At 38.0% G+C, this 570,666-nt stretch overlaps 5 protein-coding genes and 8 long non-coding RNA genes across 33 annotated transcripts; 8 read left to right on the top strand and 5 right to left on the bottom strand.

The window, feature by feature from the left end:
* Positions 1–18,761: 18,761 nt before the first annotated feature.
* SDHAF4 (succinate dehydrogenase complex assembly factor 4) lies at positions 18,762–28,865 on the bottom strand. 2 transcript variants are annotated; one of them, XM_064412344.1, is made up of 3 exons: positions 28,710–28,865; positions 26,227–26,379; positions 18,762–22,516 (listed from the first exon to the last, which is right to left on the bottom strand). In XM_064412344.1, exons 1-3 carry the CDS (start codon positions 28,747–28,749, stop codon positions 22,407–22,409), a joined length of 303 nt encoding a protein of 100 aa, XP_064268414.1. In that variant the 5' UTR covers positions 28,750–28,865; the 3' UTR covers positions 18,762–22,406. The 2 variants fall into 2 exon arrangements, with proteins under 2 accessions (XP_064268414.1, XP_064268413.1); XM_064412343.1 differs by lacking the exon at positions 28,710–28,865 and adding an exon at positions 27,660–28,238.
* Positions 28,866–30,274: 1,409 nt separating this feature from the next.
* LOC135296247 (uncharacterized) lies at positions 30,275–37,258 on the top strand. The gene is made up of 4 exons (XR_010358316.1): positions 30,275–31,283; positions 34,966–35,222; positions 35,339–35,478; positions 37,042–37,258. It is a non-coding gene; the product is annotated as an uncharacterized LOC135296247 (long non-coding RNA).
* On the bottom strand, positions 33,017–112,263 carry FAM135A (family with sequence similarity 135 member A). 5 transcript variants are annotated; one of them, XM_064412341.1, is made up of 23 exons: positions 111,668–112,257; positions 97,067–97,146; positions 93,324–93,444; positions 73,424–73,503; positions 69,187–69,329; positions 69,001–69,071; positions 68,512–68,685; positions 66,205–66,331; positions 65,689–65,842; positions 62,855–62,932; positions 60,643–60,692; positions 58,797–58,952; positions 54,094–54,167; positions 53,648–53,802; positions 51,098–53,402; positions 48,912–49,072; positions 47,133–47,224; positions 44,946–45,043; positions 39,609–39,760; positions 38,581–38,691; positions 35,351–35,464; positions 35,092–35,143; positions 34,436–34,598 (listed from the first exon to the last, which is right to left on the bottom strand). In XM_064412341.1, the coding sequence occupies exons 3-23, from the start codon at positions 93,398–93,400 to the stop codon at positions 34,583–34,585; spliced, it is 4,440 nt and encodes a 1,479-aa protein (XP_064268411.1). In that variant the 5' UTR covers positions 93,401–93,444; positions 97,067–97,146; positions 111,668–112,257; the 3' UTR covers positions 34,436–34,582. The 5 variants fall into 5 exon arrangements, 4 of the variants coding, with proteins under 4 accessions (XP_064268408.1, XP_064268409.1, XP_064268410.1 ...); XM_064412338.1 differs by lacking the exon at positions 35,092–35,143 and having other exon boundaries at positions 33,017–34,598; positions 111,668–112,250; XM_064412339.1 differs by lacking the exons at positions 35,092–35,143; positions 111,668–112,257 and adding an exon at positions 111,283–111,306 and having other exon boundaries at positions 33,017–34,598.
* LOC135296248 (uncharacterized) lies at positions 38,341–41,252 on the top strand. Its single transcript, XR_010358317.1, has 2 exons — positions 38,341–38,710; positions 40,541–41,252. It is a non-coding gene; the product is annotated as an uncharacterized LOC135296248 (long non-coding RNA).
* A 27,291-nt stretch (positions 112,264–139,554) lies between the features above and the next one.
* LOC135297982 (uncharacterized) lies at positions 139,555–147,408 on the top strand. Its single transcript, XR_010359932.1, has 3 exons — positions 139,555–139,648; positions 140,837–140,897; positions 147,284–147,408. It is a non-coding gene; the product is annotated as an uncharacterized LOC135297982 (long non-coding RNA).
* A 22,081-nt stretch (positions 147,409–169,489) lies between these two features.
* COL9A1 (collagen type IX alpha 1 chain) lies at positions 169,490–231,351 on the top strand. Its single transcript, XM_064412337.1, has 38 exons — positions 169,490–169,615; positions 169,916–169,989; positions 171,371–171,448; positions 171,583–171,715; positions 178,314–178,710; positions 183,634–183,711; positions 184,372–184,392; positions 185,390–185,464; positions 186,029–186,064; positions 186,174–186,236; positions 188,132–188,185; positions 188,792–188,827; positions 193,965–193,988; positions 194,301–194,354; positions 195,035–195,088; positions 196,698–196,730; positions 196,825–196,881; positions 197,583–197,636; positions 198,853–198,906; positions 201,213–201,266; positions 202,621–202,674; positions 203,328–203,381; positions 203,564–203,617; positions 203,726–203,779; positions 203,993–204,046; positions 205,154–205,198; positions 206,001–206,054; positions 206,157–206,210; positions 214,754–214,807; positions 215,560–215,631; positions 219,642–219,677; positions 219,780–219,824; positions 221,548–221,580; positions 224,931–225,077; positions 226,223–226,277; positions 227,226–227,414; positions 229,527–229,604; positions 230,789–231,351. Exons 1-38 carry the CDS (start codon positions 169,602–169,604, stop codon positions 230,971–230,973), a joined length of 2,760 nt encoding a protein of 919 aa, XP_064268407.1. The 5' UTR covers positions 169,490–169,601; the 3' UTR covers positions 230,974–231,351.
* LOC135296242 (uncharacterized) lies at positions 174,099–184,252 on the bottom strand. Of its 3 annotated transcripts, none has more exons than XR_010358310.1 (4): positions 184,207–184,252; positions 175,994–176,071; positions 174,924–175,019; positions 174,099–174,330 (listed from the first exon to the last, which is right to left on the bottom strand). It is a non-coding gene; the product is annotated as an uncharacterized LOC135296242 (long non-coding RNA). The 3 variants fall into 3 exon arrangements; XR_010358311.1 differs by lacking the exon at positions 184,207–184,252 and adding an exon at positions 183,867–184,027; XR_010358309.1 differs by lacking the exon at positions 184,207–184,252 and adding an exon at positions 177,062–177,200.
* Positions 231,352–235,511: 4,160 nt separating the features above from the next.
* Positions 235,512–414,967, bottom strand: COL19A1 (collagen type XIX alpha 1 chain). Of its 12 annotated transcripts, none has more exons than XM_064412323.1 (50): positions 414,805–414,967; positions 412,708–412,834; positions 404,366–404,440; positions 403,761–403,860; positions 383,867–383,990; positions 383,214–383,489; positions 381,382–381,462; positions 379,275–379,400; positions 378,750–378,812; positions 371,436–371,489; positions 348,723–348,767; positions 329,913–329,966; positions 322,737–322,790; positions 322,023–322,058; positions 309,918–309,965; positions 296,209–296,262; positions 288,975–289,028; positions 284,486–284,548; positions 283,675–283,719; positions 282,686–282,721; positions 281,755–281,790; positions 281,592–281,645; positions 279,560–279,613; positions 276,159–276,212; positions 274,837–274,926; positions 274,152–274,196; positions 273,961–274,038; positions 273,025–273,060; positions 272,874–272,927; positions 272,732–272,785; positions 270,435–270,476; positions 269,329–269,382; positions 268,425–268,478; positions 265,250–265,303; positions 264,285–264,338; positions 262,072–262,116; positions 261,393–261,443; positions 261,265–261,309; positions 260,388–260,414; positions 259,830–259,883; positions 257,248–257,292; positions 255,103–255,147; positions 254,931–254,993; positions 253,439–253,474; positions 253,247–253,291; positions 250,659–250,829; positions 249,692–249,758; positions 247,708–247,863; positions 241,209–241,286; positions 235,512–240,974 (listed from the first exon to the last, which is right to left on the bottom strand). In XM_064412323.1, the coding sequence occupies exons 2-50, from the start codon at positions 412,796–412,798 to the stop codon at positions 240,835–240,837; spliced, it is 3,360 nt and encodes a 1,119-aa protein (XP_064268393.1). In that variant the 5' UTR covers positions 412,799–412,834; positions 414,805–414,967; the 3' UTR covers positions 235,512–240,834. The 12 variants fall into 12 exon arrangements, with proteins under 12 accessions (XP_064268393.1, XP_064268398.1, XP_064268395.1 ...); XM_064412328.1 differs by having other exon boundaries at positions 235,512–240,971; positions 414,805–414,966; XM_064412325.1 differs by lacking the exon at positions 414,805–414,967 and adding an exon at positions 414,351–414,451.
* Positions 266,177–269,264, top strand: LOC135296244 (uncharacterized). Of its 2 annotated transcripts, none has more exons than XR_010358313.1 (3): positions 266,177–266,379; positions 266,491–266,615; positions 269,210–269,264. It is a non-coding gene; the product is annotated as an uncharacterized LOC135296244 (long non-coding RNA). The 2 variants fall into 2 exon arrangements; XR_010358314.1 differs by having other exon boundaries at positions 266,464–266,615.
* Positions 414,256–420,946, top strand: LOC135296243 (uncharacterized). Its single transcript, XR_010358312.1, has 3 exons — positions 414,256–414,402; positions 417,220–417,460; positions 417,565–420,946. It is a non-coding gene; the product is annotated as an uncharacterized LOC135296243 (long non-coding RNA).
* Positions 420,947–438,096: 17,150 nt separating this feature from the next.
* LMBRD1 (LMBR1 domain containing 1) lies at positions 438,097–502,075 on the top strand. Of its 2 annotated transcripts, none has more exons than XM_064412322.1 (16): positions 438,097–438,239; positions 438,695–438,871; positions 446,692–446,752; positions 451,120–451,217; positions 451,917–451,981; positions 456,396–456,484; positions 460,421–460,494; positions 476,679–476,804; positions 479,207–479,359; positions 483,141–483,205; positions 483,982–484,084; positions 485,186–485,290; positions 485,733–485,882; positions 490,347–490,422; positions 499,858–499,949; positions 500,110–502,075. In XM_064412322.1, the coding sequence occupies exons 1-16, from the start codon at positions 438,183–438,185 to the stop codon at positions 500,227–500,229; spliced, it is 1,611 nt and encodes a 536-aa protein (XP_064268392.1). In that variant the 5' UTR covers positions 438,097–438,182; the 3' UTR covers positions 500,230–502,075. The 2 variants fall into 2 exon arrangements, with proteins under 2 accessions (XP_064268392.1, XP_064268391.1); XM_064412321.1 differs by having other exon boundaries at positions 451,914–451,981.
* Positions 502,076–508,001: 5,926 nt separating this feature from the next.
* Positions 508,002–520,591, bottom strand: LOC135296238 (uncharacterized). The gene is made up of 3 exons (XR_010358307.1): positions 520,505–520,591; positions 514,158–514,293; positions 508,002–510,515 (listed from the first exon to the last, which is right to left on the bottom strand). It is a non-coding gene; the product is annotated as an uncharacterized LOC135296238 (long non-coding RNA).
* On the top strand, positions 520,310–557,430 carry LOC135296237 (uncharacterized). Its single transcript, XR_010358306.1, has 4 exons — positions 520,310–520,541; positions 521,011–521,072; positions 548,101–548,292; positions 549,809–557,430. It is a non-coding gene; the product is annotated as an uncharacterized LOC135296237 (long non-coding RNA).
* Positions 557,431–570,666: the final 13,236 nt, after the last annotated feature.

Genomic DNA, 570,666 nt, shown 5'->3' with positions numbered 1-570,666 from the left:
CTGACCCCGCCCCCCAGGTGGTGCCCGGGGCAAGGGCGGGGCCCGGCGCGAGCCGCCGCACCTGTGCGCGCGCCGCCCCGCCCCGCCCCGCCCCGCCCGGCAGGGTGTGAGGGGTGTGAGGGGTGAGATGTGCTGTGTGGTGTGAGGGGTGTGAGATGTGGGGTACGCGGGGTGCCCCGCGCCCCGGAGCCCGCGGCCCTGCAGCTGTGTGAACACCCCAAAGCGCACAGCCCAGCCATCGCACACCCCTGCCCTTGTATTCACCGACCCGCCGCTGGCAAGGACCCCAAACACAGCCAAGGGATCTGCCAGCCTCAGGAGACTGGGGCCCTGTGTCCTGTCCTTGGGACAGGTGTCTCTCTCTGCAGGCCACTGCTGGGGGAGAATAAAAAAGCTCTTACAAAAGCTTTTGACTGAATGGACACTGCCATAGCCGGAACTCGCCTCGGAACTTTCTCCAAGAGTACGTGTTTCTGTGTGAAATAAAGCTTTACAGGCGGCAGAGACCTCACAGTGAGGAATCTGCTGCTTTCCCACTCTTGTGGAGGTGGTGAGATGCTCTGGGGAAGTCAGAGCTGGATCCAAAGTACCTGCAGGAAAGCACAGCCCGGGCTGGTTTTCTGGGACCAAGACTGCACCTCCACACCTTGCCCCTCAAAATGCCATGTCTCTGCTGTCCCCTTCCTCCATTTTGCATCGGGTCCCTTTGCTGCTGCCGAGTACTCTCTTACAGAGTCTGCTCACCAGTAACATCCTTTCTGTCAGATCAGTTCTAGCTTGCTGCATTTTTTTGCCTCTAGTCCAACCCTTCTGGAAAGAGCTGAAGCCTATATATAGCCTATAAAATGCTTATGTGAGGCAGATGGAAATTCAGGTCTTTTCCCTCTCAGCCACTAAATTACTGAATCATTCTCAGTATCTTTCTTTTTCTCAGAGACAACAGTGAATTGAATATCCCCTATGTGTGGAAGAGTTGCAACAGAAAAAAAATGAAAATACTACGCATTAAGTTAATTAGTAGTTAGACTAGCACCTAACATGGGCAAATGTGTTTACTTCTCCCTTAAATAGAGAGTTAAGGTTTGCCTGTACACTGGGAGTCTCCTGGCCAGTGAGTTACTGGGTATGAGTTTGCAGACTGAGGATATGGTATAAATACATAATGCTAATAGAGGGTTTAGCATCCTGCTCAGAGCAGGCATTAAGGGTTAAAACCAGAAATATAGAATAGCACAGCAAAGTTGAGCTCCAGCTGCCTTACAGTGGTGCCATAATACAGAGACTTTCTGCAGCAGAAGGCGTGTAACACAAATGTTACTGTACCCTGATATTTGCCATCAGCCCTTGCCTAGAGACTTGATTATTGAAGCACATTAAACATGACATTAAGCAGGACTGACTTCTTCTAGCTGAATACTTTATCTACAAGCATGTAACTGTTTTCTAGCCCAAAGTGGGCTACTTACTCCATTTTTTTTTCAGAGAAAACCACCTTCAGTTAGAAAGGGAGATTCTACTCCTTGCTGTTATCCCAGGACTCTGAGAACCAGGATGCTTGTCAGGAAGGCAAGAGCCGTGGATTGAGAGAGAAAAGGACATGAACTTGCTTCTCGTGCTAGATAAGCAGCAGCATTGCCATTTTAGAAGAAATAGTAGTTGCTTTTCTATGTGACAGACTTGACCTGTAGGTTACATAGTCTGAAACTCTCTGCCATATTGCCAGAAGGTATCAAATAGCTTTAAGCAATTGGTTTAATGTGCATCAGTTTCTTTGATTCTAAAACAAATACAGTGATGCTTCCCATGTGAAGTGACTATTGATCCAGTTGCTGTGCTTGGAAAAACCTACACAACTGTGCAGACTGTCTTGTTTAGTATGTGCTTTTGCCCTTAGTGCCTTAAAACTAGATGTTATATATTGATTGATGTGGGATAGCATCTTCTGACTGTTGAGCATGATGTTGTGCTTCTTGTGTTCAGCTCTGAAAATTATCCTTCTAAGTACTTCTGCTTCTGTAATGTAGTAGAAATACAAAATCACCTGCTTCACCATGGGGTGAGATGAACAGGTTATTAATATTTTAATAGATAGTGCTTTGAAAACAGCATGCTGTAAATACATCATTAGGTGTTTCCTTCAGTGCACAAATTAATTGAAAGAGGACAAAAATGTATCCCTTCTGTGCCTTTGCTGCTCTTTCTAGATCCTAAAGAGTAGCAGAATGTTGTAGATGTGACGTCATTGCCAAAAGCATTCTTCAGAGGGAGAAAAAAGGAAGAAAAGATGTTTTTCAGGGTACAATATGATTTATAGAATGAGATCAGGTCTGCCCACACCATGCCATGACATGTAGTGCAGAGAGGCCAGAGATGTTGCTCCTTCAAAAGGAGATACACAGTTGTCATGCTGAGCCTGTCAGCTCGGAGCCCTGTGCTTCACCTTTCATTAAGCCCTGTAGAGCACAGCCTATGAATCCTGTTTTGGATTGTTTAAAGTACATGCCTTGTGTTTCCAGACCTTTGTCTTGAGTTTCATGAGGTTAACTGAATTTTCCATGAAGTAACTTTAACATTGGAGTTTTCAATACTAGAGATTGTGTTGTGTTTAGTAAAAGGAAATTTACCCAGCATGAGAAAAATCTCTCCCTGTCACTACTTGTCATCCTGCAGGCTATTCCACTGTTTTCCACAGATACCTAAAGATAGTTTGTGTACTTCATAATCTGAGAGCTGAAATTCACCAAATCTAGACACCTACCTTATTCAGAAATCATCCCATAAACCAGCTTTAAATAGTATTTGCTAATCAGGACAGTATTAGCATAAATTTGACTTAATGGGAAAGAATGTATCAGGTGCAAAGTTATTAACTGGATTGAAAGCAGGTGTTAAAATAGCTGTGTTTCTCTAATGCCTCATCCTCAAATATCAAAGTCCAGAAATAAATGGGGTTCCAGTTAGAGTTGTTGAGTTGAGAATTACACATACATACACACACACACACACACACACACACACATATATATATAGGTATGTATATAACTTCCTGGAAAATGGAAATTTCAGTAATGTTTCTGAAACTTGGCTCTTCCAAGTTGGCTGCTCATGCTGCAGTGTCTGGGCAGCCCACGGGGTCAGGTAATGTGGTACCTGTGATCCCTGGCTGGCAGAGAATGGCAGAACCTGAAAAGCTGACTGTAACCACCGTGTTTCAGCAAATGCTTCAGATGCAATTTCTATCACAAACTTAAGAAAACCTTGAGCTGTGAGCCTGTCACCCTGTCTACCCTTGATGGCCAGTGGAGAGAAACACATTTGTGAAGGTGGTTTGCCATGTTCTCAGACAGGTGTCTGTCTGGGGTGAGCTGAATTGCCATCTGGAAGGGCCTGTGTCAGAAGGAGGGGAATGACTTCCTTGATTGTTTGTGTCTCCTAATTGAGAATAAAGGATACAGAGGGTGACTGTCTCCTACCCAAGTGGTAAAAGATATTTTAAAAAAGAATTCTCAGCGTTGTTTTAATTAATGAGATTTTTTTCAGCAATTTACTTTGTGTGGGACAATTTCTGCCCAGCTCAAGCACTGGTATTTTCAATTAAAAAAAAAAAAACAACAAAATGGAGAAAGCCATACATCACATTACATGAAATAACATCTGTATCAGAGACTCTACAGCTATACCAAACTGTATGTATGTATGGATGTTTCCATATATTTTTATTCTTTGTTCAAAAAGAAAAATACAGCCCTGAAAACAAATTCAATAGTATTAAAGGATTCAATATTTTTTAACAAAAAAACCCAACAAAACATAACAAGCCCCAGCCTTGGAGAATCAGAAAATTTAGTTTTCAAAGCCCAATTTTAAAATAAACCTTTTTAATGCTAATATACAAACTACATGTATATTTGAACATAATACATTAATTTATGCCTTGCAAAACCTAAGCTATATAGGACAGAATATATTGATGCAATAAATCCTTATACAATGCAAAATTTTTTGGGGACACGACTTTTGAAATTGTATTTGAATATACTAGGACACAGGAGTAACAAGATCATATCTCATCATTCCCAAAATGAGTGTTATGTGTTTGACAGCCTTGGGGGTCACTGCAATGGGAACTCTGGTTGATAAGCATCATGGGCTCGCCCCAGGAGTGTCTTGAGTCATGTTCTTACAGTTTGAGTCCTTACTGCCTGGCCAGTGAACCAAAGAGTGATAGTATCACTCCTAAGATGGTTAAAAACTATTAAAGGACCAAGATTTATAGGTGAGGCTGCATTTTCAATGAATTCTAGTTTCTGTACAGCAACTTGACTGGAGAGATTAGATATTAGAGGCAGTATATCTTTCCTCCAGTTTCTTGGTTCTTCCTTTACTTCTATTCAGAGACCTAGTATTAGATGAATTATTGACATTATAACATCCCAGAAAAGGCAGTCTAATTTCTATAGCTGCTGAGCATTGGAAATACAATGAAATAGAAAGATTGCAATGTGACTGCAATTCTGAAAATTGAGACAGAAATTCTAATGCTTCACCAACAGTCTTGTTTTCTTGAGAGTTATTAGTAAATCTGCATTTTAATTGTAAATAAATTAGTGCCTGAGGGGAAACTGCAAATTAAATAAAAGGATGACTAAATACATTTCAATGACCTTTGCTGTCAGTCATAATTGTGAAAACTCAGGGAAAAAACCCCATACTGTAGAGCTGGTATGCTCTATTATGTTTTGAACTAGTGCATGTATTAGGCCACTATATTCTCATGTGAATTATAATGCAGGATAGTGTAGGTGTAGAATATAAGATCCATATGGTTCCAGTGGAAGCATGGAAGTGATCTTTAAAATTAAATGCTTTGCACTTTCCAAGCTCATGGTGTATTTTCAGTTTTTTAAGGCTGTTTGTATGTTTCGGTTGGAGTCTTCTCATTTCAATTCATCTCATTTTTAGACTGGGTTTTCTGAACAGAGGGACTGTTAGAAGGAACTTTGTGAGTCATGCATTTGGCTCAGTTGGGCTTTGAGGATAAGAATACCAGCCTTAGGTATCGGCAATCATTAATATCTAGCCAAGATGAAGAGCAATGATCAGATGTAAAATCAGTTGCAAAATCATAAATTTGAAATACTAGGGAAAAATATGAAAAGAAAATACAAAGAGGGGTGGCTGATTTCTATTGTTATTACTCTTCCATATCCTACTGTGCAAAAAGGTAGTCTTTGAAGCTTAAAAATATTTTATTGATGGGTAAATGACTAGATAGACACTAAAGCTAGGACAGTTTTTGATCTTCACAAATCTTAATTTTAGCTCTTCAACAATAGGAACTGTGATTCATGTAGTCCATTTTTCCCTCCAATGAAGTCAGGAACTTGCAGAGAGTGTGGGTTAAGGACTAACTGATGAATTGTAAGCTTCAGACTTGCAGACAAAATAGAATCTAGATATATATAGCATTTGAGATTTTTTTTTTTACTCTATAATATTATGCTTTTCCTTCTCTTTTCTGCAGTACTCTTTAAATACTAGTGTGAATGAATTTGTGTTTATCTTGTCACTGCCCTTTATGATAAGGAGTAACTAACAATTGTGTGCTATATCTTACCTGTTTGGAGGTCTGCAGCAGCCCTGCAAATTCTACCTATTTTTGTCTTAGAATCATCCTCAGAAAAGTGGAAAAGTTGAGGACAAACATTTTAAGTACTTTTTCTCCTTTGAGATAATTTCGCACTGGGGGAGACTGGGGGGGTAAGGTTATAACAAATCATACTGGCTTCTGAGTGTCTCTGCAGCCCAGAGATGCTGAAGGAGAATAATTTCTACTTCAAAAGCTGGATATTTTTAGTGATCGGTGAGTCTTTTATCAAGAAAAGAATGTCCATAGCACTCACAAGCTGAGCTTATATCTGCAGGAAAACATTTTTCCTCAGCTACTGGATGCTCAAGAAATGAGAAAAGTGATTTGCTGTACAAAAGAAAAAAAATAAGCTCTTCCTTCAGTCCCTCTGTGATCTATCACTTGAGGAAAAACATATTTGGATGTGTTCCCAGGGCAGTGGCTACATCTGGCAGAAAAAAAAAATCTGTGTTTCTGCCTCTAGAAGCATGAAGCCCGTGATGGTTGATGTGATGTTTTCCTTGGGTTTTGTACAAAACTTGCAGTTATACTGCACAGGAAGTGTGATGTCAGCAGAATATGAGCTCTGACTCAAAGAATTTGCAGCTCTCAAAGAGTTGCATGGCCCTGCACAGCATGTGCAGGAGAACAAGAAAGCTCTGGACAGGCATCTGACTGGGACTTCCCCCAGCTAACTAGTTTGCTTCAATTTTTTACTCCTGGCTTTAGGCTGACTCTGGAATTCTCTACAGATCAGATCAAGTTTTCACAGAATAGGAAATATTTTGTGGAAAGTCCCTCATAATTGCATTGTTTTTCAGAAGTTTTTCTCTCCACACAAAATCCATCTGGTCCTTTGCCCCTTCCCTTCCCTTCCCTTCCCTTCCCTTCCCTTCCCTTCCCTTCCCTTCCCTTCCCTTCCCTTCCCTTCCCTTCCCTTCCCTTCCCTTCCCTTCCCTTCCCTTCCCTTCCCTTCCCTTCCCTTCCCTTCCCTTCCCTTCCCTTCCCTTCCCTTCCCTTCCCTTCCCCTTCCCCTTCCCCTTCCCCTTCCACTCTTCCCTTCCCACCATGTTTGTCTTTACTGACACAGGCCCATACATGCACACACCACATAAAAAAGAAAAATGACCATTGCAGTGTCTGTGCTTTTATTACTACAGCATCTTTGATACCAAAGTGCAGCTCAAAATACTTGTACGGAAAAGCAACAGGGATTTTCTAAATGCAGTACTATTTTGATAGTTTAAAAATAGGCTTCTATCTTTAGAAAGAATATTGAATTTTGTCTTTTATAACTTCGTGATTTGTTGTTATGACAGACTTAATCAATCTGATGAGTCCTTGTTCAGTGTTCTGGCAAATATAATCAGCCCTGGAGTGTTTTCTTACTCCCCAAAGGCACATTGTTTCTGTGTTTATTTCATTCTGATGTTTGATCTGGAAAACATATTTCTTTTCTTGAAGTGTACTGTCTGAGACATACATTGAAAGCCATGTGTTTAATTTACTGAATATGAAATGATCTTTTTATTTAGGAAGTCAAAGGAGAAGGATATTGAAAAAGTCTAGTAAGGTAATGGGTACAGAAGTCACAGAGAGAAAAGGGAAAAGATTGATCTCGTGAGAGTCACAGGGCAGATTTAAAGATGGTTTGTAGTAATAAAAAAAGACTGTTAGAGACTCCAATACAAGTCCTATGCCTCATTTCTAAAAATGATCTACAAAATGTACACTTGTATTAAAGCAATATCAAGATCTACTTTCCACAACTCATTTCTTGCTTCTGAATCTTCATTTTGTGCTCTTTAATGTCACTTGTCTGCCAGATTATTCTAGGGCCTTTGAAGTGCAGAAAGATTGTCTATTTTCAGGCTTTACTCCCATGCATAGTTCCAGCATGCACTGCAAGTCTTTAGGGGTAGTATTTGTCTCCTAAAAATACGGAGCTTGTAACAGAGTACTATAAAATAACACAAAAAATAGGCAGCACAGATATTCAAGACTAATAAAGTAAATAATGTATCATATATGTAATGTTGAGACTACTAAAGAGGAACATTTAACAAGCAAGCACTGCTCTTTTTTCTTTAAATTTAAATTTCAGTACCTGCCTCTTTGAAGGCAGGTGTTAAGTGCATGGAGCAGCACAGCTGACCATTTCTTTTCCTCAGCAAGTGCAGAACAGGGCCTGTGGTGCAGAGTGGGTTGTACCTTTCCTATGGCAGGAAAGGCAAGAAAAAGCTACGCTGTGTGGTAGCAACTGCTGCTTCATACCTATAACTCTAGTACATTGCTACACCTGGCTCATTTCTTGGGTGTTATGCACAAGGGGTCTTTATTAATCAGATCAGGTGCAGGAATGACCTGGAATATGCAGAGTGTTGAAAGAAGGTATTCTACATGACACATGAATACTTTGTGTGTCAAGGTAATTTAGACTCAGAGCTGTGTTTAAATGTTGTAACACTGCACACTTAATAACAGTCTAGGGCTAGGCAGAACATAATTACTTGCTCTCTAAAGCACAATTTGTAATAAGCAATGTTGCCCTTACAACTCTGATGACTGAGATCATCTCTGAATCTTCAGTTGAAGTGGCACACCCAAGGTCAGCCATTATCTCTATGTATTCTTACTATCATAGTCTGATAGGAATTGTCTTTAATATTCATGCATAGAGCATTTCATGTCCCTGACAGCTCTTTAATGCCAGATAAGACTTTTGATATTGTCTTTACTAGGCAGTAAAAGTGGTTAGCCTCAGCAGGAGGCCCTTAATAAGTGAACTAACAACAGTTAAGGTTAAAATAAAATGGTAGCATATTTTAAGTTATGTCAATTAATTTAAATTTATAGTTTTAACAAACTTTAGATCTTTCTAAACTACAAAAGTTTTTAAATTCTGGTAATCATGCATCTGTGTAAAATATCATCCTTTTGACATACTATTCCATAGAATTCCTAATCAGAATGCTGAAATACACAGCTGCACCCCTTCAATTCACTCAGGGGAGAATATGATAATAGTATGACTTTTAACCAATGGAAAAATGCAAACCAAATATTTGTTTAAATCACATCTGATGGAAAGGTATTGTTGGACAGGTGTCTTCCTCTGCTATTTCCATGGGAGGTGGTTTTTAGCTTGATTACACTTGGATGTTAATAAACGTTTAATTTCATTTCTAGTTTGGGGCTGTTTTCCATGAAACCTCTCAAGACCAGCAGTAAGTATGGTTTTTCTGTGTCCCTGATGATTCTGAAATCCTGACAGTCAAAACACTGCAAGCAATTTACAGCTTCCTCTGGTTTTAGCCGAATTTCGCTGCCTGAGCCTCAGATAACCAAGCGGCAAATTTCCCTGGGTGTCACTCTGGTACTGAAATTTGTCCATGTCAGTATTATACAAGTTCCTTATATTTTTGGTGACCTTCTCACTTTGCATTTCAACAGTTAAAGACATGACTTCATGTCCTTGAGTTGCAGCCTTCAGAGACATGACAGATTAACTAAGCTCTTTAGGTGGCTCTCTAATTTCAGAGTAAGTTGCATGATATTGACAGTGTAATTAAAACTACAGCTGTGAACTTGTTCATAATTTTTTTTTCTAGCACACATTTCCATAAGCTACTTGTATCATATGAAAGGAAAGAATAATAATTTCCTGTGCCTTTTTTTTTTTACTGAAGATTTAACTCGCCAATTGCATCAGCCTCCCTTCTGCGCCTCACAACAATGTAACCAGGTAGATTTGTAAACCCATGTAAGTGGGTTTTCGTATACTTCCCTGTTATGTGTCTGGTGGCTGTAGTCAGAGACAGGATATTTTCTGGATAAAATGGATCTAATCCGATACAGGTAGACCCAGATCTAGTTTTGATCAAGTCATTCCACCTCCAATGGCTTTGTTTACCCATTAATATGATGAACTTCATGTACTGGTCTCCTTTTAATGTGATTCCAGATTTATAAAGTGCTGCTAATTAACATTTTATCATCAAGTCCAGTATCCCTGGAGTTTGGAATAAGGTGAAGGTGTTTACTTGGTATTCATTTATTCTTTCTGAAATCTATCTATCTGCTTTGCATTTATTTTTAGAAGATGGCATGGATTTTTAGGTTCAAGGAAACACTTCCTGCACTTGAAAGCAGCTGCCTCACTTTGTTGACCCTTTCCAGCCTTAAGATATCTCAGCTACAGGAGAGTTTCTGGCATGACTCATCCTGGAATCGAAGCTCCCAGGAATATACATCAGTGGAGCAGGATTGGAAAGTAAGCAGGTTTTCCCACTTCTGACTCTATTTCTGGCTGAGGTTGAATACACCATGTGTCTTAGGCTCCATATCTCTTAAGCTGAAGGCTGTTCTTAGAAGTTCTTGTGCCTGAGAAAACCAGGGTGAAGACTGAAGAGCCTGCAGAACTGGTCTCCAGCTGGGAGGTGCCCAGTGGGTGGGTACTGTGGGGGGATAGAATATAAGACAAATAAAGATAGTGCAGAAAGTAATCTCACCCCTAAGGAGTTGCAGCTGGGCCAATTATCAAGGATTAGGAGCAGGCCTGACTTCAACAGGCCACAGCTGTGACCAATGAGAAGAAGAGTGCTATAAAAGAGTGGGTTGGCTGGTTGAGGAGGAACTGGTGTCAGATGGCTACTTAGAGAAGAAGAAAGAATCAGTGCTTTGAGGAGCTGCTCGTGAGGAAACACCAAGAAGGCACAAAACTTTTGTGATAAGGAGACAACAGTATAGAACTTTTTGCAATGTTATGATAACAGGTACCAGTTGGGCTTGAAAACGCATGCACTGGGTGCTCTACGTGCTTTGCTTTAGCTGTGTGGCTTACACGGTGGAGGTACAGCCTCCTGTTTTAGTCCTAAAGCTGCCGTTTTTTATCTGTAGTCAAAATAAAAGAGTAATATTTTCTGCTATGGAAAAGCTCCTTTCTACTAAACTAAAAATAGAGTGTAAATATTTTTAAAGTATTTTGTTATTACAAATATGGGTGAAGGAAAACATTTAAAAAATATATCAGATGAAATATGGTTGGCAAAATTTGAAGCTTTGCTATTATTGAATTATTACTGTGAGGAGTCGTAATCTTTTCCTCTAAATTTTCAAAGATAAACCACATCCACACATGAAATTTGTTGAAACTGTACTTGTAGCATAGACACTATGAAAAAAAGTATTGTTATTACAAAAGCAAATAATTTGATAGTAAATTTAAATGAAGGAGAAATGGGATTTCTCCTCCTTCAAATAACCTGATTTTAATCTTAATGAAACCTTGACAGAAAAAAAATCTCTTGGAAGGGTAAAAGCTATTCAGTATTACAGAAAAGAACCACTTAAAAGTGGCCAAAAGAGCCTAAGGTGACACACAAGCACGGACAACATTGCTCCTTCTCTGTTTTATTCCGGTCACACACAGATGCACTTGCTCTGGGCAAGGTGTGTGGGAACTGACAAAGTGTGCACATGCTGTAGGCAGTCTGAATGTGACAAACATGGTTTAGTGTATTCAAATTTGGGGGTTGGCTGATTTTTTTCAAGAGGTCACTTGCCCAAGGACAGCACTTGTTTGTTGTTCACCTCAGCCTAACTAAGAGCTTCTTGGTCTCCTCCCACATTTCTCTCATCCTCTGTGGCCTTCAGTGGAGCCCAGTTACGTACCTTTTTCTGCCATAAGCCCCGATGCTGCATGAAATATCCTGCAGATGTTGATTGGTAGGGAGTCTGAGAGTCTGAGAAGCAAACTCCTTTCACAAACAGACTGACCTTCACCTGGCTGAAGAGTGTTATCTCAAGTTTTTTTTCAGATGTGTCTAGTTCAGAAAATTGTTGTTGATGTTAGGTGTGCTGGGATGCTTGTGTTCATCAATGATTCTCTTCAGCTATTTCAGCCTGCATTGTCTTGTATGTACAATGAAAATAATCCTTCTTACTGTGAGGGTTTGGGTGAATAATTTCTCTAAAATTCTCTTGACACCTATTTCATCTTTGCGGGACATGTTGATGTAACAACGAATACACACAAAGAGTTTCAGCAGCCTGGAGAGCAGAGTGGGACTTCACCTCTTTGTCTTTGCTTTGGTGCTTTCTCAGGCTACATACAGGGTCCACAGTTCTCTGCCTTTAAAAATATCTCAGATTAGCATCCAAGAGTATTAATATCTGTACACTTTGGGGTAGGATATGCAAATGCATCATATTTAAGTTTATTCTTACTCAGGAAGTAAGAGGTATACACACAAGAATATTTCCACATAATTTTAAAATTACTATTGTCCTCTGCAGACCCTAATTCCTTATGCCATGCAGTAGCTGGCATTCCCCACCACCACCCAACTATAGTAAATTCATTCACATACACAAACTTTACTGAAGTGTTGTTTTTCTAATTCTTAAGGACACTTCAGCCATGACTGATGTGGTTTAGTTCGTATGACACAGCCTCTGAGCACTGTTTACCACAAGGAATGTTGATTACCTAGTATTAGGCTCCATGCATTTTCCAAATTCTTCCCATAGTTTACTGATGATGCAAGGAAGTATTCTGTGCCAGTTCTGTGACCATTGCAGAACAGCAACACAAGTAGCAGAGCAAATGCTGTGAGGTACAGAAGCTGCGCAAGCCTCAGCTGGTTAAGAAGAGTAAGAAATATGGGCTATTGCTGGACAGGAATTGGTTTTTAATGACAGGGATACAGCAAAGTGTGCATGCCTGAGGAGAAACCAAGAATGATGCAGTCCTCCATCCTCTTGTTTTGGCACATGCAATTAGAAGGTAGGATACAGACCACAGAAATAAGATACTGATCATATTAGAATTTCAGGTGAAAATAAGGATCATAAAATTGAGTAGGCAAAGGCAAAGATTCTCTTCTGAGTGTAAATTTTGAAAACAGAACTAAGCAAAAGACTGATATACTCAGAGATTTCTCCACTGAGAAATATAACTGCAGCTGGCTGCATTTCAAGTTTTCTTCTCCCACTACTCTAAGAGCATAAAGATGTTATTACAAATGAGAAATACCCAACGTGCCTTCTTGTGGCTTCAACTGAGTATTTGCAATGAGGAAAAAATACATATTTATTCACACTGGATTCAGTCTCATATACAATAAAATCCCTAGAAAAGTACAACTGTTCAGGTCTCTACTATCTTAAATTTACTCTCTAAATTACTTTCTTTAATTATTTTTATCTTTTTATTGACTCTCTTTTGCCACTTACAAACTCTACGGGTCCTCTTGACTAACTACAGCATTAAAACAACCATTAGAAAGAGTTTCAAAGGAGCAGCTGATCAAATGATCCTTAAACGATTTCCAAAGTTAATTTATGCTTATTGTCTAGTCTTGTCTCTAGACTATTTATTTTGTGTACAAGATGTAGGACTACTCAAGAACACAGGGTCTGAAAGAGAATTGTATTGAAAAACTACATAGACTTAAAAGCTTAACTGTCAGACCATGGTAAGAGATAACAGTAAATTGAAATAAAAAATTGTCCTGCTGAGGTTCCACAAAGTCTTTTATGAGAGGACTTCTACCAAAGCACTTGCTGATACCTCAGATGAAGGATGCTGGTCTAGCTGGATTTTGGCCATAGTTCTAGCAGACACAATCAGTTCTTTTACATTTTGGTGTATTCCTCTTTATTAGCCACAAAAATAGGCATCTGCTAAACAATTTTTCAGAAGTGGAGAAGAGACATTACTATCTACCTTTTAAACCAGTCTTGATCTGCCTGTAACTTTTTCAGTTTTCAAAATTCTGTAGAATATTTATAAACTCCAGAAGAAACTGGAGCTGCATTAGCTGTGCTTTTATTACATAAAACACTTTATTATAATTGTTATATATGAAGTTTTGATGCATTGTGAAACAGTTTAAAGTCCCACCCCTCCCACACAGGGATGAAATTGGCAAATGATTCTGTATTAAGGGTGTGTGTGTACATATATATATCTGTGTGAATAAGGATATGCAAATGTATGTAGATATTCATGTTATAGAAACAGTTACAATTTTCATTTTCAGCTCTGTGTGGGAGGCAGTTTCCCTCAATGGAGAGGAACAACACACATCTATTGAGCAGAGAGGAGAACCCCATGATTGGTACTTAGCAGGAAATGCTGAGAGTCCAGACTGCTGCCTCTATGGTGTCTGACAGGACAACGGGAGCTGCAGATGAGCCTGCAGAGCCCATCTGCCCCGAGAGGACAAAGCTGGGAGGCTGTTAAGCACGGCTGTGGGTTATCCTGCACCTGCATGGGGCAGCAGCAAAGCAGGGTCACCCACACAGCCTGCAGCTGCTTTGGCTTGCCCAGCCTGTAGCCAAGGGAATTAAGGAAAAGAGCAGGAAGTACTGGGAGTGAGATGATGGGAAAGGATGAATTTGTGCTTGGATGCAGGGCAGAGGGTGTGTGAGAGGGGTCTGTGACAGCTACAGCTGGGTCACGCTGTCCATGCCTTACTGTCCACAGGGAACTCAGCTGACTGCCTTCCCACAGAACTTGCTCTTCCTGTGTGACACCAGGGAAGCACTGCAGTGTGCTCTACTGCTCATGGACTAGGGAAAAGCCCTGCATGCCAGTCAGTGCCAACAAATTACCAAGGCATCAGTGGTCAGTCTCCAGCACCCTGAACCCTTCCCAGAATCTGCAGTAAATCCAGGTATCTTGTCCTTGAGTTTAGAAAAGCAGCATATGAATGCTAAAACTGCTTCTGAGGAGGCAACTTCCTTGGAGACAGCCTAAATTTTAAAAAAACAAAACTAAGAATGGTCAAGACACAGGCTTAAAGCAATGTTTGTTGTGTGTCCAGAACACTATGACATCCAAATCACTCCTGAAGTTTTATAAATATGTGTCTGGCTGTTGAAGTACTGCAGATAGAAAGGGTTCTGCAGACTACAAATGCTGTTCTCAAATTAGGCTGGATGAGAATTTCCTACAGATGAGGCAGCTCAAAGTGTTAGAGGGATTTCTTGCCAAATTTCTGATCCCCACTTTAAAATTTCTCTCCCAGCAATCACGAGATGATGAAGCAAACTCCATAATACATTAGTTTTCCCCTAAACGCCAGAAGGAATTGTTCTTTCCTTTGCTCAGAGATAACAAACCATCACCATGTTTCCCAGTGTCACTATGGTCTAAACTAATGTCAGCACCATCATAAATCCTGCCCTGCCATCAAGAAAAAACACAGTCCACTTCTGTGACAGGAAAAAAATCCTGGAATCACGTCAAAGCAGAGATGGAAGAACACAAAAAAGGAGCTAAGAACTGAAATTTCTATTATGGTGTAAAATAAATGAGTCAGTTTTCCATTTTCTGCTGATGACCAGACATGAAAGGTATGCAGCAGCACTGCAGGTCAGGGGCATTCTTCTTAGTGAGGGACAAGTATTTGCCTACCTCCACAAACTGCCAATTCAAGAGGTCAAAACATTTTGAGGTGAAGGAGGTATATAAGGAGGGACCTGCTGATGGACATGCTGAGGGGCATACTTGGTCAGCTGGGGTTTTCTGAAATGCAAGGTTCCCAGCCAGAGCAGCACTGCAGGACTTGCTGCAATAAGAAAAAAGCTATAATAAATGATCAGTTAGATGTTACAGTGACCTTGACATACAAGGATGGAAGGAAAGATTCCAGAAATAGAGACCAGGACCCAGGTTAAGCCCAGGCCTGGTGCAGTTCATGTGGAGAAGCCTGCTCCTGCCTCTCTTCCCCTTCCCTCCATAACGCAGCACACTACTGGTCACCTCATTCTCCAGCCATCCTTATTTCAATAATATGGCAAAATGAAAATACTTATTCTTTCCTTGCATACCTGTGCTGTTTTGCTTTCTGGCTTCCTTCAAAGCGCCACAGTAGCTGCACAAATCCTGCACTGAGCATTCTGGTTTTTTGCCTCACATAGGGTTTGTGGAGCCCAGCAGGCCTCTGTGATACACCCAGTATTATCCATAGTTCTCTACAAACAGTTTTATAGGAAGGACCATCTGGTGGTCAGCTGCCCAAATGCACATTTTCTGCCTCCTGCACCTGCTCAGTGTCATTCAGCCTCTCTGACAGTTGCTCTCCCACCAGAGGTCTTCCTGAGTGAGGGGGCGAGAGGATGCAGCACATCTCCTGAAACAGCAGCAGGTACAGACACCTTTTTGAGATTTCTATTCTTAATAAATCCCATTTTATCTTCAAAATGGAGACGATAATAGGACCAGAAGGTACCCACCTGGCTCTCTGAGCCCTTTTACTCAAATCTCTCTGCCATTTCAGAGATGGTTGTGATGCCTGCAGTCATTCACAGGTGAGCTTACAATGTACCTACCAGCCAGATGTGTACTACTTTAGCATGGTACTTCTCTGTGCAAACTAAGACTTGAAACCATAAAAGCTTGTCCTGACATACCAGAATGTCCTGACTGGACAGACTGGACCACAGCCATGTGCTCTGAAAAAAGCTGAATAACGTAACCTGACAGCTAAGTGACCTTCACAGAGGAGACCTTGAAATGAGTTTGGGTTTAAAGTCCTGAAAGTTTAAAACTTTCAGGAAGACTGATGCTACTTCTTAGAGACATCCTTCTCCCTCTTTGCATCTTTGACTTCCCACAATAGCTAGATTTTGACTGAATAATGAACTTAAATTTGAAACTTGAGTCAAATGCCACTGGAAAACTTCCAGTTATTTTTCTTGACTGTAGCTAAGATCTTCACATACAAAAATCCCCCGTATTAGCAGATTTCCTTCAAAGAAAGGAAGCAGTAGAAAGACCTGTAATTTGTGATTAATGTTATGATGTGCCCTGTTACTACTACAGAGAAACAAAGGATACAATCTATAAAAAAACCACTTCAAGGATGGCAAAAAGTAAAAGTGAAATTAAATAATATGTAACTTAATAATAAGAGAGCTGTAGCTGTCATTATCAGGCTGAAAAAACCCTGGGAGAATGAAACAGTATGTCTGCTAGACCAAACAGCTACTGCAGACCTGTCTCAGAAAGTCATCTGGGAAAAAATCTGGCTCAAGATCACACATACACACTGCAGAACTTGTAAGTGAAAACTCTGGGGTAAAATGTAAACCAAAAGCAGGATATTCCCTGAGCTAAGCAACACTTGCTTGTCTGTCTTTTAAGACATGGTGAAATTTTCCCCGGCTTTCGAATGGTAGCTGGAAACACAGCATCCTTTGTTCTTTAGCCTCTCACAAGGAAGTCATGCAGGCTAAAGGTTTGCTGAGCAAATATATTACTTCTTCCTAGTCTGCCAGTTTTATTTTGATGGTAAGTCCCTCTCAGCAGCACATCAGCTAAGACTGCTTCGTTGTTAGGTTGACAACTTCACCCTCATTAGGTAAAACATCCCAACTAATTTGTAGGCTTGAGATACTTGTCACCTATCAGTTTTTTGAGTGTTACCCTCCTGGCTGTATCATGCTGTAGGCATTTGCTTGGGAGGTGGATAGGCAGAAGGAATTTAAAGAACTAGCTTCAGCCTTTTCCCCCTCATTGTAAGACAATGTAACTCCCTTTTACAAGGTGTCTAAGAACTGGTCCTGGACATCCCCTTCCCTGCCACTAGTGTTTGGGAAGGGTGCAGGCAGGAAAAGCACTGCAGGTGCTGTTGCCTCACTGCAGCCCTCCCCCTCTGAGGAAGTGAGTAGCTCACACATGTTCAGGGATACCCTGGCTTCCCCTTGTCACCACCAGGGCACTGACACCTAATACACCTTGCTTAGGACAGCTGTTTAGGCAGCCTTTAAAGTCAGCAGGGAGGATGCCCTTAAAACCCCCATTCACCACCTGTAAAGACAAACTCTCCCCATACTGAGACAAGACTACCTTTTAGAGGCATCTCCCTGAACTACAACTAGGAAGGAAGCACAGATGGCTACATAAGTCACTGAAGTTTAAAACAATCAGCTAATTATAGTTCAATATCTGGCTTCTAGGATTAACCTGACCACCACTGCATAGCTCACCTGACTTTTGTCAGAGGCTAACATTTGAGAATTACAGCTGTGTTTTGATGGGCCGTGTACATCAGCTTTAATATAAATTAATGTATTAAGTAAGGACCTTAAAAAGCTTCTTTGAACACTCTCACCCTAAAAATGGCAGCATTAAGATATGTGATTTTTTTTTTTAAAGGCACAAGGCTGTAGCTGACTGGGAGAGTTAATGCCTGGAAAATACATGTCAAAGACTTTCCTGCTGCAAGCTTTAAACGGCACTTCTGATGCTATTTCAGGGGAAAAAAACCCATTCTTACAGCAAAAAAATGCAGAGATGCTGAGTATTTCTGAAGAAAATACATATGGTCAGAGTCATTCAGCAGCTTGGTTTCCAAAGGATGGGAGGCCAATATCTGCACTGCCCCCACACTTCCAAAGTCAGTAACTCCAACCTATTCTGAAAAGGTGTTAAGGAAAGACATTAAGAGAATTAAGCTATTGAAAGCTCTGTGGAATCAGGCTGGGAAAGAGGTCCAAATAACTCCTCTCAGGGGGAAAAGATGGGCAGAAAGATGCCCCTGGCCTACAGGAACATGGAGAAAGATGCTCAAGCTGCAGGGGGTGTCAAACATTCACAGGAAACAAGACTTCATTAGTTCAGCTCCTCGGAGCACTCATTTTAAATAGAGCTCTTTTCTCAGGATTTACCATTTTGTAACTAGATTCAACTTCTACTGGGACACCCTTTCTGCAATAAAAGTGTTTTGTAAGATTACACATGACTACCCCTAAACAAGCAGCAGTTTTGGAGCTGAAAGAGGGAGCACAGCCATACCCACATTAGAATGTAGTCTGCACATCTCAGCTGGTTTGGTATGAAACACTGACCACCAGCTAAGCAAAGGTATTTTATATTGCATTTTACAAAGGCAAGAAAGTGACCACTAGTGTGCATGGTTCTGACTCTATCAGCACGTGGAAACACATTTCAAACCATTTCCTTATGTTCTGATACCATGTTATACCTTGATACTCATGAACAATTACAAGAAGACAGAACTACCAAAGCTGCTTCTCTTAGAAATGAATGCTGTTTTCCTCCTTTTCCTGACATTTCAGAACAAGATGGTATGGTGCTTTTTCAATAAGAATACCAAAATAAGGGTGATAAAAAGGCATTTAATTTATCTGTCACTACAGACCACTGGAATTTGTCATCATTTATTGCAGTCAACTGAAAACATAGTAAAGATTTATAACAACATTCTGTGGTGCTTTACAAACATATGCTACCATCACAGGTAATTTTACTGTGATTCTGTTATGTATCCTGTGTTTCAATTTAATGAAATCAACACTGAAATACATACTTTCTAAACAAGGCAATATATAGCAAATATTTTATTTAACTGTAAATTGAAACTTCATGTATTTTGAAATAAAGTAATTATGGTGCAATTCCTTCAAACAATAAAGGCTTCATAATTTTAATAATGTACCAAATGCATCTATGCCAAGTAGCAGAAGCAAGTTTAAAGGAGAAAACCTACTGCAGAAACACAACATACAGATTTTGATTAAAGAAAACAAAACAGAGCAGCAAGCATCCTGCAATACTGCAAGAATTTGCTTACACACAACAATTTTCCTTTGTTTCAAAGAAAGTTAACAGAAAATGTTAGGATACAGCCCCTGCTGCTCTTCACTGTTTATACTAACAAAAAGAGCTAAAAAAAAATCAATCAGTATTTACAATAAAACCATATCTATGGCTGATCTAATAGCTAATGCCCCAAGCCATTTTCTTACCCTAATGCTAAATTCCAGTAAATTGCTAATAGTAATTATCTCGGAAGAGCAAGAAGACAGCTCCAAAAAAGTGCTGAAGTGCTGCTTTCCTAACTGCTGGCACTGCAAGAAAACAAAGAGAAATGATTGTTTATACCCTACAATATTATTGTATCATTGTTACATTCAATCCCTAATCACTTTTGACAGGTACCACAAGAGATTTTGCAGCACCATAGGATTTTGTGCTTAACTGTTACTGGAGCCCAGCGCTCCTCTTTTTGGTAAATGCCAGATTGCCAGACAACGTAAGAGGGCCCCTTGGCATTCACACTTTGACTCTTACATATTATTTTGCTTATATGTTCAGTTTCCTCTGTCTTATTGACACATTCCATAAACAAGTTAAGCAAATATTTGGTTACCAGCACCAGCCTAGAAGGTGCTAAAAAAGGCCTGAAGTTGCTCAAGACTGAAGGGGTATCCTCTATTTCCCATGCAAGGCACCAATTCCTTTTTAGCAATTTATAATACAGGTTAAAAACAGCCTTTTTATTTTAGGAAAAAAATTCTTCAACAAAAGGGCTGTCAAGCTTAAAACAGACTGCCCAGGGAAGCAGTTGAGTCACCATCCCTGGAGGTATTTAAAAGATGTGTAGATGTGACACTCAAGAACATGATTTAGTGGCAGACTTGGCAGTGGTTGGACTTGATGATCTTAGAGGTCTATTTCAACCTAAATTATCTGTGATCCTGTTTTTTGAAGGAAAGCAAAATCCCTGCCTTTATGAGGTACTCTGTCCTATTGGTAAGATGCTAGCACTCTCAAAATAATCTTCAAAATCCAGGTACATCATGGATACTGGCATGGAGTGTCTAGGACCTGCCTGAGCTCTGACAGCAGCAGTCATCACCTGCATGGAAGAAGACAAGCAGGGGCCTGGACAGCACTTGGGTCAGCCCTTAATCACAAAGCTGAGGGAGAATGAAGATAAGCAACTGAAATATAAGGAAAATTATGGAAATGTGAGACCAGTTCTTCTTATGCTATATCAAAACAGTGTAAGTCTGCATCCAGGGAGGAATGCACCTGCAGTCAGAACTGAGGAAACTAATTAGATTTGAAAATCAGGAATGCCAAGAAGTGCAACTACGTAAACATGCATGGAGTGTGTGCTGGGAAGGGTAAAACCTGGTATGAGAAGATAATGAAGTAATGCAACAATCCATGAAGAAGACTAAGAATTAAAAAATAAAATAACTGCAGTATTTTACTGCTTCTTTACCAATTAAGATATTAAGCCTATTAATAATGATGCAGAAAAGGCACAAGCTTCCAACTAAAATTTCCACTTCCTATTTGAAAAGGTGATGTGTTGTGTGAGAAAGTATTTTCCAATATACCAGCAACTAAAAAGGCAAAACATGACTAGAAATAATTAACAAATTAAAGACAGCTGACCCAGCCTATCTTTAGGTAATTGAAAATGTCAACAGATTTTGAAAATATCTGTCACTATACAGAAGGGAAATCAGAATGAATCACATATAAATACAAGCCAATTTTCCAATATCCAAGCCATGCTGCAGAATTTAAAGGTTCCAAATTACCACTAATTAACACCTTTTATGAGAAACAGGCTTTCATCAATCTCATTTTTCGTGTCAGTGAGGTATTTGGTAGAAACCTATAACTGAATAGGTTCAGTATTTTTGTAGGGAATCATCACAGCGAGACAAACATCCAAACTCACAACTAGAGCAAGACAATGTCTCTAACATACACACGGGATACACAAACTGTCAGATTTCAACAAGGAGCCCCCCCCACTGGCTGCCAGTCAAGTGAGCTTAGGGGAGGCTGCTCAGATTTCTGACAAGACCAACACACTTTAATGTTTGAGTTAAGTTAAACCATGCAAAGGCAAAGCTGGGCAAAGCCTGCACCTTTTTTATGATTCTGTGACTAGACAAAATCCATTTGCTCAGGCTATCAAAAAGAACTTGCACAGAAATAGAGCACATGTTCACATTTCAATAATGACAACTTACTCTCATTAGTAAGTAACCACACGTGGTAGATTTGCACTCTACTACTACTCCACTACAGTACTTACGACTAGACAAATTCTTGAATCAAGAACCAAGCTCAGTCTGACTGAAAGATATTTAGTTTGATGCCAGATAACTTAGTTTTAACACCTGCAATATTAGATGACCTAATGGAATTTGTCCCCTTTGACCACAAGGTTTCAGACAGTAATGCTGTATTTTTCCCAAGCAGCATTTAGCCCATGTGCAAAAGGGCACCTCCACTTACAAAAGAAAAGATAATGCAAGTAGCATGAAGAAGACAGGTGATAAAGGACAGTGTTCTAGAATTGCAAATAGAGCACCTCAACAATCAAGAACTGACCCTCTCCAAAATTTAAGTCTCCATTTCCATTGTGCTACTTACAGTCCTCATTCAGAGACAAGACTGTCCCTTCCCTACAAATAGGAAAAAACACCCAACCCACTGCAATAGGGACAGAGAGAAGGTTCTTGAGTAAAGAGGCTTTTTTTTACCAGGGAGCCACTGTATGAAATCAGGGACCCACTGATCTCAGAGTTGGTTCTACCTTTGACGAATGGTGTTCAGGTTCATGAAATGCGAAGTTCTTTCAACACTTTTACAACACCACATAAATCTTTACATACATTAAGAAATACAAGTCCTTATACATCTCAATAAGCTCCTGACTACCAATTTCACACCACTACATTTGCATTTATAATTGCACAGTGTAAATAGTATTAAAGATCAGGCAGACATTGAGCCACTAACAGCTCCATAATCTGAGCTGCAGCACTGCGTTTAATTACACTGCATTATTAAGAAAATTCATCACATGACAGAATGTGGTGGCATGACAGAAACAATAAGCTCCACGACAAATCCAGGTGAGACTTTTTTCTGTACATTATATTTTTTAGCAACCTCAAATATTTTATTAGCAATACAGACATTTAAATACTAGAAATCTATACAACGTCCTTTTCTTTCCCAGTCTCCAAAACGCGTAGGTTCAGGCCCTCTGGGTCCACCCCTCTCTTTTGTAGTAGGATTGATTCCATCAGGGAATTCTAAAATAACAGAGAAAGATCATTAAAATTTCTATAATGCTGACAAATATAAAGATGCTATCATTTATTTTCCTTGTAGTTTCATTTTCAAAGGCAAAATAAATTATTTTTTGTTTTGAAAGGCAACATTGAGCTAATTATTTCCCAGAGCCCTACAAAATAATTTCAGTTTTTCGACTGCAATATATATTATCATATATATTATGTATATATAGATCTAGATACAAATATAGATATAACATTATACTGTTTATTATGCAAATAAAGAAGGCACTGAATGTCCAGAGGCATTAAAGGACCACAGTTTCTCAAGTCAGAACTTCCATCATTCAGGTACACTGTACTTATGTTCAAGAAATCTAAAACCCCAGGTATCACTTGCTGTTTACCTCTCTAATTTAAGTACTCTGTTTTAATTTTAGCTTGAATTTTAGTCAAGATTCTGTTGGTCGTGTAGTTAAAACATCCAAGTTGGATGGCTGACCCACCCAACCTAACCCTGAACACTTCCAGGAATGGGGCACCCACAGGTTCACTGGGCAGCCTGTTCTAATGGTTCACCACCCTCAGTGTAAAGAGTTTCTTCCTAACATCTAATCTAAGCCTGCCTTCCTTCAATTTAGAACCCCTGCCCCTCGGGCTGTCACTATCTGCTTGTACAAAAACTCCTTCCCTACATTTTATAAACCCCCTTAAGGTACTGAACTCCCTTTAGACATCAGAAGGCCACAATTAGATCTTCCCAAAGCCTTCTCTTCTTAAGGCTGAGCAACCCCAGCTCTCAGCCTGTCCTGGCAGGAGAGAAGCTCTAGTCCTTTGATGATCTTTATGTCCCTCCTCTGGACCCATTCAAACAGGTCTATGCCTTTCTTGTGCTGAGGACTCCACAGCTGGATGCAGCACTCCAGGTAAGGTCTCATGAGGGCAGAGGGGGAGAATCACCTCCCCTGACCTGCTGGCCCCACTGCTTTTGATACAGTCCAGGATTTGGTTTTCTGGGCTGCAATGACACACTGCCAGATCATGTTCAGCTTTTCATCCAACCCCCTACCCTGCGACAAAAGGGAAGCACACTGCCAGCTCATGCTACTTTCATAAACACCACAGAGCCTTCTGTACCTCAGCCAACATTCTTACACTACTCAGTGCACCTTTACTCAGGGCCATCTCCTAAGAATAGTTAACTCAGGCCATCAAGCCATGAAGTACTTGGGGCACAGCACCATCCTAGGCTGAGTCTCATCCTACACTAGACTGCGGGGCTCCCAGAAACTCACAGTGCCCCACATGCCCCTTGCCACACTGATTCTCCAGAGCTTCCCACTTATACACCTAACGTGGGACTCCCCCAGTCATATCCCTAACTCAGTCTGGGTGGGCAGCACAGGTAACGAGATGTAAGGCTGAAAATGAGAAAAGACAACAACAAGACAAGAAATTCTGGACAGCAGACAAAAAGAAAAGCGATGGAGGAAACTCATACAGCTACAGGCTATACAGGATGACACAGCGGGATACCTGTTTCATAACTGATGCCAACCAGGAAAAGAAACATCAGTACCTGAGCACCTCTGGCAGTACAAGGGGTGCAAATGAACCTGGTATTATTTTGTACATGTCAACATCCCAATATCAAAGCACTACTCATGTGCTGACAGTGGATGCAGATGCTCAAAAGATTTCTCCATGACAGCTACAGAGCAGCGAATATTCTAAATCCAGCTTCAACTCTTAGTTTTTTCCTAGTAATACAACAGGCTATTGCTAGTGCTACATGTAAAAAATACAGGTGCAACTAAAGAGACCTTGAGTCTTGCTCCAAACCTGGAATACCTAAGCAAATAACAAAATATATTGATTATGCATCTTTTAAACGAAGCAGTGATGGTATTGATTTTCCTGCGAATAAAAAGATGAGAATGAAACAGCTGCTTACACAGCAACTCCAACTGTGAGTTTGTTCTCGAGTGAGCCACAATCTGAAATTGGAGATGATTCTATAATACAAGAATAATACAACAATACAATGACAAACTTGCAGAGAAATTTGTGAAAGAAGGAGAAGCAGAAGCAGCTCTTCACCATGATGCAGCTTTCCCAATGGCTGTGGTGGCCTCAGGGTAATACACTCTGGAGTAGGAGACCTTTTATTAGTTCTGCTGCACAAAAAAGTGCCATTTTAGCCTGTATGAAAAGAGGGGGCTTTTGTTAAAGAGTATCTGAGGATTTTGGATATGAAATTAAGGATTCTAAGGTGGAAGAACACGATTAGTTTCCTAAATGAATGTAAGGAATAATTAGTCGTTATGCTGCTGTCATTTAACTGTGGAGGCCTTATGGAATTAAAGAAGGGGCACATCCCCATGGACTGAACTATGCATGGGACTGACTTGCCTGGATGTTGAATATGGAGTCCCTGGCAGATGTGACAGCCACGCTACCTTTTAATTTTCTGGAGGTGAGTGGATCTGCTCTCGTGAGACAGTATCACATCCAGTTCTGGAAAATGACTTTATCCAAGTTTATCCAAGGCTACATCCCAAGAATTGAAGCAATTACCACTGTACAGAAGGGCACATTAATGTGCTGGAGGGATTTAATGAAGTACTACCTACAGATGAAGGAAATTCTGCTTCCAATGGCACTCTGCTGCCTTCCTTTTGGAGACTATAGATCAGTCTGTATTTCTTTTCCTCAGGATGTCAGTGTTTTCAGACTTGGCTTCCTGTTTACATGGTAAGGCAGAATATATTCTGTATATAGAAGAATAAGAAGAAAATATTCCATCAACTGGTTAATGCTTAATTCATGAAGATGTTGGGAGAAGAAGCTTGTGTTTAATTTGCTGCAAATTGTTAAAAATTATTCTTTGCATTGCCTTTGTGAAAGTTCTTTTATCATAAATACTTGTTAAAAAAAAAACACAAAAAACCCCCAAACCCCACCCAGAGTACTGTGTTCAGCTGTGGAGTTCCCAACACAAGAAAGAGGTGGACCTGTTGGAACAAGTCCAGAGAAGGCCACTAAGACAATCACAGGACTGGTGTACCTCTCCTATTAAGGCAGACTGAGAGAAGACTGAGACAATTGGGGTTCTTCAGCCTGCAGAAGAGAAGGCTCTGGGAAGACCTTTTAGAAGCCTTCCAGTACCTGAAGAGGGCCTGTAAAAAAGCTGGAGAGAGAGGGCAGGTAGTGACAGGACAAGGGAGACTGGCTTTAAAATAAAAGAGGCTAGGTTTAGATTAGTTATTAGAAAGAAATTCTTTACTGTGAGGATGGTGAGGCACTGCAACAAGTTGTTCAGAGAGGCTGTGGATGCCCCATCCCTGGAAATGTTCAAGGCCAGGCTGGACTGGGCTTTGAGCAGCCTGTTTCCCTGGAAGGTACCCCTGCTAAAGGCAGGGCTGGTACTAAGTCAGGACACCTAGGAAAATTTGCTTATCTTCAAGAGCAGCGGGAGCCCAGGTTCTCTGTGCGACTTGCTACAAGGTTTGATCACAGTTGTTCTGAAGGTTTTTCTCCCCTGGTGCACCATTTGCTGCAACTCATGCCCACTGCCCTGCCTCTGGTTTGTTTTTCAGAACCAGTAAGCTTAGAAAATGATTCTAAAGAGTGCTGAATGTCTGTCACTGTCTTAAACTGACATCAGCACAGCACCTCGCAGGCTTGCCTCTAAAACACAGCTTCCAATTTTGTGAAACATTACTTACTTTCCAGGGGTTCCTTCTCCATACTGGACTCTTCTGGTTCATCAAACCTCCCCACTGGTAACTTTGGTTTCCTTAGTGGCTGCTTAGCAGGTTCAGATCTTCCTCCTGGCTTAGAGCTGGAGCTGCTTCGTGAGTGGCAAAGCAGTGATGACTCTATCAAGCAAATGGACATGTCTAGCATAAATGTGGGAGTTTAACACTGAGTAATGCTCTGACTGTCCAGAGCACCACTGGAAAAAAACTACTTCAGGGATGAGGGAGAGGAAGGCAGGAAAACAAACTCTAAAAATTATTTAACATTCAACTCAAGAACACCTTGAGTGTTATCAGCACAGATAATTATTTTTGGCTCTAGAAACAGATGTAGGCAAAATTGTGTTAGTTGTATAACTCAGTTCACATTAACAGTGTATTTTAAACTGCCTGAACTTATCTTTGCTGTTACTTTCTTGTATTTTAGACTCTTAAACAGTAATTATGCTAGCATAGACCAGTACAGTCTGTTTTCCAAGAGAAATCTTAACCTCCCCCATGAAACCTGCTGATTTCCATATCTTGGCTCACTTCCAGCAGCTTTTTAGTCAGAATAAGCTTCTGCTTTCCCAAAGGAAAGTTTAAAAAAATAAAACGTTCCCTTAGTAACAGGTTTTCCAGAATGTCGGCAGAAGATAGCTGGGTTTCCCTTAGGATGGTAAAATAATTCAGCTGGTAGTCAAAAGCAGGAAAAACTTTGAGCATGTTTAAGTTCAATTATGTAACTGCATACAAATGCTATCATTAAAAGCATTAACTTTTTTTCCTTTAAACTCCTACTAACATTTTGGTTAAAAAAGCCAAATGTAAATGTTCACAGTGAGCATAAACTATCCACTAAAAATATTTTGGCTGTGGACAGACACCTAAAGCAGTTCTGACATTTCTTAAGAAGCAAGATTCAATCAGAAATCCTCCCTGTATCAGCAAAGTACCTGAAAGAACTTTGATTCTGCTTTCCTCAGGAGACTGAATCGGGAAGCCTTGTCAAGTAGTCAATTTGACTCACTTTAATATACACCAACTAGCAAATCACTTGTATTCCCAGAATCAGCATATTCATTCATTTCAAAATACCACATCTTTAATATCAAACCCTGAAGTCACATAAACTGTATTATGTCTGCCAACTGCTGCCAATGCCCCAAAGGAGTAAAGCATGGTGTAACAAACAATCAACAGTAAAGGATCCAATCTGCTGCAAATATTGGGTCTTTCTACTCCTGACAAGCTTCTTGTCATTCTTCAGTAAGCTAGAATCGGAAAGCTAGCAAGAAAATTCAATTATAGCAGGTATTCCAGTCCAAATTAAAATAAAAAACAGATTAAGGTGCCAGTATAAAATTTATTATCTCAGTCACTACAGAAGAGGCAAACCCCATTTTCCTTGATAGATTTACTTGATATTCTTGACCAAAATACAGTCTTCTTGACAGAGAGGTGACAGAAGTTCAACATTAAGCATCTCGGAAAAAGATGAGATGAACTATCAACATTAGTAAACCACATTGTACAAACTGACCTTTGATTCCCTCCTCTTTTACATAGTGTCACAATGCCCTACTGCTTATTAATTATATAACTGCACTTGGAGTTGAAAATCCCAATTCTTTAAAGTTGCTGCACTGCAATATTCCATCTTTTGAAATGGCCCACAGCATGTGATTTATCCTAACAAAGCCATCCATGCAGTGGGATTTGGGCACACATTGGGATGCTCAGAGGATTAGAGCATTAGCCACATCTTGCCATGAATCTGACACCCAAACAGAGCACAAACATCTAACAAAAATTTTTAACAGCTCTTCCATTAACATACAGGTTTGTTTAAGTGCATCGTATCAACAGCAGCACAGAACCTCAGCTTCTGAGGAGAGGGAAGCACCCAACAAACAGCCCAAGCTGAGGCCTGTGGGACAGGCTGTTATCCAATCTATCTTACTTCTCTATAAACAAACCAGCTGAATTTCCTCAGGTGAATGGAACGGACCAGTGACTTCCAGGTCCACAGCACGCTTCCTCCAGCTATTCTCCAAAAGTTACATCACTCTTTAACATTTTGCTGTCCTTAAGAAGTACGAAGCAATGACAGGGCAAGAAAACCTCCGCAATAACAGAGTTGCCCGACAGCAGTAGGTTTACAGTACAGGCGAGACTGTCAATATCGAAAGGGCGAGAGGAAAGGGGTTAAGAGCAGGGAAACCGCAGGGCCACGGAAGGTGCGGGGAGAGCTGCGACAGCCCCCGGCCCCGCGGGCTGAGGAGGCGGGGCGCGCCACACTCCTCGCCCGCCGCCATCTTGGGCGCTCTCCAGCCCCGCCAGCGCCAGCAGCCCCGGGCGGCGCCCGCCCCGTCCCCTCGCTCGTCAGTTCCTGCGGGAGGAAGGGCAGGGGAGCCGGGGAACCCCCCGCGGCACAGCCCGGGCCCTCCCGCCCCCCGCCCGCCTCTTACTCGCTGCCCCGGGCGCGCCGCGCAGCAGCCGCAGAGCCATGGCCGGGACGGAGCCGTGCGGGGCGGGCAGCGCCGCCGCGCAGGCGCCCAAGGCGGCGGCGGCTCCAGCCGGGGGCAGGCGGCGAGCGCGGCCCCGAGCGGGGCGGCTTCAGCGGCCTCACGCTGCCCCGAGCGGGGCGGCTTCAGCGGCCTCACGCTGCCCCGAGCGGGGCGGCTTCAGCGGCCTCACGATCCCCCGAGCGGGGCGGCTTCAGCGGCCTCACGATCCCCCGAGCGGGGCGGCTTCAGCGGCCTCACGATCCCCCGAGCGGGGCGGCTTCAGCGGCCTCACGCTGCCCCGAGCGGGGCGGCTTCAGCGGCCTCAAGCTCCCCCCGTGGCCCTGCGCTGCTCCCCGGCTCCGGCAAACAGAGGCGAACGGCCCCTGGGGAGCCACGGTCCCGATGAAGGCAGCTACAGGATCACAGAGATGCTCTTCTATACACTCCCAGGCCAACGTGGAGCAAAGACGTCTTCTTTCTTCAATGTGAAGCGTTTAGCGCTGCAGGAGCCCGTTTTCCCCTCAATGTCTAGTGTAGTCCAGCTAGTTTGTTTTTTTTTTTTTTTTTGTTTTTTTTTTTTTTTTTGTTTTGTTTTGTTGTTTTTGTTGTTTGGTTTTCTTTTAATAATAAAAAAATAGTACATTGTTCAAATGATACACAAAGACTGCTAAGGACATGAAGGAACTTCGGCTAACACCATAGTGATGTACAGACAGCGTTTGTGCTTTCAGACAGCATCTTTCCAGTTTCTGACTTTAAGCACTGAAGTTTCTTTTAGTGCTCAGTATAAACCTAACTCTGTTACTTATAACATGTTCATGGAGTGGTGTTCCAGTTAATTACAGTTAATGTTTTGAGTATGGCAACTTTTGCTTTTTGTTGCGCTTTAAACTTCTCCAGCTAACCTTGTTCTTAGATAAAACAGAATTCAGTGTACACAGATACCAACCTGAAGAAGATAACTTGGAGATCTGAATCTAAATAGCATTTTTGGTTCACATCTGAAAGCTTTAAGAAAGTAAATCTTGGTAAATTAAAGAGCAGCAGCACTTCCTGGAATTTATTGGAGCTGCATCTGGCAATACCTACATACTGAAAGTAATTAAATTTAACTGACTGGCTTACGAGTGACATTTTCTCAATCAGCCTGTTATAACATGGTTAATTAGACATTAGAGACTGAAAATAATGGAAACCTTTTCCTTTATCCTCTTGTTATCCTAACAACAAGACATGGGCATTAGATCAGAGAGAAAAAAGATGAATGCAGGAAAAAATACTCTGCCTGAAAGCAGCAAGGAGAAAACCTAAACAGATCTTGTCAAAGTTCAAGAACTTATTATTCATATCTTCAGTACAATAAAAACATGAAATCCTTCCCTTAAAATAAACTTACCAAGCTGCCAGCAGACACCAAGTAATAGTAAGCTCTGCTCCTAAATCACTTAACACAATCCATGAAAAATTATACATTTATGCATACATTGTACATACAAGCACGCATGTCAAATTTCAAATGGTAGCAGTGCAAGACTACTGAGGTACTGCTTATCCACCTAAAAATTAACTGTCTTCAAAACATATTTCTTGTCTTTATTGTATTGCTGTAAAAATTCACTTGTAACTCCTGAATTATTCATTTCTAGATCTTTTGGCTAAGGAGGTAATAAATCTTAACACTGGTAAAAACAATTGTAGCATACACCACAGGAATTTTCAACTTTGTGATTAAATGGACTGTTTTCTTGTTTTCCTTCCTCTGTTTACCGATCATTTATCTCTTGCACTGCAGCTTCCTTTGCAAGATGACACAAACAATATTGTACTTAGCTTTGCTGTTCTAGAACGTGGGGAATAAAAGGCTTACAGCGAGCACAGCTTGCAGCAGGTCAGTTCAGAGGAGCCAGATGTACTGGTCTTGGAGACTGCCTGCAAAGCACAAGCAGCACAGCCCTGGGCAGCGAGTGCACTGACACTGCCTGAATGCCCCCTCTGCCTCCGAGACCACACCGAGAACCTCGGTTATCTGAACACCACACCTGGTTAGGGCTAAGCAAATACAGCTGGCTTGGAAACAAGGTTGTTTTGTGGTTACAGAGTAAGTTTTCCATCAACGTCAAATCTCTTGGCTCTGCTGCAAATCCTGGTGATTTCCAGTATAACATGAACTCGTTTTCCAAAGTAGTAGCAATGCCTAGATTTACAGTAACAGAAAGTTTAGTTTGTATCAAGAATTCAAACACAACCCAAGGAATTAATTTATATACACAACATGGAAACAGAGGTTCAGACACTGTCATTTGGTGCAGTGATCTCCTAATTATATCACTGAGAGCTTTTTGAAGTAACAGTACCAGCTTACTGCCTTCAGGGAGCAAGAGACTGACAGTTAAAGGAATGTTAAGACCTCAGTTCGTACCTCTCATTCTGTAAGCAGCATAATTCTCTTTGAAGCAGCTGCAGGATACCTGCATGAAGGAGAGGTCACTATAAAGGAAGATGAAGCCCTCGTTCAAACAGAAGAGTGGTGAGACGGTGCGTAGCAGCACTTTAGAGCTTCTACTGCATCAGATGACACTGACTTACGGGTACACATGTCTGTATTTAGGTCTAGGAAAGAGAAGGTACAAAACTGCGGGAATAGGGGGAACATGCCAGGCAACACACGCACAGTTGTCCAAAATATCCCAGCCTACATGTGTTGCTCAGAGAGCAACTGCAAGTGACCATAGGGTCTGTAAGTAAAAGTGAGCTTCCTATGCTTCAAGGACACGTTGGGGTCGTCACGTCTCTCACTACAGTCAGATGGCACATTCCTTTGGGATGTCAAACAGCCCTCACAAAAACGACAGTACTGAGAGGGCTACTGCCAGGGTCGGCTGCCAGTGGTCTCTGCCCCAGCACGGGAAAAGGTGGTTCTGGGCAGACCACGCTCTGAAGAAGGAGTCTGGACTCTTGCTTTTCGGTCTTCAGTTGAGTTTATTGTTCCTTATCTACAAAGTTTTTCTGTCTGTCCAGCCGAGGTCTGATCAGCAAGACAGCCAAGGGCACTCTCTCTTGCCCACGGGGCGGTTGTCTCTTTTATAATGAAAACTACGTATTAGATATTTACCTTTAATTTCCAATACTTTCTGCCCTTGTTGGCAAGTGCACTTTCTCTATGAACCAATCCACACATGCCAACATCATCCTGAACATGGATGCCAAGGAGAAGAAAGAAGAAGGACAGGGCACGCCCAAATTCCTCCATCTTAGAACCCTTGACCCCCATGTACAGAATTTCAAACCCCCCTGTACAACATACAATACCCCCCTGTACAGTGTTCCAAAATTTTTTCCTTCACCCTGTGATTCCTACTTAAACTTTTGTGGCCTGTAGTTCTTCATATAAGGTTGGCAATTTGCTCCATGAATTAAGGTCGAATTTCCAGGTGTCTTTGGCTTCCTGCCAGGGTCTCCGAGCCCCTGCCAGGGCTTTGAGACATCCAGGGCATCCAGAGATGTCCTGGGTCCCGACAGGCTACCAGACCACATATGGACTAAGCAATAAAAATTAAGGAAGAGAGAATGAATTTACTGTTTTCTTAATTTGCCCTGGTCCTTAAGATACTTACATACAGATATCACATGATGTCTTGCACTATCCATTTTCCTCAAAGAACAAACCTAATTCAAACTACTTTAAATAGATAGGACCTACTGTTACCACCTCCCCCCACAAAAAAAAAAGGAAAAAAAAAAGAAAAAAAAAAGTGGCTATTTCTGTCATGATACTTTTGCTTTCCTGATCACAAAAGTATGCTTTACATGTTCAGATTTCCAGAGACGGAAAGCAAGACAGACTTTTTTCAATAGTGACAGAACCATCTAAATACTTGTTTCCTAAGAACAGTTTAAAGTCTTAATTGTGAATCAAGGAATATTTTATAACTTCAGCTCCCTTCAACAGCTATTCAAAGTTGAGCTAGTAGCAAAATCCAATAATACTGTTACATAAAAGACAGTTGATATAACAGAACATAATTTAAACATTTAGAGCTTAATAGCAACATCATAATACAAAATTAAAAATAAAAATAGGCATTGTAATAGTAAAAACATATTAAAGATACCTTTGTGTCATGAGGACTTGCCTAACACAACTCTAACAAAACACTCTGCAGTGTATTCGTTGGTGAACTGTAGATACTCAGACACTAATTTCAGCATCTTGTAAGTTATAGGGAACCCCCCCATATATTACAAAGACTATTAAACAACATTCCATATCAAATGCAAAATCACTTCATCTATTATTATAGACGTTTAATCTACAGATATAATCACTTCAACTGTTATTGCTCTATTAATTTCCAAAGTACAAAATTATTAATTATATACAAAAAGCCTCCCCAGAATTTTGGTAATTAGCAGAACATTTCAGTTTCTTTAATTGCTTTCATTAGAGTAATTTGTTCATTTTATTAACACTAGATGCAATAACACAATGCTAAAAATAAACATGCATTATACAACGAATTTATATTTTTCAAAAAATGTTCATTACAATTAGTGTACAATTAGTGAATGCACATATAACTCTTTTCCCCCACCTTTAGCGAACTATTGTTTGAACCAGAGAAAAGGGAAGGAAGAAGAAACCAAACAATGCTATTCAGCACCAGTAGAAAGTCAGATCTTTAACATCCTGTATATCAAAAACATTTTATCTGTGTCACTAAACAGGTAAAGTTTACAATAGTCTCATTTGAAGATGTATTGATTTATATTTACAATACTTTATAGTCAATAAAACATTTTAACAATATTTAAAAATTGTTTAAATTCATAAAAGTATTGCAGAAATTTATAACATTTATTTATTTTAAGTATATACAAGGAAGTCCTCATAAAATTGTCCATGTTCATCTGAAGAACTGACAGAGTAAGGAACCATCTTAATACAGTTTGCAAAACCCCAATTATTTGAAGGCAGCTATCACTGAACATTCAAAAATCCTTAGTTGCCATTTGCTTCTGAAAATCAAAGTTCCAGTCATAAAATTGGAGTATGTAAACTAACATGTTTTTGAGATCAGCAGAAAAAATATTCCCACAGGCATAACATATTTAACAATGACAGTAATGATTTTGTAGAAAACTGTTAAGCTGTAGCAGATATAGTAATTTTCAAATATCCAGTATTTTAGCAGCTCATTGTGTTTCCAGTTAAACTTCTACAGTGCTAAAATACGACAAGTGAACACGTAAGACATTGTTAGAATTTTAAAATCCAATTTATTTTTGGCATCTAAAGCCTCTTGTAAAATGTAGCCAAGTAACATTGACTTCTGTTGTCTGAGAGCCAATAACCAACCAAACAAAAGTACACACTGTGCTTTAATCTCCAAATAATTAGGTACCCAAAATTAAGAAAAAGTAATAGAAAAGTAAAAAGAACAAAATAAAAAAATATTGCACAGTCACATTACCTAGAAAGTAAAGTTGATGTTAAAAAGCCCTAAGTGTGGATGATATAAATTATCTTCCATATAAAAAGTATAAATATCTCTTAAAATACAGCTGCAGCTATACTTTAACACCACACATTATCTGAATTCATCTGTTAATGAGGTAATAACCAAGTTTCTGACAATGCTTTTCTCTACTGAAAATATTTTAGGGCAGCAACAAGAAAGAATTTTTCTAAAAATATTTCTGAATCAAGAACAGCAATGTGTGCAGCTCTCCCTATCAGAGAATCTGCTGTATTGGGTAATGCATTAATTACATTATAACGAACCAAATTACATTCCTTGTTTTGAAGAACTGGCAGAAGCAGGTTCTGGATCATTTCAGCATAAATTGGTCCTGTAGAGGAAAAGAAAAGTTGTACTCTGTGAATTGACAGAAACAAACACAATTCTTTGACCTTGAACTCAGAATGAACACATTCCAGAGTAAGAGAAGTATTGAAATGTGTTATGCTGTGGTTCTGTTGAGATAGAATATAAAGAAAGTTTAATTCCCTCTAGAAATGTTGGAAAAATAATTGGAAGCTATGCATTTTAGTATTTGTACATTTATAGTGAGAATGTATTTATCGGTATTAATTTATTGCATTACATAAAAGTTATTTGTCAATATATAATAGTAGAATGCAATTGTGCTAGGATATCTCAACGGTAAGTACAACAACTGACCCTAACTGATTATGGAAAAATTACCTTTTTTTCAGTGCTATTATTAAGCCACAGCTAAATACAGCCCAGGACTTGCTGCTACAGTTTGATATCCTCAAAAATCAAACTTATTTGTCCTTCCTGTTCATGAAATAGTACCTCAAGGGCTGTGTCTATCTCACCTAACTTTCAGCGAAGTCAGTGAGCTAGAAACCTGTTCAGTCTCATCTCCATCTGCATGTAACAACACAGGACAGATACAGAAAGCAAGTCAGCCTCCACGTGGATTTTCTCCCTCTACTACTACTACAAAGTAAGCCCAAAGTTTCCAAACACATAATAGAGCTGCCTCAGTTAAGCAGCCAAAATTAAATGGGAGGAGATTGATATGTGTGAGGTTTTAACCTGAGCGGTCTGTTTATTTTGCAGGGCATTTATTACCTGATTGTTTATCCTTTAAAGCTGTTTTACACATCTCAATGCGGGCAGAGTGATAAGGAACGTAACGATCCTGCAGAGATCCTACTAACACAATGTTTTTGAAGTAATGAAGGCCTGCAAGAAAAAAGGTATCACTTATAGCAAATCCTCTGTTATTACTACTGAATAATTAAACATTTTACAACTGATATTTGGCACTAATTTATTACAGGATCTGGCACAAAAAGGGAGAAAAACCAATTACAATAGGTAGAGCTACAAAATAATGAGATGTTTGATACCAGCCTTTCCTCTATACATATTTAACAGACATGGCTATGGCTCAGTTGTAGAGTTTCTCATTAAACTGGGTATGGTTCAAACCTTCATCTTGTTTCTTAGGAATACAGTGGTTGGTTTCTGGCTATACAGAAGAGAGTAAAGCCTCCACATGGCTTAAATAAAACTAAAGATGGATGGAGCCTTGTCTTGACTGATGTTTCAGACAACAGTTGCATTAGAATTTGTGCCTAGCGCCAACATATACATGATTTAGCCCACCTAGTGCAGGTGCCTCTCTAAGGCACTGTCTTACTGTAAGGTTTCACCAGCTCAAGCACAGGTTGAGAATTGACCCAACACAAACCTGAAGTATAATTAAACCTTTATAACTAAACCCAGACTTCCTAATTCCAGAACAAGCACGCACATAGTAGAACGATGCAAAGACAGGAATCCCCAGTAATGACAGAGTTACAGCCCTTAAAGACATTGAATTGTTACATTTTCTCTAGAAAGCTGCAGCAAATTTCTGGTGCTGCCCATCTGCTTTAGGCCAGACACAATGGAGCACTTTAGGAAAATAGTTTGCCTTAGAACAGCCCCTTCTGAATATCATATTTTAGACATAAGTATCATCAATCTTTCATTATGAAAAAGTGTTTGATCAAAATCTTCAGCAGGAGCAAAGAAAGTATATAGGGTATTTCATAAGATAAGTGAGTTTTACTGTTTACCTATTCTTCATCCATTTTGGGTTTAAGTAACGGGATGTGTTTAACATGTATGTTCTTTGGCAAATTCGAAATCTAGTCACAAGCTATCATACAAATAAGTAGGTGAGACCTTGACCCTCAAAACACCACCTGCTGGATCCACAGCAAGTTTTAAATTTTGCTGCCTTAGGGATTTTCCCAGATGCAAAGCCAATGTCCAAAGAAGACCACATTAGAGCAGTAACAGATGTTTCTTCATCTTAGACCCCTGTTTAACTATATGATTACATAAATCAACAGAAGTTGCAAATTCTGGCCTGCACTTCTCAAAAGTGTTGTTAATCTCTTGCATGTACCTTGGGGTTAAGTGACTTCTGGAAAGACTTATGTTTAGAATCATTGTTGAGACCAGCACACAAATACCCTGTATTGAGAATCTGAAAAGAGGAACTGTGCAGGCTGGGGAATCCCAAATGCCTCTCACCTTGTGTCTGAGAGTCAAGCACAGCCAATGCTGTATGCCCACTGAATGAAGAAAGAGATGGCAGGACAGAAGCAGTACAGGTATCAAGAGTTAAAGGCACCAACACTTACACTGTACATACACAAAGTTTTCCCTCAAAGGAAAACTTTCTTCCTTCTCTATGAGGGAAGCATAAAACATACTTTCTTTTCTCCTTATCTAAAATCATTAATTTTTCACATTTATTTCTCCAGTCTCCCCGAGCCTTTCCTTCTCCCTTACACCCACCTCACTGAAGGACCTGGAAACAAGATCGTGTAGCTGAGGCTGTGGCCCAAAATACAGCTCTTTCCATCTCTTTGGTAAGAAAGAAAAAAGCAGAAACTGAGCCTGAAGACTTTTATATCCCTTCTACCATTTATGGGGAACAAAGTCTGAAATGCACATAATGACTCTTGAGACGATACTATCCAGGTCTTTCAAAAATCCTGTCATATAAAGGTCTGCCATCAGAAAATATGTCACATTTCTACAACAGACAATAGTACTCAAACGACAGCATCTCTAGCCATGTTGAGATACATACACATAAAAACCATGGAATAAGAAATTTTTAAAAGCCAACTGATTAATTAATCTGATTATGTCTTAGCAGGGGTCCCACAGTTTTACTCAGCATCCAGTGTGTAACTTCTCACACAGCTTCTATTTATATTCAAACATTTCTTTTCAAAAGACAGGAAAACTAGATTGAGTTCACCTTTAAATACCAGTTCAGCTTTAAATATTACTGTATCATCAACAAAATCACTTTGTGATAGATTCTGAAGAGAAAGGTAAAAACCCCCCAAGTTTTTCTAAAATAAATTTTTGATCAGTATTCCTATCTTATGATTTTTCTTTTTGCTCCTTCCTTTTTATTTTCTGCTTCATCCAAGTGCTGTAAATTTTATATTCAAGCACCTCAAGAGCTGCATGTCAGTCTTTTCCTGCCCATATATTTGTACATTTTGTTCTTAACAAAATTCCAGGTGTGACAACCTAGAAATATTTTGATCTAGGAAAATCTAGTGCCCAGATTTTTCACAAAACAGCACAAGCATCTCTGGCTCCACAACTGCTTGACTAGCACAAATTCACATACACCTGTCACATGAATCCTCAATAATTTTATATTGCTTAATGGAAATTACCCCCCTGCTGGCACATTACCTACTGGCAAAACACATTCTTGGCCAACAGCTGAAATAAGGACATTCAACCCAGAGAAAACACTATGAATGATATGGTACGAATAATCTAATCTGGGATTTAGCTGTTATGCTAAATACAACTTCTCCTTCCTTTATGAAAGTAAGTTTTTGTTTTCCCTGACCATCTTAATGGGGTAATAAAAGACTAGTTAGCAAAAACTTTAAAGTAGAATTTTGGATTTATAGTACAGTAAGAAAGGCAGATACAGAAACAGGTAATCTTAAATGTGTATGAGTGCACTTGACTTGCCACACAGTGGCTCATAGATAGATATTTAAAAAATCTCCTTTTATCTATTGGTGTAATGGCTGCACTCAAGTTCTGCTCATTAGTTAGGAAGGGAAGTCTCAAAGTAATATCCTACCTCTGAAACAAACTGTTTACTGCTACTTTACTTGAAGAATACAGGACTAAAGTAACTCTTAAATGTTAAAACTGAAACAGGAGCTTTTTGAAAATAAGTTCTTTTCTTTTTAGGTTTCCTATTCACATTTATACACAGTTGCTTTTAAGAGAAAGGAAGCATTAACAAAGCTTACCTGCTTTTTTACTCAGTTTATATAAGAATGTCTGTCGCGGATCTGAATGGTCTCGACATGTCAGTTGCAATAAAGAACCAGACTTCTTCCATTTCTGCATAAACCACAGTCCTGCATTGTGAGGTACAACGTGAGTACAGATCCACAATAAAATATGAAAATTAATTAAACATAAGTGTAGTATATAAAGTTCATAACAGTCTCTCAGATGCTAATTTTACTTTTCATGTAAGCATTGTCAAGCTCAGTAACAGTTTAAATTTTCATTTTCTTTCCTATCTACACCATGAAGCATGAAAGCCTTTATTTCCACTAATGTACATACCTGCCCACAAAAAATAACTTCCAGAAAGTGTAAATACAGTAATGTTAGCCAGAATATACACATTATATTTCAATAATTTGTATAATATTACAACATTTTGATTTTCAAAAAACAACAGGCATTACTTTTCCAATTTCTAAATTGAACTCAATAAATGTAACTTGAAAAAAGGAAGCAGAATCTTCTCACAGGAATACCATAGTAGAAAGTTTTGTTTGGTACTATTTCTCTTTATTAGTCGATAATAATAATAATAGGTTGCTAACTGACTTTTCAGGAAATCCTGCCTCCCTCACCATGCACATCTGCAGAAACACACTGCAGATTATAAGGCATTTTTGAGAGAGAAAAGACACAATAGCTTTGAATTATTTTAATGTATCTTATATTATTGTTTGGCAGATTAAGTATATTCAAGTTCAGTTTATTATAAATTGAGCTCAACAGATTAAAACTGGAGTTTATTTATGCTGCAACAGAAAATCTGAACCAAACATACTGGAAAATACTTATGTCCATCACCTCTTGCACATCCTTTTATTGATACTTTATTTTTATAACCCGTCTCTCTGCTTATGACAGTAAAATATGCAGTTTCTCACAATCACAGTAATGCAGAAATGTGCACCCCACATGAAATTGCTAAATTCATTTCAAAGACAAGATTTCCCCTAAACTAATACTACTGAAAATAATATTTCACCTGTATTGACAAGAGCACTGCTGTTGTAGAGGGTACCAAGATGTGGTCCAGACAGAGACAGGAAGGTGTGAAGTTTGTTGAGGTAATATTTAAATCGATGCCTTGTGAGCACTGAACGGATTATTAAATTACCCAGTGAGTGTCCAATAAAGCTGTTAAAGAGAAAAAGCAATATAACATGGAATTTTATAGTAGGATTTTTTTTTTTCTTTTCACAGAGAAAAAGAAAACCGGTGTAATGAAATGCTAAAAGAGCACAGGAAATAATTAATGAAATGTTTCCATTCAGACCTGTATTTGATGTCATTCAGGAGGCATAACTTGTCCATGTCTCTCACATACTCATTACAAACATGTTTTGAACTCCTCCAGAAATATTAAATACAGCATTTTGAAAAGCTAACAAAACCATATTATCCTTCCACCAGCATCTACCACCCAAACCCAAGATTATTTCTGGGCTCATTTCCCTTAGCACCAACTATTAAGAAAATATTTTATGAGTCATGCATGACTGAAATCATAATTACTTTGGCATGTGATGGCACTCATTATGATAGATGTATGAGGATTCCTGAAACAATCTAGTGGAGACAGATTCCAAATAGAGGGGAACACCATACTTAACTGAACCTGATTATTTAAAAACAGAAGCAACATCTCAGATCTGCTTAGCAGAGTCCAAAAGAAGTGATTATCAGCTTGAGCAAGCAATTGAAGAATATGTCTCTGTCAGGACAGTAGTACTTTTAGGTGTTTCCCTGGTTAAGCAATTTAAGGGAAAGACAGATGGAACTCTTTAGCTTCTTGTATCTAAGGATAAATATTACTTCATGGGTGAGGTGCTTTCTGTCACATATGCAATGCTATATAAAGCATTTTTTTTAAACGGACACTATGAAATTAAGCAATTCTAGTTATTATCCTTACAGATCCCTGCTGAGATCAGGACCACACCAGACTAGGCACTGACTTAAAGAAGACCAGATTCACAAAGTTAGAAGGAAAAAGTGCCTTTCTGCATTACAGATGCAAGGACAAGATATGGTGAAAACAGAAAACCATCCAAAATTATGTACAGTAGAAATATCACTGCTGGATCATATATGTGTTACAGTATTATACCTCTAGGATCATCCTTCCTGTTTGCTCTGTATCACTACATTCATCAACAGAATTAGCTAGAACAAAGCTTCCTGTAACATCTGTGTAAAATTCAGTGCTAAAAGATTACTTGACTATTTAAATACTTCCCAAGCAAGAGTCACTGCTTCGGAAAATACCAATTCAAAGGTAAAAATTTCAAACAATTGCTTATAGAATGGCAGAACCACCCTGAACTCCTAAACTTGGAAATAATTATGCATTTCTACAACAGAAAAAGGGGTTTTTTTTGTATATTACTAATACATAGTTTAAGCATGCACATATGTTCTTCTCAGTTGCTTTTACTACTAATATCCAATAGTATTTGTATGAGAAATTCTTAGCTTGAGCTTGCTATATTTGCCTAACTAATTTTGAAATGAAAGATTACTTATCCTCTGTGGTGTCAGCACAACAGCAGTGCATTTGCAAAACAAAACACTTAGCTGCTCTCTTGAATACTAAAATTTAAAACTATTCCATTGGAGGACACAAAAATCCACACAAGAACAACAAAATCACAGATTTCTTTAAGAACATGTAAATGCACACAGAAATTGAGTTGATCCTGAAGATGATCTGTGTGATGTAACTACTTTTGAGTAAAACAGATTGTTTTCTAAAGAACATCTGAAAATTAGCAGAGATACTCTCTTGACAGTTCTTTCAGGCAGTATTTACTAAAAGTCATAAGAGGATGAGAAATTCTTACACTGTACCATAACAAAGGGCATTTTCTGTGAAAAAAGCAGCAACCCATCTATCAATTCTATCATCCCTAAGAGTACAGGCATACCTAACCAAAACTTCAGAAACACGGAAGATACATTTTGAGGAAAACTGGAAGCTTCAATCAGCTATGTGAATGTACCTCAAAGACTAAACACTTGTAGTTAATTTGAAAAGCCTTAGAAGTATAATAAAGGTTACAGTAATACATTGCGATCCAATTCAGATGCTTAGGTGAACACATAATAAGCCTTAAATTTGTTTTTTAATAGAGAAATGTTTTTAAAATTGCTCAAATCAAAAAGGGGAGGAAAAGGAAAATTCTTCAAATAAGGTCTTGAAAGTGTGAGATGGGAATGTAATCCATTCTACTCATGGGATGCTCTGCAAAAGCAATGAACACTAGGTGGCAATATTACAATCTTCTGAATATATAATTAACACACTGAAGTTAACAGAATTACAGTTTTATACATGCTTTATGATACAAGTCTACCAATTCAGATCATACTAGAAAAATCACACACAACAAAACCTCATTATTCTGTGCCAATAAACAAAAATCCTGTCCAACTATAAAAATTCATGGAAGGAAGAGAAACAATCAAGATTCATAATCAATGAGGTGCTGAAACAACAAACAGATGTTTTAATATATGCATAGCATTAAACACTTTTTTTTTTAATGAACCAATGTTACTTAGGGAAGAGGATAACATGCTGATTAATCTACCTGAGGTCAAAGTCCAATACAAGTCACCATAAATTTACGTAAGACCTGACATGTGCAAAATAGTTTCTGAAACTACAGGCGGTTTATTCCCCAGCTGCCTGGTTACCTTGAGGGCTTCCATAGATTCTTAAAACTTGAATGGGTAAGACTGAGCAATTTAACACACTTCAAAGTTGCATTAGCTTTGATGGTGGCACTGGTATGACTGGTCCAAATGACCTCCAGATGTCCCCTCACCCTAAAACCTCCTGTGATTCTTTACTAAACAGTTCTTTTATAAGGCAAATTGCATTTGTTTTGAATTAAGCTTCCAGCTCATGCTTGCTCCATGCTTGTTGTGAGGACAAAGATTTTGTTCAGAGATGAAGGAACATGTTAGACAGTGAATTGCTGCAATAGCTGATATTAGCTTTGCAGGTACCAAAAATGTATACTGAAGCTGACACTATTCCAGTGGTACAGGGAGTGTCTTTTCTCAGTACAGGAATGTAGCACAGTAAGCAGGATTTCACCATTACCTGAGAGCATGAGACTCTGCATTTATCTGAATAAAGGGCAGAATCTCAGAACATCTCTGGACTTATCTTGACCTGAGCTGATTTTGATTTGTTTAAGCTGTGACAACAATCATCTGCAAGTGAATTACCAAGTCAGATCTAAAGTTGTTTTAGTTTCACTACAGTTTCTATTAATAACAAGTAGTTATTCTCTGTGGCCTGAACAGTGTATCACCAGAATGAAGTGTGGTGTGCACGACTGTAGGTGCAGGTATCATATGGCAGAGGTCCCCAGTGGTCTATTAATGATCACTGCAGGAGCACAGTTGTGTAACTTAGGAGAGAAAGTCAGCAGAGAATGGGAGGGGAAAAAAGAATAAATGGAAAACAAATGAAAGAGCGTATGTGCCAACTGGAGATACAGAAATATGAAATTAATCTATCCAGATCCAAGGCCAAGGAAGCTGGAACTCCCACCATGAACATCATTGTCCATATACTAAAGCCCTGGGATGCTGATGTCCAACTGCTTAAGCAAGACAGAATGCAACCATCTTATGATGTTGGCTTTTTTGCTATACAAAATCACAAATCTGGAGATGTCTATTTTGGCTGGTTATGGAGCAGCACTTGTAGACAGAACACTTCCTTTAGGAGACAGGGAGATTTTATGAGGAGAAACCAGCATCATTCATGACACCACAGGTAACTACTACAAGAGCTGTTTTCTACAGTGGCATAACCAAAATGAGGCAGAAAAGCATTGGCTTCTTGAGCAGAGGATTTCTCAGCAGTACTTTCCCAGGCTTTCTAGGTTGTCCCTTCAAGGCCTTGCATAGAGGCACATGTCTTTCTAACAGCTCTCATGTAAACTTTCTCATAAGAAAAGCTTAAGTTGAGAAATGAAAACTTTGGCTTCAGTAGGGCCCAAAACAAGTATACACCTTCAAAAGGAAACTAAAACAAAAATTCATAGGTTTGTTTTTTTCTTTCAAGCGATGAGTAACAAATAAAAGTGAAAAATATTTACAAATCGAAAGTCTTATGAGAGAAGCAAACCAAAAGCAAACAAGAGTTCAGGTCTCAGGTATAAACAACGAGAAGATAAGTGGCTGGTTTGCTCATTACAGCCTTCAGACAACAGCATGGGAGAGAAGATCCTGGTGTATGCTGGGGGGTTACAGAACTCTTCTCCCATACCAATGTAGCTACCATGGATGGTAGCTACCATGGGGGATGCTACCATGTAGCCTGTGAAACAAAAATATGATCACACAGTGCTTTTTACATTTTTAAATCAACAGTTTAGACAAAATTAAGCATGTCAAATCTTGCCTATCTCAAAACAGAAACATTTGTTTAAATAGTGAGATTATGTTTAAATGTTTTAGATGTTTCCTCTAGCTGAACAAGGCCTACCAAACACATGTGAATGCACAAACTTGTCAGAAACACGTGTGACTAGCAAGTCAAAAAACCTTCTGGATGTATAATTTGAGGGTGCCTAAACAAATTGATAAAGTCAGGCTTGGATTAGCTCTTTTCATCTATTGATGAGCTAACTCCAGCCACACTGCTGAGTTAGTAAGGTAGTCTGCCCAAATGGTGCACTCTACCTTGAGAAAATAAATGCAACAGGCATTCCCTGGAAGTAAATGTGAAAACAGAAATGCACAGATTGTGGTAAGCTCTCTAATAAGATATAAAATATGCTCTATAGCAGATGAAACAATCAGAACACATAAAAAATAATGAAATATATTTTCATGCAGCTGCCCTTCAACATTGCAGGTGAGATGAAAGTGCCCTGTAGGAGTGACAAGACACAGTCTGCCATGTCATACTTGGTGAAGGGACCATAAAATCAGAAGGAAGCTAACTTCATCCTGGCATAGTGCTATTACAGGTTCCTTTGACTTTCTCAAAATACTATCTGTTTTTCTGTAGAACTCTATTATGCAGAATTTGTAGAAGCACAAGACAGCAATTCCTTAAATGTAATGCTTAACCTCTGCCCTAAAACCACCAACAGATGAGCTTACAACACTGTTCAGTCTTCTTTCAGCTGGCAATTCCCTCTCTCTCCACTGTCCTCCTCTCCCCTACTCCTCCCACATCCCAAATTGCTTTTTCTCATCTCTCTTTTGGCCTGCTCCTGAGCATCACAGTTTAAAATAACCCAGGGCTCTAGTTTTAAATTTATTTCTGTAAATAGTATAGAACAGATATTACCTGATTTTTGAAAGGGGTAGATTATAAATTTGTATATACTGTATAATTTCATCTAAAAGGCGATCTGTCATGGAATCAAAATCAGCAAAGGTATCATTCTGTAAAATAAAAGAAATAAAAAATAATAACTGTATTTTCTAATGCAGCAATATACATTCTGCATTCAGTCTGAATTCTTACTCCCCAGTGTTTCGATCAACAGCACACAAATAAAAGCATCAATATTAACTCTGAATACAAACACTACAGCTAGTTATTATAATTTTTTCATGTAATTTTCTTGTAACACAGAATAAAGTGATACACATTTTACTGTAAGACTACTTTCTTTTAAAACACCAAAACCAATCTTAACATTACACACCCAGCCTTACTTCTAAGCTGTTCTCTACACTTAAGATTATCTGTAGTGAAACAGAAGACCAAACTGCATATTCAGAATTATATCACACTGCCTACGAAATAGAGATGAGTCAATTACTGCAACAGCCTTCTATAGTAATTCCGGTTATTCAAAATGAAACAATCAAACAAAATCCTCAAGACCTTATCCTCAGTTCACAGCTGATTCTCTCCAATGATCAGCAGCAAGAAATTAAGAGATAGGCAAAGCCTGCCTAGAACTTTTCAACACAAGTTCCAAAGGATCTGTGCTAAAATCTGTAGTGTTCAACATATTGGTAAATGATCTGAGAAAGGAAAGGAGGAGATGAAAAATCAAGAGGAGATGAAAATTCAGTTTGTAGACAAAACTAAATATCCAGAGTAGTCAAATCTAGAACCAACCGGAATTTCACAAGAATCTTATACTACTGCTTGCCTGGGTGATAAAATGGCAAGAAATGCAAACAAATGTTACATAGAGAAAACCAGCCCTAACTGTATATGCAAACAATAATCTACATGTCTGTGTTGCATATAATCAGCAATGTTAGGAAAGCAAGGACAGAAAATAGCAATATAGCATTTTGTCAGTCCATAGTGCAAAAGCATCTTAAATGCCCTGTCTAGTTGTGATCATTCAATTTTAAATGACAGGAAGTTTCAAGCGGGCTGGGAAGGGTACCATGGATGAACAGAAACTTTTCACATCTAATTGTTAGAAATAATAAATGGACTAAGTCTCTTCAGTTGCCTCCTGAGGGAAAAATCGTACTTGTTTATAAAATATGTGATTTAAAAAAATCATAAAAACTGAAGCAGTGAATGAGGAATGATTATCAAGAATTTTTTCCAAAACAAACTGTAAGGTAAATTACTTCCATTTCCTTGTTTGCAACTGAATTATTCATGTATACAAACCACAGAATGAAACTCAACTGTATGCTATGGATACAGAAGTAAAAAGATTCAAAAAGAATCAGCCAACATTAAGGTGAAAAGTCTGTCAGCAGCTATTAGGCTCAGTGGTCTCAATGGAATCCACAAATCAGAAAGTCTCACAGCTGCTGACTGACACAGACTATAGGGCTAGAGAAGAGAAAGCCTGGCTTGGTGCCTGTCCAGCCTGTTTCACAAAGCATCCCAGCAGCTACTGCCAGAAAAATGCCATTGCACTAAATGAAGCTTTTGTTTGAGCCACTGAAAAGACCTTGTTCTAGTTCATCTCTGAAGTATGTCTAACACAATATGTAATACACACATACGCACAGACAAAAAGTAAAAATTGGTCTTTTGTGCTTTGGCAAGTTTAATTCATGAAAAAATAATTAAATTCACACATATTCTTGTTTAACACAAGAGGTAATTTGATATTTGTTCAGTGTTATGATGTAGATCTTGCAGAATGCTGACAAAAGAACAAGCTACAGCAATTTTAGATTTCTCAGATCCTCTAAAATAACACATCTCCCTTCTTGCCACACCACTTTTCACTATTACCATTTTTACCACTAGTATTAAGCATATTTTATCCACAATCCAAACTGCTTATGCTGAGAACTTAGGAAACACAGTACACACAACAAATTGGTAGTAACAAATGTTACCCCTTAAAATATTTACCTTCAATACCATACAAGATTTTGTAATTACTTTGACACCTGCCACAGATCAAATAATGTATTCCATGAGAATACATTAAAAAGATACAAAATGTGGTAAACACAATAGTGCAATTAAATAAACGTCTCTGAAGGTTTACACTGTTCATAGTTTTACAAAAATTCTTTTTTAGTTGGCAAATACCTGATTCCTTTCAGACATAAGAAATTCAATTCTTCCTCCAGGCAGCCCTAGCTCAATGTAAGTCTTCACTAGTCTTAGATCTGCGCTGTTACCTTCAAAAGAAAAACAATCAGGAGTTAGAGTCTGCAAAGTTAACTCGCAATAAAAGCACTCAGAATACTGAAATGAATCTCTGGCAGAGCTTTATATTTAAACACAGCTAATTACAGTCTGAGCCCTAATTAAAATTCAGTAAGACTTTGAAAGATAAACTACAATGTAAAATTAAGTGACAAAATGGTTTATGAAAATGATGTTCGATGCAAACACTTTTAGAAAAGCAAGGGTGTAGGAAGTCTTGCTTGATTCTGTCTTAGCCTCCAACTGATATAGCACTGTGAACATTATATTCTTGGAAACCTAATTAATTTTGGTAAAGGAAATTAAAGAACTCAAAGTGAGCTTAAAGAATTCAGTGAAGGAGTATTTCATAAAATGACAAGGCAGAGTGAACTATCAGTAGATAAAGATACTTTTGAATACTGTGGTACCTGAAACAACAAATGCTAGTTTAACTAGCATCCTGAAGACTTTTCCACATCAGTAGTCATGGATGTTTTTGAAGAAAGGGTAGCCTTTCAGGATTTTGTCTTCAGGATTTTTATTTACATCTGTCATTTATAGGAAATAGCTTGTATAAGCTCACTGTTTCATGAGAAAATTCTATGTGGACTTTCCTAAGGCTTCAAACGCATGTTTTTTTAACAACAGGCTTCTTGGTCAAGTTAACTTTTGTGCTGCTTCTACATGCAATAGCACGAGAATACACTAGAAAGAGGGATTACCTCCGACTCCTATTTTTAAAAGTACTTAACAAAGGCTGCTTTTCTGCCCAAATGAGGAAAGAAAAACTATGCTGTTATTTTATTTTTTTTAACTAAGGAATTTGAAAAATGAAGAAGGTGCCCGTGCAGTCTTGATGCAGTCCAATATTGTGCCTGTGCAGTGTTGATGCAGTCCAATAGTCTATTCTACTGCCCTCTTGTGTTTCCTTACATTGTTAATTTAAGAAGTGTCTCAAAAATGCACAAAAGCTAGAGGGGATATTGTTTCTTAATATACATATATGCTTTGAACTAAAAGCAGATTAATATATTCAAGCTACTTAAACTTTATAACCCTTTCAATTAAAAAGAGGTTTTTCTCACTTCTACCACAGTAGAATCTTTGTCCTTGGAAATATTCAAAAACCCAGCTGGGTTGCATCCTGGGCAATCTGCTATAGACTCTGCTCTGAGCAAGAAAGTTGAATGGGACAATTTTCAGTGATCTCTTTCACCCTCAACCACACTGTGATTCAGTGACATAACCTTTTAAAACCTTACAAACACTTGATTGTGTTTTACATGTACTATTTCTTTTTCCTAACAAGATACACATATTTAATTTTTCTTGACAACACAGCAATTATAAAGAAAACAGTTTTGTCCGTAACTCCATTCTATTACCACAACATGGGTAAATTCCTTTACGACATAAAAAACTGAAGGATGCACCTCATGTGAACTAAGACATTAAACATTTATTAAATATTTTAAATATTTATGTGCAGGGAAGTTTTATTAAAGACAGAGAATTCGTAATTTAAAAGATTTTATGGAACACATTGTCAATGTCAGATTCCCATTTCCCTCCACTGAACCTACTTCAGGTGTTCAGTTTAGAGTTTGAATGACCAAAGCTAAATCTCACTGGTAATCTGAACTGCTTTCTTGTACAGTATCACATTTCTCAGCATACCATCTAGGCCATGGACACAAACTATAAGATGTACTCCTTCTTCTGAACACTCATCATCTTCCATACTGAAATAAGGTATTGAAGAAGCCAGTTTGAAAACATCACTATACATAAATCCAGGAAGTTTAAGTTGCCTCAATTCTTCTTTAGCCTGTAGGAAACTGGAACAACAACAACAAATAAACTTATTATACATTTACTACTGCTAGATAAATGTAGGGTCTTCCAGGATATAGTTTTCTACTGTCATTTTGCTATGTATTCTATGTAATTAATACGAATGAAAATATATTTATCAAATTACTATTTTCAAAAAATAAGCAATTTCCTCAGAAATTTTTTACTGCTAATTCCTACAGTCCCTTTTCCTCTGTAACAAAAACCATATCTCAAGTTCTACTCTCTTCTCTCCTTTAACCATCTTTGCAAACTCTCAAGTATTTCTGAAACCACTAAAGGTGATGGGTTCATTGTGGTCTTGAGCAAGCAACAGCTTTGTTTCCACACAATAAAAAAAATGAAAGAAATTATAACCAATTGGAAATCAAGGTTAAGATTTTCACTGCCTTTTGATAATTCTTGCCAAGCCTATTTCTTAGGTCAGAAGAGAGCTGGAGTCAGTGCTGTAATAAGGTCTCACCTTATAAGGTTCATGTGGTAGGCTGAAAAACTGACACTTGCTTCTGAAACAGCCAGATCCAGACTTCTGATCTTTTACCTATTCTATGAAGGCATGCACTATAAGGTTTTTAATAGCTGAGATCCTCACATGCTAGGAGCTCCTTGTGTTCCTTCCTCCCTTTCTTCCACTTTGCTTAGTTTTTGTGGATGGCCTTCCTAATTGCATATCAGTTTCCCTGCAGCACATAAAGCTTTATGCTTTCACATGCTTCCTTAATCCATCTGTTCTGCATGATCCCTCACGGCACCATGCTGTACCCCATCCTCTTCTGCCTGCTCACTGTTTCCCTCATTCTACCTTTTGTTCTCTGTTTTCCCAGCTTTATCTTCAGCTCCTTCCTCACTAACTGGCAGGAGCAGGCCACAATGAATTCAGCCTGAACAGAAACCACTGCTGACAGCTGCTCTTATCACCCTGCAACAGAAGCTACTTGAGTTTGTACTCAAGGCATGTTTCCTGAACACACCAAGGGTGGTTCTTTATGGAGCAGATCCTACCCTCTGGATTCACAGTTATCTCATATTCCAGGGGACTCTGCTTTTCTCACGGCCAAGTCCTTGATTTTATTGCAAGTTGGTTTGGGGTTTTTTTTTTGTTACAGAACAGCCTGAGCAGTCTCTGCTCTTCCTTTCCCATTCCACACCAGTACCATCATACAGTATCTCAGAAGCTATTTTTCTGGCCACTTCTAACCTGTTTTCCTCCATCTGACTGCTTACTCCTTCTTTTTGTTCTCAAGCTGCTTTTCACAAACTATCTGGTCTTCTATCTCTTCCACGTGCTCAGCATTTGTTTCTACCTCTCTTTTAAATTTTCTTTTCTCTCACAGCAACATTTTACTTCCAATACAACACATAAACTGCTGCTTCACATGTTTATTTAGCAGCAGGAGTTTATCAGGGAAACTCCTATGTTTACAGCAAGAAGAGGTACAACCTAGGATCCCTGACATTCCTCTGGCTTTCCTGTCTCCAAACTGCAGTGTAATTTAGAGCAATATGGTCTCTGAGGTGTTACATTTTTGATATTTGAAGTTAAGATTTTTAAATAAGGCCATTACCATGGCTTGCATTACACACTTGTTTCACTTAGCTAATCTGATGGACAACCAGTTACACAGTGCTTTTGGATTTATGCTTTTAAAGCCAAAGCATATTTTCCCAAGCTAGCTATTTTAACAATTTCAATTTCATAAAACACCATTTTTATGCTCAGTAGCCTTTACAACATAATTCTTCAGCTGGATGACTAATTTTTAAATGTAACAAAGAAAAATCTAGTTTTGCTTGTTTTTAAAACCACATGAAATTACAACTCATAGAAGTGTAGTGCTAAGACACTTTTTATCTGAACATCTAGAACATGCTGTTACTTGGGTATGCTGAATCCACAAACCACAGTTCTGGGACATTCTACCCAGAAAACCCCATGCTCCTTCTCCCCTTCTCTATTGTATTAACATAATTTCTAAAAGTAAAATGCTTGTTTTAAAACAATTACTTACGCTAACATTTGAGGTTTTGGGGAGCTTTCATACCAGGAAACAGCTGAAGCTGAGCTGTAGGATGTGCTGCCTGGCTGTTGTGTAATTGCATCGGATTTATTCTTTGAAGAAGAGGTAACATTGCAGGGAGAGTCTCTCAGAGAAGAAGGGAAAGACAAACAACCAGGAGTACAGACAGGGGGCACAGTCATTATGTCTTGCAGGTGTCCACTGTCAATCATTTCAGATCTCAGGACTCTCTCTCCTGCTAAGCCATGATCCTGGTCAGCACTGCATGCTCCATCTAATATACTATAATCGGTTTCTTCATAATACCCATTTTCAATCATTTCTTGATCCTCCTCTTCTTCCTCATCTTGTTGGGAAGAACAAATAATTTGTTTTTCATATGCTTCCTTTTGAGGGCTAACAGGATTGCTGTTGTTCATAGGCCAAATATCTGAAATATCTCTGCTGCTTTGAGAGCCAAAATAGTTTTCAACAAGCCCTTGTTTTACTATGTCAGCACTACCAGCTGGAGAAGGATTATCTGTACCAATTTCACTTTTAGCTCCTGACAGTTCTTCAGTTGTGCCCTTTAATTCTAAAGGCTCGTTATGTTTTCCTTTGTTTGTTTTTTTAACCACTGCATTTACAGATGAAGAACGTGAAACAGCAGATGGCTCATCCAGGCAAGTTGTTTCCAAACACAACTTAACTGTTTCTTCTGTAGCTCTAGGAGGCTTTTCAAGGTCCTGAGGGTCCTTACAGGTTGTGCCAGGGCCTGTTTGTGGGCTGTAACTTTCCACATCAGTGGGCGTGTCCTCATCTGAAACAACCAAGTGTAACAGATCTTTTTTTCCTGAGATTGAGGAATGTATAGACAGCGTTTTGTTATCCAAGTGCCCTGAACACACAACAAGCTGTTGCTGCAAATTGGTGTTTGATGTTTTATTGTCATCGCATTTTGGCAAGTCAATTGCTCCTAGATCCACTACTGTTTTGCTGTCACTTAGCTGGCATTCAGGTGCAACAGATATTTTTGAATTCTCATCAGGTGACAGCTCATCATCATCTGAAGGGAGTGAATTTATGGATGTCAGGGACGACTGTATTTCACTTACAGCACTAGTACTCTCAGTGCAATGGCTTTCGATTGTGTTTTTTATTGCACAGTCTGGTTTTAGTAAAGGCTGAGGAAACGCTCTCTCACCATTGTGTGCACTTTGTCCATGAACATTTTCAAAAACATGATCAGGGTTGGGGTGAGTTGCAAAAGAACTTGGTTCACTTTCTACACCTGAATCTGAAAATCTAGAAGAGGCACACGTCACACTAACGTCTGGTAATTTAGTCATGTCTCCACTCGCAGAGATTTGACTTTCTTTTGTTGAAAGGGTAGGTGGATTGCTTTTCATTTTTGTCAAGATATCACTGGTGTGCTGAAAGTTTCTCTCACGGACCTCTTCCTTTTCAAGCATGGGGTCCTGCTCTCCCAAATTAAATTTATTTCCAGATTCTGAAGACTGAATATTGTGTGTCAACAAATTCTCTTCGTGCACTTCATCTTGCGGAAGCTTAGCCCATGATCCAGTGTGAGCCACTCCTTTCTCCTCTTCATAAAGATTCTTATTACTTGCTTTGACCTCAGTTGTCCTGACTCCTGAGGAAGATGGCTGACCTCCATGACAACCTTCAAGTGTACCTCTGTGTGGTAAAGCACTATCTGCTTGAACAGTTCCAGAACCTGTCTGGGAGATAGTCAGTCTATCAAAAATAGCCTCATTTTCACAGTGCACAGGACTACTTGGACCTGGTTGGCCACCTTCAATCTTGACAGCCATTTCATCGTATGGCAACAATGGAAGGTCTCTTCGAGTTACTTGCCTGATGCAGGCCTTTGTATCACAAGGAATTCCACTGACTCCAGGGTCCAGCCCTTCGTTAGCACCGTAGGAAGGTTCGCCATCTAACCTTCTACAGGCATTTTCCAGTGCTGCACTTATCAAACATTTGTATCCTACTAACACCACTGAGTCCTTTGAGTTCTGTTTTACGACTTTTTTTGTGTTTTCAGCTTTCATTGTTTTTATGAGCTTAGCAACCTTAGCTTTGGATTTATTTGTATCTTCATTTTTCCCTTTGAAGGTTTTTGTTAGCATCTTTTCAGATTCTGAATGCCAAAACACGGAGGCACCAGCAGGTCTCATTTTCAGTTCTGGGCTACTAAAACCAGCAACGAAGCCTTCTTCAGCTTCTAATTTATCCAGTTTGTTGGACTCTGCCCTTGGAACACTCTGAGCTACCAACCAGGGTACATCCAAATCTTTCACAGAAAAGGGGGGAAAAGAGAAAGTATGTTTACAATAAGATTATGCAGATAAGCAACGCTACAATACGCTAACAATTATATTTATATTTACACATCCTCAAAACTCAAGGTAAAAACCCATATTATATCAAATAAATGTAGTCCTTTAAATCCAACAATAAATTTTTTAAAAATACCTAAGTTTTACATAATTTTGCTCATTTCTTCAAAAAGGAAATTGTACTGTGAGCTGTGCTTACCTTCAGTAATTGAATCTAAATACCGATCTTCAAAGATAATAGGCAAGGAGTTCATATCTCCATCTAGTTCACTGCATTCAATAGGGAGGGGTGGAAGAGAACTGCAGAAGGAAATGTTTTTGATAGCTGCACACACCTGTAGATGACTTTGGGCACTGAAAAAAGAAGCAATCCTCCATGAAAAAAACAAAACTATTTATTTTTACATTAACAGAAATTACCAACAGTTTAATTCATTTTAGTAGAAGCTTCTCTACTAATTAACTATTAATAGCTTGATTATTTAATAACTTGTTATATAACTACCAGTACTTTAAAATCTATATTGAGAACAAAAGTTTCTCTTGAATTTCTGATGTATTTGTGCAATGCCACTTCTACACAACATAAACCATACAGTAAAAGTACTACATGCTATATACTGTGGAATTTCAAAGGCTACTCACTGTAGTTCTTGAAAGGCAAGAGCAGCTTGCCTAGGATGCTCAAAGCAGAAGAATGCTTCAGCAAATCTGCGCACCTGCAAGATCCAAATGAAGGTAGAGCTTATTTTACCTTACAAATAATTTTTAAAAATCCACCAGCATTCCTATGCATCAATGTATCATTTGTATGTATAATACAGACAGTTACTTTTTTTTTTTAGATGTTCATTCTGGATGGGTGACACAGACAAAACTAGTGACTGAAACAATTTTAATTTGTGCTCTGGATAACTGGGAATTATATTAGATTCAACTGTCTGCTGAAAATTTTATTTGCAATAAATCAATCACCCAAATCAGGCTTAAACAATAACACAGAAAAATATTGGAATTTTCGATTGGAAGAAAGGACATGATGGTTCAATTCACACTTCTGAATGAGCCTGAGTATTACCTTCAGAAGCAGAAACCCATTAGATATTCTGCAGTCTCAAAATTTAGAGGAGTGTTTCAAACTTTCCGTAAGTACCCTCTAACCCACAGTAAACTACTGTGCAAAAGAATCTTTTGTTTGCAATGATTTCAGCTGGAAATGATGAAGACAGTAACAGAATGTTCATTAATGATAAGCACTGTATTAAAGACTTAATAGTATGTTTGAGGTCAATAAACAATACAATACTGAAGTGGTATTTAATAACACATGGGAGTATATTTTTTTACCATCAAACAAGTTAAACCGTCAATATTTTACCATCAAATACCTGCTAAAATAGAGAATGTGACTTATAAAGCAATTCGCTGCAATTGAAATCGATGTACTGAAAATGTAGTATCTAGAACCCCAAAGGTTTTGTACAAGATTTCTCACATTTCCAATATTCCACATAAATATTAATTTAATCAACATGCATTTTATTTTTGCAACTGCCAAGTTACCTGCATCTAAAAAAAGCAAACCAAAGAGAATGTGCTGTGAAATGGTTGGCAACAGCTTGTTTGCTAACATTAATTTAGTTGTATCAATTGAAACAAAATTTCTATCCCACTTAGAGAATTCTATGCTAGTCTACCAAATAAAAAATTTATTTACCAAGCACTTCCTGACCTCCTACACCTTGATTTCTTCAATATACTCTGGATCTTCCCCTTAAATGATGGACCTTCCTGAACAGACTGGGAGTTTTCAGCATGAAACTGGCAACAAGAGTGAAGACGTACCTAGTTCAGTTCCCTCAGCTCTTTTACCCAGCATCTGCCCCCACCCTGAGCACAAACATGGCTCTCTGAAAATCTTGTCCATGAACTGGCAAATAATCAGACTTTCAGGACCACATTAATTTTGTTCAGAGATAAGCACTTGCATGGGACTTCATTTTCCCTCCTGATCCACTGCCCACTATATTTTTGGAGAGCACCACTTGGATTAAGTTCTATCACTTCTACACTCTTTTGTTTTCTTAATACAAGAAGAACTGAGGAAAAATTTTTTCCAAGGTGCTTAAGAAAAAACTCAATCCCAAATCACAAACATTTTACTCTCAATCTCTAACTTGCAATGGAAACCCAAAGTCCTGTCTCAACTCTCAGAATGTATTGTATTACCTGAAATTAATCTTAGTCATAACATCATCTCTGAATAGTAATGGAAAATGCTTTGAAGTAAAAAGAAAGCACACAATTCAACAGTTACTTGTAAATGCAACTTCCACTCTTGTCAGAACTCAATTTGCTTTCTTTCAGAATTTTTTGTTAGGAGTTCATACGTACATATGCGGGATTAGAATTGATGTTCCCAAGTAATTTACTGCCTTTTCCCAGCTGGCTTTTCTAAACAGACATCTACCTTGCAAATACATTATTTTTCCAGAGATAATCCTCACCCTTTCCCCCAGGAAGGGGGGATTGTTATACAATAGACTTAACACATAATTTTACTGCTTAAAATCTAGATTTTAGAAAATTGATCATGAAAAGTGGACATTATAATTTTAAATTAAGCAATTTAAAAATTAATTAAAGATCCTCATCAATCAGGTAACAGTTACAGGAATACTGCCAAATTAGTAGATGTCTGTGGTATATGTCAAGAAAAGGGCACATAGATGTTTCCCAGGAAGCAAGCAAGGTAGTTTTGACTTTACATGTGAGCACTTCACCACATAAACTAACTGGACTTCTATGAAGAGTAGATCTTTACAATATTGCACTCTCTCCTACAGAAGACAAATTTTTTCATTTGTAATAAATCCCATTTGTAATTAAGTAATTCCAGTGCTTCTGAAGAAAATCTGAATACTAGCTCCAGACAGCTCCACGTAGAATAGCAACAGCATAAAACTAGTTGCAATCAAGCTCCTAAAGCACATAAGTCCTTACTAATGAGAGAAAATAACCCACTTGCTAGGACACTGTTAACCAGGCTCTGTAGAACCAGAGTGACTGCCAGCTCTGCTAACAATGCAGGAACCACTGACTTGGGCTGACTCCACAAGGACTTTGCAGGAGGAAATTGCAGCTGCTACTCTTAATCTCTAGACTTCCCAGAGGCATGGTTTTTATGGTACTCCCAATGGAAACAGAAGAACTGTGTATAAAAACTGCTGTGCAATACATATTGTGTGTCTGCATATTTATGAATAACAGTCAGAGATCTTAGTTTTCAGCTCTCCTATTTCAGGACTAATCAAACTGAAAGAAATAATTTTGGAAGAATGCATTCAGACCTACCAGAAGATGTCACTACAGAATAAAGATATGAACTAGTTTAGTGTTCAAATGTTTTGTAATATAAAATACCATATTCTGAGCAGTTTTTTCAATAAAATACATTTGCAAACCTTATCAGGTTGATCAGCATGATCCATGTAGTAGATGGATGTTCAATTTTAAAGTGTTCCTCACTTTTTAATGTAGTGCTTTTCCAAGTATTTGAAAGCAGTTAAATATTGAAACACTTGAGTAAATATAAGTAAACTATTAAAATAATTATTTCAATACTTGAACAACTCTTCAGCAGAAATACCTGTTTTATAAGCATCTGTGCAAAGAGGGTGAAAGTCATTTGACCAAATACAGGTGGCAGGCCTTTCTAGGGGGTGTAAGTATCCTAACCACTCAGATCAATCACTCCCTAAAAGGGTTAATTAATAAACATTCCCAGAGAGAAATTTCCTGTGGAAGGTATAGTCTGGAAATATTGCAAGAAGAAAAAATGAAATGAGATTTAGCATCCAGTAGCAAACACATCAAAGTATTCATTTCCAAAATAAAAAGGTTTCATATTCCAGAAAGGACAGGTTAAGTCTCTTAAGAGGAGAATTATTGGCTCATCTTTAGCCTGGAGAAAAGGAGGCTCAGGGGAGACTTCATTACTCTCTAAAACTACCTGAAAGGAGGTTGTAACCAGGTGGGAATTGGTCTCTTCTTCCATGTACCAGGCGAAAAGACAAGAGGAAATGGCCTTAAAATGTGCCAGGGAATGTCTAGTTTGGAGCAAGATTGGCTTGATTCACCAGCAAGAAGTTTAATATTGTTTAAGGTTTATTGTTTAATAAACAGGGTTTTTTTCCACTTTTCTCTAAAGAAATATTTTCTCCTGAACCAGTTAGAAAAAGAAGCCAATTGAATCTGCTTTTCTAGAAGAGCCCCTTTAGAAGTTCTCTCCCAAATTTGCCCTGAACCAGGACACACATTTTAAAAGAACCACATTTAAGAAGATAAACACATAATCATTAGCAGTGTCCTTTCTGGAGCAGTAAAAATTTATATATTACTTCTTCCTTTGGTTTTATTAAATATAAATTTGTACAAACACAAACATATGAGCAGCTGAATGCAAATGCAAATTAAATGAAACAGTATTTTTGTTTCATACCTTCCACCAGCTAGCTTGAGGGATTCCAGTATTTATACAAAACCCACAGAAAGTTAAGTAAGATTCATAGACAATAAAATGACACCTTTCTTATGGCTAGCACATCAAACAAATAACCCTTTCCTTTCTTTCTGAAAGATTCCATTTATTCTCCATAACAGGCTATTTCCACGATGACAATTTCCTCACCAAACAATGTGATTTATCAAGAAAGAGTAATGCTTTAGTCCATACTTGATTGTATTTCACTATGGAAAGAGCACTGCTGTGGTTCTGCTTGCAGAGAGCCCACAGCAATTGCACACAGCCATAGACAGACCAACAGCACTATAGATGTGTTAGTACACACACTCTCACATGCCAGATCATTTCACATACACTTCTTTTACAAATTCCCATGAAAAAGACTTTCAAAACTTAGTAACATCATAAATTCTTAATTCAGAAAGAAATATACTTTGCTTATGATGTAAGCAGGCAGCCTAAATGCAGAGAAATAAAACATAGGGTGGGCACTAGACATGGCTCCCACTGAGAAGTACATGAGTCTGCACAAATATATGTTATTATACAGCCTGCAATCTGTCTTCTGAACTGCATTTCTTATTCAAAAGAACAATGAATTACTTGGTTCATAAACATAAATAATATGCTTTATCCATTTGATTCCAACAACATTATACATTATATACAAGGTAACAAATTGAATGCAACAGCTCCCTTTACAGTTCCAACCAGCTTTCCAAAATATAAATAGAAAAATGGTAATCTGGAGGCTCATTGTGATAAACTTTACCAAAACAATGTGTCCCAGTAAGCATATGAAGGCCCCTGGGTCAATACTTACTCTTAATGTGTGATGCTCTTGTGCTAGCAAAGCTGTGACCTCCTCTTGTAAGGTAATGACCTCCAGAAACTGCCCCCAGAGAGCCATCAGAAGTGAGCAAAGCTGAGCAAGATTCATATTTATAAGTTCTGCCAGTTCATCAGGATTTTCCATTTTCTGAAGTCAGGAAAAAATATTTATGTGATACACTGATGAAACCATAATGTACACACAGGAATAATAATAAAAAACTATACTTTATCTTAGTGAGAATTTTAATTTAAAAAGCAATTTCCAAATGAGAACCTTTCAACTAAGTATCAAAATTGGATGTCTTGGAGTTTTCTCAAACCAAGACACTGAATCAATCTATGTTACAACAGTAATAGATTATTTTATGTTGTATTAAATATTATCCCATTGCTTTTCAGAATTAGGACTCCTGTCCAAAAATTAAAGTAATAATTCCACTTATGGAAAAGATAACTGAGTTCAACTGTTGTATTTTCTAACATATAAAAATACTGTGTGCCTGAAAGGAAGAGGAAACCAAAAATTGACACTTGCTAGGTTAGTCCAACTTTGATAAAATTATAAGAATTTAATAAAGATATCTCCATTTCAGAATAGCTATTACTCACAATAACCTTTATAAACTGCTAAGTATCTACATACATTTTATGCATAGTCAGGAAGCAGTGTTATAGCACAGGCTTCCCAGAACCAGATCACACCAGGACAAATTTGGTGTGAAACAAGTTTTGCTTTTTTTACAGCGTAATGTAATCCTGTGATACAGTCCCACAGCAATTGTAGATAGCTAGGCTTATGTTCCCTGCCATTTTAGAAAATAACACAGTTTTTCAGAAACTCATTGTAGGCCCATAAGGCACCGAGGCAAAGGGCTTAAAAAGAAAAGATAGTAAAGAACCAACTCTAGTACAAAAAAGGATTGGGAATATAGAAACACCAACTTAACCAATAATAAATGAAATAAGAGAAATTTTTATAAGAATTGTACAAAACAGAATGAAGAGAACAGAAAATGCTTAGCAAGCTAAGGGAGAAACTAATGAATTCAGAGAAGCTATGTAAATATAAAAACTATTTTAATACATAAAGTAAGATTATTAGTTGCCCATAGAGAGCTAGAAGGCTGAATTTGTCACCAGTTATACAAATTATATAAAGGCCACTTTCTTGCAGTTATACTACTACTGCAGTAACTAAAGGTGAGCTTCCGAGCTGGGCCCACTTGCCAGCAAACGGTGGATAAACTTTCAAGAAATTTTAAAACCTGTCCTTTAGACTTTGCCATGACCAAGAAATCAGTTATTCAGCTGGGGTTATTTCTCACTAAGGAGAGAGATGGGGAGACAAATCTAAGCCATTTAAAGTAGACAGTGTTTCCTTAAGAAGGTAGGGAAAACAGGAAAAGGAGACAGCACCAGAACAAGTACTTTTACATAAGGGATGACTTGCAGAATCTCCTTTTGTAAAACCTACTACTGCTTGATCTTGCATCATTGTTATTTGACACCACCAAATCCCAAAGCATCAAATTCTAACTGCAGAAAATTCAAAGTGTGATTTTCATACAAGTAGTCCACCTTCCTAAACTTTCAGTTTCATGATATAAATAGTTACACAGCTACCACTGACACACCAAGCCACCAGATCAACAGTTCAGTTTTGGCATCAGTTGTGCAATTTCTCTTTGGAGGAAGAGTTTAAATAAGTGCTGGGAAAAATCATAGATGTTGTCATCCCTAAAACAAACAGTTTATTCACAAGTAGCATATAAAATCAGCAAATTCTACTTTTATAGTTATTTAACTTATTTAATACATGAAAAAAAGCCCTGTACCTTGACTTCTTCACACAATTCTGTAAGACGGATTTCTACATCTATGTTTTCTGGAAAGATGAGAGGACATACTCATGAGTAATGTACTTTCTAAGTTGCAGAGTGAAACAAATTATCTCACAAAACAATTTTAAGACATGAAAAAGAATTCATCAAATAAAACTTCAAGCCATATTAAATGTCACAGTTATTAAGTAAACTATAAACTTCCATTAAAATTCTTATAGCAATTTCTGAGATTGAGGACAGAACATAATTAAGAAAAAAATTTGCAATTATCATGATTGCTTATCATGACACCTTGTCAAGGACAGCAATTTTCCATTCAAAATTAAATTTGAAAATACTGAAGTTCAGATGATAGTTTTCAGATTATCCACTGCTATTCAGCAGCAATGTAATAATTTAAAACCAAGGTAATACAATTCCTCTTCTACCAGATTTTCTAGAGATGCCTTATTCCCATATAATTTTTCTAAAGGTATATAATTTACAAGACACATGAATATAAATACAAATCTTTAGTTGTATGAGGAATTAATTTTTTTAGTTAATAAAACTGTTCTTTAAGTGATCTCTCAGTAGTTCAACCTCTCTCAGTAGCTCAATTTTAAGAGCAAATCAGTTAACATGGTATGGCAGCTTAAACTGGATCTGAACTTTGAATGACTCATTTTTGAAGAAAACAGATATATTCCTCCATGAAGATGTTTTTCCTTGTTAAACAGCCCTGTTTACTTTGGTGGATTTGATAAATCAAATAATAATTTGGTATTTCGTTTGATTTCCTTCTGCATCTGAAGTATGAGTAATAAGGGAACAATTAATAAAGCCTAAAATTGCCTGTAATAAGAATTCATATTTCATTTTTGAAACACAGTATTAAGGACAAAAATGTTCAATATTTCTTGAAAACACACAGCAACAAAATATGCCTTGAAAGCCCCAACAGTAACTTCAGGGTGTAGATAATGAACAAAGGTTTACAGAACAGCAACAGTGTGTATACTCAACTTCTCTTTAATTATGCCACCTATACTTGGTAAGTATATATTGACTTTGAACTAACAGCATTCATCATACTTAGGTTTGAACTTAATGCCACACAAATTAACTCACACAACACAGAGTTCTGAGAAAAAAATCAAATTGCAGAAATGTATGATGTTCTCAGAAACAAGTTGAAAAAAGTTGTTTAAAGAAACTATATGTACCTTTTGCTAAGAAGTACTTCATGATATTTTTTTCTGAAAACATGTGAAAATAATTTAAGCTATAATACTAATTTTGGTATGGCCACACAGAAAAAATGAAATGGTTTGCTTATGACACCATACTGATTATTTGTTTGTCACACTTCAATTGAGAATAGGCTTGTTGAACAAGATTTAAAACTCTGAAATCTAAAATCACTATGGAAAACCCCAAACTATATTAATATCCCAATGCTATATTAAAAAAGAGAAGACAGAATAGAGCTAACACAACACAAAAGGAAATAAAGCACTTACATTCTGTACCAGTAATGTTAACCCAGCAAACATCTGATGCAATTTTGCTGGCACTGCTAATAACCAGTTTGGTTTCCTTTTTATATTAAAACCAAAACACACTTATAGATGAGTAAGGTATTCTATCCTTTTCCCAACAGAAACTTCCTTGTGCTTATACAGCACTGCAATCTTTTGTCCAGCATCAAGCCCACACTGACTCTCCAGAAGGAGGACTGGCCCATGTAGATATGGACAAATGCACCCTAAACACTGACAATGCCTTGTGTAGTGTTTGGAAGAATTAAGTCTTGAGATACCAGAAGGAATCTGGAAGATTTCTCAGAAAGCAGAGGTATTAATTATCTTTAAATAGCTAAAAAAATGAGTCTGTGTTGCATTAAATGAAGTTATAATTTTAAGCTATTTTTAAAATGTTGATAACTGACTGAACTTTCACTCATTTTTGTTTAGTAAAGTAGAACAACGCTAAACCAAAAATCAGTAATGAGGTCTCATTTTATCATCTACACTCAGCCTAAAATTTAGTAGCTCAATTCTGCTACTAAGACTTCAGAGTTCAACATATGTTTGCTATGGCTGAATATTGAAATCTTTTCTTTCTACAAAAGGAGTAACATTTTATATCATTAATAAGAATATAATATTTTATAATATCAATAAAAATCTGAGGGATTATATCACCTGCATTGGAAACATACCTAGGTAGGCGAATCTCTGGGTTCGTGGATATTTTCTTCTGAGAAGGCGTTCATAAAGGACCTGCATGCTGGCCTTGGCTAGTTACAGGGATTGTACACACATGACTAGTTACTACACTCCTTTTTCACCTGTGATTTATTATTTGCCTTAAAGTTAGTAAAAGAGCTTATTGCTAGCCTAGCAATTAGTGCAGTTAGGTCAGTACATGAAAACATATAATTTTAGTGGAGTTTCTAGATTAAGTATCACTTGTGATACACATTAAGATCGCTTTTCTTATTTCCTGAAACCAGTAATATTTAAATGCTCAATTACAGTTATTGAGTCTAACAGTTGTCTTCACATGCTTCTGCAAAATCAGTGCCTTGTGTTAAAATTTTATGACAGAGAAATAGCAAAGCAAACAGAAGAAACAAAATTAAAGAGAGAATAATTTTATCTTAAACAAAAAAGCGATGATTCTGAAGTTTAAACAGGACCGGATATTCTCTTCTGCAATGCCCATTTAAACTTCAAAGATAAAATATTCACTATAAAAAAGTTAATTTACTTTAAAAATTTAAAAAAAAAAAAAGCAAATTACAATTGTGTACTTTGTGAAGTCCAGTGAGCCTCAATTTCTTTACAGAAGCTTCGCAGAAACATAGCTTTTTTTTTGTTAGCTGCTGATGATTTTAGAAACATTAGTGTTAATGGTAGGTATTATTTTTCATAAGCGAAATGTGAGTAATAATTAAAGCTTACATTATTAGTACGTTTTAGTATATTAATTGTCCCAATCAATGTACAAACAAAATGACCAAAATAAATGAAAAATATATTTATAAATATGAAAAACCAAGTAATTCTAGCAGACACTTAAAAAATAAAAATAAAAAATTAAACCCATAGGAAACAATCTGTCAGTAGTCTGTACAATGAATGCTAAATCTAAGTTGTAATTTTCTCTTCAGATATTTGTTGTGAGCATTTCTGTTCAAAAATACATTCCTAAAGGTAAGCTAAACTACCTATATAGGTGAGAAAGTTCCACTGAAGCTTGTGAGTAGTTTTGGTGACTTCAACGTGGTTGAAAGACACAACCCAATATTCCATTGCCAGTATGCAACTCAATGGCAGCTTTTTTCTATTACATATATATTTTGAAGTAATGTTTTAGGGGAACTGAAGATCATATCTGAAAGATTTACACATCAAGATTTAGTCTAAGCCTATTCTTAAAACAACAACAGTGCCATCAAGCTCAATATATTGAGCTGCTAAAGCAAACCCAGAGAAGGGCAGCAAGGCTGGTGAAGGGTCTGGAGCACAAGGTCTGTGAAGAGCAGCAAAGGGAGCTGAGGTTCCTCAACCTGCAGAAAAGGAGGAGGCTCAGGGGAGATCTTACTGCTCTTCTATAACTGCCTGAAAGGAGGTGTAGCCTGGTGGGGATCAGCCTCTTCTCCCAGGTAACAAGTGACATAAGAGGAAATGGTCTCAAGCTGTACTAGAGGGGGCTCCTATTGGATATTAGGAACAATTTCTTCACTGAAAGAGTGGTGAGGCATTGGAACAGCCTGCCCAGTGAAGTGGTGGAGTCACCATCCCTGGAAGCATTCTAAAGGCATGTGGATGTGACACTTGGGAGATGTGGTTTAGTGGTGAACATGGTGTTACTGGCTTAATTGTTTGACTTCATGATCTTTAGAAGTCTTTTCCAACCTAAATGACCCTCAGATTCTATGGTTTGGGAAAAAGTATATTTTTTACCTTACAAGGAAAACAAAGAGTTGAGTCACTCCTTTAATAAGGTGTTTCCCTCCATACAAAAAATTAAGATAACTGGCAAAAAAATGTAGCAGTATTTTTGCTTCTATAAAGAAAACGTCTCAGTTTCTAGTATTTTTCTATGGACAGATTTGTAATACGCTTCCTGAATTTTTTTTCCACCACAAATAGCTTTGTGTTTTGTAATAGAGAAGTGAAACATTCTTTCTTTGAATCACTAACTGACTACATCACATTTTAAAAATATTTTTTATATCTCAAGCACCAACCTTACTGTTTCACTGTGCTTAGTTTTGACACTGAGAAAATTAAACAATACAAAAATCATTAAGTATTGTCTACAATCCATATAAATGCCAAATGATCTTTTTCTTCTTTAGCAGAACACAACTAAAAAAAAGTATATGGTTTCTGAGGAAATGTCTAAATCATTGTTTACGATGCCAGTGTATTTTCCTGTCTTACTTCCACTGCTCTTCTAGTTCACAAATCAAGGTTAGGCTCTCTAATATATCTTCATGCTACAGAAAAGGAATGTACATGTACATTTCCATACATTACACGGAATACATTTGCAGTTAGCTAGCAGTCTTCATGGCAACTAAGTCTTTTTAAAAAGTTAAACTACAAACTAAGACAGCAGCAATTTTTTCTTGTAGGTCTTTTTTCATGTAAGTTTTCAGTGAAATATGCTCCTCAAAGCTTACAGAATTTAGATTTTTGTACAAATATGGAATGTTTCCTTACAAGAAACAAAGTGCAATGTACTACTTGGACTAGGAGCTTCTCTAACTTTCTTACTACTAAACACAGTAATTTGAAATAAGAGCAAATCAAGACCAAGAAGGAAAAAATGTATTTCCATAGATTAAGGCTGTCATATTCTTATTTTATTAGAGATGAAATAGTACTTGTTCCTTTGTTTTTCTTCAGTTATTAAATTTCAGATCAGTTTAAGCAAAAAAAATTTTAGATGCAAGAGATATGCCATCGATGACAGTTTAATCTAGAAGAGGTCTTATAAGCATTCACAAGAAAGTGATAAGTTTTATGAAATTGAACATACCCAGTTCTATTCGGTGAGAAGAGGGGAGATCCTTAGTTATTGTAATGAAATATCTATGTAACCCTTTGAAAGCAAGCAGCAAAGTGGCACAAAGTGTGTAGTGGAAATTATAAGCATGGCTGAGGAAAGACTCTGAAACAACAAAACTGCAACCCTAGAATAAAAAAGAAAAGGCACATATTAATTTTGTATAATAAATGAAGTCTTAGCAGAATGACTAAAAAGATAAGCAATTGCCTCTTTTCACAAACTTGATTTTTGTGATTTTTTCAATGGATTGCGAGACATTAAAAAAGGAGGTCAAACACTTAATATTTTAAGCTTCCCATATGTACATTCCTGAAGCAGTTAACACAATCTTTTGGAACAATTTTTTCACATTTCCCTTTTCACATGCCACCCCAAAACAACTGTAACAAAATTCATTCTTTATCAATTAATATTCTTGCAGAAAATATAAAATTCACACCTTTCCACAGAATACAAATTAAATTTTAAACTGATATTTGATCTTACGTCTGCTGATAATTGTTTTGTGTAGTTATTGCCAAAGACCACACTTTCAAGAGAAGGAATCACAGAATCCCTGTTTTGTGCTGGTGCGTTCCTGTTCAACCACGTATTCTTCACTGGGCGAGGAAAACTGCAAAAAGCACAAAATGAACTGATAATCTGAACAGTATGTTCATTACTTCCAATGCAAACTTCAATTAATTTAAACAACATTCCTGAAAGATTATGCCAGAAAGATAAATTTTGAACTATAACAGATATAAAGTATTCATTTTATGTAGATTTTGCTGTGAAGATGTAACCTCTTAAAATGCAAAGCAGTAGCAAGAAGTTCAAAGCTGTTACACAAACTGATATTGCTGTTTTCCTAAAGGATGCCTGACCTCTGCCTGCTGAGGAGGAGATCCTATCCTGAACTCTGGAAGAACAGAGCATCCTGCAACAGCAGTCTTGTGATAAAAACTAGGCAAGATGAACGAAAAATGAATGAATGCAGAAAGTGGGGACTGTTAGATAACAGGCAGAAATAAGCAATTACAGGTTAAAGAAAAGTGTAGATTTTACAGGATTCCAGGACTGTACCCAAGTAGAATCATCTTTTCTTTCAAGGGAAGTGTTAACACTGGTTGTTCCAACAGAAGGTGAATCTGAATGCTACTAAGAAGAAGAAAACCCTCAAAAAGTGACCACCCCTAGGAAAGGAAGAGGTGCCAATAATGTGAGCATGATCCAAACAGATGGTGAAACTGTCACCTGTGAAAGCCCAAAGGACAAAGAGGAATGACATCTGCAATTCTCAAGATTTTTCAGAAAGAAGTGTTTCAGAAAAGTGAGCCAGATATGGATACAGCAACCATCAAGTATTTGCTACATGGGGGAGCTCAGCTGAAATAAAACACTGTAAATTTCCATTTTCTCTCCCCATCATAAGCACAACTTGAATACTTAAAACAATTTTGTGGACACAATAACACCCTACTCTCAAGATAACAAAAGCAGCATAGAAGATGCTGTCAAAGCCAGAAACTGAAAGAAATTGCATAGAAAACCCCTCAGATTTACTGAAACTTTTTAAAAATATCAGTAGGGACAAATACATTTCTGAATAAAAATTAGTATCAAAACCTGTTTCTCATTTTCTGACAACAAATGATCAATATAGGTTAAATGTCTGAATGTCACTTGTGGGAACAGTGTGATCATGTACATTTTACATACATGAGGCTACTTTAAGTGCATGAAAAAGTGCATTTAAGTGCATTTATCAGATTATGTCTTCAACAACAATTCCCACTGTCTCAGTACTTGTTTTTCTCTCAAATAAGGTTGTGCCATCTCTTCAGATGTGTTAGTTCATCTACTATATAACTATGCCTAAAACATGTCACCAAAGTAATTCAAACCAACTTGCAGGGGGAAAAAAAGGACAAAAAAAACCTGTGAAAGTCAGCTGAATCCTCCAGAGCAGCACAGCCCTACAGCACAGAACAGCTTCTAACATACACACAGATAGTGCTTTCCATGATGTGAAGACTGGCACAAGGAGTGGGAATACCTGAAGCTAGAGGTCTGGGCATTTATGGCACAGACTGGACTTGAACATAAAGAAACTTGAGGGCAGTAGCATGGAGTATTTGGAGACCATGAAAGAAGGAAAAGATAGATATGCTAAAAAAAGGTGTGCAAAGAATACTTCACATGTGTAACTGACTGTACAGCCCTTTTTCACACAGAGAGAGATGCAAAGTAAATAGAGATTGTAAAGGTTGACACAAGTAGATGAAATTAAAAGGCTCCAGCAAAAAATAGCCAAAATATTTTTTAAAGAGAAAAGTTAATTCTCCAGTTCCATTTACTGAATAAAATGGTAAATGTATCATTTGCAGACATCACTACCATTCCAGTAGTAACTGAAAACTGTGAAGATAGTTAACAGAAGGCACCCTCTTTCAGCAGCTATTTCAGTCACTGTGTACAGTGTGCAGATCTTCCCGATTAAAAAAATTCATAAATATTTATACATATAAATATACACATACAAATACAGATATTTATACATTTCTCCACTTCTCTGGCCTTGAGTATTCTCTCTCTTCTACAATACACGCTCTTGTTTCTAATTAAAAAAACCCTCAAAAATTGCTTCAGATTATTTTAAAAACAAAAGGTTTATCATCCATCTGTGCCCTGAATTTCAAAATCATCATAGAAAACACAACTGTCCATAGATTTAACTTCTTCCTAATTATTCTGGTTTTGTAACATTTGGACATTCAAGAATTTATGTGCATTTTATTAGCGAGAGATTACCTTATCAATGGCTGATGCAGAGCAACCAAAGAAGCGTGGACTATAACCGATATGACAGAGAGGTGGAAGTAATCAAACATAACATTGACGTAATGATGAAGGCCCTGGTGTAGGTTAAAGTGCAACTTTAAAGTTCGGCTACTAATTGGCTGTAGTGTGCTCAGGTCATCTGGTCTAAAAAGAAATCAACAGAAAAACATACAATTAGATCAATCATATTTAGAGTGCAAGTTATTAATAACTGACTCAAACAGTAATTTATCATAAGTCCATACTTTGGAACACAATGGCATCTCCCCCAGAGAAAAAAAAAAATAGAATGAGACAAACCAGTTATGAAATCATAAGAGATTTCAGCATTAGATTTCCTTTTTAACACCATTTATGTCTAATGTGAACACACTACACCTATAAATAATACAGATTTAAACAGATTAAGGAGTTAACATATATTCTTGCTTTAACAAAATCTTCTATATTTAAACTTACGAGTAGTCTGTATCCGTGAAGTGTAAATCTAATGTTAGCAGAAAATTCATTTCATTAAGCGACTCCTCAATCTACAAAGAAATTGTAGAAGCATGAAATCTTTCAGGTCCCTTATTTTTACTAATTCAAATTGTATATAACAAAGCCTAAATTATGTGAATATAGTAAATTTGAACAGCAGATTACCTTCCTCTCATCTAACAGCATTTTTATTTTGAAAATCATCACATCATTCACAGAAACTTCCTCATTTTTGTAAAGAATCTGAAATGTTTTACTGCAAACTATATTGTCATGGACTGAAGCAGGAAAGGCAAGATCTGTTGCACCTGAAGAGAGAAACAAGTATTAATATAATTGGAAAACTCAGAGCAGCTAGTAAGCAGAACTATCATTTCCATCAGTTTCATGATTACTATTAAAACTGTAAGAAAATCAGTAGTGTGGTTTTCTTTTCAGTAAGCAACTGATGAAGCGCATTTTGTTTCAAAGAAACACTGTCAATATTTTAATATAATTTGCTTTTAATAAATTCTGAAGGATTTTTGCTTTGCTACAAAGTAAAGACATTCTAGACATCAAAAATTGCAATAAAATGCTGAATTCTGTCTTGTTTCATCTAGCATTCATGTTAATTTGCAGGTTTTAACCACACTGAAAACAAAATTATCTACAGATGAGGCAAAGAGGTTAAATGACATATACCAGTCCACTGAATCAATCAAGAACAGAGATTGTTTGTTCTTTCTTTTCAAGATCTTTGCATCTTACTCAGGCCAAACTAATTCCAAGCCTATCACTTGAACCTGGCACTGCACATGGAATACAACACTTCAAAGGCTACTCATCACAAAGAGTTCAGAAAAGTGTGATAAATGGTTGGGGAATCTTTTGCTGAAAAAAAAAGGAGTTAAAAGACTTGCAGAAGAAATGAGAAAGAGAATGATTTAAAAGAGTCATTGAGGAAATATCTATCATAAATAGCAAAGGATTATCACACAGGAAGTATCACAATGGGTACTATCCTCTGAAAAAAATCTAAAAGAAATTGGAAACTGGAAGAACAGAAGTAACAGAAATACTGACACTTATAATTCCTCTTAAAAAATGGCTCAATAACATCAACGTCTTCCAAGACAAAATGTCTTGGAAATTGTGTAAATGAAGGTGCAAAATATTTTTAAAACTTCTTTTAATTCTTCTTAATAAATTACTTCAAAGGAATCCACAAGAGGAAAAAAAAATCTGCAGTTTGCAGTCTACAGCTTTGGGGCCTCTGATAGAATATTACTGCCCTTGGCAAACATTCCCACTCTTAGTAACATCTTAATTCAACTTCTCTTCAGAAATGTACAAATACTGGGTTTTGCTGAAGTGTTTTCATACATATCATCAGTTTAGGTGTCCTGGACAAAGTGCTTACAAAGGCTGAATCATTACAGTGTAATTCCCCTATGAATAATGCCACTTTCAGCTTACATCCATCTGTGTCATCTGCTACAGCTGAAGGGCAGAGCAGGTATGGTTTCACTTGGCACATAATCTGATATAACTGCACAGCATCAGCAAAAGGGATCTCCCACTCCTGTCTGAAACAAAAGAAGTAATGGAGACAAATGGCTGAGGCCCCACTTCCTCAGCAGTGTCCAACCCTGAGTTACAGCCCCAGCTCTGCTGACCTCAGCGGAACACAAACCGGCACCCCCAGAAGAGGGAGAGGAGCTGCAGAGCAAAAGCTGAGTCAGGAACAGGCTGAGCCTCTTCCACATGGGGAGCAAGGTCTCACAAGTGTGGGGTCATCAAGGCAGAACTGCTGTCTTTTAAACCAATGATGCACTGACCAGCCAGGACAATTCCTAAGCTTCTATCCACACAAAAGGCCATTTCCAGAAGAGAGGAGAAAAAAAAATGGGATTATTTTACTCTTGCATATAAATGACCTATTTACTCTTACATATTTATTACTCTTGCATATATATATATATCTTTTTTTTTACAAGATAATTTACTCTTGCACCATAAAACCAGACACCTCATTCCTTCCTACTCTGCCTTTGCTGTTTTTTCCTCCCCCTTTTTTTCTCTGAAAACCAGCCATGAATTTTTAAGAGAAGGAGGAATTCATAACATCCTCAAATGTGAAACAACCTCATAAAGGCTAAAAATACATATGTTTTTCTTTTCATTTTCTACAGCACAACTACACCTTCCTTCAAATTACAAGAATAATAAAAGACCTTCACAAGACTGGAGCTAAAGCAAGTGAATTGCCTTATCATATCTGTAATGACACTCATGCTGTGTTCCAAGCAGTTCTCATGAGCTACTAAAAGATGTGGGAAATAGAAACAGAAAAAAATACTTATTTAAATTAATTAAGGACTGCATGAAGAGGTGGACAAGGAGTGAAAGGAGATAAAAATGAACTGGAAAAAGAGGAAAAACTTATGACTGTGTATATGACTTGGGAAAATAAAAGGAGGAGAGAGATCAGACAAGGATCAGAGGGGATAACACAGCCAAAGTAAGGAAACTGCAGATAACTTGTGCAGAGTCCAGGGAGAGCCAGAAATAGGCCAAATTACTTGGAGAGGAGTGGGAAAATCATGACATGACAAAGTGAAAAGGATTTAGAATAGGCAAATGTGAGAAAGACTGAAAGGAGAGGAATGCACAGAAAGAAGCACCTGATCAATACAGGACACCATTCTCAAGAGTGGGGATCCTGACCAGCCTCCTCTGTGGTCAGCGAGCAACATTTTCACACAGTGAATCAGCACTGTGCTACTCTATGCTGAGACCAATAGCAGCTATTTTCTACACACAGCAGCAGTCTCAGGAATTGCTGTCAGCTATTCCTCCTCCTAGAGCAGGAGGGCTGCATCTGAGCCTACAGCATCCAGCTCTGCTAAATCAAGCAAGTGGCTAAATGGAAATGAAAAGCAGACATTCTTGGCAAGCACTACCATGTCCACAAGAAGGACAAACTAACCTCCTTTCACTGACCAGCCTGTACCCTTCCTTCTCCTTTGTTGTGGGACAAACATTATCAGTAACTATCTGAAAAACAAAACTCAGAAACTGATTAAAAAAGGGCCCCAGTTTTTGGGTTTGAAGGGGTTTAGGTTTCTTGTAAAATGGCTGCTTGTCAGCTAAATGAGTTCCTCAGCTGAGTTCCCAGACCAAATCAGACACTTGTGCCAACAACACAGAGCAATATGAAGGTAAGACAGAGTGGCCAGGGGGAATCACACTGGCTTTTTTGATTTGTCAGAACTGCTGATCTAAACTCACATCAAACTTCAGTCTTAATCTTTATACCCTTTATGCCTAGTAACAAGACACAAGAGGTAACACATATGTCACAACTTACTAACAAGACTGTATCTTTCTGAAAAAATAACCTAAGACCATTCAAAAATATACCATAAAATGGAAAAAAAAAACTTTTTCCCCCACAATATCAATCATATTATTCAGTGTCACTTCTCAAAAACTGTATTTTACTAAAGGATGTTTACCAGACCTAAATTCTAAACTACATTAAACTTTGCATTTGAAGTGGAGTAATATTGGCTCATCAGAACTATTCATTTATCTCACACAAATCCAAGAAATATTTAGGAAGCTTGACCAAAACCCAGTATCTACATTGTTGCGGTACTCAGAGCTACTTTCAAAATAGCCTCAAACATTCAGTTTCAGTTACATCCTATCAGACTGTATTCAGTTACATTTTCTCAGATTGTATTAGGTTTTTCTTCCTTGAAACTCCCGTAATTCCATGTAACATTTGAAAACTTAATTAACTTTTTGTTTTTCACATTTTTACCATGCTGAAGGTATGCTCTACACAGAACTGGGTGAGCCCCAAGAGGTTTCTCTGGATTTAGTTTGCATGGACATAGAAATCAAAAGTGAATGACAGGTTTAAAAAGGAAAAAAGATATGGGAGGTTAAATCAATTGTCAAGTGTACCCCTAGAGAACAACAGAGTAAGTTTGAAAACAGCATCCTTTCAAAGCTTTATTTTCAGAAAAAGAATGGGCTTATCAATCTGTGTAAAAGTCAGTATCTGAAATTCTCTATTGCTTTCAGATATCTACTTAGATCTGCCCTTGGTCATCTTAGCCTGAGACATGGAGGAGACTGAGCTGATCAATGGAAAAAACCAGAGGACACTCACAAAGGAATCACCATGTTTTGCTACCAGCAGAGACAATCAGCAGATGAAAAACAGTAACACAAATTCTGTAATCAACTTTTAAGTCCTGTTGTTAAGAACAAGATATATTTGCATTGTGTTAGTAACAAAATTAAAAACATTTCTGTATTAGTTATAAAAATATACAACAAAAAGTGCAATTCCTCAATTAGCAAGGCAAAATAATGACCTAATTTACTGAAAAGTCTTTACACTTACCAGTTCCATGTAACAAACTAGCTTCCAATATATGTGGAATTCTTGGAGGAATTTTCATAGATGCACGAATCTGGTAAAAGCTAAAGCAAAAAACAGTGATTTGCAACAGATGTGCTACAGTACATCTCATTTACCATATACAGATATATTGACAAAGGCAAGAATGGATAATGGGAAAGAAGAACAGATCAAGGAAATCTACAAAGCTTAATACTATCTTACTTGACCCTTATCTTGTTATATTTTACTTTTTAAAATTATCAACCAAAGTAGTAGTGAAACATGAATAAAAAGTCCCAACACTACATTTTCCATACCCCACAGAGCTGGGGCAAATCTTGTAAAGATCTGCAGTAAATTACACTGGGAAACTGGTATGAATGAAAAATCAGGATTATCACCTACACTACAGGCATCTCAGAAGGATCTGCCATGTAGCACATCTACAGGACTGCTACAATCAGTTCTGACACTGAAGGAGGTGAAACTGCAGTTTGTAAAACTCCCCCCTCCAGGATCCCCTGAAAACACACCGCTTACCAGACACACTCTGTATGGTTTGTAGCCACCAGCTATGCAAAAGTGCAAATAAAGGGTCACACTAGGCAAAACATGACAGTACCTTCATGCTATTGAGAAAAACCCCAACACAAGTCCTTGGAGTCTCTACCCCATCTCTAAACCATTTTTCATCTTATTTAGCTCCATACCATTTCCAACTTTGATTTTCATCAAAGAAATCCTTAACTGTCACCAGACTGATTTTATGGAAGCCTCTACATGACATAAGCACCCACAAATACCCTTAGATGACACATTCTAACCATCTCATCCCATTTCAGATAATTTATTTTTGTTTGAGGAGTTAGCTTCAGCTCCTCAGTGAGCTGATGTGACCTACAACACAGCTCCACAAACACTAGGACCAGTGAAAGGAAGGCAGCACAAACACAGGTACAGAGAGGAAGAAAACCCCACCTTTTCTGGCAGGAGCATGGTCCTAAATGTCCTTAGGAGTACACTTTTACCCTTCATATTTCACACTCAGGGTACACCCAATCACAGTCATGGTTTTCATCAGCCCCAAAAATCCAAATTCAAACCAATATATTTGTGGTTTTCTGATTTTGGCTTCTAGCACTTCAACGGAAGCTCCCCATCTAGACTGATGTGACTATGTATTAGCCTAACAATCAGCCAGAGAAAAAGCCCTTAATTTAATTCTTTCACAAAATTAAAAGTAAACTTTAGTCTCGTCAAAACTTATATATCAAAGAATGCTTTATAATGAACCAGTAACATTGTTAGAGATAAGAGATTAAATGAATCCTACCCTTAAAAACTAGAGCAAAACTTAACCTATTGCAAGCTACTAGTCACATATTTCATTTTTAGAAACCCACAGGTCAAACATGATTCCAAATACACTCCCTAAGTGATTAATAAATAGTAAATTTATTAATTTTGTATTGGGTTAAAGACGTATGAATTACCATTAAGATTTCACTGTTATCTTCTCCAAGAGTATACAGAATTGAGAAGATTAAGAGTGCCCTCTCAACAGTAACCCAGGAGGATGCAGCGTAGTACAGTGATGCACTCCTTTTTTTCTGGGTCAGATGAGACTTTCATCATTCAATTAGTGACTCATTTCACCTATACTAAAGAAACATGATACACGATAATGTACAATAGCCTCAGCAAGGAGATACTTTCCACCAGCCCCAGCTTGACAGTGTCATTTTTGGATCCACAGTAAACATTGATCAAGAGCCTGATTCCTTATCACTACTGGCTTCATCTTCCCATGATACTAATGACCAGCCTGTCACGGTAAAGCACACTGCTTGTTATTTCATGTATTAAAATAACGTAAAATTATTTATATGGTTTACATGAAATATTTTGTTGCAGTTTTCTATTAAAACATCACATCTCAGTAAGTTCAGATATGCTACGTATTTTAATTCACCTTGGCTTTAGCCCACCAAACTATTTATACCAAACTTTCATTCTATTAGAATTTAAAAGATCCAAAATCTGCATCATTCTCAACTGATGTTTAGAAGCATGTGACAGCTCTGCAGAGCATAAATTTGACTACATTAACAACTTTATCAAATGTGGATAGATTACTAAATAAGGACTGTTACAAGGTAAAATGAAAGGCAAGGCAAAATAAAAACTTGAGCACTGAACAGAAAAAAGGTGCAATGGGATATTCCTGTTACTTAATCCAATAAGGCTCATTCACCCTCGAGATACTATTAAGTGACTGTTTGCAGTTTGTGCCTCAAAGAAAACAATCAATAGAATTGTTCATGCTTAAAATGTAATTTGTGAAACCAAAAGGCTGTTAGAACATCCTTTCTTTCTTATTATTGTTTGCTTGCAATTAATCAAGAGCAGATCATTCTATCCTTTTTCTTCAATAAAGCTTTTACCTGCCTGATATTTTTACTTGGTTCCATGGGGAGATGAAGGTGTCTTGTTTGCATGTTTGAGACTGGTGGCTTAGATTTTCAGCAGATTTATACTTTAAGCAGTTTAGAACATAAAACATTCACCTGTTACTCTGAATAATAACATCTTGCAGGAGTTCAGCTACGGGCAAATATGTAAACACTAATTCAAAATCTTTTGCCTAGATAGATGACAAAATTATTTAACTGCACCAAGGTATTTAAGTAAGAAAGACAGCCCCCTACACAGTATTTACCTGAATTATTCACTGTCGTTCATCTTTAAATGCATTAAGGATATATCAGCAAATGAAGAACTAGTATACTGAAACGGGATATTTGATTCACAAAGGTATTACATTTGCAATTTGTAAATAAGGAAATACTTTTTTAAAGTTAATATATACATTTCTCAGTTGATAGCAAATTTTAAAAGTAATGTAAAAACATGCACCAAGCTTCATCACTCTTTTCCCCAAGCCCTGCCTTCCTCATCTTGCCATCTTTTGTTCAACACACTAATCAATTTGTGTTGCAATGCTTCCATTTCTATTAAAAAACGAAAACAAAACCAAGTCACTTTCAATTATTTCCCGGCTGTACTACAAATATTGTTTAGTTCTCATCAAGACAACTGACTCATAAACCTGATCTATTTGCTTGGGCCTACACATAACAATTCAGCATCAAGGACTTGTTACTCACCTATCACATTCAATTGTCCCAAATATCCTTAAAACACTCCATAAATAAGATCTGAATACAATCAGCTTTCCACTGTCTCATGTATCAACTCTCCATTATCTATTGTAATGTGAGAATGAAGGTATCCTGAGTAGTGGAAAATTCCATATGATAACAATGCTACAGATCACACAACCGATGGTGCAGCAAATGTGCCCAAATCCATGAAGTAAACTTCAGTCTACCAATGCTTTCAAACCCCAGCCCAGCTTCTTCCAAATGGTGGAACATGGCAGACTTAATCACACATCTGCAAGGTTACTAGAACTTTTCAGACATAACAGCTCGGGTCCATCGGTGTGTCTATACTACACTGCCTTCCTGAAGCCCACTGGAAGGGAGACCCAGTACAAATATCTCAGAGCACGGCCCGTGCTGAAGCAAAGCCAGTTAGACTCACATGCCCAAACTTGGTACAGCACATTTTCCCTAACAGGCATCTCTAAGTCCCAGGAACATGACAGGGGAATTATCAAACTGATCCTGCACCAGTCCAGTTCTTTTTCAAGTCCTGATTCTGAGAGCAACCTAGACAAATGCTCTAGTGGTAACAGAGACAGGGGATTTAGGTTCATATAAAACTTTATGTAAAACTGTTTTCCAGAGCAGAAATACTGGAAAAAGAAAATAACTCAAGCTTTGCAGTCAGCATTCAGATTCCAGAAAAGTGCTAGGGTTCTGAAGCATGGACTAGCTGTGTTTTTTATGTGAACATTTTTTAAAGAACAATTTGAAAAAAAAGTTACAATCTCTCCCTTAATCTCTGTCTTGACTGCATTACATGAAAAAACATGCCATTTTTGGATTATTAACTGAAACTGCCACATTATCATTTATTTTTTAAGATAACAAAGAAGTCAGAAGTATTTTGACAAAGACACTTTAAAGCTACTCTGTTTTGAAGAAAAGAATTAATAGTATTCAGAAAGGTGGTATACTGTAACAATCACCTGTAAAAAAAACAATATCCAGACTATCATTTGTGGCATTGGCTCAAGCAAGATTACAGTGCATTTCACTAAACAGAGAATAAACCAACAGAAATACCACCAAGAACTTTAATTTACAGTATGACAGAAAATGCACTAAAAAATTATTCAGGAGCAAGAGCCTGATATGCATTAACTGTTAAATTACCCAGACAGATTATGCCACGATGTTAAGAATCAGCACCTGATAATTCAGCAAGATACATTTGGGTGATCTTAGATGATACAGCTAGTGTTTGTCACTTTAAAAGGCTGGGCTACAATGGCAGCTAAAGAAGCTGAGTCTTAACAGGAGTCACTGCAGTACAAGCAGTGCAGGGAACACAGCTGGATGAAGGTCTGACTACACCAAGAAGAGATTTTGAATGAGTCTTGAGAACCATTTTTTCAAGACAACAAGCAGCTTGCTACAGCTTGATGTTCATGGTGTTGACGTGATTTAAGGACAGGCTCTAGAGGGAGGCTGAGTAAATAGAACTTGAAACAGTCTTAAGGCTACTTTAGCATTGGGACAGAGAAGCTATGGAATCTTCCCTTATGGAGGCTTTCAAGACATGAGGGGACAGTGCTCCAAGCAGTATGGTTTGTATCAAGTTCTGACCCTCCTTTCAGTAGGAAGAGGGTCAGAACTGTATGATATGCTACTATCCCTTTCAGCCTGAATCAGTTATGATCCCAGAAGTTAAAGGAAAACTGAAAAACAGGGTTCAGCAATTTCCAAATTGATGACTGAAAGGCAACACAGTAAAAAGCACATCTGGTTGGGAATTGGCACACAGAACAAGTTGCAGACACACCTATGAACAGAACATATTTCAGCTCCTGGTTTTCCTAAGCCTACACAGGCAAAATCCCTCTCAACAGCTGATTTACTTGCTTCTCTGAAAGGCAGCATTTTTTACTTCCTATAAAATTTCAAATGTCATTGACTTAGGAAAAAAAAAAAAAAAAGATGACCTACAACACCACCTCTGAAAATTTGCCAACCCCTCTTTCTCTAAATGCTTACAGCATTTACTCTACTTATCTTGGCAACAGACATAAGGTCTAGGATGAATACCAGATCTCTTGCTCTAGTTGTACCACTTAAAACCTTTATCCTGAAACAGTTTGATATCCATCCCCTAAAAGGTACCTTTGCTTTTGCTTCAATGTGGGAGATAGTTTAAAAATTTGAGATGTCTACTGAGACAGCATACAAGCAAAGCTGAAGTGGACAGCTTAAAAATTCCCAGGTGATTTCTGTCAAACCCAGTCTATGCAGTCATTCTTCAGTAAATATATGCACTTGCCTACTCATGTCTGTTTATGTAATTTGGTCCTCAATGTCATTACATGCAAATATATAACCATGATATTAAAAAGTTCAAGGATATCTGGAGCTTAGTGTCCTTACTACAGACCTTGTAAGAAAAGGTGTTCTGAAATAAATAGCTAGAATTACTGCTCTCCTGCAGGCAGAGGACACCTCTACTGTCCATCCTGTATAAAGGATTAAATTTTGTTCATCAAGCTGTATTAAAACCTTGAATATTCAAAAATCTGGCATGTGCCAGAAAATGCTTTCCCACACAGGAAAATTGATAGGTTTCCTTTTTTTATCCCCACTATGGAGAAACTTCATTTAGATAGGCATAAGTAAGGGAGTTTTTACCACATTTGTGGAAAATGGTAATTTATAATCTGAGCAGGAAATAGGTTTATCAATAACTGGAATGTATCTTGCTACTGACAAAAATAGAAATGTATGAAGTAATAGTGATTTGACTTTTTAATGCTCCTATATGGGAACTACAGGGAGTATTGCATGCCAATACAGTCATAAAGTACAACCATTATTAAAATAAAAAAACCCCAAACCTCATGCATTAAAAAAGCATGTGAGTATTTATGGCAATAGCTGCATAAGACTTGAAAAACCACTCAGTTTGTCAGCTAAAGGACATTCCAAGGCAAGTGTACATTCTGAAAAAGCTTCATAACACTTTATCATTGAGGTAAAACTTCTTGCTGTTCCTTTCCCACAAAAACTTTTTTGCTATTCCTCTCACCAGGAAGAGGAAAGACAGAAGCGTGTGCAGCAGAGTCTGAGCCTTCCTCTTCCCTAAATCCCACTGCACACTTAAACGCGCTCAGTCACATTAACAAGAGCAAGCACTGAATGTCGTGGACTGTAAAACTCACATGCACATTGGGTCACCTGCAGGGCAGATTCTAAATTTATCAGTTAACCAAATGGAAGAACAGCTGTGACTCTGTATATGCAAAACCTCAGGAGAGCTCTTGGGATCTACTGAGTGTAGGGCCCTATTAAAAACACACCCTCCACTGCAGACAACCACTAAGACTTCTCATTTTTCCAAGGTGAGCTGTGGCTCAGGCAAGCAGGACTTGTTTGATGCAGGAGGAAACAGAGCTGGAGATGATGCACTGCTTTGCAAATATGGAATGTGGCAGTGAGATGAGGAACTGCAAGGAAAAAGGACAGAAGAGCGAGTCTCCAGAGGAACAGGCAGCAGTTCCATGGAGGCAGAGTCAGGCTGACCCTGGCAGAGCTGTGTCCCACAGGTCACACATCTTTCCAGGGAACCAAATGGGCACTACCATAAACTGCCACTGCAGCGAGAGGTTGAGTTAGCAAAATACTGAAAGGATCCAACAATGAGAAAAAAATATTAGTTTATTTCTGTTCAACACCCCTCTGTTCTACAAGATAAGCCCCTTGCTACTGGAGAGACCCTACATCCCTAATTCTTTAATGGATTTATAAAAAAACCCCTTAAAAGCAGTAAAGATATTTAGTACTTCACACAGTTACAAGCCATTAGTGACAAATGCCAACATACTTTTCTAGGCAATCTGAGTACACCTGTAACATTTAAAGCATTCCATATGATTAAGAAACACAAATACTCTATCTTGAACATTACCACAACATTGCCAGATTTTTTTGCAACCTCCTAAGCATTCTGTATAAAGGCAATCTAGGCCAAGAGGAAAATCAGAATGGAAGTAAAATTTGGTGCAATGGAACAGAAATAAGAGAACAGAGAAACACAGAATAAAGCACAGGCAGTAAAATGTTGATTATTGAAGTGCAAAATTAAAACCAGAATTGGTTAGACTTGTTCCTCACCAGGAGACTTGCACAGTCATCTATAAAAATTTAATCCCACCAAACCCAGCTGGGGCCCACAGAATGGACACTGAACTAGTTACAGGGCTTATCTGGACACGGAATTACTTAATACAAGTACAGAATGCACAAAAAGATTTGTATCTTGCAATCACTTTGTAGTAAGTACTTCTAATAATTTACACTCTGCTATAATTGTGGGATTTATATGAGAAACTAATTCAGATACTTGAGCAACAGGAAAACTCTCATGCTCTATGTTTAAAATCTTTTAGCAATCCCTTCAATGAAAAATCCATGTATTTCCCAGCTGACTTTTATTAAGATGAGTAACACAATGGGCAAACTTACAGGAAATAGATAAGAGGTTCTCACTCATTTGAAAGAAAGTTTCCTTGAAAGTTAATTACTTTTTTGAAGTACCTCACATGCCTAGAGCACACATTTCTGAAAATTAGTCTTATATATAAACAAAATAGTAATTAGACCAAAAGTTTGATGAGAGTTATTTGAGAGACTAATACCTCAACTAAGTCACAGCAGCTTGTTATGAAACAGGATTAAATATGTGAAACAGGATTAAATACGTAAAACAGGAGAGAGGAAAGTACATGCAACTGGAGAGTTTGCCTTATTATTACAAAAGCCTTTTCACCATGTTCTTTCCACAAGACACACTCAGGCAGAATTCCTGCAGTAGTTATGAACATCTATTAAAAAACTTGAAAGAGTACAGTCTCAAATAAGTATTGGTTTTTTAAAGAGACACATAAACATGCAGTACTAGATGAGTTCTTATTTAATCAAAGATATGTTAACTTGTATTAGTCTGTTTATAACTTTAGTTCCTCTTTTATTTCCTCTTCTTAGTGAAGAGAAAAAGAAAGAAATCATACTGAATTTCCTTACATCTTTAAAGTACAACAGTCCCATAAAGCTTATCTTCAAGAATAATGATTTCTCATATTCTCTTATAACAACTTTTAAACTATATTTATTTAGCTTGAAAGTATTTTTGTTTGACTTTTTGATTCAGCATACTAGCCTTGCAAATGATATATCACCATTGTTTAACCACTTTGTGGCTTGGAACTATTCAGTTTTCTGGGGAGAAAAGCAGGGGATGTCAGGTTTTCCCAGTATATAGGGTCACAATTTCATAACTTCAGCCCTTGCAAACAGACATTGGTTTTTACTAAGTCATATCACAACATGTTAATTTTGAAATCAAAGTTTAGCAAACACAGCAGATGGAAGACCAGAAGACAACTCATGTTCTGGCATTCACTAGTCTTTCAAATGTTGTAAGTTTTGCACTGGTGCAATTCTGTTCCTCTCATCTGTCAGTAAACAAGTATACAAGCCTTACAATTCATTTTGCACCTTATTTTAATGAAATGCAATGTCTGTTTTAATAGCAAATAGCAAACATTTAACCAAAGGGAAAATTAGGTACCATAAAGAAAACTGTTGCAAAAAATCACGACAAAAGAGCCCATGTGAACTACTCTATCTTATGTAAGATGCATCAAAGAAAGGTAGGTCATCAGTTTCATCCCTTACCAACATCTTCATCTTTTCCCCTGTAGTAAGCTTTGTCATTCATGGAAGTCACATTAGCTCCTGTCATTTAAGTTTTTAAATTGAAACAATGTAGTTTCAAATATAACATACTGCTCTGAGATGTTATTAGAACACTAAGAAAGAAAAGTAATCTCTCAGATTTAGAAATGTCATTTTTCCTTTAAGCAAGGCACATTTTCATGAGTCATTTAAATCACCTTAAGCCAATCCTGCCCCAGGTAGAAGCATTTTGCAGACCAAACCTCTTTTACATATTTTTGTCCTGCTTCAAAATATAAGTTTTGATGTTCCATCCACTCTATGGTAAAACAAAACAACATGCTCATCCACCTGAAAAGCGAAAAGAAGAACCCAGTAGGGGCTATTAACAGAAGGCAGGATCACAGAGCCAGAGGAGAAAGTGTTCCCTTCAGTGACATAACAGAGGCTTAAGAAAGGCTGAGGTAGTGGTGGGGCTCCACGCTCAGAAATAATATGAAATTGCACTGCCACTTCTGGTAAATTTTTTTTCCTCAACTTCAAGAGTTTCAACTCCAAAATCACTGAGAAGCAGAACTGCTGGCTGCAGACTGCATTTATACATTTATTATTAACATAAATCTTAAGAAATAACCTCAGAGAATATTACCAGAAAAATGTCTCAAGCAAGTAATGCAAAGTTAGCAGCATAAGTTAAGACCTGTTTCTCTAAATTACGATGATCCTAAAAGCTTATGAATGTCAAAGAGTAAAGTGAACATTCAAGATTGGAAAGCAAACACTCCACTTCTTTCCCCTTCATAAAAAAGAAGAGTTACTGTTCTTGAACAGACTTTTCGACATGAGAGCCACCTCCTATAGCAATAGTATCCTCCATCTCCCAAGACCTACCCTATCTAGTACACTCACAAGAATTAAACTTCTGATGCCAGTTTAAGTAAGTGAAACAAATTACAGGAGAACAAACACACTAAGTAGCCAAATCCCTTTTTCTCTTGCCAGGTTCCACAAGCTGGATACCCTGAAGACACACAGTACCTGCTGAACCTGTTCAACAAGTTAAAAAAAATTATATAAGCAAGCAAAAAAACACCTGTTTTTCTAAAGTACATTTTTCAAAGGCTTCTATTTTGAGAAAACTTCAACAAGCACTGCGGAAAAACCTCAAATGGTATCCAAAATAATTTTGAAATCAATTTTATGTAAGAATGTATTCAGGAAAGAGAGGAAACAAATTGCTGAAAGGAAGGCATGCAAAAGTACTATGAGATGAAAACTGAGAAGAATGTGATCAGGAAAAGAGAAAAACTCCATAGAAGAAGCACTAACCATAGTAATATGACTGAAGTGTAGAGATGGTCATCAAGGTGATCATATGGTTAACTTTCTACGTACACTGAGGAGCCTCAAACTTGCTATGCATGTGTTTATCTAACTCATTTTGTTCCCCTTATGAGGCTGACCTCCCACCACTGCTCCCTGTAAGCTGAGATCTGCAAAATCCACTGAAGAAGAGTCCAAGTTCTCCTTGCAGAGTTGGAAGCTAAGGGTTTCAGCTGCTCTGGATGCCTTTCTATCATCCCCTCCTTCCCCCTTTCAGAGTTGACCTACAGAAAGGGACTTGGCATTCTGGATGTGATTAGGAGCCATTTCTCTGCCAAGTAGCAGAGCTGGATCTCTCTGACTTCTGCAATAATCTGATTCTTTCTCTGTGCTAGTCAAGCAAGCTGGCATCTGGGAAACCCTATCCTTTCTTATAGTAAGGAAATGTCAAGAATGTCTTGAAAATTAGACTGTACTTTTACAACATAAGGACTTCTGCAAGAAATGAAGTTTAAGGAATTCTATTTATCCCTTTTTCTCTGTGCTGTCCTTCCAGGCACTCAGCTCTTTCCCCTGCAAGACATTTGACACCTTTCTCAATTACACCAATGCACCACTTGCAGAGCAGTTCTGGAAACTGGTCAGATCCAGCAGCTCAGCCAGCACAACCCATGGGGCAGGGCACTGCAGTGGCACGAAGCTGCCAGCAGCAAGGGAGGCGGAAACTGCAAACTGGCATTGCCAGGAGAGCTCTGATCTCCACACGAGGGCTTAGGGAAATTAGAATTGACATACCTGACATCTGTCATAACTCTGTATCCTAGGGGCAGGGATGCCAGCTGAGATGAATGCAAAAGTTCAAACAGAGGTTTTGTTTCAAAACATACTGATCTCTGGGCTGCTGTCACTGAGCAGATCATACTGACATAATGGCCTCTCCTGTGCCAGAGACGTCTTCCTAACACAGAGGCTGGAACTTTTATGGACATTTCTCTCAGGTCATAGTCCAGGATTACAGTTATACCAACTCAAAAGCTAGCTGGTGACAGAAGTAGGCATCCCATTCCTTCTGTGTACCTTATACTCCTTCTGCACCACCACTGACAGAATATCTGATGCTGATGAGGACCAGAGAGAAAATATAACCCAGAATGATTCTGGTTTTGCCAGTTTTTTTTTCTGCTAGTTTACCACTTTGAGCTGACCAACCATAAGTTAACAGAGCATGACTGCAGACACACAGGAAGCACCAGAAGCAGGATCACCCTAGTCAGGCAGCTGCTATCCAATGGATCTCCATACCTGTAAGATCTATACCACTAACCCAGTGTTCCTGCCAGCTTAACCCACTCTCTGACTACACTGCTGTCAAAAGCAAGCCCATCTGACTGACCTGACTGCAGGAGCAAACAAAACAGGAGAAGAGCATGCACAGAGAGAAGACCTTTTGGCAGATACATGCTCAGGCCAACTTTAAATGCATAGATAAGAATGCTATTTCACACCAAATTTGGGCTCATGGCACCAACAGTGGGCCATTCTGGGTGTATACTCTCTTAGCCTCTCCCCGCACCAAAAAAATTCCTGCTGCTCAGGCACAACCATCCACATCAAAGAAACATGCACATGTGAAAAATACACCTTTTTTTTTTCTCCCCAGCCTGATCACCTCCAACAACTTTGATGCTACTTCTTGCAGTAAAAATACACAAATATAGAAAATTATTAGCAGCAGGTCTTGATCACTTAATCTGAGGTATTCATAATATTTTTGGAGAAAATATGAGACAATTTTTTAAGCAATTTTAACTTTGCAAATCAACAAAGGAAGTTATGTATGTATAAGCATGAACACAATGCTCCAGTCTAGAGGGCCTCTAAGTATTTGGAGGTATTTTAAGCTTCTTCCTCCACAGCCAATGTGAGTCAGAATCTGGGAAAGGGTGAACAAGTGGGGTGAAATAAGGTTAAAAAGGTATTCAAAAATCTGATGATTTACTTTATGTGGAGTATTGTAATTGGGAGGAGGCATAAGGAGTAAAAAGAGGAAGAGATTTTGAAGCAAGCACTTGACTGAAGTGGAGGCAGTGAGTCTGAGTCTGCATTCAGTGGTGGGACTGAGCCTGGTTCCCTATTTCAACAAAGCAATAATCTCTCTGCAGTTTGTGATGATCCAGTAAAGTGCTGCTTTTGATTACAGATACTGGTATACATCAAGGTATTATTAACTAGTATAAGCAGCAAAGGAGGCAAAAAAAGACACCATACCAGAAACTTCTGCTGCATTGTGAGGCAGTCAAGACTTTGAAACACAGTATAAGCATCTTTCTCTCTCTCTCTTCGCTCAGATAGCTATGGATGGTAAACTAACTTAAAGAATCATATTTCTGCTGTGATTATTATGTGTATTAACCAAGCATACATAAATAAGGCAAAACACCTATGAATGACAGATTCTTCTGGGTTTTGCTACCATCTCACAGCATCAGGTCTGAACTGTAAGACTATGCACAAGCTACAAGCTTCTGCACATAAGAGTGCTAACACTTAATAGAATCTCAAAAGTAGAATTTTAGTAACTGAATTTTAGTATTCAATGCAAAGTTAAAACTGTTACTGCTGTCACATGCCACTCTATAATACTGAACTCAGTAAAACTTAAAACTCAATTTAAAAAAAGAAGGTGCATACTCAATAAATCATTATTTTGATGCCTTCAACTAACACCTATGCCCATTCTACCTTCATATTATACACAGCTGAGTGCTGTAAGTTCTACAGAATAAAAGAATGGGTCTTCTCCAAATCAAATCCTTTTATACTCATTCCTGTCTTACATTACCATTTACTCCCTCACTAAACTAAACTCACTGATTGTGTTTCTCCTGATAGACTTCATGGCAAGGCATGCTGAGGTACAATTGTTACTTTGCAAATTGAAATGATACCTCGTGTTACATACACAAGACCCCTATTTCTTCGATTGCATAAAGAAAGAAGGAATTACAAAGCTCCTCCAAAAGCAGTCTCAAAGGACAGCAAATTATACCATACCACTGTCACAAAAAGAGCTGTGCCTACCACTGGCACTGTCTGGTCCAGAAAGGCAGTAAGATGGCATAACTAGGCATCTGAGCTCATAATCTTTTTGTTCTTAGAAAATGGAATTTTGCCAAATTGAATGACTGGAGGAGATGGGATGCCATTAGACAACTTTAATTCTGAATTAAGAAAATGTTTTCCATTGCAAAATCATAATTTCAATTGCAAAAGTTGTTATTTTTAAAATGCCCAAAAGTACTACTTTAATGCAAGAGATAAAATCTGAATAAAATTCAGATGATTTGAAATTTGTACCCCATATCTGAGAAGTCTAGAAGATGCAATGAGTACCTATGAACATCACAAAACATCGAAGTAATATTTCTGGAATATGGGGGGATGCAGGAAAAAAAATATACCCTCAGGACAACTACAACTACCAACTCTTAGCTACACCTCTATGTATAATGACTGAAGAAACAAGCATCTATACAATCATCTTTATGGGTCAGAATATGTAGCTAAAACCTGCAGCATCTGGATCTCATTTAGTTCCTTAAGCTGGAGCATAGTCTTCTAGGAATTGCCATGGAGAAGAGCGAGAAGGAGTCCAGTTTACAGTGGCTCTAGGTGACCCCCAGACAAGATTCACTGTGTGGCTGGAAGTCTCCTAATACAGGCACGGCACTTCAGATAACTGAGGAAGACAAGCCAAACAACCTACCCATGTCTTCAGTTCCACTCAGTGTGCTTCAAAAAACCTTAATTTCTCAGCTAACTCAAAGGAAACAGTGCTCAGTTTTCCACTTACTTTTCTAACCCCTATTTTCAACAAATATAAGACGTCATATTTTAGAAGACAAGATTCTGTCTTTTAAATTGTAGCTGCTCGCTGGGACCAGACCATGGCATTGGTGTCTCACTGCATCACACAGGCTAATAGGACAACTGATGATACTAAGTTTCAACTTCTGTAGCACTGGAAATGTAAAATAAGACTTCCCCACTGCTTATTCCCAGTCTTACCCTTTCCTGCCTCAAAGCAAGCAGGACCTCTGTGTGGGCATCCACTGACAAACCAGAATCAGAAACTGATCCACTTAAAAAAAACCTCACAAAACAACAACAACAAAAAACCCAAGACCAAAAATATTTGCATAATCTTTCCTAGACAGATTATTCCCTTGAGTTTACACCCTAGCCTTCCAAGTCTTAAACCTGTATAATTGCTATTTGTATTACTGTAAAACCATAAACTGAAGAACAGAGCTCATCTTACAACTGTTAGACAAATTTGACAGCTTTCTTCTCTCTTTGTAAAAATGCATTACATTAAGTAAAGATCACAGTACAATACTTCAAAAGAGAAGCTATCCTGTCAGAAGGCAATTCACAACACTTATTTCCAGAAAAATATGTCATACAGGAATGTAGTTTGAAAGTAAAAGTACGTCTGAGCTGTATGAATTATAAAGAAAACCAAACAGGTGAACCTGAATGTTCCTTGTCCATCAAGAGTTTGTTATTTGATCATATGCTAGCAACAAAAACCATTAGCAAGGACAATTTTTCATTTAAGGAGAAAACTTTTTCATTTCTGATATAAACAGGAGGAAGAAATGTGTTCCTGCTGGAAGTGCACATTTTGAATTTTGATTTCCTGTTAAAAAATTTAAAATTAATGTAGACAACTCACTGGATCCAGAAAACAATGCAACTTTCTATATATTGCATTATTTCTCATTACATTACTGAGTAATCATAAAAAGATTTATTAAATTTCATACTCTGATTCAGTGTTATTTTCTTTTAAGCTACATTACACAACCACATGCATGGAAGCATAAAATGTCAATGCTGCTCAGACACATCAGTGAGTATCTACACGTGAAAAACATTATCTATGGAACAAAAGAATATCATAATTTTCAGTAATTTCTGAAGTTTAAATTCCTTTGACTTTTCATAGGATTTACATTCACAATCAACTTATGCTGCAACCTTACCAATAACCTTTCAGATATGATACATCTCCAAAAATACCTTTTAGATTAGAATATGCCAAAGTCTCTCCTGTGAAAGGTATTTAGTATTATTCTTCCATCTGTTACCCAACAGTTAAAAGCCAAAAGACTTCAAAGAAGTGTGGTAGACTTACATTACTAATGTAAGTTCATGTGGTTTTATAAGAATCTTTTAACCCAAAACAAAGTCAAATAAAAGAAAACTAAGACACATTGAGTAGTAAATATGCAATAAAGAGCTACTGTTACTACTTTATTTTACTTCCTCTCCGCATAGTTTATGTAACAACAAATTTACACTGCCAAAAAAAAAAACATTAGGAAGTTCTTTTTCTGAAACCCAAAATGAAACTGCAGGTATTGTACCTTACAAATTAAAATGGTACCAAAAAAACAAAAAGACAAAACACATAGAGACATAACTATTAGAAGTATTCTAAACCCAGCTTTGGCCAGTTGTGTGTGCATGCATACTACTGACAAAGTAACAGAAGATTAGTGAGAAAGTAAGAACTTAACACTGGGATTATAAAAAGGCACAGAGATGGGGCAAATGTAGATGAAAGCTGTTTTCAAAGCAGATCTTGCAGCAATGTGTGCACTATGCTAAACTACAAACTACTAGCTGAGTCTCTTTAGCTCAAGAGATTTGTCATTTACAGGTAGAAAAGCAATACACAGATCCAAGGAAATGAAACCCTCATCTTCTCACCGGTGGGGGTTACCAGGAAACTCTTCTTACCCACAGAAAAGGTAACTGTCCCAAGTTAGACATCAGGATCCATCATCCCATGTGGAACATGGGAACTTCAGCTGAGCACTACAAAGTACTGAGGCACTTTCAGTAACCAGTTGCTTGGAATCAGACATTCTGAACACATTTCTATCTCAGTTCAGGATATATATGTATGCTGACACATACAAAACATATGTAAATGAGGGGGTAAGCAACCTGTTCTTACAGCGAAGTCTTCAAAATTTAACAGCTTTAAGCTGAAGGAGGGCAGGGATAGATGAGGTATTAGAAGGAAATTCTTTTAGTCAGAGGGTGGTGAGGCACTGCAACAGGCTGCCCAGAGCAGCTGTGATCATCCCATCCCTGGAAGTGTTCAAGGCCAGGTTGGATGGGGCTCTAACATGTTCTAATGGAAGGTGCCTCCCCCATGGCAGGAGGGCTGGTACTGGATGATGTTTAATGCCCCTTCCAACCCAAGTCATTCTATGATTCTATGCAAAGACTGCTGAGACTACTGACCCAGTGTCAGCCCACGGGAGGTGCCACTGATCACCAGCCTTAAGCTGGACTTAGCACCACGGATCACAACTCTTTGAGCCGAATCATCCAACCAATTGTCCACTCAATTCATACTCCACTTCTGCAGTCAAGCTATGTTATATTTCCTTTGTCTTTATAGAAGATCAGTATTATAGAGCCCACACCTTACTGGTGTGAACTTTTATGAGCTAAGATGACAAAACAGACTGAAACTTCACTATCTCAGACTATCATTCTCACAGGTCCCAAACAAATAGAATTCTTTAATTCATTTTGTCACACAATAATCACATATCAACAGTGATTGCACTATTTGGAAAAAAATTCCTATCATCCCATCTCACTAGCTCAAAACAAATTGTGTGAAGCCTTATTTGAATGTAATAACAGATAAAAATAAACCAATGGAGCCAGAAGCTGGGTTTAAAGCAAATGTCATAGTTATAAGAAAACATAACAAAATAGCTGTATTGGATATGTTAGACAAATATTTTATTACAATGCACTATTTGTTACCCCTTCTTGGAATAGTAAGTTATCTTAAAGTAAAGAAAATAGTGTGCTTTAGAGGGTCACTTAGGAGGATAATATAGTTATAACCCTTCATATAAATATGATCTCGTGTAAAATACTACGAGAAATTTTGGCTGAGTCTGCACTATTTAGACCAGGTTAGACTAAAAAGAGTGGTTTTGAGGCACTTTCCCCAATGACCCCAGCTTGCTGAACGCTGGTTCAGTTCACTGAGAGCTTTCCAGTCACAGAACCTGGATATCTCCTAAGGAAGCCAAACTACTCTGATCCCTACCTGTCACAAAATGCACTTCAGCCCCTGCAGGCACAAAACAGTCTGAACCAACTACTGATACAAACAACTTAAGATTACATTCATGATACAAAACATCTGGTCCTCATCAGAAGATGAGGTTAAAATCTAGTCTGAAGTAACCATGGAACCACACAGATGTATGGACATCAGCACTGCTTTCAGTAATTCATTCCTTAAATACCCAATTTAATTGTTAGTGTAAACACAGCCATAAGTGCTTCTGGCAACTGTAGTGCCACTACAGATACAAATCTGAGAAAATACGAGACACTTGGGATGCAAGAGCTGGCAGATTTCTTCAAATAGTTATAAAAGCAGGAAGAGAGTAAAATGGGTTTGACTGGGTATTAGGGTATGTGGACTCTACAAAAAAGGAAGGAAGGGTGGGGAATATGCCACAAATTCCAATGACCAAACTCATGTTAGTTCATATTTAATAAAAGGGACAAAAGACTGACATCTAAAATACATAAGGGTGAACTTTCAGACTGATAGAGTGATTCACAAGACAAAGCTGTAAAGAAAAACAACTAAAACTGATCAGAAAAATTTAGGCTGGGAATGATGACATCTCCAGTAATCAAATGAGTGAGAATCTAGACTGACTCTGCAAACAAATACTTTGGAGTAAAATCTACTAAGTTCTAATAAGGAACTTGATGTGATTATTTGCAAAAGCTGACATTTTATTCTACACAGTTCAGAAGGTCATGATGTTTCTAACTCCATTAGACAAGCATGCCATGCTGGGAAGGCTTGCACGCACAAAATACAATCAATTCTGTACTTGATTTTGGCGAGACAAACCACGCTAAACAATAAAAAATAGGAGGCTGACAATGAAACCAAAGATTTCCTTTTCTGCTCATTCAATCCATTATCCAAGAGCTCCTGCAGCAACAGAAGTATTACATATGGTCTCAAATAAACACAAAGACAGTTTCCTAGAAAAATACTGGAGCCTGCCCAAATTGAAATAATTGCAATAGGCACATTTCTCAGTCTGTCAAATTACTCTGCAAGTTCTCTCTTCTTCCTGACATAAACTTCTACAGGAATGTGCCCAGAGTTTAAGGTTCAGCTCAAAACCAGAGAAGTTACCTCCTCACATCACTTTTCTCATTATGCCAGCATTCCACCTCTCTGAACTTGCCCTGTGAATTTACTGCTTTTTAGCTTACTGCAAGAGTAAGGTAAAAAGAAATACATCAGGTAAAGCACTGGTAATTATATTGCTGTGCTTTGCTTCTCAACTACATTTCTGAGGAACCATTTGAACTGTAAGGTTAAGACAACCAACACTTTCTTCTCTTCAGTTTCTCCATTAGAGTAAATGTACTGCCATGTTCTACCCTCTCCTTGCCCACTGATTTCAAATATTAAAAAAGGCTACCGTTCAAAAGACTGTGCTTTTTTGTTAAAGCAATTAGAATATTCTCAGTGTTTTCACAGACCTCTTAAGCCTTCCTTAATCCTTCTCTTCCACTGAAGAGTGAAATTACAATTTTCCTAAAAAAGGGTCAGTTTGTTGTATATATTTTGACCGCATATAGTAGCAAACATAATGGGTCATCAGTCGTGTCAAAAAAACCCCTTAAATGTACTGAAAACAATACCCACATGCACACCCACACCCCCACATCCACCCCAGTCTTGAACTAAGTCAAGGCTAAAAACACGCACATATTTCCTTATCACTGCTTCTGAGCAAAGTTACTCTACAATGTTTTGGAAAAAGCAGCTGTCAGAAATCAACACTGATACACCTTGTTCTGTCTCTGCAAACACTAACACAGCCTAAACTCCAACATGCATTTTTACTGTAGTCTACTTGAGGATTGACAGACGGCTAATGTACCACAACACTAAAGGACCAATAATCTTTAATAGCTCCAAAATAAGCTACAAAGGATTATTTCCTGCATAGCCATGGGAAACAAGGACCTTAGAAAGTAATCTAGGACAATCATGTAACATCAAATGAAAGGAATATGGAAAAGACTTCTACAGAGATAAGGTGGAGTAGGAGGAGGTCAGGAGAGTCTAAAGAGGCAGCATGGAATCCTGTGTAACTGGAGGCACAGCAAGAGGAGAGAGGCTGGTGAAATTCTCCACTGCCAAACTGATAAACGAGTAGGTTAATTGGGGCAAAACCATTTTTTAAATATTGAAGAGAAACACCTATTTCAAACAAAAGGGATTACAGAAATTAAGACATGGAAAGGTAAAGGCCTGGGTAAGAATACAATGTACTCTCCATATCTACAGGTTTTCCCTCATCTCCAATTAGACAAAAATATTGCATTACAAATTAGGCTTTAAGAAAAAGTATTTTAGTATTTAATTTTAAATCCTAGAAAGAGAATGACTTTCCAACACAGAATAAAAAAAATTCAAATCCCTATAAAAATAGTCAGTAACATGAAGCAACACTGCATGACAGAGTACCCATTAAGGTCTTTCCAACAATAGCCATCCAACAGAGTAAAGTTTGAAAGAACTTGCTACCTACCCTCTTTGAAACAAATCCACATTGAAGAATTTGTGGAGCTCCACGGAGAATTCTACCATAGCCTGAACTTCACTCATGTTTATGAGGATGAAGAAGTCAAAACTTGTCAGCACCTTAGTTACTGAAAACAAAGACAAAACAAACTATTTAAAATACAAGCTGAGGATAATGCTCATCTGGTCCTAAAAAGGACAATGCTTACACACAGTTTTGCACAGCTTCCTGAAATATGCAGGCCCTGAGGTAAACAAGAATACAGGATGTACCAAATCCAGCTCACAGTAACTTCTATCTTTCTTGTGAAGGAATCAAGTGTTATCAGAGAAGCACCACAACACATCGTCAGCATAATACAATCCTGGCACTTACTGGTACCTACTGCAGCTCAGCTCGAGTTCTTGGCTGGAGAGGGAAGAACAGTCTCAGACAAGGAGAAAAAGAGCATGGGCTGCTTCCAGCCCTTGTTGGTGCAGAATGTCCATGCAGGCAGCAGAGCCTCAACTCTGGCATGAGGACAGCAACAGCTGAATTATAGTGTAGCCAAACAGTAAAGAGAAAGTGTCTGACCAGGTCATGTAAGGCTTTAGACTGGGAGATTCCAGGGGAAGGCAGAAGTTAAGGAAGGCAACATGCCTATTTTTAGTCTTTTTTTTTTGGAAGTAAAGTGATATTTTTCACTGTCATCTTCACAGCCACAGACTAGCAAGTTCCTGCCACTTTACAACTGCCTGCTGATACCTACATTAAAATCCTACAGATTTTACTAAGTTCTGCTAGTTTTCCTTCAACACTAGATTGATGAAACACACTACACCTTCTACAAACACTTGTCCCCAAACTTCCCAGTTTCTGCAAGCACTGTCTGGTTTGAGGACTACGCAAACAAAAAAAATTTGAGCAGGCTGTACTTCATGCACATTAGTCAGATTTTCTGGCTCCGATGTGGAAGCAGTGGACATTGTTTGGAGCTTGAATGGATTATGGGGGTTTTGTTTTTAAAATTTTAAACATGGGTGTTTATGAAGTAGCAGGCACTACTGAGACTGAAACAGAGTAGGTGGCAAAAAAAGTCATGACTGCAGCAGGTATTAGTCAGCTGAAAGCAGTGTTACCTTTAGGGGCACAACCTCTAGCCTACCAACTAAATTGTCTTAGCATATGACTCAGGATAAAGACTTCCCTTTCTGTACTCACACTAGAGGAGCTGAAAGACTTCAAGCACTGTAACACAGGTGTAGATTTTAAACCCTAAACAAGACATTAATTCTGACCTTGGTTTAAAAGCCAACACAGGGACTCTGAATGCACTTTACAAAAACAAGGGAACAGTAAATTATTGATGTAACAGGGGATGGGGGAAGAGGAATTTTGCTGCATTAGGACAACATGAAGAACTTGGATCAAGGGCCCTTACCACAAGATCAAAATTACAGCATCTAGATGATACTATTAACCCAGCTTGTCTAAAAAAAACTTGTCATCATTTGAATTTCAATCAAAGGACTTCAAGAGACTAATTGAATGATGCCACAAGTTTTGCCACAGTTTTGTAGTGTTAGGACTGGCAGTGACATCCTACAGGGCTTTGCAGCAATTCCCTCTTCCACTGCTTTGTCTATAGTACTATATAGGGACGTCCTCTGTAGTCTTTAAAGCTAGATACAAAATGTTCTGCACTGTAATTCTCTGGGGCTGCAATACTGCATTATCAGATTGGCATCACCTACCAAAATGCAAGTGTATATTCTGCAAATGAAACCTGACCTGCCACAGAGCAGAGATCCAGAGATCCTAGACCCACTGTGACCCTTGGCTGCTGAGCAACAAACTTTGTGCGCTATGGATGAAACTGTCCAGTACCTCAGAAGGAAGCCACTTTAAAGCACTCAAGGAAAAGCAAAAGGATCTTTATCTTTTTAAGGATGCCACAGGGCAGTCTCACCCAACTTGCATTTTGATGAAACTACATTCTCATGAGAGGAAGACGTGACAAGGCTCTGGTGTCCCAGCACAATGAATGGTGCTGACTCCCTGAACAGCTTGCCTCCATTAAGGGAAGGGAAGACTGCTCCTGTGGTTGCTCTTGGGCCATGATCAGGGTCCCTCAAGTCCCCAGCAGGAAAACTCAGAACAACCCAGAAGCAATCTAATTAGGTAAGCTCAAAGGTCCATTTTATTAATGATTTAATTCAACAAAAAAACCCCAAAAACTTAAGAGAGCCACATCTTGCATGACTGCCAAAAGGTCTGTCCAGTGAGCTTGTGGTATTCCTCCTGTGTATAATATGGCTCTAGCTGGGGCCACTCCCTCCCTTCTTTCTCTATTGAGCTTACTTAGCACTCCCAGTCAGTTCACTAAAAATTGCCTGGCAGGCAATTTTTCCCTGCAGACCAAGCACAGGGTCCACTAACCACAGGCCTGCATGACAGAAGACCGTGAATTTTAATCCAGTAACAGCTCTTGCTCAACTACAAACAGCATTTGGAAACAACAGTGTCTATGCCTTGCTCCAGTACCAACTGCAAAACCAGTAAGAAATACTGTGGCACAGGTCACAGAACAGCACATCCAGCAAGCAGTGCTGTGTACCACAGGCACCCAGCTAACCACTGAGAATAGCTTTTGCTTTGTTGAGCATCAGCTTGTTGCACGTGCACCTTAAACTGGAAGAAGGGGAACATTCACTGCCCTGGGCTGACATAAACCACATCACTACTTTTCTGCCAAAGTATTTCATACCAGTGCAAAGGAAAACAGTACAGAACAGTTACAGTCCTGTGAACTACGTAATAGAAAGTATTATGCAGTAAATAAATATTTTAAAGGAGAAACTCAACTTGGACAATGTTTTAAGCTTGTACACTAATTATACAAAAGCCAACAAAAAACCTGAACTCATGTAGAGGTATTTGTCGTATAGATTCCTGTCAAATTTACAGCTGCACTCCACAAACTTCATCTACAACTAAAGTCCACAACTCAATTTAATATTTAATGAGTTTACTGTTGTATTTTAAAGCACATCATTAGCATTTAGAAACCAAGATATTAAACTGCATTAAGAAACAAAAGAATCCTTCAGTAGGAGCTCTCTACATGAGAAATGGAGTTTAATGCAGCATAGAAACCCATATCAGAAGGTCTGATAATAAATGACAACAACTTAATATACACAAATTAGAATGGGGGGCTCTAAACTTTTGGCAGCTACTTAACTTTTATAATCCAAACAGTATTTCTATAATCAGAAGTATTCAGAGCACTGAGACTTAACATTTCCAACTTGATCCTACACTGAGGGTCAAACCTTTCCTTTCCTTCATACTTCTGAGGGTTTTCTTATTTTCCTAAGTTGGAAAATCTCCTATATATCCTGGCTGGTCCATGCTGTCCCCACATCACCTCACCACTTCCTTTAGTTATCCAAACTAATCTTTCCTGAGGCCACAATACCAAGTAGATCACAGAATAACATATTTTTAATGTTCGTCTGAAGGAAAAAAAGATGATTCTTTTGTTTCTTGTTTCTGTTTTTTTTTTAAATCAATCATTTTAGTGCTAGTTTACAGCAGCTGCATCAGAGCACCTGAGATTGAACCGAAAATACAGAAACCTCCTAAACAAGGTTTGTTTTCAGAAAAATAATCGTTTAACACTGCCATTAATCTAGCTACTTGCACTAGGAACTGCAAAACAACACGGAGAAACAAAATTGCAAAAAGCTCTTCAAAGACTGTCTTACCTGCACTGGTAAATACTCCATTTTAGTACGGCAATCAACCAGTCTTCCAGTTCTCTGCTGTCAAAAACATACTGCTCGAACTGAAAAACAAACAAACAAACAAACAAACATTTTACTAAAAGCAACATCTCTAGAATGTTTCAGTACTATGTACTTCGTTCTCCTTTCCTGCATTCTAATAACAATCTTTATCATCAACAACAATCTGATCTCCAACACTCACACATGAACTGCCTACCAGTATTCTCCAATCTGACCTTGGGTCCTGCACTGCAGTTTTCAGCTCTCCTAAAGTGTAGCAGTCTGATATGTGTTTTTACAAAATAAGTAAAAAAATACAACTTCTCATTATGCCAATACTCTGGCAAAGCTGACTTTGCTATGTCCAGCCAAACTATCCCTGTCTTTACCAAGGAATTCTAAGCTCCCAGAGGACTCTGGTACCCCCCCAGCCACCCCACAGCCTCCCCAGTCTTCAGAGAGACTCTCAGCTCCCCAGGAGCAACACAGCCCCAAAGAGGTAGGAGGATATTCTGGCCTGAGTCATCAAATACAGCTCAAGCCCCCGCGAAGCCTTACATAGCCACCAGGGAGGAGACAACTTCTAAGAGCAAGTCTCATGAGATTCTCCTGGTAAATCTTATGTCCCTTCTCCACAGGAGCCAAAATTCAGGGGACAAGGAGAAGACCACAAACCCAGTTTCTTAGAGCAAACATTGCAGGTAGGTCAACAACACCTAATATTCTGAAACTCTCCCTGGAGCTCCTGATAAAGCACTACATTAAAACTGTTTATTAAGAAGCAGTTAATGAAACCATTAGAGTACTTAAAAAATACAATAAAAATTGCAAAATCTCTTTTTTATCTGATGACCTTTAGATTTCAAAGACACAGAAAAGAGAACATGTAGTTCTACCCTCTTAAAGGAACTTTGCATCTTTCTGTATGTATATTTCAGAGAAATACAAAGACAAAATCCATCACAGCTTGTGCAGGCAAACTGTGAAACTAAACTGGTTTTGCATTAGCTTCAGAGGGAAGAAAACAGAGAAAGCAGAACATAAAAAAATCTGGATTTTTTAAAACAGATTTCACTTGTGCATGCCATGTTGTTATTGCATCTTTAATACCACAAATTTTCAGTAATAACCCAGTAAAATATTGAAGCCATAATGCAACAAAAATATGGCACCAACATTTATTACATTTGTTTAACAATGCATTACAACCTGTGTCATACCAGTTCTCTTTTAAAGAGGATGGAGTTCTTTTTTTTTTTTTGAAAGAGAGAGAGAGAAAAAAAATGCAAAATTCTGAAGAACTGAATTTTTCTAGCCTTACATTTAGTATTTTATATTCAGTGGAAATCAAAAGTAAAACTAAAGAACCTACAAATGAAAATAGAACAAAGCATTCATTTTGCTCCAGTCTGTTTCTAGCTGTTCATTTAACATTCAAGTATTATTTTTTTCAAAGTTGCTGTAGGAGCCTTATACACCAGCATCCCTGAGCTTTTTTACCAGTCCTCTTCTCCTGTATGCTCAGAGATCCAGCACCTGCCAACACAAACTCAGCCACCATCTATCTCTGTGCTGATGACTCACAGGTTTGTCCCCCCCACCTGAGAACTGCCTTCAATTCCAATTTTAGCTGTTTCTTGGACACTGCCTTCAGCTGAAACTTAATGTGGTGAAAACAAAGTTCTTGACCTAACCAACAAGGCAATTTCTAATGCTGACTTTCTGAGTGTGCATACCAGCACAAATCTGACTGGAAACCCAGACATTGTTTTTCATTTAAATTTCTCTAGGTTCTCATAGACTTTGGCAAGACTATACAGAAGATGTGCCAAATTTTTCTGCATGCGATTAGAAATATGTCCCATCTATCCATACAGCTAAAACTCTTCCAAGCTAATATCCTTTTATTTTAATTACTGTGAGGCTGAAAAAGCATAATTCACTGCATGTATTAGTTCAGCATGGTGCTGCAAAGAACCAGTCTGTTATTTTGATCATTTCACCTTTCTCTCTGCATTCCCTGCAGAGAGAGCCTGGACTACTGCAAGCATAACTCCCCTGTCCTTTGAAATCCTTTCAGAGCTGTGCAGCACTCAATACCACGGTGTTCTGGTTGAGACTAGAGCTTAGAAATAAACCCTGCTTCTCCATAATTAAAAAGGTGAGGGTGTAGAAAAGAAACGGTAGTTGAATTTTGGATGTTGTAAAACAAGCAAACAAACAAACAAAACCCTTACGTAGAAATATCTAGAATACCTTATTCAATTCATTACTGCAATTTTAAAAAGACAACATCACTACCACCAGAAAAATACTGCAGAACACACTGCTTTACATCAGGATTTCCTAATTAATTTTTTTAAAGCTTCACACCTATATTAATTATGTGAAGTAAATAACTACACATGTAGTTAAACAATGACCTAATCTTCACGGGCTGAGGGCAAAACTCAACTATTTCAATCTTCTTCATGCCTGGCTCTCTAAGTCTAGACTACTTCCCAGCCAACCATAAGGTTTGATTCTAACAAAGCTAATGCAAGATACATATGACATTTAAATGGGCTAGATAAACAATCAACTTAATCAGGCATTAAAATTCAAGTTTTCATACTTTTTGCTTTAAATTTAGCACCAATATCTCATCCCTTATGCAGCACACTGATAAAAACACCATACTCACTACTTTGAGCTGACAACTTGATTATTCCCACTGAGCACAGAAGTCATTAAGATGTTGCATTTATTTCTTTTCTTCTCCCCTATTAATAGATCATACATGTGATACAATAATTCATCTTGAACACTTATTAGGCTTATTCCCTTCTATGCTAGCATTGGTCTTTGTCTGTTTGACAAATGACATGTTATTTCTAAGCTTCCTCATTAAAAACTTTAACAGGAAAAGTTCTGTGAGAGCTCAGTTAAAAGCTCTCTTTTTTTATTGATGTGTTCTCCCTCTGCCACAAAAACCCCTGCTGCAAAACAGACCCCATGCTTACACATTTCTGTATTTTTCCTCCCAGTATGGACACTAACTTCTCTCTTCAGCCAACAATTTATGCTAAACAAAAACCGCATCATCTCCGAGATTTCTTCTCCTTTTTTTCATTAAAATGAATCGAGCAATGGTTTCAACAGTAATTTCCACAGAAAAAAGGAAACAGAACATGAACAAACCAAAATGTTTTATTTGCCTTTTACACAGACCTCCCATAAAATTAAACCCCACATTTCAAAAATTATTAAAGGAGTATGAAATAACTGGCACAAGTGTGACTGCTTTTGAGTCAGAAACAACTAAAATGGAGCATTTTGATGATAACCAGTAGCAGTTTGGGATATGTGCTACTACGTTATGCCAGCCACCTTGTCCCACTTTGATCCCAACACATTGGCTGAGTGAGAAAAATGAACTTCCACATACTCATGCCAAGAACCATGGAGGGGGACTACGGAAATCAGCAGTAAAGCTGAGCTACCTCAACAACAGTGATGAAAATGAATACCTCTAACAGCAGCAGTAATGTAGTTATGTAGAAATACATCTGCAAATGTAGAAATAAGTCTGAAAATTAATTACTTGTTTTGCTTATCATTTTCCATTAATGAACTCACAATCTATCTTTTCCTAACCTATTCAGAAGAGCATTATATGGGAAAAACCAAAATGAAGCACTTATACTAAACAATCAAAGTCTTTTTGAACTTTACATAAAAAAGCATATAAGGATTTTACAGTAAATGGAAAAAAACCCAATAAATTACAGGCTGTAGTATTTTGGCTTAAAAAAACCAAAACTGCATAGCCTAATACATTCACCATCTTATAAACTACTGAATTTATGAAGGATGTATCAGATAAGAATTAATAAAGTAGGAGAGGGAAGCTTACTAAAATAATTTGATTCCATCCAATGGAATAGGTTCTTCATAAAATATTAAGGGTCCATCTAAGTGTACTTAAAACATACTTCATTTTTCTACTTACACAAGGAAGAAAGCTCTCTCTCCTTGAATTCCATGTCCCAACAATGTCATTAGATGAAAAATAGCTTTCATATGGATGGATGAATTTGGCATTAAAATGTCTCCAATGACTGTTAATGTCATTACTCTGCTATATTTTATGAATCAAAAGTCTCCAAAAGAAAGCTGCAACTTCTATCCCACCACAAGCAAACTTGTTTTAAAAAATAAACCTCTGGTTTCAAGAGAAATGAAAATTAAATCAAACACTATATGATCAGTAAATTATTTTTAATAAGTAATATTTCTGTATTATTGTCCACTGTAAATAAAACAGCACAATTTACAGAGTTGAGTCATTGTTCCAATACCTGCTCTGAGGTCATTCTTTGACAAGACAGTAAATACAGTTTAGATTTGACAGGTTGATTTTATATTGGAAGGCTTTATGCCAAATAGTTACTGTATTTCCTCCCACAGTAGGCATTAAGTTAGCACAAATGATATATTGCATACTCTTATTAACTTAAGAAATGTGATAGCTTGGCTGCCTGATCGAAGCTACATTAGGGGATAATCTGATAGTAAATCTGATCCAGGATCAGTGGTCACAAAACCACTTCCTTGGTAGTTCCTACAGTAATAGCATTGGTGGTGATAGGCTGGATAAGCCAACAAAGAAAAACAGTGACTCCGACAGGACATTGTTCCAAGCATAAGTTCTTTCAGAAATACCCAGGAGTACTGTATCCAAAACTATTTTATTTTTCAACACCTAATGTTAATAATCCATATAATAACCGATAATATAAAGGCAGCTGATTTGGGGATGGCTACTACATCTTTATAAACATAATCCTTGACTTAGCTTTTTTCACAGGATCACAGAATCATTAAAGTTGGAGAAGACCACTAAAATCATCAAGTTCAACCTTTAACCTAACACTGCTGTCTCCACCACAAGACCATGTCCTCAAGTGCCAACTCCACACTTTAAACACGTTTAGGGATGGTGATCTCACCACTGCCTTAAGGCACCCCTTTTCAGTGTTTAACAACCATTTCAGTGAAGAGATTTTCCTATCCAAACTTTCCCTGACACAATTCAAATCCATTTTCTCTAATTCAATCACTTATTACTTGAGAAAAGAGACCAACCCCCATCTTGCTATACCCTCCTTCCAGGTAGTTGTAGAGAGTTATAAGGTCTTCCCTGAGCCTCCTTTTCTCCAGGACAAACATCCCCAGCTCCCCACAGGACTTGTACTCCAGACCCTTGACCAGCTCTGCTGCCCTCCTCTGGACTCACTCCAGCACCTCAGCATCCTTCCTGCAGTGAGGGGCCCAGAACTGGACACAAGGACTCAAGGTGCAGCCTCACCAGTGCTGAGTACAGAGGGACAATCACTGCCCTGGTCCTGCTGGCCACACTATTGCTGATTTTCTTGTGGTTTGGTATCCAGTTTCCTATCACTTTAACAAAACAAAGTGAGGAAAGCATTATAACACATAAATTTAGGCTAGAAGTTTAACTCTTTGATCTTCAGTGCAAAAAAACCCAAATGTAAAAACTGGAAATATAAAACACTGTTTTTAACATCTCATAACATCTGCCCACAGCTTTTATTCAATACCTATGTGAAAACAGTCATATATTCTTATTTTGTTCTTCCTTTGTTAATGATCTTCTGACACTGAAAAGTGTCAGACCTTCTCTTCAACTGACCCCTCTTCTAAGACCCTGTCTGTAACCTTTCTGCTACACAAAACGTGCATTAATTTTACAGTCAAATCCATATTATTCTTGTACAAAGTGCAATTTAGTTCTGGTTGAATGATACAAGTGCAAAGTTGAAGGACAATTTAGCAGACTGCCACTGCAAACTGTAACCCAATGAGGTCATAAGAAATATTTCAGAACGTGTATTAAAGCTTTTCAAAAACACATTGTAGCAAACACCTACATGTCAATTTGGCCTAAGGCTTTAAGCTCTTTTGATGCTCACTTATCTTCATACTGACCAGATGAGGAAGAGATACTTTTCTCTGCAATTTCAGGTGGCACCTCCAGCAGCTTATCTTGTGCACATCCAAATCTAAGAGCACTAAGCTGAAACCTATCTAAACTTCTAAGTTCACTTAGTTATTACCCAAACCAGCCAAGCACAAGATTTTAATGCTCTGTCCTTAATGTTCCACACTCTTTTTTCCTGCCACTGAAGCCTGGAGCAAAACAGATCTTACCTAACAGAAAACAAACAAAACCACCACCCAACCAAACAAACGAACAAAAAAACCCAACAAAAACCAAACAAAAACCCCACAAACAAATAAAACCAACCAATCCACACTCCCCACTCCCATGAAAAAAATGCAATAAAATTTAATCACTCCCTACTTAGCTGTTTAGAGGAGAAGGGACTAAACACAATATGAAGAGTACTGTGTGCGCTTTTTTTTATTGAGAAATGCTCAGGCAAAAAAGTCTTTGAAGAAACAAGTGTCAAGTAAAGATAACACTGATCAGCACTGGTGGACAGCTGTGATGGTAGCTTGAACAAACTGAGCAGATCTTAGCATGCACACTATAAGAAGATTGGATGTCAGTAAGCACCCTGAGAAAACAGCACATTATATATCAGCAGCAAAGCTTTAAATTATATCCTTTTGCTACCCTTGCAGACTTGCTTGCACCCACGCCAAAAACAGCCATCTCTGCAATTGTGCTGGCAGTTGTGGGAGGCAAAAAAGCACCAACAGCACCAAACCAAACCTTTACAGATATTTTGGAGTTTACTTTGTAAGATATTGGTGGTTATGGGGGGGCAGTTGGTTAGGTTTTTTTTTAAATTTAAACAGCAATATTTAGCTGATTTAAATACAGCATGATTCCACAAACAGCTGCACTGATCTATCTCAGAGTATGCCTATATTAACATCTAACCCTGAAGAGGTAAGTGAGGGCATAGCAAGAATTTAAGCCAACTTTGTCTGTGAAACTACACTAAGTCTTCCACACGAGAAACAGCTTCAGAAGATTCTGCCTCAGGTGCTCATTCACATCTTCACAGCATCAATACAATCGCCCCCTCAACACTGCCAACACAGTGCTCATGGGACGGCATTTTAAAATTAATTAGTTACCATTTTAGAATAATCTATTTTTGCAGGGCTTGATCAGATAATTTCCTTATCCGGTTTCAAAGCACAGCTCCACAAATAGCAGTGCCATCATGCATGGGGAAGGGAAGCGCGCAGCAGCACAACACAGTGGCTCCCGGCCAGTTGTCCCCTCAGCCTCCATTAGCCACAGCCTTGGCACAGCAAAGCAAAGAGGTCTCAGTAGCAGGGTGAAAGAAACTGCCCCTTCTCGCAGCCATTCCTGAGGCAGTATTTTTACCCTCCATTCCTTTCTTTGATTCACCTCAAAAGCAGGATAGTAATGCCCCACCCCTGCCCCACTTCTTCCATGGATGGACACAACACCAGAGCCCAAGCAGAAGCTCAGTCCAACCTCCCCCTGCTCCACAGGACAAGTTCTGCTCTCTACTCACAGCCTGGTTTCCCAGGGAGGCAACGTCTCACCTAGGAACCCTCCTTGGCACCCCAGCCCATTTCCTTCCAGATGGAGACATGGAAGGATGGAAAGCCGAGCAGCTTCCAGCAGCTTTGTCCCAAAAGGCCCAAAAACATGCTCCACCTGCAGAGAAACCAACCAACGCATCTGGTGTCAGGAGACAGGCACCACTTCTGCTGAAGAAGGGCTCTTCTGCTCCCTGTCATGGAGGAAGAGAGCGACAGGGCTGCCCTAGTCAGCACAGCCTGCTCCATCTGAGCTCCACAGGCTGCAACCCCCCCTTAGAGCACTGGCATTGCTCCTCCCCCACTGCACGGCGAGAATATCTTACTGAAGACTCCCTATGAAACAGGCAAGTAGAGCAGCATTAACAAATTCAGCTTCAAGATCTGCTTTTGTTTATGTTGCAGCTTGAAGGCTTCACGCTCCTCTTACCTCCTGCTCCCCACATGGCATTTCACTAACAGAACAATGCTGACGTGTGAGAAGCTGCTAAAAACACTGACACAAACCTAAAATGGCAAGACTCTGTTTCCAAAATAGCACATTGGAAACAAAACAAATCTAATTATCACCTTTAGTAACTCCAATGGGTAGACTTGCAGGGTTACATCAAAACAAGTCAGAAAACTGTTTGCTGAATTAGCTTGAACCATCACCAATGCTACTTAAATAGTTTTTGACAGTGTTTTGTATGAAACAGTTTTTGTTCATTTCTTTTCTCCTACCATTTACTTGTCACGTTTAGTTAGAAATTCTTGTACTAAGGTTTTGTAATCATTAAATCCCTTACACGCTGCTTTGAAATTTGCTACAACTAGAACAAGTACCACCCACTAAATATAGCATAAACATTCAGGGAAAAAAACGCCCAACAACTGGGAACCAAAGTCATCAGAGGCTTTCCCTACCCTGCTGATAGCACGGCTGGTTGGTTTTCAAAAGGTTATTGTTCCTTCCTCTCTCACCTGAGAAGAGCAAATTGACTGGCCATGAAAATTCATCATTCTAGCTGAACTCCATCAGCTTTTACACATTTCCATCAAAAGGCAGGTAACATCTGTTAGAGCTTCGAGTCACAGACTCAAATTCAGCTCAAGCATTAGTAGCATTAGCTGGCACTCAAACCAATTTCACAGACACACGGTGCACCTTCCACAGGTTATCTCTTAAGGACAAGCAAAATAAAATTAACATCAGGTAAAACTCTATGACTCAGAGCTTCTGCCCCAGCCTTCAAGGGCCTTCATCAGAAAAAGAAGCCCAGCATGAAAGAATGGCCACATATGTGGAGACCTAGGTCCTGACTTCCACGTTCAGATTAGTATTGACCTCACCTTTTACAAGGTTTTTTTCCCCTCTAAGCTGTTTTACATGTAAAGCAGTAAAACATGTTTTCTACTATGGTTTCTCGTTTCAGTATTTCAAATATCCTCAATACCTTGATATGTTTCAATCTGGATTTTTTCACCACAATAAGGGACTGAAGGTCAGAGGCACCAGAAAACATCAGCTCTAGAATTATCTGCTAGCTGGTATAATCTCAGAATTTACCCACAAAATCCTTTAAAAACATATATATGCATTTATGGAAAGCTAGATGGGCCACATATAAATAGACAGACAAGCAATTATAATTAAGTTTAGAAACACTACATATGCAACTATGACTACCTCTACTACTAAAACTCAGGAGCATCAATTACATTATTTAGACTGATTTTTTACATGGAAATACACAATCATTATGCAGAAAAATCATCAAGTGATAATAGAATTGACAGCTGGGGAGAAAGTACAGCTTCTTCTACAGAAGCACAGATACTACAACATTTTCCTTATAAATTTAAATAGAAAGAAGACAGAAAATGTACTGCAGGCCATTCTAATATGAAAATTGAAAGGGAAACCTCTCTTATTAACTTAAGAAAAATCATCGAACGCATAAAGAGAATTCCATTTATTTTATAGCTAGAAAGCATGATAAAATGTTATCTCTCAACATCCTTTATGCAACAGCTAATGAGTGACCTATGGCATTGTCAGTAACAGGGATTAATTCATGAGGTCACAGCACGTGAACAAGGTTGTGATTATAGTAAGCAGACTTGCATCTGGAAAACAAGTCAGTTTGTTATTTCAAAATGTCAGAGGTCAACTGTAAAGCCTCCTACAAAATTAACTGTTGAATGCTATAGATTTCTTCTTAATTTGAGGGTATAGTCTATACAGGTTTGTGATTTATTTCACAAACAAGATTCAGCAAACCATATGCACACATATGTACATATATATGTATGTATGTACATATATAATTCTGTAGTATTAGAGCTAACAAATTTTTAACTTTTCACTAGAAAGCTAAATACAGCAATATCTGTATGCTTTCCTTTCTTTCTGATACAGGACTTGTAATTCAAAAATGTGAACATGTTTCATTTAGTTCTACTAAGAAATATTGGTAAGTGAAACTTTTTATCTGTTTGCAACAAAACTGCTTGCACAATATAAAGTTCAAAATTCTTCACAGCAAAAATGTTCCCAATTTCAAAACCTCTACAGAAAATCCATTACAAACAAAAGCACTGAAACCATCTAACAAAAAATAGAATTGATGTCATTTCAATTTGCTGTAGCATTTTCAACTTTTGTTCCACTTGTAAGTTGAGCTCTGTGAGATTTGATTCTGTTCCTTATTTCTCTGTCTGTTCTTTCCAAGAACAATGCTGTCACCAATTTCCTGCTTGAAGTAAACACAATTTGCTCACCTGACTTCTTCCTGACCCAAAACTATGGCAAACTTATTTCCTCCCTTTCAGATTTTTTTCTTGTATATTCTTTGTTGTATACTCTTGTTACCACAAAGGTTCCACGCATTGTTCTTCGAGGAAGACGGTTTCTACAACAGACTTCTACAAATATCAGCAACACCACATTACTAAATACCAACTGCTTTTGCTATGAACGAAAGCATAAATATTTAATTATGTTCCTACTTCAATAGTAACTTATTTTTTCACACACAATACTTAATGACACATATCCAACAAATTAATGTGTTCAAAAGGTGCTTAGCAAAATGCTAGAGAAGGCCAAAATCAGCAGATGTGTAGCAAACATAAAACCACGTGTCTTGCCAAGGAAAAACACATGGTGCATTAATATTAACAGAATGTAAGGACAGACATTACTGCTTTGCCTAGCTATGGCAGAAAAACATAGAACTAGCATTTTTTTCAGAAGCATTGTATGATTGTAACAAGCTCACAGGCATCAAAAATGTGAGTTTTGAGTGGATTTCACCAATCTCTCATTTCTGTTTTAAAGCAGCAGGATTGTGACTTATAGAACCATAGAATAGAATCATTGAAGTTGGAAGAGACCTTTAAAGATCATCAAGTCCAAATGTCAACCCAGCACTACCACTGTAACCATTGAACTGTACCACCAGGATATAGGAACTTATAAAACTTTTGAAGATTGCAAGATAAACAAACTTTTCATTAACAAAAGAAAAAAAAAATCACATCTTCCATGCTTGTTCACTAGGATGAATATTGAATGCAAGATTAAATAATTAATAATTCAAGAAACTCTGAGCTATGCTCTTAGTTAACCAAAACAAATTCATGTGCTGGTACTTGACACAGTAGTACTTATTTAGGCTACGGGTTCTCTGAGCAGCAGCCTGTCAGAGGTAACTGACATACAACAACAGGCTGTCAAAACAAATATCCATCAGGGAAAACGGCTGGTCAACACACAGGTGCTACTCATCTTTCCTGTCATGAAAACAAAGCACTAGTGAGACTATTTTTTCCATACAAAGAAAAAGAGGAAGGGGAAAACCCACACAACAAAACTGCAACTCTTCCACCTTGGCTAACAAGAGAGTATATTCTGCCAAGACTGTCCTATAGTGCGTAGGGATTGAGAGATGAAAAAGAACAAAAAAAGACTTCAAGACAGAAAACATGAAGCACAAGATGAAACAGTTACCAAGCAAGGATGAGTAACATTAGTCTTTATCACAATAACAACTTCAAACATTGAAACAAGGTCAACAGTAACAAGAATTCACAACCGCTGGTTGTTGATTCTCACACTGAGGCCCACCTTTGGTACTGATTTAACCTTCAAATTTATTCGGGACAGCAACCAAGCCAAGGGAGACACGAGCATCAGTACTCTCAGCATTACATTAATAAACATTTGGGTACCTGCCTCCTAGGCTGGTGTAGGCAACCAGGTTCTCTTCAAGGAAAAAACAGTGCAAGAGTCAGAGCTCATAAAGGGCTTCCATACCTTTACCTGCAGTAGTTCAAAACCTTACCACTCAAAGTAATCTGCCTCATCCTTTGCCAGGATTTGCTTTCCTATGCACCTCCCCAAGCAGACAGATGGCTGTGGCATTCATATCCCATCCTAATCACTTCCATCAAGAGAAGCTCGCACCAAAACACCAGATTGTAACCTGGTGAGAATGAGATACTGATAGAAACATCCTGCCAAAGAGTGCTTATCATATCTCAAAACCACAACTAAGTCCACTAGAACTCGTCAGTGTCTTTCTCAGCAGATAACTGACTAGCAAAGTCAACAAGGAATGTCAGAGTGAGCAATGGATCTCACTTTACACATCTCTCCCTGCTTGGGAACTGAATTCACCAATTCTATATTTGTGAGAAAAATGCACCAGAGACAGCCCTGGAACCGAGCTTTGAAACCCATGTGCTGCCAAGGGAAATGTCAAAACCACAATACTGCAGTGTCAGGTAACAGCGTCACATCCATCACTGGTGCTTCCGAAGAGATGCAAGGGCTTAGCTCTTCTGAAATCTGAACAGAGCCCAGTGTGTTACTTTTGAGGTTTTACTTAACTCAAAACAAAAGTAAATTCTATCTCAATGGAATCAAATTGAATCAACAACTGTGTTGGTTTGCCTGGCACATTTTCAAAATCACAGTTTGGAAGACAGATTTTGGTTTGTTGTGTGCACTTTACTATTACTGATTACTATTCATGCCACACCTTACGCAGGCCAGTCAAACTGACCATAATTTGAATTGAATGTAACAAATCAGTTTTATTAATAAGGAGCTAATTTAAGTCCAAAACCAGTGCTTTCACATATCAGTTAACTCTCACCAGTAGGATTGTATTTCACACAAGGGATATATTCCAAAGAATGAGTTCAAATTTGTATTCTCTGACTTTTATCAATTGCTGAAGGAAAGCATAAGAATTGACTTATGCCAGTTACAGGAGGAAAAAGAAAACAATTGGTCCACCCAAGGAAAATGCAGACCAAGATTTATAGCTGTACTCTGACATACCAAATGCAGGTACTCAGACTGTGACTACTGGTACAGTCATATGGAAGAAACAGAACAAGATTACAACTCTGGGCTTCATTCATTAAAGTACTTGCAAAGATACAGCCAGAGCCCAGATTATTGTCCACTTCCTACAAAACAATTCAGTTCTAATGGGCAATGAACTGTTAAACAGAATAATAAAAACTATGCTGGAGTACCTAATTTGTTCCTCCACAAATCTAGAATTATTTCATTGTAAAACAGCTGTAATGTTCCAGCAAACCAGAGATTTATTGAAGCGGTTTTGGGCTTAGCAAGGACCAAGCAATTTTATCTACGCAATCAAACTGCTAAGTTGGAGTTATTTAATGGATGAAAATGTAATGCCTTCCCTTCCAGAGTAATACAGATTCTGCAGCATTTGCTACTTGCTATCAATCAAGCAAACCAAAAGGTGGTGCGTGTGGATTTTACTTCAGGCTTTGCCTATTTATAAGACATTAAGCAAGTTGAAAGAACCACTAAAAAAAAAAAAGTAAAACCCAGTAAAACAAAATAGGCATTTATGTCCGCTCTACTTGATAAAATGTAAGATCTCAAACAGTAGCTTATTTATGTTTCAGTCAGCAAAATTCTCTGCAACCAGGAGAAAGGGGAAGTGGGCTTAAACACATCAGCACAAATATCTCCTTGGTTATAGTATCAACAGGATTGTAAATCCCCCAATTACAATTTTAAAAAATCTGTTATGCTATGCAACTTCTCTTCCAAGCAATACTGCGTTTGCAACGCATAATTATCAGAGCTTTCAAATTGGTTCTGTTCGAATTTTTGCTTAAAATAACGCAAGAAACGAACACTATTTCCACCAGAGCGCTTACTGATCATGCAAATCCTGCCGAGCGCGCCCCGAGGCTAACTGAGCCCTGACGAGGTCCTGGGGACGGTGACGGGGGTGACGAGCATCTGCTGGAGGCACGGCCGCCCGCAGCGCCCCGCGCCGCTCCGCCGGCGCTCCGAGGGGAACGGGCTCTTCCCGCTCGCACCGGGAGGGCGGGAGCCGCCGGTGCCGCCCTCCGCGCACCAGGAAATAGCTGGGAGTTATTCCTAACGCTCGGCCAGCAACTTTCCACACCGCGCGCAGAAACCGACATTTAAAATAAATAAATAAATAATTAACGCCCCCTCCACTCTGTTTCAAACCCTGTGAGGGTCCCGTATTTCTCAGGAAAGGAAGGAGGGGAAAGGCACCACCGCCTCCAGCAGTTCTAGCACCACGGCCGGCCCTCGGACACTTCGCGGCGGGGACGAGCGAGACATTATTTCTGACCTATTTTCGGCGCCGCCTCGGAGCGATAAACAATCAACAGCGGCGGCGAAACGCTGCCTGGGCAGAAACTTCTCCGGCCACGAGCCGCCCCCGACCGGGGGCTCGGGAAGAGTCCCTGCCCCGCGGCGGAGGCGGCCGAGCCCCCGCCCCACCTCGCCGCCCACCCGCTCGGGCTGCGGAAAGGCTCCCCGAGTTTTCCAGCCGGGGTGCGGGGAGCGGGGGTCAGACCGACACGAACAAGTCCCCCGCCCGCCATGCCTGCAGCCCCGGAGACAGGCCGGACAGGAGGGGTGCCCGCCTGCCCCAGCCCTCAGGGAGGGGACGGACACGGTCCCGCCGCTCTGCCCGACCACCCTGCACCCCCTCCCCGCTCCCCGGCACCGACCTGGGACACAAAGGAGCGGCCGCCGCTGCCCGCCGATCGCCCGTGCTCCCCGCGGAGTCCAGGCCGCGGCAGCACCGGGATGGCGTAGCGCAGGCATCCGACGCCAGCGCTCGCTGCTCCCGCGACGGCCCGTGCCGCCGGCGCCGGCTCTGCGCTGGGCGGGGAGGGAGGGGGGGCGCTGGGAGCCGGCCGAGCGCCGCTTCCTGCTGCCCGGCGCCGAGGGGCGGCGGGTGCCGGAGCTGCCGCGGGGAGGGCTGCGCCGGGGCTAAGCAGAGGCCGGTGGTAGCGGCCGCATCCTCGGCTCCCACGCCGGGATTTCCGCGCCGCCTCGCTCCGGCTCCGAGGAGTCTCCCGTGCGGCTCCCGCGGCGGCCGCTGCTGGCAGCGGGAGCCCCGCTGTCCCCGCGATGCGCCCGGCCCGCGCTCGTGCTCCCCCTGCCGCCGGGCCGGGCCGGGCCGCGGCTCGGGCCCCTCCCGCGGGGCCGCTTGGGGCGGCCCCGAAGGGCCGGGAGAGCCCCGGGGCGGGCGGTCCGCGACCCACGCGGGGCTTAGCCCTCGCTGCTTTCCCCCGCGGCCCGCTCCCCAGAGACCCCTCGGCGGCGCACGCTGCGGGGCGGGAGGCCTGCCTGCTGCCGCGGCCGCCAGCGCTGCCTTCCCCGTGCCCGCTGTCCCGGCCTGGGCACGGAGCAGAGAGCAGCCCCGGGAAAAGGCTCCTCGGGGCGGTGGGGAGCCGCGGCGGGGCGGGCCGGGCTGTGGGGCACCTGCCAGCCGGTGCAGGACTGGAGGTAGTGAGCATTTATTGAGAACAAGTTCTCGTTTCTGTAGGAAGGCTTTTTATCAGTACGTGATACCAAAATAGAAGTAAATCGGCTGTAAACGGCACTAATAAAACTGGTAGTCTTTTAACATTGAGGAGGAGGGATGCTGGGTGCTACTGTCTCATTAAAAAGTGTGACATGTAGCTTGAAAATGAGTTTGTTCAGAGACCTATTGCAAACAGAATGATTGTCTGAAGAAAATTCCTATTCTTCTTCCCCTTCTATCTGCCTGCCTTTATGTGAAAAAAAATATTGGATGTAAAGTAAATTTGTATAAAAATAGTTTTTCAGACCCCCAACGTGTACTTCTTTCCCAATGCTGTTTCTGTAGCTGTTTTGCAGAGAGAGGAACTGGAATGCAGGCAATTTGCTTTTAATTAAAGGGGTATTTCAGGCCAGTCAGGTGGCAGCAATGTTAAATTTTATGTTTGTGTTTGCATAGAATTCTTTCAATAGTTTTGTCACCAATTGATTTAGCATCCAGACATGCAAACAGAAAATTGACTGTGAAGGCAGGGAGCCAGACTGATGCTGGGTTGGGACAAATGTCAGAGGGACGAGAAGCTGATTGCCATGAAATACCAAAACCAGCTTTGTGAGACATCCTTGTGAGTTCTCAGCACCTTTTGTTTCTGTTAAATCTGATTGAGATTGTACTGCTGGCAGAAATTTACGGCAGGCTGAACCCATGGCTATTTGGAAATTTAATTTTTGTGAAAGAGATTTCAGTTCGTGGGAGATTAATGATTTAAATGAAACTTGCATCTGTTTTATCAGGAGCATGTGAAAGTCTCAAGGATTTTTAAAAAGGCAGTTTTGAAATTATCAGTGGCTCTGCCATTTTTTGTCCTTGGTTATTTTGGGATAGGCTTTAGTAACTCCTTTGTGGTCCCACAGAGTCAGTTCCAACAAGTAAAAAAATACTGGAGTAGTTGTGTGTGGCTGACACAAGGTCTCACCAGGCCTAAACATGCCTCAGAAGTTCAGCAGTTTTGTACTAAAAGATGCTCAGCACCAGATAATGCCTGTGGATCTCAAAAGCCAGATTTTATTGAAGATGTTCTGATTGCTGAATAGTCCAGAAGCCGGCCTGGCAGTTTGGATGGGCTTTTATGTATGTGCACAGATAAATTCTTGTCTGGCATGAATTTTTTTTCCTTATTTTATCTCTTAATCTTGGCTGGACTTCTGCTGTTAGGAGAATATATCTTGCAGGCTTCTTTCCCATTAGATGGAGGAAGCATTTCTTGGTAACTGTATTGCCCACCGTTATGAGAAGAAAACTGGCAGCTTGTTCCTATAAATGGGAGAACTGCCATTAGAGAAATCTAATTTTGTCCCTCACAAAAATCCTTGTAAAGATGTATCATCAATCAGCCCAGCTGCCAACCTTGTCCCGCTTTTGCATGTGGCAGTGAATACCAGGGATGGGGTCCTCCAACTTGCCACACATATCCCATGTGCTTTCTGCTGCCTCCCTGTTTGTCTGTGTAAAGAGGGATGATCTTGACAGCCCTTCCAAAAGAAGACAACCTTGAGGAACAGCAGCTCCCTCAGTCTAAAGCTGTCTTTGTTTTCAGGAGATTTTTAAAGTTTGGATGCTGTACATAAGAACTGCTACAAAAAGGGTATCCTGTCAAGTCTGGATACACTGAGAAGCATTGTTTATTAAAGATACCTATCATGAACTTATGGATTATTCTCACTAATAACTAACACAGGGAAGCCTGGAAGTAATTGATTGCTTAGGTATGATGTAGGAGACTCTAGAAACCACTTTTGCAATTTGAGTTCTGATGAAGCTGCCTTTTCCATGTGAAATGAATTCAAATCTTTAGTTCATATGGCTGGGCTGAGCATTTTTTCTAGCCCAGGATTTTGTTAAAAAATAGGTTATTGATTTATGGATATGTCTGTCAGGTTCAATACAGCTCTAATACTGGTCTGTATCCTCTAGCTAGCATCAAATTCATGCAGACTCAGAAACAAAAGCTGTGGAGCCACTAGCAGCTGAACTGAGAAGCAGGGCTGGGAACCCAGATGCAAAGCCACATGCAATCAACTGCACAGCTTCCAGTTTCAGTGATAACCTGGGGCTCTTCCTGCACTGCTCCTGTGTATAGCACAGACAGGCACACTGTGGAAATAATGTGGTAAAGGGCTAGTGAAGCTGAATTGAACTGCCAGTCTGCTCAATCCTGATTCCTGGGGAAAAAAAAAACAAAAAACAACCCACAATAGATACTCTGGCTAGGAAGCTTGGTAACTGTGCACAAGTGTGTATCAGGAGGCCATCCAAGAAGAGTGGAATATATAAACAGTTTTTATGAGAAGTTTATATAGGTGGACAAAGAGAAAGCTTGAATCTCAGAAAAATTGCCAGAGGAGAAGACACTGGGTGTAGAGTAGGATGATAAAGATTGCCAGATTTGGAGTGAGCATTGTATCACAGGGATGGTTCATGTATTACTGTGTCTAGGATTTAAAACTGGGTCAATATGAGTGGAGGAATGATTCCTGTCAGAGAAGCAGCTGTTGATTTTGCTTGTTAGCTGTCAAAATATGGAAAAATGCTGAATGAACGTTCAACTGATTGCTCAATAAAAACACAATTCTAGACAACTGCCAGATTTGGCTGTGTGCCCTAAATAAATATCCAGATATAGGATACACAGCACTAAGCACGTTCATTTTCGGGTAACAGATTTGTGTGAAACATCCTCTGCAATGGCTTTAATCATAAGAAAACATAGAAACTAATTACATTTCGAGACTATTTTGATAACTGTGTGTTGAAAACAGTGAATGAAAAGATGCTTCTCTGTACTGCAAGGGATTGCAAAGTTCTAATTAGAATATATGATTACAAAATCATAATTAAGCTAGTATGTTACTAAAATAGAAAGCATTTCACAATTTTTTTTTTGCTTTAAATAATGTGGTCAAAACAATCTAAAGTAGCTTTTAAACTTTATTGCTTAATAAATGAATACAGTACTTATAGGATTCACAGAAGATTGGTTAAAAACTACTTTTCCTTATATGACAAATAATGATAATTTTTTGTTTGTTTGGAAATTGCAAAGCAAATAGGGGAAAATTAACAAATTGTATGTGGAGAATAAATGAGAGATATAAAAATACAGCAATAGAATTTCAAAGGTCAGCTTCCTCTTGTCAGAAGAGGCTCTCTAAAGGCTGCTCAAAATTGGGAACTCATTGCTATAGCTACCTTCAGTTTGCATGGTATTAGGTTGGTGCAAAAATAAGGAAGTGGCTTTTTTGACACACAGCATGCTAACAGTGATATAGGGAAACCTTCATACCATTGCTGTTGTCAGTGTTTTCAGACACAGCCGCAGGAGTTTTGGTTTAGATGCCCTAACTTTAAATGAGGGACCTCTAAAGTGGCTGGAGAAGGGATTAAATGAATAGACACAGGTTAGGTGTTGGAACTGTGCAAGTAAAGATGGGAACAGAATTAATACAAGGAGATCAATTGATCAGTTGTAGAGGTTGTAGAGGTGATGATCCAAAGGTGGAAGCACATTCAAAAGGGAAAAAGGAAGCAGAGAACCCACTAGAAGAGTGCAATGCACGCTTGCAGAAAAAAAAAACCAGGATTTAAAATACATCATGTTAATTACCCTTCTGAAAAAAAAAAAGAAAAGAAACAAGGATATGGAAGAAATGTAGTCCATAGGATGTTGGAACAAATCACCAATAGTCAGTTAGAAATGCTGAGAAAGACAGATTCTGCAGAGAAAATTGCATTTGGTTTTGCTTTTGTTTACATAAGAAAGAACTGCAAGTGTCAAAGGCACAGAATATGTACTTTCATTTGATATTAGTGTTCATCAAATGAAAAGCAGAAGGGAAGGGGAATGAGGGAGGAAAATGTAAAAAAAAACCCCAATTCTGAGTCCTTTGGCTAGGATTTAAGAAAGTAATCTACTTGAAGATTTGTTTATTTGTTTAAAAACTCTAATGCCCAGAGAAGTTACAGGAAATAAATTTGTATTTACTGTCATTGCTCTTTAGCAAGTTCCCATGTATCAAACCTAAATATCTCAATGCAATAATACTTAATAATCGTGTCAACATCTAACAATTTCAATTCTCACCCTTTTTGGGAAGGCACCAATAGAAACTAATTACACTTTCCCCAGTGCAGCAGCAGTACTGTTTGAGCAAGTTCTCCTAGGCAGTGATGAGATCAAAAGTGCCCTGTTTGCAGGGTATTGGGTGGACTTTTCTGTGGAGCCTCTGCCAATTGTTTTCTCCAAGTTCTTCCCTTGCCCTGTCATGGGAGGGCTGGGACCTTGTGTCTCTGGTCACAGCTGCACCCACATTGAAATTTCAGCCTCCTTTCAGTGATGGCCAGGGCTTGCTCCTGCTAACACCCAGCAGTGGTCAGATCACGTGTCAAAGCGATTTCTGCCTTGGGACCTTCTGTCCTGGCTGTTGGAAGGATATTCCATAGCCCAGCAGATCAGACCTTAATGGTAAGTATTTTCTTGTAGTGAAATCACATTTTGCTTTATTCTAGGTTGCACTTAACATTAACAGTTCTCTTATGCTGTGCATTGAGTGCCATAGATCATAGAACCACAGAATTGTCAAGGCTGGAAAAAGCCTCGAAAATTGAGTCCAACTGTTAACTAAGGATTGCCATGTTCACTACTAAACATGTTCCAAAACTTCTCTGCTTCCCTCAATAGCACCATACACTGATGTTTCTACCGGAAATCTCTGTTTATTGTGTTGTGCTTCATAAATTTAGGATTACCAGCTCTCCCATAAGGTAACATCACTTGGTAACTGGTTTATGAATTAAATCTAATATTCTGTAGAATTTATATGGAGGAAAACACGCTACTTGAAGTATAACCTGGCTGGTGCCAGATGGAGCAAGACCACTGCATGTCAAGTCAAATGCCCCACAACTTTTTAATTTGTGTTTTGGGAATATCAAGTGAGATTTCCACAAACAATTTTATATCCAATACCAACTCCACAATCTTTTGGAGTGTTTTCTCTCTTGTGTTATTTGGCTGCATTTTTCTGAGGTCAGAGGCTGTTTATTTTATCTAGTTTCTCTGGAGCTTTTCTTTCTTTCTGCTGAATTTTTTTGCACAATTTGGATATAATTTCTAAGATTAATTAATGTATTGTTTGATTTTGCTTCTGAAATACAAATGAAAATTTTTGAGACCAAACCTAAAAACAACAGTTAAAACATTCAACTGGATTATTTTCCCCCACTTTCTGTGTTGCTATTTATCGCTGTCTTTCGTCTCAAGTGTCTTTCCCAATCTTCTGTTTGATTATGTAGTATAAAATATACCTTTCTTTTTAAAATGAGAATATATCCTTCTGAGAGCTGGGAAGCACAGCAATACAATAAATCCATATGGATTTATTCTAAAGCATGTGACTGATGGTTCAAATGAGCACTCAGCTCTCATAATAAGCTTGAAAAGAAGTGAGAGACAGAGAAGTGTGGTGTGACAAGATGGAAGGAAAGAGAAGAAAAACCTTTTGGGATTCAACCCTGTTTTGTTCACTCCTTTGCTCTTTTGTGTTTGTCAAGGACATAAACAGTCATGTATGTCCTGAGGCCAAAGCTTAAAGAGCATAAGTCCTGTACTAGTTTGTTATAGGACTGGCACAAGAGATTCCCACCATTGTGATTGCAATCACGTTAAAAAAAACCAACAAAAACCCCAAAAATACCACCCCCAAAAAAACCAAAGAAAACCCAAGAAGAATACAGAAAAAAAAAAGACTTTGTTGAGATTTGAAGGTGAATTAAAGCATAAGTCTCATTTATTTACTCGATGTCCTAAAAATTAAAATCTGTTAGCAGAAATGTTTTAAAACATTGTGTACATCACTTTGTGTACATCTTTGGTGTCAGTCAACATTGAATTCTAAAGCATGGGAGTACAAAAAGTATGTAATGTAGATAATCTCAAATCTATGATATTTTGGTTTTGCATATATTACTAGGAGGTTAGTAGTAATACAAACATCTCTGTGTTATTTTTTATTTAAACTGTTGTATTTTATATCAAGTTAGAATTTGAAAATCATGAAGATATCCTGATGGTCTTTCATTGATTCTTTCATTGGTTCTTTCCAAAGCTTCTGTTAAGTTTACAACCTCAAATGTTAAAAAAATGCATCTTTGCAAAATTTAAATAATATTGCACAGTTTCAGTACTGTCAGATCATTTATTTAAATCTACCACAGCTGTACCTATATTTTGGATTAAAAAATGCTGTCTTGAAAGAGAAACAATTGCTTAGAGAGGAACTTCTGAAATGCTGAGATTTTAAGATCCTAATGACTGTAATAATTTGAAAGGTATGAAAATGGAAATACACAGGTGAAATGACATTCTGAAATAGCAAAGTCCAAAGAGACATCTTGTTTTTCTAATATTGGACAAATATTTGAACAGATTCAGTGGAAATAAAGGGCTTTTGCAATAAAATACTGTGGTTTTTTCCGAGTTAATATATGAGAAATAATATTCTGAAGGTTTCTGGCCCTTGTATAGCATTAAATGTCATTCCAAGGTGAAAAGAAAGTTGCATCTGAGGGCAAATGCTTTCGTTATTACTACAGTCAGTTTGCTCCCGAATTTCACTAACCATTGAAGCCATCTCAATTCCACTGAATCTGAAAGTGTTTTAGGTTTTGATTGCCCTGGAGAAAAGTGAGATGATGTGTCTAGGTTAGGCTACTTTGTATCTCCAACAGAAGAAATTTTATTTGTTTTTCTCTTCAGCTACCTCACATATGAGCTGGTTCAGGTGTCTGCCAGAGTGGAAAGATGTAATACTCTTTTTATCAAGAAGGATGAGTGAAAGCATCACAAATTCTACTCACAACCAGAAGTCATACAAATACTGCCACTTATAGAAAAAAAAAGTGTTTTTCAGGTTATTGTTCAATTTTATGCTATTGTATTACTTCAGCCAATTCTGGCACAAAATACATTTTGCAACTCACTAATAAAATGAAAGAAAAGTCCTCGTCATGTACCATGTCTGCTATATTTTTTTCTTATTATTTTATTATAAGTCTCACATTGTCTGGGATTTGAAAAAAATGCTGCATTGCTGCTCTTGGATTTATAAAAGTAGGCTGGAAAACAGGAGACCCAGAAGCTGACACAGCTACAAAGCAAGTGAAACTTATCCATTAATTCAGGTTTTTTTAACTGCCAGATCTTTTGGATTATTGAAGTTGCTATGGAAAAACAGTATATTTATTCAGGTAAACAAAAGAGTTCCTTCCAGTCAAGATAATGGCTGTTACTACTGGCTGGTCAAGACAGTAAGAGTAATTGGTTTTCTGTCTGTTTGTGGTTGCCTGTACATTGGGTCTAATCTTTACATTTTCATCATAGCAGGTGGAGCTGAAATGGGCAATAACTTGGCTCTCCCCATCCCACTCCTTATCCAGAGCAACAGAGGCAGAAGCAGGTGTCTGTCTTTACTGCTACTACAAATCCAAAGCAAGCTGCCATTAACACCTCCGAGAATAGCCTGCATTAACAGAGCTTTTCCTGAATGCATGCAAAGATATTTTACCATTGTGTACACAAATGAAACACCAAAGGAGCTTATCCTATCACTGCTAAATCAAATTAACTGTTGCTAAAGTCAGATGAAGATGGTGTTTCACGCAAGTTGTTGTGCATCCATCCTGTGCGCTGGTATAGGGAGCCAGGACTGATACCATGCAACCACTTAGCTGCAAAGTGGCCCTGAGATGCAACTTAGGACAAGAGCAAGAAAGAAAACATTTTAATTCTTCAAAGTGCAACACTGAATTGTCTAGTATTCAGCCTACACACTGAGGGGCTTATAATGGTGTTGAGATAGCTAGACATGAGTGCAAGAACTGGGTAAAGAGGATGCAAAGTATGAGAGAATCAATAGGTACAGCGGTACTACTTGCTGCTGAGGTGGTGTAGAGAGCTGTGAGTTAGTATTGATGGGACTGATGCACTGACCTCTGAGTCAACTTGAAGGTGCCACCCTCAGGACTGCTGCCAATAGATCTGCCTTTAGAAACCCCACAGAGCCTTGGCAACCTGGCTCAGCCACAGGCTCTACTGCGCTGTGAGCAATGAGCCTCAGGTAACGATGGGTACGTGTTCAAAACTGGCATGTGTGCAGGGGTACACCACATGCCAGTCCCTTTCATGCAACCCCTCATACCAGCTAATCAGATCATTTTTAGTTCAAATTACTTTTTCCTCACTTTGGACAAGGAAGGATGAAAGTGAGTTTGAGAAAGAAGAGGAAAGTGATCATTAGCATGGGGTATGATTGGTTTGCCTGTATTTCTTTTGCACAAAGAATGTGACATGGGTGGGTTTTGTTGTACAATCCCTTGCTTCTGCAGCAGTGCTCAGAGGATGTTTTTCCCATGCTACAGGCTAGTTCTGCTCAGGCTTTATTCCTTGCTCATGCTATTATTCTGCTTGCAGTGATGGGAAAACCCTTCAGCCTAGCAGCAGTGGTTGAATGTAATATATTACAAGAGACGGGAATGTTTTACTTGCACGGGTGGATGGCTTCCTTCTTCAGGAAGATCTTTTCTCCATGCTTATGTCTGAACATCACAGTATTTATAATTAGCCTATTGAAAAGGATTTAAAGCACTGCTCTTCCTGCTGGGACCCTGTCCTTACATCCATATATATTTTTGAAAGGTAATGTACAGATAATTAATAATCAACTTTCAATTTCTTTCCTGTGGAAAACAATTCTATTCCAGTATTTTACTATATGCAGAAGTTGAATGTCTCAGAGATTCAGCTAGCACAATGGATTCCTTTTTTAGATAAAAGTCATTACTTCTCAGTTATGGCTGTGCACTGCTTGCAGGGAATTACATTATACTTTACAAAACCCTATTTTCCCATATCAGCTTCATATGCAACAGGATTTATTCCTTCAATGCTAGTGATACTCTCCTAAGAATAAGGTCAAAATAATGCAAAATCAGGATGTGACAAAGTTATATGCAACGTTTTCATTTTTCACCGCAGTCAGACAGCTATTTCACTCACATTGGATGCCTGCAAAAATGCTATATTTAAATACAATGCAAGTGCATCAGTGAACTTTAAGATCATTGAATGTGTTTCAACATGTTACTGATAAGATGGCAAATTAAAATACATACAGATGTTCCTTATCATCTTTGCTGAGACAGACAATGCACCTTTGACAGCTTTAAGTATTTGGTGGCTGCAAAGCTCTTTCTTTGTTCACAAAGATATTGTGAAGGGGAAATCATGCCCAGTATCCAAACAAGAAAGCAAACAGACCCAGTTTGTTGTCAGTCGTCCAGGATCACATTCCCGCACGGTACTCTGAGCACCATTATGTTGCCACTTGTCCTGCTGGCACATGTCAGGACAAGGCATCTGCAATCAAGGCAGCAGATGGTTCTTTGGGTTTCCTAAAATCAGGGTTGGCATGACACATCATTTATGATGCTGCAGAGAACAAAGTGTTGGCATGAACCTAATAACAGATCTCTAGATATTGAAGGCATCCTGTATTCCATTAATCCCTTCACACAGAACAGGAGCCCTTAAGTTTCTGAAGGGTTTTTCTATTTTTGTGCTTGCTAGTTTCATATCTGGTGATACATATGCATTCAGTCCATAACCCATCCATTTAAACCCAATTAAAGACAACTGTTTGGGAATATTTCTAGTTTTGACTACGCTGGTGAACAGCACAACATGAGCTGCCTTGAAAACATCTGTGACTGCTGGGCCAACAGTTGAATTGCCAACACTCAATTCCTGGTCAATTCGTTTCATTCTGTTTTGCCAAGCTCCAGAGCAAAAGCAGCACAGTTCTGAGCAGTGATGACACAATGGTTAAACCCCCCAAAAGTTTCAGCATGGCAGAAATTTCATGACCCCACTGCTGCTTGTATTGCATTTTCACTCTGGTATTTCTGAAAGAGATTAGTGAAATAGGAAAGAATGCAGACCTTCAGTGTGCCTTCCCTGCCATTTCAGCTTGAGTTGTACTGGGAAATGTTTCCAAGTGTTAGACTGTTTCATATTTTAATGTTCTCTATACACTGGCTGAGAGCATTCCACAGAGCAGTGAGTGATGATACCAAGGGTTAGACAGCATGCATTGTCTTAGCTGAATTGCTTGTTCCAGCCAAATGCAGATACAGAGTGCAGATTTCAATCACTGCACTTACATTAATGATGTGATGCTTCTGCAGTGGATCAGGCCTCTATGCCCTAAATAATCTGCAATTAGTATTAAATAACTTTTAGCATGCATTATCGGTGAAGTTCTGAGGAGAGAGGCCAGTTATCAGAACCTCACTCAGATACAGTGTGAATAGATAGAAGGTAGGAGAATAGAGATAGCGGTGAAGGTAATCTCACCCCTAAGGAGTTACAGCTGTGCTAATTACCAAGAATGAAGAACAAGCCTGCCCTTAATGGGCCACAGCTGGATCCAATTAGGAGGGGTATTATAAAAGAGCAGGTTGGCTGGTGGAGATGGAGTTTGGTGGCTGTGTGGAGGAGGAGTCGGTGCTGTGAGGAGCTGCCCATGAGAAATCACCAAGAAGGTATGAAAGCTTTGCAACAAGATGGCAACAATACAGCACAAAAATGTCTTCTAAGGAAGAAAGGGGGGAAGGAGGGGAAGGGAGTGGGAGAAGATTATCAGTTACTTTCTCTTTAGAGCTGATGCCCCCTCTGTGTCCTACTGTGTAAGGTCCTCTTCCATTTGGAATGAGGTGACCAAGAACACAAGGTTTACAAAACAAAGAAGAACAGACACATGAATATATATGGCCTGCAATGATTAGCAGAGATTTAATTCTTCTGCAAGGTATTCCCTCTCTCCTGCCTCTGTTACCTGTTCTGTAATGGTTGGAACTAGACAATATTTAAGGTTCTTCCAATCTAAAGTCATTCTGTGACTCTATGGCTCTATATTTTACAGGATATAATTTACAATAATATAGTTTGCTTTTAATATGTATAAAGGTCTTCTGAATGTTTTATATTATTACTTGGAGGATGGTATGTTAAAATCTTATATAAAACATACAGAAATTAACATCTCCACTTAATTTGTCACTTTTTGTGGGTTATTTTAGTTGTTGTATTTGTTTTCTCATGGATCATTATCACAATGTATTTTTAATTACTTTTGCTATGGAGGTTAGTGTCCACTAACAGGAAAAGTTTATTTTATGTATTAAAAAGTACACAAATTTTCAGCAACTAAAATGTATTTTAAAATCCTCAAGCATCACAGTACTGGCAACAAATTTTACCCATGTTGGATAAGTTTAATTCAAATTCTTTAACAATAACTTTGGTGCATTGAGTATAGATGAAAAGACAGAGAAATATATTGAATTATGTCTGTTATCAATCTAATATACATCCTCATTTATTTATTAAAATAAAACCTTGGGCTTAATTTTTTTGACACGTGCTCTTGGTAGAAGGTGGCAGGAGAAAGCAGTGCAGAAATTACTAGGTGATATACAGAACCTTTGAGACACCATTCAAGTAGCAAATTTGACATTTGAACTCAGACACAGTAACTAATTCTGGGATGTGGCAGTTCCTGTTCTAGCTTTCCCTTTTCATTGTAATTGCTTTGTTGTTTTTTACTTTGTTTTGTTTTTCTTTTTTTTTTTCTCTTTTGAATGAGAGATTCTGCTTCATGATTTGCAAAGCAGCAACTGGAAACATGACTCTGTCCATTTTCTTATCTTATCTTGGCTCTGACTGCATTTAAATTATCTACAGTGTTCAAATAGGCTGTGGTAATGCAGCACCAGTCTCTTGCAATGGGAGAGGGATGAATGTTAATTCAGCTTGCTGGAGAAGAAGAATCAGCACATCTGTTGTCTGCTTGACATACTCTTCAGTATAACAATAGCAAATATTTAAATTGCAATCATTTACTATGATGTGTCTAAACATTACTGGAAAACAGCTCATTAGTTCTGTACCTCTCAGAACTTGGGGCAACAGTGCTGTGGTGAGGAGCTCTGCAGTGGCAATTCCAAGCCCTCTGCTTGGACTTGGCATGCACCACAGTGAAACTTGAATCCCTGATCTACTGAGATCTTATGGGAAGTGAGGTATGACTTAAACAGTTGGAAGACTCTCAATTACTTACTTGTACAATTTCTTAATTTTTATGATTTTCTACATAATATATTAGGCATAATATTTTTAAGGACATGAGTGTAATATTTCTCCTCTATCTCATCCATCCATGGAGGAACAAGTAGCAGTGATGGAAAATATAATGTTTCAATCCCTTTCCCCCTCCAGTTGCCTAGGAAATAGGTACTATTTGCTAATATTAACCACTAAACAATGAAATTAATAGAATGCAGTCTGTTTGTAACCTGATAGGAAATGGTTTTGGAAAATTGTCTATCCATGCCCAATAATAACTGCTGAAAGTCCACTTTGTAGTACAAAATGGAGCTGCATTATTACAGAAGCATAGGATTTTGGGGGTTGGAAAGGACCTTAAAGATCATCAACTTCCAAGCCCCCTGCTATGGTCAGGGACAGCTTCCACCGGACCAGGCTGCTTAAAGCCCTATTCAACCTGGCCTTGAACACTTCCAGGGATGGGGCATCCACAACTTCTCTGGGCAACCTGTCCTAGTGCCTCACCACCCTCACAGTAAGGAATTTCCCCCTAATATCTAATTTAAACCTACTGTCTTTCAATTTAAAGTGATTACATTACATGTCTTTGTGCAAAGTCCCTCTCTAGCTCTCTTTTAGGCCCTCTTTAGGTACTGGAAGGCTTCTATAGATTTCCTAGACCCTTGTCTTCTCCAGACTGGTTATTATGTTGAAGATATTACCCCAAACAAAGTGTTCATTGCAACCAAATCCAGCTTTGAAATTTCCTTTGTGCTGTCAGCAGGCCTGCAGGCCAGTTTCTCTGTTTGCTGAACAAGCCTAGACAGCTCAAAGCAGATAGTAACTTAGATCCAGCATGGTTACCCATTCAGAGCAGAACTCGGAGCATGTTAGGATTTGTGCTCTGCTCTGCTATTGAGAGCTAGCTCCCACCTAGATCTTGCACAACATTGTCAGGGTTTGTATGACCAAAGCATCTTATGTCTGATGGGAACATCATCACTGAAAGGTGTAATTTAGCCAGATTATGACCTGCCCACACTAAATCCTGAAGACTGCATAAAAGTTTAGCTGTGGGTATGTATCCTTTCCAAAGCCTCTGTGTAAGGCATTGCCATGCTCTGCAGCAATAGCTCCTGTGGACTTCTCATCTGCAATGGCATGTCTTGTACTGCAGTCTTAGCTTCTGTACTGCACTGCAGCCTGCATGTACTCTCAGCTCTGCATGCACTGCAGTCTTAGCCTCAGTAATATGTTACTAGCACTGCGTTTTTATTGGGCTGCACGATGCAGTGACCTGAACTGTTAGACTGGCTATCCCAACCATCAGTGCTGAGCTGGAACTTCTAAATGTGAGGAGGCCTCTGGGTGGACCAGCAGCAGTGGGAGCAAGTGCAGAGGGCAGATGAATCCAAAAAGGGCATCATCCACATCCATAGCCGGTAGGAGTTTAAAAACCCCAGCTGGTCTGATCTAACACAGTTAAATGTAAATGTAGATTTACACAGTAAGTAATTAATTCCATATGCTTCCTACTTCATGTTCTTTTCTTTGCCTCAGCTAAATCACATCTCATTTTAAAAAGTAAACAGAGTAAAGCTAAATGTCAGAAGAGTATTTCCAGATGAGTGATACAATTATTAACAAGCAAGTAATCAAGCCATCAGATAATATACAATTCAGAGCATACCTTTGACATTTTGACTGAGTATAAAAAGTGCAATTAAATCAATGCACTTCCCTAATAGAGTTCTTGCTTCAAAATTCTGCATGGCTAAGGTTAACTCCTAATGATTTAATTAAATTTTTTTAAAATTACACTTGATCACTGCTATCTGTTTCTGCAGAAAATCATTAATACTTTTAATGTGAAAGGATAATCTTTGTGATGGATAGCCAGTTTCACTGGCTATTCACTATCTTTTTAATAAAACTTTTAACAGAAATTTGTATGTATTATGAATTTCAAAGGCAAATTTATATAATGGTATAATACAAAAGGGATAACATACAGAGCCATTTTAAACAAGTCTAGATGTTAACCTCAAGTATATTTTATTCTCATGATAAATACAGGAATTTTTGTTTCAGGTCCATAAACACAATTTATATCTCTCCTTCATGCAGAGAAGTCACAAAATATAAATCACTGGCAACTAAAAATATTTGGTAACATGCCTTGCCTTCACCTATTATAAAGATTAAATTAAATTGCAAAACTCTTGAATAGTGAAATTCAGATTTCACAATTATACATTGTCTTAAAATGTCAGAATGATAATACAGTCCAAGGGATTTAACTATCCTTTTCAATTTCTCCTCTCCATATCCCCAGTTTCATTTTTCTATCATCTGGCAGTTGAATAAATTGGAACACTACAAAAGTACATCAGAAAAATGTGCATTCATGTCCAATTACTCTTATGCAATATTGCTATAAGCCATGGGTCCAGTTAGTCACTGAAATCATATATCAAACTCATTAATTCAGCATTTTAGAGTAAAATTGTTCAATAAGACACCTGGTTGTGAAATTATGAACTCCTCAAATAGAGTTGCACCAGTTTAGTGGAGATGGTTTAATCTTACTCTCTTGAGTAGCTGGGTACATTCAATCTTCCTGATGTTTCACAAGTGAAGTTTCCCAAAGAAATTTTATTTTAAGTCTGAGTGGACTGATGGGGAATGGAAAACAACAATAGAAAAAAAAAAGGCTGTGAAACACGCTAAGTTGAGAAAGTGAAGGTATTTCACTGTTTTCCAAATACTTTAAAAGACACATAATTTCAAAATAGATATGCCTAAAAACTACAGTTAAACAAAACCAAAACATGATTAAACCTGACACAGGGCGTAGTCTTTGTCTTTAATACTCTTTAGAACAGTTTGATAGAGTTACAATTACTGAAACTTCATTTTCCCATAGGAAGAATATGTTTCCAGTAGACAGGTAAGTACCATGGCTCTTTGTACCCAGCCATCTTTTCCTTCTGGCACCTCCTGTGTGTACTATCTTAATCCACTCCTCTACCTTCTCAGAGTTTTAACTGAAAAAAGAATCACAAACTCAGACTCAGGAATTCTATGGGACCAGGATAGGGTTATTTGTTGAGAAGTATTCAGTGCCTGCAGGACGTCACTTCTGTAGTGACAAAAATGGAATTAATAATTGAGGCTGGTGACCAGGAAGATGTGAGTAAACATTTGAAATAGACTTAGGCTGAGGTTCATGTGAGTGATCAATATGCTGTTCATCACACGAGGGTAAAGCTGTCATTGCTGATGCTGTGCTCAGATGTTGCAGTAATTACTATGCCACAGACAAACGGATACAATAAACAAGGTGGTGCAGACACATTAGATCCCTTTTTGATGAGTATAATTGTTTGCTTGTTAAAGGGAAAGGGGAACATCCTTACTGGAAAAGGAAATATGGCATATTCTTTTGAAGCTTCCTGTAATAAAAGTTTAGTGAAAGACATTGGTTGTTTTAATCGTTTTTTTAATTGGTTGTTTTCCCTTGTTCTATATTAACATGTATTAAGTGAGGATGTAGGTAATACAGTATGAGCCATCAAAACAGGAAATTATTTTAGCTGAAGCATCACCTCAGTGCTGATGCTGTGTTTGATCTATGTGTAGATTCAGGAATTTTGGGGAAGAATTCCATTAGATTAAAGGGACACACAAACTCTGGCACCACCAACAGAAGCCTGAAGGAGGATTCAGAGGACCTGAAAGGCCGTGTGTGTTGTCGGCTTTAGGTAGTGTTGGTGTGGAGGCCAGTAGGCCAAGGTAAAGGATAGACATATATTTGTTCTGCAATGCTGACATAGTGCTATAGATGATACACCAGTCCAGAATGCAACTTGTAATTTAATGATGGCCATGACTGTTTTGAATGGTTTTAGGAACCACTGCTATGTCTTTGTAATCCAACCATAGGTAGCCTAAAGCTATTTCAGCTCTCTAATACATGTTCAATTGTTGTGCTCTTTATTATGCCTGTGGGTAAACAATACAGATTGTCTCCTGGTTTTCTGAGGGAAAAAGGGGATCTAAATTTAATGCAGACTGACTATATTTCAATTATGGTCAGACTTCTTTTCAGCTAAAGCAAATCACTCTTCTTGACATGCCATCAGAGTCACAGATGACTGACCTTCAGGCTACAGTGCAAGACATATCTATTTTATTGACTAGTTATGGATTTTTTCCTTGGTTTTGTTTTTGCCAACAGCATATCTATTTTGGGTTTTAATCCTTTTATTCAATGCCCAGCTTTCTTCACAGTCCACTTGAAGAACATATATATTTTATGTCTGTTGTTTGTAATTAATCATCAGTGATTATGATGTGTAATTATATATTCCATTTAATTCAGTATCAGTAATGGATGTATATTAAAGTTACTTCAGCCATCTGCATATTTTTCCTGCCAACTGCTATTCAGAGCCCAGCTTTTGAAGACATTTTTGAGCACAGAAAGATGGCCATCTGCTAATCTTGACCATGCACATATTTTAAGATACATTGATTAGATTATGCAATGGAATTGTAAATAGGGAACATGATATATGCAGTTGAAGACTGTGTTATCAGTTTGTTGGTCAATAACTACTAAAGTAATTTCTTACCATTTTCCCTTTCTAAATCTTGGAGATTCCCCATTTCTTATTTAGGTAGTTTTGAAGCTTCTGTTTGCTATTCAAGGCAGGATGTTTTAGAAAGAGTACACTGTACCCTGGTAAACAGAGTAACATTTCCTCTGTTTAATATTCTAATACCTTTAACAGTTTATTACTTTCAATTTAAAAAATGCTCTATGTATTTATGGCTTAGAGTATATTTTCAGACTATTTTCATTGCCCATTTAAGTAGTACTAACCAGTAAGCATGTAAAGAGCTCGCTTTGAAGTCTGTGTTAGATATCCTTATTCACCTTTAGACCCCACCTTCCTCCTGAGCCTCCAAAGAGTCCCCATGAGTAAGGATCGGGCTTCATAGCATATAAAAAGGGTAGTGGGAACAACCTGTAATATCCTCTACCATTTCCCTGCACTGTCTGAACATCATAGGAAAAACCATGTATCTTCTGTCAAATGATGCAAATTCAGTAAATTCTTTTTCTTCAAAATAATACTGATCTGACCTTTTATAATTTCTTCTTCTCACTGTGACTCCTTTTCTGTCTTGTCCTTAAAGACTCTAACTGTTCAGGCAAGACCTACAACTTTTATTCATGGAAAAGTTTACTAGGGGACTTGGTGCAGCCAATAACAAATTCGCAGCCTGCTTTATTAGTTTTGTTTTGTTTTGACAAGAAACTAATTTATCTGTTCACTTACTGAAATATGAACTGATTCAATTTTGAAATTGAATTTTAACTACACTGAGTACAGTGGACTTTTCTTTTGACTATACATTCTGATTAAATGTGAAGTTTACATAGAAATATTTGGCTATTTCCACCTACTAGAAAAAGCCAGAATTAAGTGCATAAATAAAGTTTACATGTAACCCATTTATAAATATAGTAAAAAATACTTTTTTCAAATAACTGATTCATCCTTGTGGAAAGAAGAATACAGAAAACATTCTTAAAGAATGAATGATTTTGAAAAGTAAGTGTTAGGAAGGTATTAAATAATTTTAAAATGCTTATGCTAAGTGATTCTGTATTTCTGAATTAACCAGTAGGGTTTTTTTACATCAGAAAAACACTCTTTTGGCAAAAGATTTCATTAAAACATTTGACCCACCATTTTTTCCTGCAGGAGTGAAAATTAATAATTTTAAAATTTTTTAAAATAATTTTAAAATAATAAAAAGAAAAGTATATAAAATTATATACAATAGTAAAATTTAAATATTTTAAAAAATTATTAAATATTTAAAAATTTCAGAAATTGAGTCTTAAATTATCTGTGATAATAATTTATCACAGGTAATTTAAGACTTGATTTCTGAAATATCATCCAATAATCAAAGAAGTTACTCTTCATTTTTTGATTTGTTAATCAAATGTTAATAAAATCCACATCTTGTCAGATTCACAATATAATGCTAGACTTTTTGTTTCCATAAAGATAGAAAATTAGATAAAACTATGATCTCAAAACACTTTTTTGTTTGCTTTATGCTTTACATATAGGATGGGAATGTGAAGTATTTTATTTAATATTTGGAATTATTTTATAACTGAATCAATCTTATCAAGCAGTTAGAATTCTGTCAGGTCAAGATTCTGCCCCAGTCCCTCCCAGTTCTCTGAGTTATAAACTACTGGTGCTGTGAGAGATTTACTGTGTCTGTTTAATGTGTCCATGTAGCCATGTGTCACCGTGGTTTGTCTTGCTCTTTTATTTGAATCAGTGATTCAAACATAGGTTTGGATGATCACATGGATGATCACACATGCTAATTTTAACCATTTATCCTTTCTATGGAAGCATTGTACTGTAAGTATTCAATTACAGTACAGTATATTATACTGTAATATATTTTATTTCCTTTTTTTTTGGCCTACAATTAAATACTGTAACTTTGTAATTGTTATAAAGTGGCAAAACACAAATTAAAAGATTTTAAAATTGCTTGAAGGTAAATATTTGGACTGTTAATGGTACAGTTATTTTTCTTTTTCCTTTCCAGTATGTTACAATTTCAATGTTTTCCTTTCATTGGCTTTGACTAATCTTTTTATAGTATAGCATGCATGGAGCTGCTGATGCAATCTAAATCAGCATGTGACAAGTAGCAAACAGCCCATGTAATTTTAACCTTCTCTGCCTGCATACATGTTTTTTGTCCTTGTGGCATTAGAATTGCTCATCTGCCTGCAGCTGAGACCTAAACTAAGCACTGCAGTCATGTAAATATGAAAGAAAGCACATTCAGTTTTAAAGCTAAACTGAAACAGCTTGGATGTGGGGGCAAAAATAAACTTAATAAAGCCTTTGTGGAAGTCTGCAGCATGGTTAGACAATAGGAATTTTTCTCCTGATTCAGTGTGTTGTTCCTCATACTGAGAGCATTTAAAGGAAGATCTGATTTCTGGTGATATTTCTATTCCCAGTTCTGATATTCATATTTCTTTTGGAGTCTGCCTTCAGCAGAAATATTCTCTCTGTCTTATGAGAATAGCTCAAATCAGAGGTACAATGCAATGTCAAGAAAAGCAAAGATTACCTTGGCAGTACTGCCATGTTTTCAGGAAAATGCATTTAAAGGAAAATCAAGAAGTGGGGAAAATAATGAATCTGAAGGGTGTAAAAGGGAAAGAAACAATGAAGAAAGAACATAATTTTATAATAAATATTTATACTTTCTAGTTGCCAGTTGTTCTCTGGAAGCCAAATTATGCAAGAAAATAATGACTAAGAATATGACAAAACTACATTTTTCTAATATTAAAAAAAGCATAGTCTGGACAAGAAAACCACTGAGATCTGAGAAATCAGAGCTCAGAGCCACAGAACTTTTTATAATGTAACTTTTAATAATATTTGATGTAAGGTAAAGACATGATTCTAGTAAACATCTTCTGTACCTGCACTCTGGACTGAGACTTGGATGGAAAGACTACTGGCAGGTGGATCCAAACCATTTTAGGTAATGAGAAGCCCACATTAGTCCACAAAATATAACAACTCTAGGTGTCCCATGAATTGTTCTGGTAAAAACAGACGTGCCCAAAAACTTTAGGACAAATAAAAGCATTGGTGGGGATTAGCTATACCTTGATTTTAATTCTCCAAGCAAAGAGAATTAAAATCCTAGTAAAGGAAGCCTTTCAAAATTTTTTGAGCAGGTTTTGGGTTCATAACTTGCTGAAACAGTCTGAATTACAGAAAATACTGCTGGTCACACTCAGCATTGGGTTCAGACTGGCTGCAACCTCCTCTATACCTTGACAGTGCTAGTGAATGGCCAGTGCCAAAACTACAGCAGACTTTTAAGTGCTCTATGCAGCACCCTAACAACAATAGCCAGAGATCTGGGGTTACTCTTACTTTCTTATTTTGTTTAATAATTTATTTGTGTAGTGAAGAATACAATTTTATGAAATAATTTATAAATTTATTTCCTGATAAATAATTGATGAGTATCAAGATTATGTCTCAGTCAGTGTGCAAGTCAGTCTGCAAGGTAAATTTGGCCCTTGGCTCTACTGCCGTAGGGCACAGCACCATCCCAGCCAAGATGCTCTACACCATCCTCACTCTTTCAGCTGGATAAGCTAACTGAGCACATCATCATTCTGGCACTTCCTGGGATCAGCAACTTTACTGTTCATGCATGTTCTTGATCCTGCACAGGCACAGCAGGATCAGCCTTCCCTGGAAATATCTGAGCAGTGTGAAGCACACTGAATCCAAGGTGAAAAACAGATGAGGGTTTTAGGAAGCAAGGATTGTCCCACTTCAGAGTAGCAGCAGAGAGCCAAATACCCAATGTATGCTGGTGCAGGTTGAGGGTCCAGGCACCTGGGCTTCATGTGACATCCTGGTGTCTGCTTCTCATCTGCACCACCTCCTGCCCAGGTGACATGCACATGTGCAAGTGTCCCATCATCAGCCTCCAGTTAACAACTAACAAAAGCTCTGCCCCGGGAAGTTATGGATATAGGGCTCCCACTTCAATAGCTGGAAGAAGTGGAGTATTAATCCAGCAAGGAGGACAAGGAGACTAATGTGCACTTTGGCATTATGTAGCATCATAATTTCTGGAAAATAGTTGTAGCATTGCATTGAGCCTCCATGTCTTTGGCTCCTCCAGGAGAATGCACAGCTTGGGCTGGTGTCCCCCCTCTCTGTGCATAGGGAGTGATGAGATCTGGGATGCATCAGTATGAGAAAGTAGAAAAAGATGTGAGGGAGTATACCTTATAGTTTCAGTAGCCTCAATAATCATAAATAAAATACGTATCTAACACTCCAGAAATAATTGCCCCATACATGTCTTAAGAGCATATAGGAAAAATCTTGTCCTTGTTGGTCAGTCTCAGATACCCACTGCAGCTGACAAATGTATACATTTTCTTTTTTGAGGTTTTAATTTCAAAGACTCAGATGTTAATGCATCTGATGATAATCCGTTTCCACTTCTGTGTTTTATACATCTTGATCTTTACCAAAGCACATGCGGGGTGAAAGACTGGACTTGCCAATTAACTAAGCAGTTTACATTTATGCCTTAAGACCTGCAATGGGAGTCCCAATGAGGCATCTCTAGGCTGACTGGCAGTGACCCTGCCTCGATCCAAGCACAGGGGATTCAGAAGCCTGACTGCTGCCTCCATTTGTCTTTTAGCTCAGGTACAGACTTGACTCGCAGCTACAAGCTTACATTGTGAAAGTATCTGGATTTTGTAACATTTTGCAACCCACTTATGCTATGTATCTTTCAAAGAAATTACATGTGACACGTTCATAAATTGCTGTCAGTCTTGGGAGCAGGGAAGTCAGGCTGAAATGCTTCCTTTACGCCTGCAGGACTGTTGGGGTTAGGGTCAATTTGACACAGCAGAGCCAAAATGCAAGTCTGGCCATGAGCACTTGGATGGGAGAGACAGTTTCATGTCATGCTCTCATCTCAAAGGTGGAGTAGCTCCAAACAGAAGCACTGAGTCACCACACATCACTTATGAAAAATTAATCCTCTCAATTGCTGTCCTTATTTTAATGCTACCTGTGTAGCTTTCACAGTGGCACATTCTCCTCCTGCTCAGTCTGTGAGATGTGAGGAGGTGATGGAAGGCAGAATGCAAGGTTAAAGAGATGTACAGCTCATAGGGTGAAAAACCTTTATGCCATAAACACAGACAATAAGAGAGCTGAAAGATAATTATGTGTTATCTCATGATTCATTTGATTTGGTTTCTATGGATTTTTCCAATCCTTGTAAGAAAATACTTTAGAAATTAATTTTTTGGGGGGTAAGTTTCTTCATTATTTTTTCATTTTACACAGCAGTCAAAGCAGAAAATGAGAGGATGTCATTTGTGTTTGACTTATGATGCTATAATGAAGCATAAAAACGTGCGTGATTCTGTCAATCAGTGACTCAATAGCTTTTAAGAGCACAACTCTTGTATCTGTGCTATGCTGAATTAGAACATATTAGGAGACATTAAGTGTATTAGAATACAAGATGTATTAGAATAAAAGACTTACAAGAATAAAATTATATAGATGACTAATGGAGATAAAACAGTTAAGTAATTGGAATTTCTAATAGTCAATAAAGTAGTTAAGATGACTATTGTAGAGGTGTGTTACTTGTTGGATGGTTTACCATGTTTTATTTACACAGGCTGATGGGATGTTACTTTACCTATACATCTGTACACAAGGGAAGCAGGAAAGAGTCTTAGATAGTTGTGAGAAATAAATATGAGAACTCTAGGAAGAAGAAAAATTGCAGACAGGCATTTTCTTTTTTTTTTTTAGAATTATTGTTATTGATGAATCTGGAAAACAAAGAAGATATATTCTTGGCTTGTGCACATCAAAGCTATTTCAAATAGCTGTTGCTCATATCATATCATAGATGTTTTATAAACAAAAAGCTTGTATATAATAAGTTAATAGTTTGTTTTTGTCCAAAACTCCTGAATATGTTTAAGCAGGGAATCTAGCCAGCACGAGTGAGAGCCAGCTTTAGCACATGCTAAAGTGTACACGAGGTGGTAGTGGGGCCAGGTTACATGGCAGGAATGCAGAGGCATTACCCAGGCATGCAGGGAAAAGCCAAAGCTCAGCTGGATTTAAACTTGGTGAGAAAGGTAAAAAACCATGTTCTGTAAATATATTGTCAGCAAGACTAATTGCTGAATGGGGTGGCTGAAAAAGAACATGAAAACCACATATAAGAACCTTCTTCTCCTCAGAATTTACTAAGCAGGTATTTCCCCAGACATCTCTGGGTCTCTGCTGACTGACTGAGTTTTGAGGAAGGGCTCTCTACCATACTTAAGCACTTTGGATGTGAAGACACCCATAGGTACAAACTTCATGCTGTGGGAACTGGCAGACTGCATTGCAGAATAGGCTCCATCAGTTTTGGAAACTGATGGTTAGGGGAGTTTCCCAGTGACAAGAACAAGTCACTTTCATAACTGCACAAAGGAAGCTCTATCTACAGGACAACTACAGGACACTTGGCCCCATGTCAGTTCCTGGGAAAGTTTATGAAGCACAGTAACTTGGAAGCCATTTCCAAGTGCATCAAGGCCCAGAAAAGGACTGTGAATGGCCATAATGTATTCATGAACAGCAAACCATGCCTGGTTAGCATGAGCACCTTCTGTGATGAAATGGCTGGCCTTGTGAACAACAGGAGAGCAATAGATGTCATTGACCTTGACTTTAGCAAGATTTTTGCCACATTCTCTGATAGCATCTTAACAGACAAATTGAGGAGCTTTCTTCCAGACAGGTAGATTGTAACATGGGTGCAGAAATGAGCTCATGGTGTTCGTAGTAAAGTTGGTGTCTAGTAATTAATGGTGTTTCCCAGGGACTGATACTGGGGTCAAAACTGTTCTACTTTGACGTCTATTGATGGCCCGGATGATAGGGTGGAACACACCCTCACAAGTTGGCAGACAGCACCAAAGTGGGAGGAACAGTCTGTGTGCTGGAGGACAGGTTTGCCTTGAAAAGGAATGTTTCTCATAAAGAGGAACCTCATGAAGCTCACAAAAAATAAATGCAGTGTCGTGCACCCAGGATGTGAAAATATTGTGCAGTCTTGCAACTGGGACACTGACTGGGTGGAAAATAGGTTTGCAGAAGGGAACCTCACTGACAAGAGGTTGAGCTGGAGTCAGAAGTTAACCTATGGGATGAAGAAGTGCTGTGTGGCACTGGCCAGGGCATGGAGAGCAACTGTGGGAGGGCATCCTTCCACTCCTGAGGCTGCTTCTGGGGCACCAGGTGTTGTGGTATTTTGCAGTTTTTACTTGTTTCAGCTTTACCCTCCCTGTAGTTCTTTCTAATCTGTGTTAGAAGCACTAGGCAAGCCTTGAACATTGTGATTCATTTGACATACCTACTAGACATTTCTGTTGGAAGTTAAAAATACATTAATAACCACAGATTATGAAGGTGCCTGATATTGGAAATAGTCAGGAAATTGTCCAAAAAATCTGACAGCTGCTATTGAGATGATGCTCAAAAATCTGACAGCTGCTTTCTGATTGAGAGGAATGATGGAAAATCTCTGCCTTTCCAGCATTGGGATGTATGTGCTCTTTACCTCAGAAAGGCAGGCTTTCTAATGTGTTTGTGTTTTAAACATAATTTTGTTGATTTAAAAAAAAAAAAAAAAGGCACTGTGAAAAAATCTGTCTGAGGAATGTAGGTGTATGTTTTTGCAGAACTGAAAGCAGCCCTGTGAGGCAGCCATCCCATTCCGGCACCTGGGGCGGTTCTCTGGGGATGGAGGGCGGGGAGGCCCCAGGGGCTGGCAGGGAGGGTCTGGCAGCCAGGAGCAGCCCCTGCCCCGGCCAGGAGCAGCAGGGAGCTGAGGCAGCTCCGTGGGGATGGGCTTGGCCAGGCCGGGCTGGGGCTGCAGAGCAGCCCTGCCACAGCAGCACTGGAGCAGGAATGGTGACCCCAGGGGGGGACATGGGGTGCTGGGCAGGGACAGCCAGGGAGGTGGGCAGGGACAGCCAGGCCCATTACTGCTCTCAGGACCATGACTCTTTTGTTGCACCAATTTTCCATTTTTTAAAGGTTGTTGAAGTTTCTTCTTACTGGAAACTTTCTTCCTGCTGGCAACATTTTGAATGCTTTCATCTCGAAACAAGCATTGACCATTCCAAATTTTCTGCCAAGGTTGTATGCATAATTTGTCTTCTCTTTCTTGGATGAAAACCTTATTTATTTAAATGTTTGAGATAGTATATCTCTTTTCAGATTACATGTGAAATCCTGTGTATTTTAACACACTCTAGGCACCAATTTTTTGGTACCCTTATTATCTTAGTGCATATTATGTACTGTATAGCAAGGTGGTTTTTTTTTAACTCAGGAAAGTAGCTATTTGTGTTATTTATATTAATTGGGAAGTAAATTTGGCCAGCTGTCACACAAATCTTTGGCTTATGCAACTCAAAAAGAAATGACTCACATGACACCCACTTTTCCAACAGAAAAAAGATTATGGAAACAAGAGAATGCATTCTTGAATAGCTGCTTAAAAGTCAGAATCTCTTCATTAATTTACTGAGATGAAAATTTTTCATGAGCAATGTTATTTGGATTTATTTGAAACACATTTCAAACACTGAAAATATAAAAAAGTTACTGTTTTGAATACAGTTTAAATGGAGAGGGTTTATTGAAAAATTTGTCCTCAAAACTTCTCTTAGCTACCACTTTCATAGATAATATACACAGATGAAAAACAATATACAGGTAATAAACTGCATCAATTGTCTGTAATACAGCAAAGATGATCTATCTTTCCACAGTCCTTCTACACATATTTTCAGGTACTTCTGATATGTTCAAATTAGACTTTTCTATTTATTAAGGGAAAAAGAGATTAGAAATCTAGAGTGGCCAATAAAATAATTTCTGCCCTACCCTCAGCTTTACAGCTTTTAGCTCCCTGTCTCCATGTGATATCAAGATTTTTTAAGTCCCTCCAAGAACAAACTCATTTGCAAAGCCATAACAGCAGCATAAAGTTTCTATGGAGGGGTAAGGACTTCTTAATGAATTGTTTTATTTTGCTTTTTTTTTTCATTTCCAGATTCTCAAAATCTCAAATCAGTACTTCCTAAGCAAAGATTGCAAAGTCAGAGTTACTTGCAAAATAACAATACCAGTATTATTTTAGCTAGTGACTGAAAAATTTAATTTTTCTTTTAGCATAATAATGGAAATCTATTACCCCAAAAACATATTTAATCACTTAGATACTAACAAGACAAAAAAATCTTACTAAACCTTTTCTATTTCTGGTATGTTATATATTTGGTGATTATTACATTTTTTTACTTAAATGATTGTGTCAAGGTGTATGCATTTCTATGAATTCCGTGCATTTTAAAGAGGAAAATGGGGAGCCCTCACAACAAATGTACATAGGAGGAACCTGGTTGCCTGTCAGTCTTGGTTTGAATAGCCAACAGGAATGTCTCACTCCTGATAGAGAAAGGAACAGATGCTGAAGATCCACAAAAATCTGGTCTGCAGTGACAGATTCCATCCTGGCACACAGGAGCATTGCAAGAGCAGCACCAGGCCAAGGAGGGAGTGCAGCACCCTCCAGCCTGGGAATGAGACTTCCCTCCCTCAGAACTGCATCAGCTTTGAGCCTCTGCTGCACAGGGCACGGCTGGGAACACTTGATTCATCAGGCAGTGCTGACAGAACATTTTGACATCCTGCACTCTCCTGAGGGCTACCAGCTCCCCAAAGCACACTTCATTTCATCCCTCACTGTGTCAGGACAAGTCTCCCAAAGACATGTGGCTGTGTTCCCAGCTAACTGAGCTAGCTTAGTTAACTCTGTGCTTTATTTATTTCCTGTGAAAAGCAGGGAAGGACTTTTCAACAAAGGCAGTGAATCCAAATAATAACTGGTATAGTATGGAACATTCCATTGAATGAATTTGTGCATTTTGAGTGTGACTCATAGCCAGCCCTCTTGTACGTCATGCATAAATCATCTTTTCATAGTTTTGCAAAGTCACCATGCAAAGGAGAGCAAGAAAATGTGAGCAGATAGGCTTTTGCATGAAGATTGTCACACCCAGAATGTTCAGGGGCTCTGCAGAGCCAGAGAAAGTCCAAGCTTTACATGAAACTGTGTCTGACCTTCTCACTTCTGCTTCTGCTTGTTCCCACAGTACATGTTCCCTCTTTAGCTGGAGGAGAGAAACATAGCAGGTCATCTTACTCCTAATGAAGCTAATACACCAGGCTGCGCAGCAAAAAGCAGGTAGCTTGTAATATTTTTTAGGTTTTCTTCATATCCAGACAGAAATCAATATGTTTTCTTTTAAAATAAACACTGGCAGTTTGATCTCATTGTGTGGCCTTTGGCCTTGCAAGATTTTGAAGTGGCACCTCCCTTCTCCCCACCTCAGGTGATTGCTGCTGTATCACTTCTTGGCAATTCCTGTGCCAGCTCTGAGCTGGTCTCCTTGTCTGCATGACTCAACAGTAATTACTCTGGGTTCTGATATGGGGCTCTGTCGCATGAATGAATCATGACTTAATAGATGAGCTGCCTGTTCTTACCTATGGCTTGAGTGAGCCATTGTTTCCTGTTGCCCTAGATTTCTAAATGTGTCTGCTTTCACCCACACAAACCTGCCACTGCTATCAACACAGCTGCCCTACTTCATACTGGTTGCTTCCTGCACACCCATGCAGCCGCACCTATTCTTGTGCATGCGTTTGTGCATGATGTGCTGTGGCCTGGTAGCCTGATAGAGACAGAGGAAGTGTGGACATTGTGGAAGAACTAAAATGCTGGTGGTGTAGGGATGAGAAGCTGTGCTCACCTCCTTCATACATATATCTTTGCACACCTGCTTTTCTGTGTTGTATTTCTTTAAACAGTGTCTTGCACAGAATATAGTATTTTAAGAAGATAAGAAAAATGGTGATGTTAAAAGGTTTCTTTACTTTGTTTGCACCAATATGATTGAACTGGAACATCCACATTGAGGCATTTCTAAAATAATACTTCAGGCCAGAAAGGTCTTTTCTCTTGGAGTAACAAAGCTCATTTTTTTGACTTTTATAGTATATTAAAAGAGTGTTCTAGTGTTATTGCCTCAGTTTTTTGTATAGAATATATCCTCAAAGGTCACTCATATATTCCAAGTGAAAGAGGACTTGTGCAATTTCAGAAAATAACAATTAACTGCATGCAAGTATTATATTTACAGTAAAAAATAGAAAATAGTTATGTCCATACTGTCTCTTAAGGAGAGCCTGAGACTTAAAACATGGGATGCAGAAACCCTTAGCTAAGGGGCACCCATCATCAGTCATCCCTAGCCATATCCACTATGAAATCCTATAAGAAAGGTCAATATGCTTATTCTCATACCTACAAGCCACGTGCCACTAACTCTGTAATAATTGTAGACTAACAATGGGGCATCTTCTCTGGCAGAGGGAGCAGTGGCCATGCCAACATGTCAGGAAGAGGGGCCCTTTGGCTTCTTCCACACTGGGTAAGCTGGGACTCACTTCTCCCTTTCTCTGCTTCTGTGTTCTCAATGGCATCACCTTCAAGTGCAGTCGAAGGAGAAGAAGAGGAGAGCAGCTTTTGCAAGGCTGTGGTCACTTCTCAGGCAGGTTAGATGTAGGCTGTGGGCTCTGCCAAACACTTCTCAGGGGTCTCAGAGGTTCTCCCTAACTATAATGGTGAACTTTCAAAACATGGTAAATGTTCATGAAAGGGGTAAAAAGGTGCTTCCAGTTCATGTGTGGTAAAAGGTGAAAACTGCGTATACATTTTAAGTTAAAGAGACTTAGGCAAATTTTGGACTGACATGGCAAGAGTTAGGCAAGTGACTGAATATTTTTTTGCAGTTTCTGGGGTCCTACAAAGATCCTCAAGAGGAGGGAAGTGGGAGAATCCCCACAGCTTGCAGTTGGCAAATATCCTATCCTTAAAAGTCTACTGCTTCATGTCCATTAGAACTAAAACTTTTCAATTCTTATTCACATGGAAGTCTTTTCTTGAGTCTAATTACTTTTGTCACTTTCCTCTGAACTCTTTTAATTTCTTGATTAAAATGCAGCCAGTCAATTTATGCAGAAAGATAGCCTTGTGTTACTGACAGTGTGCAGTTGTTGCCATCAGGTTCACAAAAAAAAAAAAGTAGGTCTATAATTATTTAAATGAGAAGACTGGTTTCTCTAAATAACAGTTTTATTTCAATACACTGCCAAATAAAATGGTAATTTACTTCTGCATAAGGCATGCTCAAAATTTCAGCTACAAATTCTGTAACAATTTGGTCAGCAATTTCCAGAAATCTAGCTCCAGACCCACTGTCTCAGAATTTATTACTGAGATTAATCAATCTCTCATTATTATGGATAAACTTAGATATCAGACACTTAACAAGAAAACTTGGGGGAAAAAATTTCTTTTTTGGAACATAAATGTGCTGTGAATTTTCTCATCTCAGTTTATGGAAAATGATCTCAACTTCTTGGCTTAGGTAAAAACTGTAATGTCAGCTTCATTGCAGCAGTAACAGGATCATCAGCACAATAATAATTTGTTTTCTAACATCTCTGTGCTGAGGATCCTTTTTGGCTCAAGCAGGTAATCCCACCCTTTCTTTGAGTGAGAAAAATGGATTAAACCTGTGGGAATTGTCTATCCAAAACATATATAGAATATGAGCAAACAAGACAGCAGATCTTTCAAACCTCTTCACAACCTGCTATGATTGCCAGCACCAAGATTATAAATATCAGCTTCACAGAGAACAAGTTTGGTAATAGCAGGAAATGACTCCAAGTCTCTTCCAATAAACCAGCCATTTTTCAGTTTTTCCCTGTTTACCTTGTGATTTACATGAACATCCATCTCAGTATGAAAACAAATATGTTCCTCCACACTTTGCACAGGCTCCAAAGTTCAAGTCTCCAGTCAACAGAGGCTCCTTCTTTGTAGTGAATTCTCAGGGCTTGCAATGAGCTGACAGATACCAGGTTGTGTTTGTCAGAAATTAGTATGCATGGCAGTGCTTGGCATGAATTTTCCCTGACCAGTCACATAATGTCCTAAACATTCCTGAAAGATTTTATGTAGGATCTGGAGTGCCAGCCAAATCTCAATTCCAAAAACAGGGAGAAATATTCTTACAAAGGTAACAGGAGTACAGCTCCAATGGATGACCACTGTCGTATAACAACAGTATCATGTGATATCCCACCTTAAAGGAAAGGAGGAAAATATCAGTGCCATGAGTTGTGCATGTAAAATATTGGTATAATAGAGAAAGCTTTAGAGTGTAATTGAATTGGAAGGTTAAAAGAGGATCCAACAAGAGTCGACTGGTTGGTAATCTTCAGGACAGATCCTGTATGTATGAATATTACACTGTGCAAAAACAGTAGTAAAAAGGAGATTTGAACTTCAGTTATGTTTAAAAAAAATAATATTGTACTTAAAGGAAAGAAATTGTTTTAATAGCAGAACTATGAATGATTATGGTAATATAGAAAGAATACCATATAACAGCAATACCAATACGTCACATTGTAAGGTTTGATTGGTGAATTTCAGAAAAACATAAAAGTCAGAATTTCTGACATACTCTGAAGATCTTTTTATGTTGTGAATTTAAAAGGTCAGATCCTTTATGCTTCCAATAAACTAAGAGAGGCCCAGAGTCTGTCTGTGTATGTGTGGTTTCCACACAGGATAAGGCTGTGCTGTCTCATCACACTGATTTTAAGATTTTATAAGTTGAGTGCAGTGCTACTAACAAAAAATCCTAAATACAATTATATGCAATATAAACAGAGGAACTAAGATGTGGACGCTAGTCTATCTTCCATGTACTTCCATGCTTTGAGTATTGCAGATGTGTACATTTTGTGTGTCTCAGTGTTCACAAAAAACCTCTTGAGCTGTTCACTCCTAGTATGACTTTTCCTCAAAGAACTGCAGGCCACATGAATGCCTAAAACTTCAGTAGTCTTAAAAACTCAGCATGGTAATGGTTTCATTTTCAGCCAGAAAGCATTAATATATGTGCAGAGTTTTTAAGTATCTCTAGAAAGGCCTGAAAGACAGACTGGATTGAACAGGTACCAAGCCCTATTTGAGACAGCAAAGGCATTAAATGCAGTCTCCCAATAACCTGCAGGGTAAGTGGAGTTTACATCATATTGTTTAATTTCTAACAAGGTTAGATGTATAGGAATTTTTGTTAATTTTTTAGTAATATGCAGCCATATTTTATAGTCTAAATTTTATAGCATACTTGCAGCTATTATCATGTTAATATTTTATGGAATTACTAGTGCAGAGTGAAACATAGTGAATCAAGCGCTGGAAAGACATACTGCCTTCAGAAGGATACAGTAAATGGATTTTATAATATTGATACACTATTTCCTTACTATGTAAATGAAGGGCTTGACTTTTAAAAAATTCTTTATTTTATAAGATTTAAAATGAGTGGAAGGAAATCAGAAGTTAGAATCAGGACTATTAAAATACAACATATTTCTTAATTTTTAAAATTATTTATTATTTAAGGTTTAAAAATTAATTCAGTATTTATTTTAAAATGGGAAGAAACGACTTTCAGAGGTTTATAATATATTTTTCACAATATATTGGCTTTATACTTTAAAAAATAAAGCTAAAAATCAGGGCTTTTTAGAATTTCTGAACTAAGTGTAACTTCATCTGGTTAATTAAAGGGACAGATTATGGGAATAAAGATGAGGAATAATAAATGTATTCCACTGTTGTCATCTGTGAAAACAGTAATGTATTCACCTTCCCATTCAGGTAAAGTACAAAGAACACTGGGAGAGGTAGAAAAAAGGAGGGGGGGAGTGAAATTCAGATGGATTCTTAGGAATCTGGTAATAGACATTTATAAACAGTGAATATAGACAAGATACAGTGGTGAGGTCCTTCTCCAAACACATTCATGCATCTACTCACTCTGAAAGATTTCAAGCACAGAAAATGTGCAGTTCATATTATATTTTCTATTTGCTTCTGTGGTGGTTCTCTTCCCCAGCTGGGAAAGAAGTAACTGTAAGTAACTCTGAATAAAGAGTTTTGATTGTACAATGTATTTTTCAAAAATACAATACCAATTATATGCAATGTAATTTATACCAATTTATTATGAAAAAATCCCACATTTTTATTTTTCTTCGAAAGTTACAGTATTCAGTTTATACAAAAAGCAACACTTGGCCTCAGTTCTTGGTTTGAGTAGAGGGAAGCAAATTCACTATATATGTTCAGTGGCTTGATAGACATAGAATAGCAATATCTCTCATTTTTTCTTTTGCATACACATGTATATGCATTTAGGAGAAAAAACAATAAAGGCTAAAACTCTAGTCCTGCTGAGCACTGCAGGATTTAGCAGGTTTCAGTAAAACCAGGATTTCATCCAAAGGACTGTTACAGCACTGAAAACAGAGTGGCCCCAGGCCTGGGATACACTGAAACTCTAAGAGCAAGTCAGGGTTCTGTGTATCCTGGGGAACTTGGGGATATTTTCAGCCTTGTGAACTCCACCCACATCTGATCCTCACATGTCACCTCCATGTCAGAATGAGATCACATTATTCACTACACCTTCCCTCATCTCACCCATTCTCTATATACGCATGGAAAACCTCATTTTTCCTGAGGAAACTGAGATATGAGATCTAGAAGAGAGCAATAGAATTCCCAAGTAAGGTCTCTGTCATGAACAACCTAAAAACTAGCACCTTGAGGTGCACCTCCCACCTCCCTAATCCCTAAAAAGACCTCGCCAAAAGCTGCAGGCATGAAAGAAGAGAGGAGGGCAAACCACGCTGCTTCTGTACTGAAAGGGAACAGCAGTATGTTAGAGTATCCCAGGTCAGAGTCTGCTCTACCAGCCAGGAAATTAGTACAGGCTAGGATTTCTGGCTCTATAGCAGATCTGAGCATGAAATGATGTCATAAAACAAGTGAGCATTGTATGAACTATTTACCATGTTTTCTTGACACGGTAGAAGTAGTGACCCATTTTTCCCTTGAACTTATGACATCTGCAACAGCCTGAAAACTTTAGCTACTGCTATTCTTTCACTGCATGTACTTACCTAAAACTAAACAGGAATTGGTCTGTATTTGTACACTCTGAATTCAGGATTGCTTAATGACACAGTTTTGCAACACTTTAGCTACCAAAACTTACTTTGCAACCACAAAACCAGAGTATGACAAAACAGACTTCATAATTTACCCAATACAAGCTTGGCAAGCATGTCTTATCTTGTAAACAAATTTTTAGTTTTCCTCCATAATACTAAAGATATTTATCAGCTGGGCTATGCATTCAGTGGTAATCTGAGAAGCTGGAGTAGGAAGCAGCTGCAGAGTATTGTGTGACAGCTGCCACAGAGACAACCTGGACTCAGGCTTGGGCTTTGCCATCTGCACCCTGCAGCAGCTGGCTTTTACTCCATGTCTTCCCTTAAAATGTCCATCTACAGCTGTGTGGTATATTCTGCAGCCTGTGGTAACTGTGCTTTTTTTCTTGCTTTTTTACCTTGTAAATCTGCACCCAATAAGCAATTTGAAGCCCACCAGGCGTGTGGCTGTTGTGTTATCTGTGAAGCAGTGTGTAGGAGATGGAAGAAAAAAAAGTGACTGTTTTCCTCAGCCCTGAAGCAAGTGGACAGATTCAGAATTCTTATATCAGATGTCCTTTCATTAAATCTGTTCACATAAGGAAAGATCTTATCCATTCTTATTGTTTTATTTAATTTATTGCTATTGATGGATAATTCTTTCTTTCTGAGCTGCATAGAAACTGAAATAAGAAGGAAAGCAGCAATGAAGCTTGGAGGAACACTACTAATGAAAGCTGTTGGAAATTCTACCTTCGCTAATTAACAGAAAATGTACAGGTGTTCAGTGTCAGTATCCCCATTTTCTTTGCCCTTTTCAACATCTACTTGCATCCTCTAAATTACTTAATCATACGTTATGAAAGGCATTAAACAATTACCTTATCATATACCATGTATTTATGAGTAATACATTCCATGATCATCAGGTGGCTAAAAGTTTCTATCCACCCTGGTAAGCAATGAGCTGGACTCTATTCACACCTTCATCACCTTTTAACCAGAGTAGTGTCAATGACAGGCCTTTAGTTATCTCTAATATAATCTTTATATTCTAAGCATTTCGTTGTTGAAAAATAACAACAGGAAAAGCATTATAAGCCACTCTGGATGGCCTTTGATCACCAAATGCCATCACCATGCAAAACTCCTTAGGAAATACTCCTATTTTCTTAATTTTTTACAAACAAAATAGTCGAGAGAAAGAGAAACCATTTGAGGAAAGAAAAAATCCTACAAGCAAAGGAAAGCTGTAAAAATACCCTGCTATTTCCACAATTTTCAATTTCTTTTCCATGAAGTAAATAGAAGGATGTTTCAGTTCCTGAGGCTGACCTTTTAAAATAGACAGAGAGATAAATATAGGGAAAAAAGATGAGGAAATAAGCCAGAGAAGAGGAAGGTAACAAGTAACAATGCTGAGGACAATTAGTTGAGGTGGTTTAAATAAAATGTGAAGGAAGTGTTTGGAAAGCTTTATAGTTAACAGTCAGTATAAATTAAAATGGAAACAGTAAAAAAATCAAAGATATTGAATGCCATTCCCAGTGTCGTGAAGGAGGCTGCTCTTTGTATTTACTCACACATGGCTGAATTTCTCTCGTCTGTGGACACTGCCTTTTGTGCAATAGAAGCCCATGGCCATGTAGCACATACCCCCTCTCCCAGAGCTGGGTGTGCCAGCTGGGTAGGACTGCCTACTCCTGCCTGCACCCATCTGTTCCCATGCTTTCAGGTCAAGTCCAATATTGAGGCTGCAGGAAGGCCAGAATCCATGACAGAGGAAGTTGGAAATCATGAGGGCAAGACAGTGAGGCGGTGCAGTAAGACTGCATAGAAGAGATGGAGAAAAGAATGAAGGTAAAATGTGATTGAGAGACATCTATCTCTCTTTAAGCATCTATGATCACATGAGGCTGTGACACATCACAGCTGCTAGAATGTATTTTGCAGTATGAGACAATAGCACATGAACAAATGCCTGTGTTTAGAGACAATCTAAACCCAGGTAGTTTCTGAGGAGATAATTCACTGTTCTTCTGTATGTCATTACTTGCTTTTGATGCATGCAAAACATCAGTGAATGTTTGAAATCACTTCTGCAGAAGCAACAGGCTACTCTTGCCACCTCATTGTTTCTCATTAGCAGGTACACAGGCCATAGGAGCTGAGTTGCTACAATGGAGCTGCCCTGGTCTGTTGGCAAACCTTGCAGATACAGTAACAATCAAAGTGTTTGCTTCACCCATCTAATCTGCTGTGTCACATCTCAGTCCGCAGTGTCTATTCACAGTGAGAAGCCACAACTTTATCAGCCTTACTCTATTTGACTGGAGTGGTTTTACTTCTCAGAGACAAACATTTGGTAGGCTGAGTTTTGCTTGAGGTAGGTTTTATTATAAGATTACAAAAACTTTTAAGGAGAAAGATCAGTATATGTTTTAACTGAGTAGATCAGCACCGAAATTTATCATATTTTTACTTGTACGTTTGTTAAAGGTCCCAATTATTTTTTCTTGCATGTTGTAATGTGTCAGTTTATCATTCAGCAACTTGTTATAAGTTTTAAGGTTTGCCACTCCTGCCTTCGGTTTTTTTCAGTACTATGTTTGCAAATCACCAACAAATTTACTCAATTACAATCTCTAAGTATCACTGTTACAAACATCCTTCTAGCAGCAGTTTTAGAGTAGTGCTGATCCCCCCAGTTAGGTTTTGGACACCCATGAGCAATTTCTGCTCCTGGGACCTGAAGTCTTAAATAGACATGATGGAGAGAAGATGAGAAAACCATTTGCTACATATGAATGGAGGTGTCTGGACCCATCCAAAATAAAGAACATTTAATGTGAAAATAAGAAACAGTTTTATTTCTTTTTGTATTAAGAAGGATAAAAAGGAAAGGACAATGGAGGAATGAGAGAGGCTGAGACACTGAGAATGTCATAGTGATTAATGACTTAACAGAGAGGGAGGTAGAGAAAAACATCTACAATCTTTGCTGGATGCAGAGTCTTGAAACCCCTTGTAATTACTGGCATGCAAAGCACATGCAAGAGCTCTTGGGGCTAAAGTGGCAAGAGGAAGTTTACTAGTGAAGAGTGAAGGGTTGTGTGGAAGTTGCTGCATTTGGGATGTGTGAGAAGCTGCTTGCCTCCTCTGGCATGCTCTGATTGTGCAGCCTTACCCTCCTTCACACCCTGCCTGCCCTGGAGCAGTCAGCCCAACCTTCCCAGCTTTGCTTGGAATGAGCATCACAAGAGCTGCAGGCTGAAATGCTGAGGTTTACACGCCCTGTGGTGCCATTCTGTGGTAGCAGTTATTAAATATTATTTGGCACATAACTGTTTCTGGATCAGAGAATGGCTCAGGTGTTTGAGGGTTCGATAGCATCTCCCCAGACACTGAAAAAATACTTGAATCTAAGTAGCAGAGCTTATAGCTAAAGGCATTAAGAGCAAAAACATAGACTAACATTCAAATTGGCATTGGCAGCAGTATAGTTGTTTGTCAAAAGATAAGGAAATAAAGATTATGTCCTCCAAATGGATTCACTTTGGTCCCAGTTCAACAAAAACTGTCTGATACAACAGCTACAGTTAATGCAGCATGATAACATGATTTCCATTGACATCTTCCTTCCTTCCCTTCCCTCCTCTAGCAAAGTGATTCCAATAAAACAAAACAAAATAACCCACCCCACAAACAAAGAAACAAACAAACAAAGCCACCCAAATCCTGCCCCCTCAAACTTAAGACCCACAGAGAAAAAATTATGAAACCATTAAGAAAAATACTAGGGAAGTTAAGAAAATAGCTGTCATAGAAAAAATACCGCACGTGCTTTCTTTTACCACTTCATCCCTTTGTATCAAACAAAAATTTATGGGAGAAGAACTTTTCCCTTCCTCACCTGCTATTTTTCCTTTGCATCAAGAATCCAGATGCAGGCTGAGGCACAGACACATGAGAAAAGACAAAAATGGTGTTCACACACCTTAAAAACAGTTTTATGTCATGAGCTACTCGGATACCTCCTGACACATCCTTCGGTGTTTTTTCACTTTAAAAATCTTTGAAACTATTCAGGAGGTCAGTGTCTTCAGCACAAAGGCCAAATGTCCTAACACCTTTTTTCAAAAAAGTAGTAAATTGCATCTTCTTAGCATTGTTCAGCAAGTCAACTTCACATCCTACATGGGCATGATGCAAATATGAAAATTTCATTTCTCTGAACTGCAGTCTTCAAGACTCTGGGCTTCTGTATTGGTTTTGTTGTTGTTGCACCGTCTGATCTTTGGTACACTAGTTTCCCTAAGTTTTTTCACCTGTAAAACCAAAATGAAATACATCTCCCTATCATATAATTATACTGTTATGGTTTATTACTTAGAACACCTCTTCATGGTTTTGAATGGAATTTTTTTGGATCGTGCTATATATTTCTTCTTTTGTCAAAGGACTTACTGAGTCACCCTCCTTCACTGGAAAGTTAATAGCAAAAAAATCAAGTGTGACCCTTGTCAAGCCAGGATTCAGACCTCTGCATGTTAGTCACTTTTCTTTTCTGAAAAGAACTTTATAAAGCTTATACTGTTATTATGCATGGTGCACTTTCAGCTGGATGATTGAATTTGTAGCATTATGGCTAAGGGGGCAACTGACCCGAATAAGGACTTTTAATCAAGTCTTATTTATAAAAGGACACATAATATGTTTAGCATCTCACAGTGTTCTTCTTACATCTCTGTTTGGGGTCAAGAATGGAATTAAGGTTTTAATTATAAGAAGGAGATGATGATATTGATGTGTGTTCTGTTTTTACTGCATTTGATATCATTGTCAGCCTATGGTCTGAAAAACAGCTGTATAAACACATCCTGTATGCAGGATACCAAATACTTTCAGAACAGTGATCTCATTTTCAAATCAGGTGGGATGTATATTAAAAGTGCTAAAGACTTCATTTTTCCATTTTTAATGACCTTTGTCCATTAACATAAAGGTGAACAGAGCACTTCATATTCTGCAGCAGATGTTCCCTCGCAGATGATTTGTTTTGTTACATTTTACTGTTGAAAGAGAAGGTGGAAGTGATTTTGTAATGCCATTAGTTAAAAGCTGGTAAGCATCTCTTATGCAAAGACCCTGGGGAGTTCAGCAAGCAGGAAATCAATAAAGTATCTTATCAGGAAGAGATAATCTTCTGAAATTGATAGAGGATTATCTCTTGTGTTATTTCTTAATGGACTCTAGTGAGTCCTGCACCACAGATATTTATTTATTTTACATAAGAAAGATTTACAACCATTCTGATTAAAATTCATACGATACAAAGTAATTACAAAGTAATGTAAGCTGGGATCAAAACCATAAAAAACAAAGAAAAATACCTCTTTGTTTTGTGATTTAGCCACAACATTTTTAGCCATTCATTGCAATAATGCTTAGTAGACATTGTTTTATCTGTTTGCAATGCTTTACAATTACTTTATACCAAAAGTAGCCATTGGAAATAGGTTATGTGGTCTTCCATGCATAAATGTAGGAATAAAAGAGAGAAGGGTTAAATGAACTCTCTGAAACAGTCAGAAAATACCAGGGACAGAGGTCAGGCATGCATCAGTTTTAATCTAGATTTAATGCACTGCAATATTGGCCAAGTCCAGAGGGGTGGTAAAAGGTAAAACAGTTTAAGCAACATTACCTATAACCAGTGCATTGGAAATATCACTGATAGTCTTTATGACTTTTACATTGGTTAAGTAATTTTTTCTGCTTATAATATTCTAGAATATATATTTTAATATATTTCAATATAAAGTGAAGGCAGGAAAAATGCAGACCTAACCATTTGATACAATCAATACAGAAAGAATAAACACACACTAAAATGGTCCCCCATGATAATCTACATCTGGAAGAATGCTACCTACGTTTGTTGGACCACATTCCTTCTCTCTCCCCTTTTTCACTGGTATGTCTCTGCTGCCTATCTCTAGTCTGGCCTTGTTAATAAAGCCACCAGAAACAACATGTGTTTATGGCCACTGAGTAATGCTTTTTTGTGGGTCTGTTTGCAATTTTATTTCAGCATATGATTTTTGTTCAGATCAGTATGAAAATGTTTATTGGAGCATTTATTATTAAGACATAATTTTAAAATTCCAGCTGCCTGCCTTGGAAAAGTCACTTCTTACAAGGACAAGTGAAAACAACATTATTGTGTTTAATGCTTATCCTTGGCATGATAACTGTGGACAAGATGACTTTTACAAGAAGTGGTCATTTTTTAATGGAAATTTCGCAAATCTTTTATTCTGTTATACAGACTGACTATAGCAGAGTATGGATTTCTTTCTAATTTGCAGGACATTCACCCAGCGCCATTTCACCCATTCTGTTGTGTGTGAAACCACATCTTTTTCTGAAATGCATAGATACTGGTGATTTAGAGATCTGTAATATTCACAACCTCTAACCAGCATTTAACCTAAAAGCAGGCACTATTTCCCCGTGTGGATTTCTCTGTGGAAGTTTTATATGTGCACACGGAGGTGCAGGGGTTTCCATGGCAACCAAGGGTTTGCAGAGTATTCAAGAAAGTCTGCAAGTTAAAATTAGCTTAGATGGTCATGCATAGATGATAAGGGCCCTGGGCTATGCAAGTCTGTGCAAATTGTTTTTGTGAAATTTAGTGAAGGATGTTACAATCTAAACCCAATGTATGGGATATGTCAGTGGATAGAGCCACAGTAGATCTGGAGTGAATACAGAGAGCTGGCATATTCTGGGCTTCTGAGATAAATAGATTGGATTTTAAAATACATTTAAAAGGAAAACCTAACTTTTAAATGTGTTGGGAATGATGGAAAATCCATTCTGATTAATTAGAGTTAATGGAAATTAAATGCCTCAGGAACCTTCTTGTTTTCATGAAGTGAATTGCTCTTAAAAGAATCCCAGTTTATTTCTGAATATCTTTTCCTTTCCCAGACACTCAGGAAACATAGGTTGACTTATTCCACAGAGACACCTCCAAGAAAGCATAGATTTGTGTCCCCTGGGTCTTTCTTTTCTTTAGAGCAAACATTTGTTTAAATAAATTCCTCTTATAATACTGTGGTGTCTGTGGCAATTGGAGTAACACTATAATTAGGTGGTTTGATCTGTGACTGGTCTTGTCTTATGTCCCAATAAAGAGGAGTATTTAAAGGCAGCACAATGGGGACGCTGTATTTATCAAATAGAACAGTTTGTAATTATACACCTTTGTTTTATCTTGCCTGATGGGTTGTGCATCCTAATGTCGGACATGGTTTCATGTTTTGTGGACACTATATTATGAGGAAATTAGAGATACTCTTTTGGTGTTTCTCTGAACCAGGAGGTATAAAAAAGGTGTATTCTTACTTCTACTACAGCCAGAAAGAGATCTAACAAAGGTGTGTATTGTCTTGTCATTGCTTTAGGAGAATAAAATGTACAGTCAATTATGTGTCATTGCCTGCTTTCTGTCTGAGCTACATTTTTTAAAAATATTTTTTTTATTTATTACCATTTCAAAAAGAGTATAGGATAATGAATGTGCTATTTCACTAAATCATTTAGTTGATTGAAGATACCTAGAAGGAGAATGCATACATGAAATGCTGGGAGGAGAGATGTTTCCCATTCTGATGTTATTATTTTGATAATTTCAATAAAGCATAAATTTAAAAAAATAGAGTTCTCTCAAAAATATTTTTTTTCTTCCACTCTGATAACTTCTGTATTGCTACAAAAATACATTTAGTGAATGTTAGGAAAAAATACATCTGACAATGAAGCTGCTGAGAATTAAGTGGTCATTTTCAATATGGATGCTCTTCTGTGGCTGGAGGTTGAAAAGTGCTCTTGCTCACAGAGCTGCCTCCTGTTTCCTACAAACCCAGCAAAAGAGCCCAGCATTCTGTGTGAAAAGAACAAATTGTAGCAAGAGCTGTGTGACACTCACAAGCATTCAGGCACTGAAAAACAAATCCATGGTAAGATGCAGGAGGAAAAATATTCAAATAAGAAAGGCAGCTATTAGCCAAATGAGTGTTGCAGTTTCACATGCATATTCTGTAGATGCAGATCAACCAAACTCAGAGAGTCTGTACCTTATGTAAAAATGAGAAAAATTACAAAAGTGAAGCAATATCTCTGCTCGGAAGAGAGGCTGAAAATACCGGCACTGCATATTTTAGCAAGAAGACAAGGATACATGATAAAAAATATCTTAAAAGCACATGAAAAAAGGGAGACATGTCAGGACTACTCTCACTGCAAGATAGTGAAAGAACAGGAAGATAATTTGCTATTTAATTTCCCCCTTTCCAGCTCAGCACAGGAAAAGCAGCTTTGTGGGAGTTGCTGCCTAACTCCTTACTCCTTGCCTGTCAGTATCTCATGCTCTGTTGTGGGTGATAAGGAATTGTAGCAGACGACTGACAATAGTGCATTGTCAATAAGTAGAGTTTTCTGTCCTCTTAAAGTTACAAAGGAGCCAAGGTAAACCCCTCTGCAGAAACTGGAGGAAACAGGGAATCAGTCCTGACCCAATCTCAGTCTCATCCATTAGGATTGCACAGATACAACTGACATGCTGTTTCTATATCTTAAATATAAATGTATACAATTTTTCCTATCTTATTACATATTTGGTATACAGAAACACAGGGTAATGTTTATTAGGAAGAACTGGGAAGGCCTGCAGCAAAAAGCTGTGTGTTACAGTGAGTTGTTAGAAAAACAGCTGCTATTGGAGAAAATAGGTGATTCTTTTAGCTGTGCACTCGTGCAGCATTTTTCAATTTTTAAGTACTCATTCTAAAGAAAAAGATTGTTTTTTAGAAAGAAGTTATTTTCAGCATGCTGTAACTTGGCCAGATCTAAACTGATTTTCATCAACAGATTCATATAATTTTCCTCTCTGAGGGATATTTTGCTAAACTATTTTCTAGGCAAGTAATTGTGGAACTGCATCTATTTGAAAGCATACATATGTACAAACACTCAAAATAATTATAATATGTTTCTTTACTCATTTAAGATCCAAAATTGCTTATCATGGGCTACAGCGACTGGCATCCAACAGGAAAAAAATCTTCTGGAAGGAATAAATGGAAAGAAAAAGAACACAATGGGAGCACTTCAGCATCTCTCTGAAAATGTTTACAGCTAGAATGTTGCTTGTCAAAATGAAGAAAAGCACAACTGGCCTTTTTTTCACAAATATGAGTTTTTACAACACTAAGCAGCAAATTGACTTGTGGATTTTACCCCATAATAGACCCATCTGAGTACAATTAATGACCTTCCAAAGTTGTATAGGAGATCAGAACATTACAGACACTGGAATAAGAGTATCCTATGCAAACCACATCCCATGCTATTTTGGACCATTGTACTTGAAACAGCCTGCTTGCTTTGGCAAACAAAGCCCATGAGGATCTTTTCCTTGCCACATTGTATACAGGAAGTGAATGACAGCTAAATCCTAGCAATTATGACAATTATATCTTTATCTCAAAGGGTGACCATAGGAGTATGCAATCTGCAAGGCAGTCATAAAGCAACCACCATCTACATTAATAATAATAATAATGATAACTGAAGATGAAATGGGATGTGACCTGCAGCAAGAATAATGTGAGTGACACAGGGAAAGTTTCCATGGGAACAATACAAAAAATTCTAAAATATCTTTGTGTTCAGTAAGAAAAAAATTTGGTCAGACATAGGCTTGTCTTACAGCAGAGTGCCTTTCACAGCTAATGGGCTCACTGAATAGGTGCTGCCCAAACCCTGTTAGCATCACTGCTCATGTTTAACCTACATGTCTGCTCTCTCTGTCTTCCCTCCAGCAGCTCTTACAGCATCTGCTGTGCAAGCAGCAGGCAGAACACACACAGACCAAGCAGGCACATGAAAGAATCCATTACTTATTCAGGAGGCTTTCATACCAATGTGTCAATCAGCTATTTTGAAATAAATGTTCCTGGGCAAGATCCTAGTCTTGTCTACATCTCAGAAAATTGAGATATTTCCAATGATTTCTACGGACATCATGGGGACTAACTGGGGAAGAGAATAAAAGAGAGCAGTAGTGAAAAGTCTAGTTGCATGCTTTGAAATGTATAAATCTGTTAAATGTTGTAAACATGCTTGGTTTTGCCAAACATTGGTATTTCATCACAGAACAACTGCAGCAGAAACAGTGCAAAGAATCTGAACACCCATTTTCCTGGCTGGGCTTCAAGTGCTTTATGTTGTCTTCCTTTCATACTTGTTGACTTTTAAATTCTGGATGGATTTTTGTTTCTTGATTTTCTGTCTTTGTATGTTTTCCAGGCTGTTCACCTGAGTCTCCTCTTCCATCCTCCAGGTATCCTTTCAATCTTTCTTAACATCCCTCTGAGTTTGATTTTTGTTCCCATTGTTTTGTAGGCAGATCATGGACATCAGTGCACGGTTACATTAGTGTAAATGCTCTTCTAAGACAGTGACCTTGGAACGTATAGAGGAGTAGTTTCCATCACAGTGTGGGTAGCACACAAACTTCTTAGACTCAAGGTTTCACACAGAGTGAAAATACCCTTTTTTCAAGGCTCTGTTCACTAACATGAATCACATCCTAAGAATCATTTAAATTTTCCCTCTCTTTTATTTTTCTCATATTTGTGCCCTGACAAAAGCCTAGGTTTTTCTCTAGAAAAGGCAAAAATGGTTGGTCTTAAATCTACCATCTCCTGATCTTTCTACTTTCATGATTTTATGGTTTTAATCTCCTAATCTTTTTGGTACCAGAAATTACCCCACCCATCACCATCCATCTCAGATCCTGAAGCTGTGTGTTTTGCTTCCAAAACACCAGCCCTTTTTGGAGTTACTTCCCATGACTATCATTGAACTACATGTTCAATAGGTTCAATATTTTCAATAGCTACATGTTCAAACTCCTAATTTTCTGGGCTTTAAATAGCAAAAAGACTGCATACTCTCATGATTTATCAATTATTAAATCAATTATTAAATCAGCTGGCATAGCTGCAGCCAATGTCACTCTCAGACAAGCTATTCCCTGTGGATGGAGTATCTTCCTTCCATGTTAAAATTCTTTTGTAGGGTTTGGCATTAAGGTTTTTTCAGGGAGATCTGGATGTATCACCTAAAAATCGGAGGCCTCTAGTGGGGGGCCATACTTCATCATCATCATTTAATTGTTTGGCTTGGAAGGGACCTTAAAGGTCATTAGGACAAGGACACCTTCCACTAGCCCAGGCTGCTCAAAGCTCCATCCATCCCCTTGCTGGAAGGCAGCTCTAAGTTGTCCCTGCACCCTTCTCTTCTTCAGGCTTAACAACCCCAGCTATCTCAGCTTGTCTTCACAGCTCTCTGATCATCTTCAGGGTCCTGCTCTGGACTTTTCACATCCTGCACACAGGTCCACATTCCTCTTATGCTGGGGCCACAGAGAGGATGCAGCACTGCAGGTGAGGTCTCACCAGAGTGAAGAAGAGGGGAAGAATCACTTCCCTCAACCTGAGAGTTACTTCTCTTCTGATACTGTCCCAGCCTGGCTTCCCTCACCCCTGCCCTGGCTCAGGACTTCATGCCAGACCCTTGGGACCATCAGGCCCTTCCCCAGTGATGCCACAGCAGTGCCAGGCCTGTCCTGGGGGACCTCCAGGGAGCTGTCAGTCCTTGCTGCTCCAGGCAGACTCCTTCCAAGGCCCTGTTCCTAAACAGTATCAAGTATCTACCCTCTCCAAATCAGCTGTCTAAAGTTGCAACTCATTAAAGACTCATAACCATCAATATTTTCTTCCATTTTAATCTTAGCCTTTTGGAAGAGGAGTTGCATTTTTATGGTTTCTACAAAGCAGTTTAAATAATACGTGTAGAATTCGTTCTAGCCCTGAGTATTTAAAGGATAAGAGAAGATAATACATTCCTCCTTGCTGCTGGTACAGAGATGGGCAGATTCTCTAAAGGAAGGTCACTGCTCTCTCTGGAGACTTCACCTGCATTTGGTGCTCTGGGCTGAGAACTGCAACCCAAGGCCATGGGCCAACATTTAGCACTTAGCATTTTTATTTCTCTTAATTTCCAGAAGTATGTCCAGAGAAATGGAAATCTCAGCTGAATCATGTAATGTGGTGTGTGTTCTTTGGGACATCTGTTTTAAGGTGGCTGATAATGAGGTAAGGAATAATGTCCATTGATCTTACATTACTGTTCAATGTTTTTGGATGGTTATATCCAGAAGGTAAAAGATGGAGATGTACCAGTGGGATTGGGGGATTTATGTGATGTGCCTACACTGTGCACTGTGAACATAAATTCTGGTCCAATCCTGTGTGCCAGCTGTTCAGGCCTCAAACATATTTCACAATGGTAGAAAAGTGACTGTCAGGAACTACTGGAAAAAACATGTATTCACACTAGTCCTGAGTGTGTATTTATTCACAGTGTAATACTCCATATTTACCCAGCAAGAAAAATATTACGGATCTGCATTTCAGAATGCTGGGTGTCCCTCAGTTATCAACATAACATTTCACTGAGTAAGTAATGAATTCCGTATCTCTGACATTTATTTTTGAGATATTTTATAAATATTAATAAATGCAGTTACAATTCTGTGAAGAAAAATGAACTCTATCTCCTTTTTACCACTTTTAAGTACATGCCAGGCCACAGCATTTGAATGTGCATACAGCCTGGTATGTACTCACTCATTTCCTTACATCTGCAGTACTTACAGTCTTTTCTTGGCCTCTTTGCCATGAGATACACATTTCCATCCAAGTAATATCTTTCTATTTCTGAATGTCAGAGACACTCTGAGATTATTACTGTCTGGTAGACACTTCTACCTTTGGCTTGCATCCAGTTCAATATACCTAAGAGAAAGACCCCTAGCAAAGAAAAAACCTGGTAGAGCTGCAGTGTCTCAACCCTGGTTGCAAAACAGAAAGATATGGCCAGTAATGGGTGATGCTAGTCAATTCATGCTTTTCTTTAGCTTTTTTACCAGTTTATGATAGCCAGTTCAATACATTTTTAGGATTAATTCAACAGAGAGCATTGGGAAATTCTGGAGACTCTTGCACAACTAATGTGTTCCATCAAGCCCATTCCAGTGTGCTTCCTTTTTTTCATACTGGTTTGAAGCATTTGTACAAAATGTAGCATTAGATAACGCTCCCAGGAAATTCCTAGGGTAAGTGTTAAGATTATGTAACAACTGAAATGCCCAGCAAGTTTTTTAAAAGGAATACAGACATTTAACTGCATGCATTCCCAAAATTCTAAATATGGGATCACAATGATGAAGATAACTAAATTTCTTTTTGCAATTAAAAGGTGGACAATTATTGCCATGTTTTTATTATTTCTTCCAAATATGCAGAGAGTGCAGAAAAGAATGAAAGGTCATCTACAGGAGATGCAAAATAGTTAACACAAGCAAAGCTTACTAGTTTTGACAGGATGAGTTGCACTTATATTTTTGCATCAAAACTGTCTTTAAGTAAGGTGTAGGTAATATTAGAGTACTTGAAAGCAAAAATTAAAAAACTCATGTTTCTTGAATATCTCAGCAATATAACTAAAGATAGAAACTAACTTTGTGTGTTTTAACAACCTAAATATTCATAACAATGAAAAAGGCCAATAAGTAATTCATCTATGCATGTATCCCTCTGGAATTATCAATATCAAGCAGTAGTATTACGTGGCTAGAACTAATTTAATTTATAATGAATGAACAGCACAGTGTGAGAATCTGGGCATTGGTGATTGTAAAACTCCATCTGTTGGACAGATAAGTCAGTTCACAAATCGGGTCACCACAGGCAGGTTATTTGTGCCCTCTTCACACTGGAAAAAAATTCTCAGTTTAGATAATTTTCTTGCAATGAAGCTCTGCTTTTCTTGGACTCACTTATGCCAGTTCTGACGAAAGCCCATTTATCTGGTATAATCGTGTGTGTATATATATATATAGATATAGATATATAGATATACACACTAAAATGATTCCAGTATAAAAATGTCACAAGAAATCCCACACTCTCTCATTATTATGCCAGGAAAAGCTTCTCCAATATAGACCTGAACTCATCCTAAAAAAAGTTTTCCACAGGCGGCATTAAATGAGATTATGGAGGAGGCTTAAAGACACAGATAACTTGAAAATAGGAAATTTCCTGAAAAAAACTATGGAAATTTCACAGAACCAGTGGACACTGTGTGTCAAATTTGAGCTGCATTACCTTGAAAATTGTGTTCAGTGCCCTAGAGTATTATTCTCAATTACATCAAAGCATCTGCAATACTCTGAGAAATGTCCTAGAGCTACAGGAGACAGCCTGACTGACAGTGAATGTAGAAAAGGTTCTCTCTCATATTTATATGCTGACTTTGCTGGTACTTCTGTGCTCCAGGACTGCTAAGTAGTTCAGCTGGAATGCTGGAAGTAAGCATAATTATGAAGTACAACGTGAGACAGTAATTGAATGGTGCAACAAGCTGTCCATCCTTTTAAGTAACAAAACTTGTCAGGTCTTCAGCACCTGAGCTTAGCCCTCCTCTGGGCTGGGGATGGACTGGAGGAACTCCAGGAATCCCTGTAAATCTGGACAAGTGTATGAGTCTCTGTCACACCTCTGGTAAACTCACTATACCACAACACAAGCAGGATGTTTGTGCTCTTCCATCCAGTACCTTAATTATTTTAAGATTTGGCTCAAGAGAACTCAGACCTAAAATGATCCTTTAGATTGCTAACACAAATTTAAATATTCTTAATAATTTAAACATAACCCTCTGTCTCAAGTATAGCACCAAACAGAGTGCTGCTCACATGTACCTGTGTTTTCCAGATGAATTCATAAGGGCTTGAGTGATATTGCACTCCTGTAAATTCATCTGATTATCCTCAAAACTGTTAATTCCAGGCAAGCAGCTACTTGCTCACCCTTTCCCACCACCTGGTTTTATTCTTAGCCTGGAAAGACCTTGGTTAGAAGACACAAGGTAGTTAATTTTCCATGCCAAATTAGTTTTTGATTTTCTTACAAAGCTTCCAGAAGGGAGAGTGATTTTGCAGTCGGGTTTTTGTCTGCCAAGGATTGGCCTGGGATCATTAATTCGTTTCACATGGACTAGCAGACAGGAGATACTAACAACTTTTATTTGGTTCTGAGTAAGGCTGAGTGCTGACCTAGAAGAGGCAGAAGTCCTCTCCCATGGCTCCCTAATCCTCTGGCCCACTGCCTCCCTCCTTGAATATGCATCTTCCCTTTCAACTATTTAAATTATGCTGTAAATCTTTGCAGCAAGTGGCTGCTTTCTGGAGTGGCTGCAGCATGCAATACAGTCTGCATAACCCAGGCAAGGTCTCAAGTTTTGTGAAGAAATGTATTAGATGTTTCAGAACATTGTAGTGAGGTTATTTTTATTCCCTTTTTTTTTTTTCATAGTTCCTGTTGGTGGAAATGAGAATCCTGTACACAGGATTGTGCACAGGATTAGTTTTTGTGGGGAGGTACCTGATTCTTGGTTTGTAAGCCCCAATAGCAGCTAGATTTGAATGCTCATTTTCCTAATACCTTTGCTGAAGGCCTTTTTTTTAGATTTAGATACTTAGTTTAGGAAGGCATAAGTACAAAGTACCATCTCAACTGTAAGCAAAGGTAAGAAATTTTGAGATATTTAACACGAAATTTTACTGTTAAAAATATTTACTTCAACCTTACAGAAATTTAACCAAAAGACACCCAGAAAGTACAGCATCTTTAAATAATAATACTTATTAAGATTTGTTGTACATGGAGCCCACTGGTGGCAAAAAAATCAAAATTAAAAAAAGGTAGTAACAACAGTTGTCTTGGGCAATCCAGCTATAGGACATAACAAAAATAAATGAGAAAGCAACAAAACAAGTTCTGTGACATTTGCATTAGTGAATGACTAATTTACACATGACAACAGGAAATATCTAATCATATATGAGATGCAGTTCAGAGAATTGCATCAGTAACATGGGAGACAGAGTTTATACCACTACATAATCAACATGGATTTATTTATAGGCATGCCACCTTCCTCCTTCAGTGAGTTGCAATAAAATATTTGCTAATATTTTTTAAAGTCAACCATGATGAAGGAATCAAGACGAAGAGATGGTAAACACTTTTCTGCTCAGAGTCTGTCTTTTTTTGTTTTGTTTCTTAAGAAAAGTTTCTCATGTAGTTTCCCAGAATAAATAGCTTCCAGACATCACTGTAATATGGTTTTTTTCTGAATTCATGTCGTCTTGCATGTCTCTTAACATTGTTCTTAAACTGAGCACTTGATTCCTCACACTCTTGTAGCAGAAACAGCTACTTACAACTACACAAACTAGATGGAAAAAAACTATCAAGTCACTTGTTTGTGGCAGTGAAAGTTCTTCTCACATTTATTCTCAAGGGCAAGAGAGGGAGGAATGAGGCCCAGAAACTGAGTGCTAACAAACACATGCAGGTGACACAGGAACACCTCCAGGTGGGTTTTGAATGCCTCCAGAGAGGGAGACTGCCACCATGATATTTTATGAAAAATCCTTTGTTAGGATTTTCCCCTCCTGAGGAGCTGAGGGCCTCAGGAAAGCAGTGTAAGCAATAACTATGTGCTGCTGTGGAATGCAACAGGTGCATCTTCCGTTGGTCCATGCGGATTGTTTTCAATTAGTGACCAATCACAGCCACCTGTGCCAAGGCTGTGAGCAGTCACAGGATTTTGTTATGCATTCTATTCTATTCTTGTTCTTTGCAGCCTTCTGATCATTCTTTTAATTCTGTTATTTTAGTATAGTTTTTATGTAGTATTTTAATATTATATATATATATCATAAGATAATAAATCAGCCTTCTGAGAAAATGGAGTCAAGCATCGTGTCTCCACACATGGGGAGTTACCAGCAGGAGGCTCCACAAGCTCCCTGGGAAGCCTCTTCAGTCCTGTGCCAGGCTCAATGTAAAGAAGTTCTTCCTCATGTTGAGGTGCATCTTCTTGTGTTTTGGTTTATGGCCACTGTTTCTCCTCCTGTAATTGGGAACCATTGAAAGGAGTCTGGCACCAACTTCTTGGCACCTGCATTTGAGCTGTATCTATGTATGGATGAAATCCCCTCTGGCTCTTCTTGTCTCTAGACTAAGCGGGTCCAGCTCCTGCAGTCTTCTCGTAAGAGAGATGCTCCACACTCCCTATTGCCTTTATGGCACTTGCCTTTTTTCAGTAGCTCCTTGTTTTTCTTGAACAGTGGAGACCACAACTGAGCACAACACTCCAGCTGTGGCCTCACTAGGGCAGAGCAGAGGGGGACAATCACCTTCCTTGACCTGTTGGCCACACTCCCCCTGATGCACCCCAGGATACCTGGCCCTCCTGGACACAAGGGCACACTGCCAGCTCAATTTTTATTGCTCGGGTACATTTCAAATTTTTATTTTTATTGCTTTGATAACTTCCTTTATCTGCAGATGTTACTTCTCCATTATACACCTGCCTTCCAGATCACAGTTATGAATATTTTGAATGGCATAGGCTTTTGTACAAGTCTCTGTGGGACTTCTCTAATAAGCTTCCCTCTGCTTTGAAAATTATCATGAAATTTGCCCTTTGATTTCTTCTTTGTGGTTTTCATTTTGGCAGCACACTGTTTCCATTGTGGCATAATGTTGGGTTCACTGGGAGAAAACAAAAGGAATAACTTTAAAAAATTTTTGTGGTTCTTAGTTTTTTCTCAATGAATTCCTGTCCAGAAGATTTTTTGCAACTCAGTAGATCTGCTGAGGTCAATAGCCGGGTGTAATTGGAAGTGCAAAATCAGTGCAATAAATTGCAGACCTTAATTATATAGATTTAAATGCTTACAGACTTCTAATATTATACTTCAAGTATTTAATTATTGTGTTATTGTTACATTGTTACATATTTATGTCCTTTGTATTTCTTGTAAGAGAGAAAATAATAATTTTTAACATTTGGAAAACAGTTCTTTTGATACAGAACATGTCTTGAAGATGAAAATACATATTCATGTATAATAATGTCATCAATTCTGTATAGAGGTCTGTGTGTGCCAGTTTTCTGTGGCCTTAACGCCACACTCTGTTGAATCATAGCTTTCATTTCAAAATGAACAGAGCACCCTACTGTACCCATCCCACAGCTGTTTAGGTAGTCCTTAAATAAACATGAAACTATGTAGTGATGCCCTGATCTGTGAAAATCCTGAAATTACTTTGGGAAAATCTGAGGGCTGCCATTTTAGAAAAGTCTTACAGAATCCTCATGGTGTGAAATAGCTTTTTTTTTCCTCTTATGCCACAAAAATCAGAATTTGTGCCATAGCATTTGCTATTTTGTGTAAACAAGTAGCCATATATGAACATTTCTTTTCCACCCTGTCATGATCTCTCATCCTGAAAGATCCTGATGGATGGGGGGAGAACCAGTCCCATCCTTGGTCCAGGCAGCTGGAGCTCAACTGGGCTGAGGATAGGAGGCAGAATGCTGAGTCTGGCCAGGGAAGGCAGGCAGAGAGGTGGGGAGAAAGCCTGGTTGCTGACTCAAGTAACCATACACTAATTTTATTTTCATGAGTACTTTTACCTATAAACCAGTGTTGTGATGCTCATGTGCAGGTGCAAGAGAAGGAAAATCTAATCCCATTTCAGATATTTTCTTACTGGTATTATGATCTCTTTCAAAGGGTATTTATGACAATAAAAGAAATTATGCTTGTTGCAGTATGTGGAAATAAATATCAACAGAACTAAGTACCATCATGTCAACAATTACAAAAAGTTCAATTAATTCAATTTTGCTAGAAAAGAATCTTAAAATATTTAGAGGTATTAGAAGGGAGAAAAATATAGAAGAATATTATCAAGACTCATTAAACTCTGACTGAAAATACTTCCAAATTTGGGGGTTTTGTTTTGTTTTTATTTACATGAAATTTGGATCCAGATGTTGGTAATAGTATTTGTTATTATAAATGAGAATATTTTCACTACATTTTATAATCAACAAATTAATAAATAACAGCAGAGCCTGTTTCTGATCTTATTTTAGTTTTTGAGAATGGGTGTGATCAGTAGATGGACACAGATGTATGTTAAGTGAGGTCAAAGTCATAATCTCTGCTGAAACACAACAGTTTTTATGGCAGTATTAGCATAGTTACACTTGATATCTGCTTAACTTTTCTCTTTCTCTGCTGTTCCACTAGAAAATAAATTCTCCTGAATTTACGATAATCTGAAACACTGACTGCAACATTTGGAGAAAATTGCTGTCTGAGACAACATACAAATCTTCTGACCTAGAAATAAATAAAAATAGGAATGATGCCACAATATAGACTTTCATTCGAAGGTGATGGGAACTGCAAGCCTCATCCACAGAAAGAATTATTATGGCAAGGGGTCATAGAGCTAAGGTGGAAATTTGTCTGGCTTCATACAGAGACCATCTCTATTTTTGCTCCACAAACATTCCTGAGGGATTTGTTGAATTTTGTGCACTACACGGGACAGCCTAGGTGTTCAAAATTTGGCTGCAGTGCCATTACAGTGAGGTTCACCTGTAAAGAGGATTGTGCTGAGGAGACAAGAGTCTGGCCCCAAGAATTCCCAGGTTTCTTTGAGTGACCTCTACTAGAAAGAAGCTGTTTGGTCTTTATGCAAAACAGCATCTGACAGCTTGGAAAGAAAAGCTGTTTTTCTTCCCATGCCAAAATTCATAAAATTCTGGACAGAAAAGTACATTTTTATGATCAAGGTAAGAATTTATTGGATAATAGATTATTTTTTAAATTCCAATGATGTGTTGGAACCTGACAAGGATTATAGTTTTGCTGTCAATTCAATTACTCTTCACTTGAAAAAGCTGGAATAATTATTTGTTGCTGGTTTAATTAAGAGGCTCTTAAGTCAGTGCAAGTTTTGCCCCTGATGTCAATGAGATCAGTCCCAGGTCCAAGTTACCTTAACTCTTAGCATGATTAATAAAAAGCAGGTCTTTAATGCAGAGCAGGTCTGTAAATGCCATCATTTACAGCCACACAGTTAATCTTGAGCTGAGAGAACCAAACACAACAAACAACAATCTCACTCATGTTAAGAGTGTGCTATGTGATTATCCTGGAATCTGGTAAACTCCAGGGAAAGCAGTGACCCTTATACTACAGGTAAGGATAAAGAAGGTTGCAATGTATAAAGCAGATTTTTGTTATTGTAAACTGAACAGAGAACGTGGCTGTAAGAGGCCGAAGTCACATGGAAAGACTAAAGACACAATTTAGAGGAGACCATGTGGGAGAGGAGTGTCTGTCCCCAGGAGACAGGAGAGAGGTAAGCAATAAATAAGAAGTAATGTCTTCCCTGCCTCTCCTCTCCTCTCCTCTCCTCTCCTCTCCTCTCCTCTCCTCTCCTCTCCTCTCCTCTCCTCTCCTCTCCTCTCCTCTCCTCTCCTCTCCTCTCCTCTCCTCTCCTCTCCTCTCCTCTCCTCTCCTCTCCTCTCCTCTCCTCTCCTCTCCTCTCCTCTCCTCTCCTCTCCTCTCCTCTCCTCTCCTCTCCTCTCCTCTCCTCTCCTCTCCTCTCCTCTCCTCTCCTCTCCTGCTGTGTGTGGAAGAGCCGTGCAGAGCTGGGAGCATGAATTACTGATCCTTTATGGGGTCACTCACACAGGCAGAGGCCCCACTTTAACAGTGCAAACTGGACTTTAGTTCCTCCAGTTCCAAAGCTTGTTCTTGAGACTCCAGTACCTGCATATATGTAACAGATACTTTCAGGGGAAGTACAAACTTGTCTAGGTCCTTCTAAAAGTCCTGCTCAAAAGTATAAGCCAGTGACATTGGGCTTCTTCAAGCCCAGACAGAAAATACACATCAGGAAAGGATTTTTCACTTAATTTAGTCATCCTAAATTGCTGTAAATTCAAGCTTGAACTAGAAACCTTCTTCTCTGCCACGTGGTCCTCTCTAAATCATGCCATGGGTTTTTTTTTTGTTTTTGTTTTGTTTTGTTTTGTTTTGTTTTGTTTTGTTTTATTTTTGTTTTGCTGGATTGCACCTTCTGAAAGTCCAACTGCAGCCATTTTGCTGCAAACCTTTTCATCACAGAAAGCAAACTTTATATCTGCAAGAGAAACTGGATCCATCCATTTGCTATTTCTCTCCAGCCACATTCTCAGAGACAGCTGTGTGAATATCTGTTCTCCAACTCAAGCTACACGGAAGAACAGGAATATTGAATGAATATGGAATCAGATATTTGAGGAGTGGAATGTGAAGTCAGGTGTGTAAGAACATCTCCATATGCCAGCAAGGTGATAACATTCCTACACAGCTTATTTTCAGGAGATAGTATTTGAACGAAGTAACCACTGTTTAATTCATCCACGTTCAAAAGATGAGCAGTTAGTGTTTAGATGATGAATCCCTGAGCAAGTAGCTAAACAGCAATAACTGCACACTGAGGTTTTCTGGAAAAATCTATACTGGCCCAATTAATAAGAAGAGAAAACTATGAAATGACGTAGAGTGACATCAAAATAGGCAGATCAGCTAAACATGAATGTTAGTTGGATGGGGACTGTCTCTGTGACAGCAAGATATGTAAGACACATACTCCATCTATCCCGGTTTACATTTTATTGAAATGGGAATAACATTGGCTAGATCATGGGGCTGTTAAATCTGCTACCACTAGTCTGTCAGTTACTATTTTTCTGGCTCTTTCAAGGTGATGTGATAATTATTAGTAGAGCATCTAATCAGGACTTTCATCACAGATTGTAAATTTTCCTTCAAGATGAAGACATCAAAATGCACACAGTGCAACCAGAGGCTATTAGTCTTCTAAAGAATTTTTCTTTTTCCCACAACAGAATAGTAAATGTACTTTCCCAGCTTTAGTTGCATACTGTCTCCCATGTTTTCTTTGAGTAAAAATGTCTTTTGAAGATTGTGTACTGGGAAAATACTCCAGACATAAAAGAAGTTCCATCCCTGAGAATTGCTGGAATGAAATGCAAGCAAAATTAGATTATAGATTGCCCAGAAACAGAGTATATGTTCTCCAAATTTCTCTGAACAAGAATCCCCCTCTAGGAGAGGATGAGGGGTGTGTGAATTACCCAGACACAATGGATGGCAGACATCTTCACCTATGTATCAAAAAGTATTGCAACCTTCTTGTAAGGTTGTTCTAATTAGTTCCATATCTAACTACTGGAATGGCTTTTTCTTCTTTAATACTCCCTCAAATAAATTTGCAATACTAAGCAGTCTCAAAGGCAAAGGAAATGCCACAGCTTATAGACAGCAAAAGAGATGGTTTAGCACCTGACTCTTTTCCATTCCTTCACAAATTTTCTGGTATTCTTTTTAAGTCCTGGGTGCTCTCTGTCATTCCATCACATGCCATGTTCCTCTCTGTTATAGCTTCAAGTGACTTCCACATACTGATCTTCCTCCAGCTCCTTATGGACTCCTTTCAGGCCCTGTGGGTACCATTGGATGCCACAATGGGAATATCTGCATGGGGAAATAAGGCACTCGGGTGTGTGGTGATTTGGGCAAACTTTTTTGTGAGATCAAATTGATATTTCACCTTTTTGGTTTTCGAATTGACAGAGGTTTCGTGTGACAATCCTGGTGCTGATACGTAATGTTCACAGTCATGCTGGACCATAAAGTCCCTGGATGTATCTTTCTCTTGAAGGGTGAAAAAATGGTATCACCAAAGCTTTACTGTCTTAGGCATCAAAACCAGACATTATTCGTGGCAAACAGTTTGTGTGTGTGATCCAGCCCCACCCTATCTAACAATAAATTGAAAACCGTAAAGCACATTAACACTGAAATTACCAATACTAGGAATGTGATTTACAGCAAATTGGGATGGAGGGGATAGTTTATTACCCAGTTATTTCTCCAGACACTCATCAGATAGAAGAGATTATTGCATTTCCTATATTCCACACTTGGAAAGATCTGGAAATTTAGGGTGTTAGTAACCAGAATATCAGTAGTCTAGAGAAGATGAAAACTTACAAATGTGATGTATAAGAACAACCTAGTATACTTCTCCATACGTACATGAATTTTGACTGTGGTTCCTATGAGGGCCTTCTGGATTTTATTATATTTTCCTTGATCTTTGCATGCATACAGATTTTAGTTTCTCTCTCTCTTTTTCTATCTGGGTGAAGAAATATGAGTAAATGTCTTTGTGTGTCCAAGCATATGTAATGAACTCTTTGGAAAGGGAGTTCTTTATCAATGGCAACAGAACAGGAATCTGCTTAATAATGCCTATGTGTATGCCTTGGAGGTTAGAATCTAAACAATGAAAACCCTTTTACATAACCTGTTTTATTCAGAAAAACCAACTGGGACCTCAGCAGACAGGTACTCATCAGCTTCTCCTGAGGTCACCTGATAAGTAAATCAGTGAGAAATGGAAACATCTTCTTTATAGGGCAGGGATTCGCTTCTTCTCAGAGCTTGTAGTCTTAACACCATATCAGGGCCACCAGCTTCCTCACACCTCCTGGTACATATAATTCATTTCCCTGCCTGACTGGAAAGCAGATCCCACCATTCAGAGACTGGCTTTGCTGAACTCACATTTTCTGAGTGAGTTCTCCCTGCCCTCGTGCTGGTGAAAGAAGCAGACTTTAATTTGCTCTCTTGGCTTCTTTATATTTAGCTGGCTCCAGAGGTCCGCCCTCAGAGCCCACCAGGGCACACATGTCTGTCCAGCCTCCACCTCCTTCCCTTGGAAAGATTAAAACCAGCCCAGCAGCCTGCACCTCCCTCTCTGCAGGGTCCTGGTGGGGCAGGAGCTGCTGTCTGCACCCACTGCTGCACTCCTCTGTTAGACTAATGAGAGGGAAGCAGGCAGTGTGACGATATACCCTGTGCATTCACATGAGAGAAGTGAAGAAATCCTGCAGTGAAGATGAAAAGCCACTGGTAAGAGAACAAGTGGGATTTAGAGACATCTGTAAATAAGAGATTAGAACCATGAAAGCTGTCCTTGCATGAGTGGACTACAATAGAAAGATCTTTATTGACATATTTTATTATAAGGCAAAAAAACCCCCGTTGTCATGTAAAGAAATTATCTTGCCAAAGAAATTGTCTTGTCAAATCTGTTAGCAGATCCTTAGGTGGTATTTTATATGTTTAATATGCATGGCTTGGAGGAGAAATTTAATAACAGAACCTGTCAGAAACTATAGATTCATACTGGAGTTTTCTTTCTGTTTACAGGAAAATTACAGCTTTCTTTTACCTGTGTAGTTTTCTGTGGTCTTTCATCTCAGCCACCATCCAGCACCAATCAAGTAAGGAGACAGATTTTATCTACATTTTATCTTTGTGTAATTTTGAATGTCAAAAGAATTATTCTGTGTTTATTCAGAACTAAGATCCTCTGTAGCAGCTATCACACAAAGTGAGAGCTATGTGCATTTATGTATGTATGCATGGGTAGAAGGATATATATGAAAAACAGGAAAAAAGCAAGAGCTGTGTGTGTTGCTTTATATTTGCTATTAGATGTATTTTTAAGGTAAGGATTAAAATCTGGATGTAGATGGTAAATACAGGACACAAACCTTCCCTGTCTTTCAGTGTTTTTAGTTAGATATTCTTCTGTTGCATGTGGCAATAAACTGGTTCTACTTTATTTGCTGGGCATAAAATGTAAATGGCTGGATGTCAGCCATGTGTCCCATCAAAGAATATAGAATGAGGTCTTTCTAAGGTGCAATGTGTCAACCTGAATGTTCTCTTTAAGCCTGTGTTGTCAGAAGGAAATCCACATTTAGGGTTGTGCCTTTGCAGCACACAAGAGGCTCTCTGTAGGTTAGAAATGCTTCTCCTTCCAACTTCCACTCTTCATTCTTCCCTACCCACACTCTGCTAACATTTTCCAGATTGACTTGGTACTAGACTTGTACATGGCTCTTAAACTCTTCAAATAAATGCTTATTTTTCCTTCCTCCTTCCTTAATTCTGGGTATCTCGTAGGTCTTATGGCCATGACAAGGTTTTTTGACAAATAATATTCTGAAAAATTGGATTTTTAGATTTATTTTCGTCAAATAGGTTTCTTCTACATTTTCATTTTGGTAAACAAAAAAGGTCTGTAAGACCTTCTTGCCACCAACTTACAATTCATGAATGTTCATTTTCTGATCAAATCTGGCACAGAGGAAAGTGGGAAAGCTTGGAATACCAGAGAGGATGGAAAAGATGCCAACTGATTCACAACAACTTCTTTAGTTGGCATGAGGTTTGTTTAAGTTTCCTTGGGAGTAGAGAGACTGTTGATTTAGGTAACTGGGCTTTTTTTTTAAAGTTTGCTTGAACCACAAAAAATTACAACCCAAAACCTCCTTACACAGGAGTCCTTCTTTAAACTATTGCTATTTCTCAACAGCTCTGCAAGAGAAGAATTATTATAACACTCTCATTTAAAGGCTTGAAAAAAATCAATTAGCATATCAAGTTACTGTTTTTAATTTGAAGCTCTCTAGAAAAAGATGATTATTTTCTTATACATCTTTACTGAGTACAGTTTAAATTATTATATACCTCAAATTATTATTATTTATAGCTGTGTTTAAGTCACAATAATCTTGCAGTTGCTTCCACTGATTTTATAAGGAGATCTGTGACAATGTGTAGGCACATGGATAGTAAATTCACCTTTTTTTGCAGGACTACCAGCTATTCTGGGTGCCAGTCACAGAATTGATATCTGCCCAACAATCAGGATTGGCCAAGATGACCTACCAGGCAAGTAGCACCCTGACTTTTTCAGGAAAAAGCTGCTGTTCAAAAAAAATCAGGTTATATTCAGCTCTGTGACAGCACAATTCTCCAGTTAAATGCAAGTTACATTATAGATATGTATATTTTTTTTCTTGCAGGCTTTGATCTGATTTCTCAGTTTCAAATAGAAAAAGCTGCTTCCCAAGGAATTATTGAGAGAGTAGTGGGATCCACTTCTCTACAAGTAGCTTATAAACTGGGACCCAATGTGGACTTCAGGATACCAACCAGGTAATGCCTTCCTTGTTTGGCTTTAAAATATAGATGTTTTACAATCTTATTTTTCAAGCGGTAGATCTCCCACCAGCTAGATCACCTAATTTAAAAAGCTTTCAGAAGCGGAAAGAGGAATTGAACTTTTTTTTTTTTCATTGCCACCACCAGGTCAGACTGATTCTGTAGCAGCAATTTCAGGGACTTCCACTTCCCTCTAACAAATGATATTGCTCAGAGTGCCTCAAGATTTGCTGATACTAAGGAAGTTACCCCTAGAAAACAATGTCAGAAGTTGGTGATGATTTGAACAGGAGGAGAGGGAAAAAAATTCTTAAAATATTAATATTAAGGGATCTTTCTGAGCATGTGAGGATTGCAGAGATGAGGTAGGATAAGAACTCACTGATTCTGATGTAATGGGTTTTTTTCATTGTGTGTTTGTTTTAGGTAACAGGTACATGAATGTTGCTGGCTGATTTATGCTCACTTAATCTATAACATTGAAAATTATTATTTATCATATTCAGCACAGTGAATTTGTGACAGGAGTCAGGATTTAGGGATCTAATTGTGTTTGTGCTTTACAGGCCAGACTTGCTGCTAGTGAAGGAATAGAGACATTAGAGCAGGGTAGAGATGTCTTTGCCAAATTTAGGCAAGTCTGGATTTTGTTCCAGCACCTTGTGTAATTAAGAATGCCTCAACATAGCAATCAAGTGACAAGACCATCAACTGGACTACTGTTTCAGCTAGGAAAAATTGGATTGTGAAGCGTTTCTGTCTTATTCTACCTATTACTAACAACTTTTCCTACTGCAATCCTCCCAGGCTCCTACCTTCATAGCCACCAGACAAAGCTACTTTAGAGTTTAAGTGTTTAGTTACATTGGGCTCATGGCTACTTTCACAAATCAGGACTGCTAGTGCATGAATGTGAATCCAAACACAGACAGCAAATGGGATCATCACTAAAAATTGGAGATTCTCAGATAAAAGCAGCAATATTTTCATTTTTAAGAGAGTTTAGAGTTATTGCTATGAATGGTTCTATTGAAACATATGCTTGATATACACAAGTTACCCCTGAACAAACCAGTGTCAACTGCTTTACCCCAGCATCTGAGCTGGCTCCTGCCACTGGGGTCGTCAGCCCAGGAAATGGATTTAAGGTTTGAGCCCTGACCGTGCTCCAGTGCCTCAGTGAGCTGCTCCTCTGTCCCCGGCCGAGCTCGCTGCCCTGCTCCAGAGTGATTTTACAGCGTGGCCCTCTCACTGGGAGGGGAGAGGAGGGAAGGGGAGAGAAGGAAAGGGCTGGGCAGGGCAGGGAAGGGAAGGACAGAGAAGGGCAGGGCAGAGCTGGGGAGAGCTGGGCAGGGAAGGACATGGCAGAGCAGGGCAGAGCAGAGCTGGGCAGAGCTGGGCAGGGAAGGACATGGCAGGGCAGGGCAGAGCTGCCCGGCCCGCCCCGGCTCCCGGAGCTGTCCCAGCCCGCGGTGCTGAAGCGGCGCCCGCCGCGGGCCGGGCTCACCCACTGGGATCACCTGGGCCTGGGAGCCCCTGCTGCATCCAGAGGCGGGGAGGCAAAAATAGAGTGAGTTTGGGAAAAATGGATAGCATGGCTTCTCCGAGCTGGGTGGCTGATATAGCCCAAGTGCCATGGGAATACTGGGGCGGGACCCTCATCAAACACCTTGGCAACAGAGAAATAATAAACACATGATGTTTATACTAGGGCAGAAGAGCCCATTTTAGAGTGGCCGTATGGTATGGGAATGAGAGTGCAATTGGATGGGCATGGCTCAGCATTCAGTCTCTGATGTAGCAATAGCTTATGCCTTGAACAACTCACAGAGCTTCCTCAAAATGCTACCGAGTTGTAGCTTGGTCTTTTTGCTGCTTTCTGTTCTTGCCCAGAAGTATATCCCAAAATGAACAGAAATGATTGCACACAACTCATAACTTAGCTTCTTCCATCATCCAAATAAATTCCCATTGGCCAGTGCTAGAGTAAAATCTGCTGAAGGATCAATACAGAGTTCTCCATGTAATGGCATGGTGTAATAATGGTCTAATAACTTTGTGTGGAACTGCCATGACATATAGCTGTTTTCACTGGGCATGGTGAACATATAATTTTTCAATTTAACTTATATACATGTTGTAGATGTCCACCAATTACTAAGTACAAAATGAATCCTGTTTATTTGGATAATAATTGTGTTTATTTTTAAAGAAAATCTTTAAAAAAACCCATATATTGGCACAAAGAAATATGTTCATGACACATTTCTTTATATGTGGGAAAAGGGCTAATTATCTTTGTGCATTGGATGAAATATTAAACCTTTGACTTCACAAATGCAACTGTCATAACAAACACACCCACACCCAAACAAAATAGGGAGGAAGTTTATAAAGCTTTATAAGTAAACTTAAAATATCCAGAGAATTTCAAAGGCCAGTTTTCTGGCTTTTTTCCCCTTTGGGAATATTGCTTTTCTGTGAAGCAGCACTCCTCAAGTGCATGTGCTTGAAGGTCTGGCTTTTCTACATTCAGCCACCAAAGCTCTTCAGGTGCTTTTCCTTTCACACTGTGTGTAAGCTATCTCACCCAGATATTGATGATGATGCTGAAATAGAAAAGACAAAATGCAGCTAGGAAGCTAATTAGGTCATAAGAGAATTAATTAGCTCAGTAGTGGGAGCTTCTGACTAATAAAGATCAGCTGAGGGTAATGAGTCCTAACAAATGGCTTCTGGTTAACGACTTAGGACAGATGCTTTTAAAAGTGCTGAGCTAAGTTTTATTGCTATTGCTTGTTCAGTTGCTGCCAGGCAGTGTGTGCCAGGTCAGCTGTGATTCTAGGCAGCTCCAGGAGAGGCAGGCACGAAGTCTCTCCAGGCTGATCAAAAGAACCCTCAACCCTGGGCACATGGTACTGCATCATCATGAGAGTGGCCACAGCAATTTCCACAGCCACCTCCAGTGGGTTGTGCTAACGTTTCTAAAATCTTTATTTAGCAAGGACTAAGTTAAGTCAGTGAGCAATGGAGTTCACCTAAGAAATTAAGTAAAAAAACCCAAACTTAACAAAATAAATAGTTACTCTGTGGAACTTAAATAGGTATATAGTTGAGCTTCTAACATTGTCTTCTGCTCTTGGTGAGTCCTGGGGTCAGGGGGATGGGTCAGGGCTTTCCTCACCATAGTCAGATGTCTTACCTTGGTTGTATGGAAGCCTGAGTACAATTTAGCTTTGAAATCTCAAAGAAATCTTCCAGGTAAGTATTCAAAATACAGGATTAGTGAAAGTCCTAGCTATTTATGAAAAAGATTAAAATAAATAGTCATGTTTTAGAAGTTCCCCTAGATGAAATACAAATGTTTCAAACTTCCCACCCTCCAACACTCTAAAAATTTAGGCAAATAGTCAAATATACTCTGATAAAAAAAATTTGACCTAACCTTGTATTCACAAAACAACTGAAGCAGTTAATAATAGTACAGATATACAAGGAATGCTTTCTTACAAACTGAAGAAAAAAACTAAATTAAATTAAAAGATCTGATGGCTCGTATCCTGAACAATTTTAAGTGGATAGGAAAGAGGTTAGGAATAAATCTGCATTTTGTTCTTTAAATATGTTTCCATATAAAATTCTTTCTTTGCTCATTTACCTGAATCTAAATTTAAAATTGATTGGTTCTCTTCCATAAATCAGTGGAATTGGAAACAACTATGTTAAAAATAATTTTCAGAAAGAATTTGAGTGCTTATACAGCTATCAGCTGTTCAATAAAGTTACAGCATCCATCACTCTTCACTTGGCAGTAAGATGGAGGAATAGCTTCTCTACAATTGTTTATTGAAATATGCTAAATTTGCCATGGTTTCAAAATATTTAGCATTTTAATTTGATGACTTCGGAAGGGTTTTGCCTATATAAGGATTACAGGTTTTGGAAAGAAATGTGTTTTGAAATACAATTAATCCACTAAAGGATCAATACTGTTGGAGTAGCTGAGATGAGCATATGCCTCTGCTTTGCTTGTAGAATTATAGGTATAAATCTTACACCGTAAAAGTCCCCTGCAGAGTGCCTTTCTGGTGATGGGTCATGCTTCACTGTGTTCAGTCATGTTACTGATACTGAGTCTTTAGTCTAAAGGCAGCAGTTCTTCTGATTGGTTATTAGTATTTTTAAAAGTGGGAATACTTTTCCATGTTTGTACACTGAATTTTTTATCTTTAGTGTTTGATATATGTTTCTTATAATCTGATTTTCTCTTACCAATGTTAGAAGCTCTTGCATTATTTCTCTTTGCATATCTTCTGAACAAGTGAACATATTTCTTTCCTATTTTAATGCCTGAAAAAAGGAGAACCCATGTAATGTGTTGAAAAATACTAAGTCTAGAGCTAAATATGGTGCAAAGAATTAATTTTCCAATCTGGTATAAGCAATCTTCTAATTAAAAAACATATTCATGTACTAGGGTTTTTCGTTTCTTTCGTTGTTTTGTTTTTTGGCAGTATAGTTGTGTCAGCTGAGGTCAGATGAGAGTGTGTGTGATAGTTTAATGAGCATTGCCATGGCAACAAAACTTAGCAGTGCAGAGAAATGCTGAAAACCTCTTCACAGAGGATCTGGGATTAGTACTGCTTCTTTTAGGCTCAGTGTATCAGATACCCTGGAATTGATAAACTTAACAGAGACAGCTGAATGTCACAAGGAGGCTATTTAAAGATTACCTAACAATACCACCTTCAGTGTGGTAGTAGAAAAACCAGCTCTTCTGCGAGAACAAATGAGATTCAGCAACTGAAGAGATAAATCATCTAGCTGGGCTGAAGTTTTAGCAGTAGAGGAGACTGAAATACTTTTAAAAGAGACATTATAGAGGAAGAGCCATAAAAGATATACTGAACTGGATCAGAAACTCCGTAAGAGTGAAGGTATGTCTGAACAGGGAGAAGAATTATCTTCCTGGAGCAGAAAAGAATACATATGCTTATTATGTAGGCCAGAAACCTAACACAAGGAAGGGTGGAGTATAGTAAACACTGCAAAGTGCTCAGAACTGAAGGCAAGCTACAATATCCACAAGCTGACATTTGCATCTGAGAGGGCAAAATACAAACTGAAAATAAATGATGACAGAACAAAATGAGTTAGATAAAATCCTATCAAACAAAACCAGATAGGGCAGGACTTCATCCTCAGTCAAGAGACACAATTCAGAGCAAAGCACAGACAGATTAAAGATATCGGCAAGGAGCCCCCTCTTCCAGCTTTGTATATCTCCACACATTATATAATGAGATAAACTTTCCAGCTAAACATTCCCCTGCCTTATACCTGAGCTCTCAGGTGTGTGCAAAGGCTCCTGGAGAAAGGGAGAAACACCAGCAGTGCGGGTACTTTATTTGTAAGCCGAAGCTGCTGCTGCTGCCAGGCTTGCCGTGTCCTCACTGAAATCTGCTGAGGCTGTGCCGCTGCCTGCTGGAGCACAGCTGCACTACAGCTTGGAACACCACAACTAGGGAGATTGTTTCTGGAAGCACTCTCTTTCTAAATCAAGCATACAGAATAAGAGCTGGCAATTTTTCTGCTTCCCCCCCCCCCCACCATAGCCTAGTTCTTGAGATTCACTAATGCTATATAAATAGCTGCTGAGATAGGATTGATCTGCCTCTCAAAAATCATCTTTGTTCAAGATGTTTACTTGTTTGAGACATTATCCTAATGAAAGCTGGGACAAAATAGCTCTGCATATCTGCATGGTTAAGAAATTTATTTAAACTTATTCTTAAATGTGGGTAGATGGCAAATAATGTATTGATGTTGACTGGATATAACACTAGAGTTTTATGATCCACGGAATAAATATGGAAAGGCCTATTTCTTAAATATTGTACTGGATTGAGTGATACATTTGAAATAAAAAATGACTTTATTGTTTTGCACAGTGACATATCCAGTGCTACCTGTATTTCCAAACCTTGCCTTATAGGAGCTGCTAAAATATGAAATATTTTATATGTGGCAAATCTGTTCCCTGCTACTTGTAGTCTTGTGGTTGAATATCACAGAACATAATACATTTTGAGTGTGGGTTCTCACCGCGTATTTGTCAATGATTTCTGCTGAAAATGATAGCTTATACCTTAACAAAAAGGTACTGGCAGGCTGAACATGCATTTGGAAAAGACATTCTTATACCTTCAAAATCAAATCAGATCTGCACTTTCTCCCTAGCCATTGTAAAGTCATAAAATGTTGACTGACTTTGTAAGTCTAACAGTGGGAAACAGGGTAATTGTAGAATATACTTTCTATATCTGAAGAGGAGCTAGTTGTTGCTCCATCCATTATTGTTAGAAAGGGTTATCATAAAAATTGTAAAACATTGGAAGAACCCACCCTTCTGAACCAGATCTTTTGCCATTAGTAACACCTTGTTCTGGGGCTCAGCATGCAGAAGTGAACTGATACAAGAATGGTTGAGATATGGTTCCACTGAGTAATGGTTTCTCATTACTCTCTGGTGGTATGTGGAGCTTTTCAGAGCAAATACAGAACAAATGTACTATATTTTAATCCTACACAGTGCCATATATTCCAACGGCTTGCCGGATGAATATTCCTTTCTAACTACTTTTCGGATGACTGGGGCCACACTTCAGAAATACTGGACTATTTGGCAGATTCAGGATTCTTCGGGAAAAGAGCAAGTTGGAGTGCATCTCAATGGTCAAGTGAAAAGTGTTGAGTTTTCTTATAAAGGAGCGGATGGAAGACACCAAACGGCATCATTTTTACATTTGCCTTTCTTGTTTGACTCCCAATGGCACAAGCTTATGATAATTGTGGAAGCAAACAGTGTCACACTTTTTATTGACTGTATTAAAATAGAGTCCTTAAACATAAAACCAAAAGGTAAAATCAACACTGATGGCTTTGCTGTGCTTGGAAAACTTAAAAATAATCCTCAAATTTCAGTTCCGGTAAGTTTCAAAATCTTTTATTTCTTCAAAAAGTGTTTTACATTAAATATGTTGGGTTTTTTTTCTGGAATGCATGTTTAAATTATTTTTGAAAGCAGAAATGGCAGAAAAGAACTCCTTGACAGGTAAGTACCAGCTGTTTTTTTTTAAACTTTGCATTTATACCTTGTAAGTTAAGAGATGACCCAGGTTATGTCTAAATTTCAATAATGAATATTCCCAGACATCTCTGTATTGTTACAACTTTGAAGTAAAAAAGTGAAGTGAGACATAATTTTAAACTATATCTCACACTGCAAAAAACCATGGACACAGGTTAACCAGTATTGTGTAAATCTGAAAGGGAAAACATTGCAACAAAAGAAACATCTCACGTTTCATCACCTCTGTATTTCTAGTTGCTGTATTGCACTGGATTGAAATCAGTTTTACATGAGACTGCCAGCAGAAAGCTGCCCCATGTGTCTGAAGGGATCTATCTAACATGCTGTTATAGATGTACATGAGGAAATTTCAACAGCTGAAAAGTTACACTAATTCTGTTGAAAACAAGAGTTAGTCTTTGAAAATATCATTAAAAAATAATCAGCTGGAGCTGATAATGTGGCAATTAGCATATTACAAATTAGCATATGTATCTTAGCTTTGCTAACTGCTCTGAGCAATACTGATGGATGAATGGATAGGTGGGCTGATGAAAACATTACACATTACATACATTCTATGCATGTTAGTAGCATGAAAATATTCTATGCCAATATTGCATTCCTCTTTGGAAAGGTAGATTAAATGCAGAGAAATCTACTTATATTAATGCAATAATTTTACAGCACCTAGTATAGAGTGCTAGAGCAAACTGTGCCCTCAAGTTAGATACGGAGTCATCCCTTTAAAATGAGGAGGGTTCCTTTGCCTCTTGAAGTAGTGATTCCAAATGGCAGCTAATAAATGAGGAGAGAGATGTGGTATCAAGGTTACCTTGGCCTTCTGTTGGTACTCTGACTGACCTTGGGCCAGGATTAAAGAAGCAAGGAAAAGCAGAAGAGAAATTTTCTTGGAATCTTATCCTCTTTCCTCACCAGCCTGTGTTTTGCAGAGACTTTCTCTTTTCAGCAAGGTATACACATGAACAGCATTGATCACCCAGGGCTCTTCAGGCTTTTGGTGGGGAAAACTGCCTGGCATTAAGACCTTGCCTGTGTTTATGACTGTACATCTTTAGGCAACAGTGTGAAGCTATAGGACAACCTCCTTTAAGGGTGAAAGAACAAAATGTAAATAAATAATTTTTATAATTCACCATTTATAATGCAAAATATTTGTTTATAACTTTAGCGTGTTTCTGGGAAGATTTGGTCATATGAAGCACATTTTACGAAAGAAAGTAAAATCTTTGCATGAGTTAGGCTTTGGAACAAGAGTATGATGTATACATCTTGACAAAAAGAATAATGAAGCACTAGAACAAATTATCAGGGAAGACAGAAAATAAGCATGACAGCATATTCTTAAACTGAGCTTGGTTGTCTAAAATTACACTTTATTTTAGACAGAACTGACTTAGGACTCACTCGATTGAATAGCATGGCTTGCGCTGGAAAGCCCAAAAAGGCAATGGTAGTGGTTCAACCTGATATTACAATAATAATGTAGATTTAGGAACCCCATATCCTCTGAAATGGTGATAAAGGGATTACACAGTCAGATGGACTAGTAATTTTTAAATGTCTATTTATATTGCAGAAATTTCTGTTTTAGCCTGTGTACTTTATTTCTCTTTAACTTGACAAAATAAATCTATGTTTGGGGCTATTCTAGTCTTTAACTTGCTTGACTGTAAGTTTAAATATCTCAACAGTCTTGGTTGTTTAATATGCCCTAGGCACAGCTTTTAATTTACTCCCAGGCATTATTAAAGTATATTACTTCCAGTGGTAGAATTTTAAGAGGACATAAATTATGTGCTTCCTATTATTTTTTGCAGCATTCTGGTGAGGACCCTATTTATCTTGCAGAATAGGTCAACTTCTCAGAGATGCACTGTAACACATATAATTTTAAAAGGGATTCTTTATTGCTTGTTATTACTATGAGTGCCTAGGAGAATAATAGATACAGTTCTATTAGAAACTGCATCTTGCCTTTTCAGCCTTTACAAAGATTTATTCCAGGACTTCTGGAAGGCTTTATGGAGAACAAAATTTTACACAGATTCACAGCTGCATTTTATCTTTTCTTTTTAAGGTAAAATATCTAAAAGCTTTATCTTTTTATCTAAAAGTAATTAATATAATCCATTATAAATTGTAAGCAATATCAAATTTAGCATAATTTCAAAACTGAAAAGGAATTTACTTTCTAAATTACATGTCTGTGATAGGAAGGTAAGGGAATTTATTTCTTACTGCTCAAATTATAAGCAGTAAGATTATATAATTGCCTTAATTGCTGTGATTTCAGAGGCATTACCACCTTTTTTTTCATTATCATTTTTTCGTTACCATAATAGATACTAAAAGCTTTGCTAGTAGTGACTCTTGGTCATTATTTAATTGACATTTCATGCTGCTAACTAGCTCAGGGAAGCTACATGACTTGTAACATCTAAGAGGAAGCTGCTTGTCAATATTTGTTTAACAGGGATTAATTTACACCATAGAACAGATTGTGTCTGTGTACTGTAAAAAGTCACATCTTGGTTTTCTTCACCCTGTGAAATCTCACATTCAGAAGGCTGAACCCCAGCTATGGAAAGCCAAATAACACTGGAATTAGCTGCAATGTTCAAAGGTTTTAAAAAAAGGTGCAAGGAGAAAGAAGCTCTAAAAACCTATTTCAGAGATGTTGAAAAATGGACAAAACTTGTTTAAAACAGCTTTGGAATGAGATGCATTCAAATATATGTAGTTTATTATTGATCACTTAACAAATGTACAAACAGCTGACAGCAGACCTCTCTTAGAAGAAACATAGATGTCCTTGACAAGGTACTGTAGAAAATCTCCACATGAAAAATTGCTTAGCTGAGTTGCACTTGCCCAGGAGGGGTGACTTCCCTGGATCATCACCAAGCCAGAAATAGCCCCTATGGTACTGCTAAATGCATCCCTGTGACTGATTTTATACTGAAAATACTACTCTACATATTTAGGTCTTATTTTGCATTTTACCTAACCTTCACCTCTCTTAACTAAAACACCAATAAGATAACTGAATTATGTGGTTGACATTGAGATGTGCCAAAATGGTGGGCATTTGCAGGAATTTCTGTAGACCTGAAGATGACAAAACAGTGAGCTGTCAGACACAGTTAATGATATCTGTGCTAAGAAATAAAGATGAAAAAGAAATCCTGTAGGAATCCTGCCAAATGTATGTCAGGAATACTGACCTATGAGTCTTAAACATTCTGTGTAGTTTAACTCCAGAAAGCAACTAAGCCCCACATGGCCACTTTTCCCATGGTGGGATGGGAATTGTAAGTAAAAGTAAGGAAATTTGTGGATTGAGATAAATACCACTTTAATAGGTAAAGCCCAAGCCATGAACACAGGCAAAGCAAAACAAGGAATTAATTCACCACTTTCCAATGGCAGGCAGGTGTTCAGCCATCTCTGGGAAAGCAGGGCTCCATCACATGTAACAGTGATTAGGGAAGACAAGGAGCATCACTTCAAACTCCCCCTGCCCTTCCTTCTTCTCCCAGCTTTATATTCTGAGCATGACGTCATATGGTCTGGGATATCCCTTTAGTCAGTGGGATCAGCTATCCTGGCTGTCCCCTCCCAAGTCCCTGTGCACCCCCAGCCTCCTTGCTGATGGGGCAGAAAAGGCCTTGACTCCATCCAAGCACTGCTCAGCAATAACAAAATCATCCCTGTGCTATCAACTCTGCTCCCAACACAAATCCAAATCACAGCTCCATACCAGCTAAGCTACTTTGAAGAAAATAAACTCTACCTCAGGCAAAACCACCTTTGGGTTTAAAAGGTTACATTTTAATATCTTTGCTTTACGATTATCCCTAAATATCTGAGGTTCTTTTCTGAAAACTTTATGACTGTACTTTATCCTTAATAACACTGTATATTGATATCAGTAGAATACCTACGTGAGATGTCTTCAAAATAATGGCATTCTTTAAATCATCTTTACTTAATCAACAAGATCATTGTGAAATACTGGCAAGGGAAAAGATACCTTGACAGCAAGGCTAGAACATATTTGCCTTTCTTTCACCTCTCCTAAATCAATGGGAAGCAAGTCACATCTTTTACTACCTTGCCACCAGAAGAGTTTTATTTTTAAAAAAGTTAGAGAGGTTTCCTATCAGCTTCTGTTTTATATAGCTTCAAGGCAGATAGAGTTAGCTTTCTTCTTTTCGTAGCTGGTACAGAGCTGTGTTTTGGATTTAGTGTGAGGATATACTGTTGACAACTTACTTCTGTTTGGGCTGTTGCTATTGTATGGCTGCCTTGCAGTATTAAATTAGTATTAGTTCTTTTATTTGTATATTATGGCACTCAACTGGCTATTATTATGATGGTTTGAAAATGAGAAGTGGATAAAGGAGGGAAAGAATTGGTTCACAGATGGTGGCATCAGTTAACAGGTAAAAGAAACAAGGGTACTCTTTCTGCTGTGCTCCAGCCTCAGCACTCTGGAAACTGTGATGACTGCAAACAAAGAGAAGAGTAGAGATGTGATAAAGAGGATTTCAGGAGTGGCAGCACCTCGCCGGTTTATGCCCCCTCTTTAAGACCTCCACAGTTAGGGGTGGGGGAATGCAGGGCAAAGCACTGCTCCACCTGTAGCTACTGACATTAAATACCTAGCGTTTAATCCTCTGCCTAGTGTGCCAGTATTCCACTTACACAGCGTGACCCCTGACCCGAATTAACATGATCTTTTCTCCTTTGCCAGTTCGAGATCCAGTGGATGGTGATCCACTGCGACCCCCTGCGACCCCAGCGCGAGGGCTGCGGCGAGCTGCCGGCTCGGGTGAGAGACCTGTCCTGCCCTGTCCTGCCCTGCCCTGCCCTGTCCTGTCCTGTCCTGTCCTGTCCTGTCCTGCCCTGTCCTGTCCTGCCTTGCCCGCCACGGGAGTTTCATTATCTGTCCCCGCTCCTGGCCACCGATGCTCTTTTTTGCCATACCTGCCCGGTATTCGGTGCTTTTAGAAACCCAACCCCCAGAGCAGCAGCAGCCGCCTCATTTTAACCCTTCCGTGCCTTGCTGTCTGCCTCTCGGCCGGCGGGCTGCCGGCCGGGCCTGCGGGCGCTGTGCCCACAGCGGAGGGGCTGTGGCTGCGGCCCCGGCACCGCCGCCGCGCCGGGAGCCTGCCGGGCCAGGCCGCGGGGTCGGTGTCCGACCCGGCAGCAGCAGGGCAAAGGGTTAAGGCTCCGTCCTCGCCTGCCCGGCCGCCAGCCCTCCTCCAATCCCCGCGACCCTGCCCAGGGCCGGGCCGCAGCCGGGAGGGGCTCCGGCCGCGCTCACCTTCCGCCCGCCCCGGCAGCCGCCGGCTGCTCCCTCCATCCATGGCCCGGCGCCTCCTGCCCCTGGGGCTGCTCCTGCAGGCGCTTTGCCTCGGCCTGGCTCAAGTAAGTTTGTTCTGACTTTGGCTCTGCTTTGTTGTTTTTTGTTTTTTTTCCTCCCTCGCAGGTAACCCAGACGGGAATCGAGGTAAGTGCGAGGGAGCGGGCGGAGCTCGGTGTGCCGGTGCAGAGGGAGGCACCGAAGGCTGCTCTGCCGTGCCGGGCGCTGTCCCCCGGGGGTGTTTGTCCCGTGTCCCCCGGCACCTGCGGGTGCTCCAGCAGAGGCGAGCTGAGCGCAGGGCAGGGTGCCGCCGGGGCGCCCGCCTGGCCAGCACGGGCAGGTGACACCGGCGGCGCTGGAGCGAATATTTCTGGGAACTCTGGTGTGCGGAGGAAACGTGTCCAGAGCTGCAGACCGAGGGAGCAGGCTCAGGGCCCGGAGCAGCCTCCTGCTCACAGAGCCCCGTTGTGGGGCCGCGGGCAGAGCTCGCTCCAAGGAGAACAGAGCCCCCCATTATAGGCACGGAGACCTGGGACTGCCTTTCCCTGAGTTTCCACAGGCTGGCGGCGCCTGCTGCCTCCCCCCGGGAGCCCGGCGCTTTGACAAAGTGCCTCTGTGGATGTGAGTGTAATCCCCAGGAACCAGGAAACTGCTGAGCCTGTCAGTGAAGCAGGGGTGTTTTACATTTTCGTTGCTAGTATGAGTTCTTAGGAAAACTGTCTCCTTTGTGTTGAAAGAAAGAGTAATTAGTGCAGTGAATTTCGGTGTTCGATCCACAATGATCGAACTGATTTATTTCAAAGATTTATTTCTGCCACCCTGTCATTGTCATGGGGCATTCAGGTCCTGATGGGTGAGGAGTGGAGCCCACCTGGCCCTGGCAGCATTGTGGGCACAGGAGAGTGGCTGGGCCCAGGGAGGGGGGTTTAACACCCTCCCCATTCCTTTGGTGAGGGTTGCCAGTCCTCATGGAGACAGTCAAAATAGGACAGAGGGCATGTGATATACATGGGGTGAGGATGCAGGTCCTTGTCACAGCTGTGATCTCCTGACTAACTCATAGCTTCTAACTGTGCTGGTTCCCCCAGAACAGCTCCATGGCTTGCCAGGCTCTAATTGCTCCTTTTTTTTTACTCCTTGTCAGAGAGGCCCCCCTGGCCCACCAGGTCCCCCTGGTCCACCAGGGCCACCAGGAGTTCCCGGTATTGATGGCATTGATGTAAGTATTTCCCGTGCCCTGCCTAGGAAATAGGAAATGCTCTGAACTGTATCTGCATTGTCTGTCAGCCTTTGATCTTCAGGACTTTGAATTTGGCTGCAGACACATGAAGGAATTAATGGGTCTCATGCTTTGTAGTGGGCTGGAGTGAGTGCAGGAAGCAGATTTGCAGATTATCTTTGGTATCGAAAACTCAGGATTATTTATTTTGGGTAATCAGCATCATATGCTGTGATTATCTGCCATTAATGGGGTGTAAGGGTTTTGTAAATCTAATCTCAAAAGGGATTACATAGTGATGCCCGCTCATACTAAATTATGATAAGGATTTGTGGCATTATTCCTGATAGGAGCTACTACATGTGTTGCCTTGATTCCTGTCAGAAGTTTCTCTGATGATTTCTGTTAGTCTGTAATAGAAATGATGTGGATTTAATATTTATTTTCTACAATAAGAGTCAGTTCAGGATTATTTCTGGTAATCCGTAAATCAGTGATTTTCATGAAGGACGGTAAAAGGTTATTGCATTTGTGACTCATACCTTCCTTTTCATATCTTGCTAGGGGGAGAGAGGCCCGAAGGGCCCCCCTGGTCCACCGGTAAGTGATTGCAGCTACTTTTCATTTGCTTCTGCTAGAGAAGAGATTTTAAGTTTTGTTTCTGCTTCTCTCTGTGAAACATGCTTAACTGTCCATTTAAATCCTGAAGGGTCCAGATGGGGATGCAGGCAAACCAGGATCCCCTGGGTTGCCTGGAGAGCCAGGAGCTGATGTGAGTACACTTGATTTTCTAGAATTTCCATATTTGTTTGTTTGTTTTCTTCAAGAATAAATAAATGAATAAATAAAGCACGGGGGCTGTCGGTGCTGCCCTGGAGAGGGCACTGGGCAGTGGTCTCAGGGACAGCTCCTGCTGTGGCCTCTGGAAGCCACCTCTGGTCAAAGGGCAGGTCAGCGAGGGCATGAGGAAGGTCTGCTGATGCATCTTCCCATCCTGTGGAAAATGATAGAGAAGACTGAAGTTTTAATGTCATCTAGTGTTGATGGCCTGTTAAGTCATACCTCCTGAATAAATTTGTGGCTATAAAAATGCCTTCAAACATTTTTTTGAAACTTTATATTTTTCTCTCTTGAGAGCGCTGTTAAAAAGCACTTCTTGTTATGAAACAAGATTGTTGCATTAGTACTTAGATGTTATGCTAGGAGGTAGGCAAGCTTATGTTTAATTTACAAAAGCTTTTAAAACTTTAAAAATTTAAAATATCATAAATAAAGATTATATACCATAAACCAGTGTGTTAGAGAGTATTGCAAATTATATAAATCAAAAAGCCTAGTATCTATTTAAGGTTGCAGTGCTGTTAGAGGTTAATATTTAGTTTGCTTTTGGGAAGAGACTTAGTAGACATGGAGCTAGAAGAGTCTTTAATTAAACCGTTCAAATCCCATATCTGTAAGAGGAAATGGGCTTTGTGAGTGACATTTTGTACCAATTCACATCTTCCTAAAAAAATACAGGCCCACAACCCATTTGTACATGTCAAAACCCTATAAGCAGATCTTTAAAAGTCATTGCCTCTTACAGTTTTTGCTTAAGGCATGGTTTTATTTTCCTTGCCAAAATTAATGGGAACACAATCATGTGAAACAGAACACGCTAAACTCAGCTCAGCTTTTGGTATCTGTTCACACTTGTATATTCCCTCATCTTAGTGGATGAGTGAAAATTTAGTACTAGAGTACAGTCTTTTGAAATATTGAACCTTTTTTTTCACTTGAAGAAAAAAAAGGAGACCTTACTGTACTTCCACTGTGTAATCAACCTTTAATTGGTATTTTAGATTTATAATACCTTCTGTGTTTAATTGGTGAGGCAGTTCTGACTTTTTAGCTCTCATTTTATTTCAAAAATTATTTCAGTGTCGGGTTTAATAGACTGTAAAAAGGTACTGTACAGTAATTGCTTATAATGATCTTGTAAGCTTTCAAAATCAAGTAGTCGGAACAATTGTGTGAACACTGAATTGCTGGAAGTGCACCAAAAAAAGTGGAAGTGTACCAAAAAAATGAAAGTAATAGATAAATGTATAAGAAAAGCTCTTCTGGTTATCTGAAAATTTCTAAGCCATATAAGCTGACTATAGAATTCGAAACAACAGGAAAAAGAAGAACTCCAAATGAATTCCTGGTTATAATATCATGGTTAGGTTTTCATTTTAGCCAGGTAGACAAGTTAAAAGAGTAAATTTAAATCCAGCCTGGCAGCTTTCTGGGGTTTTGTTTTGTTTTGTGTTGTTGCTGCAATTAAACTTTTATTTGAAATGGACAACACTGACAGTTTTTGTTTTTAACCTTAGCCATGAAATAATTTCATCAATCTCCAATTAAGAGGAAATAATATGAGATCATTATTATGCTTTTATTTAATTATGATTTAACTGAGTAATTCTTGAAGATACATATCACAGGCATGTTTGTCACAAGAAGCTAGCACTTTAAACTTGTACAGTGCTATCTGTACATGTAAATAAATATTTGGATTGCAAGGCTCCTGCAGTTACTAATGTCATTTAATGGTCTCATTTTTCTATGTTGCATTATGTTTTCTGTTGTGATTAAGAAAAACACATAGCCCTTGCATTAACATTGTACAATTTACTTCCAAAGGGATTCACAGGACCTGATGGGTCTCGTGGAGCCCCAGGACCAAAAGGACAGAAGGTAGGAACAAAATTATGCATGAAATGATGGACTTTTTTAAAGCAGCATTTTTGTTTGTCTCTATGTGACTGAAAAGATGCTGCAATCTTTTCTTACAATCCTAACATACCTATAGAATACACATTTTCTGGGCCATTTTCACACAGCACAAAGAAGGTTCCATTCCCCCAGTCAGCAGTAATGAATGGTGGCTGGCATTGCATTGTTGATGTTGTTGAGCATCTTCAGTAAAGTTGAGACCCTTTCCATCTTGCATTACAATTGTGCTATCATAATATGCACAATTGGGAACCAGAACAGTGAAACCTGACTTCATCATCAGTTAAACAAATGAAACATAAATCAGAAGTCTGAGTAAAAAGCATGCTTGAGTTTTTGGGGGGTGAGGGAATAAAAGGCCAGAGAATGTATCTTTTTAATACTGAGAAAGTCTTTGCTTTCTATCAAGTCTTACTGAAACCAGCATAGCATTAATGAAGTGAATAATACTTGCAGACTATGTCCACTAAATGGTACCCTCCAAAAGGCAAGAGAACCTTTTCCTGTATATTGTTTAACAAACTTGCTGCTAATGCCTCTTAAAAAGTCATTTTTGATTTTTTAAAGGGGGAGCCAGGACTGCCAGGTGCTCGTGGACTTCCAGTAAGTAATGCACTTCGTATACAAAGAGGATTTTTGCATCTTAAGTATTATTATGAAGGCTTCTTACAATTAAATGTAGTGAAGAAAAGGTCAAAACTACTTCTGAGGTTTCAAAGAACTCATAAGTTACAAAAGTAGGACTTTGAGGAACAGTTTTGTCTTTTTATCAAAGTGTGCAAATGTTACTGAAAGGTTATGTTTGGTTTGTATGCTGTAGAAAAGAAAGGTGCATGTGTGATGGAGTCCCAAGTTTTGGACTTCTACCATTCTTTTCCATGTCTTTGTGAAAATGCTGTGGTGATGAAAGAGCCCGTTTCATTTGCATATGGGAATCTACAGCTATTCCTGTTTTCAACTCCTAGCCATGTGTTTAAATGGCATCACTGAAGTGTAAATTCTGTGAGACTCCTTGTGCTGTTTTGCAGTTCTGTGCGAAAACAGGCCAAAATATGAGAAAAGACATGCAAAGAGTACTGTTCCAGTTAGCATTCAGATGGATCTAACATCTATTTTTAGGGGCTAAAAATAATTATAAATTTTAGGAGTTTTGCTGGTAGAAGAAGTGCTTGGCATGTAGGAATTTAGCTTAGGAAAAAACCTGAAGAAAGATGAATAATGGAACAAGATGACTATAATAAATTATAATAAGACTGTATATAATTAAAATTTAATTAAAAATTAGATTCAGCTTGGAGAAATTATTTAAATTAAATAGAAGAGGTATGATATTCCAGTATAACACTCCTTGTGTATTGGTATTTTTGACCTTTTCCTTCTAACTCTCATTAAATTTTTATTTAACAATTATTTTGATGGCTGGCCAGAGAGAAAGTAAAGTTATTCTTGAAGGTGTGACATTATAGACATGTTCAAACTCAAGATAAATCACTTTATGGACACTTTAATGGATGCTCATTCTTACCTGAAGATTTGGAAAATAGGTAATATAATGGCTGGCTGGTCTACAGGCTCAATATATGAGTTGAATTTAGTCACAGAAAATGGCAGAACTGAGGTAGGTCCTAGGTAGACTGAAACCCCCACATTTTTCTGTGAGAGGCTTGAGGTGGTTTTCTCTTTTTTGTTTTGGTGGTTTTTTGGTGAGTTTTTTTTTTTATGTCAACTAGATGGGGAAATAATTTCTAGGTTATATGCAATGAGTATTACAACATCTAGTTGCAAAGAAGAGGTAATTAAACTCTGTTGGGTGTGTTTGCTCAGATGATATGGGAAAAAATGATTGGAGGAAATCATTCCTGTGAGGAAAGGCTGAGAAAATTGTGATTGTTCAGCCTAGAAAAGACATGGCTTGGGGGTGACCGAATTGCAGCCTTCCAGTACCTGAAAGGACCCTACGAGAGAGCTGGAGAGGGATTTTTTACAAGGGTATGTGGTGACAGGACAAGAGGAAATGGCTTCAAACTGAAAGAGAGTAGGTTTAGATTAGATATTAGGAAGAAATTCTTTGCTGTGAGGGTGGTGGGACACTGGAACAAGTTGCCCAGAGAAGTTTTGGATGCCCCATCCTTGGAAGTGTTTAAGGCCAAGTTGTATGGAGCTCGGAGCACCCTGGTCTAATGGAAGGTGTCCCTACTCTGGCAGTTTGAACTAGGTGATCTTTAATCTCCCTTCTAAACCAAGCCATTCTGTGATTCTAGGATAGGAAAAATGGGGAAATAAAACTGATTTACTGAAATACTTAATTAAAGTACTGTGACATTTTAGCCTGTCAACCAAAAGAAAAACTGAGTTTGGAAAAATGTACATGATTTTAGCTCACCTTTTACAGAATTATGCAAGAATGATTAATTTAAGACCTTCCAGAATAAGTGTGTGCATAAAACATGTATAAAGAGGGTTAATCTCAATTCAGAGGTAGAGACATTAATTTGGGAAAGCAGGAAACTGGACCAACTTGTCAAGGTAGAATGCTGATTCTTTTCAGAGCAGCAGGACTTTTGTCACCATATTTTGAGACTGTAAAAGCAATAAATCTGATAAGATTTTGGACCATTGTTCAAAGCTGAGTGATTTTGTTTGCCCTGGGACTTTCAATCCTAAGGTGATAACGCTTCAGTGTACCTCAGTAGGGATTGCCTTTGGAGTTGTTCTACCTCTGCTTGTTAAGCAACTGAAGCTTGTATTTTCGGGTGAATCCACAGGAATATTTATAATGAGGAAAGGAGAATTTCAATTTATTTAAAAGATGGACATACTTAGTTAACTCCTGTGATTACCCTCATACTCATTAAGATTTATCCTTGGACCTCACATGTTAGGAAGAAGCCTAGTGATTGATTTTGTAGCTCCATGGCTGTTAACCCCTACATGCTGAGTCCATGTAGAGAGATTAATGCTCAAAATAAATCTTCTGGGAAAGCCTGTACAAATGCCATTTTCCCTCTGATGAATGGCTGCATGCTACTGAAGAAGTTGTGCAGCTACTGGAAGATTCTCAAAATGGCCAGCACTTGTAATCTGACATTTAGTGAGATTATACCTACTAACAAAATCCACAAAAACGAAAAACCAAACCAACAACAACAAACCCCACAACCCTGCTATCTAAACAAACAAACAAACGACCCCCCGTAGAACCCAAACAGAACCCACCTGTCGTAAAAACAAAATAAACAAAAAATCCAAGTGGAAATGGTAGTGCTGGAGTGCAATTGTTTTAATGTTCAGATTCAGAGACTTTTGGAGAACCTCTTACTACAAATGTGAAGTAATGGGGCTGTTTAACCTTTGCACTTCTTTGGTTTGATTCATGAAACCTCATTTACCAGAAACATAGTGAACACAATTATGAACCTGCATACTGCCTACATGATTAATTGAGTGCTTAGGTGTAATTATGCACTGCTTTGGGTACTGTCAGTGGCTTTTTGCAAGTGGAGTAGTCCCTGGATAGTTATCCAAAGACTTCATTTTTCACGAAACATCGTGCTTAAGTTGTTAAAATGCTCAGTGCAAACAGAATATCAGAAGCCTCGGGTACAACGCTAATTAGTTTTAAATTATTATCACTGTTTTTCATGCTCCTCTAGTGATATTTATCAGCCAAGTTAGGACTTCTGGGTATATTCAAGAATGAATATTAAGGACATAAAGTTTTATATACATAATTTGCTTCTCTGCTTCTGTCACCTTTTATTCCCCAGAATGTACCCTGGCAATCTTCAGCTATCATCCCCTTTTTTTTTACATTTTTTCTTGCTTCATCATTTTGTTTTAATTTATTCTCTTTGTCTCATCTCTTTGGCAGATAATCTTTTAAATGACAGGCTTACAAAGTTCTTAGAATTATTGTGATTAATTCAAGTAATTTAAATGTGCTGATGTCTCTGACCTGTCCTGGTAGATGGACCTGGGGCTGCTACATTAAGTGCACGTCTTGCACTCTTCAGTCCGTTCTCTCTTTTAGCTCCCTCCAACTTTTCTATGAGCTGTTATTTGATGTGGCATATGGGGAGAACTATGTGTATTTAGTGACAGAGAAATTGAAAATATTTTAAGGTCTACTAAAACACAGTGTCCAGCATAGGGTACACTTGCAAACACTGGGCTCTTTGAGGTGGATGGCAGGGGTGCTCACCAGATTACAGGGTAGGAGCCTCTGTGGCAGGGGATTGTGGACTCTGGGTTGCTGGCCAGGCCTGTGCACTCCATGTGCTCCATGGCTCAGATGAGCACACAGCAAGCACCTGGGCATGCCAGGCTGCAGTCCCAGGCTGTGTGGAGAGGCTTTCCCTCTAGGGAAAAGACAGAGGAAGGAACATGGGCAGCTGGTTGAGACAGGAGCTGCTGAACTGCTCTGTTTGTGTCCTTACTGATTGCCCTGGAGCTGCTCTCAGCTTTGCAGCTTGGTCTGCTTGTGGGGAGTTCATGGCCAGAAGGGTGGAGTAGCTGTGTGAGCTCAATGTGTCTCCCCATTGATTGCTGGGGGAGAGTCCCTGCTTTTTGCAGTCTTAGGAAGGTGAGGAGATTCAGTGGGGTGCTCAGAGTGGGGGACATCCTTCTGGCCCACTGTGTGGGCTGGGCACAGTAGCTGTAGCTGCTTCTTTTGGTATCATTGACCTTCCCTACCTCTGTTAGGGGGTGTGTTAGGAAAGGGTACTCCAGTGAGACCTACAAGCAGGTGGTTTTCTTCTTTCAGAGGCAGGGGATATTATAATATTGAATATGTGATGCAGTGAAAATTTGATTTCTACAGTCAAATATAGATACATATGATATGATGAATGGTAGCAAGGAAGTGTGAAGCAATAGCAAGCTTACTTTCTGCTGTGTATTAAATGGTTAAAATGGAATGATTCTGATGGGTGCTTGAAATTTTCCCTATGTTATACTGACTTTTCTGAACAGGCTTACGAATACAACCCTGGATTGATATTCTGTGGCTTTTTTACTCACATTTAGTCCAGGTGCCTTATTATGTCAAATCTCCTGAATATTTAAGTATATTTGGGATTTTGCATTTTAATGTTCCATGTATATCACCAACACTGTTCTCCATAAAATTTTCCATTTGCTTTAGTAATGCATGACAGAGGGATCTGTTTTCTTAGAGGGAGTATATAATCCAAATATGCAGAAACACATTTGTATCTTGGGCACTTCTCATTAAAATGATTCAGAACAACACTGACGGAAAATATAAACAGGAGAAGTTTGGTGTTCTTTCTCATTACCAAAACCCATAAGTTTAATGGATTTAGGCCTCAGGGAAGCACTGTGGGGAAAAAAGTTCACTTTTATTATAAATTCAAATGTACCTTTAGAAGGAAATTATTATAACATAGATATGTTTATCATGGTACTTGATAATTAGCTAAACACAAAGCCTTTAATGTCTTCATTCCCTTGTGGGAGTATATATGTTTATAAGTATGTGTAATGATACTGCAAGGCAAGTTAATCAGTAATTTAATATTCTCTACTGATACTGATTACCTAATAATAAAATTGATTTTTAACAGTAGTTAAGCAAGTTTTCAAAACAATTTTACAGAATCAAATGAGGGCTTTTTTTATACCTTTTTTTTAAATCTGAAATACTCTATTATTGGAAAACAGCTTTACTAGGTTTGCAACCCTCCCCATATTTCTAACCTCTTTTTTTCATATTTCACAGGGCAAGGGGCTTCTTGGGCCACCTGTAGGTATCAATTTTACAATTCATAAATATACTGTTCAATGAATCTGTTTGAATATTTAATAAAGCTATTTTACTGTAATTAATAATAATTTAGTGAAAAAAGAGATGGTTTTAATCCAGATGTTGTATGTCTCTTATGTATGTTTTCTTCAGCTATGCCTGAAGTGTGTAGGTCTGTGGTATGTGGGGCAAGAATATTGGTGTCTGAAGGCATGGTTTGTTGTTTGTGAGAATTACATCTTCTCAGTCCTTGGATGTTTGTTACATAGGTATTATATGGTATAAAAATACTATTTACCTTGGTTGTTGTAGGGTCCAGCTGGTGCAGCAGGGCTTCCTGGGGAAGTAGGTCGTGCTGGTCCACCTGTAAGTACTACTGTGTTTGCTGAAAATGCAGGTTTATTCAATTGCTAGAAGGTACTTAAAGAAAAAATGGGCCATCTAAATACTATTTGGGCTATCACAGCATTTTCAAACACAGCATTTTTCTTTTGCAGTGATCACTGGTAGAAGAGGGATTATGTTTGAAGCTCATCAGAAATAAGAACAATGAGTAGCACAAAGTCAGGGCCACCTGTCAGATTATAATGAAATGTTTCAGAGTGTCCAATACTCTACTTCTCTTATTCAAGGAAAGTTGAAATCAAAAAGCAGACCTGACAGAAATACAGGAAATGTAAACCTTAACTACTTAAACACGGTGATTTTCATTTGCATCTCAGTGGACTCTTGTCTCACTTTGTGTGGCTCCATCTATTGACCTTACTGCTGAACTGTGCCCTCAGTTTCACCACGCTCCTGTTTTGACAACACGCTTTACTGAAATGGAAGCTGAAACCAATTGATGCTTTTCTACGGGAAATCTGAAGTAGCATTAAAATTTTGTTTAATAAAACCTACTTTTAAATGCAAGACTAATCTGTCTGCAAGTCAAATCTGTCCTTCTGTAGCTACTTAATTTCTCACTGTTGTTGTATGCTCTGATTTTGTGACTGCTGTTTGTTATGATTACTATCAATCAATTAAATTATTTTACCCTTTTTAAGGGAGATCCAGGAAAAAGAGGGCCACCAGGTCTACCAGGACCTCCAGGTCCTCCAGTAAGTGAATATGTTTAATATGTGCTTACATTTGAATTTGTGTTGCTGCTGCTTGAACAAAACTTCTCCCCAAGTTCTACAGCTGAATACTGATTTTAGGATATCAGAAAGATTTTGATCTTCCAGTTAGAAAGCAAGTTTCCACTCTTTTTTGTTATAAAAAGGCAGTTTGAAATGCAAATTTTGTAACTTCTCTCATGATGCCTTCCCATTTCTGTAAACTGCAAATACACAGGTTTTAAATTCCCCTGTGAATCATAATACTGTAAATGTACTTTGTTGGGCCTCACTGGTATTACCTCAGCAGAGGCAAGCTTTTCTCTTGTTAGGAGAAGAAAAAAAAATATTTGGCTTGTGAGACAGAAATATACACTTCCAGGTAGGTTGAGTTCTAATGTATTTCTTGCAATCAGATCTGCTACTTGCAAGGAATAAAAGAAAGCTTTACAGTGGCTCTTTGCCTCTCCAGGGGAACAGCTATCTTTTTTCAGCCTCTTGGGAGGAGGGATGCGTGTTATGCCTTTATCTTGTGGCAATTTACCTGCCCACAGAAATAAAATGGAGAGTTTGGCAGACAGTCTGGGGGCTGGGAAATGCAAACCACTGGGAAAGGTGTTGTGCTGTTGTCTTTTTAAAAGCTGTACTATTCCTCTGCTGGCAACCTCCTCCCCCAGCTCTTTAGGGACAGACCCAAAATACATATGCTTTATTTATGCCATGTTTCTCGTTTTCTTGAAAGCTGCTAGAGAATAGGCAGCGGCATTTTAAAAAACATGAATGGTAAATTGGAGAAGAGTTGTTTGGAAACAGGCAGAAACTAGTTTGCAACAGTGGCGTATAGTGCTTCTATTCCTTAAAGTTCTGTCTGTTTTAGGTTTCTGGAGTGCCACGGTCCCACTCCAGTTGATAACATTACAGACCCAAATACTCCTGGCATTTTAAAAATCCTTGTGCATATAAGACCATTCTTTCGGGAGCTCATTCCTTAAACTCTCCTGTGCTTTTCTTTGAAACAGTGTGCCCCCTCCCACAGAGCTTCAGACTCTAGCTGCTGCTGTGAAATAATCTTTCTCCCTGTTGTGCCTCATAAACCTCCTGTTAGCTTCCATCAAGTATTTGATTTAATATGAGAAAAGGCCTTCCCCCACTGAGTCCATCTCATTGTACACTGATATCTAGTTTATTGCAACTGTCATCTACCAATACTTTTGGGAAGATTGTTTTCCCTGTAAAAATAATTTTCTCTGTAAAGACGTGAATCTTTTGGCTAAGTTATTCTTGTTATAGAAGTTGCCTTGGTTTCTGTAGGAAACTAATGGGATTTGGACATGTTTGTTCTATATTTAACAGAAAGTATATTTGAGGCAGTTTAAAAAGCAAGATAAATACTTTGGGATTTTTTGAAAAGTTGCTGTAAGATAAAGGATGGGACCTGCAGTCCTATAATAAAATCCTACAGTTAAGATGCTTTTCCTGTGAGAGATCCTTTGATTGATTGTATTTCTGATTCCAGGTTTAGATAGTAGTTTTGTCTAATCACTGTGTTGCCTAATGAGTCATGTCTGGTTATTTCTGTATTACTGACTTTGATGAATTTAATTTAATTTAGGGAACGATTGGCCTGCAAGACGGCGACCTGTTGGTAAGATTATTGTCCACTTTTTTATTTCTTTTTAAGTAATCTCAGGCAATCTTATTCAGCCTATGTGGTAATAACTATGTGAATGCTTTTCCAGTGTCCCAGTGCTTGTCCTCCTGGCCGCCCAGGACATGCTGGCTTAATGGGTATGAAGGTAAGAGAACTTGTTTGTTCCAGCATTCCTTCCAGAGGTGCCGTTTCAAGGCACTAGGGAGGGTAATTACTGACTTGAAAAAGGACATTTCCCTGTTAATTTCAAAAAAGATTCCATCACTGTTTTTGATATCTCTTGACTGCCAAAATAATGTCTTGCTGTTGAAATCTCTTGCTACTTCTCTAACCTTCACTGTAAAATTCATGTGTGGTCCTGAGAGGATTAGAGTATGTGAAGGATTGCTTTGTTCACTTCCTGGATAATTTGTGGTCTGACTCTAGAAACTCTAAATATTTCCCCAGATCCTTAATCCTTTTGACTTTTTCTCTTCCTGGGAGACCTGTAACATAGTGAATTGAAATTAACATGTTTTGAGTCTCATTTTAGCTAAGATTTTTAAAAATATATTCTTTACTGGTTTCCAGAAATACTGTTGACCTCAGGAAACTTTTATAGGATAATGTAAGAAGAAATACTAACCTGCCTATAAATGCAGCCTTGTTAGATCCAGAAGCAGATATTTTGAGCATGGTACTTAATATGTAGTGTTTCCTAGACAGGTGAGGAAGGAGTAGTGAATGGGATTTGAGAGGGAACAGCAAGACAGCCCTCAGCAGTCTATGTCTGTTTTGGATAACTGTATTTTAATTTAGAATAGTCTCTATTTATTAATTTATTTTGTTTTTTTGTGTTTATTTTAGGGGCAAAAAGGTTCAAAAGGAGAGTCCGGTGAACCAGGAAAACAAGGTTATAAGGTAAAATAAAAAAAAGAGGAAAAAACTGTTGTTTATAGCTAACTAATAGTAGTTTAGCCTCATCTTCAAAAACAGTATTATATTCTAAGTATTAATTGTTTTAACAGAATGCATGAAGTGACACTACATATAATGGTGCTCCAGAGTAACCAAAGGCACTTCCCTATTCTTTAGTTACCTGTACTATGTATGTATTACAATGCACAAGTCATACTCCTCTTGCTTTTGATTTTGATTGTTCAAATTTAATTATTATAGAACTTACGGGGAAAACTGAAGCTAAGTTCATGAATTGAAAAACTTTTAAACATTTAAATGCAGGATAATTTCCTTAATTTACCAAGTATGCAGGATAATTCCCTTAATTTACCAGCACAGATGAATACTTAAATGAAGAATGAGAGGAAAAAATACATTTGAGAGGGAAAGTACATAGTGTAAGTTCATAAAGAGAGGTCAAATCTGATTCATCTTGAAATCTGAAATGTTAACTTTCTCAAGGTGTTTCATTTGAATGAACCTTTTTGTATAACCTCTTTAATACTGAAATATTTACAAGAAATTTTCAGGTTTGCAGTGGCTTGGTCCATGTTTCAGTGTTGCAGGGAAAACCATTAGAGAAAACTTTTTCCACTTTTAGTCTGGAAGAACAAGAATTCAGAGAATAATATATACTAAGTGGTTGAAATAGACCTTAAAGATCATCTAGTCCCAACCCCTCTGCCATGTGCAGGAATGTTTCTCACTAGACTAGGATTCTCAAGGCCTTACCCAGCCTGGCTTTGAACATTGCCAGGGCTGGGGCATCCACACCTGCCCCGGGTAACCTGTTCCAGTGTCTCACTACGCTCACAGTAAAGAATTTCTTCCTACTATGTAACCTAAATTTCCCCTCTTGAAGTTTTTACCCTTGTCCTGTTACTACAGTTCCTGATGAAATCCTAAAGATATTAATGTCAAGAAAAAATGGAATGACAGAATAAGGGTAAAATATCATTATTCTTATACTGAGGTTTCTTTAAATTACCCTTTTGACTAATAATTAAATGGAAAGTGAGCCTGAATGAGTATCTTCTGAGGAAGTGGTGTGACTTCATTTGGATTTCTTTCAGGATGTGGTGACAGAAAACATTAAGTAGGAAATGCACCTCATACAATGATAGAGCAATATGCATGGTGTGGATTGGCTACAGATGTGTTCCTCTTGCTTTCCCAGGGTGAAGAAGGGGACCAAGGACCTAGTGGTGAAGTGGGAGCTCAAGGCCCTCCAGTAAAGTATTTCCTTTTAAAGTGTTACTAATTTTCTTCCTAATGACATATCTCTTTTTCTTATTATTTTAAGAAAACAGATATTATAAAACCTCTATGCACCTTTCTCTTTTTTCTGCCATATTGTCTATGAATCGAAGTCCCTCCAAAACCTACATTATTGCTTGGCACAAAGCTCCATATAGTTCTATGGAAAGGCTAACTTTAACAACTATTTCACGTCCTAAATTTTGTGTTGTGCTTAGATTGTGAAAAAAGTTGCATTTTTTTCCCTTTACCTTCACTATCCTTTTCATAATTTTGATGACACTGACTTCATTGTGTTCAAAACACAATCAGCTGTGAAATTCTTAGCTGAGATTTGAGGATGAAATTGCAACCACTGAAGAACGGGTTTTTTTTTTTCCCTGAAGCTTTTTGCCTTTTGGCTTGCACAAGAAGTATCCTTCAATCATATAGAGTTATTTTCTTGTCCTGTATAACTGTGCTTCATTATGACACATACCTCTTCAGCTTGTCCCCTGTGAGGAGCTCTTATGGTTACCATGACTGAAAAGGACTAGGGAACAGAATAAAAGGGTCATTCTAAGGAGGAAAAACAGGCATAACACCTTTAATTTCTATGGTTTATTTTCTGATGGCGTCTCATGCTTTTTTTCTTAAGTGTGAAAGTATTTATTTAATGCCATTGGTGTCCAGATTTGATGCTACACAAGAACTTACCTTAATGCACATGATATCTAAATGCTAAATTACAGAATTCTCTATGAACATAAACATATAACAACATAAACCTCTGGATTATGACTAGAAAAAGGTAAAGAACAGACTAAATAAAGGAAAGGGTCAATTCCTTTGGATGCTTGATCCTGAGAAAGTATCCCTGAGGCCCTGGTGCAGACAAAGTACCAGTGTAAGAGCAGCTTCTGCTGTCTGAAAGGCCTGTGGAGACCAATTCATTTTATTCAGTTTGGTAAAGTTCTTCAATCACTGTGAAATAACACAGTAGAATTAAAAAACAATTAAAGATTTCCTTTCCTTTACTTTTATTTTTTGTGTTACTCAAAACATTTCAATGTGTCAGCATACAAACAAACTCTAAAATAATTTTTTATTAAAAATTAGGATTAATAATATGCAGAAATTGATATCAGATAGATAACCCATGTGAAAAAGGATAAACAATTCTTTAGAGGCACAGATGGAGAGCCTGTAGACTCTGCTGTGTCTTCTTATAGGCTCCTTACGTCAATGAGTAAAAGAGTTTAAGCATCCAGTCTCCACCACAGCACCTGCAATCCAACCAATGTATTCCACTGACAATATCTGCATAAGACAGCCGTGCCTGGGAGAGGTGTTGCTTTTGATAGAAATTATTGGATCTGCCTACTTCCAACTGTGGTCTTAGGAGCAGGAGTAAACTGTGTTCATCTCCCTTGTGGGGCTGCTGTAGTGCTTGTTGCATTACCATGATTTTCCCCACCTTTTAGGCTGACAATGCGTCAAGTGTTCCGTGCAAGATTCCAGCCAGCTTTGTGAGGAGCAAGTAGAGGCTGCCAGTGTAGCATCTGCTCAAGGGCTGGGTTTGCCCAAGCTGTGGGGAAAGGCCTGGAGCTGTTTCAATAATGCAGCTGCAGGACAAGCATGTTATGGCTGAGGGTTTAGTCTCTGCAGGGAGGAGACACCTCAGGCAGTGTCAGTCTCTTGGGAAGAGGAAGACAGTGAAGCCAAATGTCCCACAAGACACTTTTGAAGGAAAGTGATGACAGCTGTGATGATGGTTATGATGTATCCTGCTGCATTAGGATGTCTACTCAATTTAGCCTCCTAGTGGACATATAAACTTAGCACTTGTACTCTCAAAAGCCTTGTTCTTTTTTATCTGCCTCTGGAACTCTGTAAAATCTCCTTCATCTCTTCAATCCCTCACTTAGGACAGGTTAGCACTTTTGCAAATTTGGCCATCACATGTTCCTTTCACGCAAGCTGCAGGTGAGAATGCTTCAACTCTGAGGCAACCAAGAAGAAAAATCAGTGGGTTTTTTCTGTCCTTATGGTGTATTTGTGGTTTTAAAATACAGCCTGATAGTTCTGTTATTCTTTTAAAAATTCTAAATTTAGTAAAATATCAAATTACCATATAAATTAAGAAATCTAATACAGCAGCAGTTAGATTTCTCCTTTAGTACTAAGAAAATAGTAAAATAATCATAAAGAAGGGGTGTAGGACTCTTGAGTCTTCTGTCTGAAAACTAGGACATTTCTGATAAGAATTAAGCATAATTTGGATATACTTTTCCATTTCAGGGCATTCTCGGTATCAGAGGTATAACTGGTATAATGGGACCTAAAGGTACCAAAGTGAGTATTAACCTTTCTTTCTGTAAAATGGTCTATATTAAAAAAAGAAGTACAACTCTGAATGCTTTGCAAGCTTATTTAAGCTCCTTCTTTATTTCCCCTGTATTTTCTCTCTTCTGCCAGCTGTATTTCCATAGCTACTGCATTTCTTGTTAGGAAGAAAGGTAGCTCAGTCCTTCTAATTGATGAAGGACATGTTCTCTTTACTTTTTTCCCCCAATCCTTGCATTTATGGTAGTTTTGCATGTATGCAAGTCTGTAATTTGCAAGAAAGCAAGTTATAACAATTATAAACTATAGCACATTTAAATTAAAGCTACGACTTATTAAATACTCCCTCCTGTGATTTGTATCTTCCTAAAGACTTTTACTTCCATCATCACTCCAGTTTTTGTCAGGAGTTTTTATTGAGAGTTTGTTCTTTTTCCCATTCATTCTTTGACAATCTCTGTGTCTTAAATTGCTGCTAGTGGGATTAATATTTATTGGGCTCTTACTTTGCTGGACAATTTTCCTTTTGTTTTTCTAAGTGTTTCTCTCTGTTATTTCAAACTTGGGTTGTCTCGTGCTCTTGTTAAATCTATATAGTAAAAATTTCTGAAAGGAGTAGAACACAGGAATCCTGACATTGTCTCCTTCTCCAGAAGTCATATCCTGTAAATCTTGTGATCATCTGCCTTCAGAGAAAACATCCAATTTCTCCTGATTATGAATCTTCTCATGAATGATCCTTCTTAACATCTTGGGTGTGTTTGCTAAGCTGTCTTACTTCCCTCTTCTGGCCTTTGTGTGTTGTAATTCTTCGCAGTTATTTGTCTACATTTTCTGTAATATTTTGTCTACTTGAAACATTTACTACATCTGTTTGACTAAGGAGTTCCATGTTCTCTCTAAATCTTTTTTAAAAAAATTTTTTTCTCTCCATTGACCTTTATTTACAGTGTAGTGATAGCATTATTTCCTTTAAACATATGTGATAAAAATAGCAGCACTGCACCTGATGATTTCTTTGGACAATTTGATGTTATTCTATTATGTGGTGAAGGATATTCTATGCTTAAAGAAGACAAAGAGATTTTTTGAAGTAAAAATATAAAGGTCTACCTCCTCCCTAGATTTTTTAGAGAATGATCTGAATGTTGTTTTTTGACTGATAATTTTTAATATTTAAATATATTTTCTTTCAAATCTCCATTAAAAAATCAAGATAAATGAAGAAAATTGCCTTTTTTTTTAATTGGAGCTATAAAGCCATCTCATCTGTAGAGACTTTGTAGCTCCTAGCAAAGCAAGACACATTAATTGTTATTGCTCCAGCCGGTCACTTTAATAGCTTGTATTATCTGTTTGGTAGGGAGCTCGTGGTCTTGATGGTGATCCTGGTCCCCAAGGTCTTCCTGGAGCACCTGTAAGTAGAGTGTGGGGTTATCAAACACTTCCCAGTCAGTGCAACTTTGCAGCTGTGAATCCAAGAAGCTTCTGATTAATCAAATTCTATTGATTCCCCACAGGTGAATAAATGATATTATTGATTCAAGTCAGTAATGTCTTCCCAAAGAATTTGAGGTAGATGAACCCATTTTAACTTAGTATATTATGGTTTCCTCTTCCTACTGTGCATTAGGGTGGCTTGGATTTCAGGTATCAAACTGGAACAAAACCCATACAGGGCAATTTGGGCAATTTTTGTTGGAGGTTTTTATTGTGTGTGTGTTTTATTTGTTTGGGGTGGTTGGTTGTTTTTTTCTTTAATTCTTCCTTGCTCTCTGCTTCCATAGCTGGAATTTGTGCTTAAAATAGCTAGTAACTCTGTGTTAAACAAGTGCAACATACTTTGCTTAGACACTCCTGAAATCTCTGGTGATGATGGCTTGAGATGTGTTTTTTAAAATATATCTGTCAACTACAGTTTTAAAATACTGCATTTTTAAATATAGTGTGACTTTGAGTTGTCTACTTTCTCCAAATGTAAATTGTACTTGTTGATTTTCTGAGAGTTTTAGCTAAAAGTACAAGGAAGTTTATTCTGATTTTATTTCTAAAATATTTTCTTTTCTGTAGGGGGATCAAGGACAGAGAGGTCCATTAGGAGAGGCAGGTCCGAAGGGAGAAAGGGTGAGCACAGACACATTTTGACTCTTGTTGACTTGCAAACATTAGTTACTTAATAGCAAATAAGCAGTGCATAACTGGTACTCTCCAAATTATATGTATCTGAATGAGTAGGTATTGACATTCTTTTAATGTGCCATTTCATTGTCTTTAGCTTAATTTTAAAATATTGTTATTATTCCTAGGGTCCTCAAGGTACAAGAGGAATAAATGGCCTCCCTGGGCCTAAAGGAGAGCCTGTATGTATATTTAATTTATTTATTTTCTTCATTCAATGCTACTTTGCATATTAGTGCTTAGGCAAAATCTTTTCAAAGTTACAATAATTTTTTGTTTCTTTTTTCAAGGGTTTACCAGGAGTTGATGGCCGTGAAGGGATCCCTGGCATGCCTGGAGCTAAAGTAAGACACAATTGGCATGTTTATGAGCTTTGGTAGTGCCCTAGATTTGTTCATTAATTTGTGGCTGCTGCTCATGGCTTTATGCACATTATTAGTGTAATTGAATTAACATTTCTATACTACAGATCCAAAAGTATGTCACCTCTGTGTTCCAGAAATAAAATTTTCCATCATGTTTGATTTGCATAAATTACAACTTAAAATGTTTTACAGGGTGAACCAGGAAAACCTGGAGCTCCAGGTGATGCAGGGCTCCAGGGATTGCCAGTAAGTATCAGATATTTTACCTTTGAAAGGTAGGCTCAGTTCAAATCATAGAAAGGCTGTGTATTGGTGATTTGACTCTGATGTTGGAGTAATTCTAGTGAAAATCTAAGCAAAAGGCTCAGGGGAGAGTGTGTGTAATGCAAGGGGAAATTCTGCTATGTGTATGCAAAACCTTTGCACAGCAGTCTAGACCTCCTCAAGATGCCATTGTGGGGAACTTGGCCTCACAAAACATTTGTGGCCAGGATGTGACTCTTATCTCTTATGTTTCTCCTACCTGATACCCTGTGGATCCTATGGTGTGACCCCATAATTAGGGCTGGTCTCATTTTATTGACTAGGGCCCAGCTATTCCCAAACTGAGCAGGAAAAGCTGAGCTGCTAGTCTGACATACCTTCCATGAACAATCATCCTTTGACATTCTGCTGGCTCAGAACATCTGGAATGCATCACGCTCGTGCTTCTTTTCATGGGTGGCTTGGAGGTCTCCAGTGTATTCCCTGTGGGGACCTTACAGGGAATCACTGGTGTTTTGTGGGCTCTTTCACAAGGTAATCCTCGTGCATTAACTGAGTCTGAAAACTGTACCAGTCTAAACTGTACCAAATCTAAATAGACTCCTCTTTAAAACACTTTGCTATAGGAGTAATTGCTGTGAGGAACAGTGATGGAGATCTTTTAAAACAGAACTGGACATAAATTTGTCATACAAATGAAATCCTAAGCCTGGAAGACAATTTAGTAAAAGCATATTTGTTATGAGCTGTTGCAGAGAAGTGAGGAGGGAATGAAAAATGTCCAACAGTATCTGTAAAACTCTGCACCTCTAGTCTTAGCATACTGGGATAAGCATGTATTTCTAGTCTAAGACAGAAAAAATCACAACTCCTCACCTATCCATGGTCATTTTGCAATTTATGAAGTAAGAATAATACTCCTTATCTGTTACTTTGTAAACAGAAAGAATTCAAGCTTGGTTCCGTATTGAATAAAAGTGCTTTAATACCAAATAAAATGATTAGAAATACTCAGGCATGAGAGAGAATTTTTTAACACCATTTCCAGTCATCTTAACAGCAAATAAATGTAAAACTTTTTTCTTTCAGGGTTTCCCAGGCTCTCCAGGTATGAAAGGCATTCCTGGCCCAAAGGTAAAACGTCTTGAGTATTATCTTTCTTATTTAAAGCAGAAATAAAGTGCTAAAGTATCTAAAGTTCTAAAGTATTCAATGAAATTGTACTAAGCTTCTCATGTTAAGAGACAAACCTTAGGCTGAAGGAATTAAATACAGTTTTTATTCAACTTTGGCCTGTACCTTTTAATGATTCTTGTGCTACACTATATGGTTTTCTTTATTCTAGGCATTAAGTAATACCTTAAGAAGGTAATTTTCTTTCAAATTCATGGAAATAATTTCTAGATTTCCTACCTTACTACATATTGAAATGAACCATCTTGTAATAAGAATAGTATTTATAGCTACCATAAGCTGATTCAATCACAGGGGTTATCTCCATTTAGGTAGCACCAAATTGCAGCATCAATTCCAATTTAGTTAAAAAAATTGTTGTAAGATTGAGACTATGGAATGTTTCAGACAATGATGTTTGACTTTAGCGGTAAGTAATTGAAAAAGAAAACTAGACTGAGACATGATTTTTGTCTGAAATAACATGGAGTGATATTGCCTTCTGTGATTTGAAAGCAGCAATGAAATCTGTTTGGGATTTGTCAGCACATAAACAGCAAAGGAACAGAAATGCGACTTTTGAAAAATTAGATAGAAAGGTTTGGTCAAAGTTAAAGAACACCAAAAATAAGGCAGAAGTTAAAAAAATTAACACAGGCTGATTTTGTTTAGATTTTATAGCTTTACTTATTTTAATTTTTTACTTTAAAATGGAAGAGCAAACCATTGGCTCAGCTAATATTTTTCATCTTTTGTCCAACAGGGTAATAGAGGTCCTCCTGGGGTGCCTGGGTTAATGGGAAATCCTGGTAAACAGGTAAAACCATTAATTATTAATCTTATACTAAAGATCTAGAAAAATGTGTTTAAAAAATCACTTTTCAAATTTGTTGCATTTCAAATTTCTTCCCCAAAACAGGGTCAGCAGGGCCCAGAGGGAGAAGCAGGTCCAACAGGACCCCGGGGACCACCAGTAAGTATGGAAACAGTTTCTAATTGAGCATAGGTAAATTTGCAGGGTTGCTGAAGCTATAGCTAAGGTAAAATCATTATTTATCATAAATTCTATTTTTTGAGGTAATACCAGTTCTTTACCTTCTGTATCAAGGGGATGTGCATCATCACACAGAAAGTCCTAAATGTGTCCAGTGATGTCCTATGATTGGTTTTGGTTTTGGTGACAAGTTAAATTTTTGAACTTTGTTTATATTCTTTTTGTCTTTGTATTTAAATATGCTGAGTAAAATCCAAAACAGAGGGAATAAGTGTAGTTTGTGACAAAAAGCTGAAAATTCCTGTTCTTCCACTGCAACAGTCTGGTTGGCATTATTAGCATTGATATAGTGGTGTGAAGAATAGCATTAATCTTTCATTGGGAACACTGCTGTTGTAATTTCTTTCCCTGGAGATTTTCCTTAACACTAGAAAGATTTGGAAGACTGGAGAAATTGCTGCTGGGCAGGTAGCTTTCTGCAGGAAGAAATCTGCTAAGAAAAGTGAACTAATGGTATTTGTTAAGGCTCGGTTTTGAGGACAAAGCACAAGTGGATACTGGAGAGAGCAGATCACTGCTTTGTGATTCTCTCTAGAGGGGATCTGACATGATTTGAAGCTGCATAAGGCTGATCTAATTTCCCTTTGCTGTTAATCCTTCTGGATGGAGAGGAATGGGATGATCAGTGATTTGAAGAAAATTTCATGCACACATATTCACTCTGATGACATTAACCAGGCTTCAGGCTCTGTAAACAATTGCTTTTTCAGGCTTCCCTCTTGCCACTGGTGCCCTGGGGATGGCTTCCTGGAATTTTCTGAGCTTCTGCTATAATACAGTAACACAAGTTTTGCTGATGCAGTTGTAGAGTTATTCTCATACTAGGTTTAGTGAGGTACTGTCTATGATATATTTGTAAGGATCAGGAATATTTTTTCTGAATTAGCTCCTAAACACACAGCAGCAGTCAACCAAGTAGCAGATTCCACCAATTTTTAATTTTTTTTTTCCTGTGGTTTATACTATCAGGTGCTAGATATATTAATTAATGAGATCACATTTATTTTGGACAGTCTTTGCATTGCTGCTGTGTCCACAGCTGCCTAAGGATAATACAGAAAGGGGATTATAAGAGCATTTACTAGGATGGAATACAGGTATCTTCAGCAAACAAGTTTTTGGTTTTTTTCTTTATTTTTGTTCTTTGTATTTAAAAGTGTTGGGTACACTTGAGAAGTTTTTCAGCCCTGTTCTTAGGGTGATACTGTACACGGGTGACAGGAACAACAGTTATAATTGAATCAGACCAAAGAAATTGCCCATTCTGATAATGCACTGTAATCTGCTGAACTATTCTTTTAATCCTTTCAATGTGAACATGAATTTACAAAATCAGCAGTCCGTAGAACAGGGGTTGACACACGAGGTTAATTATTAGTAACCCTGTAGATGAACAGAAGTACTTAAATCAGATTAAATACGGTGATTTTTCTTTTTTTCACTCTAGAGACCAGCAAGACATCTGGATTCCTTGCCTTTATTTTATCTGTGTTTACAAAGTGCACTCATTTTGGAAAACATGTAAACATTAGAACCAAAGCATAGAAAGAAAACTTTTGGTCAATACAACATGGAGAAAAGAAGTAAATTATTGATTATGAAGTAAGCTTGTATGTGGTCCATCAAGCAGTAAGCTACTTCTCATCTGTAGTTCCCTTAAAGCTGTAAAGAGCCTTGGATAATAACTGTGTTGGTTCTCATCAGAGAGGAAGCATTAGACTACAGGCAGCATATGACTGGAATAACTTTCTGGTTTTTTTTTTTTTTGAGGAACACTTTACATCTACACAAAAAAGGAGAATGATGAGGGCTTTTTATTTAGGAAGAACATGGTGTTGAACTATTGAACTTCAGAGAGCTTTGGTCTAAGCTCTCTGGTCAATATTTATTTCCAGGGCAGAATAAAGAATGTTTTCTGTTTCTTCTGCAGCATGTACATGTAGCAGATACATTTGAACTTCAGCTTTTAGGAATCTGCTCTTCTATTTCTAGGGGAAAAAAAAATCTGCTAGTTAAATAATTCTACGTGGCATGATTGTCAAACTTCTAAAACTAGACAATTTGGCAATAAGTTGAGAAAGCAATTATAATTCAATTATAATTGTTCTAAAGAGAATTTTTCATATATAATTTTTTTTGTTGCTTTCCTCATTTGAAATTTTTTCACAGCTTTAACCCTTGCTTGTTTTAGACCAAAGTTGCACAACCAAATGCTTTCAAAGCCTGAGGAATTTATGGTTACTATTCAGATATTTTTCTTGGCCTATTTCTTATTTTGAATTACCCACTTTATAAGTATCTGCAGTTCTTTGCTTTTTCCTCCCTCCCTTTGCTTAATTTTCTTCTTGCTATAGAAGACTCAGGTAGAAGTCGGAAGGGATTGGACTACCTCTTGGAGAAAGGAAAAACCTTGGTATTTCACAGAATATGGGGAATTGCAGTCCCCTAATATATTGGTTGCACTGCAACAGCCACATCAAATCCTCTTCACTCCCCTATTTCACTTTCCCCTGTTCTTTCCATTGCAACTGTGTGAGACAACATGGCTGGGAGCTACAAGAGGGCCAGAACTCCAGAGGAAAGGACATCTGGGGAAGGTCTGTGGGGGGATAACAAGGCTGACTCTGCTAATAATACCAGCAGGCTGGTATTTGCACTAGGGAAAACCTACATGCCTACATTTGTTATATTTAAAAATCATGGGGCTTTTCAGCTTTTTCTACTCGCAAAAGACATTTTTTGAGAGAAAATTTTTGCCTCAACTAGTGTGTAGTTTTTTGAAAGGTTACACAAGAGAGCACTATCATCAGTGGCTGTGTGGGACAAATAATATTTTTGTACTGTTTGCCAAATAACTTGTAGAGTTCTCTGTCATAAACCATGTTATTTCAGTGTGTTTTATTGTTGAACAGCTGTTGGAATGTAGTTGGAAGATATTGTTACTAAAAAGATTGAAAGTTTGACCCTCTGTGAATCTGTAAACTTTCAGAGTTTCACAGGGCAGATACTAAATATTTGAAAACTAGATTACTAGCTCTAGTTAAAAACTCATGGCAAACTCATGCTTTAGGAGACTTTTTCCTCATCTCTAACCTAGATCCCTAGGAGAAACTTAGTTAAAAAAGTATCATTTTAGTCTATTATTACTTTTCCTTAAAAAAACTTCCACTTGCATCTGGGCGGGTAGGAGAAAAAAAACCCTTTTGCTATTCATGTGTTCAGTAAACTGGAAAAACAACTGGAGCAACGTGAAAATTTTGCATTTTCTTTCTAAATGAAACATATTCTCCACTCCACTCTTGGTTAACCTTATGTTTACTTCACATTGTTCTAACCAATCCAAGTAATTACCAAACTCATTTGGGATTTAAACCTTTCTAAGTCAGTCATCATGGCAGGTGGGCCAAGGGAAAGAATTCTCAATGTGGGAGTGTCATTCCTAATCAGTGGAATTTAGTCATGCTCCCTAAGCTGCTTAACCATTTTCTTTCATATTTGCTGAGATTTAGTAATCTAATTTAGTTTCTGCAGAAAATACTGACCCCTGCCTCTACTTTTTCATCCCTTGCTTTTCTTCAATTATTTAACCTATAAATTGCTAACATTTTGAGAGCCTGTATTGCACCCTGTGGTTTTGCAAAGAGCCTGTAATATTGAAGTAATCACTTAAAGTTCAATATGTGTCTAGCAAATTGAGCAAACTTGATGTGTATGCAGGCCAGCATTCAGACATGTTGCTTTGTAATCAGGAAATAATACATGTTTTCCCAACATTAACAACACAGACTAAATATCCAGTTGCCTAAGATTTGATACCATAGCCCCTCTGAGAGACTTCTGAGGGGCCCTGGTCAGCTGGGCTGACTTCCTCTCTGGAAGTGCCTCACTGTAAAGAGAAAGCCTGGAGAGTACCTTGGATTTACCACTCAAATGTCACACAGCCTAAAGTTAGAGGAGAATGATGTTTTCAGCATCCTAAATTACTTTCAGCTAAATAATTTTCTGGTCTTTAAAGGTATTTCTGTCCTGCCTATGCTGAAATGTAACTTTGGTTATCCTGTGTAGTTTAGTTATAGTAATTAAAATGTAGATTTTCTATCATATTCCTTTTATGTGACTGCAACTGAAATAATGTGTCACTTTCTGTAGCTCTTAATGGTAGGATGAAATGTCCTTGTCTCAGTTTATATGCTATGTTTAGGAATTAGTGGACATGTTTTTTATACATAATTTCAGACATGTTCCACAAGTGGTGTCATAGTTTACATTTAAGGTAGAGCTAAAAGGGTTACTTAGCATTAGAGTGTTTACAGCAGAGTCAGTGGGGCAGGGCACATTTCCATCTTGGCTGGTACTTTTTATCCAGCAAACCTAAGCCTCTAGATGAATGTGACAAAACTTTTTGACCCTGCCCAATTCCACAGCATGGTCTGTACAGGGTAGCACTTTTTCTGTCATTCTTGCACACTACATATCCCAGTTAAACTTCATAAGCTCCAAGCCTCTTCCCTTTTCCTGGTATCCACCTTGTCTTCTTAAACAACATGGCTAGGTTCTTGTCTGGTACATCTTTGTTTACCCCTCCACTTCCTCAACTTTCTTTGAATTTTGGGTGTGGTAGACCTCTGGATGTCAGCAGATATCACAGTGTTGCCTTCTCCTAAGCAGTGTAGACAGTAACCTAGGTAAAAAAATGAATTTATTATGGAGCTAGTGTACCAAAGCTGTCCTGGACCTTCAGCTAACACTGTAGTCACAGTCAGAATGAAAGGTCTCTGCCCTCTAGACTTGGCCACAGTACCACTTATGAAGGGAATGACAGCTAGTGGGTTGTTGTTTCTGCCCAAAACATGGCATTGTTAAGAGGAGGGGACATTTCATGCTACATCTACCTCTTACCATTATCCTGAGCAGTACAATCTAATTATTACTCTGGCAAAGTTGCAAAGTTACATTTAAAATCTCAGAGAAAGTTATTTGTATATTTATTCTTCTATCAAATATTAGTTTATATACTTGGATGCTTTTCAATACTGTATGGAGGGTTAAAGAGTCCTGGTGATGCTTCTGTGGATAAATCCTTACACTTAAATAAGTATTTCCCCTGAGATCTTGCATGAGAAAAATGTGATAAGTTTAAGTCTCATAAGAGTTTAGTTGATAAATGGGTTACATTTTGAAAAAAATTTTGAATATGAAGTTTGAAAAATCCAAAATGTACTTTGTTTATTCTTTATTCTGCACAGAATTAATTCTATTTGGCAGTCCTGTGACATATATTTAATAATATATAACAAATGACTTATAATTAATGACAAATTTTTTAAGTAACAACTTTTAAGTAAAGGGTTATTACAGTATATGCTGTGGATTACATCTCAAGTGATTCTAACTATTGTTTCAATTATCTGGGCAACCAAGTGTGATGCCAATTACCTGGAATGTATTCTCATTCTTATTATTGTTCCACTCAATTGATGAACAGGAAACCAATAAGCCAGTGAAACTCTCTTAGCATGAGATTGCATTCTGTAACTGTTTGTTTGTGAAAATTCTACAAAAGGATCAAGTCTTCAAAATTCAGTGAGGGTGAAAACCATCCCAGAGAGCTTAAGGGAAGCTCAGCTGTAAATACTGTAAGGTCTTCTTATGTATGTTACATTTAAAGGCTGAATATAATGGATCTGTGAGAAAGACATTAAATCTTTAAACTTATTGAGTGGTTCAGCCATTGTGCCTTAAAACAAAGGGAAGGTAATTTTTGTGGTAACCATGGTCTAGCACAGGAGCTGTGGAAGGGCTGCATCCTGGTGGTGTTCTGATTGCAGTGCTGTGCCACCATTTCACACTTACCATTTTGCATGTGCCTTTTCCTAGAGGCATGGAATGTTCACCAGCATGGATGCAAGCTGGTCTGTCTCAGCTCTCTCCAAACTAGAGCAGCTTCTTTCCCTCCTTAAGCATATCATCTCTAGGAAAAGCATGGATTCTGAAGTGTGTCAAAAGTGCATAAAGCCATACAGATTCTGGTAGTCTTTTTGCTAAAGCCAGTGCAGCATGCCTGATGGTTTGTGGGTGGCCTGAAGCTATGCACTGTTGGACAGAGGGCTGCTGTATGGGAAAGGTAGGCTGAGGACGTGGCCAAACTGCCTTCTGCTCTAATTCCTGCCTGTAGTGACTTACAGCACAGAGGGACATTTCATCTGGCCAAGAACAGATGTCAACACCTGAACCAGCTGATACAGAAACCCTCTTATAGACTGTGGGGAAAATGTAGGTGCTTCTATGACATGACTTACGTTGCATTTTAAATGTTTGTGTAAGGGCATTTCAGGATGCCTTTTTTATTTTTTCTTCAGAACTATGAGTAAGCAGCTTACTGTATAACCTATCCTAGGGACGTTTCAGTCTGGTATAACTTGGAGGAAGCATTGCAGTGTTTCTAGTTATGCCAGGGATAGGATTCCTCATTCTTTGGGTTCCAGTTACTCTCTTACTTGCTGAAACACCGCTGCAGATCTTGCAGCGGTGGCCCATTGTTTGAAATAATCTGTTCTTACAGACATAATGTCAATGTTTACAAAGAAATACTATGCATTTGTATTCTGGTCTTCTGTAAAGACCTCCTTCTTTGCCTCCTTAGAAAAGAATTGTGTTTGACAAACTGCCGGTGCTGTGCGTTTGACAAAAGATTTTTTCCGCATTTGAAATGAAATGAAAGTTTTTCCTTGAATTTTGTGTGACCAGCAAAACTTTTGATGTGCTTAAGAGGTTAATATTAATTAATTAAAATTAACTCTTAGGTTAATAAACCTGAAAAAAGATTTTAACTCTCTGAAGATTATACTTTTTTTGTTTCACCTCTGTGTAGCAATGACTGTTATGGGTCATGAATGACTGATATGGGTTTCATGAAAAGGATATGAGAAACAAGATTCTGATGTTGATCATAATTTTAGTCTGCATCTTTCCTGCTATATCAGAAATATAGCAGCATTCCAGGTCAGAGATGTAGTTCAGAATTTTGTGATTAAATAAAGTTTTAATGCACGTTCTGGGTTGTAAGATGAACGTGAGTTAGAAAACTTTCTCTCTTTTTTTTTTAACGTAAAGAAGCTTCTAGAAATTATGCAAAGTGCTTTAAAGTAATAGGTATTTGAACACCATAGGATATTTTGAAGGCAATTAATTGAAAAGTCTCTTTATGTTTGGTTCTATGATCTCTCCAGGGTACCTAATTATTTCTTGAATTGTAGAATTGGCTTTCCTAAACTTGTGTGAGAAGTTGTCATTGCACTTATGACCTAGTGTAAAAGGCCGTGTCTGCCATCTCCTTTTATTTAGTATGCCACAACATTTCACACTATTGTTCTTGTTATGAAACCCCCCCGTATTTAAAATTATCCATTGCACGCAGCACTAGAATGCTAAGATCTGCTTTAATCTAAAATTGTCTATGTCATTGTATAATAGTTTGTCAACTTGAATAACTAATAACTTAAATTCTTGACATTTTATGATCTTAAATGTTGTATCTTTCTTTTATTGCAAATAGTGCTTACATAGTCACACTCTGAATTTAAGAAGAGTTTCATGAGACCTAAGCTTGTGTTGGGAAACTGTTTGAATTTATCTGTCCAGGGATATGTCTGTACATGTCAGAATAAAAGTATAAAATTGAGCTGTTCTGAAAAATCTAATTATAAGAGACTAAATCTTTTGAGAAAGGTACTTTAGTTCAAAAATTGTGTAAAATATTTGCAAGTTTGGCTCAATGTCAGATTTACCCAGTGTGTATTCAAGTGACTGCAATAAGAAATGGAGTTGTAACACTAATGTGAATATGATGATCTGAATGGATAAACATGTCTGAAGTGAAGATGTAATAGATGCAGTAAAGCACATATTTATGCTTGTCACTGTAATAAACAGTGACTGACTTTTAAAAGTTACCTCTCCCTATAACACTCTAGACTTTTTTTAAACCTGAATGAGTTTGTTAAGCATTACTTCATCACTTTTCACATTTGTGCATTAGGGATAAAGTGCTTTAAATATGTAGCATATAGGAGCTCAGGTGATGAAACTAAGCAGAAACCTAAAGTTAAGTATGCCTGCCAGAGTGGTCATAATGAAATGATTGTGTTTGTGACAGGTAACTCTCTGGTGTGATCCCATGCAGGAAACTTCATTTTGCTTAATCACTCAGCAAAATTATTTACTTGAGTCATTTAATGCCAAATAAAGGTTATATGCCATGTTTAACTAAAAATGTTTACTTAGAAAGTTTCACTGGTTTTAATGCATATGGTATTTTTGCACTGTGAAAAAGAAGTTTCAATTAAACTCAACAGCTAAGTAGTGTAAATCACTTAATATTAAGAAAAAAAAAATAATACTTTATTCCCAGATTACAAGAAGAATCCCAGGAAATAATGTTGTCCCTCTATTTTTGCTTCCAGGGTAGCAGAGGGGAGACAGGTCCTGCAGGTTCTCCAGGTTTACCAGGGAAGTTGGTAAGCAGTTTATTTCTATATTCAGTACTCATGTTTACTTTCAAGGACCTATAGTATCATCTGAACTACACTTACTCATTTATCCATGCAGGGAACCGAAAATAACATTGAAATGAGTGGTGGTTCAGTTTCTTTTTCAGTCCTCTGTGACTGTGCTAATATTAGAAAATGCTGTTTTAAATTACATGGAGATGTGTGTGACTTTTTCTTCTACTTGATAAACCCATAAATCCTATGACATGCAAAGCTGAGCGGCACACTCCTGTGTGGGCTCCTGGGAACAGGAGCAGTGAGAGACAGGCTTTCTGCTAACAGCTACGTGAAACTAATGAATGGAGCACATTATGAATGCCACCTTTTACCAGAGCTCCAGCAGTATTTACACAGAATCAGTCAGAAGCATAGCTGGGGAGGTCTTGGCTGAAAGAGCCTACTGTTACAGAGGAATGTGCAAATCGCAGAGTGCAAGGTCTTGGGAAGGATTTTTAAGAGACCCAGTCTGTCTTTGAGGGACTGGAGGGTAGGAAACCCTGTAAGTCATTTCTGTTGTGATTGTCAGCAATAAATTCATAATAAGATTGTGTTTAAAGTGCTGTACTTTGGATCAGCTCAATTTGCATCAGATAATCCTCTTTCATCAAGCTAAGTCTGTTCTGGAATAAGGTTTTGCCCTATCTGCTTCAGGGTATGACCCTTGGTTGTTCATTCTAAACAAAATTGGCTAAGTTTACATCCTTGACTTATTTTCACAGGGTCCCCAGGGTAGTATTGGACTTCCTGGACTGCCTGGTCCTCCAGGCCTTCCTGGTGGTAAAGGTGACCGGGTAAGAAATGCACTTGTACATGCAGTTTGGTGTCAGGAGTAAACACAACAAGTTGAGCACTGTTTTCAGTTTTTCCATGAATTAATATCTGTTTTCTTGTTTTGTATGTAGATATTTAACTGCTTGAAAATGGTGCTCTCTGTGCCCATTAACTACTTGTAGCTCATAGACGTGTAAAGGAAAAGTCTTGACAGTGCCGCTTAGGGGACTGAAATAAGATTACTGGTATATAAATTATTTTGGTTTTTAAAATTTGAATAATTTAAAGACCTAAATTGTGCTGCAACTCATTGACACAGCCAGATATGAAATGGTCAGTCAGGATCTGTGGTCACTATAGAGTTTTGCAACTTCAACTCTCACCAACAGTAGTAGTGATGCCTGTTATATATCTTAGGGCCTCCTATGGAAATGCACATGGGAATGCAACGACTGAGACACCTATGCATGCATGCAGAATTACAGGATAACTTCTTCAAGTATTTTGTTGAGAGGGAAGGATTGGGCCCAGGGCCCAATAACTGCAGAATGTCTTGCTTTGCTCAATATTTGTTAGTGAAGACATTACATAAAGCCAGAGATGTTTCTTATCTTCTCTTGGCTATAGGAGACTGCACAGGATGGTACTCACTTGCCTAACTTCTTAGATGTAAAAATATTAAGTTCTCTACTGTGTCTTCCTTACTTGGGGCAGGTCTACATCAGTATTGAATGTATTGAATGAATTACACTTGTGAAGTGCCTCTTACATCCTCCTGACAACCAGGGGACTGTTGGACTGTTAGTCAGATGTGGGTATAACTGCTGTAGAATGGCAGAGGAGTCCTGCCCTTGATATGCTCCCAGTGTACATCATAGGGTTTCTGGATAGGGTTTGCTGTTGTCTTTGGCAGCTTAAAAAAAAAAAAAAAAAGCTATTCAGGTACTTAAAAGCAATCTTCTGAGTCTTTGATGTTGCTGAGGTATTTCTTTCATATTTGTTTGGTTTTCTTTTAATGCTGAGATCAGGACATGTTTCTAGTCAAATGTAAGTATTGTCATAAAGCAATCTCTTTATATTAGATTGGTAATGATTCATATTTTAGACTTCTCCAGAGGGAGATTGAAGGTATGAGGCAGCAAAGGTAGAAGGAAAATACCTAATGTTTGTTACAGTGCTAACCTCTCTCCAAGGGTGCTTGATTTTCCTCATTTGCCATATAAACCATCTGGATCTCTGAGATAAAAAGTAGAATGTCGATGCTGTAAACAGACCTAGAGAGATCCAGGCTACAGGCAGGAAGTTTCTGAGTATCTAACTGGCAGATGACAGTAACTTATGCCTGGACCTTTTTTAAAAACCTGAGGTCAATTTAATGCTCCATCAAATACTTTAAAGTCCAAAGTGCTATTCTAGGAATTATTTCATCCTATGATTGCTTTTTAGCTCTCCACTTATATCCTTGACTCACACTCTATTTTCCAGTAGCATGGAGGTTTAGTGAATTTTCTGGGGCATGTTTAGCATGGCTGCAGCCTTGCCAGCAGCACTGACTTGCTGTATCTTTTCCAAGTCTCAAGCCTGGAGAGCATTGTGCCACTCTATCCTTCCTCTTCCCTTCAGCTTTTGCAACTGCATCAGTGTTACACAAACAACCTTGTCAGGTGGGAAATAGGCATCTCTGTAGCCTGTTAATCCCAGTCTTTGTGTCAGCCCATTCTAGGAGTAAGTTCTAGGCTGAAGTAACCTTTTTTCAATTTCTGATTTCAAAACTTCATGGTTTTGTACACAGGAATCCTATAAAGCTCTACTGTGTAGCTGTGTCTGCATGGTAAGAGTTGATGTAAATAGCAGCCAGAAGCCAGTAGAATTCATGAATTTGATATATCAGTAGTCATTCTTGATCCCAAAGCTGTTAAATATTGTGTACTGTCTGTTGGCACCTTTTCTTGTGCAGGTGATGACCACTTAAAGAATAAATCACTGCCAAAGATGCCACCAGAATTATTTCTACTGAAGTAATATGTAAAAGTGAGAGCTGACAAAATTTGATGTATATAATAATGATTGAATGTTACAAGTGTAATATCACCTACTAACGGCAGGATCGGTGTTCCTGTTTCCAAGCCCACATGCCAATCCCCACCATGTCACCCTGTGCCTGGGTGGGTTATCAGCTTGGAAAAGAAGGTCACAGCCTAGGCCTTTGCCTCCTTTGGAGCCTGGACCAGACTGCCACTAGCTTGGGCATGGAGCTGTGTGCATCAGGCACACAGCTGACATAGGCTAGCAGAGAGAGCAGTACAGAGCAGAACAAGAGCAATGGCTTAGGCTTCAGTGGATCTTACAGGGTGGTTGTGCCCATGCGGCACCCATAATGGCCCAGCCCCAGCATTCACCACTTAGGCTGCTTCTGAGTCACGTATTTTGGATTGGTTTCATACACTCTGGTTCTATTTTAGTCAGTTAAACAGCACCAAGCTAAGTGCCAGACCTTGGCACTGCAACATGATCCTTTGAGCTGCTAAGTAGTTAAAGAAGCCCCTGGTACGGTTTTGGATCATGCTGTCAGGCAGTTTTCCAAAGAGTTCTTGAGTATTATTTGAGAGGGATTTTTGCAAAATAGATAGGCAGTATGTCAATAAAAGTGAGAATTTTCGTAGTTTCACATCTTGCCTTACTTCCCCCATTGCAATTTTTGGAGTCAATGTAGAATTGATTCTAGTAGTTTCAGTTGTGATTTTTATATTTGCTTTTACAAACATTGCAGGACAGGCTTACAAAAGCAATAGATTCTTCTATGTCAGCTTTATCTTTTGGCAGTTTTATTGCTATAAAGAAGAGTAAGGGGAGAAGAAGAACCCCCAGAATAATGTTAGGTTGGAAACCAATGTCTTTTTGTGTAATTGGGAAACCTTAACAAGGCACAATTCAACAAAATAGTTTCAGTCTTGTTTGACAAAGTTGGAATGTTAAATAGTTCTGTCATTTATACTGCTTAGCTTTGTGGATAATTTAATATTAACTCTTCATCTTCTAGAACATGAGAACATGTCAGAATTCATTAAATTCTGTAAAAACTGTAAAAGCTACACCAGTCTGTGTGCCTATATCTTATGTGAATTAAATGGATCTCTGAAATGGGAGAGAAACTGCTGCATCTCTGTCTGTTTGACAAAAAACAGGATTATCATGCACAGTTACAGTTCATTTGGAATGCATATCCTTGAGCATGCACAGACTGGAAAGAATATGAAAAGGATGGTGTGACTGGTTTTCTAACAGAATACAAATAAATTATATACTGCTCTAAAAACATAGTAGTTTTGCTCTAGATAAAAATTGCATATGTTGAAATTAATTGGGTCATTAATTTATTTCTCTTTTTTTCCTGCCTGTCCACATGGGTATGTTTTGTTAGAGGATTCTAATATGAAACATAATCTAATTTCTTTTTAAAAAGGATTATTAACTTTAAGATACAAACCCTTCAGCTTGGACTACAGTAATCATAATTCTAGACACAGGTTTGCTAAAAGACATTGAGAATTAAACAGCATGCAGGACAAGATTGTGACTGTACTTGTAGATGTCTCTCTGCTTTTCCCACACTAGCAGGGCTAGAATAGCCTACAGCAATATGGAATATATAATGGTGCTAGAAAGTGATACACTTACTGGATTTATTTACTTGTAGCTTCTAAGCAATTCTCAGAGCAGACCTGTAGCAACTGCAAGAGCATTTGTCATGTGAAGGGGAGATGTACCATTGGACAGTCAGAATCTGTACTGTACATTGTGGTAGAGGATTATATGTTCCATACTCATATTGCCTTCACTCTCTCACATAACTTAGAAAGATTTAAGTGCTTTCATTGTAATTCTTAAAAATTTGCAGCTTTAAAGGTCTCTTGCATTAATGTGAAATTTAGGATGAAATAACATTTAGTGTGCTTTTAGAATCTGAACTTTGAAATGCTGAAGATTTCTTCTCTTTTTATTTTTAATCTTTTTATTCTTAACCTTTTAGGGTTCGGTGGGTGAACCAGGACCTAAGGGTGAACAAGTAAGTAACGTTAGAGATCATGGGACTTGAAAATCACAGTACTAAATGTTACATAATGTTGACTAAATCTGAAGGCTGATAGTATGTCTTTCTCTGATATAGGGTGCACCTGGAGCAGAAGGAGATGGAGGAGAAAAGGGTGATTTAGTAAGGCACTTTTTTCACTTTACCTGATATAATACTAGGTTGTTGTTTTAAATTAAAAATATAAAGTATTTTTGGAGTGCTTCAAGCATTATGTTTTCATAATTGAAAGGCACACTTCGGTTTTATACCAACTGGCCTTTGCAGAGCACAGCAGTTCTGTTTGCTTATTTCTATATTCCTGCTGTTTGGAAAGCACTGAAATATACAAGTTCGCTTAGTACTGTACCATACAGTACAGACTGCCGTAAAGAAAAAGGGACGTGTCTCTGTTTGTATGTAGATACACATATATATATATATGAGTGTTTATATGTAAAAGTATATATATACATGCATACACAAGCACATAAATTCTTGTTGTTTGAGGCAGTGAGAATGAGCAAGTAGTTTAATTCAGGCGAAAGAGAGTTAATAAATATCCTTAATGACTCACACTTAAAGGAAATCTTTTGTATTGACTTTCTCTTTGGAAATATGATTTGCAACTATTAGAGGAAAAATGGACTGGGAAGAGGCTGTGGCACCATGATATTATATCTATCTATCTATCTATCTATCTATCTATCTAATCTGCTGCAGAAGTATGGCATGTTGTGAATTGACATGGGTAATGCCTGGGTCAAGTGTCCTTGGGTAAAGAGGATTTGTTTCTCTGCCAAAAGAGAAACCTTCTGGTCCAGTGGCTCCCATGAGGCCTCATCCAGCAAAGCCAGAACTAATCTTTCTAAAGGAAGTATACTGATCCTTATTCAAAGAATGGTAGCCAGGTTGTATTCTGGAAATTAGTGTACTTTTCCCACAGGCTGCAATTTTGAAAGACTTAGTGAGCTAGATGTCCAGTAACTGAGCATTATGATCACTCTACAGATTCCCAGGAAGCAATATTATGTGTTGTTTAAGTGTGCTGCCAGCTAGTCTGGTTTTAAAGGGATAACAATTATTTCTATTTCAATTATGGCATATTCATTAACAGACAGGCCTTTGGCTGGAAACCAGTTATATCACCGATGACATTTAGGAACTGGGAAATTGCAGTTTACAGAAATTACTCAAAGTTTCTTTAGTGTTGTCATGCTAATCTATTTCACAGGTAATTAAAAGATTTTGAAAGTTGTTTTTTTTTTTTTTTTAAGTTGAGAGGAAGACCTAAAAATTACTGAATAGTGGGATTGCTATTCTCAATGAGTTGATGAGAGATTTTGGTATTGTTGAAGCCAGGAGAAAGATTGCTGGAAATAGGAACTTGTAGGGGTTTGGTTTCTTCACAGAACTTCAGGTAGTTTCTGTTGCAGTTTTTTCAGCACCAACACAGCACCAATATCCATAGTTCTGTCACTTTGTAGAAACTAGAAAATCCTGGTTAAAAAAATGCTTCTTCTAAAGTTTTCCAAGAAATCCATCTAAGATTGTCCTGTGGTGTAGCTGTGTTTGAGGGGTTAGAGCAACATGTTTAATTCCAAGAGAAGCAATACAAACCAATTATAACAAACATGCTTTCTCACCTGAACCTTACAGAAAAGTTTTTGAGAAAGGAATTGTACGAAACCCACTCAAAAGAAAAGTTTTATTCTCAAAGGAATTGTAATTATTTGTGGGACAATTTTGCATAAATCAAATATTTGAAATTTCATTTTATATTCAAAAAACATTGTGTCACATTTACTGCATTTATAATGCCTGTGATAAGGAGACTCTCCTCTAATATCGTTTGTCTTCTTTTTAGGGTGACATGGGATTACCAGGAGCAAAGGGAGCTGTAAGTATAATGAATAGCATTGTTACAGAAATACAGAGATCTAGCAGATCATATAGATGGTTTTCTGATTTAAGAGAAAAATGCAGATAACAAGCTGACCTCTTTGTCACAGTTAAATGGAATGTGTTTTAGCAGCTTTCCTTCTGTTTAAATTTTGAATACAGTTAATATTAAAATGAATTAGCTTTGAAAAGGAGTTAGTTTCCTGGATTCTAACTCTATAAAAGAGAGGCATCATTCAGCAGCAGTTTTCTGGCCAACAAAGTTTTGGTTTTTTTTCAAGGAAATGAAGGCACCCTTTGTACAGTAGGTGTTGGATAGAAAGGAGGCTCAGTGCAGTGGCTGTGTGCCACTGTTAAAAAGCTGGCAGCAGGATTGTGGTGTCTGTGATGCTAGAAGTATTTATGGCCCAACTTCCTTTATTTTATTTTTATTGTGTTTTTATCTTATTTTTATTTGTTTTATTTTATTTAACTGCAAAATGATACCTTTGATGTGGAAGGTGAGTGGGATCTTGTATGTCACAAAAAATTAGCTGGAGAGCTGAATTGATTATTTTATTTCAGGATCACTGAAGATTTGGATTGTTACAGCATCTGACAGTATGAGCTGTGATACTAAAATACCAATAGTTCTCCCTATGGGGAGTTGAGGCTGAGCACAACAAAAAATCCTGTGCTTGTGTTATTAGTATTCTGGGTAACTTTTGGGCTAAGCAACTGCAAGATAAAGAGTATTTACTTGATTTAGATCCTACAAGAAAGACATGAGGAAGAAATATATTAGAAGAGAAATCCATAATTTTATCCACCTAAATTTTTCAAATCCTCTTGTCTTGATGAGAGCTTGTATCTCAGTGAGTGCCCTCACAAGAATGAATAATCTGTCTGGGAACCTGATATCTCACCAGGCTGGGGAAGAAAGGAATGATGACAGTTGCATAGTCCATAAAAGCAATTTTTCTGTCTCCTTAATGTATCTATCAAATAATGTTCTTTGGGTTTCATTATGATAGGGGCAGCCATTGGCTGTCTGGGATGCAGCACAGCTGGAACCAAAACGGTCTCACTTCATGGATTTAACAGAGACCACAGCTGAGTAATTTGTTCTTTAGATACTCTTTCAGAGGGTGTGTCTTGGTTTGAAAAGACAGGAGTCTGTGAAGGAAGGCAAAAGCCTCCTGTGAAATGGAAAAGGTAAACCCCCTCCTTCCGAATTATCACAATTTCAGAATTAAAAGGGCTCTCAGGCAAAGATATGGGAATGGGAATAACAGTTCTTTACTAGGAAGAAAAAAAACTAAATAACAATGTAATTTAGTACAAGCAAAAAAACCACTAGCAGAGTGAGAAAAACCTGACACCCTGAGAAGTCAGGGTGTTGATAGTAGTCCAGCCAGATGATGGCTGCTCCTCCTGAAGCGGCGTTCTGCAGAAGGGTGTAGATCCTTTCTGAAAATGCGGCGAGGGAGCAGCTGGGCCTTGGTTCCTGATTCCTCTGGGAAATCCAGCGAAGAAGGCTGTCTGTGGTCTCAGAAATGCTTGTTTTATGGTGGCAGGGATGCTTGGCTCCTCCCTCTGGGTGGAGCATCTCTCAATGGGATGATGTAACTAATCTTACCAGCCACAGTGAGTAATTCAATAGCCCATTAGCAGGAGATTATCTTCCTGGCAGTGTCATTGTTCTTGAAAGAGATAAGAAAAACTGCCCAACCCCCAACAGATGGCAAAAAAAGAATACATGCTTATTTTACAAGCCAGGACATTATATAGCCCATTAGCAGGAGATTATCTTCCTGGCAGTGTCATTGTTCTTGAAAGAGATAAGAAAAACTGCCTAACCTCCAACAGATGGCAAAATAGAATACATGCTTATTTTACAAGCCAGGACAGGGTGTTACTCTCTCTTTTTTTTTTTTTTCCAAGTAGATTTGGGAAGTTGTGGGTGTGTAGGATTTTTTTTTTTCCTGCTCGTTTTGGGTTCTTAAGGTGGATTTTTTTCTTCTTTTGTGCCATATTTTTCTTTGTTATTACTACTATTGGTTATTAGGTGTAAATTAACTTGTATTGGGAGCGACTGTGGTGGTTTGACCTTGACTGGATATCAGGTGTGCACCAAAACCATACTGTCACTCCCTTCCTCAAAACTGGCCAAGGAAGAGAAAATACAACAAAATGCTCATGGGGCCAGGGAGAGATCCCTCACCTGTTACAGTCATGGCCAAAACAGACTTGGGGAAACTGATTTATTACCAATCAGAGTCAGAGCAGGATAATGGGAAGTGAAACAGAAGGGAAGTACCTCCTCCCCTTCCTTCTGCACTGACCTCAGTGTCTTCAGAGCTGTTCATTTCACATTTTCACACCCTACTCTTCTCTGGCTGCAGTTATTTCTGGACAATAATTTTTTCCTCCTTAAATATGTTATCCCAGAGGCTTTATTAACATCACTGATTGGCTTGGCATTGTCTAGTAGGTCTGTTTCAGAGCTGGCTCGTGTTGGCTCTGCTGGGTATGGGGGAAGCTTTTGGCAGCTTCTTGGAGAAACCACACCTGTAGACCCCTGCTACCATGACATTGCTGCTCAAACCCAATACAATAATTCAGAGGTGCCTGATGGAGTAGGTCACCCTCTGCATGATATTTAATAACTCTTAGTAAAATTCCTGGAGCAGAAGCTATAGCTTTATTTACTCAGTGTACTGAAGTGGACATGTTGACATAGTCACATCAATCCTTTCATTCCCCAGGGTCAGGAATAGCTTTCTACCCTTTCCCTGAGTGAAATAAGGCAGCACTGCATCTGTTCAAGGCAGTTTGTCAATGTCAATTGGTGGGAGGATGTTCCTTCCTCTCTGCCAGCAAACTCCAGTGTAAGCACTAGAACTAGCTCTGGCAGAGTAAACAAAGCAAAAATGTGAGTTCCCAAACAGCCTGGGGCTACACAGTAGAGGCTCACACCATGATACTCTCTAGAGAAGAACATGAAAGGCATTTGGATCAAGAAGGGAGCTGGAGTTTTCATACCCTAAGCAGCACTTAATGTCTAGAAATGTTCCATGTTGACATATACAAGGGCAGAAAGCCATCTTGAGCATGTTTGATTTACCTGTGTTACTCTCTGATTTACCTGTTTTGACAGAAGAAATTATTATTCCACTTCTCCCCTGTAAGAGTACAGATCTCTTAAAAATCATGCAACTACTGACACCAGTTGCTTACTATTGAACATCTGCATTTCAGCAATCATTTCTTTGCATTTGTGAATAGCTCCTGTCACCATTTTGATATGTCAGAATGAGTCTATCACTAGTACAGCAGTCTGTTGAAATTCTTCTCTTTCTTTGACAGGTCGGTAATCCCGGAGACACCGGTTCCCGTGGGCCTGAGGGGAGTCGGGGACTGCCTGGCATGGAAGGGCCACGTGGCTCGCCTGGACCACGAGGCTTGCAGGGTGAGCAGGGTGCCCCAGGCCTGCCTGGCAGCGAAGGTCCAGCTGTAAGTACTGTTTTCATGAAATTGGTATCTTTTGAGCCTTTATCTCTCACTCACACCACTCTTTGTTTTGCATGTGCATGTGCCAGACTGAAGTGCCAAGCAGTCTGAAGTACAGTGTGCCTCTCATCAGACACAGGTGTACACCAGAGCAATCCTGGGTTGTACATAGCTACATCCTTGGGGCCCCAGCTTTCACTTCAGCTCTTTTCTTATGCCCACCTCACCCCTGTAGTGTGCATGAAACCAAACTGTGTTTGATACAAAGGAGCATCACTCAGACTTTACCTTGCTAGTTAAGCTGACATCAGCTGGAATAGTTACACTTGCAGGAGCTGGAACACCTTTTAGTGAGTCATGGATTATTTTTGGTTGGGATTAAATCCTTCATAGTGGTTTGTATGGGGTTATATTTTGGATTTGTACTGAAAATAATCTTTGTAGCGCACTGATGGAAGCAGGGAAAAGGGTAATGGTTTCAAAGTGAAAGAGCATAGTTTTAGATTAGATAGTGGGAGGAAATTCTTCACTGCAAGATTAGAGAGGTACTAATAGGTCACCCAGAGAAGCTGTGGATGCTCCATCCAGGAAGAGTTCAGGGCCAGGTTAAAAGGGGCCCTGAGAAGGGGAGTTGGAATTAGATGGTTTCAAAGGTCCCTTTCAACCCAAGCTATTCTGTGATGTTTCAGTTACTCATGAACACTGCATAGAATCAAAGCCTCTCCTTCTCCTTATATTGTGTACTCAGGAAGTAGGTTGGAGGTGCACAAAAAATTGGGAGGGGGGCACAGCTGGGAGAGCTGACTATAATTGCCCAAAGGGATATCCCATGGCATGTGGCATCACACTCAGCCATGTAACCAGGGAAAACTTGTGAGGGTGGTAAGCAACTGCTTTCATTTGTATCACTTGCATTATCATTGTCTTTTTTGTATTTTATTTTCTTCTTCCTCTTCCCCTTTTTTCTACCCCTTCCTCTACTTCTTACTTTCCATTTATTAAACTTTTTATTTCCCTGTTCCATGGGTGTGGCGGCTGGAGTTAAAGTGTGACAACTCCTTATTGGCAGCATTTTTTTGAATAGGCACACTCATAAAATGTAAGTGTGACAGCAACTGTTTTATTAAAATACTCTTTTTTAATCCTAGGGAAAAGAACCAAGCGATCAGCACATTAAGCAGGTGTGCATGAGAGTCATGCAAGGTAAATAGGCTAAAAAGTATTTGATGTTTCTTGTGCATTTAAATTGGAATCACCTATTTCTGTGGAGGCAACCAAGATTTTCCCCATGCTTACCCAGAAAAAATTGCATGGCCTCAGCAGGAACCCTGGTGGAAAACCTTTCCACACACAAATGTAGACACAGTGTGAGGAAGTCCCTTACTTATATATATATATTGTAGCCTCATGGAACTGCCTATTGATTCCACACTACTGCTGTGGTAAGCAGGCCATAGACCAGAGCAGCTGTGTGAAATAAATACATTTTGTATTCAAATTACTTGCTGTGTTTACATACATAAAAGTACAAGCTTCACTGAAAGCTTTTTAGCCTTTTGTATTTACTATTAGATTTCAGCAAAAAACCGGTGCAAAATAGGTGAAAAGAAGAGGAATATAGAGAGAGGTTTCTGGAGATAACATACCTTAAAATTAAAGCAATACAGAAGTACTCTAACTTTAATTTGCTGAGTTCTTGACACACACAGAAATGTCAAGCTTTTCTAATATGATTGGGTGCATGGAATTTACTGAGTTGAGAAATTTATCCTGCCCTGTAAACACACAAATTTTTCACTACTTGCTATTGAAGATGTCTTTGGGGTTATTATGCCTCTGTAATGTTAAGGGTTTACAGAATTAATTTGCTGTTCATGTTTTAAAAATTTTCAGTAGTTGTCACTGTTCTTGATAATGCCTAACAGGGTATTAAAAAACCCCCAAACCTCTATATATAGGATAAATATCTTCTATAATAAGATAATACCTTACATGTAATAAACTTTGTAAATAGCAAAGTAAAAAAGGAAGGTGCTGTAGTGTAATCTGTCAGTTCCTGTCACAGTGAACATACATTCTTCTTCAGTGATCATGGACATCTCTTCATTCTTGTTCACTTACTCCATAACTTTCTCCTCCTGCTCATTGCAGAACAATTAGCTCAGCTGGCAGCCAGCCTTAGGAGGCCAGAATTTGGTGCTCCAGGTCTTCCTGGCCGACCAGGCCCACCAGGTGCTCCAGGACCTGCTGGTGAAAATGGTTTCCCAGGACAGCTTGGCCCCCGTGGTCTGCCTGGCCTTAAAGGTCCCCCTGGTGAGATTGGTCGTAAAGGTCCGAAAGGTAAGAAATTCTCCAGCTGGCTTTCACTTGGTGACTGCTTTAGTTTTGGGTTTTGGGCATTTGTTTTGTTGTTTTTTTGGTTGTGGGGTTTTGTTTTTTTTTTTTTTTTTTTTTTTTTTTTTTTTTTTTTTTTTTTTTTTTTTCCTTAATTTGTTTTGGTCTTGCTGCTGTTGTTGCCCCCTTCCTTGGTTTACAGGTTGTGGATATGTGCTGTACACACTTGAGGTCCAAAAAGGATCCTGAGTTAGGAATGTAAGCTGTTTGCTGTAACTGGTGTGTCAGTTACCACAGTGATTAAAGGGCTCATTGGCCTGCTTTCAGCAAGACTTGTTTGGAAATCTGCTTTTTAGCACTTAAAAACCCACAAAACTTCAGAAATCCATGAGAGTGAGAATCAATATTAGGATTCTGACTCAGCTGCTTCTTTCTAGTTCAGGGCAGATGGCTGTCCTTTCTCACATTGTAGCAGTCATTTGATGACAAACACCACATGTCATTCCAGCAGTGGTTCTTTGCCCCATTCAGCTGGCTGTTGACCTAACTTCTGCAAGATTCATGGTCCCAAGAGCTGATGTAAGCAGTCAGATTACTTCACTAAAATCTAGTCTACTTTTCTAAGCACTCCCAGTTTATCACATTACAAAGGATTGATAATAATTTACCTTGTTATTTGCATATAACACTTGAGCCATTTAACATCATTTCACCAAGTGCCAGAGCCTATTGATTCTTTGGAAAGGAAAAATCCATAATAAATTTGACTTACATTTTACACAAAGTCTTTGATCTAAGTAAATCTCTTCTGTTCACGACTGAGAGGTTTTATTCTCCTCCAGAGAATTATAGGGTAAAATTTTCTGCAAAGTCTTATGACTACCATGTATGTATTAGTTTCTATTCAGCAGTGGTTTTTATTTGTTTTCCAAAAGGAAGGTCTTATTTTAAAAATGTCTTTCTGCAAAAAGCTGGTCTGCTGCTGGAGTACAGTGTTTACTTTTGATTCAAGGTTTATTTGAAAGTGAAATTTGGAAAACCTTTGAGCGAAGGAATAGAATACAAACAAAGCAAAACTTAACAGCATCCTTGCTGGAGCTTTGTTGCTGTTTTAATTCAATGTAATGTCACCTGCAGAAGAAACAAAAATGAGAAATACAAATGTAATATATGGGATATGCAAAATTTTATACAACACACAGCAGGCTACACTGTGTTAATATTAAAAGAAAAAATAAACAGAACATTAACCACCCCACCCCCAAAAAAACCCCAAGCAAAATACTTATCATAACTAACAAAAAGCTATCATAGCTGTAATCAAATTCTGAATTACCTTGGAGTAAACCTTGCAGTACCATTACAGATACAAGGGAAGTGGTGAATGCTCTCATGTGCAACAGCTGTAGTGATGGAAGCCAACCTGAAAACTCAGTCCTTCACTCTGAGTTCCTGGTTCAGATATATTCATAGATAACAGTGAACAGAATTTGAACTTTAGAATCTAAGCAACAGCAAAACCTTCCTCTTACTAACATGATTCAGGTTTGGAACAAGATATGGGCTTGAAGAAATTCCGGGTGTCTTTGCCAAAGACATGACATTCTTATATGAGGAAAAAAAAATTATTTTGTGAAGGTAAAACTATACCTTATGTGAATGTCAACAGAATACTGTCATCTGTGTAACCACCTTTTGTCTCTTCTGCACTGGTGTCTCGAGGACCAACACTTTAGAATTTTTACTTCTTAACTGAGCTTGTATAGTTTTGCAGGAGCCAGTAGCCTCACTCTGTATCCCAAATATTCCAAAATCCTGGGACTTTAGTTTATTCCTGTGATATGGGCTGTGACATATTTCATGTGGTACTTACTGTCCAGCTCTAGGTAGTTTCTTTCCCTCCAACCTGTCTGCTTCTCAGTGTGACTCAAATGGTGAAAAAACCCAATCATATGCTAAACATTTACACAGCTATGTGCCAGGACATCATTGAAAGATGCTAAGAATATATACAGCCAGATGAATTCTCTGCTCATTAACTATTTACTTCTGAAAGGGGATTTACTAAAAATGATACTCCAGGCAGACTGTAACTAATGTGTCATGGATTTGCTTTAGGTGAACCAGGAGAAAGAGGAGAAAGAGGATTTCCAGGCAGAGGACTGAAAGGTTATCCTGGTCCAAGAGGTCTTCCAGGTAAGTATATAAAAGGGTGAGGATAAAGAAGATATATAGTAAAATTTGCCCAGAACTGATACTTCAAGCTGCTTTGAAAAGATAGAAGGAGTCCATTAAGCAATAAACTCTGAAATGACAGTGCTTAGTAATTTTTACCTCAGTCAGAAATCAGGCTTAAAACTAAAAAGCAATAAGCCACCTCCTCATTTATCTCAGTATAAAAAGATTAGAAAAAGTGTAAAGAAAGCATTTTAAAAAGGAGGCAATTACCCACACATGGATAAAAATCACCTCTTTTAATGTATCTTATATATATTATATACACATGTAATTATATATAAAAAATAAACAAAAAAAAAGGCTATAACCTCCAGATCATCTCACTGGCAGTCACAGCAGTCTTGAAAATCTCCAGTCATAATTTAGGATATTATTTTATTTCCGTGGTAATTAATTACATTTCCGTGGTAATTAATTATTTAACATGGCTCCAGGAGAGATTCCTGCTGATGAATGAAGCACAGCTGGCCTCTAGTGGCCAGCGAATGAACACAAACTTGTTATTTCCGTCACCATTTCTACTGTACATTTCTGTGTTTATCTAGCAAGATTAACTACTCATATTTGTTCTTTTGTGAAAAAGAAAAAAAATAGTTTAGTATTTACTGATCCCCAAGCACGTCTGTGTAACTCAGAGCTGTTTTCTCTAAAAATCTATCCTAGATGTTTCTTGAAATCACTGTTTTTCCTTTCTTCATTGAACATTTACAAGTAAAAACTACTTTAGTGCTCAGCAGTTCAAATCTTTATATATATTTCCCCATCCATCTCAGTGGAAAAAAAACAAACATTGGTATTTCTTTTTCCAGAGAGGTAATGAAATTCTGTGGTAGCAAGTAGCATCTCGCCTGCCCTAGGTCTTGGCAGGAGGGTTGGCTGAGCAGAGTACCCTGCAGAGCTCTGTACAGCAGCAGACCTGCACTGGTACACCTGGGGAGCACTGGGACTGAAATGTCATGGCTGTAGCTGTGTGATTGCAGATGGGGTGTCGGGTAGGGGAAAACTGCCCCTGTAAATTGGCATCACTCTTGGGAATCCCCTGAAAGTGGTGAAAACGAATCTTTCTACAGCTTTTTAGGACAGGATGCTATGCTCTGCAAGTTGCATGCTGCCAAAGTTCAGCCCTGCATCCACTTTTGCAGGTGAACCGGGCAAAGCCAGCTACGGCAGGGAGGGCCGTGACGGTGACCGAGGTGTCCCTGGGGTGGCGGGGCAGCCGGGGGTGCCCGGCCCGCCCGGCCCGCCCGGACCCCCCGGGTACTGCGAGCCCGCCTCCTGCAGGGTGCAGGCGGGACAGAGAGCCGGGAAGAACGTGAAAGGGCCCTGAGAGTGCCGCCGTGTGCCGGCAGCGATTCGCATCCTGCACGGACAGCTGAGGACAGAATCACGAGCGAAGGAGAAATGCAGACACGGACAAACCTTTCAAGCAAGGTTTCAGTAAGGTATTTTTAACACAGTGGTTGTGCATTCTTCCAAAAGGAGTGCTTAGCAACACAAGCTGGAACAATGGTGCTTACAGAAATACACAGGTGCTGCCTTCTGCCTTCTCCTTTTGGGGGGAAATAAAAGGTACTTGTCTATTTTTATTTTTGATTTTGTTTAATAAAGAGTTTCTGTGATTTTTTCCTCCTCCCCTACTTAATTCCTATGTATGATGTACAGTGAAATAATGTCTTCAGCCATCAAATAAAAAAGGATAGTTTTATTTACTGCAGCTGTATCTATTCTTTCATACTTATAAAATAAATTCTAGCACATGCTCTTCATTCACAGTCACTTCATGTGTGTTTTACACAGAATATGCTAAACCTCCTTCAGCTCTTCAATTCAATCACAGAAACCCAGGTGGGAGGTTCTTATGAAAACCCACCACCCCTGGCACTGTTTATGCTACCAGTATCTCTAAAGGTACAATCACAGGGTTGCCCTAAATAACCCATGTGGAATAACCTCTTCAATTTTTTACTCCAGTTTGTGTTGCATTTGTAATTCCATATGAAGCTCATTGCAGCTGGCCTTGCTATATGTGACATTAAAATAAAAGGCTAGTAGCCACTGTCAACAGAATTTTAAGTCCGAGAAATGTATGTGTTTCCTATAAAAGATTACAAACCCTCAAATTAATTTTTTTTTATGTATGACTGCATTCAGCATTGATGGCCAGAACAGCCAGAAGGCAGCCATAAGAAGGCCCAAGCTGTCTTTTTTAGATACTTAGTTTTTAGAGGAAAATCTGCAATGTGTGTATTCTGTTCCTCTCCGTATAAATTAAATTATTTGTGGTTTGCTTTTACCTCTCTGAACTTTATTCTCTCTTCAAGATAGCAATGAAACCACCCAGTGATGTTTTCTTTCTTTTCATTATTAGCCATCCAAATTTTCCTATACATGCTTTGGCACATTTGTTTTAAGTACTGATTTTTCTCCTATCCCTTAGCTGTGTGATCATGCTCCAAGCACTTGATGCCATGTGACAACAGAGAGAAATAACAAGATCCATGGAGCATTGCATTTTGCACATAACATGTAAGATAACACTAAAGGGAGAAGTACTGGTATAATGTATGCTCCAAAATGAATTGTTGAAAAAAATAGTAATTAAACCTACCTCAAACCAAACCTGATTTCCTATATTAATACTACAAGAAGTCACCAAAATCAGAAAGTTCAATGAATTTAATTTGTGAACAAATCCAGAAGATGCCACACAACACATGTTTGGGAGCACATAAAGCGGTTTTCAAAAATTTTTGAATTAGGTCAGTTTTTACTGACTTGGGGCAGAGTACTCCAAAGTACTCCATAGGTAGCGGAACAAATAAAACACTAGTAAAAAAACCTGTAGTTTCACCAGCAAACTTTTATTTTGACTATAAAGTGTGTAAAACTGCTGAAAAGAAAAAAAATCTCACCTGATAACAGAAGGAAAATATTGTTTTCTGTACATAATGCATAAACATATGAATCAAAAGAAGCAACCCCCCCCGACATTTAAATACAACTGTGAAGTGCTTTAGAAAATATATTCTGAAAAAGGCATAAAATTCCACAAGAGAAGGAAATTAATGTGGGAGCAAAAATATTCATATGCAAAACTCAAATAAGAATTATTACAATCAAACAAATTCAACATTGAGAGTCAATTCAATGCAGAATCTTTATAAGTGGACATCTTAAGATTGAGACAGATTTTCTGCCTTCAAGTTGACTCACAAGTTTTAAAGAACTGAAGAAAAAATCCTCAGGCCCATTGTAAGTGCTTATGGGATGCGTAGGTTAATCTGATTTTCAGTTCCAAATCTTACACAAGAATGGAAAAGAGGTACTTGACTAATGGTAGACTGTGCACCATAAAATGCCAGAGACAGGATTTTTAGTAACAGCACATTCAAGTAAAATAAAGATTTGGAAAATAAAGACAGGATTATGATTTTAAAATAAAGATTTATTGCCTACAGTGATACAGAAAAAAAAAAGACTTTTAAAATAAATTTAGAAGACACAGTGCAAAGAGACTGAGAGGTTTCACAAGCCACTGTCAGCCAACAATTTTAACCAGATGCTCCTAAAATCTCAGTGAAATACCAAGTAAATCTTGTTCTCATCTCCTTCGGATTCAGCATCATAAAATTCTGAGAGATTTATTGAACAGAAGACTAGTGAAAATCTTTTACCCACCATGATCTCTGTCACCACTTCTAGTTCTGGAGGTTTAATTCCAGTGTGATAAATACATATTTTAGCTCCTCAGTTACTTCAGTATAGGCAGGAACCCAGAGAAAATTCTAATGATAACCAGTTTATAGACTGTTTTTGGTTGGACAAGAACTTTAAGATCATTGAGCCTGACTGTTGATCTGGCACTGCCAACAAATTTGGTAGCCTTCTGACAGGGTTATCCTGGTGATAAAGAAAGGAAGAGGGAATGACATCTATCTGGACAAAGAATTTGACACTGTCCTACACAACATCTTTGTCTGTAAACTGGAGAGACATGCATTTGACAGACAGACCTGGTGACCACACTAAAAGAGTTGAGGTCGCTGACTCAGTGTCCAAGTGGAGACCAGTTCCTCAAGGGTCCATGCTGGGACTGTTTAATGTCTTTGCTGGTGCCACGGACCATGGGATTGAGTGCACCCTCAGCAAGTTTGCCAAGGACACCGAGCTGTGCGGTGTGACCACACACTGGAGGGAAGGGATGCCATCCAGAGGGACATGGACAGACTCAGGAAGTGGCTCCATGGGAACCTCATGAGTTTCAGCAAGGCCAAGGGCCCCTTACACAAGGGCTGGGGCAATCCTCAGCATCCATCCATCAATCCAGCCTGTCCAGACTCCCCAGTTTACAGAGCCTTCCTATCCTCCAGCAGATCAACCCCTTCATCCAGCTTGGTGTTGTCTGCAACTGACTGAGGGTGCCCTCAATCCCCTCATCCAGGTCACTGATAAAACACTGAACAGGACTAACCCCAATTCTGAACCTTGAGGAACCCCACTAGTGACCAGAGGCCAGCTGGATTAACATCATTCACCATCACCCTGTTAGCAAGAATTCATAACACGATGCCAAATATTGAGCTAAGAGATGGATGTATTATACACCTATAGATTATGTACATATAGAATTAATATATGAGTTTATGTATAAGTTTTCTGCCTCAGCCATTACTGGGTTCAAGCAACTTAGTATGAACTGCTACCAAAAAAATCTTGAATGTTTCACACAGCCAAAGTCTCTGTAGCCAAAGGAACTCTAGAGCACTATTTGGAGCTCCTAAATGATGTATGAAACCAAGACTAGGGAGGATTACACTACATTTTGTGTATTTGAATACTTAGTAATGAACTGAGTTCACCCAGAGCCAAGCACAGATCTACAACAAAATTTGTTTTCCTTCAAATATGAAAAGTGTCAACAGATGGTATTTTGAAGGTTACTTGAAGGACGGTAGGAACAAAAAACCAGGTTTCCCAAGAAACACTTTGTTTCAGAGACAACAGTGTTAATTCATCCTGGCAGAACACAGCAGTTGTGCTCCAAATACAAACACTGCAATTTGCAAATATTGTTAAATTGCTTAGACAATTGTGTGAAATGTGTTTGCTTGACCTGCTCATCACTGTATTATTTTTTGGCCATGTAACCTCTGCTTCCTTTATACTTAAAAAATGCAGTTGCTGCATCTCCTCTGCTCATGGGTGACAGGTAGAGAAGAAATATCTATATTTTGTAGGGCAAGTTACTCCTGTGTGATTTGCTACAGCTTCAGTTTTATTCCCTCCCTTCAATTTTTTGTTATTCCTGTTCTGTTTTGCTAGCTGCCTGTGCATTCAAAAGGATGAGTAAACCTGGCAGCTTCAGAAAATGAACAAAACAAAATTTCTGAAGTCACTATGAAAATGGAAGAAAGAAAATCAAGTTAGCAGTGAAATTATTACCTAGAATTCTTTAAAATGTCATCAGCATTTTTCCTCCAGGGAGAGTTAGGCAGCAAGAGAAAAATGAAAATTCCTACAGTTTCCTAAAGTTCAGTGAATCAGTTTCTTGAATGTAAGTGATTATCTCCTACTTGGGCAGGAAGTATATTTAAATTCAGAGAATGCATTAATTTTCATAAATTACATACTTATTAAGACCAAGGTTTTGCATTTAGTTGGTTTTGTTTTTTGTTTTTTAATCCAGATTGTAGAGCTCTAAATTTCACCAGGCTTAGGAAGCACAAACCTGAATTCAGCTGGGATCGAAATCCAATCCCCCAGATTCAGCCAACCTGCCCTGACTTCTCCCCAGAGCTCACTGCAGTGGCTTTGTGCCTCTCCTTTCTCCTGTTTGCAGTTGCAACCTCCCTCTCGTGATTTGACACAGCAACAAACAGAAAGTATGTGAAATATTTTCATTTCCATTCAGCATCCTCTTTCAGATGTACATGGCCACACAAGAATGTAAAAAGTTATTTTTCATCCACTTAATACATTTCCATTGAACTGAACTTAAGTGCTGCAAACCAAAAATATAAGGAAGGAAGGAAGCAACCAGTCATCATGTTCTGTGATTCATTCAGTGACAGCTGCATACAATTCAGAAATGAAAAAATACAAAATACCAAGGTGTGTCATTGAGAATCCTTCAAACATTCTGACTGGAGACAGAATATATTTACATTAAAACTGCAGTAAGTAATTAAATGCATTAGTGTTTATAGAATAGCAGACTAAGAAAGAAAACTGCTAAAAGACATGTAGACTCCAATCTTTTTAGCTACAAACTTATTTTGGACTAGAATCTGTAATATTTGTTAGCAATTAATATTTGAAAACCACTTTCCTTACAGTATTGTGAAGCTTGAATTGTCCACTTAAATACCAACCATGACAAAGTCAAGTTTAAACTTGCTCTCCATGACCTACACCCACCTATGTGCATGGAGGTGATATAAACATCCATCCAGTACCATCAAATTGTAGTGGACATATCAGATTTCAGGAAATAATTGCATGGTTTGGTACATCCAGAATCTATGAAAAACTCAATAAGGACACATCCCAAACCAGCAATATTTTGATTTCTGAGTTACTTTTCTCATTCTAACATCTCACATTAGACCAGAATTTCTACTGCATTTCTACTGCATTCTACAGCATTTCTACTGCAAAATGCAAGATAAAGGACCAGTTTTACATAGTCTGTTTGGAGAAACAAGTTTATAAATTGCTAATTTAGCCAGTGGGGTTTTTACAAGATTTTCATATAAACATTTCAGAAAAAAACCAAGAAAATTGAGTGTACATAGACATGAAAAATAACACTTCGCCCTTGTGAAAAAGAAGAAGATCCAAAATATTTTGTGTGATTATCCATTAATTAAAACCCCCACTTACTTGACAAAGCTGTGCATATCTAATATCTGTCATAACCCACAACCATAAGATGTAAGGGAAGGATGGATAATCAATCCTGTTTCTGTATCATAGTGCTCTTTTAACATTGTAACCCGATCCAGCTTAAGGTAAGAATATTGGTTCTTTAAACATTGCCAGGCTGCACTGCTGCCCAATTGTACATCAGATGTGTTGAAGTTTTTACTAACCATAGGTGAGTCCCTCCTCCCCTGGGGACAAACATCATTGCAGGGGACATAAACGATGCCTGAAAATGAGATGTCTCACCACAACATATTCTTTTGCAACATACATAAAACACAATATAATAATAAACACAAATAAAATCTTAGCAATATTATCTTACAATAATTAACCAAGAAAGGCAGTTTTTCTGAAAATACTGCCATGCAAAACAAGAGATTTGAAGAAAGAAAACAGAAAAAAGTAAGTCTCAAGAACAAAGTCAGAAACACAGACATTTGTGCTGTGAGAATACACATGGCTGGGTCAGCTCTTGTTCTGCTGGGCCAGTAATGGCTGGGCTGTAATCGTTGTACTGAAAGGATGTTTTGCACTCCACCATGTGGACAGCAGGAGATCTGCTGCAGCCTCGGGAAAGCTTCCCTCTGAGGAAGCTTCTGTACTTTCTTTAGGCAAACTGAGTATTTCTGTACATTGCTATTCAAAGAAAATGCCAACACGTTTTTAACAGGTGATAAAGCAACTTGCCATAAAATAGAAAAGTCTGAGCCTGAACTAGGATAAAGCTTAAAGAGCTTTTAAAAAAGGCTTAAAAACATTTTGTCAAAGTTATTTACTTCTGAGTCTTGTTGCATGTAAACAAACCCAAAGCAGAATAAAAGACCTTATGCTACCGGGGAAAAAAAAAATAAAATCCCTTGTGTTTATTTTCTTGCAGTGCTTACTGCAGTATGAACTGCTCAAAACATATACAAAACTGATAAAGCAAATTACAAAATAGAATAGCATCCCCTCTTCCCTCCCTGGCCTCCTGTCCAAAACTAAGACAACATCAGTCTGAAACTGCAAAGAAATTTCAGGGGCCAAACCTGAAAAGCATGCAGACACATGTTTCCAGCTACATTCCACTTTCAATTCTAAAGATGCGAATTAGAAGCAAGCCAGTGTGAAGTAAAGTTAAGCTGGGATTAGCTCTGCTCTACCCCAGTGAAGAATGTGGCATCTTAAAGTAGGTACTGAGATAGCCCATATAAAAAATTACCCGTTTTCTCACATGAGAAAATTAAAATGGGCTTTTAGCAAAATAAAAATAATGCAACAGGATAATTACCAAAGTTACCTGCAAATCAACTGAAAGCATTCAAATACATTTTAGAAAGACCTTTCTCTTTAAGCCTATAAAAAGAAAAAGGCATCTGTAGGAAACATAGATGAAAAAATAAAACTTCTTCAAATATAAAAAGTGTTCTGCTTCCCAATAAATTCAAGTAAATTAAAATACAGCAATTGCATCTGGCAGATAACAGATGCTGGGTTTCAGCAAGCTAAAAGGCCCAAAATATACAGATACCACCAGTGCGGTGCAATGGTCTATGTACAGCCTTCCAGGATGGGGCTGCTTGGGAACCTCTAAATCACACAAGTACTACTACAAGACAGCACCCTTTTCAATATTATCACAGAAAATGAAGTTCAAAATTAACTTATGAAGTAAAAAATGTTTAGATTATTACATATATTGGAATTACTAGAGAAGTAACAAAAAAAAAAAAAAAAAAAGAAGACAAAATGTTTATGCAAGATACCTGACCAGCAGTTGCTTTCAGAGAATGGACACCAGTATGTGGGGCTGCTCCTCCCTGGTGTCCGTGTTTAACACTGAGATGTGCTGGTGCCAGGCTGTGCTCTCTGGGCAGGCAGAGCCATGGCCTGCACAGTGCTCGGTGCCTCAGTGCTCGGTCTCAGGCTGCCTCACCATTCCCAGCACTCCCACAGCCCCGGCACTCTGAGGAGCAGAACTGGAAGGATGATCCGTTCCACAGAGCAAACCAAAACATGCTCCATGGGCACAGCAGTTCTGGAGTGGGAGCAGCTGGTGTTGAGCTGAGCTCAGGCAGGACCACTTGTCCCAAAGGCACCTTCAGCCCAGCAGGAGAGGCGCCTGCTGCCCGCAGAGCAGAGGATGTGCTGGCCTGCAGAAGGGACAGCCATTGCCTCCCAAGGAATGAGGGTGAGAAGAACAGGAGGTGTGAGGACTGGGTTTGCCTGTGGGCTTTTGACCCCATTCTCACAAGGAACAGATAAAGCACCCCGACTCCCCAAGGCGTCCCGAGCTGCAGAGTGTAGTGCAGCTCCTTCAGGAGATAGTGTCATGGTATGCCACAGGTTTTCTGCCATCCTCATTCCTGCTGCCTTCTCCTATCTCAGGTGTTTACTCTCAGCCTTCCATCCCTGTGTTTCCTTTAACATCCTTTTCTAGCAAGCATCTTCTCTCCTCCAAACACCTAACCAATGAACATGTCAGGGATGTGTGCTTTCCCTTTCAGAAAGTATCCTGAGTGCCCCAGCTGCTGCCTGAGTTACTTCTGTCACCTCTTGCTCTCATCTTGCTTCCTCTGCTCTGGGTGCAAGTGCTAGGAACTCTATTCAGAACAAATGCCAATGTGCATCTTTTGCTAAAGACTCCCACCAGTCATTCCTTAATGGCTTTTAAGCAAAACCCAGAAGTCGGCCAGATTCATGTATCACAACAGTTTCTCTGGAAGCCAGGACTTCCAATTTGAGAATACTTCACTGGTAGCTCAGTACTGCTCAAGCACAAAGTTGCCAAAACTACTTCCCTGCCTGACGTGGAAGAGTGACTGACTTCCAAACAATGGGATAAGAGCCCTCAGTATGGCTTTGTACTATGTGGGCATTTTGAAGCTGTAGGTTATAGATGTCTGTGTTCTCTAAATAGCACCTTCACTTTCATTGCACCGTACAAAATTCCACAGGACTAACTTAGGATCATGTGTGTCCTAATAATCAGAAGTTAAATTTTAGCCACCCCTACTCACTCCTTTTCAGGATCATCTGTGTGATCAATATTCTCCAGATTTTCTTTTGATCAACCCTTTGAACTCCACAAGATTTACACATTGTTCTGTTTTGTTCATCATTGACATTGTCTGTTCCTGTAGCCTTTACTAAATGCCTGAAAACTGAAAACCTTTCTAGGAGGGTTTTGTAATTTTTCTGAACTTCTCTTGAACTCAAGAAATTTTCTGTCACCAGTTAATAGGACCTGTGAGTTGTGCACTCTGTAGATTCCATGTTCTTCTCAAGCTGGCTTCAGTGTGTGAATATTGGAGGAGGAAGAGGAAAACAGTGCCATCACCAAGACAAGAGGCTCATGAAGTTCCATTCTCGGAATATATACTCACCAGCCTCTGCTCTAAAGCAAGGGGTCACCTTTGCTGCAGGCAGACTTGATGGAAGAGTAGCTTGATTCCAGGCCTTAGTAGCCTTACTCAGTCCACCTAATGGTTAGAAGGTGTGCCAGCTCCCAGTCTGGAACACTGTTAGCAGCCTCTTGCATTTAATACCTGGGGTACATGTAACCATGACTAAAGGAACATACAAGGCCCCAGCTGGGACAAAATCCAGTCAGCAGAGATACTTCCTGGAGCTACACCCAGGGATTTTCCAGTCAGTCTGCAGCTCATTGTTGGATGGGATAAAGGAGACCATAACCACATCTTTGTTTCCTTCTTTGCCATCTTGGATGTGACTGTGACATGGTGGGCAGCATTCCTGGAACATGGCAGACCCTTTTCAGAAGGTGTGCTGGAGCCTCCTTGAGGGACACGAATGTTTAGTCTGAACAGAGTTCCCAGTGCTCCAGCTCAGGTCCTGCATTCGCCATGAATGAGTATGCTTTGTAACTTCAGAAATGTATTTTTTCCATTTAAAATTCACCACCAGCAAGAAAAATAAAGCCAGCTTACATATGGAGGCATACATACTGTCTTAAGTTATAATAAAATATTTTTTGTTTGAAGAAAGAAGTTAATGAAAATTATTTGGGCCTATTTTCTGTTCTAAGCAAAATAAATATGAGAACACATGGAATGCACTCTGGAAAATATATGACATCATGTCATCATTATGACACTGCAAATAACATAGAAAAAGGCTCAATTTTGTGCCTTACAAATTATCTATGAACCATGCAGTGTCGAGAGAAAAAAAAAATGCACCAAATATTTCAAAAATTAAATTAACTTATTGGAAAGAGTGAAAAGTGACCGTGAACCCAAGTGCCAGGGGGAGAGGGATTTTATTTCCTGCTGGTGCGTGAGCGAGTCTGTGACACGTGGTAGTAGCAATCTGCAGGATTGCACCTCCCGTTGGGTCCAGGCGGCCCCTGCGGTCCCGGTGAGCCTGATGCTCCTGGTGGGCCTGGCAGGCCAGCAGCTGCTAAAACAAAGCCACAATTAGCAGAGTCCTCACCAGAGCACGGGCAATGCCCTGCATTCCATCACCGACATCAGCTGCACTCCAGCACATCCACAAGGAGGCAGGTGGGGCTGACCTCACGCTGCAATCCAGCTCGGGAGGAAAAGCAGGAGTGAAAAAACCAGCGTTAAAAACAGGAGAAAGTCCTGTTAGTTCATAAATAACAACAGCAGAAATAGATCTGGAGACTTGTACCTGCAGGGCCGGGTGGTCCAGGGTTACCAGGCAGTCCAATTCCAGGCTCGCCTCTTTCACCTTTCTGTCCTCTATAACCTACACAGAATAAAGATATGAAAATAAGAGCACCCTCTTATTTTAGGTAGTAATGTTCTGTATATCTTGTTGACATGAAATTACCAAGACAAATATAACTGGAAAAGCACATGCTCAATTCTCTTTTTTGGAATTTGTTTGGTTGTTTTTGTTTGTTTGTTTGTTTGTTTTTTCCCTGAGACAGCTCTTAAGTTTATAAATTCCTTCTGGAAAATGTGAACATTTCTAGAAGTAACTGCTACTTCATCTGTCAAAGGACTCTTGCTTTGTTCACTATCTGGACCTTTCCCCAAGATTTTAAGTTATCTGAAATTCCTCTAATAAAGAGCCAAATGCAGATTTTACCCTCTCTGTTCTGCATAAACCCTTACACTTGCTCTTGTTAGACTTTAAACTGGTAGTTGTATGATTAGACATTCCCCTGCATGTGAGACAAAACCCACTCCTGGACCAGTGTTGCCCAGGAGCGGAACGAAGCCTCTCTGGACCTTGTGCAGATTTTGGGTTTGAAACTTACTTTGACCCAAGTAGTTGTATATCATTAACAAGATGTGATTACTAATCATATTTTGAATACTTGAGTCCTTTTTCTTCACAGGCCATAGTTTTGAATTTATCTAAATGGCTTCCATCTTCTCAGGTGCTGCAACCCCTGTCCAGCCCCTGCTTCATCATTGAACTTTTTAAAAAGGTTTATTAGTTGGAAACTGGTTGTTTTAGAGCAGAGTACTTGTTGCTATCAGTACTATATTTTCCTTATTATTTCAAGTTAAGAATGTACCTTTATTATGCAGGAGAAAGCATGAAGGCATTTTTAAAGGAGACACCTGCACAAACCCTTACTTCAAAAGGGCTTACAAGGAAACTCTTCTCCACCCAGCACTTCAGATGCTGGCATGTAAGGTGACAAAAGTTTAGGATTAATTTGCTGATTTCTGGTCACATTTGGAATTAAAATTTTCCTGCTTCAGGGACCAGTATATTTTTAGCATCACCTATGCCATACAATAAAGTATTGAGTCCTTCCTCTTGCGAAGAACTGCTACTTTGAATTTAAACAGAAAAGCACAGCCATGTCAATCCATCTGATGTCCCATGAAGATTTATTTACTGGCACTGACAGGTGGATGGCAAAGGCTGTCTTGCCAGTGTGCTGTGGTCTATGCAACTACCACCTTACAGGACATTCCAGAAGGAAATTACTTTGAGGGCTGTGGGTACCAATTCAGGGTTGTTCAGACACAATGCAGTAGGAATGGTTCACAGAGCATTCAAGCTTTCTGTTACACACAAGCTCATTATACGCTTCAGTAGAAAGTCTGTTATCTGTTGCAATCATTCCAGCTTTCAAAACATAGCATCAATCATTTTACTCCTCTCAGCATCACAACAAGAAATTACAGTGAGACAAAAATGTTACAAAATGCATGCAGAGTGCCATACATAACACAACTAAAGGAAATCAACAGTTTAAAATCTCACAGAAACCCAAATTCAAATTAACCATGCATTCTGGTCACTGAGTTATGTTAAGCAGAATTGTACAAAGCATACACACACACAAGCTATAAAGACTAAGAAGAAGGAATATGTAGGTATTTGTATTGGATTTTGAATCTTGGATTTACTCTTCAATGACCAGAGTAATATTTATAACTACATCAAATTGGTTTGTTCTGAAAAATCTTGTGCAACTTCCACTATTGCTGCTTTTTGAAAAGCTCAATAATACAACCACAGGGTCCACTACATGTCCTATTTATTTTATATTTCTCAATGTTTTTTAATTTGTGGTCAATAGTTACAATGCACTTCCCACCACAAACCCAGTTAACTCTAATTTTACAATGGCCTGCTGCCACTAACCACTTGTTTTGTACTTCTTTAGTTATGGAGAAGAGAGAGAAATCAAAGGTACCATACATCACATTTACAATCCCCAAAATAAACATTACTGCAGGTCTCTGACACACCGTAATTGAAAATGACTGAGATTGACTGAATGATTCTGTAAACATCACTGGAACACAAGAAAGTAAGGAAAAAAAACCCCCACAACAGGACAAAGAGCAGCATGGTCCAGGGTAGTGATTAACCATTTTTGGCTGTATGCAAATACACATGCAAGGGTGTAGTTTTCACATGGTGGCAGGTGAGTTCTGCTAGCACTGAAGTTTAATGCAAAAATTCCCAAATACCTTGTCTAACAGTAAGGCTTTATTTGATAGAATGCAAGAATATGAATAAACAGACTCATATGTAAACAATGTAACCAACGTAATATGTAATTCTGGCAGAAAAATATTTGATTTTTAATGAGGTATATTTTGCTCAGAAGCAGGGCCATGATTACACCTCTAGAGGATAATATCACCTTCTTTCTGAGCTTAGACTGACAAACTCATACACACTCAAAGGAAAATATTACCATACATATAAAACAGACTTAATTTATTGTTTTTAATGTAAAGGCACATATAAGACATTATTTACTTTTTCTGGTAAAATTACAATTCCAGTAAGAGGCACCTGCTTAATTCAAAAGGTAACTGTTTTAGCAGAACCTTTCACTCAGGTTCTAGAAGTTTTGTTGTGATTTCTGCAACCCTAAAGTTCTGTTATTACAAACACGTACCCAACGTGGGCAGTATGGTAAACACTTGGCAGCAGTATGTAGCAAGTTTGTGTTCATACAGATAAGCTTTTGTTCATAGATGAGTAGTAACAGCTGGAATTCAGCTCTCAGTTTGGTGCTTGCCACAAACATCACGGTCAAAAGTGTCACTACCTTGGCTCTACATGGAAATGACACAAGTTCATGCCCATGAACTCAGAGGTAAAAGGTATTTAAACTGCTCTAGAAGCTATTGCACCCATACCATGCAGACCCTCTTCCACCAGCATGGACAATGCAGCACCTGAAACTAACATGTCAAGTATCTAGAGAAATCTGAGGTTCTTTAATACAAATACAAGGCAAAGAGATTACCAACACAGGGAACAATGAGACCAAAATTTCCACTATGCTTTACTGTGCAAATACTCAGTGTTCTTAAGACTACAAAGCAACAGAGAGGGTGCTAAGATGAAGCCCTCTCATCCAGCCACCAATACGTGTTCTGAATTCCTTCTGTGTTTTAGAGCTCTCTCAGCTGAGAGGGAACAGCTGGCTTTCAAGTCAAAGAAAAACAGGTTAACTTTAACCTCCACAGCAGAGATTATTTTGCAGGAGGTATCTCTTGAAACCAGGGCAGGTATTTCAGAAGAGTGACTGTGTATAAACAACATCCACTACAATGGGTTCCTGATGTCAGCCAAGATTTCTACATGCTTCCACCATACAAATCAGTAATTATAATAAGAGACACAAAATTTGCAACAGAGATTACTAATAAAGATAAGGAGCTTTCACTATTCACTGCATGGTATTTTTATTTTCTGAGCTGAGCTATTTTTTTTGATTCCTCGAGGCTACCACAAGTTATGAGTACCTATAAAAAATAATTTCCTCAATTTGACAGAAAGAGTGAATTTTAACTAGGATGGAATATCTTTTCTATTGGAAAAAAAATTAAGTCATATTAACATAAAGGATCTCTGGATTGTTAAATTATCACAAGGCGTATTTCATCTAATGAACCAAAATTTACTTACTATTACAATTTTAAAAATCCAATTAAGTCAGTGGAGTTAATGGAGCTAAATCTAACACATGACAAGCTGGCTGAATGTTTGCAGATGGATGACTGATATATCTTGTTTGTAAAGTCTTGAAATAAACGAATTCTCTAGGAGATATTAACATACCTTAAAACTCATGCAGAGTAAAAAAAAAAACCACAGAACTCTGTTCTCCCTTGAGGAGATGCTGTACATGTTACCATTAGTCCTGCCTCAGAGCATCAGCTTGCAGTTGCATAGGTTATTTTTGAAATGAATATATATATATATGTCTATAAAAATCTTCCATTCACTATTTGAATACCAATTATGTGTTTCACAATTGAAGTTGCAATACTATTTTATTTGCATGCTATATTTCTAATGAGACCATACTATAAATTATATCTACCTGAACCACTGGGAAGGTTGGGGGGAACACTATGAACAACCTTACTGAAGGCCAGCAGGTAAAAATTCTGGACTTGCTTAGAAGGGAATGAATCTCTGCATAAGAGTCTAGCAATTCTTTAAATACACTTTTTGAAAACCATGCCTATAAGTCCAAAAGTTAGTATGTCTCTTTTTTGCTTCTGGGACTAACCTTCTACCTATTAGTTTGCTGTGCAGGAGGAGATTCTGTTGGAATCAGGCTAAATCATTCCTGACCAGTTTCCAGGGGAACCAGCACCACACTGAAGGTGTATGGAAGGACCCCTGGGAATCCACAAATGAAGTAAAGCACCTCTCCAGACTCACAGTAGCATCTGGCTGCCTCTAGCAGGCTCTGCATGCAGCATCACAAACAGGACATATTCACAGAGGTCCTGTTAATTGCTTGCCACAAGCAGCCACTTCTTCTCACTGCCTGTGTGGGACAAGTGACTCACTCTGCCACATATTACTGCACACAGCAAATCCCTGGAGCTGGCAGGGCAGTCTGGGCTACCCCCAAGTGAGAAATATAATAGGAAATGTCTATCAGTCAATACCTGGTCTGTATTAGGACTTGTGCACACAGCATGCTACCTTAAAGGGCCCAGCCACACATGCACGTAATGTGCTTCACCAAGAAGTCTTGTTTGCTATGGCTTGTTTTATGCTTGTTTTATGGCTGAAGATAAGCTGGAATATAAAAAGATACTTTTCAATCTGCTCAGAGATTTGAATTTCTTTTTACTCTTGGCACAAAGTAGTAACATGCACAGGCACAACTGAGGAAGGTGTGAAGGTTGCGTGTAAGTGCACCTCTTACAGGATAGTCTCTTATTCACAGTATAAAAAAGAGGCAAGGTAAACTTTTTTCTTTTCTTTCCTTGGAAGTGTAATTTTTTTGTATCTTTTGATGTATCAGAGAATTAAGGGCTTCTCACTTAGCTTACCTTTTACTAATCAAAAACAAGCATTAAGAATACTGGTAAAACAAATGGAAATCCTGTGTACATGGGGCACTATTTTACTTAAGTATAAGCAGCTCTTTTTTGTCTTTTTTTTTGTTTGTTTTTCAAGCATCTTTTAGTCTTGGTGCTCACTAGCTGGAAATGAAACCTAGTGCAATGTTTCTCTTCCCAGAAGCGTTTGAGACTCTTCAGTACATACAGCATCATTGAACAATCTGGCACTGACATTGAAGGTGACTATTTGCAGTGATCTGAATATTTAGGTAACGATGCAGTCAGTCAGTGTTGCAAGATTCTAAGCCTTTTATTGTTTTCCTTGATCCTTTATTCGTGTTCTTCTCATTCTGAGCTCATCACATTTTTCAAGCTTCTGTCAGTGGTTTGCGCTTATCAATGTTAGTAAGTCCTTATTCTTCTGATAGCTTTAGGATCCACACATCTTCAGCTTTGCTGGCATGTTCTTCATTCCAGTCTGACTTGCTCTGACTCCAGAGCAGACCAAACTAACAAAAGATAATAAAGAACTACCTACAGATAAACTGCAAATTACACGTTACCCACCCAAAAAATATTATTCGTCTATAAATTCTTTTTTCTTCTAGTCTGTTCTCATTTTTCTTTTAATCTCTGATAGGCTGGCTCTACAGTAAAGCACAACTACAATGAACCTGTATCCCTCAGAGCTAATTTTGCAGTAAAATACATTTTTGCAGTAAAGGTAGTTCACAGAAACGAGAGTCTTATGCTGTCCAGGTGCATTGCAATGCACAAATTACTGTTTGGGGTATAGGTGATGCCTTAAGTTAGTAAAAAATTGATTACTCTGATTTTTTTCTTTTATGACAATAGGTTCCTTCACTTGAAGAACAATTAGTAATACTTTAGTTTTCACTGCTTCTTAAAGAAGAATGTTTTTCTTCAGTTTTTCCTGTCCTATATTTTCTCAGGATCTGAGCTGAGAGCAGTTGGACCAGGAGATAAAATTTTCTTTCTTAAACAAGATGGCTTCTCAATATGAAGCTGAATCTAAATAGTAAGAGTGTTGGTATTGTTTTTCTTCCTTATTCAGGTATTTCATAGAAAAAAAATAGCTGCTATAGTTCTGTCAGATTTAGATATCTCAATAATTAAATTTATAACTGATTAGAATAAAATGCACTGATTAGGAGTTTTTAATCAGTAAAATTCACACATTTACTACGGGTTAATATTTAGACGTGGTCTGGAAAAACATAAGTACATAAGTTTAAAAGTTAATCATTAGAAAGCTAGATAGGTAGTCCTGGCTTATTTAATAAACATTAGCAAGTGTATAAGAATTTCAAGATACAACTAAAAGGAACATTTTTTGGAATCCCTACCTTGAATTCCACGTTCTCCTGGTGGCCCTGGCAAACCATCCTTTCCTGGTGGCCCTGGTGATCCATCTTTTCCTGGGGGCCCTGGTTTTCCATGAGCTTGGGAGGCAAGCATTGCAGCAGGCAGCTTCAGCTGGGATACAAATTGACCCATCCTTTCTTCATTAATCAAAGACACAAGAAAAAGTTGGTAAGAAATCTGCTAGCAAAGAAGGGAAAAAAAATTCCCAAAGCCTCAGCCAAAGTTTCTATTAGTAGGGTGTTTAATTCTTCTTAATATCAAGGTATTAAATGCTCCAATAAGCACTGAGACCTTCAGTTCCAACTCAGATTCATGTCAGAATCTTTACCCTTTGAAATAATCAGAATTAATTTGCATTAAAGTTTCTATTACTACTCTTTATTACTAACATATTCCAATATTTCAAATGATTTCCTGTTCATGGAAGTACTTAAAACACATAGACAGAATAATTAGTACTTAGCACACTGATGGAGGGCTACCTTCTATTTTTGCAACTCATATTAAGCTGCAAAGTAGAGATTAAATCCTGTGAACAGTTCTTAGAATGTGCTGGAACTCTGAAAACAATTGTAAAAAACCTGAAAGCACTCAGCAAAGATTATTAATTGCAGATATTTCAGAACAGAAATATTTATGCTGGTGAGATAAAGTGTCCTTGGTAATATTTTACTGCTCCTTGGAGGTAGGTAAAATAGGTACTAACCTTGGCTCTGTCTCATTTATATCAGATTAAACCTCTAAACATTCCACAATTTAGCGGGTATTTACAGGGGTGGAGTTTTAAGATTTAAAAAAAAAAATAGAGAAGAGTGGGCATCAAACAAAAAAGGAGGAAGGTGATAGAAAGTAAGCAAAATTAAACAATAACAAAACTGGAAGATCTGTGGGAACAGTAGCGAGGTGTAGAAAATGGAATAGCTATAAAGACAAAACTACTTTATTCCTTGTAGGCAGGGCACCTTATAATGCTTTCTTTTTGTGAATAGACTAAATATTTGTTACTATTCTATCTGAATGGGAAAAGGAGGTGACTTCATTCAACAAACTGCTCTTGAAATATATAGTAGGTCGAACTCTCAGGGGTAGCACCCTGGGGAAAGGTGATAATACACAAAATAATAGCCTTGTTATAAAGGGAAAACTGCCTGAACAAGTTAAGAAGTGTCAAGCTTTATATAATTTCTTTTATCTCTAAAAGATGGTTTTTGTCCACAAATATTAATGACAGAATAACAAAGCATATTGAGGACATAAGAAATGCATTTTGCAATGGAAGAGAAACTACTGTTAAGGGGAGTTAAAAAAAAACTTGTATGAGAAACCTGTTTGGGTCACAGCTTTTCTACCATGACTAAAAGAATGCTGGGGAAGAAAAATATTTCCTTTTCAGAGTAAGGACTCATCTAAGAAATCTTACATAATACAAAGGCCTTGCCTGAATCTGGTACTTGCCTAAAACTGTGCCAGATGATGGTGGACTGGCAGGGAGCTCTGGAGCTCAGCAAGGATATTTGCTGAGAAAACTGCACAGCAATTTAGACCTATATGACTGAAGGCTGTTGAACCTTTCTCTTATTTAGACAATCAGCCACCAAGTGGACAAAATAATCAGGTATATCTGTGGTCTCTGCTTTAATAACACTTCAATATCTTAGTGGTATGTTGTAGACAAACAGTATCTGCAGTAATAATATATGGTACATATATGTATCTACAATGACACATACTTCTGTTTGCTATTATGATTTGGAACAGACTCCCCTTCAGTGCTAATCTTTTACATAAGGAAATACTCTGTTTAACAGATACTCTAACCTCTCATTGTTTGAACAAAATCATGTAGACTTGTTAAACACAGCTGCAGCAACAAGGTACCTGCTAAGTCCAATGTAAGTTAGATGACATATAAAGAAATTTAAAGCAGATTTTCAGATTTAGTTGTTTAACATTTCCTTTTCTTACCTTCAAATACCTTAAGAACCTCTTGCTTGATATATTTTTTTATTTCTTCAAGTGAAATTGCATCAGCCTGATGAGGAAAAAGAAAGGTGATATGTATCAGAAGGAATATACAGAGGACAATTTATGATGCTACAAAAATAAGAAATGCTCAAATTAGCATTACGAATATAAACCTTTCACCAAGAGATAAATGTTTTAATTTATTTGTGCTATTTATTTTACTGCAAAGGCCACTTTGCTGCAAATACATTGTAATATTGTAAAGACACTAGCGGCATGAAGTCGGAGAAGTACTCCCAGCTGCCAAGATGACCAGGATGAGTATGGAAGTTACCTTGCACAAGACAGTAAGGATGTCCAGGGACATAACTCTGCTTTAATTTTGCATTCCCACCTGCCCTGGGGACTATTTGCTTTGATGCACTGCTGACTAGAACAGAACCATGGCCCCTGTAACTTCACTGGAAAAGAGTTTTAGAGCTTTACCTTACCTGACTGAGGTTAAAAGGAAGCCATAACATGTATGTGCGTGCAGACAAATCAAGACATCTGCAACTGGCAAGCAGCATTTCACTGTCTTTTTAAATGCTGATTTCTCTTCTATTGAGAATCAATTTTGGCTGCCTCAATTTCCTTCCCAGTTGTAAATGCTCAGACTGTGGCTCTTAATCTTATGGAAAATGTGAAAATTAACAGTACTGAGTAGCCATATTGGTATGCAGGAACTAAAGAAATAAATAATTAAAGCTTATCCATAGCAGATGTTTTAAAAATAATTAAAAATAACTGTCTGACCATGTGGGTATATTTTTTTTCATCTTGAATGAACACTGAAATTTTCTGAGATATATCCTTAGTTTTTCTAATACTGTGCTATTTCTCAGTTGAATTTCCACTGCTCAGCCCAAGTTACCTTCATAACTTGTCTGAATACACAAGCAACCAAGGTAAACTTATATTTACTTACTGGAAACCCTGGGGGTCCTGGTGAGCCTGGGGGACCTTGATGACCTGGTGATCCTGGATAGCCTCTGTCTCCTGGAGGGCCAACAGGACCCACATCCCCCTTCTCTCCTGATGGGCCAGGTTTCCCTCGTTCACCCTGTGGACCTCTGTCCCCGGGAATACCCTGATCTCCCTGCGTAAAATAAAAGCAGAAAGACAAGACTATTGCACATGGTGGAACAAACCTGACAAGTCACTTGAGAACGCTCCAGAGAAAATTCTTGCCTGTTCAGAAACAGACTGAGTCATGCAGGGAAGATGATTTTCCAGACTGAACCATGTCTCTGAAAATATATTTTGTTTTCTTGCACTTTTGATGTTGAAGTCAATTACAAAAAGAATAGCTCGACTCTGTAGTCCACTTTTCAAGGACAGAACTTGAGTATAGAAAGTTTTTAGCCCTTATACAAGGAACTGGGAATATCAATTATGGCATAGATATAATTCAGGTGCTCAAATTCACACAGGCAAAAGACACCAGGACATTTCCTGTAACTTTCCTCAGAAGCCTACTATTTTATGTCTTCATTTACACAAAATTATAGTTAATCTAATTTATTTCCAGTACCCAAAGATACTAGAAGGAAGCTGGAGAGGAATTTTTAAGAATGACATTTAGTGACAGGACAAGGTGGTAATGCCTTCAGACTGAGAGTCAGTTTAGATGAACTATTAGGAAGAAATTCTTTACTGTGAGGATGGTGAGGCACTGGAACAAGTTGTTCAGAGAACCTTTGGATGCTCTAACCCTGGAAATATATTAAGGCCAGGTTGGATGGGGCTTAGCGCAACCTGGTCTGATGAAAGGCCCATGGCAAGGTGGTTGGAAATTGATGATCTTTAAAGGTGCCTTCCAGCCCAAGCCCTTCTATGGTTCTGTGATATACAAGTTCTCAGATTTATAACCCTGCAGAGTAGGTACAGATAGATCTTCTACCAGAGATAAAGAAAAAGGCAGGTTTTTCTAGAATCATGGCACTATGCCAGTGTGAAGCTGATCCTTTTCTTATAAACAATCCATGTTTTACAGGCTGCCAGTGTGTAGGAGGCAAATCAGATACTACAGCAACTTTTCAAACAAGCATTTTTTAACTGCCTCCAGTGTTTTCTTCATGTTTTGAAAAAAGTCCTTGTAAAAATTCATAAACTAGGTCATATATTCCTCCAGATTCCTCTTTAAACTCTCCACTATGAATTGTACAAAATTCAGGACATTTGTGTTTTGTGATCTCTGCCTAAGGTGCTGCTTTATTCCATCTTTCTCCTTTCTAGCATTCTCCTCTCTCTTGGATTTTATCTTGTACCAAATTCTGTGCAGAAGGAGCTGCTGTTTTTCCTGTGTTTCTACCTGCTCTACTCCAGCAGGTTCACAATCTGTGATCAAGGTAGGGAGAGAGCAGCAAGAAATGAGCAAGCCACTAGCACTTGTATCTGTTGAAATCACTAGAAAAAAGCTTGGTATAAAACACGTTTTCAATCTAGTTTGTAATTCAGTTTATAAAGTAGTAATAACAGCAGTGTTTAGTCACTCAAAGGATATATAAAACTATTTCAGCTCAGGTGGCTTATTCCCTCTTAAAATGGATTCTGTGAGGACAGTCTTATATCAGACAAGAAAACCTCGAGAGTTTTATTCTGTCCTTTTGATGCTTTTCTTTTCTGTAACTACAACAGCTGGTCTCAAATGAAGGAGCATGCTGTACAACAGTAATAATAATAATGGCTGCAAGAAAACCTTGACTTATTTTTTTGTAATGATTGCAATCTCTATCACAGATGTAGGCCTGTGTCCTTAAAGGCAAAACCAGAAGGTTGCAAACAGATAATTTTTAAAGGGATAATTGTAATAATTGTTAAACCCTCATGTATCTTCAGTGTCATAAAGCAGCATTTCCTTTTCCAGATTAAACAGGGAAATACATCTCTGAGTCATCAAATAAATGTGGCAGCCATGTGATTAGGACATCAGGACTTTGGGAATATTATAAGAAGACCGTCTTTCATATATATATATAGGTATGTGTATATGTATATATGTGTATATATATATATAACTCATCTCTCACCTCCCATAATCATTCCTGCCCACCATGACCTGTTACCATGAACAGAACTGTCTGAAGGATTTGGGAAGCAGGCAGGTATTGCACTGGCAATCCTGCTGCCTAAGTGTGACAAGCTTGTTTTACACAAAACATGATTTGTGTTTGTGACATAGAAAGGAGGACAACAGGGCAAGTTCGTGGCCTTTGCAAAGACTGGCAACAGCACAGACTGGATTATCTGCTTTCCAATTTTCAGCCTATTGATCAATTTACACTGTCCAGGCCAACTGTGTTAGAAAGTCTACAAAATGTGTTTTTACTCTGAATGCAGAAGCTAAATCAACTCTAATTCTGAAGTGGTGTCTAGGACTAAACCTCTTAGATGTCTAGGTGACTGCTTGAAGTTCACAGAGAATTAATTTCTTGATTTTGCCTATAAGATAGGTGCTGATAGGGATTTTATATTCTCAGTAAAAAGAGAAAAAATCATCATAATAGGACTTACACGTTCTCCTTTGGGTCCTCTGTCTCCTGGTCTCCCCACAGCACCCTGAAAAATGTTTTTTGAAAAAAGATAAATTTATTAGTTAAAGGCTTTGGTGTATATTCATGTGTTAGAAGAATGGAAAGCAACTGCCTAGGATTAACAGCTGTGGTTTCTGTGAGGAATAAAATACACAAAAGCATGTTTTCTTACCGGAGGACCTGGCAATCCATCTTTTCCATTGATTCCCTAAGAAAAAAAAAATGTTCACATATTTTTAAAGTATAAAGGGTAAAGCTCAGCATTTAGTGCTGAATCAGTGAATGTTCCGAAGCTGCAGAAGCAGCAGTTTGTGTTATTGTGGCTACAATACAGAAATACAAAAAGCATCAAGATGTACACCAAATTAATGATCATCCAACTTCAAATGACAAATTATTGGGAAATTTTGCAAATTTGGAATATTTGTATATGCACACACACTTTTTCAGTAGCAGCTAGTCATAATACAACCACAGGAGAGAGTTCTTCTCTTCTAGATATTAGCCTTGGTGCCGAATTACCCTTCTGCTCTTACAGAGATTATGCCTCACTATTACAAGTCCAGATCCATTCTTTGGTTGTCAGGACTTGCAGCATGGCACAGTTTTGGTCTCATGGGTTAAAGTCATTTCCTTCCCCAGAGAAGGTGACTGGATTCATAGCAACTGCTGGAAATTGTTCCAGGCCCACATTATCCTCCAGACTGGAATGTGCCATGATCTGAGAGTCCTAGATGGTATGGGCCAAATTAATGTCAGAGAGTATATTAACAATTGTACAATGCCAGATAATTTCAAGATAATGCTCAGGCAGTGTTTAATTTAGTAGGATATTTATGGATCTGCACATGTAGCAAACTCACAGCTGTGAGTGAGAAAGGATGACTTGTATGAGCAGAGACAGCAGGAATATTTCTTTCTCCTCATATACTGCAAAGTGGAGTTTTGCACAGATTAGGCACCTTGAGCTAATTTGCTGGGGTAGCTACAGAAACCGTGTCTTCTTTCAAGGCAGAAGCGTAACGTGAGGATGTGCTGACAAGCTGCAAAGGTCTGCTGCTCATGCTCATCCCCAAAACACCAAGGTTCAGCGGAGATAATGAGTCCTGCACTACCCTTGCTGAACCCCTTCTAGAATATAAACTAGGTTTTTTTCAACCAGCTCAGACAGTGCTGGCTACACTGCTGTCACACTTTTATTACATAAAGGGAGCAGATTAGACATCTCCTAAGTGCACAGTAAATGCCTCAGCTGCTGTGTTGCATCACCTGTATACAGAAGAGTCTCAAAGTTTATTCAGTCATGAAGCACACGCTTCTCTATCTAAACTGAACCTGAGAACCTATTCTGTCACCCCATCCTTTACTGACTTTGTTGAGTGTCTGGGTTCACATTCTCCCCCTGGAAAAAGTACAAGAGGAAACTTCATGTCAACAAGATCCAAATGACCTTCATAAGACCTTCAAAGGCAACATCTCAGTAACATTAACTATTAAAACACCACAATACCAGGAATTCTTTTTTGCAGTGCAGCTCTGTGTGTTCTTCACATGTTACTTACTCTAACACAAAGCAAGATGTTTTGTCCTTTCTTTTGTAACTTCTGATAAACTAAACCACATCTTTTTGTAGCAAATTATAAATTCAGTATAAAATTTCTTACTGGTTTTCCTTGTGGCCCTTCTGGGCCAGGGAAGCCTATATCTCCTATAGGTCCTCTTTCACCCTAAGAAAGAAGAAAACACACATGAGAACACTGCATGAAAAATCTTGTACTAGGTGTCTCAAATATTTGTTTGCTATAGTAAGAATCCAGAACTCAAATCTGTACTTACAGGTTCTCCTGGCAACCCTGGGGACCCAGGAGATCCTGGCTTTCCCTGAAAAAAGAGATTACAGATTCATATTATTAGGAAGCCAAATAAAATTTTCCTCTATATCAAAAAAAAATAAGAGAGTATATATATATATATATATATATATATGTATGGGAGAAATACTCATGGTATTGCTCATTAATGCTTTAAGAAAGGAAAAAGAAATATTTTATCAGATTTTTGTCATATTTAAAGAATGTGTTAAATGTTACTTGGTCGCTTGGTTTTGGTTACCCTTCTTGAATTCTGAGATACTTTTATGAAATTTTGTTTTTTATAACACCATGATTTTCATCTTGAGAAGTCATAGTCAGATCAAAGCTTTTCACTGTATAAGTAAAATCAAGGTTTTTTTCTTCAGGTAATTTCTAATCCTGATTTTTTTATTTTTTTTTTTGGTATATGACTTTATTACTCACTTAACGTCTTTTGCAAATTTTCTTAATGATCTTTTTTGGCCAGTTTTATTGTCATTTTATGTTCACCCTGCCAGAATTCACAATCCTCTCTTATGACATCATTTAAATGCTGATTTTAAGTATCTCTTTTTTGTAGGATGCCCTTGTTTTAACAACTTGAACCTACATTTCCTGAAAGTGTCCTTAGACGAGCTCCTCAGGTGACTTGTACAAGTGAGAGACCAAACCCATCAGCACCAGGGGCACCACTGGGAACAGCAGCACTGAGGGGTTGTGCTTAAATAGGCACTGGTGGCAATGCTTGCAGGATCTCAGGCCAAGCTTCCCTGACAATCTCAGCGCCAAAGTGAAGAGGTTTATATTCCCAGATGGGAAAAAGGGTCCACTATTCAATCTAGGGAATAATGACAGGCACAGACGACAAATTCTTTTCCAGCAAGATATGTGGATGTGTCCCAAACTCCTCCTAGACTACTGAAAAAAATTTGTCTCACATATCTACTATTTTGTTGATCAAAAACACTTAGCATAAAATGTGAAAACAAACAATTTATTTCAGGGAGAAATATTTTATCTCAGTGGATTTTATTAGAACTAAATATAGTCAACAGAATGCAGCTCCACCAGTGAATAAGGGGCCTTTAAATATTTCTTATCCAACTTGAAGAGAGAACATCCAATAATTTGGGACATATCCAGTGGGAAATTCATAGGAAAGGCACAACTGTGCAGTGTTATTATTAACAGTGTAAAATCTGTTTCAGAACAACAAACTTTGAAATTCTTACATTTGCTATAAAACTCAGAGAAATACTTTTCCCCTTAAATGTGTAATTTTTTTAGGAAAACCCAAGGAAATTAGGTTATTTAAGATGATGTTCTCTCTTGGAACTCACAGTAAATAGACTAAATCAGTGGCTAATGGAAATGGGAGTGTGTAGACACATACTTCTCTTTATTTCATAAAACACATATTTATAATTTAAACAGCTCCTGAATGTATTGGTAGCTGCCAACATTTAATAATAAATCTATTTGCATATAAATAACTCCATATTGCCTCCTGAAATATGGATAAACTTTTTTATTAAACTGTGAATGCAATCTAATATCTTCATTTCCTTTAGGAACACAAATGAATAATTATAATTTCAATTTATTATTAGTTACTTTTACTTGCCCCTACAACAAAGTTCCTCTATGACTTTCAGAAACTCTGAACATCATATGTAAATAACTGACAAAGCATTCCCCTAAAGCAAATGTTTGATCAACTTGATATGCAGATCCTTGTGTGTTGCAATAACTAATGTTCATGATTTTTCTTTGCGATAGAAAATGCTCAGAAATTTATGCATGCCCAGGAACACAAAAAATGTCTTTATCTGTATTAAACAGAGGCAATGAGAAGAACCTCACATTTCTTAACTAAGCATATGCAGCTTTGAATTCCAGCTTTATCATGTATTCACCTCACTCACTCTTGTCATTTTAATAATAATATGAACTCTTGCTGCTATTAGAACTCTAATTCCTTTAGGGAAAACCCATAATCTTCATACTTACACATAAAGCATAGGCCAAGCATTGGTGGTCCACAGTGACTGAGATTACAGCTCAGCACCTTGCTTTACCTGTTTTTTCAGCTCCTAAACCCAGAGTTTTCTCTAAAGAATACACATACCGGTGTCCCTGCCACTCCCGGTGCTCCAGCTGGTCCTCGGTCACCCTAAAGAAAAGATAAACCTATGTTTAAACTACAACAATCAAACAAGAAGTTTCTTGGTTGATTCCCATTAAAGCCCAAGGAAGTGAACTGAAAATGAGGACAAGAGCCAGGATAAATGCTAATATTTATCTGTGCCCCTGGCTTATTACACAGACTTGAGCAAGTAACCAAAATCCTTTGTTTAGCTTCTCTCATACAATGTTTCCCTTTGTTTCTGCGTGAGACCTCCTTTGAAAAGGGATGGAAAGTCCCTGACTTATCTGTAGTTCTCCAAATAATTATAATTTGTGGTCATGGCAATGACCAAAATTTACACAGGATAATTCACTTTCATATCAACATACCCATATTGAAGATGTAACTTTCGAAGAAGTATTTGCTTTCCTTCTACCCAGTTATCCATTTACTACAAGCCAATGTCCTCTGCTTGTGCCATGGCCCTTTCAGGGCAAGGGTTCTCATTACAGCACGCAGCCACCTTCATCTATGCTTTAAGCTAGGACAGTGTTGCTTTTTCGGCTGGAACTGATGAGTTATAGGCACAAATTCATCTTTCTTGACAGGACTGTAATCCAAAGCAGACAGATAGAGCTCAACAAGTGGCAAAACTCTACCCAGAAGTATTTATCCACTGCTGATGTGTTGGTCTGCAACACTATGCTCTGTAACATTGGCTACAAAAGTGAAAAAATCAGGCTACCCTTTTCTGAATTTATGTCAGAAAAACCCTGGCACCACTGAAACCATAGCAACAGGACAGTATTTTTCTGAGATGGGTTTATGTTACCTGGAGCAGATGTACTAAGGCTCTCTAAACACAGCTACAGCCACGTTGTGTTCTGCATAAGAGCCCCAGAAAGTTCTGAGATTTCTGGTTTCTGTTCTTATAAGCAATGATGGTTTGTCTCATCCTCATCACTTTGTTCAGGTGCACAATGATACTGCTGTTGATCAGAAACACTTAACTCCCTTGCACACAGTGTAGAAGATGACAAGTTACATCTGACCTGGTGTTGGGAGGAAGCAGCCTACAGGACACAGCTCAGCCTGTCCTGCTCTGGAGGCTGCAGCAGTCACCCAGTGAGGAACACAACACGCACCTCTGGGACAGCAGGGGCAGGACACGCTGCCTGGAGCCCTGCACTCTGCCCCAGGGGTTATTCCAGACCCAGGACTTGTGGTATTTTCCCTATATGCTGGCCATGATAGTGAAACTAGAAATGCCTAACACTTCCCTTGCAACACCTTTTTGTTTTCTTTTCAGGGTTGTTCTGGTCCTTTCAGCAGTGTGGCTTGTAGCACAGCTGCACCAGCCACTGTCAGCACAGCTGAGGGAGGGGACATTTTATCCAGAGGACATGAAGGTCTTAAGGCAGTTCATGAAATCATCATGAAATTACAGCCAGTGCTGTCTGTAGAAGTTGACATTCTGCTACACAGAGGAGCACCATGGCTCCAAATTAAAACCCAGCATGCACTATACTGTTGGCATTGTCAGGCTCTGAGATTCTGTTCACTTATTTGCACCACAAATATGAAATTCTGACCAAATGTAGTTAAGGAAATAATATTTCTACTTTGTGAGAGGGCAAACACTCCCTCAGCTGGTTTATGTGATCTGATCCATTGTTTATTCCCTTTATTTAATTCCTGTCCCCACTTTGTCTCAGTTAGACCTGCAATGTCTCCTGGGTTTGTTCATTTTGAAATCAGACTAGCCTTTAATTGCTTGAAAGTTGTAGAATTGCAGAGCAATAACCATCTCATGTAATTTAAGCATCTAGTACAGATACCTACCTTAAATTTTGTCACTGACTGAACAAGTAGAAGGAATGCATAGTGATATTGAGAGGCGAAGTTTTAATTTACATTTCTTTGTGATGAAAAATAAGTTTCAGTAAAGTACTTTTGCATTAAGTAATTTAATATTATAATTCAACAAAACTTAAAAACATTTCATTTACAAAAAAAATTTAAGTTTTTTTCTTCTTAAATTAGAAGATATGGGGAAAATCAAACTTGTTTTGCTGACAGAAAACATATTTACAGGGTTTTTTTAATTTCTTTGCTAAATGTTTTGTACTTTGCTATATTTGCAAATGAATATTTTTAACTTGACTTTTTTAGCCTTTTATAAAAATCTTTTCTTTAAATTTGTAATTAGCCTCCACAATTAGAAAGCAAAAGGCCGAGAACAAGACAGACTGTAAACATAAGATGATGTTCAAGAGGGAACAAGAACCATACATAGAAAATATTAACTATATTACTATCAAGTATAGTAGTATTCTACCAAGAATATTACAAGACCTCCAACACACAATTTTCCATTTGCAGAAAATGAAATTTTATGTTCAGTGAGTATATTATTTACACCCATGCTAAAGCAAAAAAGGAAAATATAAATAAGTATGCAAAGATTTTTCTCGTAGAAACATTAACTTACACATGAGAAATAAATCAAACAAGGCTTCAGAAAACATTTAGCTGCAGATAGTGGCCGCTGAGAAATCATGCCTTCTTTTTAAGAGTCCTACCTTTTCCCCTGGCAGTCCTTCCAGTCCTGGTAATCCCATTGGTCCTGGGTCTCCCTGTTTTTAAATTTTTTTAAATGAAAAGATTGCATACATTAGAATTTCTTTACTCAACATGGGAAACGTTGAAGAGCAAGCAACAGCAGATTATTTTACTTGAAATTATTATAACAGCTAAGCAGTTATTAGGTAAACAGATTTTGTTATGTATAGTTTTACTGATTTATAAATTAAGTTTTTCCCAGAGTCTCTGTGAGAGTATTTGGCTCAATGATTTAATTCTGATGAAAGTTGTGATACAGAATTACAGAACTAGGTGCTGGTACAGAAAGATGTATTCAGCTTCCAGGCATTATGGTGAAACAAAAAAAGAAGCTTTGTGAATTTTTTTCAAAACAAGTTATTAAACTGTTTTAGAAAACAGTTGTACAACTCCAACAAAACAGTGTTTTGCTGTCACTGCTGAGAGATTTTAGTTGGGGTTTCTTATTGTCCTTTGGAAGTACCATGTGTCAAACTACGTGGGGAATTCTCTATCAAAACCAAAAAATACATACATACCGCTGTTCCAGGATCCCCTTTTGGACCCTGCAACAAAACCCAAAAAACCAAGCCACATTTAAAGAAGAACAGTCACATGATAAGATGGGGTTTTTAAAATGTCTGCATTATGAGTATACTTTGCTAATGCAGTGCCTTTAGAATCATTATTCATTCCAGTCCCAGCTGATTAATTTAGTACAAAATCTTAGTAATATTTTGGGTTTTGTTTTGCTGTTCCAGAATACAGAGAAAGACAGCTCTGTTGCTTGGTGCCAGCCCATAACTGTGGTTACCACAGAGACAATAATCTCAAAACAGAACTTGCCTATAGTGCTAAAAAGGAGGAGAATGTAAATAACTGCACAGTATCTTTAGTTCCATAGAACCAAAGCAACAGTGTCCAGCTGCAAGGTGCTGTATCTGCAGTGTGAAAGACACCAGCCCTAAATTACTTCCACAATCTAATTCTTAGTTTTACACATTTTTGTGCACTGCAGCTCCGTGTAGTGAATCAGTGACAGAATTCAGATCAAATTCCCGAGCTTCTCATTTCTGGCACCAAATGTTGTTCACTACCAAACTCTGCCTCCATGAACTATAAGTACAAAATTACACATTTTTAATATAAAAATACTTTCACTAAAGAGTCCAATACCAAATTATGTACCATTTCTGCGGCCTTTACTTGCTAGGATGAAATGATTTAATCAAAATAAACCAGTCTCCAAAATGGACTAAAATGCTTGGCAAACATAAAATCACACTATGTATGCTACATACCAGTCATATCCTTATTACTGAAACTTTTCACAAATAAAATCCACTTCCATGCAACTAACACTCCTCTGTTTCTATGTCATTAGCTTCTAGAAATGAGATTTCTGGTAGCCCTTACCGGAGGTCCTGGTGGACCCGGATAACTCGCAACACTCACTCCTCCCTGTAACAGCAAGTTTAAAAGTTGAGTTGGGCTAAAATTGGGTGGGGATTGAAAAAAAAGCAATTAACATTAAAGAGAAATACCTGCAGTTTATATAAGCTGCTCATTCCATTTCTTTCATTGTAAGGCATACCCTTTAAAGCATAAAAACCAAGTAAGTATCACTTATGAATTATAAAGGCAGAACTATTGCCCTGTTCAAGTCCTGTAGTTCAGCAAAGCTGTGGTATCCTTTTTGTTCTCAATCTGCCAAAGATTCCACATTCCAGAAGAACAGAAGATACACACCAACACAGCTTTCAGCTTTTTTTAAAAAAAATTATAAACCAAGGAACCTGTAAATCAGTGTGCATCATATTTTGATTTTTATTATTGTAATTCTCCACAATAAATTTTGTGTTAGGTACTATTCCACTTAATTTAAAATCCAGTGAGCTGCACAGACTTTCCCCAGATTGCCTGGGTTCTCTGATCTCAGGTTTCCAAGCTGTCAATTTTACTCTAATAATATTGGATACCAAGGTTAACTAATTTGAGCAGGAATTCTAATTCTTAGAGGGTTTTAGTGATCTGAACTCACTCAGTGATGAATTGCGAGGAAAAAAAAGTGGAATGCAGAAACCTTTCGAAAAAAGACACTGTTACCTTCCTGCAATATTAAGTTTTATTAGACCAACACTCAGCTCTTTATATTACATTGCATTTTACCTACAAGCATATTGTTCCTAATATAAATTCAAGATATAAAACAAAATGTCTCACCGGAGGCCCAGGTGGTCCAGGTTTCCCAGGAGAACCTTCACTACCCTAGTACAGCAAGAGATTGATGTAACTCATTTACTGTAACTGGCCACATCTATTCCACACTCAAGCTATGATGACCACAATAACAATAAACAAGAGATACAGTCAATAAGAGCAGGTAATATCAAGAATAAATTCTCCTGCAATGTGCCTGCTTTAGCTTTAGGTAAGGCATGAATCATTACTTTGTACTAGTTTTTATTTTGTTAGTTACTTGCTGCTTTATGTGTAGTAACTTCCTTATGGCAAAATAACAGTGGTAACCTGGGTTGGGAAACATTTCATATTTATCAGGAGGGAGAGGAAGAAAAAAAAAAGAGTTGTTAATATGAATTTCTAAGTAACTGCCAGATAAAAGTTAACATTAATTTTATGCTTTGTATATTATTTTGCAAAAGCCAGGCCTCAGTTGATTATTCATATATAAATAAAGAAGAGCTACAGTTTCAGAAATTCAGTTTACTTAGAAACATATTGAATATAAATTATTATTTTTTAAAAAGGATCTTTGTTATTAAGAGATATAATGAATTTTTTTTTGGTTTTTACTGTAAAATATTCATCCATTGTTATGTGTATCTCTGCCTGCTCTGCTATTATGTACTGAATTGCCTATATTATACATAGCTGCTGAGAATTTTTCCCAGCAGAATAATGGGGTCTGTGGATAGTAGAGAGCTGCAAACATTTCAACATAAAATTTCCCAAACAATCTTTTCAAAATCTTATCACTACAATTCAGATAAATACACTATATAATTTGGAACAAGTCTGTCAGAATTTTTCACTGGCTTTGTTGGCCCTTATTTAATGTATGTCAGTGATACAATTAAGTCACAAATCTAAAATTACTAAGGTGGCAAAAATCAAGCTAAGTGCTCAATGCCAATAATTAGCTCAGCAGAAAAATATAATTCTTACTAAACATTTATACTAGGATAATTTCCAAATGGCCCTGCTAATTGTTAGAAATTGTCAGCTTCCCAAGAGTGGTTTGAAGAACTTCATGGGGAACTAAAAATCCTATTAATTTAGAAAGCACATTATGTGATCAATTCTCAAGTGTCTCCCAGATGAAGGACAGAGGAGAAATTTATTGGGGCTTTATTTCAGTTTACTTCATTACTCTTCAGACATCTGACTTTTTCCACTTTTAGAATGATGAGACACAAGCTCTAGAGCAGGGGCTTCTCATTCCCACCTGTATGTGAATTGTGAACAAAGATCTATCAAAGACTTGTGTTTTGCATTCAGTTAGATAAAAAGGAAATAAGTGGGGTATATTTTTTTACTGTGATCTGCAAGGGGACAACTCTCATTCAAATTTTGTACTGAAATAATTTCAGAGCTTTACAAAACAGCTTTCTTTCTTAGTCATACCAAAGTTTTGTGGGAATTAGCATCCCACACGTGGACGTGGCAGTGCTATGCCTGGAAATTTCCGGAGTACTACTGAAAGAAAAGCTATATTCATACACAAAATGTAAAAGTTGTCCCAGAAAGTATTTTGCAGCAAAGTTTGTCTCTGCTGTTTTGCTCTGAAGTACCCAAGAAATGAATTTGACCTTATAATATCAAGTTCTTGATAAAAGAGCACATAAAATTTTGAAAAAAGCAGTTATTTCCATATATGTATATATAGATATAAAGAATACATACATACATATATATAATATATGTATATGTATATGTATATGTATATGTATATGTATATGTATATGTATATGTATATGTATATGTATATGAGAGTTTAAATTAAATATAAAGGAAGCTTGCATATTTTTTCAGAATAACTAACAACCAATAACTTTCAGTGCTTGTACAACTATATTGAATATAATATTGGTAAAAGAATGAGAAGCACAGCAAGAAGTCACTAGTCATATCCTATGTCAGAAACATATTTTCACTTTCCTAAACCTTATATAATGTGTTATGCCTGAAGAAAATTCTCTGCAACTTAAATATACCACAAGGACTGCACTTCAAAATGTAAGCCCACATGCACAGCACCGCTCAGGGAAAGCACTTGTTGTGAAACACAAATAAAAATTTGAAATGTGTGCCACATTCTTGTTACCCTTGCATTTGTTTAAAAGACCCCCAAAACACAGTGTAGTGGGACTGCAAAACCTTCACAGACCTGTGCCAGGATTAAAAAGAAGGAATACCTTTTCTCCTTTTGCTCCAGCTGGACCGGGATGTCCAGGTCTTCCTGGGACTCCCTGCACAACACAGAATTGTTTGCGTAAGTTAGGAAAAAATGACACACAATATTTTTGTAGTGTCACTAAGTTTTTAAACATGCTTTTTGAAGGTAGTTTGTACCTAATTGTACTTCTCCTTCAGGTTTAAATATTTCTCTTCTCTTTGACACAACAGTGTGTCTTCCTGACAAGTCTTTTGAAGGGTAAAACTCGTGTTCACTGTTGCATTTTCACCTTGGCAAATTAAATGTGGTGACCCTAACAGGCACATCTTGATAATCACGTTTTACTGCTAAATGCCAAGTTATGTATTCCACATTAAACTTCTTAAATGTGCTACAATTTTTGAAAGAAATATTAATATTGTCATGAAATCTAGGAATGAATAATGATCCATCCCAATTCCATCCAATATGTAGAAAAGAATATTTGAAAACATTTCAAAGAGGACCTCTCCCAGTAATACCAACAATTTTAATGATGTATTTCAATGTCTTTAAATATTGTCAGCTTTTTCTCACTCTTTGGTTTTGAATTGTGAAACCAAGTAATTACTTTGTTTTTGCACTAAGTTTTTTTTTCAGAATTACTAGCTGGAATTATTTTTAGATTTTATTACTAACATGACTCTAACTTGGGTAAAAATACACATTTCACTACAAGTTTGCACATCATAAATCATGTAACCTCACAGACTCACAAGTAATGTCAAAACTCCAAATCTATTTACGTCCCATAAACTTTGAGTCCAGACAATTATGGTATTTTCAGTAACATCAACAGCAGTATAGTTTACTTCACTAGAGCCAGAATGGGTAAGATTTTATTATTACTCTACTGAAAGATAAAAGAAAGGACTGAATACATCTAGGCAGTCATAGCAAGCCCTACAGAAATAAATTAGATCACAGGTGATACCACACACTTACAGATGGGCCACTGGGTCCTGATACACCTGGCAGTCCAGGAGCACCTTGAAGACCCTGCAGATTGAAAGAGCAAATGTCTAGTTCCTCTCCCACTTATACTTCAAAAATACTTATATTCAGCATGTCCAGCAATACTATACCTGCATCACAGTGTACTTTCTTCTAAAATGTAGGCATTATTTTTAGTAATGTCTAAAGAAATAACCATGTCTAAAGAAATAACCCTGCCACCAGGTGGGGAGGAGAACCAGGTTATCACTGAACCAGGTTAGAGGCAAATTCTTTCTTTAGTGATAAACACCACTTGTGCTTCATTCTTTCACATTTTTAGCCTATATTTTGTAAATAGTCTTGTCCTTAGTTGTGCAGGTAAAAACAGATGTCAAGCTTTTCCCTAGAAATTAATTTTCTATTTTCTTTTATTAAAAGGTTTGTTTTTTGTTTTTTTTTTCTTTCTGGTAAGAAGACATTTAAGCAGGCTTCTCAATATTACCTGATGCTATCTAAATGAAAAGGTACTTTCTGCTTCATTTCTGGTTTGGCTTTTTGGTAATTGAACATGACATTTTACATAGTATTTAATGATCTGCTTTCCTGCTTGTATTCTATTTGATTGTCTGAAAATCAATGGACTCTAGTATTGACTTACTAAACATAACAGCTGTGCAACTCACTACAGTGGAGAGAGGTGGGATTTGGGACAAGCCTGTATGTCACTGAGTATCCTTCCTCTGCCACACCAGGCCCAGGTGCAGTTTTAGACATGTGAAAGTGATGTACTAATGAGAGCTAACACCCTTGGTTCTCCCTATAATCCACAAAGAGAAATAGATTCTTCCAAGCAGTGATTGATTTCACCTGTCCACCCTCTGACAAGAAAAATCCCCTCAGAAGAGGCATAGTTCTAATTTGAATTGCAGTGTTTAAGAAGGAATGGCTAAGGAGGCAACCTAGAAAGCCACTGTGGTCAGGAACCCTTAAACTGGTGCTCTGAGGAAGAGACTGAGGGAAAAACTTCAGAGAGAAATAAATCAGCAAAAAATATAGAGATGGAGAGACATTGATTTTTCTTTCTTGCTCCTACACACAGAGGACATTGATCCACCTCTGCAGCTTTTCAGAGTGGCAAGGTAACTGCTAATGTGCTCTCTGTTCCTTTTGAACTCCCTTACTCTGATGGTACATTTACATGAAAAATTAATATGAAACCAAAGGAACATCTTTGGCAATTCTTACTACAGATATTAAAAAAACCTCCCCTGAAAAAAAGGAAGTGCTTTGAAAATGAAGATAACAAGTTCAACAAAGATTAAAGGGTGATTGGAAAGCATATGGAAGTTAATGAGCATATTTCAAAGGGCTTCAGGTAGGCTTCTCTATATTTCTTCCCATTCCAAAAAAATGATCAAAATAAAAGTATTGAAATTTGTAAAAGAAGTTACTTTTAAGATGTTTTCATACATGTTTCTGAAAAAAAGATTCATTTGTACTCTCACCACGTCATAATCAGAAGCTGCTGCAAAACATTGAAAATATAAGAGTTCACCAGCTAAGGATTTCACCAGCTCTCAAAAGGTGAAGAAACATATGAATAATGAATTTATTAACACATCATTAATGAAAAATATACAATGAATTTTCTCTATACTCCTTTAAAAAATCTGCCAGTCATAAACTTGCTGTTAGCTCATTCACTTCTTAATTCCCTGCAATATCTTATTTATTTTCTCATCTGTTTAATAGTATTTGAATTGTCAAAATTGTTTTGCTAATGCCTCATTCCTCCTAGGGCTGACTGCTAGAGGCATCCTACATGGCACAAAGTGTGTTACTCTCCCATTTATTTTTTAAGTAAAATTCTGAATGAAATTTGCTTTTGGCTGCCCCATCCTTTTAGTTAATATGAATTTCTGAATTTCACCTCAGGAGGCACATGAGTTGTGAAGTCTATATATCATCTGAAACCAAATATATATGTAAAATATATATGTAATGAGCTCTATATATCATATAAAACAAAGAAAAAAGTAATCATGATACTTTAGGCTGATAACATGCTAAAATCCAGGGCAAAACAGTAGAAGGAGCTGTATCTTTTTTTTCCACATACAGCTGTGTACTTTTGTAAGCCAAGAATACTGATTAATACTTTTTTTTTTTTTGAAACTATTCTCTTATTCTACTACTCTTTAAAAATTCTTAAGATATCATGGCCTTAGTGCTGAAGAAATGTGAAATGCTTATAAAAAATTACAAACCCCTCAATCAATACACTCTGAATTCCTTTCGTATTTTTCAGGTGCTGTGTCTTGTAAGCAGCACTCCCAAATTAAAAGAGAGTAGCATGTATTTAACACCAGTTAAGTATCTTGGAGTTTCAAAGTGCTCACCACATACTTTTTAATGGGCTACTTATTCTTACTCCTAAGTTGGCTAAGGCCACTAAGAAATTAATTTATTTATCCAGATTAATTTGATTAATAGCTTCTGCTGTGGTGATTTTCTTTTTGTTTGTTTTGTTTTGTTTTTTTTTCCACTGATATTGCTCTTGAAATGTGCAAATATTTCAATTGAAAATGAAAGCTATAGCATTTATTTTGGATTTGGAACCACAAGTCATTTGGATTTTTTTTCCTTCTCCATAAACACATAAAAATAACTCTAAGAATGTAACATAAGATACAAAATATTGTAAATACTTTACATTTAGTGTATTCAAATATTTTTCAGTTTCCACTTAACAGTAGTTGCTGTTATTAGTGTTCCCATCAGATTATTTGCTTAATGGAAAGTTTTCAAAAGTGAATTCTAAAGGGGAACTAACAAAATGAAAGCAAATATGTTAAAGACACAAAGTATTTTCTGAAACTATTTGGCATTAGCCTATTTATTGCTGTATACTATATCCTTAAAGATTAGCATGTAAATGTATGTGAGCCTTTAAAATATACAAATGAGCAAAAATTCACTGATGAAAATCAAATTAATGTTATTTAACTGAATAATAATATTCAATCCTATTGAAAAATCAGAATCAAGGGCTACTTATAGCACTACATTACTATCTCAGCAGTTTTAAAGAACTAAATAACATTCTCTGCATTTCACTTTCAGTCTTGATCTTTACTCAGGTTCAGATAAGAATGCTACCACTGTAGAAATGAAATTATTTTACCTCATCTCCCTTTTCTCCCACAAGCCCAGGAAATCCACGTTCACCTTTGTTTCCCTATGAAAACATAACATTCAAATAAATATTTTGTATTAGAGAACAGTGACTTTCATGCTCTGTAGGGCATTTTATATACATTCAATAAATGCTAGCATGATGCCCTTACAGCCATAGTGCCTAAAACACAAAGCAAAGGCTGAAAACCACCTGAAAACTTTCAAATATGCCTCCTCACAAGGTGAAAGGAAATGAGTGGTTTGCTCCTAGGAGGCAAGATACTCAAAAGACACTGAGATGGAAACGTTAACACCAAAGAGCTGGAATGCTTGCTGAAATGGAGAAAGTTCACTTCCATGGAATTAGTCCCAATGATAGGAGATATCTGTATGTCAAACCATGTGGCTTTTTATCTTATTTGTTTTTTATGAAGCAGGATTTTGATTGCTGTCAGTGATACTTAAAAGTCCCAGAGAAATGGCTGTGTTGCTCCTGTGGGAACAGGGTGCAAGGGCCCAGGGTTGGTCCAGCTGTGTTGTACACTTGAGAGAGACATGGGAAGTTTGCCTCTTCACTTCAGGATTCTCGTGTGCCTGACTCACCTAAAATGAGTCTATAGTTAGCAAAGCACTGCTGGACAGTCAGATCTGAGCCAGCTTTAATGGAGCCATGACACAGAAAAGCTATCTGGGCCTGGGACTCACCTCAGGCTATTTTGCTCACTCAACCTAGACAAAAGACAAATTGACACATGAAGAGGATTGCAACATAAAAATCATTTGAACTTTTAGGCTGCCCAGTGCTGCAGGGATATGGATGAGACAAAAAAGTCAAGTCTCGCAAAGGTAAGAATCTGTCCTTTTGCTTTTAACAAGAACTAAAGCAATGAAGTACACTCTTCAAAACTTACTTTTGGTCCTTCTCTGCCAGGAATGCCTGGAGGACCTCTTGTGCCAGGATCACCCTGTGGAGCAGACAGAAGATGAAGTGACAAATAAATATTTTTAGGACATAGATCTGATCCATGCAGATTGATCTATGCACGCTGCTTCCCTCCTGCCTTTCTGACCAAGCCTCCATTTTTAACACAAAGCTTTCTCTTCAGTCCTTTCTCTCTTCTAAACCATGTACTTCTTCAGAGAGACTTCCTTGTTTTCCTCCCCATCTCGCACACTCTCTACTCAAATCATGCTAACACGTTTTTAGCTTTATTTTGGACAGCCCCAGACACACCGTGTTTAGGTTTGAGCATCTTCCTTGCAAGGATTACTTAGAGGTGAACGCTACTTGTTACTCCCTCCACCTTCAAATCTGTAGTTATTTAAAAGTAAATGACCCTTGCATTGCTGAGAGAGCATTTGCCAGCTAAATTGTAGTCATATGGAAGTGGTAACTGCAAAACACCGAGAAATGAAAAATGAAGCATAAAGAAGCAGCAAGAGGAGAGCTCTGACAAGAAGAGCATGTACAGCAGAAAGCACAATTGCAAACAAAAAAAAAAAGAGCTAAAATAAATCAGATTTGGAAATGAGAAAGTCAATAAACCCTAAGTACATGTATTAATAAAGGACAGTAGAGATGATGTGTGCTCTTCATATTGAAATACTCCTGAGCCCAATTTTCATTTCGGAATATTGCAGAACACTCCAAATTTCATTATTTTTCAAAATAATATCTTAGAAATCCTAGACTATTTTCCCCATTTGGTGTATTACAGAAATTAATGCTACAAAGTGAAGTGGAAAACGGTATATTTGTAGCAATTCATATTCTGGGCTGGATAGGTACTTGCTGGCTACTACCTCCCTTGCTGTTCAAACATTATTTTGAAAAATTTCTATAAAATATATTTCTTGAGTATTTTTAAAAAGAAAACAAAAAAAATCACAATACTATTTTAGGCTAGCCCTGTAAGCCAGAAGTGAACCTATAGAAGCTCTCAAGTGCATGTGTTTGTTTAAAAAGCATGTTTATAGCAAAAAAAAAAAAAAGACATTTAACCTCTGAAAAATTTACCTTCAGTATAGCACCCATGTCTCCCACAAGTGGAAGTGCAACCTGAAATTAAAAAAGGCATCTGCAGTTAATGTTTTACAAAGCACTACTAATTCTGATGTGTTTTCATTGCTTCTAAATTTTATATCATTACACATATAACTGATTATATATATATGTTGGTTGAATCTACTTTTTAATGAAAAGTTAAATGAGAAAACAGATTTTCAGATATAGTTAAATATCACAGTCTATCCAACCTATCAATTGTAATTCTTAACTATAAATGCAATTAAATGTCTCAAACCATGACAACAGCATAACTCCTGAACATACTAATATTGTTTTTGTGGCACATCAGCAATAGCTCAATGTTACTGGAATGTCTTGTATTCTCACCTGATTATCTTACATTATTTTCCTCCTCCTTTCTCCTAGGCTTTGACTCTGCTGTCAACTGTAGCACAAATTCTGGAGATGCCAAAGCTAACTTCAATAAATTAGCTCAGATACTGGAAATAATCCAGCTACACCAACAAAAGCAACATATGCAATATTTTTTCCTGCCATTAAGCATTAATAATTAGTGTGTAACTCTTTCGTGCCACTGCTAAACTGCTACCAATACTAAAGCTGAGACATTTAAAGATCAGTCAGTGGATCTATACTGTACTGAAACAGATCCCAGATTTCCAAGACCTGCCATTTAATTGATATTTAAAGACTCCCTGTTAAAAACTCATTGCCCTGGTTGTCATCAACTTAATTTACAGACTCTCTAATTACTAATTCTAAGTTTGTATGGCAATTCCTTAATCTAAAATCATATTAATCCTATACTATAGGATTAATAGGGCATACTATAAAATTAGACACATTCAAAATAAGGTAACATTTTTTTTTGTTCAGCCTGTTTAAATTCTTTCCATCTTGAAGAAGAAAAATAAAATATAAACACTTTCTTTAGCATATTCCAAAGACTGCCAGTTAAAAACAATGAGTGTCAATGATCAGTTCAAGAGATGCACTGCTGAATATAATTAACCAGAAATATAATCAATACACCATCTGCAGGGTGGCATAACCACCTCTGAAAGCCGAGTTGTTTTTTAGGGTGAGACAACACCAACTAGCACAAGTTGAGGACGCTGTTATGTAAGGTGTGAGTCCATCCTCTGCACAGAGGTAAACTGTACTTTGGATCAGCTGCTCTTAAAAACCTGTGACAAGACTTGAAAACAAAAAACCTACACAGCCTGACTTTTCACCCTTCTTAGGACATTTTTCAGCTAGGCAGCCTATTACCAAATCACCTGCTGGTCTTCCTACTGGACTAGAAGTGTAATTTCCCCAGTCTCTCCTCTTTTCTAATGTTATTATTTTAGCTGCTCTACCAACGTATGGCACAGAACCCCCAACTCTCAGTGTGGAAGGGTCCCAACCCCAGCTGCAAAGGGCACATGTACGAGAGCAAATCAACTGCATTTGTGCCACACAGCTCCCCTGCTCTGGGTGTAAGGCAAGTCCAGCCCAACTGAAAACACACTCTCCAGAGTCATAAATCTGTGTGTTGATCTCTGAATAAGTGTATGATTTATGCTGGGATTTTGAAAGTGTTAAAATGGCCTTAATTCTCCAGATTTTACTCCTGCTTGCTACATCTTCCTGGAAAAAATATTCTTTCCAAAGAGAAGAGTATTTCAAGAGAGCAAAAGGCAATAATTATCCTGTTGTGAGTTTTACCATTTAGACCTGTCTGTTTAATAGCAGCATCAAATATTTTACTTCCATTTAGTTTGCAATGCACTGTGCCTTCCAGACTTATTCTACTTATGGATTTCGGTTTTCATTATTAAGCACTTTATCCTCATCTGTCTCGAGTTAAATCTTGTTGACTTCAGACAGCCTCTGAATTTTGATTACATCTTCAAAAAGCAAGCAATCTTTCCCACTCCAATTTCAGTTTTATCTACTTACCCAAATCAAATTAATCACTGACAAGAACTGAGCATGGGAGAGACCTCTTTTTCCAAGTCTGACAATAATCTGTTGACACTCAGATCCATGATTTTTGATAAGCATTAACTACATGATAACTAATTCTAAGCATTTTTTTCTTGCTTAAAGAAACATCATGAACACAGTCTCAGTTTTATTGAGGCCAAGTGCATAACATGACTGTTTTCCTGTCTTTCCCCAAGTATTTCTACTTTATCTTCATATCACTGGTTCTTCTAGGCTTGCTATGCTATCTCACCTTACATAAATTTAATATATTTGCACCAAAGCAAAAATAAAAGCTTTCCCTGTATACGTACAGGATCACCTGGAGGGCCTGGTAGTCCTGGCTTTCCATCTCTTCCTGGAGTGCCCTAGAAACAAATGGAAAACTTGATGGCCTTAAATCATTGATGTGGTACACATTACTTTTTCTTGTATATATATAAATCTGTCACTTACATTAATACCAGGGGTACCTGGAGCTCCTGGTAATCCTGGAGGTCCCCTAGGGCCCTAAGAGAACAAAAGGTCATTTAGGATATAAGAACTCCTGCAAAATTCTTAAACTAAATTAATGTTTTTTGTATTAAAGAGAAAACTCATACCCTACCTGCACGCCTGCTGATCCAGTTGGACCTTTAGGACCCTGTAAGAAAACTCCAAATAATCAGTAGTTACACTTTCTGGGATAAGGGAGATGAACTTCATTTAAAAACGCTGAATGTGGGACATTTGTGCAGTTTTCACTTTGAGAAAGGCTTATTTTAAGGTTTGGCTTTAAATCCACACGTAATTTTGCCAAAGTTAGAGACATCAAGACTTTGTGAATGCCCATTTTTTTAGGGCAAGCATTTCCAAAAATTAATGATCTGTGGTATTTAGCAAGAAGATTCATTAAAAAAGCTAATGAGCAGTTGAATAGAAACAGATAATTTACATATAAATGGGTAATTTTTAAAATTTAGATTTGAAAATATTGTAACTGAAAAAATGATCTTTAAGTATTATTATTTTAGATTAAGACATTCAGGGTGAATGCCTAGTCACCTTTCACAAATATTTTCCCTTTATACCAGTGCACTGTCCATAAACTAAATTGTATCAGGTGATACCCATTGGTTGACTGAAGAGAGATTGCCTCAGTCACTGGAGTAAAACTCCTGCAATAACATCTACCACATACCAGGTACACCATCAACATCAGCAAATTTTTTTACTGAATACTCTGAAGGAACTGCAGGTGGCTTTATTTAAAGGCATTAAAAAGAAAGAAACCTGGGAAACAAGCTGAATAACTGAAACAGTTATTGCTGTACAAATGATTTACTATGAGTGCCTTAGATGTTTGTGTCAACTTGCTTCATGTTTGGATTTAAACTGCACAGCAACCCCTGAAGCAAACTGGGAGTTGGGAGTCAGGCCAGAAGGAAGTTCATGGCTTTTTATTGTTTTTTATTTGTTTTTTTTTTTATTGCTTTGTTTGCCTATTGCAGTTGCTCAGTGATGAACAGTGAGAAGCCCAAATTCTGGGTGTTGGTTTACTTACTGGTGATCCCTGAATGCCTATTCCAGGGGGCCCCATCTCCCCAGGTGCTCCCTGTACACCAGGTAGTCCTCTTTCTCCCTGTGAAAGGCACAAGGCTTTCCATCACAACAACTCTGAAAATGTAAACTGCCATATTATCTTAAAAAAAATTAAAAATATTTTTAGAAACAGAAATAATGTATTTGGCATACCTTTGGTCCCCTTGGACCTGGGTTTCCAGGAACACCAGTTGGACCCTAAAAGAAACCCAAAACAAAACAAAACAAAACACAAAGAAACCAAGAAAAAAAAAAAAAACCAACAAATTATGTTTTGAAATCCAGGAGAATAGATGAATTTAATGGCCAAAATTAGCCAGCCCTTATAAATAAACTATGACAAGTTTACATACCTTGTTAGTGCCAGTACCACTAGAATGATATGTGACATTATCACTATTTCTAGACTACACTAATAGACCAATAGACTTACACTGTATTTTAATACTCTTATAATACCACTGTAAAATAGATTTTGATTTTGAAATTAAAATAAAAAATATTTGCTTTGTGGCTTTAAACTGGAAGTGACTAAGTTTAGATTAGTTATTAGGAAGAAATTCTTTACTGTGAGGGTGGAGGCACTGGAACAGGTTGCTGAGAGAAGTTGTGGATGCCTCATGCCTGGAAGTGTTCAAGGCCAGGTTGGATGGGCTTTGAACAACCTGCTCTAGTGGGAGATGTCCCTGCCCATAGCACGGGTTGGAACTAGATGATCTTTAAAGTATTTTCCAACACAAACCATTCTGTGATTTCTTTCAGTGCATAGTGAGAATTCTTTCCCAGTTGGCCCTGCAGAAAATAAAGTCAGGAAAGATTTTTCAGGTTATGGACTTACTGGTGTTCCAGGCAGACTCAGTCCAGGAGGCCCCATATCGCCTTTTGGACCTGGATGTCCAGGTGGTCCCATAATTCCACCAGGGTCACCCTACAAAATAAATTTGAATCACTAAATGAAATGTGAGGATTTTCCCCTATGAAAAAACTCTAAATAGTATCAAGTTTATAACAGAAAGTGCCAGTACTTTGAAAAGATGTAGAGAACAAAAAATACCCTCATATTTTCCTTCAAAAAGTTACAGAATTGGAGACGTGGATCATATAACCATCATTAGTAACCAGTATTCTCTTGGTTTTCCATGCTTGCAATTCATCTGATCTACATTTCTTGTTCCCCAGGCTACTAATATGCAGGTTGTCATTAAATCCTGCCAACTAATTCATAGCAACAGCTGAAACAACAGCTGTCTCTCCCCAGCTATCAACCACTAGTGCTAAACCTGGGGTCTTCAGTGTATTCCTCTTTACACCTCTGCTCTTATTTCAATACATGCAGTGTCTCTTGTTCCACATGGCTAAACTCTGCTGCTTATGCAGTAAAATTGTGCCTTTTGTTATGCTGTCCTCTTGCCTTGCAGGCTCCTGCAACATCCTTTGTGACTCTGAATCTACCACTTCCCATTTGGCAAGATGAGTACATTTTTGTCCTTGTTCCAGTAATTTTCTCTGCCTTTCTTTCAGCTCACTTCTTCAGACTGGAGTTTATTGGTTCCCCTTGTACCCCACAGTGTATAAATACCACAACACATCACATAGCTCAGAGCACACTTTTTTCTCCTTCTTTACATTTAGTATATACACACATAATTTTTAGCTCTTGCTGATGCAGCTGAATTCTAACTAAGGGATTTCTACACAGCAAAATACAATGTCCTAAGGAGATCCAGCCTCAGCTTACATCTGAGCCAGTGTAGCTGCCCTAGAGCTCTGCCAAGATGAATATGTCTGACTGTGAAGTGGGATTTTGCACATTAGTCTGGATAGGACACTAGCTTGAAAAGGTTGTTCTGTAGTCAGGACCTGAAGTGACATTTCTGCACACCACAGATTTAATGTAAGGGCACAGTCCAATCTCTTTGAAATATTACTTAAATTATTCATCTAAAGAGCAGCTGGGTTGCCAAACTGGCCTGAACCATCTCCAAATGCAAAGATGTTTCTTCTCCAAGACACAGGGGGTTGCTGATGGTACATTTTAAAATCACTTCACACAGCAACCACACACACAGATGCACTACAGAAGAATGGAAAGTCACTCTTGAAGTGAAAATTTAAAATGCTTCAACATATCAAGGTTAATAAAAAACACTTAAAACATACCTTGTCTCCTTTAATTCCTGGGTTTCCTGGTACCCCAGGATCTCCTGGTAAGCCCTGGAATTAGTAAAAATATAATGGTATGTTTTTATAGCTATTCCCTTAATGGTTTTATAAAAATACAGATGAAAATTAGTATACACTGGAATATTTACTGTGCATTAGTACTGACCCCAAATGTTAAAGACTATAAATTAATGAATGTTTTCATAATTAAATATATAAATAATTTTTAAGTTAAAATGTCATAATCTAGATTATGTTCTGGACCCTATAGGGGCAGAATTGCAGAGACCAAAAGGTTTATTTCTTCTATTTCAAAGTTATTCCAAGTCTTGAAAATCAACTGTTTTTCCAAGGAAAGAAGTAGCACATAAAAACTTGAATTTTAAGTATGTGTCTCATTTTTTTTTGCCCATGGAGGGCTGCATGATTTCTTGTACTAGTTAATTATTCAAACTGGTATCTTAAAAGCCTCAATTAATTCATACTCCTTCACATCGGTTAATCCAACAAATCCCTTTAAATGTTTTAGATATGTAATGGACACTCAAACATTTTCAGTAAATAAAGTTTGTTCCAGCCTTTCTTTTGTCTAAATCTTCTATCTTTCACATTTTGATTTTAACTTCAGTATTTTCCCTTGTCCTTTTAATGAAGGATTTTTTTATAAATGCAGAGAAATGAAGACAAATTAAAAAGATTAACATCTAAATAGAAACTATTAAATAACAAGTAAGGCTTAATTGGGTTCTCTCACAACACTGCAACAAATACAGAAAACTTTTTCCATGACCCTTCAATGTTATTCAACCAACTATTTAGTCAAGCATTTTGTTAAAAATACCAGTAATTTTCACAGTAAAGGATAAAATTGCCCAAACTAACAGTAAAATCTTAGTATGAAATCTAAGATGGACTGAAAAATGAACTCTCTAAGAAAAAGACTAGGAAACACATATTGTTTTAATTTTTCTTCTCAGTGTAAAACACAGTTTTGTGCACACTGACATATGACAGATGACAACATTTTCATGCCAGTAGTGGATGTTCAGCAGCTGTGTTTGCTTTCTCTGCTGCATTCTGTACTTAATACAGACAGACAGCTACTTGTTTCACCCAGGCATCCAAATTAAAAGTATAAGAAATAAAGTACCCTAATGAAGAATATTCTGCTTATACCAACACTAAATCATTATGGAAATGCAAATTTATGCTTACTGATCATGGCCTACCCTATCACTTTTTGGTATAAAATACATACAGCCCCTCTTCTCTCTCTTCTTTTCTAAGGATTTCCCAAATTTATTTTTTTTTGGTTGGGCCAAGCTCAAGTGGTTTCTTAGGAAAAGAAGTAATCTTAATCTGCGGGATGACTCTTTGACAATGTAAGTTAATGTAAAACAATTTTTCAAACTTCCATGATTTTCATTATACTGCATAAAATGAATGATTATATTTTTAATCTATCATGGTTCATCTTTGGAAGATAAAAAAATAATGAGCTTATAGATAAGGACAATATCTCTATAATACATTTAAATTTATGTTTTTACATACTAGAATTGTGTGCACAGAGAGGAGTCTTCAGGATCATCTATATTTAGGACTTATAACTAGTGTTTAACTAGTATTTATAACTAGTATTTATCTGTTCATAATGTTCTCTTGATCAAAGATCCATCAGAACACTTTCAAAAGCAGCAACTATGAACTCAAGTGGGATGATGGCAACACAAGCAAGAGAGAAATTATTATTTTGTTGTCTTTCACAGTAGGATTGGTGATTTATACATAAAAGAAGGATTACAAACTTTTGAATAGATGATAGGTAAATCAGACATGACTGAAAAAACATATGCCTCAACTGAGCAGGAAAATGAGATATAATAAGATTGTCAATTAGTAACACAGTATTAAGTGACTACATGCAAATTTAAATACTAGTGGTTTTTTCCCTTGTCAAGAGCTGAAGATGCTGTATTGTACTGGTCACCTTGCTTATATCTCTAAGACTTCTAATAGGTCACCAATAAAAAGTCTGCCACTTCTGTACCACTCAGAATGGTATTTAAATCTTAATAAAGTAAATGGCTGAAAAGTCAAAATAAAAGATTCAAAATAAGAATCTTCTTCCACAATGTAGTCTCAGAGTGTGTGTAGAAAGTCCTAAGACAAAATGCAGCAACACCATCTTCTAGATGCTTCTGCTGGTAGAAAAAAACAAAACCACACACTCAGAGTAATGACTGAAAACTCAGTTTTAAGTGAGTTGACGAATAACTAGGCTAAAGATAAGTTTTTTATAGTCTGCTTTTCTTGATCTCTTTCTCAAATCTAACCACTCTTACCTCCAAAATGCTATTTAAAACCATTTTATGGCTTATGGAAGAAGGGAGGTACAAAATCCAAGAAGGGGTGCCACTTGCAAGGTTATGTGACACCACTAGTGTTGTGGACTGAATGTGGACTGAAACACAGGGAATTAGGCAGAAAATAGTTGCCTGCATGCTGAAAGAGGAATTGTGCCATAATTTGGAAGGGAGATAGGCAGCCACTGCCCCAGGAGAGGCTTCTGCTATATCAAATCAAATACCCAGGGCACTTTCAAGTTTAGTACAATGGTGATTAATAGTTTAAGATGTTTCCTGGAGAATCCAGAATGGGTTGATATTTTACTCTTGCTCTTCCCAGAGGCACAAGGGTTACAAGTGTGCTGGATCTTGGGGTAGGTGCCTCCCAGTTTGAGAAACTAGCCAGGAGACCCATCAGGCTGCTGCCCAGTGGCATAATTGCTACAGGGACACTAAAACCCCCATGAAGGAGACCCCCACCACCTTGTCCAATCAGTTGGCAGACCCGAATGTGGAGCACCCAAAAGCACAATGACTACAGGACATTCCAACTCTGCTGAGAGGTATCACTGCTTGACACTCCCAGCCCACCAGTGTCACACCCACAAGCACACTACATCTCTGGGAGCTTGCCCAGTAACATCTGTGCCTGGTACAGCTGCACAACACAACCCAAGAGAACTTGTTGCTTTACCATCCCAGCCAAGCAATGATCTCCTGGCTGGAATGGGAAGCCAGGAGCCAGCTAACATAATGCTAACAGGGGAACAAGGGAGAGATAATCAAGAAGGGTAAAAACTCTCATTTCAGTGACCCCAATAACCAGATCCACTCCAGGCTGCAAACACTGTCAGAAGAACGATACAGATGGTTTACAGAAACTCAAATAATGGCCTGTCGAGGGAGGCATCCCATCCTACTGTGCTTTAACACCTGATAGCTACAGTACCACCCACAAAAAGAGCAGCTATGGTGACTTCTGTGGCACTGCTTCACTGGCTAACTGCTCACGCACTGCGGCTACAGCTGGAGAAATGGCACAATACATACAACTTCTCCTGGCAGTCCCCTGGGTCCAACAGGTCCTGGAGGGCCTTGCAGTCCCTGTGAAATGATATAATACACACCTGAGGTAAAAGTCCATCAACTACTGTAATATGGTGTAAAACATTCTTATATGTAAATATATTAAAACATCAGGTATTAATTCATTAATTATAATTTATTAATTATAACATTTATTAATATTTTAATAAGTATATTAAAACATCAGGAATTATCTTCCACATAGAGTAAGAAGTAGAGAGTTTGCTCATTCTCCCTTACTCTAACATTTAGTTCAGTAAATCTTGTGGACTGATATGTACAAAATCCAAAGTATGTATATAAAGGAAACACCTAAACGGAAAGACAAAAAAAGAGAAGAGAGTAAGATTTCAAGAATCATTTTTATGACAACAATTTTGAGGCTTCTATAGCCACATCCATTCTCACTGGGCCTTCTTTTCATGAATTAAAATTCAGATACTATCCAACATGAATACTGTTGAGAGGCAGTTAGATTTAATAATTTCTAATTCTATCTGTGTTTGATACAATTCAAGGCATCATGAGGGATTCCCAAAAATGTTTGTGCTTCAGTTACTTTCTTCACAGAATCACACAATTGTAGAATGGGTGAAGTTGGAAGCAACCACAGTGGGTTATCTGGTTCAACCTTCCTGCTGAAGCAGGGTCATTCTGGAGCACATTGCACTTTCTTCCAGTGAGGGAGACTCCACAACCTCCCTGGGCAATTTGTTCCGTGCTCAGTCACCCACACAGTAAAGAAGTTCTTCCTTATCTTCAGGTGGAACTTCCTGTGCATGTTTCTACCCATTGCCTCTTGTCCTATTGCTTGGCACCACTGGAAAAAGCCTGGAAATTTCAACACCACTGTTTAGATACTTAGAGACAATGGTGAGGTCTCCTTCCAGTTGACTTTTCTCAAGGCTGAACAGGTCCAGCTCCCTCAGTCTTCTCTTGTAAGACAGATGCTCCAATACCTTAATCATCTTTGCTCTCCACTGGACCTGCTCCAGGAGCCCAGAACTGGACACAGCACTCCAGATGTGCTTCACCAGGTCTGAGTAGAAGGGCAGGATCACATCCCTCAACCTGCTGACCATTTTCTTCATGCACCCCAGGACACCACTGGCCTTCTTGCCCACAAGGGCACTGCTCGCTCATGGTGGAGCCCACCAGGCTCACCAGGATCTGATGGTTCTTCTCCAAAGAGCTGCTTTCCAGCAAGTTGTCCCCTATGTTTATTCCTCCCCAGGTAGAGGACCCTGCACTTTCCTCTGTTGAGTTTCAGGCATTTCTTCTGTGCCTATCTCTCAAACCTCTCCTGGTCCCTCTGAAGGTTGCACAGCCCTCTGGGGTATTGGTGACTCCTCCCAGATTTTGTGTTATAGGGAACTTGCTGAGGAGGACTCTGCTTACTCATCCAAGTCCTTGATGAGCCAACTAAACAAGACAAGGCCCAGTAATGGACCCTGGTGGACACTACCAGTGACAAACCTCCAACTAGACCCTGTGCCGTGACTATGAGCCTCTGGTGTCTGCTGTTCAGCCAGTTCTGAATCCACCTCACTGTCCAGTCCATGCTTCCTGAGGTATGCCTGTGAGGACAGATTCAAAGCCAGGCCATGACTGCTTTAACATTACCTGCTGTCTCACAGGATTAAACAAAGAAGCTACTGAAGTACTGGCAGTGGTTACTCCTTGAATTACCAAGGCATGAAGAGAATACATCCAGCTACCAGAGGATTTCTAATTGCAAAATGGGTGCTAATATTCTCAAGTGAAAAAATAACACCTGAGTGTTGCTTAAATATTCCTTTCTGTGTGACACTGAGAGCAACAAGAACTTCATGTAAAACATAAATGTTATGTAAAATAGCCATGATCCAAGCACAAACTTTTGATATAAACTATTTTCATTCTTTACCCATGAATACTAAAGAGTTGATAGCTGTAGAGTCCTCTTATATAACAGCATAGAATTCAATTGTTATTGGATGAAATAACTTTCACTTACCTTTGATCCTGGATTTCCAATAAGACCAGGTGGTCCAGGATCTCCCATTTCACCCTAATGATTTTGTTTGAGAAAACAAAGAAATTCCAAGTTTACTGCTAAGTCTCCCAGTATCAGCTATGCATCCTGACAACATATACAGCATGTACAAATCCAAAAATACCTTATTTCCTTTTGATCCCTCCATTCCAGTCTCTCCCTGAAAATAGCAAATACAACTATAAGAAGTTAGAAATTTAAGTAGGATCAAATAAGAGTTTTGTTTGCTACCTTAAAATATTGTAATACTGTTTGCTATGTTAAATATGGAGAAAATATTAAATACTTTCCGATGCCTTTTGCAAACTCTGAAAGACATAGCAACCTAATTATTTTGCAAGTTTTCCCAATGTTTTAAAGGAAAAAAATTTGAAAACACTACATTTCCTTAACAGCATTTCCAATCAAAAGGCTATTCTTCATCACTGCATCTCTTCTGGTACCCAGTATTCAGCTCCAAACCCACACATTATTACAGTCCTATTCTGATTATTATAATATGTTAACCACAAATATCTCAGCAACCTTGAGTTTTATATTAAAAGGCATAACTAGCTTTTGTCAAATATCATAAGAGAGGATAATAATTAATTATAAATACATAACATAGGTAAAGAGACTCTTACAGAACGAGCGTTCTGAAAATTTGTCTCAAAATTAGAAAAAAAAGTTATGTACACATAAAATGGCTGGACAAGAACAGCCTGATGTTAAATGCCATGCTGGTGGCATGAAAACAGTACAGATCAAGCCACATAAAGCTTTCTGGAGAAGCTGAAAGAAAGAACCTTCAGGGAATAAAAAATGTATATGCTCTAAACTGAGTTCATGGACAGTACAGTAACAGAAATGCTGAAAAACAGGGCACCTCTGTTTTTTATTTATAACCTTGGAGGCTTTGATGCACACGTAAGAAGGAGAAAATACATATGCTATCTCACATAACCCCTGCATCTAGTGGATGTCTACAAAGAAAAGAATTACAGAATGAACATTGTATGACAGTAATCTCAAATGTACATTATTCACAGCAGTTCAAAGTATGCTACACTTACTGGGTCTCCTTTGTCCCCTTTTTCAGAAGGCTCTCCCTAAGGAAAAGTAGAAAAGACGTTAACAGATTTATTTGAAATGGTAAATAGCACATATGTCTGATTTTGCTGAAGAGGCCTGGAAAATGTGGCTATTTTAAAACTGTCTAAAATACAAGTATACGTACTACAAAAGTTTACTTGAGAGATTATGTTGATTTAATGCCAAGACCATGACATCTATGATCCTTTCAAGCAGGAGCACAAAGGAGGGTCAGGAACATGAACTAAAGAGGGTAATCATGCATCTAAATCTGAAAAATTCTCAAACACAGGTTCTTTATAACACATAAAATCATAAATCTGTTATATCAAGGGAGTAAAAATACTGTTTCTGCCTGCATGAAAACTATTTTTATAGGTATGACCAAAGAAACCAGGAAACCTCACAGCTGAATGGGAAAACACCTATTAATCAGTAGAACTATGTACAGTACACGTTCCTAGAAAAGTAGAATACACGTCTGTTCCCAGGTAATACCTCCTGAATCATACTGTAAAATTTATGCTTAAACTAAAATATACTCAATTAGAATGTTAATGTGAAAATTTTAATAATTTAAAGCTTCTTGTTTTTTCATATAGATATTGAAGATCATATTCATAACTTGAAAAAGTATGACTGTCACCTAATTAATGAGGCAGCCCCTGGTCATAAACTTATATAAAATAATTTTAAATTGGTATTAAGTAAAAGTCTAAATGCTTTTAAAGCTAAGGGCTTTGTGAGCTGTAGAACAGGGAAATTTACTAACCTATGTAAATAGCCTCCCAAGAAGGGGCTTGGATAAAGTACTGAGGACATTTAGAGACTGACAACTTTTCCCATATTTTCCCAATATTTTTTTTTGATCCCCTGTATATTTTACAATATTTCATTCATAATCAGTTTATTGCGTCAACTTCTAGTCTTCTAGTAAACACATGAGCACAGAAGAAAGGAATTAACTCACCTTTTCTCCTTTTGCACCAGTCATTCCCAATTCTCCTTTTTGACCCTTTAAAAAAAATTAAATATATTTAAAATCTTTGTATTTTGGCAAATGTAAATAACCCTCTCCTCTTCTTTAACTGTACTTTGTTCTGTGTGGGCCACAAAATCTTAAAACCAAGCTTAAACAGCTGCAAATGAATTGAAATGGCTGCTTTCTATAGAAGATCTGCAGGCTTCTCAATAAAATGTCAATTCTGTCACATATCCAGAGCACCTGTCTCTTTTCCTAAAAGTTTGAAAGGCATGCAATTGTTAAAATATTGGTGAGCTGTTTATACAGGACAGATAATGATAAACAATATAGTGCCATATGGGGTGGATTCAGAATTAGACTTGCACACAATTTTTAGAGGCTGCCTAGGAGTACTTTTTGTATAGAAAGTCTCATCATTACAGACAAACTGCTTTAAATATTCATTATTTACTATCCAAAATACTTGTTGGATATTTCAACTTTTTCAGAGTCTTTCCCACATAACTGGCAGGGCAGTTCATTTGATTTCTCAGATGGCATTATAGAAACCATACATAACTCTTTCAGCATTTCCCTTTTCTATTTATGCTAGAGGAGAAAGGATCACATGTTGCCACTGCAGGATAACACAACGAGTTGGATGTTGGTCTACACAGATAAAAGTGCCAGTCATCTCAAAAATCTATTCCTTCAAAGCCTATTGGGATAAATCAAATGAAATGCACTGTGTTGAGGGTGGCAGGGACAGGGTGGGTAGGCACTTTGAAATTTCTCCAAATTCATCCCAAATGCTTACAACGTCTCCCTTCTGGCCTTTAGGTCCAGGGGTCCCAAGTACTCCGAGTAGTCTTGTATCACTCTGGAAAGAAATATCAGCACAAAGATCAGAAAACGTCACTATTTACTTCCAGTAACAATTTATTTACTGTAACAATTTATTGTAATTAACCAGTTGTAAATTCAGAAGTCCTACTTTACTACTAGAAAGGGAATAATAATAAATGCCTATGCAGTACAAGCAGGTGGTGTTGCAGAACACATCCTTTATCATGAATTCACACTCTGGCCACACTAGCAGAAAATGAACAAAAGCATAAAAGGGAAATGTCTATGTGGACTATTGCTATGCAAATCTATGATTTTTTAAGTTCAACACAAAGAACATATTTTTATGCTCATTGTTACAATGCATTTCTCAAATATGTTAGAAAAGAAGAAAACCCCCAACTTCCATGAAAAAGAACCACAAGCTTTCTACTTTTGAGCACCATGAAATGTAAAAAAACCATAGAACTAATGTAAGTTTACTACGGTAGTAAGACAAAGGAGAGGGAACAGGCTCCTCCCATTGCTTCTCAAAGAAGACAAACTTAAGTACTAGAAGGTTCAGGTTCTATACATGCTCAGCTGTTATTGCACTGCATTTATTTATTCTTCTGTACAAGGCAAAGACGCAATAAAACACAAAGCAAATGGTTTCCTTTTCACAAAGTCAGACGTCCTAATGGGAACATGTTTCTTTGCAATGACAATGGAAAAAGAAAAAAAACCCCAATAACCCTGAAAAATGAGTTTCAGTCAAGACCCAGGTAATCTCCCAATCCTAGAACACATGGGTTGAGCAGGAACCCTGAGTAAGCCAAGTCCCCTTGCCACAGCCCAGTTTCCATAGCTCTAAAATGGGAAAATATCACAAAGAATAAAGATGACATTTACACTCTGTTAATATTTTCAGAAGATAGTAACTGAATATCAATTTAAAAAAAATCAATAGTTGTTTTAGAAATGCTAATTTCCTGATGGATTCTCCTTAATATTTAGGGTTTGTAACACTGTGAGTATACTAATTATCAAAACCACCTTCAGGACAGATGCAGATACCCAGATACCTGAGAACTGAGGAGAAGTAGTTGACTACCACTGGGCTGATCATCCAGGTGTCTGTTACCATGAGTACACTACAACTTGTGATTTATACTGAGTTATGCTTTATTTTTTGCATATATGGAGGAAAAAAAAAAGGGGGGGGAAAGGCTTTTAGATCAAAGAACTACCCTTATGTTCTTTGCATTTTTATAGGTAATTTGCTTATGTTCTTTGCATTTTTATAGGTAATTTAAACTCAAATGTGAGTAAAATACACCAAAGCAAAAAAAAAATCTTAGAAAGTTAATAATGAATTATCCCATAATAGTTTAAAAATTACTACAAATTATAACGATTCTGAAACATTTCCTGACCAGATTGTGTTGTAGTTTCAATTTCTTTGCTTTTTGTTTTATTTTTTTTATTTTTATATGTTGGAGAACATTTTTGATTAAACTTATCTACATGCCCTTTCCAAAGATATTTAGAAGCAAGTTCAGCTAAATGACCTTATATCTACATATGGAAAACTGGTAAGTAAGAAGGATGACAAAGAGAGGCCTTGAAAACCCAAGCAAAAGATAACAGAGGTCTGAGAGTACAAAAATGCAAATCCTGAGGCATTATGTACCCATCTCTGAAGAAATGTAACATACAGGGCAGAACTAGTTTCTTGGCAAAAAGAAGAGAACAAAATGTGTTTATTGAACACAAGCAAAGCATCTGATTCATGCTGAAAATGCAAAGAAGGAATATAAAAACAGGCACACAGGAAGAATGAGGGAAGCAAGGCTCCAGCACCATCTCCCACCCCATTAAGGATCAATGCTACTACTTATCCTCAGCAGGTTCCTCTCACCTTCATTAAAGAAAGACTGCTGATCTTGGCTTGCTGTTCAGCACAATTTGCTGCTGCAATCAGCAATTGTATTTATAGTGCTCTTTCACTGTATACATGGATCAAGTAAATTATGCTTTTAAAGGCTTGCGCTCCAGCCTTCTTAAAATTCCCACTGATAAAGTGATTGATGCTGACCCAGAAAAATTCTGGTTGCAATAAATTCTTTAAATACATTGTACAATTACCAATACTTATTACAGAAATCAGAAATTACCATACAGCAATCAGAAAAATTGCAAATAATCTGATAAGAAATAGACAAACTAGAGAAACAAAAAAACCCATTGTTAATTATGATGGGTCTTCAGAGCCACCACATTTCTTGGTATCAGTTTCTTATGGTTCCTAAAAATACCAACACAAAGAAGTGATACTAATATTCTCAGGGAAAAAAAAAAAAGTGTGAAAATACTTATAACGACTAAAATGTGGTCAATAGCTAAAACACTTGAAACACCAAACTGAAAGAAGACCTTGTGACATCCTTGAGAACATGGATAAAATGATGGAAGATAGCACCATTCCCTGTGCTGTAAGGAGCCTCAAAAACCTCAGAGTATGACTGAAATATCATTTCACCAATGATAACTGAGGCACACTGCAAACTCAATACTGGAATGTGAATAACTGCTTGATGTCTCCAAGGTGCTGTGGGCAAAATCAGCTTCTGTCACAGCATGTAACAGCATGGAGGAAAGAAAAGTTACTGGTGCATACATCTGCCTAAGTGATTCAATGGCAAAGCAGAGAAGCTGTTCTTTTCTTTGAAGACCTCTTTGTCTTGTCCTTGATAGAAATATCTCAATCCCATTGTAAAATGTATAGGGTTTAATATAATTGTTGTTGGAGACTTAAGTTGACTCTAGGAGTCAACTTTAACTAAAAGTTTGCATATTTAGAACCTTCTACTTGAATCAGAAAGCCAGCTTGTCTTTCATCTGGAATCAAACAGCATTTCCTTGTTGAACAGTTAATTGCTTATGACAGAGTCATTAAAATCTTCAAACTAGACAGCTGAAGTAAGAAGAAAGTTGATAAGCCACCCAGGATTTAAAACATAATTAATTTATAGATACATACCAGCTGGTCTATATTTTTTCCAGAAGATTGTTAATTAGGAAATATTAGCCACCTTAAGATTACTTAGAGCCTTATAATCATAATTATATAATTATAAGAAACATGAATTTTGGAGACAGATGTGTGTCATTTCACTGTTTGTATTTCCTCTTGCAGAATTAACCCTGAAGGGACCATCAGGATTAAAGTGATTGATAAGGCAGAGGTGGGGAATGAGTTAAAAAAAAATGGTGTCAATAGAAGAAACAGTGCTGGCATCAGTAAAAGCTCTTTGGCAGGAAAAAGAAACTGGTTAGGAAACCAAACGTGGAAACCAAAATATGTAAAATTTCAACATCTATGTGTGAAGCAGGAGACCAAATACAGGAACTAAGTCTCTAGGCATAAAAAGTGCTCTATGCTTAACTCCTAATACATGCTTCTAAGGTGATATATGGATTTGGGATGGATTAAATATCATAATTAATATCAAAGAAATCACTTCAGTGACAAAAGCAGCTGGAAAGGTATGTTTGACATGAATTTAACTCCAGAATCCCTGTTCAAGGAAAGATTTTAACATTCATCTGGGAATGTTAAATAAGAAAAATACCCTGAATACATGTGCATTTTATTCATGTATAGTTAATGCATTCTAATATTAAAATAAATTAATTCCCTCCAGGCTTGACCTGCATGACTTAAGTTGTGATACACACATTAACCACTGTACTGGGGAAATAATGCTGCAGTAGTGCATCTTGAATTTTTGAACAAAATGGTTTTCTGATCAGAGAGGTTGCATACTCCCAAATCAATTAAGTAAACTTCTCTATTCTTATACAATGGCAGACATTACCACAGCTTAAATGACTTGAAACACCTGCAATAAAAATGCAAAAGCTCTGTCAAGTTGAACACAGTCCTATGCAATTTTAACTTTTTTTTTTTTAAGTTCTTTTAGCTCCAGGTGGTTTTATAATTGACACAGTATTTTTATTAGTCTGTAATACAGACATGAGGACAATTCTCATGGACTGCTGGCAGATCTTTTCATAATTATGCCTCCTTGTCTTTCTATTCTACTCTTAGAATCATGATAGAGTTGGTCAAGAAAGAAACATCAAGTAGAGTTTGAAGCAATTAGGTTTAGAAATGGGGAGCAGCTAGGTGGTCCACACATTTTCTTTCTGAGTTTCACCAGTCAAAACAAGTAAGTAGAAGATGGATGGGAGGCAAGACACATGGCAGCAAGACAGATGCCACGGCAGGAATGTGACTGGAGTGTGGACTGAAACTTGTAAAGGGATGCAGAAAGGGGGCAGGAAAGAAATTCCCTTTTGAATTAATTTGGAATGTGGCTTGGAAAGTGTTTGGAATGAGGAATCAAAATAGTAATTTCTACCTTAGATACTACTTAGTCATAAACCCACACAGACACCAAATGAAATCTCCATACCTCATTATAATGCTTGTTCAATGAATCCAGGATTCCTTTAAGTCCAGATGGGCCCTATATGGAAAAATATGCATCAGAAGGTCATTTTAATTTAAATATTTTTATGTTTGATTGCATATCTTTTTTTTTTAAAGAGCAGTGGAGAGGTAAAAGGTTTTTGATTTTTTTTTAATGTACAGTAAATTATCTTCTGTAACTTCATTATTTCTTTTTTCTGGCACAGAGGAAGAAGAAAGTTTTTAAATCTCTGAATTTTGAGAACCAGCAACTTATTTTCAAGTGAATTGGTCAGTCAGAGAAGGAAGAAATGAAATCTGTATCAATTTTAATACAAGTCCCTTCTGGTATGAACAACATTCTTGTTCTGCAGCATTTTAAAACTCTTTCCACTAACTCAAAGCCAAGTTTTGATGTAGAAGCAGCTCCTAGTGAGTAAACAGCAAAGTTTTTAACCTGGGAGTACAGAAAGTGAAACTGAGGAAAGCAAGAATTCTCCAGAATATTAACTTCCTAGTTTTATTAGCATTGCAAGTTTTTATTCAAGTACACATGTTTTATCAAGAAATTCAACACTGAAAAAGGAACTTCCTGATCAAATGAACATTTAGGATAGAAAAACTGAAAAATGTATTTGGGAAAAAGCATTTTTGGACATTAAATCCCCCGATTTTTAGGCATATTCTCCCAAAAAGCATGCCCTCAACAATATTTTTAAGTTTGGTAGATGGAGCAGAACACAGAAAGTACAGTCAGTTCTTATGAACCAAGACTCAATTAAATTTACAAATTAGCGTAGCTACTCTCTTTGAGTTGAAGCTTTCACAAATGCAAAATAAACAACAATCACTCATGATGGCTGTAAGAAACATTGAACTGTATTAATAAAATTACAATATAGTCAGGTAAGTAATTTAGCCTGATTGACCCGGATGTAACACAGACAGGGCACAAAAGCAACTGTCCTCCTCTGGGGCTTTTTGTAATTACAATTGATCCTCTGCAGCTTTTGTCTTAGTGTGCATACTAGGAAAACTTGGAGGCCACATGAAACATCCAAAACGTTTCACTCCCTCCTTCTTCCCTACATTGGAAGGGACAAAAGTGCATTCCTGTTATTTCAAAATGAAATGTCACTTCAAATTTATGTTAAAAATAAGATCAACATGCTCGTGATGTTTTTATTATGATCTCACTCCACTCTGATTTCTGAAGTTAATGGCAGAATTTTTACTATGACATCCATAATAAAGCTGGCTAATCAGAACTGGGGCTGAAGCATAACGACACTGCCTAGACATCTCAACATCAGCACTGTAAACCTGCTGAGTTGAATCCTTGAACCCAGCATTCCTGGAGAATACTGAAATCCTGCAAGGAGTCAAAAATAAGAACTTATTTTCCCTCTGCATTTGACACCATGTACCATGCTTCTTTTACTGTTTTTCCACCACCAGAACTGCTGCAGCCACACAACCCAGGAAGAACTTAATGCTGTATCTGCCATCAACCCCAAATTCTCAGACATTATTTGTACATAAATAAATAATTTTTGACAGGATGAAAAGTACATTGGCACAGTTTTGAAAAACAAACATATCCTTAAAAATCCCCAGAATGTCTCACAACTAAGACAGTCAAGGAGAACTTTAGGCGTTTGGGTTGCTTTCTTGAGTATGCCACAGCCTTTGAGTTACCAGTTCAGTATTTTCCAAAAACTGACATAAATTAAAAAAAAAATATATTTCCATCAATTTTCTATAATAAAAAAATGTAAAAGAAGTGTACAACAACAGAAAATATTATTCAAGACTTTTTTCCCTAAACTGTAGTGTCCTTCCACAGTTTCACTACACTTTTACAGTTGCCCAATCTACTCTGAAGTCTCTACAGACTAAAAAAATCCCAGCAGGATTGGTTTGAAAGTGGAGAAGCAATGAAATTAACAACAGTTGAAGAATTATTGTACCAGCAGTTTCTAGCTTTTGAATGAGAATTTTGCACATCTGCCACTTTGAAGCTCACTTGAGCAGGATTTCTTTTTTTTTCTAATGCCAAGTTGTAAAATTGAAAGAAGTAAAGCACACAGAGTAGAGTTGTGTGGATAAGAAAAGAAGTGAAAATATGTCCTGATTGTTTTCCAAAATTGCAAACAGGTTTCAGATGTTATGTCTACAGACAAGGCAGGAATAGAAACACAGGTGCTTAAAGGGAAATAGCTCCAAACTGTGAAATTACTGGGGTTTACAATGTATTTTCCTCCCTTAACTTTTATAGTTCACCTGCATTTCTACAAAGATGAGACTGTTGAAAAAATCTACCCAATCTCACAGTCCATGCATAAAATGGGTAACAAGTAAATTGCATTGGTTGCATCTCAAAAATAGGCCATTTCAGAGAACACAGCCTGCAAGGGACTCATTGCAGTTCCTTTATCCCTGTATTTCACTTTGGTGCCTGTCCATTAAAATAAGACACTATTTTTCTGCTTATTTTAATGCAAAACATCATGAAACTCATCAGGGCAGATGTACAATATTGCATAACTATTCCAAAGAGAAAATGGAAAGAATGATGAAAACATGATGTCTGCCACAATATGACACAAGAAATAAATTACATTTTGATATGGATAAAAAACCTTAATGCATAGAAACAAGCAATGTGACCAACCTTTGCCAGCCATTCTCCCACTATAATGTAAGCATTTCCAATATTCTTCTAAGAAGCAGCTGAAAGTCCAGGAAAAGTGGAGAAATGCTACTGACAATTTTCACTTATCATTACTTTGATTTTTTTTCTTTATTGTAATTAAGTGATAACATTCACTCACTCCCAAAATATTGGTAGAGGAATGACAATATTTCCTGAGGCAGAGGAAATGAAATTTCCAAGGTGAACTGCTGGCTACTTAAGATAAGTAGCCCCCACTAGTTTGGGGGCACTGACATATGTATTGAATCACAACACCAAAAGTGTTTATAATTAAATGAAGAAGTTCAAGGGAACTCCTCTACTGCATCACATGAAATGCAGACAAAAATGAAACCCTGTTTTAATTTAAAACTTTAGGGAGAAACACAAAGCTCATATTCCAAGCAAAAATACTTAAGAAGATAAAAAAATATGAAGTTCGGCTTCTTGCAAAGGTAAATGATAAACTAAATGATGAGCTTCATAAGCTGTAGCAACTGTGAAATGAATCAGTTATATTGATTAGTTGAAAACAATAGCTTAGCTTTGGATGTATCAGTTTAAGAGAATGAAGAATTGTGATTGCAGTTTACTAGCCTGTGATGTAACACACCCTAAGTTTCTTTCCCACCTTGGCCACAGATAGGTTGGACAAGATTGTGTTTGGCCAGAACAGACAGTCCTCATGCTTCTAACCTTTACAAACCAGGGCTGATAACATTTCATTTTGCTAAAGAATAATTGGGCAGAAGTCAGACTCATCTCAAAGATTTATTTTTTTTTTTTATACCGGTGCAAGTCTGTAGCACAACTCTAGCTTAGCACTCTTGATTTTAAAAACAAGCTAACTCACTAAAATGGGAACTATTAAGAAATGGAATTGTTCCAGTCATAACAGTTCCAGTAGAGACAGAGAAAATTAGGACAGGAAAGATAAAGCTAACCCTCAATGGAGAAATGAATTTTCTGTTCTGTCCTGATTCATTTAAAGGTAAAAATAAATAATCAACAAACCCCCAACCTCAACAGTGACAGAGATCAGGGACCCCATTCTGTGTTGCTGAATCCTATGGAAATTTAGTTAGTAGCTATGGCAGAAGAAAGCAGTCAGCTCAGTTCTGCAGTCTGATCAAAACGCTGTTCTTACAACCTTAAAGCATCCTATTATCATAGTAATTATTTTTGTTTCATAAAATCAGCATTTAAACTTCAGTGAAGAGCCATGCTGAGCAGGGTAACAGCATGTGACAGTCTCTCTTTCAGAAGACTTTAGAAGAAAATGGAAGTAGGCAAACACATAAAATACATTTGAAAGGTACAAAGATATTGATTTTACAATCACAATTTTCAGAATGCTTGTGAGAGCAAACTGAATAGTGTGTTTAACAGAAGATTTTCACTGCTATCCAGGAGCTTTAAAAGTGGAGAAAAGGTCAAAAAGCACTAGAGGGAGCTGCTGCTCCACTTGGATTCTTGTATTCAGCACAAATTGCTACCTGCTGGATTGAGACGGGTGTGAGCTCCCATCTCGGCTCTCCCGTACTGAAATCACAAAACAGTACTCAAAACCAACAGCAGACAGCAAGGATGCATACTACAACTTCTGAACCAGAAGGGAATCAAAGAACACCTTAAAAGTCTATAGTAATAGACTTTAAACAAATACAAAGGAGGAACATATTCCATAAATTTACAAAAATATTTTTTATAGCTGATCAAAATCCTCAATGGCTCCTTACCTTTTGTGAGCACAGTATTTGTTCCAAAGAGAAAAAAAATTAGTATAAAAGAAAGGATAAGGGAAAAAAAATTACACAAAAGAAAGGATATCTGGAGGAAATTTCATAGAAAGTCCCACTTTAACTGAATAGTTTCATTACCAGATGCCAATCAATCTGCTTCTGACAGTGATGAAGGTTTTTAACCAAAGCTATGCAGATGATGTTAAGGGACTAGAAACTCACACCAAGCATTAATTTTACTGAAAAAAAAAAATCCCCAGAAATTAGGTTAGGGAAAAAAACAAAAAAAAAAAGAAAAAAGATGAGATATTGAGAGAAGGTTAGAAAAGTCTAAAATGCTGCTGTGCTACAAGTAGATTTTTTACTATAAACAGATGCTTTTACACTCCTGTCACATGTAAGCACAGCATGCTGACTAATTTTACCCCAGTCTTTTCCTCACACATCCCTATATGTGCACATTGTTATTAGGACTGTTCTTTATAATAAATACCTTGAGTATTGTATTTTCTTATCACAGTTTTTATGTTTGCCTTTTTTTTTTTTTTTGGCCAGTATTGAGCACTTTACTAATATCTAAATGAAATACTCAACATCATGGCATAAACTGATAAATAAATTAGGTAAATTTATTAATTTCAAATACACACTGCATGCTCTAGCTGCCCTAACAATTAATGACTGAATCTCCTTTTTCTCAAAAACAAATGTCCTATTTTTTTGAAACATCAGACAAAACCCAATTTTTATTTTTTTTTAATACAGGAGAGTCTAATTTTTACATATTCAGTCAATCTGTTAACCACTTTGTTCCCTGTGTAGGCCAAATTTATGACAGCAACTACTCTGAAGGTGTGACTTTTCTGTTGCACTTTGGAAAAGCCAAAGTAAGGGCTAACAATGCGTCCACATGCATGAAGAAGCTGCTTACTATTAGGAGAGAAGGGTAACTGGAAGCACAGCAAAACTGAATATAGCTTGAGCCTTGAAAAAGAGAGGGGGAATGATGGATCCCGTTGAAGTTTTTTTAGTGCATACAAGCTGTGGCACTTGAAGTATGGGGATCCTGCCAATGCATGTTAGCAGACATTACTGCTTTTAGAGTATGCCTTTTCTACGTGCTATCTTCTCAACCTTGGATGAAGAACACAAGATGGTGGTATAGCTGTATTCAGAATGAGGAGTGTATCAAGAGAGTTATACCAGAAACAAATACTTTAAACCAATATTTAGGCCATGGCTGTTTAAGGAATGCTTCTCTGTATGTAGTACTAGGCTACAGTGCCCAATACAGAGTTCTTTGTGGTGATGTTGCCATGCTGACAAAGTTGAGTTTTCCACTTGCTGTAAGAAAATCTGAGCTACGTCTCAGTAATAGAAGTGCAATTTAGCTTCCTCTCAAGATTTCTGGTATATCTGTCAAGGATCATACATCTTCACAAGCCTGACCTGCCAGCAAATCTAGGATGGCAGAAATCTGTAACGCAGACACAGCTTTTCACTAGCTGACAAAAAGCTAAGTAGATTAGGTCTAACATTGACCTCTGCTACGGTTTGCTTTTTTATCCTTTAAAGGTTATATTTGGCACTTGTATTAAGAAAGATTCTGCATCAGTCCTTTCCTCTGTTTGGCCTCCTGCAATCTGCAGTACCATTTCAGCATTAGGACTGTGCAAAGGACTCAAACACACAAGGCTTCAATATGACTATGCAGGGGAAAGGAGTGAAAGGGAGGGATTTTTAACTGGTTTTATGCAGGATAAATGAATTCCATCATAAATGCCTCTTTCTGAACACATTTTGCAAGAAAGAATTATTTATGAAATGTATGCAGTTTTTGTTTTGGATGAGGGTAGATGACATCTGTTTAATTTCAGTCATTGTATCCCATGCAGCAGTCTCTTCTCTACATATAAGACCAGGTTGAAATATTTGAATCAAATGTTCAGATGCATAAACCACAGCCTTTATCCAGGTAAGCAAAAGAAGGAATTATAAGTTTTTTGTTTTATAATAAGAATGTAAAGCAGCAGAAGTTTACTTAATCCACAAACAGCTGTTTTGCCTTTGTGCATGATAGCATTCTTACAATACAATGTACAGAGAATTTTATAAGTATGACCAAGTCTTCCTCTAACAAAAAAAAGGGCTGCTTTCATTGAAGACTAATATACATTCAGGCCTGACTTGAATTTTAAATCCTTTATCTTAAAAAAAATAGAGAAGAAAAAGAAAATCCCAAACCTCTTAGATCTGAGCTAAACCCTTTAGTTCTTCATATTACAAATCCTTTCATAAAGTCATGTATTTCTTAATCTTTTTAATTCTTCAGTCAACTCATTTGAACTACAGCTGAGTGCTCATTCCAGTGCTGGGTATAATCCTCCCCATCATTCAGACAGTTGGCACATGCTTCACACAGTCCTTCATCTTTCAAATTACCCCTCTGAGACAGAAATTATCCCTTCTTCTACAGAGCATCATGCATTTTGCAAAGGGAATGAAAGCACAGTATTCACAGCTAGCATGCATGGCCAGTCTTCCTTTGAAATGCCAATTTCTGCTTCATCTGCTGAGGTTTCCATCTTGTTCTTTCCCTCCTGTAGTCCCTCCTACTTGTGGACCCAGTCCTTTTATTTATGTTGGAACAAAGGTTTACCAGCAGTAGGTGTTTGATACAGCAGAGTACACACAGGTCAATTGTTTTAAACTATAATTATGATCCAGTAACCTGCTATAAAAGAGTTAATGAAGTCCAAGGACAGAGTGAAAATCTCCCATTCCCCTCATTAGTTACTTACTGGAGGTCCTGGTGGCCCCGGTTTTCCTGGAAGGCCTGGTTTGCCTCGTCTCCCCTGGAAACAAAAAAATTACTACAGACATTTATAAATGCTGTGGTTAGGGATTGACTTGGAATAAGAATTTTAAGAAATTATTTGTTGCCTTATGTGTTAGGAAAGAAAAAATCCATGCAAAATGAATTCTCTGTATCAGTCACAGCAATACTATCGAATATGAGTAGTTCCAGGATTGCTTTTAATAGTTATAACAAACTATATTTGCATCTCCATCCTGGTAACAATGTCACATTTTAAAGATTTGTCTCAAATATGACTGCACATAGGGCTATTAACAAATAACCTTGATGAGGTGTAAAGAAATTACATTTGTATGAACACACCGGAACTTGGGATGTAAAACTGTGCTGCAGCACAGCCAGTAGATCTGTGCAATATAACCCAACTAACAAACACACATACCTTCTTCTCTGTGATAATGAGCACAAAAGCCAGAGATTTATCTGCAAAAACAGCTCACCTTCTTTGTGCAATTACTACCATCTGTGTATATATAATGCACATGCAAAATCATTTGCATTAAAACTTAAAGTCCATAAAAGTCTACTTAAGGGAGACTTTGTACTCAGTTTCTAAAAAACACATGCATATGTAACTATTACAATTTTTTAGTACAGAGTTTGCTTGAACAACTGTTTCCACATATGTTTTTTTATAGAAAGATCAACATAAAAATGGAAGTAATTTACAAGAATTAACATCTTTATTGCCAAGCTGAAATCTGATGCACATTTTTTAGTAACAACAGCTGAGAACAACTAATATCTAGGTGCAAATGGCAAAGAAAAAAATGTTGTATCCATTAAGAGTAAACTTTTCCCTTGCATATGGCAAATGTAAATTAATGTTAAGCATTAGGGAGGTGTCCTGGTGAAAACTTGGCTTAAAAAGTGAAAAAAATAAAATTCTGTTCACAATTAACACATAGGGATATTTCTGTAAACTATGCTCTTTACTTCTAAGCCTGCTTCGGTAGTTTCTTAAATAACAGTGTCACATAGACTGCAGAAGTGTTCTCAGGAACAGAAAGAAACCCAGTTTTGCTATTTCCAGGTGAGAGCCCTGATCTGTAGGAAAGCACTCTCATGCTGTGCGTTTCATTAATCTTGATCTATGCTGTGGGGATGTCAGTAAGGCTGGAAAATCCCTCACAACCCTGCAGCTCTCCAGGGCAACCTCTTGCCCAGAAGCCAGGGACTCTCCTGAGAGTGGTGGGTATCTCAAGCCCTTCAAGCTGAAGAAGAAACAGAACAAAGATTGTGTGGATGTGTTTCAGCCATTGGGCTGTGCCACACAGCATGTACACTGCCACCACGGTTTTATGAATGTCCTCAGCCAGTCAGTGTGAAACAAAACCACCTCAGCATATTTGGAGTGCCAAATTCCTGGGTCTTAACTAGCTGAGACATATGTTATGTGCTGAGCTGTTTAATCCCACCAGTACTTGCACATGCAGGGCTGTAACTGGGGCAGCTAAGGGTAAATTTTTAGAACCAAAATACAGAACTAGGTGCCTAGACTGGGCTCAGGGCTCCACTGGCCCTTACTGCCCACCTCCAGCACCTCCTCTGCTGTGTTGGTGACACTGTCCCTGCAGCCCCAGGACCAGCTAGGGCTGGCAGCTCAGCTGGGCTAAGGTGGAGCAGGTTTTGACTTTGGTCAGCTCGCTGATGCTGCTGTTCACTGAGCAACGGAGGGGCTTGCCTGGCCTGCCAGGGCACAGCACCAGGGCACACAGGCACGAGCAGAGGGGGCTGCACACAGCTACATCTATAGTTTTGGACTGACCTCTGCTCCGGAAATACAGGTGAAAACTGATATATCCTGACTTAAAAAAAAAAAAAAAAAGAAAAGAAAAAAAAGTAAACTTACTTCCCTTAGAAAGTAGGAAAAACAGACTGAGAGGTAATAATGTAATAAACAAAGATAAATTACTCCATACTTTTAAAATAGTCCCTCCGAGTTATAATGATCTACAGTGTTGACTTCTTGAAGCACCTTCCTTTTCCTGTTTGAACTTATCTAAAGTATCCTGAGGATGACACTTAAAGTCACAGCAGTCTAAACAAAGTATCAAGGAAGTGTCAGGATGAAGAAGACAGGGCTTTGACTGGCAGACACAACTGTGAACGAGGTGTTAATTACACAGGAAAACATGGAATATGTTGGGAAGGCAATTTTATCTCTGTTTACAAGATGAACTAAAATGTGATTTACGACATAACAAAGACAAAACTTGATGAACTTTCTGAAAAAAAAAAAAAAGTTATAAAAAAATCCAAAAACTGGGGGTAGTTATTTTTCACCACAATTTATTAATTACTAGAACACATACCCAGTGAAACACAGAGGAAACATTTGCCCCACTTTTTATCCTATCATTATATTATTAGCCATTATGCAATGTTGCATGTAAAACCACACAGATCAGTATGAGGCATAAGCTTTTTATAGAGTAATAAAAGTCCTTTTTTTGCCTCCAAGCACCTTTGTAACCTGTCTGGTATTTTAAATTTAATACAGAAATGTATGAAATGCCACTACCTTTCAGCAATGCTTTTCAGATACAGAGACTTCAATGTTAGGAATACCCAAAACTCCACCTGCTTGTCAGCACTCCTGCTTCTCTATGATTTCTCAGCATCAGCAGAGGAAAAAAAAAATATATTAAAGTAAGAGTGTAAGTAGAAAAAATTGGTTTATGTTTTTGTTTAGGGTAATTAAAACAATTAGAATAATGTTTTTGACAAGCCCATTTTGATGCTGCCTTGGGCAGACCATGACTAAATATTTACATTTTGATTTTGAGTCATCCTTCTGGCAAGAAACAAGTGAAAAACATCTCAGTGCCCTCTCTGGTTTATAGATGGGGTTTAGCAGAGAGCTCGAGTTCCCATCTTCTGCCCAGCTGTGGGTCTTGGTAGCCCCATGAGAGCTGTATTTACTGCCACTCTGCTGTGGAAAGAGCTGACAGCCCACACAGAAGGCCTCTTACCTTCATTTAGCTTAAATCACTGAGCAAATATTGAGGTTATAAAACCACTCAAAATATAAATAAATGTCCTAGGCATCATATTGTTCATTTAACTAAATAAAAAATGCAATACCACCTACATTCACCTAAAAATGATACGTGGTGTCAACAAGTTGTCTAATGCTACTTAGAATACCTGAAGAAGACCAAAACAGTTGCTGCTTATTTCCTTTGTGCTGCATATATTTTTGCTGCCAATCAATGTGATAAGAAGTTTTCTAAATGTTACTGCCATTGTATGCTGTTTCCTTGACTCCTGCCCCCAACTAATTTGTACAGCAGGCTACTTTCCTCTTTCCCAAAGGACAGACTTCAGCTAGATCGTTCAAATGACAAATCATTCAAATAACAACTGCTTAGTTAGGGGCAAAAAAAAGATAAAATACTAAAAATAAAGTAAATGAGAGATTATATGCTTCAGGAAACCCAGCTGAGAGCCTAGCTGAAGTATGTAGTCAGCTGCATTCTTTATTCCCCTCTTCCTTCACCCCTTCTGTGAATTGAGATGCCTTGATGAGCTTGGCCTGACATGAGATGGAAAGCTCTTCAGAAGAGAGGCTCTGGCCATCCTCCCATAGGATTTGTGCTCTGGTTCTGACTGCTGCCCCTGGGCACTGCTGCAGGTCCAGCACGCAGTGCAAGAATTCAAAATCTGATTGCAACCCCCTTCTGTATCATGCCATATCCATCTATTCACGTCTCTCTAACTGTAGAGGAGTAAGATCTCTAATCCTAGTGTTTAAAAATAAACTGCAGATTATTTAAGGATAAAATCAAGTGGTTATGTAGGAACACTGACATGATTTATGGAGTTAATAATTTAAAGACTCTACACTTTAGTATGAAGGTAAAAGTTCTTAGAATAAACCCATGTGAATTTTCAAGGGAAAGTGCTAATTAGTGGTTCTTGAAACACATCATCACATTTCAAAACAAGAAATAGTTATAGGGAAAGTAGAAATCTTGGCTTTAAAGTCTTAACTACCGTAGTTGTTATGCAAAATTAATGAGGTTTATGTGATTTTTTTGCCAAGCTACACTATGATTCTCTTGGTTAATCTTCAAAACCACACTTAAAAAGGCACAGATATAACCAAAACAGGAGGTGAGTGGGGACTTAAAGATCCCTGTCTCATGGTGCCTGACCCACAGATGCCTGTCAGCACCCTGAGTACCTAAACACAGCCGCAGGAATTCAGCTCTGGCCAGTTAAAAAACCCTTCCTCCAGATATACAAATTTGCTACCAAGCAACCAAGTGCCAGTTCCAGTGCCTACACTATCTCAGATTACAGCAAGAGTTGGGATAGCCTCTCCCCTAAATAGAAAATCTATGTTGCACACAATGAAACCTTGTTAACTTCAGTAATACAGTGTTAGGATTTGAATGTACAACCCCTTCTTCAATCCTATTAACTTTGGCCTTGAGGACATATTATGGTAACCAGTATATTACAAATTAACCTCTGTATTAGATGTTAAACCTGAACAAAAATCACAGGAAATAAGGCCAGAAGGCAAGAAATTAAAATTAAAACGTTTGCAGAAATCAAGTGCAAGTCTGTTCATCATACCCCACTAAAACCTTTCACAGAAACAAGGCTCACAGAAGAACAGAGCACACACAGCCTAATCCCCTGCTTTGGGAGAAAAGTCAGTAGGGAGTTCCTCATGCAGAGACCTTCCTGCACTCAATTTTGGGTTTCCAACATAATTTTAGGAATGATTTACAAAATCTCTGGTTTCTTCGTTGTGACATTAATAAAATGGTTACAGAGAACGCCTAGACAGGCTACATAAAACAGAAATGAGTTTAACAAACAAAAGTAAGTTCCTAAACAGGCATAGCAATGCCAAGAAGTCAAATGCCATGACCTCTTTTGCCAATAAATCGCTAGACAAAATCCATCACAATTTTTCAAGTGTATCCATAAAGTTCAATTTTATGTCAAAACTACTCAAATAAATAGTTTTCAACTATATTTAGTTTATACCTTAATTATTATTATTATTAGATATAATTTCTTATTCTCTCATATTTTTATACCTTTCCCTAAAGGACATAAAAGAAATATTAATAATAAAGTATTTGGAAGAGAGTCTGAAATTCTAAAAGACCCTCTTAAAAGTTATATTATTTCTGCCAATCCATTAAACGTTAGGTTTTAATTTCTACAGTGGAAATTGACAAGGGAAAAAAAAAAGAATTTTTCTAACTGACAAATCTATTTTCAGCGTTCTAAATTACAACTGTTTCATTCCATTTTTAAATGTCAAAGTGGGAAAAATAAATATTTTTAAGCTGTATCCTAATTTCCTGGATATGTACTTCAATGTAGAGACATTCTGTGACAAAAATTGTTTTACACTAAGCATTTTTGGACTGTTAAATGTCAGAGTGAAGGAACATACAGAGCTCTAACTTAAAGATGAAATCAGATTGGGGCCTTGCCTGTTTAAAAACAACTTACATCAAAGTCAAGGACTGAGAAGATTAAAAGAGATTCCAAAACTCCAGAGCTTTAGCTGTGAAGAAAATGTTTTTCATTGTGCCAGGAGGCTGACCTGCAATGCAGACATTATCATTGTTCTGTAAGGTTTGCTTTATAATTGGTTAAGTACAACATTTACTCACTGAACTAGAAAAGAAATTATGTCAAAGAGATATTTAAGTTCTATAAATCAGATAAATGCAATCTGAATTTAAATTAATTTTGATGCCACTCTAAATAATTATGTTAAGAAAATCTAACAGCTCTCCATCCATTTATTTGTGAAGATTTTCCACTCTGTCAAACTAACTTTGTTCATGCTTGATTAGAAAAACTTGTAATCTCAGAGAGTAAGTTGATTATTAACATAAGGAAAATATTGCAATTCCACAGAGTCCCTCCAAGCACGTAACTTCAGTGAAATCAATGTTGAAGTACTATATATTACAACAGATTCTTAGTTTTATGAGGTATTTAATTTGTTATTAAGATAATGCTAAAATAACTTCCTCTTAAGTGAAGTATTTGGTATTATAAACACAACTATTGGAAATAAGGAAGTTCTTTCAAAAATATTTACTTCAGGACACCTGCAACATCCCCAGGAATATAGAGTCAAGGATATGGCTGTGATTTTCTGTGGCAGAAAGATTTTAAATGCTTGAACCCAATTCACCACTGGAACCAGGGAAACCACCACGATGGAGAAATAATCTGTTTAAATACATATAAAAGATTTTTAAAAATTTGTATTAATCCATAAAAATGAAGTTTTTGGTAGCTATGCTGAGAATAAGATAGAGCAAGTCACATAAAAACCACTGAATTATCTGGGTTGGAGGAAAGTCTTGAGATCACTTAGTATAATCCCTGTCCTCAAGCAGGATCAATTGTCCAGGACTGTGTCTACTCAGCTCTTGAATATCTCCATAGATGGAGACTCCACAACCACTCTGGGCAGCCTGCACCAGTATTTGATGAACTTCACAATAAGAAAGTGCTTTCTTGTGTTGAGATAGAATTTTCTGGGTTTTGGTTTCTTTTCTTTTTTAAAAAATTTCTTACCCCTCGCCTCTTGTCCTGTCACCAGCTGTTACTGAGGAGAATGTGTCTCCCTCTTCTTTATTCCCTCACATCAGATATTTACACACTGATTAGATTCCCACTGGCTGAAGAGTCCCACCTCTGAGTCTCTCTTTCCATGGAAGTTTTTCCAGTTGCACATTGACTCCCCTGAGGAAGTCTGTTTCTTCCTTGAGGTGGTCTCACCAGAGCTGAGCAAAGGGGAAGGATATCTTCCTTGACCTGCTGGCAGTGTTCTTTCAAATGCAGGCTGGGACATTGTTGGCCTGTTTTATGCCACAAGGATGTGCTGCTGGCTCACGGTCTACTTACTGTCCAAGCAGTTCTTCCACACAAAGCCTTTTTCCAGACATTTTGTTTCAAGTGTATGCTCATATCTGGAGTTATTCCTCCCGAGATGCTGAATTTTGCATTTGCTCTTGTTGAACTTCATGTAATTTCTTCTGCCCCAGTTCTCTGCTACATTCTGCCCCATTGTCCAAGCTGTTAATGAGGACACTGGCTCTAGCAGCAGCCCCTATAGTGGGGTCCACCACTAATGACTTGTCTCCAAGTGCTCATTATGCCCCTAATGAAAAATTTCTGGGCCTTGTTTTTCAGATGGTTTTGAATCCACCTCACCATCCACCCATCTAACCTGTACTTTGTCAGCTTGTCTACAAAGATAATGGGAGATAATGCCAAAGGATTTGCTAAAGCTGAGGTTGGCATCCACTGCTCACCTCTCCTCCACTTAGCTAGTCACATCATAGTAGAAAGCAATGTATTTGCTCAAGCAAAATTTTTCTTTCATAAATCCATGCAGACTATCCCAATCACCTTCTTGTCCTCCATGTGTTTGGAAATGGTTTTCAGGAAGATTTCCACTTTCACATTGCCAGGGATTGAAGCCTATTGGTCTTTAGTTCCTTGCACCTTCCTTTGTGAAGACTGAAGTGATATTTTCTCTTTTCTAGTCTTCAGGAGCCTCTCCCAGGCACCATGACCATTCAAAATAACCAAGAGAGGATTGTGATGTGTGAGGCCCTATGGACTTAGACAGCTGTGTCCTCCATCTGGGTACGAAACCCTGGCAGCAAACAGTTGCCACAGCTCCTTCAGTAGCGCTTGGGTCCTGTGCCTTGTGACCACCATCCCTCAGTACGTGCATGCTGGACAGAGAAGGCTTGCTGGCCTCTCTGTGCCCTCCTGCACGAACTGCTGAGCCCCCTGCTGCATCTCCTGGCTGCCTCTGCCATGGCTGCACAAGCTGCTCCTACAAAGTCCTCATCCTGGCACAGGCCAGAGGGGGCTGACCTCCCTGATGTGGCTCTGGTACCCAGAACAGCTGAGAGAGCTTGACAGAAGCTGCAGAACCACACTTACTTAGCCTCACCTGGAAGCAACAGGCATCCTCAGTGCCCTCAGAGGCTTCCCAAAAATGCCCAAATCCCAGAAAAAGTGCATAGGAGCTCAAGAAGGCACCAAGAGGATTGTAAAGAAGCAGAAACTGCTGCACAAATTGCTGTGTATTCCAGCTGCATGCTGCGCAGATCTTCTAGAGGCCAGGTAAGAATGTAAAATCACCCTGCCCAGATTTCACAGTATAGCTGTCTAATAAAATTGCCTTGATCCTTCACATAAAAAAAAAATTTGGAATTCTCTGAGGTATTATATTTTTAAAATTGAATAATTTGCAGAAAAAATAGTATTTATAAAAAATGCAACAAGTTCAGGGAAAATCCCTGCTACAAAGATATCCAACTGAAATGAAGCATTACTTTTCAAAACATTTGGAATATTATTTTGGAAATATAAACTTCATTGCATTTAACATAGTAAAGGCAGAGTCTGGAAGCTCCATGCAGCCTGTAAACGATAGCAGTAGAAATTTTTAGGAATACACATCAACATGACAAAATTACTTGAAGACTTCAGAAAATTCTTTGCATGGGAGCTGAAGGCCCCTAGTGGAATTTTTTCAAAAATTAATGGAATGGTGATTTGATTGTAGAGAAAAAAACTCTAAATACCTCTTCAATATAAAGAAGACATAAAAAAACCCAGTTGCTGGAGGCTAATGGAGGATTAGATTCATGCTCAGTGTAAAATAAAATGTGTATATTGAAATGTTTGGAAATGGTTTGACAAGAAACACTGGAAGAAAAAATTCAAAGAAACTTGCAGAGTCTGTTGTTGATGTTCTCTGAAGTGGAAACTGGATTTCTGCAAAAGATGAGCTTACCTAGAAGGTGCAAGATGATTGAGAAAAGTAATAGTTCTGCACAACACAGGAATCCAGTAAGATGGTGTGGTAGTCCACAGTGGTTTAAATTCCATGCAGTGCTAGGTTAGTAGCCAATCTTAGTATTGTTTGTGGGTTGGTAATACTGGACCAGGGACTTTTCTGAGTAATGTGTCATTACCTTCTGAAGCTCCTGATGTCATTCTGAGCAGTTGTGTAATAGTATCAAGTTGCAGCAGCAGTAACATGCCTGAAGCCAGCATGATGGACACTGAAAAATTATGTATGAATGTAGGGCCTGCCCACAGAATAGTCTAGTATTTCTCATGCAGGAAGGAGTAGCTGTTTCTACTGGCCCATTTCTTTCAGTGACCAGAACTAAAACCCAAAACTCCTGCTGAGTAAGGTCTCATGTCTAATGAAAGCCACTTCATTAAGGATCAAAAACCCTAAAAAATGTTATACACAGTCACTACTTGTAGAACAAGAGGAAACACCAGACTTTTTAAAGAAGAGCAAATGTTTGAGGACTCCTTGAGCCCATAGGAAAACACAACATTGACTAACAAATGTGAGTGGTGAGTGGCAGTGGGTATCTTGGCAAAAGGAGAAACACAAGGGCTCTACATGCTCACACAAAATTCAACTACATTCACTGATGACACTGTGATGACACTGTGATGACACTACATTCACTGATTATGGTCCTTTAAATGAGTATTGTATAAGTCTCAGGTTGATTGAAGAATCAGAAATTAAGTTCACTGCGTGCTGCTTGAATTTGGCCAGGTTGTGATATAACCAGGTTATGATGTCTTCTGCCATGACAATTACTTTTGCCTTCAAAGTAACAGTCTAATTAAGATGGTAAATATGTGATGAATCATTGAATATATTTTAAGATTTTTTTGTAGTTACTGAAAATTCTAGGAAGTTTCTCTTGTGTAGATGAAGCATGGTAATAAATCATGCAAAAAATTGAAAACAAATTCCTTCACTTGATCTCAAAACTCTGTTCATCCCATTTTAGTGCTGAGCAAAGAAAACAAGATATGTAAGCCTGAAGATCATTATTTGTTCCTATTGCTCAGGAAGGTTGCTCTCCTGTATAAGCCAGCCACAATGAGAAGAGATAAAGGAGATGAGAGGGAAAAGTGTCACAATAAGTGAGGAAAGAATGGGAACTCCTGAGTCTATTCTTAGGGACACAACCAATTGATAAATGCTGGAGTATTAATCCATTTGTTTATTCACAAAATAAATATTTATGCATTTTGCTACTGGAGTAATATAAGAGAAGTAATATGGTTATTAATCCAAATTTTATTTATCCTCACATTCATTGTTCTCCATGACTTCATTACTTGATAACTTGTAGAAAATTTTAAATTTTCTGTTAAATAAAGCCAAAAAATAGAACCTGGTCATTCTGATACAGGGTCCTTTAATGCTGCACAAAACTAGAATTTTCATGGCTTCTCACTCCCTCTGAATGATCTCTCCACGCTATGTTTCTGTAAAAAAATCACACTAGTGTGCTGCTTTCTGCAAACCTTTTTATTCCTTAGGATATCTGGAAAGCATCCAGCGAGACCAACTAAGATAGAAGATATTTCACACACTTCTGTCATCAATTTCCATTGCTGACCATCATCTAAACAAGTAAGAAACTAAAGTGCTCTTTGATTTGGGAGTAAGATGATAGCCCAGTATGACCATACAGTAGTAATATACTATATTACTATATTGTATATACAGTATAATATATCAAAGATGCATAAAGTGACATATTCAGTGTTTTAATAATTATGCATGGGCTCAAATGACACCAGTAACTCTGTCTACAGTACATCCATCAGAAAAAAGCTGTTACCACCTTATTTGAAAAAATGTATTGATTCCCCTTTACACTTGAAATAAATAAACCACTGACATAATTTAATTAAGTAATGATGTAAATTTGCAGCTTTAAGCCAATTTGATGTACATCTCAAAAAGCATTTTAAGACTGACATAACTTCGAACTCAAAAACTATGGTTATCTTTATGTTTATTATAATAATAGCAACATTTACTCTATTTCTATAACAATTATTATATCTATTTTTATGATGTGATTTTTTGTGCAGGTTATTCCTGTGAGGTGAAGAAATACTACAATTCAGACTTACAATACTACAATCCTCTCACTGGGGTACAATTTTCCTAGTTCTCTCTTTAGTGAATGCAGGGAGATGAGTGTCCACTCTGAGACAGGGCACCTTTGATATTTCTTAGTAGTTCTAATATTAAACTCTTATCTCGGTTGATATAATAAAGCCTCACTTAAAACACTCTGAAAATGAAAATGCATGCTCTTTTCCTTGCTTTTCTACTAATTTTCTATTGCCATTTACCTGTCACTAACTCTAATTTGAGTCTTCTATACATTTCTTCAATATCACCATTAACACCGTTAATTCTCCTTGCTTCAATGTGTATTCCAAAGTCTGTAAGTTACACACTATGTGATTGTTCTCTCAACTCCTTATTAATCTAAGACCAATTTTCAAAGGAGTTGAACACTTAAAAATGCTCCAGATGCAGGTGGATTAAATTTTGAATATAGCAAGTACTGTATGAATGGCAACTTAAAATAAAAGTTCATGTTCTCAAAGTGTGGCATGCAAATTGACTTTCAAGTGTTTCTGGAGTGGCTTTTTTTTCCCCTAATATGTTGCAGTTCCATTCTTCATAATGGACACAATATTGCTTTCAGGTTTGAATAATATGCTGGAGAAAAAAATATCAGCTAGTTGCACACTCAATAATATGCTTTAATCTTCAAAAGACAGCCCATGAGAAAAGCAATAACTTCATATAATGTGAAAGATTTGGAGGATCTGCTGAAAGTTGAACAGAGGAACATGACATCTATAATTAAATAAAAAGGAGCATTTAATAGCCATTAGATGTGCACTGTCCTGTTTGTCATTAAACAGAGCAGAGATCTTGTTACAAATGGTATGTTATTGTGTAATTAAATGTATTGGAAATGCAAAAGCACATGGGAGTTGAATTAAGCCTGCCAACAATGTTGTTAATGCTTGGGCGGGAGTGGCCAGCAGAAGGAGTATTGTTGGGAGCATCTCACTGGTAGAAAGATAAAGACAGATGCTGAGACTCCACAGTCTGCTGTTCCATTCCCATTGTTTGGCTCAAGGCAGCTGTGTGCATGGAGAGATTACAAAACCATCAGTGCTCCCATTTTTATTGGGGCTGGAGTGTTACAGCAGCTCAGTTTTATGTGTGAGTAGGAAAATGTCCATGATGAAGGTATCAACCCACTAATTCGTACTGCAAAGTGGGGAAAAAAAAGTATTTCCAAATCAATTTTTCCACCATTAAATATAATAAAGTATGTTAGCTCTGAAATTTTGCATAAAAAACGAAGAAGTTCCAAGAGTGAAGTTTCTAAAACACAAGAACCTTTATAACTGCACCTAAAGAAGAATCAGTCTATTTGCAGATTCAGTACTCCACAGAACAACTTTAAAATATGTTAAAAGAGGATACAACTATCTTTTCTCAGTATCCTATATATTTAATTGCTAACTGTAATAGTAATGGTAATTACAAAATTATTAATAAGGGCATAAATATGCTAGCAATGTGCTTTAATTACATTTTCATCACACGACTTTGAATTCTGCAATACTACACTGAGATTTTCTGATCATATTCTCAAACCTTAGAAAGAAACATAAATAAACTCAGCTTTTGTGTCTTTGTTTTCAGCTTAAATAGAATTTAGTACTATTTTTAAAACTTAATAACCAACATAAAACATAGCTTTGGGGCCTATGTGTCATTACTCATTTTGTTCAAGAGCTAGCATTCTGTTAGTTTTATTACTATTATTGGAATCATTCAATTAGCCTTTAAAAATTCACTGTAGTTACTAAGACCAATGATGAGAAACACTTAATATCTTTACTTCAGATATTTTAACTGTGATATTGAATATCAAGATGCATAAATCAACCAAGAATTATTGAGATCCAACTTCAAAACTGCAAACTGGGCACACACTCAATTTGTAAAAATACTGAAATGCTTGAGTCTTAATATCTCCCCAAACTTTTAGGAATATACTAGATTATAAATTTGCAATAGTGAATTAATTATTGTGATATCACAATCATAAATATTTGTTATCTGCTGTAATGAATTATCAAATTCAATAAGTCAGAGAAAATAAAAACAGAGTATGGAGAAACCAGTCAGTCCATTACTTAACCATATTACAATTCTAAATAACCAAAGGTTTATTTAATGTATTTGGCATATTCTGCACCTCCCCCTCCAGTGCCCTTCAGTCCCCTTTACTGTATCATATCTTTTGTACACATATGTTGGGTGCTGACACTTGCATAATGGCATTAAAAGACCTGGATCAGTATTACTGGTTTCTGCTAATATTTTAGATAATGACTCTACATTGATATAGTTATATATCTTAGATGTTGCAAAGTATAGTTCACCCCTGCCGAAAAAGGAAAACTGAAAACTTTTAATATTATTTCAGTTAAAATAAGAGCAAAAATATGCTGCACAAAACACAATACAATACATCTGTTCTGCCAGTCATTAAAACACTTTAGATGGCTGAAATTGTTAAATCTCCTTCAACTGAAGAGAAACCTCAAGTGTCAAGGCTCAGTTTGTTGTCAGCACGCTTCATACTCAGCTGCTACCTTACCAATTTTTATTAGTGCTTAGGCAGAAGTCGCACATCAAGCTGTTAGCACACTCACCAGTTGTTCACCAAGTTTACTCACCCTTTGACCTTCTTTGCCAGGTGGACCTTGGGGACCCTCCAACAAACCCTGAAAGTACAGACATTAAACAATTATAACATTCAGTGCTATTCTCATCCTCTACTTCTCTATAGAAGACAAGACCAAAGATCCAGATGGCAAGACAAGGCATTTATTTCCAATAATAACAATTGCCTATTCCTAACAACTCCTTCAGTGTTATATTAAGGTGCAAGAAAAAGCACAAACAATAATTATTAATCACATTCCATCATACAAAGGCTGTATCTAAGGAAAAGAAGAGGTAACTCAGCACTAATTAAGCATAATTATATTCAACTACAATATTAATTGTAAAGTGATTTATGTTGTAAAGTTAGGATGCCATAAAAAATTGACAAAAAAAAAGTTATTTTGAATGAAAGACAACTTACTCTACAACTCAAATTCAAATATAGGCAGTGAAGGGGGAGGAGAAGGCAGGGAAAGGGAACTAAATATAGCAGAAGGCCTTATGCTCACTGGATCCTAAGAACCAGCCCTGTGCTGCTTCCTCTGCAGTTCTGCCTTGGCTTTTCAAAACACTTTAGTGTCTCTTTTTTTTTTTCTCCCTCTCTGTCCTGAACAGGTACTGGAGCTTTGAGTGTTTTGAATATATCCTTGACTTGTGAGCTTTCCTTCTGAACTCAGTGCAAGGATCTGCCTTTTTCATTCAGAGACCAAATCACAGACCAGTTCTTATGCTTAGGGGGTTTAATTTTATATCTGATTATTGTACAATATAATCATAAAACCTTCAAATAACATCTCAGAACAACTTAGAACAGTCATTCCCCCCACTCCCCCTTTTCTTCATGAGTCACCTTGGAACACAATTTAAAAAATTACTTTGAGGAAGCAATCCAATTTCCATTATAGCAACAAGAAATGTGAAATAATTTTCAATGTAATCAGCAAAGAATATGTAACAGTTCTGCACTGTATAATTAAAAAAAAGCCTTGCATGTTATGTTGCATATTGTTAGAGATGGCACACAATTAAAGAACTTACATTTTGTTTATTTAAGAATTTGAAATATTAGAATTTTAAAATCTTTAAAATTACTCAGACTCATGTATTTCTCCAGCATGAGTTACATCTTTGGTCAAATTCAAATGCCTTACTTAGAATCAATTACACATATTTATTGACCCAATAAGGGTGAACTGAGGCACCCTGACAATCATGATTTTTTAAAGTACCCAGATTTCTAGAAATGAATTTAATAAGTTCATTAACAACCCCCAATTCCCAGAATAAACTTGAGAAAGTAGGCATTCCAAAGCTAATAGCTCATACATCTTCAAATAATGTTTTAAATTGACTAGAATGCAACCTGACTTCAATTTTAAAAAGAAGTGATCACTTCAAGAGGTTTTCCATTTCTACCATTTCTCCACTTTCAAACACTGAAGCTAAAAATATACCTCAGACAGTATTTCACTATAGGATATTTCTCCTATCATTTCAGTTTATAAAGTAAACAGGAAAAGATGTAGGATCTTTTACAAAGTTGATGCACACCATTTCTTTTTTTCACCATACGTTTATGAAACTCAAATATGCATGAGAACATTGTGTCCAACAAACAATATCACGGTAAGTTAATTACAGTGCAAGTTATGTAGCTTATACATACAGAAACCCAAAAAGCAGCATGTCAGTGTGACCTCTGTAAAGCTTTACTTTCTTCTCTAGGTAGTGTGGAACTTGCAGTGTTCTAATTGTTAGCAATATTCTAATTCTGTGAAGAAATTCTGGGAATTCAGGAAGAGGTGGAATTTTGTTTTGTTAATTTTTCATTTTAGTGACGACTTTATGCGGGGAATGAGATGAAAACCTGTAATGTCTGTTTTATGGGGGAGGAAATACTTAGCCTCACATATCTGTACAATAAGGCTCCAAGGGGACAAGAATTACACAAGAATGTAACTGCACAATAGTGATAATTAATAGCCAACATTTTTATCCAAGGAGTACTTTTATTCTTTTTCTTCTCTCTACAATATTATTGTCAAGAAAAAGGAACCAGATAAGGAGATTTATCTTCAAGGAAAGGGAGGAGAGCTGTGTACAATTGGTAACTAGGCAGGGAGGACTCCCCTGTACAAGGAGCCACATCCTGATATTGAAACTGAGGAAAAAGTTCACACCAACCTCAGTGGGATCTTCCGTTTGAAAATTGATAGGACAACACAGGCCATGTTAACTAACACAGCTCTAAAACTGTAGTAACTTGGCCAAAGTAATGACTTAGCAATGCTATCTCTGCTCAATACTCACTGAAAGATATCACGGAAAACTAACTGCAGAAGAAACCTTCAGGAGAAATGAAAAAAAACCCTTCTACAGTGATTTCTATCTAAACGGATGAATAAAAGATCTACCACTGAACTCCTATAGAACTTGGAAATCAATAGAAGTACATTTGTAGGAAGGCAGACAAAAGTATCTACTCAGGTCGCATTCCTATTTAGTTTCTGGAGATCTTCCTTTGGAGATTAAATATCAGATTTGATTCCCCCCAGCCATGGATAGCACAGGTGGTCAGAGGAGCCCACCACCACAGATAAAGGGATATAGACTGAATATACATACCTATACCTATCATCCATCCAGTCTATGGTATATGGGATATGCTGTGGATTGTGTTAGAAACATTTATGTCAGAATGCAATCTATTCTACAAGTACAAACTCCCCAGGTAAAAAACAGCTAAAGCAATTAAGATCATAGGACCATACAATAGTTTGGGTTGGAAGGGACCTTTAAAGGTCATCTAGTCCAACTCTCCTGCAATGAGCAGGAACATCTCCAACCAGATCAGGTTTCTCAGATTCCTAACCAGCCTGGACTTGAATGTTTTCAGGGATGGAGCATCCACCAATTCTATGGGCAATCTGTTCCTGTGTTCCATCACCCTCATTGTAAAAAACCCTCATTCTCATATTTAATCTAAATTTACCCTCTTTCAATTTAATCCCTGCTTCAGTTCTATCCCTTGTCCTATCTCAACAGGCTCAGCTAAAGTCTGCCCCCACTTTTCTTGTACCCTTCAGGTATTGCAAGGCAATTGAAGTCATTCACTGTGTGTCACTGTCACTTTGATACTTTTGACCTGGCAAGAGCATGGCTATGGTGATGAGCAGAACAATGTCTACGAACAGCACAAGGCACTGTGAGGTATAAAACCAGCCTATTTGTGTGACAGCAGGCTGGCAGGAAAATATGATGCATCCTTTGGGTTCTTCCTGACTCTTCCAGGCCACCTTTGAGGCTGAAAGGAGGCAGCCTTCTACCTACTTTGTGGAGCAGTGGATTAAAATAACATATTCAGTCGATAAAGCCTGTTCCTGCCATGGACCAAGCAAGCCCCTTGGAGTAACATACCTGAAGGAGCTTGAGGAACATGAAGTGGAAATCTCTAAAACATTACCATGTAGCTTGGAGAAAATAAAAGCCAGTAAAATGGAGATGTTCTTAAGGGGAACTGAAACTTAGAAAATCTACCACAATGACTGAGGACAGCTTTGAAGATAGATGATATATGATGCATTGATAGGCACAAGAGGGTTGTACAAAATCTTGTAAATGAAGACCAGAAAGTTGTGAATCCCTTTATAAGAGGTAAACCATAAAGGGAAGTATTGACAAGGGAAAATATGCTGGTTAGAACATAGAATAGAAAAAGCAACCCCACTGTGAAGAACATGTGGATGGATATTTAAACAAAATATCATCAAAACTTAGTCTAAGCCTTAGTTGAGGGAAACTAGGAAAAAACAACAGGTTTAAAAAATGCTGCAGTAGAATAAGTGAGCTTTTAAAAGATTTTGTATTGAAAATATCTGTAGGATATAACAATTTAGTACTTTAACAGTACTAAATAACACTAATATTGTTTTAAAGTAACAGGAAATAAAAAGAAAAATTAACTTAAGACAGTTGAAGAAAAACATGTTAGGATGTTAGAAAGTTACAGAAAAATCAGTGAACAGTTCAGTCAGTTAAGCTGTTTTAAGTGTCAAAAGCTGATAATTTGGAGTGTATGAGTGTGGAGCTATCAGAAGCCACTTACTGTAGAAGGGCTAAAATCCTGTCATGTGACTCTGCAGGTAGAAAAACATTTTAAAATAGCTGATACATCACAACAAGCATCTGCAGAGACATGGTGGATGCGTTGCTCATAAATTTAATAACTCAGAAAAAGTGCCTATGAACATACTCTCAGAAAAGCAAAGTTCTTATGGTGAAAAAAGCATGTTCAAAGAAAAAGAAAAGACCCCAGCTGAAGTGGAATAGTGAAGTCACTTAAAACTGTTATTCATGTTACTTCTCACAGAAGATTATGGTTGATGCCAAAAGAGCGAAATATTAGACAAGTACATACATTTTTGGGATTCTGAAAGTTGCTTCAAAACATAACTGATAGTTTTTGAAGAAGAAGGTAGACAGCTGCCTTATGTACTTGTAGGTAGTGTTGCTGGAATACATTCTGAGTTGGAATATTTCCTTCTCAAGACAAATTAAATATAATACAGACATTAGCAAAAATAATGCAGGTTTAATTAAGGCACAAAATTTATTTCATTTATAGACTGGTTTGTGTGTTTCACCCAGTGTTTCCTCACTATAAATTCCAGCAAACACATGACCTCAGATTTTACAGAATAAATGCTATTAAATGGGGAGAAAATATAGGCAATTTTGTGAGATGAGTTAAACAAAGTCTCAATTAGGCATGCAGAAATGCCTTGTGATAATGTAAGAAGAGGTAATTTTTTAATCATCTGAATATGCAAGCTTTTATAATGATAAAACTTTCTACTTTAAAAATACCCAGCTATAAAAGGTATGATTTTGCCAAGAAAATTAAAAACATTATGATGATAAACAGAAAGGTATAGTTCCACTGATACAATATCACTGCTGAAATGTTTTATAAAGCAAGCTGGTGGGCAGTTCCCATTGCAAGCAATTGATGCAATTCTTTAAAACAGTCTTCCTTCAGGATAAAGAAAAGCTGTCACACTGTTAAACCAAATTTTCCATGATCCCTCTGTAAACTCCATAAGCAGAGCAGCACAGAATCACAGTAACCAGGAGTGAGGTAAAAAGTGACCACAGATTCCTGACGTAACACAATGGGTGGTCACAGTGAAGAACTGCAGCATGACTGACTTGAAGAGCACTCTCCAGCCACCCAAATACTGCTTGTGGGACGGATGGTACTGCTGTGGCTGCACTGATGTGAGAGTGGCACAGCATCCCAGACAGGATGCAACAAGATGCAGTGCAATAGGTCTTAAAGGCATCCACTTAATCTGGAGGTGTTTGTAGAGAACGAGTTCCACTGTGCAGGTCACTGTGATCCTTTTACCCTATTTTGAGAATATTTTCCTCCTTGGCCTTCACATTGAGAGTAAATGGACAGCTTCCTCTCAAGTAAAAACAGACAATCACACTCAGCAAGCATAGGAACTTAAATATGAACAACTTTCCTCCAGTCAAGATGGTCAAAGTTTTGGTTTCTCAGGTATCTTCAAGGCAGTTTACTTGATGCAACGGTGATGCAGCCCTATCTTGAATCCCAAACAGGAGGATGAGAAAGGGGGAGACCTTAAAATATAATTACCATAGTTTCCTCTTCTTGCCCAAAAGATTGTCCGTTACCACCCACACAGAAGCCCACAGAGCTTGCAGACACTCCTCACTGTTAGAAATCTCTTACAATGGGAAAAATGGCACAGGAAAATCACAGAAAGATGACTAATTTCCTGTTGTGTTACCATTTATGAGGGAAATTAAACTAGGTCTATCTTAAGCATTTCCAAACATAACCTGATCTCAGTCACATGCTTACTGAAGCACCTTGAGACAGCAAGTGGAAAGATTTGTACACCTGCTCAGCCCCTAAAGTTACTGCAGTGACCATACTGTTCTGCTGTTACCCCACTTTTCTTTCTAAACTGTTTTCAATCCATTTATTTCTACAGAAAAGGAGACAACATTTAGCAGAAGTATTGCAGTCTGCCAGCAAACAAGATAAGCTATATTCCCTTGATCATTTATTACTGGAGCAAAGAGAAAATATGTGCTTCACTGACGTCATTATTTTTTGGGTTTGGCCATTTCTTTAGCTCTCCCTGTTAACTAACCTTGAAATGTACTTTCCTTCAGAGACAATAATTTGAAAGGGAAATTGAAATGGTAATTTCACTTAAGTTTACATTCATGAACCAAGCACTTTTAATAAACATAGGCTTATTTGCTAAGAAAAAGAAAGGATAATTAAAATCCTGAGGAGTAAATCAAAATTATTCATTACATCGATGTCTACTGCATATGGGACAATTTTCAAATCATTATTCTAATGAAGGACATAGAAATCACATTCATGGCAATTTATCAGAGTAAGAATTTTTGAAAAACAAATTTACTGTAAGGTTAAGACTTCAATCTTCACTTATGCCTTCACTATCAGTATTACTGCATAAAGAAGATAAAAACCGCACTGTAAATAATAAATAACCTTCTGTTTCAATAAAGGGATAATTTTAATAGCACCTTGTCCCATAATTAAAAAGTGCTTTTTAAGTGAAGAAGAGGATATTTGTAAGTTATACTGTGGAAGTTAAGTGATCACTATATTTAATGAAAAAAACTAAACAGTTTAGTATTTTCAGGAAATTAACATATCTCATTTAAAAAGCTCAGAGAGATAAAATTCAGATTTTCCTTAAAGTAAATGTGTGAAAAGAAGAGAATTAGAATGAATATGTAATTTTCAGTCTGTACTTTCTTTAGTTAAATAGGATTACTTTCCTTCATGTCATTACATAGGAAGAAAGCAAAGGTAATATTTGAGCTGCTTACTGCTGTAGAGTGTGTATCCATTTCTTTAGCTTCACATGAATAACTGAGGAGAAAGCTGTGCAATCTGTAAGCTGATGTTTGTTTAGAAAGGGGAGAGCCAAAAGTTACAGTGGAGCTTGCCCAGACCTGAATCTGCAACTTCCTCCCACAGCCGCCTCCACAAGGCACTTGTGCACCAGCTTTCTTCGGATCGCTTTAACCAGACCTAGGAGCCAGCATTCCAAATATCTGTTTAGTAAGCAACTCCTGGGGACTTCTGTCTGTGACCGACTTAAGCCTTGGCTTCTGAGTAAACACTTGGTGCCATCTGGGTGACTATTTTATAACTCCTGAAAGGGATAGGTTCTCAGGAACGTACGGACGGACGCTCATTTTCCCCAGGAACTAAAGGCAGCGTATCGAGTGTCGAGAGGAATAGTTATCATATATTTTACAAGGGATGGCTGTGCTACCTTCCCTCACCTGTCACTCTTCTGACACGGCACGCACAGGCTTAAGCTGGGATACCAGAGCAGGCAAGCTGTGGAGCCAGCTGTGACCCTGAAGAACACAGTCCCCAGCTTCTGAATCCCACATCTAGGCAAAACCACACTACAGAGCCGAATAATCCTTCCTTTCTACTCTCTGAAGGTTCATCAGCTACAGTACAATTTATCAGGGAACTTAAGTCTTAAACATCTCCCATATTGCTTCATAAAGTGCACATAATAAAGGAGAAAAGTTCAAAATATGATCACAGCATTTATTCATAAGACGTGAAATGTACTAAACATCAGAGGCATCTACTACTTTCAGAGCAATTCAGAACATAGCAGAGAAATTAGAGACAGCATAAAAAAAGGCTGAGAAGCAATCATGATTTTGGACTACACCCATAAAACTACCACCATAAATGAGAAAAAAATCCATACATATATCTGGAATTGGGGAGTGTTAACTGACTCATAGAAACATAGGAAAAATTCACATCCTTAATAAAAGGGCTCAAATATACACGTATATATGTCAAATTTACAATAAAATGTAACTGCATGAATAATGCCCGAGTCAAACAATATACTTAGAATTGTTGAAATTGCTAATTTCAGTCGGGTTCTGTGGAAATCCTATAAAATTTATCACGTATTTCTTCTTACAGGTTAGCATATTTTGCATTACAATTCTGTTTCTTTTCTCTAATTCTTCATGCATGATTGATGAAATTGTATTAACAAGACATGTATCTACTTTCAATAAATGCACAGAAACACATTCTAATCCCATCTCTTTCTGAATTCTTTGCTATTGCTACAAGTGAGAAGTTTTGTTAAATATTAATGTTGTTAGGATTACAGTGTGAAATTTTCTGTTAACTCACATCAAACAGGAAGATACAGGGCTTTATTTTTCAGATGCACTTTCTGAGCTATGAAATTTCAATTTCAAACTCATAAAATAATTTTTGCATCTTGAAAAGCAGTGCTATTGTTTTGCAGTTTGGCATATGCTCATCTATTTAATAGGTTGCTACAGCTGTTGGGTATTTATGAATTCTGCCACACATACTGTCTTGAAGCTTCCCTCATTCCATACTATAATGGCTATATATGTCAGTTGAACACTTAAAAATATATTTTTCCTCCAAGCACCAATCCTTTCATTCTCTTCTGTATTTTCTCGTGTTCCCATGTTGCTCATGCTTCTGAGCTGTGTGGGATTTCCTACTCATCTGGGTTGCACAAACACTTTTAGGCACAGAGTCACTGACATCTTTTAGACTTTTGCAGGGGCCAGTGGGAGGCTAGTGGCACAGACAAAAAAAATTAGCAAAGCCCCCAGGAATTTCTACTGCATGCCGTCACATACTTGCCTGTGTAGATTACCTGCAGGCAACTCTCCCTGGACCAGCCAGCTGCTGCAGTGAAGCAGTCTCAGTTTTTTGCTACTTTCACACTCCCTGGGCTAAGAGTAGAAGCATGGAACAGGTCTGTGTATGGGGAGAACATTCTGACCCCAAACAACACTACTGATAGTCTACTTTATACTGAAATAAGAATATATGATAGACCTTATTCAGCTTACTCCACTGATGTATGATTTCTATGGAAACACACAGGAATGGAAAAGCTGCACAGGGCAGTAGAGCTCTGTATGATGCCATCATTTACCACCTGTCTCTGTATGCAATGGCACTGGGGCAGAAGGTCGATGACCCAGGCCCAGTTGTCTAGTTTAAGCAAAACCTGGTCCCTTTTAACATTCCCTTCCTCCCTGCCCAAAAGTAATATTAGGACTTAGTTCTAACAGTGTGTCATCATTTTCACTTCTCTTCCCTCTGTGCCCCTCAGAATAATTCATTTATCTTTTAGATAAAAATAAATAATTTTCACATTAGGAAAAAAATAAAAATTACTAGAAGCAGGGGATAAATTTATGACATTATGCTTTCATCCCAAATGAATGGAACATTTTAAAACTTTAACAGGATTCATAACTGAAACACTTACATCATATTTTGGCTATAACAGCATAAATGGTTCTGACATAGTAAGTTCTCGTTAAGTGACATATGAACTGTGATATTATCTGACCTACTATTTTATTCACAGCAAGATATGACATCTTCCTTTCATGATTATATATTTGTAAGAATCACAGCCACACAGAACTCACACAAAGAAAACCTCTCTGAAAACTGAATTTTCCCTTAGCCACCATCACTCATGTAATTAATCTTCTTTTAGCTCTTGCCAAGAGAAACACACAACAATTTACAGTGGCCAAGAGAGAAAGCCTTCCTGCTGGGCTGTGTATTCCCACTCTGCTGTAATCTGTCTTCAAACTGTTAAACCCATTCACACTCACTCTTGCCTACATCAGTTACTAACATCCCTCTGAAGACTGTGTCTGCTTTCCTAAAATTTAAATGTTTTCTTTTTAAAAGTGTAAAGTTGGCCATCAGTAAATGTACCAACACAAAGACACCTTCTTGTGCTGGAATCAATGAACTGAAACATTTGCAAAGCATTTTTTAATCAAAGAAAAGCAATTCTTTGACATGCATTTTATGAAATTGGATCATTTCAGGTACAGAAGGTGTAAATTCAGTCAATCTGAAAGCAGTGTGCCCGGGCAGCCAGGAGGGACAAAACTCTTCTGGGGGCCATCAGGCACAGCATCGCCAGCTGGGCAAAGGAGGGGATTGTCCCACTCTGCTCTGCACTGGGGCAGCCTCACCTTGAACATTTTGTGCAGTTTTGGGCACCATAATATAAGAAAGATATAAAGTTCCTAGACAGTGTCCAAATGAGGGCCACAAGGAGAAAGAAGGGCCTTGCAGGGAAGAGCAACTGAGGGCACTGGGTCTGTTCAACCTGGAGGAAACTGAGGAGAAACCTCACTGCGGTTACAACTTCCTCATGAGGGGAAGAGGAAGGGCAGGCACTGATCTCTGCTCTGTGGTGACCAGAGACAGGATCCAAGGGAATGGCCTGAAGCTGTGTCAGAGGAGGCTTAGGTTGGGTATCAGGAAAAGATTCTTCACCCAGAGGGTGGCTGAGCACTGGAACAGGCTCCCCAGGGAAGTGGTGACAGCACCAGCCTGATAAAGTTCAAGAAGCATTTGGACAATGCTCTCAGGCATTGTGTGTGGTGTGACTCTTGGGGATGGATTTGTACAGGGCAGGGAGTTGGGACTTGACAATCACTTCCAACTTGTGGGTCCCTTCCAACTCAGCATATTCTCTGATTCTTGCTATCATACTACTGACCTCTAAGTATGATTCTTAGGAAAGCTAAGTGACCACAACTGCAACTTTAAACAATGAACACATTAAAAAAAAAAAGAGATTTAACATACCCAGCTACTTCTATCAGAACAGATGCACTAATTTTTGATAATTTACATTAAAAAGTCTCAAAAAGACTCTTCTATGGTTGTAGAGTACACACAAAATAGATATCCTCAGGTTCTTTACCTGTCTCATCTTCAGACATGTCTGATTTCTATTCCTATGACCCCTTCAAGGTGTGTAAGAGTCTATCTAAAGCAAGACATACTCCAATGCACCTACTACAGTAAAATTGCAGGTTACGAATAATATTTTAATAATATATTAACTCTTCCAACACACAGTTTGTATATTCAAGAACTAAGGGACATAAATGGACCTGTTTACCTCCAGTAAGATATGAACTGCAACAAAGAGTCACTGATCTTGGGACAAAACACTAACTTCTTCCCAGGAAATAGAGATACAGGATATTATAATTCATAATAAAAAAAAAAAGTAATCTAAAACATTGCAACTTAATTTTGACACCTAAAGAATAGAATTTATTTTTGTCTTATGGGTCTCTGTCATATCCTTCAATGTTTGTAAGCTTTAATGGAGATCCTGCTGTTACAGTGTTGGAAATTAAGGGAGGGAAAAGACCATGTATAAACATTTACACTATGAATAACAGTTCTTTTGAAGTTTATTTAGGATTACATGCATAATATGAACAGTATAGATGTGGCTCATAACACTGAGTCTGGGAGAAGAGCTATTCGTATTGTTAAACTACAGCCTGGGAATTTGGAAGCTTTTCTCTTTTTTTTTTTTATTTTTCATTTTTGCCACACTTTTTTGCACCATTTTGAATGGTTTTTGCCCAAATAGACTGTTCTGAATGGAAGGGCTTTACATCTCAGCTCATGAGCAGAACCATGTGAAGTCCTAGAATTCAGAGAGGATTAATTACTTTTATGAACCAAATGAGACGTGCCCTGGAGAGTTTCGGGGACACTTTTCTTCAGGCTTTGTACATGCTTGGGGCCTGGATTGCAAGGAAATTAAGAACATTTTCCACTATCCATACAGCAGTATCTAGCCAGAATACAATACCCTAAAAGCATTGATCATTTTTGCAAGCTTTTACTGAAAAATGCTTTTCCTTAAAATAACAAGGGAATTCTTTCATTGGAACAAGTCTATACTATTTACACATGGAATAAACAAGATAATATCCTCCATTTGGGAGGAAGCAAGATGTTTTAAACCTTTTTTTTTTTTTTTTATATTTACAGAATTCCCTTCACAAGTCATACAGAAAATGCAGAGGCACTATAAAGAAAGGGACTTGACTTTTAGATTTGTTAGTGGGAGTATTCACACTGTAAATTAGTGAAAAACATGTAGCATTTCTTAGGGATTTTCTTTTGGCTGTTTTTCTTTATTTGTACTCACACTCAAGGCAGCAGGTCCTGGAGGTCCTGCATCTCCCTAGTTAAAACAGGAGAGAAATTAAATCAACAATCTCTTTAGTTATACACATTTAACCTCTAGACCTTTTAGAGTATATGCAGCACTGCAGAAGTGATTTCAGTACAATCATCAAACATGTTGATTATGAAAATATGCAAGTAAAGAGATATTTTTCTCCAGTAGTGGCAGAGATATAGTTCAGTTCACCACAAGTTAAAGGGGGAAAAAAGTGCCAGGCCTCTGCATAAATGGATCACAGCTTAAAAAAAGCAATCCTTCAAAACACATTTCCATATGTCAAGCTACAAGCTGCAGCTTACATGCACAAGGTGGCTGCTGAAGCCAGTGTGACAGCTCACATATGTAAAGAAATCTGACTGTGTGAATATTCACAGAATTAGGTCACTGAGGTACAAATCACACCTGAGACCTTCAGGTTTAGTCCATGGGAGAAAATTAGTGCACCCAGAGAGCAATTCAGAACACCAAATTTAGGCTCTTGCTCAGAACTCCTTTTAAATTCCGTTGTACTTGTCTCTTGCATTTACAGTTAGCCTGTACTCATATTCTTTAACCCTTAAGTTTCTCAAATGGCAGCAGTAAGTATTTGCCACCCATAGTTATGGCAATGTGTTCAAAACTGAAGAATATCATGCACACTCACATATACATACAACTTAATAGTTAAAAAGGTACCTTTTCTCCTTTTGGACCAGCCACACCAGGACTACCAGGGTCACCTTTTAGTCCCTGGGCAAAAAGAGAAATGCATATTTGTTGTCATCTGTGAAAAATTATGGGAAAAAATCCTGTAGTACTGTGAAGTAGTATACACTAAACAAATAGGCCTTAAAATTCCATCACGTTATTAGCGCTATCTTGAAATTCTTTATTTTCATTATTTTGTGAACAGACACACATCTATCAAAGACCACATGTGTCTTCAACACATAATTAAACATGAACAACATTAAACAACACATAATTAAACAAAGCCAATCTACTTTGTTGTGCCCCATTATGCTAAGTAGTGAGAAGAAATGCAAAGTTCTTTTGCAGTCTTCCATGGCCAAAAAAGATAAAATAGAATATCAGAGAGTGCTAGTACATTCACTTGAGCTCTGCTGAAATTGGGAAAGAGGCAGAGGTGGACAGAGAACTGCAGATTTTATGTTTCAAGTAGCACTGCTGAACTGATGAGCTCCAGGAAGGCTCAACTCAGAGCTGCTGCACATCTTCCAATACTCCCATTTTCACCAGTGTTCACAAGGGCAATTAGAGAAATAATCAATTTCCTTCATACCTCCTTCTTTAGCTCTGCCTTCAACAGGACAAAGAATTAGTACTGCCTAGCCTTACACTTTGCATACACAGCCATTTCACACTCGCAGGATCAGAGTGATTTGCGCTGGAAGGGATTCCTCAAGATCATCTGGATCAACCTCCCCTGCAGCAAACATTGCCAACTGGATCAGGTTGCTCAGAGCCTATCCAACCCACTCATTAATGTTTCCAGGGATGGGATATCTACAGTCTCTCTGAGAAACCTTTTCCAGTGTTCACCATTTTCATTGTAAAGTGTTTCCTACTTACACCTAGTCTGAATCTATCCTCTATAATATCTCTTATACAACTCTTCCACTAAGAAGTTCTCACCAGAAGCAGCCAAAAAATCCCCACAAAATATCTTTAGTACCCATCACACAATCTGTGTTGTGTTCTCCTTGCTGCAAAACAAATGGAAAAATGAGGGGTTTCAAAATATTCCCAGCAAATTCAAGCCATTCTACAGCAATGAATGAAGTTAATTATCATGCTGGACCAACCTACCAGGAATTCATTTTCATTTAAGCCAAGAGATTTGTCTTGTGCCTTCCCTCTGACCACTGCTTTAGTGGCATGAGAGACTGTATATTGAAAGTCAGAGATGCCTCTACAAGTTCAAAGATTTTACTTAAAAATGGAATGGCAACAATGGAGGCAATACAAGACCTAATCATAATAAGATGCCTCTACAAGTAGACCACCATCTTTATTATTTCTGGAGGTTAAATAGTTTAAGGGTAGAAAAAATTAATTTACATCTGAATTAGGGTTTACAAACTAAAGTTCTTCCCAGCTCCCTTTTTGTCCTTGCAAACTCTCTTCCTCAGTTTGCAATTATTAGGAAGATAGAGACAACTGGCACGAAAATGGTAACTAACATCTGTGCCTTGGTGGGTACAGAAACATGAAATCAATGAGTGTTCTAAATACTGTGTATTTGTGCAACTTCACTTCCTGCTAAAATTACATTAATTCACCATCTGGAAGGAACATCATTTAGAACTATATGAGCATTTAAGTACCCACTTTGGATTAAATTTGTGGTTGTTGTAAATACCCCTGATTTAGCTTTGATTTGTTCTTTATTAAGCTTGCCAAATATGTAATAGTTAAATCAGAAGTAGTTTTGCTGTTTGAACTTAAAAAATGTAATAGGCAGATGGATTCAAAAACCAAGCCAAAAAATTGCTTTCTTTTTACAATCTGCATATTTATGACATAGCTTTAATATTGTCTCCATTTGCTACATTTTACTTTCAACCTCCTTCTGAAAGAATGCATAAAACACAACTAATTCATATTCTATAAGCCATTTTAGGGATTTTTCAGGTGTGCAACTGTATGTATTTGGTTCAAAATCAATACTAGCAAATCAGCGGTGGAACAATAGTTATGAGTTTAGGAATTAGCTCTTAGGCTGTATGTTTACAGAAGATAAAAGATACGGCTACAAAAAAAATCTGCAACTCACAGATGGTGACATATATCTGTGTGTCTCTACTGAATAGAAAATGCAACTGCAGATGAAAGATGCTGAGCCTGAGCCATGCACTTTCAAACTATGAACCTTATTTTTTCCTAATTGCCGTGTTTAAAGCCTTTAGCAGTGTTTCTGCAAGAGCACCTCAGTGAGGTGTGCAGTCTGACAGCTACTGCAGAGATGATGACCTCAAATAAATACAATTAACCTCAAATAAAAAGGACAGGGGGAAACTACATGTTTTACAGGAAAATTTACAGTGTTTGAAGGAGGATTTTAAAGGACCCAATGTTATAGACCCATTAAAAGTATTTCTGGTTTGCCTACACATTATAAATGCATTAAAAAATATAATAAACTCAGTAAGTTCCAGACATAGTGAATGCTTGCAAAAAACACCTTTGGAGATGCACGATGCCTGTTCTTCCCTACAGTCACCCTTTTGAAGCTGCTGAGAGGTTTAGCTGCTGGCTCACTGACTCTGAAATGCCATAAGAAGAAAGAATTCCTGTGCCAAGTCGAATCTGTGGCCCCTTTTAGCACAGTACAGTAGGGTATCCTGTCTCTGGCAGAGACCAGAACAGGATGCTTCAGTAAAATGAATGTGGTTATCTAAACAGACACAATTTGGATGATTTTAGACCAAGCCTTGCTAGAAAAGCTCATTTTCTGCAACGTTTTAGGAGAACAAGGTCAGCTTTAAAAACAAACAAATTTCTATTGATCTAAGGAATCTGTTACCAAATTTGCCAGAAACTCGGGAACAGATTAAAAATTCCTCTTATAACAGAGAGTAAATTAATTGGGTATTGAATTCTGTCCCAGTATAATTCTAGCTTTTTGGGACCAATATAATAATATACATTTATGAGTTTATGAACAGCCTTCAGCTGAAGCATTTTCTCCTCTAAAAGGACTACAGCTTGGTCTTTTTACAGGTCATGATAAATTTACATTATGGCTCCTCTGTGGAAACCAAAATGTAAAGTAAGCATTAGAATATGTATATACAACAGCAATTCAAAGCTAACAAGATAACAATACTGAAAATAGCAAAAATGAGAAATATTTTATATATATAGATATATAAAATAAGACTGATAACTGTAATGCAATTTCCAACCAACAGAGAAATTACTGGGACAAGTATATCACAAATATCAGTAAGGGTGTGAATTTGGGTCGATGAGGGAAACATTAAATTAGAGGCAGTGTTTCTGTTTGGAGGGGATGACAATGGTACTTCTTCTGGTGGAATAAATGAAAAACTGATAAAACAGGTAAAGCTTACAGCAGGTACTCTTCTCAATGAAAAATTGCAAAGATCAGCTGGACCCCAACCAGAAGAATCCAGCAGCTCCTTGCAGGAGCCAAATGTTGCCTGTTGGAATTGCATCTATTTCTACAGCATAAACTCTGCTGCACACATGTGGCAATGGAAATTCAGTCAGGCTGCAATCATATATTCAGGAGAACAGGTTTTCAACTCTAAAAGATACCTTTTGGGGAAAACATAATTTGTTATTTGCAATTCCACGGCCTTCATTACAGTAATCTGGTTCAATGTCACACCAGGCAGAATTTTCCTAGAACAATACATATTATCTAATGTACTGGAAATACAGTACACAACCCAACAATTTAACCAACAACGTGCAACCCCATTATTACAGATCAGATCAGTTATCTCTACCGAGTAACCGAACTTGGGAATACTCTAACCACTAAGAGCAGTACTACATTGCCTTCACAGAGCAGCCTTAAAATCTAAGCTAACAACAGCTTCAAAGTCAGCTGTACAATGCCAACCTGGATATGCTTTGATAACTTTTCTAATTTAACAAAGTGTTTCCAACAATATACTTTTTTTCAGTTTATGTCTCAGGTACTTTTAAATACTGACACTGCTCTTTTCTCATTAATGGAATTCCAAAACTTCAAACTGGTATATTACTAGATTCACTGGACCCTAAATTAAATCTGCTATCACCTAATACTTTTTTTCCTAACAGAATTCTCAGACTCTAGATATGAACAAAAATCATTACAAACTTCACTTTTTCAAGCAATAAGATTATTCCCTTCCTGTTCAGGTATTTCCCCTTGCAATGCTAATACTGAGAGAGCTCAAGATTAGACAGACAGGCCCTGAGGGTGTGAAGGTAAACAACTATTGCTAATACAACAAGATGCAGTATCCCTTTAAACATGATCATACTTCTGATGACCTTTTCCCACAAGCATCAAAATAAAAAGGTCTATTATGTTTTCCATCTTTCCATTGAAAACCTGGGATTCTTGTATTGCTTACTGAACTTAAGAGGTTCATCCTTTGACATCAAGTATGCAAAGAATTAAATTTTATATAGGAAAGTTTTAGAAAAGCCACTTATGGTATTACCTTGCCCAGCAAGAGAAATAAAAATAACCAGTTAAACACTTGGTTTAATATATATACACTAGATTTTATTTTCAGATTTGTTTAACTTTTTTTTCCCCCACTTACAGGAAAGACACTATTCCTCTACCAGCTATGCATGACACATGCTGACAGATATGATAAAACTTGCTGGTTTTGACTTACTTTTGCTGAAGGATTTAATTTATGTCAGAAAATAGTAATTGGCAGTATCCCATGGCATTCATTCCTACCTGCACCAGTGATCAAGAAAACAACATGACTCAAAAAGAGTCTAAAAGTTTCGGTGATAAAGATCTTTTCACTTCAGATCAACAGGCAGACATATGGATATAACAGAGAACATACTCCACAGATAGTTTCATGGCTATTTATATAGCAAATTTGTCCTTATTCCACACAGGCTATGAGTGTTTTTATGATTTTTTTCCCATAGTGTCTCTATGAAGCTTCATTTGTTACAGTGGACAGCATTATTACAGAATCACAGATCAATAAGTTTTGAAAAGACTTCCAAGATCATTGAGTCCAACCTCTCACTGATAACCATCTTGTCAACTAGACCAGACAACTCATAACTCCCCAGTTACAAAAGCAGACAGGTCACACACCCAACTGTAAAACAAAATATCCACAAGAATGGTGAAGGGAAACAACATCTTTTAAAAATCACATGATTTTAGTGGCAGCAATGTGGCACCTGAATTTAATGTCAAGAGTCTCAAGGGACAAAAGAGATACTATTGAATCAAACTGTCTGTTCAACATATAAAAGCAAATACCTGCTTAGAGACATGGACATGTACAACAGGAGGACTATATTAGTAATATATTAAGTTATTTATAACTACTCCTTAGGAAACCAAAAACAATGGCAACCACAGCTGTAGTATTTATAGCAAGTATTCATGTTGTCAGATGGATTTTGAATAATGTCCCAGGCTGGGACACAGCATTGTAGAACTTGGCTCAGATTACTGGAGAGATAAACTGGGAGATGTGCAGAACATTTAGATATATTCACAGTTCCTGCCTTGAAACCTGGTTCTCAATGAGATTAACTGAGCCAGTTAGCACAAGTGAGAGAAGAGGAAATTAAAACTTTCTAGGTATATCTTCACTACAGCCTAGTCTCCAAACCAGGTCTGGCTTCCCCTCTGTCATGCTACTTCTTTCTAGTAAGAACTTTCTGTACAGCCAAGAAAACACAAGTTAGCAAGAGCAAGCAAAAGTTTTCTGTGACACCTGCTTTTCTGATTTTGGTTAAAATACATTCAAAATATGTTTCTACCATTTGTTCAAGAAAAAATGTTCAGTCATCATTTTCAAGTTCTTGTGAGGATGGAAACCCTCACTCCCCCAGGCAGAGACAACACCTGCCAGAAGGCAATGCCACTAGCTTTGAAGTGTTTTCAGGCTGTTTTTATACAGCACTGCAGATTACAATGTAAGTAGATTAACTTGATTATTGCAGAAATATCAGATGTTACATTTCTTCTTGCAGAACAAGTTAGAGAGACACTGATAGAAACTAAACAGTCAATGATACACAGTCCTGTGAACTTAAGGACTCATATCTCCATGCAGAATGATAACTGAGTTCAAAGCGTCTTATGTAAGTGCTGCTAAAAGGGAATGATGTGTGGTTTCAAACAATACAATGTTATACTGCCATATGCAGTTTTACTTCAGTTTTAATGTTTTAATGACAGTTCCCATAATAACAATCTACCATTTACTGACACATTGCAACAGTTCAGTAAATATTTAAAACTATAAATGTTCAGTATTTTTCACTTTCATAGTGCCACTATGTTAAATATGTCCTAGAGTTAATTAGATGCTTGGTATACCTTACTCTTTCTAAAAGGTTGATGGAACAAGATCTCATGTAGTAAAGAAGATCATGTAAGACCAACACAGAATTGTTGCCAGAGCTATGGAAAGAAACACAGATGTGTTTTTTTCCATGCTGTCAGCATATATGTATGTATGAGAGAAGTATATGGTTCACCTTTACAGACAGACAGGCTACAAGAGAATACCTCTACAAATACTTAAACGTAGTTTCAGCTTAGTACATAGTGCGTGTTCTCACATGAAGGACATCCACTTAAAAATAGCCTGATTTATCCAGCATTAAATTATAATTACCTAAAACAGGAAAAATATTTTTATAGCTACAGTGTGCGTAGAAAGCCAGGTGATGTAAAAAGGGTCATAATTTCATAGACTGTATTACTGCATTTTCAGTAAACCCAGCTAGACTGACATTTGTGTTAAATGCTGACCCTTTTATTCCTTTGGAAAAGGTGCTTTAAAAAGTATCACTGAATGTTTTTTCCAAGTCCTGTATCTGGATTCTAGTCCTAATATGTCATTCCCCATCTGGGAGATGCTCTCTGCCTTCAACAGCAATGTTTTCCACTTGGAGAACTAAGATTATCCAGCATTAAAACCTAAAGCCAGGGTAACCCCCATCAAGCTCAATAGGGAGAAGGACAGGAAGAGGGTATAAAGAAAACTTTATCTCCAGGCATACCCAATTTCTAAATCCATGACTCTTCTTACATAAAGTCTGAATTGCATTTCTTAACCATCCACCCAGAAGTTCGTAACTTGACTGTTTCATTATTGTTCCATTTACCTCTGTTCCAGGAAGGCCTTCTGGTCCTGGTTCTCCTGTGTCTCCTTTTTCACCCTAAAAGAATTAATATTTATTTTATTATATATACTCATGGCAACTACTAACCCATAACTATTTTAACAGCAAAAATATTTTACCATGCTGGTCTGTTCTACATGTACATTTCTGGATGCACAAGCAAAACTATCCTTACATTTCAACAGAAATTCTTTCCAAATAAATGTCCCTGAAAAATGTCTAGCGCTCTGAGAGGTACAGTTTTCTGTACTTCATAGTGTCATTGAACATCCATAAAGACTCACCACAGAAGAACATTCTTGTTTCTTGCTGTGTTTCAAGAATATGGTGGTGAAACAGAAATTTACACCAGGGAACAGTTTAGTTTGTAAAAATCATAATCTTAATATTACTTTTTTTTTCATTCTGAGATTCAGTTTTGTTATCAGATGCTTAAAGTAAGTGTTTATTTACAATGTCCACGGTATAATTGTTTGTCTTTGACCCATACTGGTATATGGTTCACTATTTGCACATGAAAAATGGAAAAAAACTTTTTTTCTGAAAATTTTCTTACAAGTATGAATATGAACAACATTATTAATGCAAAAAAAAACCAAATGGTGGGAAGGTTCCTTCATAATTGACTACAGCTGGTTCCTGAGTTTCCTCATGAAACACTGACTACAAAACACAACAATCTTTGTAGAAGGCATGAAAGAATTGCATTCCATATTAACTCTAACAACCATGCTATTCTAGTTAAGACATATTTCATCAAAGTGAACAAAATACACCTGCTAAAGAAGCATAATTTAAGAGAAAATACCTTCCAGAAGCAGCAAGCTTGAAGAGCTCTATAATTGAATCCCTGTCCCTCAAGTGAAGTTTGTCAAATCAAAGTAAGTAACCATAAAGTAACATAATTCTGATAGGAGTGCAAGGACTGACTTAATTAGAGTCCAAGCTCTTCATATAAACCAAACAAAACAAAGAGCTCTTCACCAAATTTCCATTATCTCCAGGGGACTTCATTTGTCCAAGCAGAACCTATTCATTATATCAGCATCATCTTCATAATTCTGTTAGGTAAATGGCATTGAGCTGAGATCATGCAGCTAACTGCATTTGTGACACAGCCCTGATTCAGAGCTATTTCTCCCGTGGCAATGACAGAGGGCGTTTCATCTAATAATCAGTTTTGCAAAATGAGTGTATGAGCTTTGTTGAACAACTGAAGCCTACTAACAAATTAGCAGCAGCAAACTGTGAATTTAATAATACAACTCGCAAAATGGCTTTGCTGGTTCATTTTTTCCATTTTAATACATCTTGTTGATAAGAAACTTAATGCTGCCCCTGAATCATACAGTTAAGGTTTTCCCTCAAGTATTTCCCTTTCTTACTGGTCAATAAAAACCTCCACCAAATAAATTTCTGCATTTACTGCAAAGTTCAAATGACACCAAACAGTTATACGAATTTAACACTTATTATTTTAGTATGTTTAAACTATAGAATCCTCTTTGGATTCTTTATGGATTAAGACACTGGTTGAGAAAGTAATTTTCTCTCACTGTCAGTTAAAAAAAAAAACCCAGTTGAAATCCCAGGCGTACTGTTCTTTTTAAATAGCTCACTTAAACTTTTAGAACTGCAAAAGTGACATTTTACTTTTCATCACTCTGACATACTGAACATTTAATACTGCTTTCAAGGTACTTCAACTAGAATCAGTTACAGTGCTGTAATCTTACAACAGTTATAAAGGTACATTAATATATTTGACATAATATTTCCTTATCTGAATATATTTCTAGAAGATTTACAAATTTATGGAGCAGTTTTTTTATTCTATGGCTTGTGTATCTGCTTTCACACATTAAGAAAGATGATGCAAATATGTACAGATTTGCTTCAGAAGTGGTAGCATCCTGCAAATGCCATGATGCATAGGTGGAAACCTAAGGTAAAAGTATCTTGTCATAATTTTTTATGCAACATCTACATTGCCATAAAAAGCTAAACAGAGAGCCTAGCTAAAAGATGCCTGTCCCCTCAGCCTCAGTTATGGTTTGCCTGGCTGTGAGATGAGCAGTACGTGTTGGTGAACGTGCCTTTTCCTCTCCAGCAGGCAGACGGTGACTTCAAAATGCCGCCAGGCAGCTCTAGACACTTACAAGCGTGGCTGGTGAGTGCAGGGAAGAAAGAAACCCTCCATTCCTTATGATTTACACAATATTTGGACTTAAGATATTTCTCAGTTTCTTTGACAAAATGATAAAAAGCACCCCCATTAATGAGTCTTGGACCTCTGCAGAGCCCCTGGCTTTCTGCCAGGTATGCAACTTTACACGAACATTCCGATTTTTTAATGGAGTACGTGATTTGTACTTGCCAAGCCTATCATATGGAATGTCCGTGTTCCCTGTGAAGCCAGAATTCAAATCAAACAGAGGTCCAATTTTTACAATTTATTCTCACAAAATCTGAGCCAAGTCATATTCATTTCTGTCTTTATGAAGCACACTATGCTGCATAATTAACAGCTTCAAATCTAGCCAATTTGCAGAGTCACTGAAGCTCCTCTGCAGTGTAGAGGAGGCTGTTAATAATCAACGTTGTGGCTTTGTGGCAATGTACCTTATTAACAAAAAGAGAGAAAAATATGTTAATGTCACTTTATATGAAGTGCTCCTGCCTGCTTATACTACATTCAGATGAGACAATTATAGACTGCAATTGCAATTCAAGACTGCAATTGCAAAAACAAAACTCTGAAAGCATCAAACCTTTTTTATTAGTTAACTAAAACTAACCTGTTGTAACACTGAATTATTTGTTTTTCTTTGGGTGAATTCTGCATTCCATTACCCCAGTGGAACAAGCTGATGGGGCTGCTCCAGAACAACTGCTGGGAGGGATTCAGTCTGCTGTGTGTAATAGTGGATGCATTCTTTAATTAGGGCCAGGGGTACATGCACAGCCTCTGTAAAATGAGAGTACCAGCCTCCAACTCACTTGTCCACTTTAAGATTGCCTCATTTTCATTGCACACTATTTCCCCCGTGTTAGAATAGCAAAGTAATGTGTTTGAAATACAATACATTAAGACCTAAAAAATTGAACTAAAAAGAGAAACATTTTTCTGCAACACTTCCCTGTTAATAATATAAATAATGAATTCCTAGTATCAGTTTTTGGAAGAATTTTAAAGAGCTATTGTTAATTAACACTTGCTGAATTACTCTCCAAAGTACACAAGCTATATAACACCACTAAGTCAGTGTGGAAACCTTATAATTTTTAGCCTCTGAAACTCCATGATTTTACCTACATATCTTTAAGATTGTTATGACTTGTCATTTTTTAATTTTTTTTTTTCCTTTTATGTTACAGATCTGTCTCAGCATAATGTTCTACATTAATTTTATTTTCTTGTGACCATTTCTCCATAGCTCCTTTTAAACTGATCTCAGCTCATAATAATGCTTGTTGATTTTTCTTGAGTAAGTTATTAATGAAAACAAGTCTACATCTTCAGTTAAAAAACCCCAACCTTTGTTTCTTTCTGATTTTCTGATAGATGTCAGAAGAGCTGGGGTTATGAAGAGCTCCACCCCAATAATATTCTTACTGCCCCACCTGTACATCTTCCCCAGAATATCGGATATCATACTTTAGGAAATTGGCAATACACAGGGCGAAGCACCTCAGGACTGCTGAGAGACTGTACCATTTAAAAGGAGTGGAAAGCAAGGCAAACTAGTGATTTTGACTCAGTTCAGACTGGAAGGTACTGTGCAAGGAAACATGAGTGACACATGAAGCTCATTTCCAAACAGGCTGTAACCTGTAGCACATAGGAGTATTTCCTAAGCAGGATCAGAAGGAGACAGCATAATACATTGCAGAAATACACTTCTACTATAGGAAACAAAAATCAACAGATATGATCATGAAGGATGTCACCTTGAAGCCTGTGTCTTCCCAAGCTCATATATTTAGGATACTCAGACAAAGCAATAAATCAGGTGATCCCAAAGCTTCATACAGATCAGACATCTCAGTAGTGGACACACTTACCAAAAAACAATAACCAAAAATCTGCTGATTCCAAACTGTGCCTTTGCTGTCTTGTGACAGAGTCCTAAAAAGTCTTGTGCCTGAACATACTGGATAACATGTCAGGAGAAAGCTCTTTCCATCCTGATTCTTTACATAGACTGAGCAATTGTGAAAATATTCACAATAGCTAATTACTGCTTGGTGTTATGCGTCACATTCCTAAGCAAGCTCTAAGCACTCCTAACCAGAGAGGCCATATAAAGGCAGATTACCACATCAATTAAAGGCAAAACCTTAGGTACAGAACAATCTGAATGCAGGACAGCCCAAGGCTTTATAGCTGCACCCATGAATTCGCCTCATTCTGTCAGCAGCAATAAGGCAGACATCCATTTTTATTCTTTGTAGAAAAACCTTAAAATGCAAAATTATTTGGATCAATTAGAACAGCAGCCAAAGAAAAAAAAAACAACCCAAAAACCCCCAACTCAAACCCCAAGTCCAGCAGAAGCTTCAGTGCTGTTCTCTCCAAATGGAGAAACCCAATGCACAAACAAGAATAACCCCTGGAGCACTACTGCAGACAAGTATCTGGGTATTGTCATGGATCACATAGTACACAGAAATCTGTAACACAAAGACATTTTTTAAAGGCTAAACTCCATTCTCCATTTGTCAAATGCAAACTGAAAAAAGCCCAGCTATTCTGGATTACTTGCCACTGATGAGAAAAGTAAAAAATAACAGCTAGTTCAGGGCATCATATTTTTCTGCTCTTCTCCAAGCTAGAATGACAGAAAGTGTGAAAAATAGTTAAGAGGAAAGAATAAACATAAGACATGCTGATGGATCTCAAATATGGGAAAAAATATTGTAAGCGGGATCAAGGTTTCCACATTGATAATAAAAATAATAGATTTCATTTGTAGCCAAATGGGGTGTGGAGGGTGGAATTTGTGTTAAAAAGGCATAGAAGTACTGCATGATCTAAGATTAGAATGAATTTGCCTTAACTGTAGATTTTGCTTGAGAATGCTCTAAGCGATGATGGTGCTCCATTGCATGTGTGTGTTCCTGTGGGTGAGGCAGATATAACTCTGGACACCATTTCAGAATAGCATTTCCTCCCCACTGCTCCAGGGTTCTGCTATGATCTCTCTCTCTTAAAAAAATGTGTTAAAGTCACATGTCAAAATAGTTTTAGCTTTTCTTAGGATGATGTCCTTGCTGAGTAAAGATTACAGTATTTGCAGGTATCTGTCTTAAGGGGCCAAAACTTTCTCATTTAACCATGTCTCCTTTTATCGTGGAGATGTTGAAAGACAGGCAAACATTAATACAAATGTCAACAATATACAGAATAACAATATGACTGAGATGTTTGCTCTGTCCATGTGCCATTATTGCCAAGCACAATGATTGAATAATATGGGTTCAAATAACACAGGCAAAAGTGGGAGTACGCTGATAAACATATTCTGAAGAGCTAACAATCTCTCTGCATTGAAGGACTGTATGCACATTCTTTCAAGAAGCTTAGGCATTCATGTCTTTCTCATACATTCCTTGTGAAAGTTCAACTGTCCCATTGCAGCACCCACAAACTCTGATTTCTAAAATAGTCTATTAATTCCATGGCACCCTGACAGGCAATAAAGTGTCCTCAGTCAGTGTCTTATTGAAAACTCTTATAATATAGGCTACAGAACTATGATTGAGAACCAAGCCTTAAATAATGTCCAATTCTATTATTTCACATCTAGAAAATGCCATAGCAAGGCTACCAGCAATGCCTTATTGAAAACACAGGTGAAGATTCCTATGATCTCTTAATGTGTTCCTCACTGAATCTCATCTTGGTTATTATCTTCATTGTAACCCTATCCTGTGGAAATCTAAGAGATTGCCTAGCATTCCCTAGTGCTGACCAGAGCCATTAAAGATCATTCATGAAATGAATACTAAAAGGATTCAGACGTATTGTGGTAAGTGGAAAAGATAAATACACAGAACACCTTTTTACCCAAGAGGTTTGTTAACGTAAAAGAAATGTAAAGACACAACTTCATCCTTGTGGGTAGTAGGTATCAGCCAGCACAAGAAAAAAAAAAAAAAAAGGATTTTGGATAACTCTTGCTTGCTACAATGTATGCAAATCTAATCACAATCACACATTTGGTTTATTTTCAATAATAAATGTCCTAACATAAATAATTAATGTCCTAATCATGCTTAAGATGCTCACACTGGCTTTTCTTTCTGCCACATGAAATTTAGACTTTGTATTTTGCAAACTTTGCTTTGTATGCTATCCTGCCATGGCTCATGCTGTCATGACCATTTCAATTTCTTTTTTCTTTTCCTTTAAACCTTTCAATGTCCAGGAGAAAAATACTAAAAAAATCAACAATCAAAACTCCACTCCTTATGGTAATTATTTGATCATCTATTCCCAGACCTAATTGATAGAAAAAATCTTAACCCAATATTAAATCTTTATTCATAGAAAGAAGAAAAATAGTGCAATCTAAAGCATGAGCTATCTGAAAGCAGAGTTTCAACATACTAGATAATATGTATTCTTAACATCCACTTGAATATATTAATACTCTCTTCAGAAAGTACCATCAGTCAAGCAAAATGTAATTATAAGGAAGAGTTACACAAAGCTTTTTCACGATGATCTTAATTTTCAAATCCTACTTGGTACTTCTGTGCAAGAACTTTAGTGGGTGCAAACAGCAGTCTAACTCCCCAGAAAGACCCAGAATATATTTTAAAACCGAAAAAACCATCATTCTGAATTGTAATGGATATTGCTATTCAGAATTACATTCTTTACTCACTACATCTGGCTGAGTTCTGCAATAAATTCTACACACAGAACACCATTTCAGTTTAAAAATTGGTGTACTGCATATAATTTATTGTGCTATACCTTTCCTTATAATCCATGAGCAAAAGCCTTTCCAAATAATAAAGACTCCTGAATTCAGTCAGACAACTCATACATGCATCTTTCCATGCAGAGGCCATAAAGGGAACACTCATGGTCCAGTCTTCCTCTCCTTCTACAGTGTCTCTGGCTAATCTCATCTGCAAATGTAAAATCAACAATTATTTCTGTGAGTCATCAGTTACATCCAGATTTGACTCCTTGCCAAGAGCATGTCTTAGCTTTCCACTACCTCATATCTAATCTATGTTTGAACTGTTTTAAATATTTCTTTCAACATTTTTTACTTGAGGAAGCTTCCTCTTTTTGTCACTGTAAAAAATACTGATTCTGTTGGTCATCAAGAACTAGAATTATCTTGAAGTGGGTCTCTCAAATACAATCCACATCCAGACCACAGGCAGAATGATTTTCATCCCTCTACACAGCTTCCACTTTGATCGAGGCTATTTTCGCAAATACTTATCCTGCTCTTACCTACCATTAGGATTGCCACAGTTAAAAATCTGGTCATCATTTATCTTCTCCTTTGATGGTTTTCATGCACACACACTTAAATACCAGGATATCTAAGTGTAAAACTCAGTGCACAGTTTGGCATTGCAAGGCCTACACAAGGTCGTACCATTTATTTTCATACAATAACCACTCCCTTCAACTCAATTTTTTTCTAGTGTTATGAACACAAAATGTGCACAATAGATGTAGCATCATTTTTTGTATTATCAATTTTTTAATTAGCCAGTCAGGTCTGGTTGTTCTGCAGGTATCCATCTTCTGTCTTAATTCTTATATTTTAGTTATAATAACCCTTGGATTAAATAAATGGTTCACTCTGTCTTTGTACATTGCCTAACACAAGGGAATCATAATATATGCCTCAGCTTGCACAATAGCCTGAGTTCTTACAGAGTTTTTTTTCTTACATTGCTCAAGAACAAAACAAATAGCTGAATTTGGCTCTGTTTCCCCTCACTGATCTTCCCAGTGATTTTAACCTTAAGTATCTTGTGTATCTATCAATAGATTAAAACCTCAAAAGAAAAAACTGTCACAATAATGAGCAGATTATTTTTCCATTTCTTAAGTAAATACTTGAAATAGATTTGACTTGCAGCTACAATTGTTTAAAATTCTATCTGCCTTTTAGTGGGGAGGTTTGTGTTTATACCGGCTTGGTGTTAGTGTTGAATGAAGATTTTTCCGTAGGAGGAATAAACTAGCTTATTTTCAGGGCTTGTCTCCTAAGGCAACCGAAAGCCAATCTGTTCTTGACATCAGTTGACAAATAGTATTGCTTTCACAGAACGTAGTATTTTTTAGACACACATGCTTTCATGGTTTTGGCAGGGTATTGCTATTGTTATTTATACTATGAAAGATGTTCTGCAGATGGTTAAACCCACATCGAGTGTTTGCACAAGCTGATGGACTGCTACTTCTTTTCTGCCAAAGGCTGCACCTCTAGCTTTAATTCTGTCACATGACAACCCAAATAATGGCCTTTTCTGTAGCTGTGACTATTAACCATGTTCATCAGGCCTACACAGACAGCAGTATAATTTTTCTCTATTTTCTTAGACTACAATAAGTAGTTTATTACGGCCATAGAAATCCATACTTTGTATCCAAGAAACTGGTGTTTCAATAAAGCTCTCACAAACCCTGGTACAGTTTAAAGACATGGTATGTTCAGTCTCCTAATGGGTATTTATCTGACATGGAGACTTGATCTGTTCAAAACACACCCACCTTGCTCAGTCAGAGTTCACAAAGGTCAGTTCAAAATGTAATTAGAAAAGCAGGAAATTTCTGCCTTTTGCACAAAACTTAGTAAACAGAGATTTAATACAGGAAGTTTTCTCCCCTTTTGAGAGGATTGAAATAAACAGCTCCCACCTTCCTGGCAACTGTCCATACAATCAGCGCATATAGGTTCTATGGGTACCATCCATAGAAACAATTACATTTCTCTTCTAGTTGAACCACTGTGCAGTGAAGGGTGGAAAACCAATGGGTCTAAAATAAATAGGTGGGACAATATTCTGCTGCTGAATTATCTTTAGAAAGGTCATCCTGGGAAATCTGAACTGCATCTACTGGAAAGCTACCAACAACAGGAGTTTAACTTACTGCTAGCCTTCAATAGGTACATAAAACTTAAAAGGCTACCAGGATGAAGCCTTTTTCTTTGCCTGAGCACAATATATACTGGCCTCAGCCTACCAGGATGATCTATCAGTGATATGCTCCCTGTAGACATCTAACTCAGTCTTCACCTACTTTTCACCTACTGTCGCAGAAACTCTCAGCAGGTGTTGCAAATTAGCTGCTCTTCTAATCCAGCTTCTTTGGCTTCTCGAACAAAAATTTAACAATATACAAAGATGATGAATGTGCATACTGTAAAAAGTAGCATCATAAAACTGCTGACTGGGTTATTTACATTAGCACATCCTTCTGTACAATTTACCATTCTTGAACTTTTGTGCAGATCCTTTATAACAGCCTTTATACCCTTGACTTCCATGCTGCATTATGTTAGGTCTTCAAAATATTTTTATTTATGTCCTGATGAGCATAGAGTGTGGCACAAAAGATATGATTTATGGAGAAAATGGCACAGAGTACTAGATGTTAACACTGCACTTTGTTCGAGTTATTCCAAACTTACACTGAAGTAACTCTAGTCTGGTTTCATGAATTCAAGAGCCATTAGAAATTTCAGCACCTTAGGCTTGCTTCCAAAGTACATCTTTCAGTGTAGCTTCATCTAAAAAGAACCATACTGTTATTCTCCAACACCAAAAGTCTTCCATATAGGAAGGTCTGCAGCACCTTTTAGTCACCTAAATATGCCTCTTCTTCTGAATTACATTGGTTGCTGAAGAATAGCCACATACCAGTCTGAAGAAACAGAATGTGCTGGGATATAAACCCAGTAAACAGAGGCACTTTTTTGGTCTAAACAGTTCCCTGACTTGTTTATTTTACTAGGAATCACAAAAACAGTTGCAATAGCAGTGCACAGGGATACTGGGGATAGGAAGAAGCAACTGGAAAGGAGGAGATTGGGAGGAAGACCATTTTTATCACTGAAAGAATTACGTTAATAAACATCAACTACTTCTAAGTGGAGGGAAAAAAAAGTGCTTTGGAACTTAAATATACTTTATGATGTATATTGCTGACTTTTCAGTAGTAACATCCACATCTGTGTTTGTGGCTTGTAGAAAGATTCCCCTGCTTATAGGCACACACTGAGTTCTATTTTTAGTATAGTAATGAAAACATTAATATCATCTGTCATCTCCTCTTCTACAGTGACCAGTGTCTGTAACCATTTTGTTGCTTCCTCTTTCATCACATTGTTCATGAGCTCTAATCCTTTTCCTCATTGAAAACAACTCTCACTCAAAGTTGCAAAAGCTCACATACAGAGCCCATTGACTTAAACTTGCTTAAGAAAAAGAGGATAGATTTAGATGACACAAAAGAAAGAAATTGTTTACTGTCATGGTAGTGACAAGAAAGTGTTTGCTGTCAGGTGGGCTGCCCAGAGAAGTTGCCCAATCCCTGCAAGTGTCCAAGACGAGTTTGAATGGGGCTTTGAGCAACCTACAATCTACAGTAGAAGATGTCCCTGTCCATGGCAGGAAGATTGGAACTAAATGAGCTTTAAGGTTCCTTCCAAATCAAAACATTCCAAGATACTGTGATTTCATCTACAAATTTATGTCCTTGCATTCATGCCTATTTTATAAATATTAAATAAAATAATTTTTAAAGACGTCTCAAAGTATGAGGCTAAACTATAGGAACGAGAAGGCTCCATAAGAATGTATGCAATTTATGCTAAATGTTATTTTCAAATATTACAGCATTAATACTGTTTATTAGATTATCCTATTTTTTCTTCTTCTCATTAGATACCTGTCAGTACAGTCTTTTTCCTAAAGAATAATCCTTTGAAACAGTTCTCTGTTGTTAAATGTGCACCATGTGTTACAGGTAAAAATTTTTACATTAGTTTTAAATTAATTACCATTTATTAGCTACCAGTCAAAAAGCTTACAGTCTTGTTTCCAAACTAGCAAGTGCCTTCTCTAGGCATTACAGCTGTAATAACATCCAGTCATTCATCTCTATATATGTCTTCACAGAAATCTCCAAAAGTGGCACAGAGTGTACTGAATATACTGGAAGCAGTACATCCAAAGGACTCAACACTCTGCTCACACTGTTAAACCTCAAATCTCAACAGAATGCCCCCTAAGGGAGCTGCAAGGCTTCTGATACTGCAGATAGCTCATCAGGTATGGTTGTTTTTGCAGAGCACCACGTGAGTTTTCTTTCCCAGAAAACCACATCTGGGCCTACCATGCAAGAAGCTTCCTACATTGTGGGTGCAATTGGAATTTGGAGAGCTTTGTAGACCAAAGTAAATTACAGAACCACATAATATTCACGTTGGAAAGGACCCACAGGGATCATCAGAGTTCTTAACTCTGTCAGGCTCAAGTTGCTTTTGAACAATTGTACTCAATGCATGCAAATGGTCATTTTCAGACCTTAAGACAAAGATACCTTTCTAATGACAAAAATCCTCCACTCCTGTCCAATATTACATTTCTACTCCAAGGCAGAAAGAGGGTGAGAGTCCACACCAGCATTTATGTATTACAAAAATCAGTTTTCTGCTAATCTTGTTCTCAGCAAGGCTTGGAGTGTTTACACTCAAAGAAAACCGTTTTGAAGTACACAACAATCTAGTCAAAATACCAAATTATAAGGGATAAAACAGATGAGGATGAACTATACCAAACTCAATACAGTCATTATAACATGAAATGACATGGCAAGAGGACAAATGAAGTTCAGTGTAGATAGACGTCAAATGATGAAGATTGTAAAATCCTTATATCCTCTATGCAGCCATAACACCTGTGAATACAAACACAACTTCCTAAATGGAGTGACTGTTAATGACCAGTTCAAAAGGATCAATAATGAGATCTTGAGACCACACTCAAAGCTAAAAGGAGGATAGAAAAGTCCCTGTGGGGAGACAAGAAGGCACAGAGGACAAACCAAAGAATTTCACTGTGATATTACATAGACAGAACTTCTTGTTTTTTCCACCTTTAAACACTGGAAAAGAACTCAGTAATGTCCAGAAGTAAACTAGTAAGGATGATCCAATACAGAACACATTTCATAGTTTGAGACACTAATTGATATTCTTAAATTTGAAAGAGACAACTCAGGAACGTGTAATAGAAGCTTATTGATTCTCAATTGATACTGAAAAGGAGAACAGAAACCTTCTGAAAGAAGTAGGGGACACCAAATCAAATTAAGAGGAAGCAGGTTTCAAATAAACAAAAGGAAGTGTTTCTTCAAACATAAAGATAAACAGTGCAATTTCTCACCACAGGATATTGGAGATGCTTAAAGTTTACATGAATCCAGGAGAAAACTACTTCTAGTGGGAGAAAAGTCCATTGAAAGCTACTAAATTCACTGAAAACACATCTGCTGAGATGAAGGCTCAAATAATTGAAGGCTGGAAGAGTACTATACTTGCTTACTTTGTCCTTACACTTGTCCCCAGGGCATCACTTCAGGTTATCATTAGAAAGGATGCTGAGTCTGATGAACCTTTAATCTGACCAAATGGGCACGTGTAAGTAGATTAAACAGTGATAGATCTTGGTACCTGGAACTTGGTCATCTATATCATGTAATTGATAGACCCCAGCTGTGAAGATTTTTTGCAGACATTTCAATGAGTCCAATTAGCATTTCCTCATATAATTCCCAGGCACAGTTCAAAAGCTAGGGGAACTATTTCCAACAGACACTTTTGATTAAGCCTCTTTCAAAGGGCAGAAGCATTAAACAACAGGAAGATGGCCAGATCACGCCAAGTACCACAGAACTACCTGATAAGCCATGGTAATGTTTAGCTTACTAGGATGCCAATGTGCCTGCATTTATTTAAGGGAGAGAAATAAAAGAAAGTGCAAAGAGGCGACTAAATTGTTACAGGATGAGAAAGAGAAAATTTGTATACTTCTCTATATAGCATTAGGAGACAAGTATGAAAAATCTTTGTTCACATTTATACCCAGCTGGTAAAGCACTCAGTCTTACCAGCATGAAACAGAATTTCAAGGATTTCAAATATTTTTCTCCCTGCACCAAGGACGTCTCTGCAGTGACAGCATAGGTAAGAGACAAATTTTAAGCACAGTGGCACAAACTCCACTCACATCCAAACAAACTAGGGAACAGGACCCTAAGTCTACAATGCAAATTGCCCATTCTTCCACTACTCCAAAGACATTAAGACCAGACAGTGTCCATGGTTACACCAAAATTTGCAGTTTATGGAATTTACTTTTCTAACCTTTTGCTCAGACTGAAGCATTTCTAGCAGAATCTACAGCTCATAAATAGCAGCATTCTACTAATACAGTGTTACTAACTGCTTCTCTTAATTGTAAGGTTTTTTAATTTTTAATTATAGACCTTTGTCTTCCATCTATGCAAAATAGCTTCTATTTTTCAAGTAAAATAGAAGCTTCCCCTGTACTTGAGACATCTGGTTTTACCAAAGAAATTTATGATACAGACATTAAAATACTAGAAATGCTAAATAATGACTAGCTTCAAACCAGCATGTTAGACCTAGGAAAGGAGATTCTTCATTTCCTTATGCTTTTTTAAGAAAAGCGTATTGAAGACTGAAACAAAAGACTACACCTGGGGAACCCTGGAAGTTTATAGCCTTGTGTGTTCTGGATGGATAGAAGGTACACAGAGGAGTATTTTATTAGGTGTGATAGGATGAAGTAGAAAACATTGAACCTCCAGGAAATCTTCTTGACACTAAGATCTATTAGGAATTGTCTTCTAAAGGAAATAGATGAAGCCCTATTTCCTGGGATAATTCAAATTGTACTTCAGAAAATAGTAAATATACACAAAGAACATCCTGCGTTTAGAAAAAAAATTGGGCAGATGAAATTTTTTTCTACATTTAGGCTGGACAAGCCCCAGACTCCTCCTCTCTTCTCATATGTATACACAGGCGAAAGCACAATTAAGACATTCAATATGTAATGTAAAAAGGGTGAAACTCTGGAAGTAATAAATAACTATAAATATAGTTTTATTCTCAAAGTTTTCCTTATTCAAATGCATGTAACTTTTTAATTAAGATAATTTTACTGAGAAATAGTAATCACAGAATTATAGTAAAATAATAACTTTACTAGAGATCGAGTGTTTACAAGTGCATATCACAGCACACAAACTGCAATATAGCTCAGGTCCTATGACATCCAGTTTTAAAATCCTCTTCTTCAAGTGTGAGAAAAAAGAGAATGTGCTTTATGAAGGAAAAAGTCTTCTGAGATATCAGCTAGTCCTGTGACTTTGTTATATAACAGCACCCTGGTCTCTCTGACTTAAAATACAAAGAGGGATTTTACACTAGCATTTTGAAATAGCTAAGCAAGGAAAAGAATTTAGGATTCCCAAGTCTCTGAAATGACTACTATCTATTAGTGACAAACAAGTCATGTTTGCTCAGCTATAATCAACAGGTAAATGTGTCGGGTTTGCTATCACCACTATGTCAAATAATATTCAGATTTGTTCCACATATACTGACTGCTAAATCTTATTGAAATCTATATGAAGTTCACGTTTCATGTGTCCCAAAATATTGAATTCTCAGTGTTCTAGCTCATTTACAGAAAGAATCATATCTGTAAAGTGTCCTAATGAAAATACATATTCTAACCAAAAATGTAGACAAGAAGACAGAAAAAGTGGGGGACCTGGTTAAAGAGTACTAACTGGAGTGATCAAAGGAAGCAATAACCAGGAGGAATTAATTAATTAAGACAATTAATTACAGACTTAAAAAAAGAAAAAGGTATCTTAGAGATTATTTGATTAATTTGGGTATTTAGGGTGGACATTAGACAAGTTCTTTACAGAAGGAGTGATGGGCTTTGGAATGGGCTGTGTAGAGAGGTGGTGGAGTCACTGTCCCTGGAAGGGTTTAAGAAAAAGACTGGATTTGGTACTTACTGCCATGGTCCAGTTAATAAGGTAGTGTTAGGTCATAGGTTGAACTCAATGGTCTCAAAGGACTTTTCCCACCTAGCTAACAGGAACTGGGCCTGTTCCAATCCCCAAATGATGCACATACTTCTAGTATAAAAATAAGTAACAATAAATGAGATTTCAACTTCTGCAAGTTTCAAGACAGGTCTAAGATCTTGAAACCTGCAGAGGCTGAAATCCAGACCCAAACCAGTTAATCAGGCCAGATTTCTCAGGGCTTGCCTTGAAAACCTCAAGGAAAATTGCTGCTGAAAAACCACTTAAGGCAACTTGTTCCAGAGCTTTACAGTCCTATCACAGAAAACTATTAACTGGACACTAAAAACAAACAAGTATGTATGTTCAAAAAGAAATGGTCTTTCCGTTCTCTGTCCTTATCAAATTAGAAATAAATATAAGGGATACCTTGCATAATTTTAATGCTATTAACAGAAAATGACAAAGTCATTTAAGATAATCTCATCTCGTGTGTTTTCATGAAACAAAATTTTAGTTTATTCCCTTTTGTGTTACCAGGATAAAAGCACATAGCACTGGAAGAGGAAATTACTTCCATAATAAACAACAGTGTTAAAATCAAAAACCCTTTCCTAATGGCTACACAGCATCTTTGCTGCTTTTCCAGCCCACTGCCCTGCATGCACTACAGACACACAAACAGGCCATTTCTTTCCTCCTTTGCAGCAATGTTGTGTATTTGAAGGCTGTTTACATATTTTCATCTGACTCTACATGAAAATTAAATCATGCAGTCCTTCCTTAAGGGTTCTCTATTCCTAAGCACCAGTCATTCCCAGTGTTTGCACTTCAAAATCTGTAAAATTGAAGCAATATCAACACCAAATAGCAATTTTTAATAGGACTTTTTAATTAGTGTTGTAGGCTTCACTCTGGAACATCTTAGTCTTTCAGTAGCAATTTCATTTTTATTTTCAGGCTACATCTCTGATTTACCAAGATCATTCTGCATTTTAAAGCTTTCTTCTAGCTATTGTCAGTACCTTCTGACTTCCTATCATCATGAAACGTAAGAGTCATATTTTCTACCCCACACTGTAAAATTAAAATTCTAAGCAGTATTAGAAGGAGAACAGATCCCCATGATATAGTTTGCCTACTTGGCAGCAAACCAATTAAAACTGCTCTCGGCATATACTTTTTCAGTCACGCTATAAAAGGGTAAACCAATGTTTTTGTTGCAGTTATAAGACTATCACATAAGAGTGTCATTATCTATGTAACACAAAGAAAACAGAATACAAAGGAGAATTAAAATGAATTCACGTGAGAGTATATTTCCCCTGGGGGGAAAACTTGCAACATAACACCTGCATGCTTTGTACTTCCCGTAACACTACTGGCTTTTGTAAGAGAGAACCAAGTTCAGCCATGACCAAAAGCAGAACAAGACTTCTGGATTCCTCAAGAAGAACCAAGTGTGGCAGAGAAACCCTTAAACAGCATAAAGGAATCTCCCTCAATAATTTACAGTACAGATGCTTCCCATAACTGTGATGTACAAACGATCACGCACTGTCACCTCAGCTGTGTCTGTCTCTCTGGTGTCCCCAAGGCTTGCTCTGCCAAAGCAGAACCTAATACAAAAAACCAACCATTTCAATTTGATGAAACAAGGCATACGGCTGAGTTGGTTTCAAGTATTCAATCCTAAGAAATGAAACTAAACCAAAAGTAGAGGGTTGTTCAGTTCCATGTACTTCAGCAGGGAGTCTGGAATGGCAAATACCCCACACTGAGGTAGCTGTGCCCCTCCCTAGGTGATATGCAAAATAGTGTGTGCAACAATTTTGTTCCTTAATATGTAATACTAGGGAGAATTTTTGGTAATAGGAAAATTTTCCATTTCAGGCTTTGTAATCATGTTTGTTACACACAAAGTAGTGTAACTATTTCATTTTGTGCTGCTATGTTAAAGTGCAAATGTGCTGATAATTTTTTTTATACTGGAGTTTAGTGGCTGAAACTCTAAACTGTTATTCTTAAACAATTATTTGAATTAAAGCCAAACTGTATAACTGATAAAGACCTACTTCCCATTGCCTTAAAACACATGTTTCCCACACAAATATCATTGTAGCTTCTGATGAGACTAGCCCAAATTATTTTTGAGTGATCACTGGTAAACAAAGAACCTTCCACTCTTATATTTCCTTTAATTTGAAGGGCAGTTGAATGCAGCATTAGTAAGAAATAATAGTAAACATAATAATAAACACTGGAAGTATTTTTAAATGGGACCTTTTAATTATCATCGCAATTTATGAGATAGAAAGGGAAAAAAATGGTCTAAGCATGCTGGTTTAGCTCCCTCATAAGTAAAAATGTGACTACCAGTAGTTGGGTCATTTAATCTCTGCTTTAAAATAAGAGAAATTAAGCAAAGAGAGTGGCAGCAACAGCTGGAACCATGTGCCTGTGCTCAAACACAATTTATTCATAAAACTCAAGAAGAGCACAGCACAGCTGCAGAGCAATTATGGGGAGGGGAAAAAAAAAAGAAAAAAAAATCCACAAACCCTTCAGAACTGATGAATAATGATACTACCAAGGAAATAAGATCTGTCATTGGAGTTAGAAACACTCAAGATTAACAACTGTTTTTTTTCAGAGTCTGAATCCTTACATTATAAATGTTATTTGCTATGGATGCTGGTTTTTACTTCTGATACTTCTTCCTTCTTGGCTACTGGGATAATTCCTCCTAAAAAAACCTCCACAATTTAAATCTGCTTCAATTCTTTTAATCCATAGCATGCTTTCTCTAAAATATGTACACTAGAAAGCTGTCTGACACTTCTGAAGAGGTATGGTGGGTGAGTGAATATATCCATGTCCAAAGCAGCCTAACTCACAAATATATTATACTTTTTTAAATTCAGAAGCTGCCACCTACTCTCTATTTTCATCAGTCTGAATATTGTCAGAATAGCAGCTTCCATCATTCTTCATCTTTATGATATATAAATTCAGCAGAAATGCTTTTCTGCACCCTTTTTAGACAGTGGGCTGAAGCACAGAGAAGCTACCTGTTTCAAGAAAAGACTCTTATTTCAGGTTACCTAATCCAGACCAGACAAAACTTGTGAGAAACTGGTAAACAGGCATGAATATGCTTAAGAACTGAAGTTACAACCATAAAGTATCACCACTGCTACTTGAATTCCTATTAGATAAGCTGTTGTCTGGCTCTTCCTTCCGCTTGTCCCTCAACACACCTTTTTGCCTTTGATTGATGACCTAGGAAGACTCACCTGTCAGAGGTAACACAAGAAGATTGGGCTGCATCATCTGATGCCACCCAGTGCTGGAATTCTATCAGCCAAGACAGCCTTCCACAAGGCCAGTTTAGCTCCCATTTTAGTACAAGCTATTGAACTATTTCCTGCCATTGCAGGGGTTCTGTTCATTCCTCCAAAAACTTTTTCTTAGAGAGAAAAAAAAAATCTAAATGAAGCCCTGATGGCACTCAGCAAATACATAAAGAACTTCTCATTCTTAAGCATTTACATGTCAAAAATTTAAGAATTTTATTAACTAAAGGGTTAAGGCAGACAGAACAAAGCTCTATTTGGTTTGCCATACATCATATTGTTAAACCAGTAAATTACATGGACAGAATAATTTACCTTTTCACCTTCTTCACCTTTACTACCTGGAAAGCCACGTTCACCCTGGAACAAAAAAGGATAAAATACAAATCTCAAACAAACATTGTTCAAGTAATTGTATTCTTTAAAATAATTTTACTGCACTGAACTTTTATTATGAGACAAAAATGAAGTAATTTGGATGCTGATTGTCTCTCATTCAAAAGGTGTGAAATGTCTACCAAAAAAAATTATATGGCTTTCCATAGTTTTGTCAGTTAATAGGAGTAATTTATTTTTCCATTCATCCTAAGGGATTTTCTCAGATTTAAAAATTCTCAACTATTTATTGACTCTAAATCTGCTTATTAAAGTACTTATATTCTTCTGCAGAACCAATTTTAATACATTTATTCCTATTAATACCTTCATTTTAATTTTTAAATATAACTACTCAACCGTGAAGGTCTCCTACCCAGATCAAATGAAAAAATATACAGATACGATTTATGAAAAGAAAACTAATTTCTTTCACTTTGAAAAGCATATGAAATTACCCAAGTATTAAAAACAAACCAAAACAAAGAAAGAGAAAACACAGAAGGGGCGAGATTTAAACTATTAACTCAAGCTCAGGTTATTTCAGCAGATTGAATTCTTTGTTTGATGGTATTTCAATTAAAATTGAATTGAATCTATTGTAATGCTCTTTCCAGCTCTAATTTCCTAACTTTTAGCTCAGAAAAGGATCACAGTGTACAATGCTACTATGCTAACATCTTCATCAAATGCAATCTGCAATCTGTCTATATTATACAAAAATAACACCTGCTCTAGGTTTTTATTAATGTATGCTTGCATGTCTTGTGAGGCACACAGAGGACAGATGGGCAAAATGATATACAGACAGCACAAAAACTACCTAATTAAAAAAATGCAAACTTTTTTTTTCTCCCTCAAATAATCTAGCAGGAGACAGTTTGCATGCCTTTTCCAGTGTGCAGAATTCAGTCTCATGGCCTCAGTACAACACACATGATTTTTATACATCTGTAGACAAAAAGAGTGGAAAATATCCAAAGGAAAGCTTATGGTGTTTTTAAAGTTCCTTTAAAAATTAGACAGAGCAATGTCTAAACATTCTTTCACCCCTCAGAGAGTGTAATTTCCTTAAATAGAAGTTTAAGGTTTAAGTGAGGTTAACTAGAACAGCTGGCTATAACTTACAAAATTTGTAGCAGCATTTTGTCAAATCTTTCAAGTAATGTATCATATACTGATCATGCACTACACATCTGGGAACTGAATTCAAAGCTTTGGAGGTGTGCAAAAGTATAAATTATCAAATAGTTCTGGACTTTTCATCACTTCCTACAGTGGCTGCCTTTTATTTTTTTCTTTTGGAGGGGGTGGCTTATACAATCAACAGCTGAGTTTTAGAAGCAAGCCCAAGAGCAAGCATACAAAATGGTATCTAGAGAAATAAACTTCTGCATGCCCTCACGTAAAAATGAGAGGCCAATTCCTGAAATAATTTACAAACGTATACAATTTCTGCTCAGTTCATCTAGTTTCCTTTTTTTGTGAAAAATCGTGTCAGATATTCTTTTGAAGCCCCTTCCAATCTGGGTTGTTCTATGACTCCCATTCTTCCCCAACTGCTGTACACAAAACACAGGTAACACTCTAAAAATTTTGTGGAAGTGTTTTCTACATTTAGCTTTCCCATTTGTGTTTTTACGCAATCCCAAATTCATAATATGAAAATTATTCTGAGATACAGTCAACATTTCTCTAATTTTAGCTTGTATTCATTGCCTCTCATCCTCTCATTGTACTTCTGATAAAGTACCAGGGAGCTCCAAAGTGGATGCACTCACCAGTCACTCTTCCTGGTCTGCTGAACATGCACCTGCTAAGGGAGCCCAAGATGCCTTTGGCCTTATACCAACAAAGGGCATCCAGCAGAACTCCCAGCTCCCTTTCTGTAGAGCTGCCTTCTAGAAATTTGGCACCTGTACTGTGGCATGAGGGTATTCCTTCTCAGAGGCAGGCCCTCGTGTTTGCCTTTGCTTAACTTTAAGACTTCTGTGATAGTTCATTTCTCAATATTGTTCCTTCCCTACCTTCCAGCACACTGACTACGTTCCTGCATTTGATAACATCCATGAACTTGCTGAGAACACTATCATGCATGTTATTAACAAGGACATTAAATAATATCCAGTATTGCCTCGTGGGGTATGACACTTGTTGTTAGGTAGCAATCAGACTGCATAGCATCATTCCACCTTTGACCCCAATCTTCCACCCACTGTGTTCATTTATCCAGTCAGAACCACACAGATTCTAGTGTCTGAAGACTAGGCCAAAAGCCTGGCTGGAATCAAGGTATACAACACCCACTGCTCTCCCCTAATCCACAGTGACAGTCATTTTATCAGAGTAGGCCATCAGGTTGGTCAGTGTGATTTATCCTTGGTAAATCCATGCTGGCTGTTCACAGTGACCTTCTAGTCATGCCTTCCAGGATGTGCTACATAATTTTACCAGGGACAGAGGTGGGGGTGACTCGCCTGCAGTTCAATGGATCCCTCTTGAAGATGGACCTGATGTTTGTTTGTTTCCAGTCATCAGTGACCTTTCCTAGTAATCATAATTTTTTTATAATGACAGAGGGCAACCCTGCAGTCACATCAGCCAGCTGCCCCACCACCCCTGGATGCATAGTGTTTGGTATTGTGCAAGCATCCAAGTAGCTTAAGTGCTCCTTAACACGCTCTTCTGTGGCCAGTGGTTCACCATCACACTCTCTGCTGACATGCTTAAATACACTGGGAGGCATGAGGGCAAAACTTATTAGGGAAAAAAACAAGGTAAAAAAAAAAAAAAAAGATACTCTCAGCCTTTTCCACATCCCCCACCCCATTAAGCAGCAGGTCCACCTTTTCTTCACCTTTGTTTTTGCTGTGGATGCAGTTAACAGAAGCCCTTCATGCTGCCCTTAAAACTCACTTATTAGTTTCAATTCCAGATGAGTTTCTGTTCCCTAACTCCATCACCACATGCTCTGGCAGTGTCTCTGTGTTCCTACTGGGTAGCTCACCCGTGCTTCCACTGCTTACTTTCTTTTCTGTCTGAGGTCAGCCAGAAGCATCTTGTTCATTCATGCTGGCCTTCTGCCACACTCACTCAACTCCCTGCATAACAACATGGAGTGCTCTTGGGGTTTTAAGAAGCTGTCCTCGAAGATTAACCAGCTGGGCTCCTCAGATTTGCAGGACAGTTTCTATCATTCCTTGGCTTCCTCTTTGCCAGACTCAAAACATTTTTCTCCTTGAAACTCTCCTTAGATGTCTTATTTTCTAGGCCCCTGAACATAAATTAATTCCCTGCTGTACCCTCTCTGGTTTATCCACATCCCTTGTGGAAGTGAGGGTGGAGAACTCCCCCAAACATGACACAGCATACCAGCAGCATCACCAAGCAAACAAGTGAAAATACCTCCCCCTGATCAGCTAGGTGCAATTTTAGTTATATTCATAATTAAGCCTCACAATTCAGTCTCATGTCTACATCCCCATTATTTTCAGCAATGCTGCTGTTCCACAAGTCAGTTCTTGCCTGTACCAATGTTAAGTGATCAACAATATCTTACATTTCAGAAATATCCCAGATTTTTTTGCACATATTTGAATTAAAAAAAAAAAAAAATCCAAATAAGGGAAAATAAGAAATATAGTCAGCAAAATGTAGGTCAAGAAGTTTAGGAAATTTCCACTTGACAGTATAAAAGTATAATAGCATTAGCCACCAGTAACTTACTTCAAAGAATTCAAATGCTGCAGAAATAAAAAAAGTGACATTTTAGAAGTATCACATATATGGCTGACTTAAATTCTCCTTTGTGTAGCAAAACTCTCATATTAAGTTAGGCAAAACATTTCCAGTTTTTAATGGACAATCATTGATTTCTTGTCCTGACATCACAGCAGGATTGCTGATCTGATTCTCAGTGTTTTAAATATGTCTGCAGTACAAGTCAGCAGGATCCTGGCTTTGAATGTAGAAATGGATAGACTGTGGTAATCTTGTTGCTGAAAAAAATGCTGGCTACCTCATCTGCAGAAAATAAGTTCCTTCCTTCCTTCCCCTTGTGCTATATTACAGGAAGTATCTGCCCTAAAGATACACAAATTGCATCAAGGTCATGTTGCAGAACATTTTCTCAAATTTTTAATAACAACAAAATAATGCTGAATTTTTTTGTGTGGTCTCTTAATTTGTTGAAGCAGCAGAACTATTTCCCCTACAATTTTCTAAAAGGAATTGGCTGGACAGACATTAAGACTTAATTCCAAATATTTGCCATTAAAAACACCTGCAATCAACAAAAGATCTGACCATGAAAAGAGGAAATTTCAACAAGTATTACCAGCAAGGTCTATAATAAATATGTCTCTTTTTGCAAGTTCTGGCCTTCCTACAATATTCGAGTTCTGGAAAGGAGCAAAAGATTAACATGGAAGAGTGGATGTGCTGCTCCTGATTTTGCTGAGATCTCAAGACTCTCAAATTTCAAAGTTTTGACTTTGTAATCCTGTACTTGAAAAGACCTGTACAGTTTAAAGAATTAGGCAACTGGTATTAATGCAAAATAATACTGCTGAGCAGGTTTGTACCCCAGCACCACGTCCTTTCTCTTTTGAAAAAGAAGTCAATAGTAAAGTTCCTCTGTCACATTATATAACTCAGAAACTGGATATGTAACTCAAGTACCATTTATGCAGATAGTGGACAGCTGGCAAAAAGGATGTTGCAACTGCAAATGGTTAGAAGGAAATTTTTAAAATTTGTTTGGGTGTTTATTTGGTTTCTCTTCTACCTTGGAGTCAGTCATACTGGGTTTGCCAGGAGCACCTACTAAGATAGTTTCCCCCTGAAACAAAATGTGCACAGTCATCATTTTACAGACCTAATTAATGACTGAGCTAAACTAGGAGAAAAAGGCATCTGGACATGCATTGCTTCTCATTCCTTTTCTATAGAATAGCTGAATTTATTTCTAGGGTTATTTATGTCTCCTACCTTGTATTTGGTTAATATGTTTTTCACTTTCAAAATAATAGACCATTAACAATTACAGGTTGTCTAATTCTCTAGCAAATGCAGCCGTAGGTTGCTTCAGAGAACTGGACAACAAAGTTTGGCGAATTTTGACCACGTGAAAAGCTTTCTCAAGCTTCATTTCAGGCCCTGTTCTGAAGAAGACAGTCCAGAAGGCACTTGCATGCTACCCAAGTACCTAAAACCCCAACAAGTGTGCCAGAGCTTCCACTGTCTCCCCAGTACCTATCAGAGAATTGAATACACAGGGATCTACCCTTAAACCATTGGATCCAACAGGGACCTGTATGCACAACGCTGACTGCTGGTTTCTAGGCTCTGCTCAAAGGGACATTTCAGATCTTTCCTTCATCTCCAAGTGCCCAAATTACTCAGCAGAGAGAAAGGAAAATCCTGATCTTCTGCAACCAGGCAGGCTTGCCCTACTTCCCAAGTGAAAGTTTTCTATAGGTTGTTAATTTACTGTGCCCTGTAACCCACGTTTTAAAAAAAGAGCAAAGTAAGTCATCTGTAAAGCTGTCACCCCTGGCCCTCAAATGACTTTCTCCTTACACTGCCCATGAAGGATCTGATTTGAATTTTCAAATTCCATTCAGGGAACAAGATGCTCAAATGTTACATACAGAAACTGAGCATGAATTAAACCAAACACCCTGTTAATCAAAAATGTTTTTAAAAGGTAACTATTCAAGCTGAGCAACACAGTAAACATCCTTCTCAACGTTTGAATAAGGAGTATTTGAACAAAAGAAAACCATAAATCAAGAACTTTGAGTTGAGAGTCAGACAATTCAATTCTGCATTTAATATATAGCTTTCCAAGGAAAAAGTATAGTTAAAAGCCTAGTAATATCTCATTTGGAATTAAAATACAAAAAATTGCAGTAACTTCCTTTTCCATTCCTTCTTAGCAAAGTGTATTAAATAATTATAGACCTAGTGAGAACCTGGCTCCGCCACTCAAAGCTAAGAACCACCCTCCATTTACAGATTCATGAAATATGCCACCATGAATACATTAATTTTTGTCATAATTAAACTATAGCTACTGAGCTAAATTCTGGTAGAATTCATTTGTGCTCGTACGGCTTCTAATAGGAGCTTAGAAGTCTGATTAAAAGAACCTAAAATGAAATCCTTTCTCCATTCCATTCATGGATCTGACGTCCTTGACAGAGGTTGGCCCTAATAACTTGCACACCACCCAGCTGAATTTTCTGTCCATGCCAAAATTCAGCAACAAAAGAAAGTTTTTTAAGTTCCCTTGCTTGATTCCAAGCCAAGCAGGAGACAAATGCCTCCAGACACAAAAAGAACAAAGACAAAGGAAAAACTCCAGACTCTCTTAAAAACAGAAAAAGACAATAAAAGAATGGTTATTCATCAGAATGATGCAAATAATTAAGCACATTAATACAAAGCCCTAATGACATACAACAATTAAAATAAATCTTAAAATAGCTTGCTAAAACAGCATTTTTGTAACTCCACTTATAGCAATTTCCAACTTCTTCTTTCTAGCTCCAGTCTCTAACAATATGTGGGAAAAAGTAGAAGGGAAAAAGTCTAATTAATCATTACAAATAATCATTAGCCCTTCATTTTCTCTAGATTTACAGGATGGATGTGAAAAATTCTTCCTAGTCTGCTACCAGATAATAAAACTTCATCTTGTCTACTATATCGGATCATTGTAAACTAGAAAAACACCCTCAAAACACAATCACAGGTTCTTATGAAGACAAGCCATAGGTATTTTGTCTTCCATTGCTTAACCAGTGTTTACAGATTATTATTTCCTCAACACAACAATGCAAAAATACACTTTTACATCAATACCATCAGCATCGATTCTTATTAAATCTAAAATGATTGATGTTGTGATTGCTTTAACTGCTTTCGAAATGTGTAATGTATTTATATACATGGTCCTTAATATACTTATAATTTATTGAGTTTTTCAGTTTATAATTGCACTAGAACAGGTTATAAAACTAGAGAATTCTGAAGGCAGCGTAAGATGTTTTGTATGTATGTATATAACAACATTCTTAGAATGCATTTACATCAGTTTTTATACTTTGATTTCCACATTTAGCTATTTCCCCTTCCCAAATAAAGGACTTTCACACTAAAAAAATTGAAAAGAATAGAAGGAAAGGCTATCTCAACATACAAGTGTATGAACTTTATCAGGAGCATTGTTACCTGTACTGTGAAATAATATCAGAGCAAAAAATGAATTAGGAATCACATTATCTAAACACACACACACAAAAATAAAAAAATAATTTCAAAAAAAGGAACCAAAAAAAACAAGTGTTGAAAGAACTTTTATCAATCACTTGGAATGTGTTTTGCTATTTGGACTATTTTAGGCACTAACAAGATTTATAATGGCAAACATACTGGAACTTCATGAGATTCTCTTCAAGGCTGGGAAAGAGAAACAATTACTGTAAAATACTTCAAGCAATTTTCAGACATGGTTCTATGAAATTAAAAACAAACCAAAAAGAAACCCAGAAAAAAAAAAAGCCACCAAGAAGCAGTCAGATGCTTCTCCATTCTCAATATGAAACCCAAACATTTTTATTTTTAAATTTACTGGGGCACTGCCAGTAGCTTGATTTACTAAACAGGCTTGATACTTCAGGGTTACTAGCAAGAAAACTCATCTTAATAGAAGCAAAATCAGCACGGTCAAACACTACTTAGTGTTTCGATAATTTATGGATATGTGCCTTCCATTAGTCTAAGTATGCCAGACCCTTGGAATAATCTAATAGCCTGGTGTTTTAAAATGAGGACAACTATTTTTAGCATTGCAGAAATGGAGCGGAATGTTCAACAATTTACTGTCAGTGGACTTGAGCAGCATCCTCCCCCGTGGAGCACATACCCAACCAGTGCAGAGCCTCCAGCAGGGGCAGAGCTTTGCCTTGAACAGATAAAATTCCCACACCAATTTACAGTCCATTATATGACACCTTTCTTAGCCTACTGGAATATTTCCTTGTTTATTTAAATAGGCTCTTGTTAATGGTTAGGATCACCTGACAGAATATTAGTTATGTAAAAATGTATTCAAAATATATTCATTAAAACTTGCTCCATGAACTTCCTGGATTCATGTCAAGAAGTTTCTGCTGAACATTATGACATTTTGGCTTCACTGCATCTACCAAGCCTTTCATTCCCTCTTGGTTACTGCTGAGCTACCAGCACTTCCTGAGCTCTTGCTCATTGCTATCCTGGTTGCAAACTTGATCCATGTGAGCAAGAATAAGATCCTCCCTTAAAATAACCTGATGAAGAAGGGCTTGTGACAGGTAAATAGTTCATTTCCTTTGCTCTGTCCTGCTTCCACAGCAGCCCCAGTGGAGCAGATACACCATGGCTTGGCCAAGGGGGTCAGGGCAGGTCAGAGGGCTCCTGTTAAGTAACTGCTCAAAGAGAAAGGCAAATGGCTACTGATCTTATTTGCATATTATAACATAGACTGAGTTCAGAAGGCACCATTCTTCCTCATTCCCATCACTTTCAGTTACCCCTCTTTGGGACAAGACCAACTTGCCTATTCATTCAGGATGTTAATATACTCCAAATTAAATGACACATTAAAATCTCAGTTTTGATGCTTTATATTCAGACTAAAGAATCAGCAGTTGTAGACAGCTCAGAGCATCAGAGGACATTGCAACAGGGCTCCTTGCTCACAACTGCACTCTCTTTAGTTGGCATTGTTTCTTTTTTTTGCTATGAGCATGTCTCAAAAAACATGTAAATCACACAATATCTATATTCAAACACATAAAGCATATTTATATTCAAATACATAAAACATATCTACATTTAAATGCATAAAACATATCTGTATTCAAATACATAAAACATACTTTATACATAAGTCAAAAGTTTGTTTCTATATTTTCCCCCACAAATTATTTCCACCCAAAAGAAGAAGTCAGAGAAGTTGTTCTGAAAAACCAAAGACGAAAGGATCACTCAACTTATTGATATGCAGAACTACAGCCAGGTAAAGAGCTTTTTTTCCTTTTTTTATTTGGTAATAAACAGACTGAAATCTTTGGGACATATGTCAAGGACTGGTTTCTGTGCCATCAAAAAAGTATCAGCAGAAGCCTCTGTTATCAGTATGCCTTCTTTCTGCCTTTGGCAATTACAAGTGGTATTCACTGCTATTGCATGTCCTTGAAGAGGTGGCAACTTAAAAATACAGTGCAGACGCAAATTAAACATGGGCTGGATAACAATCCAGTTCATTTGACCTACAACATCATACACAGAATATTTAAAAAATGCAAATAAAATTCACAAGAACATTTCCTGTAGAGTAGAGACAATATGCAAATAGGATTCTGGCTGAAAAAAATTCTCAAAGATTCAAAAGTTCTTATAGATGAACAGTTTAAAAATTAATTCTAGCCAGTTGAATATTTCCATTATCTGAAGCAATACAGTTGAAAAAAGTTTGAAGCAATCTTATACTTATGGACAACAGATAGTTTATTGCAACTATGTTTTTTTCTCCTTACAGCAACTCTGTCAAAAGGAAAATTGCCTGACCTATGCACCATCTATTAATTTACTGCTAATCCAACCATAACATAGTGTTAAAGCAAATCCAAATCCTATTAAAGTTTCAACAGAACTGGAAAGTAATCTAATTGGCCTTGCTCAAATAATATTTGAAATGTAATAATGCTAAATGTATGTTAAAAAGCATTATTCAATATGAACATATTGCTGAGGTCTTTAAAAAATAATATAATATTATTATTATACTCAACATAATAGTTGGACCCTCAGGTATTAGGAATGTAAAGAGCATTGGTCAACCTCTTACATCTCAGAAGATATTATAAGAGGACTATCATCATAATCATCAGTATACAGTTCCATAATCTGAGGATTCAGGAGGCACATTCTCAGCTGGTACAAATGTAAGTTTACACTAAAAAAAAGTCAGAGCCACAGGCCATTAAATACTAAATTCAATGTTTAACCACACAGATATGAAATGCAAAAAAGCAGTAGAAAAAAAAAAATTTGGGTGAATCTAAAACAAATATAACTGCATAAGACTGACATTTCTAATCTAAGTCATGTCGGTACATTTCCTGAAATGCCATATTGTTAGTGTGCTTGTAGCTGCAAATCTCTTTTTAACCACTGATAAATAAAGCAGTTCAAGGTACAGTTTCCAGGTCTCCGCTTACACATAGATTTTTGAGGTTTTTCCAAGAAATGTCTCTCCTCACTTCCAAAACACTGCTTTTGAAATTTACTGTGTTTTGAAGACAGATTAAGAGGATATACCAACCACATATCTAGTACTCCAACTCACCAAGACTAACCTGGGAATCTGGGATCAGCAGATCTACTGTCAGCACAGGAGCCCTGGAGCTGCTCCCTAAAGGCGAGTCTCCATTTCCATAAATTCTGAGCATCTCTGTGGTAATGATGGCATCTCAGCCTAGCAGGGTTGTAATTTTCCCTTTCAGGCCTTTTCTTAGTCTCTTTGAGGCTTATTAGCCTACTCTGTATACTACATTTGGGATGCCTGACAGAATGCCACTTGTCCGCTATCCGAGGGACACAAGTTTTTGCCTGAGTTTTTAACCATCTCTCATTAAAGCCTAATGTTTATTTAGAGAATCAACACTACTCTGTCACCCATTTCTCCAGCTGCATTCCTTTCTCATTCTTCTGTGGCTCAGCAGAAGTACTGCCAGTACAGTGTATTCTAGAGGGTGGCATTTCTTCTGGCTATTTGACAGCACTGGCAATATAACCCTGTCACCAGAGAGTCACGCACTTTTCTTAATGGATCCTGAAGTCTTAACATTTTCCAAGTCATGGGTTTGATACCAGAAGACAAAAATATTCAGACCAAAGTATGGAGAAATAAGGTGAAGACAAACTGGCCACAGTCACTATTACACATCCTACCTGCTTAGGTACAATCAAAGATGATTGGCAAAATCATCCTGCTACTCTTCTATTTTCATTGCTGCCTTTGCTAGCAGAGCTGCTATCATGGCACTAACAAATGCCTTCTTCTCATTAAAACAAAACCAATCCCCTCCTACTGCCACTGAGACAATCTCTCCAATTATGCAATGTGCTGTAATGCAGCTTACCACGAATCTTCAAAAATTCATTAAGGAATAGCATTGTCCACATTGAGCACAACTCCTATCTGTTAAATATTTTCCCACATTTGCTCTTCCCTCATGGCCTCAGGTGCATCTCTATCAATACTGTACTGGACAGGGAATTTATTTTACTCCAGGTCTGTGCTACTCTGTCTGAGAAAGTCCCAAAACCTTGTTATGTTACGGGAACACAGACTAACACAGAGTATATGGCCACAAACCAGAAGTCTGGCACTTTCCTTCCATTCACACTTTTAAAGCAAATTTTCATTCTGTGAGGTGGACAGCTAAATAATTATTTCTTGAGATATTATTGTCAATAGCTACAAATAATATTAAGAGCATCTTCCATGTGTAAAGGTGACAGATTACAACTATTAAACAAAGTTAATTATGAATTAATTTCTCCTGTATAGAGTCTTATTTCAAAGAGACACTGTTATTTTCATGTGTGTGGGACAATCAGAAGAACTGTCATTCACAATAGAAAGGGAGCATAGAGAAAGGGGTGCTAATTCTGAAGAAAAAGCATTAGCTGACTAGCTTCTTAGTATCTTTGAAAAAAAAAAAATCTATCTTGTGTGAGGTACTTGTTAAACACAAATCAAACACCTGTCACCCAGCTGGGCCACGTGTGTCACTGCTGAGCCATCTGCAGGAACACACCCCGTGCCAGTTGCTTTACTTAGTGTGGCCTGGGAACAAGAATCCATTAGACAAAAAGTCAACAGTGGAATTAGCAGCACTTTTTCTTTTAGTGCCCTTCCACTTACTTGTTTGACTTCTTGTGTTACTATTTTTGGGAGCCTCATGCCAGAGAAACAGTGCTGACTGCTGATTAGACAAGACTTGGCCCAGCCTCAGCGTGTCACATTAATTTAATCGGTTCAGACTTGAAACATGCAGTATGGATCTTAGGTGTTTATAAATATGGGCTAGCAGTGAGAACTAAAAAAATAAAAATACATTCTGGTTTGCAATACCTTATTATATTAATAAAATGGAGTATTTATTTCCAACAATTTGGTACCTGTGAATTTAAAAGAGCAATTTACATTGCATTTGGAATATAAAAACTGTGGTACAATTTCAGTGTGTTTGGGGGCAAGAAATATATTCACTGACATTAAAAATGTACATATGAGCTGCATTTATTTAAATTTTAATAATATATCTCACCCACAAAAAAAAGGGCAAAGGAGAGTTAACAAGCCACAAGTTACAGCATCCAACAGTATTATCTACAACCTCTGTATAATTTGTACTATGCATAAATTTTTTACTGTATAAAACAAAGAATTTTTTTTAAAAATCTAATGTGCTACTCATAATAGGAGTTACTATCCAGGCAGAAAATACTCATATATAATTTAAATAAGCACTATACCACAAGTTATTCATAATTATCATAATATAGATTAATGAATCATCAGATTAAAAAAATATAGTATTATGTGAAGTTCAATACCTAGTCCCTTAAAAGAAGACAAACACAACTAAGCAAAATGTGTCAGACAAGATGTACAATGTGGCAGTACAGTGAGAAAGTTCCTTCCTCCCCAATTAGCCCATTTCCTGCAACACACTGCTGCCAACTTTTACAGCGCAAAAATGGGTACTTAAAGCTCTGCATTCTGATGAGATGTGGAAAGTTCAGAATATCAGTTTCAAAACCTACAATCTCTAGCCCTCAAAAAAGAAGGGGAAAAAACATACAAGATTAAAATCTATGTGCCACAGAAACCTTCCAGAAATAATCCAATAAATACAATTTATGAACAATTGAAGAAGGATCCTCAAGCCTCCCCTGCCCTTTCAAGCTCTATAAGGTCCTGAGTGAAGCTTTTCAAACACAGTTAAGAGCCCCAGAGCCAAGCAGACTCACAGCTAGAGTATTCATGACTCTGATTAAGGAACAAAGGGCTGCATTTAATGACTGCATTATTTAACAACTGCATTATGTTTTACTTCCATGTTACATAAGGGGCTAACAAAGGCCTGCCCTGCATGGCACCATGCCATGCTCTGCTTTGCTCCCTGTATCCCAGACCCCTCGAAGATGAATGGTGACCTTTGATTGCTTTGGCCACACCTCACATCACATCACAAAGACTGCTGCGCTCCAGGCCCCCAGGAGCAGCCATGCTCTGCTGGTTATTGCAGCTGCAGTGCAAATCCCAGAGGGTACATACACCTCCCACTCTTATCTCACCAGTGTCACTCGCCTGCAGGAGAGCACAGCTTTGATGCCAAGCAATACAAGTAATGTCTGGCTCCAAAATCACATTTGTACTTCTGTTCTACTGAGACATACTAATCTGATTTTGAGAGAACTCATGAGAGCACAGAAGACAATGCTGTAACTTTCCTCAGATGGGACTGAAACATATTTCCTTTCCCTCAAAAAGAAATGAGTCTATAATTAAAAAATGAAGTCTTTGCTCACCAACACCTACAGCAGTCACCAGCACCCTTCCCTCCAGAATGGAAATAACACCCAAGCAGTGTCACTGCATGCCAGGTAATTTGATTCCACAGAGCTTTCTCTCGAGAACTGAACTGAACTGCTGTCGTCTAGCTTTAGGAATTGAAAAACCAGGGAGCTCAACAGTTCCTGGAGTTGTGAACTGCAAAAATCACCTAATAAGGCAAAAATAAGTCAGCACAGTAGACAGCTCTCTGGAATCAAATTTATGATCAAAGGCTATTCAAAACACTTTCTTGTAATGCTAAGGAGAGAGCAAGAAGGCAAGAACCATACATGCTGAAGCAATGAAACAAGTTTTGGAAAGCATAATGATCTAAAGTCTATTTTCCCAAGTAAGAGAATTTATTTTTTTAAGCATATCTATCTATCACAAATCTATTGAGACCTACTATTTTCATATATGTCTATCTCTTAAAATCAGATATATGTTATGTTACACTAAGATATCACTGAAAACACAAAAAGAATACAAAACTTTTAATAGATGGCATCCAACTGCCTGATTTACCATCACCAGCAATTCTCAAGCTCAAGACTTTAAACTCAGTGGTAATAAAGTTTCCAATTGTACCACATTCTTACAGCTCACAACTCTCTTACTTTGAAAAGATTTCTGATGTCAAATATTTTTCCTATGTTACTGGTTATGTTATTTTGTTTCTGCTAGAGACTCCAGAGCAAAAAACACAATTTATGTCCATACATGATCTAAGAATATTGAAATATAACTGATTAGATGTGATGGGAGCTCATAAATTGGATGGCACTGAATAAAAGACAGATAAACTGAGTAAGATGGCTTTAAGCAGTACCCATCCAGTGCTCCACATGCATTTTGGAAGCTTTCTCAAAGATGCTGATGAGCTACTTCGGAAATATCCTGATCCCTGTCAAGGATCTGTACAGGACATGAAATGTGGAAGGCAATATGTCCACAGATCTTTCAAGACAGCTGCAAGGAAAAGACTGCATTACTGAAAACTCAACACCAATGTCTCTTCAGATTTGTACACTTCCATGAGTGATTAATGCTCCAGAAGCATACGCTGAACTGGCACAACAGGCCAAATATCCATGGCTCTTCTGCAAAGTCAAATATGCCCTGGAAAATTCTAGAGTTTGCATGGTCTAGCTGGAACAATGGGCAAAGCAGATCAATGGTCATAAGGGTGTTATTGATGAGGTTTTGATTTGGATGTACATTCAACAGGTTTCCAGTTGTGGATTTCATGATGCATCTGGCCCTGAAACCCTGACCCTGTAGTAACTCAGTATGGAGATGGGTATTAAAAACATCTCTGAAAGCAATTTGAAGTCACATGCTAGACAAGCATGGAATTCTTTTTTTTTCAAAAATTTAAGTTCATGTATATAAATTAAAACACATTGGAAAACAAAGCTCTGGACATTTCAAAGCCACATTTTATAACAAAAAAGAAAATCTTATAATGCAGCTGTTTTCAAACTCATTTTCTCAGGTACCACTACGGGAAAGGAGAACTCTTCCCACCAGGCAGTGCAAAGTAGGCTGTTCAGGAAGCTGTCTTGATAGCATGCATACCACAAACAGTATCTGTATCACATTTCAAGCAGCCTTTTACTAATTATTTCCTTATCTGTTCCAAATATAAAGAGAACCTTATTCCAAAAGGATAATCAAATGCATCAAAATTGAAATAATCAGTGTTTGGTTTCCAAGTCAGCTAAAATTGAAGACAGCACAGTGATATTGGACTTGAGAAAACTGAAGTTCTAGATAACCATAGGACACAGTTAAATTAAGAAAAACAACACTACAAGCAGCATTATCTATACCAGTACTATTATCTTCTAGCTCACAAAATATGTGAGTTCATGTACATTTTGTTGGGTCATCATCACAAATACATGTGCTTGAAAAAAAAAGGACTAATCCTTTTACAAATACCTCCTGAACAGTTTAAAGTAAAACTCATTTCATGCAAAGCTCATTTTCAATACTCGAAGTACAATTAGCACTCATACAGTTGGTAGAGCTCTTGAAATGTACACTTGGTTTTTCCTCTGGTCTGCCTTTGATCGCCATCACATTTTACATGTGATTTTACATTATCTCTGTTACTATGAATTGTATATTGTGAATTTTATACTATGAATCATGAGAAAGGAATTACTATAGAGGTTTGGATAAACAGGAATGGACAAACCCAGATTAATCTGGTAAATATTCTTAATATAAATCTAAGTAGTGTAGAAAGAAACACTTTTTGATTTACATAAGCATTTCTTTCTCTTTTTAGTCTAAACTATTTTCTTAATATACTGCAGGAGGATCTATAGAGTGTAGTGGCAAATGCACAGCATTGCTTCAAGTTTACACGCAAATCCAGCTATTCTAAAAATATATATTTAATATTTTAGGAATAGTGTTCACAATATAAATTGCAAAAAATAAATGCAAAAAATTAAAACAATAAAGTTAAGACATTTGAAAGTCAAATATTCAAAGTGAATGTTGTATCACAAGTACTTCACAAAGTGGAGTTTGTGGTCTCCACCACTATTAATTGTATCATTGTGTAATGAGGAAGCAATTACTACAGAGGTTTGGATAAAGGGGAATGGACAAATCCAGTTTAATTCGGTAAATTTGAATTTTCTGAATTATCTTACTGCCTACATCAATTCAATTTTTCAGAATGTAGTCACTGATAAAGAAGAAAAAATAATTTCATAATAGAAAAATTAGAAAAACATTGAGTGCTTTGAGTCCTTGAGTCCTTTGAGGCTTACTACCATTAGCACATTCTCAGGAGCATAAGGCATTTCTGGCTAGCAGGACCCATAACACACAAAGCCATAGAATCTTTAAGGTTGGAGAAGACCTTCAGGATTGAGTCCAGCCATTAACCTAACACTGATATTTCCACCACTAAATCATGTCACCAAATGCTACATTTTTGGAATACTTAGAGGGATGTCAACCCAAACCACTTCCCTGGACAGCCTATTCAAATGCCTGATCACCCTTTTGGTGAAGAAGTCTTTCCTAATATGAAATCAAAACATCCTTTGGTGTGACTTGAGGCCATTTCACCTTATCCTGCCACTTGTTACCTGGGAGAAAAAAACAACACTCACTACAATCTCCTCTCAGGTGAGGGAACCATATGGAGGGAACCATAAGGTCCCCAACTACTCAAGAGGCTTAATACTTTGTATCAAAGTACCTGCCACAGGTGGCAGCTTGTCTCTCAGTACCAGGAACTCTCCTAAACTTCTCAAGTATGCAAGTACTTGAGTACTGTGCAAGTTCTCACGTATGGTCTACCCCTAAAATGTATACGCTAAAATGCTTAAGAAATTCACCACAACAGTCAAGGCATCACAAGCCAGCAAAAAATAACCCCATAACTCAAGCAGGACTCCATCACTTAGCATCCAGAACTTAAATAAACTTTCTGTTTGGAGCTTCGTTATTACCATGGCATTATAGAGCCAGAAGCAAAGAGAAGGAAAGGATTCAACTTATTTGGATCAGTGACACAAGAAGTGCAGGAAAAAGAAAAACCTCAACTATACAGAGGAAAATTAAGCCCAGCTTGCTCAAATTTACAAAAAGCTCTGAAGGAAAGTAAAAAATGAGCCTCCTGTAAGTGAGAACACTGAGATCAGGTGGTTAGCGGAATTTTTTTCCTCCCCTTATCCTCAGAAAATGTCTAACACATTTTTAAGGCTTGAAGACTTGATCTTCTAATCATGGTTCAAAGTGCTGTCAGACTGTTTGTAAAGCCTGGAAATACACCATAGTGGGAGGATCATACAATCATAGAAAGGCTTGGATTGAAACAGATCTTGAAAATCACCTCTGCCATGGGCAGAGATGCCACCCATTAGACCAGGTTGCTCAGGACCCCATGCAACCTGACCTTAAACACTTCCAGGAATGGGGCATTTACAGGTTCTCTGGGCAACCTGTTCCAATGCCTCACCACCCTCTGAGTGAAGAATTTCTTCCTGACATGTTATCTAGAGCTCTCATATTTCAGTTTATAACCATCCCCCCTTGTCCTATCATTATCCGCCCTTTTAAAAGGTATCCCTGTCTCTTTTTTTATAAGCCCCCTGTAAGTAGTGGAAGGATCCATCACATGATATGCTTTGTGCAGAGACATAACATAAAACACATGTCAGGGAAGTCTGTAACAATCCCCCAGTAGGTGCTATGGAAAGGACCTGCATTCAGTCTGTACAAAGTAAGATGATGTTATGACTTCAGTTAGGGAGAAGTCTGTGGGTCACACCAACAGGAATGTTGTCTTTCCATTTCAGTAGTACAGGAACACTAGAAAAATCCTTAAACTTTTTAAAACAGAAATATTTTACAGCAATGTATTGACCTTGCTCAGGTTACACCAGTGATGTGACCCTGCACACAGCAGTGAGAGGTGAAAGCCGTTCTTAATGGCTGAGCAATCAGTTTTTGTTGCCATAATGAGTCTAACTGCTAGATCAGGATTGGATGATTTCTGGAGCAGATAGGTGACTGTCATATTATATCTTAAAGCAGTCCAGTCACCTCAGACTTCCACTTCAGGGACAGATTTAATTTCTCATGCCATAACTAGCACTCTGGCTACAATCCCGTTACACTAAATGGCTTCAGGAGTGTATCCAGAGGCAGTTTCACTTGCTAATCATCAAAAAGTAGACTAACACAGTGCTTCCTTCAACACATTTCTTTGCTGAACATTGCCAGAAGGACAGAGCCTAAGGTCTCACACATATAGGGATTCTGCTTAACCACAACTTCCAGCTGTTCTTATGTCATGGTTTGACAGATATGTTGAAGAAGAGAGCATAGAAGGCTGAGCTAGAAATCAGTCCCCGTTGCAGGAAAGGGATCATGCCACTGTATTCTGTCTCTTCTGATAGTTTACAAAGGAAGCAAATTTCCCTCTGGGAAGACTACTACCCTCTTATTTTAGACCTATAAACAAATACCTAGGAGAACTATCTCCTCTGATAATCTCAAGAATTTGTCCTGTTTCCCAAAGCAGGTTTTACTATTTAAAAGAAAAATCTCTTCAGACAGTTTCCTGAAAAAGGATGGGGAGAAGGAACTAGATAGGTGGACATCAAATAGACAGTCACATATGTAATGGTTCTATCTACTGTGTTGTGACTTTGGGGGCCTGAAGTAGGGCTCCACTAGGTCTGCATTAAATTCTTGACTCTCTAGATTGGTCATCAGCACCATGACACTGACTTCTTTTAACCCAAAGGCAGATGAGACAACATGCATCTTGTGGTGTGCCACCAGACAATGAAAACCTCATTTTTTACTTTGGCAGCTTACAAGAACTACATCAGAAAAATCCGCAAAACTGCTGAATTATGGCCAGAACATTCCTCTGGTTTCTTTAGGGTGTTAAGGCTATTCTTATGTTACCATAGAGTCATCAAGCCTGTTCTCTGTATTAGCCTTCAGAAGATCCAACCTCTTAATTGGCAAGAGCCTCCTAGAAGTCTATACCACTTACTTGTGCACCTATTAGCCAGCAGACTGTGGTAAAACCACTGCAGCATTTAGTGAATGGGAAATTATGCTGTCAGTGACAGTACGTCTTGAAAGTGACAGAAGGCAAAGTGTCACATTTGAAGACAGACTGAACAATTTTCACACTTAAGATCCTTGAAAGTCAAGGCCATGTATGAAGACTCACAGATGTCTCACCATCTACCCACATCTTGAAAATTAAGTATAGCAGCACCAAGCACTGTTCTGGGAGATTCTCCTGTTATGATTCTCTGAAGTTATAAAGTCCATTGTATTGTACTAATCTAAGTTTAGTTTTTCAGTATATAAGGTATGTTTGAGATAATCAATCTAAAGAAACAGGATTTTCAACAGCCAAGTTTATCTCATTCTAAGTTAAACATCTAAAATAGGTCAAATGAATTGATATTGTTGCTTGTGCATAACAACATGAGTAAAATCTATTGCCTATTTATTCTCTGAATCTTTTCCCAGGGAATGAAGTACAAGCAAAGGAATATTGCAGTGGATAGGTTTTGGCAGTATTATCAAGAGCACCTCTGTTCTTCAAAGCCTCAATCTTCAGTTAAATTTTAAAAATGAGTATAACTTATTTTTCCTTCTTCCTGTTTCTAGCTACTGACTCAGGAACACATCTGCACAATGCTCAGAAACACACAGTGCAAAAACTAAGACAATCCATACTAAGCAATTTAACATCTCCAACAATAGATAATGTGTGCTGAAGGATTTAAGAGGATACACAAACAGCAATAGCTCCTCAGAATGCTCTCTCAGAACTGCACAGTCTGCACCTCAACAGCCTGAAATGTAGGAGATGCCTTTGCAAACAACAGTGCTTAGACTATTTTTGTCATAGAGTATGTTGAGTTGCAAGGGACTTATCAGAATCTTGAAGTCCAATTCCTGGCCCTGCAGAGAATACCCCAAGAATCCCACCCTGTGCCTGAGGGTGTTTTGTCCAAATGTTTCTTCAACTCAGACAGGTTTGCTCCTCCACTTTGTTGTCTTTAACTCTATGTACAATGTTAGCATCAGGAACACCACACTTGGGGGAGCACAAAAATAAAAGATTTTACAAATGTATATAGTTCTTGATGCATCACCTGGGAGAGAACACTTTAGCACCTTCCACAATACGAAGAAAATATTCATTCCAGCTCCAGAAAGCAGCTAACACGCACAGCACTGCACTACTCCACACAGACATGACCACTCCAGCTAGCAGAAGCTGGATAGCTGGATCTCAGTTTCTTCATCTAGCTATGCATGTAGAAAATACTTGGCTTTCTTTTTTTATTTTAGAAGTTTTAAGCTTTGACAGTTTTGTATTTCATGGTAGTTCATTTTGAATTTGCAGTTCATTTGCAATTTGTGTTTTATATAGGCTGAATTAAAAGAGTTGTAATGTTCAGAAAAAGTACAATGTCTGGATATTAAATAAGATCTGACTGTTGAGCTCCATGTAAACTAACAGGAGCTTTGGGATTTGGCCTGACAATGAATTTGCAAGGCACTTAGCAAAAAAACCCAAACAAAATTAACCATGGAAACTGTAATAATAATAACTTGGACTGGAAAAGCAACATAGCCTGGTAAGTTTATAGCAAGATAACATCAGAGTAGGAGCTATGGAAAGAGTCAAGGGAAAACACAGCTTCAATCTAGATCAATCTCAATCTACAATGCTTTACAATAACTCTTTCCATTAATTCACATCTAGGAGCACAGTAAAGTAAAACATTGTCTATCTGGATCAAAACAAAGGTTTCTCCAGTCAATTACAGGACTACAATTATGGCAACAACAAATGTCTACAGAAAAATATAACAGCGCAGCCATAAAGACTCCTCCTGTGGCTTTCCCAGATTCCAGCCTCTTGAAGTACAAGCAGACTGAGGCACTCAATGGAATTTTCCTCCACTAATTTTCTAATACTATAATAAGAGTATATATAATAATAATTTTCAGACTTTTCAAGTTCTGTGGTAGTGTTCAAACTGTAATATTGTAGCAGGAAGAAGGAGCCTATCTTTTCTTTCTATCCTTTTTGAAACTATCAGATTGGTTTGATGCTCTAATTTGCACAATGAAGAATAAAATAAATAAATCAATCCCTATTAATCTATTCTGCTCCATTCAGGACTTTACAGAGAACAGAACATGACATGTTTTTTCTTAATTTTGCCTATTTCAGATTGAAGTTCACATTGTCAGACTTTAATTGGAAGATGTCTGGTGCTCTTGATCACTCTTGACACCTCCAAATCTTTTCTGGTATTATTAGATTCACACTGAGGTGTGAGAACCAGAACTGTATACATCATTCAAGTTTCAGCATAATACAGAGGGATTCATCAAAAATGGTGACATTAAAACTCTTTTTCTTTGTTCCCTACTCTCTTCCTAGTGCTAATTTCACTAGTGCTAAACAGTGAGTCCATGTTTTCCTTGATCTGTAATTCCAAGATCACTTCCTGAACAGTAATAGCTAGTCCAGTCTGGCATGAAATGCATAATGCTTCCTTTGTTTTCCTCTTCATCTGCATCACTTGCCTATTGCTTTCTCTAAGTTTTACACACCACTTGACAATTCAGTTCTTCAATGTTGTAGGTTCCTTTGAACCTCTTTGCAGCCTGTTCTCCATTTTTCTACCAATATAACTTAACATCAGCAACAAATACCTTGATTTTTACTTTTAACTTTGCTAATATACATCTACCTCCCATTTTTAAAATAATCATATTTTGAGACAGAAATAATAAGTAAAAATAAAAAACTATTTCATAATTCTATGTCCTGTAAACCCACAGGTTTAAGCCTGACAGCAACAAGCTGTTTTCTCAGTGTTATGAGAGTTGTCTTCATACTGAAGATTCTAGATATTAGACTCATAGACTTCCTCTAATACAGGTAAGTAGCACTGAACCCAATAAGTGCATACAACTGTCTTATTTTGCATGCTAATACTCTGAAATGAAGTGAAACTTATCCTTGAATACACCAGTAGGCTGGCATGCCTTCTTAGCCATGGCTATTCCAAATCTTTGATTAAGAAGTCAGTGGTGTTTATCTCAAGCTCTACCAAGCAGACTGCTGAGTGCACAAGAGCTCTTATCTAAGCTTGCAGACCACAAACTGAGCAGGTGGAACAAGAACAAGTAGCTTCCTTTAGCTCTGTATATAATCCCCACTTCTTGGGAAAAAATCCCCACCAAACATGCACATCTGCAGAGAATACCATTGATCTGAACAGCTTTTTCAGTGTGCAACAAAAACATGGCAGGACAGGTAAGACATTAAAGTTCTAACAGAAATGTTCTATCCTCCCATTTCTGTGTGCAATTACAGAGAAGCCACTGACATAATGAACACTTCCCTGAGTTAAATCACAACTCAACAAGCAGGAACATACCTTTTCACCAGGCAGACCTGCAACACCGTCTGGTCCTTTCACACCCATCTCTCCCTACAAAACAAATCAATCAATTAGAAGCTCTATGGACTTCTGAGGTTAACAGCAACTACTCAGGTCATGTCAGACTCAATAGAAAAGCATCTTCTATCTAACTTTTTTGTAACTAAACCACTGTGGAGGAGGATGCCTTACATGTAACACTAAAATAAGCAAAATAAATGCAATTTAAGCACCTGTAACATCAGTCAAGTCCTTCATCAGATGAATACTTGCACATCCACATTTCCATAAAACCAAGTCCACTAATTTTAAAGGAATTCATTGCAACAGAAGACTGAAATCAAGAGAGAGCTCTCTACGATGAGGAAGCTCAACATGTAATACAGATTTGTACAATGTCATGTGCCCTCAATAGTTTTAAAAGGCACTATTTAAATTTGTCTCTCCCTCCCTTTTATCCTTTTAGATAAACCAAACCCTAAATCATAAGCAATTTATATGAAAATTTTCGTTTTATGAGAAAAATGACTGGCTAGTCAGGAGAGCTATGGAAGATCCCAACAGCTGTAGATTGGACCATAAGTCTTAAAAATGATGAAAGAAAATGTCAAACCCAGAAATGTTGCTAAATAATATAAAGTATAAGGCTTAAAAATTTTAAAATAAAAATCATTTGGAGGCCAGAGGAATACAACAAAAGCACTGAAATCATGTAGTGTTCATTTAAAAACAAAACAAAACATTAGGTGTGCCTACTTCTACCAAGAAAAGAACATTCTCCAAAAAAAATAACATTATAACTCTGGTCTAAAATGAGGTTATTAACCTTTCTGAAGTTGAAGAAGGAGCAGTAAGATTGGCCAGAAGAACACAACAAGAGTTGTATCAGAATCATAAAGGTTAAAAAGTTAAAAGACCCCTCCAAGACTATCAAGTCAAACCTTTGACTGAACACAACCATGTCAATGAGACCACAGCACCGAGTGCCATGTCCAGTTGTTTCTTGAATCCCGCCACAGAGAGTGACTCCACCACTTCCCTGGGCTACTCATTACAAGGACTGACCAGCTTTTCCACAAAGAAACTCTTCCTGATGTCCAATTTGAACCTTCTGTCGCACAGCTTGAGGCCATTTCCTCTTGTCCCTGTCACTGGCTGCCTGCCTGACCCCCACCTGCCTACAACTTCCTTTCAGGCACTTGTTGAGAACAGTAAAGCCACCCCTGAGACTTCTTTTCTCCAGCCTAAATACCCACAGCTCCCTCAGTCACTCCTCATAGGACTTGTTCTTACTGAGTATGCACTGTATGCCCTCACCCAGACCATGGATTTATATTAAACAGGTCTGTCTTAAAAATAGACCAAAATCCTGTGTGCATGAATAGCATGAATCCACTGGCACTGTGAGAGGTAAAGGTTACCTTATCTAATCACCCACAGAGTCATTCTCTTATCTATCACTCTGTTCCCTTCTGCCACTTGCCAGTATTTTAATAGACCAGTACCACTTTGTTACCTTCAGTGGCGTATTTTTATACACTGTGTAGTCTAAAATTACACAGCCTGCTACATGCCAGGAAGCCTTTAGCCTGTATGACTTACTAGCCAATTAACCAAGGTATGTTTACACTTCAGTTTCACTAACTGCAGACAGACTCCCCATCTTAAAGACAATTATTTTCCACTGCAAATTGCATCTGCAAGTTATGCTTCTACCTTCTAGTTGTGATTTTAATAACCACAGGGGGGAAGGTGGTAGTTTTTCATGCCTTTATGAATATAAATATCAGATACTGTAGGTATCTAACAGTATTCATAGAAACAGTACCATAAACTAAAACCAAAAATATATTAAATTCATCTTTAATATTTTTATATTTTTCTTAATGATATTTTCTTTTCATTCAGCAGACCTTAAAGTCCTTCACGAAAGTGAAAGATAAGTTGCTGGGAAAACAGCTTTGTAAGGTGGTGAACAGTAGTAGTACAAGGCTGGCATTTATAGGTTATGAGGTACACACAGTGTAAGAGCCAAAGGTAGAACCATGAGCTATAAATCTACTGTCAGGATTTACTAAAAGTGACAGTGAAAATCCTTTTCAGCTGAGCTTCTTGTGGGAGGGCAGGTGTGGGGGCCAGCTCCAGGAAAGCAGAGCTCCATCATATATAGTGGTGATTTGGGAAGAACTGGTGTCACTTCACATGTCTCCCCTCTTTCTCCTTCTTCCCACTGCTTTAAATACTTCTTTATTTACTGATCATGGCACCATCTGTAGGGGATGGAGTATTCCTTTGGTAGTTGGGGTCACCTGTCCTGGCTGTGTCCTCTCCCAGCTCCTTGTGCACTGCCAGCCCCTTGCTGAAGGGAGCAGGAAAGGCCTTCACACTGTGCAGGCCCTGCTTGGCAATAGCGAAAACAACTCTGTGTTATCAACCTTGTTTCCAGCATAAATCCAAAACACATCCTCATACTGGCTACTGTGAATAAAACCAACTGTGTCCCAGCAAAAGCCCGGACAAAACATCACCAGAAATGTCCAGGTTAAAGAAAAAAATAAAACCAAAACAAAACTAAACCCAGAAAAATGTCTATTAGCAAAAAGAAGAAAAAAATAATTCACATTCAGAGAATATGTTAGGAGGAAGAAAACTCATCCAAAAGGCAGCATCACTCCAGGGTTTCCGTGGTACTGTGGGACCAGCAGGGAGCATACAGAGGAGGAAGTATCACCCCTGTTACTCCCAGCAGAAGCCCTCAGCTGTGTTCTGTCCCATCAGAGAAGGAGCTCAGCCTCACCAAGGCCTGAGCTGGCTGTCACTGCTTTAACTACTGCACCAGTGCCAGTGACTGCTGGCTCCCCTGCTCCTGTTTCAGCTCTGGAAGGGCCCCACTGGGGAGGTGTGATATTCCCCCACACCTCTGAGCACCTCAGAGTGGTGAGGACTTGCTGCCACCATCTCCACTCCTCAGGAAGACTTAAACTCAGGACTGAGAGGGGTACTGGAATGGCAAATATGGTAACAAACACAGTCAGTCACATTCCAGAATTTTCTATAAGAAAAAAACTGTTGTGTTGCCCATGATATTTTCCCTTTTTAATTTGTTAACTTAGACAATTAGATGGTAAAACATAAATGGTACTATCCACAAATTCTTAGGTTGGTAAGCATGAAGCATTTCATTCTGCTTATTGTAAGATTTTATTCTATTAAGTACACTGACTTTGTCATAAGTGACAGCTAGCCAAATTTTGCTCAACTTTCTTAATTTTCTTAATTCCAGCTTCTAGGTCCCTATCAATAACCTCAACAACAACGACTGGGCCAGAAGGGAGCCATTCTCAAGGCTGCATAGTACAACAGATATGCTTTAGGTGGAATCAAGTCGACTGGATTTTAAGATGAAAGCTAGAGTAGCAGGAAAGAGACTAGCAAGGAAAATGGAGAGAAAGAACAGTTCAGACACTTCATTTGTTCTCCAGGAGATCTTTTTCATATCATTCTATTACAAATATTTTCCTAGTGCAATAATATATTGCATAAACCTATCTCTACCAAACCCAAAATAGCTTTTTAAATGTCTTTTTCCTTAAGTAAAATTTAAATTAATGAAGTTGAATAGCAATAAATTTCTCCATGGTGTACATCAACAGGCATTTTAATATTTGAAAGCAATCTGCGTCTGGCTTTTTGGTCCCTACTCACTTACAGCATTAACCAATGACCTATTAACACAGCTAACATTGATTTAACATTATATCAAAATATTTAATTCTGTTTAGATTTCAATTTAAAATATTTCATGAGCACTTAGTCTGCTTAAAAGAAATAAAAGCAGAAAACATAGTAATTTTTTTAGCCTCCTTGAGAGAGAAAATCAGTTTATATATTCAGCACATATGTAATCATTCCAATTATGGTCACCCATATTCCATCTTTCTGAAGAATTTCTACATACTGAGGACAAAAACAGGACCTTTACAACCTTTATCAAAAGGCATTTGATAGCAACAAATATGTTTGTAAGATTATGAGTAGCTAAATATGATGCTGAAGTAGTACAAATTGCAACCAAATAAGAAACACAGTAAATCTGAGTAAATATCTCACTCAGATCAGCAGAAGAGAAAACCCAACTCCACAGCAGATATCAAAATGTGTTAAAATCACAGAAGTCTTCCACCTGATTTGTGTCCACTTGCAACTTGTGCAATACTCTGTGCTAAGAATCAAGCTGCCAAGAGAATAATACAGCATATTATTTAGGGATAGTCCAAACTGTACACTTAGTAAGTAGCAAACAAAGTTGGCCCAGGCAATTTTTTTTCAGTCTTAATTATTAAGAAATTGAAGAACAGTTTCTTGCTGCAGAAGCTGATCTACCAGCAAAAATATCCTGCAGAGTAAACCAAGTATTTCATGCCCGAAGGATGGCTGATAATAGTTTTGAGTGGAGAACAGTCCTCATGAAGTCATAATGGAAGGCCAGATATACAAACAGAAATGTCATTCACACACATGACATCATTTTGATCAGTGATGCTCCTGTGCATTCAGATGCACAGCTTGCCAGGGATAAATCAATATTTGCATGAATGCTTGTTCCAGTGAAAATATGGCACTCCAGTCCTTTGGGCCTGCAATATACTTTGAATTTTGGCTCAGACCTGTTCAGAGGTACTAAGATGAGCCAAGAGCACAGGAATGGAGTGGATACAGGCTAATAATTAAATTCAAAATGCATAAAATGGCTTATAAGTTATACTTTGACAGCTTATCATACTTTGATAGCTTATCATACTTTGATAGCTTTGATAGGTGATAGCTTAGATGTTCCTGAATAGTCTGACCTTAGGGAACAATGATGTTAGACTGAAGAGATGGGCAATTTTGAGGGGCTTGAATATAGCCTAATATCAATCTCTGTCAGTAGAGACTTCCTTGCTAATCCCATAGCAACAAACAAAGATGTAAATTCAATCATACAATTAATTAAAGTGAAAGAGAAATTGGAATGAGATAAAGCAAAATAAAAGGATAAGAACTGTTGTGCTTAAAATGAGATAATATCAACAGAATTTGAAATTTCTCATTAAAGAAGGTAAAAAAATTAACATTTTCACTTGGCAAAGACATTTAAATACAGTTAGTTGGATGTATATAGCATTATGATTTAGAAACAAAAGAAACAATAAAATGAGAAGCTGAGCACAAGCAAAGGGGGAAATGTGCTTAGGAACCACACACACTTGAGAGAAGACCTGTTTTTTGTAACTGGCCAGCAAAGTTATCAAGAAGCTGCTTATTTTGTATATAATATATTACAAGACGCTCAGCCAGAGTCTGTTAGTTTCCTTTACATAATCTGACAATAAGTCATGTATCCTGCATGTCTGGAATGTTCTGGAGCCTTTCTGCCTTTTCAGGTCTAATTATTGATGTAACAAGGCCGTCATTGAGAATGAGTGTTACTGAAAACTTGCGTAAACGCAGAGTCAATGAGAAAAACGGTATTAAAATCTCAGAGAATGCTGCTTTCAGCTCCATCATGGCAGGCACTATTTAACACAAGATTTGTTTGCTCCCAAAGGTCAGTGAGCCAATCCTGATTACAGTCATACTGTGCCCTCCATCCAACTCCCTTTCCCCATCCCCCCCAAAAAAGAAAAAACCCAACCACTTGCAGAGCTAGGAAGTAAAAAGTACTGGTCAATTATAAGAAAAGTTCAAATTAATTATCTTTCTACCTGTTTGGTGTACTACCCCTGACTTCAACCTGCTGATTAATTTTGTGAAAGGACATTCATAAATGTCAATACACTCTCTTTAGGTTAAATTTTTGGGTGCAGTGGGGTTCATGGACTCAGAGAGTTCCATGCACAGAGAATCCATGCAATGAGGCTCTTGCGAAGCAAGTGGGAGGACAGAACCTTACATGCTTTGTTCAGAGGCACTATGCTTAGCATGGTAAATACTGCTAATTGGCTGGGAGATTAAATGTAAAAAAAAAATCAGATTTGTGAAGTCTGCTTTCCCAGTTCAGTAGCAATAATGGTCTAAATGGATCAGGTCAGGAGCAGAAGAACCATTTCCCAAACAAATGCTGGGAAACTCCCTACGCTGGTAGCATAAGCTAAAACTAAAAACTGACAATTGTTTAATACAATCCAGATCAAAACTTCATGATTAGGTCTGAAAACTGACAGCAGTCCCTCTAGGTTCAGCTGGACTATAGAAACTAACATGAGTAAACTTCTTTTTTTTCTTTTTTCACCTAAAAATACAGCTTGTGTCAAAAGTGAAACACGTACTGGAGGGGATGAGTTGTGGTGGGGGGCAATACACTGTTAAGGAATGTTAATTTCAACCAGCTGTGTGGATAAGCCTTCTCAGAACTGGACCCTTTTTAGCCAGATACTACAATTATAGGAACAGCCCTGGTTGTCTTCACAAACTATCTCAGATCTCATATTTAATGGTGTGCTGCAAGGTAGGATGTTGGGTTAGGACACCTCCATCTAACCTCTGGATTAGGACAGTCTAGGCATCTTCCTCTCACTCTGCATTCCCTGAACTCAATTCCTATCTCGTCTTTGTGACAGATTTACAACAGTTTATTCAATTTGCCCCTGCTAATAGCACATGGAAAACACCTTCCCAGACATGTCTTAATTCAGCATCCTCCAACAAAATTTAAGCAATGGAGTGTGAAAGGGAAACACCTGGTATGTTGACCTATACTACTAGGAAATTCCAAGCTACATAGCATAAGAATATCATGGTGAGCATTACAGGAAAATTCAGAAAAGGCTAAGGACAGGACCAACTGGCCTGTCCTAGAGACTTGCCAATGTCAGATTCTTCTCTCTTCACAATTAACAGTTTCAGGTACGAGTGTTGTCAAAGAATATACAGAGGTCATGTTTCATACCTTCCTACTGATGATTGCAAGGATGATTTCACCATATGGGATTCTGTCCATCAGCAGTGATGTACACACATGAGATGGAAAAATTCTTGTCAGACTATACACATGCCCTCTGTATGGGGCATGGTGACAGGGCTGGGGAGGCATGTGCTTCCCAGGCAGGTAAACTGTGCTCCACAGAGTTGATGAGGTGACCCCAAAGTGGGGCAGCTGTAAAATGCCTGGCAGGGAGCTCACACACAGAGCCAGACACTGACTTGATAAAGGATCTGCCCTGTGTTCAGGCAGATTCCTTTAAGGAATAACAGAATCCATATAATTCCTGTTTAAGAAAGATAAGCCAATGAGAAGGCTTGAAAAAGAGAATTCAAGTGATATTTTACCTTTTCACCTTTCTCTCCTTTCTGGCCTGGCAAACCAGCTACTCCGGGCAATCCTGCTTCTCCCTGATTTTAAAAGAAATAAAAAAGTCAACAAAGCAGATCTAAAATATATTTGGTTAGGTTTCCTGTCTTTGTCACAAATGCCTAACAAAGCAAATGACTCAATAAATATAGTGCAACACCCAAGAGAAGTATTAAAAGAAAACAAACATTATGTAGAAAATAATTCATTCTCAAGTGAAAACATTTATACTAAATATAATTCTCAATTTTACCATGGTACTTTTTTGGGTGCATATTCAAACAATTAAATCTTACTGACATCTCTAACTTTACTTTACTTTTTGGATTTAACTAAATCTGAAATGCACTGGTTCTTAACTGGGAAATACAATGGAAATATGTTACAATACTAAAAACTAGTAAGATTTTTTCATTACTGCAAAAAAAAAAAATCCAACTGTTTTTATTTCCAACAGGATTAAACAGCATGATGCATTAAAAAGCAACAGGAAAACTTTATACTTTATTTGGAAAGCAGTAGCATCTCTGTGTAGATTCTTCCTGCATCCCTGGAAGCGTGTAAATTTTGCTGGCATGAACAGTCACTGGTGATGAAGTTGTAGCCAGTAACCTCTCCTCATGTGGGCACTAAAAAAAAAAGATTTTCTGGTTTTTGGTCCATATTAGTTAACAGGTAAATACCATCCAACCACTTGTTTTAAGTTACCTTCTGTTTGAATACTTCTGTACAAACCATACATGCAAAGTGACAACAATTTCCAAACAGAGAAAAAAGCTGTAAAAAATCAATTTTAGATATTTAAATCCTTCTGTTCTAAAATTTATGCCAGTTAAAACTGATATGACTGTCTCACTTCTTTCTTACAAAAGACAGAGGAATAAAGAGGAATAAAGTCTCCCAAAATCAGTGGTGAAACAGAAAATGTCCATAGGGTGAAAGAAAAAAGATAGTACTGCATAGTCTCATCCTGTCCTCTGCCATGCCCCTAAGTGGAAAATATAAAAGTGAGTGCTAAGGAAAACTTTTTTTCCCTTGTAGTTAAATACTTCTGGTATAGTTTGGAAACAAACAAAAAAGCACTGAAGCCAAGATTTACCTATCTGTGACTCCTGAGAACTGAGCCAACCTGAAGAAACAGAACAAGCCAATAGAACCTGATAAATTGCAGTAAGTTTCATTAAGATGTAATGAAGCTTTTTTAATGAACCTTCTGTCAGAGAAATTCCCCCAGGATTTAGCTACATAGATGAATGAATAGTTATGTGTTATTGATAAAGCCTATTTTTGAGCTTTTTGTCTTCATATATAATTAGGATTTGTTTTGTTCTTGATTTTTTTCCTATTGTGTCATAACTGCTCAACAAATTGTATTTCCAAGCACCAAGGGGAATATACAGGAAATTAATTCATCCCACTTTTTCATAAACTTATATATTCAAGAGAAAATCTGCATTGCTATCAAGAATATATTTAGAAATAAATTTGAACTATTAATCATTGTTCGAAATTGAAATTTGCCCCCTGAAATTAGACCATGCTTTTTTCATGCTTCTGAGCACCAAGCAGTCTTGTGCTCTTCTGTTCTTGGGCAGATTTCTCTCTCCCATCCAGGTACACTTTCCCCTATCTCTTTGTGGATGTAATCAATCAGTCCTCCTACAGGCTCTGGGGTTTTTTTGTTGACTACAGCCTTGGTGGTGATGGCACTGTCCACTGTCTCAGAGGAGCCTGATCTTACAGAATACTTATGACTAGCAGGCCAATAATTTAAACCAATGTCTTTCTGAGGCTATTTGTAGTTTGGTTGGTTTCTGTTTTGGGTTTTTGGGTTTTTTTTTGTTGTTTTTTGCTTTTTTTTTAATGGGTTAGATTGAGCAAAATAATTACATCTACAACTTCAAGCTATGGTTCTACTGTTTTCAAGTTTAAACTGATTTTTGTCTATCAAAACAAGAGAGAAAAGTGAACTTTAAACTAAATCAGTGTTTCCCCTCATGTTAAACAATATATAAATGTCAGCATGTGCATTCTAAAGAAGAAAGTATTTCACAGAATCATCAAGGTTGGAAGAGACCTGTAGGATCAAGTCCAACCATCAACCTACAGTTATTATTAATAACCTTTCCAGTTGTTAAAGACCAATTCCCCCATTTTAGTATATTAAAATAAGGACCACTCAACACCATCCTATTTTCCTTCTCTTCCACTGTCATGCAGACTCTTTCATGGGCTTTGCTTATATAATCTGTAAAGCTTCATAAGATGCAACTGTTACTGAAATGGCCTCTGTTCTTTGAAACCATTCTCAAGCCATCCCAGTGATTTGTTTCCTACTCTCCTAGGCTACTACAGTTACTAATTAGACATTAATCAATGTTAAGGAATGCAGTTAAAAAGCACTAGTAGCACCTAGTGCCTTTTGCTGATGTTCCACTGTACCATTTATTTAGGCAGCAAAAAACTATGTACCATGACTCCAGATATGGAATTCATTTTAAGGAGATAATTAAACTATCACCTCTGTTGAAATTTTTTTACAGCTCTTTATCAGGAAACAATAATGCAATTTCTTTTGTATTAACATTTGAATTTTAACAGGTAACTTACCAAGTGTGAAGATATTTCACAACATGTATCTTCTACTGCAAGTTGTGAATTACAATAAACTGCTATGTGGTGAAGTTCAATCTATTAAGGAATACAAAAGAAATTAATATGAGGTGTAAAAAATGATGCGTTATGGCATGCTTTTTCTTATCTTGGGGTAGTAAACTTTCTCTTTGAAACACTGTATATTTCAGAAATGCTAGAAAAAACCAAACTCAAAACAATTACACAGCTTCTCCTTTAAGGAACAAATTATGCAGTCTATTACTTTGATGTAAATCACATTTTAGATTTCATTTATTTTCATTTAAGTTGCATCCATCTGTATTGGTTTGCTATATTACACAAGAATTTTAGCCTTGTAGCTATCCTCTGCAAACCTTATTTTCAGGAATGTAATTTTCCTCTGCAGGAAACTAAAATAAAGTTTTGATAAACTCTCTATCACATGCATCTATTTGCCAAGCCATTGCCACTAAATCACCTGAAGAGCAAAAATCACAAATTCTGTAGGTAAAGATTTTGTTTGAGAGACTCTGGGTGGATTGGAAAGATGAGAAGAAAGTAAAATTCTAACCAGCTATTCTTGCCCTCATATTCCTTTTTCTGCATCAGTTTTATATCCTCTTAATCTCCCTCTTGCACTTGGTATTGAGAAAAGTGACCGTTGCTCTAGGATCTGCTCTGCTGCCTTCATCATCTTTAAGCCCATAATATTTTCCTGCAAATGTGGAAATCCCAATTGACAACTTCCACTCAGAATTATCCAGCTCATACCATGCAACCAGCAGAAAAATCCTGCTTTTTCTGCTGCATGTTACTTGGAAATGAGGAGACAGTGCACATATTTCAAATAATGCTGAACTCAAGTCTAAGAAAATAAAACAAATCATGAGCTTGGCTCCATGAAATAAGAGATCTGAGTCCTGGCCAAAGTGCTTAGTGCCCCACAAGAATGACTCCTCCTGCAATTTTAGCTGGCAGTTACAATATGCTATTCCTCTGGAGCCTTACAGCATACATAACATCGCTGAAGCTTTCTGATGGTCACTATAAACCCCAAGGCAGATGCTTTAAACCTGGTAGCTGCATGTCACTGTACTTAAAACAAATTGATATTTCCTGAAGATTTCAAATTACTTGCTGTGCTTTCAAATTACTTTCCTCCCTGCATGAGGAAACAGAAGAGAGCATCCCCGGGACAGAAAATAGCCCAGAATATGATGGAGTTTCCTTGGGTAATTCTTGCACCAAAGGCTGCAGAAAACACAACTCTGGCCACTTCCTAATCCCTCTCTTTTGGATAAGGGAGAGACAACTATGAACAATGTGCCCCTATTTCTACACAGCTGAATTACTCTAGAAGACCTCACTACAGAGGTAATCCTTAATTATTTTGTGTCTCCCCTTTATCAAAGACAGACAAAGTGTAACAGGTGACTGATACAAATCTTACTAAATATGAAAGATAATATAAATCTTACTAAAAATGAAAGAAAATGATTAGCACCGCAAGTTACCTTTAAACATAGAAATACTATATCTGTGGTAATTAGGTGGCTCTTTCTCCAAATTAAATACATAAAAACCGACTCCTTAAGCCAGGACTGAGTTCTATGCAGTTACTTTGGCAACAGCTTTGTCTTAGCAGATGCTACATAATTGAATAATGTTTAGAGAAAAACACTTAAGGACTTCAAATTAAGAATACACACTCAAAAATAATGACTGGGTTTGAACATTTTATCTATGTGATTCTTTACAACTGTGTTAGTAAAAGTGTGGCTAAAACATGACTTCAAGTTATCTGTTTGTCCTTTCACACTACTCACATCTACAGGCTTATCATCCGCAGCACGAGAAGCAATCAGTGTCCTTCCCTGCAAGTCAATGGTGAATTTTTCATCAGTCTGCTTTCTCTCAATTAAATTACAATCCAAATAGAGGGAAATGATCCCTGACTGCACGCTAATACCAAGCTTATGCCACTGCCGATCAAACAATGGATAAATTTCTCGACTCTTAAAAGTGTAGTGCAGTATATTTCCCTGAGAGGATTTGGTCATATACTCCACCACCTTTTTTGTACCATCCAGGAGGACAGAGATCTGAAAACAAGACAAAATAAAATAAGTGGTTATTTAAAAGTTATAAGAAAGAAGGACATACATAAACCATACATAACAAAAATATTTCTACTACATACACAGGGCAAGAATTATGTTATGAGGCATTTTTCTATGTAGCTTGGTAAATATATATCAGCTATAAATCAAGCCATGCATTTATTCTATTATTCAGTCCAAATTGAACAGATTTCTGTCATTCCTGCCACAAATTACCAATTATTTCAGAGCAGTCTGTCTATTTATTTCATATAAATTTCAGCTAAATCTATTAATAAAACATCCATTATTACAGGTGCCATATTACATGCGGGAAAAAAAGAAACTTTTTGAAGGAATAAATCAAAGATGACTCTAACCTCAGGTGTGTCATACTGATTTAAAACTTGCCATATATACCAACGCTCTTTCTTGGTATTTCGCCGTACACGGAACGTAGCAACCAGAGAGTATTCTTCAGGAAGCCCATTTGGAAAAACTTGCCTGGAACAGGGGAGGAAAAAGATTTCTTGTTATTCTTATACAAATAAGCACTGCTTAAAAGGAATGAACAGAATAATACCTGGTGAAAACAAGAAGACAAACAATTTCTGCACTCATACATATTCACAGACCTCAGCATTCAGAAGTGTTTCTTCAAAAAAGTACAGTTCAGTCTTTTTATAAGAATGACTGAAAGTTTTATTATTAATTTTTGTGCTAAATTTTTTAGCATCTGTGATTAATATAAATAATTTCTAAAAAGAGATTTTGAAAAGTGAATATCTCACATGAAAGTATTTAAAAATACATATTTTTCCAGTTTATTGCTTGAGATACTTGAAGAAGTTTTGTAGAGGATTTGTGGAATAATCCCCATCCTTGGAGACTTTCAAAACACAGCTGGACAGGGCTCATAACCTGATCTAACTTTCAAATTGGTCCTGCTTTGAGCAGGGATTTGATCCAGTGACCTCCATGGGCAATGACTCGAATCTTGAGCATCAGAACAGTTGGACTTTAGCAAGCTTGAAAAAAAAAATCAGGAATGTATTTTAGGGCAAATGATTTACTGTTGTTTGATTTTGTTATTACTTTCTCACCTAAGATGCATCAATGTCTCAAAAAAAGTCAGACCTATATCACAGAATGCACCTCAACACCACTTCCCTGAACTCTTTGAAAAGTCTGCACTTCACAAAAAATGAAATCTGTACCTCAACTCTACAGCCTTTGGTAACCATTAAACATATACTAAGTTTTTCTGAATAAATTAAGATGGTACAATCAACTTATTTAATTTGAAGCTTCTGCATTTCAAATTATTTCTTTTCTAAGACAGAGGTGAGAAAACTAAAACCACAGATCTCTACATAACACAGGAGTAGCAAAGGCGTTCACATTGCTGTTTGCAATCAGCCAGCCATGGTGCAAAAAGCATTCCCTGGATCAGAGCTCAGGAAACCTGTGGACCTCCCCATGCAGCAGAAAAAAATTTGTCCATTTTATTTCCCACAATCACATGAAGCAAATGGTTTAATTTAAAAAAAAATACTGTTGGGATTACAATTATACAGCAATGTGCTATAAAGCTTTTCTTAAAACCAAAATAAGACAGACAACACAGGTGAGGGCAAAGAAAGAGCAAAGCACTACAGCTGATGAAACAATAGCCCCACAACCCTCCTGGACATTGTTGTACTTAGGAGCTCAGGAAAATGCCTCCTGTGCAGAGAAGCCTGCTCTAAACCCTGCCAAAGAACTTCTTTAAGGACTAGCACCTATTTAAGTCTCTCATGTGGGAATCACACTTCTTTGGCTTATTTCCCACAGCTGATTCCTGTTTTATCCTAGGACCAAATTGGCTGCTGTCCCACATTGTTAGTGGACCCATATGCTGTTGTACAGCTATAGATGTTGGAATGTCAAAAGGCAAGGGAAAAGAGAATAGGCTTGGCTGTACTTAGACCTGGATTTCACACTTTGTATTTCAAATATAGCACAAAGAATATGTTTCATGATTTATAAAAAAAAAATACCTTCACTGGGCATGAGTGTGTGACTGCAGAACAATAAACTATCTGGACATGGGATCAGCCCTATGATTTCCTGCACCCCAGGCAGGCTAAGGAGATGGTATCTCAGGTTTACAGCTGTAAGCTAGACAGGATATCTGGCATCTGATGTGGATGGGAGCATCTGATTAGCTCTCCAAAATCAATTAACTTTCCCAGCTAAGTTCCATATTGGGAACACTGGGGAATTCACATTAATGGACAAAGGACAGACAACTGTGGAAAAGAAACTATCAGAAGTCTTCATGAAACGAAAAGAGGGGAAACCATGATTGTTACTGTAGGTCTGGAAGACAAGCAGAAGCAGTCTTTGGCAAGGTGGCACTACTTTCTACACAACCACACCCACCCACCACTCCATCGCTTTTCACTGCATGCCTTCCTCATGCTTTCACAGACATCTAGATGTATGACAGTATTAAGTCTTCTAAAATTGTGTTTCTTTCAGAATTTGTGCAAATAAGTTTGGTTGTGTGAGTACCTGTGATATAAATTTACCTCCCTTAACTGTTTACCAAACCATTCAGGAAACAATAAAAGAGCTAAGGTATGGGCCAGCATTACAAAAACCAGCAGGAGTTCACTCTAACTTCCCTTACCTTTGAGCTGACATAGAAAACTGTATTGAGAGAAGTGAGAAAAGCAGACATCAAATTAATTCCTAAGGACATTACCAATTGCAGTGAAGTCAGCTAAAGAGCCAAGATTTAAACAGAATTGAACCAAGGATAAATTCAATTAGATTCACAAAATAACTTAGGTAGGAAAGTATTTCTAGAGGTCAATGGATTTAATCCCGGTCTTAAAGTAGGGACAACCTGAAAATTATATCTGGTTACTCTAAGTCCCGTCCTGCTGAGTTTTGAAAGTATCTAGAATGGAAATTATTCCACAACTCTTTCGGACACTTGTTCCAATATCTGGCCAATGAACAGCACAAATTTAATATAGAACTACCATATACCAGAGATATAACTTAACAGAGGCAGTATCCTTATTTTGAGAAGAGTTATCATTGGTGACTACATGAAGATTTCTTGGTGACCAAAAAATCATTAAAAGATGCTTTAAAGTATACACTTCACAGTCAACCCTTCTAGCTAGATGGTGAACATGAAAAGGAACAAAATAATGGGGTGAAATATCCAGAAAACCAGCAGGCTATCTGCTACCATACACAATTGCCCCTATGCTCTTCCTCCCTGAATGGCTTTAAGTGATTGTAACAAAATATAAAAGCATGCATTGAACATTGAAGTGACTTAGGTACAGATGATTAATAAGATACTTTTGTGATATTTAAGTATTATTACCATGGCATCTTCTAATCTGTAAAATCAGCTAACAATCCTCAAATTTGGGCAAAGTATGTACTTGTTTTAAAGAATAAATATAATGACATTTGATGAGAAAAAGAAAAGAACAAACAGAAATATGAACATAAAACCTCATGTTGGAATATGAGAAAAGCCAAACCAAAATTTCATGGAATACTGAGTTTGAAATTCAGAAATTATTTGAATGTTTACAATACTGTTTCACCTGCTCACATCTACAAACATTTAAAACCTGAGAAAATTTATGACGTATTATGTACAGGGTGAAAACAATAAAGGAACGGCAGTAAACATTAATAAAAAATTCAAAAGCAAGTTTTCCCACACATTCACAACCCAAAAAGTACTCCAACACAGATTATTTAACCTTTCCACATGGCACACTATAAAAACAATAAGAAAAGGAGAGACAAAAAGGGTGAAGGAAACCTACACCAACCCCACCTCAAAGTCTACAGATGTACACACAGCACAAACAGAGAACATAAGCTTAAGGTAGTAAATCATGGTGTCTACACCAAAAGCAGTAAGAGAGATGACAGGTTTTAAGCGAGTTATAATGTTACAGAAATATGGGTAGCAACTGGTAAGTGTGCAAATTTAGCTATAATGACAAGACAAAAGAACTTACAAATTAACATAGACAAGCATATGAGGTATCTTTGACATCTGATCTCTCAACCAGATGCCTTTTTGGACAACAGTGTCTGAACAAAATTACATCATCAGACTTGGAAGCAAAAAATCTGAGGTCTCCATGAAAAGCAAATATCCTTTTCAATGGGACAACAGTTAAGTTCTCCAGTTCTTTTTTAATTTCCCAGCCATCCTTCCCAGGTGACTGCTCAGACTTTTAAGTCTATTAAAAAGGTGCTCCCTTCCTTTTCTACACTCAAAACACTCATGTCTGCTGTGGTTTGTTTTGAATCCAACACTGTCCAAGCTTACTATGAGTGACTGAAGCACAGTCAATGGCTTAGGCACCTCTAGGGACATGGGCAACGTTCTGGCATCTCTACACACATCTTTGAGTCACAATGGAACTTGGGTGGGAGTTACATGCCTCTATGCTTAAGCCATGGTGCTTCTAAGCATGCCTGGAATTTATGCCCAGACGCCAGGGGAAATCAGTTGTCCAAAATTATTCATTTTAGGTGCCACTAGGGGTTGGGTGGTGCTTGAGAGTGGGCAATTTGAATTATTCTCAGACTCAGGCGCCCAGAGTCTGATTAAATTATACTTTAGGTGGAATTTCGACAGTTTGATTCTCTCCCTCTGTCCATATTGTCAGTAGTATATAATAAAAAATTCAAGTTGATGAATGGAGCACTGTGTTCTCAAAGCAAAGCACACCCTTGGTGGAAACTACTGAAAACAATAGCAGGAATTGAAGCACATGAACTGAATACAGAGGTTTGAATTTACACCACCCTGGTCTGCTGGACTGAGATGTACTGCAAATTACAGAGGCCTCCGCTGGCAAATTGAGGAGACCATCAATAGCCAGCAGGAACATTCCCAACAATACAATATTTTAGATTGTACATAGATATGTTACAAATCCATACATTCTTAATGCTTCACTGGTTGAAAGGTGAGGCAGATGCAGCCAGAATGGTAACAAATACATATGTTCTTGCAACAACTGTGTGCCACTCTGTCAAAGCATATGTATACACAGACTTGCAAATGCTTTTGCTGCATTCTCCTCTTTTTTTACTGCATCAAATGTAGCCATAATTTGTCCTAAAAGCAGGTGTATATGCTGATTGTACATTATGAGGTTACCAGAACAGCAGTTAGAAGAATGTTGCATGAACATTACCACTGTATTTGTGCATGCCTTCCACTGTTTATAAAGATTAAGTATAGAATGATTTTTGGCAAAATATTTTTTTATTCATTTGTTTTCTCAAAAGTTCTGAAATGCAGATACCAGCTGCAACTCCTAGTGCTAGCATACTAAAAGAAGTAATTATGAATGAATTAACGGTGTATTCACTGTGCTATAAACAGTTTTAGTTCTATCTTTGTAATACAGCATTGAGTTACCCATATCAAATTTAGTAAGGCAATCCTTTATTTACCTTTTGTTTTTATTTTTAAAAAAAGCACTAATGGAAAAGCAGCATCTATTTTTGAATCTTATGAACTCCAATTGTTCCATATCGAATGAGAATACACTACAGTATATGATAAACTTCCGTATTTACAAGTATCAATGAAGCCTCAAGCTTGCTGTATATCTTCCAAGAAGAGAAAGATGAGCCAACTTGCATTTCCTGAGAGTGAAGTGAGAGATGTTTTGAGTTTATGGCAAGACATATCTTTTCCAGCTGACATATACCATTACCTGGTATATGTCACTTGTAACATGACAATGTTACAATAATTTGGTGACCAGAGCTCAAGGAGTTGGTTTAAAAAACTTTCCTGTATTGGATAATGATTTATTTCATACTTCATTGATGGAGACACTGAAGTGTTAACTTTTTCAAGTTTGCAAAGAGTTTAAACTCCGATCAGTTATGAATAAAAAAGTAAAGCTCAGGTGGGCCAAATACAAAAGTCTCCACATTATTATTAACATTTCTACAATAAATCGGTATATTTTTGATTCTCAGTTTTTTACCTAACTTGATTGGTACAACAGGAAAACAGGAATCAACTAACTAGAACAATTTACCAATCCCTGCCTAGAAAATGTATTTCAAATTCTTTTCAAATAAAAGCTAAGAACAGCTGTCTTTTCTGTCAGAATAAGAAATAATTTCCTTCCCATCCATCTTCCTCAAATCACTTTAAGATGCACTATATAGTTTCATGTTACATTAGGCCTCAAGTTGTTTTCATACGACACATTATATGATGCAACTCAAGGGAAACTATTCAGACAGCTTAAGAGTTATTAATTACTTAGGGAGAGCTCAACCCACTCATGAAATGTACTGCTGAAAGCAAAGCTGCAGAGCATTTTAACATTGAGAAGAGGGATTTACCTAATATTTCATATACTTCGGCATGCCTCTGCTTTCATTTACAGAACAGGTATAGATTAGCTGACCCTTAATGTACAAATTTTTCAGGAATTTTTTGCAGTGAAAGTCAATTGTATTGATATCAAAATTTTAAAGGGCATTTGAAAAAACACAGTTTTGAAGGAGGCACAGAAAAGCCAAAACCATTATGCCTGTGCAAAGTACTTGGGTTTCCAGCAGTATTCTGTATCCTTATTTACAGGAATTATTGGTGAACTCCTGGCCCTAAAGAAATCAAAGGCCAGTCTTCCTTTGCTTATAAAGATGCCAGACTGTCTGCTTTCCAATTTTAGCCTATTTTTGTGTATTTTAAGTTTTCTGGGGAAAAAAAAAATTAGCAGCAATAAGAGCAAGACATTTAAAAGCAGTAATATATAAAAAAGGATATTGGAAATACAACATTTTTTCATCACTTTTTCCTAAGTAGAATTTTGCTGAATTTTTATGAAGTTTTTTAGAAATTTCAGGTCAACAACGAATTTTGTAGTCCTATGTTGTGGAAGCCAGCTTTCAGTCCTTTTGATGAAGTTACACACTTGCTGTTTTGAGCAGCATGGGGCAGAGGGATATCAGAAAGCTTTGTCCAATTCCATGATTCAGGGAAAGCAGATGGAGAGGTGATGTTTTCCCCTGTGTGAAAAAAACTAGAGACTCATGTCTTTCTTTCTTTCTTTCTTTGTTCCCCACCTCTCAATTTGTTCTCTGGTCATCTAAGCAAAAGAAACACTCTGAATACAAGATCTGTGTTCAGCGTAAGTAGCAGCAACATCCATCTACATTGAAAATATAAAAATAACCAAGAGAAAATAGTCTGTTTTGAACTCCAATAATTTCCTGTTGAGAATTATGCTCTTCCTAGATATAGGAAGACCTCATTCTGCTTTCCCTTTAGGACTGACATGTAGAACTTCAGACATGTGCATCCCTCATTCCCAGTTTTGTAATAGGTTTCTACTTCTGCGATTCACTGTAGGGACTGAAACCACCCTGCACTTATGTAAACCTGGTCTTATTGTTCAGCATGAAGATCCCAGAAACCTTCTGTGCTTTTCCTTACTCAGAGCCACACTAGTAAATCGATTGCCCCTATAGGAAAATTTACTTAGGGTCTGACATTCCTCACAAGGAACACACACAAAAAAAACCAAACTAAATTTTCCTCTTTGGAGATTATGGCAGAATCCAGAGAAGTGTGATGATCTGTCCTTTTCTTCAGTGGGTTTGTGATTGTCTCCTAAGATACAGTCTTTGTTAAAAATTTAAAACTAAGATGGGCATAGGAGAATGGTAGAGATTTAAATTGTCTTCAGCTCATTCAAGACTTGCATCAAGATTTTTGGCCTTTAGAGATTATACAAAAATGCTGCTTTTCTGTCCTAAATATCCTAAAATGAAACTGTGGATGGCAACCATCAAGAGAAGAGGATGAGAACTTAAACAGTTTAAGAGGAACTTCGGATATTTCTTTCAACATCCATCCATATTTTTGTTTTGACATTTTAGGAGCTGTTTTCTAACTCACATGATCCTTCTAGTTAGCTACCAGAAATGGAACAAACACAACAGGTCTAGTTATTACAGTAGCCTGTTATTCGTCAGACTGAAGTCAATGAGATATTAAGTTCTTAAGCTAAATATGATTATCTACAGCGGAATAAAATTATTCAGCTGATCAAGAAACCTTTTGATGATGTTAATGAAAAAAATTATGGAAAGCTATGGCAGACAACTGACAGTGCAAATTGCTCTGCACACGTTTTTATATGCTTCCTACCCTATTCTAGGAAGCAAGACCTATTGTACAGTATTAAATATTTGTATATTTAAGTAGTTGCTGTTGTCTGGAAAACTAAAGAAAATTCAAACTACAATAGACAATTTGTCTATTGGAAGCCATTGAAGATGAGAGAAAATGCACTTCATACTATGAAAAGAAGGGATGATATCAGGAATTACTTAGCTTATATATCCATATAACCTTCCCCAAAGGAGGAAGAAATCCTTTTGTCATGAGACATTTGTACAGATACCTAGAGACACTAACTGATTGCACAATGGTCTCTTTAGTTTGGTACAGAGGAGGGTGACTCAGCTCCAGCAGAGCTTTATGCTGAGAGACTCACACCCTTTTACTTCTCACGCCAGGGTTTTGGAAGGCACCTTGTGTGTTTCTGCATGACATCATGCTACCCAACCTAAAAACGTTGTTTCCATAGAACACTCCATTTCTTCCTGTTTAGTCTCCCCTCATCCCCATCCCAAACTTCTGGTAGCTTTTTACAATGAACCAATGGAACAAGTACTAGTGAAGTGAACTGCTGATTACACTTGGAACAGGCTCTCCCTTTCCTTCCCGGGCTCATTCTGCCAAGTCCTAGACATCCCTGGCTGATGGTAAAGGGCAAACCATCTCAGAGGCCAGCGTCCCTCTCAGGAAAATGCTGAGCACTCACAGTGCTAACAGCATGGCTGCCACTGGAAAGGGAGAGCTAGGACTGCTGTCTGGAGTGCAGCTGCACCAAAGTAAGGGGTGCTTTTTTTGCAAACCCCAAATAATTGTCTGGATAACTAGCCTCCTCCTCTCCAGCATGCAGGACTGCCTATAAATAAACAAACTCATTCCTGGCTAAAGTTGCAAGCAGGCTGTGCTAAGAAGTGCTTGAGAAAAACAGCACAGACAAGAACAAAGGCACTAGAGCTTACAAATCTGTATATCTACCTGCCTGGGTTCCAGTTGATCTCCCCAAAAAAGAAGGTGTAAGTAGTGAAGATTGAGTTACCAACAGAAGAGATCTGATCCGAGTAAGAAAGAAGGTTAATGACACCAGATAGCAGGGTCAGACCCGAAAAAGTAGCTGTCAGCTGCAAGAGTGAAGCTACAGAGAGAACATGCTTTTGCTTTAACACCCCCTACACACAGCATGACTAGTCCACACATATTTAAGCCTGGTGTTCTGCTTACACTTAGAAGGATAATTAGATAAATAAGGTGCTCTTTTGCAGTATATAAAAACTGTGAACATTTACAAATTTTAAATGAATGAGTATGGAAAAGTATCAAAAACCTTATTTGCACCATATCAGAAGACTTGCTAGCATTTTCAGAAACTGGAAATTATTTTTATTAAGTCTCAGAACTTAGACTGTATAATTAATGACCAGTTTAAAAACAAAACAAAACAAAAAAAAACCAAAGAGCATGTACAACTCAGCCTGCAACTCTCACAATTTCTCTAATAATGAGATTTTTTGTAAGTTACAGATTAAATGGGGTTAAAAATAAACAGTTTAAAAATACCCACATTGCTATCTGCTGAGTCATATCTATATTTAACAGGATGGACCAAAGTCCTGTGACTTGCTAACCCTGTTACTATCAGGTCCAGCTGGGGAGTGTCCAGGTACTCCCTTAAAGTGCTGGAAAAGAAAAAAAAAACAAAGCTTATAAAAAGAGAGGATACCTCAAGCAGTGATATGGATAAGTGAACATTTTATTTAGGTGAATTCTAATCTTCACATCAAAACACACCACACCCAACTTGGTGATTGAAAGAACACTGAATAAGACTAGGAGCCCTTGCCAGACTGGGGAATTAGGCTAGGTGTCTTATATCCAAGCAAGGAAGCTTGATATGACAGGAATTCACAAACTTGCATTGAAACAGTGAGGAAAGCTCACTACTCCACAGCAGAAAATCTTTGCATTAAACTAATACACCAACTACAGCAACTTGAGGTTAAATCATCGCTGTAATTTTCATGTAAAATAACAGAAATGGAATGAACAATGATCATCTTTTTCAATGGTAAGACTGAGATTAATGTCGGTACTGCTGATGAAAATTCTAACAACACTATATTACCTATTGTATATATCAGACTAGTAGACAAAAATTTAAAAAGTAATAACAGTAAAGAAAATATTGCTATTATCACCAATATTTTTAATTAAATAAAATTGTAACATTTAAGCATGCAATGAGATGAAAAAAATATTTTGGAAGTTTCAAAAAGGAAGTACTTGGTTCCCTCATTACCCCATTACAAAACTTGCATTTTGATTAATTCACTCTTACCATATAATTTATATGGTTGACAACGAAATTACATACCCAATATTATGGGAAACTACATTCCCAAGGAAGAGAAACTATTTACAGAATAGTTTATAATACAATCATAGAACCCCAGAACAGCTGAGCTTGGAAGGAACTTCTGGAGATCACCTGTTCCAAGCCCCCTGTTCACACAGGATCATCTAGAGCCAGCTGGATAGCAATAAACATTCACTTGTGTGTTAGAACAAAATCAGAATAAGCTGTTTAAAGCGATGACACTTAAACTTTGTGATTTAAAAAGTTTGGGTGTTGTAAGAAATATATTCTTAGGCATAATATGAATTAATATGAGTATTTCTAACTTATTTTTAAGGAGAAAAAAAGAAGCAAGGCTATGTTATAACTCTTTGATCTTTCAAGAACTCTAATTGGTTAATGACTCATGACTTTCCTTTCCATGAAATCATATCAGCTATCTTGAATCATGAAGTGTTTTTTCAGTCCTCCTAACACTTTCACAACAAACCAATCTTAAGCTTATGTAATTTCCTGGTAGCATAGCGTATCTGTCTCCACACACTAACAGTAATGCAATTATTTATCACTTTCTAAATTTAAAAAAAGTTCTCTGGAAAGAAAAATAACCTATTAAAAAAAGAAATTATTTCAAAGTTTATGCTCCTTTTTGGCTTAACAGATATCTTTCCTTTTCAGACATTCAAGTCATCATATACTAAAGTGCTGCTAGAACTTATTTTTCATATTTAGTCCTTTTGTAATACATATTCTTCCAATGCCTCTGTCCCTATTATTATTCTTATTAGTTACTGTCCTTATCATATATTGTTCACAGTTCATATTAGTTCGTATTAGAATATAATGCCATATGCTAAACATTCTAATTCTCAGCAACTTATTCTCACAGGAGATATTAAAAAAGTCAAACTACTGCAATAGAAGATTCACATCCCAAACCCTCATTTCCAAATACAACTGTTGCCCATAAAATGAATGAACATTATCTACTAATTCTGTACAAGTTACTGCTAGATGTCCATCCTGAGCAAGAGCAATGATTTCATGCTGCAATTGCACATGCTGCACTTCAAAGTGCATCCACCATGGAGAGTCCTCAGTGCAAGAACTGGGCTGGAATGGCACTTCTTTCCTGCAAGCCTTGGCAATCAGTTCTTGTTATTGTATACACTCCTGGTGAATACTATCATACTTTTTGTTTAATTTCATTGATTAATTTAAACTGGTAGTAACTTAGCTTTCTGAGCTGCTCATATAAGAGACAGATCCACTAACAGGAAAAAATGGTGTGTAGAGTCACAGCCCCTCAATAATCTTATTTATGTTGTTACTTCTCAGGAGTGGTCCAAAGCAAACCTCACGTGCCTTAGCCAATGGATATTTTTGGGATATGCATTCAAAACTATTTCAGTAAATTAATACTGCTCACCATAGAGTATGAGCACACACGTTTCTTACCAAACTCTCACAGAATCATAGACTCACAGAATTGTTAAGGCTGGAAAAGACCTCCAAGATCATCAAGTACAACCTAGCACCACCACCATGTCCACAATAAACCATGTTCTCAAATGCCACATCCATATGCCTCTGTATCTTTCCAGGGATAGGGACTTCACCATATCCCTGGGCAGTCTGTTTCAATGCTTTACAAAAGTTCAGTGAAAAAAAAATTCTAGCATCTAATCTAAGCAGAAATCTCAGTAGAGTTCACAAAGAAAACTGAGCAAAAGAGGGAAGTCAAAGTTGATCAAGAGGTTCAACATTAACATTTTTAATATATCATTAGTAGTCTAATCCCTAAAATAAAAGATACATGAATTTTCCTATGAAAATTAGAAGCACACTGCCATATTAGGAACAATAATCAATAAGTTATTCAAAGCCTAAATTGCCATGCCCAATTCCAGAGTATTTTTAGGATTTTTTTTAATAGAATTTTGAGATACTGGAACTAGTCACACTGACTAAATCCAAAAATAACATTATCTCTTCCATGTGGTTCTGTTAATATACCAATATCTGTACATCTTTTTTCTATGGATTACAGATTGTTTCTCAAGTTGAAGTTTATTAAATCATTCCAAGTTTTGAAATGAGTTTGCGGCATGACAAATATTCACTTGAGACAGGCAAGACTGCAATCAGCAAACTCTATACACTTAGGACTGAGCTCAAATTAATACCCAGAGCTCTAAGTGAAAAACCCAAAACATAGACTGTAGACTTCAAAATCAAAGAAGTATTTTTTAAATTTTGTCAATTTATCTTCATAAACAAAAAAATACTTCATAGCATGATGATAAAAATTGCAAAGAGCTAACCGCATAAAAATGCCAGAGGCCAAAAATCTTTCAGAACCAAATGAAAATAAATTAAAATCAGGGTAATGAAAAAAACACCAGGCAGTTTCACTGTGAGACAGACTACAAACTATTTTTAGATATAAAACCTAAAAACTGAGAGGCAAGGTGGGGGAAGGGTATGATCTCTCTATGACATATTTATATAAAAAGCCGCAGTAAAAACACAGATATATCAGCACAAGTGTATTTTTGTAGGTGCAACTTTAGTTAAGAGGAGAAATGCCTGACAGCATAGCTAAAGCAAACTAGATTACACAGCGTTAAATTACAAAAGCCAGAAAAAGAAAGACCTGATTTATTACAGATTTATTACAGGTTGTTTGTTGTTTTGGGGTTTTTTTCCCCGTCTGCTGACAAACTGCTTTTGAAGCATGTGGCACCATTGCTTCAGCTAGAAAAATTATATGCATTTTATAAAGACACTTGAATCCTCTCAGCTCAATCAGCAAAACTGATAAATGAATTTTCAGTCTCCATATACAACATAATGGGGCTACAGTGGATCCTCAGCTGTGTGCATTGTGCCCAGTACATACCATTGAATTCTGTGTGGCTGCATATAGCGTGGCTGCAGATACCCACAGCTATTCTGGTTTTCCAGAAAACTTCATCTGTACTGATTTTGTAACCGTGCTTTTGTTCTAAGACTATCAAACACAGACCTTGTTAAAGACTTAGATCTGCATCCTCCTTGTACTAATTTTTGACAGATTTTGCTTCAAAAAAGGTGGCCAAGACAAATCAAGAAAACACTGCAAAGATTTTAAAAATCAACATGTTTGGCAGAGAGTAAGAGGCATGTAAACTTCTGTGAAAGTTCCCCACACTCTGGAATCACTTAAGGCTCCTTCAGTTAATGTACTGGTAAATTGAACAACCTTCCTTAGAATTTGTGTCCAAGTTTTTGAACAAGGTTCATTGAGAAGCATCCAGGTAAATTTCTCATGCTGTATCCAGAAATCAAATAACACAACAATATTGTCTTGAAATTGCAGTATGTATGAAAATCTATGTTTTAGAAAACTGAAAAATAGTTTTGGCATCCGCATCAGATGAAAATAGAAAGGAATTCCCTACAGGAATATATAGCAAAAGTGAAATTGCAGATGCTGTTGTTTCAATCAGAACACTGGGATTGTTTTCCACAGGGCAGGTTAAACCATTAAAAACTCAAGGTAGAGTTTCAGGGTTTGTTTTAGCTAAAGGCAGTGCTGCTGGGGTTGGGGGCAGCCTATCTTGCTCCTTTCCCACTGTGACTGCTGAGATGACACAGCCACAGGGATCAGCCGCCAGCCTCGCTGAACAGAGAGGCTGATGCTGATGTGGAGGAAGTGAGATGAGGCTGAGAGATGGAGATGGGTGCTGTGAAAGCCAGATCCTAATTTTATTTTCTTCCAAATAATATTTTTGGCTTTGTTTATTTGGATTTGTTTATTGCCTGCCATGAGGCACATGGGATTCCACACAAACACTGCTTGTCTCCTGCACACTCATTGTGGAGTAGTGCCCTTAAAGTACACACCTCACAAAAGCCTCTTCCCTTTATTTGCAAGTGCTTTAGAAGAAGATCATCACTAGGAAATAAAAGGAAAATAATGAAGTTTGCTTCATCCAACAGTGTTTTAACAGTTCAGCTAGTATGACACTGCCCCACTAAGTGCTCCACTGTCAGGGAAACACACTACAGATCAAAGCATTTTAATTTGTTACAGTCAGTGGCTTGATTAAAAAAGATTTTCTAACTCTCTGTTCCCTCACAGTGTGCTTTTAATGTAAGTGCCATACATTTTTAAATGTATTCTTTCCCTCTGCCAACTCTGTCTTTGCCTTTGCTTTCCCAAGTCTTTCTGCATAGTAAATTACATGTTAAATTGTAGGATATTCAAACTCACTATGGACATCAAAATCCATTAATACCTGAATGTTGAAGTTTATAAAAATTGCCATATTTCTTGTAAATTATCAGGTAGAAACAGCCCCAAAATGCAGACAGACATTGACAGGTGACCATTCTTTAAAAGAAGCACTGGTCTGTAATTTTACATGGTAAGAAGCCCCATTTTTCTCCTCAGTTATAAAATTAAATAATTGGTATTTATGAGGTGGGTACAACACCAATTTGTTCTTCTGACAATAATCACTGTATTTTCCTTCTTTTTAACTTCTAAAATAAAGTAAGTGTTGAAGTTTCTGGAAATAAACACAAAATATAGTATTTCAGGAAAAAAGAAAGACTGAATCACTACAGCTTCTGATCCACTACTTTAAAAGACGTGAAGAAACATCAGAATTTGTACTACATTCAGGCTCCCACACTCAAGAAGCAAATTCCAAATTCCTTTTTCTTGAAAATACCCTGCAACCAAAATACCAGACATTTCAGTCTTAGCACTGTCGGCTCCAACTGCTCAAATGACCTCAAATAAATACGTGATACACTAAAGGAGAGGTGTTTTCTTGCATAAACATCTAATATTTTAATAGTCCAAAGGCTAGCAGGATTTTGTGTGAGCACAGATAAAAGCTGGTTTGAATAACTCTAACTACTGCCTCAAAACTGGGATAATACTTCATTGCCATTTTCAGTCACACTTTAAAAGTCTTCAATGAATTGTTTTGGAAACCAGTGGTTATCACATGTATTTATTGTATACCATTTATAAGAAATATGTATGAAACTTCCTAAAATGTCTTAAAATGTTTTTCAAGAAGACTGTTGAAAATAACTCTGATGTTCAAATCAAATGCCATGTACAAAAATAATAAAAAGTTATGCCCATGAAGACCTTCAAGGAGAGCTGAAGTTTATGAAAGGAAGCCAGTATTTTTTAGTTTGGTGAAGAGAGTGGTCTCAGCAGATACAGGCAGAGAACAGACAGCAAAGCAAAAAGTTGCAGAATCACGTAGAGGTAGGTGGCTTTGGGAAAAGCAAATTGCTATGAAAAGGCTTCTAACAGTGAGCACAGAAATCCCCTCACCTGATGCCAGCTGTGCTCCAGGAAAATGGAATTCCCTCCACATTTTTTTGCAATTAAAAAGGTTAGCACTAAAAACAAACAGAAAACCCTACATAAATATTATTCATCACCAATTTCTGTTCTTAGCAGAAAGAATTCTCCTGACTGGAATTTACTGAGGCAAGTGGGAACAGTATTTCTTCCTCCAATAACTAGACATCCCAAGAAGGTGAAACACTTTCTCTGAAATATGGCCCAAGCCACAGCTCTTCTGGCAGCACTGAGTAACAACTTTGCTGGTGGAGCTTGTAGTCCAAATACAGTCAAAATCCAAGCTCTTTTGTAATATCTTACAAAGAAAGGGGAAGAATTCCTAAAAGAGTCGTGAGAGTAATCCCAACTGCTGTAACTCAGATCATTTAGCAGCCAGATATGATAATCTCCTCAGTAAATTAATATGGTTTGTCAAGCCAAACAAACTACAGAATAAGAAAGCTGTGACTGTGCCATGAAGATTTGCTAATCATGAACATCCATTTCAAGAACATTCTGAAACTCAGCCGAAACCAGCTTATTATCTCCTTTATTGGTGCTTTCAGAAGAGGAAAAAATTGGCCCACCAGCACCCCAGAAAAGTGCCAGTGAGAAGCAACTGATGTCTGCTGAATCTTTAGAGAAAGAGAGCAAAATTAATTAATCATAGAGCTATTTACTCTAAGGCAACTGAAGAACAAAGTCTAGCCTAAAAGGTTTCATGTCCAGAAGTACTGAATACTGCTGGCAGGTCTAAAGGAATGCTACCAGTACAAAGCCCTGCTCTTCTTTGTCAGCAAACTGTGCCACACTGGAGTACACTACATGGGCAGTACATGTTAAAGTCTGGAGAAAAAATATGACTTTATAAGGTATTTGCTGAGATAAAACTGAACCATTATATAGTTACTATTATTCTATGATTCTGTAGAGTGATTATGACTATATAATTAGGCTGTCTGCCTAACAGTACTTCACTACGAGTTTATGACTCAAAAGCTCTGTTGCACTGCTTTCCTCAGGAATAACTTCTCTTAAAAGTTCACTGAGAACTTCAATAAGCAATTCACAGTTCTAATAAGGAAAGTATTACTGGCATTACATTAATATTTTACATTCATTTACATAAAGTATAAGAGCTATCACAGGACAAAATATATACAGAAGTGTGTCACAAAAAGAGCGAAAGACCTACAGCTGAAGTCCAACATAAATAAACATAATCAATTTCCCAAGCTGACAGTGCATTGTAAATTATTTACAACATATAAATAGGTGAAACACTACTCCAGGTCCATTGAAAAAAACCAAAATGGCATCAGAGAAGAAAAATGGCACAGCATAGCTTTCTATTACCCACACTATAACTGAATGAATGAAATGCAAGAGGAGATGTGCCAAGTTACTTGATACTTGCTAGTCAGCTTAATCAGATACTCTCAATTTCCTGCAGGATGGATAACAAACACTGTTCTGCTGCTTACTGCACACCACGTCTACTGAAATATTTTCTGAGGCAGAATGATCCCTAAAGCCATCTAATAACACAAGGAGTCTGGAACCACACAACCCGACACATTGTAAGAGAAGTAGGTTTCAATAAAAATAAATAATTAAAAGATATTGTAGATGGATAACTGGATAGTAAATTATAAGGTTATGATGACAGATACCCAAGTTTCTGACTATCCTTTATTGTAACCCTACCATGTAAAAACCCAAAAGCTGACTGTGCTCCTCGCTGCCATCTTCCCTTATTTTAAAAACATCCTAAAACTTCAGAAGAGTTTAAAAAAAACACACTTAAAACAAAATTTTTAAAACTATTTGTCTGAAGTGTTCTCTCAATATCAGAAAGTCATTTTATATTCAACAAACTGAAATAATTAAGACTAGAATTCATCTTTTAATGACATGCATTTGTGTGAAGAAAGGTTAATAAAGGATGAGCAAGATTATTGCCATGAATAACAAGGATTTAATTTTAGAAATTCTGCAGTGCTTGAATGTTATTGAAAATACTTTTAACCCTTTCATTGTTCAGGAAGATATATGTATGAGGTACTACTTACTGGCGCAGCAAGCTGAATGAAAATCTTATCTTGTACCTAATTATCATCAATAACATGATATTAATTTTCTGCCTAAATATATTCATTTTCCTGCCTAACTTTATTCATATATTAGCACTGATATGCATTTTATTAATCATCATCTCAGTCGCTTCATCCAGCTAAATTTTTCATCCATTGGAGATGCATATTTCTAGGGAAAACTAGAAAGATTTTCTCTTTAGTTTTACGTCTTTAATGAGGTTACACAGAAGAAAATAACAGGGATGGTGAGGAATGTGAGAACCAAGAGACCATGAAAGCCAAGCCACCTCCCTTCCAGCTTTACCCCTAACTGAAATTCTTTAGCCCCTGCCCAAGTCACACTGACAATGAGGAAAAACCAGCTAGCCACTTTTCTCTCCTTTCAAAAAGCTGAGGAGATAAAATATAGGAAAAAATATATAGTACAAAAAAACCCCGCCAAACAAAACAACAATTGTGACTTTCCTTAAAATAGCTGATAGGGCTTTGGTAATGCCCCATTTCATTGCCTTCATTAATAAGATGTTTTCAAAAGAAGAAGAAAAAAGGACATTAGTATTTAGGCCTAAATAAAGCCAATAAAAAAGCTTTATGTTTTTTAACCTCAACATGACCTCTCAGACCACTTCTGAAACCACTCAGAAATTCTTAGAAATCAATACTTTGAGTCAAGAATTTTACCTCAAAGTAATATGAATTTTAAATAATTGACCCTTTTGCAATTTCTATCTCCTCTCTGTTCCATTTTTGGCATGGATTTTCTCACTGTTTCAAAACAAAGTCGTCTCACAAGATGCATTTCTTAGCATTACTTAGGTTCTTATTGATAAAGGAAAATTGCTCCACATTTTTTGTTATTGCCTTGATTTTCTAACTTTCTGTAGTCTCATGTTTCCTTCAAATTCCCATAAATTGGAAAAAAAGGCTTGTAAAAAAAGGAAAAATTCATAATTTTTAAAAGGAAAATTTTCTTACTAAAAATCTCTCAAAATATTTTTAGCAAAGACATTTATGAGTGGTACCTATATCTCCTGTTACTCTTCTAAGGACAATCTGGATCATACTGGAAAGGTCTTAATAAAAGAAGAGCACTCTTTGTGTTAAGTAATTTTGTCCAGTCAATTTTCCTTCAATAGCATCCAATGTATTTTTAAAAGAAAGATAGTGATTAGTTTAACTTTGCAGAATTACACACGAATAAAGAATTACATTTACAGTATCTAATATGTCAGAAAAACTTAGAGAACCTAAACATTCTAAATTGCTAGATAAATTCCTTCTGTAGTCACGCTCCTCTCACAAAGATCACTTTGTTTTGTGTCTGGGTGCCTCCAGCTCTTCTCTTCTTCCTTCCCCCTGGCCTCCTGCTACTCACAGTCCCTCTGTGCTATGCCCAGGATCCAAGCAAAGGGGAAGTCCAAGGGCCAGGTGTGGTTTTTTACTAGGCAAGCTGGAGCCAGACCTCTTGCAACAGAAAATACCCAACCTGAAGACATGGGAATAGAGTTGCTTCCCTCGTCATCACAGGAACACGCTGTACAGAAACCACAGTCCCATGACTCAGAGCACATCTCAACCAAGAAGCTCTGAGATGATCCTCTCTTCTCCACTGAGCTCAGGGAACTTGAAACTACATTCCTAACTGCTTCTTGACATTTCCTTGTCCCTATGCAAACTGAAGTCCATCCAATCCAATTGTGCCCTACTCTCTTTCACTGTCCTTTTGATTTTTCATGCAGTCACTGCTTTTCATCCCACCCTGTGTCAGAACAGGATTTTGCCTACTTTCTCCTCTACACCAAGTGCCCACTATTCTGTTGCTGCTCAAAGGCAAAATGGGAATACCACAAAAATTTAAAAAATAGCATTCAAGGAAATGGTGATACTCTGACTCTTTTCAATCTGGCCAGCAGTAGTGAGAGAGAGGACAGACAACTCCAGTGGGGGAAGATTAGTATAATATTTCCAGTCATACCATCAAAGTTATATGTTTCCTTTATTTTATAAGTATTAATGTATTAACAGTCGAACTGTCAATATTAGAATCATAATTTGAGAAAGTGCTATTCACAATTAACTTACTACCTATGTACTTTCAGATTCTAGAAGGAAAGCACACCAAAGCCAAAATCCTTCTCACAGAAAAAAACCTGAAAAAGTCTAAAAACATACTGCTTTCTGTGGCATTCTTTGGATACATGTTCAGTGATTCAGTAAATTAGCAGCATTGAGTCTGAGCTCTAGCTTTTAAAAGGTAAGCATGAAAGTAGTATCTTACCTTGTATCTCTAATGAGAGGTGCACTTCCCAGTTTAAAACAGATCTTTTCCCCACCACATGATGTTTGCCTTAATGAAAAGCTTTCTGCCAGATCAAACCCTGTAAAACAGAACACAATACGATACAATTATAATGAAATTTAAAAACCATCAGTAAATAATAATTTTTAGCACACTTGAATACAAGCATATTAGCATTTCTAGCATATAGACTGACAAGCTGTTTTGAAAAGTAGAACTTGAAGTCAGAGAAACTTTCAATATTCATTTTACTAGAACTATTCATGCAAAATTCACTTGGTAGATGACTCTAAAACCTGAAAAATAAATTTGCTAGTTCTTTTATCATCTGAATTGATAAGAACACAGGATGATTGGAAAAAAACATGGAAATTAGCATGGCTGCCAAAGAACCAATATTTTTGAGGAAAAACATATTCTGGGATGCTGCCACCTTCCTGGGAGCAGCAGCAGCTTTTGGTGCCTGGGGATGGCATTCTGTCCTAACCTTTCAATTTTAAAGCCAGCTTCAGTCAGACTATAATTACATTCAGCAATCATTACCAGCTAATTAATACAGATGTCCATATTAGCTTGTCATTTACCTGATACACCACGACTGTCTCTGTTGATTTGTTTGAGATGACGGGCAACCGTTTTCATTAAAGGACACACAGCACCTTCAAGAGAGAACAGTTTAATATCTATGGTAAAATGTTATCAAACTAACAGGAATTGAACAAACTATCATAGCACTTATGATAATATTGACAGTAATGTTTCTTTTTGTTACTTTAGGATATGAAAAGCAGCAATAAACCAAATTACAAAATCTAAACAAGAGCAGATTTTGTACTACACTTCCAATAATATAAGCAGATAGAATTTGTATCACATTTTAATTCAGCTGCCTGTGATTAAAGTTCATATAAACAATATAGCCAGGAAAAAAATATGAAATTCTTACCATGATGTTTCCATTTACAACACTCTATAAAGCAGTAATATCTATTCCAAGTTCTTTTTGTATTTCTCAAATACAAATTTATTTGTATTACTAGAAAATATTTTCCCCCACTCATGAATATGAAACAGTATTGTATTTTGAGGAAAAAAAAGCACAAAACTTAAGTTGGGGAGTAATTCTGGACCAAAGTATTTTGGTAAAAAACCAGAATGTTCTAAAATATGGAACATGGTAAACTGAGGTTAAATCTAACTGAACCCTTTGATATGGCACTGTATTATTAATATGCAATATTTATCATTAATTCTTACATGCATTAAGTCCTTTATGCTCTTTTTTAAAAAGATATACAGGATGCCTACTTTTAAGAAGGAAATACAGGAAAATGTCACTTTTGTGCAGGGGTCGGAAATAAGGCTTGCTATTTAACAAGTTTTGCAAATAGCCCTGCTAAATCCTAAAAAAACCCTAGCAAATCAAAGATGACAAGTTACGATATTTGGCCTGTCAACTTATCAAGCACAGAGCTTTGTGAGCTGAAAAGATGTCCAAGTTGTAGTTGAAGCTGCTGAACAGTGAAGGTCAAGGCACTTTCTGAACCATTAGTTCAATGAAAAAAGTAAGGAATGCCCTACCATTAACCTGGAAATCATCTATATTTGAATGTTTCATAAGCGCATCCAGACCAAACAGTGTTACTAAAAATAGCTATATTTGTAACCTTAAAGCATGTGAAATTTGTCATTGATTCTGTAGTTATGTAGAAATCATATTATCCTTCAAAACTCTTAAATGCTATTAAATATATTTCAGTATTTGATCTGGATTAAGAATGGCTAATTGGAAATAGCTAGTAAAAGTGAAACTATATCATATAATACAGTTTCCTGATTATATGGTTGACGAAAGCTATGTCAACTATTTGAAGAATAGACAGGGCAAAACACTTTTTTCTTTTTTTTTGTAAGATTCATTAAGTTCCATGTGCTTCACATGTAAAATTACAGTTACAATTAACAATCACAGATAAATTAATTTACTTCTAAGGCTGTAATAGAATAAATTTTTTCTTTCGCTCATATAGATCCTAAATACGTGGATATGCATGTTTTTCCCTGTACAGATAGAGTTTCATGATAAACGAGATGAAATATATGCATGAAAAACTCTGTAAATTTCCTTTCCTCAGAAAAGATGCTGAACTGTAAAGAATATTCATGTTGAAAACTCTGAAGTGAAATCTTTCATCATTTGTGGTTGGCAGGAAGTTTTATACAGTGAGAAAAGCATTTGCTGGAATTACATCTAACATAGCAATTTCAATACACCAGTTGATATATACACACATGGGACAGAAACAGGCTCACCTTAGATACCCTTTAGTTTACAAACCTCAACTTTCAATCAAATACAGATTATTAAACTATAGAATTCACAGCCACTCTAAACCAATGGATGTTGTTAGGGTACATTTACATAACTATAGCTCTAAGAAATAAGCTGGCGTAAAGGAAGCCATTTATGGCTAAAGTTACAAAAGAATATCAGACATACTTGGACAGATGTTTTTTTCTTAAATCTACAGGTTTTCTAAGGGTCTTTTTCAAAAATATTCAATAAATTTCAAGGCAGATTCTTTTTGGTTAAATTCTTGACAGTACTTATAAGAGCAGATAAAGAGTATTTATTGCTAATTTTACCCTAAACTGATGTAAGCTTTAGAGAACCTGGGACACAAGTGTCCTTTTTTTTTCAGCATTAACTTACATGAACAGTGAAAGACTAGAAAGTTCAAGCCTATTCCCCACAGCCACTTTCTTCCAAGTCTAAATAAAGACTCAAGCCTTAATTTTTGTGTTATCCAGATGATAGCAATGATTCCTCACATACCACAGACTGGACCGTGGACCTATTTTTATCAGTGGCGTGACAGTCACAGCATTGACAAGCCATTAAGTGTTATTTGTTTGTATTCTGCATCCCCAAAAGAACTGAAAGAGTTACGGTGAACCCTCTATTGCATGCTGCTGATGCACTCCTTCAGTTCAGTTCTATTCCTTTTACCAGAGAGCTAAGGGAAAACTCTCAAATAACAAGACCAAACTCTCTTCATACCAAGAGTGACAACTTTCATCATTACAGAATGAAGAAAATTCTTTCTGCAGTTACAGCTTGTATAGTTAACCTCTTCCACAATTTTTAGACTGCTAGCAGATCCTTAAATTTTCTTTAGCCTGAGACAAAACAGGCAATTTGCCCATTCAACATGTGGGCAGCTGAACGACAAGGTCTACATGAAGATATTCAGGAAAGAAAAAGAACAAGATAAACCCTTGCTGCTAATCCAGTGGGAAACCATGACCCTACCGGGCCTGTTAAAATGCATTACTATAAAATTCATGAAGTAGTAAGAAGAACAAGCTTACATTTATACACTAGATTGCTCTACACATGATAAAACTACATCTGTGTGGACGGAACTGAAAATATTAATATTAAAACAGTGATATCAAAGGTCAAGTTAATCTTTAAATTAATGAGTTTACCTATCAATACAAATAAACTGGCCTGGATCATTATAAATCAACAAGTTCTAGCTATGAGCTTATTAATATAAAATCAATCCAATAATGTTGAAAATATTAACTTTTGCAGACCAAGCAGGTACATCACTGACCGTTGCCTTCTCTCTATTACCACTAAGATTAGTAAAAATTTTTTGTTTGTTTTCTAGTAGCATAATTAAAAAAAAAAAAAAAAGATTACATCTAGACATATCTGTTGCAACATGCAATAGCATGTTCCAAATTTCTGGAATGATCAGGACACCTGTTGAAGCACACTGCAGCTTCCATCTAAGAACCATACTCAGCTTTCCATTCCATGCAAACAAGGGCAGAAGAGACTCGTGTGTGCTTCAGCCTCCCTCTTACAGATATCTCTTGTGTGCACTTCCTGAGTGGGAACTGAAACTTCCAATGAGCAGTCTTGGTTTCTCCAGATTAGTGTAACCTGTAATGGCTAGATTCACATCACAAGTCCCCATGTGCTACTTTATAACTAAACTTCACATTCAGGTGAAGTTTTTAGCTGCCATCTACCACCACTGACATGCATATTGTAAAGGCACTGAAGCTTCCATCAGTAACCATGACCACACCAATGAATGTGGCCGAACAGCAAGGCCCAACCTAATGTATACCCACATCCTGTGTCGATGACTCAAGCTTCAGGCAGAAACCCATATTACCCTAGATTTTTCTCATGCTCTTACTGGATCAGGCTTCGTAAACACCAAGACACAGGCAACTTCTTCAGAGCTAGCCACACAGTTGCAAACATCAGCAATGATATCCAGTGAGTCCACCTCAAACATATTCCTAATGAAGAAAACCAGATCCAGCTGGCTTGCTTTCAAGGTCAATAATTCAGATTTCTTACATATCTGTGGCCTCAAGTATACAACCATCAGGAAATAAGATGTGTTTTTTTTGTATTCTGTTATTTCATTCTGTAAAGAAGATTATATTATATTACAATGTATATGTGAATTAAGACAAGGGTGGGAAGAATGAAGGGAATGCGATACAGTAAAGAAGTCAGTTCAAGTCTGGTGACTATTTACATGGCTATGAAGTAACGTAACAGCATTGGCAGGCAGAAGTAAGAAATCCAAGCAACAGAGTTCAAGCATTAGGATACTCACACTAGGCCCTGGAGAACTATATTCTCCCATGAAGAAGAGCAAGTAGTGAAAAGCAGGACTTCATATTATTTGAGACAACTAGCACCACTTAACCAAGGGCAAGTCTTGCACGACTGACTCAGTGGCCTTGCACAACAAAGTGACTGCATCAGTGGACAAGGGAAGAGCTATGGATAGCATCTGGATTTCTGCAAGGCCTTTGACATGGTCCCCACAATATCTCTGAATTGTAGAGGTTGGGATTTGATGTGCGGACTGCTTGGAAAATGACAAATTGGTTGGACAGTCACATCCAGAGGAGAGCGGTCAACTCCTCAATGTCCTGATGGAAATCAGTGGCAAGTGGTGTCCCATTTGGGATCAATGTTATTTAATTAATTAATGACATAGATTAAGGGATTGAGTGCATCCGCAGCACATTTGCAGATAACACCGAGCTGACTGGTGCTGTTGACACACCTGAAGAACAGGATATCATCCAGAGGGACCTGGACAAGCTCAAGAATTGGGCTCACGGGAATCTTGTGAGGTTCAACAACCTTGTGAGATGCTGCATCTGGGTCAGGACAACGCTCAGTAACAAAACAGGCTGGGGGTTGAAGGAATTGAGAGCAGCCCTGACAAGAAGGCTTTGAGAATACTGACGGATGAAAAGCTGGAGATCAGCTGACAATGTGTGCTCACATCCCAGAAAGCCAGTCATATCCTGGGCAACATCTAAAGAAGCATGGCTAGCAGATCATGAGAAGTGATTCTGCCCATCAGCTCTCATGAAAAACCCCCCACTCTGACTACTGCATCCAACTTCAGCGCCCTAGCATGAGAAAGACGTGGACCTGTTAGAACAGGTGCAAAGGAAGGCCACAAAAACCATCAGAGAGCTGGAGCATCTCTCCTGAGAATTAAGGTTTTCAGCCTGGAGAAGAGAAGGCTCCAGGAGGACCTTACTCTAGCCTTCTAGCCAGTGAGTCTGTAAGAAAGATGGGCACAGACTTGCTATCAGGAGCTGCTGTGGCAGGACAAGGGGTAATGGTTTTAAATAAAAGAAGTTAGATTTAGACTAGACTTTACAATAATGGCAGTGAAACACTGGAATAGGTTGCCCAGAGAGGTGGTAGATGGCCCATCCCTGGAAACATTCAAGGCCAGGTCTGATTGGAATATCAGGAATATGAAGACATTGTATATGAGAGATACTGTAGGGTCTTTATATTGATTTGGAGAAGTATCTAGCTGTACTAAATATTAAGACCAAAAAGCTGAACTGATTTGCATACTTGAAATCACTCACTGTATTTGGGCTAAAGTGCCTATCTGAAATCATGATCCATAGCCAATACTTTTCACAACACATTCCATGTCAAAAGACAAGGAAAATTCACCATGCCTAATAGTCCCAGCACTTTGTTTATACTACATTTTTCATGGATTAGCAAATGGCTTTAAAAAACTCTAATTGTAAAAGAAGGCTGAAAAAGAAGCAATGATCTGGGAATGAGACAGAATGGTAATATTCTTAATATGAAGCTGTCAGGAATGATCAAATTAAAACTTCATGTGTCACTATGGAAAGAGCTAACGTCCACACTCAAACCCTAAATATTCCCAATAATAATAAGTTGACAACATGAAGAAAGTATGCTTGCAGTCAGATAAAAATATGCCTGTGGAAAACTCCTGAACTCCCTCCCCTCAGATTTGTTATACCCCATCATGAGAAGCAAGTGCTTTCTTCTAATGAACGCCAAGCATATTAAAACATGAGAACTGAAAATCCTCTATGTGAATCTAATGCTTACTGGCACCTTCAGAGCCTAAGGAGGACTGCTCCAAGAAGATCCAGCACACTCTCTCAGCCTCTGACTCTTCTTTCAATTCTGGTATTTATTTATTGCAATACTGGTCCAATGAGTAAGTCACAAAGTATATTCAGCCTGGCTGCTCAGAAAGTTCTTCCCTACATATGCACACAAGTCAATCCTCCCCCTAACACACTTCTTTTTCTCACCACGCTCAAATTAATTCTAATCTACATTTTTCCATGTATTTGAAGCCATTCCTTTAGATTCACGTAGATCAGGTGAGAAATTTCAAGATGTAAATATAACAATCTCAGATCCTACCTAAATGTGTTTTGCTGGAAAAGCTTCCATGTTAGCCCAGAGAAATAAATGCTATGCATATGTTGTTGAAGGAAGAAAACAAAAAAGATCATCTAGGCAGATATTGAAGGACAGACACTGATTTAAACAGAACTTGTACGTGGGAGGGAACAAAGGCCCAAGAAAGAACAATTAAATACAAGATAGGAAAAAAAAACCCCAAACCTTTAGATATTACTCTCTCCATGAAGAAAGCAGATTTCAAATTTATAACAAATTCGTCTGCATACAAATTGTAAAACTGGGACAAGACAACTTTGCCACGCAGAGGACTCGGTCCAGCTGAACAGAGCAGAGTAACAAAAGGTTGGCAGAACGATCTGAACCACTTTTACCGCTGCTCTGCTCCTGGGTCCATTCTTCCCAACTCCTGCTTTCTGGTCTATAACTTGCATTTCTTTTCTCAACAATAACCATCCCTACAAACTCTAGTAGAGTCTCTTTCCTCTTATCAACTGGAGTTTATCTCTGGGCTTAACTCACACACCTGCTGTTGGCAGAGCTGCTCAAGCTGGCAGCTATCGGCTTGTTATTCCTCACCATCTGCCTGTACCTCCACAAACTGAAGAAGCCTCTTTCACGTGCACACCCTCAGTTATCACAGGAGAGGTTCAACCTCTCCTTTTCTTCCTAGCTGTTCAATTGGACCCATATTTGATCTATTTGTGGCAATCAGGCTTCACCATTGGCTGCTTAGCTACAAACTTCTAACAGAATGTAATGCACAGTTCAGATACACTGTTTATTCTCAGTTCAGTGTATCTGCCACATCTTCTGTGGCTGGCCCAACTTTTACAAAGGCATCATTTCATTAGGAGGAAAAAAAAAGAGAGAACACACTGGAATTTTAACATTTTTCAATCTATACTGCTAGGGAACCTTCTATACTCACACCATTTTAGCACAGAAAAAACTTCCCTTCTGCAACCCACTACCTAGCAATGACAGAATAAAACCTATTTTTCTTCTTTCAGACAGAATGATTTCACAGCTATGATGTAGGCTTGCTCTCTCAGAGGGGTTAAGAATAATTCATCAGCAGAGCACTTAGCCTCACTGCCCTAAAAATATAAGGGGAAAAGACTTTGACTTAAATTCAGGCTCTTCACAATGCATTATTATTCTCTCAGAGCCCACACATTACACTTATTATTTATTCATTATTACTGCTTATATTTTACAGGGGTAGTAAAAGGATTATTTTCCTAGTCATGGACTTTTAAATTTCTTGCTCCTGAGTTACAAATTAGTTATTGAGATTCAAAGCTGTTGTGTGTGTGTGTAATTTCCATTATCTTTCATAAGATTTCTGGAAAGGAACAACATTACTAAGACTTAATTTTATTTTTGAGAAAAAAACCAACTCAATTTAAATAGCAATAAATATGTTCTCCTTGCTAATAACTGTAGGAAAATTATAATAAGTGGAAGTACTTGGTGAGGCTGAACATTTCTAGAAAACTGATGTTCCATATTTGACAAGCACATGTGATCTGTCTTTAAGACAGAATTTACCACATTCTGGAGAGTTAATGTAGAGTTTAAGTGAGAACACTAGATAACATGGAAAGTAAGAGAAAAAGGAAAACAGAGAAATATGAGAAAATTTGCAGAAGACAGGTAACAGCTTTTGAGTTAAACAATGTATTTTTATTTCTTTTCCCCATCTTCTTAGGAAAAAGGGGTTTTTTCACTCTGTGTGAAACATATGACCCAGTTTAGGGATTAAGTATAGGTGCAGTTAACAAGAGCATTAGATTGTTTAGGTCAATGTGATAACTAATTTGCTCTAATAAAGCCACATAATTTTGTTCACAGAAGTTTTGCAAACTCTGATTTATAATCTTGTTTTGTATGTTAGGAAAAGAAAAGTACAAAACTCCTAGGAACTACAATTACCTCCAAACATGAATCTTCCAAGCACAGGAAGCAGAAAGGCTGCTCTGGAACTGCTTCAAAATTAGTTCATTTCAAAAAACAGAAAAACAAAATTTGTATAATTTTATCTGTTCATATTGTTTATTTTCTATGTGCTCTCGTTATTTGCTAAAAAAATTTTCGGTACTGAGATTTACGCCTTTGGTCTGTGATGGGCAAGAAAAATGGAAGTACCTGTCTGGTCACTGACAGCCACAGAAGTAGAAACAGGAAGGAGGAAGATTGCCATACAAAGCCAAGCTATGCAGGATCCAATGTACTTCATCTCCCCCCGGACACATGTGAACAAACAGCTACAAATCTGAAACAAAAAATAAACATATTCAGAACAACCTCATCTTATTCTTCTCACCTTGTCAGAATACTACAAACAAAAACTTCTTAACTGTGAAGAGGAAGTTTCTAGTCATATAGAAGTATATAATCTATCTGTTTAAGGAGCTACAAAAAAGATTTATGCCACTTTGGAAATAAATGATAAATATACTCCTTTTTAGTTCTTTATTAATAAATGCAGAAGTAACACCTTAGAAACACTAACTTGGAGATATTAATTGTAAATGCACTGAATGTTCATTTCATTAGTAATTACTGATTTTGTTTCATATTTCTCCACAAATTATTTTTCAATATTCAGTATAGTAGCTAAACTGTTTGGTGTCACAATACTTACACTGACTCTTGAAGTAGTCCTCAAATGGAACAAGAGCAACACGCAATTGAGTTCAACCACAAAAGAAACCAAAATGCAGTATTTCTCCACCTTGCAAAGTGGCTAGAGTAGCCTATATTGAATTTCTAGTTTAAATCTCACAAAAGTACAGGCTTCAACAACACACACTGGTACTGACATTAGAGGACAAAAGCTTCTTTCTAAGCCAACTGACATGTATAAATACACATCAATTTAATGAAGCACAGAAAATATCTAATATTTTTCTAATCACATATTCTGTAAGAAAAGGAAAACACATATCTAAGATGCAATTTTTATAATTATTTTCACAAGGCACCTTATTTATTATCAAAGCTATTCTGTCATGTAGTGACAGCAACTACATAATGATTAAGTTTTCTAGCCTTCCCACCAGCAGCAAAGCGAGTAGATGTTCAAATAAATTATCATTCAATTTCCTGCACCTGCTTTACAAGCAGGCATAGGGAATTCAGCAGAGCTGCCGCTCCGGAGGGCTGGTTTTCTGGAGGGCTCTGATCACCAACACCGCCACCCCCTCGCTGCCGCCGCACCTCCGGGCTCGGGTCCTCTGCGGCCGGCTGCTCCAGGAGGCTCCGCTCCCTCGCACCCCCGGCGCACCGGAGCCTACGGGGCTCCCCCGCAGCCAGCGAGCCCTCGGCAGCACGGGCTCTAACCCGGCAGCGCCGGCAGCCTCGTTTCCCGCGGATCGAGCCGCGTTTCCCGAGGGAGGGTTCCACACTCGGGGCGGGAAGGCAGGCGGGCAGCCCCCCCGCCCCGCTGCCGGAGCCGCTCTCCGGCCCCCGCCCCGGGCTCCCTCCGCCGCGCCCGCCCCGTCTCCCCGGCCCCTGCCAGCGGCGCCGGGAGCCCGGGGAGCAGCGAGGGGCAGGCGCCCGCCGCCTCCTCCGCAGCCCCGGGGCGGAGCGGGGCCGGGAGCCCGCCCGGGCCGGCGGCGCTGCGAGCGGGGCAGCGCCGGAGCCGCGGGCGCTGCGGCCGCACCTGCGCCGGGCCAGCAGGTGAGGGCGGCGATCGGCCCCGTCGGGCCGGGCCGCGGCCGCGGCATCCCCGGCTGTGCCCGAGAGCGGCGCGGTGCCCCCTCCCCGCAGGGCACTGCCTCGCTCACCAGCGCTCCCTCCAGCTGCGCGCAGGCCACCCGGCACGCGGGTAGTTACAAGGTAGGTTTTTAAATGTAAATATATGCACAATTAGCGCAGTGGCAATTCGCAAGAGTTTCATCAGTTTTGTAAATTACTGCTCATTTAGCAGGGCTGTTTTTATTTGCATATCTTAGCATACACCTATCGTCGCACACTGGCATATACAATGTATTTAAACAATCATGAGCAGAATACTATAGCACAGGCTGATTGCACTACGTTAAAAACTTACGGTATACATCATGTTTATATAAGACATAGTTAATATTAGCAACGATAAACTTAAATGACAATTTCGGAAATCAAAACCAAAAACCCTTGAACAAAAACACCTCAAAACAAGCCAGGAATAGTGTAGCGTGTGTGAGTGTGCACATGTAAGATATTTAGATAAATGACTACAGCTAGTGAGTGGCTTACCTTTAATTTTTCTATTGGTGCGTCCTCCAGAAGCACTGAAAATGCCTGTACAGAGCTGCTGTAGTGCCGAGGAGTTGCTAGAGTGAGTCTCCAAAGAGTGGTAGAGGGGGATGCAGCTCTGTCCTTATTAGTCTCACAGCGTGACCCTCCCACTCAGTGAGCGCAGAATACTCTGCAAGAAAGAACAAACAGCCACCCAGACACAGATTTTACATAATTATATGTGTGCATCCCAAGTCAGGTAACAATGTAAGAAATGTTTGGGGTTTTTTCTCCTTCCCCCTACCTCTCTAAAAGCACGCTCTCAACAGTTTCATACATTAGACAGCCATGGTATGAATGCATGAATGAAAGAGTATCTGGTTTCTAGCTGTGAAGAACCAATTATGTACATTATTACACTGGCAGAAACTAGCTTTTATCTTTTAAGTGTAAGCATATTTTAATTTTATATACTTCACCATAAATTTAAAAATCAGCCATGCAAGCAACCAAGAGAGTACACCTATTTATGGCACTGATGCTGTAATGCACAGTGAATTACAGAAATTTGTTTTGCCTTTTAAAATCTATCATTTACAAACCTGAATGGTTTTGCACTTGTAATATCATCTGTCTGTGATGAAATGGTGAGACTGAGCACTGCCACTGGCTCCTAGCTGAATTTGCCAAACTGCACTTTTGTCAGGTTCTCCAAGTGTGCTTGTGGCAGTTTTCCGTATTGCACTTTAAAGATGTGAACCAGATAGGACAGAGAGAACTAAAACAACTAGAAACAGATATACAGAAGACAGAGAGAAGGGCTTATGTATATTATTTATATATTTATTTATATCCAAGACATATTTTACCTTTTTGTAGTTGAATTATTCTGATGGGAGAAAAAAAGGAGAGTGGTCATATGAAAATTTATCAGCTTAACATAAATTTAGCCAATTTGTCTTCAGATCAGAAAATATATAGGGTAAACTTTCTTCTACCCCCAGCCCCCATACCCAAAATCCTCCCACCCACTCAGCAGATTTTGTTTCCTCAGTGTTTCCTCATTTCAATCAAGATAACTAGCCAGTATAACCAACAAATCACATGGAAAGACATGATTATCTTCCTGGTTTGAATTTCAAAACAGTTGTTGTTCTTCCCAACTTAGAATCACGAGAGAAAGATGAAATTGCAGCTTATGTACACATCTGCTGGGGTGTTTTATTCCACAGCTTTGCCACAGGCTTGTGGTGTAACTTTAGGCAAGTCACACTTCTTGCTTGCTCAATCTGAAAATTACAGAAAGTAAAGCTGTCTTTCCTCTCAGGGTGAGGTGCAAGAGCCCAATCCCACAGCTGACAGATCATTGGAGCATTCTTACTCTCCTTCAGACTGTTCATTTGATAAAGGCCTCAATGTTGAGCCATAATTCTGTGTTTCAGGGTTGTGAGATCCTCAGTTGAAAGACCCTTTGTAAAAGCTCTGCCCATAATAAAAGGAATAATCTTTTTTTTTCTTTTTTTTTTTAATTGGAGAAGAGCTGCATTTCTCATTGCTCTTTCAAGCTACAAAATTCTATTTTTTTACTTTATTTTACACATCCTAAATACCTGGATTCATCCACTTTACTTGAATACAAACAGTCTCATTAATTTCAATCAAATATAAGCTCTGAATTAGCTAAGCATTTTAATTGCATAAGAGTTTGCACATACAATCAGTTTATCCTTTAAAGAAATATTTCTGCCTCTTAAAATTTCAGTAATGCTTTAAGGTCCAGACCCAAATACGGACTTCATTTCCTGTGAAGCAAGGATGTTGCTTCCCTTGCAAAATACTGACACTACAAATAGAAAACTAAATACCTTATTTGGACCATGTCAACATTAAAAGCCACTTCACATCTGCATGAAAGCAGTAAGCAGAAGAATTAGAAACTGCTACAACCTTCCCTAACACATACACTTCCTGTACTCTGGGCCAGATCTTCAACTAAACAGGATTATTCCAGTTCACATAAATCAAAGGAATTACAGGGATTTATACTAGTTGAGGAGCACCACATTAGGGACTGCCATCATATGTATTTATGGACAACACTGTTCACATTATTAAAAACAGTTTGAATGACTAGTGACATGAAAATTGGGAAAAAGAAAAACTTTCCTGTTTAAAAACGTCTGTCACGACCTCCAAAAAATGGTTTCTCTCTGCCTCTCATAATATAGGAAGCAAAGCCATAACTGGTGACACATCTGTTGTTCCCAGTAAGAGCTTAGAAATCCCAAACACTTCCTCACCTGCTGTTACTGATGCACTCCAGAGAAAACATTTATACATTGTCTTATCTGCTTTAAATCCGGGAAGTACTGGAAAAACGGATAAACTGAAGCAGCAGCAGCCAATGGATGATATCCCATCTTGTCTTTGCAGCAACACATTTTTCCAGCTATCTCAGAGTTTAGCTAAAGCACACAGAAGACAGAATTAGACCTGGATCCAGGAAAGAGTCAAGGAAAATACACCAAGAAGCAGAAAGTAGAGAAATTTAAGTTTGAAGCCATACTTAGCACAGACATGCAGAGAACGTTCCATCTCCTGTGCCAAGGCAAAACCGCTCCACTGAACAGCTTTCACTACAACTGCAGTTGCAGGCAATATGCAGAGGGAAAAGGTGAGAGAATCGGGGGGCTAAAGCAGTAAATTTTTTTTGTAGAAAACTTTTCTTTATTTCTAACACTCACTTTCACCCTTTGTTTCTTTTTTTGTCATGATTAGATACCCAAACCAGCCAAGTTGCATAATTCGCTCTCTGCAGTGTTAACAGATTTGTCTCCATCTCGTTAGGACCCACGTTTTAAACTGTTGCTTACAACAACATGTATGCAGGAATGAAGCTGTAAACTTGGTCAAAAGCCTTTAAAAGCAGCAGTATCCTACTTGAAAAAAGTTTTGTAAAAGGAGATTAATTTGAAATGCCCCTTACCACGCAATTTCTTGCTGAATGTAGTGCTCAGTGTTTCTCTTCTGTTGAGTAAGCCCTTATGTGGCATTGTTCCTTGCCAGATGATCCTTTCTGCCCTCTGCAAGATTTCCCGGTCACGACAACTGCATTCCACTGAAGCAATTAAAATATAAATGCTATTAAACACATGAGACTGAACTATGGTGAACTTAGACGAAACAGGTGGAATCCCAGCCCTGGGGAAGTTAATGGAAATTTTAACATTGATGTAAATTGAGCAAAAATGTCACTCAAATGAGGGCACTTTGGCAGAAACTACATAAAAAGGGAATTATTTATATGCATGTGCACACATACTAAGGACTCCTAAGCAGCAAAGCCAACAGAAAAGCTGGATGTCACTTCGTTTCTGCTATTGGAGACAAAAAGGAAAAAACCCAACTGCTACTTCTTCTACTGCATATGTAAGCAGCTCTCAGATTTTTCAGTAGATGGGCCGAGAAATAACTCCAAAAAATACAGACAGAATACATTATAGTTTTGTGGTATTTGTTGTCTTAGCTCAGGCATTTTCTCTACTCTTTGACACTTTACAGTGTGTCCTAAAATAACAAATTGGTTGTTAATATAATGGTACAGCAACCAAAAAAAAAAGAAAAAAGAAAAAAGAAAGAAAGGTACATCCTTTATCTTGAATTCCTGATACTACTGATAAACCCAATCTCAAAAAAGAATAATCATTCACAATGTTTTGTGTTATCTGGTCCTAATATGTTTCATATTTTTAATAGTGGCATTTCAATTCAAAACATACACCTTTCAAAGTAAATAAATCAATGTCATGCTATGTTGTTTATATTTACCAGTTGCAAACATGCCAAAAGCTGTATCACGTGCTTTGGACAGTATTCATAATTATTCCAGAAAAATACATTTCTCAGTATATACTGAGAAAGGTAGTATCTACTACTCTTTAAAGTGTTCAAAGATTCAAAAGCAAAGTTATTCAAACCTGAATTAGTTCTGGATTTATAAAAGTCAGTAAAACATCAGTCCAGGCTTAGAGAAACAATGCTAAGATTAATAGCATGAAAATGTTCCTTATCTTGTGAAAGGCACACTTTCCTTTTCCTTCGTGTGGAGATATATATATATATATATGTATATATATGTATACATACACACACACACATATAGCCATACCCTCCCTAAACAGCTTGCAACAAGTTCTATTGTTTCACGAACCAAAGACACACAATAAAACAAAAAAAATAATGTTCACCACAGTTCTTCTTCCTCTTCTTGCCTTCATATGGAATCTGCCCCAGAAAAGACATGTATTTTGGTGGCTTTTGTATTGCACAAGAAAAAAGTAATGGTCAAACAGCTGATTAAGGAAGAGAAGAGCTTAAAGGCAATTTTCTAAAGCAAGTCAAAGCACATCTTCTGCCTTATTTTAGATTGAAGTATCCATTCATCTTTAAAAGTCATTATACATAATGAAAAGGTCATAGCCAAGTTTTAGTCAGCTTTGCTTGTAAGTATGGGTGTTTGCCCAATATTTCTATATGAATATGGTAAAATCCTACACACTGTCTGAAAGCATCTATAAATCAGCAAAATGTGTTAATTTAAAATTTATATAATGCAAATATTAGGAAAAGGGATGTGAAGAGCAAAAAAAAAGGTATCAGCAAAGTTTAAGATTCTGCAAATAGACTAGGATGTATAAGACCTGCAGGCTTAATGGGCAGCATTATTTCAGCTCAGAGAATACTCTGTGCCTGTTTCCTTTTAACTTCAGCAAGATGAAGTAGAGATTTTAAATTGCAACAAATTTGTCTAAGAGTTCTCAAGTCTCAGTATTAGCTGGTGTCTCCTACTGTTGTGTCCATTCTAGCTGGCTAATTTGCCCAAATAGTATTTAAAAATGGAATACTACTATAATAAATAATCTATTTTTTAGGTCCAGTTATAAAGAGTTTCAAATTTTCAGAAAGTAAGTTCTTTAAATTTGCATATGCCACATTAACTGATACATAGTGACCATCAGTTTTATCAACATAGTAGCTACAATTATATTCACCCATCCAGGATTCTGAGTTCATGCAGAGCTATTTACTATTATGCTGTTTCAGTGCTGTCATGCAACATAAAAATGAAATATTAAAATGACAAGTATTTTATTTACATTTATTGCTGAATAAATAGGCACAATAATCTAAAAAGTCATAATAAGTGCATATTTAATCCCTATCTCTGCATTCATGTACTTTATTTGCCTCTCATCTAGGAGTAATATTCTCAGGGTTTAACCATTATACTTTTAAGAAAGTAGTTTTGTAGATTTATGTAAGCTTGATGTGTAAGCCTAGAGCTATCTAGTTATGGTTTCTGATGTAAAAGAGCCATTAATTCAATAGTGTCTAAAAGACTGCAGCTAGAAGACTGAAGTACATGTAAAAAGAGAAAAAAAGATCTGGCTGTCACGTGCCCTCTAAACCAGCCTACTGACCTATACACATTGCAAGTCAACATCCTGTATCACCCTGTGTATTTATGTATTTTTGGTAGCTGAGGATTTCAGCACTAATAGAAGATGACAGTCCAAAGGGAGAACCTATCAGAGCATGTTTGCATGACTATTTGTGTGTTTATGCACTGCGATTCAAATACATTTTCCTGTTTATTAGGAATGCAAATTCCAGTGCTACCTCCTAGAAAGGCCTCTATTTAAATAAATGGAAGGTTCTTAAAACAAATGTAGCCATGTATTGTATCAAGAGTACCATTTGCCTCAATCTCTAAATTGTTTCTTTTTGGCATGTCAAAACTGGTTTGTACACAATGGAGAAAATTAATTTTGGGGCAAGGCCAAGTGATTTAGCATGAACATGCCATTTTAATGAAGCCTGGAGTTGCTAAAAACTGCTTTGGTTTCTTCCCTTTCCTGGTAAGTGGAATCCAGATAAATCTTGTTAGTAAACTATGTACTTAATCTTGCCAATTAGCCACTGACTAATTGTGTTAGAACCAATTATTAATGTTGGAACCAGCTATGTTCAAACAGCTTAGACTGGCATCCTGCAACTGTTTAGTGAGGTTGTATTTTTATATGACAAACATTTTCACATCCTGACTTAGGGTAAGCACATGATAGGAAGGAGAAGAAGGAGGGGAAGGAAGGAGAAGAAGGAAGGAAATAAGGAGAGGAGGGAAGGAGAGGGAGGGAGGGAGGGAGGGAGGGAGGGAGGGAGGGAGGGAGGGAGGGAGGGAGGGAGGAGAGGAGGAAGGGAGGGTCGGTCACCAGTCCTGGCTCCAGTGTTGATCCAGCTGATGTGCCAAGAGTTCGTGGAGATACTTTTTTTTGTCCTTTTAGCCCTAGAGTTAAGTTTCTTTCTTTCTAAGTAAGTCCATTAGCATGTGCAAATCATTCTTCTAGAACCTTTTTGGAAATGGGTTGGAGGGCTTCAGGGATCTTGGGTGGTTTTGATCCTCCTTTACAGTCCATGCCAGCTTCTTTGCCTCATTTCAGTGCTAGTGCTGTACCCACTGTATGTATCTCTAGGAGCCAAAACAAGGACATTTTTCCCAGAAAAGTTCTGCCTCACTTCCATATGTGCCCCCTCCCCAGCCCCCCCTACATTTTCTCCAGCCACATCTTGTTCTTTCTCACAGTGTATTATTTCCAACAATTCTTGGTTGGTGGTTGGCTCCACTCCTATCAGTGCATGAGACATATACATCAGCTGTTTATCTTCTGGTCTTCTACAAAGGGAAGACACTTTTCACAAAGAAACAACTTTTTTTTTGTAATAAAATTGTGTTTGTCCAATATTTTTTTTAGCATGAAAAATCATAGCTTGACATGCTTTCAAACTTATACGTCAAGAAGTAATTCTGGTTCATGTGTTAAAACTAAAAGGTCAGGTTTGTTAAAAAATAAGAACTCACAAACTGTTCTAGGACTGAGTTATTCAAATATTCATCAGTGAAATTGAGCTTGTCTCTCCTATTTCAATGTGGTTCCATTTCCCAGGACTTAGAATAGAGGTTACTTCTTTAAGGAACTGTTAATATGTTACAGATACTTCACTGGTCTTTAGGGAACTTCAAAGCTTAGTTCAACAGATGATTTGACGCCTGGAGAATAAAATGAGAAAAAAAAATAGGTTAAAACAGAACACACTAAGCCGGTTGGCAGGAGGGTGAAAAAAAACCAAATCAAACAAAAACTAAGAAACAATAACCACAGAAGGCCTTTAAGAAGACATAACCAAACACAAGGCATACATTTGTTCTTACACAGGGTTTATCATTCCCACAGAATTACTTCTTGCAATCAGAACCTGGGTTTGACTGCCAAATTAGACTAGCCTGACAAATCTGGCAAGCCTCCTTTAGAGTCCTTCCTAGTACTGAGCTTTACTACTTAAATCGGTGGGAGTCTGAGTGTATCCCATGTCTGCCTGAGGTACATCACAGCAAACCTCTGGAGAAGTGTTACCAGTGCACAAAGAAAGAAGCTGTCTATGTCCAAGCACACTTCTAAATTACAGCAAGACAAAGGATTACACACACGTTCACTTGATTTTTTGTGTTCCTGTGGTGCAAAGACCACAGAGTTAATAAATCAAAAGTAGTTAATCACAAGTTTAAATCCAGCTTTAAGCATTACGAGTTCAGGCCAAGGGAATTGTAGAAGTGAGCAATGCTTCTGTCTACATGCGTAAGCAAACAGCAAGTGAGCTGAAACCTGAATGCAAGTCATGTGAGGCACCTGAGATGTCATAACTAAAGGTGGAATTTCTCTTGGAAAATACAAATTTGCGGTTAACTGTTCTTTATAAGTGTCTTGCTTGATTTTAGAGTGACAGTGTTCTTAAATTCAACATGACACCTTAGTTTCTGAACTGAATCTGGGTGTGATTACAGTTTTTATAGAATATAAAGGACTTTATAGGACTTTCGAGCAGTTTAAATAAATTTTATGACCAGCACAGCTTTTAGATATCTTTAGATAAGGTCTTATGTACTTAGAAATATTTATACTCTTTTTATAGCTGAAACTTAACTACAAAAATGAGCTACAGGACTGCAACACATTTTTATAATTATGTAAATTGTTCACAAAGTAAATTGGACTGATACTAATAAACTGAGTCAAATTCTATGTACAGAGGACTTAAATGAATATTCCACAAGCATTGCCTGCAGAAGATGTGATTAAATAAGAATTTTCAGTTACATCTACATAAAGGCCTTCCATTTACTTTCAGAGCAGGTCACCTCAAGAGTTTAATTAACACAAACTTACCTTGGCCTATAGCAAAGGTGTGCATATCCTTTTTAAATATAATCTAACTTTATTATCTAGGAGATTATAAAAATTTAAGTAGTCTTTTCAGTGGAGGTCTTCCACTCCTGTGATTTTATCAAAGATAAACATTAAAATTTGTAAAAGAGCATTCTCCACTTGCATTTTAGATCCAGGCAGTACTGAGAGGTAGTCATAACTGCTCAGATCCCTATCTTACTATAATTTCTCATGTCAGAAGTTAATTCAGAAGTCTTAAATACTTCTATGTCATTGCCATCACTTTGACTTAAAAAACTGTCCCATCAAACTCCCCAGTTGTCTGCCTTACCTGCATGATGACAGCTGTCTCCAGACTGGAGAGATGAGGCAAGGAAAACCTTACAAGGAAAAGGGGCAAGAGGCAGGATGCATTTAGCACATGGGAGGCTATAGCTGCTCACCTATATAAACCAACATATCTAAAATATAAAACATCAAATAATTTGTGATTTCCTATTCTGAATTACGTACCAGTATGAGAGTCAGGAGCAGAGGCCATAAGAGAAAAAGAAAGAAACAGAAGTGAAAATTGAGATACTAGAGTATCTTTTGGTATAGGGTAGCCAAATGGGTTGGGATAGATTCCTTTTCATTTCTTTGTTAATGAAACACATGCTAATCTTGATGCAATCAGATTCATTCAACCTCTTTCAGCACAGAATACTATGCAAGGCAGTTCTTTTTAAAGATGTTTTCAATTTTAGAGTCCTGTAAGTTTTTCTGTTTATCAGTAAATGGAGACAAGAGTGAAGCATCATTGTATGGTTCATTCCAGATGTGTAAGTGGGCCTGGACAAAAAACCCCTGATAAATAAGACTCAATTAAGGATTGGATTTCACTTTTCTGATGTAGCCAAGGGGTATGCTTTTGATGCCTTAAGAAATATTTAATCCATAATGATGCCATAATTATGGGGAGCCATAGTTTCCCCATCTTCCCCCATATTTCAGCTTTTCTCTGAAGTTAAAATATGTATTAAAATGTCTTCATAACTTTGACAGTTGAGAAGTGCATTTGACAATGACTTATAGAAAACCTATCAGCATTAAGAACAAGAACACCACAAGTCAGGAAAAATGAAAATAGAAGAAATACCCTTCATTAGAATAGCACAATGAGAAACCCCCTGAAAATAGCTTCATCAACTTAATTTCTGCTTAAATAACACTGAAAAAATATTAGCAAGGTTCATTTAAAAACAGAAACACTTTTAAACATATTAAAAAATCCTTATCTAGAAATAAATTTTTGTCATTCCTTTTCTTACTGTTTTTCCTGAAATAAGCTTTCTCCCACAGGAATGATCCCAGTTCCATTAATGACCTTGCCTTCTGCTGTGAGATTTGCTTATTTAGCTCATGGTTGTTCTCTCCTGTGCTACTTGCAGGATGCCACTGCTGTATAGCTCCACTCCAGGATCTCACAGGAAAGAATGAGAAAAAGAGAACTAGAAAGTCAGTGCAAGTAAAACATCTCTGTTTTTCTGCTGACCATGGGAAGTTTGGTAGATTTTTTTACTTAGAGTGAAATTTTGCATTTACAAAGTCAGTGTATGCTTTGGCATAAACTTAATTTGGGCCAGAATGTCACACCTGCTTTCTGTGACCTCCCCTTAGCAGCTATTGCTGTGAGTTAGGAGTGTTGGAGACCGCAGTGAAGCCAGGATTTCACTCTGAACAGAAAGTATGACCAATGCTTCCTGTCATCCTCAGAGAAAGCACAAGTAAGAAATAAATATACCAGAAAGAGGCTGCTTGCTTGGATTATGATATGTCTTTATCTGTTAGATAGTCTTATAGTATCAGAAGTCTTTTTTCTATGTAAAAATTTAGGCCTTTCTCAACACTTTCTGAATAACAAAGATGGATTGACGAGCTTTTGTTTTATTTAATCTGTTTTTTTGCTACAAAGCACTGTGGTTTTGTGGTAGGTGGGTTTTTTGTTTGGTTGGTTTGAGTCTTTTTTTGGAACCATTCCTGCTCATTGACATCAATTAGCAAGCAGAATGCTTGGAGAGTGGAAGCTAACACAATGGCAGAGTTACACAATCAATACCATATAAAGCAGTAATGCAGCTACATTACTGCTACTTAGCATTTCTTTCTGTTAAATCCCAACTTTTTTAAAGCCATCCCAGTGTGAGTGAAGCTATTGTTACCTCCCTTAAAAAGTTTCAACTTTCCAAAATGCTGTATGCTGCTCAGTAAGGTTACCCCTGCAGTATTTGCTCCCACAAACAAAACCTTATATTTGAGTTCACTGTATCACCTTTTTCCTGGGCAATCTTAATCACCCTACAAAAATGGATGCACCATTATTTCCTACTCAATCATTTTCACGTCAACAGCAAGTTGTTCACAATGTTTTCTAGCCGAGAAAAGCAAAGCCTTGCACTCAATTTAATGATGTTTATCTCACAGTAATGTGATAGTTTTGCAGCAAGCCAGCTGAGCAATCTCCAGATTTTAAGGGAATGTTCTAAGTACATGTGAGAACATTATTTCTGACAACTGGAAAACTGGAATGGGAAAAGTAGGATTGAAACAAATTTTGAAGTTGCTTAGCAATGCCTCATCTAACTTGTAACTGCTTATTTTTCAGAAATATTTGGTTAGTCACTACTATCAAGTAGAATAGTGTGCTACTATCATTCAGAGCTGCTTTCTCTCATACAAAAATGTGCACTGAGACCTTTCTTGCAGGCCTGGTTTGCTTATCAAACCAGTCCAATTTCAGTGGCAGACATGAATAATCTCAGTAATCTCTTTTTTGAGTAGAAAATAGCTAGTAACAACAAAAATGAATGCTTTAGATTAATTTAGAAAGCTATCCTTTGGATGTCAGGTGTGTTTAAGAAAGTGATTATGTTTTCAACACATTGGTGTAGTGTATCATTTGTTTGAATGATGCCAATAATCAACACAAGTAAAACCCAAAAGGAATAAAACCTGATTACATCTGCAATGGCTAGGACTTCAAAGGTGATCAACATGAAACCACACATGAGCAAAAATGATGGTAAATATATTAACAGTCATAATACAAATACTTACACATTGGAAAATCAACGTGTAGAATGCTAGAAAATATCACACTCTGAGTTTAAAAGAGCACAAAAATACAAATGAACTAATTTATGAAAGACCAACAAGTAAAAGTCACATCGTTGTAGAAAACAGGACAAAACATATATACCTGCTAATGACATTTATATTGTAATATCATAGGTAAAATTATACAACGGAGACACAATGGAGACTGTGCACAAACATGGCAAAGTTGAACTGATACCTACTGTAACAACCAAACCAAAAATTAACTGATTACACCAGGTAAGGCAGGGAGAAGTTTAAGCAATATCTACAGAATGACTTTACCAGTGTAAGAGTACTGGTGTGAAGTGCTACAAAAGTAGTAATCAGCAGCAGGTAGTGAAGCAAGTCAGGACTTGAAAGCCTCCAAGGAGGGAGGCTGCATCTCTGCAGACATCCTGCTCCTCTCTGTGACTGTCCTCATGGTGAAGAGATTTCTCTTCATATCCAGTTGGAACTCTCTTGTTTCCACTTGTGCCCAGCTGGCATCTTCCCGTCGTGTACTTTCGAAGCACTCAGATTCATTTTTCTCAATGACCTTGTCCTGTGTGTAGGCTGCTATTAGGTGTCCTGAGGCCTTTTCTGTGCTAATCAGAGATCAGTCCTATGCCAAAAAATACCCTCCCGGAATAGCAAGTACGCTGTCACAGAAAGCAAAGTGTGTCTTTTTTGAAGACTGTACTTGCTCTACATCTTTTATGCAGCCAACATGGAAAAACCAGGAAAATGTTAGCAACAAAATGATGGTAAAAAAATTTGGCTACCAACACATCTGGGTACGTATTTTCAACTCTACTTCATACCAGATTCCCACCAGGGTTTGTCTTCTTGGAGTGACTAAAAACATGCTTTGTGGGACATTTTGATGTCCTTGGTTTCTACAGAAAATACAGCCTCTGCGCGTGGTTCTTTTGGTTAAAACTTTGGAGATGTTGTAGCAAACAGTTACCTTAAATAGAGCAAAATTTCTGGTAAACTTGTTTAATTTGGTGACTATAAGAAAGCAAATAATAACCCAGAGAAAAACAGAAGTGGAAAGGTTTTTAACATCAAAGCAAATATACACACAAAATAAATACAAGCACATAATCATTTAAGTGAATATTTGCCATGCATCATTTTACAAAAAAAAAAAAAAGTACATTTCTAGTATTTTGCACTGAAAAATACTATCTGTATCACTTCATTTTTGTGCCAAAAACCAGGGACAGAATCTGGCAAATTAACTGAGCACTTCTGTGACAAAACAAAATAGTTGCTGAAATAAGGGAAAGAGAACAGTCACTGAGATCTGTCAATATGTAGAAGAGATACAGGATTGTCATGTAACAAATTCCTGTCATGTAACAAATAAGAGACCAACAGAGACTGGAAGATGAAGGTGAAAAGATTATCAGGATGATATTTATTATGACTTTCTGTTATTGAATTACCAAGTTCATGAGAGTTCAGAATGGAAATGCTGTGGTTGCAAATATTGGAAAGAATGTTTTAGATAAGTTAGTCCTACATTAATAGAAAATAATTCTTTCTTGAATATATAGTGAAGAAATAGCAGAATTCAGGTAAACTCTAGCTGTGCATCTCCACAGAAGGGGAAATTTTTATGATGGCACTGTATCATAGGCTTGAATGCTTTGGAAAGCAATGGTGCCATCAATAATGACAGAGCTTAACAAAAAAAAAAAAAAAAAAAAAAACCAAAAAAAAAAAAAAAAAAAACCCAAGATTTGGAACAATCCATCAATCCATTTTAGTTTTGGAAAATTGGATTTAAAACTGATATATACTTATCTTTAAAAAGATAAATAATTCATATATTACACACCAACTCCCGAAGCTCTTGCTGTGCTAAGACTTCTGCGGAAATGGGAAATTTGTGCAAGTAAAGCTTGCGGGGTTCGGCAGCCGGGGGCTCTGGCACAGCTCCGGCGCGGGAGCGGCTCCGCAGAGCTGCACCGCGGGCTCCCTCTGCTGGGCGAGAGCGGAAGATGCCCCGGCTCCCAAGCCAGGCTTCTGCCCCCTGAACGGCATCCTTGCACTGAAATCGCAGTGGTTCGTGACTATAAATGGATTGAAAAACTTTTATTTGAATCAACAATTTAAAAATTGTAGTTTCGATCTCACTATTCCTCTGTTAATATCATCTGTTTCCCTTATATCCTTCAATGATTACTCGACTGCAACCCAAAGAGGAAAGGAGTTTGCCTGCAGGAAATAATGGAACAGGAAGAGTACCTTAAATTAGATCCTTGCCAAAAACATAGAAGAAAAAATATTGCTGTAAAATGCATCCATCTCTGCTGCTTCCTTTATGAGGTACAGGGAACATTAAGTCTTAGTAGTAGCTTGAAGCCCTAGCATTCCTTTGGGTCTTGTAGAATAAACATTTATAAGCCAGAACTTTCAATATTAAATCAAGACTCTGAGATTGCTCCTCACTATGTACATACACATGCCTGTCTCTGCAGAGCTGGTTTAGAATGATAGAATGCTTTGGGTGTGAAGGGACATTAAAGGTCATCTCGCTCCATCATCCTGCCACGGACACCTTGCACTAGACCAGCTTGCTCAAAGCTTCACCCAACCTGGTCTTGAACACTGCCAGCATTGTGACATCCACAACCTCTCTAGGAAACCTGTTCCAGTGCCAGAATCAGTTATTTTGACTCCATCTGCTTAAAGTTTTTGTCTCAGGTTACAGGCATGTACAGAGCATGTTTGTTTGCATCCATATTCACTGAAAACTAATAGATAAATGATCCACATCATTACAGAGCATGCATTTTAGATAGGACAGAAATGGCAAAAACTGGAATGATTTGCTCTTCTGTGAAGTCAAAACTACTGAGGTAACTAATGCTATGCCACTACTGATTAAAGAGGTATTAATGATAAATCTTCACAGTCAGCAGCTGTAATCTCATGCCACTCTTCCTCTCTAGGATATTGCTTTGTACTACTGCCCTACTATCCAATTCCTGGTGCAAGTGCTGAGAATAATGATTTCCTTTGCATTCTCCAAAATATCTTCTATCTAAATACAGTTGATGTCAGTGGCATTAATCACTGACGTGTTCAGGTTGGAAATGACTCTCGGCTCTGTTTTGAGCGTGAGGTTGCTTGAGGTTCACACTCAAAACAGGGTCACAATGAATCCAGACAAGCTTGCTCAAGGTTTTATCAGTCAAATTTTATAAACCTTCAAGAACAGATGTTGCAAATCCTATCTGGGCTATTTGCTCCAGTGGTTAATTATCCTTACTTTTTTCTTTCCACATATTCAGTAAGATCCTCCTGTTTTAATGTATGTCCACTGTCACTTCTCCTACTGTGCCCATCTGACTCCATTGTCTGGCCAGCCACTCTGCTACCCTGCTGTTTGGGTCCCACAGCCATCTCTTCTGTGGGTTGAACAAGCCCAGCTTCCTCCCCTCTCCACACAAAACAAGTACTGCACAGTCCAACACCCTGGTGACCCTCCTCTGAACCCACTCCAGTTTATCAGTCTGTTTCTTGAACTGAGAAAATTAGATTCATCAACTGCCTCTTTACACATGGAAGCATTAAGCCTACTTTTCCCCTGGTTTTGAAATAACAGGCAACTTCTTGTGCTTCTGGGTATGGGCTTGAGGCCTATTTTGAGAGAGGAGGCTCACCTTTTGTACTATTCATTATACAAATAACCTCTTCTGTGCTGCTAGACAGCCCTTGATGCCCAGGATTCTTTATGCAGTCCATATGTTGGGTTTAAATAATGTAGATGGCTTTGAATCAGTCTTCTGAGCCAGAAGAAATTCACCTTTATCATGAAGATTACCATCTAACTCCATCAAATTGATAAACCCCAGCCTTTGCTGATGTCCTAGAACAGGCATACTGAGCTGAACTATCTGAGAGATAAGTGAAATGATTGAAAGACTGTATGGCTTCTTGTATTGACCTTTTAGTGCCAACAGCAAACCCTTTGGAAAACAGGGAAAGCTTAAAAATCTCCCCTTGCAAATCCTGTCTGTTCTGGCACTCCCCTGCTTAGGAGCCTTCTGAGCTGGAGGCTGCGTCTCTGTACTAGTGCTTAATACTGCTTGACAGACCTCTCATCCATGAATTTCTCTATTAAATTTTAACATATGCATACTTGGCATTCAAATCGTCCTATGTTAAGAGTACCTTATTGTTTAAATTTTATGAAGCACTCTCTTTTTAAGTCTGCCTCTTGTTGATTTATTTTGTGCCCATTTTCTTTTGATATGAGTATGGCTTATTGTTCTCTATTCTCTGTTCCTTGTGCCAGCCAGAACCTTTAAAATTATATTACTTCTCCTTGAGCAGCATCTTTTCCAAGATGGTGATTCCAAATTACTTACTTTTTGCTTTGCACAAGAAGGTACTCCTCACTTTGTCATCCCCTGAACTATCAAAAATTCTGTGTAACTTTTTGACACTGACATCAAAGCAGCTCACTGTCCATGGAGTATAATGACAATTACACTATGCCTTTCCCAGTAGTATCAATACTTAGCTAAACTTAGTGGCAGCTTTTCCATTAAATTCAGGGGCTTAGAATTTAATTTATTGTTTTGCTTACTTTCCATCTTGTTTCTTCAGTGCATCCTGGGAAGACCTCCAAATATTTTCCTTCCAAGTTTATGCCTTGGTTGCAGTTTTCCCATGTACAAAAGACTAGCAGTTTGTTTAATCTCTTCAGACAAACATGCAAAACCAGTACTTTAGATGTTCTAATATGATGAAGGAGTCAGTTCATTGTTTGATTAGTGCCATGATAAAAATACTGTGGTATTCTCTTTTTTCCTCTGAAAACTGCAGGCTGAAAGTTTCATGGGAAAACAATATTCACACACTTCTGTAGTGGAAGTTCACATTACTTTTGTTCTTAATACTGCATGCAGAACTATAATTTACATTCAGAAGAGCTTTTAATTATTGAGTTCAGAAAAAAAAAATGAGAGCTTTGAAGGCTTCAATTGTTTTTACAGCCCTTCTTAAAGAAAATAACCTACACTCTCTATGTCTTGGAGAAATTAATCACCTCTTCTGCTTTCAGAATCCTATTTTAAAATTCTGCTTTTGTTCAAGTAAACAAACGAAGGAACCAAGAATAAAAAAAAAGAACCTCCATAAACATTACTGTGCAGTTGTTAGCAATTCATTGAAAGAAAATCACTCTAAATTCTTCCATAGATTAATTCTAAATTTCAGACTCAACTTCTTATTTTTATTTGCATGTTGTGACCTTTAGAAGAATGACCTCCGTTCCAAAATAAATAAAAACTTAAAGAAAAAAACCCTTTTACCCTTCTTCAATACTACCAAAACAAGAAAATACACATCGTAGTGCACAGATTAGCTATTCCTCTCCACCTTGTAACAGTTCTGTGCTTTCATGAAGAGTTTACTAGTCCCAAACTATGCCATTTTTTTCTTTACATGTTAGAAAGTCACATGTTTTAGGGACTGGGCTTTGCCATTTTAAGTACTTCAACTAATATTGATTATACAAAGTCACATAAATTATTTATATAAATTATCTCATTGACTTTACTATAAAACTGTTGAGAAAGACATGCTACATAGACACAAAGAGTGAACTGATGGCACAGAAAGCCTATCTTTAGGCTCCAAAGATGGTGACTCAGCCTTCAGCTTGGGCTACCCAAAATACAATGTGCTAGTGCTGATGTGTATGCTGGGGAGACTACCACTGTACGTTTACCCACTTTATGCATTTTTTCCCTCAATTCCACTAAATATTGAGAAAACCTTATTCCCAAACCAATGGAACAATCTATTTTCCTCATCATGACATCATTACTTCTTTTGAAAACTGTTTTGTTCCTTATTCTTACCCAAATCAGAATTGAGCTGATTTAAACCAAGTTAAAGTCAAACTGAAATGTTCATGAAATGTTGAGTCACTGATACATCAGTATAAACTACTGATATTGAAAAAGGTTTAAAAAGAAAATGAGGTTTCTCTTCGTGAATGATAGACTGCACTAAATCCAAGCACTCTGAAAACAGGCATGACTGAGGATCTTAAAACAATGTAACATTTTGGGATAAGGAAATACAAGCAGCAAAGATATGAAGGTGGCATCACGTTGTTCTTTCTATATTAAACTAGTGATAAATGACATTCAAGTTTGTGGGTACAGCAGAAAAATCAAACTCATAGAGTGAAAATTAACTATTACTGGTGTTTATGAAGAAACCTAAAGCTGTGCTAGTGGGTAAGTAAGACTAAGCAAGCACTGAAGTACAGTGATGGAAGAGAGATGCATGACATGCCAGTCTCAGAAATCTAGCTTGATCTGCAGTAGTGGTAAATGAACTACAGCATCACATCAAACAAAAGACATTTCAAGAAGTTACAGCCAATTTTATTCACAGAAGTTGAAGCACTTGAAAGAAAAGTTGTTACTATTCCCAATGGTTAATTGTGTGTACTTGGAGAGTACTAGGTCCAATGTGTTCTGTGCCATACGGTTTACAGGTTTTGCTGGATTCAGCCAAATAACATAAAAAATAATTACACCTAAAAGTATAAGACCATGACATGTTTTGTGAAATATCGCTAAACCCAGTTTCACTATCTTCTCTTTTAATGTGAGAAAAAAAAAATAAAACAAGTAGAGTTAATAAGGGAATTTTAAATTATGGCATTGCCATTAGCCCACACACTTCCAGCCCCCTTGAAACTTGGGGGATTATCAAGTGGTGACACGAGCAGCTCAGTCAAGTGAGAAGGAGCACCTGCTCCCTGTTGGTATGTACACTATCCAGTTCAAGCATGAGTCTAATCCCTTGTCCTGGTCAAAATGAAGATGGTGTCTTGTTTCATATACTTTAATTTCTATAATACCAATCATCTTCTTTCTCTGTCTTTTTACCACATCAATACTTGAGTCAAATAAATTCCACAAGTTATTAAGTAGCACCTAAGACATCTTCTGTAGTTTGGATTTCATACATACAAAAAGAATTACTATAACAGTTCTTTTTAGACAAAGACTTTATTTTGTAAACAATATAATTAAAGTTTCTTTTAAAATTCTGTACTTTCATTATAACACAAAATTATTGTAATTCTTTTTTTGGCATTGTGCAACCATCTTGTGTGGGAAAGGAGAATGGTATTTAGGGAAGTCCACTGATATAATTCTTTAGTTTTTTACACTATGGCTACCACGACCACAATGCCTATAAGGTTTTGTTGAGGAATACAGTAACAGCATTCTCTTCAGACTTACTCATTCTATTTTCATTCACACATTATCTCAATGACTCACTAAAATCCTCCCTGTTTTTTTATGTACAGTAAAAATTTTTAAAAATACATTTAATTATTAGCTTGCAGTTATTAACCCCTGCTACAAACACACCCAGAAAACCTTTACAGAAATAATTTTTTGTACTCTTCTCACTCTTAACTCCGCACATGATGCCCCACACAAGTACTTCTATCCACTACCACTCTTTAGTGCATTCACTGATCCTGCTGCACATGACGGCATCCTGATGAAAAGCTTTTATTAGCAAGAGCAAAGAAGCGTGAAAGAGCACAAGACAAATTTCTGTGTGTAGGCAGAAAAAGAGGCACATCCACTACTGAGGTGTAGGAGAGAACAGCACAACAGGAACTACTACTGAGGTCTTTCTATACGCCATGCTATCTTAACCTGGCTGTTGGAAACACTGCACTGGTGCAGCACTGCAGCCAACACTAGCACTGCTGATCGTGAGGATCAATAACTTCAGTATTAATGATGCTACTTCACTGCTGGCTCATACCACAACCATCTACCTTCCCTAAAGCACTAAGTTTCTGCAGAAAAAAAAGTACCCTTGTTCTTCTCACCTCCTATTTCTATAGAGGGAAAATATTTCTTCTGTGCTGGTAACCAGTTGACTCATCTCTTATTTCTTGACCCACGGTCTCACATTTATTATTCTTACTGACCCATTGCCTTATGTAATTTTGTTCTGTCCTTGCTCATTTTCACCCCATGACATAACACTGCGATTGAATAAAATGCAGGTAGACTTGGGACACTATATCCAGCCATCCTAGAGGCTGGCTACAGTGACTGAGAAACACAAACACAGTCCTGAAATGCCATGAAACATCTAATCAATTTATCCTCAAGTGTGGTGCTGTCAATAGACAACATGAGTACTCAGAAATCTGATCTCCAATTTATGCATGAGCACCCTCTTACAAAAAGAGCTGTGTGAATACAGGCATGAAAAATGTTAGTCTTAGGTTCCTCAGGAACAGTAACAATAGGTGAAATTTCCACCTCCTCACTAGAGTCAACACATAAATTGAATACCATTTTTAAGACTTATGATTATATGACTTTTGTTGGCACAATGTGTAGACAAAGGTCATTATTTGAATACCATTTTTAAAAAATACTGGTTTTGCCATTAAAGTGGTTTTTTTTGGTATATTGGACATCTTCATTTCCCACCCAATGGTATAAAAAATAAAGTAAATTGATTCTCTAAATTTTTTTCGTAGATAACTCATCAGATATAGATTTGCTAAGATTTGTTTTATTAAAACAAGGGATAAAATAATTTGAATTTATAAACCCTGGAATAAGAAAAACACATTCAGAATACTAGTGGTGACATGGTATTGAAAAAAACAAACACATTCAGATACCAAAATGGTAACATAAGAAAAACTTCCATTTTTCCTGCACTGTACTTAAAAGCATTACTTCCATTCCAACAAAAACTTGAATTCTTCCTTTAAACTATGAATTACACTAACCATTTTATATCAGGGACATAACATTTTTACTGAAACCTTGAAAAGATTGCCCACTACCCTATTAAAACTAGGTTATCAACCATATTTACCAAAAAAATAATAGATCTGATAGAATTATGGGAATTTCTTTAATATTACCATTTAATGCAAAAATATAGGAAGATTTTAGCAAAAGACTCAAAGACTGGATTTTTCTGTTAGTGGAAACTCTATAATTTTGTGTGGTTGATTTTTTTTTAATCTTTGTTAAACTATATGAACTCAGCCATTTAGAATGAAAGATTTTTTGATCATGCTGAAGTACAGTTACGGCTTATTTACTATAGCAAGTTAAATATTCATGTAACCATTTGATTCTAAACAAAAAGAACTGTGGTAGCATAGAGCTATAGCATTTTTTTTTTTATTTTAACAGCAGCCTTAATTCTTAAGCAGTTACAGGTCCCTAATGTTTGGTATATCAATATTTTATTGGTAAAGGTGTACTGTACAAAACATAAAAAACTTTATATACTCCAAGGGCAACCTCCCTTCCCTCTTGGGAATAGTTTATTTTTAATGTAGTTCTTCGAGGGCTTTAATTCTTCATGGGTTCTTAGGCAATTTTGAATTACAACATACATATTTAATAGTAATGACATCCAGGGAAATATTTTCTGTGGTGGAGATAATACGCACACATTAATAGTGAAATATACAAAGAAAAAACCCTAAATCTCCAACAACTAAAAGGACATGCACAATATGCTTACTGACCTGTAACTAATTACAGTTTTATAGTATCTGCTGCTTTTCTTATCAGACTACAAGGTCACCTGGATTGTCATGAACTACCCACTTAGCTCATGAGCGGCACAGCCACTGCACAGCCACCTGCTTACTGCCCCTGCCCTCACCAAAACAAGACACAGCACAAACACCTGTCCCTCCCTAATCAGCCTCCCAAAAATACCACTTCTCCACCAGCAGACCCTTCCTTGCAATGCTACAAGTGCACATAAAAACTGCACCCATAACCAATCATCCAAGCACCTTGTGAATATTCACTTCATTTTGCTTCCACCTGCACTGTTCTTACAGTAACTTAATACATGGCACAGGTATTTGCCCCTGCAAGCATCATTTCCCTCCATGAGCCAGCACAACCCCTGCAGGTACCTACCTGCAAGGTTTACAAGCTCTCCAGAACCCTCACCAGCTCCATTATCACTAGTTTAATGAATGCTGCTACATGCCAGTGTCTTCCACACTGCCCTGGCAACAAATTGAGAAATACAGCACACATCATTGGTCTGAGGAAAAGCTTCCAATTCTCCTGTCCTCCCAAAGCCAGGACTCTTTCTTGCAAAGCCTCAAGCCTACCTGAACTCCTGCTGCCCCAGCCACCCCACTCATAGCTTGTGAGTGCTGTCACAACACTGTCACAGCAAATTGAACCCCAGCAAACTTATCAGCCACTTTGTAACAAAGCTATTCCACCATGCAAGAACTCATCCACCTGAGCACACACTTCAGATTCCCTGGATATAGCTCACAAGCACCACCATACACTATTGTCCCTTATATATGGTCCCCCATACATATTAAATCTCAGCAGGAGCAAAAACCAGTCTGGGTAAGGCTCTCACAGCCCCTTCATCGACAGATCTCTCAAGGCTATGAGCCCACAAGAAATGCTTCCATTTAGCTGACCTCACGCTTGGCTCACGAACACTGTTGATACCAGGAGCTCCCATCACCCTGCTGGCCTCACAGCACCTGGAACTTCATCCCTCCCAGGCTGAGCTCCCCCTGCCCACATCAGTCTCTCTGAATTTCAACTCCTCTTACTTGGGAGGAGTACACTTGTTCTCACAGCGAATGGAAACATAGGAAACACATCTATTGTTTCAGGACAGGAATGTGACCACCCCTCCTGCTTAGGTCCCTGAGCCCCTTGCACCAAGGCTGAGGAACGAGCAAGGCTCAAACATTTCCACCCCTGAGCTGCCTGTGTACCCAGCAGAGACCGGGCACAGCAGCCCACGCTCCGGACAGGGCCCGGGCTATCCCCGGGCACTCTGCGGGCAGACAGCCCCCTTTGCACCCAACCTTGCGGCCTTAAGCTGAGACAGGGGAGATTCAGAGTACATATGGGGGAAAATTTCACTGTTAGGGTGGTCAGGCATTGGAATAGGTGGGAGGTGGTGGAGTCCCCATCCCTGGGGGTGCAACAAGAGGTGTCCGGATCTGGTGCTGGGTGATGCGGTTTAGTGGTTTAGGGGTCACAGTGGCAAGTGCCGGGTGGACCGTGGACTTTAAAAGGTTTCTTCCAACCTTGATGACTTGACTGCATGCATGCAGCACTTAGAGCAAAGCAGAGACTAAGACATGCGGCAGCACCTTGCAGATGAGGGTCTCCCACTCCCCGTGCCACCAAATCCACACTCTCGGGAACACGAGCTCCGCAAGGCACCTCCTAACCCGACACCCCTCCCGGCCCACGGCTGCCCTCACACCGGGCACGGCATCCCGGAGCGAGGCTTCTCACCAGACCGGGATCCTGCCCGAAATCTGGCACTGTCGCGGTTAAGTGGAGCCCGGCCAGGGGCACCGAGGTGCGGGGCTCCCGCACACGCTCCCGGCACAGCCCTGCGGGATCGGACAGTCCCGCCGGCACCGCCCGCACACCTGCCCGGCGCTGCGGGCCACGCAGGGAGATGGTTGGGACACTTTTACAGCAAGAAGTAAAACCAAAAGGATTGAAAGTGCTTGATACCTCTTAACGCACCTTTTACCTATCCTCAAACCCCCTTCCTCCCCTCCCGCGGTCCCTCAAGCAAGACCCCGCTCGGACCGAGCGCTGCCCCAGGAGGGAAGGACAGGCAAACCCATCTCGGGAGCAAGAGTGAGGACAGCTCTTCATCACCCCAATTCCCCCTTCTGGCCCCCCGACGGGACGGGGACGGGGACGGGGGTGGAACACTCCCGGCTGCCGTCACTTCTGTCCCCGGGGCAGCACCACCCTCCCTCCCTCCCTCAGCGGCGGAGCGGCGGCAGCGCCCGCGGGGCGGGCCGGGAGCCCGGGCTGGGGCGGGGCGGGCGCGTGACGTCACGCGGCGTGGGCGGTGACGCGGGCCCGCCCGCTTTAAGCGCCGCCTCGGCGGGGCGGCCGCGCTCCGCTGGCGGAAGTGAAGATGGCGGCGGCGTCTGACCTGCTGACGGGATGGTGCCTCTTCGGCCTGGCGCTGCTGGTGAGAGGCGGCTCTCCCGCCCTGCGGCGGCCCCCTCACACATCCCCTCCCCTTCCCTGGGCCGGCTGCTACTCCTTCTTCGGCCGCTCGCTGTCCCAGTGCTGGCGTCCCTCCCGGTCCCCGTGCCCCTGAGGCTGCCCCGGCCGCCGGTGCTCCCCCGCCGCTCCCGCGGGTGCCGCAGGACAGAGCCCGGGGCTGGCAGCGGGGCTGCCTTGTCCTTTTGCCCGGCGAGCCCCGCTGTTTGTGTTTTCGCGTGTTCCGCGTGTGAGCGCCGGTGTTGTTGCTCAAGCTGCTCTTAAGGAGGAGTGACTTTTGCGTGGTCAGTATAACCCTGGTGTGCTCAGGTAAAAGGTGTCTTGGTACTATGCCAGGCATCCGTACAGGGTCTAACATCAGTACCTACTTGCTGACATTGTAATATACAGCTCATAAGTATTTTTCCCTGTGTATTTCAGGCCATTTTAATTTTCTGCTGGGTTTATGTGCGCAAGTATCAGAGTCGGCGGGAAAGTGAAGTGGTTTCTACCATAACAGCGATTTTTGCCTTGGCCGTTGCTCTTATCACGTCAGCACTCCTGCCAGTGGACATATTTTTGGTCTCATACATGAAAAACCAAAATGGTACATTTAAGGTATGGACTTTAAAAAATGGTAATTGTCTCTTCAAAACAAGCACTTGTGTTGCAAAAGCATGCTCCTGGGTTGTGAAAGTGTTTGAAACCAGTGCTAATACCTGTTTTAGTGACTTGACTTTTCTCAAAGCTGGGTACTAGCACTGCATAAAACACTCATATCTGGTATTTGAACTGGATTTCAGTTTTGACTTCTATGCTTTCTCAGATATTCTACTCATTTCCAAATGCTTGTTCCTTCTGTTGTGCAGAAGAGTGAATGTACTGACCCGAAGATAAAAGCAAATTGCTTAAGTGTTGCTTTTTAGTGCATTGTCACAGGGCATTGTAGAATAAAACTTGTTGTGCTTTTGTTCAAATATAGACTGTATTGCCCCTTTGTAACTTTGTTGTCTTTTTTTGTCAGCAAAAAAAAAAATACTGGAACATTTAAAGATTTATAAAGATTCACTGTGGTAATCTACCTGCAATGTAAAGCCTGAATTAACAAGCATTTTGAAAGCTGCAGAAACCCTTGGCAGAGGGGACTGCTGTAGTATCTCTTTTTGGCTGATAAAGCCTTAACTGAACTACTGCATGTATAAACTGTAGGGGGTTGCTGTGCAAAATGAGTTCCTAATGACATGAGTACTTGTTCATCTACTCTAAGAATTTCTGTAAGAGCTCTTCCCAATACTTCAAATATTACTTGAATTTTCAAGAAGAATTCTTGAAGGTATTGACCAGGTGTCTTTGTGAGGACATTGTGAGTAACAAGAGGTCAAACTGGAGCATGTGGCTATCTTGAATAACAACTTACTTGGGTTTGGAGCCTAACTGGATCTCTTGTAAAAGTTATGTTCCTGAAACAAATGATAAAGTGGGAGAAAGGTAAATGCCTGCACACCAGATTGTATTCCCTTCCTGTCCTACTTCCAAAGGAAGATACAGGTCTTGCCAGATCTGTGTAGTGCTTCAAAACTAGCTTGCAGTTGATATAGTGCTCTTTGGTTGGTGCTTATATAAATGCAAGGTATGAGAAGCCTTTAGAACTGAGCTGTGATGTGTTTTTTGCCATCTTTATTGCTCATGGTTGATACAGAATAAATTAAGCTGTTACTCAATGCTGTTCTGAAAAGTTTGTGTTTTCAGGCCTTGCTTGCTTGGAATTAAAGTCATTATAGAAGATGGAAGAGATCTTTCATATGTCAGCAATTCAATGAAAATAGGAGTCTTAAATACATTGAGTGTGACTATCTAGAGAAATAACCATGGTGTAGCTGGGTCCAGCTGAAACATGCACATCTAGTGGGGACTAAGCAGAATTCCCTGCTGCAAAGGACACATTTTTGCTAATGTGTACTTTGCCTGGTTAGAAACAAACCTGTGAGAACAGGTCATCAAAGGTGGTCATGCAGTCACTACAAATTTTTATTTAAGGAAATACAATTACTAGAATACAATTACTTATAATACTGTTTTTTGTGGGCTAGAAATCCTTGTTAATGGACACATGCTGTGATATGGTGAGGTGGATAGGTTCTATTTAAAAATTGTACTGAGAGCAAGCATTCATGCTTGTGGTAAACACTTCTGTTGTCAAGTACCTTTTTGGCTATGCTTTTGAGGCTTCTTTGCCCTGCTTAGTTCCTGGTGTTTGTAGGTACTCTCATGGCTTGTTAAAATACAATTACTCCATAGTGCCTTGAAGAAGCATTCTTCTATGTCTTTTAAGTCTCAACTGAATTAAGTTTCTAGCTTGCAGAAATAACGTGAGATCTACTGACATTAATGCATTTGAGCCAAACACAGGTGTTGAAATTATGATACAGAAATATTAATGTGGCCTCCTAAGTTGAGTGAATCTGAAAGCAGTCAGAACCTACAAAGCTATAGGTAACTACAGCTTTATTGATGCAGTAATTTCAGTTTAAGGGGTAATGTTGAGGTAGGAGGCTGAGAATGTCTTAAAATGAAGCATATGGTGTCCTGCACAGGACTGGGAGTGGTGATCCTGATGGATCCTGATGGTCCATTCCAATTCAGTATTTTCTATGATTCTGTAGTCTTCGTGAATTGTTAAAGCTTTTTAACTGTCCTTGGTAACATGTGCTTCTTTCTTGCCATTGCTTTGCAAGTAGGATAGACTGAATTGTGTTTAGACTATTTCCTGAAAATTATTGCCCTTTCTCTGGACCATTCTTTCAAGTCCAACACTTCCAAGATCCTATAAATGATGCTGGGGTCTGAAGGACCATGACTCTGGCAAGACACCTTTGTTGCTTTGGATGGGCAGAGTGAGTTAAGTCTTTAATCTTCTCAGTGACTTTTTGAGGGAGATCCAGGTAGCAGATGTAGATGATATTCTCTGTAGAAAAATTAGTAGTTAATCAAAAAACTCCAACAGGATGATTTCAGAGCTGATGCCAAAAGAGTAGTGGCAGTTATCCAGATTCTAAGTAAAAATTTTTTCTTCTGTAAGTACACTTTTCCTCTAGATTCCTGTAGCCATGATATTTTATGAAAAATCCTTTGCTAGGATTTTTCTCCTATTCTAGCTGAGAAGCCTCAGAAAAGAAATGTAAACAATAGATTTCTGCTGTTGTGGAATGCAACAGGTGCATCTGTGGTTGGTGCATGTTGGGTGTTTCTAATTAATGGCCAATCACAGTCAGCTGGATTGGACTCTGTGGGAGTCACAAGCTTTTGTTATCATTCCTCTCCTGTCCTTTCTAGCCTTCTGATGGATCCTTTCTCTCTATTCTTTTAGTATAGCATTTTAATATAATATATATCATAATATAATAAATCAGCTTTCTGAAACATAGAGTCAAGATTCAGATCTTTTTGCTCATCCTGGGAGCCCCTGTTGGTTCAACTATACATCCCAGCTGTAATTCCTGGTATCAGTGTTAAGAGTCATGAGGAAAAAGGGTGCTCAACTTGAAAGAAGTGCTAAATGAATTTTTACATTTTTGATGTATCCGACCCTACTGTCAACTTGTAGATATAGCTGAAGGTTTACAAGATGAATAAGCTTGTAGCAAACCTAGGGAGAATCCCATTACACTAGCAACAGAGGTTAAATTGAAGGCTTTGATGGTTCAAAGTTCTCATTGAGAATTGTGTGTTCTGTGACAAGGGAAGGTGGTGTGTTCTGGCTACAAAGATTGGCTGAACTGTAATACCTAACTGAGTATCTTTTTCTGAAGGTTGTGAATATTATGCTGCTTTCTGGGGGAATTCACATTAAAGTGTTGTGTAGCCCTTTTCCATCATGTATTCTGAGGTGCCTTCCTTGACAAGGGCTGGGCTGTATGCTATGCCTTGGTCAGCCTTTGTTAACTTGAGGTTTTGTTCATTTCAACACGACTGGTAAGAATGTTTATACATCTTTTAATTACTACAAATTATTGTTTATGGTAAAAGTGGCTTGTAGCATTTAGCACGTAATGGTGTATCTCACCATATTCTGAGACTTAACAAATATTATCTTAAAGTTTTTATACCGAGTTAATTGAACAGGTTTGGTATTGGCAAGTTTTGCACAGTAGTTACACAGTAGAATTCACTGTAACTCCTTTTTTGGAGGATTGGATTACTTTGGTTCCTAGTACTGTTAAGTAGGAAAGGAGGCTTTTTGTTTAATACTAATAAAAACTTGAGTGTTACCTTGTACTTGAAGTCCTGATAATATTCAACAGCAGCACTTCAGCTCAAAGGCTTTGACTGTGAGCACTGTCAGTGCTTTAGTTTGTTTCAAAGGATTTCAAATGCATCCAGTTGCATCTGATCTGTTTGATCTGAAAACTTGTTGGACTTAATACAAGCACGTAAGAACAGAAAACCTTGCCATAGCTTAAAAACATAATATTGCTGCTGGAACCCAAATTCTCTGGGTCTGACCTGCAAGTCTCATAAATATTTAAAGCGTAGCTGATGCTGTCTTCCAGCAGCAAGACTGCTTGAAACAAGGGTGCTCACATCATTGTATTATCTTTTTTTTTTCCTACTGTTCTAGCAGAAGGCAGAGAGGGTGATGAAACCTTTCCCTTCCTTTTTGAAATGTATGAATTCTTGCTACTATATGAAGTTAAAAGCCGGTGGCTTCTTTCAGTCTGGTTAAGACTGAGTGTGTCACAAGCCTTGGGTGTCTACATGAGCTGTTAAAAGCCAGTTGTCCTCTTAATGATTCAAAGAGTAGCATCTGCTTGATGGGAGGTACTTTTTGCAGACCATTTAAGGTTTTTTGCGTCTTATGAGGGTGAGAGGGAAGCAACTCATTATGCAGATGCTCAGAATACAAAAACACTAGAAATGTCCAGGATTTTTATTTTTAGAAGGGTGCTAACTGAGAAGTTATTGACTGAGACCATGCCTCCTGAGTAAGAATTACTAGTTATGAAGCAATAATACTTGGCCAAAACATTGTTGCTAGGCAGATGGGGCTGAGATTGCACGTTTCTGGATGCTACTTTCTATCTGGCAGTCAAAATCCTGGCACTGTCCCATTTTGGAGGTAACAGGCTGGAAGATCTGAGATCTGGATATGAAATTTCCTCATATTTAATCATGCTATGACTTGGTCTCCAGTCTTTCATACTGCATCTTCCTTTTGTTGCCTAAGCTTTGGCAGAGGCTAGTCAGAAGAATGAGTGCTTCATCTACATTTGATGAAACATCACAAATAGTGAGATCTGTTTTGTTGCATAACTTTAAGCTCTGTTAAGGGACATTTGCAGAGAATGGGAGCTAGCTTCCCTGGGTACTCATGAAAGTCTTACAGGGTCTAGCAGTTACAGTAAAAATGTCAAATTTAATGGGGACAAAAGAATAAAATTCGTGGTTGTTCCTCACCAAAAACAGTGGAAAGTCAGATTAACTTACAATAGTTTTGTCTGTGGAAGTTATCTGTACAGTTTGAATAGTACTGTTAAAATATGTTAACATGAGTCACTAACTGGACAGAGTTGCTGGGAGAAGACTTTGCTCAATGATTAATGCAGGAGCAAGTGTTCTTTGTAACTAATTTTCCATTAATATAATTATAAAATTAATCTTCTAAGGGAACTTTGCTTTGGATTTAGCATTTAGGTAAACTTAAAGTGTCTAAAGCTGCTTTTTTATGTCTTTACTTACATAGCAACATTTTACGAGTATATGTACTTTTTACACTTGTTTTTAACATGACCTAAGTTACAAAATACTTAAACATAATAGTTTAATAGGGGTCATCGTGCTCATTGCAATTTGTGGTTTCCCTTGTCTCTCAGTACAGTGCATTGGTACAGGTATTTTAAAGGTGATACATGTTTGCTAAACTGCATGAATAAAATGAAGTACAGCACAATAGTGTGGAATGCCTGAATTCTGCAGGTCCTTAGAGAATGTGTTCCCATTTTGACACCTTAAATTGTTTGTTGAAGGCAGTTGAATTTTTACCTCCCTAATCATTGTGCTTCTATGCCATTTACTGTATATACTGTAAGCTTGGGTTGTAATGAATGGAAAAGAAAAAGACTAGATCTAGGAGCTGCTCAAATGAGTTCTCAGCTGAGTGCTGGATGTGCTAGTTGAGTAAATTCCTTTACCTAACAGCCTAGTGTGTCGCCAGAGATGATGGGACTGTTGGAGCTCTGATACTCATTAGCTGGCAGTGCTTGTTTTTGACAAGACAGTGCTGCTGTCAGTAGCCTTTGAAACAGCTCAGATGAACTGGTTGCTGCCTTTGAGTTGCTGATGGTGGTGTGCATATGGATAATTTGCCAGTTAGAATTAAGTGTTTTGCTTTGTAGTTTGTTTAAATATGAGGCTTTGGCAGCTGAAAGGTGACATAATTGTGATATACCATTAAGTTGACTTGCATTACGTATTCTTCTTGTGCAGATAGTGCAAAGTTTGTATTCTGAGGCAGATGTAAGTAATCGTGAAATGCACACGTTTGCAATTTGAGTTTGTTTAGTGTAATATAGCAGCTCACTATTTTACTATGGTGTAGTGTATGCTTCCTAGTATAATACTCTGGTCCTGTATGTAACTTAATTTAAAAAACAAAATGAAAAGCAATTGCAATGTTTAATGTTTATCTGTATTGTGTTAAAAAAGCTTTTCTGTAGCTGAAGGAGAAGCAGTTCTTGGGCTGCTAAGCCATGTTGTATTTCCATTACTAGCTACCTCTTCTGTGCAACGGCTGTGCCTCTTAAACTCTCTTAAATTTTGGGTCTCACTGTTGCTTTTCTTGCTTGTTCTTGGTTTTTGTGCATTTTAAATGTTTCTATTGCTCGTAGGAGACACATTTTTTCCAATAGCTACTTGGAATCAAGCCATGCAAACGGTCCAGTTCAATCTTGGTTTTCCCTTAGGCTTACTTCAAATAAGCATTTTCTTACTATATAACATGAGACAATTTAAATGTTCTGTATCTGTTCTTATTGTAATCTAATTTTTTGTGGTATATTTTAATACAAATGCCTAGAAATTTCTTTTTTAAAATGCTGTTGTGTGCTCTTGACCACATGTAGATTGGATCCCACATAACTAAAACAATTTTGAAATATGTTTAAGCTGTACAGGCAGCATTGGACCATTGTATTCAATCCCTGAGTTTGTCTGCCAATGATTGTCATAAAATATTTAGGTTCCTTAAACCAATAGTTTCTCTCTTGGAGGAGAGGGAGTGGGCACAAGAACTTGGTTTCGGCCGTCTGGCTGACTGCAGTTTCCAACATAGTTGTACTTTCACTTTCATTGCTTCTGTTCTCCAGACCATTCCCCAGGACTGAGTTGCTTTTGCTTTTGTTCAAGGGATATATGTGCTCTTGGAATTTGACTTGTAAAATTAGCTATTGCTAAGTTGAATATTCATGTAATTCAAGTCCCACTCAAACAAAAAAGTGAAGTCTCGTACTTTTGAAAAAGGAGATGAGAGCTTAAACTGATGTAATAGCTAATAAAAATAAAAGTTAATGAATTATATATAACTGAGCATAATAAATTTTTTTCTTACACTTATGTCTAAGTATTGTTGTATGTGTGAATTTTAAATAAAGCTGTTCTGTGATGGAAATATTGTGTACATTGTATACTTTGTCCAACTGTGTGGCCCATGGCGCAAGAAAGCTGGTAAAACAAGGCCACAGAAACTGTCTGATCTGGAACACTTCTCCTATGAAGACAGCCTGAAAGAGTTGGGGTTGTGCAGCATGGGGAAGAGAAAGTCCTGTGGAGATGTTTCAGCCTTTCAATACAGAGGGAGCTTATAAGAAAGATGTAGAAACAATTTTGACCAGGGCCTGTAGACACAGAAGAAAATGTAATGGCTTTAAAATGAGAGTGTAGATTTAGCTATGAAGAAGAAATTTATGGTCATGTTGATGGTTCTCTGGAACAGGGTTCCCAGAAGAGTTGTGGATGCCCATCACTGGAAGCACTCCGAAGTCAGATTGAATGGAACTTTGAGCAACCTGACCTTGTGAAAGGTGTTCCTGCCAATGGCAGGATGAATGGACTAGGGGGTCTTTGAAGGTCCCTTTCAACCCAGACCATTCTATGATTATTTTCAGAGACTCTTACAAAGATTCTGTGGGAATTAGCAGAACACATGTGGGAGCTGCCAAAGCTGTTTAATGTTCCTTTGGGTCTAAAACCTTCCTTTTGAGAAACTGTCCTATGCTTATTCCTGTTTGCCCAGTGGTTTTCACTGTTGCTAGCAGTCTAGCGTGGAATTCTTTAGAAGTAGCGTTTTGATTTCTCTCCCTTTATTTGTGTCCTTTAGTGGTTGATTCTTGTATAGTCTTCTTTTATTGCCTTTGATAATAAATGCTTCTATCCTTTATTGCTAGGTGTGGGCTGATGCTAATGTTTCAAGACAAATTGAAGACACTGTGCTTTATGGGTATTACAGTAAGTATTTTATCACTTTTTCAAGTAATAGGACCTTTAAGTGAAATATTGAAGTTTTTAGAGGTCGTATTGGGTTATCCCTTTTTGGTTAAACATGAGTGCTCTTAAGAGAATATTTTTGCTCTTCAAGAGCCCTCTAAAATGTAAATATACTGAAGCCAGTTCATGAAAAGGCTAGTGGTTTCCGTTGTATAATCTGTGGTTCACATGTTTCCTGTGTATTTAGTGGTCCCTTAAGGAAAACACATAGTTTTGCTGTAACTTTTGTGGCACTTAACATATACAGCAGTGTGAAACTCCTCTGCCATGTATAAAGTTCATGCAGCCATGAGTGCAACACTTAAATGTTCAGATTCAGTAACTGCTGTGTTCCAAGTAGCAGTTACTGTGGAGGAGCATAAAGGAGTTGATTCAAAAGTGGTAATCTTGGTAATTAGTTGTATAACTAATATTAAAAAAGTGACTGAAATAGAATCACTGTTTACCAAACCTGTGCATAGTCTTATATCAGTTTTCTAGTGGTCCTTATGAAACTTATGGGAAGTTTTACTACTTGTGGATAGCTGTAGTGGATATAGAAGTGTACTCATCACAGAGTGAAATACTTGGTGCAAACTCAGTGGTGGTTGCCTGGTTTTGTCACATTTCCAAAGACTTGAAGCTTTTTCTCCTAGATTATTGTGATCCTTTGAAAATATTTTTTAGAACAGGAAATTATTTTAAATAGTGGACTTATTTCATTAAATTACAGATTAATTATTGCCTGACAGTGATAGTGACAAACTAGAATAGGCTTCACCAAGCATAAAAATGAATAAAGTCAAAAGTAGTAAGAAGACTTCTGTTTTCAAAAAACTTTTAAAACAGAGATTCTTCACTTTATAATAGTGTAATTGATGTGTATTTGATTTTTCTTTGTAGTTTGCCAAAGTCTTGTTTAACAGACCAAGTATTTCACAACTCACAAGGTGGAATAATCTTCAAGCTCGTCTGTGGACTGTTTGCTATAGATTTGTGAGACTGATTGATGAATTTCTGGAAGGTGTTTTGGGCTAGCTGAATCTTTTGGTAAATCTTGAACTAATTATTTGAAAAAGACTTAAACTTGAATTGGGAGAACTGCTTTTGTTTTTGGCCTTTCTGGACAGGTCTACTTGAAATACTGTAGGAAAATGTCTTATTTCATAGCATATCCTCCAGATGGTGGTAGAGATTTAAACATGGTTTTTAAAATTTCTTCTCTTATGTTAATTTGACTAGATACACTTTTTCATAACTGGTTTTATAACTAGAGGTATGTTTAATAATAGTAACTTGTTTTTTTAGAAGTCTCCAAAAATCATATATAAAAACACAATGCTTCTCCTACATCATCTAGTGCCCTGCTGCTGTTGCCCAGCATAGTGACATAACAGCTGAGAAGGAGAAAGTTAAGGAACTCTTCCATTGTACTACTATTCCACTTTTTTTTTGCTATCTTCCTGGGAAAGTATTTGATAGTGGGTTTTTTTTAAACAGACAGGATGAGCAGAAGTGAAGTACCCTTTTGTGCTTAAGAATGTGAATACCAGTATTTTCTTGTGTCTCCTGAAAATAGATAACTATATAGATCCTACTTGACTGGTGTAGTTGTATTGACAATTTATGGTATTAATAATTGATGCACTTAGGTCATTGTCCTTCAATCCAAGTCACTTCTAATTGTAGCAAGAATGTGAAGACTGGGATTTAACTGATATTATAGAATTTTAATCATTACTTTGCTACTTGCATTGCTTTTTACTGATAAAGCTGTAACTAAATATAGGAAAGCTTTTTTTTTTTTTGCATAGTTGTTAGACCCCCTGAAAAGTGCACCTGGTTTCTTGGATAGACTGATAAAGTAGAATCAGTTTGTGTTGGTAGAATGGTAAATGAGGTACCTCTCAGAGTGAAGCTTGAAATAACTGTATCTCGAAGTGGGATTTGAGCAGCCTAAAAGCTTTTCTTAGGAAACCAGTCTAATAATTGCTTTGAAGCCATAGTGGCTTAGTGTGTTACTATTTCTAACCCCAAATGTAATAGAACATGCCTCACAGTACTTTAGTGATTGAACAATGATCGATAGTTGGCAAATGCTCTAAAAAAGCCTGTCAGTTTGTTTGGAAGGAAAACTCTTTTGCAGAAAGTGTTATAATTGAAAACTGTCCAACACAGTTTGCTTTGTATCACAAAGAATGAGGTTGAAACAACTAACAGTTGACAGTAACCTGGAGGTGTGTGGTGTAGCTCTTCCTCTAGTGAGTAAGTGCTACCTGTTGGAGTAACCTTGATGTTCAGTGTCCTTTGATGAAATTTCATGTATGGTCACAGGGTATTATTGGTAGATTCTAATCTGCTTGTGAGATAGACCAAGATCTTGACCTACACATGTTAGATGAATCCCAGCTACAGTGTGACAATGACTGTCTGCTAAATTTTATGGGATCTCTTCATGTGTGCTTTGAGATCTATGCTAAACTTTAGATTGTCCATTTCCTTTTTGAGTCAGCAAAAGTATGGTGATTGCTAAGTTGAAGTTTTATGAGTAAGAATTTATCCGAAAGGGTAAATGGTATTACTTGGGTGATTTTTACATGGAGTTTTGTCTGCTTACTGCAAATATTTGAGAAGTCATTGACACTGAGTCATAAATGCAAGAATTTGGGCTTCTATTAGTTCATATTTTTATGGTCTGGTTCTAGGAAAAGCCATTCTCAATACTCTGAGAGATCTGTAGATGTGCTTGACAAATACTGTGGAGTTGATCTACAGAAACACTTTCCTAATTAGGGTAACTGGGAGCAATGTGCTAGAGCATAAATTGAAAGTCACACGTTCACAATATTGAAGTAGTATGACTACTGCTGTAGAATGCCTAGGCAGGCTTCTTTTTTGAGTTTGAGGTTTCAAGATATTTTGTAGCGCTGAATTTGCTCTTGGCAAATGTGAGAGTTCATGAACTAACAAAACTTGTTTCTGTTCTTGCATTGCCATACTAACTCAATATGCTAAACAGTAGATATCTTTAACACTTTTGAAATATTTTTCCAAAGAATGAGTTCTATTTAGATATAATTAGAGATTCATATTTAGGTTCTAGGTGTTGATACCTATTTGGCTTCTATACCAACTTCAGGATAAAATGCTGAGGTAGATTTTTTTGGAGCTTGTGGGCGCTGTGAGAAGTGCACTAGCCAAGATAAGAGAATGAAAATGAATGTATTCATGGAAAGGTGTTAATTACATATATATGTGTATATGGAAAGGTGTTAATTAGTCATGCAAAATGGGGCAAAGATGAAAAATACACAAAGATTACAGGACTTATGTTGTCCTGAGTACTTTTATTTATTCCTTCAGAGGTGCAGTTTTGTGCTGGCACAAGCAGTCTTGGTTGTGTAGCACTTCTGACATTTTGAAGGCTTAGTAAACTGTTCCAGGATACTTTTCTTGTGGAGTGCAAATACTGTAACATACTGCTTCACAGGTTTTAGCTTCCTAATGGACTTCTGCAATGCTCATAGTATAAGATAATGTGGAGTGTTGAAAGATTTTCCTAAATAATCATGTTCTAAAGCATTTGCAGCTTATAATACAGAGAGCTGAAGATTTAAGCTTGAAGTTCTCTGCCTGAAATTGGTCTTTTCATACCACTGGCTAATCAATCCAATTGATTTTGACTAGCTGTCTTAATGTCTTCAAAACTTGACAGTATTTGTAAAGACAGGTGTTAAACCTTTTACTTTACGATCACCTGTGCATCAAAGTGACATGACAGAAGGACTGTTTTGGTTTAGTGGCTATGCAGTTAAATATTGGTTGCAATCTCCAATTAGTCCTCGTTTTAAAAAGGGAGCATGAAGTGATGGTACTACATTGCTACAGCTTGTTTTGTTTTGTATATTGAGGTCAGTAACAGCCATGTCTTTCATCCATGATGTACTTATGTTAATAGGAGAATCTGGTACCGAGTGCAGTGATCAAAATACCTTTAAATTAATTTAATTTGATATACATTTTTTTAAACAACCTGTTATTGGGTGCCTTAGCTTGCTTTTATTCACTGTGCTTTAAGCTAGTATGGTATATCACTTGCATACAGTTGATTACTTTTAGTCTTGTTATTGCTGAATTGTAGATGGATCTGAAATTCTTAGTATGAAAGGGTTCGCCTTAAGGTTCTTTGGAATTCACTAAACAGTAATAGTTTATATGCTGGCTAGTGACTTTTACCAACTTTTCAATGCTTGAAATTAAGAGCTAGAATGAGAGGAATCTTTCCTTTGAATTACTGTGTAGTAAATGAAGTGCCAATGTAACTGTCTTCATTTAATTCTTCCTTCTAGCTCTGTACTCGATCATTCTGTTCTGTGTCTTTCTTTGGATTCCCTTTGTCTATTTCTATTATGAGGAGAAGGAAGAAGATGATGGCAACACATGCTCAGTAAGTTTACTATAGCAAATGCACCAAGCAATAAAAAGGCAAATGAATATAGCCAAAACATGAAAGCAAGAATGATTTTTTAAATGTAGAAATGGTATTAACATGGTGATATTTAAGTCTTACTGTAGTTCCATAAAAATCCTGGAGCAGGTTTAAGGAAGACATAGTCTGACATTGTCTAGTCTAAGCACTGTGGTCTCACATGAAATGAAACTTTAGTGAGATAAATAATTGTCTGTATTTTCATGAAGTCTTCAAACTTTCTGAAAAATCTTTTGAGGAAGATTTCATAGACAGGAAGTTAAAACTTCTTGAGACTCCATAGAATAAAAGCCTTATATAGTGACAGCTTTTAAAGTAGAGAATAGGAAGATGGTACTGATTCTGAAACAGGTACTCAAATTTCATGTTCTTCTACTGTAGTGTTTACTTTTTTTCTTGAAGAAGGTAGTATAGTAATTTACCTGAAGCTAACATGTTTACTTTTGTAGTGCAGTGGTTTGAGACCTCCTAGGGAATACAGTAACTGCATGCCAGTAAGGTGCTCTGTTTCAAAGGAAAATACTTTTCTGAAGTATTTCTGTGTGGAGGTTTTTTGTAGAATACGTGTTATGCCAAGTATACTACTTCATAGTTTGCACAAATTCCTTTATATTCCTTTTATGTCAATGTATTAACTTTGTCTTGAATATTCAGCAGGTTAAAACTGCGCTCAAATACACTCTGGGATTCATCACAGTTTGTGCAGTTCTTCTGTTAATTGGGTAAGTATTTGTATTGAGCACTTGTTCTATGCTTTGTTTATCAGAGTTCTGTGCATCTAAGAGGTAAATTATGATACACTGAATCTGTATAATCAACATCAGCTTAATCACTAATAGGGTTAAGTATCCTGAGAATTATGTACCTGAAAGGTAAGAGTTTAACTAGAAGATAAAATGGTTTTCTTAATTGTAGGGGTGCTTGTGCTTCCAAGCTGACTGGATGTGCAGTGTGAATTGGTATCAAGGACATGGTGGCTTTAACACAACTACATTAATGCTTCAGTGTACAATAGGGAGTAAAAAAATTGTCCTTATCTATGTCCATCAAATAGGTTTTTGCTTTTCTCAAGTGATTCTTCTGAAACAGACATTGCAAAACAGCTTCTTAGGAAAATTATTAGATATTATGTACTTTCCTAAATAGAAATGTTGTCTGAAGAATGTTAGAGTGAGGTAATACTTGACTTAATCGTGCCTTGTATGATAAAGCTTTTGCTGGCGTTTGTTTAAAAGGCAAATGTTACTGAAGTGAGTAACCTGTCTGCAGCAAGTGATCTTGTTCTGAAAGTCCAAGTAGTAGCAAAAAATTTATTGCAGATCACCATTAAGCATGACACGTACACCAGTACTGAATTTCTCATGTCTGCTGTGTCGTAAGCTTTTTAGCATTTTGATTGCAGCAATAAAGTTGGTAAAAATTGCAGAATGTATGCTAAAATGATCCATATCAAAGTACTGGAGTGTGAAGTGGAAACCAGAGTGAAATTAATGCTTCCAGGTGTATACCATCTTACTGGAATATTTAGTTTTGATAAAAGTTAAAGGTACTTTTCTATCAAGTGCCTTGTCCTTTTAAGTGAAAGTAAGGTATTTGCTCTTATAAGATTTTAGGAGTTTATTACCTTAATCATTATCTAGAAATATGACTAAAATTTCTGGCAAAAGCTGTTTCTGACAGTTGGCTCACATCATATGTGTAGATAGGTGTATTGTATAACACATCCAGTTTAGAAATCTTGGTAGTGTCTCTAGTAGAAATCCTCAGGTGTAAGCATGTTCATTCCTCCCTCCCAGTAAGATAGAAAAAGATAATTCTTGTATTTCCCTTTGAAGTGAAACTGCAAAACTCCTTCAAGGGGAAAAGGCTCAGTTTTAGAGGCAGCTGAGGTGACTGTGCTGAAGAAAAATGTGACTTATATTTCCAGCATAGTTTTATATAAATTAAGTAGCATATGTCTCAGTGTTCATGTTTTTTCTGACGAAGTTACCTGTCTTAGTCAGCTCTTTTCATAGCAGGCAGGGATTGGCCACAGAGTTCCACAGTGTGACCAGAAGGAGATAAGCATGTTGGAGCTGAAGTTTCTATCTGAGTGGTTTGACTGAATGTGGTAGTGAAGACTAGTCTTGCAGTAGTGGGGGATTCTCTCACTGGTGGTTAGGATCAGAGTAATATTAAAATAAACTGGAATTTTATGTGCTGGGTTTGACTCTAGGTGTCTAGGCTTAAAGGACTAGAGTGTTCCTGCACACAGATTGAGAGTAAGGGGGGGTAGGAATATTTCCTGGTAAGTGCCTAACAAATAGTCTGTCTTCCTGTGCTTACATGACTAGTGTCTCATAGCCAGACAGCCTCTATTCTGATTGGTTTAGGAAATAATCTGTATGATTAAAAAGAGTCAATAAATAGTTTTAAAGTTCTACATAAGGAAGTTTTTGCCTCTTCCTGGTCAGCGTCCTCAGATGAATTATAAAACTATATTAAGCTGAAAGTTTGAATATCTTTTTCTTACTGGGATCTTGCCCTTGCTCCACTAGAGATCATTGTGACTTTTTTGGGAAACAAATGTCTTTTGTGCCATATAGTCTTGGAGGTTTTTCTGACTTGATAACGCAGCTCAGTGAGCAGGATGTTATTGTCCAAATTATCAGGAGTAGCGTTTGTACTACTTACTTTACTTGTCTGTTACAAAACAGTTGTCTGGCAAAAATGTGGCTGTCTGAAATACTTAAATCCTCTGCGCACAAATAACTTGATGCAGAGTACCATGAAAAGCAAAGTATAGAGCAAATGCATACTGGGATACTCAGAACTAGTTTGTTTTTTTATCATACTTTTCCCCTTCCATATGTTAGACACTTTCTCTCTACTGTCTCTAAATGTCACGTGCTTGTCAAGGGGCTTGACATACTGCAATCTACATTAAGGAACCCTGAAGAAGTCTAGTATGAAAAAAAAAAAAGGCAGTTTTTGAGACTAATGAACATTTGGTTCCAAAATGCATGCTTCTCTGGCTGTCAGTGTTTAGAATTAAACTGGTTACCTTAAATTTTCTAGAACCATTAGCTCTTAAAAAGCTATGAATAGATCTAATTATCCTATAAATAGTTATGCAAATTATATCACAGCAGAACTCACTTAAGGAAATGAGTCTAAATCTGATGTGTTGAAAAATAATTTCCTAAGGATGACAGTTAATGACACTCTGATTTCAGGATCAAACTTTATCCATCTACACTTGTGTATTAGCCCTGCCAAGAGTGAATAGTTTTAAACTGCTTGTCTTGCATTTACTTTCCTTGTTCTGCAGCCTAGATATTGATCTAGATTTTAATCATAATTTACCCAGGATGTGTTTTGAACAGCATAGCAATTTGCTTCTATTCTTAAAATTACCACAGTTAATAATTTGATTTGTGTCCAGAACTCCCAAGATCAGACATTACAGCTGAGCTGTTTTGTTTGCTTGCATTACCTAAATTTATAACTCCTGTGTTCCTTTCTGGGGCCTTTGGTGCATGGGACTTGAGCAGGAGCAGAATCAGATGTCCATCTCCTTCAGGCAAGGATTATCTGAGTACTAACTGAAGAGTATAATGTTATAATGTATTCAATAGCCCCTGCTCTGATTAGTGTCCTTTGACATGCTGGTTGTAGGTAGTCTCAGGAAAAAAAAAAAAGGAAAAAAATGCTATTGTTCTCAATAGTAGGAAAAAAAAGCAAGAAGCTATAAATATCCTAAAATGTTCTTCCATCTTGTTTGTTCCCTGCATGTGGCCCACAAATAGCAAATCCATAGTTGTGCTAAAATAAAAAGGACTTGAGCTATGTTCTCAGTCTCCTTTAACCATTTTTAGCAAATAAACCTGCAGTTAATTCTTTTTGTCATTTGTAAGTAGAGATGTTGCCTAACTTGGTTTTGAAGTACCTGTGTCTTCATTTTGTCTGGATGCTGTTTGACAGAATTACTACTAGAGGCAGATACAATAACTAAATCCGAAGTCAACAAACATGTGTTAACTTAAGCAAGTGCTAGCCCTCAATTTACCTCTTGCACATTCAAGAAGCTTTCTTTAGAAATTAAAATCTTGACTTTTAAAATGTCAACTTTTTATTTTTTTGGCAGTATCAGTTTGGTTTTGATGTCGTGATTATATGTGCACACAGTTGGTTTAGCCCTAACCTTGGAAGCAAAAGCATTTATTTTATAATTTGAGGCTGCTCCTGGAATATATGTGTCTGTTTGGGACTTCAAGCAGGGGTCTAATTGCCATACAAATTAGGCAAATTTGTCATACAAGTCCAGTTGATACTTGTGAACATTCTTTATGGACTTGGGCAAAGAAAGAACTCAAACCTAAATTGTTTCCCTTAAAATCTGTCTTCCCTGTGAGTTGTAGACATTCTATTTAATGTCTCAAAGTTAGTTTCAGTTTTTTTTTGGTATGGAGGCACTGTTTTTCCATCTGTTGCAAACTCGGCTGTTTTGTCTGTACAGATGCTGAAGAGTTATTCTTATTAGTTGACTTCAGATGATGACAACACAAAGCTTTCAGCTAGGGGACTGTTTTAACTGACATTGTTCTCTGAGAATTCTTTGCTAGTGTACTTATTGGAAGAACAAAGAAACTTAGTGAACTGCAGCTCAGTTCTCTGGGCCAACTACAAAACAAAGAATGGAATGGAGCAGATGTGGTTAGTTGTAATAATGGAAGATAAACATGTCCCTTATATTTCAATGCTTGTTTGAGAAATCATTATTTTATTTTGACTTTCAGAAGTGTATTTTTAGATGAGAATTTCTTAATTGATACTTAAAGTTTATTTGCTTCTCTGCGTGTGAATCAAATCAGGATAGTAAATTATATTCATATGTCTTTTAATTATACTTGAGTGTGGAGTCCTTACCTCTTTTAGGATGGGTAAATAGAAATGGAGTAAATAGAGGACGGGTTCATCAGACCTCAGACCTGACTGTACATACACGTACATGTACTCTGCTGATCTAAATGCAGCATTTGAGAATGTGAATAAAATTAAACCCTGCCTTTGCTTCAGGATTTCTATTTTCTTAATTTGGAAGTAGAATTCTTCTTTTCACTAATTAGGGTAAGAGATTTTTTTCCTGTATTACAGTGCTTTTGTTCCTTTGGATATTCCCAACAAGAAGAATTCCACAGAGTGGGAGAAAGTGAAGCTCCTGTTTGAAGAATTTGGAAGTAGTCGTAAGTTTGAGATTTGTTCTGAGTTTTGCATGAGTTGCTACTCTACTAACCTCTGCCACTCGTTCATTGACTGAACAAGATAGTTGATTTCCTTTGTGGCAGTTTTCTAACTTTTCTGACTGTTTATCTTCAGTAAGTCTTTACAATAAGACTTCTTCCTGTTCAGAGAAAAACAAAAGTTAGGACTATTGTGAAAGCAGACACTGCCAGCATCTCCTCTCTGTACTTTAAATACAAGTCCCCGTTTGAAGCAAGGACTCCAGTGTTGTGTCCACTGATGCTTATGGTGGAGAGAGAGCATGCTTTCTTCACTTAGCTTTTAAATGCTGCTTGGATGCTGAAGTTCACTGACTTTCAGGACATGGTGAGTGTGTGTGATGTTGTGATGGTCTTCATTCATTTACCTAATGAAATGTAGTACTGCTGTTCAGTCAAAAGGAGATGAGTGGTTCTGTCTATTTGGATGGGAAAGTTTTGTGGGTGTTACAACTCCTTCCCGTTGCTCTTACAGTACTGACCTCTTCTAAAATTGTTGTTTGCAGTTGTTATACTTTATACTAGGGCTGTAAGGAGATGTTGAGAAGGCCAAACTCCATTGAATAGCATTTAACACTTAAGTGATGTAGTTCATGTGCTTAGCCAGGGTATGTTTTCAGGGTAAAGGTGTGAAGGAAGTGCTTTATAGCTGAGCCAAAACAGACTTGATGTCACTTTGCGTTACCGTTTCTTGAATACATTTGTAAAGTTGTTTAACAGACATTCATCCCAATGCATAAGTACTGCATTACTTTTTGTTCTTGATATGCATCAGAACATTGGCGTCTGTGTGAATATTTTAGGACACAATCATACCAGCCTTCGTCAAGTCATATTCTGCATTAGTCTAGGAATTCTGTACTGAATAAAAGTTCCCTTCAGTGGCATATACCAAACACTGACAGAGCTAGCTAATCCCTTCAGGGCCCATCAACTTTATAATGTATAGTTTGCTTAAGTATTCTCTAATCTGATCCTCTTCCACCATCCTCTTCTACGTATTCCTTCCAACTTTTCTCGCTGTGCTCCCTGGCCTGGATTTCCTGAAGTCTGGTCTTGCTGGTAAAAGACTGAGGTAAAGAAAGCATTCAGTAGCTCAGACTTGTCATGAAAAAGTCCTGTCCAGATCCCCTGCCCCACTCAGCAACAAGCCTCTATTTTGCCTCTTCTTCCTCTTGCCACTTAAATACTCAAAGCTCTTGTTTGCTTTGACAGCCTTGCTAGGTCTTTAATCATATGTTCTGTGCTGTAATCTGTGCTTGTAAACAGAGGAGATGGGGAAGACAAATCCATAGCTTATTGAATGTTTTGGCTGTCTGCATGTTGGTGTTTCTCTTGCTTTGCAAAGATTATAACAGCTCAAGAAAAAATGCTACTTAAACTGTTTATACATGCATTTGATTATTACAGGTTGAGCTGAGATGTAAGCTAATTTTTCCAGGTGACCTTGATATGACTGTAACAAAGTATTTGGCTCTGTCTTTGCTATGAAATACAGTATAGCCTATGTTTATTTCTAGGAGAGTAAACCGATTAAGGTACTGGGTTGGGATGTGAAAGTCTGATTTTGTTTTCTATTAGCATTCTCCTGTGACTTGTAATTTCATAGGATAATTCAGATTGAAGAGACCTCAGGTCATCTATTCAAATCTGCACCAAGAAGGCAGCTGTAAGATCAGACTGGGTTGCTCAGGGTTGCTTCATCATCTAGATATTCAAAACCCCCTAAGTTTGTAGACTGAAGTCATTGTGGAAAAATCTCTCCTCTTACCTGTTGTGGATATACTTGCTGTCACCCAATTGTCTCACACTTGACAGCTATGCACCACTGAAGAACTGGGCTCCACCTGTTTGCTGAACAGACAGCTGTGTTGGGTGTCTCCAAACCTGTCTCTGTTCCAGGCCAAATAAGCCTGACTCCCTCAGCTGCTCTTCACAGCATGTGCTCCAGCTTCCAGCCAACACAGTTCTTCCATTAGCTTGCTCAGGTTTATCAGTCTTAACCTGCAGCAGGGGCCTCAGAAGTAGTTGCACTGTATGGTCCCTTCCTTTAACAGATGGACCTGCTGCTGTTGATACAGCCTGGAATGCCGTGGGACTTCCACGCTGGCATGGCATGCTGCCGGCTTATCTTCACATTGCTGTCTCCCAAGAGCCCCATGCAGGGGTCCCTTCTGTTTTCATAGAGCTACTCCACAGACAGCAACTCTATGCAAAGGGTTCTTCTGTGTTCCAGGTGCTGGAGGAATAAGGACAAAATGCTTGCCTGTTGTCTTTACTTGTACCTATTGTCCTGGTTTTATATTAATTTACCCTTTTCCTTTGTCTGTAGTGGCCTAAGAAATACAGAGATCTTGAGACATAGAACAAACATCCAGTCATCACGTGGTAGTTGGTTGTGGAGTTATGAAAGGAGTGCAAACTCATCCACTGAGGCAAAGCCTGATAATATACTTCTGGTATACAATTATCAATTTTTCAGCCAGTTAGTTTCTTAATGTTGCATTGAGCACAGTTCAGACTTCTAAAGTGGATATTAAATGTTGGTTTCAAGTACATGTACAGGAGGATCATCAAATACAGTATGTAAGTACATTGTGTGATATGTTACAAATAGGCACCACTTGTGGGCTATTTTTTGCCCCTAAACTTCAAAAACTACTCAAATTTTCACAGCTACTGAATGAAAAATAGTGCTAGGTGGTTTTTGGTAGGTTTTTGCGGTTTTTTCTTTTGGGTTTTTTTGTAATAAGGTTTAAACATAGCTGTAGTATTTGAAACACAGGAACATACTGCTTTTTGCTCTGGGGAAGTTGTTTGATATTATCTAGCAAAAATAGTAAAGGGAAAGATTTGAGCAATGAAGTTGGATTGGTTGTGCTCTTCTATTAGTTTTTGGTGGTTTTGGAACAGGACTGCAGGGTTAGTCAGAAGCATGGTGCAGCTTCTCACAGAGTAAGGTTATGATTTCTCAGTTTGTGACTGCTTAGTGCTGTGTTCAGTAAATAAGAATGGAAACTAGCTAATGAATGGAAACAAGCTAATATATCTGTGTGAGTAGAAATAAAAGTTACTGTAAATTCTTGAATTAACTAGAGGGGAGGACATGGAGAAAACAGTAAACTCTGGTTATGACTGAGCACAAACACGAAATTGTTTGCTGAAGGTCAATTTCTGAAGTTTATTATAAGTGTCAATGTTACTAAGTAACCAAAGCCACTTGTGATGTTTTAAGTGGTGAGGTTAGGGACAGACCTGTTCAAAGGATTATGTAAAAGGTTTTAGGGAGTTAAATGACTTTATTTGGTCACTCTTTTACTATCTCTTAAATTACTAGAGTTATGAGACTACAGTAACCCTATAGTCCCCTGAACCTTTTCCAGTTTGTTGGTCTGTATATTCATTGAGTGCAGCTGAGGATTTTTTTGGTTGGTTGGAGAGTCCATGCTTGTCTGATTCTGCATAATGCTATTAGGAGAGATCAGGTGATAGTAAATGAAACTAAGATGAACCATCCAGAATGCACATGAAAGTTGTGCAAGTTACCACAGCACCCTGGGGAGGCCAGAAATAAGTCTTGAAGAGGTATTAGACAGTTATGGGAGTGAGTTCATTAGTGTCCTTTCAACCATTTGGGCCAATGTACCTTCTGTGAGCTTGTGAAAATGACAAGAGTCTGTCCTGGATCCTGCAATTTGGGATCAAGATCTGCTGTGGTCAAAAAGCTGTTTTAGGTAAGTTTTTTGTCCGAGTTACAACTGGTAACTATGTTTTAATCTTTTTAGTCTTTTTCATGAGCTTAAATCTCTTCTAATTTAGGAAGAAGTGTCTCTAACTAATTTAGGAAGAAGTGTTCTTATACATTTACTGTATTTTCAACACGTTCTTTTTTTTTCCCAGATGGCTTGACTGCACTTTCGTTTTCCATTAGTTCCTTGACTGTGATTGGAATGTTGGCAGCTATCACTTACACAGTAAGTTGTTATGCAGCATTTGCAGATTTTTACCTTCATGATACTGGCTCTACCTGTGTGGAAAACTTGTCATCCTAAAAAGATTCAGCAGTGTCTTTAGCTCTGGATTTTCATGGTTTGAAACATTCATTCTAAGTTCTACCTTTTTGCTGCTAATTTAAGGACCACTGTGTTATTAGTACTGAGGAGAGACCAGACTTAATTTTGATGTGTTTATGCAAGTCACGTTACTTATGACTTGTAACACAGTCACTGACTTTACTTGCTCTCGAGCCTTTTGCTGTATCAGGGTGGAGAAATAATTAAATGTTGCACTTTTTTTATTCATTGAACTATGGCATAACCTAGAGTTGATATGGAGCTAAAGTACTAAAGAACTAAAGTTCTTTCTGAGAGGGATTTGAAAGGGCTCATTCGGTAACCAATTGTAAACGGTATAATAAAGGTTATATTAGTTAAACTGCCTGACTCTTGCTTTTACATACAAAGAAAAGGAACTGTTTTAATTTACTGACTTGGACCAACATTTAATGTTTATGTGGTCATTTGCTTTCCCAGTCTGTTCTCTTTCTTCAGTCAGTGAATAATCAGTGTGTTTGTAATGCTACATGTTTTAATTTGTCATCAAGGTAAAATTTTGCAGCAAAGAAGCTTAAAATCTTAAGGTAAATGACTGATAACAGAAAAAGCTTTAAAGTTTCTCAGAAATTACTGGTTTTCTGACAGGTTTTTATCTTTAAGTTCATGTCCTTGCTAATATAATGTTTTCTTCCTTTGAAACCTGGCTCTAAGATGGTTGTTCCCATGTAGCTTTGCTAGTGAATTCTAAGTGCCTTTGTAGCCATAACTTATGCAGTAAATTGTTTTGAGGCATTGGTACCTAAGGAGGTGTCTGTTTCAGGCAAACTATAAATGTATAAAACTTGAAAAAGGATTTAAGAAAGAGGGGAGGGGGGTAAGGTGCTCATGAAATAGTACCTTTAGACTCTTAAATGAGTAACAAGTATAGCTAATGATTTTCTTTCTCCAGCTGGTGTAAGTTACAGCAGAATTATGGAAGGCAGTTCAGTACAGGTTCGCAGATGTGTCAGAACACTGACAGTGTAGTGGCCATCATGGTCTGTGCAGGCGGTAGGAGAGCAACTGGGTGGATCAACTAGTGGGTATTTTAGGTGAGCTGAATTGCTCTCAGCCCCATTGATGAAGTGCTTTAACCTGATGAAGATGATTAATTTTATTACTTTAAGCCTTTTCTTAAAGTGATATGGGTCATTAAATTATTCAAGCTATCTTGCTGACATCTGGATCATGTAATGGTCAAAAAAGATCTAGACCTTTACTTAGCCTGTAATAATGTGCCAGATTTTAGTTTCCCTTAATTATGGAAGAAAAGGTTAATTTCTTGTTTGGATTGCTGAAGAGTACATATAGTGTTATTTTAGCCATGATACTAGCAAAAAAAACACCTTTGCTGGGAGAATATCAGTGTTTTGTTCAAACAACCAAGTATGGTTTTTGTAACTGTCAGCAAACATCTAAAATGTGAGATTGTGAAAATAAAGCAACTTTATTCCTGACTGAAATGTGAACAATTGACAACAAAAACCATAACAGATGTGGTGCTTTGGGATATGGTTTCATGGGCGTGGTGGTATTCTGTCAGAAGTTGGGCTTGATCATCTTGGATGTCTTTTCCAACCTTAATGATTATGTGATTCTTGGAATTTTTTTTTCAATTTACTGCTAGTATTTCCTACTTCCAGTGTTATTGCTTGCTTATTTTTGAACCCATACTGGTTGTAGACACCATTCAGCTGAGTATCACAGTATGCTTCTGTCCTCAACACTAGCTGAACCTGGAAATATGTGGAACCTGGAAATCCATGTTCAGTAACTTTAGTGTTCTGTGTTGTCTGTGTTTTCTCAGATGAAGACAATACCTGAATCTTCAATATTGTTGCTTTAGTGTCAATGTATTTACAACTTATACAAATACTGAGTGATAAATGAGGTGAAACATCAAGCATGAGAACTCTTATCTGAATGCCTTAATTACTAAGACTTTTGGGCTAATTTATTGCTTTGTAAACTTCAACTGAGCTGTCTATGCAAGTGCCCGGAGTGTGAAATTGATTTCCTTTATTTTTAACTGTTGTATTTCATCCTGATGGAACTATCTGTTCTGTTTTACAGGAGGTGTTAAGGGAGAGTGGGAGAAATGGAGGAGCTATTTTACAGACATTTTGGGCATGAGCTCCCACAGGAGTGGGTTGTTATCTATGTCTGATGTGAGTTTTTTGTCATTGTTTGCAGGCAGTTGTAGAATCTTAGCAGTGAGCTGGCTTTGGTGTATGGGTGGACTGAGGTACAAATGTGTCACAGACAGTGAAATTCACCTATTAGAAGGTCCGTTCTCCATGTTGGACAGTGTTTTCTTTGTGCTCTAGAGCTTTTATAACGCCTTTCCTACCAGCAGTGTTGGTCAGGTTTCCATATTTAAGCTATTTTCACCTGCAACAGCATGGGTTGAACTTACCCAGTGGTATGACATAATGCAAAAATTACTTCAGTAACAAAAGTTTTCTGGCCTGTTGTATTTGTTTGAACTTTAGGAAGAGGTTGGCTCAGAGTGTAGTCTGTCTTTGCCAGTTTGGATTACTCCACTTGCTCTACTTCAGAGCAGGAGAACAAGATTCTGGAAGGAGTGACTGTTTTCTCTAGGTAGTTTGTGGTGTCTTTGTGTTGTGGGGTGGGGTTTTTTGCTGTATTATCCTTGTATAAAAAAATCACCTCTAGATGAGACAGACATGAGTGCACAGACAAGTTTTTGTTTTTCAGGAAGCCTTCTACTGCCTATCAAATTGTTTATCCCAGTTTCCAAAGGTGGGAGATCTTTGTGCTTAGTCATCAAACCACTCTTTGATCATTGGTGTTGTTGTTTTTAAGCACAGAAAGAATATTACGTAAGAGTGAACACAAGAACAAAGACACCTATTCCAAAATTTTCCACAAATGTTTAGTAGATGATGGAAAAAAGGATAGATGAGGACACCATGTGTGGTATCTGAGTTCCTGTGTCTCTGAATGGAAGTGATCTCAGATCTGTGGTTTACGCAGTGAAGAGTTGAGGATTTATATGATAGACATAACTGAAAATTTTTGATATTCCCCTGACTTCTGCATATCCTCAGCCTGTTTCAGTGCCAGGGTTTGCTATTCTATTGTTAAGGGAAATGAAGAACAGGTATATCTGGTGTTCAGTGTACTCATTCACAGTAAAGGAAAAAAATCTATGCTAAATGCTTATCTAATAAAGGTTGTATTGTAATAAGTAATATGTTAGCAAGTCCCTTCATACCTAATTAAAAATGGCTTTACATTGAATGCCTACTATAACACAAAACACTAAAAATGAATAGGAGTGCTGTGACTGCAGTTGACTGATTTAATCTTAAAATGTTATTTATGGAAGAAACCATGAAAGAGATGAATCAAGTGATTTTATTGAAGTCCCTGGCAGTGCAATTTATCCATTCTACAATTAGTTAAATGTATGTTAACAGTACTGCTTTGTGTGGCCTTCATCATGAAGAATTAGATTATGGCGGCTCTAAAATTGAATTTTTGTTGTGGTAATGTACAATAATGTGAGAAGTTGGGGGGAAAAGGCTTTGGCACTGTCAGCAGGTAGCCTTGAATTTGAGTAGAAATAGAGAGCAAAAGCTCACTTCAGCATGTGTGTGTGCCTAGGCTTCCTTCATGAAAGCATATCCTCCTGCTTCCACAGGAGGAGGGATACAGCAGGGTGGTGTTATTGACATTGTAAATGGCTGCAGTTTAATTTATAGAACTAATAAATTTACCCCAAGGACTAATGTCATTAAAACCTATTTTTTAAGCATCAATCCACCCTGATTGGCTGTTAATGCAATGAAGAACAGAATTCTTATCAGATCATACTGTGTTGTAGCATTTGATATGTTGGGATTTGGGGGTGAAGGTGACAGTTGAGGGACAACAGAAATTGAAGCATCGTGCTGGACTGGATTTGTGGATAACTGAGCACTTGTTACTGACTATAATACATATGTAGGTAATGTTACAGTTCAATGGGATTGTCATTATATTAGATTGCTGGGTTCCATTTTCTATGGCTTCAAACATCAAAATCACAATAAATTTGATCTAGTGATACATACAGAGAAGAGCTTTTCTTGCATTTTGAGTGAAAATGCAGTTTTGCTTTTGAGTTGTGAGCTTTTCCCTGGCATCTGAATGGGGTAGGATGAAGTACACTCTTACAACTGAAATTGCCAAAGAAATAAAGCTTCTTTGGTATGAAAAGTTCCTGATCTCCTCAATATCTGTGAAAAGTTAAAAGCTAGTTAAAAGCTTTTGGAGGTATTAGTAATAAATACTGATCCTGAAAGCATCTCATTCCTTAAGGTAAATCACTGGTGAGGGTATTAGCATGGAAATTACCAGTTTAAGGAGTTTGGTGCAAAAGTTGCTTTTCCAAAAAAAGTCAGTGAGAAAATTCACAACTACTTTCATTGATAACTTAATACAGAAGATTGTGTATGTACTTGGTACTTTTACTAAGAAGCTATAATTATTATAATAATTAGATTTTAATGCAAGTTTTATGCTTGCTAGGAAATATCTTCAGGATTCAAGAGCAAAGTAAATGCTTTATGGTATTTCTTCACACAATGTCATTCAAATGAGAAGATGAGCTGCAAGGAAGATGATTAAGGAGTAAAATGAGCATTTAGAGGATTTTAACTCCACACATTAAATGGATCATTTGGAGTTGGTTTGTTCTCTTTAGTTTTCCATGTAATGATATTTGGGACAGTCCTACAGAATGTGGCAGCAGTGTCTTCTCTGGGCTATAAAGGTGTCTGGCTGTGAGATGTGTGGTTTTTGAATCCAAACCTTTTTCTGGTAGAGTTGGCATTCTACAGGAAAAACAGAGCTTCTCTAACACTTGATTGCAAAGAAAGATCAGAGGTGTCTAGCTTGAGGCTAGACATGTTGGCGGTAGTGTGTAGCGGTAATCTAAAGCAGACATCTTTGTTGTATTTGACAAGTGTCTCACCTTATTAAAAAGTCCGTAGCAGTAAATTCTCAAATTGCTTCCTTACATTTGCCCTATAGACTTTCACTTTTTTAGTTTTGGGTTTTTGGTTTTTTTTTTAATTATGGTCATTCCAATGAATGACCATAAGTACCTTCCTCAGGTACTTACTTTTTAAGTAAGTAAAGTGGGCACAGAACTGAATTGTCTAAATTTCCCAAAAGCTTGGACTGTAGCAAGCATATAGGTTAGGACCAAAGAAACCAAAAATCAGTTAGACTTCTGGTCAACCAGAATGTTTTTCGACAGCATAACTTGTTTCTAACTGTGTATAACAGTTTGAGTGCTGTCTCTAGATCTTATTCATATTGTTACAGTACAATTTTTAAACATAATTAAAAATTCTGTAAGCAAGTTTATGGACAATCTGCATTGCACTTCATTCTGAAGCTTCAAAAATTTTATTCTGGAGAAGTTTTGAGCTAAGCTGTTTTCAGAGTAATAATTCCCATGTCAGCATTCAGCTCTTCACACACTATTATACTGTTGTAATAGGGTAACAGCATCTCTTGTTGGTGATGTGGCTTTGCCATGTTTGGAAATTGTACATCTAGCTCATGTTGAGCCTCTCCCAAAAACTCCGCATAGAGAAGCTTGTGAAATATGGGCTGGATGAGCAGATAGTGAAGTGAATTGAAAATTGACTGAATATCTAAGCTCACTGATGGTGATAAGTGGCATGAGATCTAGTTGGAGGGCAGTCACTTGTGGTGCATGCCAGGGATTGATACTGGTTCCAGTTCTGTTCAACTTTTTCATTAGAGATCAGGATGATGCGGGAGAACCCTCAGGAAACTTCACACAACTGGGAGAATACCCTCTGCAGTTTACATTGGAGCTATCCAGAAGGACCTTGCTAGGCTGGAGAAATGGGCAGACAGGAACATCATCAAATTCAGCAAGGGAACATGCAAACTGAGGAGGAATGAATGTGTGCCTGTCCAGGGAGAACCACTCAGGAGAAAAGCAGTTCTGAGAAGGACCTGCGAGTTCTGGTGGACATCAAGTTAACCATGAGCCAGGAATGTACTCTTGCTGAGACGAGGCCTGTAGTATTCTAAAGTGCAGTAGGAGAAGTATTTGGTTTGTGTCTTTATTCTCAACCTTGGTGAGGCCACATCTGGAGTTCTTGTCCTCTCGGTACGAGAGAGAAGGAGCTGTAGAAGGGAAACTGGTGAAGGCCTGCAAAGATCATCAAGGCACTTTACTCTTATGGAGAAGGGCTGGGAGCTAGGACTGTCAGCCAAGACAAAAAGATGACTTAGGGGAAGTCATGGTGACATGTACAAACGTCTGAAGGAAGAGTATGAAGAGTATGGAGCCGTTCTGTGTTCACTGGTACCTAGGAGTGGGACCAGAGGCTGAGGGCCCAAGCTGAAACACTGTGAAGGTGTCTGACCACTGGCACTGGTTGCTTAGAGAGCTTGTGGAGTCTCCTCCTTGAAAATACTCAGGAGCCATATGTACATGGTCCTGGACAAGCAGCTCTAGGGGACCCTGCTGGGGTAGAAGTGTTGGACTGGTTGACTTCCAGAGTCCTTCCAAAACTCAGGCATTCTGCTGTGTGGATCTTCAGGGTTTACAGTGGTACCAGTGGGTCACACTGTGTTGTACCTCATGGTGTGAGGTGTCTTTTCTTTATGCTTGGGTCTGGCCTATGAAATGGCTGAGGTGACAATGATTGACAATAAGATTGGTTCTTTATTGGATTAATTTTTTCTACCATACTGGTTTTACTGTTAGAAGCTAATTTAGCTCATGTTGGACAACTATTTATTCCATCACAGCTGTTCATTTGTGGGAAAAAAAATTTATTAGAGATTCTTACTATGATTTATTCACCTCAGTATAACTAGTATTTCAAAAAGTACACTGGGCACTCTGAAAAACTACGTAATGTCAGAAAATAAGTTAGTTATGTGTTAATAACTGCTAGTTTGTGCAAGATTATTCTGTCAGAGGATACTAATAACTTTGAAATACTTTGGTAGCTGGCAACTTTCATAAACTAATTGGTTAAGTGAAAGGGAGACTGCCAGTTCAGAGTAGGAGAACAACCAAACTTTTAATACCTCTTCTTAATCTAAGTAATGCAAATTTCTTTTTCCTTTATTTTGTAACTTTGCATCTTGGTTGGGCAAAATGCAAAGTTGCTTCCTTCTGTAAATAGATGTAAAAATATAAAACCTTCACTTATGTTTTTTTTGACTGACTTTGAGCTAATACTTTTTAGTATGTCTTCTTTAGAATATAATACTAAAACTTCATGTTGGAATTTCCTGCTGAATACACCGAAGAATCATCTTTTCTTGGTTTTAATTGACTGTTTGGAAGACCAGGAAGGGACAAGAAAGATGTAACTTGTGTATGCTAAATTTTTTAACTTCTTAGGGAGAAAAAATAAAATAGTATAGGTGAATAATGTAGATGAAGTCTACAAATACTTGATACATTAATATTCCTGGCAAGTGCATAAACATATTTCATTTTCTCAAGTACATGCAGTGTTTAAATGAGCAACATTATTTAGACCTATGTCTTGATATGTCTCGGTTCTCAGCATAATACTTAATTGGTAGTTGCTTTTCTCTTTTCCAGCTTTATCACAAAGTCTACTTTTTTGGCATTATGTAATATAGTACTGAAGTACAATGCTTGGTACTTAAAATTGTTTTGTAAGACGTGAACAGGTGATCTTCAGGGGGCCAAATCCATGACCTTGATGATTTATACTGACAGCTTTCTATGTCTATAAATATGGAATAATAACAAGAAAATTATAAATTAGGCCTGCAGTGCTATGCTGGTTTTGGCTGGGGGTGAATTTCAAACAGTTTCACAGATGATGTAGTTTGCATCTATTCCTTCATTGATGTGTTTTTCATTGAAATGGTTCTACATGGCCTTAGGTATTAAAACAGTTGTTGTCAGCTCCAGATTGCTATTTGAATTTGAGACAGAATAATGAGTTGCTTGTACAACGATAGGCAGATGAATTTGAGTGATCTTGTGCATTTCACTTAGCATGTCCTTGAAGGATGACTATAATTGGCTTTGTAATTTTTCCAAACATTTAATAAGCATTATTTGATTTCTTATGGAACTATAAAATGCTCATTTTTTTCTCCATCCTGAAAGAAGAAATGCTAAAAAGCATAGCTTGTCTACTCATAAATGTGATGACTTTTTGACTCCTAATTTTTGTCCAGATTATGGTTTACTTTTCCACAGTTGATGTTATTAACAACCAAAGAGCTTAAAACCTTTAAGAATCTGTCTAACCTTAAAAGCACCCATTCTCTAGTGATATTCTTTTAAGCAGATGTCAAACAGCTATTGAGAAATTGAGATATTAGTAGCATTCATCATCATTACTATTTAATCACTTCAATGCCAATTCTGAAATGGAAATGTAATTCTTTCATTATGTTCACTTCTCTATGAAGTAATAAATGACAGTTATGAAAAATATTTAAAAAAAATAACAAACCAGTTGGATGGTTGTTTTAACCACTTGATTCATACTACACTGTTGAAGAACTGTAGATATTAAACTGGTGGATAAATTATAGTTTTGTACTTAAATTTTAGAATTGGAAAGTGGATTAATCTTTTCGTTGTTTATGCTTTTCTAAGCCTGATCATGTATAGAAGGTGACAACTAGGCAAAATAATTCTGGTCAATATTGTAACTGAAGCAAAATTAACTCTTTCACAGATGTTTTGGCCAGCAAGTACAAGTACACAGTGTGTATTAGAATAGCTGTAGTATGCAGCCTGTTTTATTTGGCTTCTGTATCTTATAAATCTTGACAGCATTTTTTTTTTGTCCGCTTGAACACTGACAAATAATGCATCTGTGTGGTGCAGAGAAAACATGACGAGAAATGAGGGTGAATGTATAGCAGGATACTGCAGGGAGGAAGAATAGAGAAATGGAGAAACAAGTGCTCAGTGCAAGATTTGTGTTGAGTACTGCAGATCATACAAGAATTGCCATACTGAACCCATCTTTTATTTGATTAATCTGTTCCACACTTTGAGATGTTTTTTGTAACAATGGTATTCAAAAATTGTGCTCTTATAGCAACTGAAGACTAGATGCTAAAATTTCCCATGAAAAACTGAATTTTTGCAGATAACGTGTTGAATGACTTGAAGCTGTATGGCATGAGATTTTTAGAGGAGGTAAATGGCCAACTGTCCATGAGAGTTTGCCATGTTCAGATGCATTTAGTAGGTTTTCTCCTTTACCCCTCATAATTTAAGGGAAGATACATGAACTCCTGTCACTATTTGCTATGCTTAATGGTGTTTTGGAAATAAGATTCTTGAATTCCAATTTTAATTTTTGAATGGTAGTATGAGTAGATAGTCAGAGATGGGAGATGTGGCTTTAGAAGAAGTAGATGATGAGTCCTTGGAACGTCAGGTTACTTTTCAGGAGAACTGTGCAGTCAAACTGCACGGAGAAGGTACAGTTTCAATCAAAGTGGAGTCCCAGTTCCTCTTACACAAACTCAGTGTTGCTTGTATTGGTGTGACACCTGAAAGTGCACCTCCCTTGAGACTGTTTAATTGGACTGACCAATGTGCTCAGTCAGAAGCAATGCTGGCAAGAATGCCTTGTTATCCATAGGAAGCTCTTCAGTGTAAGCAGCTGAATTGTGTCGATTGTTGTAAAGGGTAGAAGGTATCCTGTGAATTCCCTTGTGGTTAGCATAATTCAAATAAAAAGCTAATTAGGCTACTAGTATATAAAAACATCTTCTATAGCAAAATAATTATTTAAATTGAGGGGGGTTTTAACTGGGGCATTTGTATTGAAGAAAATTAGCTCATACTTGACTGTTTTTTAAATACTGCATATATTAAAATAGTTTAGCTGTTTCTAACTCTAATAGATGCATTTTTGTCAGTCTACTTGGTAGAACTGAACATTTTCTTTCAAGGTTACACTTGGAGGTAAAGTATTGAAATAAGTTGTTGTAAGAAAATAGGAATATTAATATTTTTGTCTTTGAAGCTGAGAACATTTCTGGTGTCTTTTATATGGTGGTTATAAGAATTCTGTTTTATTTTGTCTTTTTTTATGTGACTTCGCTAGAGGGCACTGCTGTGCAAGAAATGTTTGTCAATATTTATTTCTGTACTTCTTGCCCAAGACTAGATAGACATGTTTTAAAAAGCTCAGTGATAACCTTACATGATAAATAGACCCCTTAATAATAAATGGAGTAGGAAGCCTTTCTGATAATGCTACACAAGTATTTTTCATTTTATTGAAATCACAAGTTTATTTCCTAAATATCTTTAACCAGAAAGAGCTGTTAAGCTGTTTTTATTTTTAGTTCTGGTTGTGCACCAAGCTGTTGAGAAAAAATTTACTTGTTCTGATTGATCTCTAACAAGGAGAGATTATCCTGTTTGGGCCACAGGTTAATCATTTGACCATATTTTATTAGCTGAACATAGCAGATTAGAAAATGAAACATAATCATCTTCCAGTTAGATTATAATGCCTGATGGCTTCAGGCTTTTTGTGGTAGGTGTTCAGCTTTAAGTTATTTAACTCTATTTTAAAGTCATTTACTATATTAATATGGTTTGCTGTCTTCCTCTCAACTGATCTGTTTGCTTATGGCTGATATGGTTGATGATTAGGTGTTCCCACCTTAATACTCCCTTTAGGTGATATTCTTTCATAGTTTGTGCAATTTAGAAATCTTACACTAGAGGTTACAGTTTCTAGTGAAAAACCTTTCTGGATATTTTTAATACTCAAGAGTTTATCCCTGAACTAGTTGCTTGATGCAACAACTTCAGTAAAACATGATTTTACAACTTGTTGCAACCTCACTTATGTTCTGCTTTCTGTTTGAATGACAATTAGCAGCATAGCAGGCAACTAATAAAGACTTCCCTTATCTGGCCATGGGTTGTGTGATTTTGGCAAGCCTCAAGTGTTGTAATATGCTGAGTCTGCAAGAGACTAAGAATCAGAACAGCAACTCTTCCTTCTAAATCCTAACTGTGAGTGACATGAGAGTGGCTGAATCTGTTGCAGGATGAGAAGAACAGTGATCTGGGAAAAGTGGAGATAAGCAAGTTAGACACAATGCTTATGTAGTTTCTCATAAGGTATTTAATGCTCTGTCTGGAGCATGGGGTTTATTTGGGTTCAGTGGCATGCTCAGAGAACAGGTAGAGCATGCTTCTTGCTGCTCTTCAGTGCCAGCCAGTACTGCATAAAAGTACTGATCTATTTGTAGTATTCATGGAAGTTACAGGCTCCTCCTGTAGAGAGATTTATGTTCAGATTACTGTCTGACTGAACTACCACTTCCATGAGTAACAAATAAGACAGGAGTCTCAAAAGCTTTGTTTAGACTGTTCTAATGGGGTTGGGAAGCTGGGTTTTCTGTTGCAGTAAGTTGTTCTGTGTTTTTCTTCTTATCCTTTAAAGTAGAAGGCCTTATGCTTCAAAACGTCTAAAAGTAAAAACTTCATTTATCCAGAGATGCCTGTGGGCAGAAACTCAAATGAGAACAAGACCGCTGCTCATGGATGATGCTTTTAACTTGTAGTTAATAGATGGTCAGCTCTTAGGATTTGGCTTTCCAGCCCTTAAGCTAAATGATGGTGATCTCTTGTGTTGAGCACTTGTGGTAATTCAAGAGAGGGGAGATGTTTCTAAAATAAGTTGATTTAACTATAAATTTAGATTATTTTTCTACTCAAAAATGTGGTTTCAGTGAAGCAGATCTGGCATCCAAGCAAGAGCAGGGATAGAGCCTGAGGTCTCAGAGACCCATCTCAGAGACCAACATGTGTTAATAGATAACAGCCTGAACACTTGGTGTTTAGTACCAGACTCAGTTCCTTTTTAAGAATCTGTGTTACAAAACTGCATGTATACTGTAATTGACCGGACATTTGGATGTCTGGTTTTACTCTTTGGTACAGTGTCTCTTATTTGACTTAACAATTCTAGACCAAAAATTGTCTAAAAATAAGTCCTGGAATCTGTTGTTTCAGTGGTATAAATATGTCAAGAATTAATTATTTTGTGTAAATTCATGTACATAAATTAACTTGTGTTAACTGCTTTAAGGGCTCTTTTTGATATGTTTTGATTCATATTCCAAACTTTGAACCCACGGTTTGTTTCAGGACTATGGTCTCTCTTGGCTGTAGTGTACGTCTTTGGTTTGTTTTCCTTTGCTATCCTCAATATGTTGTTTGCTTGTTAAGTTGCAGATGCCTAACATAATAGCCCTTGAATAATGTAATGCTTATACTAACCCAAGGGATTAAAACTTTGTCCAGGGCAACTTTGAACTTCTTTATCAGCCTGAAGGGATATGCAGCCTTGAAAATTAGTTAATACAGCTTCTGTTCAGACCTGTAACACATCGCATGAGATGATTCATTTTTCTGTCCTTCATTCTATATATTGTCTTGAAGGACCAATGTGTTCTTTTCCCACACTGATCATGGGAGCCTTACTTGCATAATCATCTTACTATTAGCATCTTCTGTATTCAGGGAAGAACTTTAGACAGCTTTTATCCCTGGAGCAATTTTGATGTTCAAGTAGGTAGTTCACATTTTCAAAAACAGCAAAACAATACATCACTTTGAGAATTGTATTTTTCTTTGTAGAAACTTTAGTCAAAGTTTAAAGCCCTGGATTTTATTTCTTAACTGTTTCATAGAGTGAATACTTTCATTGTTAATTGATATGCTAGCTGTTTGAAGAGCAGGTGGAAACCTCAGATGTTGAAGTCTAATTACTTCTAAGCTCAGGTTTGTAGAATTGTTCAGGCACGTTGTGATAGTAATCGCTTATGTGTTTCTGCATACTGGCACTGGCTAGAAATGTTTTGTGCTCCAGAGAGGGACGTCAGATAAATTGTGACCTGTCTTCTAGCTGACTATTTTGTATGGTGTTCAGATGTCCCCTAAATTCTGTAGTTACACTACTGGCTGCCCTGAGTGAGCTCTTTGGGGTTAGTATGGGCCCAATGCTGTTTAGTCCTCGCAAATGACCTGGGAGATGGGGTAGAGTAATCATAGAGTTTGAGAAATATGTAAAACTGGGAGAAGTAGATAAAACAGAACCAAGAGCTGCCATAGAGGCATTGACAGATGAGAGGATGGGGCCAACCAGAATGGCATCAGGTTTAGCAGATCTTCAGGTAGTTTCTTGAAATGGGTTTATTGCAAGCAACAGTTAGTGCTTGGGTCTGATCAGCTGGGAGATGGTTCTACTGGAAATGACCTGAAGTCCTAGTGGGCAGCAAGGTGAGCATGATCCAGCAGTGTGCCATGCAGCAGAAATACAGACAGTGTCCAGGGCTTGCCTCAGCAGGACTGAAGACATTGTCATTGTACTTGGCACTTCCAGAGCCACATCTGGAAATAGTCTGGTTTTGGTCCCCTAATTTATGAAACAGGTCAACTGTAGAGGCTCCATTGAAAGCTTATGGACATGATTATAAAATTGCAGAGAGCAATCCATAAATGAAAGCTGAAGGAATTTTGTTTGGCCTAGAGAAGAGAATTGTGGGAGAGTGCTTTTTACAGAATCAGCTAGGTTGGAAAAGACCTTTGAGATCAGGTCCAACCTCCACCACCTCCCTGGGCAGCCCATTCCAATGCCCAATAACTCTTTCTGGGAAGAACTTCCTTATGTCAACCTCCCCTGGCGCAGTGTCCTCTTGTCCTGTCACTGGTGGCCTGGGAGAAGAGACTGATCCCCACCTGGCTACAGCCTTCTGTCAGGGAGCTGTAGAGAGAGATAAGGTCTCCCCTGAATCTTTCTGGGCTAAACAACCCCAACTCCCTCAGATGCTCCTCATAGGACATGTGTTCCAGACCCTTCACCAACTTTGTTGCCCTTCCCTGGACACATTCCAGCATCTCAACATCCTTCCTAAATTGGGGGCCCAGAACTGGACACAGCACTCAAGGTGCAGCCCCACCAGTACCAAGTGCAGGGGGACAATCACTGCCCTGGTCCTGCTGGCCACACTCTTGCTGGCACAGGCCAGGATGCCACTGGCCTTCTTGGGCACACCCTGGCTCGTATTCAGCTGGCTGTCCATCAGTCCCCCATGTCCCTTTCTGCCTGGCCAGTGTCCAATCACTGTCCCCAGGCTGCAGGGGTTTGTTGTGGCCAAAGTGCAGAACCCAAGACCTGGTCTTGTTAAACTTCATATCCCCTGATTGGGCCCATTGGTCCAGCCTGTCCAGGTCCCTCTGCAGAGCTCTCCTACCCTCCAGCAGATGAATGCTCTCCCCTAGCTTGTTGTCATCTGCAAATTTGCTAATGGTTGACTAACTCCCCTCACCCAGTTCATTAATAAATACATTAAACAGAACTGGGGACAACACAAATCCCTGGGGGACACCACTTGTGACTGGCTGCCAGCTGGATGCAGCACCATTCACCACCACTCTCTGGGCCCAGCCATCCAGCCAGTTTTAACCCAGCAAAGAGTGCTCCTGTCCAAGTTCTGGACTGCTGGCTTTTCCAAGAGAATGCTATGGGATATGGTGTTGAAGGCTTTCCTGAAGTCTAGGTAGACAATATCTGCAGCCTCATGTGGGTGGCAAAGTGGCTTAATACTCTCAAAGGAGGTGGTCTGAATGGAGAGCTGACAAACATTTATAGACAGTTGTCAAGCCCAGGCTAAGTTATGGCGTATTCAAAAATACAATCGAAAACAGGCAGTGCCTTGCTTTGGGTTCAGTGCATGAGACTTTGGTATGTCAGAGTAGTTTTCTAAGCAGGTCAAATCGTGTCTTGTGTACAGAAAACTCATTATATGACAGCATGTATGGTGACATTTTTAACACACTAGCATTTGTGTTAGTTCTATTCTCAGCAAGAAATGTAAAGCTGTGCTTGAAGGAGGGAGTGGTATTTCTGTGAACATCTAGAAAACTGCTCTTCAAACTTCTGGAAATATTGAAAAGACTTGTAGACATGGCCCTTAGGGACATAGTTTAGTGGTGGACTTGGCAGAGTTAGCTTATGGGTTGAACTGGATAATCTTAGAGGTCTTTTTCAACCTAAACAATCCTCTGAAGCTAGCAAGTGTTCAGATATCAGACTCTAGTAAAATTGTGTGTGTTAATTGCTGAGGGAGGAAAGATCCTTCCTGCTGAGCTCTGCACTAAGAGCAACATATCATCTGCAATAAACAAATTACAAGCTTATGGCTGATGTCTCTAAACTGCCTGGAGTAACTTCTGATCTTGGCCTTGATCCATAAGAATCATCGGGTAACAGAAAAAGTAGTGTCATTTTGTTTACCTTGCCTCAAATATGTTTCTTTTTGTTAGTGGAAAGCTTATGAACTTTGCATTGGAAAAATCTGGGTGTGCTGTTGATGTAGAAGCTGGCAAAACACTTTGAATTACATAGAATTTATAATGAGGAATAATTTCCAACAAAATTTATGAATGTGAATGGGTGTCTAAGCAGTCTTGGAATGTAACTGAGTTCAGATGTTCACATAACTTTTGCTGCCTTTTTACTGCAGAATTTTAGTTTTAGTAAACCAGGTGCTTTCAACTCAATTTTATTCAAAATCAACTTGAAGATTACTGACTGCAAAGAAATTGTGGATGCTTTGCTTCTAAAACTACTAATGTTCAATTTCTAGAAATTTCTGTATTGCACAAAACGTTGATTTTGATCTAAAGTGGGAAGGTTAAGGTTTCTGGAAGCTATGTGGTTTACAAAAAATGAGGGCTGGTTTAATAAATCCTCAGTATACTGTGCTTGTATGAAATCTTAATACATGTCTGAGTGGTCATGAGACACTTAAGTACCACTGGAATGATGTGGGATGCTGGAATTGGCATGGCATGTTTGTTTTGTTCAAAAGAGGAAAGGAATTGGATGCCTTATTAAGAGATGGGATGGCAAAGCCACTCATTTGTGCTACCTCATAGCTACAACACAGAGCAGCCTTCTCAGATGACAGTATATGGCAGAAAATTTGAGTATGTATATTTCCTTTTTTTTAAGGCTTATGGTATGTCAGCTTTGCCACTAAACTTGATTAAGGGAACTACCAGTGCATCTTATGAACGTTTGGAGAACACTGAAGATATTGAAGAAGTGGAGCAACATTTACTGAGGATTAAATCAAAGGTAAGGTCTTCATTGTTCTCAATTTCTTAACGATTTTTTTTTCCCTTGCTTAGTAGTTCACAGTCATGCTGTAGAGCCTGTTCCAGAAAAAATAGCAAGTCAGAAATTAATAGCTTGCAGTTATTTGAGTTACTTTGAAGCACATGTGGTCACTTGTGTAGCAGTGATTACATTCTTTGTCAGTCCTGCAGCAGTAGTTACTTCTGTCTAGCTAATAAGTGTTAACAAATTAAACTCAAGCTTCTCCAGGCTTGTTTGGATGGAAGAGATGCTTTGTAGGTATTAACCTCATTTAGTCTTCTACCAGAAATAGCATCCAGTTTGATTTACTCAATGCAATATAGTTAATGGTGGATACTTGCTACAAAGAGCTGTCATGATTTAGATTCATCAAACTTAATAATCTTTATGAATAAATAACAGCTCCAGATATTCTTGCTTCCCAGTTAATGTACCTTGCTGTTACAAATAATTTCTTTATGCAAAGCATACACATGGAAAGTTGTTCTGAGTCCTAAATATCCCTAAGATGTGAACACCATTTGTACACCCATGATGGTTTTGCAGCTAATGGGAATGCTGTGCCACACATAAGCAAGACCCTTTTAACAATATGAGTGCAAGCCAAAGGAGGGTAAGATTTCTTTAAATAAAAATTGACAGGGGAAAATCTCCCACCTCTTTTTTTCAACCCATTTCAGATAATGGCTTGACCAGTGTTTTTACAGCCTTGACTGGGAAAAGTGACATCAAGGTGCCTCGCTTCCATCCTGGCAGTCCATCTGTGCTGTTGGGTGCTCTGTGATAGTAGACCTCAGAGATGTTGAAGCAGTTCCAACAGTCTTCCCCTGATACTTGGCTTACCTCTACAGTGTGGGCATCTTCAGTGTTCTAGATATTTTGTTGAATAGAGAAATCTAAAAAGTAGTCTGTTTAAATTATCATGTTCTGGTTTTGCACAAAGTACTACAACAACAAAGGCATCTCGTACTGGAATCAGTATGAGAAAAAGGAGAAAGCTGTGATGATTGAATCATTACTTATTACAGGAGACCTTGTTGGATTGTGAAAATTTGCATGCAACTGGTCTTATTGTTCAGTCTGGTGTAACTTTAGGTTCAAAAACTAGGAAGTTCTTAATTTATGTTTATATTGTAATATGACCTTTAGTGAAAACTAATTTTTCTTGGTTTATGGATTCTGGTCAGGATTCTGCCTCATTCTGTAATGGAAATCTTAGTTCTTCAGTTATATGTGCATTAAGTTGTGAAGAAAGTATTACTGAGACTACTATACAGTAAAAACTAGAAGTATGAAGGTATGCTACTGAGATTCAATATGTAGTATGTTCTTGTACATGTGGTAGGTTTATTTCATTAGTCTTAAATAATTGAAGCTTGAACATGCAGATTGGGAGCTTGAACTGTTGTCAAAAAGTCCTTTTTAAGTCACAGAGGTGCTATACAGGGTATAGTACATGGGCTCCTATTAAAAGTACATTGTAATCTCCAATTTAAGTGTTATGTATGCTTATAATGTGTAGTCTTTTTGACAATTTTTTTTAATCTTCAGTGGTAGATATTGTTATATTATTTGTAGGAATGATCCTTTAAAATAAGAGGAAATTTAATAAGGAATTTCAAGATTTTAAAATATAGTTTTAGTACATTTTCTACTATAAAATCTTTTTTCCCAAGTATGAGTTTATAATACACAAGCATCAATGTTAGAAACAATTTTGGTTCAGCTCCCTAGTGCCCATTTTCTTGCTTTTGCATTTAGCAAATAACTGAGGTGTGAGGATGTGCTACTCACTTTACAGCAGAGTGTAATGGTTCCTGTTCAGTGTAAAGGCTCCAAATTAAAATGCAGTCCTAAACATAAAAATCAAACAAATTATCTGATGCATTCACCTAATTCTTGGGGTGATGCTACCTCTTATCTGACCTATGTTTCTTGCTCAAGAAATATAACTGAGTATCAAGTGGAATGTTGGAAAGAAAATAAGTGCTGAGTTGGATATAGAGACTTAATCATGGAATGGGAAGTGACCTGAAAATCACCATGTTCAACCCTCCACACAAAATATGGACATCTTTGAGGTTAGACCAGGTTATTTAGATCATGACTATGCTTTTTAACCATTCCTAGCCATGGAGACTATCCACCCTGTTAAAGTTTTTGGAAATTTTTGCTGTGGAAAATGGTTTCTGCCACCTAATAGGAATTCCTCTTGTTGCAGCTTGTGACTTTTGTACTTCATGCTCTTGATATTCCTACAAATTACACATGTATGAATTATATACTAGTAATTCTTTAGAGTTGTTGTAAATAATTTAAGTAGCTGTCAAGTATTTTCTTAATTTGGTGACTCTTGATCTTTTGCACTCTTTTGTACCCAGTGTAGAGATGGTCGTCCTCTGTCATCGAGGGATAGACGGACTTTACAACAACTGGAGGAGAGGTTAAGGACACTTAGAAGGAGAGAGAGGCATCTGGAGTCTATTGAGAAAAGCTGGTGGACAAAAGCTTGTGAAGCTATTCGACCTCTAAAGGTAAAACTTCTCATTTTTGGTACTTAAATTGAAATAACTTCCAGCTTTTCCCCACTTAAATCACAGGTAAAGTTTATCAGTTACCACCCTGAATATCAACTGCACCTGTTTTTTTAATTTACTCCATTACTACCCAATGATAGCCCTATATTGAACTCTGAGCTGTTGAAAAACCTTCTACTTTCTCAGCTCTGATTAAGATTAAAAATGAACAAATCCTAGCTGATTTACTTTAGTGCTACTGCCACAGAAAATCTGAATATCTTACTTTTTTAATCAAACATATGAAAATGGGAGGAAGAGAAGGAAAAATTCTATAGCTGTCAGTTAGCTTAGGTTAATCTAAATTACATGTATCCAGCAGAAATGAGACACTTTGATAATATATGCATTTGGAACAAGCATCTTGCCAAGGAATTCCTTGATAAATAGTAAGCTAGCTGAGTAGAATGTAATGTTGTGATACTTACCCAATGAAAAAGGAGATGGCTACTGGGGCAAAGCTTTTATCTTGGCCTCTTTGATCTTAGGACTTTGATTTTCAGTAGCTACCTGGTTGTGAAGACTAGTACTTTATTAACAGTATTGCCATATAAAGTATTTCTTGCCAACTAGATGTAGGAAGAAATTTCAGCATTACTTTCAACTGTAGGCTGCTTTTGGGAAAGCTGGGGGTGGGGGTGGAGGGTGGATAAACAATTTCTTCTGTCATTGCTGCTGTTAATGCTGAGTGCTGAAGGCAATGGGCTGGAATTGCCACTGAACAAAAGCTTTCAGTGTGCAATTCTTAGTGGAGTTATCTTGCTATGATACATTACAAATATAGTCTGAGCTCTTTTATTGAAAGGACAAATATCCCAAACTATTCAAGTTAACAGTTTGGAGGCTTCCTTTTGATTTAAAAATACTTAATACAGCTTGGGTGTTAAGTATTAATCTTCTACAACTTTTCACATAAAGCTCAAATTTGAGAAATATGTTGGCCATATATTTTGTCTCTGGCACTTGTACATTTCATTGTGTTCTCACGGGAAAGCATACAATAACATTTACTCACAGCTTATCACCTGCAGTCTGGATGGTATTCCTGTGTCTCCTTGTTTTTGTGGTTTGAAAGCTTTATATTCGCTCAGTAACTGTGACGCTCACTGTGAGTTGATTCATGAATCACAGACTAAAGCAGAGTTGCAGGTGGTTAATTTTTCCTGACAGATTTTTCTTGGTTGTGCTATGAAGCATGTCAGAGATGTTGTTTACTTTGACTAGAGCTGTCCTGTGAAGGTGGTAATGTCTATTACTTAATTGCATGTTAACTCTTGCAGAGCTGTTTTAGTGTTGTTTGAAGAGCCTTCAGGATGTCTTTGCAGATCTATAACTTGTGAATTGTTCAGCTGGGCTTTAAGAAAGGTGAAAATCTATTTGATATCCATATGTAGTACTTCTGTTCAATGTAGAAGTACAGAAAGTATTTTGGAGCTTTACTTACTGTTTTACAACATTTTCATCTTCAGTGCCTTCAATTTTGATATTACTGTTCAATTATGTGGCTGCTTTGCAGACTTCAAGAAAAATTCCATTTCCTGTGAAGCAATTACTAGATAGAGAATCCTTTTTTCTGTTTTGTATTTGGGATGGTCAGTTTATGTGAGTTGCGGACTCTTATTGGGACTAACAGAACAGAATAACATGTTCAGGAATTGCACTTAGTCTTCAAGGTCTTTTACAGTGTTAGCATAGTGTCTACATTCAAACTTCTGTTACCATATTGTCTTGAGGACACTACAGTGTCATCAAGTGTTCTTGCTTTAATTGGTTTATTACTGCTAAGTATCTATTAGCATGTGATTTGTTGTTAAAGGCAAAACTTTCTTCTCTAAGTAGAAAGCCTCAGTTGATTATTATTTTACTCAAAGCTAACTCAAAGATGAATCTGTTAGTTTTTCAATTCAGTCAAAAGATGCACATCTGAAGATCCCAGGGAACTGAGTTTTGGCCAACATGAGGTTGTTGAGTAATGTTGAATTTGTCACATTTTGTAGAAAGTAATTAGACTTGGCCTTTTTTTATGGATTCTTACACTTCATCTGATAGTCTCAGCAACAAGAGAAATGTTGTATACTATAGGAGTTTTTAAATATTTTTTTTAGGGCAAAAAAACTCCAGAGCACATAGCTATGTGAACATGGCTGTGTGAACAAGACTATAGGATATGAAACATGGAAGTCTGCTCAAAAATAATAAATTGGCAGTATTGCACCTGTATTTTCATTGTGTACTTTGCAGCTATTGGGAGTAAACTGGAAATACCTACGGTAATATAAGGAAATCAAGTGCTCGGTTTTGAGATTTCTGTGAGCAGAGATGCCCACTCTTTCCAAGGCTCAACTCCTTTTGTCCTGACTGGAGTGGCACAGAGGGGAATAGGGAGTTGCCATCAGTCCATAAAACCTCTACTCTGCTGTTGCTTCCTCTTCACACTTTGTTTTTATTCCAGTATGAGTGGACTCCATGAACTGTAGTTCCTGTCAGAAGCACATGTGGGATCTCTGTAGGCTGCAGCTTCTTTTATCCTCTTGTTCTGATCTGGTGTTCTCCATGGGCTAAGTGTGGTTATTTGTTCCAGCATAGTCCTCTTAACAGGCTGGGGCAGAAATGTCTTGCTCCATTCTCTGAAGCAGCACCTCTTTTGCTGAGCTTGGTGTCTGTCTATAGGGTGAATATTAACAATTTTTGGAAGTACCAACTGTTTGTGGTTTGTTTCTGCTCAGAGTAAATTAAGTCTGAAATTCTGTGGTTATCTTAATAACAATTCAAAATTATCCACCAGTGAAATAGCTTAGCTTGACTGGTCTGGGAGCAGGGATAGGAGGCAAACTCCTAACCCGAACATTTCTAAATGTTAGATGTCACTTCAGAAGACAGGCATATTCCAGAGGAGATACAAATACCTGTCTAGTGGCCATAGCTGGCAGAAGGTACTGAAGAATTATGAGATTCAGACTCTTGCCCTCTATTGGTTTTCAATATTTCCCATACTGCTAATATGTAGTAGGAGTTTGCTGTGGAGAGGCAAAATCTTAGTACATTTAATTATGTGGAAATGCAAAACTTAATACTTACCTTGATATTGATCTCTAAATCTATATCTAATAAGATCTACATAATTTGAGTTGTTCTGTAACTGATGTTCTAATACTGTATTAGAGTTTGCAGATGGAAGTTTATCTTCAGAATTGAATGAACAATAATAGCATTGTATCTCTGATACAGAGTTTTTAATGAGCAGGTGTAATAAAGTTCTTAACCTTTTCATGATGGTTGTGTGCCAAGTTTTGAGGCGATTAAAACTGTGAAACTCCCTCATTCACATGGAAGACCGTGCATTGTGTACCTGTGTATAGAATTTTGGAATAACTCTGTCTTGGTCTCAGGTCTAGCAGTCTGAAAATGTTGTTTTGGGAAGTTCAGTGACTTACCTGATTGTAGTCCATGACTAGGATTTCTAGGAAAATAGTGATACTATTGGAACTGTAACTAAACAAGTTTCCTACCTAGGCTCTCTTCTGTGTATCATCCCCTAAACTCCCCAGGGAAAAGATTGTGAGGGAGAAAACCTGTCAGAAGGAGGGAGAGTCGTTTCCTGAACTAGCTGATAATCCAAGAAACATAGGTGGTGTTCTGGTTGAGACATCTTGGAGAATCAGTTCCTGGCTTGAGTGCTATATTTCTTATGTCAACTACAAACACTTTCAGTTAAATCATTTTAAATTTTTACCTGTAGATCGTGTGGGGAGTGTTTTTCATCATTGTGGCATTGCTCTTCACTGTGTCTCTGTTCCTGTCAAAGTAAGTGCATTTCAGCATTTTCCTTGACCATTTAAATACCTAGTTTCTGCTCTAATAGAAAAATTTGGTTGGGTTGCCTCAGCCCCCTTATTTTTGGTGTTACATTTCTGTCAGTAGAGATGAACTTCTCATTATAATAGTATATATTGAAATGGAGCAAAATGTATCAAAACAAACTGATGAAAGAACATGATTCAGGTGGGAAACAGTTCTGAATTGAGACAGAAATTAAGTGTATATATCCAGGAAGTTTTAATTCAGATTATGGAAATATTCTGCTTGCTTGAATGAGTCTTATTGCAGGTACTTCTTGGTTAGCAAGTGCTTAAAACACTTGTTAGCTGCTGGTTAATAGGTGCTTAAAATCTTCCACTAAATTACATGTTTAATCCATTTTGAACTGCATTACATTGAAATGGTTTCATAGTGTCAAAAGCAACATAGCCAGCTGCAAATCTGGTAGATTTCAATGTGGATTGACACAAACCAAAGGTCTCAAATATTGGCATTTTTGATCTGTCAGACTGGGAAAATAAGCTTTATGACCCAAACTGGGGAAAAGCAAAAATGCTGAGGAGATGCAGAAATCAATATATCTTTCACAGAACAAGTGCAGTGAGTGTGGTAAAGCAAAGCATGTGTCTGTATAGATGTTAGACAGCTGTCACTCTCTGGAATTAGTTCAGTTTGTTTTTTCTTTTGGGTTGCTCTTTCAAAACTAAAGACAAAGCTCTGGGAGAACCACAGTACTTACCCAGATTTTCTAATTTCTGCAGTTTGGACAAAGCTCTGCATTCGGCTGGCTTTGACTCAGGATTTATAATTCTGGGAACTAATCTGACCAATCCATTGAATATGTTGTTACCAGTTCTTCAAAGAGTAAGTAAAGAAGTGGTGATATACATATGTAAGGATGCTCTTCCATTTCCTTTTAAACTTCTCCCCAAGTGATTAATTAAAACAACGTTGTCTAAATGTGTGTTCAGTAAAAGCAAGGCAGCTTCCTTACTGACTTCTAGTTCCTAGTTGCTGATATGAAAATCTTGGGTGAATGGAATCTGGTTTGGGCAAGGAAGGTGGTGCTTGAAACTGATTTTGATGTGATGAGAATACAGTGGCAGATGAGAAGGATAGCAGTTGTAGTTAGTATGCACAGAATAAAAGCAACTTTGTCCCATGATCTGCATACATTCTAGTTGGTGTACTGGATAGCTTAGGACTTTTTAGTGAAGTAAATGCAACTTCTCACTTTTTAATATATTGCACATTGAAAAATATGCAACATTGACTGTATTATAGTAAGGCATTAGTCTTGGAAGCAAACCCAACGTAAAAACATGCATCAGGTAACTTTAGTAGAGTTGGAAGGACCAAAGTACGCATACAAATTTGAGTTTGTCATGAGTAAACTGAGAAAAAGAACAACTTCAAAATTAATCAACCCTTTATTCCCCCTCCAGCTGAGATATTTCTGTATTCTTGGTGTAATGGGTCAGCACAATGCATTGCTTCCCCGTGGCTTTTAAAAGTGTTGAACATCTAAGCTTGTAGTTCACTGAGAAGAGTAGTGTTCAGCAGCAATATTATCTCAAGCTTTTATTAATGTAAATATAGGTTTTGTATGCAAATATGATCAGAAAAATAGTCACAAATATGCACTCCTAAAATAATTGTTGCCACTGTGGACTTGTTATTCTGTGGGTGTATTTAAAATAATTATTTCTTGGTCTGAAAATATGTAACACTTCAAAATTAAGGCATGTCTTAAATTGATGAAAATGCTTAATGTTTTTCCAAACTAATTGTCTAAGCTCTATTAGCAGCAACCTATGTTAGTTGTATTTGGAGTCAGCCATGTAAAACTCTAAAATAGGACTCTGACTACCTCAAATACAAGCTATAGAAGTAGAAGCTACTTACTTTTTAGTGGGAGAAGAGCTTTTCTTCTTGTCTTTTTAACTGCTTGTGTTCTTGTTTTAGGTTTTTCCACTTGATTATATTCTTATCACAACCATTGTTATGTACTTTATCTTCACTTCAATGGCAGGCATTCGAAATATGGGAATATGGTTCTTCTGGACAAGGGTGAATATAACTTAATAGTTTAGTTTCTAATACTCAGATATTTAAAAAATGTGCTCTTGAATATATTTAAGATTTTTGTATTGCTTCATAAATATGGGATGTTGCCAGTAGCATTGTCTGTATGCCTAATGAGTGTCAAAAGCCTATTGTACCATTTGCACTGCTTTTGGAAGGTGTTTCATTTTATCAAGTTATCAGACTTTTGGGCCATTAATACAGATAGAACTTAATTCAGTTAAATATCTGTGCTTTGAAATTTAGGTAAATACACCTGAAAACCTGCTTTGAACCACTGGAATTAAGTTGCCAGAAGATAATTTTAGCAACCTCCCACTTCTGGCAGTAGAATTAAAACTTACTTGAAGTAAAGAGGTTTTTGAATGTCTTCAGGGGAAAAAAAAGAGCTATTTCATTGTATTAATACGTGTTTTTCTACTTTTAGCTTTATAAAATCAGACGAGGAAAAACTCGACCTCAAGCACTCTTATTTCTCTGTATGATACTTCTGTTGATAGTTCTTCATACAAGTTACATGATTTACAGTCTTGCCCCACAGTATGTAATGTATGGAAGCCAGAAATACCTGGTTCAGGTGAGATGCTTTTTTGTTTAAATTTTATTTCCTGTATTAAAAATGTACTGTTTTCAGAAACTTTGAAAGTCAGACGCATTTGCAGTTTTCAGAGATTTTGGTAGGCAATTCTTTAAATACTAGTAGGGCCCTTGGTAATACACAAGCCAGAACCTGACTGTGCTATGTACTACACAATTTAATTTCTCAAGAAATGAAGACTTAGTCATCCCAAGCCTTTGTGTGAAACTGAGGTTTGTTTTACTCCTTCTGATAAGACAGTTGTTAGCTTCCACTAGATTTTGTACTGGTCTGCTTAGTTTGCTGAGTAACTGCAGGGAGGATTATTTTGAATATGTAGGGCTGTGAACAGAATGAAATCAATCCTGTTCCACAGCTGATTGTTTTTACCATGACAAGGATAACTTGGTACAGTAGAAAATAAGAAGTTGAGGGGAGCTAAGTGTATGCAGATTAATGACATTTTAGGCACTTTGGACTGTCCACCTTCATGAAACTCCATGCTGTTCTTGTGCGGTAAAATGTTCTACAGAATTGAGCAATTAAAATTTAATCTCTGCTTTTGTTATTGCACTTTTGTGTATTTCAAGGTTTTGAAAAGTCTTTCAACTACTGTACCTGAAGAATTGAATTACTCAATTACATCTTAGTTTGAGTGGCAGCCTGCATATTTTTTGGCAAGTTCAAAGTTATATATCAGAAGCATCTTGAGAGGTTTCATGGATGGCTGTTTATTAAGGTCTGGTATCTTACAGGGGTAGACTTCATCAGATCTGATCTTGCAAATGTAGACAACTAACCAGGTTGTGAACTGGTTGCTTATTCAGGTGCAGTGAAGTCAAGATGCCTTGGTGTGCTGTTTGATGTTTATGTCACAAAGACAAAACAATTGAGCTGGAGTGGTCAAAAGAAAGGATTTAAATGACATTGAAGTGATTGGATGCTGCTTTGAGCTTTTGGAATATCTCTGTAATTCTCTGGGAAGACGTTCCTGTGGTAGGAGGACACACATGCTTTACAAAGGAAACCCCTGCTGACTTCCTTCAGCTGCAACAAATTAGTACAAATTTGTAACTTATTACTATCAGTTATCTTAGTTTGAACTAAGATATAAGAACTAAGATACAAGAACTAATTCTGTATCAGTGGATACAGAATTCTTGGGGCAAAAGGATTAGGAGGAAAAATTGAAATTAAAGTAGTGTTAAATAGGCTACAAGATAGGAACTTGCTCAACTTAAATGTGTTGGTGTGGTAGGATTGTCACTGCAGGAAGTGGAGGTCTCAGCAAATGCTACTTTACTGCTGTCTTTACATTTGAATTATTTGATAGTGGGCAGTTGGTCATCCTGATACCAATCCAAGCACAGTAATAGAATCGCTGTAGGGAATGTGAATATTTGTTTAGGAAGTGTAATGCATTTTATTAGGTTTCATGCTAAATATACCTAACACAAAATAAACATGCTTAGGTGTGCATTGGCTCAACTTGTCAGAATTAGGGTAGTGGTAGCATGAAACTACAATGAAAGTCAGTTTAGGTGTGTTTACATAGAACTTTATCACAAAGTTTGTAGATAGCATGGAAGGTTTGAACAGAAAAATAATAAAGACTGTAACTAGCAGTTTGTTTTGCTTTATGAATAAAATAAAATGTGTGTATATTAAGGGAGGCAGAAGGATTGAGACTTAAACACTTGCATGTTAGCAATTTATGAGAAGAAGTATCTGAAGAAAAATACATGATTTCTGAGAAAAAAGGGTCAAGAGAATAGAGCACAGCAGTAGAAAGGCTCTTGTCATTCTTGCAGCTATTGCAATATAATCCTGGTCAGCACTGCAAGAAGGATTAGCTGGAATGGTTGAGTAGAGCTGTAACTTTCTGTTTAAAGGATTACAAAATGTTCTGGTCAAGATAGGCATCCTGAGACTTCAGGTTATGTCTCATTTCAAAGAGCTGTGTTTCAAGTGCATAATCTAATTTGAGTAGAAACTGGTTTTATTGTTAAAATAACATGAGACAAAGAATATGCTGGTAAATTACATCTGGGCTTCTCTGGCATACCAAATAGATAAAAGGTTTTCTGAAAACATCCTTTCCAGGAGCATTTCAGAATGTATTAGAAACATCTTCTGTGTCTGACTACCTTGGAAACTGGATGTTAAATTGTGATATTTTGAAATGAGGTGAGAGGGAAGCAAGTTATTTTTCTGTGGAGGTAGTAATGAAGACGTTCTTAAGAGTTATTGAATTGGTGATTATGGATTTAGGAGTGTCCAGGAACATAATCAGGAGCAGGGCAAGTGAACTAGGCACAGCAAGCTTCCTGATGATAACGAAGAACCCTATGCACCAGCTTATTTGACAGTCCAGGTTTTCATTGTGCTGTCACACTGCTGTTGATTTCATCCTTTAGAATAACACCACTGGTAACCAACAGTGTGTAAGAACCAAGCAATAAATGAGCATTATTCCAACAAAGCTTAGTGGATGGATGGGCTGATAAACGTGTATAACAGTCTGGTGGCTCATAGGCTGTGTAAAAGGAGCATTTCCCCCCTCTGATTTGCTCTACAGTAACTCCAAATCTAGTAATGTGTCCAAATAAATTGTTATCACAATCTGTGGTAATGCATGGGATAGGTTGGGTTCCTGTTTGAATCTTGGACTGTTTCCTTTGGAGAATGTTACTCTTAGCAAGAGCTTTTAATTTGGAAGTGCTGGTAACTTTTCCTTTTAACTGAATATATATGTGAAAGTGGAGCTTTTGTAAGGCAATTAATATTAACTAGACCTGGGCTACTTGCTTTATTAACTCTGAGCACTGGTGTGTTCAAAGCATGTGACCCCAATTCATCAAAAGTGTCTTCAGCTGTGGTGTCTGACGGAAACTTTTGACAATTTCTTCTGCATGTTGTGCCCATACCAACGGAATCCTTCTGTACAAATTTGTTCAACTTTCATAGCTCTTCAGACACCAAGGATAGCTTAGTTTTGCTTCTTGCAGCAATTTGTCTTAACTGTTAATCAGCAATGACTCTTTGTGAAAGGTTATAAAAACAAAGAATTGTATCAACATCTAGGTTACCTTAGCTTTCTAGCAAAGGTATAACTTTGCCCATATTTGAGGTATAATTCCTATTTCTGTTCAGTAAGGCCAACAGTTATTTTACCTTTGTCTGAAAGAAAGACCACTGCTTGCTGATATTTGTCCCCAGTGGACCTTTAAGACTTGATTGATCCAGACAGGAATTAAAAAGCCAGTACTTGCCATAAGCAACATGGATATTTTCCCTGGCTTGGGACCAGAACAGCAATGATCACTTTGGTTCTTCAGTCATCACATAGATAATTTGGAGGAGTTAAATTGCAGGACCCAGAGTGTCTCTATTGTCAGCAGCAGGAATCCAGAAGTATCATCCCTTGGATGGCTAAGTGTGGAAACAGATCTTTTCAAGTTCTTGGTCCTTAACATAAGCAGAAACTAATCATGTAGGTGTAACAGGTTGTATCCTAACCCTTTATATAATAGCTTGCTATTTTCAGAAGTGTCCAAAATGTGTCAGCTCCTGAAGCACACATACTGAGTTACTGTCCGTAGTTTTGTCTCATGCTTGGCCTTGATGCATCCTGCTTTCAGCCTTGGAGTAGATGGGGTAACAGAACACTGAAGTTTTACTTTGGCAGTACTTGTACTAAAAATGTCTGAAATTATAGGAATGTTCATGGAAAACAGTGATGTAAGACCTGGAAAAAAGCATAATTGTTGTCAAACAAAGCCCATAGGTCTGGCTATTGTTGTATCTAAAGTTCTGTTAATATGGTTAAGTGAGTGAAGGTAAGGAAGACAAAACTTTGGAATAGCTATGTTGTGATTGTTTTGTGCTTTTGGTGTGCCCCATGGAATTTTACAAGGTATGATACTGTTCTTTTGAAACAAGTGTTTGCTGTGACTTGGGGCATTTAAGAAGGTGCGTTTGGGTTTTCAATAGTTTACTTAAGAATAATTTTTCTTCTTCTACTCTGGCAGTTCAAGTATGTTGCATGCTACCATCTGGCTTTTAGACCAGAAGTAAACTGTATTCATTATCAATTCTAAGAACTCTGTGGTGACTTCATCACCAAAGTTGATTTTCAAATTAATTTTCTGCACAGTTAAAAGGTTTCATTTCAGAGCTCAAGTATATTTTTCACAAGTCTTCAAAAAGAACACAAGCTATTGTTTTGTTAATGAAATCATACATAGAAATGTTGTTTTACTGCTCACAGCTTACTTTGCTTTCAAAAATAATGCTTTTAAATAGTCGATGAGATAATGCTGTTCAAAAGTAATACTTTTAAATAGCCTATGAGATTTAAGAATTTTTTTAAATTAACTGGAAAATATATTTGGTTTCTGCATTATCATTGTCTATGGAAGACCTGGTAGACTAATGTACTAATTTTCTGTATTTATAATGCAGAGTAATAAGACAATTGATGGTCAGCCAGGGAATGTGACACTTGTGTCTAAAAACTGTGATGCAGATGCACCTGAAGGTAAGATAAATTTATTCCTTGTATTTCCAATGTGATAAGTGCATGCTCAGCTGTAACAAGCAGCTTAATCTCTGTCTTCATAGCTTCCATTTGCCTAAAATGAAGCTTTGATGTGTAGTTAAGTTAAAGATGCTTTATTCATTTGAAGGAATTACTATTTTTAGTAGAAACCATGAGTTACAAAGCATTCCAGTTAACTTTAAAATCTCACATTTGCTTTAATTGTGTGTAGAAGATCTTAAAAATAAACCCCAGCTGGTGAATAGCTTAGCATTGGAAGTGCACTTCACAGTTTGTTTATCATACATGCGGACAAGTATTCTATTTGGTCTCTCAAGGTACTCAGGAAAATGAAGGTCTGAGCTTCTTGGTAGAGCTTGAGATTCTCAGTGGAAACTTACAGATAAGAGAATTACATAATTTTTAATGAGATGTAAATGTGGGCTCTTCCATGAGCAACAATACCAGTAGAACTAGAAATCTTAACTCTAATTAGAGAAAAATAGTCTATGCTGGAGATTATAGGGAATGATAAATTTTCTCAGCTGTATTAATAAATACCCCCTTTTTGACTGTTACTTGAGCAGAAGATGTATTATGGTTATTCTGGAGTTAAGTAGTGACTAGCAAGCAGATGGAGAATGCTGGAACGCTCCTTGACTTTCCATCTATGCCGGCCTTAGTGTTGATATTTTTCTTTGTGAGAAAGACTAGTAATGTTTTATTTAGTGCTTACTCCTCTATGCAACTTAAGTAAGGCTGTGAATGACTTTCAGCCTGGTTTTATTAAAAAGCCAAGCTAATTGAAATCATGCTGGTTTTATTTTTTGCAGTGTTCCTTTATACTTCCTTTCCCTCTGCATATATACAGTTTTTTCACAGTTTGAAGTGCAGAAGCCATTGCAATACTGATAGTACTCTTTAAGGTCCTGATCATATTGATTGCTAACACTTATCTCAGCATAAGAGTTATAGTCTTCAGAGTGGTCCAGATTGTTTTGAACCCAAGCCTTCAATTATTTTTACTCTGGCCAACTTTCAGCTCTTCTGTATGAACAACAGCTGTATTGTGTGTGCATTTCTATCCTTATGAAAATGCTTTACAGTGTTAGTTAATTCACAGAAAAGATAAATAGTTGTCCTGTGTTCTCCTCCTATCAGTATTCTGTAACACCTGATTTTTTGACTGCTTCTTGAAGTTCTTAGTAGCCACTCAGTTTTTCTCTTTTGTTATTGGAAAATATGAAAATTTATTTTTATACTAGTAGAGGTGACTAGACCATTAGTTCTTTGTTCTTTGTTTAGTCTGTCAAGCCAGGTCTCTTCTGCAGGGCAGTCCCCTTGTATTTATGCTTATCTTCAAATTTAGTATGTGTGTTAGTCTCGTTCCTGGTAGTTCATATCATTTCCCAAGGGTGATTCCCCCCCCCCCCCGTTTTTTCCCCATACTTCAAATCATTAATCATTAATTAATTAAATTTTGATGGCTCTTTTTAGACTTAATGCAGTTTCAAGTATTTAGATATTTTGATAAATATAGTTGTTCAATTGAAGTTTAAGCCGTCCTGTTTTTGTGACTAAAAATAGAAACTCAGGCAAAATTTAGAAGAGCAAATGTGTTGCCTTTCAAAATGAGATCACTTTTGTCCAAATTGTACAATTGTTTCTTGTTAGCAGCTTCTTGACTAGGCCAGTATCTGCTGAAAGCAGAATATACTCACAGGCATTGATAAGCATGTTAGTCTTGATCTTTGTGAGAGAAATTAAAATAGTCTGATTTACTCAGACTTTGCTAAATTATAGAAACTGAACTGTGATTGGATTTAAATAAACTTACTCAATTCCACCCATACTTCAGTTTTTTTGAATACTTCTAATACTTTACATGATTTTCTTTCTTAGTTTACTTTGATCAATGGAAACAATATGCTGATGCTTAAAACTAGTGTTCTGATGTACTGAACAGAAGTTGGTCTGTGTAAATGATAGCTTTGGTTTGTCATCATCATCATGTTGTTACAGTGACTATCTCTGAGTCATGGTCTCCTTTCTTAATAGAAAAGAGGTGAAGATGTTGATATGCTGTCCTATGCTGAGCTAGTACAAGTAGAAAATGGATGGATATTTCCTAAATATCAATGTGATCAAAAGGCTTAAGTGGAGTTGTGTTAACTGGCCATTCATGTGTTTCTATAACTGAAAGAAATGTTTATTTTGTAACAATCAACTTTAAAAAAAAAAGTTGCATCAGTGAAAACACTTCAATGACTGTTTAATCCAGTCAATTTTAGAAACTGGAGATGTAATCCTTACCTTGGAACACTTGGCATTTTTAATAGCTGGTAACAAAACTAATGAAAAGTAGATGCTACTCTTTTCTGTGATCAGACAGAGCATTTTGACAAGTTATATTTGTTATAGGCAAAACAAGCCTAAGTTTTTAGTGTTCAATACAGCTGGGCAAAAATATCATTTCATTATTTTCAAGGCTAATGACAGCTGAAATGTTGGGTCCACAATTCAGTTGAGTATAAGGTAAGGCAAAGAAGTTCAATTATTTATCTTGCAGCAGGATTGTGTTGAAAACTTGGTATAGGTTTAGCTTAACAGGTTAATGGGATTTAATGTAAATGAGCAATGACTCTGCTGTGAGCCTGAACTATGAGATCTGACAAACACTATCTGCCTCTTTCTAGATTAAAAAATCTAGTTTTTAGGCATCACTCACTTTAAGTTCATAACTTGCTCTGAATCCCTCTTGGATCCTCTTCCTTCATTGAGGAAATGAGCCTTGCCCAAGGCCTTTTACATGCTGGGTATAGTCTATCTGCTAGGCCTTTTCATAGACCTGTGGTGATTTGGAGTTACATGTGAAGTGAGGGGAAAAAAATCTCATTTCTAAGGCTTTGAAATGACTTAATCTGTGTCATCTTTTAATACACTTATTAGGTAGAAGTGAAAGTGTTTAGGACCTCAGGCTTTATTTTTGCCTGAATAAAGACTAGATGTAGACATTACTCAAGCTGGAAAAGAGGACCAAATACAAATGCCAAAACAGGAACATATTCTGTTTCTCTTCTTGAGAAATGCAGACCTTGCAAAGGGAAACCACAAGCAAGTTGCTCAGAACCCTCAATATCAGTAATTTTGTATGAAGAGTTGTATGACTGTAGGTTATCACTTCCAAACTGTTGTTCTAAATTAATTGGAAAAGTTACAGAATGCTTTACATAAAGTAAGGATTTTAGTGAGTACTTCCCATTTTCCTGGTGCTTTGTGAATGACCTCACTGGTACTTTACCCTGAATCTGTACACTTTCAAAGTCTTCTGTAACCATAAGAACTCCATCTACATAAGCACAGTGGTGCATGTCTGAGCACAGAAAGGCCTGTTTGGCACCTGTAAACAATATGAACAGCTAAGACTGCTGTAAATATCTTTTTGCAGTTGTTCACTGGCGCGCAGGTCTAGATATGTCAATTCCCACAATTATTTTTCCTAAAGGAGGAGGTTTTGATAAGAATGAGAATAATAGGCTATGCTGTCTGCTGCTTCCTTTGTAGAGTTTTACATCTGTGTTCATCCCTAGAGTATTGCCTTTGATGTTTATCACTGGCTATATCTTTAAAGTAATTGTTTGCCTCTAGTTACTTTAAAATAAGTTTTTGAAGGGAGTGTCAGAAAATGCCTCTTAAAGAACTTCAAATTTAAGGTGGCAATTCAAAGGTGTGAAGTAACAATTACTTGTTACTTCACACCTTTGAATTGCCACCTTAAACCCATGTGTTTTGCTTGTCACCTTAAACCCATGTGAATTGCTTGTCTTTAAACCCATGTGGCTAGTGCTTGTAATTAACCTGAATTGTATACAATGTTTCAAGGGATCTCTACTGTCAACAAAAGCACTGAAGATACTTTTTCTATCAGCAGGCTGATCCAATGGTTTATTGCTTCCCTGTAGAAACTAAGCATTATCTTTTTGGAATTAAAGTGGCTTCAGATTTAGCTTTTGGCTAATGCTGTACCTTTTCACTTTATACATGGACTTGTAGCATTAGTATTTTCCTCACTTGAGGGTACTTAATAAACATTAAAATCAAGTCATCCTTTAAACTTATGAAAAATGAGATTAACAGCTTTAGCTCTTCAAATCTCCTTAAATGTTTTTCACCTAGTCTATTAATACATGCAAATCTTGGCACCCTCGCAGATTCTCTGTAACCAAAGTGAAATAGAAACCTTACAGCTGGGTGAAATTTTGTATTAAAATGCCATAACTGTGCTAGCAGGAACTCCAAATCTAAAATGGCCAAAAAAGGACTGGCAGGCTCTCTGAATGTGTAGGGGGAAGTAGTGAAAACTCTTGCTGTGTTTAGCTAAAGTTTGTGCTTGGTTGTAAGATCCAGAACCTTCTTTCTACAGCTAAGTCCTTCATTCATACATAAATGCAAATCCTGTTCATACATGTTGCTTCATTTAAATTTCACTGTTGGGGAAAAAATTGTGACACCCAGATCACTCAATAGGACATCATTTTTATTATTTAGAAGTAAGAAAGATTAATTAAGAATTAAGAACTGTTTTCTTCTTTAGGCACAGAATCTTGGAGGATCCTACTGGGAGCCTCCTTATGCTATAAAGCCCTGCTAGCTGATGTGACTTGAAAATTCTCCAGCCATTTAACGTAAACATTCATAATGTGTAATTATCATCAAGAAATTTTGTGACTGCTGCAGTTGTGTTCATGTCCTGTAAAATAACTGCAAAAAGCTATTGGTTATCCAGACTTGTAACTTTTGTTACAAAATCAGATCTATTTGTTATAAAATCAGACTGATTCACATTGATTGCATCACTTTTCTGTGTGTCTTGTTTTATATCAGGTTGTGTTTGATTTGCAGATAGACCATAAGAAGTATCATACACAATTTGCCTGTAGCTTGAAGCACCAAAAAACCACAAAGTTTACTTTCTAAATAATTTGTCTCAAATAGCTTTTTCAGGCTCCTCATTAGTTCCTGGTTTCCAGGTTTCTGGCTCCTCCTTAGCCTGCTAAATACTTTCCTTTGTCAGGATTTGATTCCAAACCTACTGAGCAGCTTCTGTTGAGTAAGGTACCTTTTTGGACTAGACTTTATCTGGCTATACTTTTGGTCTCTACAGGTCTAATTTAGCTGCCATCTCACTACCACTTCCAGCTAAGCAAAAAAACCTGCACTAAAGTCAGACACTGGGATGAAACAGCAGGCAGCTTTTTCTGCTTGTATGTTAGACGTAGATTTTAGAAGATTTTTAGATAGCTGCAAACTGTTGTTTAGCATCTGAGTGATTTCTGTTGTGCTGTGTAGTACTTCAAAGTGCTGTCAGCTTGAAGTGTTGGAAGCTTAGTGATTCACATCTCTAAGTGGGGAGTTATTGTAGCTACATACAACCAGTTGGGAAATGTTTTCAGATCCCTGCTATATGTGAGTAGTATGTGTTCCACTATGCTTTTCAGTCTGATAAGGGATCAAAGGTGTAATTTTATTGCAAAGTTAACCTTGAAGCGAGTGGTCCTGAAGCTGTTTAATACTGGCATTATTGTGCAAGCTGAATGAGCGGTGAATTGAAATTTAAACAGTTTCTGGGAGAAGTTAGCTGAGACATAACTGGTATGGGATGCCACAACCCAGAAGTTATAAAAGCTTTGTTTAGGTGATTAATTTTAGCTTGTGAAACCAGAGAAGTAGCAGCAGTGGAGGGGCTGGATTGTCAAATACAAAGACAGGCTCAGCTGAATGAGGCGACTATTAATTCTGTGTGTCTGCATATATCACACCAGAGAAGAATATGGAATAAGTGGGGATATGCTCCAATACTATATTAAAAGAACACTTGTAGAAACCAATTAATTAGGAGCAATTAAGAACATAGTCATTTTTTGCTGTTTAGCCAACAAGAAAAGAAGAAAAATCCTGTGTTTGTGGCTGGGACAGCTGTTGCCTGCATTCCATGAATCTGTTTCCAGAGAAATGTGGAAATGATAGGTGAAATGCAGTCTTTACCATAAACTTCTATGGACTTTGGAAGCACTGGAGTGACCTGAACACTAGGAAATATTGATTAAGATGTTAGGATGTGAGATGATATGTACAAAATGGGGAAAATTTTAATATACCTGTTAATATCCTCCTGTAGAGACTCCTGAAGTATGCTTTGTCTCAACAATTTGATCTCTGATACAAAGCCATACCTACAACCTTCATACAGCAGCTCCTTTTTGCAATGATTTGCAAAAAGCTTGATTTATTGACAACAAGGCTTTGATTTTTTTGGCAGCAAGGCTGTATGAAATAAGTATTCTTAGTTTTCTGAAGCTATGCCTGCAATACTTCTAGGGTCTGAAATTTTGCAGTGCTTAGGTGTTCAAAAACAGTAAGGACGCAGCTTTTCCTTTGGAAGTAGTTTTGAGTGTATTTTAAGTAAAACTAAGTTCTGTGTGAATCTGGGGACATAGACTTCATCTGTCTTTGGATAACATTCTCACTTCGGGGTTTTCCATCCAAAAATACCATTGTTATTTAGATTTGTGTTGTTGCAATGTCTACGTTCATGTAATGATTTTGAGCGCACACGGGACCTAAGAGGCAATCTGGTCCAGCCCCCCAGCAAAGAGCAAGTAGAGCAGGTTGCTCACATCCATTCAGCTTTGAATTTCTGAGGGACAGCCTGCTTCAATGTTTACCTATGCTGATTGCCTCCTACTATTTAACAAGAGTATGTCTTGCTGCAGCTCTGTCATCTGTTGTCTTGTTATGCAGGTCTAGGAGGAATCTCATTTAATATTTAAGGTCCCCACTAGATAGTAGAGGCAGCAGTAAGACACACCTGCAAACACCTTTACTTCAAGGTGAAAACACATCTTCATTGTCTGCTGTGTGCTCTAAGCTGTTGCAGTGGTCCTCCACTAGATTTGCTTCAATAAGTAAATGCTGCTTTTGTACTGGGCAGCCCAAAAGGGCACCATTGCAGATGGCAGTTTGTCACAGTGGAAGAACTGATCAGTTTCATGGACTTTTGCTGCATTCCAGACAGTGAAGCCTGATACTCAGTTACATTTCTGAGTTATAGATAAATAAGGGTAGCCACATGTTCTGTTTGTTTACTGGGAGGTGAGGTCGCTTTCTGCACAGTTGCATTTTATCTGGCCAGCCCTCAGCCTGCACTACTGCATGGTGTCATATTGTTCCAGGTGCACGGCTTCAACTTTGAGAACTGCTTCAAGGGGCTTGAAAAACAACCCTTTGCTAAATCTGACCATCCAGTGTGTTGGACCTCTGCTATTTATTTCTCCCCAGTTTGATCTGTGGATTTACAGAGGGCATAATGTGTTTCATTGTCTAGTTGATTAATAAAGAGGTAAAACAAGTGGTACAGTATTGACTTTCAAATAATGCCAATGTTTATAAATTATATTGTTCACAACAACTCTTAACTCTTCCCTAAGAAACTATTTCCTTTTACATGCTTTTGTGAAAGCTCACTGTGTTTTGAGATGCATAAAAGACAGACTTCATCAGTAAGTTTTCATAATTTGAGTTTTCAGTGCAAAAAAATCATGTTTTAAGCTTTAGTATCTGGCTTTGAACAGAATTATCATTGTACTTCATCATAAACTACCTAATTCACTTCCTGAAAGAAGCCTTAATTTGAAAATAGCACATTAAGTGTAACTATTTCTTACCATAGTGAAAAACTTTATCAGTGAACTCAAAATAGTTGACTCTTCTGGTAGTAATGACTATTCACACTTGTAATTCTTTATTTTAAAAATTGCTTTGTCTTGAATCCTGGCTGTTTAGCTTTGTTCCTTGGTCAGCACTACATATGTACATAGAATGTGTTGTGTTTTTTTAAATGGTGGCAGGTATCTATTGGAGGCTTGGTAGGTTTCCATGTGGACTTTTGTTCCACATTATCAAGATACATGTAATATTCACACTGATCATTCTGGGTAGAAGTAGATAGCTTAATTCAGGCTTTTCATTATAACTTATTCTAAATTGAGTCATATGAGGAATCAGTTGATGAAAAATGTCATGTCAGCCTATTAAGTAACATTTGTTCAGAAACAATAGCTAAAATTTAGTTATCTGCTCTTGTAACATTGCACAGAAATATTCTCGCAAGGTCAAACTATTCCAAAATATTTATCATCATCTGTTTAATCCAATTATTATGAAGTGCCATCTCAGTCTTTTAGTTGTTTTTTAATTCAAGTAACCAGCTGGAGAGCTGCAAATGGTAGTCTACAATTCTTAACTATATCTTCACATCACCGACATTTCTTTCTTAGATGGCTGCAAAAAGCGAACTATTTAACTATATAAGTAGTTATACTCAGAGCTTTAGAAGGCAGGAAATCTTTACTTCAACTGCACCTGGGGAATATTTTCCAACCTGGGGTCTGAACTGAGGGACAAACAGTTTCTGGGTTTTCCTTACTTTCTCTGGTGTTCAGCATGTTTGCACACCAGCTCCTACTCTGTAATGGGCTTTAGGTGGGGTTTGAGGCAAAGTAAGCATAGTATAAAAAACCAAGATGACCAACCAGGAACTGATATTTTACCTTAGCATGAACTCAGTGCATGCCCTTCCTTGCATTTGAGAGATGAATGAACTGGCTTGTGTGTCCAGCTGACCATCCTCTAGCATGACCCCTTGAATGCCACAGGTTCAATGTCCTATACAAGCCTTTACACTCTCTATCTGCATGTTGGAAATCACTTGGAAATATGATTCTTAATTTTAAAATCTCCCAGTTAGAAATTAAGGAAATACACCCACATCAGAAAATCCTACTTCAGTATTCTTGTTGTTAGAGGAGTAAGGTTTAACCAGTACAGTCAGGTCGTGTGTACAGATAAAGCTTCTGTTATCTGGATGCAAAAGGCCCGGTACATGTTGGAGTTTTTTTGTGTACATGTAATTGACTTTTGATTTTTCAAAAAGCTTATGTAATCCTGGTAGAGAGACAGTTTTTCGAAGTCCTGAAATGTGTATGTTAATCCAGAACCTGCTTTGTATGGCTGTGGTTTATATAAAACGGGAAGTGAGTTCCCTTTTGGACCAAATTCTAATTAATAATTGACACATCTGCATGAGAAATTGTTCCCAGTAGTAATAGGTTTACCTATGTAAATTGTAGCTTCATGTTACACGGTCACTCCCCCATAGCAAGTGTCCCTTTTGTATACCTTCTTGGTAGTAGGGTAAATTCTCCTCCTTCTTGGTAGGAGAGTAAATTAGATGTAATAGAGCGTAATTGTTTTGCAGAGTTAAATATTGCTAAATGTTGCTAAAATAGTATCCTACTGTATGGTATGAAGCCGATTTTGTTAATCAGTGTTAACTGTGTTAACTGTGTTAATCAGTGTTATTTCCTTTCAATTTAGATCAGTGTATTGTCACTCGGACATACCTCTTTCTTCATAAATTTTGGTTCTTCAGTGCAGCCTATTACTTTGGGAACTGGGCATTCATTGCAGTAAGTACTTGAATTTTGGAGACCTCTGAATCAAGTTGGGTAATTTACAGTAGTTGTCATTGCATCATTTGTATCACAACACTACAATTTGTTTTACTTACATTGCCCTTATATGCCCCTGAACTGGATAACAGTAACACTTTCTACTTTAATTTTGCAGGTCTTTTTAATTGGATTAATTGTTTCATGCTGCAAAGGCAAGAAATCAGTCATTGAAGGTGAAGTAGATGATGATGATTCAGATATGAGTGATGATGAGCCGTCTGTTTATTACCATTGACAGCCTTTTGCCTTCAAGATGAAAAAATGTCAGGTTATGTTGAGAGTCATGCCCATGTGGAACTCACATCCAGATAAGCATCTTTGCACCTGTAAAAATAAATGAAATTAGTGTACTCACTTGAAGGGATAAAAAACCTGAATATCCCTTTGAGTATCACTGTTAAATGAGATCAAATGTTGAAGCTGACTTGGAGTAATATATAGAAAATATTGTTTTATCATAAAACATGTGTAACCTTCTGATGTATAATTTGATGAACTGTTGTAACTATTTCATAATTCACAATGCTTTTCTGTTAACTTAGATTTTCTTAAATACTTTCATGCTGAACTTGTAGGACTTTTTTATTCATAAATACATAAATACAACTAAAATCCTGCAAAACAGTGAAAATAGTGCAGGAAAGATTTGGATGAAGTTCACACTCTCAGAAGGACTTGACTTTTGTATTAGTTTTTCTGGAATTTCTGTATAATACAAGAGCTAACAAGAGACTGTCCATTAAAGTATGCCAAAAATATTATTTAAATGGTGAGTTTCCCATCTGTGAAAAGTAAGTAATTTTCATACTGTGATCTCCACTAAGTTACCGTGGAAATCCTCAAGTAACTATGAGATGGCTTTTGCTCTCTCAAAGGAGATCATAGTGTAAATTACAATATTCAGCACTGTTGCAGTGTTTTAGTATGGTTCAGTTCTGAAACTTCCAGGTGCCTGATCTAGTCATAACCAATGGAATTATTAAGATGTGATTAATTTTTAACTTATTTTTCTCTTTAATGCAAATTGTCTAGTTTGAAGTTCTTTCAATATTTAAAGTAAATGTTGTCAACTTGTTTACAAACCAATATGTTTATATAAACACAGTTCAGAAATATTTGTCATTCGTGTTGTCTTTGTGCATTAATCTTATTTTAGCTATATATAGTTACTGAGCTATGTTTCTAAGGATGAAAAAAATCTTTATATACCCTTTGACAGACTCTGAAAGAGAAAATGTTTACAAGGACAGGTTAAGCTTCTAATGCTACCTGGGAGACATTACAAGTCTATGCAAGCACATGGAAATGTTATTCGGTAGTCTTTTATAAGACTAATTGTGAAATAGTTATTAGAATGTAGGGTAGTTATTAATATTATGTCCTGCTTTCATGTTTGCAAGCACTAAAGTTATTTCAAGAACAATCTGCCTATTTCTGCAGTATTTCAGAACAGTAGGCTCTCAGGAACTTCTAATTTAGTTTCAGTATTGGAGGAGGTCTTAGGTGAGTTGTGTAGTTTGTGCAGGAATGCAGGGGACTAGTGTTTGGAATATAGGAACAAAAAAAACCTGATGTCTTTTAACAAGCTTTCTGTGCCAACTGCTCCAGTAATATAAATGTTGATGTGGCAATGTGGAAGAATCACACACAGAATAAGCTGAGTTGGAAGGGACCCACGTGGATCATAGAGTCCATCTCCTGGTGTTGTAGGTGGCTCATAAGCTGAAAATATGCTTTCGAGTCAGGTCTGCTCAACTAATATCAATCAATCAGTTTGCTACCAGTGTGACATTTGAAAGGGCAGAAATGTATTCAAACACTGAGAGTAGGTACTGAAATTTGACTAGGCAGTCTGAGCTGTCTGACTAGAATTAGCTGAATATTATTTAAACATGACAACTGGGGAAACTTGCAAGGAATTAGTTATAAGGAGTTCAAGTAATTCAAACAGAAGGTAGAATGTGATGGTGACTGTCTGGAAGCTGCATCCAGAGCATAGGAAGAACTTGGAGTATACTTATTTGTAGATGGCCTGGTGGAAAACTTACATGAGCTAATTTAAATAAAGTTAACTGCTCAGATGTCTTCCTTTCTTTCTGATTCATTTGTCATCTTCAGTTTTAACCAAAAATTGTCACTTCCTTCTTACAGGTTTGTTTGTAACACAGCTTTGCAGAGTTATATCCATTCTGCCCTAACTTTGCCTGGGGGACATCACTGCTCATCTGGGGAAGATTTTTGGGAAGGTGTTGGTTTTGTGCCATGCAGCTGCTTCATGCTATGTGCAGGCCTAGGGGATCACTGGCCAAGATGCCTGGCCAGTGCCTAGGTACATTTTGTTATAGCTCTCTCCTATTTCTAGCATTTCCTTAATTTCCAGGAATTTCTCCCCAGTCCACTTCTGTTTCCTGTCTAAATAATCTATATGCAGTAATACAGCAATCTGCCTTTGAAATGGTGACTGTCTTTTTAAGTGGGGGATTCAGTAAGTACCAGGTCATTTTATCCAGGTATTAATCAGATTTATAAGCAGCCCATTGTTAATTGCAGCTATCAAGAAGCAGGCTTCTCTAGAAGAGTTCAAAAGTTACTTCAGACATCTGCTGTCACCCTTTGTCATAGAAGCGGTAAATAACTGCCAGCATTCATAATCAGAATTATTCGTCACCTGCCACATCCTCACTACAGTTTTTCAGGAGTTCAATGAACCATTTGACTGACAAGATTTTCCAGGCCCTAATGTAATTGTAGTGAATACACACTCAAGAATTCAGCTCTAAATGCTTCATGTACTGGAAACTTGACTTTTGGATCTGTACCGTGCCTTTAAAATGAACTAGAGGTGTTTTTGAAGTTTACTCTGTGAACTCTGACTGTTTTTCTACATCCATTATCACCCAGTCAAGAAACCTAGCAGTGAAGTTTAAGACAGCTGTGACCTAAACTACTTGGCTTTGATCAATACTTGCAGGAACTTCCAAGAAACAGAACTTCCAGTATATTTTCATTCTAGTTGTCTCTTGTGCAGTCTTAAATACTTGCAGTTAGAACAATTCATTATTTTTCATCCACAAAGTGATAGTGCTGCTATTTTGAACTTTGCAGTCATGTTACAATAGTATTCTACCATGCAAGCAAACATTTAATATCCTCAGCTGAGTCTTCATAGATCTGTTTTCTTGTCTAAAGTCACTAAAAGGCATTAGAATTTTTTCACTACTTTCTTTAAATAAGTGATATTTCAAATCCATTTCTGAAGTGTGGGCTTTCAAAACGTCTGTAGTGCTATTGTCAAACTTGCCTTAAGTTACCTTTGCTGTTGCACTTTTCTAGTTAGACTCTACCATGTTGGAGGCTCATGACCATTTAGAAACTAGGGAGCCTTAAATCTTGCTGACATGTCAAATAAAACAAGATTACTTGGAATATGTTGGACGGAATTCAGCAAAGTGTGCCAAATAGTTCCTTATTTTGCTACTTGGACTACAGTGATTGGTAATTTATTCAGAGTTCCAGGTCATAAGTATGATAAAGCCTGTAATTGTTTGCTTGTTCCATATCTGAAGCTGAGAGTGTGCTGCAGATTCCCAGCTGGTTGTCAGAAACAAGTGAAAAGCCTTTCCTGGTAAAGATGAAAAGAAATACCTGCTAACTTTTTGTATTTTCTGCTTTAATTTCAGGAAAATGATTGCAGGGTAGGCTTGAGATTTTTGCACTGAAAATTGTAATGTACTTCTGGGTAGAGTGTACCTGTACAAGAGCCATGCTGCAAAGGATGGTAATTGCATGCTCAGAAAATTTGACTATTTAAGCTGAAAGCTAATGAACCTTTTCAATGCTTATGATTTGCTTCTGAATAATCAATGTAGACATAACTATGCAGTTTCTTTGAGATGTCTTCTACTGCTTAGAAACTATATTTCTTGGGTTTTCAGCTGTTATTTGGCTTTGTCAACACAAGGTATGAGTTGGACAGTTTGAGTTGGCCTACAACATAGTTTTGAAAAGCATTACACACTTGTAGAGACTTTTATGTGGTTTATCCTAAAATAATGCTAAGTGCTGTTATGCATAGCAGAGGTACAGTTGAAGTGTTTAAGGTAACTGGTGAAGTGTACAAGGTAACTTTTTCCAATAAGTAAGCAGATATTCAGCCCTTATGACTGCACTTATACAGTTCTGGGCAGAGGCAGGAAAATAAAGCCTTGCTTCTGAGATAAAGCAAAGGAAAAAAGGTTTATCCCTTTCTAAAATTATCAAAATATTATGAAATATTCAGGCTGTAACATATTTCAGGATCTTAGGTTAAAGATTATAGTTCATCTTGAAAATACTACTTATATTAGTGTAGATCTGTTCTCCTGTAACCTTCTGCAAGGTCATTTTTCTTGCAGATAAAGCAAAGAAATGAAATTGAGAATCACTATCTCTTCTCCTGAAGCTGTGTCTTTTGAATGCACTTCCCAAAAGAAATAAAAGCCTTGTTTTGATTGTGGCAAGATACAATTTTCTATTAATACTCTAAACCAAATTCTGCTTCTAAATTAAGATACTTGCCAATTCTAGATAATTAAATGCATCAGAAATTCTTCAGCTTTAGTGAGATGTGGTTGTTACAGAAATTATCTGGAAGCTGGACTATTTTTAACTTCCTTCTATTCAGAGAGGTTGCATGAGTGATAGCACTTCAGTCAAATTTATAGCTATAAAGAGAGTTATTTCTTCTAAATAAACAATTTAAGCACATGTAACACGCTGTATTTACAGCTGTCTTCCAGATTTACCTCTAGAAATGTGGTGTATTTAGGAGGTCAGACAGAAGAATTTGGGTTTATAGAGGATGGGTAATAGTGGTAAGCCACAGAACTAAGTTTCATGATCCTCCTGTATTGACATTGAGTCCTTATTTTGCATGTTATAAACATCTGTGTTTTCTGACAAAGAAAATAATGCAGGTTGCCTATAAAATAAAACAGCTTAATTTTTTTGAGCATTTTTGCAGGATAATTTCAAAATCCTAATCATGAGAACCAAAAATCTTGCATAAAAATGGAGATTGTGAGATATTCAAAGTAAATGTGAAGCAGAACAAGTGTGTAGTTCCTACTGAAATTCCAGTCTGGATATGGTGCTTTTCACTAGAATGTGTGGAACTTCCTCCAAGGAAGTAAAATATAGATTGAGGTAATATCTTTGCTTCTGCTAAACTGCCTAAACATTAATCATGACATTTGACATTACCACTTGTGGTATTTCTTCATCCAAGAGTACTTCAGAGTCAGGACAGCAAGGACTTGGTGTGAATGAATGTGATATTTCTCACACACATAAGCCCCTTCCCAAATGTACAGCCTATGGACTTATCACTATATTAGGCTCTTGAAGTGTCCTGGGACTTAAATATATTTGATTCTGACACTTAGTATATTAAGTTAAAGGTACCATTTATATCCTAAGTTCAGAATTATAGAATCATTTAGAAAACTTGGAGAAGACGTTTAAGATTATCAGGTCCAACAGTAACTCTAGTGCTGCCAAGTCCACAGTAAACCATGTCCCTAAACACCACCTCTACATGTTTTTGAATTCTCTGAGTTTTACTTGGTCTTCTTTAAACTTTTAAGTTGGAAAAGTGTCAATCTATGTTCTTATTGTATGCTACCTTTACAATCTTTCCAAATAAAAATGGTAAGATGACAAGTATGTCTGATTTGTATGGAATTTTCTTTTGGAATGGGTTAATGAAGAAAACTTCAGTTTATTTTAAAGAAAAGTGTTTTGTTCTATCTTGATATGCAAAGTCCTGAATCTAGAACAGCTTTTTTTTTTAAACTTAAAAGTTAATTTCTTAACAACGGATGCATCTTTCTAGTACATGGAGAAAAAAGAAATTGTAACTGAAAAATACGAACTCTAGAGGATTCCTCCTTTTCCCAGCTATGAGGCAGCTGATTTATTTTTTCAGAAATTTGTATAAAAGAAATTATATTTTTATTAATTTCCTTGTCTGGAAAGATAATGCCTTTTTAGTTGTGCAGAGACTGATAGCAGAATGTTCTACAGTATGATTTTCAAAAATGTTGAGTGGTACTCCTACTAAAAACGTCAAGGGTTTCAGATCCTAGGGGATTTGGAACATGCTGCTTTGTGCTTGAAGTACTTAGGGAAAATATAAACTCAACTGTTTTCCTTTCTGTTCATGAAGTAATTAAATATATTAAAAACTTACTTTCAATGAATGCAGTTTAAAATGCTATCAGTTTTAGGTATTTGAAATTACATTCCTGAAAAGTTAATATTTGACTAATTCAATCACTGTAGATCAGGTTTCAGACTTACCTGGTCTTGTCCCTGGAGAGGCAGCAGAAGGGTACTGTCAGAATTGCTTATTATAGATCAATTGTAATCTTTCCTGAACTATTTTTGAGCATAGAGTTAAGAGACTTAATTATAGAGAATGTTTGGGTTTTTTTGTTGAGACTTTTTAATTTCTGATTCAGTCCTGTGCTGTCCTCGTTCAGAGCTCGTCCAAATGGTACCTGACAATATTCTGGAAGGTGCTGACAGCTCTAGGAAGCAATTGTTCATAGAAAAGACAAAGATTGAGAGAAAAGGTGTGCTAGATCCATGGCAGTTAAAGCTTGTACTGCAGATATCCACACTTCAGACAGTGTGCTAACAGCCCAGTGCTGCTTTACTCTAGCCTGATTTGCATTGTGGGGAGGCTGCAGGGTGGTGTAAAGCAAAGCTAAGTGCTGAGAAAGGAGCTTGCTGGTTACTGGTGTGCAGGACCTAAACCTGATCTGTACATTTCTAAGTTTTGGTCTATAAGAAGGCTTTCATTGCTGACAGACAATCAGATTGCTCTAGTCCATCACTGGACAGGTGATCTAGTTGAAGTTATCCTTGGTCACTGCAAAGAAGGTTAGACTAGATGTCCTTTAAGTTCCCTTCTAATCCAAACCATTCTGTGATTCTCTTATGGAATCATAGAATCATATTCTTGATGGGTTAGATCTCAAGAGCTGTATCACCTATTTTGGAATGTGGCAAAGAGGAACATTTGGTAGAAGCTGAGTGGGTGTTGATCCTGGATGATTAGACCTTCCACTTTAGTTCTTTCACATTCATAGCAAAGGTAGATTAAAACATGTGGGCAGAATTTAGTCTGAGCAAGTCCTATCTGAAAACTGAGCTATTTAATTTGAACAAACTTTTTCCAGGTATTTTTAAAACTTAGTTCATGGTTTGGGTTACCAAACTTTCTAGATAATCTGTAGTTAAGGTCCCTTGTATTTTCAGAAATATACTTCTCTGCAGATATCCTAATATCTGACATGTTTGAAGTACAGATAATACAGTATTTCATGCAGGCTGGCTGCAATACCTACCCAGTATTGCTAGATCATTACACTACCCTCAATTTGGGTGAAACAAACTATTGTTCTCAGACCTTGAAAAGAATCCTCATCACCATGTTCTGAGGGAGAACTTTGTTCCTGCTGTTCAATTGGATGTATTGCAGACTTCTACACATCTCTTGACACCAAAAAGTAAAGTAGAAGCAGCAGCTTCTATAAGCAATTGTATTGTGGTGTGTCCACGAGGCAAGGGTGGTGCTGGTGGTATGACCAGAGAGTGGTGTACCTGGTTAGCAGCAAATTACAATTTTTCTGGTCTTGGAGGCATTCCAAGAGTAGCTAGATTGGTCCTCCAGGCTTGAAAAAAGCTGTATTGTAACATAGTTCAACCTAAAAGTATATTCATTGCCCATTCCAGCTATGTTGTCCTGCTGAACAAAAGGTTTTTCATGCTGTGAGACCAGTGCTACCATGTGAGGTGTGTGGAGCCAACACTGATGTGCAAGGCTTGCTGAGCAGACAAATGGTGCCAGTTCCAAGTGGTAACAGTAGAAATCCACATCCTACCAACAGGAGTCCTGTCTTCTGGAGATGAAGCATGTCTATTTTTTGTTTCAGAAAAAGCTCAAGAGCAGCATCCTGGCAAGCTGGCATCCTCCTACAGTGGAGCAAGGAGCTGTTTTGATGCCTTTCCCCAGATTTCCGGTGCCACGGTAGGAATCATGTGAGGATGGTTCTGTCTCATCCTCTTAGCAGTGTGTGAACAGGCCCTGTTTTGACAGGCTTGCTGGATGTGTGTTCACAGTTCCCAGTGAGGCTCCCAGGTCCCATGCCAAAGACACGGTGATAAGTACGTCATTCAGATTTGGCAAATCTATCATTGGGCTGGATGAATAATGTGGAGAAGGGCTGCTCTTCATGCATGTGAATTTCTGTCTTAAGGAATGTACTGAAATAGAAATGTTTTCATATTAGTGTCCTGTTTTAGGCTAGTGCCTGAAAAAATCTTTGTTGCAGCAACTCTGAGCTGTCTGATACAATGGGGATGTTTTGAATGGAAGAGCTCTTCTCATAAAATAATGTAGAATATTACTTCTGGTAGTGTTATTTTTAATGTTATTCCATGTGTTTCTGATTGGCCTTATTTAGATGTACCTGTTCCATTTAAATTAAATATAGGACTTAACTCATTGTTCTCCAATAACATTTTTTTTAAGCTTTTCTATATGAGATTTTCCATTTGTTTTTCAGCCTATATTTTAAAATACTTTTTTAGGACTCCAGTCCTGTGGGCAAATGATTTTAAGTGACTTGAGAAATCCACTCATTTCATGTAATAACATTGCAAAATTTATCCTCAAGTAGTGTTGGAGCTCCATTTAAATAATCTGGTTGAATTCTCCTAAGTCATGATCCTCTCATGGATAAAATAAACTATATGTTCTGGCTGTACCTTGTGCCCTATTGTTGCTTTCTGTATATTATTTGGACTCTTTCCAAAACCATTCCTGATGAGTCTTTTGCAGATCCTGAGCTCTTAAACTGCAAAGATTATGGTGCTATTTGACAGATGTACTTTTTTAATTTCCCTTACATTTCATCACAGCTCATACAGCATCATTATTTTTTGAAATATGCCAGTACTCCTAAATCTGTAGTGCTCCTATGTGAGTTTTATAACATTGCAGTTATAAAACTTTACGTTTGGCCTTGAGTGTTAAATTGCATGGATAAGAGCTGTTCTCCATACTGGAATGCATTCAGCTTGCTGCTCTTGTTCCTGCTGTGCTCAAGAGGATCCTGCTCTACAGTCACCTACAGTGGCAGTCATCAGTATGAAGGAAAAAATAAAACTCTCTAATGTGCTCCACTCAGGAGTTTGTCATATTCTCTCCGAAGTTGCCCAGTTCCAGCAAGCTACAGCCAGTTTTTAACTATCCTTAAAGCACTTCTAGTTCTTTGCTGTAGAGTTATTCTCTTCCAAGAGCAAGTAATGAGTCATATTGTTTGCATATTATGTGTTCATGTGGTTAGTTCTTAGTTATGAAAAATGCTCTTCCACACCAATGAAGTTTAATTTTTAAAAGTTCCTAGGGTGGGAATGGTTGTGCCAAAGTATTAAAATAACTTCCATTATGTCTCATCTTGCCCCAGAGATAGGAATGCGAAGCATGATTTTCATAATGTGGACACTTCTGTAATAAAATGTGTAGTTTGGTGTAGCAAATAAAGTTTAGTGTCAGTTATGTTGTATTTATACAGAATTCTCAGAAGTGACAGTTATAAAAAACAGACGGAATTCTCAATCTTGAATCAATTTTTAATTAGTGAAATACAAAAATATATATGCAGAAGTGAAAGTGCCTGTTTGTATTAAGAATAATCATACATTGTCCCTTAGGTAAGGAAACAATAGGGTGAGTATGAAATTGAGTCATGCTGAACTGCTTTAGTAGCTTGCTGCCAAAAGGGACTATCTCTACATATTCCTGCAGCATGTAGTGCTTGCTTAATCTGTTTGTGAGCTCACTCAGTTTGCTACTGTAATAGCAAAAATAAACAGCAGCTTGGGAGGGGAAAGAAGGGAGAACTAAGCATGAGTGGAGTGGGGTGATGATGTGGGGAAGGATAGTGACTGACATCAGGACAGCCAGCAAGTGATCACATTGTAAGGCTCTTGAAGAAAGATTTTCCATGTGTGTAAGATTCCAGGAAGATGACTGTAAGAACTAAGGTGCTCCACGAGAAGAGAAATGTCTGTGCCAGGACAGCAGACTTGGATATTAAGGTGGATGTGATGATGTCTTAGCCATGCTGGAGGTCACTTGTCTAGCTAAGGGATATCAATGTCCTAGGGAAGTCTGGTTGCCAAGCGCTTCTTTTCTTGCCCCTTCTTTTTCTCTGCCTGTCATCATTCTGTCACTTTACATAATTTGTACTTTTGTACTTCTAACATATGGTGTCCTTTTGGTTTTTTTTAAATCTTTTTGGAATGTTTTGCCATACCATGAGTTGAAATAAAAGTGGTCTAAATGGCAAGTTGATAACATGGCCTTTTTCACCCAAAGATGCAGCAGATCTCTGCAATGCCAAATCCCTTCCATGTTTTTCAGGTATCCAGAGAGCAGCAGACTTGCATGGACTAGGGAACAGCTGTCACCTGCAGAGAGAGAAGCCAGGGTTTTTTGACAAGTCATCACAAAGGGGTTTTTGACTTGTGCTGAAGCACTGCAGTGCACACTTGATCCTTGAAGGGTCCACAGGGAACTGATGAGATAGATGAGCCGACTGATGTGTCATGGCCTGCCAGTTCCTTGGAATGCCAGTGTGTTTGCCCTGCTTGAGCAGGTGTGCTCAGAACTCCTTATGGAGTAAGTCGGGCTCAATTACATGCTTAAAGGGGGAGTTCAGAATCGTCTTTGACACAAAAGTAAAAGGGAAGGACTTTAATTAAGGTAAAAGATAATCCTGTGAACATCAGAAAAGAGGGAAGGAGTCCTCTGTGACTCAGGAATCTCAACATGCATTGCCTAAGGCCATCAGAGGATTTACTACGTTTTTGTTGAGCCAGTCTTCACTGAAAGGGTCAGTTAGCTGACTCCTGTGTGCTGGTGCCTGGAAGATTTAATCCAGTGATGACAAGGTAAAATTTAGCTTTGTATAAAGATGGTAGATACTAAGAAGGTACTTGAGTAGAATACTACCAATTGGGTTAAGCCTGTTGAACTTTGTCCTAAAACTGACCAGATTCCTCTGCTGCTGCCTGCTCAAAACCTGTCTCACCTCCCCATCCCACCTGAAAAAAGGCTGATGAAATGTCAGACTCTTTCAGCTCTTTTGGGTAAGGCAGTGATGATGTGTCACAACACTGAAAAAAAGAGCAAGTTGAGTGTTTCTTTCACGTGTAGAGATGAAAGTAGTATTCAGAAAAAGCTAGCCCCATCAGCTTCCAAGAAAAAATAGTTGAATAGTTGAATAGTTGAATAGCTTCCCAGCAGATAAGTAATAGTTGCCATAGATTTACTGAAATCAGTTTCCTACCCTGAGAAAAGTATGGGCACTGTGGACAGGGAAAGGCATTTTGACAGTCCTGATAGTGTTTTGATAAGCAATCTTGGGAAATCTCCTAGAAATCTCTCCTAAGTGCAGAAGTGATTGGAGAACTGCATTCAAAAGGTGTTAACTGATCATTAATAAACCCAGAAAAATGTGTTAGGTTGGGTATTTTCATCTTGTATTCAGTGTTATACTATAGTAACATTATGACTGGACCAGGATGATGAAATGTAGAATAGATTTAATAAATCTGCAAATAGTTTAAGTTTGAGGAGGAATGCAAGTGCTGTAAAATAAAATAATGAATTTTTAGGAGTTCTGAGAAATTACAAGAATGGTTGATGTGACTAGACAGAGCCAAAATAAAGAACAAATAGCTACTGGGTCTAGCTTAGAAATTTCTCTGAAAATTCCTGTGAATTACAAGATGAACAAGTACAGTTTGTGGCTACAGTTTTTTTCAGCCCTCAGCAAATTTATGGGAACACATAAATGGGCAGCTGACCTTCAAGAACTGCAAAATCATTTTTCCACTTAAAAATGTTAAGACTTGACCAGGAGGAATACATCCTGCTGCTCTGGGTATGGCCTTTGAGAAGCTTGAGAGCAAATCAGATAAAATTCTTGGGAGGGTAACAGGAATGATTAGGTGTCAAGACATGACTTGGAGGCACAGGCCAGATGAACTTCTGGAATAACTGTTCTAATAGCAAGAGCTGTGAACTTTTGGAACATGTTGTTTAGGAAAGTTATGGAGGCTGTCATGGATGACCTATGTCTAACCTGTTCTTATGGTTTTTTAGAAGGAAGGTACGCATCTCAAGGCACTGTAAAATCCTGCATTATGCTTCCAAATGCTTACACTGTTAAAGGCAGGCTTGCAAACACGCTAACCAGCACACATTAGAGCCTGTATCTGTAACATCTGTCTTGTGATCGTCTCTTCTTCGTGAACAATGCTTCTAACTTGCTGTTCAAGATTTTCTGGTACTCTCTCTCTTACTCCTTACAGGTGAGAGTATAAAGGTGTATTGGTTTGGCACGGCCTGGTTTTTGGTAGCAGCGGGGCCACAAAGATTGCTCCTGTGGGAAGCTGCTGGAAGCTTCCCAACATGTTGGACAGAGCAAATCCCTGATGGCTCTGAAGATGGACATGCTTCTGGCCAAAGCTGGGCCAATGAGAGAGGTTGGTAATGCCTCTCTGGTGACATATTTAAGAAGAAAATCAAAACAAAAGTCATAGGTTTTGCTTCTAGTCAGAGAGGAGGAGGTGAGAACATGTGAGGCAAACATGGCAATGTCAAGGTCAGTGCAGAAGAAGGGGAGGAGGTGCTCCAGGTGCCAGAGCCAAGATTCCTCTGCAGGCTGTGGTGAGACCTTGGTGAGGCAGCTGTGCCCCTGCAGCCCATGGGGATCCATGGGGGATGCAGAGATCCACCTGCAGCCCATGGGGAAGCTGCCCTTGCTGGAGCACATGGATGCCTGGAGGAGGCTGTGGTTCAGTGGGCGACCCAGTGGGGAGAGAGGGCTCTGTTTCCAGGCTGGACCAGCCTGTCCTTGCAGGACTGCACCCCGTGGAAGAGAGAACCATGCCACAGCAGGTTTGGGAGGGATGTGGGCCCGTGGGAGGGACTCACATTGCAGCAGGTGAGGTCTGGCTGCTGCTCGTGAGGTTGGACCCATGCTGGAGGAGTTCATGGAGAGCTGCCTCCCATGGGAGAGACCCCACAGCCTCACAGGGGAAGGACTGCTCTCCCAGAGCAGCAGAAGAAAATCTCAGTGATGAACTGACCAAACCCCCATACCCTGTCTCCCTGCGCTGTCAGTGGGAAGGAGGGAGGGGCTGAGGGGAAGAAGGCGTTATAAAGGCTTATTTTACGTCTCATTATCCTCTTCTGATTCTGTTAGTAATAAATTTCAATTTGCAACTAAAGTTGAATCTGTTTTGCCCTTGAAATATTTCTCATGGTCTTTATCTCGATCGTTAAGCCTTTGTTAACTTTTTTCTTTTCCTTTCCCTCTGTTGCCAGCTGTGGCAGGGGAGGGTGAGCGAGCGACTCTCGAGGGTGCCTGGCACTGGACCAGTGTCAAACCATGACAAAAGGAGATTGGAGGCAGGAGTGTTGGACTAGAATTTATAGCACAGTGGTATTTTCATGGGGATTTAAAACATTTATAGGTGTATAGGTTGTGCGTGTTTCAGAGGTTGAATTCGCACTATAGAAAGAAGTGGCCCATTTGACATTAATGCCTTATTTTGCTGGTTTATTCAAAAACAAATTCATCTTTTTTTCAAATATTGTCAAAAAGCAAATGAAGAAAAGATTGCAACTGTGACTTCCACTGATTTCTCTTTAAGAAGAAAAAGCAAGGCTGAATATCCACTGCTGGTGACTGCCAAGATAAATTGGGGCAAAAATAAATCTTTGAAAAGCTGTAAATCAATTTCAGTGACAAAAAAATCACTCATGGAAACAGGCTGTTTTGTGACAGAATTTCTGAAAGTTAAGCAAATAATGTAGAGCAAGTCAAAATGTGATAATGTGCTGCACTTAAGAGGTGTACCATCCCCCTCCCTTCCCATCCCCCTGATAGCACTCATATTCCTGTTTTTACATTAGAACACTGATAGTAAGAACTATTCAGTTAAGATAGCAAGAAGATGTTATCCATAGAACCAAGTGTACAAGAAAAGTACAGAAAAATGCTGTGGAAGAAAATGCAACTGATTCAATGACTTACTTACTCTTGACAGGTTAAATATTCATCTTCACTGTCTGTGCATTGCTTGAATATAGGCTTGATTATATGTTCCAGTCTTTTCTTTGGAATTGAGTTCAAGGTATTTTAGGTGGGTTTTTTTTTAACTCCTTGTTGTACCCCTGTGAAAGACAGATAATGACACTTTTAATCTTTTCTGGAATTTCTTCTTCAGGCCCCTGATTTTCATCAGTTCTAATGCAGAAGAAAGGTAAAGAACACAGTGAGGTTTGTAGTGTGGGCCACACCAAACATTTTTCTAGACCAGAATTTTGAAAACTCAGAGATTATGATAATAATGTCTGATACTTTCTAAAGCATCTCAATATCCACTGATTCAGTTGGGTTTTGCCTTTCCTCTCCTTCTCCACACAGAATTCTTGCCTGCTTTCTCTTTTCACTTTCTTTGTGCTTCTTCTTGTGACTCTCATGTACTGAATTTTTTTGTGATTATTATCAAGAAACAACATGTCTCTCACTTTATCCTAGACTTTCTCATTTGAGTCTTCCACACTTGGTAATTTGAACCTATTTTTGTTTCATGTACTGATTTTATTTCAAGTTTCAGGCTGCTGAACAGCTCATGAATTCTTGTCCTTTGTCTGCTAAAGGATTATTTTTTTTCTACCTGTGTTTTTACATTAATCTGTAGTAACTGCAAAAATCTCCCCCATCCCACTCTGTCCTTGTCTCCTATCTATCCTAGCCAGCAAATTTGTCTTGAAAGCTGTGTTCTTTAAATCTGTGCTCTTCTTTTGCTGCCTAACTAAAGATGCATTAGTATCATTCCACAGCCACTTGTGTACAAGATTTCGCTCTTACTGTTATCTTTTCAACTCACTTTTCTAATTTATATGAGTAAACTGTAGGAAAAGATTTTTCTTTTCTCCAGCTTGGAAGAGGTAGTCCACTATTTTGTTACTCGAAGACATTGATGAAGAATCTGTATTGTATTGTACTTGTTTCCACAATGGAGATCTAGATACTAAAGTATCACTATGTTGAGCACTTCAGAATTTTTCAGTATATATTAAAAAAACCACAAAACCTTGACTTGTCTGGTCTTCATGGCTTGGTGCTCTGAAGTAGACCCTATATCATGATGAAGGGCTCAGGTTTTTGATTTTTCATTTCCTTCCCTTCACGTCCTGTAGTTTTATTGGTTTGGACACAATGCCAATCCGATGTAGCTGTTTGATATTTAATTGGTTTACAGCCTAGACAGATTCATCTACTTCTTAGACATGAGTAATAGTAATTGGAGAAAGATGCATGGTGATATCGATTGGGTGTGACTGTAGGTGAAGACCTTACCTGGAAGATTTGGGTTTGGCTTTCCTTTTGCTCTTACTTTCACTGCAGCCTTGTCCTCACCTATTCCAGTTGTGTGCTCCGTCTTTCAGGCTGGTGGCAGTCTCAGCCAGCGTTTCAGCCTCTGCTATCTGAGTTACTCAACTGTATCAAAGCCAATAGCTATTGAGGGAGAGGTGTGCACTCTGCTGTTTCAGTAGTGCCCGTGGCTACTGATGGTAAATACCAGACTTTCTGGCCTAGCCTCTGTGGGCAGAGCAGGGTCAGCACTGAGCAAGAACCTACCCAGTTGCCTGCCCACTTTCTTCCCCCTTTCCCCTCCCCGCCACAGCAGGATGGAGGAGAGAAGGGCAAAACCAGGAAAATGTGTGGCTTGAGATAAAGATAGTTTAATGAGTGAAACAATCTGTTCACCCAAGCAAAGCAAAATAAGGAATTTATTAACTGCTTCCTATCAGCAGGCAGATGTTCAGGCGCTTCCCGAACAACAGAGCTCCATCATGTGTGATGGTTACTTGTAAGGACAAAAGCCATAACCAGGAGTGTCCTGATTCCAGCTACCTCCTCCTTTTTGGCCAGGTTTTTATTGTTAATCCCAATGTCATACCATATGGAGTATGCTTTTGGTCAGCTGACAGGGTCAGCTGTCCTGTCTCCTCCCAAATTCCTGCCTCACCCCCAGCCTGCTCAGTGGGGAGCAGCATGAGGAGCAATAGCCTTGGTGCTCTGCAAGTATGGCACGGCACAGCCACAGCACAGGGGTGTAATCTGGGCTCTAAGTCACAAATGCAAATGATCATGTACTTCAGGTCCAAATTAAAAAAGTAGTCTATTTGCATCATTTATTTCTGAAATTAATGATAAAAGTGACATGTTCCTTTCTGAGAGGTCTGATACCTGTGAAACACTTAAAGGGGCTGGCGTTGGTGCAAGCATATTTACCTGGCTGTCAATAGAATGTACTGTGCAATGACTGTGTGATAAAACTTGTGCTGACAGTAAAGCTTGCTTGGCCATTTCACGTGTGGGGTGAGACAGTTGGTGTTTGAACTGTTCTGAGCTTCTCTGGGGTCAGATTCCAAGAATTCAAGAATTTGTGAGGCTTACAGGAGCCATTCAGCTGGTTTTTTTTGGCTTTTTGTATTGTAACTTCTTGCTGCACGGTGTCTTACTGCTAACAGGATGGACAAAAAGTGCTTCTCCCTTTACCCTTCCACAGTTACACAGTTGTGCTGTGCTTAGAGAACTGCTGAGGAAGTGGGAGAAGTCTGAGGAAAGAACTGACACCATGTCTGCTGTGTCCTGCCTGAATTAATTTATTAGCTTCTGTTGCTGACACAAATACTTTTTCTTTTGCCCTAGGTTACTGTGGCTAAAATCTTTTTATATGTCTTAAAGTGTGTCAGGTTCTGAAACTGTTTCCCACAGGTGCCCTAAAATTTCAGGAAGAAACGATGTGTTGTATATGACTGACTTTGTCACTACTTACGGATATCTGCCTTGATCCTAATTAGAAAGCAAGCCAGCTGTGTGTTCCACTCCTAACTTGCTGCCCCTATTCACTTTGCAGGGATCTAAAGCACGCGATTCAAGCCTGTGTAAATCCACACTGGGTACTGGGTGATGGAATGCTTGAATATAATGATTTATTTCTCTGGACTGCACCATTAAGGATTTTACTAGTTTGTGAAGAAACAGATGAGTGGCCACATCCATTTGTTGCAGCACCCAGCACTAATTTCAGAGCATCATTTACTGAAGGGTCAGGACCAACAATGCAGAAATTAAGCAGCAGACAAAGTGAAGCCTGTTTTGCTAGCAGCCTGACCACTCCTGTGTCTCAAGTGCTACTCAGTGCTGCAGGACAATTTATCTCAGTTCTGAATTGCTAAAGTGATGATGGGTGAAAACCAGTACTTATCATAATTTCTCCTATTTGTATGGAATTTTATTGTTGCAAATGAAGATCCAATATTCCTTTCAAAGCCATGGCATATACGCAGCACCTTCTTTATAATTTCTCTTCCTTGAGCCATTTGAAATATTTGTGCAGGATGACTAATAAAATTCTCATTAAGTTTGCCTTATTGCCCTGTGAAGATTCACTCTGAAGGCTAGTATTAGTTCTTTGTTTCAAGGGATGTTATAACTAAAATTTTTGCTCTCGAGTGGAATAAATTATACTGAAAAGATGTCAAATGTGCTCAGTTCCTGTTATTGTAGGAATTAATGAGCAACAGAAGACTATTTTATAATTCTAAAAACCTTTCATTTGTTTTTGTAATCCCATTTTATAATTCTAAAAACCTTTAATTTCTTTTTGTAATCCCATTTTATTTAAAGAGGAAGCAAGCTAATGTTTTGACTCCAGAAAATATTGTCTGAAGGGTCAGGGAAACAGGCCAGCTTCATTTCTCTTAAGAAGTGTAATGACAATACAAAATTATCACTATGAAAAGAGAAAATAAGCCTGGCTTTTGTGTCTTCTGAGTGTCAGTTCTTTTCCTGAAGGCTCTGCTCTGATTCCAAGACTCACATTGATCTTAAAATGTCATCCAGCATTATTCTACACAGAGTTTGTGCAGGAATGTGCTGCAAATGAAATGCAACTCCCAGCAGCTGTTTCTGCTCTAGTTTCTAGATGCAAAAGTAAACCCCAGCTCCTCCTCATAGAATCAGGAAATCAAATGTGCTGGAGCTCCTATGTATACACTGGGCTTTAGACAAGGCTTTGAAGTATGAAGAGTGTGGAATAATTGTATTCTCTAGCCAATTTCAAATCCGTTTGGGAAAGAATGTTGTACATCACAAGACCAGGAATCATCAGAACATCTGTAATTGAAGATAATTTTCCTTGATCTTCTAACAGGAAAATAGCATAGCAATTTCTCTGGCTGAAAAGCTTCAGTTTTCAAAAAGATAGAGACAAAGATCCCGGTATTTGCAAAATAGTACAGAAAAAGTGAAACACTAATGATTGAAGTGGCCACATAGCTGAAGGCCCACAGAAATGTGTAAGAGACTGGGACACTTATCATATGAGGAAGGACTGATATAGAGCTGGGAGAAGAGAAGGCTCTCATCAATGTATAGAAATACCTGAAGGGAGGATTCAAAAGAAGACAGAGGGGGTCTCTTTCCAGTGGTGCCCAGTGGCAAGACCAGAGACAGTGGGCAGAAGCTGGAAATTACTTTTTTTAATGTATCCCACCCTTTTATGCATTGCAGTAAGGCTCTCAAAAACTCCTTTTGTCTGCTCACATTCTCTGTCAGTTCTCACTTTTGGCTTGATTCATCATCTGTTCAGTCTCAGGTTTTGTCATGCACTTGAGATACACAGTCTCCTTAGGTGCTAATGTCTTCACTCTCAAAGCCAATCTTCCCTTGCTGACCTTGATGAAATGAGTGAAGAACCCATGGCTCGCTGTCAGTGATCATGACAAGCACCATTATGCTTGTGTGTGCCTATGATAGCATTTTCACATACATGCAGACATATATATGTATTCATGTTTCTGTCAGCCATTAGAAATGCTTCATGTTGGCCCAAATGCCCTTACAACGTTCCTGTCCTCATCTCCTTCCAAATTTGTGCTCTTCACCTTAACTAGATTTACTCAATAGTTGACTGTAAGTGGTAGGAATGAGAGCACTCTCTTTTAATGGCTTTGTTAAATGTCAGCAGTAATGGAGTTCAATCATGATCTACATCTCTTGGGATTCCTGTAGCACAGACAGATGGTTTCTGCTCCAATATTGCTCAGTCTCACACTGTGGGGACTTGTATTTTCAAGTAGAAATTAAGAAGAAGCCCCCATATATTTGCTCATTACTAAACGACACATTTGTTATTTAAATGCTTTTTTCTTCCCTTCTTTATATAATTCATTGTTAAAGAACATCCTAGGCTTTAGACTGAGGTATTAATGATAGAGTTTGGTTTTTAAGGTATTCAGAAGAAGTGATACAAAAATGTGGTACCTTGCAAAAATCTATTTGTAACAGCTCCTTAGAAGCCATGTGTGAGAGCACTATAGTCGTGCTGAAGAACTTCACATGAATACTGATTTAAATTCTATTGAGAATATTTCAGTCTAAACTACTGCTTAGATTAAAAAAAAAAGAATAGCCTAGCTTTGCTTTTCTATCACAGGTTTAGCTCTTTGTGCCTACAGCCATAGTTCGTATCTCCATCATTGCAGCAGAACTTCTGAATGTTAAGAATAGTATTGACTTTGGAGAATTAATCCTTCTTTTTACTGAATACCACATGAGACTTTAGGAGGCCTGGATTTTTTTCTTTTTTTGATTGCAATAAGTGGTATGTATATAATAAATTCATCAGTTCTCTTTTCAAAAGACTATTCGAGCACTTGCAAGGATCAAGCCACAGTAAATGAACCAAGATTTCTTTTTATAGCCTTAGTAGTTTATGCAGGCATGTCTCCTTCCCGGCCCCAATGGCAATGAAACAGGCCAAAAAAAAGTGAAGATTAGCTATATCTAGAGTTGCAGATGGTCTTGTTTGCAAGTAAAAATGGTAACTTTTGTCATGAATTACAGAATATGCTAAGTTGGAAGGCACCCACAAGGATTATTGACTCCAACTTCTGGCCCTGCACAGGACCATCCCCAAGAGCCACACCCTGTGCCTGAGAGCATTGTCCAAATGCTTCTGGAACTCTGTCAGGCTTGGGGCTGGGACAAATGCCCTGGAGAGCCTGTTCAGTGTCCATCCCCTGGGTGCAGAACCTTATCTTGATATCCAACCTAAACCTCCCCTGACACAGCTTCAGGCCATTCCCTCAGGTCCTGTCTCTGTCACCACAGAGCAGAGATCAGTGCCTGCCCCTCCTCTTCCCCTCACGAGGAAGCTGTAACTGCAGTGAGGCCTCCCCTCAGTCTCCTCCAGGCTGAACAGACCCAGTGTCCTCACCCTCTCCTCACAGCTTCCCCTCAAGGCCCTTCACCATCTTTGTTGCCCTCCTTGGGCATTCTCCAATAGTTTAATGTCTTTCTTACATTGTGGCACCCAGAACTGCCCCCAGCAGTTCTGGAGGTGAGGCTGCCCCAGAGCAGAGCAGGACAATCCCCTCCCTTGCCTGGCTGGAGATGCTGTGCCTGATGCCCCCAGGACAGGGTTGGCCCTCCTGGCTGCCAGGGGGACCCATGAAAAGGGAGATACCTTATATACAGCAAGTATTTCCTGAAAGGGTTACTTAAAACTGTATTTTTTGTTGTTGTTGTCGTTGCTTTACAAAACAATACCAAAAGCCATTGCAAATTTTGTGGAACCTTTAAATTCTGTCCTGATAATTGTAGAAATTCAGGACCTCTGCTGAATAACTTTTAACAGCTAGTTTTAGCAAGACTTTTGTGAATTGGCAGTAATCCAACTCATTGACTCATGGTCTTAGAGAGTGCTATGGATGATTTGTCTAATGGCCCAGCATAGTGCTGCAAAGAAGAGTAAATCACAGCATGAAAGACTTGGATGTGTGACCAATGTGTTTTGTTCACTGGGTCAGGAAGTAATTACAGGCAAGATGCAAGCCCTGGCACACAACTGGAGCTATCCTGAGGAAGAAAGGTAATGCCATCACTATAAGCTATCGACCTTGGAATGCTTCCTCTTTGTCCCCTAAGCTCATCAACTTAGAGTCTAGCATTAACTGCAGCACTTGTAGGAGTCGTTCCTATTCACAAGTACAAAAGCAGGAAGATCTGAAGCGTTTGGACATCCTGTTATCTCATGTCATAAGTCCTCCATCTCTCTTTTCTGTCTTAACATTTTGTTTACTGACAAACAAAAGAAAAAAAATTCTTTGCTTGTCTGCATGTGTGTAAATTTTTAGGAATACCTGGATAGTGCAGATAACGAAGGTGCCAGAAAGAAAGTTCCTTTTAACTAAGTATATTTTTTGAAAAGTAAAATATAAATTTTTCCTCTCTGTACAGAAATATAAAATAAGCTGTAATAAATACTTTTTTTCTATGAGGACTGTTTGCTTACTCTTTTGGATGCTCTATTAGACCATATATATCTGAATAGGAAAGAGAATGAGAAAGGTCACCTAAAACTTACATGAGAATATTAAAATGGCTTTTAGGCTGTGAATTAAACAAAGGAATAATTTAGAACTGCAGGACTTAATAATTTGAGAACTATAGAACTTAAAAACAGCAATAAATAAAGGCATTACTTGGATGAACATTTTAGAAAATGGCTGTATTATTTTTAAATAGATTGTAGGAATAGATTAACTGCAGTATTAACTTTATGCATCCATTAATGTCTTCAGCCTAAAACAGCAGGTATAACCCACAAGTGGCATTTTTAAAATTAAAATGTATAGTGTTCTTAAGGAAGAGCCATATTCTTAGAGCTACTTACAATGTGCAATAGAAGTCTGATATTGATCCCCAAGAACCTATCCAGTCCTTGACTGCCAGAAGTAGAGGAACTCATGGCATAGTAAATGTTTTACTTTTACCTGAGCATGGAGAGGTTGTCCTTTATATTTTATCAAGTTTCTCACAGGGCAAGTCTGCCTCTGCATCCAAGAAAAGAAAGAATAGAGCATGCAGTGTCAAGTTCTTTTCTGCAAGACTTCTTCTTTATCACTTCTCTTTTTGGTGGCTGTTTGTTCCAGCCAGGCTATTCAGGTGCTCCAGGCATGGCTGCTCTGAACTGAAGAGACACCTTTTAATCCTTTTCATACAGCAGCTGAGAACTGAACTTGCCTGATTGCCATTTCTCTTCACTTCCCTTACACTTGCTTAGACCTCCAACTTCCTTTCCAGACCCAGTTCTTTTTGATTTCTAGGGAGAAATAGTATGCCCTGTTGTCTTTTGTTTCCCCTATTTTCCTCTTAAATGACATTAAATGCTATGTATCTGCATTTGGGATGCATATTCTTCTTTCTCTGTTGTTCAGTCAGGAAAAGGTCAATTTTTTATTGAACTTTTTTACTCTGTGAGTGTGCTCGGTGAAGTTGCCTCTTTCATTACTAGTGCCATCTTTTCTGTTGATGCAAAGATGCTTCCTGAGTGACTGGTTTTGTGCAGAGGTAGAGAATAAGGTGTTTGTTGTCTTCCACTTCTTGAGAGGCTTTCCTCTTGGCAATAAATAGTAAACAAAAAGCTGAACTGACTTCTTGCAGATCTGTTGTTTCAAATATGTGAAGGATTTTCCAGAATCATCTGTCCATGGAGCTTTAGCTCTCATAGTTGGTAGTTAGGCAAACAAGTAGGGTTTTGGAATAACTATCAGTTACTCAGTCCTGTGTTAGAAGATTTGTGTGGTGAATCCCTGGGTGTTTCCTCTTCTGTTTGTAAAATTAACCTTGTGTACTCAACCTACTGTCTTCTTATCATACAGTCCCTTATAATATGCAGGGTAGGTTTAATTCTGGGTAGTCTCCCACTCCCAGCCCTCTGTTTCAGTTGTGCAGTAAGGAAAATTGGAGTGTTTCCTATTCTGCCTGTGTTGTTTTACCCTTGTCCACTGAGGTGAGGCTGCAGTGAGAGAACCAATTCATATCTTCCTTTTCTTAATGTCATTGATACCTCAATGAGCCTGTCTTCTCAGAGCTTTATTTAATTTTGCCCTTTTTCAGAACAAAATCTTAATGACATTTGCTTCAAGATGTTTACTGCTTCTTGGAGATTGTAATAGAACCTCTGAAATGCTGAGCTAAAATGACTTGCTATTGTAAAGTGAGATGATGCTGGCATTGTTTCGTGGATTGCATGGATTTGAATTATGACAGCACATTTTCAGTAAATGGTTTTGAATTCTTAACATGCTTCACTTGACGTTATTTTTGTCATCAAAATTAGAAATAATTAAACCCAGAGAAAATTCTTTTTCATTCAAGAGCTCAGTATATTTCCTTAGTCTTCACTCACTTGCATTTCATCTGGAGTTGGAAACCGCCTATAAAAAATGAGTGAAATGTGGAAAATTAATTCCACAGAGCTTCTAAGGATGACTTACATGCTGAGGTTGTTTAAGAAATAGAAAACTATTTGCTGTCTCTGTAGCAATCAGATACATCCTGTGGAGTCTGGATAACCTGTTGTGGATACATCAAAACATGATGTACTCCCATGCTCCTCCAAATGCTTCAGTGTAGCACTTAGCTCCCACTAATGTTCACAGAACATCCATTAGGCTTGCAGCCACTGAACCTGACTCTGCAACTAAATTTTACTCATCATTGCCTAAACTCTGGTACCTTCAAATCACTTAGTTTCTATCATATAACAGTACTGGCAGAATTGACAAGACAGATATTCGCTTTTGGAACACAGAAGTCCCAATACACATTTAGATGTCATTTAATGAGATTAAGTGTATATCTTCCCCCCACCCTTCTTCTTTTAGAGACCATTGATTTAAGAATCAGGGACTATGAAGTTTTTCCACCAGTCCTTAAGTTTTCTTGTCTTGTAATAAATCCACTTTGTACACACTACTTAAAAATTCATTAAGTGAAAGACAGAAAGCAGAAAAGGCTGGGGCTGTACAGGCCAGTAGCTGGGCTACCTGCTAGGGAAGCAAAACAGCATCATTTGATTTCCTGCTCCAATGAATACTTAATATAAAATACTGAAATATTAATGGGTAAGTGAAAATGGTATCTGACCACATAAGAAGTAACATGAAGTTAAGATGAAGGCAATGAACTCCTACAATGAACCTGAGGGAAAAAAAGGTCCAGCATCTGACATAGTGTGTAATTAGCTGGTTGTTAGGAAGTATTGAAAGAAAACTTGCTGACAGTGTTATTGAGGAATGTTTTTATGGGCTTTTATTGGGAGTTGGAAGTAACACATAATTGTTATAATGTAAGATATGCAACTTATTTCTGTTCTATTAGGCCTGATGGGACCATACAAAAAATTATTAAAACCAAAAACAAACAAAACCCCTACAAACAAATGCAAACACGAAACAAAAACCAAAGTAAACAAGAAACCCCCAAAAACCCCCCGTTTGCATTCAGAATAGCTTTGTCCCTACCAGAACTGTAAAAGAGACTCTGCGTATTAAGTAGCAGATTAAATCTTCAAAAAGGAATAGTGACATTTGCAGTGTGCCATGAAGTGATGATCACTAAACTTAGTTATTTCAGTGGGGAATTTGTTATACTGCACATTAATATTTTGCTCCATAAAGTACAGGACAGCAGGCAATATATTATAGTGAACTATACTATAATATATAGTATATATACTATAACTACAGAAGTCCAGGCTTTCTGTGAGGGTGTTAACTCATAAAAATGTGTTCCTCAGTGCAATCCAGGTCCTAATAATGAAGTGGGTATTCAGGTATTGGGAAGATACGAGTGGTGGAAGGCTGTAGATGGATGGGCATTTCACAGAAACTGCCACCAAAACTGCCATTAGGTGGAAACCTTTGTTGGTAGCTTCAGCTGAAAGGTCAAATCCTAAATGGACAAAGAAATTAATCTGATATTTCTTTCTTGCCTGCTGATAGGAATTAGTCTGATGGATATATTTTGTCCCTTTACTGATGTGAGGTGTTTGAACTCTGTGGCATTTTAAAAGATTCACATCCCCTGTAAATTCTCATATGTTTGGAGTACAGGTAGGTGGTGCATAGGTAAGGTGAGCAGCTCATCACTCACTGTGCACTTCTGCCACTTCTGTGCATCTCCTACTTTTTTCTCAGTGCAGAACACTGGGTGGTACAATTTTGATCCTCTCTAAAATCTTTGGGGGAATATTTTCAATAGCAAAGGTAGTTAGCCTTTAGACATTACATGTATTGCACTTACACTCTTTGAAAGCCAAGTAATCATTAACTCAACATGTTTTCTTCTTTGCCAATAGCCTCTAAAAGTTTTAAAACAAAGGTACTTGTCTGAAAATGTTTGGTGGTATCATATAAACGTGCCTGAAACTGTCTTTTCATGACTTTTCAAAGAATTCTATATTCAGGTAATTATTGTTTATTGAAAAGTAATTAATTAGGGGTTTTCTTAATCTCTGATTAAATGATATAGAGGTAATGATCTATTCTGTCCTCACAGTTAAATTTGGTTACAAAATTAGCTTGTGTTTAGTTACCATGGTGATTTTTTTTAAATATAGCTGTATTCTTTTCCCCTTTTATTCTTTAATGAGCAAATGTAAGCTTTGAGACTTTTCTTAAGCCTTTACATGAACAAAAACTTGATGTATAAAATGTTCATAAATTCCAAATGAAATACTGTATCATTGAGGTCAAGAAAAAATATTTGCTTTTTTTCATATTTGTAAGTAGCCTCTTTTTAAGCTATTGGTCTAGGCAATATATCTCTAAAAAAAGTGCCAAAATAGGCAATTCTATAAAATGTGGTGATTTTGGCTTCTTCTTTCAAACACCTTCTAAAGAACAAAAGAAATTCTGACCGATCTCTCTCCAACTGCTAAGGACACAAGTTGTTGATTACTGACTGAATCGTAGAATCATAATTGACTAATAATTAAAATTCCCATGAACATGTATGGATAAAATCACAATAATGGCATTTTTTTCAGAACTGAGTATTCAGTGAAAAACTGAATGCATGACCACACAATGTATGCCGGAAGAAAACTTGAGGGGTCGTCCTATCTATCTTCTGCTTCAAGGGTCAGATTATTTCCTAGAGATGTTTCCTCTTTTTATTCTTGATGGCCTGTAGCCAAAACATCGCAGTTTTTATGGATAACAAGAAATGGATGAAGTACATGAGAATGCTTGAAATTCAAATGCGGTAACTTTGGATTTATATTCTTTATCTTTGCCGGCATGTCAGGGAAGCCAAACTGATTGCACATTTCTGCAACAAATCCTGTGCTATATAACCCAACTTCTGTAGCAACTGTGCATGAAAAGAGGTTCTCAGAGACAGCATGACTTTTGTGACAGTATTAGGGAGAAGAGAAAGGAAGAAGGGGCACTACTGATGGACACAGGTGTAGGAGTCTTCTGTCAGAGAAAAGTAATATTCTCTGTAAGACAACACTCCTGCAGTCAAGACTACCTCTCTAGTGAAGCTACAGAAAATTTGATTATATCTGTACTCTGTAGCTTGATTATAAGATCCAAAGATGACAAGATTAAGGAAAATTCAAATTTAATTTTAAGTCTTCATGCATTTTAAACTTGAAGACATATACAGTACTACCAACAATGAATAAATTAATTGGAGCTTTTCAGGAGGATTCAAAAGCAAGATGCGCAGCATGTAGGAGGTGAGTGGTGTGGACAGAAATAGGAAATGACAAGCAATATAAAATTGTAGAAGTAAAAATATTTAATTGAATTTTTGTGATTTAAATAACCTGTCACTGAATGCTAAGGCTTTTGATGCAGAAAAAAAAATTCAGGTAGAAATGGATGCTGATCTGTTTTTTACTTTGGTCCACACTTTGGTCCAATAAAGAGATACCTTATTCTTAAATTCCTGGGTGTGGACAGCCTTTTTCATTTTGTTTTGATTATTTTTTCCTATTATCTTAGAAATTAAAAAAAAAAAAAGCAGGTTGAAAGTTCTTCCTAAGGTAGTATTTAAAAATACTTACTGTCCTTTTTTCTTTTTTTGGAACAGACAGTGTAGAAACACTGCAGATGACACACTTTTTTCCGACTTTGGAACATTTAACTTAATTTCTAAAATTTATTTTTTATATTTTCTTATATTTAAAAAATCATTGAAATTGTGTTTACAGTCTAATTGTTTCTTTAAACTTTGCAATGACTAATCTTCTCAGCTATATCTGCTTCACAACCTATGCTTTTCTTAAAATAGTATTAATGCCAGACATTAAATATTCCATTTATTTATCATTGTCTAAATAACATCCTAGTTTTCCAGAACCCTGGATGCAGCTATTTTTTCACACCTGTGCATTGTAATCCTCTAGACCTGGCTGTAAATTCTCTCTTTCAGGAACATAAATTGTTGCACAAATGCAGAAACCCACCTGTAATCTCTGCAAGCATGATTTTTTAATAACCTTTAATCTTACCACAGGAGGAAGACTAGATTCCAATGGGAAAATAGCTTTGGCTATGCCATGGAAATGGCCAAGAAATTCCCATGTGTGCCAAACCTCTTAGTTGAGAGACTCAAAGGCAGTAACTATATTAATGTTTGAGTTCAAACAAAGAACAGACTTTGGAAGTGAATCCAAATGTGTCGAGTTCCTACTTACCAGGCTTGGAGTTGCACTGTGAAGAAGTGTTGGCCTGTGTTAACAGAAATTAAATCAAAGGCGTGCTCCAGCCATGAAGAAGTGTTCATTCTGTTGACCACATCAGAAGCAGATTGAATCAAAAGCTTCAAAATTCCAGTACTGGGGACAAGTATGTTCTCAGCACCAAATAATTAAAATTCTACCAATTTTAATTGTAGGGATTCTACAAATCCATCCTGTTGCATAGAGCTACTTTTCAATGTAGATATATCCTGCCAAATCTCTGCTTCTGTCTGATCTGCTTACGTACTGTTAAAGGGGGAATGAACACAGTAGGCATGATTCCTTTCTCCAAGCTGTATTTGATCAGAACTAACCATTTTTCAGGTGTCCCTTTAAGAGTAAATCACAGCCTGTGCACCCCTGACTGCCTGAATAGTGTGGTAGAAATTTAACAGCAGAACCTCATCTCGTCCTTTAGGATTTAACCTTGTCAAAATCACTTAGCACTTAAGGTAAGAAGGAGAGAAAAAATTGCTTAAAATTAACCTCATTCAATATACATGAAGTTATATTTATAGTGATGCAAAGAAAACAAAAAGGAGTCAGTGCTGCAGATTTTTCCTGCTGTTCACTGAAATTTTTTTGTGTTCTGTTGCTACTTGGCCAAGTGAAAAAATGGCACTGTGATAAATTAGTCCCTTAATGGATTTATTAGGATGCTAATCAGATGTTTGAAGTGGACTTTATTGGAACAACTTTAATGATTGAGCACCTTAGCAATAAGAAAATAATACAAGTATTATTTTGTTACCAAGCTTGCTTTCACCTTGCAAGCACAGGGAATTCTTCAGAAAAATTTGCCGGCTTTGTGATGGCTTTTTCAGTGGTTTTTCATGAACTCTGACACACAAAGGGTGAAGCAGTTTAATTTGTTTGTAGTTCCTAATTCAAGTACTGCATATAGCAATATTGTCACTAGAAATCCATAGCACTCTCCTGTAAAAAATGGACCCCTGTTACACTTAAAAGATTCCTGAGGCAGGGATCCAGCATGAGACTAATTATTTGGGACCTCTCTGTCTCCCCACTAACTTGTGCAAGTGTGAGAAGTAGTAGCTCTTCCCCTTTGTATTTCCTGGTAATGGCAAAAACTTCCATTTTATTTTTCTAAAAGAAGAAAAGAAATAAACAAACAATACCAACAACAGCACCACCCCCGCCTTGATCTACCTGGGGAAGAAAAAGGTGTTTTGCTGCTGCAGCCTGTTTAAAATGGGAACCCTAAGGAGGGAAGAGATAATATGTGTCTTTCTCCTGAATAGCTTGGTCCATGCACTCAGGGAATGCGCTGGGAGTGTAGGGCAGGATGGGCTGGGAGAACCTACATGAGAACCCCGCAGAGTATGCTCTCTACATAGATATATTGTTGGCAGGAATACACTTGTTAACAGACTTAATAAAATCTTTTTTCCCTTCTCTGGATGAATTTTTACTACTAATAAAATTGATTGTGTCCTAATAAGGTTTTGTGTCTACAGGAGCGCACAGTGGAAGAAAGAGCATCATTTCCTTTCAAGTCTTTGGCCTGTTGGAGACCCTGCCCCAATACTGCAAAGTCCCCTCCATGTCCCCAGCCCTGAAAGATGATCCTTAAAGAAAGTATCTCCTTTTTTCCATCCTGCCTGCACATTTTTTGTTGGTATAGAGAAACTTAGGTTTGGAGCTTTTGTCCTAGGTCTTGTACACATCCAGTAATAACTGATTATTTCTTAGAGAACACCAGAGGAGGTAAAAGTTCTTTTATTGCAATAGCAACAGTCTTTCTGTTTCAGTTTGTGTTTTCTGAATCCTCAAACCACCAAATAAGACAAGACTTTTGTAGCCAGAGGACAGAATGAACCACAGAAGTTGTTTTTGGCTTAAGTGGTAAGTAGAAGTGAAAACACTTTCCTTATCCTGCTAACATAAGACTTGAGTTTATGTCAGCAGAGCAGGACTGAAGTTCACTGTACAGTACCATGGGAACCCACATGAAAACTCTGAGAACTTCTCTCAAACACTGACATCCAGACCTTGTGTGAACCTGATTCTGAGCTCCCTTGCACTGGGAGGGCTGTGTTTGAGCCTGTGAGGGTTTACGTGCACTGCCTTTGGCTTTCTGCCTGAGCTGCTTTCAGCTGCTGTCCTTCCAGTCTTTGAGTGAGAATCTGCATGAGCAGCTAAAAGATGATGGCTGTACCCTCAGGGTTACAGGGGTCAGAGGAATGTACTGCTGCCTGTAATGGGTCCTGTGCTAGAAAGTTTGGTAACAATTTCTCACCCAACTCAAACCAGAATTTTCAATTCCATTTTTCCTGTTTGAGGTTGTGTCTTCTCAAAGGGACATAGAGATGACACTACATGGTTGAGCCAAAGTCCCAGCTCAGCCAGCACACACAGTGTTTGGCACTGAAGGTGTCTGGAAACTTGCAGAAAGCAGAATAGGACTCACCTGTGTCAGGACTCAGAAAATTATGACATGAGGTTGGTATTGAGTCACTTATGATGATACATTTAGATGTGTCAGAATACATGCTCTCTGACAATATCCTTTTGACCCTTCTGCCTTTGTGGTTAATTTTCAAGCTTCTCCCTGTAAGCAGAAGTGTCAGGAATATAAAGTGTGTTTGTTGTTTGGGTTTTTTTTTTTTGGGTTTTTTTTTTGGGGGGGGGAGGTGTGTAATTGTTTTTATTTGGTTATTTTTATTTGGATAAAGCCCCATGATTAAAATCTATGAACTGGCAACACCAAAAATTGGATACAAACGTTATAATTTAGTCTTATTTTCGACATAATTTATATGGATGTCCAATACAATTCTTATGTCTATAATCATGGTTCCTCTTAATTTACTGCTTAGCAAGTGATTATCTCAGTAATTCCTGGCCTTTAATATCTGTAATAAGATAATGTTTGCTTTCTCTTTTCTGAGATGTCCATTGGTTCCAGTAAGTGTGGCCAAAGTTTTCTCCACAGCACAGAAAAACAGCTCTATCAGTGGAGATTTTGTACATAATTAGCAGACGTGGTTAGAATTAAAAATTATTGATTTTCATGGTAAATTTTTATTTGAAGGTTTATGCTTAGAGCCCTACATTCAGTGTTTATATCTGATCCCAAGTTGCAGGAAAATACTCCTGACAATGTTTTCCTTATGCCCTGTACTGACTGATTGAAATTTACAGCTGACCTCCCTGACAATAATTCTGTCAGAGGATCAGTCCTTCAGGCAAATTGCCAACTCAGACATGAAAGTCAGAAATGAAAGAATGCAGAAAGCCTTTTCCTTTAAAATGTAGAGATGTAAATTTTCCCTGACAAAGCTGGCATTGTGGGCTTCTTCTGCAGCTTTCTCCTTTGTCATTTTTCTTCCAGCAGGGGAGAGGAAAATTATACTTTTCTCCTTCCAGAGCATGTCAAATCATACTAAAATGCAGTTGTACTAAATGCCAAGGACTCATTACTGTTCTTGAAAATTTGTCTCTGTAATGGAAATCTGTGGCCTCTGAGAAAGTTTCAGTTAGTTTCTAATTCCAGGTATCAAAATTACTTCAAAATGTCAAAATAGAAGTGTTTCATTATGAATTTATCTAAGGGAAAGTGTATTTTCATTGTGGGGTTTTACTGGTAGGTCACAGGCCTTAAGAGCTTTATGGCTATCAAGTACAATGTACTGTAAAAAGTCCCAGTGATTCATTAGGACACAGTTTTCTTATTAACTGATTGATATATGGGACAATTTCACAGGCATTATGTTGCTGAAGGTGCTGATTTTTAAGCTGGAAAACACATCCAGCCATGTAACTGTGTTCTGCCTTATGATTCACTTACATTGTAGTTAACAATTTACTTCTTCACCCCAGTTCTGTACACCCCAGTCTGTACCTAGACTGTTGCTGTGTCCTGTAGAATAAATACTGTGTAAAAAAGATCAAGAAAATGAATCCAGAATTTAATGAATAATTAACACACAGATTTCATAGGTAAAATGCCTTGGAAACCCCAGGGATGAAAAGTACTATGGAGAAGTACTACTCTGACAGGGTGAATTTATGTTGAATGCAGACATGATCTCAGTCCAATTCCTGCTTCTTTTGGACCCTTCCCAAGTAGTTACAGGTAATTTATTTAGACTCAGATCTTTGTGTAATAGACCACTGCCCTCATGAAGGTGTTTTTCTCAGAAGCAGTCAGGAAGATGAAATAAGATCCCTTAGAAAGGCCAAAAAGCTAACAGAAAACTCCTCCAAGCAAGAAGCAGCAGATGATGCACTCAAATTTATTTTTCTTTTTTGCCAAAAGGGAAGACATTATACATGCATATATATGTATATGGAACTTAAAATTTATTGTTATGCTGGTGAACACTTTAAAAGTCTAACCAAAATATACCAAGCGTGTATTATTAGTCCAGCTGCAGGAATACCAACACTCATTGTTCACATTGATTGAAAAGGTTTAAAAAATGCTTTTTTTACCACACTTACATAAGAAAAGCTTGACAATGTAGATCTTTTTCCTTGAGTATCATGCTTATCCTTCCAATGCAGCTTGGCCAATGCAGGCTGACAGCTTCCTGCCTCCTGGAGCAGAGGGGCAGAACGTGTTGTGACAAAGCGCCAGCATCCTGCTGTCCTCAGCAGGAGGAGAGTGATAGTCATGGTGGGGCTTTCTCCTCCTCAGTGCTTTCCTTCTCCTGAGCTGCCAACTGCAGCCTGGCAGTGGCCCCCAGCCACACGAATGGCTATGGTTTTTCAGGCAGTGGCAGGGGGACAGGGGCTGTGTGTGTGTGACCTCCACTCCACAGGGCCATAGCTGGAGCTGGGGAGCAGCATTCCCTGGCCCCAGCCCAGGGCTTAAACCAGCAACACTGATCAGGTTCTTCTTTCTCTCTATTTTAAGTTATTCACTAGTTAGCTTTTTACTGGTGGACTTGGAAGTGAGCCACAGATTTGTGATTAATTCAGGTTTTGCTGATCTAAGCTTATACTTCTGGCCAGTCTCTTGTTTGGCAGCAGCAATGTTTATTTCATTGTGTGATTTAAATACCATCAAGACTGGCTTGAAAAGCACAAGCACTGCTTAGGTAGTTCAAAATATATGACAAGTGATATCCACAACATAAAAACTAAAGATCATGTTTCTAACATGAAAAGTTCAGCTCTTGTCACCTCAAAAGTTTTAAACACAGGTAGTGATTATGTCCTTCCTCTAGGAAAAATGTCAGTGGACTCCAAAATGCATCAGGAAGCTTTCATTTGACAGCTGGGTGCTTACAGGGAGTCAGGCTGGACAGGAGGCCACTGAAATAGCAGTAGAGCCTCGAAGCCTCACCTGTGCTTGCAGCAGGTCACACGAGGGAAAGGCCTGCTTATCTCTGAGCTTTGCTGTCACAGTGCAGGAAGGCGAGACACCAAGATGCTGCTAAGAACACTGGGCCTGGTGAGAAGCACTGGCCAGTGCTGCCCCTGAGGGCCTCTCCTAGGGCGGCTCCAGGGACACTGTCAGATGGTCCTGCCAACCAGTGTTATCACCCGATCTTATCTTTCTATCTATTTTCTACAATAGGATTGACACAACCCTTTAAAACACGTTAACATTCAAAATTATCTCCTTGTTTGCCCCTTCTAGCCTAAGAAAATAACCCTTAGTTCCATATATAGGGTGTGTTTTCTTCTAGCCTCAAGATTTTTGGTGTAACTCTGTGTGTCTTCAATTGCCTCTTCTGGAAACTTCACTGACTTGAAACTGTGTTCTGAAGAGAGGTGCTTAATTAGCTGCTTCCAAATAATGAAAATCAAACAATTTTAATATTTGTCTGCTTCATGGCAGAGAAAGACCTAGCTTGGTTTCCTCCTTCTTATATTCCATCTTGCATGTAAGGCACTCATCCAGGATGGAGAAGACTTGGCTCTACTTTCTCAAGGAAAAGGATTTCAATTCCATCTCTTCTCAGCCCCATCTCCTTCGAGAATGTCTCACTGCTGGGTTTTAGGGGCTGAGAAAAGAATTAAATTCTCTGCCCTAGAAGTTCTGTCACTGACATAAGTACTTGAATCCTTGTGCCTCCAAGTGTGGCACAGCTGTGTATCCTACCTGGTTTTCACAGCTCCCTCTGCATGGGAGAAGTTCTACCTTTGACTTCTGCAGCTGGGTGGAGAATATGTTTATAGAACATTTACCAAGAAATTAATAGAGAGACCTATAGACACAAAAAGAGGTCTTTATTTTCCATATGCTTATTTGAAATACGTAATTAACATCAGAAATCACAAACCTGAATCAATGGAAATCAGTCATAGGGATATATGTATATGGTGTGTAAAAACACCTCCATTCATTTTTCTTGATCTACATGACATTAAGTTCATAAAGTACATGTATTTTAGTGCAGTCTTCAATCAACAGTTTTATGTGACCAAATAAAAAGGGATTAAGTTGAAAAAAGATAATTTAATTTACTAATTTCTTTTCATTGTTAATCTTGCTATTGCAGATTAATCACTGTGGTAACTGGTAGAATGTTCTGAGCCTTGGAATTCTGCATTTTGGGTGGAAAAAAATACACTGATGGATATTAAAAAAAGAGTGAAACCTGAACAATCAAATGAGATTTAATAACAAAACTTGCTCATTTTCCTGTGCAAATAGTTCTATTGACTTTTGCAAGACTACTATGAAGTGAAACTAGTAATTATAGCTGTCAATTTCTAAAGGATTAATCTCTTCCTGCAACAGAGAACCATCCTTTCTCCTCCTGTGTTATACAGTTAAATAACATCTATTTCTAATGGGTTGTTTTTTCTGCAAAGGATTATTTCTGACTCACTTGTACACTTAGAAGAGTATTCTAATAATAAGGGTAGGTTTAGGTGAGATATTAGGAAGAAATTCTTTACTGGGAGGAGGGTGGGCACTAGAACAGGTTGCCCAAACAAGTTGTGGGTGCCTCATCCCTGAAAGTGTTCAAGGCCAGGTTGGATGGGGCTTTGAGCAATCTGGTCTAGTGGAAAGTGTCCCTGCCCATGGTAGGGGGGTTGGGACTAGACAGTCTGTGAGATCCCTTCCCACCCAAAGCATTCTGTTGTGTTCTGTTCACAGTGCTGATGCTCTGGGCTTACACACTGACGGTCTGTCCTAGCTTCTTAAGATAGTACCATGACAGATGTCTGAGCTCTGCAAGACTGTCCCCTTGTAAATGCTATTTCTGTCCCTTGTTGCTTACAGCTATTCCATAACTCTATTTTTTGTGCTTTTGAACTTCTATTGTTAAAGAAAGGAGAAACAAAAAACCAGACAACTACAAACCCTGATGTCTGGATTCAACAGTGTGCCACGGTTTAGGAGTAATTCTGATGAAAACAGTAATTGAAAAGTTGGAGGTGAAAAGGGGTAAAATGTAAAATGATGTAAATTAGGCCACATTGGCAGCAGTAGGGGCAGTGTTGGGGCCCCTTCAAGGAAAGACTGGAGCTGCTGGGCATGACTAAACCTGCAACTGAGGTGTGCTGATGCCTTGAGGAAAACATATTTAAGAAAGGGCAAAAAGTGCCCCAGGGAAAGGAGGAGGGAACATGAGATCAGAGGAAGAGGAGGTACTCCATGGCAGAGCAATTATCCAGGCTGCAGCCCTTTGCCAAAGCAGGTGGATGTGGCCTAAAGCAGCTGCAACCCATGCAAAGCCTACACTGGAGCAAAGAGTGACAAGGAAGGAGTAGCTAAGAGGAGCTGTTAGGGTCTGACCCCAAACATCATTCCCTATCCTCCTGTGTGGTTCAGGGTGAAGGAAAGGTGGAAAATTTGAGAGGGAAGGAAGTAACTGTACACGTGGAGTCAGCCTGGGAATGGGGGACAAGGGGGTCGGAGAAGGGTGTTTTTTTAATGTCCTTATTTTCTCCCCCGTGCTGACTGGAAGGGAAGCAGGAGGGTGAGAAACTGGGTGGAGGTTTGGGTTAGCCAAGGCTGATCCACCACACAGTTTAATTTCATACCTTCTTTAATAATACTTTCTTACCTTTAGTAGTTGGAGTCAGAACTTGATGTCTTGCAAAAGCTCTGTTTATCTTACTTCTCCATCAGTTTGTCATGACCCCATGTGGAAATCCAGTTTGAATCCTGAGCAGTGAGGGAAGAGGTTACTGAGACTTTTTTTTTCACAGAACCATACCACAGAATCATGGCTGAGGTTGGAAGGGACCTCTGGAGGTCATCCAACATCTCTGCTCAAGCAGCTTCCCCTACAGCTGCTTGCCCACAACTGGATGCAGACAACTTTTGAACACCTCCAAGTATGAGGAGATGCCACAACCTCATTGGGCAACCTGCTTGGTCACTCTCACAGGAGATTTTTTTCCTTTTGTCCAGAGAGTGTTTCCTGTGTTTCAGTTTGTGCCTATTGTCTCTGGTCCTGTCTCTGAGCACCATAGAAAAGAGCCTGGCTCATCTTCTGTACATTCTCCCTTCAGGCATTCATATTCACTGATGGGATTCCCTGCTGAGGCTCCTCTTCTCCAGGCTCAACATGCACAGCTCCTTGCTTTTCCTCACAGAGGAGATGTTCCAGTCCCTTCATCATCTTTACAGTCCTTTGCTAGACTTTCCATTGTATCTCTCACATGAAAGGCAGCCCACAACTGGGCACAGTATCGCAGGAGTTGCATCACCTGTGCTGAGTTGAGTGGAAGGACTGCCTCCAAGGACCTGCTGGTAGCATTCCTCCTAATGCCTCTCAGATGCCACCAGCCTTCCTTGCCACAAGGGTGAGTTGCTGGCTCATGTTCAGTAAGGTGTCCACCATGCCCTCTAGAGCCTTTCCTGAAAGGTGGTTTTCCTGATGGTGGTTCCCCAGCATATACTGGTACCAGGGTTTGTTTCTTCCCAGCTGCAGGACTTTGCATCTCCCTTTGCTCTTCATGTGGTGAGTTCTGTCAGCCCATTTCTCCTACCTGTTTGGGTCCTTCTGGATGGCAGCACAAACCGCTGGCACTTCTTTTATGGAAAGAAAGAGGATCAAAGCTGCTGGAGCATTAAAGTAGGCAGTTTTCACTGGAGAGGGAACTCTCCACTAGCCACAGATGACACAAGTCCCATTTGAAGTTCAGTTAGGTAAGGTTTAGAAAGTTTTGTAAAGCATTTGTTTTGCCTTTGGAGTAATAAAGTAGTTTTTATTCATGCTGGTTATCAAAAGAATAAAATTTTAATCTGGTAAAGGGTCTATATCACAATTTGCCCAATTGAGTCAGGGAGCTTAAATGAGAAATTCAAGTCTTAACTTTACAGAAATGAAGCCAGAAAAAATGTGGACCTGAGAACCACACCTGATGTGAGTTGCATGCTAAGTATGCTGAAACATAAGTCACCTTGTCTTCTAGAATAAGCTGGCAACATTAGTTAAAGACAAATAAAACGAATATATTTGTGTTTGATTTTGCAAGAATTGTTTGCATATGGGGAAATTGCAAAGGGAATATTGACATGGCAACAAACTAATGTGTTGACACCAGCTTGGAGAAGACAATTTCCATAATTAATCATATAATTCTTATATTAACACATTCGGTAGACAAATTAAAATGAAAAACTATGCAAAATGAAGTGGTTTTTAAGAGTCTTTCTATCATTAGTGCTCCTGATTGTTTTGAATTCTTTCTGCTAGAACATGTTAAGGTAAAATAGGGAGCCAGATCTAGACACTGAGCAGTAAATTAGGTTCTTGATTCCTGCGGTGTTTGCAATAACTTTATTCTGCACTGTCAGTGATAAATCCATCTAGTGTAATTGATGCTGTGTGAGCCCTGTCTAACCCCATTCCAATTCTGCTGTTGGAACACAGCAGAGGGAAGAGTCTCCTCCTAATCTAGGAGTATCCCAGGTCTTGTATGTAAATCTGTATAGCCAAAGCAGCTACAGGGTGGTGACAGATTGAATGTGGAGGCTGAACAGTGTACAGGTGAATTGATTCAATCAAGCTCCTTGTTTAGGAAATTGAAGGCTGCCTAAAGGGGTGGAATTCTTGCAGGATGGACAAGGACTGTGTAGGAGATAACTCCACTGACAAAGGTAAATCAGAGTCTTACATAGTCATGGTTTGTGCTGATTTTGTTTTCAGAGGCAACCTTGAGGTAGTTTAGCTGAGCCTTTTGTTGATGTCAACAGGATGCTTGCAAAGACTAGTTATTTCAGCTTTAACATATGTAGAATGGAGTTTCACATAGCGAGTTAGAAATATGTGGAAGAAACATGATAATCTACAGTGGTGAAAGTAGTATCATAGATCTATGCATTAGGAGTGATATTTCTCGACTTACGAGCCAAATTCAGAAATCATCTGCTAAAGTTTAAGTGGGGGAATTTATATCTTCATAATATTCTCTAGTATATGATCTAGTATATATCTCTTAGGCTAGGTATATTACAACCTTGTTTTATATCATTTTTTATATTGGATCATGGCTTGCACTAGAGTTTTAGAATTTACTTGTTCAGAGTCTACCAGGATGGTGTGAAACAATCAAAGCAGAATAGGATTAATTTAAAGAATGGCCCTTGAGTCTCTTGCATTCTCCTTTAGCATGGGAACATATGCACCAGCAGAGATAACTTTACAGTAGGCCAAATTAAAAAGGTCATGTTTAAAGGTCACAGTGTAAATGAATCAGATTCTGCAGGAGCAGAGAAGAAATAAAAGCAATCGCTCAGTCTCCCTTGCACCCATTTGCATTCACCTCTCTTTCAAGCTCGGTGAAGCTCGGTTTTAATGAACCATGCACTCTGGTTTTAAAACACTAATGTAAACTCTTCCAGGTTTGATTAGCAGAGCCAGCAAGGTATTAATTTTTTAATGGGATGTTCTGTGTGAGGAAGATTTCTGCCAAAGTGTATCTTAAAGTCCTACTTAAGATGGAAATCTAAACAAGGTGCCAAAGGAAAAAATGAAATAGAATTCTCAGCCAAATTTTACTAGACAAGATTATATAATGAAGACTGTAATATTACATTACAGCGGAGTTCTACTCTAAGAATTACTAATAAAACACTGAAACATTTATTAGGCTCAATTATGCATATCTGAAGCCATTTTGTGGAGCTCTTCATTTAGCCACAGTTTTTAAATGAGTAAGATCGAACAGATGCATTAACTCCCTTTCCACTTCCCAAGCCTTTATTCCACCATTAGGTTTTCTAAACTGAAGTCTTCTGTGCTTATTCTACAAGCCTCCACTCAGAGGATGGATATGGGCACCTCTCAGTCTGCACAAGGGCTCAGACAGCAACAGCAGTGCCAGCATGAGACACGTGGGCTGTCCCCATGTTTGTCTTGCGCACTGTTGGTTCATCACAGGCTGCTTGCTCTGAGTCATTGCAGAGTTTAAGAAATGGATGGCTGTTTAAAACTAATTTGAAATGTAATGGCCACCATGACAGGGAGTAACCTAAAGCAACCGGTATATTCTTGAGTATACTGAGGATCATATTTAGGAAGAGATTCAGTGTTTTGACAGAAGATGAATTTTTCCCCACATCTAGACAATCACATCTTGCAGCTTAAGTCCCAAGTTTGCCCTTGTTTTATTTATGATAAAAAATTTTCTTGTTTCTTCATTTATGAAGATCATTATGTCTGATTCAGTTTAAAAATTCTTTAACAGTTTATAATTTGTAGCCATCTGTCAGTGGCGTGGTAATGCATAATGACTATTTTCTGTTCTCAGACATTAATACATTACTCTGAAGCATCTTTCTCCTAAGCCATATAAGTCATTATAATTTACCCTACATCCATTATGCTTTAATTACCTTATCATCTGTGCAGATTATGGTTCAGTATTAAAAATAAAAGGGAGATTCACAATGTTTGTCAGAAGCAAGTGCCCTTTTCGCATCTTCACCTGCTGTTTATGTTTGCTCCAAATTAGGCTGAGGTTCATAATTGGAAAAATGAAAGAGGTTGTATGGACTGAAAATCAATTTGGTGCACAGAAACCCATGGCACAAAGAATGCTTTCTCATGAGACATTTTTGGGTTTTGCCTTTTTGTGTACCCATAATTATTTATACTAATTATAGCTTAAATACCTCTCCCTTACATGCACATGAGGCTGGCAATTAGACATGACCTCCAAACCCAGAAATTTGTAAGAAACAAGTTAGAATTAGAATGCTGCATCCAGGTCTGTATCTGTCCTGGAGCAAAGGCAGTGTGCTCTCTCTGCTATGCAGAAGGACAATTTCAATTTAGAGTAAAGGAATTGGCTGTTCTGTGCTATCCAGTTATATCATCAGAGGGCATGTTTAAAACCTCCTTTTGGTTGAATTCAAGCCAGATCCTTGGCTGGATAAATTGCCTTGTCTCTGGGTCCGACAGCACTGTGTTCACATACCAGCTGAAGGTCTTGATGGATTATGAGCAATTGAAAGTACCTGATTACCTAAAATGCAGTGTGGTGGCCCCTCTGTGCTATGGAACAGAGACTCCCGTTCCCACTGGTTGGGAGCCCTTCTCTCTCATTCTGGATGGCAGACTTTCCTGTTTCCTCATTCCCCTGTTCCCTCTCTTTGCTTGGGAAGGCATCTCACCTTGAAGATTTAGGCTGTGTCCCTATTAGAGTCAAGACCAACAGCATTTTAGTGCAAGGTCCTAGCAAAATTCCTGCCTTGTAATTTTGAATCATGCAGAGAAATATGCCTTAAAGACCATAATGACCTGGAAATAAAACAACACACTTCTGAGACAATATTAGTATGGGAGGTAATGTAAAATCTGTTCATTAATTGGAGGCCTCCAGGGCCAGATATGGAAAACTGCCTGCCCCACATAGGGCGAGTACAGTTTTATGAGTGTAGCAAATTAGCATAATTGACAAGATTTCCCAATTAGAAGCACAAGTAATGAGGTAATTCCCCAACTTGGTTCCACCTCTTCTGGTATCCCCCCTTTATTAGCTGTTCTTTGTTTATGAGAAAATATCTTGAGAAGCTGGTTTCCACCTTGGTTCCCAGAGGAGGCAAGATAGGAATGGAGCCTTTGGAATGTGTTTTGTGGTTTTCTGCCTGTCAGGGTAGGAAAAGTACTGGAGTTAGCTAGTAGCTATATAACTATAAAACAGTAGTCTACAGAGCTACAAATATATATGAAAAGCAAAAATCATTTTGGCATCACTGCTGAGAAACAAAGAAGAATCTGCAGAAGTGTATTCTCTACTTGTTTATTTAGAAAACTAAGTCAATAAAAGTAACTAAGGTAACACAGATCAAACTTTTTTCTTTTTTTTTTTTTTTTTGCCTTGGGAAGTGGCAGACAGTACCAAAATTATGCTGTGTTATTCAGAGTAATGCTCTATTTGTGCGGCCCCATCAGTAGTTTTCACTCAACTTTAGTTGATGGGATAGAGAGGCAAAAGATATATGGTAATGTCAAGAAGTTATTATTTTCCCTGCGACATATGGAAGTAGCCTTTGTCCTCCCAAGTCCTACACTTGAGGGGATGGATAGGTGTTAATTTCAAAATCTTGCCTGCTCCACATGCTGTTCACCTCATGCTGTGACAGTAACTGCTTTACAGTACGGACCCACTGTGTTGTTGCTCACCACATTGTTGCATCTTTACCATTCTATTCCCGGATGTTTTGAGTGTTGGTTTGTGGTTTCTTATTTTTTTCTGTCACATGAGTTCTTGTGGATCGGATGGACTAGATGTATCTTGATGCAAATAGGAGTCAGGAAAGCCACAATCATATAATTTCAGACAGATACTTGGTCAAACAAGGACATGTGGCACATTGCCTGTGGCAAAGGACTGAGGCAGGCCTGTGACATGAAGCTATTTGCACCAATTTTGATTGCCAATGGCATATTTTAGAGAAGAATAGGATTGCTTGTAGGGTTTGTGACCAATCCTACAGATGTGCATAATGGCATATTTCTGATAACATTTTTGGCTACAATGCTGTTAGTCTCATAAAAGAATAGATTTGTAAGGTCTGAGGACCATGTTACATGGATGAAACAGTTCCTTTGACTGTAATGGTTGGAAAAGCTTCACAATTAAAAGAACTCATCCTTCAGATCTTCTGTACTACTAAGTGTTTCAGTTCTTCAGTTACAAAATAACACAAATGTATTTGCTTAATTTAAGATTGAAGTTGGGACATACTATAGTAATGAAACATAAATATTCTTAAAATCAGGTGTTCCAACCCCGCTATTCAAGGTTATATGTATAGAGTAATCTTTTGAAGTGCAGTAAAGGTAAATCCAAGAGGAAGGCACTGCAAGAGCCAGCTGGGATCTAGAAACCCTGTATCTTTTTTTGAGACTGCCTGTTGATTTGGATAAAGTGTCAGATGGCTTATCTATCTTCAGATCTTGGTTGGATGTCCATATTATATTTAAATTGTACCATATAGGATGACAGCCTTTTTCTTCCTTGGTGCAGGGATCTTTGCACCACCCTTCACAGATGAAAGCAAGTGAAATGTTTTTTATGTCTACGCATTGAGCCGTGTTAGCCTGACCTGGATTATAAGGGAATAGATTCCAGTCTCCTTTAAAATAAAGGAAGATTTCCTGAAAGATGCTTCTAGTTTTATCCCTCCAAGAAAAATGGCTTATTTTTTCTTGGATTATATGTCTCTCTATTGGTTATTTGATCTTGCAGGTACACTTTAGGTGAAGGATCTGTTACTAAGTGCCAGTTTGAAAAAAGTAGACTTTAAGGAGTATTATAATAAACAGACCCAAAAAACGCTGTAAGAGGCTGAGTAATGTACTGAAGAACAAAGGGTGGTTGGTATCATAAACATATAATTAATATAAATTACAATTCATAATATTCCATGATAGTCCTAAAAAAAACATTTCCTGAGGACAAATGAGTAAAATGAGAAGGTAACCTTATGACTAGTTGCTTGGCAAGATTAAATAAATGAATTGTAAAGAATGGAAACATAACTTTTATGAACCTGACTTACATATAGCTTGATCTCTTCCTACGAAGATAAATAACCACAAAATTTCCACAAAACACTCCACAAACTTCCCTTTTAAAATCTCCACCAGTATCAAGAATTTGCCTCACCAATGACGTTGTGAGACTGAGTGTCCTAAACACTTTTGCAAACAGTATGCTGGAGATAATAAAAGAGTGACTCAGTGCTTTGGCACACTCCTGAAAATGTGAACAGTTGGGACCCCAGCTATGAGCAACAGATGGGAAGTGCTCAAGCTTTGAATGTTCAGTAGGAGACCACAGTAATTCTGTAAGCATGCCAAGGAAAACATTGAGTTGTAAGAAACAATTATTAGATTTGTCTTCTAGGCTCTTTAATCCTTAAACTTGATATTCAATGCTTTCCTTCATGTCCACCTGATTATTGGGCCTTCATGATCTTTTCTTATGAAAAGCAGTGGCAAAACTCACACCACAATGAGAAGTACCTCTTGATTTTCTATATCCTTGAAGAACTTCAACTTATGTTGTCTTGTTTGGAGATTGTCTGAGGATGTTTCACATGGAAGTTGCAGAGTGCACTTGCAGTTTATTACTGACAATATTAAAATAATTTTGCACAGCTGGTGATGTTTTATTCACACCAGTTATTAATGTCCCCAGCAGTTTCATCTATAATTTGCCCATTTCCACCAAGCTGTGTGCTGAACATACCATTTCCCTGTTGGGCCACAAGAACAGGTAACCATGTGGAAAAAACTGCAGTGATTTTGATGTTCTACCGACACTCAGCTTTCTATCACCATGCCAACCTAAGAGACTAAATACTGAGGCCATTGTCCAGGGATGATGGAGGCACATTTGGCAGGCAGCCAGGTAGGGACCATACTGTGCTCATGCTAGCGACTCGGATAAAGCATCGGTCAGGGAGGAGAGGCTCAGATGACACTTCTGACACCTTTTGGACATGACTTGTGATTTGATGTTGCACGTTTGATTGTGGCTGCAATACCAAATCCTTATTTTCTCTTGGATAATCATTTTGCAGCACCCAGGGTAGGATTTTATGGGCACTATTCTGTTTTCTGTGTGTAGACCTTGCCTCTGAGCCATCAACTATTAAATCAACCATTTCAAGGCTCCATTAGCCTTGGAGGTGTAACTACAAGTTTAACTTTTTCAAAACATAAACAGCAATGACAGGTGCAGCTCACCCATGAAGCAGAGCCTCGCAGTGCTGCTTATTACAAGGCTACCAAAACTGTTTGGTGGTTTCTAGATGATTGCAAGATATCAGTTTTCTCTAACAGAACACACACTGTGTGTGAGTAGTCAACTGGAGATAAAAACGGCAGGATTCTGCCCAGATTATTGGAAACCTACACCAGTACAGATAACAAAGTTTAAAATGCAATTTATCTAATCAAGTTCAAATGTCCAAGTGATTTGAACTAATTCTAGGCTACTGGATAGATCTTCCTTGACCATAGCAGGAACTTGGACACCTTGTGTACTTGGAGACAGTTGTGCACACATGTAAAGGTAGGTGTTTTAGTCTGATGTCTAATCACACTTTCCATTTTTGGGTCATGTACTGTTAGAGTACAGAGAATAGAACAGAGATTAACCTTTACCAATACAATAAAGGCTTTTTAAAAGCTAGAGCTATTTTTCCTAAGCTTATTTTTCAGTTTCAGATTTAGAATATCCTGTATCCTGTGAAATTCCACGTTTTGTAAAGACATCTCCTTTAGTGGGCACCGTAAGAAGACCAAGAAAAAGTAGTATTCCTGACTACTTGTTTAATTGTGTGTGTTTGTATTCTTTCACTCAAATTGGAAAATTCTGAATTTAAGCTTAACTATTAGAGCAAGCAATCACTCATTTCAATTAACAGCAAAAATAAGCCTGCATTTGAGTAGCATATATGCATGCATAGCTGACTCTAAATCTTTATATAGTTAAGCATAGTCTCCTAATAATTAATAATTGTTATTTTTTCCAATTGGTATTTTGGAAAAATCTATTAAACTGACATGTCACAATATAGAGAACAATAACTTCTCTGTAAGTCTCATCGGTTTGCTGGTTAAGTGCTCCAGCTGTCAGGAGTCTGTGTGGATTCAGCTCCAAAATCTATCACAACACACTGTAGTGAGCATTCTGGATATTGTGTTCCCCTTGTGATGGGCAGAGGGAGCACTACAAACCATGGGTGCCTCCCTGCCAGCTTAGTCCCTCCCTGCAGAGACATGTGCAGAGAGATGAAGTAGTTTTTCCCTTAAGGAGCATGTGATAAATAGTCATGACAGCAGTCAAAGGAAAGAAGATATTTTTAACTTTTGCTCAGCTTAAGCAATCTTCTGCAAGATAATGGAGAAAATCTGTGGTAGAATGGGAAAATGACTTTTGATACCCTGAGTCACAGCTCAAGGCCTTGCCAAGAACATGCTTTCCCTTCAGGGAAAATTTCCTCTTTTTCCATAAGAATACTTGTCCTGTAAAAGTAGGATGATGTCAGTTCCCTGTTGCTTTTTAATATTCCTGCTATTATGCTACTGCTGGTCAGACAAAGAATATCAAATAAATAAAACCACCTCCACATGTCAGTAATGTACTCTTTTATTAATCATACTGAAGGTAATTATTTTAAATGAAATCTGAGGTGGTACATTTTTCTAGCTTTTCAAGTGTGTGAAAAAAAAAATTAATTCCAGCATAGAAAATAAGTTAAGATAAAAATTATCTGAAATCTATGTATTCCACAAGGAATGAGAAAAATAAGCAAGAACCTTGCCAGTCTGTTAATGAGGCTGTGGGAGGTAAAAAATATCAATAAAGAGTCCAAAAGAGCTGATTTAAGCAATGATCTAATGAGCTCCTATTTCATAGCATGAAATTTTTTCTTTTAAAGGGACATAGTTAAATAAATAATCTCAGGCATGATCTTGTTTTAAGGTCATTCTGATTTTGTGGAAATATCCCTAGTTATGCAAGCAGTTATTTTTTCCCTAAAATATTTCACTTTAGGAGAAAGATAATAACTGATAAAATAGTAACTGCTTATAGGCTGCTATGTCCTTATTTCCCCCCAGTTTTTGTGCAGGAGCCAAGAAGTCTTTCCATATGCTTTTTCCCCCCCCCCAATTAATCTTAGTAATTTCCTTATGATGAAACCAAATCAATTGCTTGTAATCAACTGGGAATTAAATGCAATTCAAATTTTATTAATTTAAATGGGCCACAGATCTCCTTCTGAAGTTTGACTAATAAAGAAAGAGAGGGGCGTTTCATCCGGATCCACACAGGTGGAAACTTTCTTGTTTCAGAAATATAATGACAAGATTGGTGATTTTACTTTGATTTTCCTTTGTTTAGGGATTGCTACTGAGACATCTACCTAATGTTTTGAGCTCAAGTTCCACTTCTTTTTCCTAATCCTTTCTCTCCATCTCTCCTTTTCCCTCTTCCTCTCTTCTTCCCTCTATTTTCTTCCTCACCCTCTTTTGTTTAGCCAGTGTTTCCAAAGACCAGAATCCTATTTTGCAACAAAAGGAGGGGACCAAAAAAAAAAGTGGCCCAGAGAAAATATAATTTCCATTTCAGTTCTGGGCCCTACTGCATAAGCAGGTATGATTATTCCTGTAATCAGCTACCAGTAGTTCCATATGTAGCTCTGTTTCCATCAACACTGCCTCATGAAAATCAGTCAGGTGCTGCTTGCACACTGCCCAGTCTACAGAGTGAGTGTTGAGTCAACAGCAGAAATGGCTCAGCCTCTCTTAGGAAAGGCCAGCCCCATGTTGAAAAGGAAGGAAGCAAGGAAGAACTTCTTCTTGTGCTACCAGAAGTGGGAGGTTTCTGGAAAGGAAGTAAGAAGCAAGAGCCTGGTAGGAGCTCTGTCGTAGCTGAAGGAGGAACAGTGCAAATGCAGTTGCCAGATTTGTGGCAAGGCAGAAAGGAAGTGGTCTCAGTAACCTTACTTGTCTCAGTAACACCAGTACCCCACAGGCCCAAAGGTGCACCCAGAGGTGCTCAGAGCCCAGGGGGATGGCTGAGACATGGTGGTTCTCTCACAATGGTTCTCTCCATTGTGGGAGAACATGAGTCCCATTGCCATGAAAGGATGTAATGCATGTGGTTGGTGCCCTGTTCTTACACTGACAAATTGTACCACAGAGGCAAATAGGAGATGCAGATGGTTGCCTTGAGCTACCCTAACAGATCAGCTGAAACCTGCAGAGCTTTCCTGGCAGGAATATACAGAACATACCAACTTGCAAGTGGTGGCAAATCAATAGGAATCCTATCACTGTCATTCGTGTGTGAAATCTTAAATTTCATGGTACCTTAAGTCACAGTTATACGTCACATTAACCTACCTTTGAGAAAGTAGTAAGTTTCAAAGAGTAAGAGGTGTCTTTAAATGGAAAAATCTATCTTATAGTTGGTCAGCTATTAATCTGAACAGAGTTTAAAACTTTCAGACTTGTTGATTCATATATCAAAAGCAGGGCTGCCATGTAAAGGTTTATGGCTAAAGGCAAGGTAGGTTAATTACTAACCAATGGGCTGAATCCTAAGTACTCTGCAATGTGATTTAAATTCTATCTAATGGTGATTAATTAATGCACAGTGTGGATTAAGACCAGGTAAAGGAGGGGAAAATGCTCGTGGAACAATAAAGATGATAATTTACTGTGGTTATATAGAAATGTTCTGTTCTGTTTTTCTGAAGTGCCCAATAAGTCCCTGAGAACCAGGAACTTTTTGTAAGTAAACATACCATTATTTCTACTGCCATTTGATGCATATGGCATATTTTCCAAGGTGTTTCAAGATAAGTCTCAGCCTATAAACATGAACTGTCTTCCTCACCAGCTCTTAATTATAACAGATTTCTAACTGCAGCCTGTTAATTTATATATGTGTCTTTAGATTTCAAGGTCTTTCTTACAGAGGTATGTTACATTTGCCCCAGATTCTGCACAGTGATCTCTAGACAAAATTAAGGGTATTCTTAGTGGAAATAAATCCTCATTTTCAGACCAAGAAGGGATTTTACTGCTGGTAACGTCTTTCAAATAACTTTGTTTTTCTCCATGAGCTTTCAACCAAAATGTCCTTCCTCTGCTCAGATGAGGCTATAGAAAATATAAAATGGCTGTAAACTCTGATATTTAGTATTGAATTTTACCAGACTAATTAATCAATTATATCCCTTCCCTTCCCTTCCCTTCCCTTCCCTTCCCTTCCCTTCCCTTCCCTTCCCTTCCCTTCCCTTCCCTTCCCTTCCCTTCCCTTCCCTTCCCTTCCCTTCCCTTCCCTTCCCTTCCCTTCCCTTCCCTTCCCTTCCCTTCCCTTCCCTTCCCTTCCCTTCCCTTCCCTTCCCTTCCCTTCCCTTCCCTTCCCTTCCCTTCCGCTACAGGTCTGAACAGAAGCAAAGCAGGAGCAGGAGAGGGAAGCCACCACCAGCTTGCAGGGACAATAGACCATGTTCTGTGATGCTGTGCTCCAGCTTGCTTGTGTTAGCAGAGAAGGAATTAACCCTTGAAGACCATATTGCCTATTAAAATAATTTGAAAATTACCTTCTGTTCTTCAACAACACTTTATAAGCGGTATGTTTGTTCTTATTATTTCACTTTTAAATATCCTTGGGTTTTGTTTTTCAAAATAAATGCTGAATCTAGTCTGGATTCCTTATCTTGACAGCATCTGCATCAGACCACTGCCTATTGTGAGGCCAGGCCAGTGAAACTGTAGGAACAGCACAATCAGAGGTCATTAACCCAGCAGGAAAATAATTTGCCTCATTGGCTATGGGTGAGAACAAATTGATGAGATAGTGATCACAGATTGTCCCTTGTGAGTGGCTCAAGGCACCCATTCTAAAGAATTGCCAGTAGGTTGGAGGCAGTCATGTAAAAAAAAAAATTGACTGAGCTTTAATTTACAGAAACAACAAATGATCATTTCAGTGCATGCCATAAGGAAGGTATTCTCTACTGCAGCTTTAGATTCAATGCCTGCATTATGATTTTTTTTTTATTCTTATGAAGGCAATATCCATAAACACTGATGGAACATATCTGGTGATTTGAAAGCAATAACTGCAATCTTGGGTGAAAATTTGCATCTTTTAGTGCAGTTGAAATCTTGAGTAGCCATCAATAAATCAATGCAAAAAAGGCCCTAAATCACTGTAGATATCTATAACTACTTCTTTCTGACTGCAATCTAATCTATATTGTGAATATAAATAATGACTTTTATGCTTTATGTGATAAGCTCTCTTTTCTGAACTCAAGAAATATGATATACAAACACAAGTTAGATGAAGTAAGGCTTTAACTCACACTCTATGCAGGGTTGTTTTATATTGAACAGTCACTCAAGTTCCGGTCATTTAAATTCAAAGTGAATAAAGATGGAGTGCACACATTTTCCTTCGGATGTCATTCCCCAGCCAAACAGATGTCAGTGTCAGAGATATTTGCTGATTCCTTGATTTTTTTCCCACCTAATTGGATTCAATTTCTCCTAATTATATAGACTTTTACTATTCTAAATAATTAATTTTCTTTTAAAGAATGTATATGGGCATTATTAGTAAATTTTTTTCAAAAAATAAACTATGCTGTGCCAGTTTCAAGTGGTTGTTCTGCTCAGTATATAAAGACTGACTAATTTAAAAAGTCATGCCAAATATCTGCAATATTTCAAGAAAGAATTCACAGTCTTGACTGCAGCAGTAGAATGTCTCACAAAACTTCAAAAAAGAGAAAAAATATAAATTCCAGATTATTAAAGGAACTTTGCCCTGCTGCTCTTAACCACTCTTAACCTCATTTTCAGTCCTCAGTGCTTCAGAGCTGAAATCCTATGCAATTTTGTCTGGGAACCACTTGATTTCTATGTTTAGAGCAAGCTCAGGGGGGCCACACGGGGGATCCTTTTCCTATCTTTATGTCAATTCACAGCCCATGGTGTCTCCTGAAGCCCATTTCTTTTTTCTTATGACATCTTGGTTTGTCTTGAACATTAATTTTCCTATTAGAGGTTGCATTCAGCATACCTGGTGGAGTGTGTGCCTGGGCAGTTCATGGCTAACTCTACAATATGGCTTGGCCACAGCTTGAAACACCACACAGCACCCCAAAACTGCAGCCAGTTGGATCAGTGCAATCCTTGGATGGGTCCAAGAAAGGCTGGGAGCTGTCAGAGGCAAAAGACACCTGTGAAATCACCTGAGGAGTTACATGAGGACACATCTGAGAGACACAGAAGGAGATGTGCAGGTGGGGACCCTTGCTGGGGACACAGCTGGAGTTTCACTCACGGAAAGGAGAGCTCCGTGACTGAGCAAGGGTGCCTCTGAGGGACTGTGGCCATGGGCAGGGACACTCCTGAGGGAGTCCAGGGTAAGCTCTGGATGAGTAGAGGGGCAATCTGAAGAAAATGAGTAAGAAGAAAGGAGGGCAGAGAGAAGCCATTACACCCAGACTCCAACCTCCTGCTCCATCCAACCCCTCAACCAAGGGCTTAGGAGGGCCAGAGTGCAAACACACTGAAAATAAGGGAGCTGGATTGAGTAAGGGTGAAGGAGAGCTGCTGAAGGGAGGAGAAGTTTGGGCTGAAGGTGGGGAGAGGAGAGGAAAATAGTTTCCACTGGTACATAGACTTTTATTTATTTGTCTATGTCTCTGAATCACTAGATAAAAGTTTATGTATATTGCCACTGAAGTAAACCAGGTACAGTTTTATGAGTTGAGATTGTTTTGCCGGCTTTGGTAAGGCCCAGCAGTGCAGGGGCTCAGCCTCACCGTGGCCTGGGCTGGCTGCTGCTGCTTTAGCCTCTGAGCTGGTGCTGGTGCTGCTGCCTGGCAGTGCCCTGCGTGTGTGTGTGGGACTGGGGCCACTGCCAAACAGCAGCTGGGAGCTGGAAACAAGCAGGGCCAGGATTAAGGGGAAAAAAGCCCCACCACGAGGATCATGCTCCTCCCACTGAGGATGGCAGGGTGCTGGTGGTTTGTCATTGTGTCACCTGCCTCTACTGCTCAAGGGGCAGGAAGCTGTCACTGCTTTCACCAGACTACGCTGGAGGGACAAGCATGATACCCAGCCAGGGAAAGGGGTCTGTATTTGTAGGCTTTCCAGTATAACAATTTTAGAGGTACTAAATGGGCTTTTTAAAAGTCAATTTGGACAATAAGAGTTGGTATTCCTGAAACAGGTCTAATAGTAATGCTATATGTTTATTTGATTGTTAAAGCATTCACCAACTTAGTAGTGCATTTTTAACTCCTGAAATATAGGGTTTTTTGCTTTTTGCTCTTTAAATTTTTGAGAATAGCAAAGGTGGGCAGATAATGGGCAGGCTTCTTGCTACGCTTCAGCATATTTTTCAGGTGGGGTTCTGAGGAACAGAAATCCACTTTTTCAGCTTGCATGTCTCCTGCAAGTCTGGGATTTAGTGGCAGGATTGTCCTTTGTTTCATTGGACTTTGCCCAGAGAGTGCAGTGCCACATCTTTAAATATCCAATAAAAAGATGTCCCCATGGAAATGCAGGACTGGAGAAGACCTCACAGGATTACCCAGCACAATCCTATCTTCTGAAACAGCAGAAAGATTCATTCAGAGGTGAGTATCAGAGGCATCAGAAGCTTTGAGAGCAAGCCTTTCTACAACTTTCCTATGTGACATTTCATTCTCTGTGTCTGTTAAAGAGTTTGTCATAACAGTCATGATATTTTTTTTCCTTTGAAATTGAAGTTTTTATACATTTGTCTGGGTTTTCTGGACTGTGGGCAGCTCTGATAGAGCAATAGTGCACTAGCTCCAGTACAGATCAGTTGCCAAATTCCAAACGTCTTGAAAATGCAGGCACAGGACAATGTTACAATGGATTCACAGGTCACTACTGCTGCCCAAACAAAAATGCATTTATGTACACTCTAAGTGCAGATTCCTAATTTACTTTTGCAGATTTCTGACGTAGAACCCACTGACCATCTCTGCCTCTCCAGCTTGGTGTTCCCTACCTGGCCTGCTCCTCCAGGTGAGTATTTAAATTGAGATCCTACTCATATTTTTCACTGCCCCTGTTTTCTTTTATCACACTTCAATTCCCATTCCCCTTTCTTTCACTCACTTAAGCCCCTGTGACCTCTGTAGCCACTTCTCTCTCACCCTGCTCTTGCAGCTCAGCCTGGGGTTCCTCATCTCCCACCTGCTGCCTTTGGTGCCCGAGCAGCTGCTGCTGAGCAGCCCTTGCAAGGGGCCCGTGCAGCGCTGCTGTTTGTGTTTGTGGTGGGGGAGCAATCGATCCAGGTAATATTTCTTCAGCCTTCTCAGAAGAATGTGTCTCCAGACAGTTTCTAAGCCCTTGCTAAAGCAAGATACATTACATCTACTGCTTCCCTTTAATCCATTATGCCAATTATATTGGCAGACAAGGACATTAGATAGGTTTGACATCATCAGTTCTTAACACACTCAAGTGAGTTGTCTTTTATCATCTTACTGTCTTCTGCTGCTTTTGAATTGATTGGTTAAGAATTTGTTCCAGAATCTTTCTGGGAATTGAAGTCAAGTGCTCTGTAATTCTCTGGATTCTTCCCTCACCCCTTCTGCCCACACACCCCACACCTTCCTATTTTCAAAGTTTTCTATTTCTAGTCCTTTGGGACTTTTGTGGTTAAAACTAGGTAGACTTTTGATAATGTTCTTAAATCCAAAGGGATGAAAATGGTTTGTCCTAATTCCTTTTCCCTAGTGCTTTTGGTGAATATCCCTGCTGAACTGAATACATTTATTTACTAAATATTGAACCTCTTTTTTTGGCTTAGTTTCCTGCTGGTTGTTAAATTTAATTTCATTAAGCCTCAACAAACTAATTTTGGGAGGAGTGAAGCCCAGAATATAACCATTTTCTGCTATTGTTCTTTTTTTCTGGCCCTTTAACTTCTTGACAGCAAGGGAATTCCTTTAATATTTGTTGAAATGTATTTTTCTCATAGAAGAAATAAATCCTGTTTGACAGACTGTAATCTTCTTCATCCTTCCTCCTTACATGCCTAAATCTAAACAGAGAAACAGTTCCTTAGAGATGCCTAAAACCTTACATTTGAATGAAGCAAGTGTCTAAGTGTCTGGATTAGGAGAGATAATTATACAAACATGGGGGGAAACTACTGTGTGGAGATTAGGAGCAACATTGTTTATTAGGCATGATCACTGGCTTCATGCCTCTTTAAAGCTGACTTTGGATCTCTTCTGTTAGATTGCTTCCATCTTTGTACCTTTCAAATAAGCATTTCTCATAAACATAACATCCATGTACATACTTGGATTATTTCAGTCGTACACCTGGGGGAGGGCTGAAAGAGTACTAAAAATAATCTTTCAAGTGGAGAGCAAAAGTGCCACATATGAGTCAGAAAATATTTCTGTAGGAACTACTATTCCTTTAAAATATCAATTTATATTTATGTAGCACTTTCCACTGAAAGATCCCTATATTTTTGGAAATGCTAGTTGACTCTCCTGGGGTGAATCCTAAGAACTAGGAAGGAAACACCTAAAGTTTAGATGAGGAGAATCAAGAAAAGAGCATGAATCACTTACCTAATGTTACACAGAAAGCCTCTGATGGACCAGATTAAAGAACCAGGTTCACAAGTCTTTATCTTGTTAGCCTTTCCCAGTATAAATAACTGCTTATAGTAAAATTACCTTTTTTGAAATGGAGTTAACTTTGATCTAATCATATTAGGAAACTAACTAACTACTACTACTACTACTACTAATAATAATAACAACAATAATGAAATCTCTTTAGTACCCATCTGCTTTGATCTAATCATATTAGGAAACCAACTACTACTACTACTAATAATAATAATAAAAATGAAGAAATCTCTTTAGTTCCTGCCTGTTGCAACTTCCTTTCAAGGATCTGGTCTACAGAGAAGCTTCACTGGGCATGCAAGATTCCTTTCTTTTAATTAGAACATTAATATTCCCACTGTTTCCTTAGCTTCTAAAGCTAATGTCAATCCATCCCCCTCCAGTCACTTGGCAAAGAATGTGACGAGAGTATCAGGAGGAGGTTCTTTATGCAGAGCTTTCCAAGTGACAAAACATAAGGCTGTGTTGTTATACCTGTCTTTTTTTTTGTTTTTGTTTTTGTATAGCAGTTCCCATGCAGACAAATTTCACATTATCTCTGTACCACAGCAGGATTCATTTGCTTTGCTCCTTCACTCCCCTGAGCAATGTTTTCCTGTATTTTGAACTGAAGCAAATTATGTCATGAAAGTGTGTTTAAAATCGTTGCAATATAACAAAAAGTTTACTTTTCCTAACAACAACAACAACAACAATAACTGTAATAAAAAGCCCTACCAATAAGCATGTTACTTAGCAACATGGCACAAGGAGCTGAAGGGATTGCCGGAGTCCATTGGAATTGACAAGGGATCTGCAGGTGAGTGATGGAGCCACCCTAGCCGGCAGCTGTGGGAAGCAGCTGGAAAGAAACGATTACAAACCACCAAAATTACTGATAGAAGAGGGTGGAATGAACTTCACAATGAGAGGGATAGTGTAATACAACAACAGAAAAGAAATAGTAGAATGTCACGAAAAAAAGTGAAGGAGAAAAGCAAGATAGAGTAAAAAATTCATGAGGACTCCAAGCAGTTGCCAGAAAATATGATTAATGTTCATCCCTAAACAATTACAGGAAATAATTCCCTGTGGTAAGTGTGAAGTGACACGAATAAGAAGATTTGGGTATGAGCATTTGCACAACCTAAAGTGCAGCGATCCCTGCAACTTGTTCACTCACACACTTGTGTGGACTCGGGAGGGAGCTGGGAGCCATTAGCTGGATGTGCTTTAGTGACCTGTATCCCAGCCCCACTGCTTAGCATGGCAAGAGCACAGCAGGAATGAGACAGTGTAGGGATGGTTCCTCTCTGCTCTGTAAATATTATGTGCTTGAATATTCATGCTATTTGAATAAACATTAAAACAGAGGCCATATCAGTCATGGTCAGTGTGTGCACCTTTGAGATCACAAGTCAGTCACCACATGCTTTAAATTGATACATGACTACCAGATTTTCAGCTCCAGATTAGATGTATACAGCCACCAAGGGTGTCTGAGCTGAGCCAGGTGTATGTTAGAGCAGGTGTGGGAGCACAAAGCATGTTTTCATTTCCCAGCATTTGAACCGGCTTGTGCTATGTCTCTCACAGGATCCAGTATTCCTTTTTCATAGTCCTTTGCAGTTTATACTCAGACTTTCTATGTATGAAAATGTGCACATCGATAACTGTTAATATACTTTACATTTCTTTTAGTACATGGGCGTTTTCAAAATGCTTTAGAGTTTTCATAAAAATGAATATGCATTGTGCCCAAATTCTGCTTACTCTAATGCCAATTCATAACTGTGTTTACTTTAATGGTGGTGCCAGATTTACACTGCAGGATGTAAGCTGCTGTGCCTGCACCAATAGTTGGATGTGCAAGAGCACAACACAACACGTGGCTTCTCTCTTTTCCCCTGAAAGATTATCACCTCAGGAGTACAACATGGCAACTCTAACAAAGTACAGTAGCTATTCAAAATGCACTAATAATCTTTTGGAAAACAATCAAAAAAATGGTATGATGGGTTGTATTACTTCAAGAAGTGTACAAATTGTGTATTTGATTTCAGATGATTAATTATAGCAATTTATTTTGTACTACAAGGGAGAGACATTTGAAATCACATTTTTTATAATTTCTAAAGCAGATGTTTAGTATTTTGACAGCTCCATTATTTAGGTACTGATATAAATTTACTTTTTTTTGTATATGAGAGAGAATACCAAGTGTCTTTACATTCATGTGTTGTTAACTACTGCATAAATATGTGAAAGTGGAAAAAAAAGGGCTTTCCATTCAAAGCCACTAAATACCTCTAAGTCAATGCCATGTTCCATTAGTTATCTTAGTAAATGTGGGGCTTAGCAATGCTTTCTAATGAATTTTTTGAAATATGAACATATATTATTGGATACGTTCCACATTGAAAGTAGTGAAAATGCATACAGCATCAGTCTTGAGAAACAGGAAGAGAAGATAATCTTACCAGTTGCTATGCTGGTTAATCAAACTTAGATCTGTTAAACAGCAGATCCCTAACCGAATTTCCTTTCTCTTCTGTGGTGTGTTGGGTACAGTATTTGAATGTCACAGCCCATTTGTTTCCTCCTCTGAGTATTCTCTCTGGCTTTAGGCTTTAGTCATGATGTTTCTGACTGTGATTAAAGCTTTCAGCTGTGACTGGGTGGCTGGAACTGTATGGGCTGAGGTCAGCAGGCCTTCCGAAACCATCCTATGTTTTTTACTGCATGTCACCTGTGGTAATACAATGAATTTGACATCAGTATTCAGGAATTTCTCATAGATACAGAGCTCTGTGTACTCAGTTATGCATGTTATCAGTGTTGGGCCTAGAGACTTCTCCTAATGCTAAGTCAAGCTCAGTATCCTGATCCCTGCTTGCCCTTCTTGTTCTCAGCTCAGAGTTTTTAAGGTTATGTCAGCATTGCACAGCAGAACTCAGTGCTGTGGTTCCACAGCTGGCACCAAAGCAACTAGCAGAGGGGTGGAAAGCGGATGTGGTAATAGGGCAGTATGTCCAAGATGACAGACTTAAGGACACCAGCAGAGGTGCTGACGCTGGCATGGATGCATACAAGCTCCTGCAGAGGCAGACTTCACTGCTTTGCTCAAATGGACATAGCCTAAAACATCTCCTGCCAGTCTGTAAGGACCGACTTATTGGTACCCTCACTCAGGTACAAGTGAACCCAGTAACTCATCTGTTCATTGGATGAAGGCTTGAGATTGTTTTGAACAACATCTGTCAGGAACAAGGATACTGTCAGGTTGTTTTTTTTTTTTTATACTGTCAGTTTTCCAGAGAAAGTACATGGCATGTATATTTTTCTCAACAAAACCACTTCCAAAATCTGGCAATCTGGGAGTCTATGTTTCCTGTCTCTCTCTTCAGAGAAATCAAGCTTCAACCTTGACCAACATTACTTTTGTCACCCTGTGCACTGGTGGCTGGTATTAAATTCTGGGATAGCAAGAATGGGATGGGCACTTCTGTGGAACCAATGACTACTGCTTGCAGGCAACTCAGCTGGGTCAAGCCTGGCTGGCTCCTGCTTGTGTAGGCTGCTTCTGGGGCTGGTTTCATTGCTGGTATCACTGACATTGGTGATGTACTGTGGGATAACTTCTGTTCTCCTGCTTGAAAACAGCTTGTGTGACATAATGTCTATGGTCATTTTACCTAGCAGTTACCAGTTTTTAAAGGGCGGCAGCTGTCATCTCATGCTAGCTAAAATGGTTGATTTCAGAGTTTACTGCATTTCTGGTCAGATTTGAAGAGATGAGGGAATAGAATGTCCTCCTGTTTCTGGTCCTCTATTTTGTTTCCCCCTTGCTATGCTAATTTAGTGCCAAATACTGTGCCCTTCTCTTCAAATGCCAGTAAATCTGCTGCAGCCTAGGGTTGCTACATGTGTTGGTCTGACACTCTCTACCTCTTTGGGCTGTGTCAGTGCCAAGAACTGTCATCTCTGCCTGTTTCATACACTGTGTTTGTTTCTCACAAGTCTTTAAGATAAATAAATGAAAGAATTTGTGTAGGTGTGGGTTTTTTTTTTTGGTTTTTTTTTTGTTTTTTTTTTTAACTCAGCTGTCACTTCCTTGTTAGAAATGTTCTGTTCTTGGTCTTGAGGGAGCTCTTAAATCCAGATATGGTGGGTGGCCCAGATGGTGCCTCAGCTGAAGAAGGAGGTCTTGTAATAGAGTGGAATACAATACTCAGCAGTGTACAGACCACTGCTGCGTCTCTCAGGCGTTAAGGATACAATGCATTAGCCACCTCAGGACAAATGAGTAAATGGACAGAATTGCTGAGGAGAGAGCAGAGAGTGCATAATTGGTATCAACTGTGTTATCAGGACATGCTTCAGATAACAGTTTTCAAAAGACATATGTGAAAATGACCTACTTAAAAAAGAAATGAGAAAAAAGCCAAAAGCAGGCTTGTGCCCATTTCTGGTGGTTATTCAAGTGGAAATTTAAAGATCCCTCAGTGCTTTCTGAAGAGAAAGAAAATACAGCTTTTCTGGCCTGTACTCCATCAGCCAATAAATCTGACTGTTAAGTTAAAAACTTTATGTGAGTTACTGCCAGAGCTACAGTAGCTATTGCAATTGCCAAAAGAGGCATTTACAATGCTGCTCTCTTACTTATTCTTATGAATCCTCCTGAGATGAAGACAGCACTCCACATAACCCTAGTCTTTATTGGAAATTTCATTTATAGATACACAGTTTTATGTAGTAATTCCGTTTTGTCCCCACTGTGACACTCAACCTCTCCTTGTCCTATCAGTCTCCTGCAGGAGTAGATAGAGATGTTTCTCTACTGCCTTCTGTACTCAGATAAATGTGGTATCTATCACCAGAGCTTCTGATAACCTGAAAACCCAACTGAAAGGAATTCTTCTGTCCAAGAAATGACAGTGGTATCCCAATTGCTCAAATTCGTTGAACTGTATTTCTTATGAAATATAACTCTTATTTTACTGTCCATCAATTTCTTAAGTTTTCTAAGCTTTCATAAATTGAGAAACATCAAAAAGCCTAATAAGAATTCTTTAATACATTGTGAAACAGGTAGATTGGGACTCTTCTCTCTTTTCTACTCTGGGTTATAAATGGAGACACAATTAAATGCTCTTGTATTTTTACATTACTTTCAGATTATAATAGATAATATTTTCATCAGCCCATGTACAACTATCATACAGTTGCTTGGGAGCACATGTGAGCAGACCAAGTACAGCTCTGTGCACCCTTTACCCCTCTAACTGTTAATTTGCTAATGAAATTCTCTTCAGTGAAAATGAGGAAGATATTCTCAATATGACAGCAGACCTGAATGAAAACTTTGCTACGTAGTCTGGAATTTTCCCCATTTTCATTTGAAAACTAGCAATGTCAAGAACAAGGCTCAGGTCTGTTTGTTTCTTTATTCCTGGTTTTATGTGGCAGATAACACTTGGTGCAGTTTCCAAAGGAGCTGCTTACAGAGCTGGTATCCGGTGTATGAAAATCCAGTGGGCTGGTTAATGATGGAGGTTCCATTGTCAGCTGTGGGCAGCATTCCTGACTGGGCTTCAAGAGTTTTCACCCTGCACTTGCAGCACTCAACACAATCAGCACCCCTTGCATTGTGTCAGCTGTCATCAGCTGGGACATTGACACTAGAGCAAGCTGCCGGGTGAGCTTGGAGGTAACAGTGAAAATTGAGACTGAGCTGGGAGACTGGACCTGGAGTAAAAACCTAGTTGACCTGGAGTAAAAAGGAGAAATGTGAGGAAAAATGTTACTTCAGGTGGAACCTACTTGTGAAGAGGAGCTAATTGGCTTCTCCCATACTGTTGTACAAGCTGGTGGCAAGGCTGCCTGGCCTGAAAGAAACTATATCAGAGGCAGTTCTAACAATTTATGGGTATGAAGTATGGATGAAGGATTCCTAGGATCAATGTATATTCTATTTACTGGTGCAGACAAAATCTGAAATTATGCTAACCGGCTACTGCAGTCAGTTGTTCACTTCAGGCATGTGTTTTTTGCATTACGTAACAGTTTTCCTCTTGACTTATATGACAGAAAATGCTTCATAAGGAAAGATAAAAAAATATGTTAGAAGAGTATTTTCAAGGCAGCAAAACCAAAATTAAAAATATCTGAAAATACCAAAATACCTCTGATGGATATACATTAAGACGGTCTTAAACCACATAAATGCATGCTGTTTCTCCTAGGACACTTTCCTCACTTAGTGCATACAGTAGATAGCCCTGTTTTTTTAATCATGATATCTCCTAGTAAACAGCTTCTATTACAGTCCTGGTACATCAGATCTTTTGCTGACCATCATGAAAACCATCTGAGAATGTAATTTTGTTAGTTTGTGAGGGGAAAAATATGAAAACTCAAACAGAGGGAGAGGTTATATATTAAGGGAAGAAAGAACAATCAGAGTTGTACTGATATACTGAGTATATTCATAAGGGTGTGGTAGACACTGCTGTAGTCAGTGTGGTGTTCAGCTGGGTCAGACATTAGCTGGAAGCAGGAAGCCCAGCTGGATGCAGGAGTGCTCACTGGACAGTAAACCCAAAGTAGCTGTGGCTTGGTATCAGCACAGACTAACAAGGGCAGCGTGAATGTGAGCGTGGTTGTAGCTGTCCCTGTAGAAAGTCTCACAGCACTCTGGGAGAAGCTGTCAGTGTGGGCTTGTCAATTCAGCAGCACAGCCATGCTCTGCTTGTGCTCCTCTCTTTTCTTTCCTCCTCGTTGCTGGGTTGCCAAGAGGACAGAGTTGTGTGGCCTGCAAAGAGTCAGGCTGTCTTGCCTTAGTTTGCTGCGAAGAAGAATTATAGCTAACACAGTGGTTTTTATTTGTTAATTGTTTTTTCTTTGTTAATGTTACTAATGTTCTGTATTCCTTATGCTATGAACATATTTTTTTATTCTTGGATTGGGTCCATTGGTCCAGCCGGTCCAGGTCCCTCTGCAGAGCCCTCCTACCCTCCAGCAGGTGAATACTCTCCCCCAACTTGTTGTCATCTGCAAATTTGCTAATGGTAGACTCAATCCCCTCACCCAGATAATCAATAAAGGCATTAAACAGGACTGGGGACATCACTAATCCCTGGGAACACCACTAGGTGTCAAGTTAAAGAAGAGCCTCTATTTCTAGTATTTTTACTCAGGAGGTTCCAGATGACATTTATTTATGAATAAAAGTATTGTCACCTCCTCTTTCATGGGCTGTACCAGCATTCAAAGGTCATCTAGTAAATGGGGCTTATCTGTGACAGTATGGACGTTTGTTCAAACTGCCAGGGGCTAATTCACTGGTACATACTCTTAAAACTACTGGATTTTGCTCACTCTTTTACATGCACACTGGTCTCCAATTTAATTAATTACTGACCAGTCCTAGCAGTATCTTTTACCCTATTAAATTAATCACCTGCCCTTTCTTCAAAGCTCAGCTGGCTTTCTAAAGAAATAAAGAGTTCCTTAATTTAATCTGAGCCCTTTTACAGTGCTTATCACATTCAATCTCTCTACCAGACTATCTGTGAAGTTGACCTGGCTTCTCAGAAAAGATTTCCTTTTTCCTTCTAAGTGATTTCTTGAGTGATGCCCCATTTTCGAGGAGACAGCATAATTCTCTAATGGCTCTTTAAGAAATTAGCCCTGTTCTTATGGAAGGGTTGAAGATGTCTGGGCAGCAACTTCTCTATCTGGCATACTTCCATTCCCTGCAAATGGTGGTTCTCTCCTCAAGCACTGATTCCACTACTTTGATGACTGCAGTCTTGACCTTTTTATGAACTTTTCTTCCATCTCCAGGAAAGTGTGTTTGAAAATTGTTTCAATTTATGGTGCCTTGCAAGGTTTTTTTTTCTGAGGAACACAGAGGCCAATTAAGTACAGTGAGGGTCCTTTATTTGTCCTTCAGATTTGCATAAGAAATTACAGTTTTGAAATAGAACTGGTTTTGAAGGAATATAATAGCTTAGAATTTTCAGGTACTAATTTTTACTATACTTCTAACAGAATGTGAGAAATGGTCTCTCTTCCTGAAATGCATTTAGTCCTTAGCAGCCTGTTACCATAACTAGCCTTCAGTAAGAATAGTCCTTTAAACAAAGTTCTTCTGGAGTCCTTCGCAACTCTCTAAAGTTTCCCCAATGGTGATCCTAAATTGAGGCAAACATTTTTCAGACAGCCAATACTTTGCATGCAAAACTTCCTGACTTTAATAATTCATACTGAGCAGCATTCCACTTAAGAGTTTCTCATTTGGCTGAATAAACAACATGGGGTGGCAGCTCAGCTGGAGTAAATTAGTGTAATATTGTTTCAGTCACTAGAGTTAAGCAGTTTAGACCAGCATAGGCTTTGTCACATATTTTTATTTAGATTTTTTTTTCATTTACTCTGGTATTCTTAACTGTAGGAGATGGCAGCTTCACAGACACAATTCATTCATCCAGATAGTTCCCTTGGGAGCTATCCCCTAACCAGTCCCTTTGGAAACTAGAGAGGTATGATATTCATTTTAAAGATGATCAACTAAGGAACAAAGTCATGCTTTTTAAAGACATTGACATTTCTAAAATGTTTACTGTCTTGATGCTGTAAAAAATTTGCATCACAGCATTGCAGAACCATAGAAACATTGTTTGGAAATGACCTCTGAAAACCTTGAGTTTGTTTGCCTACCTGAAACAGAACAGGTTTGCCATAGCTTTGTCTAATCAAGTCCTGAAAACCTGCAAACACAGTCCATAAACTCTGCAGACAACAGGAGTCAACACTGAATTGACCTTTTCATGATTTTTCCTCCCTCTATTATTTAATTTGAACTTCCTAAACCACAGCTTGTGGTGGTTGCCAAACTTTATATTACTTTAGCTCCAGAACTTTTGTAATTGTTTAATGTAGTCATGGCAGGTAGTTAAATCCCCTCTTACCCACTTTTCTGTTGGATTAAATCAGCCCAACTCCTTCCAGTTGTCCTTGCAGGCCGTGTACTCTCAACCTTTGACTATTTCAGTAGCTCTGTACTGGACCCTCTCCAGATGCTTAATATTGGATTTATCCATTATATTCTGCCCTTTATGTACCCTAAAGTCTTTTAAAATTAATTCCAAATACAAATACTGATTAATTTTCTCAAAGCCAACCAATATAATTATTAGTAATATTTTCTAAGGAATTTAGGAGCCAAAAAAGATAGATAAGATATTACAGATATTAGAGATATTTTCAAAATTACCCAGACATCCATCAGCTTCTTCAAAATAATCTTGGCTTCCTACTGACTGCTGACTCTCAGGCAGATTTTCACTTACTGGCCCCACTGTAACTGCATATAAAACAAAAAATGGGTGAATATAGATTTAATCAAGATCAGGGCATTGTTTGTGGAGCAAGGATATGTATAAAGGTTTGTTTGGAATGGTTTACAATGATTGATGACCTCCCAAGTATTGGATTCTTATTGAATCTACAGAATTCACTTAACTATGCTTGCAAGTATTGTTCCAGTCTGGATATTTGCTGGTTTGCACACAGGCTTTTAACATTCTGCATCTCTATCCCTGTAAATATCCCCAGAAATGAAACAGAGGTAGTGTATGATCTTTGGATATTGTTCAATCTCTAGAATGAAATGACTGTTATTAACATTGTTTAATTACTTATAGTGCCATTGCCTCTAGAAGCTGTAATCATTAACCAGAGGATCTGCTTCAACTCCATGCACTGTTTAAATGCAGAACAGTGAAATAATCCCTTGTCCAGTCTATATTCAGCGTAAGCATGAGGAAATAGGAAGCAGATGGGTATACAAAAGCAGGAAAATGGCATTGGTCAGAAGGAAAAGCAGGACTGTCAGGGTACCAGAGGATACCATGAATTTTTGTAGGCATCACAGTATTGGAAAAGGAGTGGGGTTCTCCTTTGTGAAAGAAAAATGGGATTGAAGTAAGGTCTGAGAAGAAAGAATAACAGTTTTGCATCACATTTATTGGGCATAACCTGATGACAGAACACCCATCACAGGACTCCTACGTGACAATGAAAGGTTTTAGTGAGGGCACAGTAAAGAAGATAAAATTATCTTTTATGTTTTGCTCTTGTCTGCAAAAGACAAAACAGCGGCTGGAGGTGCAAGTACTTCTGCTTGGATAGGTGGAAGCTGAGGCTGCCTGTGGATAACTGCTTTCTCTGGGAAAGTGAATGTATTGAAACTGTGGTAGATAGCAAAGAGCCAGGTGTGTAAGCAATTAATCTAAGGCAGGTTTTTCTTACCCTAGGAAATGGTAGGAACCAGTGGTGACAACTACTTTATAGAATACTGCGTTTGTCCCTCTTTAAGCTGTAGCACTAACATAATTTGTCCCCTTGGGTGTGTGTGCCTATATCAGCTTGGCAACATTTCTCCTTCAACATAACAGAACCACAGAATCATGGAAATCATCCAGACTGAGAGACCTTCAATACCATCCAGTTCAGCCATCATCCCAGCACAACCATAATCTCTCCTAAACTATATCTCCAAGTGCCACATACGGACACCTCTTGAACACTTCCCGAGGTGATGATTCCACCACCTCCCTTTCCACCTTTTTCCAATGCCAAATCACTCTTTCAGTGAAAATTCTTTTTTCTAGTATCAAATCCAAACCTCTCCTGGCACAACTTTAAGCCATTTTTTCTCTTCCCTTTGCTTCAGACATGATGGAAGAGGCAGATCCCCACCTCACCACAACCCTCTCAGATAGTTGTAGAAAGGAGTGAAATTCCCCCCAGGCTTTCTCTTCTCTAGGTTAAACACCCCCAGCTCTCTCAGGTGCTCCTCATGGACTTATGCTGCAGACCATTCACCAGCTTTGCTGGCTTTCTCTGGGTTTTCTCCAGCACCTCAGTGTCCTTTTTGAAGTGAGAGGCTGGGCATGATCCCCTGGTTGTCCTGCACATGCTGTGATGGCACTCAGGATGATCTGCCTCTTGGCCTTCCAAGGTACTGCGGTCAGGCTGACAGTACTCTGGGTAATATTTCCAACCTTTCTTGTAGATGGTGTTACATTTGCTAATTTCCAGATTACTGGGATTTCTCTGGTGAGCCAGGACTTCTGCTAAATGCTTGAAAGTGTCTCGGCTCTTTAGCCAGCTCACTCATTACTCTGAGGTGAATCCCATCTGGACCTGTAGACCTGTGGGTGTCCAGCTGGCATACCAGGCATTTTCTCCTGGATTATGGCCCCTTCACTCATCTCTCAGCCACTAACTGGGAGCTGAATATCCTGAGAGTAACTGGTTTTGGTCTTAAGGACTGAGACAAAGAAGGCATTCACCTCTGCTTTTTCCTCATCTGCTGACACTGTGCTACCTCAGAGTGCCTCAGCTGTGTACATTTTGCAAGGACATGAGTCCTGCAGCAGGCTGCTCTCCTCTGTAGTGCTGGTGGCATGCAATGATGGCAGTCACTCTCATCCCTTTTGCTGGTGACTGCTGAGATGGCACCTAGTGCTCAGGAGCTGCAGTGAAGTTTTGACCACCTGGATAAGTTTCTGTCTCATTAACCCCTTCCATTATTTCTCAGCTCTTAACATCAGGAGGTGAGCAACAGGAAAATCACAGACAAAGCAGCCATTTAATTAACACATTAGTGCACCATCTGCCATACCTTCCTGACTCATGAGAGAAGAGTTCTGCTCTTACTGCTCTCACTCTCCTTACTATAAACTTTTTAAAAATTGAGAGACAGGGTATGTTAGGCATGAAATGCAGAAAAAAACCAGAGGGGCTCTTCATATATAATGAATGGCATGAGGAGTTATGCTGAAAGTGAGGTCATATCCTCGTAAGGGGAAGGAAGTGGAAAACCAGAGAACAAATCTGTTGGAAGAGTGGTGGCTGTACGAGATTGTAAGAGTTAGCCACACTGATTAATGCCTGGCTCAGACTTATAACAAAATCATTGTTTCTTTTGATGTCAAATAGCAGGAGATTGGGTTCCACCTAGTCCTGGGTTTGCCTCTATAAAGTATCTTTGTTGATTGAACCACTGTGAGACAATGGAAGTATGTAGATTAATCTAACATGATAAATTTAGAAATGTACTGAGTTAAAAAGGGTTTTGTTTCAAATTCTGAACATCTCCTCGAACCACTGAGGTGTGCCTAGAAAATTAAATATGTCTTTCTTCTGTGGGCAGCCTATATTTGAAAATGATTCCTGTGGAAATTAAAGTATAACTAAAGAATTTAAACCACACCTGTGAGGGTGGATCCTGTGCTAGCTAGTGTATTGAAGGAGAGTCACTTCTTAATATGTTTTCTCTGGGAACACCAATAACATTTGAATCTCTGAAACTAAGTTTATCAGAATGTATACACTAGAGAAAATGTAGTGAGAATGGAACAGAAATAAAGAGGCACAGTAGGAAGGCCTCTGCCAACAGGAAAATGGGGTCAGATATTTGGGCATTCTCTGAGGACGAGTCTTTCAATGGCATCCTCAATGACAGTCCCCTCTGAATTTTGTTTGTATATCTGTTCTTTGCCTTTCTTATCATGCTGCTGGCTTTCATTACTTTTTCAAGCCCCTTTTTTCCCTATCACGCTTTTCATGAGTTAAAGGTGTTCTTGAGGTTCTCATTTACATACTCACAAGTAAGACTGAACCTTCTTGTCTTAGAGCATTTTGCCTGACCCACAGTCCAGAAACCACTACTGTAAAGCCCAGGCACACCTATTACTCTTTTCTGTGCAAAAGAATGACATGGAAACATATTACAAAAATTAAGAAAAAGATATGATTGTCATAACTGTGAAATAACATGTACCTGCAAAATCCTTCTAAACATACCAGAATCCTCTTTGCATAACCTCTATATTCTGTAAACAAATGTGGATGGCAAAATTAAAGAACAAACACCTACAGTTAGCTTATATTATTTTAAAATAATTTTCATTTAAAAATGATGTGAAATGCTTATGGTGATAAAGTCTAAAGCTCTTTGATCTTGAATAAGATGTACAAGATCTGAAAATAATATACATATTAATATGTTATTCTTACAGGTCTTGTTGAATTCATGTAACTCCAGAATAAGACAAGCATTAATATACATTAAAGTCACCTAGAATGTTTTTCTAGCTGAATAGTTAGTGTTTTGAAAGGTTATAGAAAATGAAGTTTTTCTTATTGCAAGACAACTAATTCTCCAAGGTGTGTGACATTTCAAATAACTTTGTGGAACAAAAGAAAAGGAATTCTTATTGGATTTGTCTCAACTATGTGACAAAGCTCTGAAGCACACTTATATTTGTTCTTTAACCTTATCTGAAGATCTTAAATTTTTTTCCTGCAGCTTGTCTTTCAGGAATTTCTAGACAGCCTTTTGATTTTCCTTTCAATGTTATGCCTCTCACCCAGGCACCTAGCACAAAGCCTTAAGAAGTGTCAGGTTAACATGTGTAGTCCCTGCTCCACCTCACCCTTTGCTTTCTAGCCAGACTCAGGTTCTCCTACTGCTCGTACATAACATGATAGGGATAGTCTTTGCTTGTCTGACCCTGACTATTTCATTCTCATCCTCCAGGCACTTTGTCTGACGTCTGATACTATCTGACATGACATTCTTTCAAGTCCCTAGAACCAATGTGCAGTTTTAGATACATTGCTCTGTCATTTCATTTCACCTTACTTTGTCTAATTTCTTCTTTCTGTGCCTGAAAGCCTCTATTCTTACACTTGGACTTACCTGCTAGAGGCTTATATTAGCATATCTTAATTTTCTGTCTTAAAAAAAATAAAAACACTGTGTACTAAATCTACATATTGCTTATCTGACATGAGTTTCCTACATTAATAAGTTATTTAAGGAGTAGTCCAGTATTTCGATTTAGGAGCATATATTTCTTAAGTGTATCCTAGTTCCTCCTGAATTTAAAATGTAAAGGCATGCTGTCATTTACATTCATAATTTACATTCATATTTTAAAGCAGAAAGGTCAAGAAAAAAGCCTTTATCTTCCCACCTTGTCTAAGAATGACAGGTCTGGAGGTCTTCAAGAAGTTGAAGCTGTTCTTTATTAAAGCTATTGTTTTTTTCTGGGCAAAGCATGAAAAATTAGACTGACTAGACAGTGTTGCTTTTTATTTGCATGAAGTCAGACAAAAAATATTAACAGTCCAGTTAGGCCATCTTCCATCAAAGTATTAGATGCTATTACTACTGATGCAGAGAGACAATTCCTTTTATGTTTTTTATCAAATACTCTTCTCCTCTATGTCTTTTAAAACCTCAGTTGTTTGTTAGAGCTGTACAGAAAGTCACTGCAAACTGTTGCTGTTGAATTACTAAACACTCAAAAGTACACTAACAAAACACTTTGTTATATTCATGTAAAAGTCACCATGGCCATAAAAAGTCAAACCCTTAAGTCATGTAGCACTTTTGAAAGTCTACAGTAATACCTCAGGAAAGCAGCTCACACTGTTACCAAGAGCACTGGAGATTTTTATAATAATTTATAATACAACATGTCAAGAACAGACAGGCCTTGCATTACAATTTTTGCATTAGGCTACACACAGCAAGCAGTGCATAAGACTACTATAAAAGCACAGATATATTGAAAGAATATTCATCCTTTTATTAATGATCCTTTGAAGAGGTTTTTACATTCTTTCATGTATTTTCATGCAGAAACTCTCCACTTGATCTATTATGTGCGATAAAGAGACCTTGTTTGCATTGACAGCTGCAGTCTTGGAAACAGACAAATGGAAACTCTCAAAATTAATGTATTGATAATGGTTATCTTTATATTCTTTAGTTCTGGGGTGTCAGAATCCAAAAACCACAAATGGTTTTAACTAAACTGAAGGAAAACAGACCTTATTTTTGTTTTATTGGCATTACTGCCATGGTCTCCATCATAAAAAAGAAGTGAGCTGTTGCAAAGGGTTGAGATATGTACCCTCCAGAGCCAGGCTGTCAACCCTCCTGTGTCCTGGGCAGCAGCTGCTCACTAGAGTACTCTCTCTGACTTCAGCCAGTGGTACTAAGCAAATAATTGGTGCCCACAAGTGACTAAGGACATGAGGACTTGAACCCAGGACATGAACTTTCACCTGAGGAGCAATACTGTGCACAACTCAAAATACAATGCAAATCAGAAAGTCTCCTGACCATGACCATGGTGCTTCATAAAAAGGTTTTGAGTGGTGTTATTCTGCTCTGAGTGCAACAGCAGTGTGCGCTATTGGGTAAGTCCCTGGAGATTACATGGGTTTCAGGTCTCTCTTACCTTAGAGGTTGCATTGAGCACATCTCTTTAGGTCAAATCTTTAAATGCTGCTTTTATTTTATTGCCATTTTTTTCTTGTATATTTATGAGAACTCAAATCTTTTCAGAGCAGAGACCTCGCATGGGGTGCAGGTATTGTAGATACATGACTTGCAGGTTTATTCACAGCTTCCACTGCCAGATAAGCAATAGTAATTCAAATTATTCCTGGTGTGCTTCATTTCAAGTAAGCACCAAGCCTTTTCACCTTAATGTAGCTCCTAGCAGATCTATATCTGGTTAAAAAGCTGTTTATGCTGGGCAAGTACAATAACTTATGCACACACAGTAATTCTTGAACAATCTAAGTGTGGGAGATCTATAGCTAATAATAAGTGACTATGGAAAGGGATGCTTAGGGTCATTACAAAATTACAGGCTGAATTTGCCAGCTAGTTGGTGGTTCTGATCAGTTCAAACATTTGGTGTTTTATTTTCATTCAAATAAATGTGTTTTTACATGCTGCTCCTGGCTGCCAGATGTCACCATAGATCTGAAACCTGAAGGAGGTTTTGCTGCAGAAATGACTTTAGGGAGTGGGTAGAGTCGCATGGAGTATTCATCACTGCAGTAATTAATGTAAGCAGTAATGACCTCCAGGTCAGGTAGATTCTTATACTTAATGACTGTCTGAGCAGCAAACATTGCCTCAGACCATTAGCTCCTCCAGATAGTCATTTTAGTGAGCCTTAACTGCCAGGCATTCTTGCCCAGTATTAACAATACTCATAACTAGTTTCCCAAACTTCCCCTATCATTCAATAATATAGAGTGCTACACCATCTTCATCTTCACAGACAGTTTAAAAGCATGCTATTATACATAAAATTTCCTGAAAAAGTGATTATCTGGCTAATAGTTCACAACTGAATTGTGCCATAGTAGAGTGGATCAGATATTCACCATTTCCCAATACTTAATTTAATTTGATGAGAAAATGCATGCTGAGATGAAAATATTTTGTGTGGAAATAATCTTCTTGGGACATTATAGCATGGAAAACAGCTGCAAACAAAACTGCATTAGGGTGATTCACATCTATCCATATTTACCTAAGTACATCGCAGGTGCAGAGAGGTTTTTGTCTTATTGTTTGAAAACTAGTACTGCCTGAGCTCATTTACTTGCTGTTTTTAAAAAGTGGACTCAGGTACTAGTGTCTTCTACTGAGAGAGTTTAAAGAACAGTTTAGTGTAGCATTTGTTCCACTGAAATATCTCTGCATATCTTCCTAGAAATTCTGAAAAGGTCTAGGAAACATAGAAGAGCTGCAATCTATTCTGCAAACAAATCAAACTTATTTCAATAGATTCAAGATTAGATGGCAAGATAAGATTTTCAAAGGTAATTCATGTTACCTCAAATGGAAGAGTTTGCAATTCATGATGATATTTCTCTTACTACTTTGCCAGCTCAGGGTCTACTTAAGGAGTCACTAGTTTCTATGCTCCCAACTAAACTTTCTCTGCTGTGACAGTGTTCTTGTTTCTGAAGAGATCAAGTTAGTCTTCTCATTTTGACAGAATGACTAAATAAGCCTTTAGAGATGTGACTAGCATAACTTTCAGTTAGGTAGTTAGAAGGAAAATTTTCAATGCTGTTTCTAAATTTATTTTGGTGAGGTCATTATCAAATGGTTTCACATCTTAATGGGGGAATGGAAATGAGAATCAAAACCTATCAGACTAACTAGATGTTCAAATTCTGTTCTATTTTCCTTAAAAAAAATAAGAAAAAGTAGTTGAATGGCTCATTTGCAATCTTAGGCTAGGTCAGAATTTATTAAAAAGAATAGAAATGGACTGTAGAGCTTTTGGGAGTCTTCTGAGAAGATTCTGGGTGTTGACATATGAAAAAGGTATTGAGGTAAAACAAAGTACTTGCATTACCAGAAATGTAGATTTCTTTTATATAGTGATGATTTTATGACAGGAGAAGCTGACAGTGAAACTA

The sequence above is a fragment of the Passer domesticus genome, chromosome 3, assembly GCF_036417665.1.
Source record: "Passer domesticus isolate bPasDom1 chromosome 3, bPasDom1.hap1, whole genome shotgun sequence".
In the NCBI taxonomy this organism is placed as follows: domain Eukaryota; kingdom Metazoa; phylum Chordata; class Aves; order Passeriformes; family Passeridae; genus Passer; species Passer domesticus.
Note: the sequence above shows the minus strand (reverse complement) of the source record. Positions and strands in the feature narration are given on the sequence as shown.

What these genes read in the sequence shown, in the direction of transcription:
- SDHAF4 (XM_064412343.1), bottom strand. Translation starts at nt 27,768, where the DNA reads ATGTGGTTTACTAATGTTGATAGTTCATCTCATCTTTTTCCGAGATGC. An exon ending in ATTTTGGTCAAGAATATCAA is followed by an intron (nt 26,380 to 27,659) that starts GTAAATCTATCA and finishes TTTGCTTGATAG; the next exon opens with AGTCATCACTGCTTTGCCAC. An exon ending in GGAGAAGGAACCCCTGGAAA is followed by an intron (nt 22,517 to 26,226) that starts GTAAGTAATGTT and finishes CTGTTATTTTAG; the next exon opens with AATTCCCTGATGGAATCAAT.
- FAM135A (XM_064412338.1), bottom strand. Translation starts at nt 93,400, where the DNA reads ATGAGTGAAGTTCAGGCTATGGTAGAATTCTCCGTGGAGCTCCACAAA. An exon ending in CTTGCCTTTCAAGAACTACA is followed by an intron (nt 53,803 to 54,093) that starts GTGAGTAGCCTT and finishes TTCTTTTTTCAG; the next exon opens with TGCCCAAAGTCATCTACAGG. An exon ending in TTTAGATTCAATTACTGAAG is followed by an intron (nt 53,403 to 53,647) that starts GTAAGCACAGCT and finishes TTTCTGTGAAAG; the next exon opens with ATTTGGATGTACCCTGGTTG.
- COL9A1 (XM_064412337.1), top strand. An exon ending in AGGGGCTTCTTGGGCCACCT is followed by an intron (nt 193,989 to 194,300) that starts GTAGGTATCAAT and finishes TGGTTGTTGTAG; the next exon opens with GGTCCAGCTGGTGCAGCAGG. An exon ending in TGCAAGACGGCGACCTGTTG is followed by an intron (nt 196,731 to 196,824) that starts GTAAGATTATTG and finishes ATGCTTTTCCAG; the next exon opens with TGTCCCAGTGCTTGTCCTCC.
- COL19A1 (XM_064412323.1), bottom strand. Translation starts at nt 412,798, where the DNA reads ATGAAGTACATTGGATCCTGCATAGCTTGGCTTTGTATGGCAATCTTC. An exon ending in TAGGCATTCAGGGATCACCA is followed by an intron (nt 273,061 to 273,960) that starts GTAAGTAAACCA and finishes GTTTTCTTACAG; the next exon opens with GGTCCTAAAGGTCCAACTGG. An exon ending in CAGGCCCTCCAGGTGATCCT is followed by an intron (nt 270,477 to 272,731) that starts GTACGTATACAG and finishes TTTTAATTTCAG; the next exon opens with GTTGCACTTCCACTTGTGGG.
- LMBRD1 (XM_064412321.1), top strand. Translation starts at nt 438,183, where the DNA reads ATGGCGGCGGCGTCTGACCTGCTGACGGGATGGTGCCTCTTCGGCCTG. An exon ending in TGGCAGCTATCACTTACACA is followed by an intron (nt 460,495 to 476,678) that starts GTAAGTTGTTAT and finishes CTTTTTTTTAAG; the next exon opens with GCTTATGGTATGTCAGCTTT. An exon ending in GGAACTGGGCATTCATTGCA is followed by an intron (nt 499,950 to 500,109) that starts GTAAGTACTTGA and finishes TTAATTTTGCAG; the next exon opens with GTCTTTTTAATTGGATTAAT.